Source organism: Rhyacophila brunnea, unplaced genomic scaffold (assembly GCF_057557595.1).
Source record: "Rhyacophila brunnea isolate RB1 unplaced genomic scaffold, BYU_Rbru_1.0 scaffold_3, whole genome shotgun sequence".
Classification (NCBI taxonomy): domain Eukaryota; kingdom Metazoa; phylum Arthropoda; class Insecta; order Trichoptera; family Rhyacophilidae; genus Rhyacophila; species Rhyacophila brunnea.
Window position 1 is genome coordinate 46,240,547 of NW_028232965.1, and position 452,512 is coordinate 46,693,058.

Consider the following 452,512-nt stretch of genomic DNA (forward strand, 5'->3'; position numbering starts at 1 on the left):
ATAGCAATTCGTATGACCGTCAGACATACAAACAACTTAGAGAGGCCTTCATCCACCAGTAGATTGATTCAGGCTCATCGGAAATATACATAGATATAATATAATATCACTGATTTTGATAAATACAGCAATTCAAATGACAGAAAGGAGTAGAATCAGTTTATCCAGCAGTGGATGGGTTCAGGTCGATGATGATAAGGACGATAGAACTAGGTATAATATCACAAATTCGTTAAACCGATAGTAGTAGAATCAGGTTGCGGAACCCTTCATCTAGCAATGGATTGATCCTGGTTGAGGATGATGATGACGATATGAATATGTAGATAAATATAATATCACCGATTTTGATAAATACAGCAATTCATATTATGACAGAAAGGAGTAGAATCAGGCTAGGGAGGCCATTATCCAGCAGTGGACTGATTCAGGTCGATGATGATAAGGATGATAGAAATAGGTATAATATGACAAATTCGTTAAACCGATAGTAGTAGAATCACGTTGCGGAACCCTTCATCCAGCAGTGGATCGATGATGATGATGATGATGATATGAATATGTAGATAAATAACATTAGCATTTTTAATAAACATATACAAATTCAAGACTGTCAAGAATACAATCAACGTAGAGAGGCCTTCATCCAGCAGTGGATTTATTGAGACTCGTGATAATAATGGCATTATATTATATAGATAGGTAGATAATTATAATATCACTGATTTTGATAAATATAACGATTCCGGTGTAAGTAAGGAGTAGAATAAGGCTGAGGAGGCCTTCATCCAGCAACGGATAGGTGCAGATTGATGATGATAACGACGATAAGAATAGGTAGATAATAATATACAATATCACAAATTTTGATAACTACCTATAACAATTTTATTCGTATTAATTTCTTTCATTGTTTGCAATGGCAACTTTGTTTAATATAACTAGGTATATTGTAATCTATGGAAGTAATTGTATTCCAAATTTGATTTTTTTTAAATACGTCTTTGTGTTCACGCTTTTTTTTTTATTGAATAATTACCTAAAGGCTACTAATTTCCATAGATTACAATCTAGTCATATTAATATGGCAAATTTGAATCTACTGAAGGAATGAAAGAAATTTATTTTTTTATTTTATTAATCAACCTGATATTATTACGTGAAAGACAGCATAACAATAGCTGATAATATAATTATTATAATATCTAAGTTCATATACCGAGTGGACAGTATATCTGTTGTTGACTGTCACTTTGCTAGCTATTGACGCCATTATTATTCGATTACGGTGCAATGGGTCATTTTTCACTGTTTGTTGCGTGTATTTTCCACCGCGATCGTCTTGCGATGCATATAATTCGTTCTTTTCATACTTTGAAAACTTGCCAGTTGATAATTGTATAACCATCATTGGTGATTTCAAATTGTATTCATCCTCGACAAATAACCATCTGGAGTTTACACTCTGATTATTTTACACCGGGAGAAGCCCGCCTGTAACAGGGGTGTATCAAAGTGTGAAATCGCGAATTTTGGACTTAGTTTTGGCGGATTCAGATTGTTGTGTACCGGTACATGCCTGTGCCGACCCACTTATACCTGAAGATGCATATCACCCCGCGCTCTCAATAGATTTGCCATTAAATTCTTTACGGTTCACAAATAGTCGTATTCAACATCATAATGTTGGAAATGGAGACAGTGACTGTACTGAATCGAAGTTTATTAATACTAATTTGTGGAACTTCTTTAAGGGCGACCTATTGCATATGTATTACGAATTTCAGAATGTTGATTGGGAAATTTTATATTCGATTAGTGACGTCAATGCTGCAGTGAAGGTATTTTACCAATGTATATAATATAATGTATTTGACAAATCATTCTTTATAAAAAAATCATCGGGCTCTTCGCGCAGCTATCCAAAATGGTTCAATTTTGATTTAATTAAAAACATACGACTAAAGCACTTGCATCACAAAAAATGGAAGAAAGCGAAGTGTCTCAGCGATTATATTTTATTTTCTAACTGCGCAGGAGTGTGCATCGTTCCATCGGTGCTGCGTATAAGTCATTCATTGATGGTATCGGGGGGAAGTTAATGTCAGATCCTAAATCATTTTGGAATCATGTTAGAAGTACGCGCGACTCTTCTGCACAATTATCATCTATATCTCTGGAAGGGAGTGTTTTGAGTGGCTCCCAGTCCATTGCTAACGGTTTCGCTCAATATTTTATGTCTGTCTATTCTAAAGCTCCTTCGATATTGCCCACACCTCACCCGGATAGTATTAATTTCATCTTCCTGGCCAGTACTAGATATTGGTCTTCTGGATGAGACTGAGATGGTGTATGCTTTCTCTCGACTATATCCAAAATCCTCAGTAGGTTCTGATGGTATCCCCCCTTGGATTTTAAAGGGCTGTCATAAGTTGTTAACTGACCCCCTACTATATTTATTTATTCTCAGCCTAAGTACTTCTGTCTTCCCAGATTGTTGGGGCCTAACCCGTATTCGTCCGGTGCACAAAAAAGGCTCGCGCTCTGAAATAATAAATTTGCGCCCAGTGGCTGTACTATCTGCACCAGCTAAATTATTTGAGTCTATTTTGCATAGGTATATTTATAAACATGTAGACGGTCAACTGACTGACGCTCAGCATGGATTTCGATCAGCTCGGTCAACAGTTACAAACCTTATGACGTATACTGAGTACATATCTCATTCGCCGAACGTAAATTGTCAAGTGGACGAAATTTATACAGATATGTCAAAGGCTTTTGATCGGGTAGATCATGATATTCTCATTAACAAATTAAGTGCAGTAGGTGGATCTATAAATTTTATCAATTTCTTCAAATCTTACTTTTCAATATGTGGAGTATGCAAGGTGTAGATCTGACGTCTTTCAAACTTATTCAGGTGTTCCCCAAGGATCAAATCTTGGCCCAATTATGGTTCTTATATTCATTAATGACAAGGTCAATGTTATAAATGGAATCCAGTTTTTACTCTTTGCAGACGATTTAAAATTATATGCGTCAATTCACGGTGAATTAGATTGTCACATATTACAAAATAATCTCAATTCAATTGAAATTTGGGCGAAAAAAAATAAACTCGAATTTTATACTGATAAATGTGTGTGTATTAGCTTTTCGAAATCAAGATCTCCAATTATTTTCAACTATAATATGTCAAATAGATTACTGAAGCGTCAATCAGAAGTTAAAGATCTTGGCATATTGTTTGACTCACGTTTACCATTTCGCTCGCATATCACTTCTACGGCATTGCGTGCGAGCAAGCTTCTAGGATTCGTCATGAGACAAGCCAAGCCATTCAAGAATCCAACTGTTTTACGTACACTCTATGTGTCGTTAGTACGGACTATTCTTGAGTATGGCTCCATCATCTGGAGCCCTTATGAAGTTTCCTATAAGCTTGTTTTAGAGCGTGTTCAGAAAAAATTTCTTCGTCATCTCTATTTTAAAGTTTATAATTATTTTCCTTTTGACACCTTCTCAAACGAGTCTTTTCCGACTAACTTTCTTCAAGGCATGCTCGCCTTTCATTCTCTTGAAGCTCGTAGGTCACTTCTGCTCTTAAAGAATTTTTCCCTGCTCTTACGTGGTATCATTTTCAATCCCGATATTCTAAAAAATTAAAATTTTTACGCACCCGTCAATTACATGCGTGGTCGCAGCCATGACCTATTTTGGGTGAAAGCTGTTTCCTCATGTCAGCTCACCAGGCACCAATAGCGAGGGCTGTGCGGTTGTTCAATGCACTCCCTAGAGATGTAGATATTTTTGGCGATCCATTATATATTCTGTTTTTTAAATTCTATTTTATTGTTTAATTTGTACTTTTTGAATCATTTTTATTTTATTTCTTTTGTATAAAGCTATTTTTGCTTTCTTTTTTTCTTCCACTTTGTTTTTTCTAATTTTCCGAACTGTTACTTGTAATTTTTATTCTAAATGTCATGTTGTGAACGTCCTGAATTAATAATTTGTTATGTACTCAACGTGTCTTTTTCAAATAAATAAAAATAAAATAAAAAAAAATATTTATACCAATCCACTACGGGCTCCGCAACCTGATACTACTCCTGTTAGATATACGAATTGTTATAGTTATCAAAATTTGTGATATTGTATAATATCTACCTATTTTCATTATCCTCATCATCATCAATCTGGACCTATCCATTGTTGGATGAAAGCCTACTCAACCTTATTCTACTCCTTACTGACACATGAATTGTTATATTTATCAAAATCGGTGATATTATAATAATATTATTTACCTATCTATATAATATAATCCCATTATTATCACGAACCTCAATCAATCCACTGCTGAATGAAGGCCTCTCTACGTTGATTGTATTCTTGGCAGTCTTAAACGAATTTCTATGTTTATTAAAAATGCTAATGTTATTTATCTACATATTCATATCGTCGTCATCATCATCAATCAGGATCAATCCACTGCTGGATGAAGGGTTCCGCAACGTGATTCTACTACTATCGGTTTAACGAATTTGTGATATTGTACCTATTTCTATCATCCTTACCATCATCGACCTGAACCAATCCATTGCTGGATAAAGGCCTCCCATAGCCTGATTATACTCCTTTCTGTCATTTGAATTGCTGTATTTCGTGTTTTTTACACTGGCAAACCAAGCTTGACGGCGGAACTAGTACGCATGCGCGTGACGAAAACTTTGAAGGACGGCCGTTGAAACAATTCCGGCGCGAGGTCAACAGTGAATATATACGGTGAAGGCGAGCAAAATATTCTGGCTCTCTCGGCTTCTGACGCTCATCCTTGGCACACCTAGCTCTTGGCTTCCGAGGCTCGTGCTGGGCACATTTTCTCTCTTGGTTTTGGACCCCGTGGCCGAAGTGGTCACGTAGAAGATGGTCCGAAACGATTGCGGGCTGGATGGCGACGACTCCGGGAGATTTATTAAAATAAATATTTTCCAATTTTATTATATTTAAACGGTCCACGGAATATTATGCTATCCACTCTGCCGCTTTGCTACCCAATCCATATCCTAACCCATATCCACATAATATACCCAGACGCACCTTCCTTCATAATTCCTACCCAATACCCTTTTTTTATACGTTACAATTGGCGCCAGCGTATCGTGATTTTCGAAATTATTTACTTTCAAAAACACGATGATTTACCTCTTAAATATTATTCTATGGCTGCATCAAAGAGATTAGACTTAGATTAGGCACCGTGCAATGTCTTTGGGCTGCACGCATTTATTTTAATAGACATTGAAACAAAATAATGTTAAATATATTTTTTACGCTGCTAACCATTTTCTATTAAGTATCTAAATGGGACCCGAAAAAGATTGATATTCGCGTTATATTGGATCGCTATTTATGATAATCACGATTGAGATGTATAATTTTAATTATTTATCATATTTAAATACACATACGTAGGTACACATATATTGTATTAAAATTAAAATGTCAGTGGTAGCAATCGGCGATTGCTAGCTGTTCTGCTAGGCCAAGCAGCCTGAGGTAGTGTCAGACGATATTGTGAATGCCAAACTCCAGAATAGACTACGCATATGACCCCAAATTTATATTGGCAGTGACGACTTGCAAATCGTAAAACTGTCAAATCAGCAAAATGTCAAACTGTCTGAGGTGAATGAAAATTCATCCCGAAGGGAAAATTATGGCGCCGTCTATGCATACTTCTTACTTCATACTTCACAATTATATTACTATCCAACACCGTCAAGCCGTCTGCAAGACCTAACGAGACAGACTGCCAGCTGGCTCTGCTAGTCTTTATTATTATTATACTCGTATTACAAAGAGAAGATAATACATACACTATATTATTTAATATATCATATTATTAATATAATATGCAGTTTGATCTAAAATTATAAAATATAAATTAAATAAACTTTTCCTCGCCACAGATTTTCCCGCTTATTCCTTGACAAGTATGAGTTAAAACAATACGAAAACTCTCTTTTGATTAATAGTAATATTTCATCTTATGTTGTAAAAAATATATCATTAAAATTAAAGAAATTAATATTCATTTTAGTTTATTAATTAAATATAACTATTTATAGGATAATAAATATTTTTATTCATATTTTCTATAATTATTTCGTGATATCCGTTTGCCGCGCACCCATCATTGTACTGCAATTTTCAAAATACGTTCTATTTTAAAATGATTGTATTCGAAAACACTATTGTTTCTGTAAATTTAACACCACATAATTATGAATATATTCCAATTAAAATAAATTAATTCATAACGGGGCGATAAGCTTTCTGATAATGGAGATAATACTAAAAAAGATAATAGCATAACGGGCAAGCTTTTGTAATTTTTCATTGAAGTGATGTACGTAGTGCGGTCTCTGGCGGGACGCTACTCCTACTACAACAGAGTACCAGTGCTGCCAACCGTACTATAATTATAGTATTTGTACTATAATTTTCGCCTGCGTACTATGTACGATATAAAACAGGTATAGTACGGTATAGTAGGTTTAATATACCAATATCGGATAAAATATGTAAAAAGTACTAAAATTTTGATATTTCCGTTCGATAAATTGGTGCAAAGTACTATAATTTTGCAATATAAAAAGATTTGGAGAACTTGGAAAAAAATTGCTCGAAAAACGTAAAAAATCCCTTGACTTTACTTTAAAATTAAATTTCTTGAATTATTTGAGCATTTTAGATCGGAAGGAGTACCTAAATAAAAAGGGGTCGTGGAGTTTCTCAAATTCTCCGTTATTTTTTTTCTGAGAAACAAAAAACCATACATTTTCAACAGATGACAACGCGTACTATATTTTTTCCGCAAAAACTATATTTTTGGAGGCTCTGTACTATCATTCTACTTTGAAAAGATGACAACACTGATTTCCATACTCCATAGACGCTTTGGCCACGCTTGTGACGCTCGGATTTGTGTGAATTGAACGCCTTCGGTAAGTTGCAAATATTATATTTGTACATATTTTAAAATATATTTTAGACAAATATATTCATTGCTCAGTGATATTATATATTTTTAATAATGTGTATTTGCCTAAAATAAGCCTACTGTCTGGCCGAAGTTCTCGTAACTTATTGCACTCGGCGGAGTAGCTTCTCACCGGTCGATTTTCCTAATATGTGCAAATTTACTATGTTTCTAATGTCAATGCTTCGACCCCGGTGTGATTTTTAATAATTATACGGTAACAAAATGTCTAATAATCGATTTTACATGTCAATTGTCTCGTTATGCATCGGCATGTTCAGCCCTTGAAAATGACGCCAAACGTACGACCGCCCAAATTCACCGAAGACATTTTTTTTTATTTACAAATATTGCTTTCTTGTTTGTACGTAAATTGCGTATTTAAAATACCGGCTCACAAATTTTAGAACGCTGACGCCGCGAATTCTTCGGTTGTTTATCTTTTTGATACAAACTCGGCGTCAGTCAAACCCGATATTTTGTTAAGTAGTTTGTACACAGTACCTACAATACCGCTTGTTGACCATTTTGAATTTGTTATTTTGCAAGCTATAACACAAAAGAATTTTGCAGACGAAAATTATGGATATTTTTGGTGTTGTTTTTAATGTAAAAACATTCTTTTCGTATTTTTTTTTATAGCGGATATTTTAATTTTCTATTTGTGCCGATACTAGGTAGATACCTACCTACTCACATTTTATTGTGATGCATTTTTCTTTTATTTTCAGATAATAGTCAAATAATGTCTGACGATGGGGGAGCTATTGTTGAGAAAAAGGGTAGAGGACGTCCAAAATCTAATGGAACACCTGGAACACAGTCAGCTGTAAGTACATGAAAAGAATAATATAAGTACACGATTAGTAATTAACATAATTAACCTTTCTTTTGTGTAATAAATTGAATTAGCATTCAGTACTCTGTTTTTGTTATGAAACATTACTTCAATACAAATTGTTAGTGTATATTTTATTATAATTGGTGGCAATATACTTTCAGTGTTTTTACCCCCAATTTATTGTACACTTAGTAGAAGTGGTTCTATACATTCATCCTGGATACAGCGGCAAACGCATTTTAAAAATTGCCGATATACTGGACTATTTGTTAGTTTGGGTTAGTTTATGTTAGGTTATCCTAACAAATAATCCAGTATATCGGCTATTTTCAAAAGTTGTATCCAGAATAAGCGACTAGTACCATAGAAGTATTTTATTCAAGACTTTTCTTTTGTTAAATATCAATCTTTATTTCCCTCTTTTTTTTATTAATTCTACATGTAACACCTTTATCTTAAATCTGAGAAATACAAATTCTTAAGTGCGTACACAAGCACTGCTGAACTTTTAATTACCACATTTAATTAACACATTTAATTAACACATTAATTATATCTAATGGCCAAGTACTTCAAACGCACCAGTCGCGGTGTTAGCACCAAATGAGTTACGTCGAGAAAGTGTTTTTAATTTCACCCTCTGGGACATTTTTTGTAATTATGTAGTAGGTACTCCATATCGTCATTGTGGTTAAGGTGTTTAGAGACAAAAGACCCAACGACTTATAGGAAAACAACCCAAAAATAAACTACTTATTTTTGGGTTGCAGTATGTTTTGGTTTGGTTTTTGGTCTCAAATGACCTCGATAACAAAAACTATATAGAATATTATAGCTTTAATACACTGTTTCAATGGACTGTTTATTCATTTTACAGGAAGCAAAAAAACGAGGAAGGCAGCCAACGCCGGCCAAGAAAGAATCAACAAAATCATCTGATGATGAGCCCTCTGCAGCGAAACGAGGACGAGGTCGCCCCAAGGGATCCAAGAAAAAAGCCGCTAAACCCAAGGTTGGATTTTCTACCATTTATTTCATTATCAATTTTTCAAACTACAGCTTGGTGCACTTTTGGTGAGCCTTTATTCCGTTAGGTTGATACCTAAGGTTTTTTAGGTTTCCTTTCGAAAGAAAGTCTAAAATTAAGTCAACCTTTATTAGGAAGCATTATGCTCAAACAGGAGAAAGCCTCAGGTCGTTTTGAAGACATAAATAATATACTCGTACATTCACTGCAAGTCTCGGTGATGGACTTTCTGAACTGTAATTGTAACTATTACTTTTTATACTCTTGAAATACCCAAAAAAAATCTACCAAAGAAGCCCTTTTTGTTACAATGATTGAAGATATTTATTTAGTAATTAATTAATCTCTAAACTTACTGAGGTATTGTTTGTACTTCTACTCTAAACTATGTTTTCATACTAGCTATAGTGAAATATTATATTCTGGCTGACATCACCATCACTATCTGGAGAACTAAAAATCCTTCTGCCTAATTTCTACAAATTATCCCTACATTTCTCATCAACATCTAATCCCACGATTCCATCCCTTCATCTTACACATGGTCCACTTATTTATCTTATCGGAATAATAAATAACTGGTGCTGTTATACCTATTGATAAAAATATTTCTAGTGTGCCTGGGCATATCGTAGATGCAGGGCAAGGCTGTATATTATAATCATACTCCTGCATTAAATAGAGATTTCCGATGATGGCGCTGCGCTATTGATTCAAACATGAAAAAATTGAACAACAAATAATGTACGAGTAGAAAGTTAGAATGTGACTAATATTTTTGATTTCAAGGTATATTCGTATTAAATCTATGGATGTGCAATTCAGACAACATGGTGATACTGATCTAAATGGCCTTCACAGCAACACGACATAGCAGCCAGACTAGGTTAGTACGCTGGAGAGCAGAGGTCGGGGCAACCTTTTTCGCATTGTATCACACCATCCGTGTGGAAAGGTTGCTGACCTCATCTGTGAACTTTCTTCTTTGGCTTAATTTGTCAGACTTGCTTGTCCAGTAGAGTGGCCCACATTAAGCCCTTATGTTATCTTTTGTCCTGTGTTTAATGTTTAGTTTATCTGTTCAGAAGCCTTCCGTTGATGGGCGAGGTCGCGGCCGGCCGCGCAAAGATGCCCCTCCCCCTGAACAAGCAGCTTCGACGGAAGAAGAACAGGACGACGATGACGTAGAGGAAGTCTCCGATCAATAGACGGACGGCCGTCGGCGGTCATCAGATCTTGTAGATCATCTTGTTGAGAATTTCTCCATCCCTATCCGCTAAATTTCACCTGGCGAAAGTCTGCACGTATGTCCACCCGCTGTAACTGTTACCTACGTTTACATCAATCGTGCTTCGCGTATCGGAAGTATTGGTTTTTTTTTTGTAAGAAAATTTTGTATACATGAATGTTTGTTGACTTTTTGAATAATATTTTATCCGCAATTTTATTGACCAAAAATGCGAAACAGCGTCGGAGTTTTAAGTAGCGGGCGGAGGCATGTCTCGTAACAGTAATGGCGGGGGTGCGCGTGCTCTGTCTCGCCGCAGCGGAAGGTCGCTTAGGATAATTATACGTAACCGACTATCGATAGATGTGTTTTACTACTGGACCCGTTTCATATTCTTTCATTTGTCTCATTCATTTCGAATCACCTGTGGTGTTCAATAATAAAATTCAGTCTCATTACAAACACTGTGTACACATTTTCTGGTATGTTTTCATAAAAAAAAATATTCCTCGCTTTTTACGGTTGAGAAAAAATTGCTAAGCGCGGGAGTGTCGCACGGTCTCGGCAACGGTTGGAGTTATTTGGTTAGGATTTTATAAAAACATATCTGTGTTTTCGCCTTCGTCTCGTAGTGAAGGCGTTCCGCTTTATTTTTAGTTATGATATAGTTTTATCTCAGTAGAGATATTTTGCGTACCCTCCCAGGATTCTTTTGTATTTCCGATCGGGCATTGTGACGCGTTCAGTTTTAAGTTGAGAAAATATTTACGAGGAAATAACCTATAAAAATATTTTTTATAAGAAAATGTTTAGAAAATAAACCAGCCTTGTATAGTGTTTGATTTATTATTTGGTAATTGTAACTGTGCCATTTTTATAATCTCCATGTTAACTTTAGATCTGTTTTGCCTTTTTACATTGTCAACTTTTTTATAAGCATTTATTTTTAAATTTATTCCTCGTCATGTGTGTATGTGAGTGATTGTAATGTTTAGTCTTAATAAATAAAAACACAAATCTAAATACTTGTTTTTCTTTAATAATCCCCCATCAATTTTGGTTATGGGCAAAATAGAATAATTTCTATTCCAGTTGGAACGTGAAAAACTCACTTTTAATATTTAGCTTTGTAATAGTAATTGTTGACATCCATAATTTCAAGCACGGCAGTTTGGAATCTAATGTCTCGCATCGTGTCACGGGTTATACTTGTCGTTCTTTATTACAATCAACAACTTGTTTTGTTTAAATATAATCCAAGTAGTTTGTGGATGGATAGTAGCAAAATATGTGAGAAGACATCTTGTGGTACCAAGCTTGCCAATGGGTATTCTTTCTTATACTTTTTAACATTACCAACAAACAATGTATGGTCATTTATATCTAGATGTAGAGATATCTCTGGCAAGATGTGAATGTAGGCTGCAGAGATTCAACATAACAGTATACACTAAACTCAATCATACTTTTCATTGAACTAAGAATACAAATTGCACATAGTATTCATTACTTTTTAAAATTGGATTAAACCCTGCTTTAAGTTGTTAACGTACCGTCACTGTAGGATTGGTTTGTCGAAATCGACCTTTTAATGCAGAATGTTTTTTTGTGTCTAAATGGACCAGGACCATCTTTAAATTACATACTTTGTATGGTAATGAATACATCATTCGTATGCTGTAAAAATAACAATTTAAATATCTGCATGTATCTAAATATAGGATTATGAAATTTGTTTTTCGTCTCCTGAACATTTTGTCTATTCGACAAACCAATCCTACAGCGACGATACTTTGGTACCACCTCATACGGTATCCTGAGAGATATCATTCAAAGTAAGATCTCTGGCGAGCGAGGCCCTGGCTCAAGAAATTGCGAGACTAGTTTGATCTCAGCACTTCATCCCTATTTAGAGCAGTGACAAACGGAGAAATGGCCGAACTCATCGCTGACGTGTCCGATTACAGATATGGCACAAAATGAAGGCGATTAATATGATAAAAATGCAGAAGAGGGTCAATGTTTGATGACTTCAGCTCAGACTACCGTGATTTACAGACACCACAGCATTGGCGAGGGGTGGCGGTAGGCTGTTAAGATTCAACATATCGTCTCTGTTCTGGCAGAACACACTAATTGGAGAATACTAGTTTTGAGTAATTTGACTTTGAAGTTGTTAAAATGTTTGAATAATGGTCTATCATGTGAGTTTATTAAGTAACCGTAAAAAGGATGACTTTAAAATAAAGACTTTATTTATTAAAAAGGTTTGAAATAGGAACATTTTGGTACAACTAACTCACTATGTCATTTTTTCGAATAAGTGTCTTCTGCCAGAACAGTGACGATATGTAGTGCACACTAAATTTTGTCAGTCATACTTGCTTATTTTCATTGAACTAAGAGAATGGAATTTGCAGATGGTGCCTGTTATTTTTTTTAAAATTTAATTAAATCCTGCGAAACCAAACAATTGCCGGCCACAGACGGACAGTTCTCGTAACAGGTTGAACATGCCAGTTAATAACTATACAATTATCTTTGGTAGATAATCTGCTGCGCCCATAGACGGACACTTTTCGACCTTTCAGATGTTTGCCATGTTCAAACTGCCAGCGACCCCCTACTCCCGTGTTTTTGTAAAACTGTTGGAATTTCAACTAGCCGAAAGTTTTCGGGTGACGTTAGATGTTGGTAACGTAAAGTAGAATATACCGCGCGATACAACTTCGGCTGGTTCTTGTTTCGTCGTGCTTGTTATTGCATTTTATAATATATTTTATAATACATTAAAAATGTAATAATATTATGTACGCGGAGATCGCAAATATTATATTTTATTTATTTTTACGAGAGTAAAACAAAGTAATAGTTATTTATGTAAACATATTATTTTATACAATATAATATAAATGTTAAAATGAAAGTTATTGTGAAAATATAGACTAATAACTCAGTACTCAAATTTTGTTTATTGTATGTAGTGAATATTAAAACTTATTAATTTAAGACGTTCACAACATAAATTAATATACCTAATTGTGAATGACAATCTCGGTAAATCTAAATAAAATTTAACTATATATTTTAATAATATCATAGTAATTAATTATTATACTGATAATTGATGTAAATATAATTTTGTGGCATGTTTAAATTTATTGTAGGTATATAAAATCAATACCTTTATAAATATTACCGTTTTCTATTACAATATAATATAAATGTTAAAATTTTAGAGAGCATTATAAATATTAAGTTATTGTGAAAATATAGACTAATAACTCAGTACTCAAATTTTATTTATTGTATGTAGTGAATATTAAAAATTATTAGTTTAAGACGTTCACAACATAAATTAATATACCTAATTGTGAATGACAATGTCGCTAAATCTAAATAAAATTTAAGTACCTATATATTTTAATAATATCATAGTAATTATATAATACTGATGATTGATGTAAATATAATTTTGTGGCATGTTTAAATTTATTGTATATAAAATCAATACCTTTATAAATATTACCATTTTCTTACTTAATTAATACTGTCCATTAAAGGGAATAATTTATTCAAAAGAAAAGATTACATTTTATATTTACACGAATGTGTATAATATTGTTTCGGTGAATCGATAAAATACACAATCCACTAGCGAAATCATGATTTATTTTACCAACGTCATAGGTGTGTATTTTATGTCAATTTGTTTCTAATAAAAACAATTATAACCATAATAAATTCAAAGTAAAATTATTCGTGTATCATCGTTCAAGTATACCCTACCTAAAACTAATTGAAACAATACCCCTGTGTAATATCTCCGCGAACCTAACCGCCATAGTTTTTGACACTTGCTCTGCCACAGACAATAACTGTACGTATATGGGCACGTCTGTTGACAGTTCGACAGATTTAAATGGGGTAGTTAAACTGATCTGTGGTGTGGCCACTAACGTACAGTTATTGAACAGTTATTGTCTGTGCCATGTTCAAACTGCTACGAGAACTGTCCGTCTATGGGGGCCTAATGGTTTAGGTATACTATTGGTGATCTGACAAAAATAGTGCACACTTTTTCAGTCATGTTTATGTTGATAATATAATTACAAATAATGTTACTTTTTTAAAATTCATTCAGCCTATACCAAACCATAATCGATAAAATATCAAAAATTAGGTATGTACTGTTTAATGGCTTAATTATTATAGATGAATGAGTATTTTTAGACTATTACCAACTATGGCTTGGATTGGGCAGGGTTTAATAATTGAATTTTAAAAATCAACAAACAATTTTTACACATTGTAGTAAACAAATTGGGGGCCCGGCGTGGCGAGTCGATCAGAGAAGTGAGATAAACACACGTCATTACAAATTTCGGTTATGAGGAACACAGCGGCAAACACATTTTGAAAATAGCCGATATACTGGATTATTTGTTAGTTTAACCTAACCTAACCCAAACTAAGAAATAACCCAGTATATCAGGTATTTTCAAAATGTGTATTCCTCATAACCGAACTGTACCCAAATTTCCTCTAATGGTAAAAAAATCGCACATGGTGGTTTTTTACTTGGAAGGGTACCTACCTATTAACATTTTAAAATATGTGGTTGTGCGATGCAATTTTTATCTGTTGTGTCAATATTCGGCAACTCCATAATTCAAGTGGATTTATTAAAACATACGAAAAATTGCTAAAAATACTCTGATAGTCTGGGGACCCGCTTCAGGATGTGGGGGCCATGACTAAGGCCGATTGAATACCGACTTAACATCTTTTTATAAAACTATCCTGATACCTATCTCCGCAATGTTAAGATCTTGAAACCACTGGCTCATAAGAAAATAATAATACATGTAAAAACAACATCATCATCTTCAGGAGTGTGAAAGCTCAAGGTAAGTGATCTATCTTGAATTTTGAAGTAGTTTGAAAGCAACTTAGGTAAAACTGCATTCAAAACACTATACAAAATTTAATACTACAATATATTCGTATTTAATCCAGTTTGCTATCATAAGAATTTACTCGGTTTAATATATTAATTTATGGGTTAACCTTTTTATATAAACGGATGATTTAAATAATATGTAATATAATGTCTATAATAATTATTATATTTAAATTAATCTTTCGCGTTGATCATGAAAAATTTTAATTTCGTAATATAGAATACTAAATGTAATGAAAATAATTTAATTAAGTTGCAGCCCTGCCCATCAAACGAACTTCGGGTTCGGGCAATGGCAATACTGAATACTCGACAGTTATTGGTTGAAAATGAAGGTGTACTGTGTACGTACAGTGCTTACGCGTCATATAAGTTTTTACTAATGCTAGTTGCATTCTTTAGTGATTAGTATTGCTTAAACAAAAGCAACCTGTTGAAATTGTGAATTTTTGTTTTGAGAAACATCGAGTGTGTGAAACTAACGTTCTCCATTGAAGTGTTAAATTGAAATGTTATGTATAAGTTAAACTTTACCTGAGTTCAAAAAGTTTTGTGACAAGGATGAGTTGATTATTTACCTGTTTGACAACAAGGATACGTGAATCTGGAGTTTCTTAATTTGAGGTAAATACTATTTTATTACGGTATGTTTTTGTGTTATTATGGTATTCAACATGAATACAATTCAGTTACGTTTGTTAACATGATCGGCGGTTTTGTACCTGAAAACTTAGTTGTGGTATCCGCAAGTTGTACAAAAATGTAAACGCTTAATTCTGGTTCTCACGTGTAGTAATAATCTCACGTTGTTTTCGTGGTATTTTATGCACTAGAATCTGGTCGACCTTGCATGTAGTGTTCTGTATATTCAATTCCTCAAATATTTTTGTTAAAGTACGTACAAATCTACATTTAAAGTTGTTTACGTCATAATTTTTAGCTTACAAGAATCGGTGTTTACTTCCATAAGGTAAACGTACAGGTCATAAAGGTAGGCAAATCAGCAATATTGCATTCCACTTCTCACAAAACAATATAAAATAATCATTATCAATATATGAAAACAACAACATTTAAAAAATATATGAATATTATTCCTAATAATTTACGGAACATTTTATTTAGCGGTTAGTACCTGTGTACCTACCTAATTTTATCCATTGTTAGAAAATTTTTGAACTGTAAGGCAGGTATAAAAAATAAAATAAATTGTTTTTTTATTATTAGATTTTGTTAATTATCATTGAATGTTCGTAAACAGTAATATTAATAGGAGTCTTTGAATTCAGATTAAATAGGTAAGTACTTACCTATGGCCCAATGTTTACGTAGGTATACCTACTTACATACAACTAGAATTAATTAAAAAGTCAGCAGATTTTATTTTCATTCCCGCTAATTTTCTAAATTATCTATAACAAGGTATTTTATGATATAGGTAGGTATTATGCCGGGTCCACACTGGCAACATGTCAACGGCAACCTCGTTAAATTGTACGATAAGTATGATAATTATCGTAAAATTTAACGAGGTTGCCGGCGACAATATGTTGCCAGTGTGGACCCGGCATTATGTTCATTGGTAATTTGTCACTAATTAAAACAGTTCTGATACTCATATTTGGGTCCCAGAGAGAGAGACTGGAGATAGATCAGGGAACGCTTTGCTTTATTTTATACTAGGTATAATCATTAAAATCTATTGATTCCATACTGTGTGAGGACCAGTATAATTTGAGCTTGTGATTACTCGACTTTTTTCATTTCTCGAGAATGGGAAATTCTCGAAATCAAGAATATTTTCTCAAGAATTCGAGATTAGTTTTGTAAATACTCGAGATTTTTGAGATACCGAGATCATTATGAAATTACTTATTGTAGATTTTTTTTTCATTAACGGAGAAATCAAATTTTCTTGTTTTTTTAAATTTCGGCAGCTAAGTAAGTACCTAGTGACGATTTCTCGAGAAATGAGAATTCTCAAATTTTTTCGAGACTCGAGATTCCGTCTATTCTGTCTGTTTCTCAAAAATTCCCGAGACGAGATTTCTCGACCACAATCTTAATAGCCTGATAATTACAAACATAAAATATTGTCTCTTATTTTATTCTTGCTCATTAATAAAAAACATAGGTATGTTAACCAGGCACTATATTGCACTTAAAAAAAGAGTATAAGTAGGTACTTGCAGTTGCATACTTGATGACGAGGTGCTGGGGATTGAACTGATCGACTTCAAAATTAATTAATAATATGCTTTACTATTGCTAATTCTACATACCTAATTACTGAAGTACTTTGCTGTTTTCAACGTTTTGTAAATTATTCATGTCTCGTTATTAAATGTACTTACTATTCCACAAAAATATTAACATATTTTATTCATGTCTATTAATATTTTTAGTGTTTGAAGCATTGATATACGAAGTAGGTATATCAATGGTTTGAAGTCACTTCAAAACATTCAAATTATATTATACAGGTACAATGAACATAATAACGACATTTTATACACCATGGGAACTCCAATGTTGAGAATTAAATGCTTATAAATTAATGTTTTCATATTGAAGAAGGAGTTACAATGTTGGTTACAAGCCTGATTCACATAGGTACATAAACATCTAAGTATTGTAAAACCGTTCCTAACTCATTTTTAAACTAAAAAAATGCTAATTGTATTAATTTAATCAATCCTCCTTCATTATGATTGTAGTAGGTACCTATTTCTAATTATTTTATTACTGACTAGTAGGTAATTTAGTACGCAGGTACAGTACTGTTTCACATTTGCTGTGAATGCCATTTATGTGGCTTCACCTTGCGACAGGCTTATCTCCAAAGCCTCGGAAGGCATGCGGTTAACTTCTTTATTATTTTACATGTGCGCTGCGCAGGTGTAAACACGATGGGCCATTATTAAATGTTGCAGATACGACCAAAAGAAAATTGGCATTCCAATGAATTGGTATTGGGCATCACTTGATTGCTTAGATGCGGTTTGGACTTAGAATGTTAAGCCGTGTACACACATAAAAAAAGTATGTGTTATGTGTAAAATATTTATTGGGCTGTTTTGTATTTTTACTATCTTTTAACATTTGATGGTTTCATGTTGTCATCCTGTGTATTATTCCCATAATCAGTACGCTACGTGTCCATCGGTTTTTCGAAAATTACAATCAATTGATTATGCGTCATTGACATTGAGCTACTTTACGAGCTGCTTGTTGGCGAATTTACAATCTGCCTGTAAAGTCGCCTAGTGTCATTATCGAACAAGGTAACAAGCAGATTGTAAACAATTTACCGAGAAAAGTTGAAAGCCAGTCAACTTTACACGCTACACGCCGGCGAGTGGGCCTACTGCGTCTGCGCAGTAGAGCGTAGTAGCGACCTCCCGGTAAAAAAAACTACGTTCTGTCAAAATAGTCGCTAGCTTGTTGGCTTCTCAGCGAATGGAAAGTTTTGTATGTCTTCATCACAATCGCAGTAGCTGAATCGCCCGCTTTTAAATTCGCCAACATACATCTTGTAAAGTAGCTCAATGTCATTGACGCTTTAGGAATCAATTTAAATTATAGTTATCCCAAGGCTTCTAAGCGGATTAGAGTGAAATTTTTATTACTGAAGATCTCTTTTCCCCACATTTTTTTTCTTTACAATTACATTCTATATTTTAATTTTATACTTGATTTATCTATCTGTCTGTAACGCATTGGTGCATTGCGTATGGCGCTGGCCTTCGAGAAAATCACATAAATATATTGTGTCCTCACCGGGCGAACCCAGAGCTCCCGGATGGAAGGCTAGCGCCTTACGCACTACACCACGAGAGCCTCCCGATAGGTAGTATGTTACCATAAAAATGAATGTAGGTATAACATCATTGGGTTAGTATTGCTTGTGTTGCCACATTAAAATACATATTAACTGGTTTCACAAATCTTATGGAGAAAATACACACATAGCCATTCTATATAGTTTACATTCTAATTTCAGGACCCTATGATAGCCTGCATACAAATGCGTTTGTTTGCAGTTCATGTTTTGTGACGTATATTATACCGTTTAAAGCTTTGCATTCGCTTATCGAATAGTAGAGCCATGGGCACATGGGCAACTACCACTAACAAAGAAATTCGCGCAAAATTTTACCGGTCGGTACCAACATTAACGCGCGAATTATAATCAATCTAGGCGAGTTGAGATCTCGTGTCGATATCCCTCGCCGTACCTCTCTCTCACCTCTCCGTCATTGGCGAACGTTCGCGTGACGTCATCGACGTGTCACAGTGTCTGATGCAGCATTGCCAACATCTCGCAAGTCTAGAAGTAACCCATCTAGTAAAGCCAATCTCACTGCATGACTGTTGAGGCCACACCTTCGGGTTATACTTACATACCACCGAGCCTCGATCGTATCACTAACACTAATGCGACTTAACTCGCGAACACGGACGTAAAAGTATGTTACACACACTCAAATAAATAATGTGCGATTTGATCATATAAATAAAATTAGAAGTACGTACATTATAAGTTAATTTATAATATACACACGTGCTTCGTGATAAATAATAATCTTTCTATCTGTATGTGGTACTTTTGTATCACTCATTCCCGTAATCAGCGGTTGTAATTGTTACGAGGGTGGGTCAATAAGTCCTTAGAAAAGCCGACAGGTGGCGCGACTAGTACTGTAAGCGGTTTGTTTTCATGCAGCGGCACTACCGATTCAGTATGCTGCGAAGTTTCAATCAGATTGGTCGGGTTGTTGTGTGTTTCTCGTACATTTAAAAAAAAAATTGCTTGTTTACAAAAATGGAGAAAATTGAGTTTAGAGCTGTTATTAAACATTTTAATATAAAAGGGTTAACAGCAAAGGCAATAAAAAATGAGTTGGATTTAGTTCACGGCACATGTGCTCCTTCACTTGCAACTATTTATAACTGGTTAAATGAATTTAAACGTGGTCGTACATCAACAAAGGATGAACCACGCTCAGGACGTCCTGTAGAGGTGACTACACCAGAAATGATCAATAAAATCCACGATATGGTGTTAAGTGACCGAAGATTAAAGTTGAGTGAGATAATTGAGGTTACAGGGATCTCAAAAGGTAGCGTCATTTCTATTTTACATGACAAATTGGGCATGAAAAAAATTTCTGCAAGATGGGTGCCGCGTTTGCTCACAGTCGACAATAAACGCAATAGGGTGGTGGCCTCTAAAGCCCTGTTGTCGCTCATGCAACGCAATCCGGATGAATTTTTTCGTCGCTTTGTGACTGTAGATGAAACACGGATACACCACTATACTCCCGAGACGAAAGAACAGTCAAAGCAGTGGATTGCGAAAGGCGAACCATGTCCAAAGAAGGCGAAAACCGTAAAATCAGCTGGTAAGGTTATGGCTACTGTATTTTGGGATGCACGTGGAATTATTTTCGTTGACTATTTGGAAAAAGGAGAAACAATAACAGGGGATTATTATGCATCTTTATTGGACCAGCTAAAAAACAAAATTGAAGAAAAACGGCCTCATTTAAACAGGAAAAAAATCCTCTTTCATCAGGACAATGCCCGTGTTCACACATGTTTACGATCAATGGCTAAAATTGAAGAATTGAAGTTTGAATTGGTCGACCACCCACCGTATTCGCCAGATTTAGCCCCCCCCAGTGACTTTTTCCTTTTCCCAAACTTAAAAAAATGGCTAATTGGACAACGTTTTTTTTCAAATGAAGAAGTCATCGATCGGACAAATGCTTATTTTGAGGACCTTCCGAAAACTTATTTTTCTGACGGTTTAAAAAAAATTGAGAAACGTCCAACCAAGTGTATTGAGCTCCAAGGAGATTATGTTGAGAAATAAAAAAAAAAATACAAAAATAAAAACTGTTTTAATGCTTTTTTCTAAGGAATTATTGACCCACCCTCGTATCAATGACTTTTTAAATGTTGGCTTATAATTGAAAGATAATCTAAACCTAAAAAAATTATAGTGAACAAAATAGGTATATCATATTGATAATAAATAAACTAATACACATATTATTATCTGTGATATTATCAAAGTTGTCATGTATGGTATTTTCGGCGTAATCATCGGTAATGCACAATGTACCTATGTGTACTTTGTGATACTAACAACGTTAAAAAGTGATATCGACGTAGTCGCAATGCCAGAAGAATCTAGTTTTCCTTAACTTAATTAAGTATCTAATATGTATGTATTATAATTTCCAGCCAAACGTCGTGTATTAAAAATGTGTCAATATTTTTGACATTGATAAAACGTCTGAGTCGAATTCGGATTTATTAAAATTTACGGTACTGTTCGGTTATACGGGATACAGCGGAAAACGCATTTTGAAAATAGCCGATAAATTGGATTATTTGTTAGTTTGGGTTAGTTTAGGTTGTTAGGTTGGGTTAGGTTTGGTTAGGTTAACCTAACAAATAATCCAGTTTATCGGCTATTTTCAAAATGTGTTTTCCGCTGTATTCCGTGTAACCGAACAGTACCAAATTTACTCCACTGCTATGTTAAAAATAATTAAATTATTCAAGATCTATCAATTTATTATTTAAATCATGACTAATTTAATATTTTATAAATTATTAAGTTATTAAGGTAGATATGTAAGTAATTATATTACGTATCTACATCTACTCAATTAGCAGTAACCTTCTGTGTGTTTTTACAAGGAAGACTTAGGTATTACCAATTCGTTCAATCTCTTGAGTACAATGATACAAACACATACTTAGGTACGTATTCAAAAGAACTGCATGCGAATTTTCTCCAGCTGGGTGATTCGAACCTGCGGCCTTAGCTGTAGAGACGTGCGTGCTCTCCATGTTTCCACTGCAACAAACATAATAAATTATGTTATCATCATGGCCATCATCAAAATGGTGAGGGGAGCTGACAGGGTTGTAGCCCAGGCTCAAGGCGGGGGGGGGGGGGGTGTGGCAGGTCAATCAGATAAGTGGGATAAACACACAAATTTGCTTTAATAGTAAAAAAAGTTGACTGTGGCGCGATTTTACTTCATATTAAATTAACATTTTAAAATATGTGATTGTGGGATGCGATTAATACTTATGCAATTATTCCTAACCCAACCACTAATAATTCAAGTCGATGTATTAAAAATCGCTAAAAATCACTGAATATCATTGATTATTGTACCTCAAACACCATTTGGAAAATGCGACTGTAGAGTATCACACTGTCTTTAATTTTAGCCATAGGTAGGGGGCCCGCCAAAGATCCTGACCTGGGGCCTACTTACGGATGTGGGGGCCAAGGTTATCATACTACTTAATTTGTTATTTAATTTCGGGTGATCTGATTCTTACGATTGACCAAAATATCAACATTATTATTAAGAGCATACTGCAGTGAAACGGCAAATAATTTCCAACTATAGGTGCTACGAAATTTTGGACTCGCTGGCAATCAGAGAGCGAAAGTCGAGCTGTGAACACGTCAATTTGTTTCGTGATGGCGACGGGGGTATTAATTCTTAAATCGTGTAAAGATGACTAAAAAACGTTACACATTTACTTGAAAATAAAACATGTCAATGAATATATTATTATTGTTACTAATAGAACAATAAACAGAACATTAAATGGACGCATTTTGGATTTGTATGACAAATTATATTTCGTTCGGCACGCGTCATTTGCACAATCCGCGCATTGCCTAGCCACGATCTTTTTAGATAGCCTTAAGTATGTACTTATTACATTTACTTACATCACTAAGCGATATGATGCAGCGATTATCTTTTCGTACCATATTGTCTTTGATGTCATAAATTATGAGTATAACCCCACCCCACCCCATTGTTGATAATTTTACGATAGGTACCTACGAAAAAATAGTAGTATATACACATACTTAGATGCACTACAAAACATAATTAATGAAAAAATTCCTCTTACTATAAAAATGGCAAAAGAATTCAACTTTTTAGTTACCTACACTGTTAATACTTGACAGAAAGACATGTTATTTATAAATTAAAAAGACAGCCCTATTTATGTTAGTTATACCTATATTATTTTTTCGTTCTTCTTTCCACAATAATTATATTGTGATAAGACCGGTTTCGTCATAACGTAGATTTTCTTCGTGTAAAATTATTTTTAGAATTTACGGTATTAATTTATTTATACGATAGTTGATATAATATAATATATTGAAGCAATTACAACTATTTTTTTCGCATAAGGTACTTAATAGTGGTATAAGAACAGACTGATGAATATCCTTATACTTTAGTTGTTATAATTCAGAGTATGTGATACATACAATCGTATTTGGATGTAAATGCTTACTTTACTCGTTTAATACTAATTAAATCACGATTACATTTTTATATCGGACGTTATTGCCATTAGTCTGTAACAAAGTAATTATTTTTTTAGTCTATAAGTATTAGGTAGACATAAATATAATTATGTTAACGTCTATATCATATAGGTAGATGTATTTTACGTTTCAAGTCGTCCTAGGTCAAACCTCTATGCTGCAATGAATAAATTGCACATTATTGTGCTAGATAAGTAATCCAAGAAAGTATTTAAAACTTGGTTTTCAATGTAATGTTACTGTGGATGAAGTCATCAATGGGCGTTTCAATTATTGTATTTATTACCTGTTCCTTGTCTATTTTCTTAGTTTTTTTTCTGTTGAAGTATTTCTTGTGTAGTTTTCAGTAGATAAGAATCGAGCCTCACCTTTGTTTACTAGGGTTCTAGATAACGACAACACTAATTTGAACGTGTGTAAATTAGCTGGATACATCAGGTCGGTTCACAATAGATAGAAGAGTATGAGTGTCATGCTTTCTATTCGGAAGTTGGTATTTATCTGTGATATGATGTTTATTTTTGAAGACATTGTTGTTCCATGTTGATTAAATGTCCACCCGTACAACTGAACTGAGTACAAGTTATTTGATACTAGGTGCCGTTTAGGGATTGCATTACCGGTTTTAAATATCTAAATTACCAGTATTTTCGGTATTAATAAATACGTTTACTTCTTCGAAAATGAATTTAATGATATTTCTTTATTGTCTATTAAATTGAGCGCAGAAGCGACTCTGCAGTTGGTCAATCAAAACATACCATTAATCGATTAATTTATGTACTATAAGAGAGGCGAACTGACATTTCAGATATCTTGCAGATATCAGATATATATAATGAAATACTGGTCTTGATAATTTCATTCGGTGTTCCCAATGTCCCTGCTGTATTCATAGAAAAGCTACCACGAGGTGCGTCAAATTTGCGTATTGTTCTCCGCAAACTGTCACAAGTACTCCCCCAACAATGAGCGACCTGAAAACCCGTTGTTTTGTCAGCATTATTATTGAAGCGGGACTTCGCGAAAATACAGAAAAAGTCGCGAGTAGGTACTTAGATCTTTTTCAGATCACAAAAACGTTCCGCTAGTCGCCGGCAGTTGGTGACCGACCGCTTCCTGGTGTCAATCGAAATGCTCCGCTGGACATCCACTGTGGAATTACTTTATTCTTCGTGGCAATATTCACAATGTTTATTGTAGGAACTACTAAGGTACACATCTTGTGATATTTCAAGAGCGACCATAATATAATATTGTTGATCGATAAAAAACAGAAAGAAACTATTAGTTATCTACTTTTGAAAGTTTCTGTAATTTGGTAGGTAATTACTTGTTTTTATTTAAACGGTATTTATGCCTACCACACCAAGACTTGAAGAAAAGCGAAGTTGTGCTTGACTTGTTCTGTGACTTGTGTATTTATTTATTAACTTACTTGTGCTGTCGCCACAGACCATTCGGGTCCATGGCCGACTGCACAACCGCCGTCCAGAAATCCCTATCTCGAGCTCTTCCGTTGGTCACATTGAGCCTCTTTGTACCCATTTACTTCGGGAGCGGCCCAGGGGTTCCTTAATAAACTTTATGGAGAGCTCTATATCCACCGCATCTAACAGCGAGACCGGCCCATCTGAGTCTTCTTCGCGTCCTCAAGACATTGACTGTTATTGGACTTAAATTTATTTATTAAACAATAACAAATGTAGGTATAGTCCCATAGGTACGGTGAGCATTTTTGCTTAAGAGCGTACATAAGTGAAACGGCAAATAATTTTTAACTATAGGTGCGACGAAATTTCGGACTGGCTGCCAATCGAGAGCGAAAGTAGAGCTGTGGACACGTCAATTTGTTTTGTGATGACGTCGGGGGATATAATTCTTAAATCGTGTAAAGATGACTAAAAAACGTTACCCATTTGAAAAAGAAAACATGTTAATGAATATATTATTATTATTACAAATAGAACAGTAAACATAACACTAAATGGACGCATGTTGAATTTTTATGTCAAATTATGTTTTGTTCTGCACGCGTCGTTTGCACTTCTTCGCGTCGCGCAATCTCGATCGTTTTAGACCGTGCCCCAGCTGAAGAACTCGTTCATTTTGTACAATAACTTACACTGCAACTAACTTTCGTACATACACTATAACACAATATTGCAGTTTGGAAAAAAATTCAGCATATTTATTTTCTATCCACAATGTCTCCAATTCTTGCCGTCCCTGGTTGGCTCATAGATAAATACGGCGGAGACTTTTCCTTTTAGTTTTACAAAGCTTTTCAATTTCGCTTGGTTGTTGTCCAACTTTCTGATGTCTAGGTAAGCACATGCTCTAAAGGTGTATGTAAAGTGTAAGCGTACTTTTAGTTTGACGAAATAGTTAGCGACAAATCACTGCTGACCTTTTAATTACCACATTTAAACTACACGTTAATTATATCTAATGGCCAATTACACCAAACGCGCCAGTCGCGGTGTTAGCACTAAATGAGTTAACTACGAAATAATTAAAAAGATAAAAGGAACTTTTTATATACAACGTTTTTAAATTTTCTGTTGAATCATATAAACTTGACTTGACTAGCTTAAACGATCAAAAAAATTTGTACTTAGAAATAATACTGAAATTTCATTTTAACATTTCATATTGATTTCCATAGTAACGCACGTATATATTAATAATTTAGTTTCTAGGACCCAAGACCCCTAGCAACCAATAATAGTGGATTGGATTACGGATTTCTTCCGAAATAACTTTTCATACAAAACAGAATTAACTGAAAATGAATTCAATTCTACTTAAAGATGTCTAAACGTATTAAAAGAATGTATTGGCATTGTGTTCTGATATATTCTAAAAGTTTCAAATGTCTAGCTAGTCGGGAAGTTAGTTAAAAATCGATTGCAAGATTTGTACCAGACATACAACCACGGACAAATAAGAATATGAGGTAATAAAAACGTTGTAAAATGAACTGTGATGTTGGTACCTATCTACAGTGTTAATTTTGATATTGATAAAGGTGAAGGCGTAGGGCTATTTTTATGCGCGCAATTTTGCTTTCATTCGTCGATGTTTGGACTGCGGCTCGTAGTGGCACAGATAGAGATAACCTACCTGCAGGTCAATTAACTCTTTTTATCGAGTTTTACCAACGGAAATAGAGGGCGAGCTGCTTTCTCTTCTGACAGTTCTATCGCTCGGCATATGCGACTGGTAAATGTCAAGTTCAACAGCTAGTAACGCAGACCACATACGCTACTTCACCGTGTTTCGGATTAATCGTGAACTAATTGTCGTTTAGAGATGGATACTGAATAGAATTCGAATATATGAATCCAAACTAATGGCTTTGTAACCAATTACATTAATTGTCATTCATTTGTCTGCAAGTAGCTTGAATGAAATTGTTTCGTTTAGTTTACTACGTTTTTTAGGTTATATAGAAATACATAATTAAAAACTTAATTGCAATACATTTTACAACGTTTTTATTAGGTCGTATTCTTATTTGTCCGATGGTTGTTTATCCGGTACAAATCTTGCAATCGATTTTTAACTAACTTCCCGACTAGCTAGACATTTGAAACTTTTAGAATATATCATAACACGATGCCAATGCATTTTTTTAACACTTTTAGCCATCTTTAAGTAGAATTGATTTCATTAATTCTGTTTTGTATGAAAAGTTATTTTGGAAGAAATCCGTAATCCAATCCTCTATTATTGGCTGCTAAGGGTCTGGGGTCCTAGAAACTAAATTATTCATATAATTATACGTGCGTTACTATGGAAATCAATATGACATGTCAAAATGACATTTCAGTAGATATTATTTCTATAAAGTACAAATTTTTTTGATCGTTTAAGCTAGTCAAGTCTAGTTTATATGATTCAACAGAAAATTTAAAAACGTTGTAAATAAAAATTTCTTTTTATCTTTTAATTATTTAAGAATATTAATGGATAAAATGTTAAAAAAAACACACCACATCATTTTATAAAGCACAGTGTCACATTCGTGAAAAATATCGTGTCCGGAAACTTGTACGTATGCAGTTCGCCGTATCACACTCCCTCGTGAATTGTCGTATCGAAAATATATGACCGTATAAAAGACCGTCCAACCTCTTTGGGTCGTATAGTACAGTAAAAACAAAACAATGATTCGGTTGGTCGATGGTGTACGTGCGGATGTTTACCCCTCTAGTGCTACTAATTACCTGGCAGCCGATGAACTCGTAGCGCTGACGAATGTATGCGTATTCATACACATGCAATCCACAAACCGAATCATTGTTTTGTTTTTACTGTACCTACTGACATAAAATTCATGTCTAAATAAATCACGGCTCTCCTCGGTTTACACTTTACAGGAAGCCGGCAGGAAACAAATTTTTAAAATAGCCGATATACTGTTAGGTTAGGTTAGGTTTTCATTCTTGCATTCGTGAATCTTTGAAAATGTCTGAAAATTGAATTATTTTTCATATTATTAAATCTAATAAAATTGGAGATCGTATAGTATATTATGGTCCTCTCTTTCCGATAGAAAGCTCACGGCGAACTGTGCTACGGTGAAATGTTTTACGTACAATTTACATGTAACCGAAAAATATATACTTACTGCCAAGACATTACATACCTACTTACAAAATAACATAAGTGCCTACTAACCTAATTCGTAACTAAACTGGGAAACTAAGAGGCCATCCATGGACTGAAACCGTATGCGGTTTAGATCCGTGTGCTATACTAAACTTATGATTTTTGATCATGAAAATATATTTTCACTAAATTTGTAAGTGTATGGTATAAACATAAACGGATACGATCAGATGCTTATAATATACTTTGTGGAAATATATTTCCATGACCAGAAGAGATAAGCTTAGTATAGCACACGGATCGAAACCGCATACGGTTTAAGTCCATGGATGGCCTATTAAGTACACAATGTGATCATTGTCGTCAAACTGCTGAAACGAGATTGGATCGCTCGGTATATTGAATGAAAACTGTAGTTTTGAAACTAAGTAAAAACGTCATACAGAAATGCAGAAATTTGAAAAATTATGGGCGTTTCATTATAAAAATTTGCCCGATTGACCTGTAGCTGACCTAATCATTGGTCCAAGTGGTCCTTTTTTGCCATTACTCTCATACGTTTAGAGTTTAGACACCATCTCTGATGGAAGAAAGGTCTTCAACATATTTGGTTCTCAACATTTTTATATCGAACTTTTTTAAAGATTTTATTTGAAGTTATCCAGGACTCAATGTATCTACACACAACGCAATAGAGGTATTATAGAATTGTTTAGAAATACTTAGGTGTGTTGGTGTAATGGTATTACTCGTTGATTGAAATAAAAAATGTTTTTACTCTATAACATGGCAACAGAATGTCTCGTTGGCTGCGATTAAATATACTCTTGGACAGGGGTGTCGAACCTATGGCACGCGTTTGAAGAGAAAAAAAACTATAATAATAATAAATGACAGATAGATCGCATTGTATAAAATATAATAAGAAACAAAAACCTGGTGAAGCTAGTTGTAGTAATTCTGGCAGACAGTTTAAAAATTGGTGGACCGAAATGTCTGGCGTAATTGAAAAAAGTGATGCTGTTAGTGAGTGCTAGTGAGTGAGCTATAATTATATCTGGTATGTTCTGTGAGTGGTATCTAGAACATCATCATTTTTTTTAATAAACTTTTTAAAAACTATTTATTCCTCATGAAACTATGCTCAGCACGTTAGAGAGTTGAAAAATAATATTTGGGAATTTTTGGCACGCGTACATAAAAATGTTCGCCAACCCTGCTCTTGGATGTAGGGAGGGGAAATTAAATTAATTATTATTGGTTAGTCACAATGTTAATTAGGTAAATACTGTCTTATTGTAATTAAGTGGATATGTCTAATACTATCCACACACGATAATCACTTGTGGGTATGATAGGTCGCAACGCTCGCCGGTGGTGTTCATCGATATAAGTGACGAGGCGCGGTACGAATGGTCCTCGACCACAAAAGTTATCTGTGGACTTTCTGAACTCCGTAGCGCATCGCATCTGGTCTTCGCATGCTGCGCGATGTACGCTGACGTCCCAGGGGGAGCTGTTATTAATGCACGTATTTGCGTGCAGCGTGATATCTGTAATTATTTGTATCATGGTACCTACTTCAAAATACGTTACTACCACTGGCGGCTCCTTGCTTAGGTCATTCGGTCATTGACCTGCCAAAATAAATACCTTACAATCGACATAATAATATTAATAATATGTGCAATGTCATATATAATAATATTAATAATAATCGGTGGATTTGAAATTATAGGGCGCGCGATATTGTGTCGACCCAGTCTATTGGGCTTTTTTTTGTTTGGGCGATAATTCCCCGAACAAAAATATTGTGTTCGCCGGCAGTCTGAAAATTGACCCAAATTGAATATTTTTATAAAATTTTCTCTCTCGTTTCTCATACATAAGACAGAGATCGATATAACACAAAATACGAGATCGAAGCTTGTAACGGTGCGTGAATTACTGTAATATCGGCAATGCCCGAGTGTGAGACAAAAGATTTTTTCACCTAATTAAATGAAACAGAATGATAACACTGACTAGATAATTGGTCTCAAGACGCAACTGTGTATGCGGTTCGGATTCGTTGACAGGTTTTGATGAATGCCTTTGGTTATTTTAATCATATGTAAGGAGTTTTTGGTGCAGTTATTGCATAACACACAACGTTTGGTTTTTAGTGATTTATAACATTTTTGTGAAGCAGTTAGTACGCACGCAGTAGCAATTGAAGTCTGTGATACAATTATAATGGAAATGGAAGCACGATTCGCATCCAACGATCATTCCATTATATCCGATTTGTCCAATAAAGAAAATAACACTGATTTTAAAAATGATTTTCCTACACGTCAAGTAAATTTGGTAAAACTGTTAGAAGAAATAAACATAATCAAGTTAAAAAATGAATTATTGGTGTTTTTTCAACGAGATGATTTGCATGGCGCTAATAGTGCAGTTTCTCTTCTACATTTTTTACTCAGCAATAATTTCAACGAAACATTTTCCGAGTCGATCAAAGTTCTCCAATTTATTTGCGTCATACCAATGACAACAGTTGAAAGTGAAAGATGTTTTTCCACTCTCAAAAGAATAAAAACCTTTCTACGCAATAGGGCCAGGATAGACTGACCGCTCTTGCAATGCTCAGTATTGAAAAAAAATATGTGGGAAAAATAGACAATTTTTATAATCGTGTGATTGATGATTTTTCAAAAAGCAAAGAAAGAAAAGTGGACCTAATTTACAAAAAATTATAACGCGTTGTGTGCAATTTCGGTTAACGATGGGTTGGCGTTATGAAAAACGGACATTTTTTGAAGGGTAAGTAGGTACCTACCTATAACAATTTCTAGCACTTATTCTATAATGTATAAAAAGTCAATTTGCAATACGTCTTTTCAGTATACAACGAAAAGGCAAATTAAAATAATATATTCAAAATTGACCTGCTACTTTATTCCGGATTAAGCCGCCAATGGTTACTACTAATAAAATTAATCACTTTATTTATATAAACAAAATTAGGATTACGTCATGAATTATGAATGAATTATTTATGAATGAAATTACTTAAGTTTGATAAGATTTACTGCATTGATTTATTGTAGTAAAATTATTATACATACACAATGCGGACGGACATGTTTCTTATCTACCTCCTCATACATTTTTCGCGGTTTAGTGACCGCTACCTCGGCAGAGGAGCGAGGTCAATTGTGTCATATTGTTAGCTTTATTGGTGAATCACATTATCTTCAATAGGGATTTCTGCTTATTAATATGACTGGACAAAGAACGAATCAAATGGTAATTTAAATTGGAGGACCAAGCTGCAAAACCTGCTAAGCTAAAGCGTTCAGAAGTAAAGAGTTATTAAATGATACTTATCGATTACGAATACATTTTAAGGATTAGTGCATAATACAGTACATTTTTGTTATTCTGCTTGATAATATTTAAAAAAATGTTTATAAGCCTATTGGTTAATTAAAATATTTGTAAGTAAATGCAATTTTGAACCACATTGTGTTTAGTTAGATGTGTCTTAATTCTGTCATTACATGTCACTCGTGGCTTTTGCTTTTCTGCTCCTATTTGTTGTATTGAGTTTTCAATGGTACCCGTAACCACTCTGGAATTTAAGAAATGTAATACACATTTTTTTTTATTGTAGGATTTTTGTTAAACTTGCACGTCTTGCTTAAAAATAAAAGTTAAATGCTTTTCATTTTGCCGAACTTGCAGGTTGATCATCAGAGAACCCATGGCTCTCGATCTATTAAGGCTTTCCATATTCGGTATTTGTGGCTGGGGCTGGCCCGGAAATGATCTTGTGGATTTACTCATTTTTTACATTTTCTTACCTCGTTAAGCGGTGGGTCTGTAAAGCTCTTCTAAACTATTCCACATTATGTAAAGAATTGATTATAACTACGATTTAACAACAATATTGTTACTGTGAAAGGCGATTTTGATAATCTCGTTTTCGGCTTATTTGTCTTTGCTAAAAGTGTATAGGTAGTTGGTGGATTCGTTTCAATCCATTAGTAATTATTTTTCACAAAATAAGTTGACCTAACGTTATAGCGCCTATACACGTGCATGGATTTACTTGCACCGATAGTGTTTATTTTAAATCATCGCGATAATAACTGTTTACACGTAAAAGTGCTGACCGTCTCGCCAATCTCATTCTTCAAGAGTAAGCGAAACGCGATGTTGTCATTTTATGGTACTATTTGACAGGTCGTGAAAATAGGTTAACCTCAAAATGAGTCTCTGCGCGGTGTAGTTAGTTTTTTTTACCGGCAGGTTCGCTACTATCGTTCTACTGTGCAGGCGCAGATATTGCACAGTCAAATTATAGTCACGTGAAAATTCAGAAGTTTCTGAACTTTTTGATTCATGCATGCAATCTTGGAACTTGCATACTAATACGTGTTTACATGTGTATTTTCTTGTTATGGCCGCGAAAATACATACTGTCAGCTTAAATCCATGCACTTGTAAACCTGGTATTAAGTAGATAGTATGTAGTATATCTATATTAAGAATTATTGTCATAGAATTTTACAGTATTGCAATATTTTTCGAATAAATCGTGGGTCGGGATGTGAAGTCAGGTAAGTCACAAAATGTCATTTTGAGATATAGCAAAAACAAAGTTCAAAAAATTCCCCACATTCCCCTAATTATAGTTATGTTTTTTTATGGGTAACAAATCAAAGTACATGTAATTAGCTTTCAATTATATGTCCTAGAAGTATTCTAACTATTTCGTTTCATTAAAACTTAATTGGTTTAAAAAAAAGGGAATTGACTTAACTGGATTTGCACAAAAAATGATTGACTTACCTTACTACGCATAAAGTAATATTGTTATTTTTTCATGTAAATCCGACTAATATTAGCAATAAAACACACGTTTTATACATAAATCTTATTGGTTTATTGAACAAAATATTATATAAATTTAAAATTAGCATTTTTACAACTTTTTTTTACTTTAATGTTATTTAAGTAATGAAAAGGCACACAAACCTGAATATTATAAAGTTTAATCGTTATCATTAAACTTCAGTATGAATTTCTTCAATAGTATCAGGCTAAATATCGCTGACTATCTCAGATGTCTCAAGTGACTCATAAAATTCTCTATAATACGGTGAAATGTATGGAAGTAAGTCTATCAAATCTTTCGTCTTATATATGAAATTTGTTAAAATGCAGTCGTTTCGTCGAGAGTTCTTTCAAATTTCTCTATTCCCGGTTCGTGTTTGTTGAATTGAAGCCACTTAACATCTCTCCAAACAAACTTATTCCCATCTGTGTCTATTTTTCTGAGTGGCAATGGTCCTTTTAATCGATCCGAGTAGTTAAAAATTTGTAATTGCACGAGTCATTTCAGTGACTTTAAAAGGATTTTTCTTTGCAGCCTCACACATTGATTTGGCCCAATCATGAGGATGTTCGATCGTTCCACCAAATGTTTTTTTTTCTTCTCAATTATGCGATGGTCACTATCGCACTCCATATGTGTGTGGCCAGGGACTAAAAAGTGTGATCAATTTGTTTTGACCCGCACATCTATCAGAATACATGATCATATGCTTAATATTATCATGTACCCCTTGGTTAAGTATTTGAACAGGCATGAAGCGATATCGTTAGCTTTTCTATTAGCAAGAGTTTCATGGCATACATAGCAATATCCCTGGTTATTATCACAATCATGCACTGTCAAATGCCGTTTGTAAAAGGCCAGGGAACTTTGCTGCATGTCAAATGTTACAATTTGGCAAGAAGAATCTTGCAAGTACTTTTTATCACATTTTTTTAGCTGAATATGCAAAGTCAGCTTCGTTATGATTAGGGAATCCAATCCCGGGATCCCGAATCCCGGGATCCCGGGATCCCGAGCTATTTTCGATACCTATGAATCCCGGGATTGATAAACATAATCCCGGGATTTCGGGATTGATTTTTTTATCAATTTTTATGGAAAATATAACAGAAAAAATACTTTTAATACAAAATAACTACATAATAAATAAACTGAGTTTAAATGAAGTTTGATGTGTAGGTTGCCGATTTATTTTATTTTTTCACATAGATTATTAAAAATGAGAAAGATTGGTAAAAAAAAAATGCTTCGCACTTTTAACAAAGTAATTCCACCATTATATCATACGTTTTACGGCAGTTTCATATTTGGCTGACTAATTAGATTTATGAAGCGGAAAGGCCATAAGTACGCCATGATTATTTGCTTTACTATTTTAAATCTCGCTGATCTATTCATTATGTCTTTACTATCAGAAATAGCAATCTCATATTAAAGTCACATTATTATTTATATTACAATATTATTTACTCCATTAAACTTGTGTATTTCCAAGATTTAACGTATACAATATTAACACTAAATGTCTTAAATAGTATAAATTATACTAGATTTATTTTTGACCGATTTTATCAATGTTATTTGTAAATATAAAAATTTTATATTAACAATGGAAAAAAATCCCAATCCCGGGACCAGTCCCGGGATCCCGGGATTGTCAAATTGTAATCCCGAAATCCCGGGATCAGAATTTTGGCTCGGGATTGGATTCCCTAGTTATGATGCTCTTTCAATTCCTCATGATTTTTATTTCTTTCTTCATCGTTGGTGGAATTCTTAATTAAGTTAAGTTTATCGTATGTTTGGCAAGTAGGTATCCTTATTTGGCTATTTGAATGTTAAGTTCATGCCAGGGAATATTTCTGCGTATAAACGAATATTGATGGGATTAGAGCTAATACTCTTCAAATATTGAGAATACATCACAGTTATTGTCATATGTGGCGGTAAGTATTTTCTGACAGTTCCTTCTAGAGTAATGACTCTCATAATGATGGAATTGAGAGTATAATATGTGTCTTAGATATTTGCCTATCTTCTTCGCTATCTTTTAGAGATATTTTTCCTCTTGCATATTCTTGAATAAGTATACCGGAAGTAGTCGCACTTTTTTTTCCAAAACAAAAAAATTGTGACTTTCACTTAATGTTTTTAGTGTACAACCTTTACAAATTGGTTTCCGTAACAGTTCAACAGTCAAGTAATATTAAACTGTTGGCGAAAATGTTGTTTTCATGGTTCGCTTTGTCTGATACGACTTTTTTTCGTATTCATAACATCCATTATAGGTACTTATTGTGTAACTTTTTCCAGTATTTCGTGCAACTTTTTTATCATTTCTGAAGGCTTTGTATCATCCCTTAAGTTACATTTTTGGTGATTATTACATCTCAATCGAGAACGAGGGTAACAGGTTAAAACATCATTATGATGTGTAATCGTGGAAGCACTATTTGAGCATGAAGGGCGTGGTTCTTCAATGTTGGTAAATTAGACTGTAATAATTCTTGAATATTAAAATCAAGATCTTTTATGCTATCAATGAATCGTTGACATACAAGTTATTGGAGTATGTGGTTGAACCTAGAAGCAAGATTGTTTATTTGGATATTATGTACGTGTTTTTAGATTTAAATAAATCAAATTCGATAAATTTGGTATATTTTTTATTATTTACAAATAATACACATACTTATTTATATAAGTCATAATTTATTATAATACCTATGACTATTTTACTTAGGTTCTGTTGTTATTTCTTTTTCAAATATTTCTCAAAATATCTTTAAAAATACGTTAAATTCACCAAAATCAACACTGAGTAGGTATGACGTTTGAAGGTAAGCCAACTATGAGTAGTAAGGTAAGTCACACAAAATGTTGACTTATCTGACTACTCATGTGACTTAACTGTGTACACACCCCGTAAAATAAAAAATATGTTTTGACTGAAACTGCATCTCACCAATGGTGAGACGTACGGCTTACCTGACTACACACAACGAAAGATTATTTTTTTTTTAGTATAGTGGCATTCATTATCTCATTTTTGCTGTTTTGTGACTTACCTGACTACACATCCCGACCCACGAAATGTTTCTAACATCACTATTTCAGTTGTCTGGTAAAGCTAGAATTATCCCATATTATATTGATACCAAATACAACCCCTCTCGAAGAGACGTCTCCAATCCCATATCAGAAACTTTACATAAAACAACGACTACCGTCCCGTAAAATCACTATATGCCCCGCAAGTTTGCAACCCCTGAGAGATATCACTAAAACAATAATATTTCGAAAACGATATTTGCCAAAAATATAATTCTGCGCGGAATTATAAAATAAACATCTGTGTTATCAATTTGTTATATTTGTGCACGTTTTAATATTGTCTCTCACCCACCAATACATCGAAGTACCTACCCGAACGAAGGACTCCGCAACACACACGTGAGTTCTAAAAGGTAATAATATATGATATAGTTTGATTCAATTTACCATTGTCAACTAGATACGTAGTACGATTTGTCTTGCAATGCATTCATTGACCTTTAACAATCATTAATCGCCCCCAGGTCAGTGACTGTTGTAAAGATAGGCAGTAAAACCGGATTTTTAAAAATTGTATCCCACAATAAATGGCAATACACCTTTGCGCTATTGAATTTTAATTGCAGTATCGGGAAAAATCACCATTCGCCAAAAATTTAACGGCCTCACCAGGTGCATTAATTTTTGATTCAATAAAAAACATAGCATTAAAATAATATTTGATTCTAATTTATTCCTACGTGTTATCTCTATTTTTGGCGGTTTTTATACACATGCGTTGATAAAATAGAAACAAAAAACAATGTTCTCCATATTACTTACAATGTATCCGACTTTATTAATAATTATTGAAACACATTAACTAGGTATGTCAATAACTTACGGTTAACCGCAAATGCATATAAATTTAATAGATGATACTCGGTGATGAACACCCAAAGAGATTGAAATCCAATCTCTTTGTGAACACAAGTATTTTCTATCTATTGAATATTTTATTAATATGTCTTCTTCTTATTGTGCCATCCCCTAGCGGAGGTCGGCCACCATCAAGGCGATCTTATCTTTGTCGTCTGCTACCCGGAACAGTTCGGTGGAGCTGCACTCGTACCAATCACGGAGGTTCTTAATCCACGAAATGCGGCGCCGTCCTCTGCTACGCTTCCCATTGATCTTTCCTTGAATGACAAGTTGGGGAATGCTGTATTTTTGTCCTCTCATAATGCCGAGGTATTGTAGTTTCCTGGTTTTGATACTACGTAGAACTTTTCGGTCCTTCCCCATTCGATCGAGAACTTCAACATTTGTCACCCGGTCAGTCCAAGGAATTTTGAGGATATGATTGATATCTCAAATACACTGGAAACATCAATAGTGTCATACGGTGATTGGTATAAATGATAATATTATACAGAGATCATTACATATTATTGTCTAAATTATTTGCATTTTCTGTCATTTATTCTTATTCTGTTTTGACATCTCAAACAATTGAAGTGAAGTTAGTCATAATAATATTCAGTATTGCCACCAAATGTATTCAGTGTTGCCACCAAATGGAAAAGTTTACTGGCAATACAACCTTTCGTACAGTAGAATAATTATAAAATACATGTGATAAAATAGCTGATAAATTATTTAAAGTTCATAATAATTATTCATGTATAATTATTAAATTTATATGGTACCGTTCGCACACTTTCAGACACATTTACAATTTCAAAATTTTGAATTATTTATCGGGGAATGAAATTTTATAATACGAACACCATGACACTGAGATGTCACATTCGTGACGTCACTTAACATCTAATTACGTTTGTACTCATGCATACAAACGTGCAGTATTTATATAGCCTATAAGGTTTTTGGGAATTTCATGCATACGACCCTTAGTCAGTCAATGTTAACACTTATTTTATGTCATGTCGTGAACGCTTTGAAAATAAATAAATTTGATTTGATACTTATTTCTTTTCATTGAATTAGGAATACAATTTGCAGCTGGTAATGGTTAGTTTTTTATAATTCAATTAAACCCTGCCTAAACAAAACCACAGTAGTTTAGGTGTGCTATGGGCGATCCGACAAAAATAGTGCAAACTTTTTCAGTCGAGACTTATTTGTTTTCGTTAAATTCAGAATACATAATATTACAGATGGTGTTGATTAGTTTTTTAAAATTCATTAAGCCCTGCCTATACCAAACAATAACCGATAAAAAATATTCTTGTATCTACAAAATATCTAAAATTATGTATAGTTTAATGTCATAATTTTAGATATTTTATAGATAAACGAATATTTTTTTACTATTATCTACTATGGCTTGGATTAGACAGGGTTTAATTAAATTTTAGAAACTAACAAACACTGTACACGTTGTAGTCTTAGTTCAATGAAAACAAAATAAATATGTTTGACTGACAGAGTTTAGTGTGCATTATTTATGTCGGATGTTAACAGCCTATCCCCATCATTTGCCACTGGTATCTCCCGTATTTCATCACGTCATAGGATCATAGATAAGACCATTTTAGGACTTACAAGAGGGGAACGCCTTTGGTCAGGAATATCTTCAACTGAACTGGAATCGGGCCGGCCTTTATCAGTTCTGAAAGTCGGAAGAATCCTAATCTAGTTAATAACATATCTTTAAAAGATGCTCAGCCTCGTAAATCTACAAACGAATAAGGCATCTTTTATAGGTATCATAAGGCTAATTGGATGAATATTAATTACATCTTAGTTTGGTAGCCGTTTAATTGCCTCAGTTTTTTGGTATCGGCTTAGTGACTAGTGAGCCGTTCAAATTAGCATATTATTATTTTAATTTATAATTATTTTATATGGATATAATCTCGTCGCGATGTGTGTAATGAACGTGTCTGTAAATGGTCCAACATTAAGTGAGACGACTTTTCCCTGCGTTTTCTCAAAGAAATTAGAAGTCGGCCTTTACTCTCTACTCATTTGCTGCTGCTTACCGACAAATTACCGATTTTTTACTCTTTTTGCTTCTCTATGTCTACAGCGTCGACATTCCTTGTCTTTGAGAAAATTCATTTGCACTTTTTTACGTTCCACAGCAGACACGAGATTCGATTGAAATACAACATAACTTTACTTATTTATCTAAAATAATATTGACGTTCAGCGGCTTATTTTTAAAATTTTCTAAAACGATCGTGATTGACAAATTGAGTTACAAACGAATTTGCAAATGACGCGTGCAGAACAAAACATAATTTGTCATAAAAATACAACATGCGTCCATTTAGTGTTATGTTTATTGTTCTATTTGTAATAATAATAATAATATTCATTGACATGTTTTCTTTTTCAAGTAAATGGGTAACGTTTTTTAGTCATCTTTACACGATTTAAAAATTAATTCCCCCGACGCCAGCACAAAACAAATTGACGTGTTCACAGCTCATTTTCGCTCTTCGATTGGCAGCCAGTCCGAAATTTCGTCGCACCTATATCGTCGCACGAAAATTATTTGCCGTTTCACTTATGTACGCTCTTAAATAGCAATAATTAAGTAGGGATGTCGCGTTGAAAGAAACAGTATCGATACATTTTGACGTTGACTCTATTAGAAAACATTATAGTGATAATAACTGTTTACACGTAAAAGTGCTGACTGTCTCTCCAATCTCATTCTTCAAGAATAAGCGAGACGCGATGTTGTCATTTTATGGTACCTGCTATTTGACAGGTAGTGAAAATCGGTTAACATCAAAATGAGTACAGTTCGTTTTTTCGCCGGCAGGTTCGCCACTATCGTTCTACTGCGCAGACGCAGATCAAAAAAATCCCTAGTGTCGCATAAAAATTCAGAAGCTTCCAATTTTTTTTGATTCATGCATGCAAGCTTGCACCCGCAGGATAATACATGTTTACCCATACATTTTCTTGTTATGGCCGCGATAATACTTACTGTCAACAATAAATTAGCTTATCTGAAAGAGGTGATCGTATACTATACGGTCATCTCTGATTTTGGCAAAATTCATGAATGCAAGAATGAAAACCTAACCCAACAAATAATTCAGTATATCGGCTATTTTCAGAATTTCTTTGCCGTGGCTTCCTGTAAACCAAAAAAACTGTGTTTTATTTAGACATTAATTTTATCTCAGTACTATACGACCCAAAGAGATTGGACTTATATTTCCGATACAACATTTCACATCGAATACGAACCGCATATCTACAAATTTCCGGACACACCAAAACGCCTCACATTTTTCACTTATGAGGGAGACGAAGCGTTGAGAGACCACGATTATGCTTGGTTCACCCTGGATTGAGCGCGATAGATTAACATTTATTAAAATCTCTTAAATTAATTCATCACTAATGTGAACGAAATTTTATTATTCTGAAAGTGCATTTGTCATGTAATAATAGTATTTTATTCATATATGTACCTTTTACATTTTCGTTAGGTGCTTGCTGCTAGTTGTCTAGTTTGCTTGAAGCATGTCTTGTCACTTGCATTCCTTCGCGAATGCCCATTTCCGTTGGATTTCTATCAGCTATCAATATGTACGTACAACTTCTATATACTTAGCCCATTAACTTCTTAGTCCAGTTTCTTATATGTTCTCACTTCTTTCATTAACACGTTGTCTGTTGGATGTATCGCTTTTTCTATCAAACATTTTATAAATGTATTATGGAAATATCTGCATCGTCTATCATAATGACCGTTTTGAATACTCTAAACCATAGTTTCCCAAACTATGGGTCGCGACCCACCAGTGGGTCGCGAGCGAATATTGAGTGGGCCCTCGCCACTGTATACATGAATTTAAAAAATAGGAAGTGATAAATTTGATATTTCATTCAGCTATTTATAATTATAGTACTGTTAATAAATAACTTTTACGCCTATTTTGGGGAAGAGATGAAAAAGCTTTGATTCGTTGCGTTGGATTTGTAACCCATTTCAAGACGACTTCCCAACTAGTATGTCAACAAAAGCAAGTGAAGAACTCATTGATTTATCAGAAGATACGTCACTGAAAAATAGTTTCAATCGTAAACAGTTAACGAAATTCTGGCTCTCAGTTGCTGATAATTATCCTTACCTATCCTCCTCCTCTTTACTACCTCATATCTATGTGAGGTCGGATTTTCGGCTATGGTTAACATTAAAACTAAATACCGAAATAAATTGGATATATCAAACTTACTGCGATTAAAAGTAGTTGATGCTAAATACTGTAATGAAGAAAAATAAGAAACAAATACATCCTTCCCATTGAAAATGTATTCATTATTATATTATATTCATTCATATTGGTAACACTTTAAAAAAATATTTTTTTATTTCAATTAGAATAAAAAATAAGACCGCATTAAGTAGTTCCACGACTCGCCACTAGGGAATCTGAGCATTACCAATATTTATGCCCTCTTTTCTCTAAGACAGCTAAGAGGTGGAATTGAATCCCAAGATTGGAAATTTTTGTTGGATGGGTCGGAGCCCAGTCAACTTTGGGAACCACTGCTCTAAACTAAACTAAAATCACTCTGTCTACGTGACAAATATAAAAAGTTACATGCAATACTATATAATATTATCAAAAGTAATGAATGGTAAATTTGAAAGTAATGTCTTAAATCTTCAGGAAAATATTAGGTACTTATACCTGTAAATAATATTATTAAGCGTACCTATTCAAAAAAGAGGTGAGATTTATTCTAATTATATCTTCGATTAAATCAATCTTCACTAAGAGTCATTAGAGCCATAATTTTTGTTCCCCAATTGATTGGCATTGATGTGGAAGAGTTGTGATTTCAATAAGACGGTGCAACATGCCACACAGCGCGCGCCACAATCAATTTATTGAAAGAAGCATTCGATGAGCGCATAATAATTTCGCGTTATGGACCTATGAATTGGTGTTACACTTCTAAATTGACGAAGAAAGCATTGTAACTCTACCCAAGAACGCCATTTTACCCATTAATAGCATCGTTGTTTACAATAAATTAATATTATTAGTTATTTTTATTCTTATTAGTCTTAAATCGTATCTAATATTGTCTCTGTTCAGACATAACACACTAACTGGGAATACTAGTTTTGAGTAATTTGACTTTGAAGTTGTTAAAATGTTTGAAATGGTCTATCATGTGAGTTTATTAAGTAATCGTAAAAAGGATGACTTTAAAATAAAGACTGTTTATTTATTAAGAAGGTTTCCAGACGGTAAAGTTTGAAATAAGGAACATTTTGGTATAACTAACTCAATATGTCATTTTTTCGAATTAGTGTCTTCTGCCAGAACAGTGACGATATACTACATTTTCCAAAATCTACTGATATTTTATGAAATCTACTGAAATTTAAAATTTTGACTTGGCAACACTGAGTCGCTAGTCTGCGCCGATAAACCAGAGACGATAGACGACTTGAAAGCCAACATTCGCCGCGGTATTGACGAAAAAAGTGGTCGAAAATCTGACTTCCAGATTGCGCTTTCTTCGAGCCAGCTGCGGCGCCCATTTTCCCGAAATATTATTTAAACACTAATGACATATAATTAGCTTTCTAATAAAGCGAATACCATGTCCATTACCACGATTTTCATGCATTTTGTTTCATTAAAAAAAAAATTGGCCCATCTGACATAATTTTGTTGGCAACACCATAGGTATTGTATTTAATAAGTGGGCTTCGCAAACAATAAAGCATATTTACACGTGGTAGCAACGTTTTGAGCATATTAATTTCTCTAAATTGTTTCGCCAGATTTTTAAATATCTGTCGTTATGTTCCGCGGAACAATGACTGACGAATGTACTCGCACACCGCGATGTAGCATTTCCAGGGTCGTGTTAATAATATTTACTACGTGAGATTATGGCGATAATGTTGAGAGTGTACGACACCGTGCATTCCTATTTGGTGACAGAATAGTCATATTAAATAGCCACGGAAACAGTGTCACTCATATTTTGACAAGAAGAGAAAGAATTCCGGCCATATATTAAATCTAATGACACGTATGAAAGCTCGTTTTCACGAGAGGCATTTTCATATTCTACCTATAATTTTTGTACGTACCTACCCATTTGAAGATTCACGTTTATATTTTAATTAAGCAAACACTATTCTTTCTGTTGGCAATAGAATTAGTGTGACACTTCATTGCAGTGGCGAAAGGTGGTATGCACACTAAACTTTGTCAGTCATACGTAGTTGTATTGTTGCTTAATTTAATAAAACACAATTTTTTTGTAGTACTTATTCCACTTTTAATCAATAAATTAGGACCGGTTTCGTCCGCCTCAGAGGGCCATTTTGAAATTGTTGAAAATGTCCCTCTGAGGCGGACGAAACCGGTCCTAATTTATTGATTAAAAGTGGAATAAGTGCTACAAAAAAATGCGTTTTATTAAATTAAACAACAAACAATGCAGTTCCACCATGAATTTACAGTTAACAAAATAAAATAAAATACGTAGTTGTCTTCATTGAACTAAGACTACAAATTGCAGATGGTGTTAGTTAGTTTTTAATTACTAACAATATGTGCACTCACCTTGAACCCTCGTCCGTCCGTTGAAAACTCGTCCGTCTGCAACGTGTCGAATACGCCGATGTGACGTCGTCGTTATTCACAAAACGCACGTTGCCAAATGGAGCTCCACAAATTGGTCGAATGCGACTTTTTAGTTTGAAAAAAAATCTAGTGCTCCTAGATATCAATAAATCGCATGCGTTTCGAGCTGCGAATCGAAGACGCCAGAACGCATACACAATTGGTCATTCCTATACCTATATATTCCTATACGGTCGCCGCATCCTACTATATCTACGTTTCGAGAGGTTACGCGCGACTGTCGCTAGGTAGATGTGCGCGGTCTTCATATGCAACATCGGATCGACGTTCCTTGAAGGTTTGATTTATGGCTGTGCGGCAGACAAGGCGGGTTTAGGTGTAAGAGCCGGTGAACTAATCGTTTCCGTTTCGTTCTTTATATTATTATACCTAATTTCAATAATTTCAAATAATAATCAATTACATATTATAAAAAAATCATAGCTCTGAATAATGATATTTCCTATAATCCTATGTCAACCAGCGTATTTTTATTCAGTCACGTAATTACTTTTGTATTGACCCAAAGTGGTGTAATTTTCGCTGATTTTTAGCTAAATTTGCCAGAGTAGCCGCAATAAAATGCTGCATGGCTAGCTCGGTAGATAATACAATAATTATTTAAAGGCGTTGCTTATTGAATCTGCCGCGTAAATCTCTGCATCAGTTCGGGCCGGAATGCGAGGCAGGTATGTATATGGAAATGAGTAATCTGCTTTAGATTTAATTTACAAAAATGGACCAGCAACGCGGTATTACTAAGAACAAGGTCGTAAACGTGAAATTCTTCTTTAGTATGTCAGTATAAGCATTTAATGTTTCTATTTACTTGTTTTTAAAGAATCGCGATCTTAAATTAAGCCACTTATTAACGTTATAATGCAAGTAGTGGAAAGCTGTAGAGAGTTTATAACAGCTAAGTAGGTACATAGCTACGTAATATACCCAAGTTGTAAGTGCGCTGGCGTGTAGGCATTATTGTAGTTTACATTTTTGGACCTTGGAAATATTCATACACTCGAATGTTGACACTCGACAGTCACCAATGTAAAACCACAGTGGCAATTTTTGTGTTTAGCTCCACAGCACAATGAAATAGAACAGATCGTAGCCACGTTATTGTGGTTCAGGTAGGCTTTCGATCCATGTCAGTGCACGTGGATTAGCTTGCTAGGTGGCAGGACGCTTCCATGGAAGGCATACGGGGAAACTAAATCATTATTATGTCTTTAAATGAATTTTGGTTATCTGGTTTTACTTACAAGCTTAAAGTACTTACAATAATTAAACGTCTATCAATTTCACTGGGGAATGTTGAGTCGATAAGTGGATAGCTATTTCGATGTAAAATGTGATTGGTTAAATCCACAAAGTTCTTTATTACATCACTGTTGTAAAATGGAATTATACAAGTATGTAAGTACATCGTAAATCAATTAATAAATACACAAATCTTCACTGACTTCGTTTTGATAAAAATAACGTGAAAACATGTCACATGATCACACATATCTAATGTGTGATCATCCCCTTCAGGAATTATATTTTAAAATCCAAACCTTAAAAACCATGTTTTTCATTGATTATCAATTAATAATAGGTCTTCATAATGTTTAGCGAATGATGCAACGGATGTTATTTTCCATACCTTCCTTTCAAACCAGTTACGAAAAATACCTGATCCTCCAAGCAAGCTTACTAACCTGATCCCTTCCTTTGACGATAGAATGTTACACTCTTGTTACACTGCTTTTTGAAATTTACAGGTTACCTTTTCTTAAAGCCCGCATTGTTTATTATTGTTTTATAGTATCTACGTGACAATTTGCCAATCTCACCGCTCATAAAGTATAAACTTTGTAACAGGAACAACGGCGAGACCAAGTTAGTGCACTTGCTGTGTTTCATATTTCAGAATTATTCTCAAATGGAAAATTATTATTAGTAGGTATTGTATTGGTTTTGTTTATGTACGTCTTGTTACTTTGTATGTTTCCTTGTTTGTACTGGTCTGTCACCCACAACACAACTAATTATACATCAATATTTTTCATGGAATCGAGTGTATTGTATATGTTACACCGAATGTGTGAAATTGCGTATTACATAAAATCGGCAAAATTTTGCCTATTTCATGAAAAATGCAAGCCCGTTGCCTTATTCATGAATTAGGCAAAATATCTGCCGAGTGCGTGAATTTGCAGGGTATGGAATTCTTAAACTTTCAACATGACAGTGCGGATACGGATGGTTTTATTAGTTATAATTGGACATAATATAATATAATAATTATTATTAAGTTAGGTTAGGTTTTGTAATTCTGAATTCAACTGAATGACCATTTTGAGGTTAGCTAACAACTGTCAACAAACTATCAACTCATACTATCACAAACAAACAATCGACCATTGCCTGATACCCAAGCACGAATCAAGTTCTAGATTTTTTTGGGCATAGTAAATGGATATGAACGTCATTGTAGTTATTGATGGTTATATTTTTATATAATCAATGACATTTGAAACATTTTGTTAGTTTGATTAGTTGCGAAAAACACCACCGGAGCGCCACTATCTATTTTAACCAATGCATGAGAATGTGACAAATTTGGTTTAGTTGCAATTATACCACCGGAGCGCCACTATCTAATTTGCCCAATGCATGAACTAGGCAGAAAAAATACTGCCGAATTCACGCACTCGGCAGATATTTTGCCTAATTCATGAGGCAACGGGCTTGCATTTTTCATGGAATAGATAAAATTTTGCCGATTTCATGTAATACGCAATTTCACACATTCGGCGTAAAATATACATACCTAATTTTGTATAACTATATACCTAAGTCACTGAAAAGCTGAAATTCGGTGTTGAAAGAGTCAATGTCATGTCTAACCTAATAAGGGTACATGGTGGGTCTTTCATTACACGCAATGAGAGCATCTTGCACGTCGGTGACGCAATACAGGACGTCAATCATATGCTGGTCTGCTCCAGTGTAAAGGTCAAATGCCGTAGAGACTACTTAGTGAAGATGACCGACAAACCAATCCGTGTTACAATATTGTTGAGTAAACTTGCCGACAGTTTTTACGGCATACACATACTTTGTTTGTTTAAAAGAACACGAACGTCCTTCGTGAACTCTATGGATATCTCTGGATCTTTCTCATCATACAACATGGTCTGTCCATCGGAGTTTTCGCTCCATTATAACATTTGTTATGCGAGGTTTCAGAAAACGATTACATGTAAATTGTACGCATAACATTTCACCGTGCAACAGTTCGCTGTGAGCTTTCTTATCGGGAAGAGATGACCGTATACTATTAGGTCTCCAATTTTATTAGATTCAATATGAACATTAACATCATGGCTGATTTTGGCAAAATTCAAGAATGAAAACCTAACCTAATCTAACAAATAATCCAGTAGTATATCGGCTATTTTAAAAATTTGTTTGCTGCTGGCCGTGTTTTATTTAGACATTTCACGATGAAGTGTGATACGGCGAACTGTATACGTACAAGCTTCCGGACACGTCAGAAAACATCGTTATTGCAAAAATACTTTAAAATTAAATTCAAATTTCGCGGATGTTTATGGATTACTTTGTTCAATATTGTATTATCTATGTAATCATAGATAGATTATATAGAAAATGTATAGATAGATCATTTATTTTTTTACTACTTTTCAATATTTCTTAATAATGACTAAGTTAAAGGTAACGGGATAAACCGCGGCCACCTCTGGCAGTAACTAAATTAAATAAAGGTTATTATTACTCTCCATCCGCCATGTATTATTAATTATACCTATCATATGCAGCCGCGGTTTGTGCACGGCCACTTAGGCGCTTTATGCGTATCGGAAAGAAAAAAAATAATGTCTCATTTCCGTATCCGATACCTATGTAACTGTAAATAACTAAGGTAACGATGCTCTATTGTGCTTAAGATATGATTTTAAAAGAACCGAGGTAGTCAAATAGAAGATACGACCCATCCCATACCTTTATTATATCCCGCAATTATACCGCCGAACTAAATCTATTTCACTCTTCTTAATAGGCATTTCTTGATTAGGCGAACCCTTACGGACGCATTAAAATATTTACTAATGGCTCAATCTCCTTCACTTTTACTTATTATAGGATCTATTCAAAAAGTAATGCTTCCTAAAGCAGGGTGGACACGCATATTATGTTATATTATCAAAGCTTTTAACGGAAACTACCCCTTTTTATTATTGTTCAAAGTAGTTTTAATCGCACAAATATTAATTATTTGCAGTTGCTTTATTCAAAAAATTCAAACATGGTTTTTTTCAAAAAGATTTCGAGATATTTTATACAATAACGGTAACGACACGGTAAATGATATTTCGACCACTCTGTCTTTCATGGACCTTTGAAAACTCGACATTCTCTACTTACTTACTCCAAAGGGTGGGTTTCCACGGTTCATCAAGATTTCCGCAAATTCAACCTTTGTACCATGTTCGTAGTGATTATAATTTTACACGAAACTCCGTTATAGTTATTTCTCCACCATCGATTCATTCAACAATTTACTTGCTTCATTTAAAATCTCTAAAATTTTGTAGGTATAATTATTGACATTAATCGAATTTCAAATATATATCTTTGCTGTGTCTCTATTTTTATATATATTTATAATCAATGTGCCTGTGTGTTTGCCTTAAAATAATAATACAAAATACTACTTACCTTAATTACATAATCTTCCTACGTGACTGCATCCGTAGTCTAATACGTAAAGCACTTGCTCCTCATACCGAGGGTTAGGTACTGGCTCGATTCCATGCAAGGTGTCATAATACGTATAATACATATTATTTATTGATTAAAGAATAGTATTGTGGCATTACAGTTATATTTATGTCAATCAAATCAAATTTATTTATTTTACATATAATGAACATAACAAATTATAGATTCAAAACGTTTATGACATGATATAAAATAAGTGTTTTTAAAAATAAAAATACAGTGAAGTGTGAGTTAATAATACAATAAGAAATAAAATAAATAACAAAATAAAAGTAGATGGAAGCACACAGAGTGAACTTTGATAGACCCTATCTTAAAAACTTATAAAACAACGTCCACCTAAATTCACCCTCACGTAAGTGGAATATATCAATATCCGTAGCGATTTCATTAAACATGGTTACTGCCCTCCCAATTGGCATTACTAATGGCAGGTTAGTTCTGCACCGTGGGAGAACAAACAACGTCAGTCAAAAACAGTCAATGCGCCATTATACATAATAAAATCCAATAGCAATGAAATGGATAAGAATACTTAATTACTAATAAGACCCAAAATAAAACACGATAGAAGAAGAAGAAGAGAGGGTAAGTTTTTATGTAAATATTAAAATAAAAACAATTATTAATTTAACGTATTTAAAACGTCCACACAGATTATAATTATATGTACCTAGTTATAAAAAAATAAATCAACCATTATGGTGTTATAAAATAGGCTAATCGCACGATGCACAGCATCATGACACATCACACCCGTCCTGCGTCGGGTATCGTGAAGACCGCTGAGTTACGAGACCCACAAACCTACTCGAAAGGGTGGGTTTCCATTGTCCATCAAGATTTACGCGAAACCAAACTTTGTACCATATCAGTCGTAGCGGTTCTAATTATGCACAAAACTCTTTTATTCGGCGCTCTTGTTTAAATTGTAATATGTATTTCTCCACCGTTGATCCTTTCAATAATTCACATGTTTAATTTAAACGCGCTATCTCCAAAATTTTGTATAAATAGATATATATATATATTTTTATGTTCTCATGTAATTTTCTTATGTAATTTCTTTATATTTATCTTATTCTAATCTCTATCTTGTTAAGCTTAACTATATTATAATGTATATGTTACACCGAATGTGCGAAATTGACTATTACATGAAATGGGCAAAATTTTGGCTAATTCATATAATAGTCAAGCCTGTTGCCTTATTCATGAATTAGGTAAATTTTCTGCTGAGTACATGAATTCGCCAGGCTATGGAATTCGTGAACTGTCAACGTGACAGAAGAAAAAGTAAATTTAGTACGGATGGTTTTATTAGTTATAATTGGACATAATATAATATTATTATTATTAGGTTAGGTTAGGTTTTGTAATTCTGAATTAAATTATTCAACTGAATGTCCATTTTGAGGTTAGCTATCAAGTGTCAACAAACTATCACAAACATTCAATCGACCATTGCACGTTTGATACCCAAGCACGAATCAAATCGCGAAAATACTTTTCAATAAAATTCTTCCGTTATCATATTATAGTTCTAGATTTTTTTTTGCGCATAGTAAATGGATATGAACGTCATTGTAGTTATTGATTGGTATATTTTTATATTATAATCAATGACATTTGACACATTTGTTTAGTTTGATTAGTTGCAAAAAACACCACCGGAGCGCGATCATCTATTTTGACCATAGATAATATAATATGTACATTTTGACCAATGCATGAGCATTTGATACATTTAGTTTAGTTGCAAAAAATACCACCGTAGCGCTACTATCTAATTTGTCCAATACATGAACTAGGCAGAAAAATTACTGCCGAATTCACGCACTCTTCAGATATTTTGTCTAATTCATGAATAAGGCAACGGGCTTGCATTTTTCATGATTTAGGCAAAATTTTGCCCATTTCATGTAATATTCAATTTCGTTCATTCGGCGTAACATATACATGGAAACTTTGCTGGTTGCAATAACTTTTCATTATTATATTTTAAATTTTTGTAATCAATATGTAACTGTTTGTTTCCTTAATAAATAAAAAAAAAATATGGCGGGAACATGAAAATTAATACTTGCTAGTATAGACAGATGGACTTATTATGGAGCGATAATAATATGTATGTATTTATAATATCAACTAGGTACTTAGTTGTCTGTTGTATTCATAATTTTTAACTAGGTACGTATCTAACATTAAACATCCGTAAATTCTATACATGTTGTCTTCTGAGAACATTACGTTATCGCGATCAGGACTTTTACAATCACATATTTACATTGTGATTAATTATTCTAAAATATACGCATTATATGAAAACACTGCTCCACCACAGTCAAAAATGACATCTCCTACTGACTTGTAATACATTGTAAGTAACCAACCAACCGCATATCTATAACACCTTTTAGTTATACATCAAATAAATTGGAACCCATCTCTATCTTAATTTGAATCCTCTTTCCATTACTCATTTACATCCCCGAGATTTATAAAAAAGGTACCTTGTTGCGCCTCCGATGTATCAATTTTATTTTCTACCTGTTTCACGCGTCCATTAGGTACATGGTACATCCCTCGAAAAGGTTTTTTTATCTGGATTAGGGGAGGTTTTTTAGAACCCTTTTATATTTTTTATGTGTACAAAAATATACCAGATGATTTTTAATGTGAAATGTTTCTTCTGATCCAAGAGATTATTTTGATAGAAACGATTTTAAATATTTATTTTGGGACCTATTTATAGTAGGTACCTACAAAAAAATAAATTACAAATTTTGTATTAGGGAAGTATTTCATTATTAATTATCATCTTTTATAAAATGGGTTATCATGAATTATCACTAAGTAGGTGCGGAATCTCTAGAAAAGATTCATGTATATTATCTTTCACTCGCATGGCGGCAGGTTATCAGTGACAAAGAATACGCGATGGCATAATGCTTTCCGTGTGACGTGTTCGCCAGTTTATATAATACAGACTTGATAGAGCTTGTGATATCTCAATATTTGTTTCTTGAGAATTCAAGATTATTTTTACCTCTCGGCCAAAAAGAAATACAGCGGGAAATTTAAAAAATTCAGTATCAAAGTCGAGAGTGTTTTTAGCACTGTGGACAAAACAATTTCGGGATATCGAAACGCTTAGAAGCAAAGCTGAGAGCTTTTTTCAGCAATTTTTTTAATTTTCAGTTGTGGTTAGCAGTTTTTTTCTATTTCAACTTCCCTGTATTAATTTTGCCTGGTAACAATATCTTAAATTCTCGAGAATATCGTTAATGATTTCTCGAGAAATGAGAATTCTCAAATTTTTCGATTATTTCTCGAGAATTCTCGATCGCAACCTCAAGTTAGATACAGCTACTTGGGAGATGAGTCTACGCGCCTTATAAGTGGTACGAAACGTCTATGTTTGTTGTGAAATTTAATACTCAATAGGGGTGTATACAAATATGTAACAGGGTTCATTGATATAGTGCACTCATAATCTTTTGATACTTATCTCTATAACGTATTGTATCATAATTGTTTATGGTTATTTTATCCCCTTTCTAGGCTGTGACGTTTTGTATTATAATACGTGCCTACCTCCTTTTACCCTTATCCATGCAAGGCGATCAGATCTTATTCAATTACGTTGAAAGATATACCTATGTGCTGGAGTGTGCTGGCATTATATCTGCAAACATATCGATTTCACTATGTGATACTAGTATTACATTATATTATATTATGTAGTTACTAAAGAATTTATAACAAAGTACACAATTAGGTACTTGAATTCTTTGAATACCTCTTTTCACAAACATGTAAACTATTGCTGTTAGATATAAAATAAACAGAAAATACAGAATTACAATTTTTAGTAAAAAAAAAAACAAGTAACATCACTACCTACCATCATCAGACCCCTCAGACTACCCGACATTTGTGAATCTGCCTGGATAGCAATATTTTCTAGAATATGAACAACTTTTGATTCGGTTCATTAATGCATGGAACGCCCGCAAGATTGTTACAAAGACAATTTTGTCGAAATTATTAAAAATACCAGATCTGACATTACATGCCCTGGAGTGTTGCCATCTTTTCAAAGTGGAATTATAGTACAGAGCCTCCTAAATTATAGTATTTGGTGAAAAAATATAGTACGCGTTGTTATCTGTTGTAAATGTATACGTTTTTTTGTTTCTCAGAAGAAAAAAAGGAGAATTTAAGAAACTCCGAGACCCCTTTTTATTTAGGTACCTCTTCCGACCAAAAATGCTTACCTAAGAATTCAAGATATTTTATATTTAACCAAAGTCAAGAGATTTTTTCACGTTTTTCGAGCATTTTTTTCCCCAAGTTCTCCAAATCTTCTTATATGGCGAAATTATAGTACTTTGCACCAATTTATCGAACGAAAATATCGAAATTTTAGTACTTTTTACATATTTTTTCCGATATTCAAAATTCTAGTATTTTGGGCGTACTATACATGATTTATATCGTACATAGTACGCGGATCAAAATTATAGTACGGTTGGCAACACTGATGCCCTGACTATGTTCATTGATGTCCATCGATGGCGAAGACTACCCGTTCGACGGAAGTAAACGATTATAAATTATAACAAACGACAAGAATAACAATAAGTACTTACACACTTTGACAATGATTAAACTTTGGGGGACTGATTGCTATTGATCAAACGGTTGATACCTACATTACTATGACAGTGTACCACAACAATCTATAGTGAACTGAGAAGCATCATCCTTCAAATCCATATACTTAATAAATAACGTGAAATGTTTTTGCTGGTCGAAAGTGTCATCGATTGTTTTACGAATAGGTACCTCATTCAATCAGACGGAAAAATTATTGTTCTTATCTGCGCACAACTGGACACGTGTAGCACCAGAGAAAACAAAAACAGTGGGAAGTACGTTAAATACGTTTTATAACTTTCCACTTTTATGCATTTTTGACTACACTGATACGCCTCTTTGCCTGATTACCTCGCATTAAATTAGTACTCACTTCTTTTAGTAGTTCACGTGTAATTTCTTTTATTTTGTTAACTGTCAATTCATGGTGGAACTGCATTGTATTGTTGTTTAATTTAATAAAACGCATTTTTTTGTAGTACTTATTCCACTTTTAATCAATAAATTAGGACCGGTTTCGTCCGCCTCAGAGTGACATTTTTGTTTGGAGTTAAAAATGTCCCTCTGAGGCGGACGAAACCGGTCCTAATTTATTGATTAAAAGTGGAATACTACCAACAAAAAATGCGTTTTATTAAATTAAACAACAATAGTTCACTTGTATTAATATACATATGTCGTACTTAATAATTAAATAAACTAGATAATATAATATGTAAACAAATATTTTTAGGACACATTACACAATTTTCATCCTATAGCCGGAGTGCAAAGTTATAAAGCATACACTCTAGTTTGCTTTATGAGTGGGGACACTTAACAAGGTTTAATTCTCGAGTGTGGATATGATATGATGAACTTAATAAACTGATATGCGTGTTAAAGAATATTATATTATTTTCAATAATTACATCCGTATACTAATGCATTCACGTTTGTCGCGCATTCAATATTGGTAATAGTTTTGAATATCAAGGCAGGCTATGTATTTCTTATGGTTTATGTGTTCATAACCTAACCGTCTCGATATTAGGTTCAAAGCTTTGGTCCATGGCGACTAACTTTATCATTTCAATCTGTTATGTGTAAGGTAAATTGATATATAATTAAAATATCATTGACGCGTGTTCAGATAAATTCGGAAAATAATTAGCAGTTGTTATCGTAAATAATGTTCTATCCATCTCACTTCGCCATTGTAATTCACGCTTGTTAGTTATACTGATTGCCAGTATAAAAAGAACATGTTAACACGCTATAATACAGAAAAAATACATAATAATATTATAAATATGGTTAGAAGTTGAAATGCATAACTCTGTGGGCGGTCCATTGTTTTTGGTGGTCATTAAACCTCATTATGGTGGTTGTTATTCCGATGCTGTGTGACAAATTCCCTACATATAATGACATTATTACCAACTTAGACATATTACTTTTATCGGTACATATTTTATTAGATTGTAACAGGTGACATGCTATCAAATCTAAAGTGAGAGTACTTTCAAAGATAAGGTAAACAAATACATAATATGTACATAAATAAGTACTTACTTATTATATTTTTCCCCTTTTAGTGTGTTTAACTTAAGAGGGGGCTCAAGAGGAGGAGATTGAAATATAATCTAGTATCAAAAGGACATCGGCGTCGTTAGGACGTTAATTTAAATCGATATTTTCGCAAAAATCACTAATCATCGGAGATTTTATTTAAAAAAAAAAAAAATATTATTGGTATTGTCGGCCGTCTTACACATTATTATTTGATAAACAACTGCACGTGTCCGCCGATCAGAAAACAGGGCTGTCAAAATATTATATGCATTAATATTTTTAAAATGTTAATTTCGTCATAGTATTATTATTACCTAATTCAAATTGAGCGTAGGTTGATACTCAAATACTATTATAGTATGTTTATGATTTCGAGAAAATAATACGATGGTATATAATCCATATCAATTATTTGAAAACAATACATTTGCATGTAGGTACATGTATAATATAGTGTAAAGGTCAGATACCCGTTTAATTTGCAAGATAACATCAAAATTTGTATATACTTACCTAAATGAAGAATATTCGACATTCATGAGTGAGCACGGCTCAAAGCTATGAAAATGTGTTTTTTTCAATTTTAAAATATTTTAATTGTGTATTATTTTATTACAGATTCATAATACATTATATAACTAATACAACATACTGTTTTTTTCTATGAATAAAAAATACTGGAAGGAACATATTGTGTCACGGCAATCAAGAAAGACCGGAAAATATGGCCAACAATGCATGATACACAAACATAAAATACACAAAATTACCTATTTAAGTTTACCGCACACGTGCAGACCACACGATCTTTGTTTTCGCAAAGTCATCGCTTTCCAAAATGGCGAATTTGGTTGCCAGTTTTTATGGCGATGAATCAGTATGTTCCTTCCTGTCTTTTTTTATTCGTAGGTTTGCTTACTATGTACACCAAGAAATTTCCATTTATAAAATCGAAAATGAGTTTTGGAATATAATGCAACTAAAACTAGAAAAATTCTATCATGGGTGTTTACTTCTTGAATTAGTTGACCCCAGAAACAACAGGTCCATTCCACTACGTGAACCATAGTGGATATTATGCAGGGTCCACATTGGCAACATGTCGCCGGTAACCTCGTTAAATTTTACGATAAGTATGATAATTATCGTAAAATTTCTTAAGCCATTACGATAATTATCGTAAAATTTATCGAGGTTGTCGCGCGACATGTTGCCAGTGTGGACCCGGCATTAGATGCACAAAACTTGAATAAAATATATTAAAAATAAAATTTAAAAAGTACAATATACTCGTAATTAATTGCGTCGACAGCCCTGGCGTCGCCCGCCAGTCGGATGGACTAATAAAAAAATAATTTGTCTAGTGACTGTATGTTAATAATTATTTTTAGGCACTCATGATATAAATTATTTCGCCCATTGCCTTTAGATGCAATAATGGTTCTACCTACCACTTGTTTCACTAGTATAAAAGTGAAGTTGCGCAGTCAATAAAAAGTCATTTTCTTTTTATAATAGGCAGACACTAAATTCTACGTTTTAAAAAATATGCATTAGAATTAAACAATACCTATTATTTTTAATACGTAGGTCCTAAACATTACAAATAAACACTATTCATTAGTAATGTTTTTTGGATAGCACATGAAATAAAAATGTAGGTAGATATGCATGTCAACATCCTTCGTATATTTAGTTCTCGGACAATTTCAGGTTAAAAAGTTATTAATATATTATTAAGTTTATATCGTGGCTAACACATAATCAAAAAAGTTATCATATCCATCATATCAGTTGCAATACTTCACACCAAAGAACTGATAAACATATTGAATTTAGTAAAATTTATTAGAAAGTACTATTTTTTGGTCACCCCATAGCTTCACTTCACAAGCTTCACTTGGAGGGAGATTATTGAGACAAACATTGGCGGCAACCTCTTTATATTAACTAGTAGACCAGTTATTATGGACCACATGTAAAAAAATCATATTTTCAATTCTCAAGGCCGATTCTGTAGAGCTGCCCCTTAAGGGTAAGCTCTACAGAATTGCCCTTGAGAATTGAAAATATGATTTTTTTATATGTGGTCCGGAATTGTTGGTCTACTAGCAATATACAAAGGTCGCCGACAATGCTTGTGTCAAATGTAAATGGTCTCTAAATTAAATTTAAATCATAAACACGGTCGACGTGAAGACAGAATGGGGTGACCAAAAAATAATATCTTCTAATATAGGTAGGTACGTAAATGTTACTAAATTCAATTTGTTAATCAACTGTTTGGGAGAAAGTATTGCAACCAATATGATGGTGACATTTTCAATTATGTGGTTGCCACAATATAAACTTAATAATATATTAATAACTTTTTAACCTGAAATTGTCCGAGAATTAAACATACGAAGGATGTTGAAATGCATATCTACCTACATTTTTATTTCATGTGCTATCCAAAAAACATTAATAATGAATAGTGTTTATTTGTAATGTTTAGGACCTACGTATTAAAAATAATAGGTATTGTTTAATTCTAATGCATATTTTTTAAAACGTAGAATTTAGTGTCTGCCTATTATAAAAAGAAAGTGACTTTTTACTGACTGCGCAACTTCACTTTTATACTAGTGAAACAAGTGGTAGGTAGAACCATTATTGCATCTAAAGGCAATGGGCGAAATAATTTATATCATGAGTGCCTAAAAATAATTATTAACATACAGTCACTAGATACATTATTTTTTTATTAGTCCATCCGACTGGCGGGCGACGCCAGGGCTGTCGACGCAATTAATTATATTGTACTTTTTAAATTTTATTTATAATATATTTTATTCAAGTTTTATGCATCTAATGCCGGGTCTACACTGGCAACATGTCGCGCGACAACCTCGATAAATTTTACGATAATTATCATACGAGGTTGCCGGCGACATGTTGCCAATGTGGACCCTGCATAATATCCACTGTGGTTCACGTAGTGGAATGGACCTGTTGTTTCTGGGGTCAACTAATTCAAGAAGTAAACACCCATGATAGAATTTTTCTAGTATTAGTTGCATTATATTCCAAAACTCATTTTGGATTTTATAAATGGAAATTTCTTGGTGTACATAGTAAACAAACCTACGAATAAAAAAAGACAGGAAGGAACATACTGATTCATCGCCATAAAAACTGGCAACCAAATTCGCCATTTTGGAAAGCGATGACTTTGCGAAAACAAATATCGTGTGGTCTGCACGTGTGCGGTAAACTTAAATAGGTAATTTTGTGTATTTTATGTTTGTGTATCATGCATTGTTGGCCATATTTTCCGGTCTTTCTTGATTGCCGTGACACAATATGTTCCTTCCAGTCTTTTTTATTCATAGTAGTTGTATTAGTTATATAACGTATTATGAATCTGTAATAAAATAATACACAATTAAAATATTTTCAAATTGAAAAAAACACATTTTCATAGCTTTGAGCCGTGCTCACTCATGAATGTCGAATATTATTCATTTAGGTAAGTATATACAAATTTTGATGTTATCTTGCAAATTAAACAGGTATCTGACCTTTTCACTATATTATACATGTACCTACATGCAAATGTATTGTTTTCAAATAATTGATATGGATTATATATCATCGTATTATTTTCTCGAAATCATAAACATACTATAATAGTATTTGAGTATCAACCTACGCTCAATTTGAATTAGGTAATAATAATACTATGACGAAATTAACATTTAAAAAATATTAATGCATATAATATTTTGACAGCCCTGTTTTCTGATCGGCGGACACGTGCAGTTGTTTATCAAATAATAATGTGTAAGACGGCCGACAATGCCAATAATATTTTTTTTTTTTTAAATAAAGTCTCCGATGATTAGTGATTTTTGCGAAAATATCGATTTAAATTAACGTCCTAACGACGCCGATGTCCTTTTGATACTAGATTATATTTCAATCTCCTCCTCTTGAGCCCCCTCTTAAGACATATTTATAATAGGTACATGATATTTTTATTGATGTACAATATATTATAAATAATGTCAAAAAAGTTGAGTATATATTATCAATAGCACGGGGCAACGGATTAATTTTTATCTATGGCCTTCTAGATCTTTTTTGAAGTGGTTCTAAAGTTCTATGTATATATTATTATCAAAGTAGTTAGGTATTTCCTCTAATGCATTCACGGAGCTTGGTGTATGGAATGTCAGGAATCGCTAAATACTATTTAACCGTATCGGATAGCGAAAGACTAATCGTAATCAGTAATCACAATCAGTGTAAACACTGTAAACAAACGCTGCGTACTAAAAGCTGCGCGTGGGACTAACTACTCAACATCTTCTTGGCTACGTGTTAAAACTGTGAACTAACATGCTCCGCCCATTTTTAACCGCACTTCCATTGTAAACTAACAAGTTCCTCCCATTTAGTAGACAACAGCCAAGAAGATATTGCAGAAGAGTAGTGACAGCACTCGGCTGTCAGTGTGAACAAATTCGCGATCCTTCATTGCAAGCATTGTTGATTTTGAAGATTTTTTTAGAACACTTACGAAAGAGGTTATATCAAGCATATGCATGATCAAAGATACCTACAATGAACCTGAATATTGATTGAAATTTAGGTTCATTAAAGATGTCGTAAAAACGTAATATTTCATATTATGGTTATGTTAAAATTATGCAAAAAGGCCTACCCATAGTCCCTGAGCTATATCATGGCTGCGGACGTTTTAGTGGCTAGTACAAATCCCCTCCGCTTCTGTCTTTTATAGTTTATACTACCATACAGCGCTATGAAATTGCAGCCATGACACATTGGTTGTGGAATAGTTACCACATTTTTGCAAAAGGGTTGTTTAATCTATAAAAGCATCTTCTTATCGTGCCATCCCCTAAAAGAGGTCGGCCAACATAATGACGATCTTTGCTTTATCACTTGTTTCCCATAACAGTTCGAGGAGATGAACTCGGAGATTGGTGTATGAGGTTTTGAGATTCTTAAGCCACGAAATGCAGCGTCGTCCTCTGCTACGTTTACCGCCGATCTTTCCTTGGATGACAAGTTGGGTAATGTCGTACTTAAGATCTTTCATACTGTGGCCGAGGTACTGTAGTTTTCTTGTTTTGATACTACGCAAAACTTCTCGGTCCTTTCCCATTAATTTCGATTAAGAACGTCAACATTTCGTTACCTTACTTTGAAAAGGTTCTAATTGCACTTGACCATATTTTGAGCTATGAGCGTTTGAAATTTGGAATGGTCATATTATGAATATAAAAAGACATGTAGATATAACTCCGGCATACTGCTAATTCCCATATTTGACAATAGATGACTCTGAAATGAACTTATATGATAGAATATGCCTAATGGAACCTTTTCACACCAGAAAGTCATTTTAGGCCAAAATGTCAGTTGGAACCTTTTCAAAGTAAAGTAGCGATTTGTCGCCCGGTCAGAACAGTGCATTTTGATGATGATTCTATATAGCCACATATCAAAATCCTCAACATCTTCTGGTTTAGCGTCCTTACATCCCCTCCATGTATAACGACGTTCAATGATTTATAACTGAACATTTTACAGCATAACTATAAAGCTATTAAAATACTTAAGGCTATACTTAAGCTGGGGCACGGTCTAAAACGATCGTGACTACGCGACGCGAAGATTGAGCAAACGACGCATGCAGAACAAAACATAATTTGTCATAAAAATTCAACATGCGTCCATTTAATGTTCAGTTTATTGTTCTATTAGAAACAATAATAATATATTCATTGACATGTTTTCTTTTTCAAGTAAATGGGCAACGTTTTTAGTCATCTTTACACGATTTAAGAATTAATACTTCTGTCGCCATCACGAAACAAATTGACGTGTTCACAGCTCGACTTTTGCTCTCCGATTGCCAGCGAGTCCAAAATTTCCTCGCACCTATAGTTGGAAATTATTTGCCGTTTCACTTATGTACGCTCTTAAGTAGTTAAATGAGGTTACAGTAAAGTTGATAAATGATTGATTTTATTTAGTAATGTATGAAATTTAGTTCACATATATATTTGTTATTTTTTATCCACGTCATTGTAATAATATACTAAAATGGAGCGCGAACTTCATGCGTAGAGGTGATACAAGGATCCAATAGTAGTTTTTGTCATTTTCTAGTGCATTTATTCGTTCACCGCGGAGTTCACCCTAATTCCGCGGATGAGGTTGGCACGCGCTGTTACGGGAGCCGCTCGTATCAGCCGAGGGGCGGTACTAAATACAATGGGTAGGTAGTTAACGCATATACTTTGATTACCTGTTGTGGTAGGTACATCCCTACGGTGGTATTCAGCCCTGCAAGGATACCATCGAATCGATCGATTTCTTTATAATAATTATAGTAAGGAAGAATTTTGACTATACACGGATGAAATCATAGAAACTTTTCCATTAAAATATTTCTGAATTTACTGTGTTTGAATGGGTACTAAAATAATAGTAAAAATTATAATATTTGCGTTTGCAGCAATGTTATATAATTTTATTTCCTTTAAGTACATACCTATATTAGATTTGTTCTAAATATATAATATAATAGGTTCGAATTCGTTTATTCAAATTCGAGAAACTTTGTACGTATATTATAGTAGTTATTCAGAATAATGTATTATTTTTAAATAAATATTTAAATTAGTAGGAATTTAGTACTGTACCTATTCTAAGGAAAAGGTTTACGGTTAATTACAGGTTTGTATTAAATACATGCCCCCCCACAAAGGGGGGGCTGACAGGGCTCTAGTCGGGGGACCCGGGCTTAGGAGGGGCCTGGAGTAGCAGGTCAACTAATTAAGTGAGATAAACACACTGTAAATTTATAAGCTCTACTAGAAAAAAAGTCGCCTGCGGCGCTATAAGATGAATAGAAAATTTAGATGATAGAAATAGAAAAACCTTTAGTGTGTTTCCTGACTAATAAAAATGACCATTTATTCAACATGGCGAAGGGTCACATGTAACTTGGCTATCACAAAAAAAGGGTCGCGATCAGTGCTTCATAATATGAGTGCCGACAATTCAAGCTAATTTATTTAAAATACCAAAAATCGCTAAACAATACACGGAATAACCCTTTATTTTCATTTTCACATTAAAAAATATACGGAGTTCCGCGGAATATCATTTGGGAAACACTACTATAGAACATTACACTGCCCTTAAGGCCGTACTTCAGTTGAGGCACGGTCTAAAAAGAACGTGGCTGGGCGATGCGCGGATTGCGGGTCGCGGGTGCAAATGACGCCTGTCAAACGAAATATAATTTGTCATATAAATCCAACATGCGTCCATTTTATGTTCTGTTTATTGTTCTATTAGTAACAATAATAATATATTCATTGACATGTTTTCTTTTTAAAGTAAATGAGTAACGTTTTTAGTCATCTTTACACGATTTAAGAATTAATTGGCCTGTCGCCATCACGAAGCAAAGTGACGTGTTTCCGGCTCGACGTTCTCTCACTGAATGCGAGCGAGTCCAAAATTTCGTCGCGGCTGTTTCACTGATGTGTCATCTTAACCTTAGCGATAGGTTGGGGGGGCCGTCAAGTATTGTGGCCTGGGGGCCCGCTTCAGGATGAGGGGGCCATGATTAAATACCTACGTATCATAAAATTGTTATACATTTCAATGTCTGCCAATGTTATTAAGAATCATTTCCCGTAATATTATTACTAAGAAGTTTTTTTTATAAAACATGTTTGCTTTGATTAATCATCGCGTGCTCTATCCTCTTATCTTTTATCAGAAATTCGTTTTCATAAGTTAATAAATACTGTCATTATGTATATAAGTATGTTTATTTAATTTTGATTTATATCAGTCTGATGATTTCTGGAATAATTTGACATAAATCGTTTCATATACCGCCTGAAATACACATTCTAAAACTTTTTTTATTCGTAACCCTCTTTCAAAACACAGTTATATTCGATCTCCTTTTAATAATAAACTAAATATATGGGTCGCGGCATCGTTGTAGAAGGAATAGTTTACTCTGGATGGATATCTATGAAAATGAAGCTATTGGTTTCAAAGTTGGCTACCTCCATATTCTACCATCTTGAGATAATCGCAAAACCCGTTAAGCAAATTTAGGACTGCAATAATGATATTTTATTTTTGCAAACATTTTAGTAAGTGCATAGTTTATTTAGTTAAAAAATGCGAATATCTGAATAAAATTTTAAAGTCATATCTATGAAAATGAAGCTATTGGTTTCAAAGTTGGCTACCTCCATATTCTACCATCTTGAGATAATCGCAAAACCCGTTAAGCAAATTTAGGACTGCAATAATGATATTTTATTTTTGCAAACATTTTAGTAAGTGCATAGTTTATTTAGTTAAAAAATGCGAATATCTGAATAAAATTTTAAAGTCATTAAAATTAATGAAATCCTTTGTTTAAAATTAGTCTAAAAAGATTTAAAAATGGCGACTGATGAATTTAACCGATCTTACTGTCAAGCTCTGGTTTTACTCATAAACGGAGCTAGTTTTGATAGTTTATGAATACACATACGATGGAAAAGTACTTAGAGAACCATGCCAAAAAAAACTATGTAGGTAACCCATTTTGAAACAAATACTCTGATATTCCCCACCTTTTTGCAATTTTCTCTTCTTTGTTCTTCCCTGATGGCTGAGGATTGTGAACATCCCGACTCTGCACCCCTCTCCGTCCTCTGCCTCTATCAGGTCAGAGTGAAGGCTGCCTCCAGTAAGTTTCTTCACTAGGTCGCTCCAGCGCACCGACGCTCCTCATCCGTGTAGTTCCTTCCCTGGAGGGTACTAAAAACCACCAGTTTCTCCAGGTATTACGGTCCGCGCCGAATAATATGCCCAAAATACCGCCTCAGACATATTGTCGAGAGCCGTTACTTTATTTACAGTCTCTGGATGATTGACTGGTTCATCCTGTTCTCTGTCTAAGAAATCGGAGCATTCGGCGCCAACATCACATTTCGAATGCATCAATTGCCTCCCACTCCCTTGCCTCCAGGGCAATGACATTAATATGGACGAAGCATCCGGAAAAAAATGACACTCACTTTTTTTGTCGGGTCTGCCGAATGGCATAATCTGTTCTAACGCCTTGACAATAAAGGTGATATTGCTATAAATTCCCCATGCTTTTTTCCGGGTCTGCCGAATGGCATAATTCATATTTGAATATCAATATCGTTCGCTCAAATGAACATTGACACCAGAAACACTGTTCTAACGCCATTACAATAAAGGTGATATTGCTATAAATTCTCGATGCGTGATATCGCATAATGGAATTTGTCACGTGACGTCTACCTATACATGTGTGAATGTCGTTAATGTGCAAATTTACTTGCTAGCTAATGTACTGAGTGCGTTGTCCATTAATAACGTCATTGCTCCAGGGTCCTTGAGTCGTCACCCTAAAAATGTAGAACATTAATATTTTTACAAGCATCATTTTTTTGGTAATTGAAATTCTCCGATTCTTTCATATATTGGTAAGATAGATAGATCGTATTTTTCGCAATCTCTATACAGATCCCAGATACCTATGCAAACTCATCCACAATTTTAGAATGAAACAACATTTATTTGAACTTATTTAAATTTAATTTTAAACACTGTTCAATGAGATTTATAATGTTCTTCCCTAGTCTCGAAAAATATTTTCACTACCATTCAAACGATCACGGTCTCTGTTTAAGTATAGGTAAATCAGTATACACTTATACAGTAGCACCATAGACACGGTAAAACCACCATGCAGTTGTAGTGGTATTGTTTACTATCATAGAAACAAGCATTGCAGAAAACTATTCCAATACAACCGCGCGTCGCCTATAGTGCCACTGTAGAACGATTTACCTATACCACGGGTCTGGCCTGCAAACTGAATGTGATTCAACTTATCTCTCGAACAGAATAAACGCGGCGTTTCGTAAACAGAACTGGGGATGTTTACATTATTTTGTGATTATGCGTGATGCGCTTTGAATCCTTGTTATTGGTGGGTCGGTGCCCCCCAGGTGAAATGGTTTCCACACGTTATCTATTTGGAATTTGTATAAACAAATATTTAAAAAAAAGTCTTACACTCAAAACTAAATAAATAACATGAACTATCACCATAACTAAATATTTGTATTTACATATTATGTATCTATATATTACATGATAGTTATTGAATAAATTATTGTATTCAATATTGTCAAAAAACCAGATAAATGGTTAATATACCCAGTGGACTGATTTATCAATATAAATAAATATCAATATTTATATTTGCTTGTCATAATTAGTAAACCAGTGTACATAATATGTGTCGCTGCATTTCAAAATTAGCCAAGTCCACCTTTAGGTATTTTTGACTTTTTTGTGAATTGCTGAAGAACTACTGCTTTCTAACATTTCTGCATTATCAAAATGTGGAATTTATTAATTTTAAATATTCTTTACTCGAAATAATATAAACTTTCACCCTTGTGACTGTGTATTTGAGAAAACAAAAAGCTGTTTTTATCCTATTCATTTATTATGGACTTAGCTGATTTTGAAATCTAGCGACACATATAATCTGCGAGTGGATTTCCAACTCGCTTACGCTCCTTCCCATGTTAACCAATCCTTCTGCCGTTTGCCCTTGCCTTTATGATTACTCCTGAAGCCATGCATGAATTACCAAACCAGAAATGTCTTCGAGGGTGACGTCAAATGTATCAGTAACCTAAAATAGCCACATACATTAACGATCGCATATTCGTAACTTTTATTGCACATCCACTGAGTTAATACTTAATCTAAAATTGTAATGGATACTGCACGATTACCTTCTATGCTCGATGTTTATTTGTTTGTCTATATTAAATTATTATTAACAAAATGGTTAATTAATTTATCTCAAAAATGCACTTAATGATTTACCTTTGGACCGATGATCTCATTGTAATTTGGAGATCTTACAGAGATTTTTTTAAAGCAATAGTACTGTTCTACTAACGTAGTCAATCTAGCGAACAGGTGAGTAATTTAACATTAATATGCCAATGATCTAATCTTCCACAAATTTTATTTCTATTATCGAATTCAAATAGGCAATTTACTATGCTAATTTTTAATTTTTGCGCCGTATACACCTACGTTCGTGTGAATTTTGTTATGTGAACTGATAATAAATACCCAATGTAGTGTTGAATGAACATAATAATATACATTATGTAGGTACTATCGATTTGCTGATTTGAAAAGAAATATATTTTCTTGACAGTGACCGTGGCATAGTTGCCATAACCTTGCCATTTTTTTTATTATACACTAAAACGTGTTTATTGAATGCTCGAGAAGCTTGTTTTTTCTCGTACATATATAGTAATTTTATTGTTATAAACGTAAACACCTATTTATAGTATGCATGTTAAAAACAATTCACAGCTTACTTACATGGTTATTATACAGGTGTCACTGAGTTTTCAAATCAACATAAGAATTTATTATCGTCGATAACATCGTCAAAAGAAAATTTTGACGAATCTTAACTTAAATCTGTACAATTGACTGCACGGATAAGTTAACAATTCACAATATTATGTTTATTGTAAAAAACATATATCATGATAAATGATATCTAAAAACACACATGTTAATATTTGTCGATGGTGTTTATAACAAAAATAATTACAAGATAAAAATAACTTTTTATATACCTACAATGTTTTTAAATTTTCTGTTGAATTATTATGCTCAAACTTGTACTTGATAATATGAAATAAATAAAAAACAAACAAACAAATATTTAATACTGAAATGTCATTTTGACATATCATTTTGATTTCCATAGTAACGCACGTATATATTAATAATTTAGTTGCTAGGACCCCAGACCCCTAGCAACCAATAATAGTGGATTGGATTACGGATTTCTTCCGAAATAACTTTTCATACAAAACAGAATTAACTGAAAATGAATTCAATTCTGCGTAAAGATGGCTAAAACTAGTAAAAGAATGCATTGGCATCGTGTTCTGATATATTCTAAAAGTTTCAAATGTCTAGCTAGTTGGGAAGTTAGATAAAAATCGATTGCAAGATTTGTACCGTACAAACAACCACCGGATAAATAAGAATACGAGCTAATAAAACGTTGTAATAAATAGGAGAATGTAATAATCGTATAAGTACACATTCAAAATTATTTAATTATATTTAGAATCAATCATTTGGTAACAATTTAAAATGAAAAGTGATCGATTAGGTTTCTTTGTTATAAATATTTAGTCCACCTCATTCGAACTACAGCAAAAAACTGACGATATGACTGATAATGCGAGATAGAGACGTTAGCCACCCTCGACTGGCTGATCTGCAAGTGCAGACAAAGAGAGCGCAATGCGTTGTTTTCACCCATTACAAACCCCTCAGTTTTAATTCTCGTTTCGTCTCGATTTCCATTGAACGAACTGACACCCGTAACTAAAGGCTTAATTACATTGGCAGACGCGCAGACCCAACCCGATCCAATAACCGCCGTGGCCAACGTTTTAACACTATTTGCAATTACACGCAACGATTCAATCGCGTTAGTCCTTGCTTTTGATTGGTTTAAAATAAACATAGTGTTGATGGTGAAACACACCGAAAACTAGACATTTCTTAGATTGGTGGCGACACTGAACGTATTTCCGCGCAATTTTACGTCAAAAAAACTGAGCTGTCAAACCTAGCGAGCACCTGTTGAAATTTGCGCGGCCGTTTGACATTTTTCGACGAGGACTGTGTCCTCAGCGCTAGTCCATACATTTTTTTGAGATTTCGCCATATTGTAGTTGTTGAAATCTAGCAGTAGAAGGAACGACCATTTGCGTGGCTCGCGAACGGGCGCGTATTCGGCTATTTTCGTACGCTTTCGGCAATCTTCGCTTGCTAATGAATGGATCGCACGACGGAATAATAGAAAATTTTCCATTTTTGCTCCGATCGCTCACGATCCTTGAAACACATAGAGAATAGAGTTTGACAGTTGTGGCAGACGTTCGGGCCAGACGCAATCTGCCAATGTAATTTGAGCTTAACTAAAGTAGTTTCACTAAAAAATAAATAGTACCCACATTCGTAAAACCAGTCTACAGTGTTATGTCGAAAATGCCTGCAACTCGTATCTGTGTGTGTTTCACAATATGGCAATTAAAAGTTTCCCAATTTTTAAAACACAGAAGTTGATACGAGATGTATACCTAATAATTACATCTGTCAGGTCTAATGACCCGTCCATCTTGAGGTGCTCTTAATCAGTAAATGTCTTTAATTGCCAGTGTAATACAGAAGTGGGTTAGAAGTCATTAGAGGTTTCACATCCACAGCAACATAGTGATGATATTGTCAAGTACGGTCATATTCGACAAACTGGAGATGTTTTTTGTTGACTTGTTGTATTAGAAAGCCGTCATATTCGGCATTGGTAATTTGCGTAGTTAGCACGTATACCTGCTCATAGTCGTTCTTTTAAAACGTAAGATTTCTCATCTTCAATTATTTCTCTGTGTTTAGGAGACCAATAATTAATTCTTCAGATGAGGCGTTTTTATTGAACCGATTAGTCCACAATTCAATATTTGTGCTAGGTTAGTTTATTATTTTCAAATTGGTACAACATACCCATTTTTATTAGCTAATAAACTATTTATTGCAAAAAAATATTAGCCACATTAATTTGAATTACTTAGTTTCTGTAAGTTATTCACTTTTTAAGCATTTTCTTCGTGTGCTTCGTAGACGGGGTGGGTTACCTACATGGTTTAAAATATTATGACGATATAATATAAACTTATCGGTTTTTGATAACAAGTAAAAATAATTATTTAAAATTATATAGTTCTAATTTCGACAAGCGTCGTTAACAACGGTCATACATATTTAAAATACACAGATTAATATGATGTCTTGAATGTCGTTAAAAAATAAACTATAACTACGTTGAAATAAGGGTGCATATTGCCATTTGCATTAATGCCTTTACATCATCGTTGTTACATACTGCTTATTCTGTCGAACACTTGTCGATTTAAAGAAATGGTTGAAAGACGAAGTCTACACGTCGGTGTCTTTGACATATTCTACTAACGTGTCCATTTAAATATTAAGATTCATATTTAATGCTGTGTATCAAGTACAAGTTAGTAAATGATTCCAATATTTTCAATACAGATGAACATAATATGAATACGTGTATTAATTAAGGCGCTAAGTACCAAAAAAATAGAAAAATGTTCCATATACCAACGCCAATAACTTCAACTATAGTCTAAGTGCCTCAAGCAAGTCAAAAAATACACCAGAATAATTAAACCTGTCGACGTTGTAAGTCCGTTGGCGTGTTTTATTTATAATGGTGTAAGTAGCACTGCAGTGGTCAACCGCATTCAATATAAAATAGCTGACGATGGTGTGTTGACACTTGCGAGTTCTTAATACCTAAAATTATAGAAGCTGCCGTGATTGCTTAACACTGTAAAACTACATTTTTCAAAAGGTCTGCTTCATGAAATTTTACTGCAATGACTCAGTATTTTGTAACTACAAGCAATACTACTTTTTGGTACTTAGAGCCTTATTTAATACACGTATTCATATTATGTAGATTACACTTCTAACTCCATTTGGGCAAATTAAATTGTTCAGGAAGGAGAAAAAAAAAATAATAATTTAACTATCGAGCGGAATTTAACAATTCCAAAAATACACTTGGATTTTTTTTTACAAATAAGCTGCACTATACTATTTTAACTTCCATTTTATATATAGAGAACAATTATACAAAGAGCGGAGTTGTTCCATTTACGATATTGGAAATTTGTTACCTGCAGTTGGCTATTTTGTCAAAAGAACGGTAACGTATTTATTTCTAGGTTTTGAAGTTTTGTGTGGGCATAGAAAACATGCTTTATAACAAAATGCCAAAGAATCTCATTTTTGTTCAAAAGCGCAGTTAACTGGTTTGCAGATTATTAAACAGTCGTCTTGGCTAAATGAATATTGTTAAATGATACATTTTTTTATTACGAATTCAGGCATACATCACAGATAGCAGTACAATGCATTATAAAAAAAATAAAGTGTCACGGATCATTTTGTTTATAAAGGGCACATTCCGTTCTGATTTTGATATCCGTACGTGTGCCGTGTATCTAGTCTCCCAAGTAGCCCTGTTGGAATTTAATCGGGCGATTTATCTATCGTGAACGAAATTCTTTTCAGTAAATGCCAACTCAATTAGCGTGGATATCGATGGACGATAAGATGGCTCTTCGCGGTATTCGCCATTATTGGCTGTATTAGGCATTTAAAGTACAGTTAACCGATAAGTGGCTACTTAGTGTTTCATTCAGGGAATTATCCCATTCGAACCGGATCATGCTGTTAAATTTAGGCAAAACTTATTGTATGACTGCGTCTCGGCTAGGAGTTATACATTGTATTGTACGGATATATCGGAGGTTACATGTACATTGTACGTATGCAGTTCATCGTGGGACACTTATTCGTGCGCCGCAGTACGTGAAACATGAGTTCGTATAACATTTTATCAAATGAGTTATTCGTTGAACATTTCACTGTGGAATACATTTGTACGTATCTTACAAAATGCGGCGATCGTTTGCAAATAGTACTGTTCCAATTAGATTAACCCTAACCTAACCTAGTAAAGACATCTCATAAAATTCGCCACATGTTGTAGCATACGTACAAATTAACTGATGAATGAAATTAAATGAACTGTTAACGTACAAATTTCCGGATACGGATATCGAAATAATAGTAGATATATCGGAATTTGCGTAGTTACATTTCGATAATGTCTACAATATTTAAAAAAAATATATAATTCCATCTTAAATAATCATCGTCATAGATCAATGGTTACTTTTAGTTTAATATCTTATTTTCTGACGTGTTGGTCCCTTTATGAAGTTAGTGTTTCAAAAACTTGTTTTTTTTCTCATCTTATGAAGGTGAACTGAAGGGTTGCAGCTCCGATAGACGAACTGCATCTGGTTTAATGGCATCTATACTTGTACATCTACTGTATCATCAGCTACTATCTATCTGTTAATACAAACCTCTACTCTGTGGAGGCCCATATTATGATCCTATTAGGATCGGACATGGTCGAATACTTTCTCAGATTTCAAAATTCCTTAACTTAATGGTATTTTTATGAGTGTAAAACATTCAAAAACATCTTGTTATGCAGATTTTAAAAGCGGAAACAATGATGCATACCATTGATAAAAATTTCACACAGCGAACGACATAGGGTTGTCAACTGGTCCGGATTGACCAAGATGGGATCCTCTCGATCCTTTTTGGAAAAATGTGAAAATGTCAAAAAATATAAAACAACCCACCAAAATCACCCATTTCTTCATATCGCACATACTTCACTCTTCTTTTTTCATTATTATTATGTCAACTGGCTTTCTCTTAGGCGCCGAGCATACACAATCGTGCGCGCGACGCGCTCGCGCATTTCTTCAGTTTGGGCGATGAATCACCAAGGAATACAATAGAGCATACACAGCGTATGAAGAACATAACGCCTCGCGCGCCTTATATTTCAACGCACACAGGGTTCAGTGCGGCGTCTTTTGACGTCATAGCACGACAATAATATGAAAATACATTGGATGTGACCAGCGAATGGGGCGGGACGGTCTCTAATTTACTCGGCTGTTGTGAGCGTTGTCGTACAGGCGCGGCGGGCGCGAGGCGTCATCGATTGACAGGCGAAAAGCAATTATTTCATTACAGAGAAGTCATTGTTTTATTTTATTCCGTGTCATTATATTTCGCTGGTTGAACAATGTCGTCGTAAATATTTATTACAAGTCCGAAATAATATAATATTTTTATTGCTTTGTTATGAGAGACGCTGTAAAAGTAATTGTTTTGTGCTCCATGGGCCGCTTATTTCATAGGTGAAGGGTAATGCGCGGCGAGAGACGTGTGATTATGGTTATGAATAAACACTGCATGCGCGGACTTCACCCGCTCGACGCGTTCTGTGGGCACTATCGCTTAGGTATGCTTACATACTGTAGTTGCAGTAGTGCAGAACTAACCTGCCATCGGTGATGCCAAATTGGGAGGGCAATAACCCTGTTCAATCAAATCGCTTCGGATGTTGATATATTCCACCTACGTGAGGATGAGTATAGGTGGGCGTTGTTTCAAAAATTCTTCAAATAGTGGTCCAATTAGCTCATTTTGTGTGCTTCCATGCTTTATAATTTTTGTACCTATTTACTTTTCATACTGTTTTTTGTGACACTGCATATTATATTTATTTCTTCTTTGTACTGTTTTAATGTTAATTATTTGTTTTTAATTGTCATGTGAACGTCTTATATTTATAATTTGTAATATTCACCGTATGTAAACAGGATGTGATGTTTATCCTGACACTATTTGGAAGATTTTCGGTTGGTTATAAAATATGTGACTGGAGACCATGACCCCCACAAGGGGAGGGGGCTGACAGGGCTCTAGCCTAGGGGCCCGGGCTCAGGTAGGGGCCCGGCGTGACGAGCCGACCATACCGAGATAAATACAGATCACAAATTTGCTCTAACGGTAAAAAAAGTCGCCTGCGGCGCTATTTTCCTTTGATAATATTAATAATTGAGACTATTTGGTTACACGATGCAATTTTTTACTCTGTGCCGATACTCAGCAACTCCATAATTCAAAAGGATAAAAGTACATATTATTAAAAAATGCTAAAAATACACCATTAAATTTGGATAACGCTACTGCAGCGCGTCACACTGACTTTACCCTTATCGATAGGTAGGGGGGCCCGATTCAGGATGTGGGGGCCATGCTGGAGACACTTCTTCGAAATGCTACTTATTCTTTTTTCATACTTTCATCGTGAGTACGTTTATGTCATTAATTTATTTGCGAAGAGTAATCTACTGTTGAATTATGGCAATTCCTGTTTCGGGCCACGTGTCCCGTAATATACTCTGAAATAGTTGGCAACCCTGGAGTGACACCGTCCTTAGACCTTAGATGGATTTAACATTATTTGTTTGTCACCGCCGTTGATTTCACCGTTGAAATATTTTACTGGTTTAATTCAGAAACTGGTATTTTTTTGTTGGACTAAGTGAACAATGGTGGGTTCGTCTGCGTCTGTGATCCTCTCGCTAACAATACTCTGGTTATTTTTCTCATAATAATAAAGAAATACCTGAGCAGCTATAGATTCCGTTTCATTCAGGAATTCCTGCAGTGTATTGAAAACTATCTAAATTTAGCAAGCAGTAACTGTTATGAGATGTTACAAATAAATATTATGTAGGTACTTAAGAGTTAGACGAAAGTCCAAAAATAACATTGCTTTAATGTTCTATGAATTTTTGGTTTCTGTTATTTCAATTTATTTATTTTACATATTGTGGACATTACAAATTATAAGTTTAAGACGTTCACAACATGACATTTAGAAATGAAATATTATTAAAACAGTATTATGTACATAACAAAAGAGAGATATATAAGTATTAAGTGAATATACAGTCACTATAACCTTATACTTCGAAGACAGATTTAGTTTATGACTTAATAAAAAACGCAAGAAATAAAAATTCCACTCAATGTCCTCAAATATCACCAATATTTAATGCACGTTTTGTTTAATCTTTAATGCATATTACGATACAGGTGTACAAATTTCAAACGTCATCATTCTTTTACACATATTTAATTGTATTTCATATTTCTCTACACTCGAGAATTAAACCTTGTTACAGCCACGTCCAGAAGATAACGCATTTCCCTTATTTTTGTGTTCCCTGGAATAGTCTAAAGTTTGAATTGGGCCTGACAGGCCAGATGCTTATTGCGTGGTTAAACGCGGGTCCTGCTGCGGAAGTAACAGGAGTCGGTAAGGTGGGCAAGTTGCGGACACGCCTGATACTCCAGCCTGTTTTATCGGCAAGACGCATAATAAACAGGGAAGGGAATATAATAAATGGGGTGAGGTGGACCACACGATGTGGACGTCTCGTTCCCCACAGCTGATGGACTACCGCTTGCGCCCTGCAATACATACTTCAAGCGCCGTTTACTTTACCGTACCTTGTTATTTCCGCAGCTTTACACCCGTATTTCCCCGCATACGTTCTTAATATCAATCACGAATATCATCTGTAAGGGATCTTGGCATTACGTTTGAGAGTAAACTGACATTTATTAGCCATATAGTTACCATTTGTAACAAAGCGCTTAAAATGTTGGGCTTCGTCATGCGTACTTCCCGGGTCTTTTCAGATGTTACGGTATTAAAACTTTTATTTAATTCTTTAGTTCGAAGCAGACTTGAGAGTGGGTCTATTGTTTGGGCACCGCACCAGTTGAAGTATGGCCTTATGGTGGAGAGGGTACAGAAGAAATTCTTGAGACTCCTTTACTTGAGGTTGTATGGATACTATCCGTGGCTTTATCCAACTGACTTTCTCTTAGGCATGCTTACATACTGCAGTCTGCAATTTAGAAGAAATCTTTATTTAGCTACGTATTTTTTTCGACTTATACAAGGTATAAATGAGAACTCTGCCATTCTGGGCAGTGTTGACCTGTGTGTCCCTGATAACTATCTTAGAAATAGAGACCACCAGTTGTTTATTCTCCCAAGGTGCAGAACCAACCTGCCACTGGTAATGCCAATTGGGAGAGTGATAACTATGTTCAACGAAATTGCTTCGGGTGTTGATATATTCCACCTACGTGAGAATGAGTTTAGGTGGATGTTGTTTTATAAAATCTTAAAATAGGGTCTGCTTAACTCATCCGGTGTACTTCCTTGTACCTATCTAATTCATCTACTGATATATCTCTTTTTTTATGTAATACTGTTATATTTATATATCTTTGTTTCTAAATGTCATGTTGTGAACGTCTTAAACTTATAATTTGTAATGTCCACAATATGTTAAAAAAATAAATGAATTAATGTCCAGACATTTATATTATATGAGATACACATTAAAAATTGAAATACATTTTTAAGTCATTTAATTTAATGCGAGTTTGATTTGATTCCCGCGGTGGGTTTCTTCGCAGATCATTTTCATACCGTCAACTGTTGTGGCGAGTGTGTACCTAAATAATACAATTTGGCTAGTATACTCTTAGTGCAAGTTCGGAGCATTACATAGATTAAAAACGAGATAACTTTAACGATTTTTCTTATCTGTTTTGAAACAATACAAATGGTAGGTAGCTATATTGTGTTGATTCTCGAAATATACCTAAATTCATTGGCAAACTAATTCGTAGGATTTCTGTATAGATTATATATATACAAAAACGCTATCAGGCTACTTAATAAGTACATAATATAATTATTGCAGATCGCGACGAATATGTGACTGACCAGAATCCTTAGGAGAATCGTTCTCTTGACCCTTGCCAGCGTTCTTTTAATAATAATAAAATGAGAAATATTATTTTATTGCTACTGACGTGTTCGAGATGAATCAGTTTTTTGCATCGCCTTAATATTTGTACTTGATGTCTTTTGTATTATACTGTTTTAAAATAAACATTTAAACGCAACCATTTTGAATAACTGACAGCAATGATGGCCGGTCGTCCTATTGTCAATTTTATACTTCCCGAAAAATGTCCCTTGACTGTTTATTATAGTAGGTGCTTTACTACTATGTAATACTGGTTTTTCGAATCTAATTCCTAACCAAAAATTGTAGAAACATGTTTTGATACCAATGTCCAATTCAAGCTGTAGAGCTGTCGTACCAGAAGATTTGACCCTATAGCATTAGGATCAAAAAATACGCGTTGTTCGTAGAGCATTGAAAACAGTAGGCAATGATTCAATTTTATTAGATTCGGTTCAATAAGAACATATTTTATTTGTATTTGATATAGATTGATACTTCTATTATATTGGTACAAACAAATATCTGACAATAAGAACATATTTTATTTGTATTTGATATAGATTGATACTTCTATTATATTGGTACAAACAAATATCTGACAATAACGCTCATTATTATTATCAGATGTTTGATATGTATGACTTCTCTTACGAGCACCTACTTCCTAATTTTTGAATAATTCATGAATATAATATATGTGATTTTTAAATGTTATACATATTTGTATATTACACTGCTATATTGGATTATACATGAATTTGATCTCAATGCTATATGACCATCGGTTTCCGATACAGCAGCTCACGTAGTCGTCCAACTGCATAGGTACGTAAAACTTTCCGGACATGACCTTTTCCGTCGCGGATAGTAAACATGTGCAAAAATACTGACAAACAAGAAAGTGTGGCTATAACTACGGGTGTTCACCTTTGAGTGACTGAGACCTGTTGCGTTCACAAGTGGTTATCGAGTGCACGTGGCCCAACGCTCACAATTATTAAAATAATTAGCGTCCGTTTGTGTCGTCCGCACTATCTTACGTGCGCTATAGAACAGTGGTTCTCACGTGAAGTTTAACTGTGGCCGCCCAATTGACATTGACAGTTCAATGAAAACGTCTGGTGGCCGCACCAAATTTCACTTTTACATCTGTTTACATTCTGTCAACTGGCTTCGATATTTGTTTTTTATGAAGTGCATTACACTGAATGATCTTTCACAGTTTACAGTAGTAGGAAAAATCGACAATATTAATTAAGCAATTGTTGCCAATTCTTTGAATTGACTTGATTCTTGGTCAACGTATAACTTCGACCAAACCTTGGTATCAGTCAACCTTGGTATTATTAAGTACTTGGTCGTGACTCATTTCCAATAACGCATGTTTAACGTCAGCCCAGTTAATTAAATTAAATACTGAAATTAATATCGTTTGTAGTTCTATGAAGTTTTCATTTGTCATCATCTGACATTATGGATCATTCATTATTTGAGCGTGGAAAGAAATTTAAGACGTCATGTGTATTCAACCAATTTTATAAATATTTGTTTGACATATTATTCTGTAAAGCGCTGGTGGCCACAGCAAAATCCTCTGGTGGCCGCACATTAGAACCACTGCTATAGAATGTAGAGAGGAGTCGACCCAACCCTTTAAGAAGGCTGTTTGACAGCCAAATCATCACGTTTTGGCGAGAAAGAAGATAATTAAATATTATAATGCTCCATTCACCTAAATAATTTGTATTTTTTGTTACTGGTGGGAAACCTCCCCTTGTGTGCGCGCCTTTGTTGAAGGTTTTTCATATCAACTGGATAAATAAAGCAGCCTATTAATTATATCTTTTAATAAAACTTGTAAAACTGACTATGATCGTTTTCAAGTAGGTAGGAACTTACATCAAGTATTGAGTTTCATCATGATGCGGGCTTGTAAAAATATAGTGAACTCACATTGTGAAAATCCAATAATTAAGTGATCATGTAGTTTACTCAAGTGAGTAAATAATAATTTAATTCTGTGCCAAATACGTTAGATTTTTGTAATGGATACGTCGGTGTTAAGATGAACCTAATTTGATGTTCACATAAGAACTGTTTATTATTTCAATGTTGTAACACGAACCCTGCCGAGTTACGATATTATCTTTGTTGACAAGGCTAACTTAGTATGCGAAACGTAATATTGTAAGTAGGGATTCCAATCCCGGGATCCCGAGCTATTTTCGATACCTATGAATCCCGGGATTGATAAACATAATCCCGAAACTTTCGGGATTGATTTTTTTTATCAATTTTTATGGAAAATAAAATAAAAACCAAAATATAACAAAAAACATAAATATTAAAATACATTAGAAATAAACTGAGTTTGAATGAAGTTATATATATATACCCATGTGTAAGTTGCCGATTCATATTATTTTTTTCATATAAACTTTCATTTATCGAACATCGAATGCGATGGCAGAATGCTTTCCGTGTGAAATTATTAAAAATGTGAAAGAACGGAAAAAAAACAATGCTTCGCACTATTAACAAAGTGATTCCACCATGATCTCATACGTTTTACGGCAGTTTCATATTTGGCTGACTAATTAGATTTATGAAGCGGAAAGGCCATAAGTACACCATGATTTGCTTTACTATTTTAAATCTCCCTAACCCATTCATTAAGTCTTTACTATCAGAAACAGCAATCTCATATTAAATTCACATTATTATTTATATTACAATATTATTTACTCCATTAAACTTATGTATTTCCAAGATTGACGTATACAATATTAACAATAAATGTCTTAAATAGTACCTATAAATTTTACTAGATTTATTTTTGACCGATTTTATCAATGTTATTTGTAAATATATTTTTTTTATATAATAACATTGGAAAATAATGCCAATCCCGGGATCCCGGGATTATCAAATTGTAATCCCGAAATCCCGGGATCAGAATTTTGGCCCGGGATTGGATCCCCTAATTGTAAGTGAGTTAGTTACATGGCTACTTATTTTTTGACAATTTATTTAATTCACAATGCCATCTTCATGATAAGATGAATCCGATTAGGTAACCATTTGCTACTGCTTCACAGTCTTGTGTAATAATGTGTGCGATTTAAAGCTCTTCTTCTCTGTACGGATTTTTGTAAACAATTGCTTCATCATCATAAGCCTAATTCCCTGCTGGATGAAGGCCTCCCCTGCGCTGCCACGTAATTACATCCATCGAAATTTATGAATTCGTAGATTCAGCGGATTTTAGGGCGTCTCTGTGGTCACCTAGTTGCCTTTGGGTACCATTCGCCGAGCGGCATATCCAGCACATTAGATATTATTTCATTTGCTTGGGGACCACTACCACATAGCGTACTTTCATAGGTCTTTCTCTTTATAAATGGGTTTATTGTGTGGTCTTTCTGCGTTATGCACCTTTCCATGAAACGTTGCGATAATCGTAATTTTTGGATTTCTCTTACAGTTTCAGAGTTTAAAAAAAATATGTTTAAAAAGAATTACACCTACATAATGGAGTGCTACCTCGGAAACGGAAATACATTTAATAATGCTTTTTAATCATAGCCAAAAATTAAACAACATTGATTTTCTATCCATAAAGTGAATCATCACTAATTGACAATGTCTCATGAAGCGGACGTGTATGTGGAATAAGTATTATTAATTACATTTAATAGAGTTTGCTAAAAGTCTCAAATGGAAATGGGCTAGACATGTAGTTCGAACAATTAGACAAATCTAGTCATCCAGTGGTACTCACGAGGTACAAAACGTCCGAAAGGTAGACCTAGAGGCCGCTGGATCGATAAAATGATGAAGTTCAGCGGAAGTACGTGGCAACGCAACGCACATGAGTCAGCATGGAGAGGACTTCATGCAGCAGTGGATAGATTCAGGCTGATGATGGTGATGACGACATTTATCTTATCTAATACACTATCTTTCCACCACACTTCACGCCATTAATGAAAAAAAATATTTTTATAGTCAAAATTCAGTAGAACCCGCAACTAAAATTCAAAATTCGGCGCTAATAGTCCAGTGCGTAAGGAGGTGGCCTTTCATCCATCGACTCCGGGGTCGATCCTGGTGAGGTCACAGTATATTTACGTGATTTTATTAAGGCTATACCCTCAGCTAGGGCACGGTCTAAAAAGATCGTGACTAGGCGATGCGCGAATTTTGTAAATGACGCGTGTCGAACGAAGTATAATTTGTCATAAAAATTAAGCATGCGTTCATTTAATGTTCTGTTTATTGTTATATGACTTATTTTCTTTTTCAAGCAAATGGGTAACGTTTTTCAGTCATCTTTACACGATTTAAGAATTAATACCCCCGTCGCTATCACGAAACAAATTGACGTGTTCACAGCTTGACTTTCGCTCTCCGATTGCCAACGAGTCCAAAATTTCGTTGCACCTGTTGAAAATTATTTGCCGTTTCACTGAAGTAGGCTCTTAAAGCCTGGGTATACTACTGTCACTGGGCCTCGTGGCCTATTGTAATGCTAAATAACATAATTAATTGATACGACATACTCATTCCTATATAATATGTAGGTACTTTCTTCTATTTCGCCGCAGTGGTGCTACGATTTTCAATGTTAAGAAGACAATGCTTACCAGTATCTACCGACGATATTGATACGAAAACGTCGAACGAAATAATTAATTGTGAATCAGAACTAGTCGGAATTGTAAGTAATATCTACCCATAGGCAAATTTAATATGCTGGGAACGAAGAACAAAACATTACCTTGCGATCAGGAATCCTTTCGGTTTTCGTCCTTGGTTGCTTGCTACCGTGCTTGCATATCAATGGTTGCGTGGCAATGAAGACATAGCATCACAGTAGCTGACGTAATACGTCCATAGCTATGCCATGTAGCGTTGCCAACTTAGCGTTTTTCTTGCCAGATCTCTAGCATTATATCTAGCGTATGGCGTTGAATCTAGCGTTTTTCGACAATGAAAACAGTTTTAAATTTCTCAAAAGCTAGAATAGTACTTAAGTATACAAATTTCCTTGAAAATCAACATACTGACCTCTTGTACTTACAGTATTTTTTTTTACCAAAATATATAAATTTAAGATAACATACAATCATTATACCTACCTATGTGTCGATTAAATTTCGTACCTATGATGATAATTTTTGATATATGATGATATTTAAAAAGGTGTCTGTATTATTTAATGAAATAAAGGGGGGGAGGAGCCAAGATTAGATTAAAAGGGAGGCGTAGTAACATAAAGTTTGGAAACCACTGATGTATAATACATAAGAGAATAGATTTTATTTGCTTTCTTAAACATGCATGACATTATGTTCTGTATAAGAAATTTCCCCTGTTTATTCTGCTAGTTTTTTTTTGAAACCTTTAGCTAGCTGATATCTATCAAGTTATTGAATTGGTAAAGACATTATGGATAAGATTACGTTCTGTATGACATGTAGATAAATATTATTTGGTTGACAGGCTATTCTTACGAAATGTTGACTCGCTTGTTAAAACATGCTCCCAGATAACGCTTTTACGAAAGGTGTCCAGAGAACAAAATCTATTCAAGCAATGAAATATGTTTCCAAATAATTGCAGACTGAAATCCATTATTCTAAGATCAATATCGCACGTTTTATTGAGTGGGTAGTATTAATTACTAGCAGGTAAATCCGGATTCGAACCGGGCAGCCTTTAATTCACAACTTAATTTTTCGATTTGACCTATTCTAGGTTTTCTCGATAATATGGATTAGGTAAATAGATAACAATCAATTCTCATAACACCTACTATAGTGGATAATATAGTTTTTAAAATTATATATTAACTATATGGAAGCCCTATCCAAGGTAGTACGAAAAAATATCGAAATTTTAGTTAATTATTAGAAACTTTTTATTCTGGCATCTATAATTATTGAGGAAAGTGCGCCATGTAGAATAACAGAAATGCATCAAGTCCCCCATCTCCTTATAATTTTTTTACCATTTCCAAGAAAATGCCTTGTATGTATGTAGATGTATTATTTCCACGATTTATAATTAATGATGTCCTCCAAATAACCAGAATGTGTTCTTAAGGCTATACTTTAGTTGAGGCATGGTCTAAAAAGATCGTGGCTAGGCGATGCGCGGAGTGTGCAAATGACGCGTGTCGAATGAAATATAATTTGTCGTAAAAATCGAACATGCGTCCATTTAATGTTATGTTTATTGTTATATTACTAATATTACTTAATAGTATATTCATTGACATGTTTTCTTTTTTAAGTACATACGTAAAGTTGTTTAGTTATCTTTACACGATTTAAGAATATTTTCACCCGACGCCATGACAAAACAAATCGACGTGCGGACACCTCGCTATCGGTCTCCGATTGGCGACTAGTGAGAAATTTCGTTGCACCTACTGTTGAAAATTAATTGCCGTTTCACTGAACTACGCTCTTAAACCTTCCAATAAAAATCTTATTCGTGCTTTCCAAAATGTTTCTGATTATTTTAAGGACCCATCAACATATAGGTATAAGATACACGTATAATTTAATTAGTAAGTAACTATTTTATAAGTGTGTAATGAAATGATAATGACAGTAATGTTATTTTCGTCTGTTTTGTTCTTCTGTCATCGACTTCAACATATCTTTTTAAAATACTGAAACTGCGCATAACCCCACCCCGTGCACACAAAATTTATAAGATTTGTGTATTCTTTTTATTATGAGTGTTATTTGTTATTACACAACATTTAAAACAATACAAATTTTGGTGTAATTAGAAACAAATATTATTTTCAAATTAATTATCCAGAATTATATTTTGTATAATAACTTAATAACACAAGACCTACAGAATTCTAAAGAAGTCACGCGATCAACGTACATTATCTGTGTTCGTCTGTGTTAGTGCACTAAAGAAACATCGTTATCCTGGAAGTGCTACATACATAATATATAGGTACTAGATTGACTGCTTTCGAACAATAAAATCGTTGCCTCTGCCTTTAGATATTCAACAATCGGACTTTATTTCTAGGTACTTTAGGAGTACCTACACCAACCATCTGTATCATCATGCACCACGTTATGATTTAAAGGCAGTTCCATATTCTGCACACTAACACTGCGTCGTACACATACACGATGCCATAAGATCATCCTGTTACTCTACCAAAAGCATGCAAATGCAAATTGATGCGACTATACATTTTTCGATCAGCGGTCATAATTCTGTAATATTAAATTATTAGAGCAAACTGTGAAAAATTGGTCACTTCTGTATATAATAGTCTGTATTCGTTTCCGTGTAGAATATTTTCCGGGAATTGAATTGCGATTGATAATTTTATTTTGTATAGATACTGGTAGTATGTATTATTGTAGGAAAAGTCACACAAGAGACTTAAAAAATTCGAATCATAAAAATTCTATCCCTACAGTAAGAAGTCATCAATAAATCTAAGCGTATTTGTATTTTATCTGACTTGTGAGATGCTGTAGTTATTATCGGTCTACATCGCACTGTAATCATGAAATCACTAGGGTTGCCATATTTTTTCTGTCAAGTCCGGAAACCCGGCCTTCTTGAAAGGGTATATTTGTTGGAATTGAAAACCCATATTCGTCTACTAATCCGTGCATATGCTGTTGCACGCATCTGCTTTTATTATCCATTTAATTTACTTTAATTATTTCCACTCGCTGAAATTGTGACCCTTCAGGTTTAACAGTGGTTCATCGGATTTTGGCATTCTGATATTCTGAAAATTAAGAATCCGGACTAAATCCGAATGAGTTTCTAAAGAGATTTCTATCCCCATTATAAATGGCAATGCAATCAATATCAATCTGTTTAATTAATTATTTACTTTATTTCGCAAATAATAAAGTTACATTTACTAGAAAACAATTCATTAATAAAACAATACAATTTTATTATTCTACTTAGGTACAATAATTAAGTAATAGTTATTGTTAGGATTAAATCAAAGAAAAGTCTGTTTCAAGATTAACAATGCATTAGGTACGGAATTTTGTTAACACTTTTGTGTCAATATGCTACTAGATAGGAAATAATATTTTTTCACACAACCAAGTATACCTACTTGCTAATTAAATTCAATGTCAGATGAATTATCAAATTGGACACATGGTTCGGATTAAATTTACTACAATCGTATTATTATAAATTAACAATTTGCAGTGCTGGTTAATTTTATCCACCAAGTTGTGTGGCCACTTTCCGCTTCTAAGAAATTGAAATTCTATACGTTTGTAGCAATGACTATTGGTTTGTAGTCTTTATTAAAAAATTATTATTCAAATATACTTCCGAATGACACCTTTTTTGTAAAATGGTTTGCGTAAGATATTTCTAATCCAAATAATGCAATCAATACTAGGCCTCTTATTTAAATTATTACATACTTCATCATCATCATTAGTCTGAATCTATCCACTGCTGCATGAAGACCTCTCCAAGCTGATTCCACTTCTCTCGGTCCTGTGCGTTGCGTTGCCACGTACTTCCGCAGAACTTCATAGATCCTCTTGATACCTCTGAGATACCTCTTGGATACCACTGGATGACTAAATTTGTCCAACAATTGTCCCTTTGAGCTATGTGTCCAGCCCATTTCCATTTGAGGTATTTTGCGAACTCTATTACATCGCAAACCCCTGTCTGTCTCCTTATCCACTCATTCCTCATTTTGTCCTTTCGCGTTTTGCCCAGCATGCACCTACATAACACATTGTGCTACTTTAAGTTTCTGGATCTCTCTTTTACTTAGGGTCCATGTTTCACACGCATATGTGATTACGGGAAGCAGACACTTTGCGCTTTAGGCACAGTGGGAGGTCACTTTTGAAGACATTGCTTAGGCGCACAAGCACTCCAGCATAGCTTCACTCGCGAACAATTTCATCAAAAAATATACATCCATCTATAGACACTAATTGACCGAAATAGATGTAGTGTTTCACCTATTTGAGCTGACTGCCATTGATGAGGATGTCTTTTTGGCCCGCAAAGCAGCTGAACATGACTTTCGTCTTTGTTACATTTATTTTCATACTTAGGTATGTATTTTTTTTTTCGTATTTGAGTTTTTTTCAATTAATTATGAAATGGAAATTTCATTTTCATTCCCTGTCCAAAATGGCGCACACAGAACAAGCTGACTGGTTTTATGTTTACCGTTAAATGTAAACTAAGATCATACTATATTTCTTCGAAATTTAAATATATAATATTATGTTTAATTATAATGGGAAGATTTCTGTCAATCTATAAACTATGTAATACCTAATAAGTATTGGCATCGATAACATAACATACACACGCGCGACCAAAGGCAAACAAAGGCAAACAAAGTAAACCTACCTAATTAATTCTTTTAATTTCACATTACTCACTTTCCAATCAGATCAATCTTCCTGCCCAAAATTATACATTTAATCCACACGCTAGTCCTTAATAACCTGCCATATCTCCATAGAACACAAGCCAATGCTAATGCTAAGCACAAGCTAATGCTAAGCTATGTTCCATACACCCTCGTTGTGAATGACGTGTACAGTGACTGGAGATAGCAGGATCAATAGTTAGAGTTAGATCAACGTATTGAGCCAGGGAACTCAGAAATAATGGAAACTGACATACATAACGGGTAAGGCGATAGCAGGTAACCGACTCAAGTAAAGAAGAATCCGGGCTAAACTTACACACGTGTCAAGAATACGTTTTACGTCGAATACTGAAAACTGCTCTCGGTTTATGCATTTACGATCATTTATTTAATATTGGTGTATTACACACACTATTGCACGTGCATAATGCGTGCTTCATTTTCGTAGGACACTCAACATTTAAAACCCTGCATCAAGATGCGGCGTATTGAATGTAGCCTATCGGTATTCTATTTATTATCTATTCTGTCTATTGAGCCTAGATCCGAAGAAACTTTTTCTCACGATGATGTAGCGAATTTACAAATGATAACCCAGTTTCATTTGTGGAACCTCCTCCAATATCTTGAAACTATATAATATTTTTTTTTTAAATAAAGAAAACTACCTAACTCTCATTAGGCACATACGTGCCGTACGGATCGGAGTGCTGGGCTTTAACAAATAAAGATGGTAAGAAATTCAATATCTTTGAAAGGGATATAATGAGAGGGTTGTAGTATGCTATATGTGAAGATGGTACGCGACGAGGAACGTTTATCGACAAACCGTACCCTGAAAATAGGCGGATAGATTTACATGCTTATTGAAAAAAAAACTTTTCCCCACTTACGGTGATATTGAATAAAAATAATAATCACTCATTATTGTCTATTGATATATGAAAAACAGGATGCACACCACATCCTCTGGGAATGTCCGAGAATGTGCTCCGAGAGGGAAGGCCAATTATCTTGCATTTAAAAAAATGTAGCGTCTTTCGACGGGCGTGAAGATCTCTTCACATAATTTTTGGTGTCAGTATGATTAGCTTCGTTTTTTTGTTATATTTATTAAATTCCTTTCTTTTTTGTTAATTTCCTTGTGCCTTATCTCTACCCGGCACTTTGCATTACAGTGAAATCTGTAAACTCAGTCAAAGCTCACTTGAGAGCGAGGCGACCTCCGTCTCGGGTAACTGTTCCTGGGACATTACCAGGCGTAAACAGCTGTACAAATGCTTCACATCAAACGTAGTGCCTCGTGATACGCTCGATTAAGACCGAGTGTGGTGCGGGGCGGGTTTAGTCTGGAGGGCGTGTTTGTGTTGTCTATTGATCGCATAGTAATAATCTAATAATTTTAAATACTACAACACATTACATCAGTGGATTATTCTCTTTATTGATTCCTGAGTAATGCAGAACACAATTGTAACACCTTTATTATCTGCGCCCGATTGATCGCGGCGATAAATTTTCCGTGAACCAGTTTCTGGTGTGCGGACCTCGGTTTGCCGTGTCTGATTTGGTCCGCGGACGAAAGACAATGCGCCGAATTCAGATCGGAAGTTCAGGCCGTACTAAACGCTCCACATCCGCCGGGAGAGCAATTAGTTCAGCACGCAACTAACGACTAATTTGGAATACCTTTATTGCACGCGTATTCCATTCAGAATTATTATTGGACGGTCTCGATGAGTTTTTATCATCTCCGGAAAGAAATTTCGTACTCCAATTAACATAATGCTCGAACATTATTTTTTGTCAATCGGTAAACTGAATTTGTATTATTTATTAATGTTCGATGGCAAAAATACAGTAAACTATAACAAAGAAAAAATAGCAGTGGCCACAGTGACTGGTCTCCTAGATCAGCCTTTGATGATGATGCTGATAGTCCTGAATTCCACCTCTTCACTCAGATCGTCTTCGTGTTCCTTTCTTCCATGGGTTCTCTTAACTTAAAGTCATGTATACTCAGTCAAACTACACAGGAGTGCGACCTCAGTCTTCGGTAACTGCTCCTGAAACATTCCCAGACACACATTACTGGCGATCAGTGTTGATTATAGTGCAAATGTGTAAAAATTATCGTATTTCTGAAAAATATATAGTACAGGAACATTTTACGTCTTGAATCCTTTAAAAGTATCTATAGTATTATGGCATATTTAGCGTAAAACTATAGTATTTTACATTTTTCGCGAAATTAAAATTATAGTACGGTTGGCATCATTGCTGGCGATGCTTCACATAACAACGTAGTCTCGAGATATGTATAAGGGGGGGGGGGGGGGGGTTGTATGGACTTCAGGCCATTCGACTTCTCAGTTCTTAATCGGCCACGGTGGTTTTCCTTCAACCTCTACCTGATTATTATGGTAAAATTGATAAAGAATGATCAAAATTAAACTTTTTTTTTTTTGTGATTTTACCGAGGCTTTGACTGCGACTCGCTGTCATATCGCCTCTTCTCTTCTAGAAGGGGATCCGTCGATCAGGTCCTCACTCCTATTCTGTTAAATAACTTTACAATTTTGCCTAGCTCTTCCGTCTTACCCACCGCCAGGACACCCTTCAATTCGTCGACATTCTCATAGATATCTGCAATTCGCAGCTGTACTCTGTGAATTTCATATTTGGGGCATTGCAGTGCTATATGTACAATGTCCTCTAAAACATGACATTCATCGCAGAGCTGCGATTCGCTTCTTCCCATGAGGACATCAAATCTTTTGCCCATGGTGTGCCCTGTTCTTAGCCTCAGTATTAACTTAAGCTCATTCCTCGTCAAAGAAGACTCTACAAACCAGGGCACCTCTCGTGGTGATGGTAGAATTGACTTCTCCATTTCCCCTTTTCTAATGATGCCCTATGGTGAAAATCTATCCACATACTATGGCACATTTTTTTTATAGCCTCATTCCAGTCCAGGTTTTCTGGTATCCACTGATGTGGTACCCCTGAATGGCCGGCTTCCTTTGCCAGATCATCTGCTCTTTCATTTCCCTCAATGCCCATGTGCGATGGGATCCATTGAAGGCATAGATCTCCTCCTCTATTTTTCTTGGCGTCGATCTGGTCAAGGATGTGGTATGCTATGGTTTTACTGTTATGTGAGCGAGTTGCTGCGGCAAGATGTTGTAAAGCGCTTTTGGAGTCTGTTAAAATGACAGCGGATTGCGCCGAGAAATCATCGCTTAAAGTGTATTTAATTGCTTCGTTTATCGCGATGAGTTCCGCCGTCATTATTGGTATTGCTGGGTTTAGCTTCCAGCTCTTGTTTATACCTACTTCTGGTATCACAAGAGCTGCTCCTGCTCTATTCTGATCTTTGGATCCATCTGTATAAAGGTGGCTCCATCCTGCGTACCTCTCTGTCAGCATTTTTTCGACACGCTCTCTTGCTTTATCGGATACTATGAAAATTAAACTTATAATTTGGCATTTTTTATAAATTGTATTTTAAAGAAGTTATACAGTCAATAAAACATAGCTGTTTGCTTTAATATATAGTAATACAAGTCGGAAAAACGAGAAAATATGATAATATTATACATTTTTTTATATATAAAATTTTACGATCTTTAAGAAAAAAATCTGAATGGGGGAACGGTTAGTGAAATAAACCCCCATAAACCGTTTTTAGCCACCATTTTCCAAGATGGCGTCGTTTGCACAAGGGTGGGGTGCCAATAAGAATCAGTAAAAATAACTTTGTCCCACGATATTTACAGGTAAATTATTATATGGGCCATGTATAGACTGACGATATAATTATATACTTGTGCTACTCCATCATGGCGAATTGTACAAGATTGCCTCCTCGTGGAATATCCAATTTTGTAAAACGTCACCAAGTGTAATATATCGTCACTGTTCTGGCAGAAGACACTAATTCGAAAAAATGACATAATGAGTTAGTTATACCAAAATGTTCCTTATTTCAAACTTTACTGTCTGGAAACCTTCTTAATAAATAAACAGTCTTTATTTTAAAGTTATCCTTTTTACGATTACTTAATAAACTCACATGATAGACCATTTCAAACATTTTTACAACTTCAAAGTCAAATTACTCAAAACTAGTATTCTCCAGTTAGTGTGTTCTGCCAGAACAGAGACGATATTAAAGAAAATGTATCTGAATTTCCAATACAGCACAGAACATTTTCCCATCGATAATTAATTAATTCTTTAAAGAATTTCTGCAAGTAAAGTCTTATCTAAAAAGCCCTACAAGTATTTGCGTTGTAGGAAGCCAGTTGCTGCGAATGCAATAAGTACTTGCATTTTTTATGTACCGATATAGGTTAGGTACATTAGGTGTATTAATGCAATAATATTTATTATATATTATTAAGAATACCATAGTGTAATACTATGTGAATTTCCGTACTTGTCGATTGATTATTGTGTATTATTAATGCAATATTTAAATAATATCATTCTCAAAACTCCCAGTTGCTGAAATGAATTATTAGTGTAGAAATACATTTTGAATAAAGGAATAATATGTATGTGTACGGAATGTAAATAGTTGCTTTATGATTTCATAGTTGTTTTAAGCTTGCTTATCTAGAATATGATTTACCACATGCCACTAATTATTAATAATCAGAATACAGTATGTGATGTTAAATGCAATATTGCAAATACCGCAGATTGCCAATATTAAAATAATATTCTAGTTGATATTATTATAAATCGACGAGATAATGGATATTTCATATAATAATGTCACGTTTAGTATCAATAGCTGGTATCATCGAGTATTTGATTTAAAATCAGGTAAATCATTATTAATGCGTTCAACGTGTTCAATGCGCATACAGAGAGGGCATATGTATTATGTAGAGTTGGGTATTTCCCGAGAAAATCTCAATCTCGAGATTCGGGATTCCAGAAAAGAATTCTTGAGATTTCGGGAAATTAAAAAAAACTGTAAAAATCCTAAAATCAGTATAAAAACAGACAAATTCCAAAAAAATATGACTTTTATTTATGTAAGAAGACAAACAAAATAGAAGTAGGAAAACAGAAATAATTAAAAACATTACTTATTAAAATGGAATTTAAAAAAAAAACAGACTGTTGGCGTCAGACACAAAATTTCCTGATGTTGCAAAAATTGGTCTCATTTTGAGTCGGCGTTGGCTTAATTACGTTAAATTAATGCCCCGACCAGTCTTTGAACGTTTTGTGTTTCTGTCCACTTTTTTCATATAGAAGATCTTTTTCGAGATCCGGGATTTCCCGAAATGTTACAAATTTCAAGTCTCGAGATTCGGGATGGAAAATCTCGAAAATTTCTCGAGAATTCCCGTCGGGAAATTCCGGAAACCCAACTCTATGTGCGTGTGTTTGTTGCGTTACACTGGTACACAGATAAAGCAGGCCAAATATAGGTATATAATGTTTTTCACGCCAAAGGTATATCGGTATCTTCTTTATAACAAGTATTTTGTAATGGGTGTGTCTAATTGCAAACTTACTTCTTCATAACATGATTTTTTTTATTACCTACCGAAAAAAATATTTTGAACGTTTTATTTTTTCTCCGGTTAAGTGGCTGCCCCATATACAAATTCTCAAAGTAGAAGGCAGGGAACTCAGAATTAATGGTAACTGAAATACCTAACGGATGTAACAGGAAACCGATCTCGAGTGTGGAAACATATGGGATAAACTTAAACACGTGTCAATAATACGTCATTCTAAGCTTGTCGTTCATTCGGACAACTGCTCTCGGTTTATGCACTGACGCTCATTCAATATTGGTGTATTGGTTGTTACACACTATTGCACGTTTATAATGTGTGCTTCATTTTCGTAGGACACTCACACATTCAAAACCATGCTTCGAAATGTAGTGTATTCGATCTGAATTATATTTATTAATCTGTTCTGTGGTAGAGGGCGTCCTGCCTCTTGGGTGGCAAATGTATGTCTTAATTTTTAAACATTATTTCCTTAGCATGGAACAGGGATAGGTATTAACATTTTGGAAACACCAAAAAGTGAGCAGAATAATTTGTAAACTGCCCAAGTACTTCCACTCGATACTTGTCTTATTCATATTTCTTCAGTAGATAAATTTTTACCTGACACAATTTTACATCAGTAATCTCTGCCATTTGAGCACCTGTCGCTACACATTTATTATTATAACGAAGATAATTCCATTATTTTGTTGTCTCATGCTTAGTTTCATTCAGTGATTCCGGTGATCGCATGGTTTACGTACGACTACAGATGAAGGTGAATGTGCGGTATCGGAATCCGTATGTAAAAGACACTTTGCTGTGGGATAAAGGCAACTACTGATACCTTTGGAATGCGATCAAATGAAGCCTCAGGCGACTCATTTACCTATATTATTTATGTCGCAATACTACCGGACTACGTACAAAATAAAACATAAATAATATTTATTTTTACCACAATCAATAAATAGCTCTTGCTTGCAATAATTATTATTAACGGATTTTTAAAAGGCTTCGTAATGTCGTATGATTCAGTTGGCATTCTAAATGTAATTGTATCGAAATAATATGTAAATCGTAAATAGTTGTGATAGTATCGAAAATGTGAATGTATAGTAGGTACCGCACCGCTTTAACCTAGTTCTTTAAAAGTCGAACAATATCAATAATAGCAACGTTCATCAATCATACAAATGTACATCTCCAGTTGTTAGGGTTATCTCTATTACTTATAAGATTTTCCGGTATTCTATATTACGTACATTTAAGTCCCGGTTTTAGACATGATAGTTTTGACAATTATTATTGAACGAAAGTAAAAAATGATTTGTCTATAAAATTTTACTCTTTCGTAGTAAACAAAAATGAAAGTGACCGAATAATTCAACAATTAACTTTGTTTACATATGTTTTTAGTATAAATATGTGTATACATGTCCAATTAAAGTAGACGTAACTGGTCTTGATTACTATTAAATTATGCTTATAAGTTTGAACTGCACATTGTTCTTTATTTTATTTAATACAATGTTTTTCCATCGAGAATAATGAATAGTTAACAACATTGAAAGATGTGTAGAGCAGCGATTTCCAAACTGGGAGGCGCGCCTCCCTGGGGAAGCCGCAGAAGGAGGCGCGAACAAGAAGATGAATTTTGATTGACTACTATTGAAACGGAAAAAAAATGATGGAATTATCATGGGATACTTGATTGAAACAAAAATTTCAGAGTGAAACCCTAGTTCAATTTTGGGTGAATCGATTTAAAGAATATAATATTTTGTCAAGCAAAAAAATGCAAGGACTGCTGCCATTCGGAACATCATATTTATGTGAAATAGGATTTTCTGCCTTAGTTGCAATGACACCTTAATTTGATAAAAATTCTGCTAATAAACAAGCACATCCATCCAATTAATTAATAAGTGAATATTGTTACCTTGTTATTAATCTGTCAATTAAGTTTTTTTCATTTTTTTATTAGGTAATATACTTTTTACCATTTTAAAAATTATTTTATGAAATAAAGGGGAGGCGTCAAGGTTTTATTTTATTTAAAGGGGGGCGTAGTAATATAAAGTTTGGAAACCACTGGTAGAGTATTTAATAAAATAATATATTGTATAATATCTGACCAACAACTGCTCTACTAAACATATTAATAGGGAAAGCTTTTTTTAATGGGATGTATTCAGAAAGATTCCTCTATTGCATATCGTCATGAGTAATGCATTGGATTCATTATGATAATATAAAATGAAAGTTTTTTAGACAAAACAAAATCCTGGGTTTGTAGAATTTACGACATTACGAAAATTTATCATGTAAACAATCACTTCGAAGTCGCTATCCAGAACGTGTATTAATATCCCGGGTTTCCCGATATCTAAGAATAGTGGCAACCCTATTGTATAATATTATTATAGGTACACCGAACTGTTAAATACTATTTTATTATCAATTATGACGTATATCAACAATAATCAAATCACTAATCAAATTTCCTATAAGTATATTAAATAAAATGAAAGTCAACTAAATTGACCCACTAATAAATAAACCACACGAAAAAAGAATTCATTCTGCCAGAAGGATAAAGATTATTCGAATTGCGTGGTATTGTTATCTGTGCCTCGGAGTATAGGTATCTACATACCTACCTACATTCTTTTGTGCAACCGCAGTCTTGCATTTTTGTGGTATGACTAAGCGCCATGCCATGCTGTGCTTTATACCTTTATGATTTTGTCAATCCAAGTACGGATAGTACCTACCTATCTACTTCATACAGTACTTACTTTTGAATGCAATGGACGCACAAGAGGTGGGAGATCAGTTACAGACCATGCGATTTCAAATTTGTCCAAAATTGGACGACTTGTGTCTATTGTAGGCATTGATAGCCGACCATAAACAATACAAATTTAACACCGATTTTAATGTACCATTAGCGTCATATGAACAAAAGGCAAATGCAGGCAATGACGGCGAAAGTTTTTCATACATAACCTCAATCAACTGACAAAGATAGCGTTCCCTTATTGAGAAACCTTATACAATCCTGTGCGGAATCCGTTTACTGAAGAGGTTTTTGAATGAGAAATGATTGGTACTAATTCGCCCAAACCATTAGTAATGCTCTGAATAAAACATATTGAAAATAAATTCTGATGGAAATTTGAACATTTGAGTCGTTTTCCGTTCCGGGTTTCGCTTTTCGGCATCTTCAGGCACTATGTGCACTCACCAAACGGTAAATACACAATGCCAACGAATACAATTCTAATTTATATAATAAATTAATACAATACAGTAGGTTTATCAGCCACATATTTATTAAGTCAACAAATTATGAATAGTTTAAATGTTTGTAAAAAACCCCATTACTAATAATACAATCAATAGCTGACGTATACATCGTCAAATCGTAAACGACTCAAATGGAATAGTACAAAATTTAAATCCATTTGAATTTAAATTCAAATTCCATCAAGTACCTTCGGTCGATAGTATTAATATTGAAAATTAATGTATTTTTTGCGAGATACGAATTTCAAATACACTATAGAGACAGGGGCTCTACCAGCTAGTCCGCTGTTGGGTGTAGAAAAAGTGGTATATTAATAATTGTATGTATTTAAAATTTAATTGCTGTCTGCCTATTTCACGATAATTACCCTAATATAATAGTCAAGTAATGTAATTAATTATAACTTTCTTATCAAACCTCTCTAAAATTCTTCACTACTTATTAATCAAGTTGATTTGTCAAATTTATTGACTTTGACTACTACGTCTTACCGGGTAACGAGATAGAGCTGATGACCGGAAAGAATCGAAAATTAGGCCGCATTCGAGTTGCGCTTCCGATTCAACTCATCTTGCTTGTTTTCGGATTAAATTACTCTGCATAAAACTTTCACTAATACTCTTTTAATCCAACGGAACATTTATTTTTACTCACCAGCCAAATCGACCTATATTTTGTTAATTTAATCATAATAATATGCATACCAGTGTCTCGGAACCATTCATATATTTTTTTTACCTTATTGTAAAGAAGCATAATATACGAGGAAATGAATAATTATTGGCAACTAACTTTAATAATGACATCCTAAGAATGAACATTATAATATTGTATATAATTTACCAGTTTAAATAACTCGTCACATTTCTCAATACAAATATTTTGAGAGAGTTATACATCTCATTTTATATCGGTATAGAGCCACATTTTTCATCATGAATCGTTCAAAATTATAACATATTTGGCATAGAAATTAAAATAGTGTACTATAATAATTATAGTACGGTAGGCAGAATTTATATTAACTTTAACATAAAGAACTTGGTATTAATTAACATTTAAGTAGTTAGTGTTATAACCTGTGTTCGAGTTAAAACTACGTAGATATCTACCTAAGTCAAAAACATCTTCATGGTGATAGAGCTTTTAAAAAATATTATCAAATACCTACTTAATTATTAAGTTAATAAGAAAAAAACCTGGTGGCAGTGCCACCTGTCAACATTCTTGTCGATGCTTTCAATCATACTATTTAGCCAACAATACTACTATTTCTTTTATTTATATCATAATAAAAGCAATATTCATAACTAAGGGATGTCATCTGGTATATTAACACATTTTTTAAGGATTTGTTTTTAGTCTTAACGGCCCCACATGCCCAACGTAGGTCAAAATAGAGATTTCATGGTATTTTCAAAGCATTAGCCTGACCATTCCTTAAACGTTGTAGATAACCTATTTATATAATTTTGAAGCCTTCCTTCCTTTATATTTATTTTATACATTTGATGACTGTATAAAGTATTTTTATTACATAAAATAGTATTCTTTACCTCTCGATCTAATGTTTTAGAATATAGTCATATTTCAGTACATCCATGTGCAGTGGTGCAAGATTTTTTAGTTTTATTAATTTTTAAAGGCATTAATAAAACCATTAGTAAAATTTATGTTGACATTATTATAGTGAAATATTTAGATAAAAAAATATTGAAAGTAACACAATATTCTTTAAAATGTTACTCCATATTTTTCTACACTTTAGACCAGCGGGGGGCAAACTGCGGCCCGCGGGCCGCATGTGGCCCGCCGGGTATTTTTTTGCGGCCCGCCATCATTAATTGTACTTCTGATTACGAATAACTTTTTTATATATATTTTTTAAAAAATATTGACAATAGATTAAAATTTGAAGAATTTGTTGTTTCGTAAATGTATTATCTCAGTAGGTACGTCTTCCTTGCGTCTCGTTTTCCTACCTCTATTTTCTACGTTGAACATCGTGATACATTTAAATACTTTTAGCTCCGCGTTGCAAGGAAAAAAAATATATGCCCATGGTAAAGTTTGAATGGATAAAAAGTTTGAATGGATTACAATTAAAACTCAAGTTATTCCTTCGACAAATATCAAATAACAACGTGGACCACTTTCCAACGTTGAAGTTGCTGAATATACCTACCAGAATATAAATTTGAAGAATACAGTAAAATTATTAAAGCTCTGAATGACGATTTTTCACAAAGATTTGGTGACTTCCGAAAAATTGAGACAAGTTTAGCAATAGTACGCGATCCATTTTCAATAGATATTGATAGTCTACCGACAGAGCTACAACTTGAGATTATTGATCTGCAGTGTGACACTGATTTAAGAGAATTGCATCGTCGTGAAGAAATCTCCAAATTTTACAATGCCCTTAATTCAGACAAATTCGACCAACTTAAAGATTATGAAAGAAAAATGTTCATTATTTTTGGATCAATCTATATATGTGAACAAACATTTTCGATCATGAACCTCAATAAAAATTCTTTACGATCAAATATCTCCGATGCCCATTTAGAAGTAATTTTGAGAATATCAACTACAAAATTAACACCTGGATTTAAAAAAAATGTACAACAGTTTCATTCTTCTCATTAATTTTTTTGTAATGTTTAGTTTTCGTGATAATAAATAGTGTATATCTAAAAATGGTATTTGACTTGCGGCCCGCCGCTCATTTTGAATTTTTAAATTTGGCCCTCCATCCAAAAAGTTTGCCCCCCTCTGCTTTAGACCTTGATACCGCCTCGTCCAGAAAGCAATTTTATTTATTTTACATGCATATTTTGACTGTACCACACATTTAAGTGCATATTCTCAAACTGATCGATTTCCATTGATTGGAAATCGAATAAAATTGATTTTAATACCCAAATCACCCCAAACCCCAGTAAAGCAGTTATTAGATTGTCATATGTTGGTAATGTCACCCAGAGGATTCGGTACCTGCATGCTTGTTTCATTAGTCATGCTTATTACCTCTCCGGAATGCAGGAGGAGGCCCCAAATGCCTGACTCAGGACAATGAATCACATTCAACATTTATTTATGAAAGGGTCCATTCAAAATTCAGATTTAATCATTGAAATTACCTGCCTACTGCCAATGTTAGCATAATACTAAAATTATTAAAATCAGCAACGTATGCTCGTAGAGGGCCATTGCACCTCCAATATTAAGAGCATACATCAGTGAAACGGCAAATAATTTTCAACAAAGCGAAGAAATTTCGCACTCGTCGCCAATCGGAGACCGACTGTCGAGGTGTGAGCACGTCAATTTGTTTTGTCATGGCGTCGTAGGAATATATTCTTAAATCGTGTAAAGATGACTAAAAAACTTTACGTTTGTACTTGAAAAAGAAAACATGTCAATGAATATACTATTATTATTAGATACTAATATAACAATAAACATAATATTAAATGGACGCATGTTGAATTTTTATGACAAATTATATTTCGTTCGGCACGCGTTATTTGCACAATCCGCGCATCGCCTAGTCACGATCTTTTTAGACCATGCCTTAACCTTGAGTATATACTTGAGTGATTATAGTTTGTCAATTTATGGCTACGGCCGTATGTTGTAGCTTAACCACTGAGAAATGCTAATAGAAATGGCGTATTTCAAAAAAATACTACCTTATTCTTAGGTCAATAATTATTATAAAACAATCATTATTCGTAGGATGTTTTATCACATTTGAATGGTCAAAGACATAGCTTATAAGCAATATCTTTAGAATTATCTTCAAATGTGTTAATCGTGCCCATTTTTTGAATAATAAAATGCCTAATTCTTGTCAAATTTGGGATCACAGAAATACAACCTACACACGAAAGTTTCCAAACATCACTGCTATTGTTATGAACTGCTTTTCATGGAGATTTATTACATTTAGGGTTGCAAACTATTATTAGAACAATTCCGTAATATGTGGCTCACTACAAAATTTAAGTAAGTACGTGTGTGTACTATCGCAGTATTCTTAATTAAAATCCACTGACCATCACATATCTGTCAATCCGAGGAAATAATAAGGTAGAATTCTGGCAAACTAGCTTATTCAGACATAGATGTCCGCCGAAACTCGACCACTAGATCTTGCGATTTGACCCCGTAACCTACACACCTCACGCACAATACGTCGGGGAGATGGGCTTATACCCCGTTTAGACGTGCATGGATTTACTGCTGACAATACGTATTATCGCTACCATAAGAAAAAAATGCTCGTGTAAACGCGTATTATGGTGCAAATTACAAGATTGCATGCATGGATCAATAAAGTTCAGATACTTCTGAATTTTCACGCGACAATTGGACTGCGATATCCGAATATTAACTTAGTAGGCATATTAAATTAACATTATTATATTTACATTCGCCATTGCCAACGTGGACCAATTACGTTAGTTATTAATCCACCTAGTTTCGTGGCAGGTCTTGTACTGTTGGCTTATTAGATTTCTCAATTACAATTGTTTCAATAACATGGATTATTCACAACTTACCGATTACTGAATAAAAAAAATTAATCATTTCACAAACATAATATGTTTTTTCTTCTTAAAAAACACAGTTGCCGAAGAGTTGTGAAGTAAGTAGTTGTTATAGACTATTTTTTATGGTGTTGTTATTATTAAAACGTGTTTTTGTTTACAAAACTGTTGATCAAGATATTTGGCAAACAAAATTGGAAATGTCAACAAGCACTCAGAAAAAGTATAAATAACGGTGTCCAAAAATTATTGCCAGTTAATTGAATCGAACGAAGGTTTTATTATGTGATGAAATTGAATATCCTTAGATCTGATTTTAATCGATTACAATTTAATAAATTATAAAAAATACATAACATAACAGCAGATAACGCTTGGGTGTTCATTTTAGGTCCAGTTTTAAGTTTGTAATGGTGACTGTTGTTTTGGACTACACATCCATCAGTTGAGTAGTTTACAACTCGAATCGGCTGTTGCCACTTACTAATGTCATTGACTCAAAACTGTTGAATTAGCGAAGAAGTATATTTTTAACCCTTTTAGAGGTGTTGAACCAAACGCCCAGTTCAATAACATTTATATTACCTACTGATTGAATTTAGAATTTTATTGACAGTTATGTTGGCAATTTTATGGCGAATGTCTGTATCTCAGAAATGATAAACGATATTTAATGTACCTTCGTTATTTTGTATCTATATAAATGGTTTATTAGTTGATAGTTTAGGTATTTCGGTTCTTGCCAATGGTTTGACATAGAAAATACATATTATTCATAAATATACTTAATACACTTTCTTTGACGCAATGATTCAACCGATTCGTCAGAAAAAATAAAGGGGTTTCCAAATAGTTCTAACATTAAATTATTAAATATCAAGAGAATAAAAAATATGCGTATCTACCCATTTCTCAAAAAAATTGTGGACAATATTATTCGAAGAATATAAATTCATGAAAACTATTTTTGTCAAATACTAATTGGTTGGATTACTGATTGTATTGTTAAAAAAAGACTGCTACTGTAGGGGGTGTCTAAATCAGTCAGTGCGTCGGGTCGCTGTGTCACTAAACGCGCCACTGAGTATTTATCTTGTTACTATTATTATTTTTTTCCCCCAACATGTCCGATCGTAATATGATCATATGGGCCTCCACAGAGACTAGGTTTGTATTAACGGATTTTGTTTTTACGAGAAATGGATGTCAGCCACTTGCTCAACCTATTAGGTCCATACTCTGACTCATGCACAAATTGAAAAACAATATAATATGTATTTGCCAGACCCAGGATTCGAACCTGGGACCCACGACGCTATAGGCCGTCGCTTATTTCATTTTGAAAATGTTCGCTTTCTCATAGTTTATGTTTTAATGCTAATCTTCCTCGTAGTGTCAGGCGTGGTTATAAGAATTCTCTCTTGAAGTTGGCAAACACATCACCATTATCTCAACTTTTACAAGTACTAAGTTTCTTGTTAAAATACAATTTCAGTGGGCATGCCTTCCATGAAATCAGTGGGTCTATTCTATACTTATCGACCGCTAAAGTGATAAAGTAATAAATATTATCATACTTAGGGTAGGTTTGTATCAAAATATTAGCACTTATTGTAACAATTACACGAAGTTGGTTTTTATTGTTGCAATAAGTACTATATTTTAACAGCACCTATCTTGCTGCTGTTGAAATATCGCACTTATTGCAACAATAAAAACCAACTTCGTGTAATTGTTACAATAAGTGCTAATATGTTGATACAAACCTACCCTAAGTTTGATACTATTTATCACTTTAGTGTTCGATAAGTATAGAATAGACCCACAGGTGTGCCTAATAAATATGCTTGTAGGAATAATGTGAGATTTGACTGAACAATCTAAAACAATATATTTTTCACGTCATAAAACATAGACTTTGTCAATTATTTCGGTTAGTAGGTAATCCCAGCATGATTTTTTAATACCCAATTGTGTTCTTCGGAAAATCTATTTATTGCCAGCAAGAAAAATGATTATTGTGTTGCATTCATTGTTAAATAGATTTTATTAATTAAGCGTAGTTAGATTGCAATCTTTTTTTGTAGACGATTTAGACATTATGTTTTTTTTCACACGGTACAAAAATAACGGATTTCATGGTACCCCACCGGGTATTATGTATTCAAGGTTGTCGGAAGTTTTGAAAATCGAGGTTATGGAGTCTAAAAAATGCTAATGTTAGATACTTATCGTCGCTTTAGGATTTGTTTCCCGAATAGACCAAATGTCAATTTTTCAGGAGACGAAAAACAAATTTCATTGTCGTATATTGAAATATCAGTAGATGTATCAATCATTCTTTCTACACTGTATGATTGCAACATTATCTAAGAATAGATTCCAATAATAATATACTGGTATAAATCAGTAAATGCACAGAAAATGCGTTTTATTTACAAGTACTCGTTGTGGATATTCGGGAAATTTTTAGCGCTCTCTCAGAATAATGGATATTCGGGACAAAACAAGGACGTTCGGGACTTAAGACCGTAGCGTATTGCTGCACGGCCCACGGATTACTGAGTGGTCAAAAAGTACGCACCTCAAATGTTATATTTATTTACTCGATAATTGTTAATGATTACTTTTACTATTTAAATACCTAATGATCGTAATAACCCAAGTTCATAGGTAATAATATCATGCGGCATTCGCTTTTTTCGGTTTTTTTCGTAATAAGTAATAAAATAGTTTTTAATAATCTTTTTTTATTATTCAACGAATAATTCACAAGATTTAAGAATGTACCATTCTAATTATTGAACATACATAATTTTGAAAATCACTTCTGAGAAAATATATTATAACCAATAGAAAAAATCTTTTTGAAAAAAGTAAGACACCCGGCAGGAGTCGTCCCTGCATCTCCTGGGTTTACGACCCTGTCCACGAATTATCCACTATGCTACGAGGTGACATACTTATGACGACAAACTTTAACTATTGGCCTTTTAATACCTGCTCATCAGTATTCTTCAAAATCAAGCGACTATCGGCGATCGGTTTTTGTTTATTAAATAAAAATAGGTATCTACTACTTCAATTACTAACCGACGTCACGGATTTCTCCAATATTTTATGATGGTACTTAGTCGTACTTGCTAACAATTTTATATTAATACTTTTTCAAAAAAAAAAAAAAAACTATGTATATAATATATCTGTATATTATTATATCTATATATTTCTATAATTAACAATTAAACTTATTACAAACAATTAATTACCATTGGCTGCTAATATTAGGTAGATACCAATATCCTAAGTATATAATATTCACCAAATAAATAATTACTAACATACATATTAAATTAAATTAACTATCAGCGCATTCAAAAATAAATAATAGCATCGCCTTTATTTTCATAGAAATACCTAGATCAAAAGTAAAATAAAGACAAACAATGTTTGATTAAAAATAATTTGAAATAATAATTATTTTTTACGTCATAGTAGTTGCCGGGTCATACTGTAGAATTCATGTAACCGTTGGAATTTTGTGTCATTTCTCAAAACAAAATGCAGTTATTTAGGTTAAAATACTCACTTCCATAACTTTACTGTAAGTTCAGGGCAAACTGGTGATGTATCAGCTATGAATGATCTCTTCAAATTTGATGAATTCACTTATAAAACAATAGTAACTTTAAAAACAATATCAATAAGACGAAATTTGAAAGAGCACTCCGGACGGCCGAAAAAATATGAAAGTGGGCGTGATTGTTTTAGAGCTAGACAGCGTGAATGTGGGAGCGAGATGCACGGCGTCAGCGCGGTTTGATTGGCTAAAAGTCATATTCGGGAAATAAAAACTCAGCCAGAGATTTATTTCGACCGAAATTAACTTGGATATTCAGGTACGAATAGTTGGACATTCGGGAGAACAACACGGAGTAATTGTAACTTAACATGGCGTATTCGGGTTTTTCAAAAAAATATCTCTGTTCCTAGATAAAAATATATTGTTTTTATAAATGATTTCGGTAGAGTTCGATAAAAGAAATTGAACTGCATTAAAATGTCGATTTCGACAAAATGGATATTCGGGAAACAAATCCTATAGCGACGTTATGTCTATGTTGGTTCTACATAGTATACAATAATACTACTTACCGAATAATATTATTCATTAATCATTATGATCCTTACAAATAGTATTAAAATGCCATTATGTTACATTGCATGAACTGAAAATACGCATGCTATATTATGTGAATGCCATACAATTAATTAATTATGATCATTATAATAATATTACATACTGTAAATGAGTACGTGCCATGAGGACATAAAAGTATATTAAATTAGCATTATTTTCTAATACGAATTAAACATAGATAGCATGTTAGTAGATACCAGTGGCAAAGGGTGACTTTTGGAAAGAGGTAGACTGTAGAGATCTGATAAAAAGAGCACACTTGTCAGGTATACTTACGAGAATAGTACGATATTTACTACTAATGAATAGGTACACACTAATAAATGACAACGACACACTAATTCAATGAAACTTCAAAAACTCATTGACGACATAAAAATGAGCGATGTGTTTAAATTACGTATTTTTCAAAACATTTATACCCATCAAAAATCATTAGATAAAATTTATTTTTATTTTTAAAAACAATTATACCTACTTATTTATTAATATTCAATTAAACGCCGTTGAAATTATTTTTTTAATTATCTAATTAATGATTTTCGACAAAGTGTGCAGTCGTGACAACAATATTATGCGCGAATGTTTTAGGCTCTACAGGAGCTTACCATATTTCATACAAATCAACAGACTTGCTGAGGTTACGAGACGTAAACTCCATATGTAAAAAATTCAGAATTATTTCACACATAATCGGAAATTTATTTACGTCAAGATAGATGGCGCGCTGTGGTATATTTTTTAATACCTTTGCAGATTGTTTTGTAAACTGTGTAATATTGTAATACATTCCTACATATATGACATCTCTCGTTGGCAAAATAAATTATTTTTATTGAACATAAAATAATGAAGTGGTTAAGTATATAAACATGTCAATATGCTATTAAAAAATATTTTTCTTAAGAAGGTAGGCTTTAAATAATCGCCTAATATGGAGTCTTCGCCACTGGTAGATACATACTAGAGATGCGATTTTTTGATTACCTACCTGTCATTTAATACTATATCGGTATCAATACTTTACTTATCTACTGTGGGTCTTCTCTATTTTATACGTAAGGCAGCTATCGACGGCTAAAGTGATAAATATTATCACTTTATCATATTTATGTATTTAGGTATTATAATTGTAATAATAAGTTAGCCGCCTAAACCTTCAAAACTGTGTATCTCGCTCTAAAAGTTAACACATCCAAGAGAGGAGCTGTTATTTTTTGACAATTTAGAGACGGTTAACTTATTCTAACAATTAACTCTTCAATACATAAATATGATAAACTACCGTAGATATGTATAGAATAGCTTCGCAGGCATAGATAATATAGTCCAGGTCATGTTACATTATTTTTCCTGTGAACTCCCAATATGAAGTTCCGCGCACGACCATTAATTTATTTGAAACTACAGCACGTCCGTCGACCATACTTGCAAGCATTGCTATCAATCTAAACGTATTTTGGACAGTATACATCGTACAAATCTGCGTATGTACTTTAATCAAAATGACATTCCGCGAGCGCACACGTCACTACTTTTGCTAAAACATTAGAATTTTCCCCCTAAACATGGGCCAGATTTCAGTACATATATCTGAATATATTTTCCATCCGCGGCAGAATAAAGCATGTACGTTTCTGTAACTAAAACTAAAAAAATACCTCCAACATTGAGACTTTATTAAGGTAATCCTACAAATCATAATTGTATGCATCCACTATTAATTACTAACGGGATTATCAAGAATCTTATCAGAAAAAGGTTCATACTTAGGTGTTTAAGTTAATTATTGTTTTTTGGCGGAATCGTAAAAGAGAAACATCAATATATTTATGAGAATATTGAAAATGTTGATAAGAAAACTGAGATGCAAGATTTTTATTATTTTACATTCTCACCTTCATACCAGCCATGAGTAGGCCATAAAAGAAAACATGGGTAAATGGAAAAAAATATGACGCTGACGTATCACCAATGCTATTTCTTAATTAGTTTTTCCATTTTCCATTATCCCTTTATTATAAGGGTTTTAATATTAGTAGAAAACTATACTTAGGTACCGCACAAACCCACCAATCATAGCTTGTGAAATATTTATTATGTTTATACCTATAAACGTTTCTTTTAATATTCAAAACATTGCTACTATAAATCACTCCGTGTTAGGATTTGGCTTTTAACCTTAACACCATAGTTAGCATTCTCATATCTCCCCTGCGAGATTTTGTGAGGAATTTTAGACAAACACTTATCTTGAATTAGAATACTCCGCGAAAGAAGACCGATACATTTTTAATTTATGTAAAATTTTATGATTTCAGACCAACATGCTTTTAACGTACCAAACAAGAACCAATTTCATAAATTTCTGATTTATTTCAATGTTTTACATTACGAATTTTCTATTTTTTCACAAACTGTAAGGTAAATCATTCTACGGTTGCACGGAAAAAGCAATTTGCAGTTGTAGTGGCATTGTTTGCCAACATTGAAATAGGCAATGTAGCTATTAATACCAATACAGCTAAGAATCATCTATATTCTATACTCTGGTGACTAACAATGTCGATTATAGCTAGGCCGTGACTTGAAACTGTAAACTTCGATGGTAGTGCTAAATATTGGTCATACTACGAATGCAATATGGTAAACTGATTTAAGAAAATGATGAATATTTGTGTATTTAAATAAAATACCTACACAATGAAAACCACCGGCTTACAAGGGAAAGGTAAGAAAAAAAGTTAGTAAAATAAATTAAAAACAAAATCATATCGTATATTATTTATAAACAATTCAGAATTCAAAGGTAGGTTAGTAAGAAGGTGTTCGTAAATATCTAGTCCATATTCATCAATATTAATGTTTTTATTGAATATAATAAAATTTGAACATTACTATCTTCAATGCTACACGAACAACGCGTTTTTTGTTATCTCAATGCAATACGGCCATCTCATGGTGAACTGTACTACGGCGAACAATCTACTTGTAACCACCCCCCAATGTTAGGTCTAGCCGCGTCTCATGGAAACGTTTCCACTCCCCTCTGTCTGGCGCAGGCTCCCTCCCCCCAGAGATGCTGTGTTTACAATTATTTTGCGAAATGTTGCCCTAAACACCACAGGGCCCAAAATTGGTAAAAGAATTTTGTAAATCTTAAAGAGGTATAAAAAAAGACAGTGATTTGTAAACAACAAGAAATTAACACAACATTTGAACTTTATAATAGTAACATTGTTTATATTTTACATATTTAGGGTGTAATTTTTAATGCCACTTTTCGCGCGAATGAATAGTTCACGTTATGGGAGTTGTATAACATTTATCTGTCACATTATTATGTCAGCAAGCGTGCTAAGTTATGCTCTACATTCCTGTTACGGTTTCATGAACGTCCTTAGTCACATTTAGACACAAATTGACACTTTGCTTTTCTTTTATTGGAAGCCAAACAAGCTTTGTTGGTTTTAAAATACCGCACCGCCTGTACCTAATGCATTCTATTTGATTTATCACTCATTTAAGTGAAACGCTGTTTTCTTTTTTTAAATCTTGAATTTGCTAGATTTTATTTTAACTCGTTCATCTTAAACCTGTGATTACCAAAGTGGTGCAAGTGCCTTACTGAGGGTGCTAGAAGATCTTAAACCTGTGATTACCAAAGTGGTGCAAGTGCCTTACTGAGGGTGCTAGAAGATTCGGAGAGGCTTTGAAAGTCAAGGAGGATTTAGTGCGTGCTGGAAGCCAAGAAAGTGTCGTTGGAAGAAATCAGGGAGTGACAGGGGTAAAGAATACAAAGTTGCACATGGCTCCTAAATGGTTTTTATCCGTTATCGATGTGTTTTAATTGATGATACGTTGTAATTGTATTATTGTCTGCAGGTATATGCACAAACATCGACATTAAATGGTTTTTCATCAGTAGGATAATATAATTTATGTATTTTGAAGTGGTTATACGATTTTTCAGTGTTGAAGGATTTTAATGAAAATATATTATAAATGAAATTATTTTTGACATGTTAGGTAAGTGGTCACTTTTGAAACAACTACTACACCTACTGTTAATGTAACTAGATTATATTTAAATTGTTGGACAAATTATAAATTTAATATTTCGATGGATGATTGTTAAAAGTGTATTTCAAAGCGCATAAAAGATTTTTTTCTATAAATATACTTATTAATATTCTTGCACTTGATTTGAAATTAGTTGGTGTCTTTAATTGTTTCGAGTTTTATTCACTGTTGGGTTACAATCATGGCCCCCACAAGGGGGGGGGGGCTGACACGGCTCTAGCCTGGGGGCCCGGGCTTAGAAAGGGCCCGGCGTGGCAAGTCGACTAGTTAAATGAGAAAAACACACCACAAATTTGCTCTTATAGTAAAAAAGTCGCCTGCGCCGCTATTTTCTTAAATGATTATTAACATTTAAAAATATAAAACTGTGCGATATGATAATATGATGATTGATATAATTAAATGCTAATTCACGCGTAAAATTTTATTTTATAATATTATTTTAAGTGTGTTTCCTGACTTACAACATGGTTTTTTTTATCCAATATGGCGAAGGGTTCCATGCTACGTGGGTACCACAAAAGGAAGTCGCGATCAGTGCCTCATAATATGCTGAGTGCTGACAACTCAATAAATCAACTGGATTTATTTAAAACTCGCTCAAAATACACGGAATACCATTAACCCGGGGTTCCGTGGAAACCACTTGGGGAATATTAATGTAGAAAATCACACTGCCCTTAATCTTAGTGATAGGTAGGGGGCCGCCATAGATCCTGGCCTGGGGTCCATGGTTACAATATATTTGGCCCATTTTAAAGTTAAATTAGCCAAGATTTGCCAGACATGTAATGTTTGAATGTGTCTTATTCGTTATATATCATTCTACCCCGTGATTCGAGATGATTAAAATGTAAGGGTACTGTTTGATTGTTACTTTTATTTCTGTACGATACCAAGCATTAATATTATATATAACATCCCTAGTAGTGTTGTTATTTTATGTGATCTGGAAGTGTAGTGATTTCAAAAAGATCGAACAGTCGAATACCTACCTAATGAATGATGTATAAGTTATTACTTATTATTAACTCCGATCGATGTGATATACTTATATATATATTATAGGAATAGGTATTCGTGGGGTCGGCTTCCTATTCCACTGGTAGGATTCAAATCACATGCTTTTACAGCAATATATCAATCTCAATACAGCGTGTAGCCATATGGCATAGACAGACATCTACTACATCTACCTGACAATTATGTAGATAGTGTATAGTTAAGTAAGTACTAAGAATATATTTTATTAAAGAACCGAAACCGAACTTCAGAACCAAGGTTCCAATTTTTGTTTTTTTCGCCATTCGATTTTTTCACTAAACCCGAACCCAGAACAGTCTTAAAATGGGTGTAAGCTCTGCTATAATCAACTTACTTTCTATTATGTGCTTGCGTATTAAAAAAAAAAACTACCCAAATCACGTTGAGTGACTATTAAAAATTAAAACGTCGCTAAAGATGTCATTATTAATATGTTATTTCCGCCCAAAATATTTGTGCACCTTCTTCACAATAATAGATTAACAAATTAACATTCCACCCAGTTTCATTGACGATGCGGTTGGTGAATAGCGTCACGGGTTTAAAGCTAAATAAAAATGGGGTTGCGACCCCAACACATCTTTGCGTCAGGTTGAGTGTTTATAGTATTTATTATGCATCATCTACCGATCTATTCACAACATTTACTTATAGGCCCTCAGACAATCCGATTTGGTTTGAAGTTTGGCCCAATTTGATTGGTGGGTATCGGTTGTTTGTAGATATGTTCGGTTACATATTTCTGTTGGTTCGACTGACCAACTTAAATGTTCTAATCGTCGGTGCACATGTGGATACGTAATGTGGATATTTTTCATTCCATTATCAATCTTCACAGAACAGATTAATAAATATAATTCCGATAGGCTATATCCCAATACAGTACATTTTGACACAGGGGTTTAAATGTGTGAGTATCCTACGAAAATGAAACACATATTAACGTGGAATAGTGTGTGTTGCAACCTTCAATACACCAATATTAAATTAGCGCCAGTACATAAACCGAGAGCAGTTGTCAATATTTGACGTATGACGTATTCTTGACACGTGCTTAAGTTTATCCCGTATTCTCCCGCACTCAAGATCGGTTGCCTGCTTCTCCACACCCGTTGGATATTTCAATTCCCATTATTTCTGAGTTCCCTGCTGTTTTGTTCACATTTTTCGCGAGATCTCAAATGTATTGTTTTTCGATAAAAGGCATGCATTCATGTGTTCTCTTCGACAAGAATTGATCTACTGACAGAACGGTAACCGGCAGTGTTGCCATCTTTTCAAAGTGAAATTATAGTACAGAGCCTCCAAAATTATAGTATTTGGGGAAAAAGTATAGTACGCGTTGTTATCTGTTGAAAATGTATAGGTTTTTTGTTTCTCTTGAAAAAAATAACGGTGAATTTGAGAAACACCGAGACCCCTTTTTATTTACGTACCTCTTCCGACTAAAAATTCTTACTAAAGAATTCAAGAAATTTCATTTCAAACCAAAGTCAAGGGATTTTTTTTATGTTTTTCGAGCAATTTTTTTTCCAAGTTCTCCAAATCTTCTTATATTGCGAGATTATAGTACTTTGGACCAATTTATCGAACGGAAATATCGAAATTTTAGTATTTTTTACATATTTTTTCCGATATTCAAAATTATAGTATTTTGGGCGTACTATACATGTTTTATATCGTACATAGTACGCGGACCAAAATTATAGTAGAAATACTATAATTATAGTACGGTTGGCAACACAAAACAGAACAGCCAGGGGAAAAATGAAACATTAATTTTTGTGGAATCTATTTAGGTTAGGTTAGGTCATTATTTCGTTGTACCTAGTCACCCAATCATTTTGAACATAATTATTATATTGATTAAGATGAGATGTCCTAAGCTTGCCGGCAACACTATATACTGTACGGCAACACTGTATATACTTTGATTTATTATGGCGTATTGAAAATCTGTGCTCTATGATCTATCAACATAATAGAGATAGGACAATTTCAATATTAAATTTATATTTTTCCTGAAAGGTCATAGTTATATTTATCGTTGTTCTGTTTTGTCACTGTTCTGTTTTGTCATGGAATCGACAGAACAGGGCGTTTCCAGACATCGTCCGATTTGGTCAGACTAACCAAATCGTACCGCCGGGAGGGTCTTTACCGTACAAAATCACAGCATTAAAGTGGGGACACGAGTTTGAAATAATATCTTACATGCTTGGAATTGAACCAATAATACATAATATAATATCTGTGCGGAATTATTTTTGCACCATAGGATTTCGGGTATCTATAGTCTAAGGGTAGCATTCATTTTTCGACCACATACCTATTACATAATATTATTATAGCAATGTACAATGTATATTCATATTGTATTTGCCAAATTAAACATATTCATATGCCATTTGCATTAACATGGATCTGTCTGGGTCTGTGTTTTGACACGTCTTTTTACGATGTGAATGTTTTAATTCGCACCGGAAATCTTAATCTGTATCATTAAACTTATAGATTACCTACTACAATATTGGTAGGCGGTGTAAATTAAACACACGGCTACCATTTTTGGACTAAAAACAATATTACCATTTAGCGCCTTGTGCAAAAGAAATGATTATATTGTCTGGCACAACAATTATCTCGTTTTTTGAATCATCTTGGGCAATCTCTTTTGTCAATCACGGCTAGAACAATAGCCTCTGCAGAATTGCTTGTCATCGCCGACATTACAACATTAACTAACTGAACGTTGTCACGAAACCGTGCTTCTTTGTTTTTAGGACATATTGACTTCCAGCTGCGAGTGTGTTTTTGTGTAAGGTTAGGTCACCTTTGCCAGTTTGATGCCAATTAAAGATTTCTGTTATGTCTAATGATAATTATTGTTCTTTGGCCTAATGTTGGTTTCATACGACATGTATTTTTAACTGTACCTATTATTAAAATTACGTAACTTACCTTTACCCGTTAATTTTCGTCAATCGGTGCTGTATTTAGAATTTAGATAATCATTAAATTATAGAATTTCTTGTTACTTCTTGATGTACACTGTAGTCAGAATCACAGAACTGATAATAATTAATATAATTCCGATAGGCTATATTCAATACGCCACATTTTGACCCAGGGTTTTGAATGTGTGAGTGTCCTGCGAAAATGAAATACGCATTATGCACGTGCAATACTGTGTGTAATAAATACACCAACATTAAATCATCAAAAAATCAACAAGAGCATCAATGCATAAACCGACAGCAGTTGTCAGTATTCGACGCGTGGCGTTTGTCTTGACACGTGTTTAAGTTTATCCCGGATTCTTCCTTACTCGAGATCGGTTACCTGCTACTCCTTACCCGTTAGTTATTTCAGTTACCATTATTTCTGAGTTCCCTGACTAATCTAATTTCACAGTTACACCGTTGTTACAAGTTACAACCCTGACTGTCGGTGTCTGGCACTTTTACCCATCCGATGTACTTCAGCATAAAACGCCTTAGCCTGGTATGAACTTCTGTCCTCCCTCTCCCATAGCCAACGGCACGTAGTATAGCTTGAGTGGTCACCAACCCAACCATTGTCCGCAGTACCTACTGTTAACCTTAATTTTTGAACAGGCACTGATTTCGTCTGTAATGACGTGGTCGAGATTCGCCACATTGTCTACAAATTGCATACCCACTTAAAATGCAACGAGGCTAATCCTATTTTCTGTTGTATTTTTTGCTATTTTTTATATATTAATAGATATGTGTTCAGTATGTTGTTATTTTGTACGTATATTTTGTAATGTATTGCTCAACACTACTTACTTACCAAAACGTTTTTTTTGGGACATCATTACAAGTACCTATAACAAAATTAATTCGTAAATTGCATAATATCACACACCTTGAATGCGGCCCAATTTGTGGGCTGCGTGAGTTCCGTGATTGTAAGCAACATGTTATTTTTATCTTGTCTTAATTTTTCCTATCACAAGAATTTAAGAGGTTTCTCACAATAAGTACGGGTCACTGCCAAGTATAGATAAATCATTATAGGTACATTGGCACCATGGATACGGCAAACGCCACTTGCAGTTATTGTGGGTGGTATTGTTTGCTAGCATTGAAACAGGCATTGTCGCAAGCTAATCCAATACACTCGTGAATCCCCTATAGTGCCTCTGTAGAATGATTTACCTATATACTTATTGTGCATGAATCTCCAGCTAGGTGACAGCTTTTTAGTATTACTCCGATACCGCCCTTGGTATTTATACATACGACCGTTTAGCACGTTCGATTAAAGATGTGTATCTTATTATGTTAGCATTAATTATTGCCGATTCTCCCACATCTACCTCCGCATTGCATTATTATACGGACTTGCGAAAGAACACATGCCATCGTTACGATGACAAGTAATATACAAGTCAGTTAGTAACACGCACAATTAATAACAAATATTAGTATGCAGAATCTATGTAAATACTGAATCGGGGGCGGGTGTATTCTTCTATAAAATATATGCAATTATCATTTGCCTCATTGTTTCTCTGTTCGGAGATGCCGGATGCCTTGATCAAAATAGTCACGTAACGGTGTTGGTTGGTTAAGTTGATCGACCGTTTAATTTCAATATAAAGCTCATTTAGCAGCTCGGCATCAGACGGCTGGACGATGCACTTTAGAGAACCTAGTTGCATTGTTGTGTTATCTGTATGATGTTACATGGTTGATATGCTACTGGGATACACTATAATAATTACATAGCATGATAAAAATAATATTATGATTAGATAACAGAATACGAATCAATAAAGTTCCTCTACACCTGTCTTACATAATGATGTCGCAGGTACTCGATTTGGACAGCGTATTGCATGTATGGATGAAGCGACATGAAAGCAATACTTACTTTCAATACATAATATAACAATATCGTATATATAAGTTATGGGTCTTCTAAGCATGAACAGTAAATTAATTATTTAGGGTATTTATGTCATTGTGATGCTCTAGTCTTTCTCGATATATGAATAAAATATATCTAATGATCGCAAAAGATTTCGCTACACCATAATATGCAATTATTTATTTAAACTTCACTTATAACAATAAGAATAAAGCTATATTTCAATTCATACACGTTTTATAAGTGCTTAATCTCTTAAGAATGGCCTTTGCAGCGAGATAGAAACGTCGAAGAAAGAAGGAGCATGAATGTGTGGTGACAGCTCAAAAATGTATTTCGATTCTTTACATTTACAAGGTAAAAATTCATAGATTTGACGTATTTTTATTAGATAGGTAGTAGGTACATCATGGCCCCCACATCCTGAAGCGGCCCCCCAGGCTAAGATCTTTGGCGGTCCCCCCATCTATCGCTAAGGATAAAGGCAGTGTGACGCTCTACAGTAGCGGTCAAATTAATATAGTTAGTGTTTTTTTGTATATTTTATTACCTACGTCCATTTGAATTATGGAGTTGTCGGTATCGATACACAATTAAAAATTGCATTATTCAACTACACACTTTAAATAAATAACATTATTGAAGGAAAATAGCCCGCAGGCGACTTTTTTTTTTACTATTAGAGCAAATTTGTAATGTGTGTTTATCACAATTATTTGGTCGACTTGCCACGCCGGGCCCTTCCTGAGCCCGGGCCCCCAGGCTAGAGCCCTGTCAGCCCCCCCTTGTGGGGGTCATGAGGGACATACATGTTTAAAATAGTAAGTAGGATAGATTTTCCAAAATTAAAAAAAAAATTTCATGTTTGATTTTTTATTTATATCGAATCGAGCTGTTTCAACCTAATAAACACTATACAGAATGGGAGGAAGGATCCGCCTCACTTTGTAAGTTAAGTACTTTATCAGAAACAAATTGTTTATTTGTTAATGTCTAGTATTGATAATGGTATGTCAACTGAAATGGATGGTTATCGACGAATAAACCAACCTGTAGAATTTAATATTATCATCATTTTGTGGGTAATGTTCACTGTTTCGCAACAACGTCACGTGGTCTATAACATTAGTTCCGTATTTGATTTCACGCCAGAACAGCCAGCGTGTGTAAAAATGCCAACTTGGTTTATTAAAATTTAATTTCCCGCCGAAATTGGGGTGTCCCCCGTTCATTACCGTGACGTTCCCGCCACCATGCCAACATTGAACAAATTTTCGTTGATTTATACGCCACGTCGGGATGCGGCGCTTCTGTTGTTGTCTATTATTTCAATATAATTTAATTAGACACACTAATGGCTTGCCAGTTAGGTTCAAGATGCAAATGCCATTCTTATTCAATAGGTATTAAATAAAGGAAATCACTGAATCAGGTACAGGTAAAGCTGTTCATTGTGATGGACCCCATTGGAGAAAACAGAAAAGAAAACGGTTGGTAACAAAGTTATGTATGAGATTAATGTGAATACAACTTTTAAAATTTAATTTAACACCGACATTTTGTCTGGTTTTGATTAGTCAATTATATGTGTAGATGTTTAATTATTCACTGAAATTGAAAGACGATGATACATCCTGATTTGATTTTTAGCGTCAACTACTTACCCGTGTATTATAATATGTTGGTTCGCGTTTGCTTGTGGGGAATCAAATGGGTCCACATAATGATACTTATAATATAATTCTCCACCCGCATAAAACTATCAATGCTAAACTAGGCATGCTATGCAGCAGTGGCGAAGGGTGACTTTTGGAAAGAGGTAGGCTGTGGAGATCTGATAAAAAGAGCACACTTGTCAGGTATAGTACGATATTTAGGTACTACTAATGAATAGGTACACACTAGTAAATGACAACGACACACTAATTCAATGAAACTTCAAAAACTCATTGACGACATAAAAATGAGCGATGTGTTTAATTACGTATTTTTCAAAACATGTAGGTATACCCATCAAAAATCATTAGATAAAATTTATTTTTATTTATAAAAACAATCTATACTTACTTATTTATTAATATTCGATTAAACGCCGTTGAAATTATTTTATTTAATTACTTACCTATCTAATTATTAATGATTTTGGACAAAGTGCGCAATCGTGACAACATTATTATGCGCGAATGTTTTAGGCTCTGCGATAGGAGCTTACCTTATTTCGTACAAATCAGCAGACTTGCTGCGGTTACGAGACGTAAAATCCATACGAAAAAAAATCAGAATTATTTCACACATAATCGGAGATTTATTGACGTCGCGGCGTTTATTATTTATTTACGGCGCGCTGTGGCATATTTTTTAATACCTTTGCACTTGTTTTGTAAACTGTATAATACTGTAATACATTCCTACATATACGACATCTCTCGTTGGCATAATAAATTATTTTTATATAACATAAAAAAATGAAGTGATTAAGTATACCTATAAATATGTCAATATGCAATTAAAACATATTTTTCTTAAGAAGGTAGGCTTTAAATAATCGCCTAGTATGGAGTCTTCGCCACTGCTATGCAGGGGTGGCGAAGGTACCTCGATATTAACAATCCGGGCCGCCATATCGAAAGAGAAAGTATCGGTACTTCAAGGTATCGATATTTTTTTGACGACCATGTCAACACTATCATCATTTAGGAGTTTTAGGACTGGGTCTAAAAAGAGACCAACACAAACATAACCCATCTAAACCAACCTGGTACGCACCACACCCGGTCTTCTTAATCGGGGGCATCACGAGGCCCTACGTTTGATTGTAGTATCATCAGTTTATGCATGGGAATGTCTCTGGAGCAGTTATCTAATACTGGACAATACATGACTCTTAAGTTAAGAGTACCTACCCATGCGAGTGAGGATCACGGTGAAAAGACAACGATTGATAATTAAATATAAATCAAAAAGTAATGTAAAACTGCCAAACGATTTAAGTGAAGATATAGACAGCCTGATGGGCCCAACAGCTGGTTGAACTGACTTCAAGAGCTCTTCCCTTTCGGTAGGTAAATATTATTCGGGAAAGCCGCGGGTGTGCCGGGAGGACAATATTGGGAAAGATTTGCGTAAAATGAAAAACTGGAGAAGGTGCGCAGAATTCACCTGTAAGAAAGCAGTAGAGAAGATCGTATTGAGCCGTACCGCCACATAATTTATTAGTATACCTTCCGAAAGTCAGTATTTATTAAAATGTATATATGTATAATATACCTACGCGGATTATGACGAATATAAGAAAACATTGAACATTAAAACAATAAAATCTGGCCGATTGAAATATAAACACTGACAATGACAACTCTGACAGCAAAGGCTTACTTGGCACCCTACAGCTAATGAAGCTTCTTCGTTAAAACGGTATCCCTTTTTATTTATACATTAGACTATTACTTGTATTACATTGCACTTGTTGCAGCGGGGTGCAAGCGACTGCACCTGTATGGGTGAGTGCGACACGTGAGTGTGTACGTTCATGTGTGCTCATAGGAATGATATCGGAAGCGGCAAACATTCACTTCCCTAGCGTCGCGGGTTCGGTTCCCACGCAACGAACTGTGACGCGTTGCCGCCCGCTTGTTCATGACGCTCGGGTGCAAGTTATTCCACCATTTTTTATGCGTGCGATGAAATGCAGAAAATACGCGTTTTAATCAGAATAATTCAAGGCGAGAATTCTTTAGTTATAGAAACAGCGCATGGACCTCTTCCTTTGGTTGTGTTGATGCATTTCATATTTCCTGACATTTAACTTCATAGGGCATAAGTAACTTTTAATCAGAATCGAATTGGCAAGAAGAAAGTTTGAAACAGACACATCAATCAGGACTGTTTACATGATGAATGATGTATGTCGTGCAGCTAAATTTATTGTAAGTGGATGGAATAAAATACTTTAGAAAATATCATTTTTTTAGGGCTTAGGGATTTGGTGGCCCGAAGCATTGACTGATATTGTAGTCCCCACAAAAAAACTAACATCGTCTCTAGTAATGATATATGGAATTACATCCTGTCACTAAGAAATAATTATTATTAAAAATAACAGTGATTACACGTAATACTATTAGTGTTTTTTTTTTTTTTTTTTACAAGTTCGTATCTGCTTGAGCTCTTGCGGGACAGGACCATTTAAATGTTAGTTGCAGGGATTAATAATCTATACTTACTCAATTTTATTTAACATTTGATATAATTTAAAATTTGCATGACTGGTTTGAACTGTTTCGAGGCCCCTTTTTAAAATTTCTCAGGAATTGATTGCGTCATCTGCGTCAAAGAAAATTGCTGCTGCGTATATTAATGGTCGTTTAGTATCAAATCTTCGCTACAAATGTGAGGCTATTCGAATCGGAATAAATTATACGTGTGCCATTGTACAGCTTTGAGAAATTCATTTTCCCAATAGGCAGTGGCCAGCTACTTTACTAAACATAAATGTACGTACAGGTAAGGGGAGTTGGTTACTTTCTGTGTGTGGCTGTAAGAAACTGTGGAGCACAAACTTAAACACGTGTTTAAAGATTATGTTATTTTCAATAGTTACGTATGTATTACATCATCAATAAAAGAAAATAATAATATTCATTAAAGTTGGTCATGTGAACGAAACGCGCATTAAATATTGGTAATATTTTAGGTCACTCGGCGGGATTGTATTTCTTGCCTTTTTTGACCGACAGTCATAAACCAAAGCTCGTGTCAAAGTCTTGCTCTACGGCGACTGGCTTTTAGTATATTGGTGTTAATATTGACATAATATTTATTGTGTACCAACACCAACTTTAAACAATGCACCCCTCAAACACGCCATATGGGCTTCGGTCAATTAAAGTGTATTTTTGGTAAAAAGGTTCATGACCTCTCTCTTGCATCATACTCAAATAATGCCGTTTTAATTGATCAACGACTTATTCGTCCACTTACTTCCCGTGAAATAATATCTCTACATTGTGCGAATTTTAAATATTTATAATCTGGTCATTTTTTTCAACAACCGGTTCGCAGTTCTTGCTGTCATTTCTATTTTAGCTACCTACGTCATACAATGATTTTGACCGTTGAACCCGTTACTACATTCAAAACAACGGAATACATATTTTAATTATTAACAATTTCGTTTATTCAACGAATAATTCACAAGATTTTAAGAATGTACCATTCTAATTATTCTTCTTCTTATTGTGCCATCCCCTAGCGGAGGTCGGCCACCATCAAGGCGATCTTATCTTTGTCGTCGGCTACCCGGATCAGTTCAGTGGTGCTGCACTCGTACCAATCACGGAGGTTTTTAAGCCACGAAATGCGGCGCCGTCCTCTGCTATACGCTTCCCATTGATCTTTCCTTGAATGACAAGTTGGGGAATGCTGTATTTTTGTCCTCTCATAATGTACTGTAGTTTCCTGGTTTTGATACTACGTAAAACTTCTCGGTCCTTCCCCATTCGATTGAGAACTTTTCATCACCCGGTCAGTCCAATGAATTTTGAGGATGCGTCTATACAGCCACATCTCGAAAGCTTTAAGTCTCCGTGACATCTCTTGGTTTAGCGTCCATACTTCCATTATTGAACATACATAATTATCTAATTATTGAACATACATAATTGCGCCTTGTCGATACCCAAGGTACGCAGGTTCGATTCCTGCCGGGTGTCTTCAAAAAGGTTTTTTCTATTGGTTATAATATAATATATATTCTCAGAAGTGTTTTCAAAATTATGTATGTTCAACGGAATATTGTTAAATTTTCCTACTGTCTCTTGATAATATCAAACTGCAAAATGCGCCTGGCTTTATTTTAACATCACTGGTTCTTGAGCATATAACAGTGCCAAAGACTGGATACTAAGCGAATATTTAACGTTTATTGTAACACTTAATAATAATTTACAGATGAACTTTGTGGACATAAAGCGACCTAGTCCAGAGTCTGGACTAATACCTATGTAGGTATACTATACTATACTTACACTATACAAACACTAATATAGTAATGCTACCTGTGTAAACTTCTACGACTAAACAAATACACATATTGTATAATCATTTGTTGAAGCTTAACGCATGTCCATATTCAGTCACGAAGGGTGGAGGTAGGTTGTGGAGATCCGACAAATGTGACTGACAAAGTAATGTAGTGTGCTCTATTTATGTTGAATCTCCACAGCCTACCTGCACCCGTCGCCAAGTAGTTTGGGCAGACTACATCGTACGAATTTGAGTGCTTTCATCAAAACAACATTCCATAAGACCACGCGTCGCAACATCCGATGAAATAGTAGCAATTTCCCAATACGTGCACACTTGCTTATTATTGTCAATACATTTGAAGTGTTTCCATCCACGGATACAAAAACACTTTCTGTAAATTTAAATCAGTTTTTTATATCATAATGTTTATTTGTTTACATTGCCTTCCGGGTTCCCTAGTGTTTTCGTTTCGATCCGTCTGTGGGAGATCACTGTTAGTTTTGATAATTTATAATAGATAACAGCCATATAACAGATGGACATGCCTGCTATAATATACTACAGGTACGTTATAGTCGACCGCTTTGAAGATGTGTTTATAGCCCGAAACAGCTGTCAACGTATAAATTAATTCATTAAAGCAAAATTAACAAAAATAATTTTGTTTCAAACCATCATAATGGAGTTCTACCACGTAAACGCCAGGTCAATTAATATATTATATTATATTATATTTATCACTGTGTACGCGTGTATTATTAGCATTTTTATCGTTATTTATAACCGTTTACCTTCAACCAACAGGCAGTCTTCGTCATAGTGTTTTATGTAGAAATTACTGCAGACTCATAAAAGTGATTTGGCTCCATAATAAAATAATATGGAGTTATTGACTTTTTAATGCATTCATTCATAAATCTTCCTTGGTGGGCTTGTATGTATTATAAGCAGTCTAGTTGTCTAGTTCATAAACTAGTAAAATAAATAATTGTTGGCAAAAACCATAAACAATTTTATTGGCAGACAGCCAACACTTTTTCCACGGAATGTAAACAAAATGACGTCAGTGACTACCTCCAGTTTGTATTGGAATTCTCCACGATTTTTATACACTCATCATCAATATTTAAAAATAGAATTTGCTCTCGCGCGCATGCTCCATACAAGACGTGACGTCATTTGACAGGTGTTCGAATTTGCGATTTGAGGTTATGTTTCGCGGCTGTCAAACTCTGTGCCTTCTATTTTTTTTGTCATCGTAAACAAATCGAATTAGTATTACAGTGGTAAATAATTGATTATTTAGTTTAGGTAACAATGTCGAATTCGAGTGCCTTATATTCCAGTAGTTGTAGTGATAGTGATTGTTGCTGTTGTATGCAGAGATTACATTCAGGTATTTTTATTCAAACATAAACAAGGCATGTCCAGTTTATTGATATCAACAATGCAACATCGATTATTTAATTAATCGGAATTACGTCATTTTTACATTATTGAGTGTCATAGATAAATAGATGAGCAAAATACTTATGTTTATGTTGTTATGAAACAAATTGATCTAATAATTATTGTTAATTGAATAATCGTCATAATGCCGATATTATTTTTTGAAGGTATTGCCATATCCAATAAATCTGATTTTTTTAGTAACTTTTTACTTAATGAACATTATTTATAAAATAATTATAATGTCTGGCGCACATACAGAAAATAGTTTGGGGGGTCCAGCTGTTGAAAAAGAATCCATAATATTTATTATTATTTTTTAATGCAGTGAGATAATCTAGGATGTGCCACTGATTTCTACATTTACTCTGTCTACCAGATACATTCCCCATAACCAGACACTCCTTACTTTAAGTCTAGCGATGAACACCTGGCCTGCAGATATATCGATTATGAGTAGACGTATTTCCCTTTTTATGGTGATACATCAGTGAAACGGTAAATAATTTTTAACTATTATAGGCGCGACGAAATTTTGGACTCGCTCGCATTCAGTGAGAGAACGTCGAGTTGGAAACACGTCTCTTTGTTTCGTGATGGCGACGGGCCAATTAATTCTTAAATTGTGTAAAGGTGACTAAAAACTTTACCCATTTACTTTAAAAAGAAAACATGTCAATGAATATATTATTATTGTTACTAATAGAACAATAAACAGAACGTAAAATGGACGTATGTTGGATTTATATGACAAATTATATTTCGTTTGACAGGCGTCATTTGCACCCGCGACCCGCAATCCGCGCATCGCCTAGCCACGATCTTTTTAGACCGTGCCTCAACTGATGTACAGCCTTAATGAGAGTGGTGATATTCGAAATTATCAGTAGGAATATTTTATACACCTTTCATATTGAAATCTTGAATAATGTACATTTGGGTTTGGAGGTCGAGGTGGATTAGGATTTTCAATAACCGGTGACCTGGCATTATTTCATTTAACACTTCACTGTTTCTTTCATTACAGATTACAGCGTTTCTTCAATCATTGAAATAAAGAATGAAACATTTTTTCTATTTTTAGTGAGATAAAAACAACCGCAGTTTTACTTAGTTTAAAAGTGTAACTTTTTTTCTACAGTTACCAAATTCAAAAACGTATTACAAATTGCCCATAATATGCTTCTATTTTGGTGTAACGTATAATTAACCGGTTTGTACCTTCTATTCCAGATGAGTTTGTTGTGGTCACAATGAACGGACCAGACAAGAGGATGCTGGAGCGAGAAGCTCTGCGGAACGTGATCCAGCAATGGAATGTCAATCGATTGGATCTGTTCGAGCTCAGCGAACCTAATGAGGTATATCGATCTTTATTATTATTGTAACCAAATTAATGAATGATTTGTTTCAGCAAAGTGCAATTGTTAATTATTTTATATATTAATTTAATATATCGTCACCGTTTTAGCAAAACCATCTATGTGCACTTTCTCAAATTGTGCAGGAGAAGGATAAAACTGAATAAAAAATTAATGTTACATTTAAACATTAAAATTATGAAGAATGCTTTATTATAATCAGAAAATGGTCTAAGATTATTATTTTGTTTACAAAAATCTTTTATTTTTAATACAAAAATAATAAAAATACAGTTTGTGATGTCACATAAGTTGTTTTGACCGTTTTGTAAATACACATAGTTTAATTTATTCATCAAAATGTGAATAATAATAAATTCATGAAAAACTGTTACATAAATAATAGTTGAAATATACATAGTGCGTTAGTGATAAATTGCAATATCATTTTATTAATTATTAATGCAATAGTGAGATGATATTATATTTATAAGTTCGTTTACTTTCTATTAGCAGGTTTAAATGTTAGGTTATCGTAGAAATAGTGGTGATCTTTCTCTATTACACTTTTTAATTCCTGAAGATGTATGTATTTCGACTGCGATATTGGCAATGATTCATTATATATATTACAAAGGCAGTCAAACGGTTGCACTGATAAAGTTGAGTTTGTAAAAGATTGTTCCATCTGGTAGATACTGTAACATTTTAATATCATATACAACAGGATCTCCGATTCGTTTTCCTGGTCTGATTGAACTTAATCCAGATTTAATCTTATCCATAATTCTTAAAAATTTAAAATCAATGACATTAATTTTATAAGGTTGTTTTGGTCTTGCTAGCCGCATACGTGCTATATAATCAGATGGTGAATATATTGGAGGCTTAAAATACTTTTCTTAGGTGGCATGTGCACTATCGGCCTCTATCATGGTGTGGCCTTTTTCCAGAAAAAGCTGTTGAATCTCGATGTTTTTTCTCTCTAAAGATATAACTTAGAGCAGTAGCGAATAATTTATTTCGGTTTTGATATCCACACCCATCCGATATTAGAATTATTTCATTGTATTGTCCTGCTTTCGATGAGATGAGACAAATTCATTAGAAGATACATTATGAAGAATGTATATGGTGAAATTGTGTAGTTGCAGCTTTTGTTTATAATACATTTGTGCCTGTGTTTTGGACATAGCAGCACACTTTGGAGATCCATTGTGATTACTAACCGTCCAGTAATACTTCTGGTACTCTCCTTCATTTAATTTTTGGTCTTCTAGCATCTTTTTTTTTTAATAATGTGGCTATTGTATTTCATTTCTGAAACATTCTTCATTTTATAACTACAGCAGATGGCAGTGATGGCACACTGATCTTTACGTGGTTGGTGGATACTGATTTGTTGGTGGTAAATATACTGGAGTATATTCTGCTGCTTTATGACCATTTTTCAGAGACCATTTTTTATATTCATCATGCATTATTTGATGGAATTAGTAACCATAATGTAACATTTTTCCACAAATCTCTGCGTTTTGATTTTTGGTTGCACTACCAATTATTTATCTTCAGTCAGATTCGTATTACCTGTCATTGTTGCTTTCAATTGGCCACTGTCATCGAGACGTTTGTAGTTGTTTATGCAACTTTTAAATTAATTCTCGCCTATACCCTATTGACCATGTTGGCATCTTCCAGAAATTATTGAATATTTCCTGTCTCTCTTTTTGAGAAAGCATCTTTCAAACCGTCGTGCAAGACCATAATGCATAGCATATAACATAGAAACAAACTATGTGTAGCCAAACTGTAAAAAAACATTACACTCTCGATATCAAAATACTATCTATATGTTACTATAATATACACATAGCTGTTTTTGTGAACCGTGGTTTTTGAACCTTACACATAGCTGTTTTTTATTTTTTGAAATAACTTCGGAGCGAGTTTACCAACACATAGATCATTTTACTGGCCTATAGAGAAAAAAATAAGGAATGACTTGGTATTTAAAAGTCATTTTTGATAAAAGTGACACATAGATGGTTTTGCTAAAACGGTGACGATATTCCAGGTAAGTGACCCTTAGATTCCATTCAAATGAATTTCGAAATCTATATCAGCCGATTAATTAAAATAAAACAACATTATTTGGTAGTTATTCCACATAGTTTATTTATTAGTACTTATTACATGCTTCAATGAGTTATTGTCAACTGAGTGTTGTCATTGAACATTGTCCCGTTGAAGCAGATGAAACCAGTCCTGATAATAATTAAACTATATAGAATAAGTACTAAATATTTTCTTTTAATTAATGCAATGTATTTCCAATAATTGTTAACGGGTGCTACTTTGATCTACAAAATCAGCTAAAAACCTTTCCTGTCGTGCAAAAATTCTAATTTATAAAGGAGTGAGAGTAGGATATTTGGGCCCATACTAGAAGGAGAAGAGTGGCATATAGGTACTACATAATCTGAAGCCCACAACTCCTTCCAAAAAGAATGTATCTCTGCATATATTAAACTTGGTAGATTCCGATGGACAGTGCCCAACCGTCAAGGGAAATCCCGGATACTAGGCTGTACGGTTGGAAGTTTACAAGACTCCGGACGGTGTCAACAGAGATGTAGAGCGGCCGGTGCAGACATCTGGATAATACTGCCCCAGAAAAAGTTTTTGGAGGAGGTTAAGACTCACCCTGGGTTGTTAGGCTACTTGTGGTGATGTTGACGATGACAATGTCTTTCTACCAAGAATTGTCAGTTATTACCATTAACGAAACTATAACAACCTCCCAACACGCTTTTAGTAGGAACTGGCAACCGTCATGTAGCTTCTTATAGATAATATGCAGTTAGCGCCGACTTATTTGTCGGTCAAAATATGAATACGTGTATTAATTAAGGCGCTAAGTACCAAAAAAATAAAAACTGACATTTTTATAGAAAAATGTTCTACATACCAACGCCAATAACTTCAACTACAGTCTAAGTGCCTCAAGCAAGTCAAAAAAATACAGCAAAATAATTAAACCTGTCGACGTCGTAAGTCCGTTGGCGTGTTTTATTTATAATGGTGTAAGTAGCACTGCAGTGGTCAACGGCATTCAATATAAAATAGCTGACGATGGTGTGTTGACACTTGCGAGTTCTTAATACCTAAAATTATAGAAGCTGCCGTGATTGCTTCACACTGTAAAACTACATTTTTCAAAAGGTCTGCTTCATGAAATTTTACTGCAATGACTCGGTATTTTGTAACTACAGGCAATACTACTTTTTGGTACTTAGAGCCTTATTTAATACACGTATTCATATGTAGAGTGAGGTACAAATGCACACCATTTGTTCATGTCTTATGTAATTATTGATTTTTATGAATGCAATTACTCTATACTTGCTGTGGTTGCGGTGAAGTCGTGGCATAGAATCCTCTGACAAAGTGCGTCCATAGGTTTGAGACATGTGTTTGGTAAATTCATATTCATACATTTTTTAATTTGTGTATTTGATCGAGAGCAGGAGCCCAATGTATTGAGCAAATTGCTAAACACCATTTTCGCTATGTGGAGGCCAATATATACCCCGTTTAGGAGCGAGAATATAGTAATTTATTGTTTTTGTACTATTTATAATTATCGGATAAACATGTAAAATTTATTTGGTTACCTCTGTCAAATGAATCTTGTAGGTAGTGAATGTTTCCATTATAATGAAAAGTCTTCGTGTGTTTTTACTAAATTAATATTTCAAATAATCATCTCTAAAATGAAACGATCATAGCCAATAATAATTAATCTGCTATCAAGTTTGCTCTATTTTCCATCATTCCTTTGATAAACATGAATCTAAATAAAAATCATTCGTTCTAGTTAGCAAGATTGAATTATAATGGCGTCTGCTCACCGTTAATGTGATCTTAATATAAACATCACTAATAACAGGTTCTTTTATGGCACAGGCGCACATATAAAACATGATATTGTGTGTCTTCAGTGACAATTGTGAACATGACCTGTGAGCATGCAAAGACATTACGCCCCGTTGAACACAGAGTTTATAGAGCTTATCCTCTGTGTACGCACGTATTATTTGTTGTGTCTGTTCTGAAAACATTACAATATAGCCTATTACATTAATATTAGTCTATTCTGCCAAAGTTGACCCTGCTTCACTGTATGGAGATAGCTTTGTCCACCTGATTTTAATGGTGGTTCATAAAACACATGAAGTCCATAAATCATTGGAACGATTATGGATTGTTCACACTTATACGAATGATTATTAACTGCAGTTCACGAATTCTGGTATATTGGGTTATAAAAAAAATAAAACATTTTGGATATACCTAATGGGTATATTATCTTAACATAATGCTACTACTGTCCGACAACAAGATATCGGTGATAACAGGAAGTTGCTGTAGTCGCATATAGAAGCGTTCTCAGTGACGTACCTGTCATGGCGGCAACGCGTACTAGAGGTGTGTTTAAATAATGTATCGTCTCTCCCTTTAGATGTGACTCTTTTTCTTCTTCGCAATGATCCAAAAGTTTACTAATAATATTTCTAACAGTACTCCTGATCATTTTAAACATATTTTTACTATAAAAAAAGCTTCAAATTATGTAAATCGATAAATCCGTACACCACGGGAGCGTAAAATGAAATGACTGGAGGGCATTGTTAGTTTGTTAGTTCACAGTTTTCACACGTGGACGAGAAGTTCTTGTTCAACAATATAATTACCACCCACTCTGGAGAAGGAGTCTGAATGCCAGCATATAAATCTGCGGACCATGGGCTGGAATCAAATTCAAATTCGCCTGTTGTTTTAAATTTCCATTATGCTGCAGAGTATTGATCCAATGAGTCGAACAAATGGCTAACATCTATTCTTTATAAGTCAGTTAAAGTAACCTGCACTGTATGTAGATTCATATCGAGGGATATGGACCAGAATGACACAAAAAATTGCTCATTTTACAGGGTAGGTGTCTCGTGTCTACTGTTTTTTCTTAGATCATGATTCAAATTTAATGCGGCAGTCTGTGCTGTTTTTGTATCTTTTTGATGATACATTGTTTTGAAAATGGTAATTTACCTTTTTTTGCCAATAAGTGCTTTTATAATAAGAATCCGCTTAGTATTCTTTATTGCGATAGAATACAGCTGCCAGACAGACTGCAGACAGTAGTCATTTGCAATAATCTATTTCAATATTCTAGTTTAACGCATAATGAGAGTCATTTTAATCAGATTTTTCCGTTGCAAATTCATTATTTTGGTGTCTGTCATGATCCATTTCATAGGATTTGTCTTGCTTAAGTAACCTTTACAAATAATAAATTGTCCTTCAACACTTGTCAATGACTTTTTATTGTCATTTTAATCAGATAAAGTTAACTAAGCTCGTCAATTTGCATCAGTTAGAAGTCAGATCAATAGAATAGGCCGAGTGAATAAAAATAAAGAGTTTACTTTTACTGTCACCAATAGTGTGTAAATTAAACTATCGTGATAATATCTCTTTACACTCAAAAGTGATGACAATCTCGCCAATCTTATTCTTCAATTGTAAGCGAGACAGCGAGTAGTTCGTATTTTTCCGGCAGGTTTGCCACTATCGCGTGAAAATTCAGAAGCCGCTAAACTTTTTTGATCTATGCATGCAGTCTTGCAACGTGCACGATAATATGTGTTTACGATTGCATTTTGTCATTATGGTCGCAACAATACGTACTGCTACCAGTAAATCCATGCACGTGTAAACGGATTATAATTCTAATTAAATGAATTAAGAGACTAAGTGGACTGTATTGGCACGAAGGTTGGGGGACAGAGGGGTTAAACTGCGTGAAAATAAGAGGCGGGTGAGTTGTTGTAATGGATGATTAGCACGCACCAACTTTGAAGATGAACAGTTAAACGGCGATCAGATAACAAGGATGTGCACTTCAACTTATGTTGTTATTCAAATTAGACTCCTAGCACGTGTATTAGATGTGTTTTATTAACGTCGAACCTTATCTGAGTTTAGTAATTCAACGTTAACATTTTGTTTTACATCGATTTGAACTTCATTTAATTAACGTTGGTGTGTAACAAGTTGTTGTATATGGTTAGGAGGTTAATTCGAATAAAATTAGCTAAACAAGTGCTTTCATATTATATAACGTAACATACCGACACCCACAGACATGGATCATGCTCGAATGATCGTCTGATACTAACTTGAACTGTATGTGAGTATATATCGTCTCACAACTAAAAGTCTTAAGGGTTGAAGATACCCAACTGCCTAAGAAGTTTCTTTTCATTTGTCCGGGTGATAATAGGAGGCAGTGGCGGCTCTAGCATATTTTAGTAAGTGGGGTCACATGGCGTGAAATATCATATGAAATACATATTATATGTATACCTAATTAATGTCAATCAAAACGTATATTCTATTTTTATTAATATTTTGAATTCTAACATTAATTGTGTGTACTTAAGTGATTTATTTTGTATAGTAGCTGTTGCTTCAGATTCTATAAATAATTCAAAGAAAACATACCTTTTGTAGCTATTACTTCATCTTCATATGCCTCCTGTGTCCGAAAGAGTCTTATAATTAAATTCTACTCTTCTATTTTTTAGTTTGGCGAACCGGTCAATCACTTTGTTGTTGAAATCAGGAACGGACTTGATGAATTCGTCTTCTATTGATAACATGGAAAGCGCATTCAGCCGTTCCTCACCGATTGTATTTCTTGAAGATGTTTTTATACGTTTCAGCGTCGAAAAACACCTTTCTGATTCTGAAGTCGTCATTGGGATCGTGATAATAATTTCTAAAAGTTTGGTGACTTCAGTAAATATCTCTTTTACATTATTCTCGTCCAATGACGCTAAGAGAAAAGCGGCGGATTTTACATCACTAGTGAGTTCGTCATGTCCATACAGAATTTGTAATTCTGTTCTTAATTTATTTTTAAGTAGAAATGGATAATATTTAACCGCTATATCAAAATCTTTATCGGGAAATTTTTTTGAAAAATCTTTGAAAAATCTCACATCCACCAATCTTGCAGCGGTAAGATGGTCAGTATTCGAAAATCTATCGCTGACATGCACAACAATGACATCGCATGCTTCTTTCATCACGCGCTTCAAATCACTAGCGGAAAAATTTCTTTTACATGTTAAATCAGCGTAGAGGTCTCCCAATTCATCCGTTTTCTCTCTTATTTTTAATATGGCTGCTTTAAAGTGTGTTATAGCTAAGTTTGCTGAAATATTATCTATGGAAACTTTTTGAAGTTTTTGAAATAAAATGTCAACTTCCGGCATAACTTGCGCGAAAAATGAAAGAAGACAGCAGAATAACCTATCGTATAAAAGATTAAAGAGTCCACATGCTTCACTTAAAGTTACTGCATCCCACCCTGGATCTTCTTGAAATTTCAAAAAACACTCCCGCATCTCATTCAAATTTTCATAAACAGTGTTTATCATACGCCCAGAAAAATTCCACCTTGTTGCGCTAGGTCTTGGCATCCTCTGGTTCACAACATTGTCTAATAAACAGGTGCGTTTCGTGGACACTGAGAAAAATGATGAGAAGCCAGAAATATTACCGAAGAATATTTTTAGTTCCTTGTGTGTTTTCGAACACAGTTGCTGCATTACAAGGTTCAATTGATGAGCGTAGCAATGCACAAAATGTGCGTATGGGAAATCAACCTTAATCTGTGCCTGTACACCATTTAAATTTCCTTTCATTACTGCCGCCCCGTCATAAGTTTGAGCTATCAATTTCTCGCGATTGATTCCACATTCACTCAGTACTGACTTTATTTCTGCTGTCAGGCCACTGGCCGATTTATCCACTAGTTTAGAATACTGCACAAATCGTTCAGTAACAGTCCCAAGTTTAGTAATATACCTTAATATTATAACCAACTGTGCTTTACAAGAAACATCGGTTGTTTCATCCGCTTGGATTGAAACAAAATTCGTGGTAGATATCTCCTCTTTGAGGAGTTCTCTATATAAATCGTACATGCAGTCCAAAAGCTCATTTTGAATTGTTTTTGAAGTCCCTTTAAATGACGGCGAATTTTCGTAATAGTTTTTTAATATTACATCATCTTCACATAGTAACTGGAACACTGAGCGAAACACTCCCGGCTTCAAGGATTCGGAAGTCTCATCGCGGCCACGGATTCCAATTTCGCACGAACCACAAAGTCTTAACACAGAAATTATTTTTGAAAGTACATATCTATTTTTGTCAACTTCTTGATTATGGCGTTGAATATTACGCCTATATACACTGTCTAATTTTTCAACAATGTTTGATTTACCAAAAAGTTTTAATGTCACAGCATTTTTCATGTGAGACGACGAAGTTTCGTGTGAAGTTAGCCTCTCTGATAAATGTTTTAAATCTGAATAACCAGATTGAGCCCAAACAGTTTCACCACCAAAAATTAAACAGGGAAAACAAAATAGTCTTTTTAAGGATACACTTGCAGTCAACCACGTTTTTTTAGTAAACCATTCCGATTTAAATGTCAATTTTTTTTTTGGTTTCACTAGTTCATTCACAATAACTAAATCACTAGGTTGGTGAGCTCCTAATCGTTTCACTTCTAGTTTATCTTCAAATGTCAATGTACTGAACTTATATTTCAATAAATAATCCACCTCATTCATCATAGTACCTACGTAATATTATTTATCAAAATTATTTTAGTAACGTGAGATGAAAACTATCTACAAATTTCAAAAATCAAATCTTAATCAAACTTCACAATACTAATAGAGAGTATGTATTAACAATTATAATTTAAAACTTATTTAAATAGATGGATGACCGTTAATCACTGACGTCTGACTGGCAAACTAAAACAACTTGTGACAGGATATGCGCCGACCAACAAGATATTATAATAATAATAATATGTACGTCAACTTTTACCTAGGTACTAACATTTTTTATGTAGGAGTGGGTATTTCTAGTGGCGACCCCTAGCCAGCACCAATACATGTACAGCTAAACGTGCATATGACGTGCTTGATGCTCTACACAGTCTCATAATTGCATTGCTTGCATAAATATTTGTTTTGATTTGACGGGGTCCATTCCAGACGGTCCCGGCTACAAGGGAACTCGGAAAGTTCTCAGAACTGTGACCCGACATTATCGTTGTACGTACCTGCTACGTAGATAGACTGAAGCATTAACAGGGTTGCGCCACGAAACAAGAATTAGGGATGGGTAAACAGTGCAAATAAAATATATACTTAATTAATTTATACAAAATCAATGTATTATGGTAGGAACGTATAACATGAATATCAATTGAATATTGATTATAGAATGACGATGAGGGGACCGGGGTCTGTCCCCTAGGTACCCAAAAGAAGAGCCGCCCCTGATAGGAGGAATACCAAAATTGAAGTGGTTGGACTGTGTTCAAAGAAAGAATGCGTCCCTGAGCATATGTAAGTGGAGGGAGCTTGGGGAGTGAAGATATTTCCTGGAGGCGACCATGGTCCACATTGTGTTATTGAGCCGATGATGTTATTCATAGTCTTTCCTTTTTTTTGATTCTTTGATCCATAAATACTCAGCGCCACCAAATTAATGTTGCTCACCGAGTGTGTCATATATTAATATGTAAACGTAAATGTGTCTCAGAGAAACTTCTGGTTAGTACTTTTACAAATACGAAATTACATATACTGATCCTAATTTATATCCAATACAACAAAAGAATCATGAATACCTGTAGAGATATAAAAATTTACTAAGTAAGTAAGTAACTGTTTAATATACTTACTTTGATTCACTAGGGCCAATTAGTTATCTCAATATAATTAGATATGACAAGATAGAACTATTAATATAACACAACACACCTCATGTTGTGCAATAATTTTATTGTTTTTTCTTATCTCAGATACCATCAAACTATGTAAATTACACATTGGTAAACAGGCCATAGAATACAAAGCTTACATGGAAGTGTGTCATTGCTCAAATAAAACACATGTATACATTACATATATGTGGAGACAAACAGTAACAAAAAAATCGCTCTTATTAAATAACTATTGTAGACATTTTCATATATATTATATTTATTATGTAATAATATGTTAGTTTCAGTCTGATGTATTGGTGTATTCTAGCTTATTCCTTTTTTATATATGACTTCATGAGGCTTTATTTATAATATGTCATGCACCGAAAAAAGATAATAGAATATACTGGCATGGCTATGTAGTGAGTTGATGTTGACGTTGATGATCTGATATGATTGGCCCAAGACAGGGAGATATACTGCATTATAGACGCCAACCTTCGATAGAAGACAACACCAAGAGAAGACGTTTTATTTATTAAGTTTTACTGACATGCTTACCTACTATTATATCGTCTCTGTTCTGGCAGAACACACTGACTGGAGAATATTAATTTTGAGTCATTTGACTTTGAAGTTGTTAAAATGTTTGAAATAATAATCTATCATATGAGTTTATTAAGTAATCGTAAAAAGGATGACTTTAAAATAAAGACTGTTTATTTATTAAGAAGGTTTCCAGGCGGTAAAGTTTGAAATAAGGAACATTTTGCTACTAACTCAATATCTCATTTTTCTGAATTAGTGTCTTCTGCCAGAACAGTGACGATATTTTCATCCACGGTGGCTTGGTTGGTAGAGCGGTCGTCTCTGAAACCGTGGGTCACAGATTCGATCACGTTGTTAGGCACAAAAATGGTATTGTTTTTTCAATATTTGATACACTGCAAGTAGCAAATGGATTGGGTGAATGGCTAACAATCATTTCTTATTAATAATGTCTGTTAATATGACATCCAGGCACTGAGCTCTCATGTGGGTGTTCCGGTTCCCGGTGAGGTCACAATATATTTAAGTATGTAGTTTTCTCAAAACCAGGGTGTTTATGTGATTGTCTTGCTTCTACTACTGCAATACGTTTCATTACACTACTGTTATTGGGCCTCAGCCTGTTGTAGTGTTAAGAAGAATACATATTATATATTTCGATTCACTCTGCCCTGAGAGAAGCAGAGGATTGAGAGGGATATGAGGTCTTGGTCGCTCAGAAGATTAAAAATTCCAAGGTGGTCACGATCCTTAGCCACGAGGGAACGACCAAGAAGTTACATTAAAATTATGACATACTATTTATATAAACTTATAGGTATAATATATATTTTATAATTTCAAAAATGAATGAATAAAATATTTTTTAATAAATTTCATATGCTGTGGTTTGCAGTTAATATGGTAATTTAAGTTTTGGTAAATTGACTACTACAATGTATTCTTCTAATTTAAATATACTAAATTGGATAGATTATTTCAAAATCAATATTCCAGTCAGGTATATTTTGTTGCCTGTCTTACTTACACATTCAAGTGATATTACGAACTTCAATACTAACCGTTTTTGACAAAAGTAAGTTGCCCGAGCAAGTAGACCAATGAACAAATTGCATTACGCCTCTAATAAACTTTAATCAGACAAATTGTGCCTGGGAACAAAAGAGCTCTGTTGAATTCAATTGTTTGTGGGAACCTGAGATCGGTGATCATCACTTCTACAATTGGGCAAACCATTAAATCAATATCATTGTGTTATCATCACAACACAAAACAAAAACCATAATAATAGTCATCTAGATTGTGGAGATTTTTTTTACACCATCAATATTAAAAATTTCTTTTCAATTGATGAACTGTTTGTAATTCTCCCACCGCGAGTAATATGTATATGGCATACATACAACAGATTAATAAATAGAATTTCAATAGGCTATATTCCAATACACTACATTTCGATGCAGGGTTTTGAATGTGTGAGTGCCCTATGAAAATGAACCACTTATTATGGACGTGCAATAGTGTGTGTTGCAACCTTCAATACAACCAATATTAAATTGAGCGTCAATGCATAAACTGAGAGCAGTTGTCAGTATTCGACGTATGACGTATTCTTGACACGTGTTTAAGTTTATTCTGTATTCTTCCACACTCAAGATCAGTGGCCTGCTTCTCCATACCCATTAGGTATTTAAGTTTCCATCATTTCTGAGCTCCCCGATGGCATAGCACTACGAGTGGAAGGGCCTTAATTCGAACCCTAAGTGTATAGATAGTTTTATTTTTATCCTCATTTCATGCTTTAACAATTTGCCCTATTTAGGGAAAACATTTTAACGAATAACTCGCAACCAATCCTAATAAAAACACCATTTTAAAACCACCGGTTGAAGGATGGTAGGATTTGACAGCGTTTAGCGAACCAATGATTACTCTTTTGTTAGTCTATTCATATTCCCGAAATGGAATTTTGGATTTAGAGCAATTTGGATTAGATTTGATTGTGTTGGTTTTGTGGGGATTGGCAATGAATTGAGATCTGTTGGAGTTTTACCTTTATGTATCGCAGTAGCGAAGGTTGGAGGTAGGCTGTTAAGATCTGCCATAAATAGTGCACATTAAACATTGTTAGTCATATGTATTTGTTTTTATTGAACTAAGACTACAATTTACAGATGGTGTTGGTTAGTAGTGTAAATGCAAATGTAAACACGGATTATCATGCAAGTTGCAAGACTGCATGCATGGATCAAAAAAGCTTAGCAGCTTCTGAATTTTCACACAATAGTTGTAACTTGCGCGACGTATGCGCATGCAAAGTAGAACGAGATTGGCGAATCAAATACTGCCTACACTGTGCAGAGCATTTTGACGTTTATCAATGTACACAACCTGGCCAAACCTGGCAAATACCACCACACAACGACAAAAAACACATTCGCTTACGTTTGAAGAATGAGATTGGCCAGACAGTCGGTACTTTTATGTGTAAACAGTTATTGTCGCGATAGTTTTATTTACATCATATTGTTGCCAGTAAATAGTAAATTCATCCACGTGTACAGGCACTATTATGTAACACAGTAGGTTGTCAAAGATTTTGAAATCTCATCAGCGGCTGTCAAATCATATCAAATGACAGAATATAAATACGTAGTAGATTCCTAGGCATAAGTAGTCGGGACGTATGATGGTACACAAAGATAATTACATATTATACAACCGAATGCAATAATCTCCCAATCTTTACACACTTGAGTGACTTTGAACAATGGCATAAGAGTAGCTGTGATTTTCCCTTGAAATCATACAACACCACTTGAATCGTTTGCAAAATCTTCAAACTAATCCTTCCTCTTCTATGGTAATTTTTTTATAGTATTTCATTGTTTGGGACTCGAGCTGGAAAAATTATTTTGAAAGACTAACCTCTATTGCACAATTTTCTCATTAATATGAATATTTGTGAAATTAATTAGACTGGACAAATTGTATACAATGTTTATAATATTGTGTCATTTGACTGAAGTAAAGAATTTATTGTTTTATTGTTTTAAGGCCACCCTAGCGTGAATCTTTAAAACTCAACACTTTCGACCCATTTTTCGTAAGGCATACGTTTACTTGTTTAATTGAACTGGTTATTTATATGTGTAGTTCTCGATTATAATAAGATTGAAAAGAAGTTTTGTTATTTCAATTACTTATTGATCTTGACAGCGGTTTCAGTCTATCATAGACCGAACCACCGATAACTTAGTGTAGTAATATAGTGCTAAATTTTTGTAATAATTGACATCGGATACGCAGGTTGGTCATTGGTGACAACCCAAAACATCATATCACAATAAGTGACGTGAATTATATCTAATCCGCTGATGTAGTAATGTATTTATTTATTCCAATGTTTTATGTTTTCAGGATCTGAGCTTCCACGGAGTGATGCGCTTTTACTTCCAAGATTCTGGTCAGAAGGTTGCCACAAAGTGCATACGGGTCGCTTCAGATGCAACAGTTAGTGATGTTATAGGTAAGACAATCACTTTGGTAATCAAATAGTCAGTATTCAATCGACATAAACCACTCATATTCACGAGCAAATTAGTGAGTTTGGCAAAATGTGGAATTCGATCCCAGCTTCAGAGACAGATCAATCTAGTATTAGTTCACCATGTGGCAATAATACATACTAATCATAAAGTTTAAGTTAGCGTGAAACTCACTGTCATAATATTGCATGCAACCTTCAATGAATGAATGCTTAAAACATATTTTAGTTTGAGGAAAGCTCGTTCTCACGCTCTCTGCATATTCCGCTTAGTAAATATCTATTTATATGTACAGATATCAATCGTAGTAATTTATGTCATAAATTTTTTGATAGTATTCACATTGACAGACACGTAGCATAAAAAATCATTATATAATAAAGTATTTGTCATCTATCTGTTGAACACTTGTCAGTTTGAGGAAGACTAGGACAAAACCAAAAAACCTAAATGTTGCTTTGGATCCTTTGCTCAGAAATAGGACTAAAAAATAATACTAGATGCTAGATAAGAGCTTATGGATGGTGATATAAATTTTTCAACTATTTTTGCAAGAGCTGCGAGGCTATTCTAACATATCACGTAACACCCCCTCTCTTGGCTGTGTTAACTATTAGAGCGAGATAGAGTACATCAATTACATATTGAAAATTGAGATGGGAGACTACTATTTTGAAAAAATAATCTATGTCACATGTCACGTCTGCCACCTCAATTTATTGTTGTTAGTAGTAACATAATATTTGTTTTACTACATGCTGCAATGACGTGACTAATAAAATTGTAGGTTATGTTGTTTGATGTTTCAATACAAAATTTCGAGCATTTCGAGGTTCGAGTGGAACAATCATAGATATGCCAGCATGAACATGACCGAATTTAATCGAGTCCGTGCATAAGAGACGTATTTCACATGACGTATCACAAATTTACCAATTATTGTAGATAACCGCTGATAGCCGCTGATGACTGCCTTGTGTATGGAATGGCTTCCATGTCAATTTGGACCAAAGAAAATAACGGATACGTGCTTAAGTTTTAACTGTTTAGAATAGCTGTGCATGTATCAATTTGAAACTATACTAGATAAAATTATACCACCGATGACCAAACACAATGTTACACAGTATTGCCACATACCACCACCGAAAAATCTCTACAAGAATGTTTTGTGGGCACTACCCATGCACGGCTCCATGCACCATAACCATGCGGCTATGCACCATAACGGCACAGCTACATTATGAAAGAATGAATGCGCTCATAGTTAATACACTAAAGAACGCTTGTTGACCACGTTTTGTGTCTAGAATGTTGGGTGTCTGTGTCTAGGTGTATGAACTATTTAATAATACAATCGTTATTGTTAAAAATAGTAATGATTAATACGAAACCAATTTTATTGTATGATAGATTAGCTCATATAGATTACTGTGGTGTTTATGATCGCAGAAAATATTTATATCTGTAGAAATTAAAGCAGGTCATTAATTACTTTAGATTCTTAACAAGATAATGGTTTTAAAGCATTAGAAACACATTTTTTAAAGAATGTTGAGTTATGTTGAACCTGCGAAATAAGAACACAACATTACAATGCTCTTGTTTTTACCTGTTTATTCTATCCGAATTAATCATCACCTTCATTACTAAACTCAGCATTTATAAATATTTTAATGCAGGTATTTTTCTCATCACTGATTTCATTCCATCTTCTTATGATATCACCCAAGATAATTAAAATTTGTGACTCAAAAAAACTACAATTGATAATGACAAGCGGAGAATACACTGCTTCTCTTAATATGCTTTTGAATAATATTTAATTTAAAGGCAACACAGAATTAAACTATTAATTCGACATAAATATTTTGAGTTCATTAAAAATACTTAATTGACATATTTTACTTATCGAGCCAAGGGTAGTCTGAATCGGTTAATCGAAGGGTTGAACTTATAAGTTTTTTTCATGTTAATTTTTATGCCAATGCAGCTTGTCGATTTCTAGTTGTCCGCAGTGCTGTCAACAAATAGACACCTCTACGTAAAAGGTCGGAACTGTGTTTCTGGCTATTTTGACATAATTGCCTTTTATTAAATAATTTTAAGGATTAAATGATATTGAAAAAACAAACAAAAATTAATCAATATTTTATAATAAACAGGCATATAGACAAACTAAAAGCATAACTAAAAAATTACGATTCCAGCATTTAAATTAATGTGATGATATCATTAAAATTTATTAAAATCATATTACTGAAAAGTTACATTTTGCAGTTCCGACCTTATGTAGGTGTCAAAATATACTATTATTAATAGCATATTTATTTGAGGTTCTATATTTCAAGACAATGGTTAATTTTTTTATTACGACTAATTAATTGGCGAAGTGGACTGGAGAGGTAGCACCTTTGCTCTGGGTCAGCCAGACGCTGGACCCCATTGTCTTATGAGACAAGTGGATGAAAATTGGGGGAAATTTTCCCTCGTAGAAACCAAGTAATAATGACTGACCTCTCCAACTTAGGATCGGACTTTCTTAAGAAGCTCTTCCCTATCAACTGGCATGAGGACACTCCTTAGTAATCTAATCACTATGTCTGAAAAATATGATTAGTTATATTACTTTAATTAAACAAAATTATTTCACTCATAATGTGTCAAATTTATTAGAATCTGTATTCAAATCGTGTGTAAAATATAAGCATAAGTTGGTCTCATTTTATTTTTCCAGAAACGCTTATTGAAAAATTCCGTCCAGACATGCGAATGCTGTCAGTGCCTTCATATGCCTTATACGAGCTCCACTCTTCCGAGGAGAGGAAGCTTGCCAACGATGAGAAGCCCCTTTTGGTGCAGCTCAACTGGCACGTCGACGACAGAGAGGGCAGATTCCTGCTCAAGAACATCGATGACAAAACGGTAATTATTATATTCTCAGTAACACCTTTAGTCACGTCAATTATTATCCCATTAACCAATTCTTAGATTTTTTGCTTTATGTTTATCTCAATAACAATGGAAGTCGTTATTCAATGCAGATGTATGACCAAAGATATATAGATATCTTAGGTAAAAAAATGTAAATTCCATATTCGCCTCCAAAATGCAGCATATGAGCACCATCACTCCTAAGACATTAGTTATGCTCGCTCTATAGTTTGCGTATTTAGAAACTTCTTCGGCAGGTCAGGCATATCCAACTTCTAGTCCAACTAGCCTGTTATTTTACAATCTAGTATCAAAACTGTTGGTGAACTAAGTACCAGTTTCCCATTGTCATTATTCAACTTATTAAACATTTTATATTAACGATGTCCTTGCTTTTTCGTACAAGGTGGTTGTTAGTAATTTTGAACCATCACAAACACCCAGGCTTTGAAAAAAACACATATATATTGTGTCCTCACTGGGAATCGAACCCAGAACTCTCGAGTGGAAGACCAGCGCCTTACGCATTGCACTACGAGAGCTGCCTAGATTCCTGGGTTGATCACATTATTAATAACTAAGTCTCGAGACGAACCAACGAGCCAAGAGAACTTATAGCTACTAATCAAGTGCAGAAAAACTGTGTACTCAGGCCATATTTTCCACAATGAGAAGATGTAATCCAACTCATAATGCAGGGCAAAGTAGAAGAAAGCAGAACCGTTTGTAGAAGGAGATTATCTTGGCTACATAACCTTCGTCAATGGCTTAGTGTCCAAGGCGTTAGGGATCTAATACGACTGGCAGATGATTGAGAGATTTACTGCAATTTAGTCGTCAACTTTCAATAGAAGACAGCACCGAACGAAGAAGTGACTATGGCCCATTTAAAGAATACCTATATGTTTTTAAATCCCAACTCAAAACTACCATTTCTGCTTCATGTGACTTGACGGCAACGATTTGATATCCGAGTGTCAACTGATTATATTTAAATAGTGGTGGATATTACCCATATTTTTTATATCATCTCATTTGATATGAGATATTTCATTATGTCATTAGATGCCAGTCTTTAGCGCTTGATTTAAAATAATCTTTCTGATGATATTGCAAGCTGTTGTTGAAAATGACACGGAATGTTTTAATCTGACTAAACGTCTTGTGGGCAATTGATTTGAATCTAATAGGTTAGGTGGAAAAATATAGTTTATCAATGTTTGTATTGATTTTTACGGTTATGTTGCAGGTCTCCGCTGTTAGTAATGCTGATGTCAACACGAATTTTAAAAGAAAATTATCAAAAAGAGAAAAGAAGGAATTGAAGAAAAAAGAGAAAATATCACGGATGAAATCGGATGGACCAAAAGACATCTTTAATCCCGTTGCCGAAAAACTATACACAGGTAAATAAAACACTATTTTATTATTGTTTTCATTGTAATGCTTGTACTACAGGAAACAACGTATTCCTGGCCTGATAGCCCGCATCATAATATTGTCACCTTGAATTTGGATAGTAGCAATCTGGACTGAATAAGTTTCTGTTCTTGCGTGACATGAATCGAAGACTACTTTCGAAGGTATTACCGCTCCACTACATGCCATCTCGACACTAGTGTAAACAGATAATACATAATCAATTACTAATGCTATGTAATAAGAAAATAAGAGTTATGACTGCTTACTGCTACCATGCTGACCAAGAGATATTTTATAATAGTAGGTACGGATATGTATGTTATAACTAAACCGATAAATAACGAGCGTCGATACGATCCAATTGGTACTTTAATAGTTTTGTGTAATAATTGTGTATGATTCACGATTGCTAATACATAGCACCTGTACACGTGCATGGATTTATTAGCACCAATAGTGGGTATTTTAAACTATCGTGACAAGAACTGTTTACACGTAAAAGTGCTGATTGTCTCACCAGTCTCATTCTTCAAGAGTAAAGTGAAAATCGGTTAACCTCAAAATGAGTCTGTGCGGTGTAGTTTGTTTTTTTACCAGCAGGTTCGCCACTATCGTTCTACTGCGCAGGCGCAGATATCGCACAGTCCAATTGTCGGGTGAAAATTCAGAAGCTTCTGCACTTTTTTCATCCATGCGTGCAATCTTGCAATTTGCACGATAATACGTGTTTACACATGCATTTTTTTATTATGGCCGTGATAATACGTACTGTCTGCAGTAAATCCATGTACGTGTAAACGGAGTATAACGACGGTTATTTGTAAATATTAATTAATTTAAGTATACAGGCGGACCTCGACTTACGAACGTCGTTTTAAAAAATCGTTTTTTTAAAACGACGCGCTGGCCGTAGGGTTAAGATATCCCCTTCTCGCTCGCTCACAAGCAAGTGCATTTTTTGCGTCACTTGCATCCTGCTCGCACCCGTCACTTTGCTTGTTCAATTCAATTCAATTCAATTTTAATTTATTTTACATATTGTGGACATTACAAATTATAAGTTTAAGACGTTCACAACATGACATTTAGAAACAAATAAATATTAAGTATTAAAAAAGTATTATGTAATATTGTAATTATGCAATATTAAGTTATTCTATAGTATAAATGTGTAAATACAAAAAATATGAAGTATATAGGTACAAGGAAGTACACCGGATGAGTTAAGCAGACCCTATTTTAAGAATTTATAAAATAACGTCCACCTATACTCATTCTCACGTAGATGGAATATATCAACATCCGAAGCAATTTGGTTGAACAGAGTTATTGCTCTACCAATTGGCATCACCAATGGCAGGTTAGTTCTGCTCCTCGGGAGAACAAACAACTGATGCTCCCGATTTCTAAGATAGTTATCAGGGACACACAAGTCAATATTACCAAGAATGGCAGAGTTCTCATTCACACCACGTATTAGTCGAAAAAAATACGTGGCCAAATATTGATATCTTCTAGTACTTAAACTACAGTATGTTAGCATACCTAAGAGAAAGTCAGTTGGATAAAGCCACGGATAGTATCCATATAACCTCAAATAAAGGAGTCTCAAAAATTTCTTTTGAACTCGCTCCACCATAAGGTCATATTTCAACTGATGCGGGGCCCAAACAATCGACCCACTCTCAAGCCGGCTTCTCACTAAGGAATTATAAAGAATTTTTAATACAGTAACATCCGAAAAGACCCGGGAAGTACGCAAGACGAAGCCCAACATTTGTAGCGCCTTTTTACAAATGATAGCTATATGACCACTAAATGACAGCTTACTGTCAAACGTAATGCCAAGATCCCTTACAGATGGTATTCGCGAAAGAACTCTGCCATTCATCGAATATTGGAAAAATAATACTCGCGAGGCTCTGGTAAATGATAAAATATTGCATTTTTCAATATTGAAGTCCAGTTTGTTACGCCTGCCCCAATCTAATATATTGTCTATATCAAGTTGGAGTTGACGACAATCGTCCAAGGTGACAACTTCCATGAAGAGTTTCAGGTCATCAGCGAACAACAAAAACATAGCATTTTTAATGACCATTGCTATGTCATTTATAAAAATCGTAAACAGCAATGGCCCCAAGTTTGAGCCCTGAGGGACACCAGAAAATGTATTGAACATCTGTGACTGATAGACGCCATACGATACGTATTGTTGACGATTCCTAAAATAGCTCCCGAATAACTTCAGAAAACGATCGGACAATCCAATTAGTTGGAGTTTTTCCAACAGGATGTCGTGATCGACTCTGTCAAACGCTTTTGAGAAGTCATTGTAGGAACAGTCAACCTGATGGCCTCTATCTAGTGCTGACGACACATAATCTACAAATACCATCAGGTTAGTTTCCGTTGATCGGCCAACTCTAAATCCATGCTGCTCATTCATTATAAATGACTCAATTTTTGGATAAATCATGTTATGCATGATCATCTCAAGAACTTTTGCGGGTGCCGAGAGAACAGCCACCGGCCTGTAGTTCTCCACTGATGACTCAGCACCACTCTTATGGATAGGAGTAACCTTTGACATCTTCCACAATTCGGGAAAGATACCCGTCTCCATCACAAGATTAAATATATATGAAAGCGGGCCTTTGACAAAGTCAATACACCCCTTTAAAAAAAATGTTGGGAGATTATCCGGCCCTAAAGATCGTGTGTTCTTTAGCTTTTTAATGAACCTAAACACAATAGCAACATCAATCGGAAGGATATCAATAGATTGGGCACCGCGTGATGGTTTTCTTGACGTTGAGGCAACATCCAGGAGCGCGTGGGGGCGTGTCATGTTGTGCGTTTTGCTAATTTTCTTCATTTGAAATACTTCACCCTAAAAATTTATAAACATGAGCGAGAAACGGAAAAACTGCAGTGTTGATACGAACAAAAAGAAATCAAGGACTTATAAACTTCACATGACGCTCTGATTGCGGTGAATCTTTTGCTTCAATCGGACGTTCGTATGATACAAACAGGTCCACTACGATATGTTCAATTTTGAAAAATAAAAATAAAATTAAGGAATACGTTCAAAATTGTGGAAATATATTATCTTTAAAGGTTGTTTCTAAAGGACACGGCATAGTTATGGATGAAATGGAAAAATATTTGTCATCATGGATCGACGACCAACATCAAAAAGATGTCCCTCTGAATATTTCAATTATTCAAGCGAAGGCTCTTAGTTTGTACAAAGATTGGAAGGCTAGAAAAAGAAGATTCTAACACAATTTTTCAAGCAAGTAACAGTTGGTTTATATTAAATTCACTGGAAAATCGGCTGATGCGGATAAAGATGCTGCAAAAGAATTTATTTCATCATTATCCAAAATTATTGAAGATGGAGAATATTCCTCTAGCCAAATATTTAATGTAGATTACACAGGTTTATTTTGGAAAAAAATGCTTAATCGTACATTCTTATCTAAGGAAGAATCAGTTGCCCCAGGGCATAAAACTTCTAAAAACCGATTGACATTGCTTCTTGGTGGAAACTTGGCTGGTGATTTAAAATTGATGCCAATGTTAATTTATCAACCAGAAAATCCCAGAGCATTGAAAGGGAAGGATAAAGAATTGCTTACAGTAATCAAATAAAAAAACCTGGGTTTACTGCGTTAATATTAAATGATTGGTTCACTTTACATTTCGTGCCAGCAGTTAAGCAATATAAAGTTAATGATTTACCATTTAAAATAAGAAAAAGAAGAGTGGCAAAGAGCTAACTCTTGATAACTTTTTAAGGGAAACACCCGCAAACCCCACTTAAACATGTCTCTTAAACATCTTATATTTACTTGATAAATAAATATTTCAAAATACACACAATTTATTTTTTTTTACTTCCCTCTACTTTCGAACATTCAACATTCGCACACCTTTTCAGGAACCAATTATGTGCGAAAGTCGAGGTCCTCCTGTATTCAGTAATCTCATAGCAAAACTTGCGAAGTCATAAGATACACATGTATGGACGCTGTGAAAATATATTTGTATTGGATCATAGAATTGTTATCTGAACTCTTAATGCTGGCCACATTTACGTTGTTTGCACTCAGTGGATAAATGAAAATGTATAGATTCGTCAGACACCTTTTCACAGAACTGTCACTTTATGTGAATTTTTCATTAAATGATCATTAAATTGATGATTAAATGATATTTTTATCTCAATTTTCGATGGAATAAAATTTATATTATTCTGGAACTCTCAGATTTTGGTTTACGATTGTATAGCGCTGTGTGTGCAGTACTCAAGCGGGGGTCGGGGGCGTAGATATATAATCGAAAGTTTGGGAGATTCATAGTTCCGCAGATCCCATTTAGACATCCGCAGTTATGATATAATGCTAAATCTATAAGTCACTTTTAATGTGATTTTTTGTCGTTTATTACCCCCTACATATTAATGTGGTAAGAAAATAGTTATGTAAGAACTCTTTGAATGTGAATTCTCTATATCATAATGGATTTTTAATAATATTTTTTTAACCCATGAATATTTTGACATGTGCCATACGCCTGACGTCATTATTATAAGCGGAATTATGTTAGTATGATTAGGTTATTTGATAGTTTATAGATAGGATAAACAATGTAGGTTCATTTTTGCAGCGTGTAACAAAATGAATATAATTTTTTCAGTTTATTGCATAGTTTTATTAGCTTTATTTTATGTATGATGTTTATTTTGTTTAGTTTATTAAAAAAACGTTGTTATATTGTAAATAGTTTTGTATTGAAACTCACCTGTTCATCGCGACATTTCGCTTATCGCGACCCTGTCCAAAATGTATCCTACGCGATCAACCTGTATTGTTACATATATAAGGGTACAATGCCCTCGTATGTTTTCATACTTTTTTTTAGCCAATTATCGAGATTTTACATTATTGTGTACTCTAAACTACTACTAAATAATAATAATTTTGTTCTATTATTTTTTTAGAATTACCTGAGACGTCATTTACGCGTTCAATATCAAATCCTGAAGCTGTAATGAGAAGACGAAGACAACAGAAACTCGAAAGGAAACTTCAACAGTTTCGCTCCAAAGATGGTGGTCCAGATACAGGTTAATTTAATAATCTTTTATTATTATATTTTAAGAACGAACGCAAGGTATTTGATATTATAAGCGATTTCTGAAAATTCGATGGACACTTGCCACTCATTTGACTTAGCAAAACCAAAGGTACTTCTCGTACTTGATAAATAAGGCATTAAAATATACCAGTACCACAATAATATTAAAAGGGAAAACTAACTCGTTACATGTAAATTTTACATAAAACATTTCACCGTGACACAGTTCGCCGCGAGCTTTCTATTGGAAAGAGATGACCAAAAATTCATGAATTTAAAATGAAAACCTAATCTAACCTAACCTAACGAATAATTTATTATATCAGCTATTTTCAAAATTTATTTGTGACTGGTTTCCTTTAAAGTGTAATCCGACAAGAACCGTGTTTTATTTAGACATGAATTTTATGTCAGTACTATACGACACGACCCAAAGAGGTTGAACGGTCTTTAATATACGGCCATATATTTCTGATACAATATTTCATGGTGAAGTGTGATACAGCGAACTGCATTTGTACAAGTTTCCGGACACGAAACTGACTATGATTGAAAACTTCTTAGGTTTTTGTTGTCTCAACCAAATTCAATGTATGTTCTGGCATACAGAATAGATTAATATGATGGAAATGTAAAAGCCATCGCCATGGATCAAGGTTTTGAAATGATTATCAGGCCATACAACTTACTAAAACAAAGTGCATTATTGAAAATTACATATTCGTTAACACGTGTTTGTTTATCCCATATTTTTCCACACTCAAGATCCGTAGCCTGCTTTACCACACCCAGTAGGGTGAGCCATAATTTTGTGTTCGGTCAGGCATTTCTGGTCTCATTTTAGATACCTATCTAGTACCTTTCTAGAGACCGACAAGTTAAACGCGAGGCTCCGTGTGGCGCGGCGGTCGTGTTGTTGTAGTATTGTGAGAGTGTGTGAGAATATTGCTAGGATTGGTAGATATTATTTCCCACTTCCTTCTTCAATAGGTGGTAGGTATATTATATAATAAATTTGTAACTTGTATTTTGTATCATTTGAAATATAGAATGAAACCATTTTTTATATCCATTTCACGTGAATTTTAATAATAATACAACAGTTTAAGAAAATACTTACTGAAGCCAGATATTAGAATTAGGTAGAATGAGATCAGATTCATTTTCACATAATTTTAATGACAGTGCACATTGTCATATTATCTCTGGGTCTCTGCAACAAGACCGAAATGTCGAGGAAAGGATGTGAAGAAAAAATACACTGTTACAGCAATACCAACAAATAGGCTTTGTATCTTTAAGGTGATTCATCAGTGAAACGGCAAATAATTTTCAACCATATGTGCGACGAAATTTTGCACTCGCTCCCATTTGGAGAGAGAATGTAGAGCTGGAAACACGTCATTTTGCTTCGTGATGGCGACGGCCGTAATAATTCTTAAATCGTGTAAAGATGACTTAAAACGTTACCCATTTACTTTAAAAAGAAAACATGTCAATGAATATATTATTATTGTTACTGATAAAACAATAAACAGAACATTAAATGGACACATGTTGGATTTATAAGACAAATTATATTTGGTTTGACATGCCTCATTTGCACCCGCGACCCGCAATCCGCGCATCGCCTAGCGACGATCTTTTTAGACCGTGTCTCAACTGAGGTATGGCCTTAATAATAAGTTTTCATTAATTTGTATCTTTAATAATAAGTTTCATTAATTTTTGTTTTTATTTCTTGTTATGACAGGTGGTACGCTGAAGATTTACGGAGAGTCTCTTTGTTCCGATGTCCCATACAAAACGTTTCTTCTCTCCATCAACGATTGTGCTGCAGGAGTTGTTCGGGAGATGCTCGATAAACTTGGACTCGGGAAGAATGATCCTCAATACTTCTGCCTTGTGCAGGTAAAATATTTTATCAAACTTATGTTAACCAATTCGGCTGTGGATATATTTTAATAGATCTAACCCCAAAAATTTAATTACTACAGTTTGCACTGTTCATGAGAATCAAGGAATGAATGCCTGATAAATGTTTAACATTTGTTTTATACTAAACAAATCGTAGTACAGTAAGAGATCATAGAAAATATCATACCAAACCAAACCCAGCTCAATTTTATCAAGCGCAGTTGCATTGAAGTACAGAGTGGTAAAATTTCTTAACACAAATAATCCACTAATGACTTTTGTCTAATTGTCTGATTAGCGTTCATGAGATTTTCATCTGGAATAACGTATATTCGTGAACTAAAAATTCGGCCAAATAGAAAATAGCTAGATGGGGCGCTTTTATAATATCAAAATTGCTAAGCCAAAGGTGACAGTTTGTAACATAGAGGGAGTAATATGGAAAAATAATTTTACCGTTTTCGTCATGTTGTTTTTGCACAAGTAGTTGCGGTTTCATCACAGAATAACTATTGCTAACGCACTTTCGGGACGCTGAACATGACTTTGTAACTAATCTAATATTCCTATAAATAATTTTTGCTATAAGGTCTCCAATTTATTTTTACGCTATCGAAAGGTTACTATATCTAATGATTAGATTAGTTGCAAATCATTTCATATTGCAGATTTAATTGTAGCAAACTTCTGAAGAAATATTCAGATATCTTCAGATAAAAAAGTTTTTCTTAAAATTATAAACGTTGCGGGAGAATCGGAATGACTAACACGAAAGAAATTTAACTACGATATGTAATGTAGGGATTAATAGGAATATTTTGTAATACGCATTTAATTGCGATTCCAGAACCTATCTAGTATGGTTGGGTTGCTAACACTACAATGATTTATATTTTTCCTGCATTGAATGGGTTTTTTGAAATAAGAAATAAAATGGTGATCTTCTGTTGATGTCTTACTTTACGGCCCCTTAGGGTCAAAAGTCTCTTTGTCACTTAACGTAGTATGTTATTTTACATCCAGTAGCGTACGTAACTCAAATTTTGAAAAATTGAGATACGTATTTTGACCCTGACCCGTTTGGTACATCTAAACTCCTCTCGCTGCGACACAGCCATAAATCATACCTTATAGGAATGTCGTATTCATGTTGCGTAGTCGGCCGGGCAAATAGGCGACAATGACACGTGCAACTTCTTGAAACGTCATCAACAAAAATTAAACGTTATTGCACAATAATGCCATCAGACACCGAAACAGCGATTATTATGTATTGGTACCACAGAAATCTTTTGGGGTGGTCTCTTCATGTATGATCGTATGAAGGGTATAGGGGAATAAGGCTAGAAGTCAGTTTTGTTAAAATGTTTAGGAGACAAAATTTAAGATTGCAAAACTCATATTGACCTCTTTCATGCCACTTTAAATTTTTTTTATGTATTGGAACCAAATGATAATTTAAGTACTCCTGGTTGTTCTTCTTGGATTCTTGATTTAAATTCTTTAAATTCTAGTAAGTGTACTTGTAATTTAGCAGATAATAATGTTTTTTCATCTTCTGATGACGGTCCCTTTACGCGTTCTTTTAATGATAAACATTCCGAGCACATGACGGTTCCCGGTGACTTAAATGATATATTATAATCAATAATGAAAATGTTTCTAAAATATTCGTATTTGACTTTTAATTTGGCAGAAATTGCTAATTTATTATACTCATTCCAAAGTTTCGCAATACTTAAATCAGACGACAGGTATAATTTGGTAGACTTATTATTTGTACAGTAATGGGAATCAATGGGACGCAATGTTTCAATGAACTTTTTAACAGCGTCCTTTTTATCGACGTATTTATGTGATCTGGTATCGCCACCACGTATTTCAGTAGAAAGCATTCCAGTCCAAAATGTACCCTGCAAAATGCCTGTATTCACTCCCAAGTATTTGCAAAAAAGCGTCGATGCATATTCTCTGCAAGCTTTGGTTTCCACCCTCTCTAACTTTGATAAAATAATTGATAGAAAAGTTTCTCTATTGTTACTGTTATGTTTCACTGCTGGGCCTTGGGTAGTGTAGCGAATGATAAAAGAGTCCTGTTCCGACTTTGACTTATTTTTATATAAGGATTCATGAAATCTCCTTATATCCTGAACAGCTAATTCTTTACATTTATATACGCTCTTCTTGTGTTCACATTTTGGTATTTTTGGCAGAGATTTTGGTGTGTACCGCAGCAACTTGTCAACATTTTTCTTCCACGTTTTTATATTCCGTGTACGCTTTCTACCGATATTCGGCACAGACATATCTTCCGAAACAACTGTTCATTGTACAAAAATAATAAGTGATTCACTCAAAAACAATTATAAATGTTTAATGTAAAAATGGAATGTAACAACGTCCGCTCCTTACAAGAACAAAGTCTAACTAAAACCATTAAGACTATTTGTTATGAATGACTTGCTGTAGGATGCTAATAAATTTAGTGTAATGTAATAACAGTAACTTATAACTAAGTTAACAAGTATTCAGCTGTAGGATACAACCCTATATACCAGGGGTGCCCAACCCAGATCGTTTGGTGGGCCAAAAAAAATATTACTGAGCTTAGGTGGGCCACACATAAAAGAAAGAAAACAAAGAACTTATTCAAAATATTTTATTACCTTATAATTAATGTGATGCATGTTTTTGTATATTGTTTGATATCTTTTTCATATTAACTGGTAATTTAGCCGACGCGCATCGCAGTTGATTGGTCGTGTTTTCATCGAGCAAACTGCTGCGACACTTCGTTTTTATATTTCATTTTAAAAAGAACGATTCGCGATATGTCCCAAATGCTGCTGTTTAAGATAATTTATCTTTGAGGATATATTTCTGATAAAACTCAAGCTTATTCGCTTCGAACATACACTTTAACTCTATGGTTAATTGTAGTTCTATTAGCTCCATTTGTAAATTTGGAGGCGCTGATTCCACCTCCATGTTAAATGGAGTTAAGAATATTTTTAACATTTCCTCATACTTTTGCATAAATGCGAATCTAGTATCAAATTATGTAATTAATTTTGTGACTTCATTAGAATACCTATTTAAAAAAATCTTTATGGTCATTATTAGTACGGAGTGTGTGTAGCTGGCATAAGCATAAAAACAGGTACTAGTACGCAACGCAACAAGAAAGTTCTATTTTCATAAAATATAATATAAATGTGGTAAATTTACGAGATTTTTTTTTATCTTATGAATACCAATATGCAAATATACAAAGCTGATAACTTCAATTGGGGCTTGGGCCGCAAAAAGTTTTCATTTGGGTCCCATGCGGCCCCCGTTGGCTGCGGGTTGGCCATGCCTGGTATATACAATTAAGGTTGAATATGGCGGATTCTGGAACTGTCAGCTTATCGCTTCACAACTTGAGTACAATAAAACGGTTTTTGGAAGATGACGATTTTTGGAACCATGATGGTCATGCATATAACGGATTTTGGAACTGGACACGTTTTTGAACAGTAAAAATGGTTGGTATGCATAAACGAAATAAATGTATGAATCGATTCTTCTGAAGCAATATATTAGATTTTGTTCATAATACCTATGTATGATTTTTCAAAAAATGTAAATAACGGTTCTGGGAAGCGGGCGCCTCATTTATTGAATTATCATGACTTTTTTTCTTAGGTGACCACCACAGACAACACGGAGTACATCCTGGATGATGATGAGTGTCCTCTCGCCATCGTCATGACGCATTCACACCCTGGTAAGTATTTTTCATGTTTACATTTTCAATGCAGATGACAATTATTGTATCTACAACAATTTGTGAAACTCGACTATGATAAAATGTATTAAGGCGAAGTCTCAGTGAAAACTTATGCTGATGGAAAATGACAAAAATGATAGCGATCTCATTTACTTGATAGTGTAGTTATGTTATGACACTTATTTTGGTAAGCTGAAGCTTCAGACATTCATGTAGTTAATTTGTTTAAAATCGGTGCATTCTTAAAGCATTAATTACATTGAGCTACTTTACGAGCTGTTTGTTGGCGAATTGAATAGCGGGCGATTCAGCTACTGCGATTATGATGATGACACACAAAACTTTCCATTCGCTGAGAAGCCACAAGCTAGCGACTATTTTGACAGAACGTAGTTAATTTTTTTACCGGGAGATTGCTACTGCGCTCTACTGCGCAGACGCAGTAGGCCCACACGCCGGCGTGTAGCATGTAAAGTTGACTGTCTTTCAACTTTTCATGGTAGAGTGTTTACAATCTGCTTGTTAGCTTGTTCGATGATTACACTGGGCGACTTTACAGGCAGATTGTAAATTTGCCAACAAACAGCTCGTACAGTAGCTCAATGTAATTGACGCTTAAAGAAAGTTAATATTCTCCTCTTCAGTTCTACATTCAGCCACATTGTAGTGGTTGTCTAATGCAGTGTTTTTAATATTTTTTCGCAAAACGGCACACTATTCAAATTATAATTTTTTCATGGCACATTGAAGATTATTCATGTAAATACATCACTATTATTGATGATAAAGCCTGGATTCCGGCATTGCTCTCCTGTATCTCCTCGCCCTTGTCTTGGAACACCAGTTGGACATACTAAGAGTTTTGAGGTCTCTTTTCTACTCCGTCCATCCACCATAGACATGATCTCGTGGCGCGTCTTCGTCCATCTGGTTCTATCGATGTGAAGCGCTTCAATGCTGATGTATCATTCATCCTTTCTATGTGTCCCACCTGGAGAGTCTTTCGATCACGCTATTTCACGTGATTAGTTGCTGCCATACTCGCATTTTCACAGATTGGCCCAATGTTATTTTTAACAGCCTGCGCTCAAACAACCAGTTTCTGATAATTCGTGGACCACAAGGTCCGTGTCTCAACTTAGTATGTCAACATCGGTCTCGCAACAGTTTTGTACAGCTATATCTCTATGTTTTATTGAATAATTGTTTTGATTTAATCAAGAAGAACTTATTAGCGATCATTCCTCTGTGTTTGATTTAATAGCTCACCTTATCTTGCCAACCGTGTCACCATGGGTTCTTTGCATATCACACATGAAGAAAATAACCGAAGGCAATGGTTTTTTGTAATATAATATCGACGTACCAGGTAAAACTCATTAAGTCCTATATTTTATTATTACACTTAATGAGTTTCACCTTTGATATGATGATTAAATAATTGCTATAAGTACATAAGTACAGAAACATATTAAAATTGCATGTCGACAGGCGTGTTCTATAACAAATAATTATGGTCTTTATTAATGCTTATTATTTTTCATTTTGTAAATAAAGAAGAAATATAATTAACCCATAGCTTACGGGCCGCACAAAATTGTGTTTTTGCTAATTACTTTTCAAATGCAAATTAACACGTTAATTACAAAATTCATTAAAAGGGCCCGTAAGCATTGTGTTAAATTGCACAACATTTTTTGTTGAACCGCCATTAAAAACAATTTTTTTTTCTTTTGACCATGTCCGATCCTAATATGATCATATGGGCCTCCATATAGTGGAGGTTTGTATTACCATGTTCATGTTTTTACGAGAAATGGATGGTTAGCACTTGCTCAACCTATTGGATCCATACTCTGAATAAAAAACACGAATTGGAAAGTAATATTGTGTATTTGTGCCAGATTCAGGATTTGAACCTGAGACCCACGACAAAATAATCCGACGCTGAAGCCGCTTAAGTTAAATAAAAGGCGATCAATTCATTCAATAAGATTGATTCTTGCTCTTGCTTAGAAAACATGACTTTTCTATATCTAGGCATGTGAGAGCTGCTCGTGATTTCTGGCTATTTAGTTATTTCACCACGTATCGGCTGTTGAACGGATCATGAAAAAAATAAACATGATTCGTGGAAAAACATGCGCATGCATATATATGCCTAGTGACAGGTAACATTCGTCATTTGCGACTTGTGAGTATTCACGTGTAAACCAATGTTTCTTAACCTTTTTACATCCCGCGGATCACAAAAAATCAATAAATGTTTTGCGGACCATCAACATTGGAATAAAATAATAAATATTCATATGTAAGTACACTATTTTTGAAACAATTGTCGAAATATAATACAACCCTACTTCAAATGTTGGGTTTCTAGGTAACTATTTTTGAACTGCAGAAAATTCTTGTTACCCTCCCAAAAATCTTCGCGAACCACCGGTTAAGAAACTATGACGTAAACTGAAAACCTATGATTAAACTAATGAACTAAATATTATTAGCCGCTTCTATCTACTTTAAGCCGCATTTAGACCAAGCAAGCGAATGATTTTTTTTCCCCACTCCAGCGAAATTCTCTCACTTTTTGTTGAGCGAGCATAAGAATTTCGCTGGAGTGGGGGAAGAAAAAACGTTTGTTCGCTTGGTCTAAATGCAGCTTTAGAATAATCGTTCTAGCTCAATGTCTTTATATTGATTGTATATAATAGTAATAACGGTAATAATTCATTTCGTGTTCCTTGAGATCGGTCTTATATTTAGTTGTTGATTTTGGTTGCTATGGTTTTCCGCCTGTCGCGCCAGTGTTGCCATTTCTGCTGCCACACTACCATTTTGACGTTGTTTCAATTCAATGTAATTCAATATTCTATGCATCTTAGACAAAGACATTTTAAATTGATATTAGTGACCATTGATGAGAAAGATTGCTCACATGTGGTGGTAAACGATGTGAGACTATTTAAACCAATTGATGGAAACTTTTATTTTTCAGTTGACCTGAATTACGTTAATTGAATTTTTTTAACTGAATTTTGAGGCTTCGATTATTTTTCGAATGATGGAAATTCGAAATAGTTTAGGATATTGATACAAAAAGATTTTGCAGTAGGTATATGCCGGAAATTTGATTACCATCTTACAGCACACTTCTAAAGCTCTGGTCTAATGTATTGGTCGTGTAAGGCCCAGATGCATAAAATGTTGATGTTACATAAATCTTACTAACGGCGTGAGTCATGCATAGATCAAAATGGAATGACATGTGAAAATCTTAATCAATAAGGCAACGTTTGTTTCTTTAAAATTGTTGCCATTTTAATGTTGACAAATAATTTTTAATTGAGATCGATCGAAAAGTATGACAACTGCACAATATATTATTGTCCGACAACAATAAATTGGCAAGAACACGAAGTCGCTGTAGTCGCATGTAGAAGACTTCTCAGTGTTATCATTTTTTAAGAAAACGAATTGTGTGAAATTAGGTTTTCAATTTATAGGTATCAATTCTATTCTCAGTAATTTACTTAGAAGTTCAGTTATTATTCGATAATGAACAATAGAAAAATAAATTCAAATAATTTAACCTAATTATTATAATAGTTGGGTTAATTACAGGTAATTATTGAGTTTGGAAGGAAATAAATCAATAAAACCACATTAACGGAAAATTTTGCTGTCACTATTTATTAATTCAATAATTAGGAGAACACAAATAAAGACTTAGTGAACATATAAATTATATTGACGACTCAATCACTTATTTTTATAATTTACAAATAAAGTTTTTTTTGGAAGTTGTTGAAACAACACATATGTCCTTATTTATTTGGTTTCATACTTATTCAGATTTGTTTCATTCTTTCTAATTAATTCGTTCAAATCCAACGGATGCAGGGTCGAGTTCCGTTGGTGTCATATTTTTTACAACGTTTTATTAGGTTGTATTCTTATTTGTCCGGTACAAATCTTGCAATCGATTTTTAACTAACTTCCCGACTTGCTAGACATTTGAAACTTTTAGAATATATCAGAACACGATGCCAATGCATTTTTTCAATACTTTTAGCCATCTTTAAGTAGAATTAAAGTCATTTTTTGGGGACCTAGCAACTAAATTATTAATATATACGTACGTTACTATGGAGATCAATATAAGTGTCAAAATGACATTTCAGTATTATTTCTATCAAACCGAATACTTTTTTTGATCGTTTAAGCTAGTCAAGTCAAGTTTATTTGATTCAACAGAAAATTTAAAAACGTATATAAAAAGTTCTTTTTATCTTGTAATTATTTTAAAGATTTTTTTCCAATAAGGCATAATATCTGAGGTTTTTCAAATTATATACATATGTTCAATAAAAAGAATGTTACATTCACAAATCTTGTGAATTATTCAATGAATAGAAAAAATAGTGTATTAAATTATTACCAAGGGCATGTACGTCATAACTAAAGCTTGGAGAGATCCTTAAGTAATCAAGGTAAATTATACGCAACTCAAAATCCCATAGCCAAAATTAACGCAATTTGTTGAAGATAAAAAGTACTAGTTAATTTCGTCGTAATTAGGTAGGCCACACATGGCTCAATTGGTAAAGCACATTGGCGCGAATCCGTTTCGATTTTTTTTCTATTAGATATATCTGAGGTGTTTTAAAATTATGTATATTCATTATTAAACTGTTTTTATTTGTGTATGATAAGTCTTTACTTTAGAGTTTACTCCCACGGTGGCCGCGAGGCATAAGCGTTGGACTATAAAGCCGTGGGTCCCAGGTTCGAATCCTGGGTCTGGCAAGTACACATATTGTTTTTCAATTTGTGTGTGTCAGGGTATGGACCTAATAGGTTGAGCAAGTGGCTGACATCCATTTCTCGTAAAAAACAAAATCTGTCAACACAAACCTCCACTCTGTGGAGGCCCATATGATCCTATCAGGATCGGACATGGTCGAAAAAAAAAAATACGATAAGTCTACATCAGTCCTGGGTGGTTTCTCTGGGATATCAGATGTGAGACACACAAGAGTAAATTTATTGTCAAGTAGTTAATACATAATATCACCTATTAACACGGCTGTGCGACCCAAGTGGGTGGCGAAGAGCGATTATACTACTTGTTCATAACGTTCATCCCAAAACATGGCTTATCCGCCATTTGTAATTACGTGGATGGCTGGGGTCGAGAGGTTGTTCGAAATAGCGTTCGCGAGCCGCGCACATGTTGTCTCGTCGGGCAAACCGGTATGTTTACGTCCCTCCTTGATTTTCCTTTATTTTGACATTTGCGGCGGAGGCGACCGAGCTCCGCCGAACACGGCCGACTTCGCTGAAGGCCGCCTCACACGCGAATAAAAAATAATAAACTGGTTGCGAATTCGCCGCCGGCTATTTTTAATCTCTTTATCTATTTCATCGAACTTCTTTGTTTAGCTTTTAAATAGAAGTGATATGGTTTATAATATAAAGCGGGTGCATTCAAAATGGTACATAATACTCACTCTCAGGACAGCGTTATTAATTTTTAGACCTGGCAACATACATAATATTATCCAAAACAAAATATGCATTAGCATTATCAATAGGAGGTGCTAGTAAGATTTTAAAATTATGTCACGTGGTTGAATAATAATATCGATTTTCTTCTGATGGAATTTCATAATATGTTATATTACTTATATTATATTATCACTTATATTATAAGTTAGTATACCCACATAGATTTATATTGGTTAGAATGTAGTATAAGTAGGTAAGGACAATAGTCGCAAGGACGATATTAGAATTTTATAAAATGATTGGTACGAGTCGGTTTTCGGGAAGCCGGGCGGGAACCGCGGCAATTTTCATAGCCGATTTTGGCAAAATTAATGAATTCAAGAATGAAAACCTAACCGAATCTAACCTAACCTAACTTAAACTAACTGAACCTAATAAATAATCCAGTATATCGGCTCTTTTCAAAATTTGTTTGCCGCTGGCTTCCCTTAAACGCTTAAACCGACAAGAACCAAATGATTTTATCACTTGGTATTCACTACATGTTATTTAAATACTTTATATATTGTGTTGAATACCGAGTTATAAACTATTTTTGTAAATTATCATGAATTAGCATGAAGTAAACGCTTAAGGCTATACCTCAGTTGAGGCATGGTCTAAAAAGATCGTGGCTAGGCGATGCGCGGATTGAGGGTCGCGGGTGCAAATGACGCATGCCGAGCGAAATATAATTTGCCATATAAATCCAACATGCGTCGGTTAATGTTCTGTTTATTGTTCTATTAGTAACAATAATAATATATTCATTGGCATGTTTTCTTTTTCAAGTAAATGGGTAACGTTTTTAGTAATCTTTACACGATTTAAGAATTAATACCCCCGTCGCCATCACGAAACAAATTGACGTATTCACACCTCGACGTTCCAAAATTTCGTCGCGCCTATAGTTGGAAATTATTTGCCGTTTCACTGATGTATCGTCTTAATCTATTGAAAAGGATACGTTTATTTTCATATAAGTAACACAATCCCTATAGTTCGGAAGTCAGAATTTATTGAAGACTGCGAATTTACACGTAAACATAAAAATAGTGAGAGAAACTGATGATTGATAACCAACATGTATAATTACCTATATTTATTTTTAACGTGTTCTTTTCACCCTGTTAAAATGGTTTTTATGAAAATGCAGCGGGGGTTGGTCAATAGAAAAATGTTGGATACCTGTGAATTAAATAATAAAAAAAATATTTCCTGTTATTAATGGGTAATAAAAAAAATACACGCAAAAAATAGATCCTTGTTATTTTGAGAGAGTGAAGCGGCATTGCTTCGGTTGCATAATTATGTGATAAAAGTCAATTTTTGCAGACATTTATCTCAGTTTCACGAAACCGTCGCCTGATCTACAAATGCATATCGCGCTCCGATTGGTATACATGACACGACTCCTATAGCAATTAATTATACGGTGTTTTATTTTTTTGTGTCTTTAGATCGAAATCATGACATTTTAATTATATCCGCATATTACGAAGTATACGGTACACTAAATCAATATTTTTATAATATATCTGTCGATAGCTTTGTGTTTGTGACGATGAATTGGCGAGCATTTCGTACCAATTTCATATTAATGCAAGTAATATAAATCCACAGTTCGATTTGTATTTGCAACATATTGCAATGATATCTGAAATATGTTTTAAGTAGGAATATTTTTGTGAAATAGTTGTGGAGGAATTAAGCCTTTATGGAAATGAAAATCTTATTAACGTCATTTGCCATCCACTTTGCTAGTAATTCACGTATCTTTGAGATTTGTGGCGTGTTGGTGATGATGATGGTGCTGACGGATGAGTGATGTGAGAGCGAAGTATGAAGACTGGTAGTTTGTAGTTCGATTGCGAGATTTATTTACGGTTCACAAGTATTGTTTACATAGGTACAGGAGTGATAGTTATACCCAATATAATAATACAAGATAAAAACGAGTGAGGTGTTTAGCCCGAGGCGCGGTGACATTTCCATTCAATCATGATATTTATGGAAACCCTCACGATTGAATAATGCTGACACTGAATATCCCATGAATTTCGGTAAACCAACTGTATTGACCGCGTGAGAAATGCATATTAAATATAATACATATTATGTAGAGGCCGACTCATAATCCCACATAACTAAATATTGTAGAGTCATAAAAAACTTTTCAGGTAATAAGTTAAAACCTTAAAGTTAACGGATGTTAATGATAACATACACTATAATACCTACAGGTTAGAGTCCAGACGAGACTTTCGAAAAATTAATGATGTTAAATAAAATAATAATCATTCAACAATATGTGTAACGTAAACATAATTTAAATACACATTATACATATCTACACTCTTTATTTTATATTTTTATAACATCAAGTATTTTTTCGATGTTTGTTTTTTTTTTGTTGAAAATACGTCGTTGGACGTCGAGCTTTCGTTTTTGTTTATGCGAAAATACATCGAATCAACGGGAACTTTTGATGAAAATTTTATCTTCTTCCCGAAAGTAATGTTTATTTCTTTCGCGAAATTGAAATAATAACAAAACTTTTCTTGTTTTATAATATACCCGTCCACAACGAAAGATTTACAGAACACTGACGCAAATACATATTTTTTTAATAATATTCGGGTGAGATGGATAAAGTTTTGAGGTATCATCTATCGTCCCCTACTTTTCTAACTCCCAAGTGGGGTTAGATCCGACATCCGATTCCAGGAATCTGACAGCTTACAATCCCTATTAGATTGAAGCATACAGCATACATCTATATTCCGAGTTATCAGCCGGCAATTCTTTTGCAGAATAATTTTATTGTCGGTGGGATGTCTTTTTGGTGTGGTGGATTCCAATAATCGTTGCCATATCAGGCGTCCGAATCTGACTGCATTCGTATAATCCTTATATTAGATAGTGTCCAAATATACAATTTAGACACATAAAATGAGTGATTTAAAAATTAAACGGGTAAATATGATATTTCTGCCCACGGTAGCCGCGCGGCTTAAGCGTTCGACTATCACGCCGATTTTTAGTATTGATAGTATTACACCCACGATGGCCGCGCAGCCTATATCGTCGTAGGTACCAGGTTCGAATCCTGGGTCTGGCAAGTACACATATTGTTTTTCAATTTGTGTGTGAGTCAGGGTATGGACCTAATAGGTTGAGCAAGTGGCTGACATCCATTTCTCGTAAAAAAACAAAATCTGTTAATACAAACCTCTACTCTGTGGAGGCCCATATGATCCTATTAGGATCGGACATGGTCGAAAAAAAAAATGATATTAACTGTAACATATATGTAAAGATGAGTTTATGCTACATGGTACATTTATCTATTCTAAAATATTCAACTTGTAACTGTTTTTTATATGATAAGTTATGCAGCGGCGAAGGGTGGAGGTAGGCTGTTTCCACTCACTCCGGTCTCTCGCCACACTTCTCCAGTTACCGGGTCATCCTATATGAAGCCAGTCCACTTCTACGACGTCAGCCCATCTCCTTCTTGGACGGCCTCTGGGTCTCTTCCGTTGGAGTAGCCACTTCGTCATGATCCTTGGCGCTCTAACTTCAGGCATTCTCTCCACATGTCCCGCCCATCGTAGTCTTTGGGACTTACAGTATCTTATCATTGTTTGCTGTTCAATCAGCTCTTCCAACTCGTGGTTCATTTTTATTCTGTAGTTCCCATTTTCCAACGTGAGTACAAAGATTTTTCGGGGTATTTTCCGCTCGAAGACAGCTAATTTGTTTTCCTATCCTACATACAACTTTCTTCAACCCTTCGCCACTGAGTTATACTTAGGCATTTTTTAATATTCCAAGAAAATTAATTGTATTTAAATTCTAATAGATTTAAGTTCTGTACTATTTAATGCACTACCAATACCAATGGTAAATGCACTGGTGTATAAAATATTGTTATTATTTTCATTACAACCGTGCATATATTTAATTTGAAATTTTTGTCTTGCCTTATATATACACATTCAAACACTAAAAACTAACTAACTAACACAAAGAAATATATAAATTTCCCCCTCATTTCCAGAATATTTAATACAGTTCGCCCATTTACTTTGGAATACGAATATCCATGATTTCTAAAAATACTTTTGGGGATAAAATAGTTTCTAGTTCTAAATTTAAATTTCGAATAAAACATACCTACTGCCAATTCAAATTTCAATAATTTAAAATTCAACACACCTACAATACAACTGAATGCATGACCGGTGAACTTTAGAAATAGTTGACATTAGTTTGGTAAGGTTGTATGCGAAAGTTTCAAGTTTAAATTGATTAGATTAGCATGTCTTCTGTGATTTCGCTTTCGCGTAGGAGTATTTATTTCTGTCGATCCTTACGACCATAATATACGAGTAGGGTTGTCTCAATTTAACCGATATGAAAATCCCCATCCTAATATATCATTTTTAGTAGTTGTAAAATAAAATGTGGATACCTATGATAAATCTATATTTTCATTAGGCGTGAAGTTTGTCTTGGTTAAGTTTCCAGAGTTTTTTTTGTTTTTGATCGTGATATAACTAACTAATTCCGCCATAGTCGAAAGTGTATAAGGTTTCGTTCTACTATACTGTTATTTTTTATGTAATAGTTAGGTACTGTTGACTAAATAGTTGAATATTAAATGCTATAGGGACGGAGGACTTAGGACTAAATGCATAGTTTTTTTTCCTAAGTCGCTTTAAGTGAGACTTAATCTTACGCTGTCAACTTCGGCAACTTGGTGGAAGTGAGAAAAACAAGCGACGTGTTAATTATTTTTATTTGATTATCGTAGTAAGGCTAACTTAAAGGTGATATCTTTGGGTTTGGCCATTAGAGACAATTATACAGGAGACCAAAAACCAAAGGATGTTCAGCTTAAATTCTGAATTAGTTTTTATACTTAGTGGTATATTTTATATTTGCTTTGTTTACAACCATTTGTATAAGACATTTAAAATACAAATATTGTTTATTGTATATTCCGTAGCAGATGGGAAACACGTGAAAATGTATTGGATAACAAGCGAGTGGGGCCATGTATGCGGGAACAATTTTATTGTTTCACCGGTTGTATCCACGCGTGGTCTCGTGGAGTATTGGTTTAGTTTATATTGAAGCGCGTATTTTTTTATGATGTAGATATTGAGTTTTAAACAAATATTGGTGCACGTAGGTATATTAATTATGTATGAGCAAGCTTAGAAACAATTGTAAGTATGTGGAAGATGTATGTGCAAGGAACTCAAAAATAATGGGAATTGAAATTACCTAACGGGTGTGGAGAAACAGGCAACCGATCTAGAGTGCGGAAGAACACGGGATAAACTTAAACACGTGCCAAGAATCCGTCATACGTCGAATACTGACAACTGCTCCCGGTTTATGCAATGACGCTCATTTAATATTGGTGTATTGCAGGTTGCAACACACACTATTGCACGTCTATAATGCGTGGTTCATTTTCGTGCGTATGCCACTCACACACTCAAAACCCTGCGTCAAATTGGGATATAGCCTATCGGAATTTTATTTATTAATCTGTTCTGTGCATATGATGTAAGTACGTCGTACGTAGATCTTGTTCTGGGTTTAAAGAAGAATTATATGCATATTTCGTCATCAAACGAAGCAGTTACTATTATGTTCAGATTCTTTGAAGTCACTTTCGAAGGACACAGCAACGTCGTTTCTCTTGAATTCGGTCCATTTCCGGCGCAAGCGAATCGCATCGGCAACCCTGCGCGCGGCCGTAGCGGTAGCACAACCGGCATGTCCGGGGCGAAGGGAGGCCGCGCCGCGCCGTGGGCCGATGGCGGAGACGCGGAGTCGACCCGCCGCCCCCGACAGCGCAGGCCGCGTCCGACACAACAACCGGCTCGCCGCACTAGCACCGCCTCCTCGCTCACCACACTCGTCCGTCGTCGACTGCTCCCTTTATTATTCTTATCAACGCGACCCCCCCTCCCCACCGCGATTGAAACTCCTCTTCGCGAATTAATATTGCCGCGCGCTGGACGCGTGTGTGCTGTTGATGTGAATTGTTTACGTTTTACGTAAATTTGTGACGGTTTACCTTTTTCAACTATCGTTAGTGTTTTTTTGAATGTAAATGCAGTGAAATTGCATTGAAAATACTGAATACTACCCAAAATGTATGAATTTTATTTTATCGTTATTACTGGACTTTTATACGAAGAAAATGTAATGAATTCATATTTTTTTTTCTGGTTGTACTCAACGATAAATAAATATTAATACTATCGACCGATGGTACTTGATGGAAATTGAATTTACATTCTAAAGAATTTAAGTTTTGTGCTACCTATTCCATTTGAGTCGTTTTTTGCGACCCGGGTTTCGCCTTTCGGCATCTTCACTCTTTTCACTTCATCTCACTCACCAAAAGACAAATAAACGTGTGTAAAGTGTTTATTTGCGTTTTGGTGAGTGTACACAGTGCCTGAAGATGCCGAAAGGCGAAACCCTGGTCCCAAAAAACTACTCAAATGGAATAGTACAAAACTTGATAAATGAATAGTAAATTTGTATAGTTAGGACTTTACCCGGTGTAGTAATTTTGCAGTTGCACTGCAATTGCAGTAGTAGTTGCGCGTAATCCACTAATATCTTAAAATTTCCATGCATATTTTTGGTCTGAAATTTCCGTTATAACTGAATGAAAACTATGTTACATATTATACAATTCGTACCATATAAATTTAATATACTTAAATGCTTTATGACTAGGTATTCATATTATACCTACAGTACACAAAGATGAATCTCTGCATAATACTTACCATGTTATGTAGGACATGTGTATATTTATTTTGGAAGCATTTCAATATAGGTGCTTATATATTATTCAGTACTTCAGTATAGGCAGACATATTATTGCTCTTCTGGTGGGAATTCTTTGTTTGAACAATGAGTGAATAATTTTATGATTTTACGACTTTTAAGTATATAATCTCTCTAAATTATAGTTTTACCCCCTTTTACAGGAGAGTAAACACTAAGCTGAAAAGTTGAATTCAGAAATTATTTTTAAGAGATTAATTCCACATTTTGCTATTTTGTAGTACAAGTATTTGCTTATTTGTTTAAAGTTTTCTTACATTTTCAGTGTTTTTGCGTATCTACTTATAAAATTACCTCTCATAAAAAACTCAATAGTGTTGCATTGTGATATTTTTTTAAAATAATGTCGCAACACAAATATGGCACATGCCTTGTCATATTATTAATAATTGTGCAACAAATTCAACTAATGTAAACGTTTCCTAAGTATATTTTGTTCGGTCGAGATGTGTATAATTTTCCAATCAATGCATTGTGATCATGGCCCCCACATCCTGAAGCGGAAAGATGTTTGGCGGCCCCCCCTACCTATTGCTAAGGGTAAAGGAAGTGTGACGCGCTGCAATAGCATTTTCCAAATGTAAATGTACGTGGTAAAATACAGTTGTATTTTTAGCGATTTTCTGTATTTTTAATATGTACATCCATTAAAATACAGTTAAAAATTGCATCGTACTTCGACTCTTTTTACTATTGGAGCAAATTTGTGATCTATGTTTATCTCACTTACCTGGTCGACTTGTCACGCCGGGCCCTTCCTGAGCCCGGGCCCCCAGGCTAGAGCCCTGTCAGCCCCCCCTTGTGGGGGCCATGATTGTGATCATTTATTTAAAAACGCCTCAGTCAAAAACAAATCTGAAAATGCAACACATAAATTTTAGTACTTTCTTTATTTGTGTAAAATAAACATGGATACCATTTTTGGTTTTAATTAACGCAGAATCTAATCAATAAAAGTAATATTAGGAAATATGCGTGTGTATTAATTTATGTACATACGTAAGTCTTTGTATTTTCATATATCCTATGCATTAGTGACTTCTAAATGCCACTTCATTCACAACAAAATGGCCTATCAAATAAGCAATTTTGTAACCCCTCGTCAAGCTTTGTGTGCACACAATTTTCTATACGATACGCAATTATGTAGTGATCGTATTGGAGAGTACAATATCGCGTGATAAAGCAAGGAGTTCAATCAGAGGTTTCTTTTTTTGTCGTTCATTGAAGAATTGTTCTTTTACTAATTTTCCATACATTGTCCAGTTTTAAAAGTGGAGAAAGAAAACTGCTGTATGCAAGAAAAACCTTCACTTAGTATTCACCGTTAATAGATAATTGATCTGAGTTATCAATCTTATGTTATAGAAGACCGTTTTAAACCTAATTGAAAACGTTTTATACAATATACTATTATTATTTCGATGAAAGAATGCGTAACTAAAACATGTCAAAACGGGTCGCTATTTTCCAGGGAAATCAGAAATAATGGGAACTGAAATACCTAACGGGTAAGGAGTAGCAGGTAACCGATCTCGAGTAAGGATGAATCGGGATAAACTTAAACACGTGTCAACCATACGCCATACGTCGAATGCTGACAACTGCTCTCGGCTTATGCATTGGCGCTCGTTTAATATTGGTGTATTACACACACTATCGCACGTGCATAATGCGTGTTTAATTTTCATAGGACACTAACACATTCAAAACCCTGCATCAAAATTGTGTACGGAATTCTATTTATTATCTGTTCTGTGCTATTTTCTATTGTTAATTTAAAACCAAAATTGCCAATGCAGAGAACATTATGTTTTTATACCTAGTTACTTAGCTTCTTTCAAAAACTTCCTCCATCCTGGACGATCCCGTGCCGATACACTCCGGTTGCGTTGGCCGAGCATTCCTAAATCTTGTGTAGCACAGTCCAGCCATCTTTGCGCCTTGATGGTAACTCATCTGGTATTAAATTTATACTATGCACTTGGCCGATCCAGCGCAGTCACTGCATTTTCAAATGCCACTTGATCTTTTCGCCTCAATAACGTATGTACAGCTTCCCATTATACGTCGACCTCCAAGTGCCATCATAAATAATCTAAATAAACCCTTGGGTTATACGCTAATTTGTTACACCCCTTGTACAATGAAGCTTATGATGCTCTACGATTATTGTTAATTTATAATTTCGTTGAAGAATTATGTGTGCTTGAATCTCACCAGAGTGAAGCTTTCTAGGAATTTTTCCAAGGGTTTTCCATGTTATATAAAATTTAATACCTTTTGCCTTTATTTGCGCGCTTTCAAAAATAAATACAATAAACATTGTAGTGAGCATTTTATGGGCCCTTGTCGCTAGTGACGTTGTAACGACGCTCGACTGAATTTTGTTTATACGCCAACACTTATATCCTTTTATTGGTGAAATTTCGATTACAGGTCTCTTTGTATGTTCGCAGGTTATTTTTGGAATGAACTTCAGTCGTTTTCTTCTTGCAGTCCTGTATACAGCTTTTTATATACATTCATATATATGCATGCATGTATGTATGTATGTATATCTACGCTTATTTGGTTATCCTTTTTTATCCCGAAAGTCATTTTTTTTCTTTCTTTGAATGTAAAGTATAAAGTTTGGCAAGACGTGAAAGCTTAAAGCTCCGTTTCGATGGTTATTGATATTTTCATACATTTATACCATTCAGGATAATGATGGGTTACGGATAATCGGAAGTATAGATTTGTACGTATTTCGTTTTAAAATACTTTAAAATTAGGTGCTTAATTTTGTTGTTTAATACATATTATTATTTAGTTTGTTTTTGATAATCTTTTGACCGTTTTTTAAGAGGCTATTCTGTGTCAACAGAAGTCAGTACCTACCGTCCAGTGACTATCAATTACGATTGATAATTTATTCTTCTTTATTTGCATCCTTACACTTTCCTCTATTGGTTGACTGATTATGTAAATGATATCTGCATCACTCATATGTTGAAATCCCAGATTACATTAATAACACGAATCACGGATCACATGTCATTATACATAATTATGTATGTTTAATATTATAACATATTACATTCTCATAGTTCATTGCATGTCATTAGTTTACATATTTCAGCTACAATATTACATCACACCAGGGTCGTTAGAATCCAATAAATCTCTTTATAGTTAAGAATAAGTTTTATTAAATCTAAAAATATAACGTGTTCCTGTTTTTACTTTGGACCAGCAGTGAGTAATTTAATACTACATGCATCCTTGGGCAGTGACATATTTTTCTAGAGTTAATACTGAAACCTTGTTCATTACATGAACAGATATTTCATCATGAGTTTATTGTAATTGAAAAAAATCATTTTCGCTCCTGTCGAAGATTGTAGACTTCTTTTTACAAGGAATGGTAGCCATTCTTTCAACCTATAGAGTCCTTGCTTTGGGCTAAACAGACATTAACAAAAACCAAACGCGGAATTGAATCTGTGGACATGGCTCCAGAGAAGGGTGCTCCCTACTACGCTACACTATTTATTAAATTATTAGAGTGCAATGCCACATTAAGTAGGAAATTATCTATAGCTCGTCCAGTCGTTGATTTTTCACTGGACATTAATTAGGATGTAATTAATAGTCGGGACTACATAACTTATTTATTGTCATACTTACTTGTACTGTTAAATTAAATTCATATTACAAGTAAATTTGACAGTTTTAGGCCCATTTTACTGAGGGATGGTTTAAGAAATTATCACAATGCATTGACGCGTTAACTGAAAATTATACACTTCTTGTTCAAACAATGAATACCCACAAGAAGAGAAATAAGTCTATACGGTGTCTACCTAGTACGCCACCGCAGGTACAGTGATATAATACATTTGGTCAATACAATTTTTTTTTTGCTATTGTATCAATTACACCAATTATAAAAAAACGAATTTACATGCTAATCATTTATGCACAATCGATATTTAAAAAAAAATATTATTCAGTTCCTCCTTTTATAGAAGGTTCGGCAATCGCCATAATCTATATTCTATACGATTATTCCATATCTTTATAGAGATTTCCGAATAATCATATTGTATTGCAACTGCACTATTTTTTTGGATTGTCCATCTACGAAATCTTAGATAATATTGAGCAGGAGTTTCAAATAATGTAGCGTTTAACTCTAAAATGGTTATTATTATAATGGTGTTTTATCACTTAAAAGATAGTTCAATCAATATGATATTATAATATAGGTTATAGACTATCCATTTATTATATATTATTATATTTGCGTCCCTAATAAAGGTTACAGTAAGGCCCGTTTCAGACGGGACACCGGTGTCGCGCTAGATATGATATAGGAGGCATTTGTATTCGAATAAAGGGATCTTTGTATTATGTTTATGAACGCCCCAGAGCTAATGAGTCAACGCGTGTCCGGTACACTTTTACGTCGTCCGCTACATTCTCAAGCCGCCGATACACCGCAGCCAGTTTTATGTTCTAGTTTATAACGCGAAAATATGCGTTGACTCATTAATTGCGGGGCGTTCATAAACATAATACAAAGGCCCTTTTATTCGAATATAAAGGCTTCCGAGTGCGACACGTCCGAAACGGGCCTAAGATAATATGATTTAACGTCTGTAGGATTGAATTTGTGTTTAAGACGGCTTTCAACAGCCTTTTATTATTATAATGCCTAGTAAAGGTATGCAATATCACTGTAAACATTAATTACTTAATATTAAATAATAGAAAATAATGGTATACCAAAAACTAATAATACAATAGTGCTGTGCCTATTCTCACAATTCGCGATTGTTTTTTTTCACTTTCCGTTTCTACAGACAATGTATACAGTATACACACATTGCGTTTTTTCATTATTGTTTGAGGTACCCAACTATAGACAATATTATGTTGTATTCAATAATGGCAGCGGAGTGTTAGTCTAGCCTTCTCTATTACCAGCGTTTCCCAATTAAATTTTGTCACATAACCCTTTTATATTTCGTTTGATACAACTGAACTACTTGAATATTTATATATCACATTTAATGTCAAATACATTTAAACACGGTTTGTCCTCTTTCGTGTCCTATAAATCAATATTATAAATGATAAATTATGGTACAGATTATTTGTTTACTATTATTACTAGCATAAAAAATACAAAAAACGCACACTATGGCGGTCCTCGTAATTCAGTGTGTAAGGCGCTGGCCTTTCAACCGGGGGCTCCGGGTTCGACCCGGTGATGTCAAAATATATTTATAAATTATTTTTAAAGTCTGGGTGTTTGTGATTGTCTCACTTATATTAATAATTTCACTATTGTCATTGGGTCTCATGACCTGTTGTAGTGAAAAAAATGTCATTATTAATATTGCTCACACTTTCAAAGTTCCTTCATAAACCTGTCTGATTTATCTTTTACGTATAGATTTTGTGTCATTATTATTTTCATTTATTCGAGTTTTGAAAATACGGATTAATAACATACTTGCGTATATAAATTTCGAGGATGGTCTGGAGGAAGGTCGCTGTAAATGTCTTCTTCAAATTGAAGTTCGTATTCTTCACGAAAGTCCACAGCTGATATCCAAAGTTGCGATTTACCTACAAGGCAGTTAAAACATTTTATCTCTCACATTAAAACTGTTTCGTTTCCGGAGTGGTTAACATATTATTTAATTTTCTTTCTTTCGCGAAACTTTGGGAAACTCTGATAGACACAAATTTCGTATATCCAAGGGGTGATGGCTAGTGGCATGCTGCCCTAGTTAAAATTTGACGTAATTTCCGTTTAAGAATACATGCCTGTACTGAAATACTTATTGAATGTACGTACAACAAACATATTCATAAGTAAAAAAAAATATAGTAGGGATTATCGAGTATTACCAAAATAGCAAAAATAAATACTACAAAATAGGGGCCTAGCTGCATTTTGGTCTCTTAAAATATTTAGCTACTGACATTTTTAATTATGTAGGGATTTATTTATTAAAGTAATGGCCACAGGTTGGTTTGCGGTAAGCCAGGCGGGTATCGCGCTACTTTTTTGGGCGATTTTGGCAAAATTAATTAATTCAAGAATGAAATCCTAACCTAGCCTAACAAATAATCCAGTATTGCGGCTATTTTTGCCGCTGGCCTCCCTTAAATCGACAAGAACCAAATAATGTTATATCGAAGATTTTATTGACTTTTAAAATAATCGGTCTTGATCCCGAATAATATTCTGTTTAGGTACTATAAGTACCTAATGCTGGCGTCATAAAGTTTTTTTGTAATTAATTTGGGTCTAGTGAAAAGATAGGTTGCTCATTATTAATTAAATAACTTATTTTTGTTTGGAAATTAATTAAAAATAATATGACATTATTTCTATTACTTCCCTTTTACACAAGTTTTATTTATTGCGAAAGCTTTCGAGGTTTCATATTATTTAAGACACAGGTCTCTTAATTGAATAACGAAGCCATTAGGTAATCTACTCCACTCGAAATTCTGATTCAGAAATATCCACAATTCAGACGTATATTTCCATTCGTCCAGGTCCCCGGCCCGGCGTCCATTAATAATTAATTAACTCACTGATACGTTTCGGGCGTCTGCTGCATGAATGCTGGTGGTGTTTGTGCTCGGTGCATAATGTTGTAGGGGACTTATCGCGAAGCGTTTTAAATCCGACGAGCTTAATTCGAAACTCGTTTTCACTTTGCTCCTTCCTCTCCTCACTTCAAATATTTTATGCTGATAATGCCATGCCCCGCGAAGACAGCTTTGCATATAAGTTTATTTTAAACTCCATCGTTAATCCAAGCATCTTTCTCCATACCTACATACTTATATTTCTTTCGAATAAGTACCTAATTATACCATAGACGTCGAAGAAAGCCTTCGTATATCAAAATAGAACATAAATTTAATCAAGGCCTATTATATCCAGGATAAATGACTATTTAAAAAATGAAGATGAGTTGTCGACGTGTCGTCGCTGCTTTACATGCCATGGGGGTAGACAGGTCATGCATTGGTTAGGGGCGGCAAATGAAAGGAAGAATGCGATCATTACATTTTTTGAATCAATGATGGTTTTACATAAAGTAGACGATACCATGCCACGTCGTCAGTGAATAACGACATCACAGTTTAAAAAACGTTATAATGGGGGCCTATACGTACCAGTGTTGCCAACCGTACTATAATTCGAGGGCTTAGTGTCAAACAACACTATCTACAAAAGTGCAACTTTACAGGAGAGCCAAAAATCGTTATTTTAGATTCTTGTAACTCAACAAGGGAAATGTTTATTTAAAACCTAATGTTAATATTTTATAATTTATTGTGTATTGTACATTTATCTTGCTTATGATGATGTTAAAATTTATAGGGATAGTTTAAAAAAAATATGAAAACAAGGGTAACTTATGTAGTTAGCGTTAAACTTTACTGGCGATTTAATAAGAAATTAGAAAAGATTGACATAACGTTGTTTGACTATCATGTAGCCATAAATGTAAAATAACGTTATCTCAAAAAAAAAACACTTTTTTGTAGATAACGTTGTCTGACTTTAAGCACTCGAATTATAATACAATACTATAATTTTGATTCGGCGAAAAATGTAAAATACTATTATTTTACGCCAAATATGCCAAAATACTATAATTTTAAGGGATTCAAGACGAAAAATGTTCCTGTACTATATTTTTATCATAAATACTATAATTTTTACGCCTTTGTACTATAATCAGCATAGAAAAAGATGGCAACACTGCTACGTGCCTAAAACCACCGTTGTTTGAGAGTAGGTTTAGTGGAATTGCTCTAATCCTCAGTAGATGATGACATGTGTATGTATTTTTTTTTAAGATTTATGGTGCATTTACCCTTCTAAGTTAGCTAAATGTAATGCGTAATGAAAAAGTAGGTAGGTATTTATCTAACAAATTTGCATACAACTTGAGACCACAAGTGAAAGAGCACCTTGTCACTGATTGTATCATCCATTATCGTCAGTCAGTCTCGATCTACCGCTGGATGAAGGCGTCCCCTAGCTCTTTACATTCTTCTCGGCAACTTTATGAAGTTCATTAAAATGTATGAAGCGTCACGCAATTAATATATTTTATTGGGTTATATCTTTATTCACAGATTATAGCGATATAACCTGATTATTAACCAGTAGGCACCCAATTAAAAAACTAAAACCGCTGACGCTAAATTCACTTATTGAAAAAGTTCAAAAAGCTGTCTACTGTTATATAGGTATACCTACCTATTACTTTTCCCCCCAAGTTATACTGATTTTGACTGAAGCTCTTCGCTCAACGGCAAGCTTTAATGGTCGTACAAAGTTTACTTCGTTACCTACCTAGGTAAAAGCTTGACTACTAAATCAATTAAGATTATTATTATTATTGTATACTTGGGGTATAAAATAATAATTGGGTTAATTATTAACAAGCTATGTTAACATTTTAACGATTTTTTATACCATATTTAAGGGGGGACATGCTCGTCGAAGGTCAAAATTGAGTTTTTATTGTATTTTAAAACCATGATCCTGGACACTCCTTAAACGTTGTAGATAATCTATTTATATAATTTTGAAGCCTTATTATCCTTTATAGTTATTTTAAACATTTGATGACTGCATAAAGTATTTTTGTTACATAAAACAGTATTCTTTTAAACCTCTCGCTCTAATGTTTCAGAATATAGTCATATTTCGGTACATAACTGTGCAGTGGTGTTAAGATTTTTTACATTTATTAATTTTTAAACGCATTTATAAAACCATTAGTATAATTTATTACGAGATAATTTTTGTAAAATATTCACGATAAAAAAATATATTGATAATCTCTGTGATCCCAAATTTGACAAGAATTAGGCATTGTATTATTCAAAAAATCGGCAAGATTAACACATTTGAAGATGATTCTAAAGATACTTATTATAAGCTATGTCTTTGACCATTCAAGTGTGATAAACATCTTATGAATAATGATTGCTTTATAATAATTATTGACCTAAGAATAAGGTAGTGTTTTTTTGAAATAAGCCATTTCTTTTGTCATTCCCCAGTGGTTAAGCTACAACATACGGCCGTAGCCATAAATTGGCAAACTATAAATAAAATAGGGAGTAAAATTATGTTACCGCGCGTGTTTGAACAAGTACCTAACCGATTTTTTTAAATTTTTTTTTTAAACGGTACATGTTCAAACACGCGCGTCAATATCATTTTACTCCCTACTTCAATTATAGTTTGTCAATTTATGGCTACGGCCGTATGTTGTAGCTTAACTACTGGGGAATGACAAAAGAAATGGCGTATTTCAAAAAAACACTACCTTATTCTTAGGTCAATAATTATTATAAAGCAATCATTATTCATAAGATGTTTATCACACTTGAATGGTCAAAAACATAGCTTATAATAAGTATCTTTAAAATTATCTTCAAATGTGTTAATCTTGCCGATTTTTTGAATAATAAAATGCCTAATTCTTGTCAAATTTGGGATCACAGAGATTATCAATATAATTTTTTATCGTGAATATTTTACAAAAATTATCTCGTAATTAATTATACTAATGGTTTTATAAATGCGTTTAAAAATTAATAAATGTAAAAAATCTTAACACCACTGCACAGTTATGTACCAAAATATGACTATATTCTGAAACATTAGAGCGAGAGGTTTAAAAGAATACTATTTTATGTAACAAAAATACTTTATGCAGTCATCAAATGTTTAAAATAACTATAAAGGATAATAAGGCTTCAAAATTATATAAATAGATTATCTACAACGTTTAAGGAGTGTCCAGGGTCATGGTTTGAAAATACAATAAAAACTCAATTTTGACCTTCGACGAGCATGTCCCCCCTTAAGTACAGGTAAAGACAGACAGCATCAGATCGTATTGGAAAGTCTACTTCTACTACATATACATTTTCGTATCAATAGTTAATTATGTGAACTGCAGCAAGTGTTTTTCTTCTTTTTGTTTGCATGTGTAATATTATACCCACCTGTTAAATAAAAAAAGTGATCAAAGTGTGTAGTCCCTTTTTACTATCAAAGTGAATTTAATAATATAATATGTACTAACTTATAATAATATAATGGTGTCGCACAGTGTGCTGCCATTTATAAAAGGAGATACGTAGAGAGAGTCTACTGAAATTATCGCCATCGGCTCCAAAAATCGACCAGGCAGTGCCGAAAACTGCTTGAATCATGATGGATTGGGGGTTAAGACGTGAGTAACTATTATTGTATTTAAATGCTATTTTTATTTGGTTGGCAGTTAAATGCACACTTAAATCTACCAGTCCATGATTGTTATGAAGAGTTAATATTTTGGATAGATATGTTTCATATTGAAAATATTGTTTAACTATTTTTTTATTTTCTTATTACTAATATTCACAATTTTTATGAATGATATTCTTTATTGAACATACATAGGGTGGGGGTGGTTATATTGGGAAAGCATAATGCGAAAACTCCGATGGATGCGGGTTCGATTCCCGCTCCGCAAAATATTTTTTTCTATATATTTCTCAATTATGTATGTTTAGAAAAGATTGTTGTTCAAACATATTATTATCGATCACCTATATTTAAATTGTATGATACTAACCTAACAGACGTTATTCATAATATGTTCGAATGATCCATTGGAGTGTGAAAAATATCCTTTTCAATCTTATTAGGTTTTTGTGTTGTCAAAGTTAGAGCTGTGATTTTCACACCTTTTCCCGTTTCTCGAGAATTTCTCTATTTCAAGAATATTTTTTTATCTCGAGAATATTTGAGAGATATCTTTATTTGTTGTTTTGAAACTCATTCGGCCTAAATTTTCTGCTGAATTTGAGAATTATTTTAAGCTTTTTACCAAAAAAATGAATTTTGAATTGAAAAGGCGAATTTTTCAAAATTCCGTTACGACTTGAAAGTCGTGAGGATTTCATTTTTATTTTTAGCTTCTCTAATCTAAAAAAAATTCACCGGCGGCAAACATCTGGTTCTGGTCAGCAATTTTCTTTGTCCGTTTCAACTTCCATTTGTTATTTTTGTCTTGTAACAATATTTCGAATTCTCAAGATTCTCATCGATGATTTATAAAGAAATGAGAATTCTTGAAATTTCGAAAAAAAAAATCTCTGGATTTGAGATTCACTTTTTCTAATTGTATCTCGAGATTTTTCGGTCACGACTCTAGTCAGGTTTATCTTTCTTTCCCCAATGTTTAGGTCTCGCTGGGGCCATTCTCAAGAAATGCCGAGGAAAGTAAGTGGAAGAACTTGCAGTGACAATCCAAAAACCAAATACGAAACAAACAGCCCTGAAAGTTCAAACAAGCCTTTTTAATGCTTTGCGTACTACACACATACCTACTGTGCGTAAATACATACAGCCCTTTTTCTTCTGTTATGTAAACCTCTTTTTTTAAACATCATCATAGACCTGCAAACATATAATATAATAATTATGTTGTTCCTTAGCTTAGAAAGCTCGTTACAAGATATTAAGGACCTGCAAAAGGTGGGGTTGTTTTTTATGAGGATGTAAAGATTAATAACACTCGGTAACCACACAAAATTAATTTTAGGTACTACATATTTTATAAAAAAATATCAGTACTAATTTTATTTTTAGCATATATTACGGATTAACTACGAATCTATAGGAGATTTGAGGGTCTATTTTCATATACATGTAAATCCATACTTTAATATTGACTGCTTAATCTGCAAACCAGCTAACTGCACTTTTGACCAAAAATGAGATTTTGTTACAAAGCATATTTTCTATGCTCACACAAAATTTAAAACTCCTAAACCTATAAATAAATGCGTTATCGTTATTCACACAAAGCTGCCAATAATTATTGCAGGTGCCAAATTGCCAATATCGTAAACGTAACAACTCCGCTTTTTATATAAGTTTTCTTTATATGTATATAAAAGACAAGCTAGAATAGTGTATTAATTATTTATAGTGCAGCTTATTTGTAATAAAAAAAAATCCAAATGTATTTTTAGCATTGTTAAATTCCGCTCGATTGTAAAATTATTAAATATTTTCTACTTCCTGGACAATTTTCCCAAACGGAGTTAACCGGTTTGCGGATTAAGCAGTCGATACGTGTGTTTAAAGACTTTTTACTGTTGTGTTGAATTTTCATATTAGAAAAATATGCCAAACTGTAAACCCTTTATTGCAATTATTTGACATCGGTATTTATGTGTAGGTAAAATTTTTTTGGCGGGTTTAGTGAATAATAGTTAATTACGTCATACGAGGGTAGCCGTTTATATTTCGGGAATAACAAACAAAAACGATTTTTTTTACAATGAAAATAGTTTTATTGTTTTTCAAAATATTCTCCACGACAATTTATACACTTTTCCATGTGTTTGAACCAATCTGAAAAGCATTTTTGCCACTTTGTAGAAGGTAACTCCAAAACATGGTTTTTGAATGCATCAACCCCCTCTTCTAGTGTAGAAAATCGTTGACCACGCAATTTATCTTTGACTGTCGGGAATAAAAAGAAATCATTTGGTGCCAACTCGGGTCTGTACGGCGGATGACCCATCAATTTGATGTTTTGAGTGGTCAAATACGCGCTTGTTTGAGCCGATGTGTGAGAACTTGCATTGTCTTGATAAAGGATGATTTGACACCGACGGTTGCTTTTCCTCATTTTACCAAAACCTTCGGGAAAACAAATGGTTGTGTTCCATTCAAAATCGACTGTTATATGATTCTCTAAAGATATAGTTGCGACATGCCCCGTTTTTCCGAATAAACAGGCGACCATTTGCTTCAAAGTGCTTCGAGCGCGAGCAACTTTTGTTGGTTTAAACTCATTTTGGAAGACCTATACGGTCGACTGCTGTTTACTTTCGGGCTCATACGTATAGATCCAAGATTCGTCACCTGTAACAATCTTATTAACGATTTTTGAAGCACCTCGATCGTATTTTTTGAGCATTTCCTTGCACCAATCGACACGCGCCTCTTTTTAAGCGATTGTGAAATTATGCGGGATCCAACGCGAACATAGCTTCCTTACGTCTAAATGTTCATGCAAGATCATAAACACGCTAGTGTTACTAATACCCAAATATGCCTCATTCTCACGATATATCACATGACGATCTTGCATTATCAGTTCACGCACAGCATCGATGTTTTCTAGAGACGACCTTCACGTGGCTCGTCTGTGAGTGAACGACAGCCATGATAAAATTCGCTAAATCAGCGATATACCGTAGTTTTTGATGGTGCTTCATCTCCATATAAAGCAATAAGTTCAGCGATGCACTGTTCTCGTGATAATCTACGTCGAAAGTTGTTAAAAATAATCGCATGAAGTTTTTCACGAGTTAATTCCATTTTTTGGTCGAGATAAATTTTTCAAATGAATTAAAAAAAAAACAAAAAGCGTCCGATTGTTAAAATGTTCTTAGTACTTTTGCCGTTAAAAATGTCAAACTTTAAAATTCAGAAGTCAAATTGCACCTAGCAACACCAGTGTTGCAAACTCCCGAAATATAAACGGCAACCTATGTATTGTTTGAAATTACACTAAAATATGTAGTTATGTACGGATTATATGTAGATGTAGAGGGTGGGCTAATCGGGTTTTTGGAAATAGACACCTCATTTGTCATTTTGATAATTCTTCCGTGCGTGTCTGTCGGTTCCTCAATCTGCGTGTCATAAATTAAGTTAAACCCGGTGTGTTTACTTACCTGTATCTGTATGTATGTTGCTTTCATTATATTATAACAAATAATTATCCCCTGTGCTTAAATTTAGCACACTTCCATACATATGGTTGGCTAAATACACAGGAGAATCTACATAATATTGTGATGTTGTTTGATAATCTCACGGATGGATACACTGTTTATATTATAATTTTGAGGCTTATTAAAACGGATCCGGAAACGTTTGTATAGTCTCCATAGAATGTTTTAGCCTTGATATAATATGACAGTGGGATTAATACATTTATTAATGTACTAAAATCATGGCCCCCACATCCTGAAGCGGGTCCCCAGGCCTTCTTTGGTGGGCCCCTTACCAATCGCTAAGGATAAAGGCTGTGGGACGCTCTACCTACAGTATCGTTTTCCATATGATGTACGCGGTAAAATTAATGTGTAAGTATATTCAGTGTTTTTTTTTGTATATTTTAATACAACCATTTGAATTATTGTTGTCGAGTATTGGTACACAATTAAAAATTGTATCGTACAACCACATAATTTGAAATAATAACATTATTGAAGGAAAATAGCTCCCATTTTTTTTTTTACTATTGAAGCACATTTCGAGGTTCTTAGTGTCAAACAACACTATCTACAAAAGTGCAACTTTACAGGAGAGCCAAAAATCGTTATTTTAGATTCTTGTAACTCAACAAGGTAAATGTTTATTTAAAACCTAATGTTAATATTTTCTAATTTATTTTGTATTGTACATTTATCTTGCTTATGATGATGTTAAAATTTATAGGGATAGTTTTAAAAAAAATATGAAAACAAGGGTAACTTATGTAGTTGGCGTTAAACTTTCTGACGATTTAATAAGAAATTAGAAAAGATTGACATAACGTTGTTTGACTATCATGTAGTCGTAAATGTAAAATAACGTTATCTCAAAAAAAAAAAAACACTTTTTTGTAGATAACGTTGTCTGACTTTAAGCACTCGATTTGTGATGTGTGTTTACTTCACTTATCTGGTCAACTCGCCTCGCCGGGCCCTGTTAGTCCCCCTCTTGTGGGGGCCATGACTATAATATATATACTGCTTTACTAAGAGAACGGTTAACTGTAAGAAAACAACTGTTGTTTCTTTTATGAAAGCTGTCAATTATCATAACGATATCCACCTTTTAGCCTATATCTTAAGATTCCTCATCTATGATATTCGTCTTCTATCAGAACCTCATTTTCCTGGGGTTCTCCTCTTTAAGATAATATAAGATAAGTGTTGTTATTCTTCAAAATGCCATCGCGAGTCCAATTTATGTCAGTTTTCTGCTTTTTCAGTGATTCGTTTTTTATCTTGCCTTTCCACGATATGTCAACCTGTGGCGAATAGTCGAGGTAGGCTATTAAGATCCGCCATAAATAGTGTACACTAAACTATGTCAGTCATACGTATTTGTTTTCATTGAAATAAGGCTACAGTTTACAGTGATGGTGTTGGTTAATTTTTAAATTTCAATTAAAGCCATAATAGGTAATAGTCAAAAAATACTCGTCTATCTATAAAATATTTAAAATTATGCAATTAAATCATACATAACTTTGGATATTTTATAGATGGAATAATATTTTTTATCTATTATAGTTTGGTTTAGGCAGGGCTTAATGAAATAAAAAAAATAACTAACGTTATGTGTAATATGTACTCGTACTTATTCTTAATCCAACGAAAACAATAAATTATGAATAAAAAAGTATGCACAATTTTGTCGTATCGCCAAAAGTATACCAAAACTATTATGGTTTTGGCAGGGTTTAGTTGATTTTTAAAAACTAACCAACACCATCTGTAAATTGTAGTATTCAATAAAAACAAATAAGTATGACAGTTTAAAGTGCAATATTTATGACGGATCGGACAGCCTACCTCCTCCCTTCCCTACTGCCAGAAAGTATTCATTATTTACTGATATAAATAATTGTAAGGTGTAAGCCAGTAGATAGGTACTATAATAAATATTTTAATACGGACATTTATAGAATTAGGGACACTAGTTTATTTATCGTTTATATTTAAAATAATCAGTTGGAACCGGTTGTATAAAATTATTAGCATCTTAGATCAACTACCTTTTAGGCAGGTACTCATCGTCAGGTGTTTATTGTTTAATAGAATAAAATTATAATATTTTAAAGTTAACAATACACATAGGGTGCTTGTACCTAGTTTATTGGTTGTTGTATCCAGGAAGATTGGTAGCCTTTGTCTTGGGGTTTCTACCAAGATGTATATCGCGTTGTGCAAGTATAGGGGATCGACATAATGATATGTGTTACACCTTGCGGAAGTACGATGTAAAAGTGCAGTAAAAGGATGCATGCTGCTTTGTTCGTTGCATAAGGTTATAACGTATTGTTATAAAAACATCGTCTTCGATAGATACTTGATGTCCTACAGGTTAATGCGAAACAGTTTAACTAACACTATCTATCAATATTGATATATATATTTATTTATAATATACTATGATGTCGTCCGTTTCTAATCTCTCAAATAATCACAAAAGCGTTCTGTCCATTAAATAAGTAATAATACTATCCGTACTAATATACTAATATCTACTATCGTACTACAATAGTACTTAATTCTTTTTCTTTCGACCATATCCGATCCTAATAAGATCATATGGGCTCCACAGAGTGGAGGTTTGTATTGATTTTGTTTTTACGAGAAATGGATGTCAGCCACTTGCTCAACCTATTAGGTCCATTCTCTGACTCATACCCAAATTGAAAAACAATATGTGTACTTGTCAGACCCAGGAATCGAACCTGGTACCTACGACGATATAGGCTGCGCGGCCATCGTGGGTGTAATACTATCAATACTAAAAATCCCTTAGTTTTTACTTACGGGAAGACTGTAGGTACTAAGTACCTATAACTTATTTTATTTTTATCGAATTTACTGCAATAAATTGTAATACATATTAGGTATATTCCATTGTGTTTTAAACGTAAAGTGTTCAACCAATGTGTGAAAAATGGACTCTTAATGTAAGTAAATCCAAGAGTACCGCAACTTGACATGGAAAGGTGCATGTTGAGCATACTGAGGAGATGCCGCAAAATAAACCATTGGATAAGGACGCAGACAAGACTGGGCGATTATGATACAGCAGATGGGCACTGAACGATCACGTGGATGCCCTAAAGCACATTGGATTGATGAACTCATAAATTTCGGTGGATTGTTGTGACAGCGAATAGCTAGGGACTAGATAAGGGTGCAGAAAGCTAGGCGAGGCCTTTATCCAGCAGAGAATTGATGACGATGACATAGTATAAAACAGTTTTTATTAAAAAAAAAAAAAAAAAAACGGATCTCGATGTTTTCGAAAAGATGCTAATGATAAGGGTCTTTGAAGGCATATGTGAAGATGGGTCTGAGAACGGTATACGTTGTACGGTGATCTCACTATCGTTTACCATATGCACGTGGGACAAATCCGTTGGGAATACCATGTCTCCAGGATGAGACATGAGACGCCCAATCACCCCTTAAGGCTCTTTTCAATATATTATGTGAAAGATAAAGAGTCAAAACGTTTCGTAGTGCATGATGGAATGTTTTGTTTGCTTCTAGCTGCATGAAAATTAAAAGAAAATGTTTTTAATATTCTAATTTATGTAGATGTACGTTATTTCGTCGTTGAGTCGTTGGGGTAAATGTTTGAACTACCCAAATCTATTATGAAATCGCTGTTAAAAACACTAGTGAAATAATGCACAAGTAAAATATAACTGTTCCATGTTAATTAAATTTACCCACTACTTTTATTAAGAAAAGTTTGGAGTAACATTTATTTTCATGTTGGTACGGTTGGATTTAAAACTACATTTATTTAATTGTGTTCAATAGGAACATTAAAAAAAACCTTTTTAAAGCTGTGAAATATGTATTTTATATTTTCTATGCCGATTTATGTCTTCGAATCACTTGCAAATATAGATAACAAGACTTTATTGAAAATATTAATATTATAAAAAAAATAATTCGTAGAATTTTCATAGGTACCTACCTACCTACTATACATTGGGTATTAGATTAGGTTCTGCGAAAGCTTTTATCTGTTTTTATTTTATAACAAAGATATAAGTGCACAATTAACGTCCTACGACGATGGATTGATATCGAAATGATAGGCAATTTACCGATGTGGCGGATATACTAATATCCAGCTTGCTGCAGTGTTGCCATATTAAAAAAGAAACATTATAGCATTTCCGCAAAACTAGTACGTGATGTTGACGGTGATATTATTGCGTATTAGGTTATTTAGAATAACGACGTAACGTGGTTATATTTTATTCAGCTCGTTTGAGCTAGCTGTCACATCAATTATTATTTTTTAATCCGAGTCGGTCCCAGGTTCGAATCTTGGGTATGGCAAGTACCTACATATATTGTTTTTCAAATTGTGTATGAGTCAGAGTATGGACGTAATGGGTTAAGCAAGTGGCTAGCATCCATTTCTCGTAAAAACAAAATCTGTTAATACAAACTTCCACATTTAATAAATGACACTGTTGTGTGTAAGGAGCGAAGCAGACATTAACAGAGTACACCCTCTCTTTCTGTTTTAGATCATGAGCGTTTTCTGTCTGAATTTTAAGGAATAGTCTTTTCTTGTCGATTTATATTGTTGTCCAGTTGTCTGAAACGGGCAATATTCGCTTATTGTCTTCCCATCCATTCTAATCCTTAGTTGCTTATTGAAGTAAGTAATTAGTTTTAAATTATGCTTTTATCATTGCTTGTCAAAATTCATGGCTTTCCGTACCCTGCATTTCTGTAATTTAAGTATGACGTGAGTAGGTTTTAAGACGGGTCGAGGGACATTGTAACGGCTAAACGCAGAAAAGCTACATACTTCGGTCATAACTTCCATAAACAGAAGTATGATTTGATCAACTCATGGTGCAGACAAAGATGGAGTAGCAGAGGTGTAGGCTGAAAGAGATTCTCTCGGATAAGCAGTGCCCAATGTCCAACGCGTTGGTGATCTAATATTCTATTACGACTAGTCCATGATAAGGTTTTTGAACATTCAGAAATTAAAAAATATGTTTTTTTGGTGCTGTACCTATATCTTTAATATCGTACATAGTACGCGGAACAAAGTAATAATATATAAAACCATTCAATTATAGAACGTTTGGCAACATTGCTTGTCTTTATTCGACTTAATACGCTTTATATGGATCCAATCATTTAGGAAAGAAAGGTTTCCTAGTTTCATCGCGTTGTGGAAAACTGGGTGCAGCTAGTTGTAAGACGAGTCAGTATTAGGTAGGTACCCATATCCTATCATGATAAAAATACTATCATACAATTACACTTATATTAATTACTGTTTCATCCATTTTTTTCATGGCTTGTTTATAACGTGTTCTATTGATATCACGTAAAACCAATGTAAAATAGGCTTTGCTATTGTTAAATTATAATATTATACATATTAAACGACAGCTAGTGCTTGTGATCTACTCGCAAATTCTTCATATAAAATAATAGTCCATACTATGTTACTAGTGGAGTTTCAGTATAGTAAAGAGTGCAAAAAAGTGCAAAAATATAAAACGTATACTCTGGTCTAGTTAGTTGGCTATAATTTACAATCCTTTAAGCTTATTATCGTAGTTATAAGACTGCCAGAAGTAGGTTCCGGCCCAAACTCCCAAGTCAAATTAGTGGGTGTCACTACATATCTACAATATATTACCCCTACGATTTTTTTGGTACTTAATCATTTCGTAGTTTTTAAATACCGTCTGGTATGGTGAAAAAAATAATAATCTACCATCAAGAAAGCATATACCTACACACTGGAAGTGAGTGTTATACCATTCTGAAAAATCGGAAGCATTGATTATCAAATAATAAGCAAATTGCGAAATAATGCGTGGACATAATTACGTTTTTCGCCTCTGCTGAAAATGTTCTGAGTTTTGAATGTACGACACGACTTAACCTCTGGGGTCCGGATAGTATCTTAATATTTTTGTATAATGATAGTGTGACATGGTTGATTATGTATGAAAACATACCAATGGTATATTTCTATATTGAATTTTATTTAAAGGGTGTCGTTAAACACTGTGGTTGGCAGTAGTTGTAGAAGTTATAATAATTACGTATATTGTGTTTTAAATTACAACGGTTTTGTTAATTATTATTGTAGGTATATAATATATATATATTATATACCAAAGAAAACTGCTGCTTACAGTACGCGTATAATGTTATTTCAGTGTTTTTTTTTAATATTATATGTATATGGTACAATATAATAAAGCTCTCGGAAAACATGGAAAATATTTTTGAGTATAATACATTTGTTAATATGCATTAACGGTTTTATTGTGCGCATTGTTTTATTATTTATTAGGTGGCTTCAAAGCTTCTTTGTAGTTTAACGAGGTAAGAATAGTGGAAAATTAATTGAATATTATTGAAATGCCAGGGGGGTGTAAGCAAGTCTCTGATAGGTGCGCTGTAGGGTTGCAATCGCGGACTGAAATTTTAATCCTGGGATTTCGGGGTTATTGTATCCAATCCCGGTTTTATTATTTTAGTTTGTATGTAGGTATATAGATTATTGCTAGTGAAGAAAGTCTTTTACATTTATTGGTACGACTTTACGATATATATTTACGATATATTTACGATATACGATGATAAAAAGTTTAATAAAATGAGTTTCTTCGTCGAGATTTATTAACAATGAGAGGCTTCTTTACGACATAATCTCCGTACTACCTCTGTGATGATGGAACATGATTTTAAACAATAATAAAAAAAATACAATATTTTAACATTTATATTTAAAATGTGTAATTCTTATGTTTTTCATACATATATATAAAGATATCTAACTATCAATATTTTCATATTGAGTCTTTAGTTATCGTACCTACCTAATATATTTTGACATAAAAAAAATGATAAGACAACCCACTTGGTGTATTCTTTTTTCTAATACAAGAAGATTTTTGAATTTAATTAAAAATAGAAAATTGCTTTTTTTATTTGTTTAGAGGTAGAGATAAACAATAATTTTCGTATATTTCACGTTTTTTTACGTTTACGTTATATAACGATTTGTGGAACTAGCGATTGCCTGCTCCATTTTACAAAAGTAGGTTATCTCGCACGAAAATCATGTTCAATGAATACGCAAACCCCTGCACCCAATGTCATGCGTAAATATCAATGTTGTTAATTGTTTTACACTTCCACCTCGATGTATTTACATAATATGCTTTGATTTATGGTTAAATGTGACATATTCTTCACCATTTTCAATACCGGGACTTACCGGCTACCTACTTAATTTCAACAAAGAAAAATTGTAAAAAAGATTTTAACGAAAGATACACAAATGTAACTAACTACGTATTTCGTCACGAAATGTTCATCTCAACATTCGCACAACCTACTGATTCATGAATACACATAATAAACCTACGTTTAGATTCTATTGGTCAACTGGCCAATGCGTAATGAGATATTCAGTTTTTAAATGACAAGGTGACAGTAACGTATCATTCAAGAATGTCGGATAACCCTCAGCAATAAAATAATGATCCTAATGAAACTTGGCCATATATATGAACTAATCACCAAAATGGACTTTAGAAATTAAGTCACGAAATAAAACAAAAACTTTCTAACACGACACGGTGGAACAAGCATATAGACAAATCATACACAGAAGAAAACTGAGATTATGGTATCAAAAATCGAGCAGGTTGCAAACCCTAGTACACAAGTATTTTTTATAGATTCGAACTGCCAATTACCAACCCTTGCAATAAAATACGCTTCGGGATGTATACAGTTTATAATATGAATGCGTCACTTCGTTTTTCAGTCCATTAGTCTAAAAGCCAATTTGCAGTTAAAAACTAGTACACAAGTATTTTTTATAGATTCGAACTGCCAATTACCAACCCTTGCAATAAAATACGCTTCGGGATGTATACAGTTTATAATATGAATGCGTCACTTCGTTTTTCAGTCCATTAGTCTAAAAGCCAATTTGCAGTTAAAAACTTCGCCGTTGACAATTAATAATTTATTGTTGCTTTCACACTCAGGTTGTAATAAAACTATTTTTGCACCTGTATTTGTATGTATAGTGAGGGTGGTTTTTATTGAACACTAATTAATTGCGAATCGTACCCATACAAAAATAGACGTTATTAACTTTATAACTACGTAGTTTTCAAGTAGTTTATTTCTGTACCCCATTCAGCGTTTATTTTGGACGCTTTTAATCGAAGCAGTGTTACTTGTTGAAGTTTTTCGAATACGTCAGATAATATTTCGGTTGTAAATATTATGTCAATATTATGAAGTGGTTTTTCATTTTAAATGAAAATGATTATAATCGTGAAATGGTTGCATTTTTTCTGCAAAATATAAAGGTGGTACGAGTGTTATAATCCTGTCATGTGTGATCTATTGAACTATAGATATTATTAAAGATGTAGTAGAAAAATCGACTGCTTAATCTGAAAACCGGCTAACTCCATTTGGGCAAATTAAATCGTTCAGGAAGGAGAAAAAAACCTAATAATTTCACAATTCCAAAAATGGAACTTGGATTTTTTTTACAAAATAAGCTGCTCTATGAATTAATACACTATTTTAGCTTCCTTTTTATATTTATATACTTAAAGAAAATTTATACAAAGAGCGCAGTTGTTCCGTGTATGACTTTGGAAATTTGGCACCTGGAGTTAACTGTTTTGTGTGAAGAACGATAACGCATTTATGTATAGGTTTAGAAGTTTGAAATTTTGTGTGAGCATAGAAAATATATTTTATAACAAAATGCCATCAAAATCGCATTTTTATTCAAAAGTGCAGTTAGCTGGTTTGCAGTCCCGTAGCCTCTGTGTCACACTGGCAAAGCGTGTAGTAAGTAAACTGTTAAGATCTGACATAAATACTCGTAGTACACACTGAACTATGTCAGTCATACGTATTTGTTTTCGAGATTACAATTTGTAGATAGTGCTTGTTAGTTTAAAAAAAATACGTCATACGTCGAATACTGACAACTGCCCTCGGTTTATGCATTGACGCTCGTTTAATATTTGCGTATTACACACACTATTGCACGTATGTGTATTTTGGTGTATTTGAATGTTGAAAAACACACTATTGCACGTCTATAATGCGTGGTTCATTTTCGTAGGACACTCACACATTCAATACCCTACGTCAAATTTTACTGTATTTGTATATAGCCTATCGGAATTCTATTTATTATCTGCTGTGTGCGTATTATTCTCTGTGTCGTATATACCTACTCGTGTATACATGTGTATATAAATATATATAACATTTTATTTATTTTATGTAGATTTTGAATGATAACTTACTGTTATTATGAATACCAAGTAGCGGAGTTGGCATTTTCGTTGCAAGCAATCTAATTTGGCGCCGCTCTTCTATGGTAATAGTCGTTTGCCTTCTCTATATACGAAATTTAATTCTGAACGGAGTTTCTGTATTATATAAATGTAGATACTCGCAGTATATAACATAACCATACGACCCGAATGCGTCTTGTTCCAATTTCTCCCTTGTCTTGGAAATTCTCCAAAACGTTAAAAATCGTCTCTTGGCACGCAATACTCACCCCAAAATAATATTACTATAAACTCCCTAATCGATTATATTTACCTATAATATGTTTGGCTGTCATCGGATTTCCATATCTCAATTATAATATTATTTATTAAATATTCATTTTTCACGTACAATCAGTCAGTATCTATATACGAGTATAATATGATTTCGTAAAGCTATGAGATAGCGGATCTGCAATTTCATAACATTACAAGTTAATGTTACTTATTTCATCATAATTTCAAAATATTATTTGATATTGTAAATATGTATATATAGTGGCTCAGAATCCATTGTGCGATCACCCGTCGCATTACGACATATTATGCTGCCCCCGTCTGGGGCTATGCAAATCCTACGAAACATTTTAAAACGCTACAGACTATACAAAACAAATCTCTTAGAACAATCGCAGATGCCCCATGGTTTGTACGCAATACCACTTTTCATAGAGACTGTAACATATAAACCATTTACGACCACGTCTTGAAACTTTCTAAAAAATTCTACAGTTCTATGACAGCAGACTTCCCAAACCAGTCAATCAGGATTTCAACAATTACAATCCAGCCATTTGAGCCATCCCCACCGATTTTTCGAGACCACGAGCAATACTGCTCTTAAAGTCCTATAATTTTCCCTACAGGAGGAGACAAAAAAAAGAGGCCATTTGGTTCCCTCTCCATCTACATAGATATAAAAAATAAAATATTCCGCATTGCTGACTCGCTGCTCGGTCAATTCGATACCCCTTATTTTTTCCAGTTCTTTTTCATTTTTTCCCTTCAGATCCACGACGAAGACCCATGCGCTCATCGTTAATAGGTATACAAACGCGAGTACTACTGATGACGAGGATAAAAGGCTGTTTAGCCTCGGTGCCTCATATATCTATACATAATTGGATTGAATTGATTGGACATGTCACTCGATCACAAGTTTCCGTCAAAGACACATCGCACCGAACTACTGTTATATTTATTAGGTAGATATTGCATCGATTGTACCATTGTAGTTATGTGAAACAGTAAATAAAAGCTCTCATCCATCATCGCGAACAACTACTACCGTATCTCACCTGCAATACCTATCCTCCACCGAACCAAATAATAGGTACTACATATGTTTTGCAATTATAAAATCGATCACCGTAATTATCTTAAACCTACCCAGTTAAATTATAATTAACTACTCAGGTAAAAGCTTTGATTAGTATCTTTCACCGTCATAGTATTTAACTCATGTAATAGGCGGCCATTAGTTAGACTGCAACCGTGTCTGGTAAAATCGATAGTTTTTTTTTCGTTTTGGAAGCGGTAGGTTTATATTTTAACCGTGATTTTATCGCCTATTTAGAGATGTCAATAAAACTGTTCAATGTCTACGTTTATTTTTCTTTGTCGGTGGTGCTAACTGATCGTAGACAGACTCAGAGACAGTTAAAAATACTTAGACCCCACAAATATAACAACAGCGTCGCAGGCAAAATTTGTCATGTTTGAAATAGTATTATCGCTAAATCTTTAAATCTGGTAGTTAATCGAATTGCATTATGGGTGAACTGTTTTCTAAATCTTGACTGATTATCAAAATAACTTAAAATCACCTAAATGGATTGGATAACCGAACATGTACACACCAGCCCGGTCAAGGCGCGCAAAAACACGGGGGTGGGGGTGTTCAGGTCATATTTACGTGGAATCTAATAAATAGCAGTTTTCTCCTTAACGTGCATATTATTATAAAGTGATCGTTCAGAAATGACGTCACACGATTCTGGATATATTTTCTATTTTCATCCCCCGCACTGTTACGTTCCATCACAAAATATTTTACTCCCTTTCTATAAAATACGTTACTTTAAAGGGGGGGAGGCCCAATACGTTATAATATAAATTATTTGAACAAGATTGATTTCATTAGATTGATTTCTTAGAAAAATTAATTCCTTTATGTTTTATTACTTTTGTGACGTTCGTTTTTAACCCCCCCCCCCTTCCCATTCGTCACAAATAATCGCATTATATCACCACCTCCCCCTTCATTAGGGCGTGACGTCATAATATACAGACGACTCCCCCAATGCCCACTATATTCAGGTGGCCACCTGAAACTATGAATATCGATCGTAGTATAGACTGTTTATTGATTATATTTCGAGAGTGCAATTTTGTAGAAAATGGTGACAAAAAAATGGTAATACGCTACCTAATTAATATTAACGAAATATGCAATCAAAATATACATTTCCTAACACATTACCATTATTGTTTATTCAAGTATTACTGAATTTGAAGTTACGTAATAAATAACACTACCGTCGGAACTCACCATTTAGTGCCGCGACCTGGCTATAGATCAGGCACGGGCATACCGCGGCCCGTCGCGTATTCTTCTGCGGCCCGGGAGCAATATTATATTTTTGAAAAAGATTCACGTTTTATCTTTTAATATTTAACGCCCTTCTCAACTACAAAATTAACCCATGAATTTAAAAATTCGCCTGTGGGACAAACTGTGTGCATTTATTTGCAAAGCTTTCATATGCGATGATGATACTAGTATTATCAATATAAGTAGGAACCTAAATAATTTATATACAAAACGTTTAATTCACACGATTAAAATGCTGTTTGTGTATGTATGTAGAGCTCGATGGCTTTTGAGCGTAAAAAATTCGCACGGTGCCCTACCCATACTAATGGATACCACTCGATTGCCTTGGTTTTGTTATTCATCTAAATGCATAATATGAATCTAACGGAAATTGTACATTAAGGGGGGACATGCTCGTCGAAGGTCAAAATTGAGTTTTTATTGTATTTTCAAACCATGATCCTGGACACTCCTTAAACGTTGTAGATAATCTATTTATATAATTTTGAAGCCTTATTATCCTTTATAGTTATTTTAAACATTAAATGACTGCATAAAGTATTTTTGTAACATAAAATAGTATTCTTTTAAACCTCTCGCTCTAATGTTTTAGAATATAGTCATATTTCGGTACATAACTGTGCAGTGGTGTTAAAATTTTTTACATTTATTAATTTTTAAACGCATTTATAAAACTATTAGCATAATTTATTATGAGATAATTTTTGTAAAATATTCACGATAAAAAATTATATTGATAATCTCTGTGATCCCAAATTTGACAAGAATTAGGCATTTTATTATTCAAAAAATCGGCAAGATTAACGCATTTGAAGATGATTCTAAAGATATTTATTATAAGCTATGTCTTTAACCATTCAAGTGTGATAAACATCTTATGAATAATGATTGCTTTATAATAATTATTGATCTAAGAATAAGGTAGTGTTTTTTTGAAATACGCCATTTCTTTTGTCATTCCTCAGTGGTTAAGCTACAACATACGGCCATAGCCATAAATTGACAAACTATAATTGAAGTAGGGAGTAAAATGATATTAACGCGCGTGTTTGAACATGTACCGTTTAAAAAAAAATAAAAACAAATTCGGTTAGGTACATGTTCAAACACGCGCGTTAACATAATTTTACTCCCTACTTTAATTATAGTTTGTCAATTTATGGCTACGGCCGTATGTTGTAGCTTAACCACTAGGGAATGACAAAAGAAATGGCGTATTTCAAAAAAACACTACCTTATTCTTAGGTCAATAATTATTATAAAGCAATCATTATTCATAAGATGTTTATCACACTTGAATAGTCAAAGACATAGCTTATAATAAGTATCTTTAGAATCATCTTCAAATGTGTTAATCTTGCCGATTTTTTGAATAATAAAATGCCTAATTCTTGTCAAATTTGGGATCACAGAGATTATCAATATATTTTTTTATCGTGAATATTTTACAAAAATTATCTCGTAATAAATTATGCTAATAGTTTTATAAATGCGTTTAAAAATTAATAAATGTAAAAAATCTTAACACCACTGCACAGTTATGTACCGAAATATGACTATATTCTAAAACATTAGAGCGAGAGGTTTAAAAGAATACTATTTTATGTAGCAAAAATACTTTATGCAGTCATCAAATGTTTAAAATAACTATAAAGGATAATAAGGCTTCAAAATTATATAAATAGATTATCTACAAAGTTTAAAGAGTGTCCAGGATCATGATTTGAAAATACAATAAAAACTCAATTTTGACCTTCGACGAGCATGTCCCCCCTTAAGGTAATTTGACATTGGGTAAACAAACGTACTCACACTAAATATCCAGGTGTTGTGAAATCTGTTCATTATATTTTGGACAAATGCCACTTAACGTTAATCCGGGTTATCTGTGGATTATTGTTTGCTGGCCACCACAGAGCACGGAAAACTGATTGCAAACAGGAATAGGTAAAAATCGCATGCTTTTTGATGTTAATGCGTTTATTTTATTAACCCCTGTAAAATAAACAGGAATTAGGCCGATGGATAATGATGTTTAACCAATGATAACCACAATCCGCCTTGTAGTGAAATGATTAATTCACATTAATAATAATTATGTAAGTATTTTATAAAATATTATAGTTTAAAAGTACCTAAGTAGGTAGATACTTAAAATAATTTATTTTATCATTATTGTAATTTTAATATTGTTTTCCATCATCCATTGCCAAATTAATACGTTTCTTATCAATTTTACTGTACATATCTTTTATTTGAATAAGCATTTCAGAATCTGCCTATTATGACAGCCAGCCGCTGCAACTCAACGCAGCGGCTGGTAGGTGCGCATTATCATTATCATACATAGTTCGCGTAGACTGTGTACTACATGTGTATAACGATAGAAGAAGTGGCTTAACGGCTGCGGAAGTACTAAGGTGAAGTAAGGTATGCTTGAGGTCGCAAGGGGGTAAGATGGGGGATGAGTATACGTCGAAAACATCTGGTGATTAATTAGCCCAACCGTAATGGTAGGAGGCTTTCTTATTATAAAAATTAGAATTATGTATTTAAATTTTCCAGTCACCGGTTACATTATATTCAGGGAACACAGAATTAACGGGAACTGAAATACCTAACGCAATATTAGTGTATTTGAAGGTTGCAACACATACTATTGCATGTCTGTAATGTGTGGTTCATTTTCGTAGGACACTCACTCGCACATTAAAAACCCTCCGTCAAATTGTGGTGGATTAGGGTATATCCTATCGAAATTATATTGATTAATCTGTTCTGTGATTATAGTTCTTCACTTACAATCGTATCACGTGAGACATGTAATTTATTAATAATGTAGGTACTTGTTATTCGAATTAGCGCTAAGTTGAATTTGTCGAAAAAACAGTGAGCGGCTCATGTTTTACAAAGCATTCATAATAATTCTACTGATTGTTTTTTTTTTAATAAAAATAATTATACTTACGTTTTTTTTTTAATTTTTACAAGGACAAGATGGTTATTAATGTAGCTTAAACGTAACACTTCAACTAAACTAAACGATGGTGGATACTGGATACTAAATATCGACTAATTTCAAAGAAATCGGAGGCTTTTTCGAAAGTTGATTTCATTGATGTCGCTAACAATGAAACAAGGTGTTGAGTGTTGAATTTTTTTTTGAAGACGACAGATAACATTAAATTTGTGCTTGAATGGTCTTGAAATAAATTGTCGACATTTTTTTTATTGTATTGCACCCATTGTTATTTTGACAGAATAATTTTATATCCTGTACCTACCTATAATGTTGTCTATGGTGATATGTAGAAAAAATATTATTATAGTTAGGTACTTTAACGATCAATCATTATCCACGATCTCAGAAATTAATTAATTCTTTATTTAAATAAACTCGTAGATGAGTCGGTAAATAAGAAAAAAAATATAGATCATCGTTAAGTCATAAAATATGTCATAGGTAATTATTCTGTTTTTTGAAGGATCTTATTTAAAAATCACGATGACAATGAATAGTAAGAATGACTGTATTTTATAATTATAAATTTTCAAAAAACATTAAGTTCAAAATGGGTATGAGCCTTCTGTGTACTTCAAATTATATTTTTAAGACGATGATAGATAAACAAAATTACGTATGTACTGATACATACTTACTTACATATTTATTAAATTATACGTGCATATTATAATATATTGTGGTGGTGGTTCTTGAAAACAGTGAAGAACACTTGGCAATGCATAAAAATATTTATTGGCAGGTTACAGAAGACATTTTGGCCAATTGGGTTACTTCATTAAATCAGTTATTAATTGTGGGCATAATACTTTTGTAAACGCGGGACATTTTACTTGGAATTGGTTATTTTACACGAGGCATGTTACAAAATTATAAATGCCAACATAAAGTTTTATATAACAAGAATTTAGACATTTTTTCGTAACTATATACTTTCCACCTAGTATGAAATAATTTTATATAATAAAAGAAAAATATCTGTTTAAAAAGTCACAGAACTTAAGCAGTCAAATTTAATAGCTATATCCGACTAGATAGTTAAATAATTATTAACATTGACGATTCTTTTTCCTGCTTCCCTGGTTGTTGTTTTAAATACATAATAAGGGTCTGTTTTTTTATATAATATATACGTTTCTATAATTTCTGTTATTAGCGTTGTCGATTCTCACAATTATTTAATATTTACACCTCAGCGCGATCATTTTTGTTCCGCAAGTTACGTATCGAACACTTCTTTTTTTGCGATGCCTGTTTAATTAGTGCAATGCACTTTGCATTCACCAGTATGTCATTAAGTTATTATGACTTTTCGTTGCGAGTAAATAATACCTTTTGTATCGAACGAAAATGACTCCTTTATAATGTATTGTCGTCAGAATTCGCGCCGCTGGAGATGCTCGTGCATTACAAAGAATGTTTCATTTTGTTCATTCTGCAGTTTAGATACTCTATCTAATAAATTCCAGTGTGCATTTTGAAACTGCACCCAATGTATTGTTTCACAAACCTGCAATATCCTTGTACATATTTCAAGAATTAGTTTTCTTATAATGTATATTGAGATTCGAACCCGGGTCTGGGAAAAAATACATGTTGTTTTCTTCGATGTGTATTTAGACCCAGAGTATGGACCTAATAGGTTGGTACATGTTGTTTATGCTACACTGGTCAATCTGGCAGGCATATAAAAACTCGTTTCGAAGAAGACCTCTGGTCTTTCAGGAATGGTAAAACAGATTCTCAGTTCGCTGAACATTTGATATCAAATTCGCATAGCATCAGTAATAACATAACGCCAGAATGTTTGCATATATGTAACAAAGGTCTAAAATTAAATTTACTTGAAACAGTTGGAAATTAATCGCGAATCATCCAAAAGTAATCACATAATTAATGAAAAATTGGTAATGCACTCGTCGCCACTATTAAATATAATTTAGCACATGAACAATTATACTAATAATGTCAAGAAATAACCAAAGCACTCAAACATTGTACTTTCGATAAATTTTGTAAATTTTGTTATCCATTAAAAACCCACTTAGGGTTTTCAAAGTATTGATGTTACACAGTCATAATATTGGAACGAAAAAGAAAATGTATTCTGTTTCTATCTATACGTATAGTATTTAAGCAAAGGCAAACGGCCTATCTGAATAGTCTTGATAATGGTGTTACAACAGAAATAGCTATCGACAAAATCCTTTTTAAAAAACCTGTAGAATTTAATATTATTTATATTTCCATTTCTTGTAAAATTGTATTCTACCAAGTTAATGCTAACTCAATTAATAATCAATATAACCGCCCACGGTGGCCGTGTGGCTTAAGCGTTGGACTATAACGCCGTGGGTCCCAGGTTCGAATCCTGGGTCTAGCAAGTACACATATTGTTTTTCAATTTGTGTGTGAGTCAGGGTGTGGACCTAATAGGTTGAGCAAGTGGCTGACATCCATTTCTCGTAAAAAAACAAAATCTGTTAATACAAACCTCTACTCTGTGGAGGCCCATATGATCCTATTAGGATCGGACATGGTCGAAAAAAAATATATTTAAATAATTATATTATTATTTAATACTCGGTGAGAATTTGAATATGCACACGTAAATAATGATTTAAATGTGCATATGTTTAAGTTCCAACGAGAAGAGAGTTTTTTATTTTTATATAAAGCCTCAGGCATGATATTCTCATTAAATCCGCATTCATAAAACATTATGTTAATAGCAAAATGAATTTAAACTACTAAATAGTAGATAGAAACTGATAAAAATTCTTTGTCTACTTTCCGTATAAAATCGTAACGTTGTCTCATTCAATAGTAACAGTTGTCCCATCCTTCAACATATACTTGCAATTAACTTATTTAGTTATAGTATACAGTCGTTCAGTACCGAGTCTTGTTACTTACTATATATCGATACTTATAACATCACTAGCACGTTCGTTCGAGGCTTAAGTCGTTGTAGTAAATTATTGCATGTTACATGTTTGCGGAGCATTCTCACTTCATCTTGCTTCTAATGTAAGCCCTGTGAAGCGTACGACTTGTAGTCTCGGATTTTTTCCCTCCAGGATGCGAGCCGTGTGCCTAATTACGTTTTTCATCACAAATTCATTGTGCCAAGAAGCCAAGAGGATGGATGCTTCATTTATAATTTACAACGGATCACATACTACGCGGTTTTACTTTACCAAGTTTTATTTTTGCACACTTTCTTATCTGATTTAATAAAAATGGTGTGTGGGTTGTACTGTGAAGTTTACACATGTGATTGAAATCATAACTAATGGCCATCTACCACTAACTCTTAATATTCAGTTAATTTAGGTGTTTTTACTTTTCGTCTTTAACTAAATATGTAAATTATATGCATTACTGTATAGTAAGTGAATGTCGTATGTTTACCAAAGCCCACCATAGTCAGGTCGTGTCACGAAACTGTAAACTTCGATCATATCTTAGTAGGCTACATGTAAATTGTACGTAAAACATTTCACTGTGGCACGCCGTGAGCTTTCTTATCGGAAAGAGATGACCGTATCCTATACGGTCTGAAATGTTATTAGATTCAATATGAACATTAATTAAATTTTATAGCTGTTTTTGGCAAAATTCATGAATTCAAGAATGAAAACATAACCTAACCTAACAAATAATCCAATATATCGGCTATTTTCAAAATTTGTTTGCTGTTGGCTTCCTGTAAACCGACCGTGAAGAACCGTGTTTTATTTAGACATCAATTTCATGTCAGCACTATACGACACAAAGAGATTGGACTGTCTTTAATATACGGCCATATATTTCCAATACAGCATTTCAATTTTACAATCATTTCGTGAAGTGTGATACGGCGAACTTCATAAGTACCTACGTACAAGTTTCCGGACACGATCGTATTGCTAGTTATTGCTGATACTTCGAATGCAATATGGTAAACTATTTGTAGAAAATGGTGATTGTTATATTGAAGTAAATGGTAATAATTTTAACGAAGTATGCAATCGAGTCAAGTTTATATGATTCAACAGAAAATTTAAAAACGTTGTATATGAAAAGTTCTTTTTATCTTGTAATTATTATAGCTTTTTTTATTATGAAAGATTACTGTTGGACATTAGATTTCTTGGCCATAATAATGATATTAATACGAACATTGGTTATGTTAAAAATAAGACAACGTGGGGAAGAGATGAAAATGTTTGAGCAGTGGATACTTGGAACCCTTAAAATTGTGTCAATGAAAGAGCTAAGTAAATACCTACTTTACCTGTATACATTTAATATTACATAATACGTAGAAATTTTATCATGATTAATTTATTACACATACTTTCATATTATGTTTTTCCTGTGTTTGATAACGGTCATTGCACTGCTGATGTAGATATTAATTAAATTATAAATCCCTTTACATTTCACCCTTAGTTTATTTGGAATTCGCATGCTTCATGGATATAATATTATATTTGAGCACTCTTAAGATATTAATTTAATCACTATCAAAATTTCTTCATCAAATGACCTTTGACCTTTCTTATAAAGTATAAACCTTACAGTCAGTCCGATTTGGTTGGGCATTGGGGCCAATTTGGTTGGATACTAAATAATACCGGGTCATATTGTGTAGGGTTTGATGAGTTGCGACGTGGCCAAATCGTGTCGCCTATAGCGTTTCTGCGTTCAATTATTTTGACCACCCTTTTCTATTCCTTACATTAATAACCAACGCTTTCGGTGTTTTGATAAAAAAATGTATATTATAAATAATAATATATGCCGACACAACAGGTAACACCCGATATGTTGAGTGGACCATTCGTTTTCGTGTCCATCACTGAGGATTGTGACTTATTTTAAATATCTTGTCTGTAAGTTACATTAATCTCTGCATAACTCATAGCTGAAGGTATTGTGAAGTCCGTAGTGTCCTTAAAATTATTATTTTCGGAACGGGGATATTCGTCCACAAATCTTACGTCTTTTTTCATTAACGTATACGGAAATATATTGTATGTTGGGGGCAACCAAATCGGACCGTCTGGTGGAAGGCTTTTAACATAAATTATGTGCCAGTTATAAAACATACGAAGCCAACCGAATAAACAATTCCGTTTCCAGTCATTTCACAGATAAATATCACACTACGGGGATCCTAGGGCGAATGCCACACTATCGTTGTACCTTTGACATGTCAGTACACCCCCTCGAGACAGATCTATTGTAGTTTATCATCTGTACACACGAATTAATGGCTGTGCCATGTTGCCGTACACATGATCACCTGTGTGTCGTATTTCGTATTGTAATGTGAGTGACCCAAATCGGAGGCTCAATTTTACAGAACCGTACTAGTGGGAGTGCCCACAGAAAACCCATGGCGGTTTCGTTCGAGGTTAATGTCGGATAATGATATCTATCAAATGGTATTCAATTGTTTGAAACTTGCAACTAAAGTAATATCGTTTAATGCGAAAGATTATAAAATGTTCAAAGTTATCAAAAGAAAACTCAGGGGGTACCTATTTGGCGGTTGAAGGTGGAGGATATAATGTTGTGGTCGCTTGGTTATTTGGAGAGGAAAGTTTATTTATTGATAGGAGAATAAATAAGTACCTACACTAATAAGGATGACAGCGTGAGATAATAATCGCGAGTAATGGTGTACTGGTGAGATCGATGTGATCGAGAGATTAATTATATTAATGGACTGAGAGACTTAATTCAAGTGAAGTGATGATAACTACGTCGAGTGAAGGATTCGTGACGTTAGTAGTGCATCGCATGATGGACTCGATGAGTGAGTGAGGATTCATGCATTGTCCTTCCAATTTATACATATTATTATATTACAAGAGATATTGTCGCAATTAACAAATCTTAACAGACCCTACTGATCTATGATTGAGGAAATGCTGCGGAGTGATGTTAACTACGTCGAGTGAAGGACTCGTGACGATAGTAGTGCATCGCATGATGGACTCGATGAGTGAGTGAGGATTCATGCATTGTCCTTCCAATTTATAAATAATATTATATAATTTAGAAAAACACTAACTGAGAGAGTATCACAACCAATAGAAAAAACTTTTTTGAAAAAAGTAAGCCAACCGGTCGGGAATCGAACCCGGCATCTCCAACGGGTAAACGCCCCAAACTCGTCGCATTCAGCCATTATGCTACGGAAGACATACTAATGACGACAAATATATAATATATTACAAGAGATATTGTCGCAATTAACAAATCATAACAGACCCTACTGATATATTTATGATTGAGAAAATGCTGATAATCATTATCGTCGTATTGTTTTGTTTTGACAAAAAAACATACATATTAAAGTGTGCGCTCATTTAATGCTGAGTGGTATTTTTGCTACACTGATTACGCCAAAATTGTACTGTTTTAAAGGGGTTTAATTATGGCACAAATTATGAATAAAAATATTCGAAATACTAAAGAAACAATTGAGTAGTGTAATATTTTTATTCATCTTTATCATCACCCGAGGTCGATCCACTGCTGCATGAAAGCTTCTCCTACCCACCTCCACTCTATTTGGTCCATAGTTATTCGTTGCCACGTACATCCACCGAACTTTATAACTTCGTCTATACAGCGACTTTTAGGGCGTCATGTTGTTCTGTTGATACCAAATTATGGCAGCATTTGACCAGCGGTTTTCCACTTGCCGATCGACATGTTCAGCCCACTGTCCTTTCATCTGCTTAGCGACCTCTATCACATCGCGTATTTTCGTCTATCCATAGACAGATATATCTACAATTCTACATAGTATCCGAAAGTCCAAACCCGGTATCGTTATGGAATAATACTAAAATTTCATCAGTTAAAATTAAAACGCCTCAGTCGATAAGTATTTATCTTATTTTCATTTATTTGCGTGAAAATAATTTCATTGAGACAGCAATTTACATTGAAATTTTTACTATCGTTTCGCGTCGTTTGTATGCATAAATGTCCCATCGTGATGCTAGTATGCCCTACCAGTCTACACAATAATGTTGCAGCTTACTGTACAAATATTAATGAATGTTTCGCTAATATATCATGTTGATTTAAAATTTGACAGGTGATATTACTGAGGTGATTTACTAGGGTTGTTAATAATAACTATCATCATCACAGATTTATAAACATTGTTAGAACCTTTTTTAGAACTTAGAAAGGCTTGGTTGGTTGTTTATGTTGTTTGACTATAAAATTGAATATAGTGTGCGGTACCTTAATTCAGAGCTTCCCAACTTGTTTGCCGATGCAATAAAATTGAAGCAAGTATTTGCGGCGCAATAAAGTCAACATTAAAATATTTTTAATGTTAATTTTCATCTCTTTTATAGGGTAACTCTTCGCATCGAACTAGGCATAAAATACGTCGAGTTGTAGATAATAAGTACCTATACCATTAATTAAATTAATTGGCGTTTCTTAGAATTCAATTAGAATTGTTCAAAACAAAGTTTTTTTGTTAATGCTAAGATAACTTAGTAATGTTGACTGTTGTTTCGGGCTATGGATCCATCTTCAGAACGACACTAAGTGATTCCCTAAACTTAAAACTAAATGATTGTACGTAACAAGACTGTCTGTCAAAGAAGGTTCACATCTACATTAATTGGGTGATTTCTGGAATTTTCTGCAACTTATTTATAAATCATTTTGAATGGGGGGGGGGGGGGGTCCAATAAAAAATCTGTTATTACATTTTTATGGAATCATTATTAGAACTAATCGCAGCAAAAAGTATGTTAAAATTCAAACGTATTAAAAAAGTATGTTGTAAATAATATTGTGTCACGAAAATGTTATTTTTTAATACAGTGCGATGCCTTGGCGTCAAAAATCTATAGTCTCAAGTTGCAAACAAGGAGGTTGACTTTTTCGCAGTGCTGGTGGAAACACTCCACGTGCACAAAGATTGTGCAGAGCTCACTTTCAGTTTTGAACTTACCTACCCGTATTTAACGATATATAAACCACCTCATTGGTTTCAGTCCGCCCCATACCAACGTCCCCGATTTCCTTACGAAATGATAATTAATAATTGTGTTACCGCGTTGAAACTATGCGAATTTAGCTAAAAGTCTATCATACACGATTGATGATTGTGAAGCACTGTGACAGTATATTGATACGCACTAAAATAACAGTATACTATTATAATATTATGATTATAAATATTGTCGACGGCGTGTGATTGTGCCATTAAAATGGATATTAATAATATAGGTCGTTAAATTATATTGCGCAGTGTAAAAGGATGTATAAAAATTATATTTTTTTATAACCAACGCTGCAGTAAATGAGTTTTTTTTTTGATAATAAGGAGTTAAAACCTGAAAATTATTCCATTAAATATTATTAATAGCAACACTCTTTATTGGATGGTATGTGATCGTATCATCATTGCATGTTAAGATCTTAAACAAATGTACACAAAGGGATCTATCGACCATTAATTTATCGGTTTTACAAAAGTCATATCAATGTCAGTCAATGTTCAATACGGATACACAGTGTTGGTATGGGACATCATGAGACATTGTTGCAACGTAATCTATAATTGGATGATACGTTATCTAATATATAAAAAATAATATTTGTTTGTTTGTGTGTTTGTTTGTTTGTTTGTTTGTTTGTTTGTTTGTTTGTTTGCTTGTTCGTATTTAATGCGCAGCCATACCGTTCATCCGATTGCGATAAAACATTGTCAACTTATTGCTTGCACTTGCGCGAAGAGTATAGGCTATACTAATATATAAAAATGAATGTCTGTCTGTCTGTCCCGTATGCGTTCCTATACCATTCATCCGATTGCGATGAAATTTTGGTAAGTGGTTGCATGCACACCCATGAAGGTTTCTGAATTAGAAAAATCATCATCTTCTTCTTCTTCTTCATTCTATTTTCTTTTATTCGTATGGTTCCTATACCATTCATCCGATTGCGATGAAACTTTCATCAGTTGTTGTGGTAACACCCGTAAAAGTTTCTGAATTAGTACAATCATCTTCTTCTTCTTCTTCATTCTATCTTCTTTTATTCGTATGGTCCCTATATCATTCATCCGATTGCTATGACACTTTCGTCATTGGTTGTGCCAACACCCGCGAAGGTTTCTGAATTTGTACAACCATCTTCTTCTTCTTCTTCATTATATCTTCTTTTATTCGTATGGATCCTATACCATTCATCCGATTGCGATGAAACCTTCGTCAGTTGTTGTGGTTACACCCGTAAAGGTTTCTGAATTAGTACAACCATCTTCTTCTTCTTCTATTCTATATTCTTCTATTCGTATGCGTTCCTATTCCATTCATCCGATTGCAATAAAACTTTCGTCAGTAATTGTGCCAACACCCGCGAAGGTTTCTGAATTAGTACAACCATCTTCTTCTTCTATTCTATCTTCTTCTATTTGTATGCGTTCCTATTCCATTCATCCGATTGCAATAAAACTTGCGTCAGTAATTGTGCCAACACCCGCGAAGGTTTCTGAATTAGTACAACCATCTTCTTCTTCTATTCCATCTTCTTCTATTTGTATGCGTTCCTATACCATTCATCTGATTGCAATGAAATTTTGATCAAGTGTTGTGCTCACGCCCGCAAAGGTTTATGAATTGATACAACTATTTTCTTCTTCTTTTTCTTCTATTCTACGAGGGTGGGTCAATAATTCCTTAGAAAAAAGCATTAAAACAGTTTTTATTTTTGTATTTTTTTTTATTTCTCAACATAATCTCCTTGGAGCTCAATACACTTGGTTAGACGTTTCTCAATATTTTTTAAACCGTCAGAAAAATAAGTTTTCGGAAGGTCCTCAAAATAAGCATTTGTCCGATCGATGACTTCTTCATTTGAAAAAAAACGTTGTCCACTTAGCCATTTTTTTAAGTTTGGGAAAAGGAAAAAGTCACTGGGGGCTAAATCTGGCGAATACGGTGGGTGGTCGACCAATTCGAACTTCAATTCTTCAATTTTAGCCATTGATCGTAAATATGTGTGAACACGGGCATTGTCCTGATGAAAGAGGATTTTTTTCCTGTTTAAATGAGGCCGTTTTTCTTCAATTTTGTTTTTTAGCTGGTCCAATAAAGATGCATAATAATCCCCTGTTATTGTTTTTCCTTTTTCCAAATAGTCAACGAAAATAATTCCACGTGCATCCCAAAATACAGTAGCCATAACCTTACCAGCTGATTTTACGGTTTTCGCCTTCTTTGGACATGGTTCGCCTTTCGCAATCCACTGCTTTGACTGTTCTTTCGTCTCGGGAGTATAGTGGTGTATCCATGTTTCATCTACAGTCACAAAGCGACGAAAAAATTCATCCGGATTGCGTTGCATGAGCGACAACAGGGCTTTAGAGGCCACCACCCTATTGCGTTTATTGTCGACTGTGAGCAAACGCGGCACCCATCTTGCAGAAACTTTTTTCATGCCCAATTTGTCATGTAAAATAGAAATGACGCTACCTTTTGAGATCCCTGTAACCTCAATTATCTCACTCAACTTTAATCTTCGGTCACTTAACACCATATCGTGGATTTTATTGATCATTTCTGGTGTAGTCACCTCTACAGGACGTCCTGAGCGTGGTTCATCCTTTGTTGATGTACGACCACGTTTAAATTCATTTAACCAGTTATAAATAGTTGCAAGTGAAGGAGCAGATATGCCGTGAACTAAATCCAACTCATTTTTTATTTCCTTTGCTGTTAACCCTTTTAAATTAAAATGTTTAATAACAGCTCTAAACTCAATTTTCCATTTTTCCATTTTCCACAAGCAAATTTTTTTTTAAATGTACGAGAAACACACAACAACCCGACCAATCTGATTGAAACTTCGCAGCATACTGAATCGGTAGTGCCGCTGCATGAAAACAAACCGCTTACAGTACTAGTCGCGCCACCTGTCGGCTTTTCTAAGGACTTATTGACCCACCCTCGTATCTTCTTCTATTCGTATGCGTTCTTATACTATTCATCCGATTGCGATGATATTTTGACCAGTTGTTGTGCGCACGCCCGCGAAGGTTTCTGAATTAGTACAACCGTCTTCTTCTTCTATTCGTATGCGTTCCTATACCATTCATCCGATTGCAATGAAATTTTGATTACGTATTATGCTCACGCCCGCAAAGGTTTCTGAATTGATACAACCATGTCTTCTTCTTTTTCATCTACTCTATCTTCTTCTATTCGTATGCGTTCTTATACCATTCATCTGATTGCAATGAAATTTTGACAAGTTGTTGTGCGCACGCCCGCAAAGCTTTCTGAATTAATACAACCATCGTCTTCTTCTTCTATTCGTATGCGTTCCTATACCGTCCATCCGTTTACAATGAAACTTTGGTGAGTTGTCGTGCGCATGCCCACGAAGATTTCTGAATTAGAAAATCATCATCTTCTATTCGAATGAGTTCCTATACCATTCATCCGATTGCGATGAAACTTTTGTCAGAAGTTGTGCGCACACCTGCAAAGGTTTCTAAATTAGTATTATATAAAATACAAAGTTTGTTGTTTGTTTGTTTGTTCCATCCAATTTTGGTTTTTTACTGCATCTTAATAACATAAATAACGTTTGCATATTTTGGATTCGATTTTAATTTAGTGTTCTTTTGTTTGACCTTTACTCATATTAGAATTATTTTCATATTGCCATATTGTATTACACAGATATTTTAATATTAAAAAAATAATTACCTCTTATTATTTTTTTTAAATACTTATTTAAGATAAATATAACCACGAAGCGATCCTGTGCGAAGCCGGGTACTTCAGCTAGTAATTTAAATAAAAACAAAAAACATACGATTTTTAAAAACATAGTTCCCGTGAATGTTTTTTTTTATTTTTTTATTATAAATATTAATAATTATCAAATGTTGAGGAGTTTTGGACCTCTAGTTTGGATCGAAGTATTGCAAGCTATAATGTCATGTTTTTATTCATACTATTAATACTGTATGCGAGAGGAAAAAGAGCAAACCTAAAATCACTACTTTTTTTCAAGATTATGCAATGTACCTACATTTCTGTTAAGGCCGCCTATAGACAGGCCGCTGCAATAAATTTGCGAGCTCTGTAGTAGTGTTAGTTATTGGTTAACTTCGAATGCAATGCGGTGACAGTCATGTCGCAGTAAACGAAGTTTCAGATTTCATGCCGCTCCTGCACGCCGAATTCACAGTTTTATGCAGCCACCTGATTTTAGTAGGGCCTTGATTTGCGTGACCGGAAATTTAAAATTCTTTTCGTGAGAGGAGGATAGCCTTAATACTAATCGCTTTATTACAAATAAAAATGAAAATGTCAGTTATCGTCACTAAACTGATCAAACGACTTATTACTCAATGAATTTTTGAGGTACAATGCCGACAATCGATAGGTAAAAGGGATTGGGTAGCAACCAAGGCCTACTATTATTATAGTCAGACCGTGACACGAAACTGTAAACTTCGATGGTAGTGCTAAATATTGCATATTAAAATCAATGATAATAAATTGAACGAAGTATGCCATCGAAAATTTTCATTTATTGCGAATAAGTTAATGCGTTGCATTCGAAAATGATCAATAACTGGCACTACTATCGGAATTCGAAATTCAGTGCCACGACCTGAATATAGTTTGTCTTGGATAGTCACCTAGCATTGTACCAACCATGGCCCCCACATCCTGAAACGGCCCCCCAGGCTGGAATCATTGGCGGACCCCCCTACCTATCGCTAATGTTAAAAGCAATGTGACACTATACAAGCATTTTCCAAATGGTGTTTCTAGGTGAAATTATTTTGGGATTTTTGTATTTTTGAAAACACCTACTTCAATTATGAAATTGTCGAGTATAGAATTGACACACAATCAAAAATTATATCGCATAGTCACATATTTTTAAATGATAATATTTTCAAAGCAAAATAGCGCGCAGGCGACTTTTTTTACTATTGGAGTGAGTTTTTAATGTGCGTTTATTTCACTTATCTGGTCGACCCATCACGCCGGGCCCCTCCTAAGCACGGGCCCCCAGTCTAGAGCCCTGTCAGCCCCCCCCCTTGTGGGGGCCATGGTACTAACCCCAGCTGACGATGGAATTCTCAAAACTAATTAATTAAAAACAGAAACTCATGCAAAGATAGCTAGTCAATGTTTGATATTACACTAAAAAATAGACTCGCTATGTGAAGACAGTTTCGTTTAAAAAAAACTATTCCAATTTTGTACGTCCGATCTGTTTGTCGTTCGGTATATTATGTGACATTTTGTAAGCTGTACCTATGCATGTACCGATGAAGGAAGTATGTGTAGGTACCACAGTTTTCGACCACACCGATCGAAATGGTTGGGACGTTCCGTATAAATTCGACAGTCGCACGTCCCTCGGGTAGTGGATACTTCGTTTGAAGTTTTCCAATACACCACTTACACACGTTTTTTATACACATATGAAGATCTAGCGGTGTAAATTTGGAAATTGCGATTTTCTAACCGAAGGAAACGGACGTGTCCTGGTCGAATAAACCGTCGTAAATGCCACAATAAATTAACTTCAGTTTCTATTTTCAAGGTTCACTGATGTTATTTTCTTTTAGGAATAATGTTGACGAATAGTTTGATTGCTGAATAATAATTATTGTCTACCTTACAAAAAACAAGACAATTTGATCACTTTTATATTGGCCATTGACTATTTTTTTTACGAGGGCCTAATTTTCGTGTCCGGAAATTTGTACGTATGCAGTTCGCCGTATCGCTCTTCACGGTGAAATGTTATCGGAAATATATGGTCGTATATTAAAGCCAGTCCAACCTCTTTGGGTCGTATAGTATTGAGATAAAATGTATGTTTAAATAAAACACGGTTCGTGTCGGTTTACAAGAAAAGAAGCCACGGCAAACACTTTGAAAATAGCCGATATACTGGATTATTTGTTAGGTTAGGTTTTCATTTTTGAATTAATGAATTTTGCCAAAATCAGAGACGGCCGTATAGTATACGGTGATCTCTTTCCGATAAGAAAGCGCACGGCGAACTTTGCTACGGTGAAATGTAACACGTAAAATTTACATGTAACCCCAAATTGTATACTAATAAAAAAAATTGGGGACGTATTTATATTGTACATATTCAATTTTTTGAATAATTATTCGAACCTATTATTTTACAAAACGGTACAATTTTATTCATTCTTCGGCATATGCAAGAAATCCTTGCTGTGTTGCAGAATATAATGATACAATTACTCAAGTACCTACTTGACAGTTAAAAGAAACCTAAGCGATCGGTGATCACTCAAATTTTACATATATAGCGTAATAAAAAGTACTAGCGTTTATTTGATGTATACCTACAGTCACCAATTAATTCATTCTCATTAGTATCTTACCTACAAGTCTGAAATATTTATTGTAAAATCTAATTGACAAAGTTAAATATTTTTCCGCGTTTCTATTTTTATATGAATTCGTTTTACCTATTATTTCTATAAAGAAAGTTCACTCACTCTAAATTTTATTTTGACCCAAGTATCAACAAGAAGAAGTCCTATCCTAAAAGGGCGACGAGATAAGATTCCATATAAATATATAACATCTAATGAAAGTGGACTGGGATTATTTTGTTGTAAAACATAGTGATGAAAACCTTTGTTTTGTTCGCTACTGTAGTGAAACTTTCGGGTCCAAGTCCACATTATTTAGTCAGACCTCGGACGTTGGATTCGCCAGTTGCGGTGGCACTCACTATGCCACTCTGTCCTTATAATCTTATGTGAGTCTTGACCCTTCCAATGTCCTCTCTTATGTAGATAAATGGCCGAGAATTACGAATACGGCCGAGATAGGGTTGGTATTGTAAACGTTTTAACTAGGATTGGCGGTTAGTCTTTCGATTTGTACGTAATACTTGACTTTTGTCTTTCAACTGTATGTTGAATGTTGAAACATAAATGGAAATGAATTTTTCCGATTTAAGTTGAACCGTTAGTCTTAATCAAGGTAGCGTCAAGTGTATGTGTTGTTTCCGTAATTTCTGATATTAAAAAAAAACGGGTTACATGTAAATTATACGTATTAGGTACATTTCGCCGTAGCACAGTTCACTGTGATGTCTTACCTGCGTTGTTCTGCGTCTCGTCTTCTGCATTGTTCGTGGAGCATTGCAGAAAATAATGTTTCAATTTCATTAGATTCAACAAGATAATTAATTCTGTAAGTACTTATTCATCATCATCAGCCTGAATCTATCCACTGCTGGATGAAGGGCTCTCCAAGCTGATTCCACTTTTCTCGGTCCTGTACGTTGCGTTGCCACGTATTTCCGCAAAACTTTATCATTTCATCGATCCAGCTGCCTCTAGGTCTACCTTGCCGACGTTTTGTACCTCTTGGATACCACCGGATGACTAAATTTGTCTAACGTTAAATAACTGATAACAACGCTGCCATTATTATCAAATATTTGATATGTACGACTTGAGACTTTCAAACACCAATTTTATAAAACTTATGCGATATTATTATATTTTTAATTTAGTTACCTAGCTATTTTCTTCTGTCTTTCCCTTGTATTAGTTATTTTTATTACGTATTTTGTTTATACATGAATTTGATCTGAATGCTATTCCGTCTATTTCTAAAACGTCGTTTACAAACGAAAACCGTGTCAAACAGTGTGTGAAAGTCGAGATAAGTTTAACATCACCTTGGTTACTTGCCTAGGCAACGAATTAACTCGAACGTTGAGGGATTGAAAGTATAAGACCTCAACTTCATTCAATTCATTTCGGAAGTTGTTTAACTTTGTTGATATATGGTTCCCATTTTTAATTGTCGTTCAAAAACCCAAATACATACGTTCGGCGTATCTTTTTATATTTATCTGTAAAAGAATTTGAACAATCTATAAAAGAATTTTATTTACAAAAAAGTCCAATACGCAATTGCAGGACACTACACTTTTCTGAAATATAAAAATGTATTGCCTCCGATCGACTCCAGTCTCGGAGGAACGATTAGGATCTCGTATGTTTGCCTGCCCATTTCATACAGCAAGTTTCTTTGTGTGCTCGTTTGAAGGAAAAACAGGATACAGTGAAAAATAATCATTTCCGCCTACTGGAAGTGCCGTGCTCTTTCTTTCGGATGGCTTTGTTATGTGACGTCGCAGAAAATTAAGTCGGATATTAGTAGTATTGGAAAATGTCTACATAAAAATTGCAAATCTTATCCACATATTCAGTGTTTGAGAACGAATTGTAAAACTGAACCTATTCATCTTATGATATAGACATAATATGTATCTACAAAAATTAATATTTTGTAATATAGGTCTAACTCTTGTGTTATCTACACGCATAAATTATGTTACTGTAATATTTTTTGGCGGAAGGCCGTCGCAGGTAAATATAATGATTTTGGGGTTTTTAATCCACCTCCTATTATTACTATTAAAACGCCCACAGTGACATCCATTTCTCGTAAAAAACAAAATCTGTTAATACAAACTTCTACTCTGTGGAGGCCCATATGATCCTATTAGGATCGGACATGGTCGGAAAAAAAATATTTAAAATAAGATTCAGTTTATAATTTCTTAAACTGGGACTCGACCATTGGGTCTCAGTTACGTCTTAAGAGCGCCGGCTGGACGGCAGTGACTTCCCTGTGCGGTATAGTTTGTGCAAAAAATAAGGAACAGTTTTATAGCGCTTTTCAGTTTGCGCGGGAGCTACAGTTTTCACGTCCATACACACGGGCTTCCCGATACAAACCGGTTTGCGCAGGTAAGCTTGTGGTAAAGCATGAGCGTCTAGCCGGCGCTTTAGCCGCGTAATCTCGTATCGACTGCAACAAGTTTTTTTTCTGTCTTCGTATTCGGCTGTGTCGAATCACATTGACTGAAGGTTCAACGTATGGTGAGCCAAGGCCGTCTATAGTCGGGCCGTGACACGAAAGTGTAAACTTCGATGGTAATGTTGGTACTTAATAATTGCTCATATTTCGAATGCAATATAGTAAACTGTCTGCAAAATGATGATTGTTGCATATTGAAATTAATGGTAATAATTTAAACAAAATGCAATCGAAAATCTTCATTTGCGTTCAGGTTACCGCATTGCATTCTAAAATAACCAATAACTAGCAATACTGTCGTAGTTCGCAATTTAGTGCAAGAACGTAGTGGTCACGCGGGGGCGGCGCGGCGGCGTCTTGCGAAACTCAAACGTATAACCGTGTGTATTATGCCCCAAAAAGACACTGTCTACGAACATTTTACACACGGTTATACGTTTGAGTTTCGCAAAACGCCGCCGCGCCGTGCCCGCCAAATCACTACAGCCGAGCACTTAGTGACGCGGACTGAATATTGTGCCTCTAATAATTAAAACAAAATTAAAATGCTACACTTACTTGGCATTACCATACCAATTTTCAATATCAATTTATTGATTAATATTAAATCCTTGTGTAGATTTGTCAACGTAATAAAACCATGGTAATTTTCACCGTAATAAAATCATGGTAAGTTTCGTATTACGTCTTTATTAATAAGTCTCTTGGTACCAAGCGAACTAATTTTATGACGTCTTTTCTTCTCAGACAGGTTGAATAATTAGTCATCTTTGAAAGGGGAAAGGGTCTGATTCCAAACTAGCCGAATTTATTAGTTAGTACGCGAGTCCTCGATTTTGACACGATCGATTTATGATACCAACATGTTATTTTACATTTAAACAAAATGCGGGAAATTGTATTTAATTTATTTTTCCGAAAAACCTTCATAGTACAGTTAAACACGTTTTGCAGGATAGTGGTGCCACTGGTGCTCAGTCAGATTCAAAAATACTCTGTCGGCTGTCAATCAAATGGTCATCTCAATACTAACTCTGATTTGGTCATTGTTGGAAAAATGAAATTTAAACTTTACTTGATTAACATAAATCTAGGCTATAATTATTATTTAAAATAAAAATGGAAAATCGTGCTTGTCTAATTGGGAACAATTAAATAACGTTCAATTGTATGAAAACGTATTGTAGATATATTATTTTATTCATTTATTGCATTTATGGTTTTAAAGTTATTTAATATTTTCAAACACAAAAATAATACAGTACCCATGAGATTTATCCTTTTGCAGAGAAATATATGTAGAATCATATTCAATAGCTATCTCAAAAACAGTGGAAATCTAGTTATTGATTTGCGAAATGGTGTCTGATGGAATTGCATGAATCAACACATTTAGATAAAAGCTCACCGCTTTCATTCTAAAAGAATACGTATATTAATAAAGGTGGCGTCATTATTGGCTGCATGGTTCTTCTTCATCTTTATGTTCACGCTCTTTTCTGTTTCTTCGGATGCTGAATATCACTGATACTTTTCAGATGAATCTTTTTTATATAAAAAAATATTCGTATTTACTTTTTAGAGTTTTACCAATTGCCGTTATTTGTTATGTTTAATAGTTCTCTGACTACCTGTATTATACCTCGGTCATGACGTATCCATTACTGGTTCATTAGATTAAAACGTTCTTTCGATTAATTGTGACTGAGATTTCAGAAAATAAATATTGTAATCAAAATGTCCGGACATGGTTGCTAGTCCTAACAATCCAGACTAAATCCGGACGTGTGTGCAAGCCTAAGCTTTGTTTGCAGTATCAAAATGTATATGTGCCAAATTTAATGTTAAATTTCATGTTAATATTACGACGTGGACGATTGTATTGGTGACAAGATAGTGTTTTGCAAAATTATTAATACGCTGGTATTGTTTCAAATCTCGCTGAATACGCAGCAGTTTCACTATTGGGCCTAGCTTGTATTTTTACGATTGGAAAATCGTTTAGGAGAATTTGCCGTTCTTTTGTCGTCGTGGGCAGTGTTTATAAAATTATTTTCCCTCCGAAAAAAAATCTACAGAAATGTTTTTATTCCGTTTACGTTATTCGGCCCGCACGTAATGTTTAATAAAAAAATACCTCGGATCTTTTGGTCTTGAACGAAGTGATGGTGAACTAAGAATGGAACCAAAGTGGAAGAATATTTTTTACACCTTATATGCTTATATTATTATTTTTCTTCCTTTTTTAAGACGTGGATAAGAATCCATACTAGACAATTATTTAAAACCTAGCTTCTTAAGAAAATAGATTTTAATCACATAACGACATTTCGTAAGTGGAAAGTACTAACTCTTAAGTATTATAACTTAATTAGAGGTTGAGATCGAGAAATCTCGTCTCAAAATTTCTCTAGAAATAATCAGAACAGGCTAATCTAAAATTTTGAAAATATATTTTTTTCGAAATTTCGAGAATTGTCATTTCCCAAAAAATCGTATATGAAAATATCAAAGGTTAAGCTGCTGACCACAACCGAAATTTAAAAAAAAAACGGAATATTTCATGATAATTTGATTTCTCGGTAAAAAGTAAATAAATAGGCATCGACCAGTGTTGACAACTCATTGTTTTTATTGACAGATCTAGCGTTTTTCGTTATCCATCTAGCTTGAAAAAAACACATCCATCGTACGGGCTTTTTCTTGCGTATACCTGTATGCTTCAAACAGCTTAAAACATGCTGAAAAACGATACAAATGTATCATGTCTAAAGTTTCAAAACAATTTTTAAAACTTGCCAATGGTAAAATTTTCCGAGAGAGGTAAAAAATGTTCTCGACAGAATTTCTCAAATTCACAAGTCAACAAATTTTCCGACCGAGAGAGGTACCGGGTGCCAGGACATAATGGATTGAGCGAATCGCTAACAACCGTTTCTCATTAAAAAATGTGTTAAAATATCCACCATACTGTGGAGACTACCTTTCTAGGAGCGAACGTGGTAATTTAATCTTTTTAAGAGTCTTCAAAAATACTTTTATTGCATAAAAGTAAATTGTCAACTGTAACAAAATTATATAACCATCGTCAATTCTTTATTTTGATTCTTACAATGTTCTCAATAACTATTTTTGACCGTCATTCGAAGTGAAAGTCCCGCGGGGTGGCAGTATACCCCATCACCCCTTTCTCGCCGACCCTCGTAGAATGTCGATGACTTTTGTACCACCTAAAAGCCTTCTTGTATCTAGACAGAGGTCAAGTTCCCGCTTCACATTTCAGCCCCTATCGGCTATCCATGATGTAACAAAATATTATATTTATAAAGGAGCATTCTCGTAAACAATAAAGCATTGCGTTCTTTTTGTTTTATTGCTTATATCGTTATATTTGATAAGATTTGTTTTGTGGGCGTATAAGAGGATTAGGTGCCCGTTTTATACGGATACCTGAATATAACCGGGTATCGAAATTCGCCGTGTACTGATTACTTATTCGATTAGTCAATAGTATTTTCAGATAATTTGATTATTGATTACAATCGAAACGAGTCGTTGGCACTAATTGTGGTCTGATTTGACACCTTTGAGATGAAGAATCTGCGGTAGAGATACGAATCCTCAAAGGAAAGTAGGGTGTGGTGAATCAGGTATACAGATGAATGAATGGAAACTCTACCTTCATAAAAATCATGAGACGTAACTGGGTAAGCCATGTTCAGTTCATGTCAGAGACATTAATACAAACAATGGTCATTGTCGAAAACCGATAATTTGAATGTTGTCATCTTCACCTCATGTAAATGGGCATTTTCGCCAAAGTTTGTACATTGCGTTTTTGGCATGTCCCATGACTTTGATTGATTTTTTCATAGTTATTATATTATAAAATGTTGGAAAGTTATGTACTTTTAACATGCAAATTTATTAATTTACTCTATTCAATCAGTTAAATACAACTATCTGACCTGTATATATTTTTAATTGATTATTTAGATCGAAAGGTAGTGCGTTTTTACCATGTCCCACCCATAAATTCAAATAAACAAAGTCTGATTTCGTCATTAATTTTGAGTGTGTAAAATTAAATTCGTAGTGTTTTCAACAGCTTACATTATATATTTTTGGAAAATATATAGTTTTTTTCGTAAATTTGTACCAATATTGAAAAAAAATCACGTTTAAAGTGTGTCCCAGGATATTTGAAAAAGTGGAACTCCACATTCCGTTACCACGATTTTAGCATGAAGGCGAAAAATTTTCACTATAAATATGTTTTTTTTTAATGTAGCAACATTTTTGTATAACACTGATCGCCATGTACACTTTAAATTGTTGGTGTGTGTCGGTATCGCTATCGGAACAGGTTGCTTTCTGGGTTGGTCATTTAAGAAGTTCCACTACTGTTACCACGATTTATAAGGTAAGAAAACACATATTTCTATTTCACATACTACACATATGGAGCTTATCTTTCATACTACAGATATAATAAAACATATCGCAGGTTTAACAATAAAACTAAGCTAAATTTTGGCTTCAAACACTTCTGAAACAGAATCCGTTACTTCCATTCCGAAACTATATTGGTGGTAACGTATATGTGGAATGTAAAAGTAACGAAATGGCATGCATAAAGTTGGGTTTACAGTGTGTGTTTAGTTCTTCATAGATTATAAAAAATTTTATTTTGTCTGTTCGTATGAAAAACAAAAATATTTTCATTAAAAAATATAGAAAATAACCTGACTATAATATAATAATATAATAAAGATTAAAAAAGTATGTGATATGTCTGAATACGCAAAAATAGCGCACATAAAAGTATGGAGATAAAAAAAAACAACAGAAGGAAAAGAAAAAACACCAGACTGAAATAATTGCGAGACAGGCACTGGCTCTGTCATACTCTTTCTGTTATACGCCACCAAAATTTTAAAACTTCTCCATACATTTTAGGCATAGAAATTTATAAAAATGTATGAAAAAGTATTTTTTTGTCACGTTTAACAGAAATGTGTACTCGATTAGATTTAATACCTAGAACTGTAGGTATTCACGAAATGTCAGAAAAGTACGTCTTGATTACAATCAACCTGTATAGCTACATTTTATGTTGATGAATACAAGTAAATTTCAAGGCAACATACAGTCGAACTTGGTTATTACGAGGAAGATGGGACCGACTGAATTTGCTTGTTATAAGCGTTACTCGTTATATCAGAGAATAGGTATTTTTAAATGAGCATGTCACATTACACAAAAAGTCGAAAATAAAAAATTTGGTAACCATCGTAAAAATCCCCGAAACGAGCATGGCATTCATAAACTACAAAAGAAGTTGTTTATTGTAATTAACGCTGGTAGGTACCTACGGACTTCACAAACCTTGGATTTTTCAACCATATGCGTGGATACTTTTTTATTATTGTCGGTGAAACACCAATAAGGTAGGTACTTAGACACTTTACTAGTGTCATAAACGTAATCCGACCCCGGCGGCATCCTGTCCAATCGGATTTTATTGCTTAGGGTCGAAATGTTTTAAAACGGTCGACACATTAACAGTATTTTAGCTCGGTATATCCGATAAGTTGCTCGTTATAACAGTGAAAAAATTAAATGTATGGCGAAAATCATAAACCAATTGTCAACAAATGTTTCGTTATTACATCCGAGATCTCGCTATGTCCGAGATCGTAATAACCGAGTTTGACTATAATTATTTTCGTAAAAGTTATATACTCCGTGCCGCGCTAGGAACTCGCGTCTGAATCCCTTGCTGATTTTTTTTTTCATATATTGTTAATTTGCTTAAAAATATTTTTTATCTGAGTTACAAATAATATAAATGCCAAATAAAGTTATGGTAATGTATAGTGTGTCAAAATTATTACCTACCTTATTTTACAAGTATTGTGAAATTTATTATAAAATATGTCTATTTTAGTGATTAAGTTTGATTTGTTTTGTTATTTTGACGCACGTTGAATATTTATCTGTCTATCAAAAAATTCAAATAAATTTCATAAAACAAAAATTTGTTTTTATGTTAACATGTAACTTAAGCTTTACAAATTACACTCCGTTACCATTTCGTTCCATTCCGAAAATGTCCCCAAAAAAGTTGAACGTTAACTATTTTTCATTTGATTATTAAATAACGAAACTTATTTATTTTTCCAATAAAATTTAGTAAAAGTGATTATTGTCTTTAAAAAAATAGCAGAACGAACATTGATTGGTTTTTTCAAATACTAAAGGAAAAATGCTCTGCCATTATAGACATAGGGTAACGGAGGGGAACGAAATGTGCCCAAGAATTAAAATTCAATAATATTTTTTGACTATTTGTAGTTTTATTTTGAAGTGTATGGTTTTTTTAATCTAATAGAGCTCTTTTAAGTGATAAAAAGTGTTTCATTCATGTTTTAAAAGCTAAGTTTCGTAGTCACGGAACGGAAACTTATTATGCCCAATTTCATAATAAAAATGATATAAATATTGTATTAATCAATATTTTGCTGAAAAATTGCTATCACCAATTCAGCAATAGAACAAGGAATCTGCTAGCTATATAAAAATGGTTAATTTGAGTGAAAAAATAATATTACCCAAATTTCAAACATGTACAAACTTTGGCGAAAATGCCCAAATACAACTTCGATTTATGCGCGTTGAGGCCATGGATGCTCTGGAAGGAGGGTGTAAAAAGCGACGCTAGATTCTTACTAGAGAGAGGTTGCAGAGGATCGTATTCACTGGAGATATGTAATGGACGTGGTCATGGTTGGCGCTGAGTTGGATAGCCATCGGAGTTATTCTACATATATAGGCCGCCATATATTTAGAAATTTGACCAAAATTGTTATTGCATTTTTTATTTTAATAAATTGAATGTAAGTACTATATTTTAAAATAAATTCATATTCATTAAATGACAATGCTTACAAAACGTTTTCGTATTTCTTGAATCAAATTTTTATTACAGGTATGATGTACTTAGTGACAAGTTGCCCGAATGTTGAATTAAAAACAATGTAACAGGATTGTAACATGAGCAAAGTTACTAAAAATAAATCTATTTAACTAATATTATGTAGGTATGTTATTTTCTTTATACTGTAAAGTACATAGATATATTATTTTCCACCAAGAAACAACAACGTTTTTATGACTAATTGTGATTATGATTACCGATTAAGGGCGGACGTGCTCAGCGTGGGTCAAAATTGAGCTTTTTTCTATTTTCAAAGCATGATCCTGGACATACCTTGTTGTAGATAATATATTTATATAATTTTGAAGCCTTATTATCCTTTATATTTATTTTAAACATTTGATGACTGCATAAAGTATTTTTATTATCGGTACATGGTTTTATAAAAACGCTGAACTTCAAGTAATCCTCAATAGGTATTATAATATGACTGTAAAATAGTATAAACTTATCTTAACATGCAATTAATGAATTCAAAAATAAGACATGCCAAAAATTATTGTGTAATTGTGTATTGGAAATACTTGGCAGCGAACGACACAGGACCGAGAGAGTTGGAAGAAGCTTGGGGAGGCCTTCATCCAGCAGTGGATTGACCCCGGCTGATGATGATGATATATATTATGGCACTGTATTATAAAGTACCTACCTGTTTCACGTCAACATGATTTTTCTCTCTTACATTTGCACCTATAAATTTTGGTCTTTGCCCAGATTCGGCGGATTTTCTATATATTAATCCTTTTATCATACGTCTGGCAGTAAAATGCTTACGCGGTGTGCAATTTTATTACAAAATGTCAGGAAAAAGTATAAAAGCATTCGTTAGTGGGTATTTTTTTTATTCTCTGCAATGCATTATGCTGATTGGCTTTTTTATGAATTCAAAACGTAATTGTATCTATTGGCCATTGGCTGAAGTACACGGGGCTTCGCAGGAAGTCGCTACATTAATCAATATAATATGTTTATCTTAATAAACAACATCACAATAATTCTTCAATATTAAAATATCTGTATCTAGGCATACAACATGTCAAAATGAAAACAGCTAAGTCAAACAAACGAAATTAAAATCGAATCCAATATATGCAAACTTTATCTGTTGTGAAAATTCGTAATTGGAATTGGCAGGAAATGTAATTTGAACAAACTTTGTGTTTTTTATAATGTCAAGGCCAAGTTGGAAAAGGAAATAGAAGACATACATATTTCGATTTATTTAATATAGAAGACTGCAAAAATATCTTAGTTTTGAAAACAGTTCCTTTATTGAGCTATATCAATAAACCTACACCGATACTTGAACGAGTAACGTTTACGTCACTAGCAGTCAATTATTCACTCATCGATATGTCAATTACACATGTAAATTTGCGATCCAGCCTATAATAATTGTTTCGATCATCTCCACTCCACCCAAACCTTTTATCTACCCCCGTGAATAATAAATTGCTTTTGACCACATAAAGATACAATATATCCAGTCGGTACGAATTTCAAATTACATTGTCAGATTCTCACGGCGATCGTCTGCCTCGATCGCCATCGATTGTGAAATGTCACTTTGGATCGTTTTATGGAGTCTTGGTCGGAATAGAATAATTCATATTTTCAGTGCCCGACTCCCGTTGGGACGAAGATTACCGAGAACTTACTAAAATATCCGAAATAACCGCGAATTAATGTGGCGCGTGGCCTGTCTTGTTTTTGACATAATGTAATTTTAAAGTTTACAAAATGAAGGCTGTCTTGACTTTATTCATTATTTTAACAGGCAATAATGATACGCAACAAAAATAATATGCTAGTAAATATAATGAGCAACTTGTTCCTGGTAATCCCAAATAGTTTCCATTGGCAAATATGTGGGGAAACTGTTTAGTGTTGCCAGCAAGCTGACAAATAAATATTTCTTGGTTTACTTGTAATTTATACTAGAAATTGAGCGTGAACCATATCGTCTTTGTTTTGTAAAAAGGGCGAATTAACCAAAATGCTATTTTACAGGAGGATTTTTAACTTTTGACATTTATTTATTTATTACCTGTGGATGATTAAAAATATCTAACAAGTTTATAATATAGCTTAGAAAGAATATTGTCATTATAATAGGCATTATTATATAATATTTTAAAAGGCCTAATATGTCACATTCGTTTTTTATTCGTATTTTGAATTAATTTAATTTTAGTCGATTATCGTTTTTTAAGTACTTTCCTGTGGGATACAAATTCGCCGTTTTTACACAAAGCTAGTGGGGTACATATTGTATTTTCAATAAAATCTCAATTTCGCCAAAATGGTTGATTCGCCCTTTTTACAAAACACCGACGATATGAACGAATCAAATTAAGCATCAGCACGACCGAGTCGGTAACTGAATCGTTCCGTGCAATTGTTATTTGAATTCGACTTTAGCTAATGATAATCGAGTGTGGATCGTTGTATCTGGCTAGGTCTGAGAGTATGCTGATGTAATGTTCAAAATGTATTTGATAATAGAGATTGTTAATAATTTGTCGCTATCATTTGAATTTTTGTAGTTATGCCATACTTAGGACCCTCATAGTTACTCGTTGCATTGTATGATCGAAGCTGTGAAGATTGGATGTAATTAGTTAGGCATAAAGTCCACTAAAGCAGGCTTGCGGGGCGCTCGCGCATTTTCTATGTGAATCATCGAAAATACAACGTAATCAAATACGCCAGCGCACACTGGATTTGACGACGCATTGTGCCCGCCTGCCCCATGAGTCACCGTTTTTTGGCTTCTCAGCGGTACGAATTAACGAAAATACAACGTAGTCCATTCATTGAACACGGCAAGCAAAATCACGCTCCTCGAAGCGTCGTCGATAGACGGGCGAGAAGCCATTATTTAAGAACAGTGAACTCCTTGTTTAGTTATTGCGTGTCCGATATTAATTACAAGCCCCGAGAAATTTAATAATATTTTTATTGCTTTGTTATGAGAGACGCTGATAATAATAATTATTTTGTGCTCCTTGAGCCCCTTATTACATAGGTGAAGGGTAATGCGCGGGTGGAAGGGGGCCTACTCAGTAGTGAGCGCACCGAACGCTTTTTTGGTGGGCTTTATGCCTTAAGGTACAGCCACGGACTTGAATGTGTTGTAAAGTATCTACACGTAAAAGGAGGATGACTCCGTTTGGTAGAGCCAAGGCTCAAGGATAGAAAACACCCAACCGCCAAAGGTTACATGTAGATTGTACGTAAAACATTTCACCGTGGCACAGTTCGCCGTGAGCTTTCGTACCGGAAAGAGATGATCGTATACTATACGGTCTCTAATTTTATTAGATTCAATATGAATTTTTTTCAATTTTCATAGCTGATTTTGGCAAAATTCATGAATTCAAGAATGAAAACCTAACCTAACATATAATTCGGCATATCGGCTATTTTCAAAATTTGTTTGCTGCTGGCTTCCTGTAAAGCGTAAATCGACAAGAACCGTTTTTATTTAGACATGTTAGTACTATACGGCCCGAAGAGGTTGGACGGCGAACTGCATACGTACCTACAAGTTTCCGGACACGACCGCTAAATGGGGTCCTCTCCTACACACAGGAAGAGCCAGGGAACTTAGAAATAATGGGAACTGAAATACATCACGGGTAAGGCGATAGCAGGCAACCGACTCGAGTAATGAAGAATCCGTGTTAAACGTAGTCACGTGTCAATAATACGTTTTTCGTCGAATACTGTAAACTGCTCTCGGCTTATACATTTACGCTCATTTAATGTTAGTGTATCACATTCAAAAGCCTGCTTCAACATGCGGCGTATTGAATATAGCCTATTGGTATTCTATTTATTATCTGTTCTGTGGGAAGAGCATTCATGATGACGTGGTATGTATAAGAGTACACATCATCATTGATGCTGCTAGGGGTCTTGAGAATTAGCTGTGTAACAATATCGAATCATCAGAATAGGATGACAACAGAACAAAGCAATATCCCGATTACCAGACAATTTCTATAAATAATTTTTGAATTCAATGTTCTAATAACGTTTTTCTTTTTTTTCAGGTAAGTCTACAATCATCTTGTGCTGCAGTAGATTTAAGTCGTTTTTATTTGGGTGAGTCTTTTATTGTTATTTCGATTCGCGATAACGCGTTCACCATCCGCCTTTGTCACGCAGCCCTACGTATCGCGTTCTTAGGCTCCATAATAATTAAATTAATTTACACCTACTTCTGATAATTAATATCACACCGAACCTGTCTGAGACTTAAACCGTCGTGCGATTAATGTGCATTTGAATGCACAGAATATAATGGAATCTTTGCCCGCTTGGTGAATTAATTAACTCTTAAATGCATTATGGCAACCCTTGAATGTACGTACATAACACAAAACTTTACTAATAAATCATATTATTTAATGTTTAATAACATTATTAATAAACAGTGGTACCTGTGAATAAAAATTATAACTATTTTGTCAGCACACTTTATTCACTGGAGAGATCTGTAAATTTTAAATAAAATTTCGTTCACACAAAAAATGTAAAGAATAATATAGTTTGTTGGTGAAAGGCAACATCATGCAATTACGGGTTAATAAAAATGCATATTATACTTATGTAATAATCTATCACTATTTTGTAGTAGCTACTATGACTTCAAGTCTGGTGTTCTACTTCAAATGTGCAGTTTTTTCCTGTACTCGTGCGTCTATATTGGTCATATTCGTATATTATTGGCATGCCCCCAAATCCTGAAGCGGGCTCCCCTACTTATCGCTAAGGTTAAAGGGAGTCTGACGCTCTACAGTGCCGTTTTCCAAATGGTGTTCTCAGGGCTCGAAATGGACCGGAGCGCCGTTTCTGTTCATAAAATCCCCATAACTATCGCTCCGTCTCGTGGAACAATTTATCCGTCTATTTCAACAAAAAATCGAACACAGTTATTTTTATAAAAAACATATAAAATTAAATAACTATGTTCAACACGCAACAACCAACAATTGCATCGCACAACCATATATTTTAAAATAGTAAGAACCCCGAAGTGAAATGCGACTTTTTTACCATTAGCAAATTTAAGATGTGTGTTTATCTCATTTATCTGGTTGACCAGTCACGCCGGGCACCTCTGAGCCTGGGCCCCTAGGCTAGAGACCTATCAGTCCATGCCATGATTATTGGCATAATTCAAAAAGCATGCTTCTGAATTCAGAACAAGTACAATATAAATCATCATTTCCCGTTTGAGGACGTAAATTGCCTCATACACCTTGTGTTATCGAAACAAATATATCCGACGTTTTTCTTCCGTTTATACAGAAGTCTTTCCCGCGAAAGTTTTCACGCTGTTTCTAAATTATCGTCGTTCGAGTGGCTATCAGAGTTTAGATCGATCGATTGGTCGTGAATTAGTGGCTTCAGTCAGGATGCATGGTCTGCCGCTTCCGAAAATCAGACCGTTGTTATTTTCGGCGATTCATCGCGATCGGTAATAGCTAAACAATGGCGGCGGAATCGAACGAAATGCTGTTCATTGTTTTTTTTACGATTTTTAAATAATATAACCATTTATAATAGTTCTTGTACCAATAAGGCATTGTTGTTTTTAACGAGTCTTATAAAAATGTTTTATCTCACTTAAATAAAGTCGTAATTGCCTTTGTATTCCTACAAATATGGATACTTACAATAATATACCGTTGAATTTCTACATACATAATAGTATATCCGCAGTGGCGAAGGGTGGAGGTAGGCTGTTAACACAATCACTGCTAACCTTTTAATTACCACATTTAAATAACACATTAATTATATCTAATGGCCAACAACTCCAAACGCGCCAGTCGCGGTGTTAGCACTAAATGAGTGAAGATCCGCCTTAAATAAGGCATACTAAACTTTATCAGTCAGACGTATTTGTTGTTATTGAAATAAGACTACAATTTACAGATGGTTAGTTTTTAAAATACAATTAATCCCTGTGAAACCAAGCCATAATAAATAATAGTCAAAAAATACTAGTTTATCTATAAAATAACTAAAATTATGCAATTAAATCATAGATAACTTTGGATATTTTATAGATAAAATGATATTTTTTATCTATTACAATTTGGTTTAGGCAGCACTTAATGAATTTAATGTAATGAACCAACAATATGTGTAATATGTAATCTTAATCCAACGAAAACAAATACATAATTATGAATGAAAAAGTGTGCACAATACTGTCGTATCGCCCAAAATACACCAAAACTTGTTTAGTTTGGTTTAAGCAGGGTTTAATTGATTTTTTAAAACTAACCATCACCATATATATCTGTAAATTGTAATGTTGTTTCAATAAAAACAAATACGTATGACTGAACAAAGTTTTATGTGCACTATTTATGGCGCATCTTAACAGCCTATTTCCAGCCTTAACTACTATTATAACCTATTAAGTACGAATTGATAAATATGACTCCTAATAAAAATAACCCCTTGTGAATGACAAAATACGTCATGTAAACAATTTTCATGGTTCGTGTTGGACGATCCCTAATTTTAGATAGCCGCCTACGATCTATTATTTATTTACATGGCTTAAAAACCAACTACCGATGCTAAATATTTTACAAACTTATTAACCTGTTAAATTTAATAATCTTTATTAATGAGTATCCATTAAACACAATACCTGGCTTATATTATAAAATATGTAGGTGCCCATAAACAAATTGTTATACGACAGATACTGCCAGTTAAAGTGCTTCCAAATTAAGTAAGATTAACTGAAACTTTTTGACAAGCTTTGTCCCAATATTATTGTGTAAAAAAGAGGTTCAAATTTAAATATGTAACAATGCACGTTATGAAGAGATTGACGTTGGGTGTAGTGCGTTTAGACCGAAAACGAAATGGTAGACATGCCGAAGTGGAGATGGACAGGCCACGTCGCTCGAAAAACAGATTATCGCTGAACAACGCTAAGGGCCGCTGGGGCCTTATGTTATAACTTGCGAGTTGAAGTCGCCCGGTCGACATGACGTCATATGACATCATTGTGACGTACTACCGGAGTGATAATAGCATTCGAGAAATTAACGCTACTCAAACACTGGCGTTATCCATTGTACCCATACACAAATAGGTGTTTCAGCATAATAATATCTATGGCGGGCCTGTGCGTTGGGCGGTTTGCCTCGAGCGTGTATTGGCTTACGTCACAATTACGTCATGTCGTCGGGTGACACACGAGTCGATAGTTAGGAAATCGCAGGCCTGGACCGATTATGAACGGAGTATTAAGCACTGAAAAGAGTAGACATCAAGGAGAAGCCTTCATACAGCAGTGGCTGGTATGACGATTGTGATAAATCTTCATTCAACAGATTAAATCCGAAACGCGAGGGTCGAGCAAAATTAGACCTGCGAAGCTAATTCATACACAATGCGGCTATCAACGGTAGTTTATCATATTTATGTATTGAGCGGTTAATTGTTACAATAAGTTAACCGTTTAACTGTCAAAAAGTGCTATGTTTTATCACCCCCTCTCTTGGCTGTGTTAACTTTTAGTTTAAACGGTTAACTTATTGTAACAATTGAATGCCTCAATACATAAATATGATAGAGTGATATTTATTTATTGGTATCGTTGTTTGATATTTATTTATTTATATTATTATTTATTTATAGATAATATGTATTACTTTAACCGTCGATATCCGCCTTGTGTAAAGAATAGCTTCGCTGATTTGTATATTTTGGGCTTGATGGGGGAGGGGCATATACTTCTTCTTATTGTGCCATTCCCTAGCGGAGTTCGGCCACCATCAAGGCGATCTTATCTTTGTCGTCTGCTACCCGGAACAGTTCAGTGGAGCTGCACTCGTACCAATCACGAAGGTTCTTAAGCCACGAAATGCGGCGCCGTCCTGTGCTACGCTTCCCATTGATCTTTCCTTGAATGACAAGTTGGGGAATGCCGTATTTTTGTCCTCTCATAATGTGGCCGAGGTACTATAGTTTCCTGGTTTTGATACTACGTAGAACTTCTCGGTCCTTCCCCATTCGATTGAGAACTTCAACATTTGTCACCCGGTCAGGGGCATATACACAAATGGTAAAAAGTTAACTTAAGTTCTTTTTCTTTCACAAAATTCAGTACTGACTGTACTGTATTGTCAAGTAAACGAAAGTATTAAAATGATTTTCGTCAAGTGACAAATTTTATTTGAAGTAAAAACATAACATCGGCCTAAGTGCTTTTTAGTTAAACATTAAACGTCGTTCTGTCGAGAAATCCTTTAGAATCTCTCGAGAAGATTCTGCTAAATGATATTAATTTGTTTCGGAGCCACTCACCTAATTTTTAACCCTGAAACATAATCCTTTCAGTCGACTTTTTCGTTGCGTATATTTTTAATCAAACTTTGGGACTATTCAAACAAAACAACGTATCAAAGGAAGAAAAGCGTTTATCTTCATTTGGCTTTGTGTCACTGAGGATATTCGTAGAGCTTTTGTGTGTTTTAACATTTTATCACAACAAAAAAATAACTGGTTCTTTAATTGCTTTCTGTACTGCGTATTAAGTATACCAAAAACACGTTAACGTCCGTTTCACACGCAGCGAATATTATCGCGCGACCATTTTCCGACTTTGTCCTTACCATTGATTAAGACGTATAGTATACGGTCGCTGCCGCCATTGCTGCGTTATATGGAGGACGGAATAATTCCGATCGCTTCTTAGATTCATCACTTCCAACTCCTGACTCCTCTGTTTCGGCAGAGTTTCAGTACACGGGTACAGAGGACATTTTCATGTCATTAAAGACAAATTACGGCAGATCAAGCCAAGATTTTATTTTTATTTTCTAAACTCTTTTAGCACATAGGTGCATGGTTGCTACATCAGTCCCGTGCAGGGACAAGGAAGTGTGGCACTAAAATATTTTATATTCTTACGTTTATAGCGTCATGGAAGGCGGTCGTGCACAAATCGCAATACATACATGACGGGCAGAGTAACTCAAAACAGTTCAACATTTTACGACATAATAAACCTAACTTGCTAATCAAATATTTAATAATTTCTTCATAATAGTTTCATAAAAGGTAACGCACTAAAATAACGTGTCAACTTCCAGTGGGTCTATTCTATACTTATCGACCGCTAAAGTGATAAAGTGATAGATATTATCAAACTTAGGGTAGGTTTGTATTAAAGTATTAGCACTTATTGTAACAATAACACTAAGTTGGTTGTAATACTTGTAATTGTTGCAATATCTGCTATATTTTAACAGCAGCAAGAAAGGTGATGTTAGAATGTAGCGCTTATTGCAACAATTACAACCAACGTATTGTAATTGTTGCAATAAGTGCTAATACTTTGATACAAACCTACCCTAAGTTTGATAATATCTATCACTTTATCACTTTAGCGGTAGATAAGTATAGAATAGACCCACAGGTCCAAATAGATTTGCTTGCTGATGATAACGTAACGTTATCGATAATGCCTCGTCGCTAATTCTTGATAATCTGTGATGCATTCGTAATGTTGTCAATAGGTACAATATGTACGAAGGAATATTTGCCGAAACCATCAGGATTCACAACGACAGAAAAACATTCAAGTTGAATGCAATTTTCATCAATTATTCACAATACGCAATGTGTACAAATTTGAAAAATAATTTTATTTGTAAACAACAATCAAGATTTCAAATAAAAATAATCAGTTGCCAAAAAATAAGGTGGCCTGCTTAGTTACGTATATTTTGTTTAGTAATTTTATAAGTGAATACGGTACTTAAAAAATGCCTAGAACCAAAAAGTGGGGAATGTTCATCGACATCACGCGTTTGAAAATCTTAAATGGCGTATGCTCGAAAGTGGGTTATTTTTTATTTTTTGGACCGTTATTTTTATTGGTCCAAAATAAGGAGGAATTCCACAAACAAGGCGGTTATCTACAATGATTGTTAACACGGCACTGCGTCTTAGTTGATTCCAAATGCGCCAGATTAGAATCTCTAATTGAACCTTTTTTATCCAATTGGATCTGTTGAAAGAAAAGCGTGTTAAAAATATTTTGTAGTACTATTCAACGACGTTTGACAGCTGTTAACGCGGTCATGATCGGCCGTGTTAAAAACATCATGCTTGCCAGTTACTAACTGCCTAAATACGACATATCATATTCATCACTTTTATTATTGATTTTGGAGTTAAGCGATATGTTAGAATAGCCCTATAGTGCAGAATTAATTGTAAATGGTAAAAACATAATAGAATATTCGTCTTTGTTCTGGCAGAACACACTAACTGGAGAATACTAGTTTTGAGTAATTTGACTTTGAAGTTGTTAAAATGTTTGAAATGGTCTATCATGTGAGTTTATTAAGTAATTGTAAAAAGTTTGACTTTAAAATAAAGACTGTTTTTTTTATTAAGAAGGTTTCCAGACGGTAAAGTTTGAAATAAGGAACATTTTGGTATAACTAACTTAATATGTAATTTTTTCGAATTAGTGTCTTCTGCCAGAACAGTGACGATATACTTAACATTTTTAACGGAGGTTCTTATCCATATTTACCCTTTTATTACTATTAATATTCAAGAAAAAAACCTTTCACTTATCCCTGTCAAATTTTATGACCATTTTATATGCACTACTTTTTACGTTTATTATCCCGATTATCCTTATAGATAGAGTCATGAATTTAACATTATTTTACGAGGCAATGTTGTGAAGATCAATACTGTGGGAACTGAAAGGAGATATCACATCACCCAGTATCTGAGCATATTTCGGGGAATGACCGAATATTCGGAGCATGTCAATAAGTAGGTGAGTGCTTTCAAATGCATAAATAAAAGCCAACTCGGCTCTGCTCCCATTCATAATACGGACCTGCTAATTATTTATTAAAATTTTCCTTTTATTCATTCTAATGAAAACAGAGTTGGTATGTATGTATGTCGGTATATCTCGAATGGGTTTGAATTTTGCATGAAATAGCACACAGCATAAATGGATGGGCACATAATGTGTATGTATATATTTAAGAGGTTTTATCATACAGTCTCGTGTGTGTATTTCATTGAAATAGTACGGAATATTAATTAAAATAAAACACAATATGTTAGTACCGGTTCCTTTAATTTTTGATATTATTAAGGACATATTGTTTCGTCCGCTTCAAAGGGCATTACCGGTATCGGTATTTTCATTTGGTATTGCAATCCCTAGTCTTATGTACATGGTAACAAACTGTCAGCATTGGATGCTAAAAAATGGCGGTTTAGGAACGCTTTGTTTACCACTCATCTATTTTTAATGAAGTTTTAAAAGCTTTATGGAAAAACTCATAATATGTATTTTACGTTAGGTAGCCAACCATCGTATGATATTCTCTCGGTGAGTTCTGTATGAAAATGTCACCTGACAAGATAAAATAGGAATGGCAGTGTTTATTTACTACTGCATAATGTTATTCCGATTCATTTTTGATTTGCAAATCAAATATCATGGTTTTTTTTTTACAATATCGCTACGTTTTTGGAAGTTGTTGGAAGATTGAGATTTATAGCTTGTAATATGTTTATATCAATTGTAGATACTATTATATAAATGGATAATTCAACCCATCGCACATCGCCTACGATGGCCAGGTGGTTACTGCGTCGACTTATAATGTCATGGATACCCAAGTGGCTAACATCGATTTCACATAAAAACAAAAGCATGTGTGGAGACGACCCATAATATATTGAGCTAATTTTAGGGTCGAACATGATTAAAAAAGGCTCGTACAGTACCTACACGAAGTTCTGTGAAATCCATTGATCTGATTTCGGCGTTTGATAGCTTGAATGAACTCCTAGGTCTCAAGATTACTGCATACATAAAAAATATAGGCCAACTAGGAGCACTTTGCTCCTAGATTGCAGATATTCTCGCAATGAGCCATTTATTTTGTTTGTTTTAATGTTGATGAGCATACAATCAAAACAGAGAATAAACTTAAATATTGAAATATAATAAAGTGTTATAAGGAAGATTGTTGAGGAACAAATTAATATTAACTGGAGTTAAATAATTAAATTTCTTGTCACAGGGTGGCAGAGGAAGGAGGTGGATAATAATTTGTTTAGAGCCAAGTAAGATTTCGTATTCGTTTGTTTTGGCGGGAATTTCGATGGGCTGTTTAAATATGAATGCGGGTCAAATGAGTAATTGTTTGACCGGGGGACGGAGACGGCGCGGTGGTGGTGGTCACCCCTCAGGACTTAGACTCCGCGTTGTTTGTTTGATCCGCACTCTCGTCTGCTTTATATCGATTCGTAGTGACAGTTTATGTACTATTTTCGAGAATCGGTCAACTATGAATCTGTATGTTTTATCTACATTTTCGTAAAAAAAAAAATGAAAATCCCCAACTGTCACTATATTTACGAATTATTAAAAGCAACGGCATCTTTCCGTCTTATTAAACAGTTGTAGGGTAGAGCCGTTACATCGAAATAGTGTAGAAGTATCGGTAAAAAAAAAACTGAACAGTTCGTTTTAAGTTATACTTAAGGCCATGCATTAGTTGAGGCACGGTCTAAAAAGATCGTTGCTAGGCGATGTGCGGATTGCGGGTCGCGGGTGAAAATGACGCCTGTCAAACGAAATATTATTTCTCATATAAATCCAACATACGTCCATTTTATGTTCTGTTTATTATTCTATTAGTAACAATAATAATATATTCATTGACATGTTTTCTTTTTAAAGTAAATGGGTAAAGTTTTTAGTCATCTTTACACGATTTTAGAATTAATTGGCCCGTCGCCATCACGCAGCAAAGTGACGTGTGTCTGACTCCACGTTCTCTCAATGAATGCGAAGCAAGTACAAAATTTCGTCGCGCGTACAGTTGAAAATTATTTGGCGTTTCACTGATGCGTCACCTTAAGTAATTCATTATAAGAATTTTGAAATAATGCCTGTTTATATTAACATGTTCTAGCGACGAAAACAGACCACGAAGTTGGTTTCACCGTAGTCCGTAGTGTCTATTTCATGAATATAATTAAAAAACGAAATTTTGAAATGTCATTTTTAAAAAGACTCACGATTATGATGAAATGACGAACATTATGGATGGCGCGGCGCCTTTTTGAGAGTTACTTTCTCACGAGGAGAAAATTAAGTTTTTAATTTAATTAATACTTAATAATATAGAAGGTCTAGAATTGAACTTTCTTCATTGTTTACTTGGAAAGTCTTGGATCGAACCACATTCGGTCAAGAATTTATAATAGGTATGTTTTTTAGTCTAATCTCTTTGTAGTTGATATTTTATACATTTACTAGCATATAGGCAATGTAGGCATTTATCTTTATGTTCCCCCAATAAATTACGCCATTTAATTAATTATTCATTCAGTTATTTACCTTGCCATCTCTTCCGATTCTTGATTATGTTTCATATATGGCATGCTTTGTGAAATGTTTAAATTTGGATCACTACTTACCTAAGTGTACACCAAAATAAAAATCGATATAAAATTAATTTCATACGATATTGGACACTGTTATACGAATACCTACCCCATTGATAGGTTCGTGATGTTTGTTTTTGAATTGTTGTATTTTTTATCATCGCGTCGTGTGTAAATGGGGCATTTTTAATTGTAATAATTATCCAATTATCCAAGCGTTTAAAATAAAATAGAACTTATTGACAATACAAATAATATAACATAATATTATACATACATATTACATAGATATAAATCAATATAATGAAAAATACAATGAAATTATATGTACAACTATTTTGAAAAAAATTATGTTTGCTTGCGTGCTTTTGACATCATGCTTTGGTTGTTTCTTTATTCTTATCGCCCCATCCCCTAACGATCTTTGCTTTATCATCATCTGCTACCCAGAACAATTCGGTAGAGCTGCACTCGTACCGATCACAAAGTTTCTTAATCAACAATATACGGTACGGATGTACCTACTCTTTGAGATTTTTGTTGATTTGATCTTTTCGTATTGGAGTCGTTTCAACTCGGCACACAATAATATTTGATACTAATGAATTTTAATTGTGAAATGAGTTGCAGTTTATTTAATCATTAGTTCTAGTAACATTCTTCGAACATCACTTTTATATATTTAGGAGCGTGTTGCCATATTTTTACATTCTAACAATTATAGTGCAGAGGTATGTATTTCTGAAGAAGAAAAAAACTGAACATTTTCCGTAGGTCGTTCAAAATAATAGTAGGTATTTTAGTAATAATCGTTCAAAATTATAGTAGGTATTTTGGCATATTTTGCGTAAAAGTGTAGGTTTGTACTATAATTATTATACTATGGTTTGCAACATGCGTATTGTGTCCGAAAACTTGTACGTATGCAGTTCGTCGTATCACACCGTGAAATGTTGTATCGGACATTATTATGGCGGTATATTAAAGACCGTCTAACCTCTTTGGGTCGTATAGTACTGACATAAAATTCATGTTTAAATAACACGGTTCTTATTGGTTTAAACTTTACGGGAAGCCAGCAGCAAACAAATTTTGAAAATAGCCGATACACTGGATTATTTGTTAGTTTAGGTTGTTAGGTTTTTATTCTTGATTTCATGAATTTTGCCAAAATCAGCTATGAAAATGTTCATATTGAATCTTATGAAATTGGAGACCGGATAGTATACGGGCACCTCTTTCCGATAGAAAGCTCACGACGAACTGTGCCTGTGCCACGGTGAAATGTTTTATGTACAATTCACATGTAACCCATGCGAATATGATGTTTAATATTGTGTAGTCTGTATTTAATTTAATACAATCATACGAGGAAAAATATAGCAAGTAAACAAGTTTAAACGTCAATTTGCAGATACAAACGTATGCCAGAATATCGATCGTATTAATTTATATTAATTTAATAGTTGTTCCTATTGACCGAACTCGAAACCGTTTGACAAATCAAAACCCAGCGGTGCGTAACAACGGTTTGTATCCGGTCGTATTTTCAAATTATAGCTTAAATTGACAGTTCGTTTAGATGGGGTGGTTTTATTATGACGTTCTTTTAACATGGCTTAAATCGTGTTCGAATTGCAGTGGCAAAGAAAATGCATTTTTTAAAAATATTTTTTAATTGCAAGCAAATATTGTGTCAGCTTAAAATCACCGTCGTGTAACCAGCGTCATCTACAATATAATAATTTAATGGTGTAATTTTTCAATTCTTGGTGGGAGCTGACGAAACCGGTCCTGATCGCTATTAAAATATGTAGAATAAGTACATACTTCACATTTTGTTTTTTTTATTTTTTTCGCATACTGTCGAATAAGTTGTTTCGACGATTGTCTAAAATTATTTGGCAATTATTCGGTCCAAAATTTGGTTGAAAATACATGACGCCATCTAGCGAAAAAATATCAAAGCTGATTATACATTGAATGTACGTACGCCCCTAGTTTGGATCTTTAAACGTGGCCCGGCAGTATTACTCCTACTAAAATTTCACTATTTCTACAGATGTTTACCTAGGTCCTACTCTAGAAAAAGAAAATAAAAATATTTTTCATCGAATATATTGAAATTTTTATTGCAGAAAAGCCAGTTATAAATGGTCATAAAATTATTTTTAAGATTATATATATACCGACCGTGTTTAGGGAAAAGGGCGTAACCCACACATAACAAATATTACAGGAGGGGCAAAAAACGTTTTTTGAATGATTTTAGTTTAATAATTTTTAAAAATTAGGCACAGACATTGTGAGCATGATGATGTTGATTTGGTGTAATATATTTTCGATCTAGTAATATATAAAGTTATTACAGAAAAATCATTAAAATTGAGGGTAAATGCTTTTTTCCTTAAATTAAAACTTAATAAATCTCAATTAAAACCTGAATTTAGATAATAATTCGGCATTTGCGGCTTACTTACTTTTTATAGAACGTGTATTTAGTTGTATACATTGTTAATATCTAATAAAAGTACTTTTACGAAAAATCGAGGGTTACGCTATTTTTACTAAACACAGTCGAACGTTTGTAACTACTTAAAGGCTACTTAAAACCAATTTATAAAATGGATTGTCACTGAGTAATCGCTGACACTTCTGAAAAGCTACTTACTTTTGCCATGTAAAATAGTTACTTAAATTTGCTGATAGGTATTCTTGTTTTAGGAATTTTCGTTTAGACAAATATTTTATATCCATCTGATTCGTTGTTTTTGACACTGCTGGTTTGCATTTAACTCGTTGTTTTCCAACTAATATAGTTAATCGACATGCAGTAGCTGAAATATACATTCTGTGTGTTGCTACAAATCCATCATAATCTATTTTCTATTCGCCGGCAGATTTTCCTCGCATTGAAAGCTCCGGTAAATTGAATTTGTGCTCCAGCTTTAAAGTGGGTCACTCAATCGTATTAGGTCAGCGATTCCCAACCAGGCTCCAAAGAATTTACAAAAGATTACGAAACCTTTTTGGCTTTTAATTAAAAAATATTAACGCGCTTGACCTATCGATAAAACAATGGGGCATTTTTAATATTTAGCTAGGTAAGATATTATTCGCATTAAACATCTTTATAAAATACAACAGTACTATGTACATGAAAGCATTAGAAAATTTAGTATACCTAAATCCTATATCATACTTTCTTGTCATGCGCACAGTGATTTTTTTTCGGCGTTTTTACAACATATTGTAATCCGGCTCTCACATCAAAACTCGTCCGCCTGCAACGTGCCCAATACGTCGATGTGACGTCATCGTTATTCACAAAACACACGTTGCCAAATGGAGCTCTGCAGATTGGTCGAATGCGACTGTTTAGTTTGAAATAAACGTTCTGATGTTGCAATCAACAAGTTGCACGCTTCTCGGGCTGAGAGGCAAAGACGCCTGAACGCGTACAAACACCTAGGAATTGGTCATTCCTATACTGGCTCGCCGATCGCCGCATCCAAATATCTATACGTTTCGAAGGTTACGTGCGACTATCGCTAGGTAGATCTGCGCGGTCTTCGTATGCAACACCGGATCGACTTTCTTGGAAGGTTTAATTTTTGGCTCTGCGGCAGACGAAGAGTTTAGATGTGAGAGCCGCATAAGGGTTTCCGTAACCAAAATAGGTTGAGAATAACAGTGTGAAGTACGTATTTGATTCCGGAACCGTGTTCAAGTTTGTGATAGAGTGGTTGGCATCAAATCCTTATGGAGATGCTGAAGACTCGTACTATAGAGGATATTTATATATGCATAAACACGACATAACGCGATAACACAAATGGCAGCAAATATGCGTGACAGTGTTATTAGTATTATCTAAATTAGACGCCTTTTATCAGGAATAGTTTTAATTTTTAAAGATAACAGATTATGGATGAAAAATGAAAATCAAAGTGTTTAATATATTTTGACTTATATGTATTAAAAATAGCTATTAATTGAAATAACGTTTACGTGGTAGAACTCCATCATTGTTGTTTTTGTTATTTCAACATTCTTCAATTTTGAGTCATTGATGTTTACAGTAAGTAAGTTTTATAAACATGGTTTTTAAATAATCTTTCTATATTTCTGGATACCCGGAATTTCATATGAAATGATTGCCATCCAATGGAATTTTATAAGTTAGAACGTATACACTATACAAGGACTCCGAATAACACTTTAATGGTGTACCTTCGTGTATGAAATAAATGATAAGGGCTTGCTCTAGTAAGTGTTCATTCATAAATTCCGCAGCGTTCCTCACGGTGGCCATCTTTCAGATAGCGACCATCGCCGTGGTAGTTTCCTGCAGCAGTAAAAACGCTCGAAATAGTTTCCTTCCGGTTTATTTTTGCGGTGAACTGGTCGGATTATATCCGGTCATAGCGTAAATTTTCGTGCGTATTTAATACGGTAAAACGCTGGGGAAATATAAAAGAAAAGGGTTTATTATTTACTTGCTAATTCTCGTCTACCTTTTTTGAGGCCATACTAATGGTTTGTGTTGGTGGGTTGGAATCAAGTATCGTTAATTAAAGGTAGTCCTGTGAACACACATTCCATCAAAATTATATCGCGCAAAATCATACTTAAAAAAAAAGATTATCTACCCATATTCACTTTTATAGTATGGAAATTTAGGTATATGTATAAGTACATACCAGTGGCGAAGACTCCATACTAGGCGATTGTTTAAAACCTACCTTCTTAAGAAAAATATTTTTTAATTTCATATTGACATACTTATATAATCACTTGATTATTTCATATTATATAAAAATAATTTAATTTGCCAACGAGAGATGTCGTGTATGTAGTAATGTATTACACAAATTACAAAACAATCTGCAAAGGTTAAAAAAAATATACCACAGCGCACCATCTGTCTTGACGTAAATAAATGTCGGATTATGTGTGAAGGAATTGTGATTTTTTTTCGTATGGACTTTACGTTACGTAACCTCAGTCAGTCTAAGTATCGAATTGTATCTGTCTTGACGTAAATAAATGTCGGATTATGTGTGAAGGAATCGTGATTTTTTTTCGTATGGACTTTTCGTTACGTAACCTCAGTCAGTCTAAGTATCGAATTGTATGAAATATGGTAGGCTCTTATCGCAGAGCCTAAAACTTTCGCGCATAATATTGTTTTCATGACTGCACTTTGTTCAAAATATTTAATAATTAGATAATTTAAAAACATGATTTCTATGGCGTTTAATCGAATATTAATAAATTATATAGACTGTTTTGAAAAATACGTAATTTAAACTCATCACTCATTTTATGTTGTCAGTGAGTTTTTGAAGTTTCATTGAATCAATGTGTATCATCAGTATTCATTAGTAGTAATATCGTATTATCTTCTTATTTCTCGTAAGTATGCCTGACAGACGTGCTCTTTTTTTCAAATCTCCACAGCCTACCTCTTTCCAAAAGTCATCCTTCCCCACTGGTACATACTATTATTGACATCTCTAGGTAAACAGCCGCCTTTAAACATTGAAGTTAGTGTCCCCACCGAACCACACTGCCATGCACCACACCCTGTCTTAATCGGACATGTCACGGGACCCTACATTTGGATGTACAGCATTAGTATTTTTTTATGATTGCGAATGTCTCTTGAGATTTTTAGATTTTTTAAATTATGCTTGTTATTCATAACAAACTTGCAATACTGTAAGTGTTGTAGTTGAATACGTGAGTGGTATAGTTTATGGGTGCAAATGCAAACCGAACTGGGTGATACGACTACAGTCATAACTAGTTGTGAACTTTGCCCTCGTGACATCTGACCTTTATAAACATCAATGTTTACCCCTTAGCCTGAACGATGGTTATAAATGAAATATGTGATACAACATTGCTGGAATCAGTCGATAGATCTACCTTATGCAGATAGTATAATTTATATCATAACTACATTACGTGTTATAGATATGTAAGTCCTACGTTATATTAAGTTTAATTGGATAATGCCGTCATGTTTATTATTATTATTACTATTCCGGCGATGAGTTGATTGAAAACAAAATACAATTTTCATATATTTATAATCAGAGCTTTAGAAACCTAAACCCGTAAAGATTGAGTTCTTAGGCTGATAAGATTTGCCATACATGATGCACACTAAACTTTGTCAGTCATATGTATTTGTTTTCATTGACATAAGACTACAATTTGCAGATTGTGTTGGTTAGTTTTTAAAATTCAATAATAATTAAACCCTGTCCAAAACCAAGCCATAATAGATAAGATAATAATAAACAAATTAAATCATACATAACTTTGAATATTTTATAGGTAGAATAATATTTTTTATCTATTATAGTGTGGTTCAGGCAGGGCTTAATGAATTAAAAAAGAGAAACACACAATATGTGTAATATGTATTCTTAATCCAACAAAACGAATAAGTATGAATGAAAAAGTGTGAACAATTGTGTCGTATCGCCCAAGATATAGGTACCAAAACTTTTTGATTTTTAAAAACTAACCAATACCATCTGTAAATTGTAGTCTTAGTTCAATAAAAACAAATACGCACGACTAACAAAGTTTAATGTGCACTATTTATGGCGGATATTAACAGCCTACCTCCACCCTTCGCTACTGCGGCGTGGCGTAACTAACGTTGGACGCCCTAGAGATCTTGTTGGTTAGGCGTGGGCTAGAGTGTGCGTGATTTATTTTCTGATATAATACATTACGGTCAATCCTCGATGAGAAAAGACCTTCTCGTTCGCCGCAAACCTTATGCACTACGATAATATTCACCAAAAAGAAATATTCTGGATATCGTTTTGTGGGTAAAAAAAATACTACTTTTAGCCTTGTCATTTACTACTGTCAAGGGGGTGGTTGGAAGCCCCACAGTGGTAATGATAAATGCCATTATTTCGCGAAGTAACAACAAATATTTTTGATCCTAAACAACATTTTTATACACGCAATCTATACATATTCATTATTTATACCTATCCTCTAAAATAAAATATTTTATGTAAACGAAAATACTAACCCAACGAAGTTTTTTTTATTAAAAACATAAGCTTAGACGAGAAAGTAGGTATTGAGTGGACTAACTATGCCATATCTTAGGAATTTATAAAACAACGTTCGTATCGGTATTTTGATTGAATGTAACACCGATAGCAGGTTAATTTTGCACCTTGAGAGAAAATGTGTCCGGAAACTTGTACGTATGCAGTTCGCCGTATCACCGTGAAATGTTGTATCGGAAATATATGGCCGTATATTAAAGACCGTCCATCCTCTTTGGGTGGTTTTTTTGGGTCGTATAGTAGGCACTGTCATAAAATTCATCTCTCTATAAAACACGATTCTTGTCGGTTTACACTTTACAGGAAGCCAGCAGCAAACAAATATTGAAAATAGCGGATTATTTGTTAGGTTAGGTTTGGTTTTCATTCTTGAATTCATGAATTTTGTCAGAATCAGCTATGAAAATTGAATTAAGTTCATATTGAATCTATTAAAATTGGAGACCGTATAAGTATACTGTCATCTCTTTCCGACAAGAAAGCTCACGGCGAACTGTGTCATGGTGAAATGTTTTACGTACAATTTACTTGTAACCGAGAGAAGTTCACGCTGATTTCTTAGGTGAGACATGCAGATCAACATTAGCGAATAAATCTCTTTATATCCACGCCAGTGTTGCCATATTTTTCTATGCTGATTATAGTATAAAGGCGTAAAAATTGTAGTATTTCTGTAAAAAATATAGTACAGGAACATTTTTCGGCATAAAATTATAGTATTTTACATTTTTTGCAGAATCAAAATTATAGTATTGTACTATAATTATAGTACGGTTGGCAACACTGTACCACGCTAACGTCGGGGAAAATACGTAAAATATATTAACGAGAGTCAGTTGGGTAAGTCATTTATAGTACATATAATAATATCCATACAACCTCAATAAAATAAAGACGAAAATATGATTGCATATAATTTAAGTTATTAACTATCAATATGACAATGCAATATATAAGATTATTGCCCGTTGGAGAGATGATGTATATATCTAAATGAGTCGTATAATATCAAAGACTAGTAACCCATGCACACTATATAAATATGGCAGGCGTATCCAACACGTTGATCGCGGGATGGATTTTGGTCGATTGCAATTATGTCCATAAGAATTGAGTCGTGAAAATGTAAAATGTAATATAATAATAATATTGTTTCATTAATATTTTGAGGGGTAAGTGTTAACCATCTCTTTTTTATTTCCTTAACCAGAATTCGTGAAAGTAAGGCTGTACCTCAGTTGAGGCACTGTCTAAAAAGATCGTGGCTGGGCGATGCGCGGATTGCGGGTCGCGGGTGCAAATGACGCATGCCAAACGAAATATAATTTGTCATATAAATCCAACATACGTCCATTTTATGTTCTGTATATTGTTCTATTAGTAACAATAATAATATATTCATTCACATGTTTTCTTTTTAAAGTAAATGGGTAACGTTTTTAGTCATCTTTACACGATTTAAGAATTAATACGCCCGTCGCCATCACGAAACAAAGTGACGTGTTTATAGCTCGACGTTCTCTCTCAGAATGCGAGCGAGTCCAAAATTTCGTCGCTCCTATAGTTGAAAATTATTTGCCGTTTCACTGATGTATCACCTTAACCATGATGAAGCCCGCGTGGCCTCGTCGTATTACTTGATTCTTATTGCACCAGGAGTGAGAGAAAAAGAAGACGTGAATCCTCGCACGTAATTCCCCTTACCGTAATGCTGTAGGTTCTTTGTATAGTAGGAGAATATAATAGTCCAACGATGAGTGCAATGAGGATCGAAAAATGACAAAAACGACTTATTTTAGTATTGAGTTTTTTTGTGATGATTACAGATAAAGTGTTTAACTTGATACGCATCCGCCAAATAAGTTTTTTGTAATTTGAAGAATGACAGTAGTACCTAATAGATAACAGTTTTGATATTGGATAGTTGGATAATATGTCTGCTATATGGGATAGTTCTACTTTTGATATCAGGCGACTCAAATTGTAATAGTGCATTATTCGATTATTACGGTCTTCAATCATGCCATCTTGTGTTGCAATACATAACTGAGTCTACTTCTAATGACTGGGCATTGTAAATCCCAGCCTGCCATGTTGTGAAGATGAACTTCCTAAAATGATGTATTGTTAAAGTAATAATATTTTTGATATTATGAAATCTTCTTTTGTTGAATCCGTTATTACTTTATTTCATTGGCAACACTGACTCGCTTTTGATATTGGCATTGTTTTCTCCGAAAAGGGATTCTAATAACGCATAAATTTGAAAAATATATTGTAGTGGTTTTCAAACTATTTTGTTTACGGCCCCCTAAAAATGTGTTTCGTATTTTTCTAAAAATGTTTTTTGATCACTAAAATACAGGACTTCCATCCATAATAATGAACCAATTGTCACCATAGTAGTAAGGGACAAGTAGTAAACATTTTGTTTACAGCCACCGGAGTATGTGAATGTATCATTGTGTTATTGTGAATGAATGTGAATTAAGATATTCTTTTATCAATATTTTTTTACGAAAAGTCAGTAGCGCACATTTTGAGTGCCACTATTGTATTGTTTGAAATATTTTAACGCTTTTCACCTAAATACAGTTATTAAAGATTAAACCTTCATAGATAATAACATAAATACATTTGATAAACTCGTATTAATATTGACCCAAGTTGTCCTTGTTTTACTCATCCACAGTTCACATCAGTTCCCTGGTTCACCAATCAATTTAGTTTTTAATCTTTTATGGAAAACGTGAAATATTTCAGGGATTATTTTTTCAAGAATGCTGTTTTCGTACCCAAAATCCAATCTCCTTGTTAGTTCATGACACAATCTTCATATGGGATTAAGAGTACCTATTAGTCTCCGAATTGTATTTAAATATTTGAATTAAGTATAAAAAAACTTTTAATATATCTAATAGTAAATTAGTGCTCGGCCTTCTTCGTTTTCTTGATTTCGTCAATTCACAGAGACTATCAATCGGAGATCACGTTAAGACGTCGACATTTCTTTTTTAAAATTTTAATGATTAAATCTAATATATCGTGTTAACATCTACTAAATTATTGATTACGCTGGAGCCGGCTTGTGACGGTCTTATAACAAGGAGGTCGCGTTTTATTTACGTATCTTTATAAATACCGAAAACTTGAAATAAAATGGTAACTAACCGTGTGCCTAAATTTTCCGGGGACTACGACGGTTACGTTACTTGCTGTTATCTGGAAAATGCAGGTAACCCTAATCGGGAGCTCGCCCCTCGTGGGAGGAGGCTTTAATTTACTTGTCTTATTTATAGAAAAAAATACTGTACAGTCCTATAAACTTATCTAAATAACGGTCAAAAATGGAACTACGATTTACCATATGGACGCAATTTTCAAAACGTCATTCGAATGTCAGATTCTGTCCAGTTGCGAGTTTTGATTGGGTAGTTTTCGACAGTAGCTCCCCCATCCATTCTTTAGATACGTTTGAAGGTCTGTACGCCATATGTCATGACCTTTAAAATATAAGCCGTTCTCCAACCAAGCTGTTTATTGGGTACCGCCCCTCCTTCCTTCGGAATCCCCAGAAATGTAGCTACGCATTAGAAAAAAATATCTTTTAATATATTATATTATGTGTGTTCACGAGATTAGAATTTCGTATGTAATTATGTTCGATAAAGAATCATAAAAAAATCGCAACATTTACTTTATTATTCACCCAATACAGTTACTATAGTTTTTCAATTTGAAATTTCTCTTCTGAAAAGTCGTTGTTATTGACTTATCTCGTACATAGAATGATATATATATATATTGTTATCTTGTTTTCTTTGTTGTATCAAAATGTTAAATGTAATACCTACCGTATTTCATGTCGTTATCACGCGTTGAGCTATTGTTACATGGGTTTAGCAATACAATGGCGTTCTATCCCAGAAGTCAACTCGATTAGATGTTTACAATTTTGATTATATTATTATCTCCCGAGAGCGAATCAAAATATTTACTACCGTTTTCCTTCTTCAAAGGGTAGGTATACGGGACCAATCTCGAATATAATATTCCAGGAATTGAAATAAGGAAGATTCCGTGGAATATAGGGCAAATTCATTATGAAGTCCCTTTCGTTGAACGAATTATGTTGTAGATGAGAACCCAAGAAAAGGTGCTCGCTATCAAGGTGACAAAGAAAGTCAAATGTCACTGCAAATTAATCTAAAAGCAAGATGGCAGACAGCAATATGCCTACTTTTTTATTCTTAACAGTGTAAAAGTGGGGCCACACCGAAAACAAGTCGCGCGACAACTCGTTAAATTTTACGATAAGCATGATAATTATCGTAAAATTTCTTAAGCAATTATGATAATTATCGTAAAATTTAACGAGTTGTCGCGCGACTTGTTGCCGGTGTGGCCTTTAAGGAAATATAATATAAAATAAAACTATCGACCGAGGGTACCTACGTGATGGAATTTGAATTTAAATGCTAATAAGCGGTCTCCACATTGCCAACAAGTTGCTGGCAACCTCATTAAATTTCGATACTAATTCGATAATAATAATAAAATAATTTATGGTCATATAAATTATGATAATTATCATGAAATTTAATGAGGTTGCCAGCAACTTGTTGCGAATATAGACACGGCATATTGAAGTTAGATTTTTTACTATTTCAATTTTAATACTATCAACCGAGGGTCTCACTGGATTTTGAATTAAAATTCTAATAGATTTAAGTTTTGTACTATTCCATTTGAGTATTTTTTTGCGATACAATACAATAAAGTAGATACAAATTTTACCTACTTTATTTTATAATTTATTATATAAGTTAGAATTAACGGTATTCATTGTCGTGTGTATTTTCCTTTTGGTGAGTGCAGGCATCTTCAGGCACTATGCCTGAAGATGCCGAAAGGCGTAACCCGGGTCGTAAAAAACGACTCAAATTGAATAGTACAAAACGTAAATCCATTAGAATTTTACTACTTCATTTGAGTCGTCCTTGCGATCTGGATTTCGCCTTTCGATATATTTAGGCATATTTATATACCTATATAATAGTTATGTGTGTTTAATAATGTGAAAATATATGAAACATAGATGATAATAAAAAAAATACTTTTTACTTTTAGTTTTGGTAGGGTTTAATTGAATTTCAATAAACTTACCAACACCATCCGCAATTATTATTCTTAGACCAATCAAAACGAATAAATATGTCTGACAAAGTTTAGTGTGCAGTATTTATGTTAGATCTTCACAACTTTACTTAACTCCATCCTTCGCCACTGGTATATATTATCAATAGGTATTCCAAAACGTGTGTAACACGTTTCTGAACACCCTACATTTCCGATCTCATTATATAGCTATAGGGAGATTATTTCAATAAATTATTCATATATTTGATAAAGCTTTTATACTAATGAGCAATAAGTTAACGATACTATTGATTTTTAAATTGTTTTCACCATCATAAGCATGTTCGCTTACAGACAAAAATGATTCATAACAAGAATTATTATAGAAATATTGCTAAACCGTGTGCATGAAGGCAACATCCAACAGCGCTGGGTGCAAAACGAGAAGACCTTTGCGGTCACGTTATGCATATTTTTACAATAATTGCGATCTGCAATAAGGCTGGATGACTGAGTCCGTCGCGTCTCGGAGGCCGGGAGACCAGCGACGCGAGACGCCCCGAGGAAGTTACGCTCGTTGGACACCAACCGTCGTCTTTTCGCGCTGCCTCTTTTCAATTGACTGTCAAAGCCGGCGCACCAAACCGTGGCGCTGTTTCCTACTTCGTCGCGTCGTTCGACTTTCAACAGATTTTTTCAATTATTTTTAACTAATTCGTTTTATCTTCGTTATTTATCTAATGTTTTTTCAGCGAAAGCAACTTTGAATCACTCACAAATTTTGGTGATGAAGCTTAACACACTTTGAAATGCAGGTTTTGGTGTAGGTAGCTACGCCATCCCTGATCGGTCCATATATACGGCGGAGAATTTTTCTTTCAAAGATGTTCAGGGCTCGTTCATTTCGCAGAGTTAATGTCCAGGTTGCTGATGCGTAGGTGAGCACTGGCTTTACAAGTGTCTTGTAAAGAGTGCTTTTAGTAAAGTATGGTTTTATATTAATAGTGTATAAAATGGTTTTACATGAATAAAGATATTAACCGTAGGTAATAAAGATCAGTATTTTCAACTGTCATTCACAAACATATGCCAGATAGGGTAAGATATTGGTAGAAAAAATACTAGATTTTTATCAAATTAGAAATATCAAGAAACCTGCATTTCAAAAATTAAGCCATTATAGTCAAGTGGACATAGTTTTCAAGACAACTAAACTAATAAATAATTCAAAAAACCGTCAGTTAATACGATTACGAAATTTGCTTATTATTTAAATATCGTAGTATTATTTCACATTATTTTATTTAATTGGTAAGATATTATAGGATATAAACGACCAGCATGTTGATTTTCAAGCAAATTTGGTGTAATATTTTAGTTTTTTGTCAACATTTTAAATGTGAAAAAAAACGCTAGATTTAATACCATACGCCAGGTGCGTGTTTTGCAAGCTGGTCAGCTATTAAATGGCAAGCAAAACTCCAAGGTAGTAAAAACATCTCGCATGCTAACTAGAGGTGGGTTGGAAATACTGTCACCAGTTTGTGTACTCAAGTTTCGGATGAAACTACCCATACTAAGTATTTGTGGCCCAATAAACTTATTCCAAAAAACTTGTGATAATATCATCGCGAGTTGCTGTTCTGTGCACTCGCCAGTTGGTAGACTTTCAACACTATTGACATTGGTGAGGTGACATGGCAGCACAGTGGTGAGATGACGCACAGGCTTAGGCTTGTTATATACCGCTCAAAACATGTTTAAAATTAAAAACCCTGATCAATCACTGTTATTCATTTTTGTTAACAATAATATTGTAACCTAACAGAAAAACAACTCATAAATTTAAAATTTTATAATAAATGGGACTTTTCGACAAGCGGAGCTCAGCGTATTTTTAGCGATTATATTGAAGCCGATACACAGTCTGAGTTCCCTGAGCCGATACGTATTTTAAAATACTAATAGTATGGAGTTGGTTTTAGTTTCAGTTGAGTATGAAACTTTTGTCGCATACGCACGCCAAACGATCTATATAGTATTCCAAATACTAGTAAGTATTTTGGAACAAGTTTAGATACCAAGTATTTTTTTATACTGGTAGTAAGTATACTTAGTCTTCAAAATCGACCAGTTTTTCCATCTCTAATGCTAACTGCTTCTGACTACTAGCGATTTCCCATTTAACAATTCTACCCCCTCTGATCGTAACTCGAAAGTGTTATCAACTGTCACTTTGTCGCATTATTTATTTATTTATTTATTTATTTATGTATTTATTTATTTATTTAAGAATACAAAACATTGTGGACATAACAAATCTAAATTCAAGACGTACACAACATGAGATTTACATTATAAGTCAAACATTACCCTCACAAGAGAGAAGAGAATATAGAAAAATAAATATATATATAATAACAATAATAATAACAAAAAAAAAAAAATAATCAAAACATACTTAAGTACAATTTAATACAGAAAAATATAATTTTTGAGAACGAAAAATATACAATTTTATACAGAAAAATACAGTTTCAAAAATAAAATGCAAAGTATATCATTGAAAATGTCTATGTCTTTAGGGAGCGCATTTACTAGTCTTGCACCCCTCGCTAATGGTGCCTGATAGGCTTGACACGAGGAAACGGTTACAATCCAGAATAAATCATGACTGCGACCACGTAGGTAATTGACAGGCGCATGGAAATTCAAATTCATTAGGACACCAGGAATGGAAACCATCCCTCGCGATAACAGGCAAAAGTGTTTCAACAGCAGAAGAGACCGACGAGATTCAAGAGAGTGAAAAGTAAGCATGCCTTGTAGAAAGGCAGTCGGAAAATAATCATCTGACGAATTATCGAAAGGAAAATAGTTAAAAGTTTTAAAATAAAGACATCGAAGAAATTTCTTCTGGACGCGTTCTAAAATAAGCTTATAGGAAACCTCGTAAGGACACCAGATAATCGACCCATATTCAAGAATGCTACGCACTAATGAGACGTAGAGTGTACGTAATACATTAGGATTCTTGAATGGTTTGGATTGTCGCATGATGAATCCTAGAAGCTTACTCGCACGTAGAGCTGTGGAAGTTATATGCGAGTGAAATGATAATGAAGAATCAAAAATTATCCTAAGATCTTTCGCCTCAGATTGACGTTTTAAAGATTTTTTTGACATACGAGGGTGGGTCAATAATTCCTTAGAAAAAAGCATTAAAACAGTTTTTTTTTTTGTATTTTTTTTTTTATTTCTCAACATAATCTCCTTGGAGCTCAATACACTTGGTTAGACGTTTCTCAATTTTTTTTAAACCGTCAGGAAAATAAATTTTCGGAAGGTCCTCAAAATAAGCATTTGTCCGATCGATGACTTCTTCATTTGAAAAAAAAACGTTGTCCACATAGCCATTTTTTTAAGTTTGGGAAAAGGAAAAAGTCACTGGGGGCTAAATCTGGCGAATACGGTGGGTGGTCGACCAATTCGAACTTCAATTCTTCAAGTTTAGCCATTGATCGTAAACATGTGTGAACACGGGCATTGTCCTGATGAAAGAGGATTTTTTTCCTGTTTAAATGAGGCCGTTTTTCTTCAATTTTGTTTTTTAGCTAGTCCAATAAAGATGCATAATAATCCCCTGTTATTGTTTTTCCTTTTTCCAAATAGTCAACGAAAATAATTCCACGTGCATCCCAAAATACAGTAGCCATAACCTTACCAGCTGATTTTACGGTTTTCGCCTTCTTTGGACATGGTTCGCCTTTCGCAATCCACTGCTTTGACTGTTCTTTCGTCTCCGGAGTATAGTGGTGTATCCATGTTTCATCTACAGTCACAAAGCGACGAAAAAATTCATCCGGATTGCGTTGCATGAGCGACAACAGGGCTTTAGAGGCCACCACCCTATTGCGTTTATTGTCGACTGTGAGCAAACGCGGCACCCATCTTGCAGAAACTTTTTTCATGCCCAATTTGTCATGTAAAATAGAAATGACGCTACCTTTTGAGATCCCTGTAACCTCAATTATCTCACTCAACTTTAATCTTCGGTCACTTAACACCATATCGTGGATTTTATTGATCATTTCTGGTGTAGTCACCTCTACAGGACGTCCTGAGCGTGGTTCATCCTTTGTTGATGTACGACCACGTTTAAATTCATTTAACCAGTTATAAATAGTTGCAAGTGAAGGAGCAGATATGCCGTGAACTAAATCCAACTCATTTTTTATTTCCTTTGCTGTTAACCCTTTTATATTAAAATGTTTAATAACAGCTCTAAACTCAATTTTCTCCATTTTCCATTTTTCCATTTTCCACAAGCAAATTTTTTTTTTAATGTACGAAAAACACACAACAACCCGACCAATCTGATTGAAACTTCGCAGCATACTGAATCGGTAGTGCCGCTGCATGAAAACAAACCGCTTACAGTACTAGTCGCGCCACCTGTCGGCTTTTCTAAGGACTTATTGACCCACCCTCGTAATATAATTGTATTTAATCGGAGTTCTTGACCTAGAAAAAGTAATACAAAAGCATTGTCAGTATTAAATTCTAATTTATTCTTTTTTGACCAACTTTCAATCGAACAGAGATTTCTCTGTAACATGCAACAGTCCAACTCATTGCGAATCGGTGCATATAATTTCAAATCATCCGCAAAAAGTAAAAATTCTACTCCATCCATGGCTTTAACTATATCATTGACAAATATGAGGAACATAATTGGTCCAAGATTTGATCCTTGGGGAACACCTGAAAGAGTTTGAAAGACTTGAGACGCACACCCAGCGTACTCGACATATTGACAACGATGCGAAAAATAAGATTTGAAAAAATTTACAAAATTAATAGATCCGCCTACTGCACTCAGTTTAGTTAAAAGAATATCATGATCAACTCGATCGAAAGCCTTTGACATATCCGTATAAATTGCATCAACTTGACAATGATTGTCTAGTGAACGAGATATGTATTCAGTGTACTCCATGAGGTTGGTAAGTAGAAGAGTAGATCGAAAACCATGTTGAGCGTCAGTCAGCTGACCATCGACATGTGTATATATATATTTATGTAAAATGGACTCAAATAGTTTGACCGGTGCAGAGAGAACAGCCACTGGTCGGAAGTTAGTTATTTCAGATACCGAGCCATTTTTATACACCGGTCGTATACGAGTTAAGCTCCAACATTCAGGGAAGGTAGATTTACTTAAACATAGATTGAAAATATGCAACAAAGGATCGCTTAAAAATTGTTTGCATCCTTTTAATAGCCATGGAGGAATGCCATCTGGACCTACTGAGGATTTCGGATATAGTCTAGAGAAAGCATATTTCATATCTGACTCATCCAGAGGACCAATATTTAGTATGGGCCAAGAAGACGAAAAGTTTTCAGGTTGAGATTGAAGTTTTGGTGGAATCGTGGAATAAACTGACCTAAAATATTCAGCAACACCGTCAGCGATGGATTTATAGCTATTCAATACACTACCCCTAAAAGACATAGACGATAGCTGTGCAGAAGAGTTACGTAAGCTCCTAACATACGTCCAAAAAGTTTTCGGGTCTGAGGTTAAATTCAAGGAAATTTTCTCAATGTACGCTTTGTGAGCAGCGTCAATGGCGCGATGAACTCTTCTGCGCATATCGGAGAAAGCACCATAATCATTCAGGCACTTCGAGCGCTTCCATCGTTTATGACAGATGGCTTTCAAGTCTATGGATTTAATAATGCTATGAGTGAACCATTTAGGGTAGCTGCGCGAAGTACCCGAAGACTTCTTAATGGGAAAAGACTTAGAAAATACACTATAAATATTTACATAGAAAACATCAATTGCACTATTAATATCATCGGTACTATATAAAGCATTCCAATCAATACTCTGCATTTCATAATACATTTGTAATAGGTCGCCTTTGAAGAAATTCCATTTATTAAAAAAGAAAGTTTCCGAGCTAACAGAATTGAAATTATTGCTATCGCTAAGACGACTATTGGAAAAATTATGATAATTGATTGGCAACTCAACTAATAGAGCAGGATGGTAAGCGTCTTCCTGAACAAGGGGATCAACGCAAGCATTCACCTGTGCATTACAATCTGTATCCGCCAAGACCAAGTCCAATATGCGTAATTTCACATTTTTAATTTGAGAAAACTGTTTAAAGTGCATACAGCTCAGAAAGTGCGCAAATTCCAAAGCAACATTGGCGGATGCCGAATAAAGATTGAAGTCACCGATGATTGCAATTGAGCTGCCAATAGACAAATTTTCAAAATATGAGAAAAACATATTATAAGTATTACAGGATGATCGAGGCGGAAAATAAACACAGCTAATAATAAAAGGCGACCCATTACACAGCAATTTGACAATAATTACATCGATACCAGTAAATATATGGTCAATCACAGATACGCTATCTACCCGATCAGAGCGAACGGCAATTAACACACCGCCACCCCTTTGACCAAATGAACGATCACAACGAAATACAATATATCTACTATCGAAAAGTTCACCATCACAAATCGAGTCATTGAGCCAGGTTTCAGTCAAGCATATGACAGAAATGTCACTTGCCAAGAGAGTATTACGCATCTCGATTGTCTTCGTCCTGAGACCACGAACGTTCTGATAATAAACGTCAATGTATTTATTTAGGTGACCGTCACGAGCTTTTACTTGTAGTATGGGGTGAAGCTGACTTATTCCAACGCCATTCATTGACTATCGAGTCAACCGGCCAAATTTCAGGAACAAGAAAACGGCCAATAGAGGACTCTGGAACTGTTATCCTGAATGAAGAATATTTATTCTTTGTATTTAATTTAATTACTTCAAATTTTATATCACCTACACTCTCCTTCACATAATCAGTTAGGCCGCTTACTGTAGTGTCTGGGTGTAATGACCAAATGTGTAGACTTCTGCGTTTTTCAACGCCAGAACACGATTTGGAACCAGGTTTGGAACCACATATTTTTTTGAGGGTAGAAGTTTGCAGGCTATGTCGCTTAGATTCAATTCCAGTGGATAAATTACGATGACTCATTGGGCTCCTTAATTATAATGATTATAGATAGCTTTCTTTCTATCCATTCCAAGCATTGTCAGTAGGTAGCTATAATGTTGTAAGCTTGGACGTAACACTGTGGTACGAACTTGATAGAGTATCTTATTATGTGAGCTAAGAGCATTAAATTTGTCGTATTAAATTCTTTATATATGTGGTGGATATGGGGTTAATGATAGATGCACTTTATAAATTAGATACTTAACGTTTAACGCTTTGGTGTTTAAAGTTTTTGTTAATGTGTAGACAAGAGTTATATGAATCTATTTATGTTTTTAGCTATCTTAAATAAAATTGTATTATTTAATTTGACGATTTTAATATCAGTATGTCATCGTCTCTACAAATGCATAATATTTCAATTGGGAGACGTCATATTATAGGTACAGGAGCGTGATGTGAATTTCTAGAGAAATATTTTATAAATTAATATCGTTTCCCTTTGAAACAGTTTGCATATTTCGTGTAACCGACCATCATGCGTCCCTTTTTGAAGCGGTCTCTGTTATTTTATGAATATTTTAATTAATTTTCTACGCTTTGATGTAAGCGTCGTGACCTGCGTTCTATCATAGTATCTTATGTGCCTGGATGACGACCCTGCATATCCATGGAAATGGGGAATCTAAAATCATATCCTTGGTGTGGCTGTATCTGTGTATATCGCGCAGTGGAGAAGGCGTGAAGTTTCGAGACGAAAATGACTTTCTTGTATGAATTGGCAGTGGCTAATATTACTGCTATGTGTACATAATAATATCCACGATTCGTTGTAGCATACAATTGAATATTAAGGTCCCATACTAACAATACTTACAGCTTATTACAACGGCTCATTTGACTACATAACTGCTCTCAAATGTCTGTAGCATTAACACTTTGTAGGTAAGTACCTATTTCCTTAATATTATGAATGTACACAAAAAAATCATAACCTCCAAAAATTGAAACGTTTACAAAATGATACAGTTTTTTGTACCTACCTACAATATGTAATTTAAAATATACCATGTCCATAAATATTATTTCTGTCTGAGTGCGTGCCCTTCGAATGTTATTTTTTTGCCAATGGCAACTCTTGCACTGCATACCTATGCAATATGCAAAATATCAATATTATGCACCACTATCAATGAATGCAAAATTATCTTAGTGGTAATTCATTAATCATTCAAAAGCAACAGAAAAAAACACAAGTTGTAACATTGTCATGTTGATTTATTTTGCAATCAAATATCATATTATTATCCAGAGCACAATGCATCATTATTTACTGCAGGGATCGCAAACATTTATGTGGGCATTCGATTGAGAAAGTGAGTGTTATCTTATCACTGTTATCACTAATCAGTTATAAAAGACACATACAGCCGATCGCCTTATGGTTGGCGGAATTTGAAGTACCTATCATAGTTTAAAAATAGTTATGTTATAATACATAATTCGCATGCATCATATTTTTATCTATAGCTTAAAGGTGAGAGCACTCGCCCGGAAAGTGAAAGATGTGAGTTCGAGTTTCATTAGGTCCAAATTTTTTTCTATTTTTTTTTCTACTTGATATGTTTCTGCGGTGTTTTATTTTATGGTGTTGACTGCCTTAGTGGAAATGCACTGTATTAATTAAAATAATACAATATTTATTTATGCAGCTTCAGTACCTGTTATAATGTTTTCGGAAACTTATGTAATTATTAATTTATTTTTGAACAGAGAATTTCTTAGAATTTTATTTAACTATTATTCATGTCTGCAATAGATAACTGACATTTTAAAATATACTAGTATAAACTATATCTGTATTATTGTATATTATTAACCAATTGGCAATATCCCTTTGAAGGGGACGAAACCGGTTCTGACTAATATTAAAATAAGTGGAACTACCTACAATAATATTGTGTTTTTTTTTCTTTGACCATCTTCGCCTATAACAAGATTATATTATCTTCACAGAGTGGAGGTTTGTATTAACAGATTTTTATTTTGACGGGAAATGGATGTTGGCCACTTGCTTAACCCATTAGGTCCATACTAATACAAATAAAAAAAACAAATACACTTATTTGCCAGACCCAGGATTTGCCTGGGACTAGGGAATCCAATCCCGAGCCAAAATTCTGATCCCGGGATTTCGGGATTACAATTTGACAATCCCGGGATCCCGGGACTGGTCCCGGGATTGGGATTTTTTTCCATTGTTAATATAAAATTTTTATATTTACAAATAACATTGATAAAATTGGTCAAAAATAAATCTAGTATAATTTATACTATTTAAGACATTTATTGTTAATATTGTATACGTTAAATCTTGGAAATACACAAGTTTAATGGAGTAAATAATATTATAATATAAATAATAATGTGAATTTAATATGAGATTGCTATTTCTGATAGTAAAGACATAATGAATAGATCAGCGAGATTTAAAATAGTAAAGCAAATAATCATGGCGTACTTATGGCCTTTCCGCTTCATAAATCTAATTAGTCAGCCAAATATGAAATTGCCGTAAAACGTATGATATCATGGTGGAATTACTTTGTTAAAAGTGCGAAGCATTGTTTTTTTAAAAATCTTTCTCATTTTTAATAATCTATGTGAAAAAATAAAATGAATCGGCAACCTACACATCAAACTTCATTCAAACTCAGTTTATTTCTAATGTAGTTATTTTGTATTAAAAAAGTATTTTTTCTGTTATATTTTCCATAAAAATTGATAAAAAAATCAATCCCGAAATCCCGGGATTATGTTTATCAATCCCGGGATTCATAGGTATCGAAAATAGCTCGGGATCCCGGGATTGGATTCCCTACCTGGGACCCACGACATTACAAGCTGGCGCGTAAACCGCTCAGTCATCGTATTATTAAAGTAATTTTTTTTAATTAGTGTATTCTGTATTGAATAAAAATACCTAAGTATACAAATTTTATTGACTTCTTTTTTAAAATGATTATAATTATGTCAATAGGTATGTACAGCGTAGGTACTTTATCTTATACATATAATATACGCTCCACATGTTCACCCGTGCAATTGTATTTATTCAGTAGGTACTCATCTCAATTATTAAATTATCCACATTCTGCTGGGTTTCATTGTATTGAATAAGAAGTCGGTGCAACCATCCGTTCTAGTGGGAAACATGTAAATGTCAGAGAAAACTTATTCTTAACTAACCCAGTAAAAAAAAAACTACGTAACTTTTGTTTCTGTAGTTTACAATATCAAGGATTCGGCCGAATTAAGCAGACCAGCGGCAATTTATAGATAAAATATTTATCTGTTTCATGTACAGTGGGAATAGATAAAGTTTTATTGCTTTTTGTGGAAACGAGAGTTGTTTTTAACTAGTTGCTAGGTATCTTTGTGGAAGTTAGCCAAAGTTGATATGCCTACACTATAAAGTTTTCTACTTATTTCACCATTTATTTTGGCAAGTTGATTACCAATTTGCTAGTTGGGTGTTTTGTTGTTTATTGTCGGAATCAATCGAAGTGTGTTGTTTTATTTACTGGATTTGTAGCCAAGACCTGGCTATCATCATCACCACCGGTTAAATAATTGAGTAGGTATTTGATGGAGTATCTAATGAGTGAAGATAATGCTTGTTATGGAATTGTTATATTGTATGTTACCTAAAAATTTGCGATCTCATGATTTTAATCTGAGCAAAGCATCCACGTGCAGATTGCTTTACAGCATCATTGTATGTCATATATAGATTACAAAATAAAACACATAATTAATATTTTTAAGTATTCGGTGCACATTAATCGAACGTAGTTGTCCCACTAAGTTTTCCATGAAGTTACCTACGCGATAATTGGTTTTATTCAATTGCTAATATATTGGACAAGCACTAAACGGATCTATATGACAATGTCACTTACTGTTCACGACACACACATCACACACATTCGATGACTTCTATGTTTTACAATTTACATAATAATTATTTATTATACGATGGCCGAGCGGTAACCTGTCGGCTTATAATGGCGTGGCCCGTAGATCTGGCAAAAAAATAAAACTTTCCAATGGACCCAATGAGTTAAGCAGGTAGCCACCATTAATTTCTCGTAACAATAAAAATCTGTTAATACATCTTCCGCTATATTATGATCTTCTTCGAATCGAGCATGGTAAAAATATATACTGAATAATGAACACATTTCAGGTTGTCAGTTTTATAAATTATAAGTTATAGTGCGGGTGTAGCATGCGATGCGACAGGTATCTGTGACCTACTGAGACGTTGATTTGATTAATTTCTTCACCCACCGAAGCGAAGACTGTCAACGGTTGCCTATTCCATAAAATTTGAAAATTCCGGCGTAGAACTAAATGTTGTGCGGAAAAATTTATTTTAACCAAGGTAGCAAATCCATAGTTTTTTGTTTTAAAAATATTTTTTTAAATAATTCCTATATCTATGGAAAAAAAAATATATTGGCAGCAAATAATAAATCTAACAACCTATACAAGATATACTATTAAACTTTAAGAAATATATTATCGAACTAAAATATTGTACGTAAATAACGTAAAAAGTACGGAATAAATAATTATCCTCCGAAATTATTCCATAATATGTATTACCGTTCCGTTCCAGTATCGTGAAAATAAAATAAAAAGAAAATATAATTATTCTCTTTGAAATAAGCGATTAACACAGAAAACAATAGCAGGATTTGGTTTTTCGCTTCTACTGAAAATGTTCTTTTTTGGAAGAATGACGCTATTATTATTATACTTAGATACATCAAGTCATATTTATTGCAGTTAATTTTATATGATAACTATTTTTTAAAACTTAATATAATTTCAAAGACAGGATTGTCTCACACTTCTTACATTAGTGCAAGTTTAAATAACTTTTTATTCTATAATAATTTACTTCATTGAAGTTGCCACAATGAATGGTATTGAGAAAACTGTTTCCGACGTGAGATAATAGTTATTATCCTAGCATAGTAGGTACGGTACGTTCGTGACACTGCAAAATGTCGGAATGTGAGCTTTTATAAACACGTCATTCTCGTTTTCGGGTCACTATCAAAACTCGTTCACATTCTATTTTACTTGTTATTGTTTCATTTACATCTCAATTATTTACCTATTGCATTTTGTCATATCGTTCAACCGACTACGAAAACATTATTAATGTTAGTTCGAGCGGGAAGCCTTTGACGATAAACATTTTTAAACCAAAAGAATATTAATTATAGTTATTATTTGTGCTATTTTATTGGGAATTAAGCCTTAGGCCCTTTTCAGACGAGACACCGGTGTCGCGCTCGATATAATATAGGAGGCATTTGTATTCGAATAAAGGGGCCTTTGTATTATGTTTATTAACGCCCAGAGCTAATGTCAACGCATAATTTCACGTTATAAATTAGAACATAAAACTGGCTGCGGTAATAAAAACAAGTGTATCGGCGGCTTGAGAATGTAGCGGCCGACGGAAAAGTGTACCGGACACGCGTTGACTCATTAGCTCTGGGGCGTTAATAAACATAATACAAAGGTCCATTTATTCGAATACAAAGGCCTCCTATAGTATATCGAGCGCGACACCGGTGTCCCGTCTGAAACGGGCCTTATGAAGTTGGTCGCTACATTACTACTAGTAATTGAGGAGCAAACATTCAAAAAGTGATTTGTCACACATTTTGAAAAATGCCGTTTATTGTCAATTCTGATAGTCCATATTTAAATCTATGAAAGGAAACCAGAATCAGTGTTCAAAGAACCTTTTATCCTATAAAAAAATATAATACCTTGATTTTCATTCAAATAGTGTTTTGCCCACAAGTTTCATGCAAATCGTGTTTTGTCCAAATTTCAAATCAAAAAATGAACCACTTCCGCGAATTTTGGATTATACAAAATACCAGGTTTAAAATTCTTTCCTTAAACAGTTTTATAATAAAAAAAACCATTTTGAGTACAATATGTTTTTCTTGATTATCTCAGCTCAACATCTGTGTGACAAATCACGTTTTGAATGTTTGCTCCTCAATTTACAAATGATAATGTTCATTGTAATACGAATTATTAAAACTTATATTAAGACTAAAAACATTAGAACAATCAACCTTCACTCATACTTTGAGCATTATTATTATTATTATTATTTACGTATCATATCCTATAGGAAATGGATGTCAGCCACTTGCTCAACCTATTGGGTCCATACTCTGACTCCAAACAAAAATCGAAAAACAATATGTGCATTTGCCAGATCTAGGATTAGAACATAGGGCCCGCGACATTATAAGCCGTCGCGTAAGCTTCTCGGTCATCGTGGGTATGATCATTAAGTCAGAATAAATTCTTTGCTCATTTAAATGAAAATAAAAGACTCACTTCTGAACTGTGCCCGAAAATAGTTATATAGGTACGTATTATCAAAGTGATTGCAATGTTTTCAATCTGGCTGAGCTGTCATTTATGTGATGGGGGCCGATCGCAGCGCCTTGGCCTGCACCTCCCGATGACGTAATTTTCGCGCTCATTTTCCGCACGCTCCGCTCGTGCCAGTGGGCGTGCCACGTCTGGGGAACAAAGCTAATTAATTATTGCCTGCCACAGTCAAATTATCATACACCTATTCGATCAAACACCAGGTGAACAATGCACGAACATATTAATATTGTTGACAAAGGTAGAGTGTGCCATTTGTTAGCTACACATTATACATTAGAGCAAGCCATTTACTTAGCACTTACAAGAGATGTTAGAAGAAAACATTTTTTAATTAAATCGTCGCTTTTTGTGGTTATTAACAAAGAATGTCTTGGTTGCTTGGTTGTCTTGGAATGCCGCGGACCGGTCAACGTTTGATAATTTTACCGCGGCCCGCTGAGGGGAGGACGTGGATTGTTTATATTTTAGATTGTTTTGATTTAATAATTTTAATTTAATTGTATTTAAACATGCCTTCAAAATTAAATACAGTTACACCAAAACAATGAATGTAAAGTTTTAACATTTTAACTCACTAGAACGCTAAATCAATGTGAACCCTGAGCTTGTTTCTTTGCATCGAAACGGTTCCATCTGGGGGTGATAGGAGACAATGACACCCAAAGTGTGTTGCTTATGTCCAGTTTATTCCGTTGTTTTGTTTTGGTTGTTGTCATTGCAGAAACCCCCGCTTCACACAGATAGGATGTCAGAAATGGCAATAGGGATTTAAGTGATGTGGTGGCAATCTCAGGGTATTCCGCCATGGCTTTAATCCAGAACACCGACGTCTCGAACGTAGTTTTAAGGCCGCCGTCATTTGCAATCTCCAGCAGTTGATCTTCTTCTTGCACAGACATACTAGATTCGCCTGGTTTGTTGACAAATGGGTGGCGCACCCAGTTCGCGGGTCTTTTGTGGTTGGGAAGTAGCGCTGGAACTACATAATTTAATATCGAAATAATTTAATGTTCCTTGGGCGGCCCGGTACCATTTGATCCACGGACCAGTACCGGTCCGCGGACCGGGGTTTGCGGACCACTGCCCTAGCGTATTCGGGTGATTTGGTTTATACGTGTCGCTTGTAACTCACGTTCCCCAAAAATCAAGTTTTAAATAAATCGCAAAAAAATACCAGAGCACTATTTTTCGTAATCACAAATGAATATTAACGAGTAACATTGTTGATTTAAATTTTTAAAAGTATGTATGTACCTACGATGTAAAATTCGCCATGACAGTGTGTGAACAAATACAAATTTCTGGTAAGTTACAAAGACCTGTGCCGCAATATAATATAACCAAGAGTGATTTTTGAAAATAGTTTTTACACAGGTAATCAAAAGTGATTTTTGATATCCAACTATTTTTTTATATACTGATGATGCATCTAGAATCACTGGAATTATTGAATAGGTAGTTAAAAAATGAGTTATGACTAGGCAACTTATGTTTGTCTATAATTTTTTTGGTAAAATGTTGTGTTTTGACAATTTTGTGTTTTCATCTATTTTGTCATCATGGTTTATATTTCTATTGAATGATGATGTAATCGAATCTCTGAAAGTAATACCTATATATAATATTTATAATACCTACTTATTCAGATAACTCCTGATTTTTTACTTCGCGTATTTGATAATGGTTATTGCTTGTCACGTGCATATATTTTCTATCGACTGATTGGGTGGCTTGTACATGTTTTCAATATATAGATATTTAAATAATTCAATAATATGAACAATTCTTATGCCAATAGATTGACCCGCCTTGTTGTTAAGTGTTAGTGCTTGTTCTAATAGTTATTTAAGTTGACGCTATATCGCTGCTAATTCGAAATTTACCAAATCCATATTATTTATGCCATTAAAATGATTTTTTCTTTAAATTTATACTTCTTGTATTGCCAGACAAAGATTACTGATAGGTATATTATATCCAATATATTCTTTAAAATAATAACAGCAGTTTTCTGCCAGGTTTTACCCAAATATATAAATACCGCTTGGAGGTAAAATTAAAAAAATAACATTCCATCGAGATGAAGGTCTTCAAAGAAATGCATACTTTTTGTTATTATACTTGACTGAAAACATCACTTATATTCATTTATAAATAAGCGAATTATTATGAAAGAAAACAAAACGGAATTTACTCTTTCGACTACACTGAACATGTTGATCTCCTAAGCTAAGCCAAGTATGACATTTTACCTCTTGGGTGAAGATTTGTTTAATAATTGGGCACCGATGTTGATAAATATAGTTTCAAATGAAGATTATTACGCTACGGATACAAGGGTGTTATAGACGTTTCTATTATGATTGATGAGTTTAATATGTGAAATGGCAATAAGTTTAAGATACCTAGTCTAAACTTTATAAACATGTCCTATTCAGTATACATTGTCTATTTTCTATATTATATATTATATAGCTATATTTAGTTAGGCATTTTGTGTTGGGTTATTTCTCCGTTCAATAGTATCTAACCATCAACCGAAATATAAGTCAACAGCACAATTCCAGGAAACAGATAGGACATAGGTATATAAAATTACATTAACTCTAATGAAAATATTTAGTTTGAGATTCCAAGTATTCTTTTTTGGTGACATGCTAACATTATTAAGTAACCCTGAATGAACTATTACCATTGCAATACTGCGTCAATATTTTACACAGAAAATTCCCGTTTGTTATGTGGCAATTTACTGAATTATTAATGTCTGACTGACTGCACACGTGCATTGATATGAATTAAAAATATTTTCATTTCACACACAGTGATAGTGTGCTATTTTCAATGATTAGGTAATAATGTTCTAGCCATTAGATTAAATAAATATGTTGTGGCATTATGAATTTGATACCATTTTCTTCCTCATCGTCACCGACGATCGTGATCATTGTTCGTGTTCTCCATCTTTCCCTAGGTGTATCCTCTTCAAAAGCCTTGTGGCGGATACTGTGAGGTATCCAGATAATTTCTTCATCTGGTCACTTCACCTTATCGAGCACCTGCCCATTTTACCTGACAGTCCAACACACTATCTAACCCATGGCCCCCACATCCTGAAGCGGGCCCCCGGGCTAGGATCATTGGCGCTAAGGATATAGGCAGTGTGACGCTCTACAGTATCGTTTTCCAAATGGTGTACGCGATAAAATTGATGTGTATATTTAGAGTTTTTTTTGTATATTATATACATCCATTTGAATTATGGAGTTGTCGAGTATAAATACACAATTAAAAATTGTATTGTACAACCACATAATTTTAAATAGGTACCCAATAATATCATAGGAAGGGAAATAGCGCCGCGGGCGTCTTTTTTACTATTAAACCAAATTTGTGATGTGTGTTTATATCACTTATCTGGTCGACTTGCCTCGCCGGGGCCCTTCTGAGCCCGGGTCCCCAGGCCAGAGCCCTGTCACCCCCCCTTGTGGGGGGCATGATCTAACCAAAGCAATATCTAACCTTTCGAGACTTTCTGACCTCGGTGAACTTTGTGTCAGATGAATAGACATAGATAGATATATCTACATAGATTGATCATTTTAGTAGATTTTTAGTATAATTATTAAACTTTGCTAAGCATCTGGCACTTTTAAAACTTTAAATTTGAATGACTGCTCTAATCATACTTGTTCAAAGTTATTCCAAGCTTTTACACTTAGTTAATTAAAACTTAGTCGTAGTAAGTTCTATTGTAGAGTTTACTTACTTAAATCTCTCATGCTCCAGCATATCGGGGCAGAGCATTGTTTGTGCCTCGCGAAATTTTCCTCAGTCTATCGCCTCTTTCATACGCGTAGATCGTTCTTGTAGCATCGCCGCGGGTAAAGTTAAGGTCGGCCACGTCGGAGTAATCCGTGTTGCTGTGCCACAGGGTCGTGATGGAGTAGCTTATTAATAATGGCAGCATCCATTGATACGCTTGGATTAAAGTAATGCTAGAAATGCATTACCATCACGTGAGCTCATGTGCTACAACCATCATTACATTTAATAATAAAAACTGACAACTTGCTAATACATTGTGTGATAATACCACTAAAATAAAAAATGTGTCAGATCACATGCCACGAAAATGTGTAAAAGTGCAGAAATAAAATCTTCCACACTAGAGGTTGGTGGTGTTGCGTGATACGCGTGAGGTGACAGTGTGGTTGTGATACATTTTGGCAAATTTAGCACTAACTCGCACTATCCGTTTTCGGCTCAATGTGCTAGGTACGGGATGGCAGCATTTAGCATGTTATCATTTTAAATACCTACCAAGTAAAACACTTTTTGGTGTGATGGTGATGTGTTTCAAGCATAAAAGTATTTGTTTGTACTTATATCACGTGGATGTCAAAATAGTGGCGTAGGTACTGTGTTCATATAATAAGTATTTTTTTTTGCCTAAACGACTTTTTTTTTTGTTTCTTCAATATGTATCATCGCAGTTTCGTAGGTTAATTCGAAAGTTATTGAACTGTCATCGACTTAACGTTTTTAAATTTGGAACAAAAGACCCGTGAAATTTCATAGTAAGTTTAATTTTCAGTACCATTTCGTAAATACGTTTTCAGTGTAAAATTGTTCTCAAACATAGGGACGAGGTCTAGTTTAATAATCCTTATATGTTTTAAAAACTTCACTTCGCTTTCTTGAGTCGTAAAAGCACATCTCTTTTATAGTTTATTTTCTTTTCTGTAGCCTGTTGCAACTGCACCGGAAACAAAATCACAAATAAAACACTTTTGTTTACAAGTGCGGATTCGCATTCAGCATCTGTCGATGCGTTGCAACTTTCAACGCGTTGGTATTTTTCCCTTCTCAGAATTTATATATAGGTACGCAATATTTCCTATTATAAAAGCTAAATCCGCTTGTTAAATTAACATCAAACAGATTGGTTCGAGCCACTCGTACTGTGATTATTATTGAATAAACAGTTGCGCAGAAGATGCATTCGACTGAAATATTTCCCAATATTATAAGAAACATCGAAAGGAAAATAAATAAACATAATAATATATATGCTACTGGTGTGTATTTGAAGGGAAATTCGTTTAGCTGCCGTAGCGAACATTCACCTGAGGGAAAGAAGTCGTCACGAAATATCCATAATAATATATTACTTATTCGATTCTGAGGTAGGTACAACATGTGAAACAATAAAAAAATAAAGACAATTTTAAAATAATATTTGAAACAAATGCTTTTACCTGTCTTATGTGTATTAATTGGTGTGAGTAGAAGACGATTCCCTAGTCCGAAAAACACAAAGCACAAAATAATAAATCGGTTTTTTAATACCTGTAACGTAGTTTCCTCCCTGTATCTACGTTCCAAATTGTTCATTTATACGTTCATCCAGGGCTCGAAATGGACGAATGAAGCGTACGGGAGCGCCGTTCCGATTCATGATATCCTCAAAATTAGGTATTTGTCCGTCTCTTGGATAAAATATTTGACATTCTTAGCTAGATATGCCTTATAAGCGCTGCGGTTCTTGGTAATTGTTAAGACTTGCCGTGCATTTTTTTTTTAATTTTTCGTTGAATCGTGTCGTTTTATTTATCTGCACAAAATACTAAGTCAATTTAATCGTTATCAAATCCGTATATTGTCCATTTCTTTGTTATTGCATTATGACCCCTGAAAATAGTATCTACCTAATTGAATAAAGGTTTGAATTTGAACAAAAACAATCGCATAGTTAGTTAATTATTTATATAACCATACTTTTAAGAATTACTAGTGAATCCGAAGAGTCTTGTAAATGTGGCAATTGGTTTACCTTTTCAACCAATTTATAATTTCATAAAAACAGTAATAAACTTTTAACCTTCTGTCAGTTTATTTACTAAATGTTATATTAAATCTATGACTAAATGTCAAAACCTGGGTCGCAAAATCATTACAAAGCTTGCACCAATTAAAATAATTTATTAACATATTACAAAATGAGCTATACATTTAGTGGATAAACAAATTGTGTATCGGAAGAATACGGAGAAAGTAATCAAAATAGATTTATAAAAATAATAAAGGATGCATCTGTTGTTGCATCTCGTAACATAATGCACCTACGTACGTCATTCAACGAATGAAAGACGGATTCATTAACGGATGTGCATTTGACAGCTGGTGTGGTAATAAATAAATGCGTTATTATGCTGCAATAGTAACAACATCGTCATTTAATCAGTATCAATATATTATAGTTTTATTTTTATTAACAGTGATTAATTGGCGCTGTCAGTTGACATTTCGTGCACCTCATATATTGCTGTATCAAAGTAGACATTTCAATATTAAAATTACCTATAAACACTCTGGAAAATACTCCCTATTATATTATCTTATATCGAAACCTCGTCACTTTTATGTAGGCAACCAAAAGCATTACATTGACAATTATTTTTAAGATCAATTATCACGTTAAATACATAGAAATCCCTACGTAAACAAACCAACAGACTTCAAACCAAAACATGAGTCGCCATTTTATTTTTGAGGCTGCCAATGGAAAAATATTAAACTTGTTACCAATACAACCACACGTAAACCAGAACATGAGTCGCCATTTTATTTTTGAGGCTGCCAATGGAAAAATATAAAACTTGTGACCAATACAACCACACGTAAAATAATTTTGATTCTAAAATCGAACTGCCTTTAAAGTTTAAAATAATTAATACCTATGGAACGCGTATAAGAGTCCTTCTATCTAGATTCTAGAGTTCAAATTCTTTGATGGATAATAATTATATCAATATTTTTTTTTATTAAAAATATTTGTATGATATATCTACAGGAAAATTGCAGAAAAAACGGAGAACGACTAGGTATGCCTTCCTATTTTATTTGCCTTGTCATCCGTTTCTAACTCGTAAAAGAAAAATTCCCTTTTCGAATTGCCATTAGTTATAACAGATTTGATTTATCTTCAGTTGGCGTTACCATATTTCATCAATCGGGTTAACTCTTTGCTACCCGTAATTCTACTCAGGCGTTTATACCAACATCGCATATATTTGGATTAAAACTTAAAACTAGGATTGACTCAAAACTGATAAAATATTGCACTTACAACAAGTTTGAACTAGGGTGAAATGTATATGTTGTAACCTAATCTGTTCTTCCACATCGCATGCTATGATTATATCGATTTTACGTGGTTGTAGGTAGGTAATACTAATAAAATTCTTGGCAGAGCTTTAAAATTATTTTATTAAAAAAAATTCGAATCATCGCGTTTCCTTGCGTGTTTAATTTTAATATTGATATTTTTCTTCATTGGGGCAATTTTAAACATGGAAGCTTTTTATTGAGGTCGCTGTTTTCCTTTAAAATAGTGCACAGTCAGCTTAATTGACCAAATTCGGTTAACAATCAATTAAGAGTTTCAGCGAATCGCCGGTAGATGGACGACAAAACCAAAATGTGTCGGAAATTTCATTCATGGCGAGTGTTGCTTGCAAGGTAAAACTTTTTATTGGGTGAAAATTATAGTATGCAAGGAAAACTACTTACTCCCCGCGAGTGCTTTTAGGTCGGTATATCATGAATATTATATCGTACACCTCTCCTTAATATCAGGTTTTACGTGCGAATAATAAAAGTAGTGACTATTATATTAAATTTATACCTTCTTTTACTCGATAAGTATTACTTTAGAATAAATTGAAACTGGGAAGCAGTTGATGTATTTAGAATATTTAGATTGTGGTTTCCAACTCGTCTGTCGCAACTTTCGCGGGTGGGGGGAGAGGATATAGCTGTTTTGTAGGGGGTCACTTTAGGGGTAAGTTTTGTACTATTCTGTTTGATAATTCCACTCTATAATATTCTATTTGAGTAGTTTTTTGCGACCCGCCTTTCGACATCTTCAGGCGCTGTGTACACTCACCAAAGGCAAACACATACTGACAGTAGACCGTCATATTAGAATTTTTATACTCGTATATATATGGCAGTGATGAAGACTCCATACTAGGCGATTATTTAAAGCCTACCTTCTTAAGAAAAATAATTTTTATTTTCATGTTGACGTATTTATATAATCACAAATAATAATATATTCAATATGCCCAAAGACATCTATCGTAAAATTGTCATAATTTTACGATCTTTTCCCATATTTCAATAAGCACCATCTATGGCATCTCTCAAAAGTTAAAAAAAATAGAACACACCGCGTTTCGCTTCACATATTGTATAGGATTATTTTCGCGTGAAACGACGGGTTTTTCAATATGAAGTTTTTTTTTCATTATTTCAAAATGTCTGGCGTCCCGCATACAAATGTATAAGCTGTTTCGTTAGCGTTTTACGTCGCGAGAGCGCATTTATTCAAAATAATTAATAAGATGATTTAAAAAAAATATTTCTATGGGATTAAATCACATAAATATGTATTGATTGTTGTTAAAAATATAAAATAATTTATCTCGTGATTTTTATTTATTTATTAGTTCACTCGTTAGACAATTAAGATATCTGATATTGTACCTACCTAAGTCTGTGTTTTAAATATAGAAGTATTTTAAAATGTCTAGTTTTACGGGTTAAATTATACATTGTTATTGAACATAATACATACAATACAGCAACGGATATTTTCATAGATGAGGTAATATATTTTGAGCGTAAATGTTACGTTTATAAATGTTTAGGAAAATACATAAGTAATTCAAGCTAATTGCTTATTTTTATGAACTAATTATAACAAACCAATTAAGCTTTTGAAATTTCTTCGTTTTAGCGTACCTATTCATCAGTAGTATTATTGGGTTATCTTCTTATTTCCCGCAAATATATTTGACATGCATGGTTACTCCCACAGCCTACCTCTTTCAAAAAGTCACCCTTCGCCACTGATATATGGACATTCTTCGAATGGAATGTCGTACATATTAACATTAGTTTATTTTTTGTAAAATGTATGTAAGTATAATATGTTAATTATGTGAGACACACGATTTACCCCGCCGACGACAGAATTACAAAAGTGTAACGCACAATATAATATTATCCATAGCGAAAATAGTTATCGGTAGAAAAGATATGAATTAGTTTGACAGTAAATAAAGAGCGACTAGTAAATTGAAACTGAATGTGATTTTCTTTTTTAAAGTTGAATTCTCTTATAAACAGTCGAAAGGGGGAGAGAATGTAATGCAATTGCGAGGGGGGGGGGGGATCCGCGGAAAAAAGGGCTGGGTTGTTATATTTTTTAAGTAACTGAGTTAATTGATTAGCAGTTATATCGACTATTCTCCGTTAAGGATTCGTTGTTCATGACCCACTCAAATTCTGTTAAAGAAATGGAGTTTTCTAGAAAATGTGGCTTAATAAGAAATAGGTCCTTTTTATTATTGTATTCAATCGATTTTATTCAGTGTTATATATATCATAATACAGTGGCGAAGGGTGACTTTTGGAAAGAGGTAGGCTGTGGAGATCTGATAAAAAGAGCACACTTGTCAGGTATACTTACGAGAATAGTACGATATTTACTACTAATGAATAGGTACACACTAATAAATGACAACGACACACTAATTCAATTAAACTTCAAAAACTCATTGAGGACATAAAAATGAGCGATGTGTTTAAATTACGTATTTTTCAAAACATGTATACCCATCAAAAATCATTAGATAAAATTTATTTTTATTTTTAAAAACTATCTTCTTACTTATTTATTAATATTGGATTAAACGCCGTTGAAATTATTTTTTTAATTATCTAATTATTAATGATTTTGGACAAAGTGCGCAGTCGTGACAACAATATTATGCGCGAATGTTTTAGGCTCTGCGATAGGAGCTTACATTATTTCGTACAAATCAGCAGACTTACTGAGGTTACGAGACGTAAAGTTCATACGAAAAAAATTCAGAATTATTTCACACTTTTTTTTACGTCGAGACGTCGCGGCCTTTATTATTTATTTACGGCGCGCTGTCGTATATTTTTTAATACCTTTGCTGATTGTTTTGTAAACTGTGTAATACTGTAATACATTCCTACATATACGACATCTTTCGTTGGCAAAATAAATTATTTTTATATAACATAAAATAATGAAGTGATCAAGTATATAAATATGTCAATATGCAATTAAAAAATATTTTTCTTAAGAAGATAGGCTTTAAATAATCGCCTAGTATGGAGTCTTCGCCACTGTCATAATATAATACCTTGATTACACACTCGTAAGTGACGAACTTAGTATTATAATATCATCATTAGTCTTGATAATGGCGTGACAACCGATATAGGTAGCTATCGGCTAAAATTAGTAATTTGTCGAGTCCACCTAATAACAATATATTGCCGCATTCAAACCCAGATTCTATGTCCATATAGGTGAAAAATATAGATAGTCCATGGCATGGCGGTATGTATCACAGAGTAGACGATTTCGTAAAACTGATATAAGTATAACAATGTGGTAGGTACCTACATTATTTCATCTCTAGGTGAATAATAATGTATGTTTCGCATCCAGACGAAGTGCTCTCAAACCGTTCCTTAAATCATTAGTTTTAAATATCGTCACCGTTTTAGCAAATCCATCTATGTGCACTTTCTCAAATTGTGCAGGAGAAGGATAAAACTGAATAAAAAAATAATGTTACATTTAAACATTAAAATTATGAAGAATGCTTTATTATAATCAGAAAATGGTCTAAGATTATTATTTTGTTTACAAAAATCTTTTATTTTTAATACAAAAATAATAAAAATACAGTTTGTGATGTCACATAAGTTGTTTTGACCGTTTTGTAAATACACATAGTTTAATTTATTCATCAAAATGTGAATAATAATAAATTCATGAAAAACTGTTACATAAATAATAGTTGAAATATACATAGTGCGTTAGTGATAAATTGCAATATCATTTTATTAATTATTAATGCAATACTGAGATGATATTATATTTATAAGTTCGTTTACTTTCTATTAGCAGGTTTAAATGTTAGGTTATCGTAGAAATAGTGGTGATCTTTCTCTATTACACTTTTTAATTCCTGAAGATGTATGTATTTCGACTGCGATATTGGCAATGATTCATTATATATATTACAAAGGCAGTCAAACGGTTGCACTGATAAAGTTGAGTTTGTAAAAGATTGTTCCATCTGGTAGATACTGTAACATTTTAAAATCATATACAACAGGATCTCCGGTTCGTTTTCCTGGTCTGATTGAACTTAATCCAGATTTAATCTTATCCATAATTCTTAAAAATTAAAAATCAATGACATTAATTTTATAAGGTTGTGTTGGTCTTGCTAGCCGCATATGTGCTATATAATCAGATGGTGAATATATTGGAGGCTTAAAATACTTTTCTTAGGTGGCATGTGCACTATCGGCCTCTATCATGGTGTAGCCTTTTTCCAGAAAAAGCTGTTGAATCTCGATGTTTTTTCTCTCTAAAGATATAACTTAGAGCAGTAGCGAATAATTTATTTCGGTTTTGATATCCACACCCATCCGATATTAGAATTATTTCATTGTATTGTCCTGCTTTCGATGAGATGAGACAAATTCATTAGAAGATACATTATGAAGAATGTATATGGTGAAATTGTGTAGTTGCAGCTTTTGTTTATAATAAATTTGTGCCTGTGTTTTGGACATAGCAGCACACTTTGGAGATCCATTGTGATTACTAACCGTCCACGTTCTGGTACTCTCCTTCATTTCATTTTTGGTCTTCTAGCATCTTTTTTTTATAATAATGTGGCTATTGTATTCCATTTCTGAAACATTCTTCATTTTATAACTACAGCAGATGGCAGTGATGGCACATTGATCTTTACGTGGTTGGTGGATACTGATTTTTTGGTGGTAAATATACTGGAGTATATTCTGCTGCTTTATGACCATTTTACAGAGACCATTTTTTATATTCATCATGCTTTTGTATTTTGGATCGGAAACACGATTCCACATATACCCTGGAGGTATTTTCTCTGCAATAATGGCTGGGAACTTTGGAATTAGATCCAACCATAATGTAACATTTTTCCACAAATCTCTCCGTTTTGATTTTTGGTTGCACTACCAATTATTTATCTTCAGTCAGATTCTTATTACCTGTCATTGTTGCTTTCAATTGGCCACTGTCATCGAGACGTTTGTAGTTGTTTATCCAACTTTTAAATTAATTCTCGCCTATACCCTATTGACCATGTAGGCATCTTCCAGAAATTATTGAATATTTCCTGTCTCTCTTTTTGAGAAAGCATCTTTCAAACCGTCGTGCAAGACCATAATGCATAGCATATAACATAGAAACAAACTATGTGTAGCCAAACTGTAAAAAAACATTACACTCTCGATATCAAAATACCATCTATAATTCTATATGTTACTATAATATACACATAGTTGTTTTTGTGAACCGTGGTTTTTGAACCTTACACATAGCTGTTTTCTATTTTTTGAAATAACTTCGGAGCGAGTTTACCCAACACATAGATCATTTTACTGGCCTATAGACAAAAAAATAAGGAATGACTTGGTATTTAAAAGTCATTTTTGATAAAAGTGACACATAGATGGTTTTGCTAAAACGGTGACGATATTCATTTATGTATTATACCGCTGCGCTGAGTCGAGTTTCTACAGTTCCTTTGTGCATTTATGATTCAGCACACAGGGGCTGACTGACGCCCAGTTTTTGTTTTGTTTTATACACATAACTACGTTTATTAATAATTAAGTAGGTAGTTAAAAATGTTACTTTTTAACTCATTGTTTCTTATTTAAGTTTACACAAAACTAATGATATGGTTGCATCTGTTTGATTAAATATTTACAGTTACCTACTTGAAATACTGAACACCTAATATATTACACACACAAGGCTAAGCCTACCGAACCATAATTAATTACATTTTATTTTGATACTGAAAGAATATTGCATTTGTTTTAATTGTATTTATTTATAAAACCTTACGCTTATAGTTTTCAAAAACCCACAAATTTTTTTGTGGTACTTATATTGATTATTTTACACTTTCACTTGTGTTTATACATACTGCGGAAGATATTAAACAAATTGACACTTACAAAGATATCGAATGATAAAAATCTACCTTTCTACGCTAAATCGGCCTCGGCGAGTAATTTTTCTCTTATTGTGAATCAACTCCACCTACCAGAGGCACCTAGCGGAAAATAAGTACGAAACTTGCAATTTGAGACAATTTTTTCATAATTTACATTTTAAAGTGTTTTAATTAATGAATACAAACGTATATAATGATATTTTTGATTTCAAGTCAAAGATAAAAGATGTAAATTCGTTAAAGGTTTCCATTATTACATAATTTTTATGGTCATGTTTATTATTAAATTTTGGTTTAGTCAGTTTATTCTATAATCACAAAGATTTTTTGACTAATTATTAGTTTTCATGATTTTTATATTTATTTAAAAAAAACATTGATTTATAAAAAAAATAAAAACGTGTAGGTATAACTTAAAATTCTTTTTATTTATATCAAATCAAATTTCGGCATGGTCACATTATTATAATATTATATAATATTATAATAGATATCTATGTATCGACTAATAGGTACTTAACGATAAAATAAATTTAAACCGCATGGATCACCAAATAACTTAGACAACCTCTGCCCATCTATTCTATACATAAGGCTTCTATCGGCGGCTATTGAGGGTTGTTTATCGTATTTATGTATTGAGGTATTATAATTGTTACAATAAGTTGTCCGTCTAAACTAAACTGTCAAAACTGTTTTATCTCACTCTAAAAGTTAACACAAACAAGAAAGGTGCTGTTAAAACATAGCACTTTTGATAGTTCAGACGGTTAACTTTAAACAATTAACCGCCTCAATATATACATATTATGACAAACTACCCTCGACAGCCGCTTATAGCAGCCTTGTGTATAGAATAAATGCGATGCTAGGAAAAAATATTTTTACCGAATGGAACTTGAACCCACAACCACTGCAATCCGGGCGGTGTGCTTTGTGCAATTACAATCAGTAGGAAATAACGCCACACTTGTGTAATATTATGTAACTCAGACATTGGCGACCATCATAGGTTTGTGTTGTTTAATAACAATTAACGACTCGCACTTTCGGTTAGTGGTATGGTTTAATATACTAGTTAGAGCCTTATGGATCGGCTTGACTGACCATTTTACTAAACTACTCGACTAAATTTGTCTGTTCAGACACGGTTTTTTAACAAATCACTCGCTACTTTACTAAATCACTGGCACAGTCCGAACAAGGCTTTAGGGCCGTATGTATGAGATTCCCAAATTCTTTATAAGCCGATTTTCCATCGTATAGCGTATATCACTGTTTGTGATGTAAGCAATCTGACGTCACACGCCATTCAAAATGGCTGCTTCATCTGTCACTTTCAAATGTCATTTTAGTACGTAACTGATGGTAAGTAGGTAACGCAACAATGTCTCGTACCCATTTCGCATACAAAGCGCAATATTTCTCATGGAGAGATAAGTTGGATTTACGTAAGATTACGATAAAATATTTCCGCTAAACGACCGCAAAAATAGGTACCTACTACTGTATCTGGCATTAAAATATGCAATTGGAAGCATTCTGCATTCTTCAAAATATTATGGTACCTACCTACTGTCACCGACAGGTTTTTCTGCCCCTGTGGGGGGCGCTCCCATAAGGAGTAGTGCCACCCAGCCGCTCGGTCTGACCCTGGTAGTCAATGCGCCACCGATGAAATGATGATGACCCTTGGCAAGGCTGAACAAGATATTTCATATGTTAAGTCCCGCAGTTTGCTCTGACAGGCCCCACGGCTTCTCAGAGTGAACTGTGGATGGTTAAGTCGGTCGCCACATACCATGTAAATAAAGGTAATAGGTAATAGGTAATATGGTATAAGATTGAATTTTTTTTTTTGTTGTAATATAATATGTGAAGAGTAATTAAATTAAATTAGATTGGTTGTAATGATAATATATTGTGTAAATTGTAATATAATATTCATATGTAATGCAAAGGATAAAACAGTAATAAAAGGGGACTTATGGATGGGCGTTGATAGTATGTAATAATTAAGGTAGTTAAGATGTACGTAATATTAAGGTATGTAGTTCGATGTCGCTGCGCGTCGCGCGTACACGGCACAGTAATTGTTAACATATCGTCGTCATACAAGAGAAAGTGACCAAGTGCAAAATAGTAAATTGTTCAGGAGAGCCATTTTAACATTTGTAATCAATCTAAAAAATCCTTAGATTGCATTCACATTTCTGATTATTTTTGTGGGTGTAGATATGATATTTACTTTTAAAATGAAATTATAATATTTGAAAAAATCACTTTTGTTCTAGCTTTTAAAAATACGAAATGAAGTTGGTCAGTTTTACCACCCATGAATTAATGGAAAAATTGCAGATAGTCACTTTTCATTCTTGGAATACAGGTAAAACAAAAATGAAGTATAGATATTTTTCTTTAAATTGACTTTATTTTGAGTGCATTCTGAATAGAATGGCAAAAATAGAATACATTTTTTTAATTTTCTAAGGAAAATATACCCAGTTGCTAGTTGCTTTACATGAAAAAGTACAAAAGTCACAAAAATATAAGTACATTAAAATAAATTAATGTAAAAAAATACTCTGCTTCAGATTGAGAATCCATGTTTGGTCCTGGTGCCCTGTCTGGCATGTCTGGCGTGTTATTTTCAGCAAGTTATCTGTACCATCCATGATAATCACGAGGATTTGCTCCATTATCACACAGCTTTACAAAATCTCTCTTTTTAGCCTGGTTATATTGAGTTATTCTTTGAATAAGTATTTTAATGGGGGAACAAGTGGTGGCCGACCTCGCCCATACACTGACAGGGTTTGAACGTCGTCGTTATAAGAATATTTTATGGAGAATGTGTCGTGGTCTGACACGCTCATACCGATTTCTCAGAGCATATGGACATATGGACACCAGGCGCCTCCAAGAATCCCTGTCGCTTGCAAGTCTTCTTGCATTGTTCCAGGTCAAACCAGCATCCCGTAGCTCTGTCGTATACACTTTATAGATCCGGTTGGCTTAAAGAACGGGCAAGCCAGGTTGAAATTCTGGTCCAACGTTGCCTCTTCACTCTCAGCGTGATGAGAGGCTACTTAGTGCGATCTTTTATCTCCTCGTTGCTCATAAAGTCATACCACTGCACACCCAGTATCTGTCGCAAACATCTGTTTTCTAAGTTCAGTACACGGTTGCTCTGAGCCTTTGTAAGGTGCCATGATTCGCTAAAGCAGCACCGTCAGAATGCAAGCGTCAAATAGGCGGCGTTAAATTTGGTTCTTAACTCATCCACTGCATATGGTATCACTATTTTTATTTTTATTTCGTTGAGATTGAGCTGCTCTGAAAATGTTTATGTTTATACAACGGATAAAAAAATAGATTCAAACTCACCTCTGAATTGGTTTTGACACATTTCCACCATTAATTTACTTCTACAGATCATTTTATGAACGAATTCTATCACTTTACAATGAGAGAAAATTGATACGTCAAACGTTTCGTAAGAAATAAATGCCTAACTTCACTACTACAGAATAACTACTACAAGGAAAACTGTCACTTGGTCATTTTTTATTGTAAAAGATTACAAAAAGAAATGACCATGTGTCTAATAGTCAATTTTGCTTGGCAAAAAATATGCTTTAATGCAGATAGTCATTTTGATAAATTCGAGATAGAATGTTTCCAGGCTGAAATTCAGTCGGTCATTTTTTCCAGACAACCATTATGTTAGTAAGATGTCAAATAGTCAATAAAACCAATTTCGTAAAAAATGCACTTGGTCACTTTCTCTTGTATGACGACGATATGCTCATAGGCCTGTTGCGAAGGCTCCCATTTGTACATATGTGCAATCACAAAGTATAGCAACACGTAGGGCAATCATCGATCCGATTATAATCACGATCCCGCGTAATTAATGTTCATATTAAATTCGTTTTTTAATATCCGCGGTTATTCCGCGCGCGGCGTTTCCGAATCGGTATTCTGGCAGCTTTCCTGCTCTGACATACGACGGCGTCTCTGTCGTATGTGTAGAAATCGATTTCGCGATACGAATTTGCTCGCTTTGCAGTGACAGAGCCCCTCTCGCTCGCGTGTATGACGGCATCACGCTCACGCACGACGGGAGAATCGGATCAATGATTTTGGTCGATCAAGGAGACCACGTACTGGAATAAAGTGCGGGAAATCTTTGATCGGCGAGGTATGAGTATGTACTAAGCAATTATTACTGCCTATATGTTTGGTTGACGGAATAACATCCGTCAACTAGTCGTAAGTATGTGCCTGTGGCGACACCGAGCTATATTAGTTGTTAATGTAAGAAAGATTGCGCGACCAGTACATTTATAAATTAGAATCAAGTAACTTCCCCGCTTGATATTATTTAATATTAAGCATCCATTTTGTAGCCAGATTAACAATCTACCGAGTTCATGTTCTTAGACTAACGTCAAGTAGGTATTCAGGCCGTCGGGGCGCCTCAAAGTTGGACCCCCCAACGGTAGTTGGCCGAAGGATTGATATGCGCTGTCGTAGGCCTGGTGCCACAAATATGCCAATTTAACCACTGGCATATAACGCCCTATCATCCAGGCTAACTTTGTAGTACTCTTGTTTCTGAGTGAGAGGTACCTTCGCGCCGCTAGAGCCCGTAAAGCCGGCCGCCGCGCGAACGCCCCTCCCTCAGCCATGAGGAGCGCCACCGCGGAGGGGGTGTGCTGTATCGATAGGCAATTCAACCACGAATCCGTCGATGCCGCGCGCGCCTTCGTAGGTGCGTTTTTCGTGGGGCTGGCCCAGAAACAATGCGGTACTGCTACATCAATTGCACACTCTCGGTACTGACAGGTACTCGAAGTATGTACGTGACGCGCGAGCGACGTCGTCCATCGGCGAGCGCCGCCTTGCGCCTATACTTTTACTTAGTCGGTCCTTGCGTAGATTTCGCGGGTAATTAGTCATTGTACAATTTCCGCCAATCTCGTAAGGAAACCGTTAATTAATTTTGTCACCCTCAAAACGTTGAGCTAAGGGATGAAATCGGGCAGATTTGCATATAAACCCCCAATTATTAAATTCAATATCAGTCTTCGCTCGCATTTACGACCCTGAACCTGCGAAGGTCAGCGGCGTAACTTTTCCGCATTTTTACATACAAGTCACCGAGACTTGTGAGGAGGTAATCGCCAAGGTACGAATACCTACTGGTCGATACCTACACTCGATACCTACTGTCACTTTGACAGATCGCGGGCTGAAGTGTCATCCAGCGACTTAGTCATTTTTTTTCGCGTAATTTTTATCTTTCATTATTGGACCCGGTCCTCAACCTTTTTCGTATAGTGACCCGCGCTCGTGCAATCTCGCTTGCAACCTATAATAAATAATTAGTTAAATAAATAAATTGTGTGGTTCTATAAATAACTTTATATAATAAATTAGTATTTGATTATAAACTTTAATAAATTGACTTTTTCCGTTGTTATTGTGGTTATGGTTCAATAAATTAGAAACAATCTAGTAACCTGGTGTTTTTCAATGACTATAATAAGTGCCTACCTGCTCTCCAAGAATTTGCATGTACCTCCACTCCAGGCCCGGAGCTAGCCGAGGATTCGGAGGCCTACACTACCTAGTTAATTATTGTAAGATAACTATAATAAACAAGGCACAACTCTCAAATACACTGGATACATCATTAGTGTCATACAGTGATTGGTATAAATGATAATATTTTACAGAAATCATTACATAGTATTATCTAAATCCATTTGCATTTCTGTCATTTATTCTTATTCTGTTTTGACATCTCATAATTGAAGTGAAGTTAGTCATAATAATATGTATGTATTCAGTATTGCCACCAAATGGAAATGTTTACTGGCAATACTTTATCCTTTCGTACAGTAGAATTATAAAATAAATGTGATAAAATAACTGATAAATTATTTAAAGTTCATAATAATTATTCATTTATAATAATTAAATTTATATGGTACCGTTCGCACACTTTCAGACATTTGCAATTTCAAAATTTTGAATTATTGATCGGGGAATGAAATTTTATAAGATTGCCATTATACGGACACCATGACACATGATGACGTCACTAAACAACGAATTACGTTTGTACTCATGCCTACAAACGTGCAGTATATAGCCTATACGGTTTTTGGGAATCTCATGCATACGACCCTTAAATTTGACCACGTTGGTAGGTAGGTACCTAATTATTGGAATGCAGAAAATATAGGAAAATGTAAAATATTAGAAACAAATTATCATTTGAGATACTTACTCGATTAATGACTATTTATAATATATCATATTTTACAATTTACATAGTAAATGTCACGTCAATGTTAAATAATTTGAACAGTATCGTCGCATGACAGGTATTTCAACACGAAACGTTTTCCCAGAAAGACGCATTGTCACGTCAGTTGCCTAACGTTCGACTCTCCAGGGAGATGTGATACCATCACTATGAAAATATACAATATAACGCTTTCCATATGTCACGAAAAGGGATTCATTTTAAACTAGTGGCTTTTGCCTGATAACTTTCAGACGTCTTTTAAGAATACCTTCTACGTATATCGCTGTATCTTTCGATTTCACGGTAGCTAATTTGGTTGTACCTTTATGGACGAGAAGTGAGAACTTTTTATGTATCCCTACTGTAAGTACCTATATTATTTATTAAGGATACAGGATTTCTTGGGGCTGTTCGTGATGTTAATCTTTTCAACAGGGTGCTAACGTTCCTAAACGAATATAAATTATTCAAAACAAGTTTTAAAGGGTTAATAACTAGCTACGTCAGCACCGATTTTCTGCGAACTCTGAGTTCACAAGGAGTGTTTGGACGTCTAATTAGAGAATTAGACGAAACCAGCCCTGACTGGCACATCTCGTACGGGCAATGAAAATAGTCTAGATTAGCTCTGTTTATCCATACGAAAGTGTTTTGTGTTACATTCTTGGACACTTTCTCAACCCTTTATAAATGTTAGTAGGCTGTTGTCGTGTTGATACTGTTATATTATATAATATGTAAATCACAGAACAGATAATAAATATAATTCCGATAGGCTATATACCAATACAGTAAATTTTGACGCACGGTTTTAAATGTGTGAGTGTCCTGCGAAAATGAACCACGCATTATAGACGTGCACGTGCTTAAATTTATCCCGTATTCTTCCTTATTCGAGATCGATTGCCTGCTTCTCCTTACACGTTAGGTATTTCAGTTCCCATTCTTTTTGAGTTCCCTGATCTAAATAGAGATCACTATGTTTTATATATAGAAAGAATTTCATTGACTCTTATTATTGAGCGTGTTTCATGGACATTTTGCGAAATATTGATTAACAATACAATCGTGAATGGACGGATGCCGTGCTGACGTTTTTTGGTTTCTTATCATTCTCCTTTCACTATCCACGTCAAATGGCGTTTTTCGTAATAATTAGCAAGCAATTTGTAACAAGATATTTTCTACGAATTTGCATTGTTTCAGTAATAACATTCAATTTCAGAAACACAAACGCATTCCTTAAGCAGCGGTTTCCAAACTGGAGCGCGAAAAGCTTATTCTTTAATCCTACATTGCTTCGTATATTAAATTTAAAAAAGTATATATTTTGCATGACATTTGTACACATTTGAAAAAAAGGTCGGGGGATGGCGCCAAGAATTAAATGTGCCGTAGTAACATATAGCTTGGAAACCACTGCCATAATGTATTGATTTCTACATATTTGTGAATTGTAGGTATTCTTTTTTTAGTCACGAGGCAAAATTTAGTTATATATGTCTCAGTAGCGAGGGGTGGAGGTAGGCTGTTAAGATTCGACATAAATAGTGCACACTAAATTTTGTCATTCATTTTTTTTTCGACCATGTCCGATCCTAATAGGATCATATGGGCCTCCACAGAGTAGAGGTTTGTATTAACAGATTTTTTTTGTTTTTTACGAGAAATGGATGTCAGCCACTTGCTCAACCTATTAGGTCCATACCCTGACTCACACACAAATTGAAAAACAATATGTGTACTTGCCAGACCCAGGATTCGAACCTGAGACCCACGGCATGATAGTCCAACGCTTAAGCCACGCGGCCACCGTGGGTGTCATTCATACGTATTTAAAATTCAATTAAACCGTGACTAAACCAAACCATATTTTTTTTTTGCTATGGGCGATCCGACAAAAATAGTGCACAATTTTTCAGCCATACTTTGTTAAACATTGTTTTCGTTTAATTAAAAATACATAATATTACAGATTGGTTAGTTTTTTTAAAATTCATTAAAGCGCTGCGTAAACCAAACCGTAATTGATAAAAAATATTTTATAACGACTATAATCTACTATGGCTATGGACTAGGATTAGGCAGGGTTTCATTGAATTTTAAAAACTAACAAACACCATCTACAGATTGTAGTCTTAGTACAATAAAAACGAATATGTTTGAATGTTTAGTGTGCACTATTTATATTGAATCCAGCCTACTTCTACCTTTCGCCACTGATATCCAATATCATGTATCAATTCACTGATTGATAAAGGCCTCTTCAACCTGTGCATTGTTTTGCTACGCACGATTTAACGTCCTCTAGGTCTACGTTTCGGGCTTTCTTATTAGTTATTTTTGTATAACGTTCATGTTGTTTACTGACAATTTATAAGTACATATTATAAATTAAAAATATCTTATTTATATCAGTTTATCAATTTATTTTTTTCAAATCACGATCATTTTTTCATCTTATATATGATAAAAATTTGCATTAGGTTTGCCGATTTTATTCACACATCAGCATTATTGGTTAATGGTAATAATTAATGCAAATTACCGTCTTAATTTATTTTTATAATGAACGGAGGAGCTGTAGGTCATTGAATGAACATGAGGCGCCGAAGGAAAGAAGATGTCGCGTGGGCTTGCATTTTCTGCAAAAGTGAATGGATTTTATGTTGTATAACAATGTTTGAAGCATCCAGATCAGCACAGAATCATTAAAAAATTAACGAGATCGCTATCAAAGCCTCTAATTTCATTAATTGCCACCGTCGTCAGAAATGAGGCAAATTATAACACAAGACGAGCATTTAAATAATATTCATTACGTATCTTGGACCGCGTTCTCTGTTTTGTCATAATAGACCAGGATCTGACCGAAGTCTCGTATACATAATATGCGGAACGCATTCTGACAATTGGTGTTCTAGGGGTCACAAAGATATATAATGTCGATGTTGCCAGGAGATATTAGTGGTAATTTTTTCCCCCACTAGCACGTCAAGAATGATCATCGATAATTTTCAGCACATTGCACTACCGGCTACCCAGTATTTTTATTTTTTTCAAATGGGACGAACCGTCATAAGACCGTGCCGATGGCATGGTAAAAATAATTACATTTTCTATCGATCCGTGATTCGGTCTTAGTGTTATTGAAGAACAATTTTTGGTGGGTGTAAGAAAAATTAAAACCTCGATAAAATAAAATTCACCACTAATATCTCCTGGCAATATCGACATTATATATTTTTGTGACCGCTAGAACTTATATCAATTGTCAGAATGCGTTCCTAATATTATGTATATGATACATCGGTCAGAGCCTAGACTATAAGTACCATTTTGTTACATTTTAAAGTTAATTATTGCAGTTTAACAATTTTTTTTAAACAATATTAATATGAGTTACATCGCCGTAATATCGGCAGTGACGTAGGTTTATACTATTAATACGGTTATATTGTTAGTTTCATCCACTTTACTGGGACCTGTCTATTTGAAGAGTATGCCTGCATGTATATGAAGCATAGATAACAATCACAAAAAAAGAATATTATTTCCATATCTTTATTTGCGGAAACATATATAAATTTCTATACACTAATACAGGTTGTGTGTATCATATTATGGCAGCCAGGTTAGGATTTGAACATTATATCGCCATCATAAGCAATGCGTACCTATATTAATTTCAACTTAGTTACTCTCCATGTAATAGTTTTTTTTTCAAATCACAAGGATACCACCAAATTATAAAACAAAATAACTTTCCAGTATTTGGACTGGTACACTTTTTGGAGACTTCGCGTGGTGTCAACATACTTCGCCTAATTAGTGGACATAGGCTAAAAATATATTTGATTAAACATACATAACTTGAAAAGACCACAGATATATTGAAAAAATCATATTTAAGTCTGAGATTTTTTTTCAAAATTTCATGTATTTTTCCCCCCGACCATGTCCGATCCTAATAGGATCATATAGGCCTCCACAGGGTAGAGGTTTGTGTTAACAGATTTTGTTTTTTACGAGAAATGGATGTCAGCCACTTGCTCAACCTATTAGGTCCATATCCTGACTCACACACAAATTGAAAAACAATATGTGTACTTGCCAGACCCAGGATTCGAACCTGAGACCCACGGCGTGATAGACCAACGCTTAAGCCGCGCGGCCACCGTGGGTGTGTAAAATAAAAGTAATAATACTTTAATAATAAGACTTTAAGTTTAGGTGAATGAGTATTTTTGGAGAATATCATATCTACCACACTAAACACACTCACGGAATGGCTGACGTAGCTAATAATAATTATTAATAAAAGAAATTCTCCAATTCTATTAAACGGAAATAATATTAATTGATTTAAGTATGATAAATATTTTTTTAAATTCGACGAGTTGAAATAGTGGCTTCTAGATAAGTACGGAAATTTAAACAAACGTGTATTTATAACGTGCTTAAATATTTTCATTTTTCCTTTTTCTGTTGCATCATTACTTGACTTTCCGAGGTTGCTTTTTTTGTGGGTGAAACAAAAGCCCTTTTCTCAGAATCGTCTTGAATGACTGATTTCCAGGACGAAATTAAATACAAAAGGACCGTAATTTTCTTCGCATTTGGCTTAGAGGTCGACACAGAACGGTTGCCAATCAATTATTCGGAAATTTAAAATTTATTTACCCGATTAATACCCCTTTTCGTACTTGAAAACGTTTATGTACACATTCTAATACCAGATAAAGAATTCAATGGGTTCAAAATCAGTGCCCACCTGATCATTTATTAATCTGATTTATCGACTCGATTGCAAATTTAATCTTCTGTATTATCCATGTTCTCTGGTTGAATACATGAAAATCCTTACGTATAAATAAATGTAAAATGGTCTTTATATGGCCTGGCACGAAGAAAAGACAATCGTTGGACAAACTAGTCATCCAGTGATAGCCAAGGGGTACAACACGTCCGCAAGGTAGACCTAGAGGCCGCTGGATCGTGAAAATGATTAAGTTCTGCGGAAGTACGTGGCAACGCAACTCACAGGACCGAGAGAAGTGGAATCACCTTGGAGAGCCCTTCATCCAGCAGTTGATAGATTCAGGGTGACGATGATGATGAAATTACCTTATGAGTAGTCATTTCATGGTAGTTATCAAACTAAAAGAAAAGAGAATCCAGAATTCGTGTTCGCTCCTGTTATTATTGCACACCAGACAAATGCGTCAATAGTACGAAGTAATTGTTTGCATAGTCAGCCGGTTAATGGCCCCCCTATTCCCTGGGCGGCTGTCATAGTCACCCCGTTATCACGTGAGTAGCTGGTCTGCGGCGGCACTTCACACTTCGCGACGACCGCATTGTCATGCAGTAATGGTCGGCTCTCCAACCGCGCGGTCGTCAATTACTGACATATTATATTTTCATGGTATTTGGGATATTTTCCGATAACAGTTTGGTTGACAGCCCGCAATTATTTGCGGTTTGGCTACCAGTGAAAATATGATAATTTGCGTGAAAATACTTAGTAAAATGTGACTATTACTTACGTAAACATAATATATACCTATGATTAATAAAATACATTATAATAACTACACGTGACCAATTATAATTAATAACAGACTAAAAAAACTTTAATGGAACCTTCAATTTTATAACATTACATGAATTTATTTTTCATATCACCGTAATTATTTTATTAAAAATTTCTAATATGTACCTAGATGTTTTTTTTTTTTATTTTTTTTTAAACTTTTGACTGCCGCAAAACAATGGCAGTAGGTATAGAATTATAGATCCACCAGTATAAATTGTCCGCTGAGTAAGGGCGCCACATCCTAACTTTGGCGGCATATCATTCAATATTTTTTATAGGTACTGTGATGAGTTTAGTTCTAAATTCTAACACCTGACGATTAATGATGGTGTCTACGTCTATACCTGCCACGTCGAGAAGAATTTGTGAAAAAAAATGCGAAAATTTATTGATAACCACATCAATATTATTATTTATTCGAAAAACAGTTTTTCTTGAGACGATTGGATCTAAGATAGATTTGGGTAAATGTCAGTATGTGTCCTATTTTTAAATTATTTGATTAGACGGAATAATCAGGTACTTACCTACTAACGAGTAGGTATACGAGATATCTCGTCTCTGGCGTGGCAGCCATCGATTATCAAGCGAGATATCTCATATCTGGCAGTGTGAGAGTTTTAACGATGTAGGTAGGTATATTCATTAAAAATAATGTTACATTATTAAGTTTTGTGTATATACCTACAGTCTTGTATAAAAAAGCACACCTAATTATTAGTCAGTGCGGAGACGTTAAAACTAAAAAATTGTTTTACTACTGACTATATATAAATTATATTATGTAGTATTTTCATTATCTTGTTTTAAATTACAAATTTTTTGACGGAAGTTTAAAGACCTTAGATAGGTACCGTAATTATTAGGAGTTATTCGCGACGGTAGCTGGGTGGTTAGCAGGGGCAGATTTAACCATTCGGCGCATACTCGTAGCACCTACTTTGGTTACCTACTTATATTTTGAATAAAATTTAACCAACCGCATTTGTTTTAAATATGAATTTTGGGGCCTCCTTGCCAACATGAAACTGTTCTCCTAAACGCATTGAGAGTATTGGTAAATCCGCCCCTTAAAATTGGTTTTATTGGCTGGGATTTGGTACTTACTCATCCGAAAGGTAATGTGTATTTGAATCTTACTCAGATCAATTATTACCATAATAGGTAGGTAGGTAGGTAGAGACTGTCTTCTAAAAGCTGGCGTGTCGGTTTCCCCCCCGCTTCAGCATCCATCTCGTTCCCTCCCATTGAAAACTTGCAACAGTCGAACGCGATGGCAGAATGCTTTCCGTGTGACGTGTACGCCAGTTTATAGAATACAGACTGGTATGTTTCGGAGGTTTTTGAAAATTATATATTTCCAATTATGTAGAGCTACGTACTTCAAATCCTTTCAAGTGATTCGTCAATGTTCAAGAAAAAATACTAGTCCAGTGAGTGGCACCTTCGTATTATGACAGTTGGTCCGAACCACTTCAATCAAATAGTAGGTACTAAACGAAGATGTCATATGCCCATATTATGCCTTATGTAATGACTAATGAGGTTTCGTTAGGAAGTGACCTTAAACTCTCTGAAGCACTGTGATATTTTTGCTTATCGAGAAAATACGAGTAGTAGTGAAGATTTACATAATTTATCTCAGTAAATTAGCATAAAAAATATGAAACATTTTACAAAGCGTCTGATTTTAACGTTGTTATTTATTATATGATATACGAAAGGCTCAAGCTTTCGAGACCGGAGAGTTTTCTTTGAAAGTTATAATATTTTACAAGCGAATCTCATTTGCTTGAAATTGGATTTGCTCTTGAATCGTGAGTTTTGAGTTTTATGAGTATCTTCGGAATGCACATAGTAGAAATGGGTAATTGTGTTAATTTCGGTACGATTCGTTTGAATTTGAATGAGATTTTAACGTTATTGTTTTTTTGTTAACTTTTTTTATTGGGCCGGTTGGCATATCGACCACCACCTCATGGAATAGTAGTACACTAAGTCAAGATGGTGTGTTAAATACTTAATATATCTATTTTGTCCAAAAATAACTGAAATAGGTACACTGAACTTGATATGTTTAATATCGAGGTAAACACGCGTATAAAGATAGTGTAAGTTTTTTATATGAAACCTAATAATATCAACTTATGTTGAGTTGGTGTGTTATTTAGGTATATGTACATAATATATGTATACATATGGCTGATAATCAGCCTGGCTTCAATCTGGCCTGCATGTTCTTCAAGCCAACAGTATTCCTGGAAAACCACTAGATACCATCCACGGAATATGTATGGCGGGGCTACGTATGTTGAAATGACCTGGGAACATGCAAAAAGACTGGCAAGCGACAGGGGTTCTTGGTGGCGGCCCGTGAAATCCATATGCTCCAACTGAGGAATGGACATGGTCAAAAAAGAAACAGATAAACACGTGGAAAAACACCCAAGTTCGGTTATATGGCACAATTATTTATGTATATCAAATCTTGATAATATAATATTTTGATAGTAAAATAAAGCTTGAAAAATACTTTTAAATGTTTGATGAAAAGTCAATATTCTTGTGAATTTAACAGTTTTAACTACGAATTTTTAAGTAGTTTTTAATTTAGTTAGTGTGATATTCCATGAGGTACCTAGTCGATGTTATTGTTTCGCAATAGTGTCAGTCGGCTTTGTTTCAATGCAGCCGTGCACCGATATAACACTGATAACTTAATAATATTATGATAGTATTTCGAACAACCAGTTTTATGCTATGGCAACTTTGTAATACGTCGGTCTATTCGAGTAATATCCAATAGACGCCCACTGAAGCATGAACTCTGATACGACAGAGGCCACGCTCTCAACCCGCTGTAAAATATCCCTTCGTCATTCAGAAGTAGGGTTTTATTATTTTTTGACACTTTGTCAGTTTATTCAAAGTTTTTTTTTACAACGTTGCAATGATAAGCGATGACAGCTTGTAGAATTGTTTGATCATACTCATTTTAGTTTGTCAAAGTTGGAGGTCAGCAACCTTGTCGCCAATCACTACAATTATTGACAAATTATTGTCTATAAAATTTGAAAGTGTGGTAAACTAAAGTTTTCCAGCTTCCACAGTAATATAAACTTTTTTCTGACTATGGCGTTTGCTTGTTGTAACTTGATATTTCTTGCATACCATTTGAATAAGCTTACTGGAATGAGTTACTGGGACAACACTGCCAAACAATATTGCACTAAATTCTTTTTCATTGACATTTCGTTGCATCTCTGCCTTTAGTTAGTTTCATCCTTAAGCCGTCCTTGAACGTATGGTGTGTAACAAGGCCGACTAGATTCAAGCCGTGACATTGAATTGCGAATTACGATGATAGTGGTAGTTATTGATTATCTTCGAATACAATGCGGGTAATCTGTTGGCTATAAGGCGGCTCTCATAGTCCAGTGCGTAAGGCACTGGCTTTTCATCCGGGGGCTCCGTGTTTGATCTCAGTGACTTCTAAATATATTTACGTTATTTTCTCAAAGCCTCTATATAAGTGTACTTATATATATATATTTTAAATAGGTATTCTTTTCCTCAAAATATATAATATGAAGATTTTTGATTGGATATTTTCTTTAAATTATCACCGTTTATGTATTTCAATATGCAGCAATTCTACTAACAGTTTACCATATTACATTCGAAGTAGGTATTAGCAATAATTAGCACTACCTCTGATGTTTATAGTTTCGTGTCACGGATTGATTGTAGTGGGTCTTTGATGTCTAATAACAATAATAACACATATAACGCGTTTTTCACACGTTACAAAATACTATTATTTGTAACGTTTTTCCAATTTTAATACCCAGCAACATTGATTAAGGGGGGACATGCTCGTCGAAGGTCCAAATTGAGTTTTTATTGTATTTTCAAACCATGATCCTGGACACTCCTTAAACGTTGTAGATAATCTATTTATATAATTTTGAAGCCTTATTATCCTTTATAGTTATTTTAAACATTTGATGACTGCATAAAGTATTTTTGTTACATAAAATAGTATTCTTTTAATCCTCTCGCTCTAATGTTTTAGAATATAGTCATATTTCGGTACATAACTGTACAGTGGTTTTAAGATTTTTTACATTTATTAATTTTTAAACGCATTTATAAAACCATTAGTATAATTTATTACGAGATAATTTTTGTAAAATATTCACGATAAAAAATTATATTAATAATCTCTGTGATCCCAAATTTGACAAGAATTAGGCATTTTATTATTCAAAAAATCGGCAAGATTAACACATTTGAAGATGATTCTAAAGATATTTATTATAAGCTATGTCTTTGACCATTCAAGTGTGATGAACATCTTATGAATAATGATTGCTTTATAATAATTATTGACCTAAGAATAAGGTAGTGTTTTTTTGAAATACGCCATTTCTTTTGTCATTCCCCAGTGGTTAAGCTACAACATACGGCCGTAGCCATAAATTGACAAACTATAATTAAAGTAGGGAGTAAAATTATGTTAACGCGCGTGTTTGAACATGTACCTAACCGATTTTTTTTTATTTTTTTTTAAATTGTACATGTTCAAACACGCGCGTCAATATCATTTTACTCCCTACTTAAATTATAGTTTGTCAATTTATGGCTACGGCCGTATGTTGTAGCTTAACCACTGGGGAATGACAAAAGAAATGGCGTATTTCAAAAAAACACTACCTTATTCTTAGGTCAATAATTATTATAAAGCAATCATTATTCATAAGATGTTCATCACACTTGAATGGTCAAAGACATAGCTTATAATAAATATCTTTAGAATCATCTTCAAATGTGTTAATCTTGCCGATTTTTTTAATAATAAAATGCCTAATTCTTGTCAAATTTGGGATCACAGAGATTATCAATATAATTTTTTATCGTGAATATTTTACAAAAATTATCCCGTAATAAATTATGCTAATGGTTTTATAAATGCGTTTAAAAATTAATAAACGTAAAAAATCTTAACACCACTGCACAGTTATGTACCGAAATATGACTATATTCTAAAACATTAGAGCGAGAGGTTTAAAAGAATACTATTTTATGTAACAAAAATACTTTATGCAGTCATCAAATGTTTAAAATAACTATAAAGGATAATAAGGCTTCAAAATTATATAAATAGATTATCTACAACGTTTAAGGAGTGTCCAGGATCATGGTTTGAAAATACAATAAAAACTCAATTTTGACCTTCGACGAGCATGTCCCCCCTTAACACGATTTTTCAACTTCTCTTTCTAATATATCTATATATATATATATTATATATAATATCGAAAAATAGGTTGCCTACTCATGATCTAAATCTAAATCATACAGTTCACTGAAATGACATCGTTTTACCATGCTGTCGTGTCATATTCAAACATATTTTGTTGTATACTTAGTTGTACCACATCTATATTTGTTTCGTTTTACTGACCTTAGGCTATCTACTATTCGCGAAATGATTCGTAATTTGCTGCCGAAGCAAATGTATGAATAACTTAGAAAATCATTATGCGTCAAATAATCATTTAAAAATTTTCAGTCTAAAGGTCTTAAACATATTCGATTCATAATAAACTTATTACTCTGTCAAACAATCAAGAAAATCAGTCAAACAAGGTTTACTGTTAATAATTCTTGATTATACATCTACTCTGTGGAGGCCCATTTGATCCTATTAGAATCGAACATGGTCGAAAGAAAAGAATAATATTTTACTTAGCACAGTTTTGGTTTTAACCAATACTGCTTTTGTGTTAAGAAGAATTTTTTAACTGAAAGTTGTAAACATCAAATTGCAATAGTTTGTGTCTGAGCGATCTTATTTTGAAATGAATCAAATATTGAAATAAAGTGACGTAAGTAGTTTAATATTATTATAAATTGTAAAAAAAGTAAAAAACACAGACGATTACAGCTTTTATTTCTACTATATTACGACGCAAACTTGTGAATGTCGTTTGACATGGCGTTTCGAAAGAATGTGGAATATATTATATGGGTTTCAAAAGATTCAGTTTTGTTTTACTCATTAGGCGTTTTCTTTGCGAAACAGTGTCTTGAAACCATGTGATTATTTTGTGTTTCACTAATGTCTCCATTTCAAGACCGTAAGTAAGTGTTTAGGTGAATTCTAATAAAATAATTTTACCGTGGAGGTTAATTTAATATGCATAATCACCTTAAACGATTCTAAAACAAGCTATTTTCTATTTATAGAGAACCCACTCCCAAATTAAGCCAATAAAAACATCTAGCATTAATAATTAATTGATGCTTTAAAATAAGTTCTAAATAAAATATTAAGTACTTACAAGAAAAGTCTTGCTTAAAAAAAAAACTCTGACCCCCTTGGGATAAACCGAAAACAACAGTTTGCTTAAAATAGACGGCAGAGTTGTACCTACTTAGTTTTTTGTCATTGACATGATGATAAAGTATTATTTTTACCCTACATTTTAAATGTCATCGATGAAATTATAGATTAAATATAATACAAAGGACGCCTAAAACAAATTGGTTGAGAAATCACGTTATTTGAAATGATTCGATTCCTTGTAAAAATAATTTCACAGTAATATTAATATACCTAGTTGAGTAAATTTACTAGTTGACTGTTCCATTACAGTAAGATTTTTTTTCGATATTTTCTAACACACCTTCAAACTTCGTTCATAAATTTGAATATTGATTCATTACAAATATATGAATATTTAATGCAATAATTAGGCATACGAATTATACGATATAGCATATCCATATAGCAGAATAATAATTATATTGTGACAGTTATTATCTTGTGAATTTCATTTAGTTTTTGACAGTTGGTGTAGTTAGTGTAGTACCAAGTAAAGAAGTGATACTGGGCCATGCGAATAAAAATATGTGTTTACTTTCAAACTATTCTAATAGTTAATTGTATGCCTTTATCGAAAAAAATAACGCAACCACTGTCCGAGGAAAAAAGTCCAAAAACAACACGCAAATTTTCCAGGCGCAGACATCGAACCCACAACCTCCTACATTTTGCCTCTAGGTCACCGCAGTAAATACTATTTAATAGTAACATTGACATCTTATATCAGGACACCATATGCTCCGATACACCTCAATATTATTAAAGTGGTAACCTTAGTAGAATGTAAGACACGACTGAATTACTGCAATTTAGTTTAATTTTCAACCATATACAAATGCATTTTATGCTAACGTGTCAAAATTTATAATGCTGTGAATCCCGGGTCTGGCAACTTCACACTTTGTTTTTCAATGTGTATTTGGACCCTGAGTATGGGCCCAGTACGTTGAGCAAGTGGCTAACATTTATTTTTAGCAAAAATAAAGTCTGTCAACACACCATCCACTATGTGGAGGACCATATTATAATCCTCTTAGGGTCGAACATGGAGAAGTCGTACCTAGTAGTATGTAGCATTATTTATGTATCCACTACAACCATGTTAGCAGAATAGAACAATGTTGTAAAGAGTTCAGATTTGCAATACCTAGCAATAACCATTATTGTAATGTAAGTAGAGTTTTTTTTAAAAATAAAATTCACGTGATGCTGTGATCGGGTGGCAAATTGTCTGTTTTATCTGGGGTCTGCGAGTCCGTGTCATACACCGTGTAAATTCGCAAGTTGTTCTGTTAATGTGTGCTTGGATGCAGAACTTGAACCTAAAAGATTGAGCAAACTCTTAAAAAAAAAATTCTCCGGGATGCAGCCTAGAGTCACGCTGGTTTGTAGATCCTAATTTATAAAATACGTCTGATGACTTTATTTTTATGAGAAGGATATGTTTAATTATCAGATTGTTTCCTCGCATACTGCGTCCATAAGTAAGTCAATACATAGTAACAATAAAAACATTAACAGTAATATAAAAATCGGAAAATATTCTACGCTACATGAAAGTATACCATGTGTATAATTATGTATTAATGATATTGTAAGGTGATTGAATTTAGGATAATGTATCGATTGTAAGTGACAATGAAGGGGGTAGTGGATATGTTCGCCCGTCATATTATGACCATATTGATTTTCATAATGAAATTATTGAGAGCCGTCAAAGCGAGGGGCAGGCGGATAATGGACAATAAAAACAACGGAGGCTTCGTGAGGAAAAAACACCACGCCGCCTCAGTCAACAGATAGTGCCACCGGCGCGTGTATGTATCGGAGACTGTAATTTTACGATTACCCACTACATCGCCGGTTGGGAAACTATACCAGAAACGGCAGCGATACCGCTCGGACTAAGTTAGTTAGTGGTTAGTGTTGAAGTGTATTTTGAAATCAAATATATATTTTTTTAAATTTAAATTTGAGCGAAACGTATCCTTAATATGCCACAATTTAAAATTCAAAAATGGAACACAGTTTTTGAATTAAGAACGAATCTTTCGATTTTAATAATGTTTGTGCTCGATAGTGACATCAGTGACGGATGGATTACGAAAGTTTTAAACTTTTGTTAACAAAAAAGTGATATATTATCACCGATAAAACTTTTCTTAAAAATCTAATAACAATATAAATTATTAATTCTTTTATTTTTATTTTTGACTATTAAATAAAAGTGGTTCAACGAGAATTTGATAACTATTTGACAGATTTTAATTATAAAAATAATAATAATACATATAAATTACTGTGTTTTGCATGACAGTAATTTATTAAAATTAATATTTAATGGTATTGCACTGTATTTTTAAATACAAATAAACTTTCTCCATCAGTGACGTGAAAGATAAAGTTTTATAACTTTGGTATGCATGTACTGAATATAATATGATTTCCGTCATATTCTAAAATTGAAATCCGCGTGCTCCTAAAGTAAAAGTTAATCTGTATGTAATAATACATTGTTTGTCGGTGAAGTTTTCGAAGTAATCATAAGCCACGTGCGTTGAACTTAATTTACGTTTTCTTTTCACATGTTGTGATTCGGAATAATTGACTTTCCATTCTAAACTAATCCCCACGAGTGAATTTTGTTTGTTTACAAACTGTCGAATAATAAATATCACGACATGCCTGTCAAGTCGGAAAAAAATGTCAACCGCAGAAAAGTGGCCGTTGCGCGCTTTAAGTGTTTTCGTTGTGAGGAAAAATGATACCCAACTTTTTAATGCGATATAAAACTGTGCATAAAAGAAAATAATGATATAAGTAAGCCCAAAACAGGCTTACTTTAGTCAGTTTAGTACGTGAAAAGACGTCATCGAAATACGTTCTCTGTTTTATTTATAAATTTAAAATATTTTACTGTTTTTTTGTGACATTAAAGAAGCCGCAGAAGTAGTAAAATTATTAGTACAAAGTCATAATAAATGTTATACGAGTAATTAACTAATGAGATTAGTATTATCAAATTAAATATCAAAATGTAATAAAGAAAATGCATAGTAAAATAAATAATTACAAATGTAAATTATTTGGATAATACAAATAACAAACGGCAAAATATGTATGTAATGATTTGAAAATAATTGTACACTAAATAATAATGAAAATAAAACAATGTGTTTTAAAATATCCGTGTTTGTTGACAGTTTATTGTGTGATGTGCAAAAATATATGGCCGTTGTGTTGGTTTTAAAACAACAGTGAAGTATATTGAATAATTCATAATGATCATGGGAAGATCACTGAATCATCTCCGGAATGGAAAATGCGAAGTTATGCTTGGTAAACACTGCGTTATTTTTATTTATTATTATAATTAGCATTATTATGCACTCATAAAACAATTTTGTAAAGTGTCTTGCTTCGTTTGTCTTCGTCAATTACGTGTTACTACCGGAGTTGCTCGTGTAATCGAGGTTATGTATTTTTTTCATTCACTTTTGTACAGGTTTAACTGAATTATCAAATCATTTTTCCATTAAAGAACACGACAGCACAAATTTATAAATAATACAACTCATGCTTCCGTTCTTAAGAAAAAATACCACAAAATCTTGTAAAAAATTAGAAAACTTATCGCATTTGAACACTTAATATAGAATCTAACATTGTGGTTTAAAAATGACAAGGTTGTAATAATATGTACTGCATTTTTAGAGAAATTGAAAAAAAAACTTATTCTAAAAATTTGCTACTAATTATTAATAAAATAATACATTTTATTCCAATAGTGAGGATATCTAAATATTATATATACCAGGGTTGGCGAACCTTTTTACGTATGCGTGCCAAAATTTCCCAAATATTTTTTCGACTGATACACGTGCCGAGCAGTTTTTTTTATGGTGAAAAGGGGTTTTTGCTCTAGCTCTCAAATAACATAGCACACATATAGCTTTATCATTTTTTTCAATTACGCCATACATTTTGGTCCAACAATTTCAGTCTGCTAGAATTACTACTACTAGCTCCTCTCAATATTTGTTTTTTATTTGGTATAGCGAATGACATTATTAATGGACGACGCACTCAATACAGTAGCTAGCAAGTAAATTCACGCATTCGCATGTATAGGTAGACGTCACGCAATTTCCATTATGCGATATCACGCATTGGGAATTTATAGCAATATGACCTTTATTGTAATGGCGTTAGAGCAGTGTTTCTAATGTCAATGTTCATTTGAGCGAACCCGTTCGAACCGAACCATTCGGCAGACTCAACAAAAAGCATCAGGAATTTGTAGCAATATCACCTTTATTGTAACAGCGTTAGAACAGATTATGCCATTCGGCAGACCCGACATTAAAGTGAGTGTCATTTTCTTTTCCAGATGATTCGTCCATATTAATGTCATTGGGTATAGCCATTGTTTAGAAAATAAATTATTTGTCACTGTATTACCTAGTTTGGTTCTTTACGCACAAATTGAGATCAGAATTGCTCCGATCAGATGAAGCATTCTCTGACCAGAGTGGTCTCAAGCATCGTAAATCGATCAAAATAAGAGGTTATCCTGTCTTCAGACTGCCTGATGTGGTTAGTGCAATAATATTACATATAACGCACACTTTACATTAAACGTAATGCTTGTTCTTGAAGAGTACCTATTTGTCTGCTATTTTTTTATATCTACAGTGCGATCTGCCATTTATTATTATTAAAGTTATTTTTTCTCTTCAAAATAAAACACTCGCGTGCCATGCAAAATCATCTCACGTGCCGCTAGTGGCACGCGTGACATAGGTTCGCTACCACTGGTATATACAATAACACTGTTCAGTTCCTGCTTAAATGAATGGTGTGGGTGGTACACATAAGTTAAAATAGTAGTACTTTGGTGTCATTATCCTTAGCACCACTTAAAAGTATTTCTTCAATGTCTTTGGTGTACATATTATGTAGAGAATGTGTGTAATTAATACATACATAAGAATAAATTACATATTATTTTCCTTAGATCAATCAAACTGTCAAAATTCGTTGACTTTTTCAAATAAATGATTTTTTGAGACAAGTCTATAACAAGAAATATGATATCGTCACTGTTCTGGCAGAAGACACTAATTCGAAAAAATGACATATTGAGTTAGTTATACTAAAATGTTTCTTCTTTCAAACTTTACCGTCTGGAAACCTTCTCAATAAATAAACAGTCTTTATTTTAAAGTCATCCTTTTTACGATTACTTAATAAACTCACATGATAGATCATTTCAAACATTTTAACAACTTCAAAGTCAAATTACTCAAAACTAGTATTCTCCAGTTAGTGTGTTCTGCCAGAACAGAGACGATATGAATGTTTGGTTAGGATCTACTATTTCCAAGAGAGGAAAGCAAGTTTAATACTTTTTCACACATACGATATTACATATTTGCACGTAAATCATTTCGCATATATATAATTTTTCAGATGTACGCAACATCCCATATATTCTATATATTATCTCCGTGGGATCGTAATATTTATTATATAGTTTGAGTTTTGGGAAAATGTATACATACGTCTAAACAAAAGGACATGATTTGTGTGGTTCATACAAACCTTGTTGTAATTATTTATCAAGGACACATAGTTTTCCAGGGTGACGTGATTTATGAAATAATAAAACATTATTGATTACAAAAAAAAAGTGAAAAAATATCTCTTGTCGTGTGGCATATTAATTATGATCCTGAATTGATGTTATAAATTTGTAATGATTTTCTTTCACACGCGCGGCACGATACGCTCGAAAAATGATTTGATGGCTTTTGGTATTTGGGCATTTTCGCCAAAGTTTGTACATGTTTGAAATTTGGGTAATATTATTTTTTCACTCAAATTAACCATTTTTATATAGCTAGCAGATTCCTTGTTCTATTGCTGAATTGGTGATAGCAATTTTTCAGCAAAATATTGATTAATACAATATTTATATCATTTTTATTATGAAATTGGGCATAATAAGTTTCCGTTCCGTGACTACGAAACTTAGCTTTTAAAACATGAATGAAACACTTTTTATCACTTAAAAGAGCTCTATTAGATTAAAAAAACCATACACTTCAAAATAAAACTACAAATAGTCAAAAAATATTATTGAATTTTAATTCTTGGGCACATTTCGTTCCCCTCCGTTACCCTATGTCTATAATGGCAGAGCATTTTTCCTTTAGTATTTGAAAAAACCAATCAATGTTCGTTCTGCTATTTTTTTAAAGACAATAATCACTTTTACTAAATTTTATTGGAAAAATAAATAAGTTTCGTTATTTAATAATCAAATGAAAAATAGTTAACGTTCAACTTTTTTGGGGACATTTTCGGAATGGAACGAAATGGTAACGGAGTGTAATTTGTAAAGCTTAAGTTACATGTTACCATAAAAACAAATTTTTGTTTTATGAAATTTATTTGAATTTTTTGATAGACAGATAAATATTCAACGTGCGTCAAAATAACAAAACAAATCAAACTTAATCACTAAAATAGACATATTTTATAATAAATTTCACAATACTTGTAAAATAAGGTAGGTAATAATTTTGACACACTATACATTACCATAACTTTATTTGGCATTTATATTATTTGTAACTCAGATAAAAAATATTTTTAAGCAAATTAACAATATATGAAAAAAAAAATCAGCAAGGGATTCAGACGCGAGTTCCTAGCGCGGCACGGAGTATATAACTTTTACGAAAATAATTATAGTCAAACTCGGTTATTACGATCTCTGACATAGCGAGATCTCGGATGTAATAACGAAACATTTGTTGACAATTGGTTTATGATTTTCGCCATACATTTAATTTTTTCACTGTTATAACGAGCAACTTATCGGATATACCGAGCTAAAATACTGTTAATGTGTCGACCGTTTTAAAACATTTCGACCCTAAGCAATAAAATCCGATTGGACAGGATGCCGCCGGGGTCGGATTACGTTTATGACACTAGTAAAGTGTCTAAGTACCTACCTTATTGGTGTTTCACCGACAATAATAAAAAAGTATCCACGCATATGGTTGAAAAATCCAAGGTTTGTGAAGTCCGTAGGTACCTACCAGCGTTAATTACAATAAACAACTTCTTTTGTAGTTTATGAATGCCATGCTCGTTTCGGGGATTTTTACGATGGTTTCCAAATTTTTTATTTTCGGCTTTTTGTGTAATGTGACATGCTCATTTAAAAATACCTATTCTCTGATATAACGAGTAACGCTTATAACAAGCAAATTCAGTCGGTTCCATCTTCCTCGTAATAATAACCAAGTTCGACTGTATGTTGTCTTGAAATTTACTTGTATTCATCAACATAAAATGTAGCTATACAGGTTGATTGTAATCAAGACGTACTTTTCTGACATTTCGCGAATACCTACAGTTCCAGGTATTAAATCTAATCGAGTACACATTTCTGTTAAACGTGACAAAAAAATACTTTTTCATACATTTTTATAAATTTCTATGCCTAAAATGTATGGAGAAGTTTTAAAATTTTGGTGGCGTATAACAGAAAGAGTATGACAGAGCCAGTGCCTGTCTCGCAATTATTTCAGTCTGGTGTTTTTTCTTTTCCTTCTGTTGTTTTTTTTTATCTCCATACTTTTATGTGCGCTATTTTTGCGTATTCAGACATATCACATACTTTTTTAATCTTTATTATATTATTATATTATAGTCAGGTTATTTTAATGAAAATATTTTTGTTTTTCATACGAACAGACAAAATAATTTTTTTTATAATCTATGAAGAACTAAACACACACTGTAAACCCAACTTTATGCATGCCATTTCGTTACTTTTACATTCCACATATACGTTACCACCAATATAGTTTCGGAGTGGAAGTAACGGATTCTGTTTCAGAAGTGTTTGAAGCCAAAATTTAGCTTAGTTTTATTGTTAAACCTGCGATATGTTTTATTATATCTGTAGTATGAAAGATAAGCTCCATATGTGTAGTATGTGAAATAGAAATATGTGTTTTCTTACCTTATAAATCGTGGTAACAGTAGTGGAACTTCTTAAATGACCAACCCAGAAAGCAACCTGTTCCGATAGCGATACCGACACACACCAACAATTTAAAGTGTACATGGCGATCAGTGTTATACAAAAATGTTGCTACATTAAAAAAAAACATATTTATAGTGAAAATTTTTCGCCTTCATGCTAAAATCGTGGTAACGGAATGTGGAGTTCCACTTTTTCAAATATCCTGGGACACACTTTAAACGTGATTTTTTTTCAATATTGGTACAAATTTACGAAAAAACTATATATTTTCCAAAAATATATAATGTAAGCTGTTGAAAACACTACGAATTTAATTTTACACACTCAAAATTAATGACGAAATCAGACTTTGTTTATTTGAATTTATGGGTGGGACATGGTAAAAACGCACTACCTTTCGATCTAAATAATCAATTAAAAATATATACAGGTCAGATAGTTGTATTTAACTGATTGAATAGAGTAAATTAATAAATTTGCATGTTAAAAGTACATAACTTTCCAACATTTTATAATATAATAACTATGAAAAAATCAATCAAAGTCATGGGACATGCCAAAAACGCAATGTACAAACTTTGGCGAAAATGCCCATTTATTAGATTATATCGACAGTATTAAGGGGGGACATGCTCGTCGAAGGTCAAAATTGAGTTTTTATTGTATTTTTAAACCATGATTCTGGACACTCCTTAAACTTTGTAGATAATCTATTTATATAATTTTGAAGCCTTATTATCCTTTATAGTTATTTTGAACATTTTAAGACTGCATAAAGTATTTTTGTTACATAAAATAGTATTCTTTTAAACCTCTCGCTCTAATGTTTTAGAATATAGTCATATTTCGGTACATATCTGTGCAGCGGTGTTACGATTTTTTACATTTATTAATTTTTAAACGCATTTATGAAACCATTAGTATAATTTATTACGAGATAATTTTTGTAAAATATTCACGATAAAAAATTATATTGATAATCTCTGTGATCCCAAATTTGACAAGAATTAGGCATTTTATTATTCAAAAAATCGGCAAGATTAACACATTTGAAGATGATTTTAAAGATATTTATTATAAGCTATGTCTTTGATCATTCAAGTGTGATAAACATCTTATGAATAATGATTGCTTTATAATAATTATTGACCTAAGAATAAGGTAGTGTTTTTTTGAAATATGCCATTTCTTTTGTCATTCTCTAGTGGTTAAGCTACAACATACGGCCGTAGCCATAAATTGACAAACTATAATTAAAGTAAAGGGTAAAATTATGTTAACGCGCGTGTTTGAACATGTACCTAACTGAATTTTTTTTTATTTTTTTTTAAACGGTACATGTTCAAACACGCGCGTCAATATCATTTTACTCCATACTTCAATTATAGTTTGTCAATTTATGGCTACGGCCGTATGTTGTAGCTTAACCACTGGGGAATGACAAAAGAAATGGCGTATTTCAAAAAAACACTACCTTATTCTTAGGTCAATAATTATTATAAAGCAATCATTATTCATAAGACGTTTATCACTCTTGAATGGTCAAAGACATAGCTTATAATAAGTATCTTTAAAATTATCTTCAAATGTGTTAATCTTGCCGATTTTTTGAATAATAAAATGCCTAATTCTTGTCAAATTTGGTATCACAGAGATTATCAATATAATTTTTTATCGTGAATATTTTACAAAAATTATCTCGTAATAAATTATACTAATGGTTTTATTAATGCGTTTAAAAATTAATAAATGTAAAAAAAATTAACACCGCTGCACAGTTATGTACCGAAATATGACTATATTCTAAAACATTAGAGCGAGAGGTTTAAAAGAATACTATTTTATGTAACAAAAATACTTTATGCAGTCATCAAATGTTCAAAATAACTATAAAGGATAATAAGGCTTTAAAATTATATAAATAGATTATCTACAACGTTTAAGGAGTGTCCATAGTCATGGTTTGAAAATACAATAAAAACTCAATTTTGACCTTCGACGAGCATGTCCCCCCTTAAGCGAGTCTGGTTCTATTTTAATTTTACTGAAAAAAATATTTTGAAATAAGAAATTTATTGTTTTTGTCATATTTTCATACCCCTTATATCCAATTTCGGCATGGTCAAAATATTGAAGCACGATTTTAGGTATATAAATTTAAAGAATTTCAAATTAAACATATATATTTTTTTAAATGAATTTGAAATACGATTTTGATAAAGATAACCTTAATAAACTAATATGCAATAAAAAGATGGCATCTTTTAACTGCTTCAAAGTTTTTTTTAATTGTAAGTTTATCTTTGACTTGAAATAAAAAAATATTTTTATGTTCTTAGATACGTATTTATTAATTAAAACACCTTATACCTAATGTAAATTATCAATAAAATGTTTGAATTTGCAAGCTTCGTATTTTCCGCTAGGTATCTCTGGTAGGCGGCGCATTCACATTAATAGATGTTTTAACTCGCGCCATTTACACACACTATAAACTATTAATGTAATAGTTTGATGAATTCATTAATTACTTATTTTCATATTTGACAACAAAGCGCTTTAATTATGTATTCCTCAGATCTCAGGATAGATGTTTTAGTGAATTAAGTTTACCGACATGTTGAACTCTGTATTCACCACTGCACTACACATTATAATTCTCTATCTCATTGTATGTATTAAGTATTCATTAATTAAGTTGTATTTTCTCCCAAGGGATGTTAGAACGTGACATAGTATCTACAATGTTGTACGCATTTATATAATTAGTTTTATAAATATGCTACGAGGAGAGTGTACAACAAATCGATATTTACTTGTACTATGGATCAAGGCCCACTATAATAAGACCGCGGTACGAAACTGTGAATTTAGATCGTAGTGCTAGTTAATGGTCATATTTCGAATGCAATATGGTTAACTGTTTGCAGAATTTAATGATAGTTTCATATTGAAATGAATATGTAATAAATGTGTAATGCGTTTAATTAATTTGGATGAAATAGGCAACTGAAAATTATCATTTACTGCAAAAAGGTTACCGCAGTGTATTAGACGTTAAGAGCGTACATAAGGGAAACGGCAAATAATTTTCAACATTGTGGAACGAAATTTTGCGGCGCGTTGCCATTCGGAGAGGGATAGTCGACCTGTTCGCACGTCAATTTCTTTTCTGATGGAGTCAGATGAAAATATTCTTAAATCGTGTAAAGATGACTAAAAAACGTTCCGCATGTACTTGAAAAAGAAAACATGTCAATGAATATACTATTATTATTACGAATATAATAATAAACATAACATAATAAGGACGCATGTTGAACTTTTATGACAAATTATATTTCGTTCGACTTGCGTGATTTTCACCCGCGACCCGCAATCCGCGCATCGCCTAGTCACGATCTTTTTAGACCATGCCTCAGCTGAGGTATAGCCTTAAGCAATAACTTGTACTACCATCCGAACTCGCAATTCAACGCCGCGGCCTGACTATATACAGTTTCTGCTATGGATATAGGTATGTACGTATGTAGGTAGATTTAAAAAACTAGACATCCGTACATTTTGAAAATAAATATATAATCATTGGAGAAATTCTTGAAAAAAATGGACCGAGTAGAATTTGAACTTCCATTTTCATGTCATGTTGTGAGCGTTTTGAATTTATAATTATTAAATGTCACTTTCTTCATATACATAATATACATGATAATACGTATTTAAAAAAATTCGGGCCTTGTCCATTCAGCTACTGATCCAGTTCGATCCTGTTAAAGTCCATCAAAAAATGGCTACCAATTTAACTTACTAAATCGAGTGCTTAAAGTCAGACAACGTTATCTACAAAAAAGTGTTTTTTTTTTTTTTTGAGATAACGTTATTTTACATTTATGGCTACATGGTAGTCAAACAACGTTATGTCAATCTTTTCTAATTTCTTATTAAATCGTCAGTCAAGTTTAACGCTAACTACATAAGTTACCCTTGTTTTCATATTTTTTAAAAACTATCCCTATAAATTTTAACATCATCATAAGCAAGATAAATGTACAATACACAATAAATTATAAAATATTAACATTAGGTTTTAAATAAACATTTCCCTTGTTGAGTTACAAGAATCTAAAATAACGATTTTTGGCTCTCCTGTAAAGTTGCACTTTTGTAGATAGTGTTGTTTGACACTAAGCCCTCGAAATACTATTAACATTTACCTAACATTAGCTGGCGTTACAATTTCAGTTATGTTCTTCTTGCACCCACTAATTATTATTCTGCTGAATATAGAAATTTATAGAACAATGAGGATAGAGAAAGTGGAATATGTTGTAATCCCTACATTTACTTATCAATCTGACGGTACAATTTTTTTTTTGTATGTATGGATGAAATGAAGAAAATCAAAATGCAGGTACATAAGAAAATTTGGTGTGTTTTAAAAGTATATATATTTTTTTTGTTATTTCCTTTTCATTTTTTAACATGGCAGACAGACAGCCTAATTTGTTAGGCATGTCATGTTTATATTCTTCCTAGCTTATCTTGCGTCGGTATATTTTTCGTTGTAAGGTAAACCTCCGAGGGAGATATGCTCACATTTTCAAGTGCCCTCTTGATTTTACAACCCGTCTTGTATTTCAGGTTCTTGTTATTACTCCCAGGTCCGTGATATATAATATTTTTCCGCTTGGAAGGATTTTCCTTGTAGTCCTTGGGTTCTACACGACGTTATTATGCTTTATTAATTAGTCAAACGTTTATATGGAATAAAGCATATTATTTTTTATTAAATTGATACGTTATTAGGGCTGGGTTTTTGGTTACGAATATACCAGGAAGATCCACTGGCAATAATGGAATTGAGACGACATATAGATACGTCCATAGTTCATTATTAGTTGTAGGTTTTTGTGTTTCAAGCGTTATGGTGTCGTTTTAACATCAGTTTCTTTTTTCTATCGTATTGTATTTTCTAATTAGCACAATATAGGTACACATCTTTATTAGCCGGTAAACCCCTTTTTTATTTATTTACTACCAGCAATAGCGTGCAAATTAAAATTTCGCGACAGTAACTGTTCACACACAAAAATGCTGATTGTCGCGCCAATTTAATTTTTAATATAACTGTGAGAAACGTTTGTTGTTTGTTACGTACCTACTATGTTTTGTGTTCTCCGCGGTATATCTATTTCCTATATCATTTTGTCGCCAGGGTCGCGTGAAAGTTCAGAAGCCACTAAACTTTTTTGATCCATCCATTTTTTGTTGCAATTCGCATGACAATAATTGTTTTCATTTGCATTTTATTTTTATCATCGCGACAAAACGTATTGTCAGCAGTAAAACCACCCGAGTGTAAATGGGCTATTAGGTTAGGTTACCTGATGATTTCATTATTATATTATGAAGAAAGTCGTATGACGATGCGCGGGTGTACACATACTGTAGGTACTACGTTTTTTTTATCACGCTAGAATCTGTTTTATTTATATACCTACACGAATATATCAACATATATGTAGGCATACGTACCTACTGTGTTCCTAAAACCATATTATATATTATGAGTCACCCATTTCCAAAATTCATCTTGTCCATTTTGTTTTATTTTGAGATATTCACAAAAAATGTGTGGAACCTTTCTACATAGAAAAAAAAAATAACAATTTTTTTCTTCGGCCATTGAACGGGTGCTTTTAATATTGTAACTACAGAGGTTTTCCAATAAAATACTTGAAGGTTTTTGCAGAACATGATATACTTTCCCGTATTGGGCGAACGTTTCAAAATACTCACTCTGTAACAAGGGAAAAGATGATATTTGAAAATGGCCACCACACGGACAAGATGCATTTTGAAATTGAACGATGTTTTTCTGACTCCAAAAGACTAGTTTTGGAATTTTTTATAGAATACGTGTGTGTCCCTTTGAATAACGAATAAAATTGCATATTCAGTTCATTTTTTGTCAAAACTGGATAAGATGATTTTTGGAAATGGGCGACTCATGTGTACTAAACCGTGTGCCAGTTTGACATGTAAACGTTGCAATATTGCTTTGTGTACCGCTGTTACATATTGTGAGCGGGGAGACTCGAAGCGATCTTATTATTGAGTTACTGTGAAACTTTAACCGAATCAAGGCCTGAACAAAAACGATGCATGAGTGCGAGTGAGAAAGTATTCGGCACCCTTACAATCTCTGCGACACGCGCTAGAGTAAGATAAAAGGTCTACATATCTAGTAGCTAGTTTCCAAAAGTATCGCCATCAAATCGGGGCGAAACGCTTCACATAGCGTCGATAACTTGAGAGCTCGAGTTGCTAAAATTGATATTTTTTGTGTTAAACATAAAGTCAATGGTAAATACTTTTAGTTAATTAAGTAGAAAAGATGGTTCTGTGTGTTGTCTTAAAATGTGGTAGCCGTACTGATAAGCCAGAAGATGGTATTACGTTTCATAGGTAAGTTGATACATGTTCGTGATAATTTGTTTGTATTTTATTATATATTTTAATATCAGTGACCTAGTGTTTCTTTAAAATAACTTAAATTATGGATATCTTTACCTAATGGTTGCATTTTGACCGCTTAAAAATACTATATAACGTAAAAAAAATAGAAAATTATATTTTAATTCTGAGCGTCTAGTGCGAGCACTTTAGGCGAGCACTAGCGAAATGGTCTATGGTCTCGAACATTTGTAGACGAATGCGTTCGCTCATTTCAAGGCACGCGGCTTCATTTAGCAATGCAACGGGTGGCGTCTAGATGTATCTATAGTCTAAGAACCGAATGCTTTTAGTAGACGCTTCCATCCAAAGTTATAGACGGCCAGCTTGCTATTGGGGTCAACTTTTCTAATACTGAGAGAATTGTGTGGTCCCTTTAATAAGTTCTGCTACACAAGCGCTGCTGTGTTTTACACTAACCGACAATATTGTATTATTCTGGCTTTTAACAAGTTTCGAGTAATATTTGTTGTGCCTTTGTTAATTTTAGCCCTCTTCTGTTGTCCTTTGTCGATTGTTTAATATACGCTGTATATTTTGTTTTTTTTATTTTTGTACGATGTAAATTGAAAATGACACATTCTAATGGATTTACGTTTTGTACTATTCCATTTGAGTCGTTATTTGCGACCCGGGTCTCGCCTTTCGGCATCTTCAGGCACTATGTACACTCATCAAAAGGCAAAGACACACTGACAAGAATACAATTAACTCTAACTTATATAACAGATCAATACAATAACTTTGCCACCTAGCTATTAAGTCAAGTATTACAATAAAAAAACTATGACTACCTATACTGTCTTTTCTACTTTCTTGTTATAAGTACTGGTTATTATTTTGTAATTAACTAATTTTTATAATTTTGTATTGATTATGTATTATGGCGCATTGGCCAATCGCTGTAATGCCGTAGTTAAATAATAAAATAACAAACAATTTATGAATAGCTGGAAGTGTTTGTAAAAAAACCCCTACCTTATCATTAATAATAGACACTCTATAATCATATTATATAAATCACCAAAACCTAATAATTTATCATTGGTAATTATAAACAATAGAAATACTACACTCAAGAGAGTTAACTATAAAATCAGTCTTTAAAAGTCATTAGTTAAACAATTAATATTCAATAATACTCTTACATGATATCTACCTACTTTTTTTAATATAACAAATTCACAAATAAACCCACGTAATCCATTATATCCATTAGAATTTAAATTCAAATTCCATCAAGTACCTTCGGTCGTCAGTATTAATATGAAAATGATAACTATCAACCTAGAATCTATCCAGATGAAGGCACGTTGATGGCCACTCTTCTAGGACCTGTGATTATTAACTTTAGATTTTTCAACGATTGTCTTTTTTCGAACTATGTGCCAGCTCATTTCCATTGAAGGTTTTTTTTAACTAAATCGCAACCCTTCGAGAGATAGATTCTCTCTCATCAACGTCACTCAGCTCGTGGTGATAACAGGATAACGGGTGTATATTGATGGATGTATATTTGAAGAAATTGATTTCATATTAGTAGTAGACACACTTGTCACTTACCATTGTGTGTAATAGGCAGTTTTTACCATTTTATAGCACTCAATGAAGTAAATGCGAATCATGCACTATCAATAAATGTCCGGAAACGTAGGAGTATTAAAACATGCATTCATTAAATCCCGTCAGGCGTCGCATTTTTTTTCAAATGTGATTTTTTATAGTGGGTAGGTAATATATCTGAGGTGTTTTCAAGTTATATAGCTTAATATTTATTTAACATATTCGATAACTACCTACCTCTGATCATACGTTTTGTTCAAACACTCTCATTTTCTGAATCTCAAGGTTAGTGTTTTGAAATCTTGTTTTAATAATATATATATAAAATGCGATTGTGAGAGGCGACTTTAAATACCGTTAAACTGCTTACTTAGGATATGTGCTTATTCATTTGGGCCACCTAGACGGTTTTTAGCGTCTATCCCCTTTATATGAAGTGCCTATCGGGAGTGAAGCATGATTGGGTGTGAAAAAGGACCCGGCCTCAGTGGTTTCGCGACCGACCGAGGCTAGGTTTTAGGTCTGGGAGAAGGGATCTCTAGTAAGTAAAAAGATAAAAGTGTTTCACGTGTGCAAACAAAACAACAGAACCGCCGCCGTCCCAGGCCTCCATCGACCTTCCACCCCACATCTCGCTTCAGTCCGGTTCTGCGGAGTCCAGCGTTCAGTCCGTGGGATTAGGTGTTGGTCCAATCCGAGTCCCGTGTTGGGGTCAGCTTCTTCCAATCCAGTCGAGTGTTCCCAGGAAGACTGAGAGAAGGCCACAAGCAAATCGGCATCCATAATCTCATCTTTATCGCATGGTACATTCGGGTCTTAGCCCGTTTGCTCATCAAAATTTGAGCCGCAGAGGGGTGAAAAACTCCGGAGGTGAGCAAGCCCACCTCCGGCCAAAAACCCCTCCGCTGTGGTTTTAATCTGTAGGGAGACATAAGGTTACAAAAAATAGTAAAAGTGTAGGAGAAAGGATATTTATTTAGGGGAGGGGGGATTTTTTTTTGGGAAATACCCTCCTGGGTCATCCGGCCGTCTTGGGTGGTGGTCGGTCTAGGTTGATTGGCCTGGGATCTGTAATCATGGAGAAGTACAAGAAGTAAAGAATAAACAAAGAGAGAATTTATGTGAGGAAAAAGGATATTTTATTAGGGGAGGGGGGAATTAATAGAAGTACCCTCCTGGGTCATCCGGACGTCCTGGGTGTTGATCGGTCTAGGTTGAGTGGCAAGGGATCTGTAATCATAAGAGAAAATTACAAGAGAAATAGCAAAATAATAATAATACAGAGTATTATTTAGGGGAGGGGGGTATCTGAAGGAGTACCCTCCTTGGCCGGTCGAATTGATAGTGCTCGTGTATGTCATATTGTAATAAGTCTTTGATTGTCGTGTTGGGATGGTTGTTGATGGAGCTGTAGAATTGCTTCGTGAGCTTGAGGATGTGGGTTTGGAGGGTTTCCAAGTTAAGATCGCTGTGGAGTGTGGTGTTCCTGACGAACCAGGGAGCATTTGTGATTGCTCTGAGAGTTTTGTTCTGTAGGATTTGCAGTTTGTTGATGAATTTTAGGCCGGCATATGCCCAGACGGGGCACGCGTAGGTCATAATGGGGCGAACGATAGCTGTGTATAATAGCAGCTTGCTGCGATGGGCAAGCTTGCTCCTATTTCCTATCATGGGTTTGAGCTGTGCTAAGACTATGATGGCTTGGCGTCTTTTTTCGCTAATGTGTTTAGAAAAGTTGAGTGCGGTGTCTAGCGTTAGACCAAGATATTTGACCGTATTGGTCCAAGGGATTTTAGTTTTATGCATTACCAGGTGTGGAAAATTGCGCTTGCGTTCGCTAGGTCGCTTTTTAAAGTTGCGCTTGAAGCAAATGGCGTTACTTTTGTCTGCGTTTATTTTTATGCGCCATTTGTCGCACCAGGCGGAGACCTGATCGGCCGACTTTTGGACTAATTCTGTAGCTCTGTGTCGATGCATCGATCGAGATAGGATCGCTGTATCGTCTGCATATTGTGCTATTATGCACGAATCTGAAGGGGTATCTAATGGGATTGGAATGTCTCTTGTATATAGGTTATACAGAGATGGAGCGAGTACAGAGCCTTGAGGGACTCCGGCGCTTGCGGGTCTGATTGTGGATCTTTCTCCGAACAGTTTGACTGCGAAGTGTCTGTCGGTGATGAACGAGTGTAAGATTTTAATGATTGGTTGTTCAATTTCGGCCTCAGAGAGTTTAACTATAAGTCCTTCGATCCAAACTTTATCGAAGGCCTTAGCAATATCTAAGAACAAGCCAACTGTAGTTTTGTGATGATTGAAACCGTCTGTTATATATTCTGTTACACGCAGCAGTTGGTGGTTCGTTGCGTGACCGGCTCTGAACCCGTGCTGTACGTCTGGTATGAGTTTCTTCTCGTGGATAATGATTTGAAGTCTGGCATTTATAAGTCTTTCTAAGAGTTTGCTCATCGTAGGGAGGAGACTGATCGGCCGGTGACTCTCGGGGAGTGTGTGATCCTTGCCAGGTTTTGGCAGTAGGATGATGTCCGCAAGTTTCCAGTCATCTGGGAAGTATTGCAGCTCTAAACAGGCATTGAAGATTCCTGTTAAGGCAAGGATGCCTTTCTCTGGTAGTTTCTTGAGGGAGAGGTTGCTCACTCCGTCATTGCCTGGCGCTGAACGATTTTTAAGTCGTGAGATTAAATATTCAACTTCCTGAGTGGAGGTTGGAGTAATCGGAGAGGGTGGAGGAACTATTCTATTGTGTATTATAGCGCTGGCCCTATCTTCAATTGATTTTAGGTGTCGTCTGGTGGACCTTTTAGAAGTGTTTGTCTCGTTGGGTCTAAATTGATTTTGGAGGCTGTCCGCGAATACCTCGAGTTTCTCCTCAGTCGTGAAGACCATTTTATTATGGGCTTTCAGAGGAGTGATAGGACATTTCTTTATCCTCAAGGCTTTAGAGAGTTTCCAGAAGGGGTCACTACCCTTTAGTAACTCTGTGAGTTTAGAGTTCCAGGTCTCACTAGCGTGTATGGCGTTTAATTTGCGAACCTCCTTCCTTAGTTTTTTAAACTTGCGAAAGGAGGGCTGATCTCCCAAGATTTGGGAGATTTTTCTGGCGCGGTTTCTCGCCGTGATTTTACTTCTAGTGGATTTTGGCATATCCAGTCTGTGGGTGTCAGTCTGACTGATCAAAGAAGAAGCGGATTTGATTGCTTCGTTTATAGAAGCTGTCAGGTCCCTTATTGCGGAATTAATCTTAGGTGTTGACGAGAGATCTAATGGAATCGTGTGGTGTTCCTCCAGATGAATGGCAAAGTCTTCCCATGATACTTTATATCGTTGGGAGTCTGGTGACGTAACTAGCGGGTCCAATGCATCCCCGAGGAACAATAGGACCGGTTTATGGTCGGAGTTGAGTTCATCTACCGTACGAATTATGGGGATGTAGTTGGTGTTACGGATGATGGCAAAGTCGAGAATACTAGGCATGCCTCTGTTTGGGAAGTTTGTGGGCGACAGAGGTGCGACTATCACTGATTGGCTAGCTTGGATAAAGTCGTGTAATATCACTCCACGAGCTGTTGACTTACGGTTGTTCCAAGCGGAATGCTTGGCGTTGAAGTCTCCGGCTATGACTGTGGGAGTGTTATTTGTATCCAGTAAATTGTCGTAGTCTGACCTGGTGATCTTGTTCTTCGGAGGACAGTAGATAGCTGTGAATTTAACTAAGCCGTAATTCTTAGTGGTTACTAATATCGAGGTAGATTCTATAGCCGGACGTGGGACGACGCGCGCGGTTGGCTGTAAGTGTGTTGAACAGTGCTCGATATGTGATTTTACGATGATGGCTGTTCCGCCACCTTTAGTAGGTCTGTCAGTTCTATGTATAGTATAATTCGGTATGTTAATACGATGCGAGGGTTTGAGCCATGTTTCATTGACAAGAAGTATGTCAATGTCGTGCTCGCGCAGGAAGTGTCGGACTTCGTGTTTGTCGTTGAGGAGTGATCCACGGGTGTTCCATATCGCGGTCTGTAGTGATGTCGGTTTTATTTTACCGGCCATAGAGGGTTGGGCAGATGGTCTGAAGTGTGGATTGGACATCCTCCGATATGGACTTTATCCTCTGAGACAGCTGTAAAAGGTGCTGAATCTGGGGATGCTCCTGCGGGAGGGTGATGAATGTGGTGGTAGTTGTGGGTGGGACCTGAGATTGGGGGGCGTTGTTACGCTGGGAGGCCGCTCTTGCGGACCAGGCGTTCGGACGTTGCGCCGGCAGGCTCATCAGAGGCTGCGGGGGCTGGCGTCTGGGGAAACCGTTAAACTGGTAAGGACAGTTTCTATTTATATGTAGTTCTTTGCTTTGTCAAACCATTGTTCGCTGCGTCGGAGAGTGATTTTTGATAATCCGTTGATAGATTGACGACCGTAATGTTATATTATTCATGGGCATCCCGCCGTCGAAGGAAATGGCTACTTACTTTCGTACCTACGTAAAAAGTTAGTGATGCGAATAAATAGTTAAGTTTCTGATTGGCAGCCTGTCGAAGCCATTGCTCGAGAAAATCGCAGATTTAAAGTTTTCTGATGTTGATTTTCGTTAAAAAAAACAACTGTTGAGCTTTATCAATCTTTAATGACTGACCATTCAAAAGAGTTTAGTATAATCTACCGAAGATTTTACACTCTTTATTTCCATAATTTTTGTTAATTAGAATGACTTATTAATTTACAATTTATTCATTTGGAATATATTTATGGTTTTGATAAACCATTTCAGTAACTTGCGAAAAGTTCTGAGTTCATAATTAAGCTGATCTTTCAATAATTTACCTAAATTGATTTTCTTCTATTCACCACTTTCACAAAAGACAGAAAAGTAAATGGCCAATATCAAGTTTCTGTAAAAATGTAGTTACATTGACTTAGACACTCGTAATAACGGTAGACAGGTGGATGACATAAAACACTGAAACTTGGAATCTTTCTGGATGAGTAATCGTTGTTTTAATGTTATCAACACTCCTTGAAAAAAGTCTGTTGAAAAGTGTGAATATAATATTATATTCCCATTTCTTTTACCTTCTTATTTAAAACATTACATGTAATAAATTTTAATATCGCACAAGTCTCGCATGAAATTCCCGATAAAAGGTGTGTTAACTTTCCAGACATATTCTTGTGTGACTTTAGTAAAGTGTAGATATAGCAAAGTTATAGCGATGGTACATTTTTGCATTTGTATTATAGAAATAGCATACCTACTAGTTTTCTCAAAACGTCTCAGAATTGTCAGTTCACATTTTCTCTATCACATAGCTACACAATCTAAAGACACTTTCTTCCGTTACGAGGCAGCAACATTTTCCTAGACAGGTTCGGCGTTTCCGGAAAATAATTCTGAATGGCTGACAGACATTAGTTTGGATTCTGAAAATAGTCAGTGGACATTATTAGACTGTCACTAACTTTGTCCATAATCGAATTTCAGACCGGGAATATATCGCATTATTGTATCATCAATGGCATGTTGACAACCTGACTACGCGGACGACGTCTGAGCCTACAGCGACACAGCCGTTTTAAAAGCCAAGCTTTGTTATAATATGTATTATTATTTTACTATATTATGTGAACGAAACACATCAAACAAAACATTCTAAAAAAGAAATGAGAAAGCCTAGCACCTAGATGTATGTAAACAATCAGACATTTATGATTATATTGAAAGATATGGTCAAAAGTAAAAATAAAATAAAATACATAATTAGAGAAATCAATGGTTTTATTGAACGAATAATTCACAAGATTTAAGAATGTAACATTCTAGTTATTGAACATACATAATTTTGAAAACACCTCTGAGAAAATATATTACCTACCTATAACCAATAAAAAAAATCTTTTTGAGAAAGCCCCGCAGGAATCGAACGTCATCTCTCGCGTATCGCACCTACGCACATATACCACTATATGAGTCATACTTAATTGCGACAAATTTCGAATTCGAATAAATCCTTTATCGCACATGATGTTTAAAGCCCTTATAGAAAAAGACAATTCTTCACAAGCTGACCTTAGTTTACATATCTACATATATTATATGGTTAAGTAAGGGCAAAGCTCTTGGCCAATATCATGATCTTTGGAAGAGATTAAAAATTTTCTCATTTCGAAAGGTCAAACATTCGAACAATTAGCTAATCTTCATAACTTCCTAAGGGAAACATAATAACTTCATAACTTACTAAGGGTAAAAGTTAACATGTAGCAGAAATGATTAGTGAGTAGAAAAGTTCGAAACTAAAATAAAGTTTCGGATAAATAATTTGGCGAAAAATTCTCTTATACATTTTCCAAGGACGAAAACAGTGATTGGTGAAATAGTTTTAAGGTAAACTTATTTAACACTGATTATTTCGCAAATGTAGCACATAAATTATAATACTCATAATGAAAATCTTGTTTTTTTTTTAGAAATCCGGCATTCGCCCGCTACTATTATCATAATTATCAAATCCGCCCGCGACCGATATAAGGTTAAGAACCCCTGTTCTAATGTGTTCGACGTATTTGGCACATATACATATAACTTTTTTGTTCTGAGTTTTCCGAAAAGAAAAATGATAATTTACAACGCCGTACGTAAGGGATTGTATATTATTAGCATTTTCCGAAAATGCGATAACGTCATATTACCATACCGCGAAAAGCCTGAAAAATGATAGAAACACACTGCATATTTTTACAGAAATCATTTATTTTACCTGTTCGGGCCATCGTATATGCCATATGGTTAACATTTGTATATTTTACTCTTGAAGAAAAAAAATCAAAGAAAATTCAGCTCATGTTGTTTATTCGATTTCATTTATCCGTTGTTTTGTGGGCTCTAACGTAATGCTGTGAACACACCAAAGGATTTTTTCCGTAGTTTCATCTGAATTGAAATAGTCAAGCGTGTATTTTATATTGCAATATAAAACATTGCGTATGCCAGAGCTTTTATTTTTTTCTTCTATATTTTAAGCAAACTTGATCAAGTTTCTATAAAGGTTATTAATTTAGGCTAGATTTTGAAATTGGAGAACTTTCAATACTAATTTTATATTTATTACGTGTAGCTTTAATTTACATAAACTAAGTATGTGTTTGTAGCCATTATATAAAACAATTTCAACTCTGGTAAATAAAAATATTTAATAAAAATCTGAATATCTTTCGAATCGATTTCATAAATTTGCATCTAGACGTAATATATTTTTTCGTTGTCACTGCATGTTCCTCCCTCTTTCCTCGACGTCAGTATGTAAGTTTTTAATAATATACGAATTTATTGTATGATTGAGTGGAGATCACGACCCTATTTGACCCGATATTGTTTTTGTTCCAAAGTGAGAAATTTTAACGAAAGACAAAAATAATGATTTATAGAGACTGCGCAAATATAACATACACATGGAGCTGAAAAAATGGTTACTAAGACTAATGATTAAATTACTTACGAGTCATTTCGCGCATTGTGAATTCATTTGTAGCAAAAGTCACATTTTTGCACTATGAGGTTTACTTGCCAGGGTTGCGCTGAGATTAAAAATACGCTTTGCATTCGTGTTCTAAGCGTAAAATAAGTTCATATAAATCTCATAAGTCTAGGCCAGACTCTGGAGTACTTATATTAAACATTTTTAATCGAAGGGTTGAAAGTCCACATGGTCTAAGTGCCAAAAAAAAATCTAAAACAAGTTTGTTTGCTTCAATACAATCTATATGCTAAGCTAAGCCAATGATATTCTGAAGGGTCTAAGTTCCTAACTCTACCATTTTTGTCACACAACTACGTTGGAATATTATCATATTCTACTGATGTTCTTCTGTAATTTTGTAAAAATAAAAATGTAAGTTTTCATATTATATGTATGTTTTTTTTTATTTGTTATATCTCAGTTTCACATTTTTGGCACATATACTCTTATAGACTTTCAAACCTTCAATTTATATTAATAATATTTTTCTGTGCGCAATCTTGAATGTTGTTTCTTGATTCTTGATTCTAATCATCGTCTTGAAAATACTTACTTCATAAATGTTTGACTAGATTTATATCTTTAATAAACTTTTAAAATTTGGACCTGCCTCAATTGACCCTGACCGTTCTAGAATAATGGGGTTTCGCTATAGCTTCTAAAGTACCCAAGTTCGTATTAAACCGTCTAATTTGTGCGTAATTCCGAATTTACCGCGCCAACTACGGCCACTTCGTCTTGAAAAGCGTTTTTATCGTAGACGTATATATTGGGGTAGTTAATTGGGTAAAACCACCCGTTCATGACTGATAATTAATTATTTATAATAAAATTAGTGTCAAAATAGGCACCGTTATTTAAGAAAATTCGCCCATGCCGATATTAATCATGTTTTATGAAATTGGTATGGGAGTCGACACACTTGTTATAGCGTTATGTATTTTATAATACGATATAATATTTCTTTTATTCAACGAATGATTTACCAGCGGGTCTATTCTATACAAAAGGTTGCTTTCGTCCGCAAAAACCGCTAACTAGGGTATGTTTGTATCAAATTATTAACACGTATTGTAACAATTATAATTAGCCGGTATTAATTGTTGCAATAAATGATATATTTTAACGGCATGCCCCCTGCCTGTGCTAAAATTTAGAGCATGAGCGATAGAGAGAGCGAGAGAGAGACAGTTTCGACTGATTAACTGATTACAATACAATTACAATTATAATATTTCAATATAAAATGTATGTAACAAATACTAACACATTATCACGTTAGCACGTTAGCGGTCGATAGTAGCCTTTTGTATAGAATAGACCCGCAGGTATGAAAATGCCCGTTGCCTTATTCATAAATTAGGCAAATTATCTGCCGAGTGCGTGAATTCGGCAGGGTATGGAATTCTCAAACTGTCAACATGACAGTAGAAAAAGTAAATTTAATACGGATGGTTTTATTTGTTATAATTGGACATAATATAATTATAACATAATATAATATATAAAAAGAAAGCTAAAACAATACGGACATGCTCTATACGTGAGAACTACTAGTTAAAATATTTGTCAGTAGGATGCCCTTAGCTTAATTGGTAAAGCACACTGGCGCCAATTCAGTGGATACCGGCTCAAGTCCCAAGCCGGGCGTTGTATTTTTTTCCAATTTTTTTTTAGTAGGTGTATATCGTATATTCGCTATGTATATTATGTACGCGTGCTTAATTTCGTATATATTATTTAATGTCCATGTTTTCCTAGCGGGTGGCCTGTAATAAATCATGTTGTTTGATCCTTTGATGCATAACGCGTTCCAATTTATATTCAGTGTGTTTCTTTACGTAGTAGGTGTTGTTCGTTTCGGCTTCCATCTATGTCATTAATTTTTAATTTTCTTTTTGTAGCTTTTCTATCATCTCTCTCCTTTGTGAGACCTTTATCCTGTGTGTATTCTTCATTTTCTGTCCTGAATATCATACGATGTCACTCCGAACGCCAGCGGATGAGAACTTGGTTTTATTTCATTTCGAACTTAAAAATCTTATATTTATTACTCCATAGAATATGAATTCTGACAATAATTATATTATATTAATACATAGGTGATCCGTCTATCATCCATATATTATGAGGTATATGGGCGGTAAGTATATAACTATAGTCTGCGTCAGTTGTATATTATTTTCCATAGGTGGTGAATGTGCATATCGTTATCTGAAAGCAACAGTAATATAAAGTGATAAAAGTAGATTTTGAAATAAGTATGCCAATCAGGGAACACGGAATTAATGGTAACTGAAATACCTAACGGGTGTCGAGTAACAGCCAACCGGTCTCGAGTGTGGAAGAATATCGGATAAACTTAAACACGTGTAAAGAATAGCATTTCCTTCATTCTGACAACTGCTCCTGGTTTATGCAATGACGCTCATTCAATATTTGTGTATTTGAAGGTTGCAACACACTATTGCACGTCTATAATATTTACCTAGATAATTTTCGTAGGACTCTTAACACATTCAAAACCCTGCTCTGTAGTGTATTAGGGTATAGCCCAGCTGAATTATATGTATTAATCTGTTCTGTGATTCCAATCGATTGGTCAGAGATATAGGTACCTATAATACCCCATTTAAAAGAAAAATGTCACTGTTTCATGTATTAAAATTTTCCTGTACCTAGCGGCAAAGCAACAGTGGATTAACTGAGATATCTTTAATAATGATATATCAAATATCCTACTACTGTCATCTATTATAAACTGCAGAAATAACAAAATAAACATATACTTAGTTCAGAATTTCATTTGTATGACACAAACGTTAAATTCAATTACCTCGAAACTATTATTTTTGACTTATCCCACTATTGCCTTCAGATATCGATATATAGTGCCTGAAGATGCAAAAATGCCATAAACGGGTTGCTAACAAAGAATTTAAATGAAATAGTACAAAATTATACCCGATCCAAATTAAGATGGCATATAGCTGGAATATACTTGCCGTCTCGCATTGACATTTCTCTCGCGTGGTGGATGTGGTATCTACGAGTAGAGTTGGGTTTCGGGAATTTCCCGACGGGAATTCTCGAGAAATTTTCGAGATTTTCCATCCCGAATCTCGAAAATCTTTTCTTTGGAATTTGTCTGTTACACTGATTTTAGGATTTTTACACGGTTTTTTTTTTAATTTCCCGATATCTCGAGAATTCTCGAGAATTCTTTTCTGGAAATCCCGAATCTCGAGAATTCAAAATTTCATCATTTCGGGAAATCCCTAATCTCGAGATTGACATTTTCTCGGGAAATACCCAACACTATCTACGAGTAATATCAACATTTATCAATACCTACAATTTAACATTTTGCAAGCGTCGGTAGCATTTTAATTAATAATAACAGAGCCCTACGACTTTACGTTACTGCATTCAATATCTTTAAAATTAAAATAGACGACCTTCAGAAACAAACTAGCGCCTCTACCGGGGGAGCATGTGAAAATTAAAAGCTTCCGCGACTTTTATAGTATGCGGTTGTAAAAATCGAAGCAATAAAATAAAATGTCTCATACAAAATCGAAGGAGACTGCTTGAATAGTTTAGATACTGCTTGCTTAAAAAATTGCCCTTCTGGCAGACAAGAGAAATACTTATAGTACAAACACCGCAGTAAATAAATAAATATGTGTAAACTTGAAGTTAGTTGAATGTTCTTCCTTTCATTTAAGCAGCTAACGGTTTGCGACCGCTGTCAACGATTTATTTATTAATGGACACGTACCGCATTTTAACCTCGGTTTACTTTACGGGCTGAGTGTTGCCTGCTGCGAATAAAAAAAGCCATTTTCATAACGGAAGCTTTTTCGCATGTGGGGTGTGTTTTTTGTGTGGAGATTTTTTTTATTCCGTGAATTTTCTTACACCCTCGGCGCCGATGATGCTGCTACTGCGGAGAGGAATAGGTCCCCCTCGAAGAGGATAATCAACCGGCGAAGGTCGTTAATCCGTCAAGCATTCAACCGCCGCGACGTTATGAAATATATAAATCACAATTCTTACAATCAACTCGTCGGTTTTTGTAATAAAAATGTCAATTGCTATTTCCGCTTCAAGACACACCCTTATTCTTCCGCACCGAGTGGAGTACATGGAGGTTATCTTGACGGGTTTTATCACGGGCAAAGTTTGTAGACAATCGTTTAACTATTAAGGTTCATACTCTTGTTTCAAATGCTCATCGATGAAACACAGAAGTGACTCACAGATGGCTGCAATTGTCGTATTGTTTGCATCATAAGTCCACACACGCACGCATAGGCTGCATGGCGCTGCAGAGCTCTACGCATCTATTCTATACCCAAGACTGCAATCGGCGCTTATCGAGGGTAGTTTATCATATTTTTGTATTGAGGTATTGTAATTTAAAAACAAAAATTCGGTCTGAAAGGTAGCACAGCCAAAAGAGGTGCTGTTAAAACATAGCACTTATTGTAACAATTACAACTCACTTATTGTAAAAATTATAATACCTCAATACAAATATATGAAAAACTACCCTCGATGGCCGCCGGTAGCGGCCGATAGCAGTCTTGTGTATAGAATAGATCCGCAGAAAACTCACAGCTAGCCGTCGCTACTAATTACCGCTCGTATAACGCCGAATACTTTACCGTGCCTCCCCATTTCCATCGCTGACCCCCGCACTTTCCTTTTGTGCTAACGCAATCAAGGCCCACGATAGTCAGACCGTGACAAAGTTTGATGGTAGTGCTAGTTATTACTCTTACTTATAATGCAATAGGTATGGTAAACTGTTTGTAGAAATGATTGTTGTGCATTGAAATAAATGGTAGCTAATAATTTGAACGAAATATTCAATAGAAAATCTACATTTATTGCGAACAGGTTACCGCGTTGCATTTGAAGATAATCGATAAAAAATCGATAGCACTACCATCGTAATTCGTAATTCAGTACCACGGCCTGTATAATTATAGTCAGTCAAAGGTTGCATTCTGTTTTTAAATGAATTGTGACAATGTTATCCTACCTACTAATGTATACCGTTGTGTTGTTTATTAGTTCTTCCATACCAATATCTCTCTAAAACGTTGGCATAGCGAATGGCTGATGTCTGAATGTCGAAAACATTTTTATGATATAGAAAGTCGGAATAGGATAAATTAAATTTCAAATTATGTTGCTGTCTAATATAAGGACACTATGCCATTTTGGAAAATCTTATTATATCACAAGTTTTGACTATCTAAGATTAAGAGGAACTGTCATTCGCAAAAAAATGGTCGGCCCATTGGTATGGAGTGGTTTGTAGTCAATGAGGTATTTTGTATATCGCTAGGTAAGTTAAAACTGAAAGTGGGTTTTGTAGGTTTTTTGCCCGCACGGGTGTATCCATCGGCGTTACGAAAAAATACAAGCCCTTTTGTGTCTTTCCAACAAGATATAGCTGTAATGTTCTTGTTTTATATTAACATTGTATTACTTAGAAGTAAAAATTTGGGGTAGTTGTTTGCGAGGTGACTATTTCGAAGCTTTCGACGAAGACGTTGTTATTTATTAATCAGTGAATTTGTATTCGCATGTGTTAGCATTAGTATTACCGGAGCGCGTTGGAAGAAAATCAAATATCACGCTAAAATAAATATTTATTCGAAAGAATGAAATGTTTTCACGATACAATATTATATTATTATTGCGATTGATTCGTTTGAGATACATTCGAGGCAATATAACAAATAGACTGACAATATATATTTTTTTATTTCTCGCCCTTTCTGCTCAATTTCACCGGTGAGCGCTGCCGTCGCGTTTATTCAATTTGTTCGTACAGTCGAAAAATCCTCGCAAATCTCTCCGTTCAAAATATATTTTTGAAGATAGTTTTGACTGAGTAATCCAGGATTCGCAAAATTGGATTTTTGTTCTTTATTTTTCGATTTCATAAATTTATTGCTAGGCACGAAAAGTGATGGTGAATTATTTATTATATTATCAACTTATTTTTTCTAGGTAATGCATAATTTTATAAAGATAAATTTAACTACATTAAATACTTTTTCAACTCCTCGAAGACCAGTGTTCAATATGACAGAAGCCGACTGATCATTCGCTAATCCATTTATAAATGAATTAACTGTCATTCATAATGGTTAAATGTCACCCACTCAGTGCGAAAGAGCGTTACCTTGGTTACGTTGTTTTTACTGAATGGAGTAAATAAAGCCGCGTGTACAGATTAATATTGTTTCAATATTCTAAGAGCAGATCAAAGATATGTGGACGCAGGTAGAATGCCGTTTTTTTACGAGTACTTTGTCAGTATTTAAATTCGAGGTACTCTCCTCGGTTATCTTCGCCGGAGTTCCAATTGTTTAGGATGTCAATTTAGACAAAAAAAAACTCGTAGTAATTGGTCAATTTGAAGGTCAGGTCGGGCGGTGGACAGCAACGGCTTCCTCCAGATGGACGGACCAAAAAAAATAACCGCGATTACTTCAAGATAAATTTTATTATTATTGCAACATGCTATAGTTACCAAAATAGTGAAAACTTGTTTACACGTGTAATCTTATTCGGAGCTTAAAGACGAAGTTTTGAATACCTAACCCAAAGAACCGTCCGTCCAGAGGCGCCTTTCGTAGTCCGATGCGTAAGGCATTGGCTGCTCAATCAGGGTTCCAAGTCTATTCCCGGTGAGGTCACAATGCACCGCTGCTACTACTGCGTTACTGAGTCATTACTACTGCACCACTGCCAACTGGCCTCGTAGCTTGATGTAGTGTTAATATGCCCCAATCTCAGCTCAGCAAGCGCAGTTGATCAAAGGAGACTGATATACGAAAAATAACGATATGCCTACGTTGTGACAAAAAGCAGTGTATGTATTTATATATTTTCTTCAGATTAAAGGATACCAGTTATACCAAATGTGTATGTTGGATATACCACGAAGATGTCCGCCATTGGATAGATTCTGTCAACTTGGATGACAGTGGTGCAGGACTTGGAAGTGTGGAGGAGGCAGGGGATATATGCTGATATGATTATGACGATGACTTCATTTGATAATATTTGTTTGATATGTTTGTCGGTCCGTATAAAAATTACGATGCATCTGATACCACCAGTCTAATACGGAGAGCGTCAAAATTATTTTTTGACGGTTTATGGCAACTCCATCGATAAGTGATTAATTATTATGACTCCCCTTAATGTTCGAATCTCCTATTTTTCCGCGAAATATTTTTAATTAAGTTTCATACTAACTTGTTTGCGAAACGTACTTAATTTTAATTTAACATTCATTTACTGTCGATAGGCTCTTTATGTTAACGACGCTATAAAAATCGCAGATTTTGTTTCTGAAGTTTGCGTATTATCTGTAAGTAATACCTATAAGTAATTGGAATTGCATTATACTACAATTTATAAAACGACCATCAATTTTGTAAATCGCTGCTTTGTTAGTGGGCGGCCATATTATTTTATCGCCGGGTGTTCAGTTTGGCGGGAAAGATTGGCGCCGTTTTTCATTAATAATTATGGCGGGAAATTGGATTATCCGATGTATTATTGATATCTAACTAGTATTCGTTACCGATTGCTTCGTAAAATGTCCGCTTGTATTCGACACAACTTGCAGTGGTGTGGGCTGACCCTTACGTCGTATATGTAGCTACAGTTGATTATTCGATTGATTTTCGATGGCAATATAATGTATTAAGATTAATAGATACTGATTACAGTGATAACTACCACACTCTGTGCTGCTAAATAGCTTCACAACCACACCCACCAACTGTCATATCGGAAGAGAAAATATCGATACGTACCTATAGATGTCGGTATCGGAAGAAAAGTGTCATATTGGTATTCTTTATGGCCCACCGGAAAGAAACGATAGTATCGGTAAACAAAAATTGTCCGCGATAGATTTATTATTGCGACCTAGTAAGAATATACTAAAGTAACCATGGCCCCCACATCCTGAAGATGGCCCCCTACCTATTGCTAAGATAAGGGCATTGTGCATTTTGCTAGTGTACCCTCAAATGGTTTCCGCGGAACCCCAAAGTTAAGGTATTTGTGTATTTTTAGCGATTTTTAAATAAATCTAGTTGATTTACTGAGTTGTCGGCAGTCTTCGTCATATTATGCAGCACTGATCGCGACCTCCTTTTGTGGTAATCAAGTATCATGCAACCCTTTGTCATACTAGATAAATAACCATTTTTTAAGTCAGGAAACACACTTAAAATAATAATAAAATAAAATTCTTCACTTGAATTATCTGAAATATATAAAGCCGCAAGCGACTATTTTGACTGTTAGAGCAATTTTGTGGTGTGTTGTTCTCACTTAACTGGTCGACCCGCCACTCAGGGCCCCCTTTTAGCCTGGGCCCCCAGGATAGAGCCCTGTCAACCCCACCCCCTTGTAGGAGCCATGCCAAAGTCTCAATACTTTTTTTATTTGAACGCAATAGCGATAGTTTGCGTAAAGATGCCATGTTCCTACTGGAGAGGTACTTACTGTGTTTGAATGTAAAAAATATATTATGCCAAGTACCTACACACTTCGGTGAACATTGTATACAAACTGATCGAACAATTTTGTACGAATATTTAATACGTTCTGACACAAATGTCTATGTATTTTTGTTTTCCGACGCGGGTGGAAAACATTGTTCATAATATGCAGTGATGTTCTAGATTTTATGTTTTCGAGACAAACACCCTTTCTTCTTCGTTTAATCTGGCAAAATTTTCAAAAGGTGAGTTCGCTGTATATTATATTGGATCGTTTTGAGGATGGGTTTATAGTCAGAAGCAGTGCTGTCAACATTAGACATGATATTTTAAAAATATAAAAATTACAAAAACATTGTTTCAAAACTATAAAAACATGTAGGTATATATAATATATACTCGTATACTTATATGATGGTAACTGCTCAGTTAATCTCCTGCAAGAATATTTTATTTGTTTCCTAATACCAATAATCCTTTCCGTAATCATATTATTCGGAACGGTATTTAACGTTCTTGTAAGCCCACATTATCCACTCATATTAGTTAGCTCGCGTGATATCGGATTAGCAAGATTACAGGTGTTACATTCTCATTAGTGGTAATGACTTCCTGCATTACCTGTGCTGCTAGTTCACTCCAAGCAATCGAAATATGCTCAAGATTTTATTTTGGTAATTTGGCTCAGAAACAAGGTGCAGCCCATTATTTAATCGTAAATGCTAGATTTTAGGTAATAGCTACCAAGTGCCCAATTAATACTATCGAGTTAGCGATCGATGCAACGTTGTTTACATTCAAACTAGTTCGTGGTACCTACCTTGAATTTTATTGTTAATGAATTTTATGAAAGTCGAACATTTTTACAATAACAATAAAAAATAACGGGTGTCATGCCAGACGGAGGAATTGAGGGGAAAATATTAATTTAAGAACAGTATTACCATTTTTTCTTTCTTTCCCCATTTTGTCCCGTTCGAGCAGTTTCCCCACAAAAAATCTCTCCATCGGGAATTTAAGTATTTTTTTTTTGGCCAGGCTCAGTGACGTCCCATGGGGGTAGGCAGATTGAGCGTCGCTTGGGGGCGGCAGTTACCCGAAGGGCGGCAAATCGAGGAGAATCATTAGGTATACATAGAAATAGATACCTAAACAGCTCAGTAATTACAGAAATATCTTTCCATTAAAAATATGTGCTTACTGGTTGGAACCAAAATGTATTAATTACTTACTATAAAAGGTTTAACAGGACTGTAATTTTTTTGTCGGGTTCGCAATTTCTAGTTTACTTCAATTGTCCTTGGACGTCGCGTCCTTGGTGATCAGCAAATTACATGTGGAGATTTGCGAATTACAATTGAATTATAGGCAGGTACATACTTACTTAATTTAAAATTTATCCAAATATTTTTGGGTTGTCAGGTGTATTTTTAAATGTATCTGAAACCGTGGACTCGCAATATTGTCTATTGAAGCAGAGATGGCATTTAAATTAGATTTAGTGGTATATATCATACATACAACTCATTTATTAGATATTGGTGTCATGAAAGGATGATAAAAAACACGATGTTAAAAAAAGGGGCGGCATTTTGGCGTTGCCTAGGGCGGAATTTTGTCTTGGGACGTCACTGGTCAGGCTCCTGATCTTTTCATAGATTTTCTTACCTATCACAAGTGAATTTGCTAGGTAGGTACTACGTCTACGTATTGCAGTGGCGAAGGGTGGAGGTAGGCTGTTCAGATCAGCTATACATAGTGCACACTAAACTTTGTCTGGCATACGTATTTTGTTTCCATTGAAATAAGACTACAATTTACAGACGCTGTTGGGTAGTTTTTAAAATTCATTTAAACCCTGGGAAACCAATCCATAATAAATAATAGTCAAAAAATACTCATCTCTCATACTATAGTTTGGTTTAGGCAAGGCATAATGAATTTAAAAAAATATTATATGTGTAAATGTACCTATTCTTAATCCAACGAAAACAAATAAGTATGAATGAAAAAGTGTGCACATATCTGTCGTATCGCCCGAAGTATACCAAAACTATTATGGTTTGGTTTGGCCGGGTTTAATTGTACACACCATCCGTAAATCGTAGTCTTAGTTCAATAAAAACAAATGCGTATAACGAATAAAGTTTAATGTCCACGAATTATGGCGGATCTTAACAGCCTACGTCCAGCCTTCACTACTGACGTATTGTTGCGAGCTGCCTGTTAAATAAACATAGTTTCAGTGCCCTGTAGAATTCCAGCTAATCTTGCGTCTCGAGTGTGGCTTAACCGGGATCCGGAACGGAGACTTATTTTCCAGGGTAACCCCACTTATATACAGATGTTTCGCGTGCCAGCAGTCTTATGGTAATACGATTTTATTTTGTTACCACTACTGGAGATGCTTTTCTGCACTTTCGTCTTTGGTTTGAGGCGAGATTTCTCGATAAAAACCTCTACTCATAGTCAGTTTGAATGCATGTGATTGAGGATGCTGTACGGCGCACGTCGGGGCGCGATCGAGACTACAAGTGCACCCTCCGTCAAAGAAATGTCTACTGGGCTCAATTCATTAAATTATTAGATTCACCCATTTTTTTGCAGACCGTATAAAGCCGGCTCTAGACAATGTGTCATAGTTTGTTATCGGGTGACAATAGGTAAACCTGGTAAACTATACCCAGCAATATTAAGCCGGCTCGCACATCAAAACTCGTCTCGTCTGCAACGTGTCGAATACGTCGATAAGACGTCATCGTTATTCACAAAACACACGTTACCAAATGGAGCTCCGTACATTGATGATCTCAAAAAAATATATCTATTGCTAGCAACAAATTGCATGCGTCTCGGGTTGCGAGTCGAAGCCGCCAGAACGCATACGCACGCCTACGAATTGGCCATTCCTATACCGGCTCGCCGGTTGCCGCATCCCGTTATATCCACGTTTCGAGAGGTTACGCGCTACTGTCGCTAGGCTATGTGCGCACTCTTGATATCGTCGCTTAAGAAACAACACCGCGGAAGTCAGTTAATTAAAATTTTCAGGGGCAAACAAAAACCGTCTCAAAAAATTGATACCTTTTAACATATTTTTTTGTGTTTAGTTAAAAAAAAGTTTTTTTTTTTTTTTACTAAACACAAAAAAATAAGTTAAAAGGTATCAATTTTTTGAGACGGTTTTTGTTTGCCCCTGAAAATTTTAATTAATTGACTTCCGCGGTGTTGTTTCTTAAGCGACGATATGCAACATCGGCGCGACGTTCCTAGAAGGTTTGATTTATGGCTGTGCGGCAGACGAGGCGAGTTTATATGTGTTTAATCGTCTTTAGGTGCGTAAGTGTAGGTACTTATAATTTTTGGTTCATTGTAATTGTAAAATCAGTCTCTTATCAAGATGTGTCATTCGATAGAATTAATAATAAGCACATTTTCACTCATTTAATTTATTCTTGACAAATTTCTATAGTTTCATATGAAAACAAAAGCAAATCAGCATTTCGGACACGTATTAAATTAGTTTTCCACTTTTATTACGGATTAAGCCGAGCCCGTAACACGTGTTTTTGATATAAGCCAGAAAAAGTTCAAAACTTTGAGTGGCTTATTTCCGCGGTGCGCAGAAATGAAACTGGTTCGAGTGTTGCCAGCAAAAAAAAATATACAAAACTCCAAGAATTGCCAGCGCAAAAAAATCAACCGCGAACTTTTTTATTATTTTATTTGACCATGCTTCTTAATAATTAACAAGGCATGATTTAATTGATAAATGACAGCTGTCTGGAAGGAACTTTCGCTTAGCGATTAAGAATGCGGCGTATTAAAATTATAATAATATCTTGGTTGTATGTTTCCGATGAATGTACTTAATTTATACATACGTCAGTGATGCAGTTTATACCATGTCGAATAAAGTTAGAAACGGTCTCAAAAGTTGTTAAGTATAGTTTTATTATAGTAACTAGGTAGTAGATAGCTAACGTAAGTAGATTTTTTTTTTTTTTTTTTTATTAATTTCCTATTTGGAACATAATAATACCTATTTCTTACAGCTCTTCGTCTTTAGGGGTACCTACATAGGACTTTAAATTGTGGACGATACGTTATCATTGACATCTAGTGAACTACAAATCGGCTCCTCTTGCTTATACGATAAAAAAACTATGTGCATACCAACTAATTACATTTTATCGTTTAGAACTAAAACGTAGTACATAAGTAAAGTATACACGCAATGACAGTAGTGTAGTGTGTAGTGAAACAGTAGTACAGTAATATTAGTGAAACAATCACCTCACCGGATCGAATCAGGAGCCCCCGGATGTATTTACATAGTGTCGTGAAAAGTAAGGTCATTATTTCGCTTATTTCTAGAGCCGGTAGCACTGCTGGTCTTTCATACTTAATTAAAATTCGTCGATTTCTGTCATATCTATGCACTTAGGTCAAATTAGCCAAAAATGCACACCTGTTACTTTCGCTCCATTGGGTTGATAATATAGTCTTTAGAAGAAGTTTAGTTAGGTAGAATTTATCATAAAATTGCATAATAAATATCAGTGGCGAAGGGTGGAGGGAGGCTGATAAGATCCGTCATAAATAATACACAAGAAGCTTTGTCAGTCAAACGTATCTGTTTTACTGAACTAACAGTGTGTAGATTGTGTTTGATAGTTTTTCAAATTCAATTAAACACTGCCTAGTCAAAGTAGATAATAGTAAAAAAATATTCGTTTTTCTATAAAACATTTATAAAATTATTTCATTACTCCATACATAACTTTAGGTATTTTATAGATATAACAATATTTTTTATCGATTATGGTTTGGACAGGCATGGCTTAATGAATTTAAAAAAGCTAACCAACACCATCTGTAATATTATGACTTGTTCTTAATTCAACGAAAACAAATAATTATGACTGAGAAAAAGTGTGCACTATTTTTGTCGGATCGCCCATAGCATACCAAAACTATTACGGTTTGGTTTAGGCAGGGTTTAATTGATTTTTAAAACTAACCAACACCATCTATAAATAATTGTAGTTTTCGTCCATTGCAAGCAAATAAGTATGCCTGACAGTTTTAGTGTTCACTATTTATGTCGAATGTTAACAGCCTACTTCCACCCTTCGCCACGGGTATATATATATATATATATGTTATTTTTTACCTACAGCATCTGTGACCCGCACGCTACTTAGTGGTTGTAGTTTTTGTCATTGCCAAAAAGGAATGTCCCGAATTATATTTTTGATAATTACACCAATATTTAATAAATGATGGTGGCCAAAGAATTAATGAAACTCATCGAAAGGTAAAATGTACAAAACGTGTGGGAGCGTTAATAAATTTCATGCCTATTAACCTACACGTGCCGGAATTTAACGTCTGAAATACAGTTTTCTCGGAATATTTAATCATGCAATAATAAAGGTCTTTATTGAAAAGCTCGACGACATTATTTCCCTCTTACTTTTCAATAAAGAGCTTCGTTAACGTCTAATGATGTACTTATTTATTTTGTAAACGTAGATTAAGTGTGCTACGCTACGTTCAATATGAGTATTCAACTGGTGGTTTACGCACTACAGTAAAATGTCAGAATGGGAACTTAAATTATTATAGTAGGTACTTGTTGAAATTTGTAAGTAACAATTAATTATTGAAACAGTCGCTTTTGATAATGATGTCTATCATTTATAATTTGTATACTGTCAAATTTATCAGTAGCCATCCTACTATGTATTACATTTTAAATTACTTACAAAAGTAGGTACAATCCACGAAATTATAATATCAATAACCGTCACGACTCACGACCTGTGTTGTCTGTCAAAAAATAGAAATTTCCATTCTGTTCTTCAGTCTTTACGATTCTTTTTATGACTATTCTGCCCTCATAAAAATATGAATAGCGTTAACTCACATTTCTGTCAAAATGAAGTTAGGTCGGGGGTTGTTTCTTTTCTACAGCTTACCAAAAATATCAAACATGTTAAAATCAGACACATTTTCACGAAATAAATGTTTCAATAACTGTTGTCAATCGGACAATACAACGCTATGAAAGTTCTATATTAAAACCTAGAATCTAAGTATAGACGCAAATTTTCCTAGATGGATAAAAATATCTTGAAGCATTAATATTTGTATATAGGTAGGTACTTACTACGAAATAATCTGGATTATGTAGCCTATTATTTGATGGTATTAATATTACAATCATATTTCACATTTTTTTGTTGTAATCAGGTAGCTACCTATCGTCTTATATATTTCCACAGTATGGTTTTGGTACTCTGCTTGTTATAGTTTGTTGTTCGGGCTTCTGTGTTATTTAGTATTTTGCGAATTATTTATTCATAGCTCGACCATTACCGAAAATAATAATTACCGTTTGCGACCACCTCACTAGACGAAACAAAGCATTGCGGCATAAACCAACGATTCATGCATAATAAAAATGTCTTCCGCGACCTTGAAATTGAAGGCGGTCACTGTGTCATCCTCTTACCCCCCAACCGCCTGCAGAGCCTTCATTAGCTTTCCTACCCTTCGTCATGCCTTTCTTTTACTCTCATTTTAGTTTTTTTCCATCACAGTAGCATACGTTTTCCAAGTGTTAGGTATACTGCTGCAAGTTGTGTTCACATCAAAAGATTTATTTCTGGTGAGTATATTAGACGTGTTGCCTAGGTTAATTTCTACCTACGTAAATAAATACCCTTTTTCTTTTTATATCGTATTTTTCATTATTGCTTGTAAATTACGCATTTTGTGATACGATTTATGAGTATAATTAATCCTCTTTCGTTATTGCGTTCAACGCATATGTTCTGCGTATGCGTAAAAGGTAGCCGTATTCAATTCATATTATGTAGTCGTTCTGTTCGGACGCGCAAAATTCCATAGCGGCAGAGTTATTGCGAATTTAATACTTCCTGCCAGTCATACCTACGGACACATCGCTTAAAGTTATTTTATTACAAATTCACCTTTTGTTACGTACATTTTTGTATTTACAAGCACTTATGGGGGAGCATACATAGTCTAGCGGTTGCGATTGGTGCATATCTATTCGATTTCTGGGTAAAAACTAAAAATAGCATTTATTTCCAACCAATCTATTGGGCTTAGTTCACGATGTTTTTCCTTAGGCCCTCCTTTTTCCAATTTCGAATCAGGGTTGGGCAAATGTTTTTTAAATCGTGGTTTACCATTTTAGTAGTTTAAAAATGATTGCAGCGATAATAAATATGTATAAAGATGTAAAAGCCGAAAAAACTACTGAACAAATTTAATATTATACCTGTGGTCTATGGTGAAAGCTGATCCAGAATTCCGCTACACCTATTTTTAGAGTGGTCACGAATCATGATCCGCAGGCATATGAGGAAGAGGTGAAAATGGAATATTTTTCATTAGACGAGTTTTTTTGTGGTGTTTAATTATCAATTATTGGTCAAAAGAGATTGTTTTATTTTAATTAATAAGGAGACTTTTACCGTTTATTTTTACCAGCAAAGCGCAAGATGAAACTAATAGTAAATTTACAAACTGAATTATTAAATTAAATATTGTCATTATTGCTGTTTTATTTAAATACACAATCTTTACATGATATACGAAAGAGTTCGCAAAACGTAGTAAAACCTTACACCCACCTCGAAATTTACTAATTTTGCTGGTATCATAAATATACTAAAAAATCTATGATGTAGAATAATTATATTTAGTTTTACTTTTTTAGTATATCAAGCTTGATAATTTACAATAACGTCATTAAAAATACATTATTTTTAAAGTAAATTGCCACGTTTGATCCAAAGTATCCGGAGCATATTGGCCTTCATAATGTGAATGTTGTATCAATAGACTTTTTACTATTAATACACCCAACACATTGGGTCCTTGCACTGAATAAAAAGCACATTGAAAAACAGCATGATTCTTTTTGATCAACCACGGCTGCGTGTTTATACAAAGACGACCGCTCTACGTACCATGTCCATGTCAATGTCAATGTATATGCAATATAGTGTGGCGCCTTGATTCTAAAATTACACTGAACACTGATATTTAATTGCATGCAAAACAAAACTGCTTACATAATCTGATACGGCAGTAGGCCTCTAGGGCAGTGAAGCGAGTCATACCACATACGTACCTATTGTATACCTACTTATATCAGGAGAAAACCTCCCCTAGTTTCATTTTCAGTACCTGCCACAGCTTGTTAGTTTTCACATCTCTTCTCGGTATATTTATTTTCATTACTCAGTATATTGCGGAGTTTTCCCCATACGTTTCAAAAGAAATGCCCCTTCTTGACATACCTGCCGTGTCTTAGACTAATTGCTGCTACGCGTAAAAGTATACTAAAAAGGTTGGTACTGTTTTCGTTTAAATACCTCGAATGAAACTATTTTTTCGCTCATTACAGCGCATGTAATTTAAGTGGGGAGCTTTTCTGCCACTTACATTTGAGCTTTTTCAATTTCTTTGCAGTGATCATGCAAAATATATACCTAGCCGCTAGCGTGATACTATATTAATTTTGGAGTGTCTTACAATTTTTAAGTAACCATTTTTAATTTGTTTAAATTTTATTTACATAATATATTGTAAGTATTATTGACTGAATTTTGATCAGTGCCTACCTACAGATAGATATTTATTAAAGTTTAATAATTATAATATCATATTCAACACAGTTATTTTTTAGTCGATGTGTAGTTCAAATTTCAGACCATTTTCACGGCGACTCACTAATATTGTGAAATGAATTCTTCCAGGTGAATGCTACCTCAATTTCTAATTACCTACTAAATATTAAAGACGTTTTGCAACGGTTAAATTGAGTGATTTTTGTGTTATTTGTTTACTTACTTTCAATTACATGGATGAAAGCAACAATTTCTAATCCTTTCCTACCATTAATTACAGGTTTCGCATAAAAAAATAACTCATTCATTCGTGGTCATGAAGGGTATTTTTTTATATTTATTACATTAAAGGTTATATGACCCCGACTAAATTCTCTGCTGGGTAAAATATAATGATATGGAATTTATATTATATCAATAAGTGTTATAAAATATATTTAAAACCCCGTTTTTTTAATATTAGCTAGTTTTATTAAAATGTTAATTTATCATTTTTATATTTGCAATATAAAAATAGTTATACCTATACGTGTTTATAATACATATTAAACTTTATCACATATAAATACCAGAAATTTACATCTCGGGGTATCCCTCATTTTATTGAATTGAAGTAATCTGGTGCTACTAAACACGTACCTACATACTATTTTCAGTATTCTTGAGTTTGCTCAGATGCAGACGATATTATTAAAGTATATTTTTTAACATGTAATATGTTGTTTTGGTAATTTATTAAACAAACATTTTTCTGAGAAGGGTGTTCAATACAATTGTTGGTTAAGTTTTATACGGAAAATCAATACTAAGCTGCTCATACCAATCATATTCTACGTGTTATATAAGAAAACCCCGCTTCAATATAATAATTGTAATTATGGTTTTCCATTCAGTGCGTGTGTAGTGCGACTGTCGATGAGCTATTGAGTGAATTATATGACGTAAATTCGTTCTCATAATCAATGGAAAGTAATTATTGTTTCAATTACGTACAACACCATACTAATATTATTTTCTATTGTTTTGCGTAACAATTGAATCGTGACCCATCTTTTCGCGTAAAAAGTGCAGGTAAATGTTACCTTATTAGAAAATCAATCGATGCCTTGTAGAATTGCAAACGAAACTTTTCTGTTGCAAATCTATTGTTATTCGATTTAATTAACTATTGCTCACAACGTTTGAACCATCTTACCAACAACAATTAAATTTAGAAATAGAACGTAAATAATTAAACTTGGAACAGTAAAAAAAAAATTGAATTCTTCGAAATATTTATTATATTGAAGCATATTCGCAGAGTAGGTATAATTTAAATTTGAATATCAATTTCATGTCGACATTATATTATCTTTTATTTACTCTTGGTAAGTAGGTATTCTTATATTATACATAATTCTTTTCTTACTGATTTGTATAACATCGGAAGAATCGATGACAATTTTATTTCAAGGACTGAAATAAAATATTTTATTCATGAGTTTGAATCTAGGAGAACAAATAATTGTCTTCAGTTCGCTATGTTTTTGTAATAATAATCCGGGATAAATAGTACTTCGCCGTATTTACAGAATTTTATCATCATTTTTATATTTTCAACAAATCTTGGGTTTACTTCAACAATCAATATTATATTAAAGAAAATTCACCATATTATAATTATTACTTAGGATTGTTTTTTTCCTGAAAAATCTAAAATATAAAAAAGACAGACTACGTAGTGGTACACGTGTTGGGATGATAAGCGAATGTTGTATCCATTGACTTACTAATGGGGCCAGCTCCCAGCCCTTCAAAAGTAAGGCCCTTCTAAACGATTCTCTCCACATACGTTTGGGTCTGCTTATACACATTCACTATTTCGCAGACGTGTGTATGCATATCAATGTTGTACAAAACGATTTCTACCTACATTGCAACAAGGATGCATATTGTTGCGTATTCGCGTTGACGGCATTGATGTCCTATTCTGCTAAACTGTATGCAATTGACAAATGAATTATACGTTCATTGCAAGAAGGATGCCATGTACATAATTATAATGGGTGATATTTGTGTGATTGTTTAGTTTCCCTTCGGTACCACTGTATTACTGCATCTGTCTGGCGTCCGTCCACTCTCCGAGAGAAATGTTACCTATTGCCAATGACATTAATATGGATGAATCATCTGGAAAAAAATGACACTCACTTTATTGTCGGGTCTGCCGAATGGCATAATCTGTTCTAACTCCATTACAATAAAGGCGATATTGCTATAAATTCCTGATGCTTTTTGTTGGGTCTGCCGAATGGTTCGGTTCGAACGGGTTCGCTCAAATGAACATTGACATTAGAAACACTGCTCTAACGCCATTACAATAAAGGTCATATTGCTATAAATTCCCGATGCGTGATATCGCATAATCGAAATTGCGTGACGTCTACCTATACATGCGAATTTACTTGCTAGCTACTGTATTGGGTGCGTCGTCCATTAATAATATCATTGCCTATTGCCATTTTATTAGTTTGGCGACGTCTATCACTTTGTCGTACTCTTGTCTGCTTATATAATAGAAATACTAAATAATATTTTTCATATTATTAGGTATTTATTATTTATTCGTATTTTAATAGTATAAAATACAGCCCAAGTCTTATTAAGTACCTACCTAATAATGTAAATGTAAAGTCTGGAATGTAGATTGATTGAAAAGTATATAACTTTTAGTAGGTTTGTCATTGGTAGAGTCGGAGGATGAATAATATTATTTATTGTCTGTTTTTTAAAAACACAATTGTTGGTAGCACTGTATGTTGATTCTCGGAATTGGTCTATATTCGCTGACAAACTATTCCGTAGTATAAGTATAGACACTTCATAATATTAAATTGTACTAATATTACATTGTAAAACTAGAGTCTGTATTCTATAAACTGGCGTACACGTCACACGGAAAGCTTTGTGCCATCCCGTTCAACTGTTGCAAGTTTTCAATGGGAGGGAACGAGATGGATGCTGAAGCGGAGGGGAAACCGGCACGCCAGTTTATATAAGATTGACTATAGTTACTATGGAAACAAGATTATTATTATTTTTTTTTTTTTAATAATTTTCAGTTGTAAATCGCTAAACGTCAAACTTCCGTAGAGGTAATTTGTGAAGCGACCCTAATAATTGTCGGTTTAACAAGACGATTGGACATTTACAGCACTCCATTAAATCAGACAATGAAATATATAGAGCCACTCACGGGCCTTTGCGTAGTCTAAAACTTTATCGTGCCCATAATAAGATCTCAGGATAAATTAATAGGGATGTCATCGAAAGAGAGAGTATCGATTTTATCTGTGGTATCGTATATAAATACAGTAGCAATACTTACTGGTGTCGTATCTAGGGATTGCAATACCGACTGAAAATGTCAGTACCGGCATTTTTTATTTAATATGTATCAATACATATTGCTATTTAAATCTCTTGAAACATTAATATTTTATACCAAAAACCTAAAGTACCTAAAATTATTATGTTCACATTAAAAATATGTATAGATAAGTAATATTGTATAACTACAAATACTTTAAATCTATTGATACTTTGAACCAAAATATGCCCTCAAAAAAGCTAGTTTATGAAGTGGAGTCTGCTAGTCTTAATAATAGCTTTGTGTAAATAAGTCTGGCTCTGGCTGGTCTGGTTGCGGGAAAAACCCTCTCGGATTGAAGCTTGTTTGACGTCCTGTCATTAAATACTAATTGTAGAATAATTAAAAATCAGTCTCGAAAAACATACATATTGTGTACTTCTTAATACCGGTATTTTGGATTTTTAGAACTGATATTTCGGTATCGATAAATCCCGGTTTTGAAATACCGGTATTGCAATCCCTAGTCGTATCAGAATAAAATAATCGGTACAATTTGTAATTGATTTTTTTTTTGATCTACCGAACAACAAAAAATTAGGATACCAAAGAAAGTATTGCTGCTTTGTACCCTGTACCCTTATCGTATCAATACTTTTACGAAAGAACGTTTTAATGCGGACAACCAGAGGTAGACGATAGGTGGGGCGAACAATTGACGGCGAAAACGTCAGGGCACAGTTTCGCCTCGGCGAGCACACTTAGTTATATGGTGAAAATTGCCCAAGAAAAGCGCACATACGCTATTATAAACGGGCGGAGAATTTCCCAACTCGATCGTTTTACGTATCCATCCATGATGTCTTGTTCAATAATAAAATTACGCACGGCACTTAATTTCAAAGGATCCAATTTTCCTCGGGAGTATTTCTCAACGTAGGTAAGTGGTACCTGCGCGTGCCTTATACAAATAAATACACAGGTATGTGCACACTGTACCTATATATAAGCATATATAATATTAATATTATTTTACGTTACGTTATGACCTAGGTATTGTGTAGAATGTAGATGTAGATATATGCTACTATGCGATAAATCTACGGCCGTATTTTATACAAATACAAAATAATAAGTACATGTTAAATAATAATGTAAAACAATATTGTCACTTAGTCAGTAGTAGGAGGGCTGACAGGGCTCTAGCCTGGGGGCCCGGCATGACACGTCGACCTAATTTGTGAGATAAACACACATCATAAATTTGCTCCAATGGTAAAAAAAAGTCGTATTGTGTGTTGATATTCGAATACTCCATAATTCAAGTGGATTTATTAAAAAATACAAAAAAATACCCTGCATATTCTTAATTTTACCTGGAACACCATTTGGAAAACGCTTCTGTAGAGCCTCACTGCTTTTAACCCTAGCGATAGGTAGAAGGGCGCCAACGATCCTGGCCTGGGAGCCCGCTTCAGGATGTGGGGGTTGAATAAATAAACTGAGGTTTAGCTACATCATTCTATTTATTTTGGAAAATACACGTATTATTACGGTTTCTGATTTGGATGTTAATGTTAAGTATATTATGGAAGAATAGTGTTCTCCATCTTTCGTACGGTGTCTCATGGATCCTGAGGGCAATTAGCGGAAGGCAGTTGATGCCTTCGAAATTTGGCATTTGGAATTTCAAGGTGGTTATGATCCTCAGTCAAAAAGAAGGAACGACCTTGAAGAGAAGAGTATAAAATAATATAACAATAATTAGGGCTTCTATTTTCAAATACCAACATGTCCACATCTCGTTAAAATTTACCAAATAAGGTACGTATTATAATATTCCCTTCAACGTGATTCTAGATCCGATATTGAACGGGTGGTGTCTAAGAACAGGAACACACGGTTTTATGCCTCTGTATAGTTTTCAACATTTTCTCCTTTACAAAAAACGTGTTTTTTTTTTTTTACATTATTTCAATTATCATTCGTCACATATATTGTGCTATATTGAAAATAAGTTTCCGAAATATGAATTTCCTCTTTTGTCTTAATCCTTTTTCAATTATTACATTTATATGAAGCGGTAATTCTTTCGTTATATAGGTTTTCCGCCTTATTAGTAATAAATAACTAAGAACATAATAACTTATTTTATTCGATTAACTACCTAAGGGGAAGTAAATTAATTCCTTAGAACTGTATTATATTATGTGACTACAGAATTTCGCCTTAAATAATAAACCATTCCCAGCTTTCTTATATGTACCTATACAAAAAGTCCCTTCTAAGCCTAGCATACATTGAAAGGAATTTTATTGGAATATGTGGGTGTACTCGTAAGCCGTCTTAGCAGATTAGAGTAGGTACAGCTTTCGACAAGGTTTGAAGCTAATTAATCAATATTTTAAAGCAATTTTCAATTTTTGCGTGGGAATTTTTATGAATTAAATAATGGTGGCCTGATGAGATTTGAATAATTATCTAATCTAATAAATTATTTATTTACATGTTTATGTTTTCATAGTCATTACTCTGTTAACTTTAATTAGTTATTTTTGTATAGTTTTACAATACAGCTTACTACATTGTTAGTATTACGCACGTTTTCACGATTTTCTAAAAATCTACCTAGGTATATGTCAATGTCTATTTTTAGCTGTTGGTAATATTCTTCTAAGTGAGAGAATCCGGTTATCATTATAAAATTGCGTGAGTTACGTATTTAACATTATATAATATTTTGTTTTATTTTAATTAAAAACTTTTTATATCATTTAAATATTAGTATTTATATGACGTCAAACTAAAACTAAGTGAAAGTCATTTATCTCATAATTACACAAATAAGGAGTTGCGGGTTATTCATTGTAAGTGACAGAGCACACTGTAAGCGGCCGGACGATGCGCACACGGCGTAAGAAGCCTAAACGGCACTTGCATTCCGCACAGCGTACTGCGCAAAGCAAGTGCAAGAACTAACATACGACTTTTATCATAATATGCAAACCATGCTTCAGTGTTTTGTTGAAAAATATATTTTTCACGAGATACTTAGTCCAATTAATTACCTATTACAACATACATCGATTATGTTTCAGAAATATACATATGTTGCTGTCGATTTACCGAGTGCAATGGGAAATATGCAGCCGCAAATATTCTAAACTGATAATGTTCTTACACAATTTCACTGCACGTCTTGGTAGTTTATGGACTATTTCTTTCTTCCACCATGTCCGATCCTAATAATACCATATGGGTCTTCACAGGGTGGAGGTTTATAATATCAGATTATGTATTTACGAGAAATAGATGTCAGCCACTTGCTCATCCTATTAGGTCCATACTCATACACAAATTGAAAAACAGTATGTGTACTTGTCAGACCCAGTATTCGAACCTGGGACCCACGACGCTATAGGCCGACGCGTTAGTAGCTCGGCCACCGTGGGACTATAATTGCACCAAAACATTATGATATTAGTGGATCACTTAGGCCTTAGGGGCTCCACTAATATCATTAGGGCTATGTCTGGTTAACACGACCACAACATTTCATTAAAAATGCATACGGACGTCTTTGCGATAAATATGATTATTAGGTATAGCTTTGTTCGTTATAGTCAATCCGTTGCCCAGTTAAAACGACGCCGGTCAATCGAGAGTCAACTGTATGTAAGTAGGTACATGAAGTAGATAGGATTTTATATTTGAAATGACAAAAGTTACATTGTTCAATTTGGTGTTCAGTATTAAAAAAACACCTGTTTGTTCGAGTAAACAAAACGAAACGTGAAAATTAATTCAATTAAACGTAAATGTCACGACTTTGTTGTGAAATAATTAACTAATGGCCGTGTACATTAGCTAATTGATCGAACTCTCTCTTTATGAACATGAATAGCAAATAAGTATTAAAATGGTATTTTTTATATTGATATTTAAAAAAAATGTACCTCTATAGTCTAGATGCCTAGAGCAGCATGCACAATCTAAGATTTCGTTCCTAAGGATAAGTCGCCGAAAAGCATGACTTTACTATAGACAATTAGTTAAGGAATCCTTAACCATAGACTACACAGTCGGAAGCCAACAGCGGTGGAGTGAGGTTGTACAACTTCGCTTGCGTATTCGGGACGCTATTCGCCTGGTTACTCGCGAACGGTTATAAATGCGGGATACAACAAAAATAATATTGTTTGTAAATGAATTTGACAATAAACTCAACATGTGTGGTCCCATGTGATTTTGACAATCAGTGCCAGTGCTTGAGAAAAAGTGAAAAATATTTATTGTTGCACGGATAGTGCACTTTGTGTGGGGAGTGCGTCAAACGCTGTGAAGCGAGAGGTTGTCCACACTGTTTTTTGTTCACACTGTTGCGCGAATTCCAAGACCGCGTGAACGGCAAAAGCAATAAAATGGAAAACACCACGATGGAAGTGAATGAAACCAAAAAAACGAAGAAGAAAAGAAACGATGATGAAGAGGAAGTGGTTGGAGAAAAAGAAGAAGAATGGCAGACGGTGACCTCTGGAAAAAAACCCAGAAGAGACTCTGGGGTCACTCCAAAGGGAAACCAAAACATCGTCATGATAGCGACGGGAAGTAAAATTCCATTAAAATTGAAAATAGCGCAGATGCTGCATAAGGCAGGAGTAAAAGTACAGAAAATTTACAATAAAAATTTAAAGACGTACATCCAAGTAGAAGACGAAAAAGAAGCAGATAAAGTGAAACAAGCTGGAGAACTCAAAGATCTCGGTTTTGTGACCAAAGAGAATGACTCCTGCTCTTATGGAGTAATAAGAAAAGTCGATATTGATATGGACCTCCAAGAACTGCAAATGGAAATCAAAAGTGATGCAAAAGTAATCAACCTTAAGAGGTTGACAAGAAAAGGTGATACAGGAGAGCTGACAAAGACCTCGTCAGTCAGTATTAAATTTGGGGAGAAAATATTGCCGAGAACAATTTACATATATGGAGTCTCTTTTGCTGTAGAACCGTATGTATTCAGGGTTATGCAATGCTACAAATGCTGGCGATATGGGCATATCGCGAACAATTGCGGACGTACAGTAGAAACGTGCCCTAAGTGTGGTGAAAACCACAAAACCTGCGAAAAAAATGAGGAAATTACGTGCATCAATTGCAAAGGTAACCACGCGGCAAACAGCCAAAAATGCCCAAAGTGGCAAGAGGAAAAGAATTGCAAAGAAGCAATGAAAAAAATGAACATACCTTTCAAGGAAGCAAAAAAAAATATGTTAAATAATAGCTATGCTGACATATTAAAACAAAAAAAAATCGTAGGAAGAGATGAAAGCGAAACAATTCAAAAAACTAAGGAAAACAAAAAGAAAGAAGAAGCGGTGGTAGAAGCTTCAGGCTCAACAATAATATCTACAGGTAGTAGCGTAAAGCCTACAAAAAATTAAAAAAATTCAAAGGGGAAGATTAACGCGATGGGAGAAATTATGAAAGTCTTGCTGAAAGGGGGAGACTGGCAGCAGATCATTAAACAACTAATAATTAAAGCAGTGGACTGGGTATGCAAACAATTCAAAGAAGGACACTTAAAGGAAATTCTAGGGGAGGTTCTGGAGCAAAATGGATAATAAAAAACAAATTAGGATTTTACAATGGAATGCCAGAAGTATGAAGCAAAAAAAGGATGATATAGAACTCTACTTAATAAGACAAAAAATTTCAATAGCATTAATCTCAGAGACTTGGCTGAGGTCTGAATTAGACTATCTGAAATTCAATGATTACACGATGTATCGAAAATACAGAAGGGATGGATACGGAGGAGAGCGATTCTGGTGCATAAAACACTGGCGTCTAAAGAAGAAAGAAAGAAAGACGGAAGAGCTAGACAAAATAACTATAAAGCCATTTAACAGAATAGGAGTGAGGACCTGATCGAAGGATCCCCTTCTAGAAGAGAAGAGGCGATATGACAGCGAGTCGCAGTCAAAGCCTCGGTAAAATCACAAAAAAAAAAAAAAAAAAAAAACCATAGACTACTTTTGTTATGAACACGCCCCCTTCTGTATTACCATTTACCACTGACAGCTGCTGTCAAAATAAATTCGCATGTCTATAAAACAGTCCATACACTCAAATTCATTTGACAATGATCTCAATATGGATATTGATAGTGTTAATTCGTTTGGCATGTACTTGCAGAATATTATTTTACTTTTATACGCCAGCCCGCAGAAATACAAAATCCCAGGTGAAGAATGACACTTGTGTGTTACCATGTTAAAAAAATATCTTGCGGTGCCTGTGGAATCACGTATAATGACTTATAACGGAAAGATAAGAGTATTATAATTAAATATTAATATGTATTTATAGTTATAGTTATTGCATTTATAAAATGCAGTTGTCATATTTTTGTCATCGTTTAACAATTATAAAATAATTTACCTAAACTATAGGAAAGAGAATTTTTAAATATGGTATTATTTTCAATAGAAATGATCTTAACTAAGGACAATGTTTCTGCATAGTGTTTTCTGCTAAGGAAATTTTAGTTATGACAAATGTTTCTGCATTCCGCTCTTACTTGGGAACATCGTAATATTGACTGCTACACAATGATAATCCTATCCTAGATTCTAGCATAAGATGACCAATTTATAAATGCAGATTTATTATGGATTTTCGCACTATTGATTTTCACGTAAAACTGCAAAAAATAAGTGTCCATATTTTTCGTCCCTACGCAAAATTGGAATTTCCGAATGTCGGGATTTGATTTCATGCATATTATACACACACACACTAGAAAAAATCATTTTGTAGAAAAAAGTCGAGTGTCGTATTGTAATCGTATTGTGTTGTCGCCCAAGCATACTGGCGCGAATACAGGTTCAAGTCCCATCGGGTGTCATATTTTTTCTACAAATTGATTTTTCTAGTGTGTGTATATGCATGAGATGTTTTCAAATTATGTATATTCAATCAAAACAACGGGTTTTTTTACTTTGTCATATTATGACAATTTTTACGGAACATGTTTAAAAATTTAATCCCGAGAATTTCGTGATGTTACGTAGATACCAATGAAGATACTTATCCCGGAATTAATGGATACCTACTCGAAATACGGCCGGTATCACTGGTTCACAGGATTGAATTAGTATGATAATATCGTACACGTAAAAAGTGTACGGCTTACATTTTTCCAATCAACTACCCCAAGCCTACATATTTTTTTGTCATTTTGTTTGATAGATCTGTTCCGAATCCTCAATAATAATTGGAAAGAATAATTGAATATTGCTAAACATACTTACCTCTTTATAATGCCAATGTGTCAATCTCTTGTTTTTTTATTTTTTTTATTTAGGGGTAAGTATTGCTCTGATTTTTTCAGTGTAGATACTTATTTTAAATTCAAAAACCACAGTACTGTTTGCTGCCGTGTATTTGGAAAAGTTACATGAGTTTTACCTTTTTAATGGTAAAAATAAACGCAGTATCTACTATCTTTATATAGATTCTATAAAGTCATTAAAATACAAAGATACTGTTTATATTGGACCCATTTATCCACGAATATTCGCAGATACTATTTTTCACGTGCGCAAGATCTAGGCAGGACTAATGTGATTATTGTTACGGTTGCTATTGTCGACTATACTTGTTACATCGCTTTCTCTCGCTCGGTGCCTACGTATTGTTTTATGCTAAAACCATCAAACCTTATCATATTGTGGTATGATTATAATAAGTACGTATTATTTTGTTTTAAACAGGGTAGTAGTTACATGTTTATTTTAGCCCAGTCGCACATTGAAAATCGTCTCGACTCGGATATAGACATAAAACAAAACTCGGCGCAATTATGTATATTCTTCAATATGACGTCACGCGGCTAGCCAAATGAATGACGAAGTGCGTTATTTTGGTCTTGCGACACCAGCTGTTCAAAATAAAATGTCGCTTTCGTTCTGTGTGCGAATGTACTTTAAATTACATGTGTTTTGTGAATATCAACAAAATCACATTGACATATTCGACGCGTTGCAGTCAAGACGACATTAGATGTGCGACCGGCTTAAGACAGATAGAAAGAGCGAATCGTCTTAATATTCTTGTGTCCAATCTTTGACGATTCACTCTTCGATAGCCTCAAAATGTCTCAATCTCCATAAAGAAAGTTCAATAATTATTATTCGTTATTCTCTTCTGTAATGTTCTTGTTCAGTAGGTATGCACGACGATTTCTTTGTTCGGTCTGACACATTCCTCTTTCATTGTTGATACGATCGACTCACTGGTTGTTTAGTATAACGTATAACATTTCAACTACAATGACATGCAAATAATAGACATTGTCAATTGTCACACTCGCGTGAGAGATCATTATGGACATAACACAGCGATCCAATCGTACACGCGAGGAACTATTGTATTCTAACGAATCAAGTGATATATCTGTATTCGTTTTAGCATAGTGAAATGAATGTGATAGATTAGGGTTGACATATATTTTTACAGTCCAACTCGCAGAAGGACAAAAACATTCCTTTTTTTTTTAATCTAATAAAAAAGGTGTTAGTTACTATACTATGTAATTGTATATAATATAATTTTTATGTGGTAGATTGAATTTAAGGATTCCGATCACATCCTTTCCTCTGGGAGTGTCCCCATCAGAGCTGTTGGGACCTCTATTCTAGGTTTCAGGTCTACCCACTGTATCTAATTATTTATATTATAACTTATAACTATACGTAGGTATATTGTGGATATTTAATTTAAATTTGAGTGTATAACCACATTAGTAAAAAGAAACTTATAAAACATTACCTACGTAGGAATGTATGATATATTAATATGTTAAATAATATATTTTTCAACACTTATATAGAACAAAAATATTACAAAATTCAGAAGCTATGGAATCTTCGGAATTCTGACATTTTCGGGTTCGAAAGAATCGGAATTAAAGCTTCCGTTCCTGATTTGATGATTTGGTTCCGGATTCATTTCCAGCTCTGATTTCCATACTTCATTTAAATGGGAAAGGATTCTCCCGTTGGTTCGTCTGACAGGGATTTTTGTGATACATGGGTACGACATGATAGACTTTCACAGAGGGCTTTTTTAAAATTCTATATTTTGCATGAACATTAAGTTGGTAAATCGCAAATCATATTTTTGATTTTTCTTGATTATTTATATTTTGACAATAGATGTTCTCTCTGTATTTATAATATACACATATTATTACCTATATAATTTTGTATGCTACACAAATTTCTTTGAAAATTACCGAACCGATTTTGTTAGTTGATGGTTTGAATGGATGCTCTTGGGCAGTCTGGCAGTCTTGGGTTACGAGAAGACCAACAGTCAAATTATAAAAAATGGTGCGTGTTTTTTCGATATTTAGCGAAACAAAAAAAGTTTAATTTAATTTAAATATAATACAATTTGAATAAGGAATCATCTTTACACCGGATAAAGCATTTCTATATATATTTCCACACACAATAGTGATTCACTGCGAGTGAAGAAGGCCAAGATAGTGAGTAACCTTAAATAATTGTGTTATTGTCCCAACAAGCATTATTATAAATAAGGAATATATTGACTAGTTGCATAAACAGTAAATAGTTGTGTTTCTGAATTTATCACCTTGTAAGAATAACAAGTAAATTAGATTTGCATCACTATTCTGCAACACTGCCGCTAAAAACTTTTGAGCTTTTAGCGGAGTAAAACTAAGCTCAAAGGAGCAAGCGCACATCATAAAACTTTACGAATCTTGAAGCTTTATGGTCACGTTCTTACTGAAGTCACGTACTTATATTTTATCCTTGGGTCGTTTTGCGTGCTATAGACTTTTATTGTATAAACACGTCGTATTATGATTTTCACCCGCTTTCATATAAATATTATTCATATATAAAATAAAATAATTCATTTGATACAATTTCCAGACACTAAAAGTCTTGGTTTTTTTATATTGTGTGTGTGGTATGAGTTCATTATAAGATTATTTTTAAATGTGAAATGGCATAAGTCCAGGGATTTCCAACCTTTTCACGTCACAATACACACTTTTCAAATTATGAATTTTTCTCAGTACCTACCTTCAATTTTTTCAGACACGTACTCAGTTAAACAAATTACCTGATCCATGAGATACTTTGGTAGATACTAATATATATATATATAGTTTTCCTATACCACTTAATGGCGATTTCACAACGTTTTTAGTGTGGGTAAATTGATAGCCATTGAAAAAATAATTAATAGCCTTGGGAGCATTATAAAAAGGAGGCCTAAGCGAAATTGTTAAAAAAAACTGTGCATATGTTGCGATTTTTTGTGATTGTTCATTTAAATATTCTATGTATATTACAAAAATTTTCGTTTGTAATACTAATAACGTAAGGCGTTTTTATCTCAGTGCTGACCTGGCAAATAAAACTCGGACCACATTACTTGGAATATAAATTAATTGACACCTTTTTTTACATCCACTTATATAAAATGATATTTATGTGTCCATCGACAACAGTTTTCTTTGACATCTTTGAATAATAAGTTTGAAAAAGTTAAGGTTTTCGCAAACTAATATTTCACAAACAGTACAAATTCGTACACTAGCTTTAAGTTTGTTAAGTTTCAGTTAATTTATGTTTACGCCCACAATGGCCGAGCGGTGATGTGCCGAATTTTAATGTCGTGGGTCCTGGGTTCGAATTCTATATTCACATATTTTTCAATGTATGTTTAGAGGCGGCTCTCGCGGTGCAGTGGATAAGGCGCTGGCCTTCCACCCGAGAGTTCTGGGTTCGATTCCCGGTCATGACAAAAACATTTATGTATTTTTCTCAAAGCCTGGGTGTTTGTGATTGTTCAAAATTACTAACAAACCACCTTGTACGAAAAAGCAAGGACATGGTTATTAATAATTCAAAAAAAAAAAAAAAAAATGTCTGTTTAGACCCAGAGTATGGACCTAATAGATTGAGCAAGTGGCGAATATCTATTTCTCGTATAAACAAAAATCAGCTGATACAACCTCCACCCTGTGGAGGCCCATATTATGATTCTCTTAGGATCGAACATGGTGATGTAATGTAATGTAAAGGTATCATAAATTTCAATCCATGGATCCTCATCATGATTTGACTTTTAAAAAAAAGTTATTAATGATGTCTCTCATTTGGCATTGTCCTGTTTCTTTGATATAAATGATAGATAATAACAAATTCTCTCTTCTTTTTTTCTCAGGTTCCATCATGTTCCACGTGCGGCGTCGCCCAGCAGATTCCCAGCTTCGGAAACGGAAGAAGAAATCCGGGTCGCTGCGGGTGAGTGGAAGTGGGGGAGGGTCCAGTTGCGTTGGAGTCCTCACGGAGACGCTGCCTGATGGAACACCAGCCGAAAATGCAGTCAGCGTTAGACTGGGAACTGATGTCCTTGAGGTGAGTTAATAAAATAAATAATAAGAGTTCCACCATCCACATTCAATATTTAGGCTGACACAGGGAAGTGAGTTATCTTCTGAGTGTTGCTGTAAGAAGGTACAATTTTCGAGTTTGGAGAAATATGGAATAAACTTAAACATGTGTTAAAGAATATTATGTTATTTTCAATATTTTCATCTCTATCATAATAAGCATTGAAGTTTGTTATGTAAATGAAACGGACATTCGATATTGCTAGTATTTGAGACTATTCGGCAGGACACGAATCATGGATCTTTAATGTAAGAGAAATCAAAAAACTACGAGTAGCAGAACGTGTAATGGAAAGGAGGATTACCAATAAGAAATAAATATCCACGTGCATTGATACTCAGGTTATTATTGAATCTTTTAAAATGCTTGTAATATTAATTTTCCTGAGCTCATACTCCCTCCGCTGTTCCTACCCTGCCCTCCCATACAGTCCACTTAAATCTACAACCACCTACATAAATATATAACAATACGAGTGAACATACGTCACATCTTTATTACATTCTTTAATTCTGGTTGTGTCATCCAACAAACCCCTTTGTTCGGTCTGTCAAAATTCTGTGATTCTAACCGATACACATTGAAATATGTGGTATTTGCATTCTATCACTGGGAAGACTATAAGATATAATTCTGGTAAGACTCAAATTCAATGGTCAAAGACGAAGAAGAAGACTCAAAATCAATGAACCAGTTCTTGAAAAATACACAGAAGAGTAGTTAGAGGAATGTCGAGAATGTGTAAGAAGACCTAGATGAACCTGAAGACCTGAAGAGTCGAGGACCTTCTGCGTGGTAGTTTGATACTTCTACTCGACTATTCATATATTTTCATTTCCTTCTGTGGCAGAGTTGAGCATATTCACTGTTAGTATTATGTCCGTTTGAACAAATTTAATGTGACATCACGAATATGATGTTTTCTTTTTGTAATCCAGGTTGGGTCTGCAAATGGTGCCGCGCTACAGCTGTACGGTCCTTCCATCCAGCCTCGTCACTGCGTCCTGGCGACAACTGAAGGACTGGTCACTGTCACTCCGCGCCATGCTGATGCAGAAATCTACATCGACGGAGAGCGGATTTATCACACAACCTTTTTGCAGGTAGTTTTTTCTGTGTTTGTTTTATTTTATCTATTTTTTAAGCCATCTCTATTTCAAAGTCATTCACACTTCATAATGAATTTCACATTCAGAATTGAGAATGATTTTAATAAAACCGCTCCATAATGGTATGGATAATCATTGACTTATTTACGTGGATACTGTGACTGAAAAATCCAGATCAAAACAGGTGCTATTGTACAATATGTTGGTTTCCTTTATTTGATTTTTAAACCGACACAAGAAAAAAATTGTTGTGTAGCTTGTCCATTGTCTCTTGAATGCTTTTGATTGAGTTGTCGAATTGAATAGCATCATCGGCATACTTAAGGTCGCACAGTTTTATCTTGGGAGTGACAGCTATGCCTTGGTTAAATGGTATTGACTTTCATTAGAAAATGATATGGTACCTTAACCTTTTTTTAGTAAATTTACAATAAGTCAAACATAGGTATGTATTATATTTTTATTTTATTTATCTGACACACTTGGAGAAATGACCTTGACCCTGACCTATAGTAATGTTGTATATTAGTGTAATAGCACCTGTACAAATGCATGTATTTACGTGCACCAATAGTGTGTATTTTAAACTATCCCGATAATAACGGTTTACACCTAAAAGTGCTGGCTGTCTCGCCAATCTAATTCTTCAAGAGTAAGCAAGACACGATGTTATCATTGTTTGGTACTATTTGACAGCTTGTGAAAATCGATTAACCTCGAAATGAGTCTCGCGCAGTGTAGTTTGTTTTTTACCGGCAGGTTTGCTAATATTGTTCTACTGCTCAGGCGCAGATATTGCACGGTCCATTTGTCGCGTGAAAATTCAGAAGCTTCTGAACTTTATTGAATAATGCATGCAAAATTGCAATTTGCACTATAATACGTGTTTACACATGCATTTTTTTTGTTATGGCCGCGATAATACGTACTGCAGTAAATCCATGCATGTGTAAATGGGGTATAAGTCAATCATATTAATTAATACACTTCACTCCAGAATGGTATCAATGCACCTTGATTATTCTGACTGCACTAGACAATAATTTAATTTTCAATTTTTTTTAATCAAGTATATTTTTAATATTTGAATTTATACAGAATAAATGTATCAAACTACATGTCGAGGGCTTAGTGTCAAACAACACTATCTACAAAAGTGCAACTTTACAGGAGAGCCAAAAATCGTTATTTTAGATTCTTGTAACTCAACAAGGGAAATGTTTATTTAAAACCTAATGTTAATATTTTATAATTTATTGTGTATTGTACATTTATCTTGCTTATGATGATGTTAAAATTTATAGGGATAGTTTTTAAAAAATATGAAAACAAGGGTAACTTATGTAGTTAGCGTTAAACTTTACTGACGATTTAATAAGAAATTAGAAAAGATTGACATAACGTTGTTTGACTATCACGTAGCCGTAAATGTAAAATAACGTTATCTCAAAAAAAAAAAAAAACACTTTTTTGTAGATAACGTTGTCTGACTTTAAGCACTCGATGTGTGCAAAGCATTTTCATAAAAATGATTTTTAAGTCCTAATCATTATATCAATTATAACACAATCACTGCTGACCTTTTAATTACCACATTTAAATAACACGTTAATCATATCTAATGGCCAACTGCTCCAAACGCGCCAGTCGTGGTGTCAGCACTAAACGAGTTAAGGGACTTTTTTATCTTTCTTACAATGATAAGTTCCTTGTATATTTACAGCATGGATGTCTTCTGAAATTTGGCCGCATATCCACATTCCGATTTATGGATCCCGTACAAGAGAATAGCCTCAGCAGAAACCTTTCGCAATCACAGCATTTCGACTCGGGATCTGTTTATGACAGGTTTGTTTCTTTATATTAACCTTTTATGAAATTTCACATTCCTAATAATGAGTTTTTATAGTTTAGCTTATTTCATCAATATCCACAGTAATTTTTAGATTTCATAATATCACATTTCTGTAATAGTTATTATTTCATTAATTGATACTTCACATTACTATATTCTGGCAAATAGCAAACGATATAATGTTTTTGACTACACTTTTTAATCAATTGTAGAGTATAAATCAAAATGTAATGTCTCTTTCATCTTTATAGGTTTTGATAGTTCCTTAGAAATTTTAATTATTTTTAACTACCTATTTATATTGACTACCTACCTACGTTCTTTTAAATATTTTTTCATTAAAACTTTATGCAATAATATTGGTTAAAATAAAACAAAATGTATAGCAATCGATATAATTTAATAATGTTCAGGACCAGTTTCAACAATAATTGGAAATTGACATTGTCAGTTGTCCCTCTGAGTAAATGAAACCGGTCCTAATCGACATTGAATCATGTCAATTAAATACTATATATTTTGATTTATTTTAATTAATGTAATGTCTTTCCACTATAAACGATAATTGTGTCTATAAGTCCAAATGCAAAATTTAAACAATAAGAACAGATCGGCTGGAATGTATTATTTTCATTTATATATTATTCCGATGGGTTAGTGCACATTGTATTGTATGTCCAGTTTTTTTTATACCTACAATGAATTGTTATAATATATAAAACAATTATTTGGATCATCTATTTTTATGCTGTTATTGTATGTCCAAATAGGGTATTTGTTTGATTTCCAATGGATTCGAAATCTTTCAAATTTGATTTTTTCTAAACGTAAAACTGGACATACAACATGTGTGCACTATCCCATGACTAATGATTGATAAAGTGAAAATTACACATTCCACCTGTTGTGTGATTGTGAAATCGAATTGCGGGTTATGACACTGTTTTTACTGGTTGTGATTTCAACAATTCCTTATTGTGCTCATTTTATAGCACTGATTCATTTCATTTGAGTTATTTTTTTCTTCGACTAGTGTTTTTGTTTGTCATGGTGGTATTTTTATAGGAAATGCTATTGTGTTCGCTTACGCTTATTTTTTATTTGTTTGCATGTTTGTTCCACGTGACGTTCCCCGCTGCACCATTACACACACCGCTCATTAATCGAAAAAAAAAAATCACTAAATCCCTGCTAAAAAAAACTGTATTCACATCTCAAATCAATCCCGTGTCTGAATCTGAAGATCGCCAACCTCACCCATTCCCGACAACCTGAGTAAAACGATGTCGCCTTCCATGCACAGCCAACTGGACGGCATGCAAAGCTCGATGGATCCCAGCGGTATAAACAGCACCGCGGGGAGCGACTTCCAAAGAGCACTCAGCCCGAGCCTCGGCAATAACAAAATGGGTTCGCAGGACAACTTTGGTATGTCTTACAACAAAAACCAAATAGATAACGTGGACTCCATATCTGGATACAATAATAACAATAATAACAACACAAAAATAGACGGCGAGTCACTCATCTTGTCGCAGCATCTGGCCAATTCAAAAGCTGATCTTCTCCAGGAAAACCATTTCGCGTCCCCGTACAATGGGATCGGAAGTCCTCAGAATGCCGGGAGTAATAAGGATCAGCAAAATTCCGGCGGAAAGAATTCTGGCAGTCAGTACAAAGATAATTACGAAACGACGTTCGATTTGGACGGTAATGTCGAAACGAAAAGCATTTGCAGTGCCAAAAGTGGCGGCTCAGGACATGACAATAGGTATGTTGAGCAAATTTACTATTTCAGTCACATTTTCCGTAAAAGCTATATTTTGTTTAAGAAATTTCATCCATATTTTTTGCATCCACAGTTGAATAGTGGCACTATTTTAAAATAAATAATTATATATTCAGAGTATTTGTAATTTAAAAATTTTAAAAATAAATATATTTAGTTACATACTATAAATTTTTCATGATTAAAAGAGAAAGATACAATTGAGAAGTGTTTGTAGAAATGGGCACACATAAAATTAATTAACGCTAAGAAATGAAAAACAAAAATTACAAATAGGTAATTAAATTCTATAAACAAGCATACATTTTCAGGAACATTGAGTACATACCTACGAAAAGTACAACATATTTTGGTTTTTAATTTATATTTTCTTTTCTATACAATGGGGACTGGTAGGTTCATAGAACGGATTTAGCAATAATTTCAATTTTTGTCACTTCAAACCATTTCTACAAAGCCTCCTCATTTATTTTTCTAATATTTTTTTATTTTATTATTTTTGTTTGCGTCACCTTTGAATTAATTATAATATGTTAATACGAGCCAGATCAATTATAAGGATGTTGTTAATATATCTAGGGTCACTGTTTTGGTTTGTCTATTTGAAAGGTAAATTTTATATTTCGAACAAGTATTGGACGCTTATTCGTAAATATGGTTTTATTAGCCGCTTGCCATTGGTCCCAGGTTTTTTTTAATACTATGTCACTAATCTTGGATGGTGGAAGTAGGTTTTTACCAATGTTGTGGAATTGGGATCCTAAATTTTGGAAAAGTATCACAAATTTCTAACCCTGTGGGATATTAATTCACACTCATCCCTTTGCAAAAGCTAACTAAATACAGAACCTTATAATTGAAGAATATGTTGTGTCTGCTGGTTCTGATGTATTGTTGAAATTATAGATTGTCTCGGGGGCAAGAGGCGATTCTGCCGGCGGTGCTGGAATTCCCGGAACACTGTCAACAGCTATTCCTGCAAAGCGTCATCACAGGACTGGATGTCAACGCGCCTGCTTTTAAACTGGCGCCTGTTTACACACTATACTTATGTGCCAGGTTAGTCACCATGTCGTTAATAAATTTTTAATAGCGATTCTCTCCTGGTACCTATTGAATCGAATACAAGACTTCGGTGAACAATGATCTCCTACAATGAGGTTGCTGTTAGGGATTTGGGCCATTATCATGAGTTTTTCAGCTAGAACATTTTTCTTCTACAAGGGTTTCGCCTACCGGTAATATAACCTAATTGGTAACATGCTGAAGTTGATATTTCTTGGATGTCATATCATGTTGTGAAAGTTTAATTTTTTTTAATTGATTACAACCAGGGCTCGAAATGGACCGGAAGGCAACGGAGCGCCGTTCCGGTTCATAAGATCCCCAAAATTTTCGCTCCGTCTCGTGGAAAAATAATTTGACCGTCTGTTAGCGACCGGTAATATAACGAAAGAATCTTACACACTCTTTTTATAAAATACGCATAAAATTAGATATTTGTGTTAATATTTCGTAAAATTATCGAGCGCTCCGGTTCGTAATTTTTTCCATTTCGAGCGCTGATTACAACGAAAAATCATTATGTTATAATATGGTAGATAATACATGCATTCAATTTAATTTAATTTTTTTAATAAATATGTTTGGCGGTTGCCGGATATGTAGCATTAATTTGTTTGTTATTTTTAAACACACTAAAGCGTCAATTACATTCAGCTACTTTACGAGCTGCTTGTTGGCGAATTTACAATCTGCCTGTAAAGTCGCCCAGTGTCATCATCATTGAACAAGCTAACAAGCAGATTGTAAACAATCTACCGAGAAAAGTTAAAAGCTGGTCAACTTTACATGCTGCACGCCGGCGTGTGGGCCTACTGCGTCTGCACAGTAGCATCCTCCCGGTAAAAAAACGAATTACGTTCTGTCAAAATAGTTGCTGGCTCGTGGCTTCTCAGCGAATGGAAAGTTTTGTGTGTCATCATCACAATCGCAGTAGCTGAAAGGCCCGCTTTTAAATTCGCCAACAAATAGCTCGTAAAGTAGGTCAATGTAATTGACGCGTAACCTTTCAAATTTAAGTCTCAATTCTACTGCAGGTGCAGGGATGAAAATGAATACATTATTAATGATTATTTTCTAAAAATCTTGGTTTAGTAACATGCTGTCTTTATATTATTAGATATCGAGCTTCCACCCACTACAGGCCTGAGTTGTCTCCCACCGAGAGAGCGCACAAACTCACCGCTCTGCTGCATCACATTGCTACTCTTATTCAGAATACTGTACTGGTAAAAATTACATTTTATATCTCTATATCACTAAAAAAACTTATGAAACACAAATATATTTGTTATATAATTATGGAGATTTTAATATATTGGTAAGTAGATATTGTTAAAATTCTTTTATATATTAACTGATAGTGAGTGGTACAACGGCCTAACTCCAAAATTTGTTTTGGGCTTTACATACATATAGGTACTAAAATATGACTTATTTAAAAAAATGCAACGGTGGCCATGTGTCTACTACTCTACGGCTACTCTCTTAGTTGAATTGAAAACATTATTTTAATTCAAAATTAAAGCCTCTACTTCAAAGGATTATGTATATTTTATAGACATTATTAAATTGCTATCTTAATGCAGAATTATAGCGCCTGTACGTGTGTATGGATTTACTGGCACCAATAGTGTCTAAATTAAACTATCATGATAATAACTGTTTCCGCGTAAAAGTGCTGACTGTCTCACGAATCTTATTCTTCCAGATTAAGCAGGCGCGTTGTTGTCATTGTGGAGTACTAATTGTGAAAATTGTAAATGTCAAAATGTTCCCCACTATCGTTCTATTGCGCAGGCGCAGATATCACACAAGTTCCAAATATCGAAAATGAAAATTCAAAAGACGCTGAACATTTTTGATCCATGCATGCAATCGTGTAACTCGCACAATATGTGTTTACACTTGCAATTTCTTATAATATGTACTGTGACACCCCCGTATGGTCCCCATTTGGGGATGTCTTTGTGTATCTTGAGAGGCCCGAATCGGTATCGAAGCCAACAAATAGTAACGGCTGATTGCGAAAATAATTAAATAATGTTTAATATCTGTCTAATAAATATCTGACCGGCAACATTGTCAAAAAAAAATACGTATGGCAACGCCGCATTTTGTGCACAGCTCGCGAGTGTGACGGTTTTTTTTGGCGGGGAGAAGCTTCTTTGACAGCACGGAGAAAACACTGTTCGCTCGCGCAACGCACATTTCGTACGGATAAAATAAATTATATAAAATGTAGTAATCTAGTATATATTAACACCAAATAAACTCGTCGTTTCCGAAACAATTCCGGTGTGTTAATTATCTACCTCCAAACCCTAAAATGCAGACGATAAAAAAGAATACTAAAAATAAAAGTGACAGTTTGTTTTCACATTCAAAATGGAGGGAAGTGATAGTACTGTCAGCAGTAAATCCATGCACGTGAGAATGGACTATTAGCCATTGTCCAATTTAAAGAAAATATTCTCTAGTATAAGGAAAAATTGAATGAATCGGTCCTGACGATGTGCGGAAAGATTCTATCTGAAATCTAAATCGTCATATCGTGATTGCAGAACTAAAAGGTTCTAAGTGTTTATTTTTGGAGAAATAAGAGTTACACTTGGAACCATGTAGTATTAGGCTCGCAATATGACGTAAATCATGCTCTTTTGAACAATTTATGATATGCAATATAGACTAATTCTGCATTATGATACGTAGCAAAGGAACTGTTTGGGCTGATCTAGAATCACGGCCTCAACTATCTGAATAAGTTATAGTACATTTGTGGATGATTTTACATAAAATGATTATAAACATTTATATTTTGAATAGGAAAAGTACTCTGATGCATCAGTACAAGCGTTTTGGATGGCAAACAGTTCAGAGCTTCTTCACTTCCTCAAGTGTGATCGACACATATCGGCATTCTCCATACAAGCTCAAGATATCCTGGCACACACTGTACAAACTGCTTTCAGGTATTATTCTCATCATATTAATATAGAAAAAAGTTATTATGTACATGTACATCTTTATCATTTCTATGGGTGATCAAAGGGGACTGAATATAGATAGGCATTGACCTAACAGGAGGCTGATCTATTTATTTGATAATTTATCCCAGATGTATTATCTGAAAGAATTGAACACTCATTAACATATTGTATATTATTATATATTTTTGTAGATAAACTGATAAATTATGCTAACTTCATGTTAGCATATTGCACATTGGTTTATTCATTCAAATGGAATCCTGTTACTATGGGTGATAAATGTATGTATTTGCAGAATTTTTCAGGAATTTAACCTCACAAATAGTAATAAACTATGGTTATATTTGTCACAGTATCAAGGGGTTGCAACAAAATGTTAAAATATTATTATAAATAACACAAAAACATAAGTAACTAACATTGACGTTAATCTAATCCGCAACGATCTTAATTGTCAATATTGGATCATTTTTATTGACTCTTGGATGTAACCAAAGAATTTGAATTTGAAGAAAAGAAAAAAAAACACTTGATAGTGATTTCAAAATGTTTTTTGAATTGAAACTACTTTATTCACAGGCGTAAGTTTGTTTAATGGAAATCGAATTGAAACTGAGTATCTCGTTATGGTGAGAACAACACATTGCGCTCTCCCATGTCACACTTGCAGTATCAGTCAGTCGAGGGAGTGAATAACTTCTGCATCATGCATTGTGAACTAATGACCTACATACCGATTGTTTAATACAGTTTGAATGAGGTGGACTATGATTGATACAATGTTTGTTAGATATATATAATAATTACAACCGCTGACTTGCGTATCTTGTTTTATCAATCATAAACCGATAATTTCATTTTTAAACAGTTGGCAAATTGGATACCTACTTCTTGATGGAATTTAATATTTGATTATTCTTTATGACATGACGTATTAGTATATTAAGGTACTACTATATGATTATTACACTTTTCCATTTATTTTTTGTTATATTTTGTTATTTTGTTATCTCGGCAAGTCGTGCTATTTTACCAGGTTGTTTTCAAGATATACTATACTGTCAACTGGGCTTAACTTTGCAATAGTGAATTGCCAATGCCTAAATCAAGAACACACACCAAATTAAAAATGGTTTAATCGGATTTATAAGTTTCGCTTACTACGTGTTCTACACACACAAGTACTTTTGATTTACTATTTTACCCGATTGTTTATGTAAATAATGCAAGGTGCTATTATGTCATTGCAATAGTAAATCTTTGAGCATAAGTGTGAATTTAGTATAAATGAAGCTCCAATGCGAAACGGTTTGCAAACAATTCAATCATTTGCCTTAGTAACCAAATTGTTAGCTTCACTTCCATTATATAAAAAGGTGCCATCTTTATAAAATAAGGTATTTCTTCAAGATTAGGGTGCAATAATTATTTATTTCATTTGATGTGAACATTATTTTGTTTGGTTGTTGTAGCAATCTTGTGGGGTGCTTCCACGTGGAGTTGTCACAAGTGCTGCCTCAGCTGTTGGACGAGCAACAGAACAGTGAAGCGGCTGCCTCTTTAGTTTTGGGCTCATTGGGAACAGCCATGGCACTGCTGCGGAAATGCCGAGTGAATGCCGCCCTTACCATTCAGCTCTTTTCACAACTGTTCCACTATATCAATGTTTGGTGTTTCAACAAGGTATATATGTCATTTGTCTATTTGCATTATTTTTGGTGATTGTTTTGGCGAAAATCTATCTATATGCACCGGTAGGAACAGATCAACTCCTTGCAGGTCTCTTGTCCAGTGTAAAATAATTTTGAGTTACAAACCGTTGTTTTCAGTTTTATTTCTCTGAAGAAATTCAAAAAATTTGAATATCACTTTGTACAAAAATTGTTTGAATATTGAATCAACTTTTAATTTTTAACTTATATGGCTTCGTACACCTTTTGCTGCTATTAAATTACTCTGGTTTACATACAGACTATTCATGAAGGAGCATTATGAATATTTACTATTACAGCGTTTGATGTAATGTTTGAAGTGTTGGTCACAGAAAAAATAATATTTTGCAAGTTGGAATACTGAAAGATGGCGACATTGTTTAGAACAGCCGCCATCATTTTTTATAGCTGGTAGTTGATTTTACGATTGTTCATCTCATTATTTATAAAGAATGATGGTTCGATGGATTTCGCCGCTCATCTATGTACATTAATTGACTCAGTCTGTCTTTTCACAGGCAGTGATAAGCTACATCTGTATTATAATTCCAGTTAGTTCCAGTTTTAATTTTTCAGCTTCACTTCATATCACTCCCTAAAGCGTCAATTACATTGAGCTTCTTTACGAGCTGTTTGTTGGCGAATTTATAATCTGCCTGTAAAGTCGCCCAGTGTAATCATCGAAGAAGCTAACATGTTCGATGATTACACTGGGCGACTTTACAGGCAGATTATAAATTCGCCAACAAACAGCTCGTAAAGAAGCTCAATGTAATTGAAGCTTAAGTGAAAATTTTCTTTTACATCTTTGAGTTTACAGAATACTGATTTAAATATTTTAATCACTATGCTTTTTTGCTGGATAGGTGGTGACATCACCTCACATGTGGTGCGGTGTTTGGGGAGCATTAGTGAGCGTACGACTGGCTCCGATCGGGACATGGGCTGAGCGACAGGGTTTGGAACTTCCCGCTGACTGCCATCTCGCCCTTATACATCAGTGTGCACACTTGTTACAGGTAAACAGACACCACAGATATGATCTATGACACTTTTAGAATCATCCATTCTAAATGTGCAACTTTTTAGTTTGCGTAATTCTTCTGTTGATTTGATTTTTAATTTGTTATTATTAAATATTTCAATTGATTGTTGTAGGCACCCAAAAACACACCTGAAGATATGGCGAACCTGACCTCAGCCTGCTTCAAACTGAATTCGGTGCAGCTGCGTTGTCTGTTGGGAGGTTTCACAGAAGACCCCTCGGGCAGCGGAGGTCCGGGGAGCGACAGGCTGCAGCCGGAGCTGGTGGAAGCGGCAGTCAAACATGCTCAAGTTGTCGCTGATGAACTTCATAGGGCTGACGGCAGAGAGGTTTGGATATGATTTATCTAGAGTTATTAAAATTATATTTTACGTATCACTTTTAGAGGTATGGGATGAGGGATGGATAAGTATATATATTATGTTTTTGTAAATTAATAATTATTTAAATAATTTCATGTCATTATTCTTTGATCAGCACCCTAGTTTATTTAATTTGATCTAGAGTTGCTAACATTATTATGCATTAAAAAAAATATTGTCTAAAAAACTTCTTCGGGAGGTGGCCAAGATCCACTCTGCACTGTGCTTGCTGTCAGTATGCCCCTACATTTTATTGCATATGTATTAATACAGTGTATTTTCTGTAGATAACTCTGGAGGAGAGCAGTACTTTACCACTATCACTGATGATACCTGAAGATGGATTCAGTGCAGATGTAGTGAGAGGGCTGCCGAGTGGGTTGGCCGAATTCCTTTCGCCTCTGCAGAGAGCAGCGCTCTGCCGACTCGCCCCACAACCTCACTCACAAGGGCACTGGACTGTTTACATGAATGGTATGTCACTAATCATACTAATTGACTAGTTAATTATTGCATCCTCCATTTTTCTGTCAGCTTCTAAAAACAGGTTATAGAAGAATGGCACTTAGATTTAAATCAATCGAGATCTGAGATTTGATATTGAGAATGCTAATTTTTACAAATACTATAAGTCCTGGTACAGAAAAATCTCTCTGAACTTTAACGATTGTTGTTGGATGTTCTATTAACGTTAGATCAATAGTTATAGAATAATTGGAAATATTTACCACGAATGTTTTCTTTTTCGAAATTTGTTAATTCATCACGACAATTCTATAAGTATATTTGAGGGGTTTTGTTTTAATGTAATTTAACTTTTGTTGGTTTCAGTCATATTTGCGTTTTGGCAGCATAAAACTTATACTTTAAATTTAATATATAATAATAGTGGTAAGTAATGAAAAAATATCATTAAATTCATTTTTGAAAAACATATACATATATGCTTTCTTAATTCCAAAAATACCGGTATTTTGGAACTTTGAAACCAGGATTTCGGTATTGATATATAATTGAATACCGGTTTTAAAATACCGGTATTGCAATCCCTAGTTGTGTACCTCTGTTTTATGCAGTCTGAATATAGTTTTTAAAACATCATGTATTTTTTAGGATATCATGGAGGTGGTATGACTGTTCGACCACCACAGCAGCCTGTAGTACAAGTGATACAACTTCAAAAGAATTCCAACGGGATGGGATTGAGCATTGTTGCCGCTAAGGTAAACTTACCATGCATTTGATTTGGACTATAAAATCTCAATACATACAAAAAAACCTTTTTTATTCACAATTTGATATAACTTATAAAATTGTAACTTATAAATCTAAAATAATACGTCCTTGCATCCTTGAACTAACTAACTGGCCTGCATTGAATAAATTCAATTATTGGTTCTGTCAATAGGGTGCCGGTCAGACTCGTCTGGGCATCTATATAAAGTCGGTGGTTGCGGGAGGTGCGGCCGCGGCGGACCAGCGATTGATGGCTGGAGACCAGCTCCTTTCCGTGGACGGTCACTCGCTGGTGGGAATCACACAGGAACGCGCCGCTGAATATCTGGTTAGGACTGGGCCGCTTGTCACTCTTGAAGTTGCCAAACAAGGAGCCGTTCTTCACGGCCTCGCCACCCTGCTTCGGCAACCGAGTCCTCAAGCCGACAGAGGTATACAGTCATTGTTATTCATTGAAAAATTTCGGAATGATAATTTTAAATTAATTTTCTGAAAACAATTTATTTTGGAATTATAAAGAGACAACGCTGTAGTAAAATATACTTGGTTTGTGGTTCATAAAATTGTTTATAAATAGAAATAAAGTGTTTTAATCACTTTTATCCGGAAGTTTTGTCTTTATTGTTTTAGCATGAAATTTCTGATTTGTGAAATATCGTCGATTGATACATGCTATGTTTTTGTAAAATATAGGTTCTATTCATAATCATTTACAAAAACAGTTAATGAAAGAAACAGAAAATGTAATTTATGAAATTTATTAGACATCCTTTAAAATACTTGTGTTGTTCGGGCAAAACATGATAACTACAAAAAATGTTTTATTATGGAAGTCTTTTTGAGACATTGTAACAGGCATGTAAATCTGTTCACTAAATTATTGACACATTATCCAATAAATGAATTAACTAATTCTGCCTGACCAAATTGAATATATAAAAATATTTAAGAAATCCATTATACCTAAGTTATAATGTTTTGACCAAATATTTATTTATCAGGTTTTTTCCAAACATCACACATGGAATATTTAACCCGGCACCTGCCTCAAAAATCGTATGACGCACCATAACTACGCATGAATTTCATTATCGTCTTTGTTCTATACTAAAAAAAGCAATAAAAAATATGTCACAGCTCCAGTCGAGAACCCAAAACCATTAAAATAATTTCGACACACTAAAAAACCGTAATAAATCAGTTATAATATCAGAAACACTCGAACAAACGAATGCTATCCAAATTTGAAAGAACTCACCGTAAGACGCCATTTTGTAGCCAATAGTTAGAGCTCTGCGCGGTGTGTACTATTTCGACACTTGTGCATTACGTTCCCACGAATTGAAGTGTTACTAATTTTCAAGTGCATATCGATAAATCACATATTAATGTCTTCGGGTTGAGTCGTAAACAAATATAAAGGGGACCCTTTTAATATATTTAAACTACACAAACACTTAACTTATTGAATATTATTGATAAATTAACACGAACTCACATATTAAAAAAAAAACAAATACAATAATAAACCTATTTTAAAATTCTTTTGACGTGTGATATATTTTAAAGCAAGGTGACAGACATAACGCAACATCACACGTTGGGCACATATAGCGAGAGAGTTTTGTTTTTTTCGGATTTTTTTTAGAATTCCCGCATACGAAACATCTCCTTCTAGGCTTATCGGTATTTTGTGTCGGTAAAATGTATTCTGGCAAATGTCCCGTTGCACTTTTGGGCAATAATCGTACGGGATTATCGCTAGTTGACGCTGTCGGCTTGGGCAGGGGTGCATTTGAAATTCTCACACAATATTTGTTCACTAATTGTTTTATTACACAGAGTTGAAAATCGCCCAATGTTTTTTTGTCACATTTAATAAATTTATATAAATAAAAAGCATTTAATAAATATAAGTCGATCATGTGGAATGCGACCTTTTTATACCACTTGATCGACTTTCTCATACACGACAAGTTGCTAAGCATCATGTCGGACTTATCTACCGTACCCATATTTTTGTTATAATCTATAACACATTTTGGTTTTTCGATGTTTTCGCCAGTTCTATAGTTCACTTTTCCCGTTGGTCCAAATGATGCATCGTGGAGGGTGGATAGCATGTGAACATCCCTCCTATCGTGCCATTTCAGAGCCAAAAGTGGACTATTGTACTTAGACTCGGTATCTCCCTTTTTCAGTTTGCTGAACTCTGGCATATCTTTACGATTTTTTCTCACTGTACCGCAAGCATTCGTTTTGTGAGAGTGAAGGTATTTAAAAAGCGCCGGACTCGAATACCAGTTATCACACCATAAGGTGTGACCTTTCCCGATGTAGTCTTTCATTAGCGTTGTCACTACCGCACCGGAAATACCGAGATTTTCATTGTCTTGTATGTCAGTCCCTTCCCCACAATAAATTATAAAGTCAATAATATATCCTGTCATTACGTCACACATCACAAACATTTTTATTCCAAATCGATGTCTTTTGGAAGGAATGAACTGTTTAAAAATTAATCTACCCTTAAACACGATTATGCTCTCATCTATGCAAAGATTCTGATACGGTATCATCGTTTCCCTAAAAATTGTTCTTGTGTGTTCTAACAGTAATCTAATTTTAGCTAGTCTATCATTTGAGGCGGTCACACTAGGATCTGAAAAATGAAGCATTTGTAAAATAAGTTGGTATCGATTTCTAGCCATTATTTTCCCAAAAATGTCTGCATGCAGGTAAGGATCGGTACTCCAATGTTCCTCTATCGACGTGTGCTTATTTCGAGTCATCAGCATTGATACGGCAAAAAATGTATACAACTCCGGCACTGACGTGTCTGTCCAATTGTGTGATCGCGATTTCGGTCCAAGGTCTCCCGCACTGTACGAATGGTTAAAAAATGTATTCTTTTGGTTCACTATTTCCGACATTATATTTTTATTCAAAAAATGTTCAAAGAAAAGACATTCGGGAGAGGATTCGTTCAAGTCGTTCGATGTCACGCCAGATCGACAATCATTGAATTCGTGAACTATTGGAATATACGGGCCAGTTCTCCACGACCGCAAAAATTCAATTGGCTCGTCAGAGTCCGTATCGTCGACGTCATGATCAGTCTCATGCTGTTCCAATTCCTCTTCCGACATATCATAATCTGAGTCCAATTCCTCATTAGTACGCACATTTTCTTCCTCCATATTTACGCACTATAAAACTATGAAATGTTTTTAAAATGTTTAACTACAGTATTAGGGAACGCCAAATCACAGAAACCATTAAACTCACACACAATAGTTATTGATATCAGTATTAATTTTCACATTCACTAAAATGGGACACGGTAGACAGTACAAAAAGTATTTTAAAAATCGCGGTAAAATAAAATCATACGTTCAATAGTTAATCATGCCAGTTTTAATGTGATAAGTACACCAGACAGCAAAAAAAGTATTTATCAACGATTGCGGTAAATATTCAACTTGTATGCGATAAATACAATCCCGCGCAATGGCCCGCTCGGTTGAAAGTCTGTCGTATACTGCGCAGCCGCGGCGCGCAGTTCAAACTGATTTCTGTCGACCGGCAAAACTTGGCCGTACGAATTGGTTCGAAACTTTGGTGATTATTTTATATTTAGAACCAATGCTTTTAAAATATGTCATAGGTGGCAGGAGAAGGACAAATCAGGCCAAATTTACGTGAAAAAATCAGTCCCGTATGATAAATATGGACGCGGTGGCATCGATTTATACACATGCGCATTGCGAATTTGGCCGATTTGTACAAGGTGTGTGACATCGGCGCCGGCCGGGTTAACTACAGCATCAAGTTTATGTTAATTTTATTAAATATTCTATTCATAGAATAGTATAAGTACCTAAGTTGATATTATATTTCCTAAAGTGTATCCCAATACAAATTCAATATAGTAACAAACTACCTTCTAAACCTTACTAACTTTATGCTATTCTTACCCTTTTATATGCTTTTACCTATTTAACCCATTAACATTTCTTACTATACTAACAAAAATTTTCCCTGGTGGAAGATCCCGAGCGGCGTAATTCTGGGACATTTACCAACACTAACCCGGCCTATCTCAAAAGAACCCGCCCGCATAGTGAACTAATCACGGCTAATGTTCACCCGGCTGAAAATTCTTATGCCATAAGAAGTACATTGCCCGGTAGGGGTGATTCAAATATAGAACGCTACCAAACTAACACAGGTGTGTTCATTTAATTCTCTATGTTTATGTGTGTTCAATTATTTTGCATGAACGGTTAATTAACATTATAATCAACTGGAGAAGTTTTTAAAAGAAAAAGTGATTAAGGGTTATGGGAATAATGTTTTATTATATCAGTGAATTATCTTGTCAACATGTACATATCTGTTTTAATATTAGTAAGTACATATCTGAAAGCAGATCTTTAATGTCAAAAATTGCAGATTAGTAAAATTTATGGGTCATTTATGGTGACGTATTGACTGTGGATCACTAATAAAGATACAATCTAGGTTGAGCTATAACTTGGTTGAACATATATTATAATATATTGTAATGTAATTTGATGCTAATAGATAACCCTATGAGCAATATTTCAAAATACATTTGTTATTTGGCATATACATATCATCAGTATAGTCAATTTGATTTATATTTTTGTTTTGGAGTATCTACTATTTTCTCACATCTATTTTGACTATATTTGACTTGTAATTATTGTATGTTGTAATATTATAGTAATAATTCACTAATACTGTAATAAATAGTTTTAACTTTCTCAGCAGGAACGTTTAATCAAAGCTCTGCTAGAAATTTGCGACAGAGAAATCTCATGTTGCTTAAAGAAGATTCTCAGAAATCTAGTTCGGACGACAGTCTCAACAATCCTGTCTGTAATATCCCCCGTGTTATCATCAATTGCGACGGCGATCAGTTCGAACAGTTTGACGAGGACGATTTGTCGGATACCACAACCCTCAAGAAATCGTCAAGAGAGAACATAACCGTCATTCAGCCAACGTTTAGTTTCACGGACTTTGATGAAATTCGGCCGTCAGAAATCAGAACAGCCTGTCAACATTTGCAGAAGTTTGAAGAGCTGGGAAAAATTCACACTTGTCACCGAGAGCAGTCGGTCGATTCGAGTAACCAATCATGCGATTCCGATTGCAGTTATCCTGGATGCACCGAGAAAAATGATACAACCAGCCATTATTCGTATGGCGAAGAACCTACATTGGCACTTTCTGGAAAGATTGATTTCGATGTTTCAAAACAGCAGAATATTTGCAATAGGTCTTTTCAAATTATCGATGAAAGCTGTGATAGTTCCATCGATCAATTTAATTCTATTGAAATTTGTAGACTCGAAGACTGCGATGAGATACCGTATATAGATGATATTGATTCCGAGCCGTTGATATTTGAACACAAGAGTTGCTCCAAAGAAGATATTTGCCAGGACACAGACCATGAACCGAGTAGAAGATTACTATTTTCAGATTCGGTTCAGCCGTATTATCCGTTGACGAAGAAGAAATCTTGCGATGTAGGTATAAACGTTCAGCTCGATAATCTTACATTGGAAGACGAGAAAATAGTTCATGCTCCCTTAGTGAAAAAAAAATCAACATTAGAAATAGAATCGGAGCCTAATAAACAATTATTTGTGCGGAATGATTTTTTAGGGCAAAGCCCAAAAGATCAGAATTTTTTTTCAGAAAGTTTATTAAATTCAAAAAATAGTAATAGCTTCAGCTCCGTTCATTATATAAACATTGACAGGAACGATTCGAGAGAAAATTTGGAATGCAATAATAATTTTATTAATTCCAAAAGTGGCGCCGTGATCACAGAATACAACGTATTGGAAAGCAGTGACGATAGCACCGAAGAAATCAAAGATAGAAATTCAAGCTCATTAGAAAAATTAAAAAAACATAAGAGCGATTTTAATTCTCGTTCGTATTCACGTAACGGTGTAAATTTTTATTCTACTTACACCGATTCCGAAAGCTCCTCGTCCGAGACTATAAACAAAAGCTGCAATTTGATGGTGATCGGGAAATCTATTTCAAAAAGCACCGATTTGATCGCAGACCAGACTGAAAACAGATGCTGGAATAGTCCGGATGATATAAGGTTGGGTTGCGGCAAAGTGAAAGCGCTAACTAAACATTTCAATAGCATGAACCTCGTGTACCAGTCAAAATCATTCAAACGAAATTGTCAGTCAAGTCCTAACCTCTTTCAAGATATAAAAAATGAAAAGAGCATTTTAGGTCCTGTTATCGCAAGCGCAAGTCTGGCAAATATTTCAAAGAACTTTTCGAATATGCGTGAACAAAATGAGTCAGCAGAGAAATATTCTGAACAAGAGAAAGAAAATATTTTAATACAGTTGGAGGACTGGTCCAAGTATGGCACCAAAGGCAGTGTCGATAGTTTAACAATTGCAACTAATAATCTTGTTAACAAAATGAAAAATAAGGAAACAAAGAATGACTCAAAATCTAATATAGTATTTCAAGAAATCGTTGAAACAAAGCCTAGAAAAATTACTCTTGAAGATATTAAAATTAATATGCACAAAAAGAACAAGACTTCTAATAATGAGTTACGTAAAGATAACTCCGAATGTCATTTGGAAAAGAAATTTGGCAGCTTAGAAAAACTCACCGGATCTTTAGTGCCGAGAGTGATAGAAATGATACCCCGTAAAACATTATCTACTCCAAACGTAAGCAAAGAAATAGTTTTAAGAAAGCCGGCAATAGAAAAAACTAAGCTCATGTTACCCAAAAAGAAGTTTCCTCACTCGTACATCGTCAGAAAGAAATCTACTTCTGTAGACACTCACGATAGCGTCACCGATAGTGATTTGCAGACTCGCAATATAATACAGAGCTGTCCTAATCTGTTAAAAAGCAGTCAGATACGACGAAATCACAATTTGGTCGGCGGGAATTTCCACCACAGTTGTCCGAGTCTGATCAGAAACAGCTCTGCCAGTTTGTCCAATATCGTCGGTCCTTCGTACATGAAAATCTGTCGGTTCAGAACTGCGAGAAGTGAGTTGAGAGACCGCCCTCCTACACCGAGATACACGGTCGTTCAGTCCAAACCAATGAAGATTTCCGGCAAGATGAGTCACTCGTACGATGATATCAGTAAGCCAGAACACTTCAAAATATATAAATGTTTATATTTTTTGTTCTGGTCACATTTTTAGCAGAATGATAATATTATTGTTTTATTAGTTATGCACATTATGTATATTTGAAGTTATTTTTTTACTAACTCTAAACTGATTAAATCAATGCTGCCTTGATTTATCACTACATAAATGCTGGTTATTTTTTTTATCAATTATGTATTATTTTGAGTTACATTATTATTTTAATTTGTAAATTATCTGAATTTTTTGCCTCAGATAATAATGTATTACACTTTCTTTCAGGTTTTTTTTGTTTTATATTATTTATTCATGTTTAATGTTGTATTAACAATGCATGTCTATCTGTGTACTTGTGCTTTTTATTCTGACATTTATTGCAATATTGATGGGTCTGTGCGTAAATGTAGTATGTCTAGTTTTGTATGTTTTGTGAAAATCGAATATGAAAATTTATATCTTGATCAAATATTCTATTTGGACATACAATCTTTATGCACTGACTCATCTTATTTTATTGTTTCTTACGATTTATTTACATCGATTTTTGGCAGCCTTATGTAAAAAATGTGTATTTTAAAAAACGTTTTGAGATCATTCTAAAAGAAAATTTAGTTTTACGGCGTTTACTGTCAATTCTAAGGCCCGTTTCACACGCGACACCAGTGTCCAGACACCGGTATCTCGCGGTGATGATGCATTTACACTCAAATGAATGGGCATGTTCAGATGGAGACACTAGTGTCTCATGCCATGGACACAGTATCACGTCGGCGGATATATTTTTTATTACCGCAGCCAGTTTTTATGGCTCCATTGTTTGCTAATTTTGGACACGAAAATATGCGTTGACTCATACGCTGTCCCTTGTGGGACTGGCCTAACAGTCACATTAGAATTAATACTAATAATGTATGAATCGTATGTCCATTCTTAATTTTAGTTACATTTAGCTTCACATATTATGGTTCATTTAGCTTAATACGTTAATATGCCCCTTTTAGAATTAAGACATTTTACAGGAATATCTAACATTGTGTTTTTATACATTATGTCTACATGTACTAAAGTCTACACTCTTGCTTTACACAATCTATTTTTTTTTTTAATTTCGTCGCATTTTTTTATTATGATAATGCATACCTATGAAATTAAAATATTAGTCGCAAAATATCAAAGAACATTGATTAATGTAGTCAATTTGGCAGGGCTAAGAAGAATGTCGGAAAGAGATCTTCCATCGAAGTTGGAACAAGAACAGAGTTCAGCTGGAGGTCATATTCCTAACAGTACCGTTAAGTCATCCAAGAGTGTGCCTGCTCTTCATGAGCACACCAAACAGCACGAGGTCTTCAATCCTGGATATTCACGGTAGGAAAACACTATACTACTACTTGTCAAATATTACACAAAATATCTAATAAGATCTAATTTGTACAGTGTTTATAACATGTTTATAATCTTTGACTAACATGTTGTTATCTCTGAGAGCTTATCTTTTTTTCTATTTATCAAAATCATCACCAATTGCTTTATTCGATGACTAACTTTATTTCTAGAATCCAAATCTGATATTTATGACAGGAACTTTGAACTGCCAATAATCATTATTCATTAATGTTTTGATTTCTTTAGGACGTCTTCAAACAATAGTATCCCTGCAATGCCTGGCTTGAAAGGAAAACCACCGCACCATCAAGCCGACCAAAACAGTTTCTATCAAAATCTTAGTGTCTACAGAAACACTGGCTTAGGAGACAGGTAAATAAATTTTATTTGATTCCTTATTTTAATTTGTTGTTTTTAGTACCTTCGGTGAAGTATTGGTAGTGTTCGTCCGTAAAACTGTGGGACACAGGTTCAAATCTGGCGTCTGCCATATAAGTCTGTGTTGATATAACCTGCGCCGTACGGGGGCCAATATGCCCCGCTTAACCGGACTATCATTATTTAGCATATTTAGATTAACAATCACAAAAATCTCATATTTCATAAATATGTATGTATGTGTAAACAACATTTTAAAGTTTAAATGCACCAACATACAGAATATTAATTTTTTATGTGGCTACCATATCATCCATACAAAAACATTGTAGAATCGCCGACAAGTGTTTTAATACTAAAAATTCATTGGACTCTCTCGTTATCAGTATGAAAATATTCCTATTATACTACGTTTATATTAGCTCGTATTCTTGTTTGTCCAGTACAAATTTTTTCTTGTTTGTCCAAGATTTGTATTGGACGATTGAAGATTTTTTACTTATTTCCCGACTAGCTAGACATTTGAAACTTTTAGAATATATCAGAACATGATTACAATGCATTCTTTTAATACTTTTAACCATCTTTAAGCAGAATTGAATTCATTTTCAGTTAATTCTGTTTTGTATGGAAAGTTATTTTTTCAGAAAAAATTTGTATTATTCATACTATTATTGGTTGCTAAGGGGGTACTAGCAACTAAATTATTAATATATACGTGCTTTACTATGGAAATCAATATGAAATGTCAAAATGACATTTCAGTATTCTATATTAAATTTATTCAGTATTTCTATCAAGTACAAAAAAAAGTATTTGTTAATACATATAATTGTCAAGTTTATATGATTCAACAGAAAATTTAAAAACGTGGTATATAAAAAGTTCTTTTTATCTTGTAATTATTTCCAATGTATTTTAATTGTATTGCTGGTATTGAAGTAATGTAGCATCTTTTTGTAATAATTTTTATATAATATAACGCATTCTGTAATGTCGATTGATTTTTTTCTAGGTCTTCTGCGTTGCGTAATTCACAAAATGCTCTTCAACTGCAAGGGCAGTCGCAGCAGATGAAGGCAAATGCGATAGCGGAAGGGCAGGGGCAGGGTCCTCCCAATCAAAGCGGCAGCGATCGCCTGTCTCTGTCGAGTGCAAATCAGCGACCGCAGTCAGCGTATTACGGAAATCAGCCTGCACATTCTCCAGGGCAAGGGACCAACGGAATGAGGACGGCTCAGAGTACAAAAGACTTAGCTTATGCTTCCGAAACCCAGGGCAACCATCAGGTATGTATTTATAATATATAAGATTTTATACACTTCTATTCTAACTAGACTATTAGGACTTAGACTAGACATTATAAGAGGTAGGGGGGCCCGCTTTAGGATGTGGGGGCCATGTAGACCATAGACAATACATGTTTTTACCCATTTTATTGTTTTTAGCCTGTATGATAATTTTCAATGCTCCGTAATACTTTTTAGTACATCTTGTAGTAGTAGTAGTTCGATCTACAAGACTGCATTTCCAGTTTTAAAAAATGTGACAACAATATTATGTTCTTCACCTGTACCCTTAAATTTTATCATCGTTTCTTTTCATTAGAATGATTGACATACTCACCAGCTTTCAGAATTTAGTGAAAACCAAGTCAAGACTTTTCTACGTAACTGTTATACAATAAAGATTAAAATAATAACCTTGTTTATCTTGTTATTGCAGGTTCGAGGCGGATATCCTAGCATGCCTAATGTAAACCAGGGTTACAGTACGCATAATCCCAATCAGCAGTACGGTCAAATGCAGGGCGCGTATTCAACCAATCAGCTGCAGACAAACACTTACAATCGTCCACCGATGTCGCCCATGAACCCAAATCAATACAACAGCCAGGCAGTTGGGAATGGTCAATATGGGAATCAGACTCAGTTTGCCAATCAAGGGCAGGGTCCTAATCAGTATCACAGCCAGAATCTTGGCAATAATCAGTACAGCAACCAGCAGGTTTGTATCTCAATGTCAATATATTTTTTCATTTCAATCTAAAATTATTGTGCATTGTGGCTGTCAATTTGTGTATTTCTATTTTTTTTTCTCGTCGTTTCTGGCTCGTTGAGGAGTCCATTTTCAGGAGATTATGTAGTTTAATGTATGAATGCTAACGCTGTTCTAAAACGCTCCTTAGAGATTCTGATTTGGTTGAGCAACAATAACATATTTTTTAGTTTGGCTAATTTTGTCAGTTGATTCCTAACCTCAAGCAGAACGTTTGTAAAACCAAAAATTTGGTGTTGCACTAGCAGGAGTGTCGATTATTATTGTAAGAAAATAAAAAATGTGGCCTAAAAATAACTAAAGTTTGGCAGTTAGATGGTTTGAGCATCCAATGTCACCCAATATCATCCAACAGAATTAGGTCACCCGTTACTTCTACAAATATCCTAATACTTACCAAGTTGGCAAAACAGCCAACGAAATCAGAACTCCTAGAGAGACATATATATTTAATACCAGAAAATTATGTAGTACTAGTTTTCGGAACGGTAAAATTTTGTGAATCAGTTTCACTGATGATTTTTTAAATATTTTTTGTATGCGGAGTTGAAATGATGTGTACCTACGAATAAAAAAAGAAGGAATGAGCATAATGTACAAATCATGGCAATTGGAAAGGCTGGAAAATATGGCCGACATTGCGTGATACACAAATATAAAATATATAAAATTACAAACACATACAAAGTTTATACGCACACGTACAGACCACATGATATTTGTTTATGCTAAATCGTCACTTTCCAAAATGGTGAATTTGGTTGCCCGTTTTTATACTGCGATGTATCAGTATGTTCCTTCCTATCTTTTTTTATTCGTTGGTGTGTACACTCTGGCTAATGTTCGGTGCTCAGTGGGTCTATTCTATACTTATCGAACACTAAATTGATAAATAGTATCAAACTTAGGGTAGGTTTGTATCAAAATATTAGCACTTATTGTAACAATTACACGAAGCCGGTTTTTATTGTTGCAATAAGTGCGATATTTTAACAGCAGCAAGATAGGTGCTGTTAAAATATAGCACTTATTGCAACAATAAAAACCGGCTTCGTGTAATTGTTACAATAAGTGCTAATATTTTAATACAAACCTACCCTAAGTTTGATAATATTTTTCACTTTATCACTTTAGCGGTCGATAAGCATAGAATAGACCCACTGGTTGCCATAAATATTGCATCCTGCAGTTTACAGATGGCAATGATTGTAATGTATAAATTTAAATGTTTAGCAGGTTGTTGGCGGGACACTGAATCAATACAGCGGGCAGATGGCCGGAAGCAGCCCCAACCTCCGTGGTCAGGCAAAGCTCGCTGAGATGTCTGAAGAAGTGACGCGAAGGCAGCAGAGAGGTCCTCTCAGTCCCCATGGAGATCCAAACCTAATGTCACCAATGCAGCAAAACAGGTTAGAACATTGCAAAAATACATCTGCCAAGAGTTAGGTCCACATGTCGATTTACAATATTATACTAGGATGTATCTATGCATATTGACCCTTTACAATATTTACACCGGTATCCGGGATTTTTTTTACATTGTTATGTTACTATGTATTTCAATCAAGAGTATTCTGGTGTGAATTTATAAAAATGCAATTCTTTGGGGCCGCATTTGGTGAAGTACATTTTGCTACCCATATTGTGATATAACATGATACAATATCAATCCTTATGAGATGAAACTTAATCCATTTGGTATGGAATTTAGTTTTTGTGATAGAGCATCCTCAGTTTATTTATAAAATTCAAGTTTATTTATAAATAAATATTTGTCATCAGACAACATGGAAATTTTTGTTATACAATTATATTGTTTTTCACCTAGTTAACACTTAGTTTTTATTTTTGATTTGCATGAAAATCAATAATATTATATTCAAAATCCCATCTAATATGTGTCAGAATTTTGGCTATCGTGTGATGTTATTTCTACATGTTAACGTGATATCGAAAGCTTTAAATGGTGTAAACATTTATTAATGATTTATATTTTTAATGTCAGGTTCCAATATGGATCGGATGCGTACAACAATAATAATGGGCCAATGTCTCCGAATACGCCGATGACTCCGAATAAACCTCAGCCCCCAGTTGCACCTAAACCTCAGGTAAATCTATTTTTATTAGTAAGAAACGGACATGTGAAACTAAGCCATGTCACATGATTTAAATTAGTATAATATGTGCAGTGATTTTAATACAATTATTCCACAAGTATTCTTCCATAAATATCACTATATTTCCATTAATTTTTGAGAATAATACTTTCTATGTAGGCATGAAAAATTTACTTTATTCTCTTTGATAATACAGTCAAACTTGGTATTACGAGGAAGATGGGACCGACTGAATTTGCTCACTATAAGCATTACTCGTTATATCAGAGAATAGGTATTTTTAAATGAGCGGTCACAATAAACATAGATGTAGAATCATTCTAATAATATAGTGTTATTTACAGGGCATGAAACGAGGTGTATCTGGCGAGATGATTTCTCAAGACATTGTTGAAGGACCTCCATTACCTCCTACTGCTACTCATCCGCTTTACCATCATTCCAATGCAAACGATGAAGGTACATAAATCATTTTCTTCTGCATTCTTATTAGGTACATATATTTTTATATAAATCATATATTTGACCAAAGTGTTTTGACTGATAAAGATAGAGATTATCAACATGACAGTGATTCCATTACATGTTAATATTTTCGTGCTGGCAGCACTGAATACCTTGTAATAAAAATGATGATCTTTTGACATTCCTGTTTTGGTTACTTACTTTCATACTGTTTCATATTTATGATTTTAAGTGACTGTTCATCCATCTAATGATGGTTCGTTGTATAAAATAACTTTTTGGCAAAGAATTTGGACTATAAATAGAAGGAGCTTTATACGTTATTTCCGTTGACATTTCAAATTATTTGGAATTAAGTTGGTAAACTCCACAAATATTAACATCGCTCAGTTGGTATTCCAATGGCTGCCATTTTTAATGTTCATTCTGATTGCTTACTCGATTGCAGTTATAAACGGTTTTACAGAAATTTTACCAGATTTTCAGCTAAATAATAATGTCGAAGTGTAGTATTGTTAGCTGCGTGACGGATTGTCGTTTTACACGCCCTACAAATTGGCAAATAAATGTCATAGCAGTACTGTGAAGTTCTCTGAAATGCGAAACTTGTAGCTAATTTAATGACAGTGGACCAGTGGTTCTCTTTTTATCTCAATTTCATCCATTTAAGCTGCTCCATCTCTATAGAAGAAGGTTTTTTTTCAACATCTTTGCTTTCAGGCCTGTGACACTAATGTAAGGTGTTTCTATCCCAGTGTGGCCTTTGGAAATCAATCTAAGATCATGTATGTTAACCTTGTTACATGTATACCTGTAATGCAAAATAACCAACAGGTAATTCAGTCATTAATCTTAACAGCTCAATAATCAGTTTTACTTTGATAAGCTTCATAAAAGACAGTTTTTCTTCAACGTCTTTGAAGTTGACACATTATTAAATTTATCGTCTCTTTATTAAGAATTCCAAAAACCTGGATATCATTTGTTCTTAATAAAGTATTAAATTTTTGTATTTTTTTTTTTAAATTTATTTAGATGGCAATTATCTGCCGGGTTCAGCAGAGCCTTCACCTGCAGGCTATTATGGAACACAGAGAGGGGGTCAAGCCCAGCAAACTTCAGGACAGTCACTTCCGCCCAATCCTTGGGAGAGAGAAGAGAGAGAAAAGGTAATGCTTATTTCATTGGAAACTATTTTTCTTATCAATATCTTATTTCAACACTAAATATTAGGTAATTAAACATGTGGTTTTTGTAATGTGTATTTGAACCAGAGCAAAGACCCGAGTTAAGCCAGTGGTTTTCTTATGGTGTCTCACAGCTCTTAGTTTCACAACACCCGAGTGTGTTCATTGTATAATCCGAATCAGATGTTTGATGTTTTTGCTCTGTGACATTCTATATTTTTTAGCTATTACGGATTTCGAATAAGAATACACACATTGGAAAAATCAAAAGGACACTGGTTAAAATATAGGACTATCCTCTAAATCCTCCACAGGGAAGAGCAGTTTACATTTTATTATAACCCGAAGAAAAGAACTACTGAAGCATACGAATCTATCATTGTGATTATGCATCAACTCACTGAATTAAGTTTGTGGTAACATCCTCCGGCACCCCTGGTAATTTCTCCCAGTACCCCACAGCACCGTGATGCACACTTTGAATACCACTGGATTAAGTGAATAGCTAACCGACCACCATCCCTTGTTAAGAACCTTCTAATATTATAACCTCCACTATACGCCTGATAATTGGTTAAAGAAAGCTGCCTGTTTATGATAATTTGTGATGTGTTTCAGGAATTGGAGGCACGAAGGCTGGCGGCTCGAGTGTGGCGGGACAAACAGATAAGTGCTCTGCAAGGAATCGGAGAAGACCGACGAACTCCTCAGCAGGAGCAGCAACTGAGAGCGCTCACCCTCGAGAGGGACTTCCAGCGGAGAGCCCAGCAGGCCCAAACTGAAGATGATGACAAGGTAACTTATTTCTGCCTTCACACGCAATAAAATTAGCTATCCAATCTTGTTTTCAGTTGCAAATCATTCAGCAACGCAATCACTCACTAATGATTTATGTAGCAGTTACGTTTCACTTTTTATTTCGTCCTGATATTGATGCATTTTTGTTGTTTTTTTATCTAGCAATATAATCTAGAATAACTGTTTGATTGACTTTTTATGACCACGCATAACAACATAAATAACATCATTCGAATTTGACACATTATTAGAATTTTGAATACACCAGACTCGTTACTAAACAGATTGTTTAAGAGCTGTACAGATGAAATTATATTATCTACTTTTGAGCATTCAGAACATAGTACTGACTACTTGACACATTGATATTGGAAAGTATGTAACGGGTGTTTTTTTTTGCTCAGCTATATAGAACTTACAAAAGGGTCAACTGTCAAACCGACCTGTGATACTGTATGATCAGTTTAGTCTGGCAAATCCATCACGGATAGAGTCACGCTTAAACAATGAACGCTAACAAATTATCGAAATTTACTTTGAAAATTAGTCATCGACACGCGCAACATAGTTAAGGCTCATTTTTGGTTTAACGAGTTTGTTAATAAGCAAAATTGCCACATATGGAGCGAGACCAATCCAGAAGAGACCCTACAGACTCCATTACATCCTAAAAATGAGGCCAGGGATCGTTACCAGTCCATGATCAATGATTTTTTTAAAAATTCGGATGGCATTGATCCAAACGAGATGTGGTTTCAACAGGATGGCACTACGTGCCATACGGCGACCACAACCATTGACTTATTGAAATCAAAATTTGACGATTAGCTGATAGTAATGGACCTGTCAATTGGTTTCCAAGGTCGTGCAATTTGACACTTCTGAATTATTTCCTGTAGGGCTACGCGAAGTCACTGGTTTATGCTGATAAACCAGCAACAATTGACGGCTTGGAAGCCAACATTGTTAATGTTATTCGTGATATACAGCCAGCAGTGCTCGAAAGAATTGCCCAAATAGTTCCAGAATGTGTTTCGTCAAGAACACTGCCGTGGTGGCCATATGCCTGAAACCATTATCAAAAAATGTTAATCAGATCTTTCTATTAAAACAAATAATTGTGTTATTTTGTACAATTTTAAGTTCTATCAGGCTTAAAAAAAACAGTCTTTAAATATGGAGATAATTCTTCATAATGTAGTGCTTATCAATTAATTCCACCTATTATTAAAGATCAGATATTTAATACGCCAGTATATAAATCCATATGTAATATCTATAAAACCTTTACACCGTATTGCAAGCTAGAATGCTGAGACTGGCTTTCATTTGTAGTAAAGTTTCATTGAGACCCGTTCATTTCATCCATTACCACCGTTTTGTAGAAGTATTTGAGTATGGCCCGTTAGTAGAAGCTGGACTTGAAGTTACCTGTGTTTTTTAGGAAACGGAAAGGCCACCCGTGGTGCCCCCTCACGGTGGCCTCTTGCGAGTTGCTACTAACAACGGCAACGCTAACAATAATAACAATGGCCAGGCCGCTCAAGGGATCAATCCCGCTCAGGATTTGAATCTTGTGCCCGTTGCTAGCAACATTGTGAGCAGCATACAACCCATTTGTGTCGCTACTAGCAACACTAACGGTTCCGAACAGGTAATTTAAAGTCATGTCAATTTAATGTTGCTTATTTTTTTTAAATTACATTCGCCTAAATGTTGTAGTCGTTCTGGTTTTGTATATTTTAAATGCACTGATATCACTAGAAGTATAGGATATTATATCTGTAATCAATGCTTAGTGTATTAATTAGCTTATAAGACTCGTAAATCATGTATTGCTGATTGTGGATTGCAAAAGGTTATTAAATTTTCATATAATTTTACTTCGACAATTCTAATTACTTAATTAATTATCAATTGTCATTTGATTGAATTTACGAGGCTTACAAGTGAAATTGGAATGAACGTTTTAAAATGCCATGCTTATTCATTTTCATTAATTATTCATTTCTTAATTTTTATTTTTAAAACGAGTTACTATAGATTTTATTAAAAATTTATGTTTTTGAACAAATTGAGCAATCGAATATTAAATTATTTCACCATTGGAACTGTGCTTTCCGTATTTTGTTGTCAAATGAGACCTAAATAAAAATATTTGAGTTGTACGAAATCGGTTAATCGGAAAGTGCGGTTGTGGATTATGTTAATCGAATGTTTCAGACGCAAGATCCTTCCCAGCAGCAGCAGAACGAAAATAGAAATCCGAATCAACTGCCGCCGCCTCCGCCTGTTCAGCCTAAATCGATTCTCAAATCGAACCTGCGGCTGGATAACCTCAATTCAAATTCTCCGCAATCGCCCAGCAAGACGCACAAGAACGCCAGCTTCTCCGCGAACCTTACACCGCAGAGTCTCAAGTTCGACAACAATCCCAAAATCGATCAGAAATATGATGTCAACAACTCCAAATATGACCACAATGTTAACAACAAATATGATACGAATGTGTCATCAAAATATGACAACAGCCAACCGAAATACCCTGAACAGATGAATCCCATCAGTGGAAAATATGAACAGCACCTCTCGTACAATATAAATAATACTTTAAGCAATCAAAACCTGTCTAAATACGATCCGAATCTGTCCAATAATGCTGTTCTGTCTCCGAATACGTTGTCGCAAAATTTATCGAACATGAACATTAATGCCAACTTAAGTTACAGTCGTCTCGATAATGCCGACGCAAGGCAGTCTTATGACAATCAGATTTATAATCAGCAGAACTCTGGGTTCGTGGCGGCCCCCCCACCGCCGGAGAGAGGCTCCTCTTTTGCCGTAATGTCTCAAGCGCAGGCGCTGCGATCCAACGTTTCCACCTCTAGTCAGATGTCGCTCGTCAATCAGAATTCTAATCAGCCCACCAATCAGGCGCTCAGTATGAAAGATAAGCGAGTCAGTTTCCACGATAACGACCAACAGAATAATATGTCTATCGCCGCTAATGCCATTGATAGCCGAGAACTCGAGATGGAACCTATCAGAGAAGATCCCGATGTAAGTTTTGATAATTATTTTTTTAATATAAGGTATTATTGATTCCTCTATTGAAACTCTTATCTAATCATCTAAGCAGAAGACTCCTGCCACATTATTTGCTGTATAAATATTCAACTTATATCAGCTATACTCAAAACCAGGGGTGTCGAACCTGCGGCCCTTTGACTGAATCCAAATTTTACAAAAAAATCCTTTTTTTTTATAGAACTTTTTATTTATTAGGTATAAAAATTGTTAGATTATTTTTATATCATTTTAGTGCGTTTTTACATATAAATGTATAAGATAATAAAATCCCGTCGAGTATCAAAGGAGTGAATGCGCAAGCATCGGGATAAAGAGCATTTAAGGTCACAATTGACAGCTGAAACTGCGGACCAAAATATTGCTGCAGCAAAATATTCCAATGCTTTCCAAGAAAAGACAGAACCCAGTCATTAAAAGCTGTCAAATTAATAAATAGTTTACATTCATTTTAAATATTTACTATATCCGTGTAAACATATGTAAATATATTGTAATGTATGTAAGTATACATTTTAAAGGGTAAACCCGGAAAAAAATGATTTTCATTGTTATCATTTATGTACAAAATAATGTACACTTATCCCTTGATTTACTTTTACGCGGTCGAGAAAAAGCAAAAAAAACGCATTTTTTTTTCAAAATCATTTGGAACCTATCTACCACGTAAATTGAGAGATGACTTTTATTTTTATACATGTTTCTCAAATGCGGCCTTATTTGATTTAAGATAAATGAATGCTGCCTTCCGACAGGGAAAGGGTCGTCACCCCTGCTCAAAACCGTTGAAATGAAGGACAATATCTCAGTAAATCTAACTATCAAACAAAATATCAATTTGTTCTTATAAAATAAATCAGATACTACGTAACATTTATTTTTTTGTTACATACCATTTTTATGTTTATATGAAAATGCTATTTTTACTATAATTTTACATCTGCATGTTTACTGTGTAGTTAGGATATTTTTTGTCATCTGCATATTGCCACTTAAAAAAATTTTTGCTTGTGTGTGCTATAAGTATTTTTTTTTATGATTGTGGTAAATTACCAGTGTTCTAGAAAGTTTACAAATGACACTATATCAGTTAATGTTTTATGAAGCTACTATATTGAAGAAATCAATGAAAATAATGTTAAAATTGAATAATCTGTTTTTCATGGCAATTCTTGCATTCACAAAGATAGCAAGGAAATATGCGACCTACAGCTTAAGCTTTAACTCAGACAATTGTCTGACAATGACTTTTTATTGATTAAAAGTAAGGTTGTCAAATACTACATACACATTACCAATTAATTAAAAAAAAAAAAAACCTTTTCAATTGGATTGGATTCAGTTAATTTTTGACAAATCGTGACTCCGACTTCACAGCCCTGAAAATAGTGACTTGAATAAGCTTATATTAATTTTCATTATCGTTTTGCAGAGATTTATCACGGAGGCTGAGATGATGCTGCAGAGCCCGACCACTCCAACCGGGACTAACGTCACTCACACTCCTGGTGTGATTGGTGCCCAAGAAGTGTACAGGTAACAATACAATCAATAGCCAATCTAAAAATACAAAAAAAGCATCTCGCCTGCTATTATTTAAATATAAAAATTATCTACCATAGTAGTTATTGTATACATGTCAATAATTTTTACCTTATTCTTAAAACAATATCATATGAAATTTATAATAGACCTGGATTAAATTTCTTTGAGTGGTCTTTACTGCTGTTTGCACACTTTTATGTAAACAAGACTTATAAAGATAAAAAAATAATCGTGATACTGTATTTTTTATCATATATTATCAATATATAGTTATTTACTACGTATTAGCCAATACCGAATGTACCTAATGATTAGATATCATCGCTCGATACTGCATAATAAAATGACTATATTGACTTAAGAAATAGGTAAATAATATTATCAATTTGTTGATATTCTATAACAAGTGCCGAATGTATGGCACATGTGCCACGTTCAGAACGTGTAGGAATTCTTTTGGAACATGAGAGAAACCAAGACATTGGCGCTTAAAAGATCCTGACAAATTTGGAAATTCATTTGAGTTGTGATGCAATTTTCATTTTTGAAAAGAAGCTCTCGACTGAACTAAGAGGGAAGATTATTTTCTTTATGTCACGCCACTCATTGTTCCAAATATTTTTAGTACCTAACCATAAAAAACTTCGCCACTCCTGTCTCATAACGTCATAGGTGTACTATCATAGGTAGGGAATCCAATCCCGAGCCAAATTTTTGATCCCGGGATTTCGGGATTCCCGGTATTGGCATTTTTTCAATAGTTAATATAAAATTTTTATATATCCAAAAAAAATTGATAAAATCGGTCAAAAATAAATCTAGTATAATTAAATTTATACTATTTAAGATATTTATTGTAAATATTGTGCACGTTCAATCTTGGAAATACATAGGTTTAATGGAGTAAATAATATTGTAATATAAATAATAATGTGAGAGTAAAACAGTTTTATTTATTTATGAAAAGATATCAAATCAAGTTCAATTAAAATAACAAATAACTTATTGTGTTGACAATGAATACAATATAAAAAAATAAAGATTTAAGTAATTAAAAAATTATTCTGAATAATAAGCCCGAAGTAATACCAAAGCATGAAGTGTTAGTTTTAGTTTTTTCTGATGTTACGATTGCGTAAGGCAGCAAAAAATGGTTATTTATTATCCGGTGATTAATAATCTAAGGGTGATTCCCCCTGTGACCAATGGGTCTCCAGAATAACATTTTCTGGTAGAAACGTCTAACTTAATGTTTCTTGATTTATTTATTCTATTTCTCAATAATTCATATCACGGATGTTACCAGAATCGTACATATTATGTGGAATTTTTAATTTATGTTAAACTATTTAAACTAGTTAATATAAAACTGTTGTCAAAACATATGAGATCATGGTGGAATCACTTTGTTCAAAGTGTGAAGCATTGTTTTTTCCAATCTTTCTCATTTTTATTAATTTATGAAAAAATAAAATGAATTGGCAACACATGGGTAACAAATCAAACTTCACCCAAACTCAGTTTATTTCTAATGTAGTTATACGTTATTAAAAGTATTTTTTCTGTTATATTTTTGTTTTTATTTTATTTTCCATAAAAATTGATATAAAAAATCAATCCCGAATGTTTCCGGATTATGTTTACCAATAAAATGCAATTTTTTTGTAGTACTTATTCCACTTTTAATCAATAGATTAGGACCGGTTTCGTCCGCCTGTCCCGGTCCTAATCTTTGATTGAAGGTGGAATAAGTACTACAAAAAAATTGCATTTTATTAAATAAAAACAACAATACAATGCAGTTCCACCATGAATTGACAGTTCACAAAATAAAAGAAATATGTTTACCAATCCCGGGATTCATAGGTATCGAAAATAGTTCGGGATCCCGGGATTGGAATCCCTAATCATAGGTCTTGTAATATTTTTGATGTAATATTTTTTTATCATCCTTGCGGTGGGATTGATATCTTATAGATACAAAAAAACGTGACGATAAAATAAATACTTTATCTGCAGAACTTTGCCCCCTTGTATTTTTATTTTTAGGCCACGCAGTCAATTAATATTTCTTTCTCAGGATGTGAATGATCTTTTGATTTATTTATTTTTATACCATGTCCGATCCTAAGAATATTATATGGACTTCCACATAGCGGAGGTTGTATAAATTAGATTTTTGTTTTTATGAGAAATAGTTGTTGGCCACTTGCTCAACTCATTGGATTCATATTCTGGGTCCAAACACACATCAAAAAACAATATGGGATTTGTTTTGCCAGGCCCAGGATCTAAACCAGGGGCCCGAAACATAGGTTAACACGTTAACCACTCAACTATTCTGGGCTATCACTATCATTTTTGATAATTTTGATGACGTACCTGACATAAATTGACATTTTTTTAAGTTTTCCTCACAGTTTAATGTCAATATTATATATCTCATTGTATAATTCTGTTAAATAATATTTCACTGGCTTCCGAACCAGACTAGATTTGCAAATTTTCCCGTAGAACAATTCTATCTTTGATTGATATGTAATTTTATGTTTATGGATTGTATTCTTTTCTGTAGGGACCCTCGTCAAAGACGTTTGGCAGAGCAGCAGAGAGCGCAAGAGGCCGGTAACACCCCCATTCCCGAGAAGCTCTCCTTCAAAGAAAAAATGAAGATGTTTGCGCTGGAGTCTGGCGAAAGTAACACGCCCAAGGACAAAGTTAAAATATCAAGAGCACAGAGGGATATAGATGCCGTTCATTGAAAAGATTCTTTTAATATCGTTAATAAGTTCATGAACAAAACAGACTCTGAACGAATGGACTATTTTGAATTTAAACGGCATTAAATGTCATCGATTTCAGTGAACACAAAATGTGAATTTATTAATGTTATTAGTATTATAATTTATATTTAAAAATTTATGAGCTTTTTATTTTATAATATACCAATGACTTTCAGTTTGTGCGATGACTGTTTTCTTTTGTTAGAAAAATTTATTATTGTATTCTTTTTTTTTATATTATTAAAGGTATATTATTGTATACACCTGTTTCTGATGATTGATAAAATTTCTTCAGTGGCAGATTGAAAATTTATTAAATTTGTCATTTGTTAGTTGGTAAGTAAAAAATAATTCTTAAGGGTAACGTGTAAATAAAAAAATTGTCTGATGAAGACGAAGGCAACTAATGATATTTTCATCTTTGGTTATTAATAATTTGTTTATATTCTTTAAGTTCACAATTGTAAAGAACACGTAATGAATTCAATTACAAAGAAAATTTATATTATAAAAACCTATGTTTTATTTGTAATACAATGTAAGAAAATGCCATTACTCTTATTAACACAAGTGTCTCCAATCACTCTTTCTCTACCAATGAATTTTCTACCGCTTGTCGTGAAATTATTGTATTTTATTAATTTGACTATGCAATCAATATTGTGTCGAAAAGTTACTAGACAAATTTACCTTTACACTTTCATAATATTTATTCGCATCATTTGTTTAATGATTTCGATGTCTTGCGACATCAAAATGCAAACACAAATATGATGAATTGTGTAAAAAAATATTTGTAGAAATAACAATGTTTTTCTACTCTTGCAAATGAACAAATAAGTTATACATATTTATTTAAAAAAAATACTTTGTAATTAGGACACCCACAATAAAATTATGTTTACTTATCTGTACTTTTTATTACCTACGTTTTACGTATGACGTTAAGGTCTACATTTAAAATAAGCGTTTTTCCAATGGTTTAATAATCATTACTTTAATATTTTTTATTAAGAAATAACGTATTATTCTTCATATCATCTTATATTTATATTATAATTATGTACAAAGGACTTACAAAATAATGCGGAAATTTATAACAAAATTATAAGTCATTAAAAATACATATTTATGTAGATTAATCATTGGCAACTAATTACAACATTCCTTGGATAGTTCTGGGAACCTTTCATATCCTTTTGATTTTCTATTATTTTGACTTTGGTGATATAAACATAGATTATGTACATTAGTGGCAAAGGGTGGAGGTAAGCTGTATCCGACATAAATATTTTGTTTGTCAAACGTATTTGTTTTCATTGAACTAAGCTACAATGTGTAGATAGCGTTTGTTTGTTTTTAAAAATCAACTAAACCTCGCTTAATCCAAGTCGTAGTAGATAATAGTCAAAAAATATTTATAGAAGAATATTTTTTAATATGGTTTGGTGAGGCAGAGCTTAATGAATTTTTAAAAACTAACCGACGCCATATGTAATATGTATTCTTAATTCAAAGAAAACAAAATATAAAAGTATGACCGAAAAGGTGTGCACTATTTTTGTTGGATCGCCCATAGCATACCTGAACTCTTATGGTTTAATTTAGGCAGGGTTTAATTAAATCTTAAAAACCAACCAAATTTTATTCTTAGTTCAATGAAAATGAATAAGTATGACTGACAAAATTTAGTGTGCACTATTTATATTGAATCTTAACAGCCTATCTCCACCCTACGCCACTGATGTACATAGATTCTTCAATTGTCCTTCAATAGCCAAACTTACACGAGGACTGTGAGATAATAAATATTGATGGCTCATAGCTTCCACAAGTAATTTAATATTATTTTCTTTTAATATACCTACTCAAATGTCAATCATAAGAGAAAGGCTTCATTCTTTCGTTCATTCATAATCTGAAACTGACAAAGGGGTTAATTTTTTTTTAATATCACATTTCGTTACCTTGGTGGCGCCCTGACCTATTCTATATTAATAATTTTAAGATATATAATTCGCATGTCTCCGTAAACACATATATTTCTCCATCGGCTATGCAATCAATCGAATCTGGATTTTGGCCATCCCATGAAGAGTTTCTTATCAGATTTTTTTTAACAAGAAATGGTATTAGCCACTTGCTCAATCTACTAGCTCCAACACATTAAAAAAAAAAATGTGAATCTGCCAACCAGACCTGGGATTTTAACTCAATCACGACTTTGTAAACGGACACTTTACCACTGATCCATCACAGGCGCAATACTCTTACATAAATTAATGTTTTTCAACAAATACATATACACTTTGATACTTACTACAAAATTTAATATTAAATCCATTTGTGTGGTGTAGGTCAGTCCACCACCATTGGTGAAGATTTATTATGAAATATATTATATTATAGACAAAATTTTGCTACATAAACAATATGATATTTTGTATTAATTCAATATACTAAGTGGATTATATTATATTAATAATTCTATAAATAAAATAAGTATTAATAGATCATAAGTAATCTTTGATCCTCATAGTTTTTCTTGCATTTGCAATCAGATTACAGAATCCTCTCAAATGTATTTTTTTTTATTACAGTTAAAGATGAACTTATTGATCTCAAAAACTTAATTGAATTCAGGCATTTTATGATAGCTTTCAATGTTGATTATACTTATACTATACTATATGTACTATAATATTATTCATCGAAAAGAAGCAATACATAAATGTGTAGAATAATAATTATTGTCAATTATATTTAAAGAAATCAAAAAAATTAACCCGTTTACGTACCTGCTATGTGAGAATTCCATTAACAAAAAATACTATTTATTAGGATACTCTACATATTTTATTCATAAATTAACGCTAAGAATTAAATTCATTCAATATAATAATATAATATGTATATATTTTTTTAATTTAAAAAAAAATACCATAAATTCTATATCCACGTAAAACCATTCAATCAATTTACATACTTGTCTTATATTGTCTATGGTTTCTATGAAGCACATTTTGTCAATATTATTGGTAAATGATTTTAATGATGTGTTTCACTAGACAGTGCAGGAAATGTGGTAGTGTCGATTTCTTTTACATTGGTTTATAATAAAAAGAGCTCAACTAATGTTTTCTCTAAGCAGTGCACGAGCTTTTGAGAGAACACATGAGAAATTGATGCCACACGACTCCATCATGCTGAAATTGAACTAAAAAATAAATAGTACGCATTATGTTTTTTTTTCAAATATTACTATTATTTGCAAAATTCTAGGAAAGTTTTCATGTGTCCCATCAATATTGGCGCAAAAGATCTTTTCGCTGTGCGCTTTCGATTTGTTTGCACACACATCTGATGCAAAATTAAATGGAATAATGGGCGCACTGTTTTTGTGGTAAAACCTATATAGTAGATGCGTAGCGCGCTAATGATTCACTGAGCTCCTTTTCATGGAATAGGCAAACAATTAGAATCACTTTGATGTATGTATATTTTTCTCCCTCTTTCGAAAAAAAGTAATTCTTGCCATTTTCTGTTGTCAATTTTTGCATTTTATATTTCTTAATAGGTTCATTTTTTTAATAAATAATTGACATACAATATAGTATTAAAATTTACATAAATGTTTTGATTGTAACAAAGCTTATTTTGTTCTTAATCTTAGTAAAGCACGACCAAGATACAATGTAGATTTTACAAATCCCTCCAATTGTTGATTGTGATAGTTTTGTAAAAATATATATTTTCTATTCAAAATATATAATACTCATATTTTATTATAGAACTCTATGTATTTTACGAAGTCACTATTGAAAATATCTATTGTTTTAAGTGTTTCAAACACATTGACCATACATTTTGATTGATTTTGAATAATGACTCACACCATTTTCTTACTATGAACGAAAATGAATATCACTAGCTTTTCAGTTTAAATGTATTTCAAAATAATAACTTACACGAGCCTTTTCAAGAAATCTTTTTACATATTGTGTAGTATTATAATATGTATAACAATGTTCCCAATTGTATGGTATTAACCAACCTGTTAAACCTGATTCCGCATTTACATATAAATGAATGCGACTCTCGTGTGTCCCCGTCTGAACGCACCCATTCAGTTATGTATAAATGCAGAATATGCGCCACACAGGTGTCCCGTGTGAAACGGCTCTTACGTTAACTCAATTAAAAAGCTATTAAATTATTCATAGAAAATAGGACTTTAAATTACAACAAAATTTCTTTTAAAAACGTAACGACCATGCTTAGCTTAAATTATATAACTGAATTCAAACTCCAATATCGCAAATGGGGAATTTGAGACCAAATATAATAGTGTCTTATCCTGCTTAGGAAACTCACGACCATAACTATCACAACATTTTACTAATACAAATATAATGTAGCATTTAAATTGCCAGACCAAATTTAGTGGGAGTGATCTCAGATTAAAATAACCAAGTAACAATTTACTTAATTTGCATTAGATGATAATAATTATGTAAACCTTTCATGAATGTCACATTTAAAATTTGTCATTGTTTCCAGAATGAAATTATTATATTCATACACCTCGTTGCAAATATTTTTTGAAATTAGATATTTCTCATGACGGTAGGTAACCAAAAGAAGATGGTTTCTTCCCTTATCTCTCTTATGAAGCTAATTTTTAATTTGGATTATTTTCTTAACATTCCACCATGTTTGTATTATTAGACAAAAAAGATTTATGTTTTTTTTATTAAGCTTAGAAGATTGTTTATCTTGTTCGGAAGGAAAACCTCTTCTCTATTGTTTTTTATTGTTTTCTTTTTGTAAATACCTAAAATTACGCATTCTTTCTTCTATATACCTTTTATATATATCATTTCATCCTTATTATTAAAAAAGTAAGTAAATTATATATTTTGTTGTTATAAAATTATATTTTATTGTATACCTAAGGTTATTTTAGGTCCCAAATGACATTGAAATGTAGTTTAAATCATAATCATGTAATTAATTTTAGATTCAAGTGTCATTATTTTATCAACATATTAAACAGATCATCTTTAAATATTTTGGCTTTTTATTTATAATCACATATTCAAATTGTTCAAACATCTTATATTATGTACAATTTTACTAATACATAATTTTAATTAATTTTATGGACTATTAATTATTGTTGTGGAGCAGTTATTAGGTGTACCAATTACTTATATATAACAATTAGTTAGGTGTAACATTAAAAAAATATGCAGCCATCAAGGTGAAAATGGAACAGACTCAATAATTAAATTTGACTACTAGACGTATTACCAGCCACATATACATCATAAAACAAAATAATGCAATGGGCACACGGCTGTAGCGAAGGGTTGAGGTAGACTGGGAAGATCCGCCATAAATAGTGCACTTTAAACATTGTTAGTCATATGTATTTGTATTTATTGAACTAAGACTACAATTTCACCTTCAAATACCTGGGGGTACACATCACGGGAGATGGGATTTTGTAGAGAGACCTCGCTATTCGAATGGGAATGTCTGGATTCAATTCGATGCGGAGTGTCTGGGACTCACGATTGTTTTCGGTCAAAACCGAATGCCGCCTATTTGACATTTGCATTCTGACAGTGCTGCTTTACGGTAGCGAATCATGGCACCTTACAAAGACTCAGAGCAACCGTATACTTGAACTTCGAAAACAGATGTTTGCGATGGATACTGGGTGTGCGGTGGTGTGACTTTAGGAGTAACGAGGAGATAAGAGAACACACCAAGCAGCCTCTCATCACGCTGAGAGTGAAGAGGCGACGTTGGACCTGGCTCGGCCACGTGCTACGGATGACAAGAGAACTTCAACCTGGCATGCCTGTTCTTCAAGGTAACCAGATTCCGGCGTTCTGGAAGGTTGCTAAATACTGTCTATAGAGCAAGGGTGACGAACTTGCGGCCTTAAGGCCGCATGCGGAATTTTTGGGTCTCAAGTGCGGCCTTTTGACTGAAACCAAATTTTAAAAAATAAATTTATAAATTATATTTTTAATTTATTAGGTAAGTATAAAAAAATCTTAGATTATTTTTGTATTATTTTAGTGAATTTTTACATATAAATTTATAATATAATAAAATCCCGTGGAGTATCAAAGGAGTGAATGCGCAAGCATGGGATAAAGAGCATACTTTACCCGTGATACAACTGCTGTCATTTTTTACGGAAGTCAAATATGTATAACTATTTAGTAAATCCGTCAGATTAAATATTATTTATGCAGAAGGACGACATCGCAACAGCATGGTTTGGCATTTGAAGAAAACAGCTGTTATTGACGCATTCATTGTAGGAATACAATGAAAGGTTTACCGATTTTGAGACACATGAAATCGCACTGAAATTAGCATTTCAGCCTCACCTAGTTGATGTCATCAAGGCACCTAAAGAGCTACAGATGGAATGCATTGAACTCTCAGTAGATATGTTTAAGTCATTATTTGATGCTAAGAAAGATCCAATTCAAATATGGAAAAATGTTGTAGAATACCCACGCCTTCGGCAACATGCTCGTAAAATGGTTTCCTGCTTTTCAACCACATATTGCTGTGAATATACATTCACCTATTTAACCCTACACGATTAAGGTCACAATTGACAGATACCCATTTAGAGGGTCAACTGAAATTGCGGTCCTCTACGCTGCAACCAAATATTCCAATGCAATTTTTTTTTCTTAAGAAATCCTTTGGGACGGGTCTAGGACGATTCGACGCCGGGACAACTGGGCGCCATGCAATCGAATGAAGTTTGAAAAGAAATGGACGTTCGTGAATTATAGATACTTTTTAAATATATATTTAATATAATTATTTATATTTAAATTATTATATTATTTAATACTTGCTGAGAATTTAAATATCGCACCATGAGTGTAAAACCAAGGCATCTGCAAAAGACATATTTTGGATATATTAGAGTTTGAAGTCTTCGTTTTGTTAGGAGAAATAAAGTTTCTAAAAAAAACCATAATATTTGGTTTATATCTACATTATATTGCACGTTCTTTCAGTTACTTCACTTTTACATTATCAAGTTCTCAACTTTTGCAGTTGTTTTGCATTTAATCTCGAAATTGAAAAATTTGCAGATGCCTTGATTTTACACTCACGGTGCGATATGCACACGTAAATAATGATTTAATTGGCGCATAATATGTTTTAAGTTCCAACGAGAAGAGAGTTCTTTTATTTTTATATAAAACATGAGGCATAATAATTCTTAATCTGCAATAAAAAACATTATGTTGAGAGTAAAATGAATTAAAACTACTTAGTAGATAGAAGCTGATTAAAATTCCTCGTCTACTTTCTTTATAAAATCGTAACGAATATCTTATTATTTCATTTGACAGTGCGGCGCCCAACTTTCCAGGCGCCTAGTTGTCCCATTCCCTTTGGAACCCATCTACCGCGAAATTGAGGGATTTTTATGTATGTTTCTTAAATGCGGCCTTATTTGATTTAAGATAAATGAGTGCGGCCTTCTGACAGGATAAGGTTCGTCCACCCCTGTTATAGGGTGTATACGGCGGAGTTATGGGATGCTGGTTTAATCTGGAACGATGCAAGAAGACTGGCGAGTGACAGAGATTTTTGTAGGCTGCGTGGTGTCCATATGCTTCAACTAAGGGGCTGATATGGCCGAATAAAATCCACTGTTCTGCTCAGGTTTAAAAAACAATTATCAAAGCTTGCCGATTAAAAAAGATTGTTTCTGGGAAAAATCAAATACCTTTGATAGGGACAGGTGGAGATGTGGCCAGTACCCACTCCGGGTTTTCATGCTCCTGATGATGGAGAAGATCAAATAAAACACAATATGGCGTATAAGTAATAGTATTTTTATTAAGAGTATGTTAGAATTAGATAATTTATTTATTTGACAGGTAGATTTATACGTAATAGTCTTAAATAATAAAATACATAATATGTACTTAGTGTTAATGAACATCAGAAGAAATACTAGACGGTTTATTTAAGGGTGTAATTAATTTGGCATTTCAATTTGGAATAAGTACATTAAACATTTTTAAAAGCCTTAATTTATCACATTTTTCTTTCCCTTCTCATTTTTTGAAATGAAAGGCGTCAAAATATTTGTGCACGTAAGGTTGATGCAAAATGGTAGATAACTACAATAGATAATTAACAAAAAAAAAAATTGTCAATGGCTATTTTGATTGTCACATCATTATCATGTAATCTTGATAATGAATGTGACAACCAAAATCGTTGGAATATAATACATTTAATTTCAGCTGTAATACTGTGTAAAATGGAATTCTACCAAGTAAATGCTATCTCAATTAATAAATAGTTAGCTATTTACACTGCAGATATTTTAAATAAACAGAATATATTTAAAAAAAATGATAAAGCAGTCTTTGAAGATTTATATATTATAATAGAATAGGTTTTCAAAATCAATAAGGAAAATTCTAATGATTATAATATTTGACTAGAAGGTACTTACAAAAATAAACTAATATTGTTAAAAATAATTATTATTTTATTTGGTGTGTAACTGTTTTGAGCACAGCATATTATTATGTACTGCATTTCAAATGTATACATTATTTTGTTTAGCGTCTTGGATAATGTATTATTAAGGTGATATTGTGACATGGTGTATTATACTAAAGTAGTTTATTATCAATAAGGAGATCTCACATAACTATTCTCTCTTTGATATTCAGCCAGATCTATGATTCTTGAACTAGAAGAACTCAAAGTTCATTATTATAATATGTGTGGCATAGTCGATTGAAAGTTCTCGCTTTCTTTAATCGATTGAGCAGAAATAATGAATAATCAGCATATCAGCTGCTTCCGGTGATAACAGCTGAAAGCGAATGATCAAAAGAGAGACCGACAGTGGGATACGGTTTGGGAATATCATCAGTCTCGTAATTAGTGAAAGCGGGAGGTTATGGACTGTGCTTAGAGATATCATACTGAAAGAAGAAGTACCTATACTTGGTATTGGTACTGTATTGAATAAAAGTATCAATACTTTTATGACATCCCTAGATGTGTGATTTCAATACATTGAAGTGGAAATATTGTATTGTTATTGTACTTAGTGTGTGTTAAAAATATTTATTTGAAATTAATAAATATAAATAATCATTTAAACCTAATGTGAACAATATTGTCATTATTTAGATATCTATATAATTTTTATAAGTTATTATTAATCCAGAGCTTGAAGTATGTATCACTCATAGCACGGATATGTAATACCTTTTTGGCAATCCAATTTTAAATGTAATTATACAATGAGCATTGGAAATATTATAAAGTTTAAGTGCTGACGTTTATGTACAGAGTCTCATAAATTATTGAGGAACTGGATAGAAGAGGGGTCTGAGATAAAATTCGGGTGTTCTGCTGTGACGGTGTTTTTAGAATTCACAATTCTTTATTTACCGTGTCATCAAAAAATCAATTTAATCTGACAATTATTACATATAAACATACTGCTACGCTCTACAAAATGCACAATGGCTATGGAGACTTTTAATTGAATTTGTAATTAACGTATTATTTGCATTTGAAAAGTGATTAGCAAAAACACAAATTTGTGCATCCCGTAACTGAAGTTTTCAAAATGAATGCATTTTTACACGTATTTTTACATTGGTAGCATGATAATTATCTATTTCGTTATGCATTAAAAAAATAAATCGTGTTCCTGATCACACTGCGAGGGTTGTATGTTTTTGACAGGGTTTCAAACCATTTTTTTTTCATTTCGGTTTTCGTTCCGATTAAAGTAAAAAAAAAGTATATCGATTCGGTTCCGGTTTTTTGTTCCAAAAAAAAAAAAACAGTTTTACCAGTTTTCGATTCAGCTTCAAGTGAATATTTTATTATACGTATGGATGGTAGCGAGTAACCCAAGAGCCAAGATCCAAGATGTAAGATGTGTTGTGCCTACGACAACTGAATGACAACTTAAGTGGGGACTAATTGCACCTGAACACGTGCATGGATGTACTTGCACCAATAGTGTATATTTTAAACTGTCGCGATAATAACTGTTTACATGTAAAAGTGCTGACTGTCTCGCCAATCTTATTCTTCAAGAGTAAGCGAGACGTGATGTTGTCATTTTATGGTACTATTTGACAGGTTGTGAAAATCGGTTAACCTTAAAATGTGTAGTTCGTTTTTTTTACTGGAAGATTCGCTACTATCGCTCTACTGCGCAGGTGTAGATGTTGCACGGTTCAATTGTCGCGTGAAAATTCGGAAGCTTTTGAACTTTTTTGACTCATCCATGCAATCTTGCCGAAAAAACGATATTTTTTTCCGGTTCGGTTCCGGTTTCGTTCCGACAAAAATAACCGTTATTCCGGTTTTCGGTTCAGTTCTGGTTCGATGCTCTGGTTTTTGACACATCGACTTAACTCAACTGTTATATCATTAACTTCAAAACAGTGTCTTTTATTGGCGAATAACGAACAAAGAATATTAAATTACCCATCACATTCACCTGGAAAAATGCAAAAATTATACTGAAAGCAATGGGTAAAATATTGCAAATATTTTAATGCATTGTAATTCATTATTGTCAATCAACATTAGAATATTGCAACTAGGAAAAGAGTATGAATGATTCGATAGCAACAACAAATAGGATGTATCGATCAAAAAGCATCTACCCTTACTTTTTAATACTTCTTTGACGACCCCCTACTTATGTACGTACATAAACCATTCTTCTATCCAGTTCCTCATAGAGTTATATCGTTTCTTAGTTACATTGCATAGATAGTGTACAAAGTATAGAATAATAATTATACATTGTTTGACGTAATATCTATTAATTAGGTTGAGAGAGTTTAATTCTTTATAGTCAGTGATTGCTGTTGGCATTTCGAATACGAAATAATTAATATTAAAAGAAATAATACACATAGCAACAAAAACGTTTTTTGCTTTCACGAATCTGGTAATCTAAGTTGGATGAAGTGAGGATATTATTATTATTTGTGTGGTTAATATTGAATCCTATGTGATAAAAACGTGGAAAAAGCTACGATTTTTCTATTAAATAATAGATATATTATAAAAATATATGATTAGGTATCCAATTTTAATTTATGATTAGGATCTATAAATATGTTAAAACATAATTCTATCATTTACGATTATTTTTTCAACTAGTTTTATTGATTATCTCAGAATATGACTCAAACCACATAGGAGATATTATTTAATATACAGCGACGCTATATTATTACTAAACATGTCTAATGACAGATTTTCGAAATATGCAATTTAATACCATTTACTGATTATTCGATATTTAGGTAGATATATCGAAACATAATAAAATAATTATTAAGAATATTTTTTATTATTAGAATAGATATTTTACCATGTTTTTATTAGCTCGTATTCTTGTTTGTCCTGTTCAGATTTTTTCTTGTGTGTACAGTATACATTTTTCTTGTTTGTCCAAGATTTGTATTGGACGATTGAAGATTTTTAACTAACTTCCCGACTAGCTAGACATTTGAAACTTTTAGAATATATCAGAACATGACAAGAATGCATTCTTTTAATACTTTTAGTCATTTTTAAGCAGAATTGAATTCATTTTCAATTAATTCTGTTTTGTATGGAAAGTTATTATTGTTAGTTGCTAAGGGGGTCCTAGCAACTAAATTATTAATATAATACGTGCGTTACTATGGAAATCAATATGAAATGTCAAAATGACATTTCAGTATTCTATATTTATTCAGTATTTCTATCAAGTACAATAAAAAGTTTTTATTAATATTGATTGATAGATTGTCACTATAAAGCTTATTACCTACCACTTACTGCACTTCGCTTTAGAGCCATTCTACACGAACAAGTGAAATGTTCCGGATTACGGCCATCAAACAGAATAACCAGGCCCCCTATGTTAGAACTTGCGAGTGCCAGCTGCCCGGTCGACATGACGTCATATGACATCATTGTGACGTACTACCGGAGTGATAATAGCATTCGAGAAAATAATGCTACTCAGACAGTAGCGCTATTCATTGTGACCATACACATATAGGTGTTTCATCGTATTAATATCTATGGTGAGCACTGTGCGCGGGCGGCATGCCTCGAACGTGTATTGGCTGACGTCACAATTACGTCATGTCGTCTGGTGCCACACGAGTCGATAGTTAGGAAATCGCGGTGATAGGTTTAAATATTGAGATTGTCCAGTTGGACGAACGTTTTGACGGCCGCAGAGGGAGGCGTTCGGAAAGCGGGCGACGGTCAAAACGTGTCTGGAGGCGTTACGAGCGGTTTGATCGCTGTACCCAATGTTGCCAACCGTACTATAATTATAGTATTTGTACTAAAATTTTGGTCCACGTAGGTACTATGTACGATATTAAAAAGGTATAGTAGGTACCCCCAAAATACTATAATTTTGAATATCAATAAAAAATACTCAAAAAATACTAAAATTTCGATATTTCCGTACTGTAAATTTGTGAAAAGTACTATAATTTTGCAATAGAAGCAAATCTGGCGAACCATAAAAAAGGAGGTAAAAAAACCCTTTACTTAGTATAAAATTAAATTTATTGAATTCACCGGTAAGCATTTTTGGTCAGAAGAGGTACCCACAAAGACACCTACATGAAATACATCACATACATTTTCAAGAGATGACAAGTTGTACCTACTATATTTTTTACAGAAATACTATAATTTCATAGACCGCGTACTATAAATCGGTGACAAAAAGATGGCAACACTAGCTGTACTGGTTCATGCCATTGCTTCGTGGGTGATCAGTGTCACAGTTTGTGTTTTTCGCGCTCAGATATGCTCAGATTAGTCCAGCGCTTCAAATGGAAAATTTTACGAACCGGAGCGCTTGATGATTATACGTAAATATAAACAAAATTATTTAATTTCATATTTGTATTTTATAAAAAAAAAGTGTTAGATTTTTTGTTATATGGCCTATCTAGCTCAGACGGTCAATTTTTTTTCCATTAGATGGAGCGATAGTTTTTGGTAATTTTATGAACCGGAACGGCGCTCCAGTGTGCTCCGATTTATTTCGAGCCCTGGATTAGTCTGTAGAGGCGGTGGTTGGCTGGTAACCCGCCGTTTTTCACCTGCTCGTGTAGAATGGGAAATTGTCAGAAAACTGTATCTATCAGATTGCATGTTTTCTAATTCCATCACAAAATGTAGTACTACTCCCTCGCACTCAAACACACTTAATTACATTTTTAACAAAAACAGTAAGGTACATAACAGAATACAACAGACAAACGCAAACACTCTGGCACACGGCTGGAATGTATCCCGGTCTATAAACAATACCTACATACTTCTAAATATAGTAAAGTTTATAACAATCTCAACAAGCAATCACTGACATTTAGTTTATTGACTAGTAAGTACTAATATATTATATTATATATAAGATTCTGACTGAATTTGGTTGAAGTTTTAAAATTTATAAATCTTGTTTTATATTTCAGGCAGCCAAATTTCGATATCGCTCTGAAGTTGCTCTCGCATGGCGTTGTTGAGTTGTTGATCGTCAGCTTCGAGGAAGCGTTTCTCAACTGTCCTGGCAGCTTTTGTGTATCGGGCGACACTACTCACGGCCGCACGGACGTCTCTATCCGTGTGCCAACCGGCTCCGCCATCGTCCTTTAAAATTAACTTTTATTAAAAAAGAGAGTGATTGATAATATCTAGCTAAGCCTGTCAACAGTGAGGCCGTGGCACTCAATGGAGAATTCCGATGGTAGTGCTAGTTTTGCTAAACTTCGAATGTAATTCGGTAACTTGGTCGCAGTAAATGAAGATTTTCGATGGCGTATTTCGTTCATAATAATTAACCATCATTTTCTATAATCAGTTTATTATATTGCATTTGAAGAATAACTAGTAATAACTAGCACTCCAATTGAAATTCACAGTGTCGTGCCACGGCCTAAATATAGTGGGCCTTGTATCTAGCAATATATTGCAGCGCTTGTAATGGACAACTTTACGAACCGGAGCGCTCGATAATTTTCCGAAAATATTGACATACGAGGGTGGGTCAATAAGTCCTTAGAAAAGCCGACAGGTGGCGCGACTAGTACTGTAAGCGGTTTGTTTTCATGCAACGGCACTACCGATTCAGTATGCTGCGAAGTTTCAATCAGATTGGTCGGGTTGTTGTTTTTTATTTTCGTACATTTAAAAAAAAAATTTGCTTGTTTACAAAAATGGAGAAAATTGAGTTTAGAGCTGTTATTAAACATTTTAATATAAAAGGGTTAACAGCAAAAGAAATAAAAAATGAGTTGGATTTAGTTCACGGCATATCTGCTCCTTCACTTGCAACTATTTATAACTGGTTAAATGAATTTAAACGTGGTCGTACATCAACAAAGGATGAACCACGCTCAGGACGTCCTGTAGAGGTGACTACACCAGAAATGATCAATAAAATCCACGATATGGTGTTAAGTGACCGAAGATTAAGGTTGAGTGAGATAATTGAGGTTACAGGGATCTCAAAAGGTAGCGTCATTTCTATTTTACATGACAAATTGGGCATGAAAAAAGTTTCTGCAAGATGGGTGCCGCGTTTGCTCACAGTCGACAATAAACGCAATAGGGTGGTGGCCTCTAAAGCCCTGTTGTCGCTCATGCAACGCAATCCGGATGAATTTTTTCATCGCTTTGTGACTGTAGATGAAACATGGATACACCACTATACTCCCGAGACGAAAGAACAGTCAAAGCAGTGGATTGCGAAAGGCGAACCATGTCCAAAGAAGGCGAAAACCGTAAAATCAGCTGGTAAGGTTATGGCTACTGTATTTTGGGATGCACGTGGAATTATTTTCGTTGACTATTTGGAAAAAGGAAAAACAATAACAGGGGATTATTATGCATCTTTATTGGACCAGCTAAAAAACGAAATTGAAGAAAAACGGCCTCATTTAAACAGGAAAAAAATCCTCTTTCATCAGGACAATGCCCGTGTTCACACATGTTTACGATAAATGGCTAAAATTGAAGAATCGAAGTTCGAATTGGTCGACCACCCACCGTATTCGCCAGATTTAGCCCCCAGTGACTTTTTCCTTTTCCCAAACTTAAAAAAATGGCTAAGTGGACAAGGTTTTTTTTGCAAATGAAGAAGTCATCGATCGGACAAATGCTTATTTTGAGGACCTTCCGAAAACTTATTTTTCTGACGGTTTAAAAAAAATTGAGAAACGTCTAACCAAGTGTATTGAGCTCCAAGGAGATTATGTTGAGAAATAAAAAAAAAATACAAAAATAAAAACTGTTTTAATGCTTTTTTCTAAGGAATTATTGACCCACCCTCGTATTTATCTAATTTTATGTAAGTATATATATATTTTTTTTATTATATAGCCTATATATTTTAGATTGTCAAATTGTTGTTTCCACGGGACGGAACAATCATCTCGGGGGTGTCATGAATCGGAACTGCGCTCCGGTGCGTTTCGTTCATTTCGAGCCCTGAATATATAATTTTAAACATTGTTCTTTGAATTCTTACCTGATACATTTCATCAACTACAATCTATTCTAAAAAGTTGTATTATTCACATTTCTTCAATAATTTGTCGCCCGAAAGGACCCCAAGTAAAGCAGGTCGTTACTGCAGCTATCCTTATTTCTCGCAGATCTCAAATCCATATAAAATTCTCCATATTATTTTTGAAACCATTTTCTAAGCTGATAATATTATATTGTAAGAGGACACATTGGGCGTCATTAACCGGTACAACGGTATCAGCGCATTTAATCCATATTAAGATTGTCTGGATTTAATTTTTTTTAATAAACAGCCTGGGCGCTCACGAGGAAGTCCCAGATCGCCGCTTAGCAATACACATTAAAAACTACATCTATTAGTAAGTACCTAGATAATTTTAAGTCACATTGTAGTGATTATGGATAATATTGTGAAACACCAGAATTGCTACGGCATAAAATTGACTTACAGGCGGCAATATTTCCATTGGAAACAATTTAATCCAGCCTCCAGTTGATGAAGGAGCTGCTGACCAGTCCCGTCCGTTACCCCACATCAACGAAGGTGCCGCAGTAGCGGGACAGCGTCTTCGGCTACGCTCTGCCCGCTGCACGACACTGTAGCGACCCCAAGTTTCTTCCGGCAGTACTTGACTCTGAAGAGAAGCCACAGACATTTAAATTAACATACATTTTTTTTACCAGCATTATAATATTATAAATAAACTATTTCTTTTATTCAACGAATAATTCACAAGATTTTAAGAATATACCATTCTAATTATGGACATGAGAAAATATAGCCATTAGAAAAAAAATGATAAAAGTAAGACACCCGGCAGGAATCGAACCTGTGTCTTTTGGGTATCGCGCCATGTGCATTACCACTATGCTATGACTGTCATGCTTAATTGCGACAAATTTTATCTATTGTCCTTTTTAAGTGCTCTCCAAAGTAGATCGATGTTCAATAATTAGAATGGTACATTCCTAAAATCCTGTGAATTATTCGTTGAATAAAAGAAATAGTTACTTAATTAAAAATTATAGCATGTTGAAGTAAGTTACAACAGAAAATATTGGAGTGATCCGTGACGTCGGTTAGTAATTAAAGTAATAAATACTTTAATTTAGAATACAAAAACTGATCGCCTACCGTAACTCGATTTGGAGAGCACTTATGAGCAGGTATTAAAAAGGCCATTAGTTAAAATTTGTCGCAATTAAGCATGGCAGTCGCAGCATAGTGGTAATGTACAGGGCACGATACCCAAGAAACGCAGGTTCGATTCCTGCCGGGTGTCTTACTTTTTTCAAAAAAGATTTTTTCTATTGGCTATTATTTTCTCATGAATGTTTTATAATATTATGTTTTATTAGGTTGCGGTGCTTACTATTGGGTCTTGTGAGTCTTTAGGGAACGTGAGATTAATTGCAGGCAGTGGTCTTCCTTGTTTTCTGGTGCGCGCTGGTTGAGGAGGAGTCTTGGGCGCTGCAGTACCTCGACCCGAAGGAGGCCTCGGTTGCCGATTTCTTAATCGATTTCCGCTTATTGTCTGATTTGGCAACTGGAAAATTGTAGTAAAATTACGAATACAGTAGAGTAAACACACATTGACGTATAAGTCGTAAATTATTGTGATTTGACATTGTTTTTCAAGAATTAACCCGATTTACTCCTTACTATTGTAGTATTGTATTGGGGTACGTGTACCCCCTGGGGTACGGGAAGAGTTTGGTGGGGCCGGTGGGGGTATGCGCTGCACCGGGTTTTGGTCGCGCCTGGTGCAACAAGCATTAAGACGACATCAATACAACATCCATGCTAGAAGGTTTATCGCATGCGGAAGAAGAGCAATTGTTGGAATTAGTTTCAGATGGATTCTTGAAAAATAAATATAAGGAGTGTACTTTAACATCAGTTTGGTTACAAAATATGCAACATGTGTATCCAGTTTTAACAGAAAAGTCCTGAAATACATCTTGCCTTTTCCAACTTCATATCTATGTGATGTTGCTTTTTCAGCATTTATAGACATTAAGTCAAAACAAAGGAACAGGCTTTTGGATGTGGAACCGCATCTCATATTAAAATTAACAACCATGGAACCAAATTATGATGATCTGTCTCAACATAAATAATTTCATCCTTCTCATTGATTATAATGAATGTTATTTATAATATAACTTTGATTTATATTTTATTATGAATGAATTTTATTTTTCGTTTAATATTATTTTGTTTATGTAGATAGGTAGGTACTAAAAAAGAAAAAAAAATATTTTGCTTGTAATTAAAGTATGTATGTATATGAATTTTTTTTGACGTGGGTTACTCAGTGTTACGAAAATTATTGAAGGGGTATACAGATGTCGTCTGTCGTGTGTCGAAGTTTGGGTCTATTCTACCAAGACTAACTGTAATAATTACAAATACATTGTGAAATTAATATCTACCTCGGTTTTGTTATGATCTCTCCACATATTTGCTGTTCTGATAGGGTTAATAGGTGGATCATTTCCTTCTCCATTCTCGTCTTCATCAGAACACGAGCTAAAAGATAAATGTAGGTAACGATGACGAAAATTAGATAAGTAAAACAAGTAAGAATTAACAACTTTAATCACGACATGCTTACCCCGACGCGCTATTGTCTTTGGAAGTTTCCTTGGACCAGACGGTGAAGAGAGACAGTCCAGTGTTACGCATTGGCAATCCGAGGAGGTCAAACAAATCATGAAGAAGAGGTTTCTTCACTATTTCATCAGCGTCACAGTCATTCGCGAGAGCGGGACTGAGGTTCACCTTAAAATCATTAGGAACATTTTAGATATTTGTTATGATGTACGCTCTGTCATATTTCAGCGTTCGTAAATATATTATACTCATTACTTCCTGTATGTAATGACTTTAACGACATAAATATCACGCATGGTCTGGTCGCCAGCCCATACAAACATAGCATGATTACGAATCTACCAGGTGGCATCTTGGCACCCCTGGGTAAACGCCTTTTTGGTAACATTAATTTCATTAACTGTTATCTATACAGAATTTCATTCTGAGATGAAATAAGTCATTAAAATCCACAAAAATGGCGAAATTATTGTAAGAATTTCTCATTTTCTCGTTTTCTTAATTATACCTACATATTGTTAAAATAAACCAAATAATCTTGTTTTATTTCTTGTATAAACATCAGCCTGTTTCAATCCACTGGTCTATAATAAAGGCCTTCTCAAGCTGTACACACTCTTCTCGGTCCCTTGTTATTTCCTGCCAGGCAATTCCGCCTAATATTAACATTTCGTCAATTCAGCATACGTTGGGGTGGCCATTCGGTCGTCATATTTTTTTTTTTTTTTTAGAATTATTAATAACTATATCCTTGCTTTTTCGTACAAGGTGGTTGTTAGTAATTTTGAACAATCACAAACACCCAGGCTTTGAGAAAAACACATAAATATTTTAGTCATGACCGGGAATTGAACCCAGAACTCTCGGGTGGAAGGCCAGCGCCTTACCCACTGCACCACGAGAGCCGCCTCGGTCGTCATATTATGCCCTCGAGTACCACTGAATTATTGAATTCGCTCTGCAACCACAATGTCTACGAGCTATGTATTTGGCCCATTTGGATTTAAGGCTTATGGCATACTTAATTATGTCGTATATTCTCTGTATAACACCCGTTAAATAGAATTTATAAACAACTTAATCAAATAACAACTTTAGCTTTGCCATTAGTAGGTACTAATAATTATTATAGGTTAATGGTATCTTAACATGTCACATGAACCTCTCTCGCTATCTTTGAGGAGCAACGGGGAGGAAAGTTGTCACTACCTACATACAATTTATTTACCGCAAGAGAACATACATACATTAAACAATATAATATATTTTGATAACTGAAATCTATTATGATATTATGTAACCATTGTAAGTACAAAAAAATCGGTGTGTGTACTTTATGTACGCGCGTTAGAAGTTATACTTCTTTGGCGTAACAAAACAAAAACAAAACTTGTGATAAACTAGATTCTTTGAATCGCTCTTAATTATCTTGTTAAATTACACACTCAAGAACCGCTTATTGGAACGCCGTTGGTTTATTTATATACACTTTAACTTATATTACTAAATTATATAATGGTTTCTCGTTGTTTTTATTTTTAAAGTACCAACTGTCACTCTGAAGTTTAGTCGTTTGTTTACGTAAGGAATTGCAAATGGTCGACAATAATAAATTCGTTGCCTAGGCAACGGAACAATTCTAAACTATAATATTATACTGTATAATCGTCACGATTGCAGTATCGTACTGTGGCATAAAGGTAGTGCGTTCAGCTGATAACCGAACAATCGGTGGTTCGAATTCAATCGAGTGCATTTTTTTTCGTGTGAAAAAATAAATTATGTGTTCCATGTCACACACCAAAAATACACTCTGATCTGATTTCCCAAACGCACCAAAAGAATTATAACTTCAAAAAAATATAATTAAAATAAGTACCTACTCATTTTAATTTATTTTTATTGTATTGTAAAATCGGTTACTACATGTTTTTCATCTTACCTCAAGCAACCACGGTCTAAGATCAGCGTCAAGGAGTACATCGAACCCGAAGAATTCGAAGCAGTTTCTGGCTGGAGGCACTCCTGCGGCCTGGGCAAGTGCTGTGAGGACGACAAGCGTCGCGACACGTTGCCACATCCACCAGTCGCGGGCGCCCAACCCTCGAAGGTACCGACGCAGCTGACGGAGCGTCCATTTGCAACCTGACACGTAAGTAAACAATGTAAGTGGGCAATAATTAAACATTTTCATCAACGTTTGTAGCCTGTTGACAGTGAGGTCCCGTAGGGGTAGGCAGATTGAGCGTTGCTTAGGGGCGGCAGTCACTTGAAGGGCGGCAAATCGAGGAGAATCATTTGGTATATATAGAAATAGCTACCTAAACTTGGTAATATCGAAAATATTTTTCCATTAATCTCTGATTTTTGTATATCCTCACGCTGTTTTTAGATCTGCTTTCACATTATTTTCTATCTGTATGCCTTATGGTCAACCTGTGTGAACCCAATGGAAACAAAAAAATGTCGAGGACTACTTACTTAGAGGACGAGAAGTTCTTTGAAATAAATAAGTAAGTATACCTACCTAGTTCCTATTTTTTGTTTAACCTGACTTATACGTACCAAAGTTATGTATTGTTAAATAATAAAACAATCAATGGCCTATGCCCTATCTATACCATTACAACGTATGAAAATGATTTAAGAATGTGCACCTAAAAATATAGTCGGGAAATATTGACGAGTTTATGACTTTACCCTAAAATTCATTCTAATATTATAATATTGCATAAGCGAGAGAAATGTTTTAGATTGGTTACATTTTGTTACTTTTTTTATAATTACATGTCTTGAATTCCGTTAATTTTTTGTTGCTTGGCTCATCCTGGCGGGGTCGACGTGAGAGGTGCATTTATTAATAATTGTTCTCGGCGAGGACGTTTTTATAAAGCATCGCAGTCAAGTACCAATGCTAGCGGTATATTTTGTCTTCGTATACCAGTGGATCTATTCTATGCACACGGCGGCTACCAACGGTATCTTATCATATTTATGTACATGTATGTAAATAAATATTGGGGCACAAATATTAACTTACTAAAACATCTATAATGTCAAATGACTTGCAGCTAACTGAATCATTAGTCTTCTTAATGTTTTTCCAACTTCACACACACACATATACATTATAAAAGGTCTGCCTGTGTAGAACGTCATTCTTCAATGTCTTTGAAGTTGTCTATACAATCCAATGTGAATTTTGTACACCTCACTGAGACATTAATATTTTTTGAAAATAACCTGTAAATTCGCCAGTACCGTGATTCGAACCCGAGACCCACGACTTCATAAGCGGCCATTTATCCATCACGTGTGCAACGCTATTTAAATATCATGTCAAGAGTTAATAAGTAAATTAAGCCGTAAATACAGTTGAAGTCAAAAAATATATACAAAGAAAAACATCTACAATTCAGGAACTACGCCGTTTCGTAGAACCTCTACGCCATACATAATTTAAAATGATTATGATTTATGTATCTAAAGAAATAGAATTAATGCGTACTTACGATCAACATCAGTATTATAAATATTTGATGGTAATATATTGTAAATTGTACGTATGTAGTTCACCTTATCACAGTTCACCGCGAGCTGCTTTTTCGGAAAAAGATGGCCGTACAGCATTAATATCAATTCCCGTACCATACTTAAGTATGTCAAAAAAGCATTTAGACGCTTTTTTGGAGACAGTAGTGACGTTCCAATTGTATTGGTATCAAATATTTGATAATGACGAATAATACTTACGAGGACTTACATACTTCTGAATCATTCAGAATTAGGTATATATACACATATACGATAAGATTGTATTTCTTAATTTACTTACCTACCTATTTTCTTTTGTTTTTCCCTTGTATTCCGGTAGCTTTTATTAGTACCTACGTATGTTTCAAGTGTTTTATTTATACGTGAATTTCAATGCTATACTCGGTACAAAAGCTCATAATAAGCTGTGATATGGTGAACTGTATTAGTACAATTTTCTGTACACGACGTCTGATACGTAAAATCATGACAATGGAATATACGTTTTAATTAAGGTTCATTATTATAAATTAGTATTGCCCTTACCTGATCCTATTCTGTCCTTGCATTCCGCGTATTTTGGTCCAAATTTATTTAACGAACTATTTGTCAGATGTCGGAATGGATTATGAAGATCATTTAAGGAGAACTTATCTGTACCTGAAAAAAGTTAAACTTATTATGTACCGCATACTAGATAAACCTTATATTATCGAATCTACTGAAAAAATATCTATCTGTCACGTATTTTTTTTTACTACACAGTATTTATTTCAGTAGCGAAGGGTGGATGTAGGCTGTTAAAATCCGCCGTTAATAGTGCACATTAAACTTTGTTAGTCATACATATTTGTTTTTATTGAATCCAAGACTACAATTTACAGATGGCATTGGTTAGTTTTTAAAAATCAATTAAACCCTGCCTAAACCAAACCATAATAGTTTTGCTATATTTTGGGCGATACGACAAAATTGCGCACACTTTTTCATTCATACTTATTTGTTTTCGTTAGATTAAGAATACATATTATAGGTACATATTGTTGGTTCATTTTTTTTTTAAATCTCTCTCTGCCTAAACCAACTATATAATAATATAACAAATAATATAACACATATTATTATATCTATAAAATACCCAAAGTTATGTATGATTTAATTGCATAATTTTAAATATTTTACAGATAGACGAGTATTTTTTGACCATTATCTATTATAGCTTGGTTTCGCAGGGTTTAATTGAATTTAAAAACTAACCAACACCATCAGCTGTAAACTGTAGTCTTATTTCAAAGAAAACAAATACGTATGACTGACAAAGTGTACTGTGCACTATTTATGGCAGATCATAACAGCCCACCTCCATCCTTCGCCAGTGATTTATTTAGTAGCAACCATGGGTGATATAAACATTAAAATAATTGTTAACTGAAATAAGCCAAACATGCCAACTAAGTGTCGTATGTATAATATACTTACTAAACCTAGCTAGTCCCTCTCGGTAGAGGTAAACGGTGAGTGGATGATAAGATGGAATGCAGACGTACAGCCGGAGGTCGAACTTGTATCCGCCGATTAAAAGAGGCCTCTCTATATACCGCTGGACTACGGTATTATTATCGTATGTAAGATCACTTAAGCGCTATGAATTAAAATAATAATATTAAAACATATCACATTAAAGTCATATTGTACACTAGACCTATGGATTTTAATACCGAATGATCTATCAATATCAATGACATTATTACCTAATGGACAACGTACTCAATACAGTAGCTAGCAAGTAAATTCGCGCATAGCGACATTCGCACATGTATAGGTAGACGTCACGCAATTTCCATTATGCGATATCACGCATCGGGAATTTATAGCAATATCACCTTTATTGTAATGACGTTAGAACAGTGTTTCTAGTGTCAATGTTCATTTGAGCGAACCCCTTGGAACCGAACCATCCGGTAGACCCGACAAAAAGCATCGGGAATTTATAGCAATATCACCTTTATTGTAATGGCGCTAGAACAGATTATGCCATTCGGCAGACCCGACAAAAAAGTGAGCGTCATTTTTTTCCAGATGCTTCGTTCATATTAATGTCATTGACCAATATATATATATAAATAAACACAAAAAACACGTGCCATTGCTGGTCTCTAAGGGTGTTGAAAAACAGCGGAAGTAAACAAAACATCACGTAACCCGACAAAAAATACAATCATGTTATACTAATACATTTATTTCCACTTTCAATACCGAATATATCGGTATTATATGATTTTTAAAACCGGTGTTTCGGTATCGAAAAATAATGGGATACCAGTTTTGAAGTACCGGTATTGGAATCCCTAACTAGACTGTATATTATACTCTATACTCGATTCTATTGAAATATATTACAACCTTCAAAAATAAACTGCAATCCGTAGACTGCGTATCGTATCGACCCCTTCAATATCTTAATTCGGTTCTGTTGTTACACTCACTTCACCCTATCGGGACAAACACTACTTACATATCCCAGAATTCTCTTGGTTCATCGCCAGCCCCCGCGCCTCTTCCAATGATACCTACATAACGTAGATCGCTTTCGCTTCGATCAGTATAAGTGCAAAATAATTTGTTTACCCTAAATAGATAAATTCCTCTTCCTTGACTCTGACCGACTGGTTTACAAATCCATATTTTTTGGTCTTTCAATCCAAGATCACTCTCATCAAAGTCCTCGTCTTTTGAATAAGCTTTCGATCTTCCTCTTGAGCATTCTGCTGCCAACTTAGCATACTCCAATGGTAGGTGATACCCTGTTGGACTAAACGAAAAAAAAATATCATCAGAAAGGATTCACAGTATTATAATATAACTTATTTTATTCATTAGAATTAAAATTTGTTTATTTAATTGAAGTGGATATTACAGAATAATTATTAATTCAATAGGTAAATCCATAGTATAGTATCAAAAAATACATACAGAATATGGTAAATATGTAAGTAGAGAAATAATAAAAAAAATTCTTAAAACTGCATAATTAATAACCAAAATGATTGAAAGCCTGTATTTAATAAATTTATTAATGAATTAACAATTATTATAGAATTTTTATCGTATTTTTATTGCATTAATTACATTTAGAAATGTTTGATTTAGATTGTCTTAATATCGTACAGATGATGAGTTTTTTTGACAATTTTCGTTGTTTTGAAATATTGTAAAAGTAATAGGTACCAGTGGCGAAGTGTGGAGGTAGTCTGATAAGATCCGCCATATATAATGCACACTAAACTTTGTCAGTCATATGTATTTATTTTCATTGAACTAAGACTACAATTAATTAACAAATAAATGGTGTCGGTCAGTTATTAAAATTCAATTAAACCATGCGAAAACTAAACCATAATAGATAATAATCAAAACATACTCGTCTATCTGTAAAATATCTAAAATTATGCCATTAAATCATTTTGGATATTTTATAGATAGAATAATATTATAACTTATACTATAATAAGTAGAAATGAAAACGTGTGCACAATTTTGTCGTATCACCCAAATTATACCAAAATTATTAAGGTTAGGTTTAGACAGGGCTTAATTGATTTTTAAAAACTCACCAACAGCATCTGTAAATTGTAGTCTTAGTTCAATAGAAACAAATACGCACGACTAACAAAGTTTAATGTGCACTATTTATGTTTGATCTTAACAGCCTACCTCAACCCTACGCTACTGGTAGGTACAGATAAATGCATGTTTTAGTTTCATTTGATGATTTTCGATATGCACTGTATTTGTTAAATATAAGTACGAAATACAAATAACTTTTGTTGAATTTGTTACCTGTATGAGAAACCCAAATTAATTTAAGAACGAGAGTGGTAATTTTCCCAGAAACAAAAGCCATTTCAAATATATTAGAAGCTATAATACCACAGCGTACCTGATGGCGTATATTTCGAAATAATATATAGCGTGGATCCAGCAATATTCCATCGGCTATGGTGGAGAATATCTATGTTACCAAGCACCCTCGTCAGAGTCTTATTAAGAAGTAATGTGCCTTCAAGCCCATTATATTTTCAAAACGAAGAAGAATAACATACAAACAAAATATTTGTACAAGGTTGATAGCAATACTTTTAATATATATTTATTTTATGTAATTTATTGTTAAACACAATAGTTATAAATTAGCATTAGGTTAAACAATGTAAAGTCAATCTTGTGCCATTTTTGGTGTGTGTGTAGGTTATATATTTTATAGAATTAATTTTTTTACATTTTGGGGACACGCCTCTCTCTCTACGATATTTCTAATCCACAGAACAGATTAATGAATAGAATTCAGATAAGCTATATACCCCAATACACTACACTTTGAAGCGGTGATTTGAATGTGTGAGTATCCCACGAAAATGAAACACGCATTATAGACGTGCAATAGTATGTCTTGCAACCTTAAAATACACCAATATTGAATGAGCGTCAGTGCATAAATCGAGGACAGTTGTCAGAATGAAGGATAAGCCTAGAATGACGTATTTTTGACACGTGTTTAAGTTTATCCCATTCCTATTAATTCTGTTCTAATCATATGAGATGGTGCGATATGAATATTCATAATTAACATGCTGATAGAAATGGGTATTATCAAAAGTTTTCTCTTATTTTTCAAAAATTTTCGAGCTTTATTAATTGCGGGCTGTCTTAATGTTTTATTGTATATTCTCAAAGAACAGGGAAAATTGCATCAAGATAACAATATATACAAATATGATTGTGATTGTATGATTTTGTACAACTTATAAAATCTTTACTAGTAGTAGATAGGTAGGTAGCCGGAATGCATTTTTAATATAAGTAGTTACCTCACAAAACAATAATTCAAATCAAGTAGTAAAGTTTGATATTGTGTTATATTTGATTTATCGCGAATAGCACATGTTCGAAAGCACACAGTTTCTACTAAAACTCTTTTACTTATCGAAGATTTACGAGCATGCTGGGAAAAAAGTGTTATTATAGTTCGGATAGGTATATACATAGAAGAATAGTACTCTCCGTAAATAAAAAATCACAAAAGAAAATTAATATACTTAAGTAGATTTATGTCGTTATGCGTCAATGACATTGAGCTACTTTACGAGCTGCGTGTTGGCGAATTTACAATCTGCCTGTAAAGTCGCCCAGTGTCATCATCGAACAAGCTAACAAGCAGATTGTAAGCAATCTATCTAGAAAAGTTGAAAGCCGGTCAAATTTACACGCTACACGCCGCGCGTGTGGGCCTACTGCGTCTGCGCAGTAGAGCCCTACCGATAAAAAACGAACTACATTCTGTCAAAATAGTCGCTAGCTTGCTGGCTTCTCAGCGAATGGAAAGTTTTGTGTGTCATCATCACAATCACAGTAGCTGAATTGCCCGCTTTTTAATTGGCCAACAAACAGCTCGTAAAGTAGCTCAATGTAATTGACGCATTAGACAAGTTTTTCTAAAGTGCGCTTTTTGTACAATTTAACTTTGTTAAGTAAACATAATGTTTCGCAATGGGTTAGTTTTAAACGGTATTTAATTAAATAGTTTACAATGAGCGTGATATTTTTACATGCCGTGTACCAGTAATAAATATTATATCATTGCAGGTCGAAAGTTTCTAGAATTTATCATTTCAAAGCAAAAATTTGTAACTGAAAGTTATTAAATTGGAAAAAGCAATTAAGTATATTTATTTACAGAAAAACGCAATCGCAACCGTATAAATAATTTGCATAATAATTATTGTACTAAAGTTATGCATATTGATCAAATAAAACTGAACCATTTTTTTAGAATTTTATAAAGAACTTTTCCTATTTAAATAAGAATATAACTATTTCATTCATATTTCTGATTATTTTATAAATTACTTACTATTTATCACATATTTGAAACTGCAAATTCAATCACTGACCAAACTATTGAAATATCCAGTTGTCCACGATCCGCGAAAAAATGTAAACTATTGATTTTTAAGCTTTTCAATGCATTCTTCAATACTAATGATTCATACATTCTCTTACGAATAATCTATTTATTTATATGTTTAATACTTCCTTTCAGTCACTCGAGCAATGCAGTGAATGATTTTTTTTACTTAGTACCTACTGAGGTAGATTTGTATTATTTCATAGGTTAATTAAATTTAGCTTTTTTTATCAAATAATAACTTGTATTTTGTTTATATATGCATAATATATTATTATCTAATTGTAATATTTTATTACTAGTGCACTGATTTTTTTTATTTACTCTTTACCATTATGGTTTTTTGTTTGTCATTCCCATCTGAAGCAATATTAATAATTCACATTGATGAATTCACACAATGAATAAATATAATATGTGATGTATAATATTATATCGATACGTGTTGTATTAAAATTTAGACCTGGACAAACAAGTATTTATATGGGACCCGAGAGCTTTAATCGTATTTCTGAAAAAATACTTTTTCAACATTTAACGCATTTTTAAAAATACAATTTTAATATTATGCATTCAAGAATTTGACAACTTATTAAATTGTATTAATACTATCAACCGAAGGTACTTGATGGAATTTGAATTTAAATTCTAATGGATTTAAGTTTTGTACTATTCCATTTGAGTCATTTTTTGCGACCCAGGTTTCGCCTTTCGGCATCTTCAAGCGCTGTGTATACTCACTAAAAGGCAAACACACACTGACAACGAACACTATTAACTCTAACTTATATAATAAATCAATACAATAAAGTAGTTATAAACTTATCACCTACCTGTTGACATATATAACGTACTCACCCGATTGCCTATAAATATATAGAATTGTATAAGTAAACAAATAAACTAAAAGTTAATCTACTTTATAATAACATTCATTTTATTATTGTATTTGAATATCAATTGCAGCTTAAAATAATATAATCAATGGTATTGAATTCTCAATAATACTGCACGACTGCATGTTTGCCCGCTATAAGACTAATCGATTTGGTTTGTTTACAAATACTAATAATAAGTAAATTCTGATAAACTTCACCGTCTACGACATTTTTTATTGGAGTTAAAACGATCCGCGCCCACAAAAATACCAAAAATACGACCCATAATAAGCCGAATGACATATTATTAGTATTTACAAACTTTTTGTAAATTGAATTAATTTTTGAACATAACGTATCTGATGTTTTGCCATGTAGGTAAATAATAGGTAGGTAAGTACAGATAATTTTGTATTTAACCTTTCTCGTAGAAATATTTTCCTTTTTTATTATAGTTGAAAATAGTATTATAGAACAGAATAAAATGTCACGTCGATGGGTATTATATATCTCTAATGCAGGGGGGGGGCAAACTTTTTGGATGGAGGGCCAAATTCAAGAATTCGAAATGAGCGGCGGGCCGCAAGTAAAATATCATTTTTAGATATACCTACACTATTTATTATCACGAAAAATAAACATTACAAAAAAAATAATGAGAATAATGAAACTGTTGTACATTTTTTTAAATTCAGGTGTTAATTTTGTAGTTGATATTCTCAAAATTGCTTCTAAATGGGCATCGGAGATATTTGATAGTAAAGAACTTTTATTGAGGTTCATGATCGAAAATGTTTGTTCACATATATAGGTTGATCCAAAAATAACGAACATTTTTCTTGCATAATTTTTAAGTTGATCGAATTTGTCTGAATTAAGGGCATTGTAAAATTTGGAGATTTCTTCACGACGATGCAATTCTCTTAAATCAGTGTCACACTGCAGATCAATAATCTCAAGTTGTAGCTCTGTCGGTACACAATCAATATCTATTGATCTACATACAATATCTACATCCAGAGCGAGATTACAATCCAAAATTTCTTTCCATTCATTCCCAATCGATGTTCAACGTAGAAAATAGTGGTTACATAGTGTGAGATAAGACGCAAGGAAGACGTACTGAGATAATACATTTACGAAACAAAAATTCTTCAAATTTTAATCTATTGTCAATATTTTTTATAAAAATTATAAAAAAGTTATTCGTAATCAGAAGTACATTAATAATGGCGGGCCGCAAAAAAATACCCGGCGGGCCACATGCGGCCCGCGGGCCGCAGTTTGCCCATCCCTGCTCTAATGTGTATAATGAAAGTTTTCCGCATAATAATGGTTAATAAATTTAATATTACTAGAAAACTGGTAATATGGCTAAAAGCTAATAAATGTTAAAGGCTCACAACATATGTTAATAATGTACGAAATATATTGTTAAACATAAGTACACATATTTAAAACTAGTTTTAAAAAAAGAACTCAACGTGTCATAGAAAAAAAAAACAATAGATAAGAAGCCAGACAAGAGCAAATAATCGATGTCACAGACAAATGATAATGAAAACAATCATGGAGTCCTTCATCCAAAAGTGGATTGAATATTCAAAAACTTTTTTCGTTTCTTCAGTGTTATTTAAATATTTCTAATCTACCTTTCGGTTCAATGCAATGGACGATATTAATCGCAAATGCTTTCTGATTATATCCCTCATTGACTTTGTTACCATTGGATGTGCCATCGCTCATTGAACCAATCATATTTTATGTACTACCTAATAATTCCCTCTAAACCACCAGCAGTTGTTTATATGCTTGGGAATGTCTCAGGAGCAGATGCCCAAGACTGAGGTCCTCACGCACTCAAGTGTGCTTTGACTGAGCTTACAACATAATTTATTCAAAGTGCCCATGTGAGAAAGGAGCACGGAGAATTAATAAAAATAAATTATTCTAACTAATTTACATAATATTATATTATGTATAAACAAAACTAAAACAATACGGACATACTAAACTACTATGTGAAGAGACTTTCACGTCCGCGATAAGCCGCCGCAAATTTTTTTTTAAAGCAGTATAGGTAGTTGTCTTTTTTGGCGACCAGGTCGGACGGCCCGATGGGCCCAACAGCTAGTTAGACCGACTTGAGCATCTCTTAACATGTTGGTCGGGTGACAAGCAACGATCCCTCTAATTTTTTCTATTGTTTGTGCGGATCATCTGAGCAGTGGCGTAACTAGTGTTGGTGTCACCCATCACCCGGTGCGGTAAATTTAACCCCTCCCCCCACAAACACACACATATTATAATAATTTTTCATTAAAACTTATATTTTTAAGGTATTTATTAATTTCAGTGATTTGAGAACACAATTTTCTTATTCCCGCAAAAATAGTCTTGTAATTCATCCCATATCGATATTTAAGGTACAAAATTAGCATTTTTGCACAGATATACCCGTACTTTCATCGACAATTAATAATTAATGTATGAAACCGAGACTTCGTCCGTGATTCGTCAAAAAAATCTTGTTTAATTACTGCATTAATGCATAATTTCTAATTCGTCAGCTTTCGGGAATATCTGTATATTTAGATACATGATTATGAATATCTTGTACAGAAAACATAGAAGCATTTTTTATGTTTATAGCCAATAGTACATTATAAATAATAACACTGACTAGATCGCAACCAGATTTTTTGCGCTCAGCGATCTCAATCCTATTCTTTCGTTCTTCGGGTGTTTCCGTGATTATTTTCAAAAGTCCACTTCTTTTTAAATTGTTCAATTTTGTAACAACATCCCGGTGTACTTTTTGACTTACATGCCTTTTTAAAAGATACAACCTGCATTCAATTCACTTCTTTCCAGACGTGAATTCTCCTTGCATATTCTGTTTATTTTACAATATTTTTGTGTGACGATTGTGCGGGGGATGAAAACGTGTGTGCGGGCACATTTCGGTAGGTGTGCGCACGCACAGGCACACACCTTACAGGGAACGTCGGTGACAAGTCCAAACTGAAAGTGGATGGCAGCGAATCCACCTTGCCCAGTCAAGAATTGACTGTTGTGATGATCAGGAGTAAAACCAACCGCTATGTGACATTAGAAAAGAACAAATACGTTTGTCTGCCCTTGGTGGAGGCATCCCACTTTCGCTGCCAGGTCTTCGACGCCGCATCCGTATTATCCGCTATTTGTGTACTAGGCCAGTTATCAGGGTCCATGTCTCTGATCCATGAGTAATCACGGAAAAAAAACTTATTGATAGAATACCATATTTTTAGCTAATACTTGTCCACTAATTTAAAAGCTTGTCCAAAAAAATCCAATTATTGTAATATTCTTCAAGGATATTATTTTCCAGGATGATTTGTAGTGGTGTTGTGTGATATTGGCTGTATTTTTCCCAAGTTCACTTTAACTCATATCGCTGCCTCAGTACAAGGGTACATTATTAATTTGACAAAAACCTGTTTGGGGAAAATGGCTGTCAAAGTTTTTGCATATTAAGTGAGTAATTAGATATTTTTATAAAGTATTTTATATTATTATTATGCAAATATAAAAAAATTACATTACATTTTTACATTACAAAAACGATTTCAAGTTATACACATTTATATTTTTTATAAAAATCGATGTTTTTTAAAATAAATATAAAAAATATTAAAACTATGAATTTGTCAAAAATCTCTTAGGTGATGCTTAGAAAACTTAATAAACTAAATTTTAATAATAAATATGACCATAAAATATATGTAATAATAGGGTGCGGTCCGATTCAACAAATTCACATTTTTTACAATTGTAAGTTTATCTTTGACTTAAAATAAAAAAATATTTTTCTTTTTAATGTTTTCAGATACATATTTAATTGTAAATTATTAAAAAAAAAAATCTCAAATTGCAAGCTTCGTATTTTTCCGCTAGGTGCCTCTTTAAAAGCGGCTCAATAAAGGCTTCACCTTAAATGTATTATTGCACTAAAACAATTATACTCCTTTCATATTCATGTTGATGTCATACAAATTTGTATAAAATATGATGGTAAAATATATTTCTACAAAAATACTGCAGCTTTACCCAGAAACTTCAACTGATTCTGCATATTTTGTAATTCATAAGTCAAAACTGACATTTTGTCAAATAAATAGTGTACATTTGTACTGAGGCCGCGATATTATGTACTGTTCAATATATAATAATTATTATATACTCGCAAACGTAGAATCCACAATTAATCATGCGATAAGCATATTTGATAGATTAGTTAATATACTATTATTGTCTTTGTTTTTTTTATGTAGGCTTTTTATGTATGATAATATCGCCAACGCAAATGACGGCACGCGATTTTTATAATGTCCCCTCAAATTCGAAAGACTAATAAGCATAGTTTTAACTGGGATAAACACAATAAGCTTTTCTCTTAATAAGATAAATTATTCATAACGGAATGAACAGGGTTATTGCATAATGTGGTATTAATAAATTTATTATCCAATAAACAGTATAAACTTATATGAATAGCCCATTAATTCTCAAATTACAAATAAAAGTAAAGTTTGTCAATAATATTATACAGAATTTTTAAAGCAATCATAAACTTTTATACGTGCGTGGATTTAATGCTAACAGGACGTAATTACCATTATCTCGACTTTAACAAGAAAATGCACGACGTGAAAACACGTACCTATTATCTTGTAAGTTTGCATGCATGGATCAAAGCAGTTCAGCAGCTTCTGAATTTTCACGAGACAATTGGAACTTATGAGATATCTGTGCCTGCGAAGTAGGACGATAGTAGCGAATCTGTCGGACTAAAAAGTATTTTTGACGTTTACTAATTTTCACACAGTCAAATAGCACCATAGGATGACAACAACGCGTCTCGCTTACGTTTGAAAATTGAGATTGGCGACGCAATCAGCACTTTTACATGTAAATAGTTATTATGGCGATAGTTGAATTTACACACTATTGGTGGCAGTAAATACATGCACGTATACAGGTGCTATTTATGGATAGTCAAATTATGAATTACTGAATATCTGTAGACAAGATTTGAGAATAATTTATGATTGTTATTATTGAAAATACGATATTTAAAAAAAACTCATGACGATATTAATATTATGACTTTTCCATTCCGCATGAGCCGTTGATAGCGATTTTGTATTATAAAAAAACGTAATATAAATTTATAATATAATATATTATATTATATTCTTTTTACAGACCATGAAGCCCAATGATAGAAGTGTTATTAAACAGTAGTACGTTAGAAGGTACTAGGAAGGATCGATCGAGGAGGGTACGATCGATATATTGCGACCTCAGTGGGAATCGAACACGGAGCCACCTGGTGAAAGTTCAGTACCTTACGCACTGGACCACGAGGGCCGCGAATAATATGGATAAGAGCACTCACCCGGATAGTAAGTGATGAGAGCCCGAATTTCAATCAGTTCGGCGGCTCTCGAGGTGCGCTGACCTTTCACCCGGGAGCTCCGGCTTCGATCCAGTGAGAATACAATATATTTATATGATTTTATCAAAGCTTGGATTTTTGCGATTGTTTCAATTCTACTACTAAATACACTACATGCTGTTAAACTACATTACTGTCATTGGGGGCCTTAAGGCCTGTTATATATATAAAAAAACCCTTACCAGACGATCGCTAGTCATAATGAGATATCTACTTTGAGACGTTACGAATATTTGTACACATTTAAAAACAATATTAAGAATATTATCATACTTAAAACATGAGTAGGTACTAAACTCAGGACTACAAAATTATATCTACCGATGCAATGGTGTTAACTTTTAGATGTATATTTTACTAATGCGTAAAACGTTTAAATTTAGTTTTAATTCAATCAGTCTTCATTGTTATTCCAATAACGATTCTTAGCCAAAAGCGTTTTTTTTGTTAAGTGATAATAATAATATCGGGTTGCGTGTAAAAGTTTTACGTGGAACGATGTTTCTACAGAAAAGCTTCGCTGCAGCATGCTACGCTACACGACTCAAAGGAGCTTTCTTTTCCACTTGTAGAAAAGTTATTATTACTAAGTTGACATTATAATTCATGATATTGTGATAATTATGTATAAATACGTTTTGAACAAATAACAAAGGGTAATTGATTTGCGACATGATCGCTTTGCCTTTAACTATAAAAAGCAGGCCTTAGAACCGTTATTTTTTTTCGTTTCAGTTTCCGTTCGGGTTCAAGTAAAAACATATAAATCGGCTCGGTTCCGGTTTTCCGAGTGATTATTTTTTAAATGTTTTTTATTTGTATTAAAAAATATTTTCTACCACAATTTAGAACATTTTATCGTACTTATATTATGATAGCCCGATGCCACGATCCGAAACAAATGGTAATGCTGCACCATACGGCCGTAGCCATTTTTTCTAATCAAATCAAATTTGTTTATTTTACATATAATGAACTTACAAATTCAAAGCGTTCACGACATGACATAAAATAAGTGTTGACAATTTTTAAAATAAAAATACAGAGAGATGTGACTTAATAATATAATAAGTTATAAAATAAGAAACAAAATAAGAAAAGAAATAAATTTTAATTTTTAAATACTACGACAACTGAACGTCAACTGGGGAGTAAGGTCATGTTAACGCGCGTGTTTGAACATATACCGAACCAAAAAAAAAAAGCCGGTATTTTTTTTGGTTCGGTTCCGGTTTTCGTTCCGATAAAAATAACGGTTTATCCGATTTTCGGTACAGTTCCAGTTCGAAGCCCTGGTAAAAAGGCACGACGATAAATTTACCGCGACAATACATATCAATTCCAAATTCATTTTACCCTCTATTTGTTTACATTATTGTAAAGTACTATATTTTTATGCATAATTTTAAAGCATAATTATTCTTCGAGTTTTTTTTGTTAATTTTACGATATTTGATTAATGTACGTAATTGTTTCGGTCTTTACACATAAACCCAAACTGAAGTTTGTAACTTCTAAGCCATGACAGAAAACGAATATTGTTTTATGTTATTCAAACTTCTTCCCTTTGTGGTTTAATTTAATATATTATTTATTTTTTATTATCCTTTATTTCATTAGAAATATTTACTTTTGCGGACTACGGAATAGGCGCCTCAAGAGAGTGTAAAACTCCGAGCCCAGGAATTCCGGCATCATGGCCGACCGGTGCATCTATTCTTTACACATGGTTGCTATCGGCGGCTATCGAGGGTAGTTCATCATATTTATGTATTACAATTGTTACAATAAGTTAGCCGTATGAACTTTACTGTCAAACTGTCTATCTCGCTCTAAACATTAACACAGCCAAGAGAGGTGCTGTTAAAACATGGCACTTTTTGACAGGTCAAGCGGTTAACTTATTGTAACAATTAACCACCTCAATGCATAAATATAATAAACTACCCTCGATAGCCACCGATAGCATCCCTGTGTACAGAATAGATGCAGATGCTTCGCTCTAAAGTGTTTTTACAAGAATAATCTACTATGCAAATTCGACTTAGTAAAAGGCGAGGGGGCAGAGAAATGGCGCGACTTTGTGCTTGCAATATGCTCCGATGCCGAAGCGTGACGGCCTGAAGCAAATGAGTAAGTAACCAATAGGTATCTTATAATAATCGTGCGGATCAATAAAATATTAATGCAACGTCACGCCATTCCAAAAATTAAATAGATTTTAGCGCGGGAAATATTATTTTCACTTTCCAAAAAGGACGTAAAAAGCTATCATAATAAAGCCGTTTTGTTTGATAGAAAAACGTCTTTTATTTTGGCGGGGGCGGTCGATGGAAAATTTACAATGTTGACCCTCGTTTCAGACGGCCGTCGCAGCCTTTTTTGGAGCACACGTGTGCCTGCACGTGACAGTCCCACCTCGCCCGACATACCGCGTGGCTTGTTAGCAGGGTTGACCAATAGTAGCGTTGTCAATTTTATTATATACCAATACTAATCAATTGATTAATTTATAAGAATATATGACACATTATTTTATTATCAATGTACCACATATTAAATAAGGTTCGATAGTTCAAGAGCGTAACAAACAAGGCGAGAAAGGCAAGAAGTCGCAACGAGAGCGACCAAAGACAGTATACAATAAAATAATTTATTAATCACGTCTACTCCTATAACACAGATAGAAATAGTATTTGTTCACTTTACATAGATTGTAGTGTCACCATATTATGTATTTATTTGATTATTGAGGGTTATGCTCTATTTTATTTTCTTATCATAATAGATTCCTGGATTTCCACTGCGTGTACTTCTTCCTTCTTTCCTCGACATTTAGGGCTAGTTGCAGAGGCCATTATCAAGAGATATGTATTACGATGAAGTGTAGTGTAGGTGTATTATTAATTTGTAATTATTATTAAAACGAACTAATATAGACGCATTATTAACTTTAAATTTTAAATTTTAAATTGTGATTTATAATTATTATTTATAAACTTATTTTACTTATTTTTAAACTTATTATATTATAAATTTATTTATTAAAATAATTTGACGTATTTTATTTTGATTGAAAAACAGATTTTTATTGAGACAGTGAAACAACCAGAGCAGGTAGCGTACATTTAAAGGCAATACCTTATCTCCAGATTTACGAATTGACCACTAATGAAACACAAACTTCATTGTTTTAGGTATATTTAAACTCCCTGACTTCTTTCTTTGCATTAAGTGTGTTGTATTATACAGGTTTCGGCTTTCAGTTTAAGTTTCAGGATTTGGACGGTGTTATTAATTAATAAAATGAATACCTAGTTAATAAAATCATTAATTAATTAAATAATTACTAATTATTAATACTACCCATCTCCTCTGCATGTAAAAAGAATGAATAAGGAAAATCTACAGCAGAAACTTTAACTGTAAACTCGAATTATTCAAAATTCTAAAGAAGACTTTACAATCCGATTTATCAAACATTATTAAATGGTGAAAGAAAATGTTCAATACTATAATCATTATCTTGTAATATCATAGTGATTATAAATATTTAGACAGTAATAGTATTTTAATACGTTTCCAGGTAACTACGCATTTCATGTACACTTCAAAAAATGTTCCGTAACATGTAAAAAGATAATATGCAGGTATTAATTGTACCCATTAAAAGTACCCACGGTGGCCGCGCGGCTTAAGCGTTGGACTCTCACGCCGTGGGGAATCCTGGGCCTGGCAAGTACACATATTGTTTTTCAATTTGTGTGTGAGTCAGGGTATGGACCTAATAGGTTGAGCAAGTGGCTGACATCCATTTCTCGTAAAAAACAAAATCTGTTAATACAAACCTCTACTCTGTGGAGGCCCATATGATCCTATTAGGATCGGACATGGTCGAAGAAAAAATAATTGAAGTATTATAAAAACCCACGATGGTCGTGCGGCTTAATCGTCGGTCTATAGCGTCGTGGGTCCCAGGTTCAAATACTGGATCTGGCAAATACACAATATATTATTGTACGTCAATTTGTGTTTGAGTCAGGGTATGGACATAATAGGTTGAGCAAGTGGCTGACATACATTTCCTCGTAAAAACAAAATCTGTTAATACAAACCTCCACTCTGTGGAGGGTTTTTTACATCAAAATCATGATAATAATAATATTAATTATTACAAAAAACATCATATTGTCTGCTATTCTAAAGATGATGTGTGTTACTGTCTATCTAGGATCTCGCATTGATAATGATGGAAAATGCGAAGGAAAAATTAGAAGACGAATTAAATTTGGTCTTTCCCACATCCTTTTATGCAGCGGAAACATAGTAATATAAAAATAGCTGATTAAATAGGGAACACCTACGTTGGCCGCGTGGCTTAAGTGTTGGACTATCACGCCGTGGGTCCCAGGTTCGAATCCTGGGTCTGGCAAGTACACATTTTGTTTTTCAATGTGTGTGTGAGTCAGGGTATGAACCTAATAGGTTGAGCAAGTGGCTGACATCCATTTCTCGTAAAAAACAAAATCTGTTAATACAAACCTCTACTCTGTGGAGGCCCATATGATCCTATTAGGATCGGACATGGTCGGAATGAATGAAATAGGGAACGATATTTTTATATATTATGTGTACGCATGTCAAGATCGACTTAGCTGGAAAGGGGTACCAACTAATCGATCTTTGAAGACCTGAACAGAAATCATCTGTCTGAGATGAATTTATTTGGCAATGTAATTCATAGGGCAGTGCAGATAGGGGGTGAAATCTTAAAGAAACGACAAGAAAAAAACATCTGCTTGCTAGGACGATCAAATCAGAATGTACAAATATCTTCATTAGGACAATCATAAGCAAAATAAGAACTACTCACGAAGATCACGATCCTCGGTAACGAAGCAACGAATAAAAAGAATGAGGCATTAAAATAATACAATAACCCACTGTGAGCACAGGATAATAATGGTAATTTTCTAAAGAGGGTTGAATAGTGTTATTATTATTTATGGGGCGGCCCTCCCCCGTCGTAGCGCAACGCACCAGAGACATCCCTGGTAGTTTGTCTTGTCACAGATACCCCAGCACGCGTCCACAAAATAATCAATGACGCGAACCCTGCTGTGATCGATTCTCAATGTCGGAAGAAGAGACCATACGGAAATACGTAGCACCGCTGCGAGACGGCAAAGTAATTACCCTAACGAGCGCCGGATATAACAAAAGCTTTTCACGGAAAGCTCATAATGCAGGCAGTCAAGCACTGAAAGCGCCACGTGCCCCGATGCAACTCGTGTTTTCTATAATCGGAAATCGATTGATATGGTGTCGTGCCACTTTCTAAAAAAAGCACGCGTTAACTTGCTGCTTGCAGGGTAATAAACTTGGCGTCAAAGTTCAAATATTTGCCGAGAAAACTTAATTTACCCCACTCAGTGGGTATACTTTACGCAGTGTTTATGTGGGTGTGCATATAATTCAAGAAACTTGAACGATCCACGTAACATTAATTAATAATATCCAAACATTTTCCTAAAAATATTCAATTATTCCCAATCTTTTCGCAGTACGGCACACCGTTCTGTAGCACATATAAGAAAGAATACTTAAACACGCGCGTTAACATGATCTTACTCCCTACTTCAGTTTTAGTTTGTCAATTTATGGCTATGGCCGTATGTTGTAGCTTAACCACTGGGGAATGCCAAAAGAAATGGCGTATTTCAAAAAAACACTACCTTATTCTTAGGTCAATAATTATTATAAAGCAATCATTATTCGTAGGATGTTTATCACACTTAGATGGTCAAAGACATAGCTTATAATTAGTATCTTTAGAATTATCTTCAAATGTGTTAATCTTGCCCATTTTTTGAATAATAAAATGCCTAATTCTTGTCAAATTTGGAATCATAGAGTTTATCAATATAATTTTTTATCGTAAATATTCCACTATAATAATGACGACATAAATTATACTAATGGTTTATGAATGCGTTTAAAAATTAATAAATGTAAAAAATCTTAACACCACTGCACATGCATGTACTAAAATATGACAATATTCTAAAACATTAGAGCGAGAGGTTTAAAAGAATACTATTTTATGTAGTAAAAATACTTTATGCAGTCATCAAATGTTAAAATAAATATAAAGGATAATAAGGCTTCAAAATTATATATATAGATTATCTATAACGTTTAAGGAATGTCCAGGATCCTGTTTTGAAAATGCAATAAAAGCTCTATTTTGACCTACGCTGAGCATGTCCACCCTTAAAAAACATTTTGAAAAAAAAATAATATTTAGTGTTGCAATAAATATACGATTACAACTATACAAACTTACTAAAATTTCACGTCGACAGGCAAGTCTCATAATAATTTTATAGTGTTGGACAGTAATGCTTACGTCATTTAGTTATATTTAGTATTTTTTTTATTGCCCTGATATAACACAGAGTTAGATAACAATATAATATACTTGATGAATTCTTTCAATGTGATGTTTGTAAGAGAATGCGACTTTTATAATATGTATTGTTCGATGCTTGAAAGCATCTACACAGATGAAAATGAACGCTAACAATATTAATATTATCCCACTAAATGAAACAAAGTGGGTGCGTGAATTTTACTGTGATTTTACTGTACGCAGCAATATCTTGCGGCACACTTCCCAATGTCTCGCGGCACAACAGTTGGGAAGCGCTGAAATGAAAATATAATTTCCTAGACTTTCCTACACGATAGTCCAGTGGCGTAGCTCGGATAATTTAATGAAAATTATTGTATGATGAATATGAATATCTAAGCGTCATTTTTTAAATATTGAGCCACTTCAAAGTTTAAACAAAGGCTCTGAATTTTAAAATTGTGGTTATTGTATGGTACTGAATACTTATTTGAAGTTATACGTGAGATTTTGCATGCAATAGCAAGATGGAGGCAAAAAATCAGATAATTATTTTTTCTGATTATATTGATTACTACAATTATTATGCATATATGTAATAAAAAGGTACGGACTTATATGAAAAACTTGACACTTTTAAAAAGTGTGTAATCAAAAATTATTGTAAAACTCTGCAATGTGAATCGCATGGTAACTGTTTACATTTAATTTTATCCATATTAATACTATTCAATCAATTCAATTTGGGTGTATTGTATGATGCAAAGTTCACTTTCAATCAGCATATTCTTAACATCAGTACTAGATCTAGCAAAATGCTTGGTTTTGTTATGAGGGTTTCAAAATCATTCGAAAACGTCCGAGTGCTACGTACATTATACGTATCATTTGTGTTGAGTATTCTTGAATATGCCAGCATTATTTGGAGTCTTAATAGGTCCATCCACACAATTAAGTTGGATCGAGTCCACAATAGATTTCTTAGATTTCTCTACTTAAGAACATACGGGTTCTTTCCTTATGATAATGACAATAAAATGAATTTCCCGACTCGTTTTCTTCTGGGTATGCTATCAATGCAATCCCTGTCTACCCGAAGAGTGATTGTTCTTTTAAAGCATTTCTTTTTACTTCTTCGTGGGTTCATTTACAATCCGTATATACTGGCAAATATTAATTTTCATGTTCCCACCAATATCACTCGTAGCTCCACGGTCTTCAAGATACCTCGTCGCAGGACAGATGTTATGTTTCATGATGCTGTGTATCGTGCAATTAGCTTATTTGATGGCACCATAAAGGTTGATTTGTTTTTCATTAACTATATAATATTTGTGGACGTATTAAATAGGTTAAATTTATAATTGTATAAATTATCATATTTCATTAATATTTACACATACTGTCTTTTTATTGTTATTTGTAATTAAGATATTTTTATACATTTGTATTTATTATGTATTATGGCGCATTGGCCAATAGCTGTAATGCCGTAATACTCTTTTTATAAATAAATAAATAAATAATTAAGTAGAAATAAATAAAAAAAATATCTATGTAATATGTGAATAATATAATATACATATACCTAATCGTACTATCTATAGATATAAAACAAAACTAACGGTCTCAGTCGATGATTAAGTACTCACAGACACAGTTATTATAATATATAATGAGTAATCGATATCAAACCTTTCAATTAAGAACGTTTACAAATACCTCGCATACTGTGTTTACCGCAATATACATAAAACTACCAAAATAATAGAGCCACACTATCATGTAATAAATAAATTAAACACATAGGTGACACCTACATTTGGTATACAGTGTGTGAAGACCCGTCAAGAATTTCTTCATTTTACACTTACAGCGATGCGAATATAAATAATTATGTATTTTAATGGTTTCTGTCAACTTAATATTATATCGTGTCAAACAACAACTACATAATTATGTACATTGGATTTAGAATAGTAATAAATCGAGTATCTAGGTATATTTTAATTTAAGATAAAAATATAGCACTCACCTGAAATCATAAATGGAGCCATACACCTTTTTCATGCATTTAAGATGTCTTGCTAAGTTGTCTTTCTTGCAGATAGAGGATCCTTTTGGTATGTGATTTATGAACTGAAATAAACATCAATCAATTGATTAATTTTGAACCTCGAAAGTAAGATTATTTACAAAAATATAAGGTTATTGGTTTTGCAGTATGTACATGATACGTGAATCTTTTTGCGGTTTTGAGGGTATATAGATATATCGTCAGATGTGATATTTTACTTGCTCTGTGATAGGAATAAAAAGAATCTTATTGTTTAGTGCAGGATGTACGATTTGTTTACTGTACATTAAATGTGAGACATAGTTTCTTTTGTGTTTTGTGTACCTGAGACGATAGTATACATGAAAATTTATGGTGTCAGATTGGAAAGTGGTCGTGGATCCCACTTATCACCTCCGTAACTTCTTACTGCTGAGCACCGCCCGCGTGCCTCGGATTCGTCTGAATTATATGATAGATGCAGATTATTTTATGATTCATCTGTCTGATACGATAGAATACATGGAAAGTTATGATGTCGGCCCTGGGAGTGGTCATGGACCCTACTGCTGATCGTCTTAACTCTATATTTGAAAGGCACTGCGTGCGCGACTCGTTCATCTATATAGCATCGTTCTATCTATCCTTCGTCAGGATCCCATAACTAAAGATCGTGAAACGGTTTATTTGACCGTCGGGCAGCTGCCTTATCCGGCTCGGTTCTACATTTATCGGCATTCAAAGCAACCCAGCAATTCAGTGGGAACCCCGTGTGCCATTTTTGATTTGATCCATTCATAACGCTTTTATTTGTCCCTTTCAACTTTACTCTGTTCAAATATAACAAAATTTTGTTGATTGTCACCCTGCCTGCGTGGTATGCGACCAAACAATTAGAGAGTCCAGTGCAGGTAAAAGAATGCCAGCGCTTGAATTTGAATATTTTACGAACAGGAGCGCTTGATAATTTTCCGAAAAAATAACATATTTTTCTTATTTTATGTACATTTTACAAAAACACGTGTTCAATTTTTTGTTATATGACCAATCTAGTTCAGGTAGTCAACTTAATTTTTACAAGAGACGGAACGATAATCTCCGAGATTTCATGAACCCGGAAATGCGCTGCGGTGCGCTCCGGTTTATTCCGAGGCCTGAAGAAAACCCATGCATGTTGCCAGGCAGTTTATTGGCCATGTTATATATTCGGTGTCGTTTGGGCATAACCTGATAACTGCTTTTTTGGTCATTTTATGTTAAGAGTAAAAATTGGGTCACTATAGTATTATCTTCCATTTGGTAATAACCCGATATCTATATTTCACTTAAAATGCTAAAACGCTATTGTAATAATATGATGATATGTGAACAAACACAGTGGTTAGTTTGGTCAAAACATGACCAAAGACCTTATCACAGTTTGATCACTGATAAGTGACCTTATTTTCATAATTAGTGAAATAATTGACAATCTATGTATTGTCATATTCTTCTTCAGTTATTTATTTTAAAATGTTTTTTTCGATTTTAAACAAAAAAATGAACTGAAATTTATGTGGGCAATTCAAAGCTTAAAATGGCTCTCCTGTAAATTCAACATTTTGCAGTTAACAGGTTATACCCAAACGCCACCGAATAGTATAATACGTGTTCACATCAGACTATAACGACATATCGTGAAATAAAACTGTAGTTTGTTTAATTGTAAAAATACTTACCTACACTTACACTACATATCGTTTTTTATTACTAATTAAACTGTAACACTTTTTGAAAAATGTAAAAATTGACACTGTGCTTTGGTTCTTTACATTGTATGTACCTATTGCTACTTGAAAAGTTCGTATTTTTCATCTAAATCTAAAATTAGTAATATTTATTTATATATATAAACCCTGGAATACTAATATGCAATGCTTTTTTATCTCGTGGCGATGGAAAAAAGTGCGCTACAAATGTACTTGCAATCCGAAAGCAGTAGAAAAAAATCATTTATTTTCATATAAATATAAGAGCTTTGTTATGTGTAAGGTTTTATTAAACATCTCTAGCTATTCAAATGTATAGGCCCAGACCAAGTGGAATTTTTCTTGATATTTGACTGACTTTGTCAGTCAGACTCAGAGACATACACATTGAAAAAAAAGTTTGACCAAATGGGATTCGAATTTACATCTTTTACTGTATGCGTGAGTGCACTTATCCATAAACTACTGATTCGTCTATACAATTCTAACAAACACAAATCAACATTTTTCTATGATTGTTTTTGAGTAAGTTTTGCTTAAGTTTAAAAAAAATATTTATTCTATTAATAAGAATTTAACATTCTTAAATGTTGTGTATGTTCAATATTGAATGAGTGAATGATAACATATTTTATAGTGGTTTTGTTAAGGGGGCCTCCAAAACAAATAACACCTAGATCTGTGAGAAAACTAATCTATTAATTGTTTAAATTAATTAGCTTCGTGAACATTTTTACTAAATATGTTAATTGATTTGATTGCCTACGTAGGCGGGTTCAAAATCGAACAGTATCTGGGGCCTTCACGTACCTATAATAATATTATCAAAATGAAGATGGCATGTCATACGTATATTTTATATATTAAGTAGGTAATAATAGAAATAGTTTTTTTTCCGAATTGACGCAATGGTTTTATTTCTTTGATCTGAAATACAATAGGTACAACTAGATTCATTTATTGTAGAAATAACAATGACCACACACCGCGAAAGCAAGGTAAACTGAAACATGTATCTATTGACTTGTAAAAAAATCGACACATGGCTGTTTTAAATAGAATCTTCACAATGAAATGAATAGAACATCGATCCATGACATGTTACTTCAGCGTATCGCGAAAAATAACATGTACGGAATTATTGCCAATCATTTTAACATTATTTGCCGAACAAAAATAAAAACTATTTTATTATCTTTACTTAAGATGTTGCGCATATTCTATGTCACGATAAGTTTATTTCAACGATATTATTTTTGTGAGCAGCTATTTATTTATTATTAAAAGCTTCTTTATGATTATAATCAAAAGAACAATGTAAGACAGTGTTTTTCAAACTGTTTTGGGAAAGGTATACTTTATAACTCGAAAAAGTAATGTATAATAAAAATTGACAAATTTTCTACATTAAGTATCATATCTTTCAGAGTTAATTCACAATTTGAGTACCTACTTATAATATAAACTTGGTTGGGCCAATTATAGTCGCCCCCATCTGTATATTTCCCTCCTACCTCAAATCCTCGATATTGTCGCAAGTCCATGTGCAACTCAGTTACGGGTCATCAGTCGACCGTGTTAGATTGTTACATCTAGACCGTCGTTAACGAGAAATTCAATGCGCATACAAAGTGATTAAAAACGTTACACGTATACCACGAACGTGTACAGTGCAACCGTCGTGGAAACCATAATTCTATTAGAGACTCCGTGCAAACTCCGATAATTAAACCACCTGTGTCCGTGCTATCGGTACAGGGTGTCTCCCCATTTACCATGAACCCAAGTGTACCATGCGAGTGCCTACTAGGACGTAAGGGCATGCACCAGAGACCAGATTAAGCCAGACAGCTGAACATCAATAAGGTTAGTACCTGGACCAACTCCCGTGTGACCGCCCCCCCCCCAGCATCCACATTCACCATCACAATAATTCCGTAGCAAAATTTTCAGTCCACTATGAAAAGCGCAGCCAAACCGTAAAATTACTGAAACGAAAAGGCGGAAACTTTTGGTCACTGGCTCTCAGGTACAGATATTATTAAATGTATAAGTGTGAGAATCGTTACATGTAGTGTAACCTAACCTAACTTAACCTAACCAAACCTAGCCATCACACCTCAAAAATGTAAATAAAGTAATGTAACTATCATAATAACGTAATTCAATGACCATCAGGGCTTATCTCGTCTGCATATTATATGGTAATTCTCAACAAGTAAACATCGGTAGTTATAAATATTAAAGTAATAATTTATACATTTAGTTTTTTGACAATGTGTAGATCGCCAAACGCTCGATACTGATTTCAAAAAAGATGTTTCATAGCTTATAACTTTTGAGAAAATAAACATAGCGAAACTGAAAGTACACCATTGTATCTTAGAGGAGTCATATTAGAAATGATAAATGCGATGTTTATACTGATCGCACCCTCAAGGTAGGTGAGATGGATTGTGGAAAACAGTACTTGATAACTGCGTCAGCTCTCAACAAATCCGGACTTGACGTTGCACTTTGTAAACATGTAAACTAATCATTAATTTAATAAATAAAATATTTATTATTCTAAATTCACCCAGAACAGCGCTTGCTTCCTTACACTCGTTTAATAGCATATTATTTAAGTGAATATTGGTCTTAGTATGGTTTTGTTTATGAGAAAGTTGCTTAATCATGACCGTATTAGCTTGGCGTCGTCGACCTTATTTAGTTTTTTCTTCTTATTCGATGGCGCTATAGCCCAAATTTTGATCCCAGGCGTCTCTAATCCTTCAGGACACTCGGTCCTCTGCTGCTTTCCTCTCAAGCAAAGTCTGTCTTCCAATGGATCTCTTTCACTTGTGAATCCATTAACCATCTTTTTTGGAATGCGGGACTCACTCATTTGTTACAGGTATACCGCCCATCTCAGTTAGAATTACGTTAATAGCATGTAATTAAAAAATAATCATTAAATGTTTGTTTCACATTATTTTCTGTTAATCTCCTTTAATAGAAAGTAATCAACAGTTTCACAAGCATAGTTTTGGCAACGCTAATTTGTAGTGAAATAAAACAAACGTAAAAACAAATACGTCAACTTGTGTGAATAATAATATATGAGACAGAAATAAACATGTTTGTTTTTATAGACATCAGCTTACTTTCGTTACAAGTTTTCCATACAAATAGTAATATAATAATAACGTAAATCAATGTATATTTAAGGCGAGTCAAAAATAGACGGCAACAGAAAGTCGATTATAAAATCAAGATGGAAAATGTAATCAGGCTTGGAAATATTTGTCTCGAACCGGTTTCCCCCTAAAATAGTAAGAATTTCCTGTAGCGGCGTTGGCAGTCGGCATGATTTATTGACTGTACGTCAGACGACTCCGGAAAAATAAGATTTCCGTGACGTGCTGTAGAATATAATATGTCGTTTTACGAAAGGCCAAATGAATACCAGCATAATTTGTATACAAATTGATGTCATTAAATAACCACTGACAAAATAAAAGACAACGATTGGAAAATGGTAAAATTTGGGACGATTTAGAGAATTCTTATGCACGTTATTATTAACCATAAATTTTAATAGACCGGATCTATTTTTAGATCTGAGATTTTATAAATAACATGCAAGATGGTCGGTTCTGTTCTATTTTTTCAGTTTCTACTCATGTCTCACGATGGATTTGAATTGCATGATTATTATTGTTATCAAATTAATAACTGCATATTGATAATAGTATGCTGTTTATATTATTATAAGCATTAAAATACATTGCCAGGCATGAGAGAACAGAATAAAGCTACCAAGTAAACCGTTAATAGCCGCCTAATGGAAGAACCTCTGATAAAACATTATTTCTGCATATAACTGACACGAAGCGATACAAAAGTATAGCCACATAATATGTAGGATATTGGATACACTTAGATACCTACTGTTATCTTAAAGAACCCATTTTCACTAAAATATGAATAATACAATTAATAGATTTTTTTATTCAACGAATAATTCACATGATTTAAGAATGTAACATTTTAATTATTGGACATACATAATTTTGAAAACACTAATACTAATATTAGCTCGATCTGGAAAACGCTTCAGAGAGTATTAAAAGCCATTTTAGTTAAAATTTGTCGCAATTAAATATGACGCCTTTAGCATAGTGGTATATGTGCATAGGCGCGATACCCGAGAGATGCAGGTTCGATTCCTGCTGGGTGTTTTCCTTTTTTCAAAAAGATTTTTTCTATTGGTTATAATATATTTTCTCAGAAATGTTTTCAAAATTGTGTATGTTCAATTAATAGATGGTTACATTTTATCAGAGGGTTTTTAGGAGTAAAAATGATTTAATCGTTATGAACTGAGGTCACCACACATTTAAGTGTGCTTTGACTGAGCATTTTGAGATTAATTATTCTTGAACATCCTCATGTCCAGAGATGAGCGAATAATAATATAAAAAACTACAAACACAAACAAAAAGAAAGCTCAAGTAAAATGATCTAGCTGATTTACACCTTCTCGCCGTAGAGCGCCGTTTTGGTTTAAAGCATAACAAATTGGCCTTTTTTGTCGAGCAAATCTAACGAAATATTGGGACAATTATTTAGTTGGGTTGCTTTGGGTCAGTGATATTAGATCACAAACGTCTTGGACAATGGTTCACTTACGTAATTTATAATGGTTGTGTAGCTAATAAATCTCTATTTACATACGCTTATACTGCCCTTTACCATGTGAGTTGAATTAAATCATACGTATCATGGTCATGGCTTTTGCTAAAATTACCTCTTTGTGCACCGATATAGCCACGTTTTGAAAACATAATAATTCATTCTTACACGTTCAAGTTTAGGCTACGTAAACCCTATTATTAGGGGGCCATGCCTATGCCTCAGTTACTGAAGCGATGTTTATTTTTTCAATAGTGCTATTTGTTGTATATCAATTATTCTGATCTTATTAAATTCCTTAATGGTATCGAAAACGGTAGCTAATTTATTTTTCTTGATCTACCCTCTTTACCGGTATGCTTTTAATGCACAAGTAGACACTTTCGGCCTTTTGATTACTGACGACCATACATATTATTATAAACTATGACTGCATTGTAAACAATATACTATAATTTACCTGCCAGGGGTTAAGAGTGCGTCTATGTGGTGCTGGTATGCCTCCTCTCCACCACAAGTTCCAACTGTCCGCGGCCTCTGCTTGGAAACCTCGCCAACCACGCTCCAAACAAACCTGGCAAACAGAAATTAAATATTTTCTATCATGTAATATTGTATTGATATTGATATTATAATCAAAGTGACCAGGGGGAAATGTGCGACTACGTCATATATCCTACGTACTTGAATGTAGCATTTTTCACTATTACATAATAATCTACACTGAAAAATTTATATCTGGCAGATGGCGATAAATCTAGGATTTTTTTTCATATTGCAAAAACATTGAAGAAAACAAAAATATTGATAGATTTTTTGATAATAAAATTCACAGAGTATGCGTTTTTACGTCAGTTTAAAAACAGAATATGTTTTCGACGATGCTTCAGATCGCAGTAGGTACTGATAGAAATTTTTGATGTACTTAAGGCCATGCATTAGTTGAGGCACGGTCTAAAAAGATCGTTGCTAGGCGATGTGCGGATTGCGGGTCGCGGGTGCAAAAGACGCCTGTCAAACGAAATATTATTTCTCATATAAATCCAACATACGTCCATTTTATGTTCTGTTTATTATTCTATTAGTAACAATAATAATATATTCATTAACATGTTTTCTTTTTAAAGTAAATGGGTAACGTTTTTAGTCATCTTTACACGATTTTAGAATTAATTGGCCCGTCGCCATCACGCAGCAAAGTGACGTATGTCTGACTCCACGTTCTCTCAATGAATGCGAAGCGAGTACAAAATTTCGTCGCGCGTACAGTTGAAAATTATTTGGCGTTTCACTGATGCGTCACCTTAATCCTAAATGACAAAAAAATTGAATACTATCGACTGATGGTAGTTGATGAAATTTGAATTTAAATCCATTAGAGAAATAATTTGATACTTATATTTTTTTCGTCCACAAAAATTTATTTAAATGTCGTGAAAATTCAAATATCATGTACCTTCAGTTATGTTATGATAAACCCAGAGCTCCTGGATGGACGGCCAGCGACTTACGCACTGCACCACGAGAGCCACCAATGAGTAGATATTACAATAAAACAATAATTATTATAGTCAGGTTCTCGATTATTTTTTAAACTAATATGTCGATTGTCAATTTCATGGAAAACTGTCACTGCTCTCAAACGTTGTAATATTTGTAATCATTTCCTCATTCCGCCTTTTATAATATACCCATTATAATATTCCGCCCCTGTGCAATGCGTGGCCTGCATTCTCCCACGGGACATCATCGTGTACATTTAAATAATATAAGTAATTAAGTGTTAAAATATGAAGCTAAAATTTATGTGATGATAGAATGTGAAAACCCTACTGTAAAATGGGTCATAAAGCGAAAGCAATTCTTTGACCTGCATTATTGTTGATGTTTATACACAATAAACAATGTATTTTGTCTTGTTGTATCGTAAAATCGTAGCATACATTATCGTTCTTACAAACGAATTTATGTTCGCAGTTTACGTATATTATTATCTATGGTTCACAGGTCGTGAAACTCAAATGCACACAACGTTCGGATTCAACATCGGTTGGATGGTTGGGATTGTCGCGTGACAGTATGCAGTTAGGCTTATTGGGTAAGTGAAGAGCAAAAAAACTTGCAAACAAATAAAAAAAAACAGCCAACGCAATAATTCCATATCCGATTTTCAATGAATATCGCGTAAAACAATAAAAAATAACACTAAAGAACAATAAAACAAGATTTTTACCGTTTATTTATAACGTTGTTGCAAACATAACAGTGACAATGATTTGAGTTTCCCGATCTCCACCCTCCATGTATACGCAGCCGCGGTGCACGGCCGCCTTCCATGGCACTATTAACGTGTCAGGATGAAAACCATGCACCTTAGTGCTCAATGAGCTTTACATTAATCACTGTAAATTATATTTTTAATTTAAAATGTATTTTATATATTATTTACATAATATATCTTTCCAGATTTAGCCTACTAGCGATGGCATCTTAAAAATATATTATATCTGTACAACTAACAAAATTAAAATATTTCTGCTTATTATTATTTATAAATCAATAAAATATTTAATTTACTTTTAATTAAAGATATAACTTACGTGTAATTTAGGAGCAGGGGAATAAAAGGATTTTAGTACACTATTAACCAAGTTGAGTAAATCATAGAGTACATTTTAAATGATTATTTTATAAATGAGATCTTGTTTTAAAATTATCCGTTAGTTTCAAGGAAAAATAGTATTTATGATTATAAGTGTTTTAGTTTCAGGAAAAATATTTAAATTAGGTACATTACTACGAAAATAATATTTACCAGATGACGTGGTGATGCGAAAACTGCTTCTGATTATTTTTGACGTAAGCCAATAATTATACCTATTTAATGCTCAGTACCTCAATATTATATAAATCTTAATTTAATTTTGTAATAATTAAAGAACGTACTCGTAGTAAATTTAAATAATTACAAGATAAAAATAACTTTGTATATACTTACCTACAACGTTTTTAAATTTTCTGTTGAATCATATAAACTTGACTTGACTAGCTTAAACGATCAAAAAAATTATACTTGATAGAAATACTGAATAATGAAATGTCATTCCATATTGATTTCCACCATTAACGCACGTATATATTATTAATAATTTAGTTGCTAGGACCCCCTAGCAAACAATAATGGTATCGAAATAACTTTTCATACAAAACAGAATTAACTAAAAATGAATTCAATTCTACTTAAAGATGGCTAAAAGTATTAAAAAAATCATTGGCATCGTGTTCTGATATATTCTAAAAGTTTCAAATGTCTAGCTAGTCGGGAAGTTAGTTAAAAATCGATTGCAAGATTTGTACCGGACAAACAACCACCGAACAAATAAGAATACGAGCTAAGAAAAACGTTGTGAAATAGAACGACTTCCAAGTTTAAATTATGATAATATGCTAAAAATATCCGTTACGATATAGGTATTTCCGAAGCATTGAAACAACTTATTTTTGAATGAAAAAAGTTTTTATGTCGTAATAGCTCATCATTATGCGATAATGTGGCCAATTAAATGATTTGAATACAGTATGGCCTCACCATAGCTAGGCTACGGTGCGATTTCGCTACGTTTCTTTGGCGATAATGAGGCAACAGGTTGTTTTAGCACAGCGCCAAATCCAAGAATGAATGCACAGAAAAAATTACATTAGTAAACATATGAACAGCTATAAAACCGTTTTCTTTTTAATTTTAATTAAAACATATATTCATATATCGACAAATAAGATAATATATTACGATTTTCATCAAATTTATTTAAATATTTTCAGGGTTCAAAACAGTTGGGGTATTGTAATTATTGTGGTACGGGTCGTGAAACCTAATGTCATAATGTTTATTAGCATTTGCGACTATTTTTTTTACCACGTTTTTATTAGCTCGTATTCTTGTTTGTCCAAGATTTGTATTGGACGATTGAAGATTTTTAACTAACTTCCCGACTAGCTAGACGTTCAAAACTTTTAGAATATATCAGAACACGACGACAATGCATTCTTTTAATACTTTTAGCCATTTTTAAGCAGAATTAAATTCATTTTCAGTTAATTCTGTTTTGTATGGAAAGTTATTTCTGAAAAAATTCGTAAAAAGTAAAACACTATTATTGGTTGCTAAGGGGGTCCTAGCAACTAAATTATTAATATATACGTGCGTTACTATGGAAATCAATATGAAATGTCAAAATGACATTTCAGTATTCTATATTTATTCAGTATTTCTATCAAGTACAAAAAAGTATTTATTAATACATAGAATTGTCAAGTTTATATTATGATTCAACAGAAAATAAAAAGTTCTTTTTATCTTGTAATTATTTAAAATTATATTATATAGCATTCCACTAAAATTGTGTTACTTATTAATTTTAATCTTTTTCGTGCCATTTATTTTTATGTCAGTAAAGAATATCTTGTTAATCAGATGGACAGATTATGATAATGGTTTAATAATGTGGAATATTATATAAGTATATGATATGGTAATTTATTAAATAATTTTACATACATAATTTCATGTAAACTCAGAAATATGCTTACTATTATAATGTTATATTATAACCAATTCAATGATATTACAGAAAAAAACATTTCACTTATTTTGAATGTTCCATATTTAAAAAAAATATCTTTATCTTTTTTAGGTTATCCTCAGAATCGAACAGCTCCACACAATTTCTGATGCCCGGATAAATTATAATATTTCGTAACGAATTATAGTCTCTCATTCCCTATCCTTTGTGCGATTTTATGCCACCGTGAATGAAGACGTTTTACTTTTAAAAAAAATTCAATAAACATTTACACTAAAGGTAAGTCATCAGAGAATAACAATTGGCATATTATATTCAAAGAAATAAAATATATTATTCTTCAAATAGTATAATTTGACCAAATATATTAACTATATAACATGGTAGTTATATCCGGCATCGCTACACGCTATACAAGACCATGCCGAGAAATAAACTAATTACCGATAAATAATTTATAATTACGGCTGAAAATATTCAAATAAGAATTATTAATTCTTTTAATAAGCTATTTGAAATAAGTAATTATGTAAAATTGTGATAAAATAGCTGTGTAATCAACGTTGATGGGTTAATATTAACATTATAATAACTGGTTGATAGTTTTCAATACGAGTTTGGTATCATTTAGCGGTGGAATTTGCGTTACAGTTTAACGTTATTTTAAGGTCAAATATAATCAGTTAATAGATTTTCCGACCGGTTATTATTATCGTGCGCCTCCAAACTTTTTGTTATGTTTCAGGAAAAGCTTGTGTAAACACGACAGATATCGGCATTCAAGGAAATATAATTAATTAATTTATACTATCAAAATATAAATATAAAATATAAATAAACTGATTAAGAGAAAGATAAAAGATATATCTCTTTGTTAATTTAAACTTTATCCAGTTTTCGAATTATTTAACAGATGATTAATGTCATTTTTTGAAATAAGTCATTTCTACGTCTGAAAGAGTTTGGACTATACTTATAAATATTCCAACTAAAGCAACATCAAATCTAAAATATTAAAAACATCCCCATACAAGCGATTCTTTTATGAGTATGTTAGGAATGCTATATTCAATACTATCTTCGGACATGAAGATAATAATTACTTAACTTAATTAACTATGGTGTTTTCTAGAGAAAAATGTACGTATACTTTTTTTTCTATATTTGAATTATTATAAGAATTTATACCTTATTCATAGAAGTATAATGTAACAACGTACTAATAATATGATGCAGTGCTTTCTCATCAGTGTGTCGAAATTTTTTATATTACTAATACTAAAATAAAAACAAATGTGTTTTAATTTCAAGCAAAACTTTTTAAATTAACAATTTTTGTATGTCACGAAATTTTAATTAGTTTTAAAGTGTGTTGTTAATTTAAAAATATTGACAAATATTAATATAATGTATCAATTTTAGGGTCTACGCAGCCTCTACATCACTACGAATGGTTATTTTTTTATTGTATTATTTGTAATAATAATATTATGTATTGTTTGATTTAATAAAACGCATTTTTTTGTAGTACTTATTCCACTTTTAATCAATAAATTAGGACCGGTTTCGTCCGGCTCAGAGGGATATTTTCAACACGCAAAAAATTGCGTTTTATTAAATCAAACAACAATACAATGCAGTTCCATCATGAATTGACAGTTAACAAAATAAAAGAAAATAATATTGTTACTGAAATGACTATTAGAAAGGAAGAATTATACGTAACAATACTTTGATTACATTCTTTCATATTTAATATATCGTATAACAATATCATCAATTTTCTTTCTAATAGAGATCTCATGAAAACGATCTCAGTCGAAACATTGAGAAATAAATAATAGAATAGAGTAACATACGCGGAGAGAATCCAAGGTCCAATGATACAATCGATGACCATATAAATAATAATGGTTAATTAAAGTTTTTGTTAATTCAACAGTGATTGAGTTATTTATGTTGAAAGATGTTTCATCAAATCAACATTATCTCTTATTGAAATATTTTATAACAATTGTGCTCGAAATATAAAAGTTTATGAACTGGAGCGCTCGATAATTATCCGAAAATATTAGTGGTCAAGATTCATCTTATATACCTACCTAATTACATTAGGCGGACAAATGCAATAACAGTGTTTAGATATCTGATACGCACTAATACTAAATATTTGGGCATGGAACGGTAGTCAGCGCCGCAGGCGAAAAAAAACTATTTTTTATGAAATATGCTGTTAAAATTTGTATTGTTATTTTTCTTTACCTTTTCTACCGCATATACGCAGTGGGTGGTTTTTATACCCCTAACAGAATGTCACTGATTTGTACATGAACTAAATAATGTATTACTTCCGATCTTTTAATTAGTTAAATTAGTAATATCATAATATATAATATCCACAGAGATATAACATGTAGGAAGGTAAATCCTGAATTACTAAATCCAACCCTTATGGAATGGTACAAGACTCCCATTAGTCAGTATAGTAGTTTATGTCATGATCGCATAAACACTAACATCTTTGACATGTCAAGTTTCTTATAAATTTATTAAAACATGTGAATTACATAATATAATGATTGTCATGATAATTTCCGAGCCAGAATCTTTATGGTCGTGGGTTTGTAACCCAAAACAGATGTTAATATAAATAGCTCACAATTCAAAATATTGTAGAATCGACAAAAAACTGATCTCCAAACCATTATGATGGACTAATAATGTCATTTAAATTAATACATAAGAATACGTCAAATATTTTAATGAGTGCGTCGATATTGACTAGAAAACAATTACCTGTATAAGTAGGCTTGGTCCCGTACCATTGTCATTCAGTCGAAATATGAAGGGTCCATCTTGAAAACTCTTCAACTGGTCATCTTCCATAGTCTTTAGCTTTCTAATCACCAAGTTTTTTGCACTTCTAACTGCAGTTATTATTTCCTTCGGCTGATCTTACAGATTAGCAAAACAATAAATATATCGGTCGCTTTTGTTTGTGTTCTATTTTATTAATATTGTTTAAATTTTCTGTTTATAAAACGCATTTTGTAATCAATAATTTAGAAAAAGTAACATTAAATTGATAGAAATTCGTTGTTCTTTATTTATTTACCATTACACAAGACTATTTATAATATAAAATGAAGTATATTAAAAAAATGTATTTGTTGTATATTGTAATTTATGTAAAATTTGTAAACGAAATACTTATATATTAAAATAGTTAAATACAGTTAACTAAGTTATTTGGCGCAACCGACTTAAACTATGCAGAAAACTTTATGCTGGAAAGCATAGTAATTTGTTTGAAAATAATCTCCATTTACGTGTGCTAAACATTTAAGCCTACTTTACCTTGCACTTAAAATAAAGTTTGTTTCAAACTTTCATGCACTTCGTCTTGTGATAGTGATCTCCCGAAAGACATTTGAATTTAATTAAACGTATGCGCATTCCTTGACGAAAGCAATAGCAGCTATTTTGAAGGATTTAGATATAAATAAAAAACAAATTACCTTTCTAAAATTTAATTCTTTTAATAATATTATTATCATTATATTTATAACAACACTAAATATGACTAATTTGATTGTACATGTGTAATATTATATTCTAAATGTGACAGATATAGAGATTGCTGGATTGGTTAATAGTAATCCTCGAAAATAACCCTTAAGATAAAATAATGTCAAGATTGCTAAATTAAAAGGTCGTAAGTGACAATTAGCAACTTTAGAGAAGAGTAATTATTTGAAATAAATGAAATATATTTTACAAATAAATAAAATACTACAAATAAAATATGTGATTTCGTCACGGAATAACACTTGATGGCGCACTTTTGAGAAGCTTTAGAATCAATTATAAACAATTTTTAACCAAAGACAATATATATATATATATATTATTGAAAAAAAAAATCGCTTACAACTTACGGTTTACGAGTATGATAATATAGAGATTCAGTTTTGATTGAAACAATTAATTGAAATACGGAAAACAGTGCTGGCTGTAGATATACATATTTTTTAATCTACAATATTATTATAAATTGTTACTACAAATAAAAAAGGCAATTTAATTTTAAACGAACCATAATCAAAGTATTGAATCGTTTTTGATTTTATTTTATAATATAAAACAACGAATTATCACCAATGAAATTGAATTATCGTATTGTTTGTGACAGTTTTTCCGAAACTAGCAACGACATCCACCCCCAAAGATTGTTTTCCAACTGACGTTTAATGTCATCGTGTATCGGAAAACATCTGATTAGAATATTGTTTTCTAAAGAAGTGGCGCGCGCATCCCTTATTCTATTCAAACAAAACAATAAAAGTTCCTTCCCATTCTAGTGTTCGAATTTTGAATATGAATAATAATTTTGTTTGGGTAGGTACCTACATTTATTTCTATGGGTTGGTGAATATTTTAAGCCATATACGATCGGCATCGTATTACATTTAATTTTGTGTTTTGTCCGTTATAACATCGGCAAATGTATAGAATATGTTGTGTCATTTTTAGAATATTAGCCTTTTTAATCATGGATCGTACAAATCGAGTTCGAAATCCCAACATACTTATTAAAGCATTAACGAATAAAATGATACTAATAAATATTTCCGATATGTAAAGATGTCAATCAACATGTGAGATAGCAATAAAAGCACCCATAAAGCAATACTATTTACAATAATATATTAAAAAAATATATATACACATTTATGCTAGGAATAAAATGTACATAATTAACCATAAAAATCATTAAAATTAACGGAAACAAAAAGAACATTTTAAAACCAAAATAACAATGAACTCACGTATTCTAAACAAATTCAAAACATTTACTGTCCGATCACTAAAATGACATGTTCTTTCCATGATCCATAATTGTCTTAAATTATATCTAACGCATGATAGAAAACATATGAAAATGCGCAAGAGAGACAGGTAGAAAATGTATAAAACAAATGACACTCTCACAATAGTTTGACAGATGCTTACAGTGCAGTGATAGCATATCGAATGATTAGAGTATCGAGAAATTAGTGTGTTATCCAAGAAATTAAAGCCGCGTTGACACGATCCAAGTACGAACCGAGTATACTCGGACCGAGCGCCATCCGAGCGCACTCGTACGAGACTGCTTCATACTAATTACTCATACGAGCTAACTTGGAAGAGTAGGATGCGGTCCGAGTAGCTCGGATAGGAGTAATTAGTATGAAGCTGTCTCGTGCGAGTGCGCTTGGATGGCGCTCGGTCCGAGTGTACTCGGATCGTACTTGGATCGTGTCACCGCGGCTTTAAGGGTAATTATAACAGTGATTGGGTTTTATAACCTACCTTAGGCAATAATTATACACGACCGATCAAAAATAAAAAGATTATGGATGAGGAAGAACCATCAGCTAAACGTTGCCGTTTGAAAAATTAATGAGTTCAGCGATGGCGTGTTCGGCGAAGTCAGGACAATACAAAGACTCCGCCAGGCTGATGCAGCAGTTCACAGACAAATAATTGAATCTGAAATACCAGAACAAAGACAGTAATACAGACCATACACGTAAACGTATGAGAGAGATAAAGGGGGAGAGGACACGGAGAAGATGTATGAGAATGTTGACAGGTGGCACTGCCACATGGAAATATTTGCTAGTCAAATAATATTAGTGGCTTATATATACTCCATCTTTTTTTTAGGTTACATCGTCACCTCAATACTACAACTAGTTAACTTTATTTTCACTGTTTTTGAGTTAGCTATTGAATACTACACTACAATCTACAATATGATACGACTAGGTAAGTCAGAAGTTAATGGGAACTGTTGAAAATATTAGATAACTTTAAAACCTTAAATGCATCAAATAAATAAAATAATATATCCACATTTTTTTTTATACAATTATTGAACATTATTTAATTGTTCCCAATTAGACAAGTACAATTTTCCATTTTTATTTTAAATAATAATTAATAATAAAGCCTAGATTTATGTTAATCAAGTTAAGTTTAAATTCCATTTTCCCAACCATGTCCGAATCAGAGTTATTTAGTTGTAGTATTGAGGTACATATACCATATACATAATACATTCTTTATAATACTACTATAGGCCCGATGACAGTCGTATTGTTAGTGAGTTAGCATTCATTTGGTCGCTCGCTATTAACTATAATAAATTTAGTTTTGCACTTTTCTTGTAATTGGAGTCATTCATTCACCAACCACCAAAATCGGTTTAGTGATTTTTACATAATTTCGTATAGGAAACGGAATTTTAAATATAGATAAATTTTGTATTCCGAAATAACAGTGTGAAAACAATGTCAGTGTGACTAAAATATTATGGATGCTCCATGTCGATGTTATTATCAATCATGCGTAGCAGATTTATGAATTTAATATATTTTTTATGTTAGTTACAAAATAGTTTACTGAAAAAATGCCGCTATTATTTAGGCATTAACATATGATTTATAGTTTTAAACAAGATATTTTCTTAAAGATAAAATTAGCTAACTATTTACATAATGTGTATAATTTTACTTCACTAACTCGATACGAAACTACGCAGAAAAACACGAAGGAACGAGAATTTATTTTCCATTGGCCTTCATACTTTTAGTAATTTAGGTCAAATTGATTTTCTTTAGTTTATGAATAAAATTGAGACATCAGTTTGAAAATAGAATATTACAAAAATTACCAGTGTGACAATATTGAAAATTACATACATTATAAAGAGGTTTTCCAAAAAACCCTTTTAGTAAAAAATATAATATGTAATATCAATAATTATTAGATAAAAAAAATGATGTGACCTGCGTGAGCATTTGGTTTCAAAAATAATAATTGGTATGCCCTATAATAAACAAGAAACCCGTTGACACTAAATTGTAAATTAAAACTTTGAGAAATTATGAGAGATTGTAAACATTCATCTAACTAAGTAATTGTTATTACGCTATTTTTCCGCACCAACTGTGTAGGCCTTTCAAAATCAAATGAGAGTAAGTTGGTCTTTGATAGAAAGACATTGAGAAGGATCTTCAGAATAGTATACGACAAAGATGGCACTTGGCGAGTAATGCACAACCAGGAACTACACCAATCTAACGTTGATACACCTACCACATGGCTAACTTCAGACAGACTTCGTTCAACGCTCTAGGACTTTTTTGATTTACTCGACACCGCTGTGCCTGACTTGGAAGAGGTAGAGAGGAAATGAAAAGAAAAAATGAAAGAAAGAAACACTTAATATAATATCATAGATACTTATCGGTACCTACTGAACCTGCACAGTAATATCAATGTTTTTTTCTTCAATGTATGAAAGAATTCTCGGAAAGATAAAATATTCTTGTAAAGGTTTTCTATGTCAAGTTTACTCATATTATCTATATTTACCGGGTTGAAGTTAAAAAGGTTTAGTTTGTTCACGATGATTAACCTTGAGCGCTCATTTTTTTCAGTTAAATGGGTATGTACCTAAGTAAATACGAATTTATTTTCCGACGTCGCACGCTATCTTATATTTACGGTTGCTAACGGGTTCTCAATATTTTTAGTTTTAAATCTAATAACTAAATTATTATTACCGGATAATTTATAAAACTTTTGTCTTTAACTATGTGCATGTGTACTATTTTTATTTGATAAATGTTTGCTAGCGTGACTAGGACAAAACGATAAGTCAAACTGGGATTCAATCCAAAATAGAGTAAATCAAGCAAATCATCAATAACTGTTCAATCAAGAACTTTAAATAAATTCTATCTAAACTACTTTTAATACTATAATGTTTGCAGGTCTGATTAGTTTTAAACAAACGATTGTGCATGGATATTTTTCTTTGGATATTTGCATTTGTTGTTCACGGACTAAGCAATTGAAAAGGCAACATGACCAGCGTCGATTTTGTTTGACACAAATGACGTAACTGATTCATTAGAAAAACGCTTCATTGAACATGACATTAAAGCCAAATTTATTAACACTACCCGTTATCATAATATTAACATACTCCGGAAGTCCCTTACAACATCTGACTGCTGCATCTTTTTCACACAATTATACGATCATAATAATTATCATAGTACCTATATCCTAGACCAGATAAAGGGAAAAATAATACAGTGGAGTAGACATAATATATCTTCAATTTAAGGGATTCCTAGCAAATAAATCTGACCAATCAGGCACACTAAAACGATGGATCTCTATATGCTTAGATTGGAATAAGTCCATTAAAAAATATGCCAAAGCATCTGGATTAATTCCCATCAGAAGATATATCGAGATAACAGAAAATAGAGTAATTTCATACTACCTTCTTAGGGAACTCAGAAATAGTGGGAACTGAAATACCTAACGGGTAAGGAGTAGCAGGTTACCGATCTCGAGTAAAGGTTCAAATAGACTATAATATGACGATCGGGCACATATATGCTAAGAGCGTTTTAGTGTCTATGATCAAATCTATGCCATTCCGTCATATTATGCATACATATTGTATGACAGCTATGACATTTACACTCTGTGACACCCTGTGACACAGGACGCCAACATAAGAAACGGGTTTTTTGACATATATTTGACCGATCGTCATAGAGTGTATTTGAAGCATAAGGAAGCCTCTGGAATAAACTTAAACACGTGTCAAGAATACGTCATACGTCGAAAACTGACAATTGCTCTCGGTTTATACATTGACGCTCCTTTAATATTGGTGTATTACACACACTATTGCACGTGCATAATGCGTCTTTCATTTTCGTAGTACACTCACACATTCAAAACCCTGCATCAAAATGTAGCGTATTGAATATAGCCTAACGGAATTATATTTATTATCTGTTCTGTGTACCTTCCCTATTCCCAGTACAATCACGTTTGTCACTTCTAAGTAGAAATGAACTAAAGCTGTTATTGAAACTAAAATCAGGCCACACCATGGGCAAGAGATTTGGTATCCTCATATTGTGGAGAACCGTTTTTCGTGGTGTTCAGGAGGATATTGCATACATACTGGTACAATGCCCTAAATTTGAACGACACATGGTAGAGGTGCGACTTGCAGAAGAGTAGCGATAACTAGTACTTTAAGTAGCGATAGCATTTGAATTTGATGTAGTGGTATATATTTTGTTAGTAGAGTATCCATACAACACATTTCTTAGTTATTGGAGTCATGAAAGGATAATATATAAAAAATGGGGGTGAGGGCATTTTGTCTAGGGACGTCACTGGGGATGACTAAATATTTACGAGTACCTACCAGAATGTTACATAATGCGCCGCGTAGATGGCAGCGACTTGCCTGCGCGGTATAGTTTGTGCAAAAAATACGAAACACTTTAGAACGCTTTTCTGTTTGCGCGAGCTACTGTTTTCCCGTCCATACACACGGGCTTCCCGATACAAACCGGTTTGCGCAGGTAAGCTTGTGGTAAAACATGAGCGTCTAGCCGGTGCTTAAACATAATATACGACATGATTGTATTTCTTATTTACTTACCTACTCATTTCCTTCTGTTTTTCCCTTGTATTCCGGTGGTTTTATTACGTATGTTAAGTGTTTTATTTAGACATGAATTTGATCTCAATTCTATACGGATTTCCGATACAATAGCTCACGATGAACTATGATACGGCCAACATGGACACTATAATAGTAACGGTTTTGAATTACTTCTCAGGAAAGATTTTTATCCATGACGAAAGATCTCGCACATTTAATGTTTTATTGACGTCATATTGAAGCCAACCACATCCTCTGGGAATGTCTTAGAATGTGCTCCGAACGGGAGAAATTGCTCAGGTCGGTCCAACCAGCTGTTGGGCCCATCGGGCCGTCGGACTTGGTTGCTACAAAGGCCAATTATTTTGCATTTTTAAAAATTGCGGCGTCTTACTCCGGGCGTGAAGATCTCTTCACATAATTTTTGCTGTCCGTATGATTAGCTTCATTATTTTTGTTATATTATACCTATACAATAGAATCTTTTTTTTTATAATTTCCCTGTGCTCTTCTCTCCCCGGCACTTTGAATAAGAAAGTAACTTTAAACTCAGTCAGAGCTCACTTTGAGCGTAGCAACCTTAGTCCTGGGTATCTTCTCCTAGGGCATTCCCGGCCTAAAACTGAACTAGATGCTTCACATCGCCAATGTAGGGCCACATGATACGCTCGATTAAGACGGGTGTGGTGCGTGGCGGATTTTGGTTCGGAGGGATTAACTTCATTGTTTTATTGATGAAGAACAATTTTAAATTTATATGTAAAATACATGGCTAAATATGTATGTTATGTTTGATTCATTATGGTGGAAATATAATGTGATAAAGAAATTTTAACTATTTTTATAATACTGTTTCTATAAAAGTTGTTCGCGTGTTTAGGATTCGTGCTCTTCTTTGGGCTATTAAAAATGCAAGTAAAAACAAATAGCGAAAAGCTTCTAGCTGCACGTAATAATTGGGATGACCTTAAAACAACGACCATATTTTTTGAAGTCATAACTGCACTTTAATGGCAATGTCGGCACAATATAAAACATGGTACAAAGGTCGTGCTGCATAAATTAACTATCTTTGTATATTTTTAAGTGAGGTGACCATAATAATATAATGAAATTACAATTACCTACTTATAAAAACGAGTTATACAATCATTTACCTATAGACTTTTTTAAGTAACACTTATAAATATCAGGGCAGCATAATAGGATAAATAATAATGGTGTCGAGTTCTATAAAATAGTAAATATAAATTTTAAATACAAAACATTAAATTTGGAACGAGTGAAATGAATTTTTCTGAGATTTTCTAGTCGTAAATACACTTTTTAAAACTGATTTTTACTGTAATTTATTTTAAATTAATGGGTTTTATTAGTAGGTAGGTACAATAAGGCCTAGAAGCTTTTGAAATGTAGTACTGGAGGCGAATGCCACGAGACTCGTGGATGGCTAAACGAACTAATGATTCCATATTCAGCAAACTTCAGATTCGAGACAGACTTTCCTCGATTTGGTTTCTCTGGATTTTATTGGTTATAGGTATAGCCCCAAGCAGGTTGACAATTTAGAAAATATTTAGTAATGTCGAAGGTCAGAGTAAACGAGGAAGAGCGACCTCCAGATGGACAGACCGAATGAGGAATGTCACGGGTTTTCTAATGACACCAGCCAAGCCGCGCAGAAGGTCAAATCATCCGGGTAACGGATCCTGAGTAATAAAGTCCCTACGAATAATAGTCCAGTCAATCTGTACTTTATGGTTGCAAAAGGTCGGGTAGAAGATTTTTTTTTTAATTTGCATATATGGTAATGAGTGACAAGAAAACGAATTTTGCCAATTCGGATGACTTCGGCACAACTTTTGGCGGGCAAAAAACTGCAAAATGTTGGGTGTTTTTTTGGTTTTTCGCTTATATCTCAAAAACGGTTGGTCGTAGAAAAATATTGTTTTACATAGAATTAAAGCTTATTAAATTTCCTAAAAATATTTATATAACACGTTTTTTTCTATCTTTAACCGTTTATGAGATATTTGCTGTTGAAAACACGCGTTTTAGTAAAAATCAAACTTTAATGAAAAGAAATACTAATCTAAACTTAAGATCTTACAAATAAAGTATATTCATAGTTTTAGTAATGATTGAAAAACAAATGTTAATATGTACAGAATAATAATATTCACCAAATATCTTAATTTTTTAACCATTTCTGCCGCTTTGGTGAGGTGGAGTAGGCAAAGGTTTTACGTCGTCAAAGTCTTGCAATGCAGCTCCCATGTCGGGATCATTATCCTACAAAACTATATATATTCCATTAATTTGAAAATAATGGAGAGATATTATATATACATATATATATATATATATATATATTAATTTCATATCATCCATTACCTGTTCATTACTGGGAAGTTCTGCTTGAATATAAAAGTCATATTCTTCAGCGTCCTCTTCCTCCAATCCAGAAATATCTGCTACATTTTCACAATTTACTCCACTGCAGTTCTTTCAAATTGACGAACAGTTCATCGCTGATTTTTGACAGGTAAGTACATGCTTTACTGCACCCCTTCTTGCATGCACAAGAAAGTACTTTCAGTATTTTTTAGGCGCTGGATATTTAATGATCTCCACGGGTATTACGCCATTGCTGGTTCGCTGCCACCCCCAATATTCTGGTTTTTTAACATTGCCAAGCCAAGTTTGCATTTGGTAGTAGGATCTCAGCGAATGGTGTCGCGCTGCGTCTCGAGTTGGTGGTAGTCTTGATAGATTAAATTTAATCTGTTTGTCCGATTTCATGAATAGCCGATAACGCAGTGTCCAGTGTTTCCTCAGGTCTACAGGCATCACTGTACAACCTCATAAGTACCTGTTCTCCTGCTCAGTAGCGCACCCAGGGGGGGGGGGGCAGGGGGCCTTGGCCCCCCCCAAAATATGAAAATCATCAGAATGATTTTACACATTGAAATCGAAAGCCAATAAACTATACCTTGGGCTTAGACAAACAACATGGCAAAAAATGATTTGTAATTCTCCAGAACCCTTTTTAGTAAAATTTCTTAGATTTTAATTTCTAACACAAAAATTTCGAAACACTGATGTCAGGTTTTTTTAGAAACCCGTTCCCTAATGAAATTCTCGGTGTCCACCCGAATTCTGGAGTGGTATAGGTGATGGCTGGGGAGGGTTGACAGGGCTCTAGCCTGGAGGCCCGGGCTGTGGGGGGCCGGCGTGTCGGGTTGACCAGATAAGTGAGATAAACACACATCATCACAACATTTTAAATTATATAATTGTCCAATATATTTTCAGATTATTATGTGTCGATACTCGACAGCTCCATTAATAAAGTAGATGTATTGAAAATCGCCAATAATTCATTGTATAAGTACCCTCAATTTGAAGTAAAACACAATTTAAAAAACGTTAATGTAGTGTTTTACACTGTCTTTAATCTAAGCGGTGGATAGGGGGCCCGTCAAATATCCTAGCCCAGTGGTCGGCAAACTCATTAGTCAATAGAGCCAAATATCAACAGTACAACGATTGAGATTTCTTTTGAGAGCCAAATTTCTTAAACTGAAATTATATGCGTAGGTAGTAAGTAGGTACACTGCTAATTTACTTAATAAACTTTAGTTAAAGTTTTAAGTCATAATTAAATTATAGGTAGGTACACTGAATAAAACTGAATATCATACGTAATAATGATCTTATTTATTAATACAAATTAAATTGTAAGTCAGGTATCCATAAAATTGAATCATGACAATGACTGACAAACTCAATGTAAATAATGGCCTTGCATCTCCTTGTAAAGTTTGGGTAAGTCAGGTTCGTATGTTGTTGATTTAATTTTAAGCACGATTCCAGGTTCTCATCAATAAATCGATTTCTCAATTTACTCTTGATTTCCTCTCTTGGAAATCTTTTTACTAATCACAAAACTTGCAATATTAACATTGTTGAAAGATGTTATTCAGTACCTAATTAAATACAGAACTTTATTTTTCTTGACTCTTCTCCTCAGCTACTTTCTTCCTTGCATAATCGACAGAATATTTAGCGCAAAATTACGAGTTTTTAGTTGTAGTATCTCTCTAAATTTGAATGCGCTAATTTTTCCCGACACATAAATAAAGGTTGGTAAGTCATTTAAGTTTTGAATAAACGCAAAGTCTCGGTCTATTCAACATTACATTTACGGTTATCCTCTTCCATTTTCTTTGCTTCTTCTTTGTAGCCATATCAAATATGGCAGAGAGCATCTGCGGCAGAGCCGCGCTCAAGGGGCCAAAGAGCCGCAGTTTGCCGACCACTGCCCTAGCCTGAGGGCCCGTTTCAGGATGTGGGGGCCATGGTGTAGGTACACCGAGTGCAATAGACAAAAGACCGATAAACGAGATATTAGGCTGTGTTGTATTGAGTAGGTTGTGTATAATTTAAAAGCAATAATACTTTTTTGTCCATTTTCAATTAATATGTTGAAACCTCAATATTAAAAAACCAAAAATCTGCGATAAACATTCGGCGAAAAGAACGACTACACCCACTACGGTGGTGGTGTAAATCAAAAGAACATTTTTTTCGGTGGAATTCGGCATAAATATTGTAGCTCTCTAGACCAGTGTTCCCCAAACTTTCGACATCTGTGTACCCCTTCTATAATTTTCGTAACACTGAGTACTCCTCGTCAAAGAAAAATGCATATAAGTACTTTAATAACAATCAAAATATATTCCTTTTGTAGTACATAAACAAAATAATAATAAACGAAAAATAAAATTCATTCATAATAAAATATAAATCAAAGTTATATTATAAAAAAATAACATTCATTATAAACCATGAGAAGGATGAAATTATTTATGTTGAAACGACAGATCATCATAATTTGGTTCCCTGGTTATTAATTTTAATCTGAGATGCGGTTCCACACCCAAAGGCTGTTCCTTTTTTTGACTTAATGTCTACAAATGCTGAAAAAGCAACTTCACATAGATATGAAGTTTAAAAAGGCAATGTATTTCAGGAATTTCTCTGTTAAAACTGGATACACATGTTGCATTTGCAACCTAAATGATGTTTAAGTACACTCCTTATATTTATTTTGCAAGAATCCGTCTGAAGCTAGTAATTCCAACAATTGCTCTTCTTCCGCATGCGATAAACCTAGCATGGATGTTGTATTAATGCTTGTTGCACCAGGCGTAGCCATAACCCGGTGCAGCACGTACCCCCACCAAACTCTTCCCGTACCCCAGGGGGTATGCGTACCACACTTTGGGAAACACTGCTCTAGACCAAGCGGGTAGCACAGCCGATATTATTTAAGCAATGTTTCAGCATACTAGGTACACATGTCCAGCATGGTCGCTGTTCACTTCCAATCCGCCAGTCGCTGATGACACGCTCAACGGTTACCGCCACTATGCCTCCAATTTAATAAAAACTAGGAGAAACTGTACAAATATATCGCCGTGTATTGTGAAATTATTTAAAAATAATTATATGAAGAAGAAAAGGAGCCTATGGGACTAATTTCCATTCTCCTCCTTCGCCCCCCCCCCCCAATAATAAATCCTGGGTAATCTGTAATCAACTGTAATTCACTGTAATCACTGTAACTATAATTGTATATATATTCAATAACAATAGTAGATTCCATCAAAGATTCCGTTTGACCAAGCACATAGACACAGTGACGTCTTTAGGTAAAGTGCCGCCCTAAAGCAGAATAAAATAATGCAACCCCTTCCATTAATATTCTAAAATTGTACGGCTAATTTAGTTAATACTGCATATCGAAGGGTTGCCAGAGTAAACGTTTTATAACTTTGCACTTTTTTGCACTCTTTACTATACTGATAAGCCTCTTTGCGTAATTACCTCGCATAAAATTAGATCAAATGATATTTACTTGTATTAATATAATATATTATTTACTAATAAATAAATAGACAAACAATACATGTAAAAAAAAGTTTTTAGAATATGTTAAATCATTTTCATCCTAGAGCTGGAGTGCAAAGTTATGAAGCATATACTCTATCAGGGAACTCGGACATTTGCGACTAAAGTAGAAAGCCGATACATTCACAACGACTGGTCCTACTTTTTCCGCCCCTCTCGTTGTCAGTGGCGCACCCAGGGGGGGCCAAGGGGCCCTGACACCCCCCAAAATTATCAGAATGATTTAAGACACCCAATCCCTAATGGAACTGTGAAAAAATTCTCGGTGTCCATCCGAATTCCGGAGTGGTGTAGGTAATGGCTGACAGGGCTCTAGCCTGGGGGCCCGGCGTGTCGGGTTGACCAGATAAGTGAGATAAACACACATCATGCATTAGCTTTAATAATAAAAAAGTCGCCTGCGGCGCTATTATACTTCATAACCATGAACATGTTCAATTATGTAATTGTGCAATATATTTTTTGATTATTATGTGTCGATACTCGATTGCTCCATTATTAAAGTAAATGTATTAAAAATCGCCAATATTTCACTGTATGAGTACCCTTAATTTGAACTAAAACACAATTTGAAAAACGTTAATGTAGTGTTTCACACTGCCTTTAATGTTCGCGGTAGGTAGGGGGCCCGCCAAATATCCTATCCTGAGGGCCCGTTTCAGGATGTGGGGACCATGGTATAGGTACACCGAGTGCAATAGACAAAAGGGCGATAAACGAGAAATTAGGGTTTGAAGAAGAAAAAGATCCTATGGGACTAATTTACATTATCCTCCTTGGGCCCCCCCCAATATTAAATCCTGGGTGCGCCACTGCTCCTGCTACAGCTATTTCATCAGTGCTGGCATCTGGATTGTTGAATACTGTGACCACTTCCTTCAACTGAATATTCTCCTCCAAAATACCACACAATTTAATCTTTCCATGGTCAAATAGAGAGGATGTTGTATCACACCCACTGAACGCGTGTGTGAAAACAATGGTACGTGCGTCATATTTAAACGATTTTGTCGAGAACAACACATCTGGTTTACTTCCCTTTCCAGGTTTTCGAAAGAATAAGTTGTCCAAGAATTGTCCTCTTGCCGACATCAGTACAAGAAGGTCAATATCTTCACCTATTATTACTATGCTTTTAAATTCTTTTGCTTTTGAAATGGCAGTAGTTACAATTAAAACATCGGCATCCTCTTCTGCCTGGTTCACTTTTATGCCAACCCGTGAGAAATGTGTTTTAAGTAGTGTTGTAAAGTGATTTTTATTACTTCCGATGCTCAAAAAAAGTTCCTGGTCCACCTGATTGACAGTGTTTCCTTGAAACATAATTTCAGGGCATGGTTATAAATTTATACGGCGTAATCTTTCTACAAACTTTGTCCCACTGGATGCAGCATTGGATGGATATCCGTCAAATACAACTTCAATTTGTAACTTATAATGTTTTGTCAAATAATCCGAATACATCTTCGCAATGTCATCAAAGCATGAATTTCGGGGCCAAACTACTTTATGTAGGAGATGTCCTCCGTCAACCACAATAAACTGATTGTTAATGTTGGTGCTGTGAGTCTCAATGCTGGTGAAAGTAGAAATTAGAATGTGGCCCTTTCTACCACTCCCACTAACTCTCCCCCCATCCCCACGCACCATCTGGAACATTGCGCCCATTGACAATAAAGACTAGTTTGTAAACCCAAACAAATTAACTAATTAATAAATCCCAAATATATTTTTTAATAGGTACCTAACTAATATTTTATTGTTATATAAGTAGGTACCCTAATAATTTCAATTCTTAATAATTTTAATATTACTGACCATATTTTGAATCAGAAAGATATTCTTAAACCAATAAAAGGTAATTATAGGATAATTTCAAATAACAATAACAAAATATTTAATATCAATAGCATATTAACTGAAAAAACCCAGCGAAATTAATGGACTTTATCTAACTAGTCACTCCATTACCTGTGGCCAAAATTCCATGAATGTAATAAACCCACCATTACCTACCCAACCTATTTATTAAATGTAAAAATAAAATAATAATATTGAAATATAAGGTAGTGAACTTTGTTTTTCGTGTCCTGAACATTTCACATATTGTTGCTTTGGACAATATAATCCTAGAGCGACGATATACTGTTTTCAACAGCAAGTATCTCATAAACGGTCAGAGATAGAAAAAAATTTATTATATAAACATTTTAGGAAATCTAATAAACTTTAATGTTGTATATAACAATATTTTTGCTACGACCAACCGTTTTTGAGATATAACCGAAAAACCAAAAAAACACCCAAAATTTTGATAAAACGCGTGTTTTCAACAGCAAATATCTCATAAACAGTTAAAGATAGGAAAAAACGTGTTATATAAATATTTTTAGGAAATTTAATAAGCTTTAATTCTATGTTAAACAATATTTTTCTACGACCAACCGTTTTTGAGATATAAGCGAAAAACCAAAAAAACACCCAAAATTTTGCGGTTTTTTGCCCGCCAAAAGTTGTGCCGAAGTCATCCGAATTGGCAAAACTCATTTTCTTGTCACTCATAACCATATAAACAAATTAAAAAAAAAAAAATCTTCTACCCGACCTTTTGCAACCATAACGTATTTTTCGGTCTAATTTGACTGGACTATAAAGCAAGCTAGATGCAATTACAAGCAGAACGTTTGGCTGGCGGAACCCTCAGAGCAGTTTGTAAAATATCGAGGAATCCTTAGCTGGATGACGCATAAATCAGTAGTGACTGTATTATGTAACTTAAATTGTATGTATTTTAATAACCTTATGGATACACGCAAAAAAAATCATTTAAATTCAGATGTACATAACTATAAACGTCCAACGATTATCAGCATCGCAGGCAAAATTTGTGTCTTTCCCACCGGTAGCCGTAATGTAGTCTCAAAAGTTGTATTCTTCCCAATCATTGATTTAGAATATAAGATCCACATCCAAACATAGGGCCTCGTGATAGGCTCGAGTGGGGGTGTCTTTATTTGTATTGTAGCTAACATAATCAGAAGTGAGATCATATTTGTCATTACTTTCATATACCTACGTTTTGCAAGATTTTCCTCAACTTTTTTGATGTTGTCAATTGTGATGGGATATTTATGTCCAACGCTCTACCTCGCACTTGAACAATCTTAAAGTAATAGACGTAGAAACGGTTTCCACGACGAAATTTCGTACACGGCTTAAAATGTATTTATTCCGGAAATAGATTATTATTTTCATAGAGTGTGGTTACCTACTAACGTATCTACTTACATAGAGATGACGTAAATGTAGTATTTTTTGCATATTATAATGTCTTAAGGTATGTACCTACCTATATACAGCTATTGTTTTCTGTTTTGTTTCCACCCGAAGTAACCTTGACATTGCGGCAGTGGCGAAGGGTGGATGTAGGCTGTTGAGATCCGCCATTAATAGTGCATACTAAGCATTGTCAGTCATAAGTATTTCTTTTAATTCGAATAAGACAACAATTTATAGATGGTATTGTTTAGTTTTAAAAAAATAATTAAACCCTGCGAAAACCAAGCCATAATAGATAATAGTACAAAAATACTCGTTTATTTATAAAATATCTAAAATTATACAATTAAATCACACATAGTTAACTTTAAATATTTTATATATAGAATAATATTTTCGTATCTATTATAACTTGGTTTAGGCAGGGCTTAATGAATTTCAAAAAATTAACTAACAATAAGACGTGTAATATGTATTCTAAATCCAATGAAAACAAAACATAGGTATGAATGAAAAAAATTGCACAATTTTGTCGTATCGTCCAAAGTATATCAAAACTATTATGGTTCGGTTTAGGCAGGGTTGAATTGATTTTTAAAAACTAACCAACATCATCTGTAAATTAGTCTGTCTTAGTTCAATAAAAACAAATACGTATGCCTAACAAAGTTGAATGTGCACTATTTATGGCGGATCTTAAATGCCTACTTCCACCCTTCGCTACTGCATTGCGGATATAATATGGAATTTTCCACTAGGTATGCCAAAACTAACCCGAATAAAAGTTATGATTCTTTCATTCAGCTAACTGCTAAATATACCCGTTTTCGAAACGTCGAGAAAACAAAGACAAAGACACCTGGTGACAATCTAAAACTCTATTATGATTTTCATCCGTGCCCGTTGAAAATATGCCATGTTGCCCAGTTTGACGTCAAAATTGAATATTATGAACATACTAGTCCTTTTGCATAGCTGGCAATTTGAAGACACGTAAAAAGTCAATCAGATTTCTATATTTCTAAATAATCACTTACTAGGTTGTTCGGCAGTTTTGTATTATCGTTTGTTACTATACTTACTACAATTTTTAATTTTGCCTCTACGTGGTTCTCTCCTCATGGGTACTGCTACTGACTGGTCATATACTAATATAATCATTATATACTGTCATCTCCTGTCAAGTGCGAGAAGATGCATTCCTCTTCTCGGCAGTTTGCTGGTTGCTGGACATCGTCTGTTATTGGGACTTGGGAGTGAACAAATAAACACATCGGAATGGTCGAAAACGGCGATTTTTATTTGACGTCTTATACATTTGCTATTTATTACATTTTTATCAATTTTTTGGAGCGCGAGATGTACATGTTTACAATTGCAATCTCTGGAAGCATCTCACCGCCAAAACTACCTATCGCGCTTTCGATCTGTTTTGATATCGCTGTCAGCGAGAAGCGCTGCAAGCGAACTCCCATCACGTTGCCTTTTTTTGGCGTTCGGACAAACAGCGTTGCCGCGTATTTTTATTCTCTCGTAATCGACCATTACTATGAGTCAGCTCAAAAATGGTTCCGGCCTCTCTAGACCCCCAGAGAGATCCCGGATTTGGTGACAATTTGGGGGTGTGACAGTACTCAAACTTAAAGTCATGTAAATTCAGCCAAAGCAGTCGTCGAGTGCATGGCGACCTCGGTTTTGGGTAACTGCTCCAGATACATTCCCAGTCATAAAAAAATATCGATCAATAACTGTTTTGAAACTAATAATTTGACAGTGGTATCGATGTGTTTAAATTAATAAATACATAGGTACCCCAGCTAGGTATCTATTAAAAACATTAAAAAGAAAAATATTTTTTTATTTAAAGTCAATTAAAAAAAACATTGTAAAATGTGTTCTTATCACCTACTGCAAATTATTTTGTGGTCATGTTTATTATTAAAATTTTGTTTATTAAGTAAGTCATGTCTATTGTACTGAAATGATGTTTGACTCATGCATAGGCATGATGGCTGACAGAGAA

The 452,512-nt window shown here is 33.9% G+C and overlaps 4 protein-coding genes across 7 annotated transcripts; 3 read left to right on the plus strand and 1 right to left on the minus strand.

Annotated features, from left to right (window-relative positions):
* The first annotated feature begins 6,953 nt into the window (after positions 1–6,953).
* D1 (D1 chromosomal protein) lies at positions 6,954–11,169 on the plus strand. The gene is made up of 4 exons (XM_085953223.1): positions 6,954–7,016; positions 7,783–7,880; positions 8,770–8,904; positions 10,005–11,169. The coding sequence occupies exons 2-4, from the start codon at positions 7,797–7,799 to the stop codon at positions 10,125–10,127; spliced, it is 342 nt and encodes a 113-aa protein (XP_085809349.1). The 5' UTR covers positions 6,954–7,016; positions 7,783–7,796; the 3' UTR covers positions 10,128–11,169.
* A 4,252-nt stretch (positions 11,170–15,421) lies between these two features.
* Positions 15,422–378,240, plus strand: cno (adherens junction formation factor afadin). Of its 4 annotated transcripts, none has more exons than XM_085952800.1 (34): positions 15,422–15,734; positions 120,985–121,112; positions 134,944–135,052; positions 137,809–137,996; positions 139,255–139,411; positions 144,439–144,564; positions 146,329–146,486; positions 150,180–150,261; positions 341,728–341,921; positions 342,896–343,060; positions 344,790–344,914; positions 346,165–346,692; positions 347,617–347,769; positions 348,893–349,001; positions 350,599–350,744; positions 352,235–352,445; positions 353,341–353,493; positions 353,633–353,848; positions 354,169–354,355; positions 354,995–355,104; positions 355,290–355,548; positions 363,513–363,675; positions 363,940–364,065; positions 365,087–365,360; positions 365,797–366,078; positions 367,363–367,538; positions 368,135–368,240; positions 368,594–368,708; positions 369,750–369,883; positions 370,520–370,696; positions 372,144–372,353; positions 372,923–373,759; positions 375,219–375,322; positions 377,907–378,240. In XM_085952800.1, the coding sequence occupies exons 2-34, from the start codon at positions 121,005–121,007 to the stop codon at positions 378,091–378,093; spliced, it is 6,375 nt and encodes a 2,124-aa protein (XP_085808926.1). In that variant the 5' UTR covers positions 15,422–15,734; positions 120,985–121,004; the 3' UTR covers positions 378,094–378,240. The 4 variants fall into 4 exon arrangements, with proteins under 4 accessions (XP_085808926.1, XP_085808927.1, XP_085808928.1 ...); XM_085952801.1 differs by having other exon boundaries at positions 346,225–346,692; XM_085952802.1 differs by lacking the exon at positions 372,144–372,353.
* Positions 359,154–362,476, plus strand: LOC147068446 (uncharacterized). The gene is made up of 2 exons (XM_085952804.1): positions 359,154–359,348; positions 359,912–362,476. Exon 2 carries the CDS (start codon positions 359,962–359,964, stop codon positions 362,359–362,361), a length of 2,400 nt encoding a protein of 799 aa, XP_085808930.1. The 5' UTR covers positions 359,154–359,348; positions 359,912–359,961; the 3' UTR covers positions 362,362–362,476.
* An 18,097-nt stretch (positions 378,241–396,337) lies between the features above and the next one.
* LOC147068447 (putative tubulin polyglutamylase TTLL2) lies at positions 396,338–434,582 on the minus strand. The gene is made up of 8 exons (XM_085952987.1): positions 434,493–434,582; positions 427,574–427,687; positions 420,668–420,771; positions 402,503–402,686; positions 401,354–401,516; positions 400,421–400,534; positions 398,283–398,485; positions 396,338–396,508 (listed from the first exon to the last, which is right to left on the minus strand). Exons 1-8 carry the CDS (start codon positions 434,580–434,582, stop codon positions 396,338–396,340), a joined length of 1,143 nt encoding a protein of 380 aa, XP_085809113.1.
* Positions 434,583–452,512: the final 17,930 nt, after the last annotated feature.

Bases quoted from the DNA above. Each gene is read 5' to 3' on its own strand.
- D1 (XM_085953223.1), top strand. From the start codon at position 7,797: ATGTCTGACGATGGGGGAGCTATTGTTGAGAAAAAGGGTAGAGGACGT. The intron at 7,881-8,769 runs GTAAGTACATGA...TTCATTTTACAG, and splicing joins CACCTGGAACACAGTCAGCT to GAAGCAAAAAAACGAGGAAG. The intron at 8,905-10,004 runs GTTGGATTTTCT...TTATCTGTTCAG, and splicing joins AAAAAGCCGCTAAACCCAAG to AAGCCTTCCGTTGATGGGCG.
- cno (XM_085952800.1), top strand. From the start codon at position 121,005: ATGAACGGACCAGACAAGAGGATGCTGGAGCGAGAAGCTCTGCGGAAC. The intron at 137,997-139,254 runs GTAATTATTATA...GTTATGTTGCAG, and splicing joins AGAACATCGATGACAAAACG to GTCTCCGCTGTTAGTAATGC. The intron at 368,241-368,593 runs GTAAATCTATTT...TGTTATTTACAG, and splicing joins CAGTTGCACCTAAACCTCAG to GGCATGAAACGAGGTGTATC.
- LOC147068446 (XM_085952804.1), top strand. From the start codon at position 359,962: ATGTTGCTTAAAGAAGATTCTCAGAAATCTAGTTCGGACGACAGTCTC.
- LOC147068447 (XM_085952987.1), bottom strand. From the start codon at position 434,582: ATGGAAGATGACCAGTTGAAGAGTTTTCAAGATGGACCCTTCATATTT. The intron at 427,688-434,492 runs GTAATTGTTTTC...TCTGTTTGCCAG, and splicing joins GACCAAGCCTACTTATACAG to GTTTGTTTGGAGCGTGGTTG. The intron at 396,509-398,282 runs GTAAGATGAAAA...AATGATTTTAAG, and splicing joins TTAGACCGTGGTTGCTTGAG to GTGAACCTCAGTCCCGCTCT.